The sequence below is a fragment of the Mytilus galloprovincialis genome, chromosome 13, assembly GCF_965363235.1.
Source record: "Mytilus galloprovincialis chromosome 13, xbMytGall1.hap1.1, whole genome shotgun sequence".
Lineage (NCBI taxonomy): Eukaryota > Metazoa > Mollusca > Bivalvia > Mytilida > Mytilidae > Mytilus > Mytilus galloprovincialis.
This window is the reverse complement of record NC_134850.1, coordinates 65672802-66180283: the sequence shown is the minus strand read 5'-3', so window position 1 is coordinate 66180283 and position 507482 is coordinate 65672802. Positions and strand designations below refer to the sequence as shown.

General features: G+C 32.1%; 10 protein-coding genes and 7 long non-coding RNA genes across 24 annotated transcripts; 8 read left to right on the top strand and 9 right to left on the bottom strand.

Annotated features, from left to right (window-relative positions):
- Nucleotides 1-28300: 28300 nt before the first annotated feature.
- Nucleotides 28301-31066, bottom strand: LOC143057666 (uncharacterized). The gene is made up of 3 exons (XR_012972781.1): nucleotides 30833-31066; nucleotides 29564-29744; nucleotides 28301-28522 (listed from the first exon to the last, which is right to left on the bottom strand). It is a non-coding gene; the product is annotated as an uncharacterized LOC143057666 (long non-coding RNA).
- Nucleotides 31067-45976: 14910 nt separating this feature from the next.
- Nucleotides 45977-88335, bottom strand: LOC143056355 (uncharacterized). Its single transcript, XM_076229444.1, has 6 exons — nucleotides 87501-88335; nucleotides 85063-85164; nucleotides 81561-81722; nucleotides 79913-80000; nucleotides 52830-53841; nucleotides 45977-46463 (listed from the first exon to the last, which is right to left on the bottom strand). Exons 1-6 carry the CDS (start codon nucleotides 88298-88300, stop codon nucleotides 46276-46278), a joined length of 2352 nt encoding a protein of 783 aa, XP_076085559.1. The 5' UTR covers nucleotides 88301-88335; the 3' UTR covers nucleotides 45977-46275.
- Nucleotides 88336-115834: 27499 nt separating this feature from the next.
- LOC143057776 (uncharacterized) lies at nucleotides 115835-224064 on the bottom strand. Its single transcript, XM_076231169.1, has 15 exons — nucleotides 224016-224064; nucleotides 223662-223898; nucleotides 197758-197979; nucleotides 173776-173827; nucleotides 170352-170489; nucleotides 167508-167645; nucleotides 165170-165358; nucleotides 163881-164023; nucleotides 161036-161309; nucleotides 152279-152334; nucleotides 123685-124912; nucleotides 122205-122933; nucleotides 121147-121694; nucleotides 119119-119333; nucleotides 115835-117351 (listed from the first exon to the last, which is right to left on the bottom strand). The coding sequence occupies exons 2-15, from the start codon at nucleotides 223890-223892 to the stop codon at nucleotides 117264-117266; spliced, it is 4251 nt and encodes a 1416-aa protein (XP_076087284.1). The 5' UTR covers nucleotides 223893-223898; nucleotides 224016-224064; the 3' UTR covers nucleotides 115835-117263.
- On the top strand, nucleotides 187385-191739 carry LOC143057877 (uncharacterized). The gene is made up of 2 exons (XR_012972845.1): nucleotides 187385-187805; nucleotides 190069-191739. It is a non-coding gene; the product is annotated as an uncharacterized LOC143057877 (long non-coding RNA).
- Nucleotides 223894-271920, bottom strand: LOC143056178 (uncharacterized). Its single transcript, XM_076229261.1, has 6 exons — nucleotides 271818-271920; nucleotides 256257-256734; nucleotides 238273-238359; nucleotides 226927-229173; nucleotides 225536-225997; nucleotides 223894-223898 (listed from the first exon to the last, which is right to left on the bottom strand). The coding sequence occupies exons 2-6, from the start codon at nucleotides 256654-256656 to the stop codon at nucleotides 223894-223896; spliced, it is 3201 nt and encodes a 1066-aa protein (XP_076085376.1). The 5' UTR covers nucleotides 256657-256734; nucleotides 271818-271920.
- Nucleotides 268762-269757, top strand: LOC143056898 (uncharacterized). Its single transcript, XR_012972559.1, has 2 exons — nucleotides 268762-269000; nucleotides 269607-269757. It is a non-coding gene; the product is annotated as an uncharacterized LOC143056898 (long non-coding RNA).
- Nucleotides 271921-272018: 98 nt separating the features above from the next.
- LOC143057687 (exocyst complex component 8-like) lies at nucleotides 272019-307315 on the top strand. Its single transcript, XM_076231043.1, has 16 exons — nucleotides 272019-272129; nucleotides 282590-282739; nucleotides 283319-283414; nucleotides 284362-284459; nucleotides 286178-286320; nucleotides 286842-286995; nucleotides 287761-287884; nucleotides 291794-291940; nucleotides 292454-292505; nucleotides 295824-295968; nucleotides 296970-297150; nucleotides 302131-302264; nucleotides 302745-302864; nucleotides 304297-304399; nucleotides 305479-305669; nucleotides 306474-307315. Exons 1-16 carry the CDS (start codon nucleotides 272063-272065, stop codon nucleotides 306633-306635), a joined length of 2067 nt encoding a protein of 688 aa, XP_076087158.1. The 5' UTR covers nucleotides 272019-272062; the 3' UTR covers nucleotides 306636-307315.
- Nucleotides 307316-309534: 2219 nt separating this feature from the next.
- On the bottom strand, nucleotides 309535-328751 carry LOC143057443 (DNA fragmentation factor subunit alpha-like). The gene is made up of 5 exons (XM_076230749.1): nucleotides 328595-328751; nucleotides 326992-327093; nucleotides 325870-326028; nucleotides 323276-323409; nucleotides 309535-310272 (listed from the first exon to the last, which is right to left on the bottom strand). Exons 2-5 carry the CDS (start codon nucleotides 327083-327085, stop codon nucleotides 310057-310059), a joined length of 603 nt encoding a protein of 200 aa, XP_076086864.1. The 5' UTR covers nucleotides 327086-327093; nucleotides 328595-328751; the 3' UTR covers nucleotides 309535-310056.
- A 673-nt stretch (nucleotides 328752-329424) lies between these two features.
- LOC143056743 (uncharacterized) lies at nucleotides 329425-336649 on the top strand. 2 transcript variants are annotated; one of them, XR_012972491.1, is made up of 4 exons: nucleotides 329425-329633; nucleotides 331909-331971; nucleotides 334799-334962; nucleotides 336326-336649. It is a non-coding gene; the product is annotated as an uncharacterized LOC143056743 (long non-coding RNA). The 2 variants fall into 2 exon arrangements; XR_012972490.1 differs by having other exon boundaries at nucleotides 331909-331982.
- A 13366-nt stretch (nucleotides 336650-350015) lies between these two features.
- On the top strand, nucleotides 350016-356529 carry LOC143057442 (uncharacterized). Its single transcript, XM_076230748.1, has 6 exons — nucleotides 350016-350089; nucleotides 350867-351135; nucleotides 352004-352354; nucleotides 352640-352759; nucleotides 353445-353552; nucleotides 354699-356529. The coding sequence occupies exons 2-6, from the start codon at nucleotides 350923-350925 to the stop codon at nucleotides 355041-355043; spliced, it is 1137 nt and encodes a 378-aa protein (XP_076086863.1). The 5' UTR covers nucleotides 350016-350089; nucleotides 350867-350922; the 3' UTR covers nucleotides 355044-356529.
- Nucleotides 356530-369165: 12636 nt separating this feature from the next.
- Nucleotides 369166-372832, bottom strand: LOC143056177 (uncharacterized). Its single transcript, XM_076229260.1, has 2 exons — nucleotides 371776-372832; nucleotides 369166-369175 (listed from the first exon to the last, which is right to left on the bottom strand). Exons 1-2 carry the CDS (start codon nucleotides 372807-372809, stop codon nucleotides 369166-369168), a joined length of 1044 nt encoding a protein of 347 aa, XP_076085375.1. The 5' UTR covers nucleotides 372810-372832.
- A 22930-nt stretch (nucleotides 372833-395762) lies between these two features.
- On the bottom strand, nucleotides 395763-405386 carry LOC143056706 (uncharacterized). The gene is made up of 3 exons (XR_012972471.1): nucleotides 404391-405386; nucleotides 403225-403429; nucleotides 395763-399951 (listed from the first exon to the last, which is right to left on the bottom strand). It is a non-coding gene; the product is annotated as an uncharacterized LOC143056706 (long non-coding RNA).
- Nucleotides 405387-422079: 16693 nt separating this feature from the next.
- LOC143057538 (protein DDI1 homolog 2-like) lies at nucleotides 422080-452943 on the bottom strand. Of its 2 annotated transcripts, XM_076230850.1 has the most exons (9): nucleotides 452635-452943; nucleotides 452085-452273; nucleotides 449552-449678; nucleotides 439980-440107; nucleotides 431721-431849; nucleotides 430058-430161; nucleotides 427982-428168; nucleotides 427402-427428; nucleotides 422186-422321 (listed from the first exon to the last, which is right to left on the bottom strand). In XM_076230850.1, the coding sequence occupies exons 1-8, from the start codon at nucleotides 452894-452896 to the stop codon at nucleotides 427409-427411; spliced, it is 1146 nt and encodes a 381-aa protein (XP_076086965.1). In that variant the 5' UTR covers nucleotides 452897-452943; the 3' UTR covers nucleotides 422186-422321; nucleotides 427402-427408. The 2 variants fall into 2 exon arrangements, with proteins under 2 accessions (XP_076086964.1, XP_076086965.1); XM_076230849.1 differs by lacking the exon at nucleotides 427402-427428 and having other exon boundaries at nucleotides 422080-422321.
- Nucleotides 444117-447388, bottom strand: LOC143056729 (uncharacterized). Its single transcript, XR_012972480.1, has 5 exons — nucleotides 447249-447388; nucleotides 446201-446406; nucleotides 445652-445718; nucleotides 445264-445335; nucleotides 444117-444291 (listed from the first exon to the last, which is right to left on the bottom strand). It is a non-coding gene; the product is annotated as an uncharacterized LOC143056729 (long non-coding RNA).
- A 2184-nt stretch (nucleotides 452944-455127) lies between the features above and the next one.
- On the top strand, nucleotides 455128-457753 carry LOC143057033 (uncharacterized). Its single transcript, XR_012972607.1, has 3 exons — nucleotides 455128-455337; nucleotides 456685-456761; nucleotides 457512-457753. It is a non-coding gene; the product is annotated as an uncharacterized LOC143057033 (long non-coding RNA).
- Nucleotides 457754-464047: 6294 nt separating this feature from the next.
- On the top strand, nucleotides 464048-484446 carry LOC143057883 (uncharacterized). Of its 4 annotated transcripts, none has more exons than XM_076231337.1 (14): nucleotides 464048-464232; nucleotides 469099-469182; nucleotides 470780-470870; nucleotides 472629-472784; nucleotides 473098-473247; nucleotides 473764-473845; nucleotides 475490-475534; nucleotides 476251-476348; nucleotides 477012-477084; nucleotides 478832-478914; nucleotides 479489-480028; nucleotides 480532-480561; nucleotides 480995-481069; nucleotides 482298-484446. In XM_076231337.1, the coding sequence occupies exons 2-14, from the start codon at nucleotides 469135-469137 to the stop codon at nucleotides 482468-482470; spliced, it is 1644 nt and encodes a 547-aa protein (XP_076087452.1). In that variant the 5' UTR covers nucleotides 464048-464232; nucleotides 469099-469134; the 3' UTR covers nucleotides 482471-484446. The 4 variants fall into 4 exon arrangements, with proteins under 4 accessions (XP_076087452.1, XP_076087454.1, XP_076087451.1 ...); XM_076231339.1 differs by lacking the exon at nucleotides 464048-464232 and adding an exon at nucleotides 465242-465392 and having other exon boundaries at nucleotides 479489-480013; XM_076231336.1 differs by lacking the exon at nucleotides 464048-464232 and adding an exon at nucleotides 465242-465392.
- Nucleotides 484447-490164: 5718 nt separating this feature from the next.
- LOC143056052 (uncharacterized) lies at nucleotides 490165-506433 on the top strand. Of its 3 annotated transcripts, XR_012972231.1 has the most exons (14): nucleotides 490166-490353; nucleotides 490979-491072; nucleotides 494575-494724; nucleotides 495660-495809; nucleotides 496195-496276; nucleotides 497245-497289; nucleotides 499218-499315; nucleotides 500416-500476; nucleotides 501692-501780; nucleotides 502209-502751; nucleotides 503907-503936; nucleotides 504390-504461; nucleotides 504972-505307; nucleotides 505405-506433. XR_012972231.1 is itself a non-coding variant. In XM_076229125.1 (13 exons), the coding sequence occupies exons 1-13, from the start codon at nucleotides 490306-490308 to the stop codon at nucleotides 505139-505141; spliced, it is 1596 nt and encodes a 531-aa protein (XP_076085240.1). In that variant the 5' UTR covers nucleotides 490165-490305; the 3' UTR covers nucleotides 505142-505340. The 3 variants fall into 3 exon arrangements, 2 of the variants coding, with proteins under 2 accessions (XP_076085240.1, XP_076085239.1); XM_076229125.1 differs by lacking the exon at nucleotides 505405-506433 and having other exon boundaries at nucleotides 490165-490353; nucleotides 494611-494724; nucleotides 504972-505340; XM_076229124.1 differs by lacking the exon at nucleotides 505405-506433 and having other exon boundaries at nucleotides 504972-505340.
- The last annotated feature ends 1049 nt before the right edge of the window (nucleotides 506434-507482 follow it).

Below are 507482 nucleotides of genomic sequence, written 5' to 3'. Positions count from 1 at the left end.
GTTAACTGAAATGCCAGCTCCAGACTCCAATTAAACTGATACTATACACATAAGTAGTATAATACTTGTCATCAAGAGATGACCAATCAAACCTAAATTACAACCTATTGTTGGTCCATAAAGCTCAAATGACAATATTTTAGTGAGATGACACAGATATGTCAATATATATAGGAAGATGTGGTATGAGTGCCAATGAGATAACTCTCCATCAACGTTATAATCTATAAACCATTATAGGCCAAGGTACGGCCTTCAATACGGAGCCAAGGCTCCGTATTGAAGGTTTTACACTAGTAATTTTTTACACTAGTAATTTTTGGGGCCTTTTATATCTTGCTGTTCGGTGTAAGCCAAGGCTCCGTGTTGAAGGCCGTATCTTGGCCTATAATTGTTACTTTTAAAAATTGTTACTTGGATTGAGAGTTATCTCATTGGCACTCATACCACATCTTCCTATATCTATTGACACATCTGTTTCATATCTGCTATTGTTCACTTAAATATCGTCATTTCAGCTTGATGGACCAGCAATAGGTTGTAATTTAGGTCGGATTGATCGATCCGACATCTCTACTTGATCAAGATTCGTTACTATCAGAGCTCTATCTGCCTCGACATCAACCCTAACACCACGACCACGTGTTCTAGTAGATTTTGGTGGCTTGATTGTATTTTTTTTTCTCGAGAAATCTACGTATTAATTAGAAATAGAACTGAAAAAGGAATGATACTGTATTGATATGGAGCACGATGTTGACGTTATTGCTGAGAGCGTAGTAAGATCGCTTTGAGCGTAGTGTAATCGTGGTAAGAACGTGCTATAATCGCAGTAGAAGCGTGGTAAGATCGTGTTGCAATAGGATAACTCGTGGTATGGTCGTAGTGAGAACGTGACGAGCGTAGAAAGATCTTGATAAGCGTAGTAAGGTCGCAGAATAAGCGCGGTGAGAACGTGTTATAGTCGTAGCGGGATCGTTGTAGAAGCGTAATTAGGACGTAGTAGCATCGTGAAAGCAACGAAAATTTGCATTTTCATGCCGCTCATACCGCGACCTCACCACGATCTGAATTTAATTTAGATCGCGGTGAGCGTGGTGCGATCGTGGTCTAGTGGGACGGGGGCTTTAGGAACATATCCAATATCATCTGTGAAACGGTTATTCCATAACGGTCAAAATGAACTCACGGTAAGTTGTACACATTTTTCAAGTTTGATTTTAGTTGACATTGACATCATTGTCAGATATCATAGTTGGATTATATGATTCTTTAAAAGTGAATCTTTATATTCAGGACCATCAACTTAAAATCAATAGGCAGTAAAGCAGCCGAGACAATATAGCGTGTGCACACTTGTTGTTATGTCCTTTGACTCAGTATTTATATATCTAGCCTTTGTGTTATTGCGCGATAATCATTGTTTTGTATTCTTGTTTTTCATATTTATTGATGTGCTCTGCCTTTAACATTGACATTAAAGCGGGAGATTTGGCATGCCACAAAATAAGGTTCAACCCACCATTTGTTTCTTAAAATATTCACAGATAGTCCAGTACCAATTTAGGAAAATGGCCATTGTTATATTATGGTTAGTTTCTCTGTGTGTTACATTTTAATGTTGTGTTTCTGTTGTGTCGTAGTTTTCATCTTATATTTGATGCGTTTCCCTCAAGTTTAGTTTGTAACCCGGATTTGTTTTTTTCCCAATCGATTTATGAATTTCGCACAGCGGTATACTAATGTTGCGTTTATTTGCCTACAAACCCGTCTTCTTTTCTCGAATATGACATTACTACTTTTGTACTGACATTAACAACACTGTGGATGACACATGAAAACATAATGTTAAACAAAAACATCTATACTAAACACTAAGAAAAGTTCAAGAGCTTAATATGAACTCCTTGGTAGAGGGTTGCTGGTTTCATTGAATCTAATCACAGATGACGATTGATACATTTATATGATTAAGCATAAAAGAAACCTAATACAAAAAGCAGATAGTTTGTATCGGATATGTATTCCTCCTAATATATTCTCAACAATAACTTCCAAATGTCGTATGCATATACAATTGTTAAAGAAACAACACACAATCTATTTAAGAAATGCTGTTTCATGTAAGACATGAACTTTAACGAAATAAAATAAGATGTGTGGTGACACCTTGTCTATTGATATTTTATATTCGTAACTGTATACGAATTACGTCGTTACGGCTCTATATCCTTCTCTGTCACGCCTTTAAAGCCTACGTCATCAAGTACTCTATCAAAGTATGTATCATCAGGTAAACCAAACCTGAAAATTCATACAGGGAACTTATTAGATTATAGAGATGTTTCATTTATCAGGGTTGTGTGCGTGTAAACAGTTAACATATGAGTTGTATTTAATGACAAATATATTAACCAAACCCAAATGTACACCAAACATTTACCATAACTTTACATGTAGAACCGTGTGACGTTTTGCGCAATGAATATTACTTGTCTCCAGGTGAATATAATTTTTATAGTAAAACCTACTAGATTGATACCAATATGGAATAACATCTATTCCAGTTCTGTGTCGGAATTTTAAGTTTCGTTTAATTTGGTACCCAACACTTTCACTAAAATTAATTTGGCTCGTTTAATTTTCTTAAAATTTTGACACAGTATTTACTTTGACCCTTTAACAAAAATATATAAAAATTTCAAAAAATTTTAACCAACCATTTCATCAGAAAAATTACACTGGTTATATAGCAGTTTGACAAACACCAATTTTGATCACTGAGAAGCTTAATATTCCTTTTACAACACAACGTAATTAAAACGTTAAGCTGACTTTTCAGAGTTATCTCCCTGTAGTGTTAGGTACCACCTTAAACTAGTTGGCATGGTAACCCAGTACGTAAGGAGACCTATTTACAGTTCTATGCCTTTGAGTTACAAGGTCTCTGATAATAAATGAATATTTGAATACACTAGATAGTTTTCCTCAAACCCAGGTCGATAAATTTCTACAATAATGAAAACTACAACCAAAAGTAAAATATTACACTTTAATATTTATACATGGTGATCCCTTATAGTAATACAAAAGAAAACTCTATACTAGCACTATTTTGAGAATAAGAAAAAAAACTGTAGACTTAAACTAAGTGAATAAAATTGAGAATGGAAATGAGGAATGTGTCAAAGAGACAACAACCCGACCATAGAAAAAACAACAGCAAAAGGTCACCAACAGGTCTTCAATGTAGCGAGAAATTCCCGCACCCGGAGGCTTCCTTCAGCTGGCCCCTTAACAAATATATACTGTGACGTTTTTGACATATAGCACTGCCTAAATTTTTATTGATATTGTCTATATTTTGTTGAACTACTATTTAGTTAACCTTGTGAAAACTTTATGAATTATTGAGATTACATGTTTTAATTTAATTAGGTTGACATTGTTTGTCTATGTCTCTACCACGACTGTACTTTGTATTATTATATATAGCAAGGAGTGTGTGTATTTTATGTCATGATTACCTATGTATTGTATAAATGTTTTTATATCGTAAGTTCCAGAGTAACAGAAAGCATGGTTCTATGACCGGCAGCTTGTAATAATATGTACTGTTACTTTCACTTTTGCTTTAACCGGAAGTCACGTATTGTGGTAAATATAGTGACAATCTTGAGAAATCGTATGAATTGTATACTGTCTTAGATATGTTTTAGTTATATTTTTGTATGTTTTTCAATATAGAGATATATGTTAGAGCATTTTATGTAAGATTTATGTAGAATAGAGTTTTATTCTAAATATTGTAATAGCTTCTTACGAACTATTTTTGCACTGACGTTGCGCACCTTTTCACTGTAATCGGGCTGTTATGACGTCGTTTTCTAAGACGTTGAGTGCAAAGTTATTTACCTAATAAGGAAGATTCCTTATTTGGTCATGTCTTTTATCCATATTTGGAATTTCTCTCACGCGAAATAACAACACTAGCGTAAGATTGATAGTATTTTACGTCAGTTCCAGCTTGTCCCTAGTTCCGGATAGCAGTAAAATAAACTTGTCCCATAACTTTCAAGGTACAGTTTTTCTAAAGCAGCAGTTTAGTTCCTGTATATTGCACTTTATATGCAATATAACTATTTATGCAGTTCATATATAATCGTTCCAGTTTCCAGTTTTAAACGGAGGCAGAATTTTAATAGCGTTCTTGTTTTCTAAAGATTCTAAGTTTTGAGAATAAAGTTTAATAATGAATTTTAACTTTAAATAGGAAAGGTGCGTCAACTCGGCAAAAGTTGCCGTTTGTTTCGAATAGTAGGGTGGTTGTTTATATATCTTTTTATAGTATAAAAAGAGAGTTACGAAAATAGGGGTTTATTTATTTGTGTACTGTAGTATTTTACATGTATTTATATGGAGAGTTGCTGATATAATCTGTGTTTCCTGAATGTTGATTTTATGGTATTATCTTATGTTCGTTTAATCTATACGGACTATTGTTAATTGTTGATTGTTGTTTTAAGAGATTTATTGCTGTTAATCCATGTTCCAGTTGTTTTTAATATTATTGTCTGGTGAATAAAAGTTATATTACACTTGAAACTATTTTGTGTTTCCATTCAGAACATCAAACTAAAGTCTGAGCTGATACTTGATTACATTACATATAAAAATCTATCCGACTTACACACACACATAAAAAGGAGACTGGGCGTCGATCTAGAAACTATATTTTGGTGATATGCCGTTGTGGTAGCAGTACTATAGTAATTAATTTATCTTGAGCGTTTATATTTCCTGTGAAATTCTTTTGGTTCGTTGTTGGTGTCTGTCTGGTCTGGTGGTTAGTTTTGTCGGTTAGCTTGATAGGTTCTCACCGGTTTGCGAACACGTTACATTTGGCGTCGTCGACAGGATTCTATAGTTTCAAAGTAGAATTAAAAGATCCAGTATAAAAATATTGTTTTATTTTTATTTTTTGTGATTCAAATTGGTGAGAAAGATAAGTAACAGAGATGGCAGACAGAACGCCTCGTCGCGTTCAAAGTTATACCGGGGGTAGGGACGACCTGGAACTCACCCCCTTTAAAATTGTAGCCGGTACTCCAAGTGGAGAAGTTCAAATGAGGGTTCCGGTATCTGATGTGGGGGCTGGCCCTAGATCTCCTGAGATTAGAGGGAAAGCAGATAAGGGAAAAGGGGATATTCAATTAAGGGAGAAATATGCAGAATTACTTGAGCAGTTTGAGAAATTGAGCGAGGAGTTTAGGGTGGCGCTAGATGGTTCGGACTCTGTGGATATTCTATATCCGCCTTCACAGCCTAGGCAGGTGCAGGGGCGGAATAATCGCGCACTGGCGGCATCGGGCAACAAGGGGCTACACCAGATTAGTAGTACTGATCTTAAGAGCCCTACCATAGATCAGGGTTGCGCTAATGCTGCTGAGGGGTCCACAGAGGGGTTCCAGTCAACCGGGAGTGTACCTGGGCCTGTGCATTCAAGGGGTGAGACTTCGACCGCGCTTCTGCAGGAGCCGGCGGGGCTACGGGGCAGGTACCAGATTTCGTTAGATGGTGGCAGTGAAAATCACATGCCGAATTGTGAACCTCCTCCTCAATTCAATGAAAATGTAACTACTATACCAAATACAAATAATTATGTTGTAAATCGCAGAATTAACGTACCTACTACAAACAAAAGTTCATATAAAAAGCCACCCACTTATGATGGGACATCAAGCTGGCAGGACTACCTGGTTCAGTTTGTACTGTTAGGTAAAGGCAACCAATGGACACAAGAGGAAAAAGCTATGGAGTTAGCTACTAGTTTAAGGGGAGCTGCGGTAGCAATACTCAGCGATTTAGGGGTACAGGATAGGGAAGATTATAATTGCTTAGTTTCCGCTCTAGCAGCTAGATTTGAACCCACAAATCAGTCAGAAATTTTTAGATCTCAAGTAAAAAGTAGGGTAAGGGAAAAGGGGGAATCTTTACCAGAGTTGGCTCAGGATGTGAAGCGGCTGGTTAGGTTTGCCTATCCAACTGCAGGGGTAGAGCTTAGGGACCAATTGGCCCTAGATTGCTTTATTGATTCGTTAGGTGATGCAGAGATGCAGTGGTCCGTCCATCAGAATGGACCAAAGTCAGTTGATCATGCCGTTTCGGTAGCCCTTAAATATGAAGCATTTCATGCTTCCCGCAAAAAACAGGGTATGCCTAGACCAGTCCGTACTCAGAGTGAGGTTGCAGAGGAGCAGAATGAAATGGCAGATGCTGTGAGGAAGGTGGAGCAAACTCTGGAGAAACTAACCCAATTAGTAGGGGCGTCTAATAAAAATAAGGGGCAGGGTAACTATGACAGGTGTTATTGTTATTATTGTGGAATTGCTGGTCATTTAAGGAAAAATTGTAATAAGCGCAAGAAGGATTTAGAGGATACTGTACAACAGTGTCAGATAAATCAGGAAACAAACAGGAATGCAGAAAGTTATCACCTTTCGGGAAACGGGCCACGGCTGGGGTAAAGGGCCCTACTCCAGCGTCGCCTGATTTTGATGATGGGTCTAACAATTTGAAAATGAAATGTAGAAAATTTAATAATGCCTTGTATGTAAATGCTCGGGTGGACAGTATTCCTACTGCTTGTTTGATCGACACAGGATCTACCATAACTGTTTTAGACGCTAGGAAATTTCATCAGATTCCTGAGGCGGATAGACCTGTGTTGAGAGAAACAAGTCGGTTGAAAATGGCCGATGGTAGTATTGTACGCCCCCTGGGAAAAGCTGAATTTATTTTTGATATTGGTTCTAAAACTATAAAACATGAGATGACTGTGGCTGATATTGAGTCGCAAGTAATATTAGGTTTTGATTTTTTGTCCAAGCATAAATGCAGTCTAGACTTGAAAAAGGAAATTTTACGGGTGGGAAATAAGTCAATTAAATGTAATAGCGAAAATGCAGAACAATCAGTTTGCAGAATTCGAGTTGCAGACAAGGTTTTTGTTCCAGCGGAATCTGAAATTGTAATTAAATCTTTTGTAGAGGGTGATTCATTCAATGATTGTCTTGTTCTTATAGAACCGGTTAGTACCAGTATGAGTGAACAGGGTATCCTGGTGGCTCGAACTATAGCTAAATCAAAAAATGGTTTTGTTCCCCTGAGACTAATTAATATAAGTAAACAACCCCAAATTTTACAGAAAAACATGCAGGCAGCTGTGTGCGAACTTGTGGATTCAGTTTACTCTTCGGAAGCTGAATATGCAGAAATAAATAAAATTTGTGTTGAGAAAGTTCAAAATGTTGAACTACCAGAATATATGGAGCCTATTGTAAGGTCTTGTGACGGCTTGTCCGATGAACAAATGATAAGAGTTAAACAACTTCTAGCTAAACATTTACAAGTATTTGCTAAATCCAAAACTGATCTCGGCAGAACAGACCTGATTACACATAAAATTAATACCGGTGATGCGAGACCGGTCAAACAAGCGCCGAGACGGATCCCATTAGCCAAGCGAGACGCAGCCGAGAAGGAGTTACAGCGCATGATCGAGTGTAAGGTCATTGAACCTTCGAAGAGTCCCTGGTCAGCAAATTGTGTTCTAGTAGAGAAGCGAGACAAGAGCCTTCGGTACGCGGTGGACTATCGTCTTTTGAACCAACTGTCAAAAAAAGATTCGTACCCAGTTCCGCGCATTGACGACGCGCTCGACGCGCTGGCTAGCGCAAAGATGCTGAGTACCGTCGATTTATTGAGTGGGTACTGGCAAGTCGCTATGGACCCAAAAGATAAGGAGAAAACGGCCTTCTCTACTTCGCACGGCCTATATCAATTTCGCGTCATGCCGTTTGGTGTATGTAATGGAGTGGCTACTTTTGAGCGCTTAATGGAGTTCGTTTTGGCAGGTTTAAATTGGCAGATTTGCCTAGTGTACCTAGACGACATAATCATCTTTTCGAAGGATTTTGACAGTCATTTATCGCGTCTGGATCAAGTACTCGATCGAATTGGCAAAGCTGGTTTAAAGATAGCACCGAAAAAGTGTCAGTTCTTTCAAGAAAAAGTAACCTTTTTAGGCCATGTTGTTTCAAAAGACGGTATTTCTACCGACCCAAGTAAAATTGATGCTGTTAAAGAATGGCCAGTCCCGCGTAATGTACATGATGTTAGGAGTTTTCTGGGAACTTGTTCCTACTATCGCAAGTTTATTCGTGGATTTGCAGACATCGCGAGACCGCTTCATCGACTCACGGAAAAACAGGCCCGATTCGAATGGACGCAAGAATGCCAAATCGCGTTTAACACATTAAGGGATCGTATGACAACTGCGCCTATCCTAAGTTACCCACAACAAGACTGTCATTTTATTTTAGACACGGATGCTAGTGGCTTCGGTATGGGAGCGGTGTTGTCGCAGTTACAAGATGGCGAAGAACGGGTATTGGCGTATTTTAGCAAGTCACTAAGTAAAGCAGAGAGAAATTATTGCGTGACCCGTAGGGAGTTGTTAGCAGTCGTTATGTCTATCAAGCAGTTCCATCATTACTTGTATGGTGTAAATTTCACCGTAAGGACAGACCATGGTGCCTTGACCTGGTTAATGAGATTTAAAAACCCTGAGGGACAAATAGCCAGATGGCTAGAGGTATTGTCTACCTATGATTTTGAAATTAAACATAGAGCGGGGAAACAACACGGAAATGCAGATGGTCTCTCTAGGAGGCCTTGTTCGGAGTGTAACTATTGTTCCAGACAAGAGTCTAAGGACTCGCCCCTTTTAGGTTCCGAGCAAAGTGTATCTGCCTTACGGGCTGTTTCGAATGTTCCTGATAATGACGCTGAGCTTTTAACCTGGTTCCAGAGCAAATCCTTGTCGGAGATATCTGAGTCCCAAAACAAGGATTATGTACTTTCTGATATAATAAATTTAAAAGAAACTTTCCCCTCTAGGCCAAAATGGGAAAATATTTCAAATAAGTGTCCTGAAATAAAAGCATACTGGTCTCTTTGGGAAATGCTGGTTTTGAAAAATAAAATACTTTACTATAAATTTATTGAAACTGATAATAGCGTGAAATTGACGTTAGTACTTCCTCAAAATCTTAAGCCTGAAATTTTGACAATGTTACATAACGATTCCTGTTCTGGTCATTTAGGAATAAACCGCACTTTGGCTAGAATTAGATCGAAGTTTTTCTGGCCAAATTTAAAACAGGATGTGACTAGGTGGTGTGAAACATGTTCGGCCTGTCAAAGGAGAAAGGGACCCTATCGTAAAGCAAAAGCGGGAATGAAGCAGTACCTAGTTGGGGCGCCCTTAGAAAGGGTAGCGATTGACATTATGGGCCCGTTGCCTTTGACATGGCGCAAGAATAAGTACATCATGGTGGTTACTGATTATTTCACGAGGTGGGCTGAGAGTTACCCCATGCCCAATATAGAAGCGGAAACTGTTTGCCGTTTGCTTATAGAAAATTTTATAAGTAGATATGGGCTTCCTAAACAGATTCATACTGACCAGGGCAGACAATTTGAATCTGAGTTATTTCAAAACATGTGTAGAATCTTTAAAATAGACAAAACTCGCACCACCAGTTTCCATCCTCAAGGTGGAGGTTTGGTAGAGAGGTTCAACAGGAGTTTGGAAGACATGTTGTCCAAAGTTATCTCCCGAGATCAAAAAGACTGGGACGAATGTCTTCCCCTGACTATGTTAGCCTATAGATCCTCTGTCCATGAAAGTACTAAACATACTCCAAATCTTATGATGCATGGACGAGAGGCGCAGCTCCCGATTGACTTACTATACGGTCCATCACCGGATGAAGCAGAACGAGTTGAGCCTCATGGTTACGTAGACAGAGTACAGCAAAGCCTTTGGAAGATTCACCAAAAGGCTAGAGACAAAATGGCTGTAGCTAGCACGAGGCAGAAAACGCAATATGATCTTCATATCTTTAAAAATAAATATACGGTGGGCACCCCAGTTTGGCTAAATGTCAAAATTAGAAAGAAAGGACTAAGTCCTAAGTTGCAAGACCGATGGGAGGGTCCTTATTTAATAATAGGGGTATTATCAGGTTTACTGTATACTGTACAGAAGGGGGCCGGAGCCAAAAATAAAGTTGTACATCACGACCGGTTAAAACCGTTCCAGGGTGAATTCACCAGCTGGTTGTAGATACTTGTAGCCGTTAGTTGAAATTCATATGACTTTTGTCCCCGAGTCCTATGAAGGCTTATTATATAGGCCATAGCTTACTATTTGTTGTATGTATATATATATAAACGGATAAGATTAAGGGTTTCAATTTTTGTGTTGTTAAAATAGTTGGAATTGGTTTTGTAGTGTGTCTTGTCTTATTGTGTATGGCTGTGTTGGTGCTAGGCAGTGGCAGGAACTTCTAATAAATAAGAAAAAGGTGCAGCTCTCCATTATTTTTAGCTGTCCAATTCTTAATAGAATGTACTTTTTATTTATTGCAGATGAATATGCTTCGCACTAAGGTGCCTTTCACTGTCTACCAGTGCCCAAAGTGCCCGGTGGGTTTTCCAACCGCTGCCAGGTTACTAATGCATGAGGAGCAGGTCCATGGACCACAGGATGTATGCCCGTTTGCTGGATGTGGTGTGTCGTTCCCCAGACACAAGCCAGATCGTATGCACCGCCACACCCAGCGTGTACATCCTGTGTTGAGGAGAGGGTCACCAGCGGGGCAGTCGTCCGTCAATGGTAGAAGGAGGCGACCCCGTCCCACAGAATATCCTCCGGTGAGGGAATCCGAGGTGGTGGAGGAATTACCCAACATTAATTACTGGGCAGTACCTGGGCCAGAGGAGACCCTAACTGAGCAGGAGGAATCCTTGTTCAGTCCTCCCTCAAGGAAGGTGCTGATTACAGATGGGTTGCCGGAGAATGTGTCGGACTGGGAGGAGCCAGATGTGGAGCTGATGGAGATGCAGGGATCGCCCGGCAGGTCCTTGTTAGATGTTGTTCCTGTCACGTCTTCCGTTCCGTCTAGTTCCTGTTCCGTTCCTGTAGTGTCTGCCGTTCCGTCATGTTCCGTTCCTGTCACGTCTTCCGTTCCGTCTAGTGCCTGTTCAGTTCCTGTAGTGTCTGCCGTTCCGTCATGTTCCGTTCCTGTCACGTCTTCCGTTCAGTCTAGTTCCTGTTCTGTTCCTGTAGTGTCTGCCGTTACGTCCTGTCCCGTTCCTGTCACGTCTTCCGTTCTATCTAGTTCCTGTTCTGTTCCTGTAGTGTCTGCCGTTACGTCCTGTTCCGTTCCTGTCACGTCTTCCGTTCCGTCTAGTTCCTGTTCCGTTCCTGTAGTGTCTGCCGTTCCGTCCTGCTCCGTTCCTGTCACGTCTTCCGTTCCGTCTAGTGCCTGTTCTGTTCCTGTAGTGTCTGCCGTTCCGTCATGTTCCGTTCCTGTCACGTCTTCCGTTCCGTCTAGTTCCTGTTCTGTTCCTGTAGTGTCCGTGGTTCCGTCCTGTTCCGTTCCTGTCATGTCCTTCGTATCGTCCAGTTCCTGTTCCGTTCCTGTCATGTCTACCGTACCGTCAAGTTCCTGTTCTGTTCCTGTAGTGTCTACTGTACCGTCCCTCATGTCTTCCTCTTCAGATTTCCTTGCCGCCCGGATTCCGGACTTTCCCAGGAGCCCCACAAGGGAGACAGAGGAGGACTTTGTTCCCGTTCAGATTATCCCGGCTGCAAGACCTGTCGAACATACTACATATGATTTCGAGATGCAGGACCCGAGGCTTTTCTTTGCGGGGGCACCGTCCTCTTACGTCAACTCCTGTCCTGCTCTCAGAGATATTAGGAACATGGCCAGAATTTCTTCAAACCGTACTCGTCGTTTTGTTCCGGTAGGGTTCGCATGTATGCAGAAGTTAGAGAGAGCCACCCTACCGGACGGAACTGTATACGAATTGACTTCGACATATGTTACTGATCCCAATTATAAGGAGATCCTTACCACTGATACCCAAACACCAACTACCCAAACCTGTAGTATTGGTGTTGGTTGTAGGCCCAGTCTATCGTTCGATTAATCATGGGTAAGATATCTGAAATTTATATGCTATTATAAATTGTATTTTTAAGATTTAACAGTTTAAAATTTAAAATACTTAACTTGCAGTCAAATGTTGTTCTGTTAAGTATAGTTCCTTTCATGGAAATGTCATGGTTTTAGAATTAACTGTATAAAAATTTTAAAATGTGTAATAACAATATAAGTGCTTGTACTATTTGAATTGTATAATACTATTACGTTAGTAACAAGAACTTTACCACCAAGATTTCAACTACTATCCGGATGAAGAAGATACTTAGTGGACACTCTAGTAGTGATATGCTAATCACGAAATCACTAAGGATTTATTGTACAACATTTATATCTATTGTTCAAATTGCATAAATTAAGTTAAAACAAAGGGGAGATTCATAAAGAAAACTGTAGTTTAAATGTATATGGGTTATTGTATTATAGCAGTAAATGGGTGGATATAATTTATAGTGAAAACCATTACAACCTTAAAGTTCAAATAGTGTTTGTTTATTATTGATAGTCATAATGTTAGTTACTATGTGTATGTATGATATCTATGTGAAATCAGGTAGCGGTAGTTGTTACCAGTTACCGTATTTGGTTGTGTATAACCCGCGGTCGGGTCGACCACTTTTTGTAAGGAGGGGGTAATGTGACGTTTTTGACATATAGCACTGCCTAAATTTTTATTGATATTGTCTATATTTTGTTGAACTACTATTTAGTTAACCTTGTGAAAACTTTATGAATTATTGAGATTACATGTTTTAATTTAATTAGGTTGACATTGTTTGTCTATGTCTCTACCACGACTGTACTTTGTATTATTATATATAGCAAGGAGTGTGTGTATTTTATGTCATGATTACCTATGTATTGTATAAATGTTTTTATATCGTAAGTTCCAGAGTAACAGAAAGCATGGTTCTATGACCGGCAGCTTGTAATAATATGTACTGTTACTTTCACTTTTGCTTTAACCGGAAGTCACGTATTGTGGTAAATATAGTGACAATCTTGAGAAATCGTATGAATTGTATACTGTCTTAGATATGTTTTAGTTATATTTTTGTATGTTTTTCAATATAGAGATATATGTTAGAGCATTTTATGTAAGATTTATGTAGAATAGAGTTTTATTCTAAATATTGTAATAGCTTCTTACGAACTATTTTTGCACTGACGTTGCGCACCTTTTCACTGTAATCGGGCTGTTATGACGTCGTTTTCTAAGACGTTGAGTGCAAAGTTATTTACCTAATAAGGAAGATTCCTTATTTGGTCATGTCTTTTACCCATATTTGGAATTTCTCTCACGCGAAATAACAACACTAGCGTAAGATTGATAGTATTTTACGTCAGTTCCAGCTTGTCCCTAGTTCCGGATAGCAGTAAAATAAACTTGTCCCATAACTTTCAAGGTACAGTTTTTCTAAAGCAGCAGTTTAGTTCCTGTATATTGCACTTTATATGCAATATAACTATTTATGCAGTTCATATATAATCGTTCCAGTTTCCAGTTTTAAACGGAGGCAGAATTTTAATAGCGTTCTTGTTTTCTAAAGATTCTAAGTTTTGAGAATAAAGTTTAATAATGAATTTTAACTTTAAATAGGAAAGGTGCGTCAACTCGGCAAAAGTTGCCGTTTGTTTCGAATAGTAGGGTGGTTGTTTATATATCTTTTTATAGTATAAAAAGAGAGTTACGAAAATAGGGGTTTATTTATTTGTGTACTGTAGTATTTTACATGTATTTATATGGAGAGTTGCTGATATAATCTGTGTTTCCTGAATGTTGATTTTATGGTATTATCTTATGTTCGTTTAATCTATACGGACTATTGTTAATTGTTGATTGTTGTTTTAAGAGATTTATTGCTGTTAATCCATGTTCCAGTTGTTTTTAATATTATTGTCTGGTGAATAAAAGTTATATTACACTTGAAACTATTTTGTGTTTCCATTCAGAACATCAAACTAAAGTCTGAGCTGATACTTGATCACATTACATATAAAAATCTATCCGACTTACACACACACATAAAAAGGAGACTGGGCGTCGACCTAGAAACTATATTTTGGTGATATGCCGTTGTGGTAGCAGTACTATAGTAATTAATTTATCTTGAGCGTTTATATTTCCTGTGAAATTCTTTTGGTTCGTTGTTGGTGTCTGTCTGGTCTGGTGGTTAGTTTTGTCGGTTAGCTTGATAGGTTCTCACCGGTTTGCGAACACGTTACAATACTAATGTCCAAATTGTACACAAGAAACTAAATTAAAATAAAATGTACAAACATGTATGTTTAACTTACGCAGCATTTGGCTCTGGATTAGTTTTATGACTAATATCCTTCCAAATTACTCCAGTTTTGCCCGTTGTTCTCGATGTTCCAATAGTAAATACCAATCGTCTATCAAATGCTTTTTCAATAGCTTTACAACCAACTGACCTTTCGTGTTATTTGGAAGATATGCTCGTCTTGTTATTCCTTCAAAGAGTCTCCCAGGATGTGGATGCTCTGCCTGCAAAAGAAAAAAAAACAACTTTAATACGAAAAATAAGTAAACCGGTTAAACTTTGAAGTGAGCGAGACGGGTTATATCCACAGAATGATTATTTTCTGCTGTGCATTCATGTCTCCATGTAATATAGACTCAGTTAAATATAACGGTATCTAATAGGAGATACTTGGTAAATGTAGATCCGACGGCTGTAGATTAAAGACCACGTAAACGTCTTTCTTGAGTTGGGACACAGACTGCTTCAACAATAATGAATAAAAATTAAAAACCTTGAATGACTGGTTTTATGTAACACTTTGTTCTAGGAAATATTGGATGCCGTGAAAAACTATTTTTAATATTTCAAATTATGTTTTGTTAATGCTAAGGTATAATGTGAAGATGCTAGCATATAACTATTCAATTTGGATATGCTAAAGCCAAACAAAAGGCTTATTTTAATTCATTTGATTGCTAGAAATTGTCATGTTTGTAATTATATTTCTTTCGATGTCGCCTTTCTGGTGTCGGCAGTATCTTTGTAATAAAGTGTACAATGTGCTGCTACTCCTCGAAATATGAGTTATTGAACGGCAGGTATTTTCTGACTACGTTATCATGGTTATAACATTGGTAAATAATTACTTACTCCTTGTATACCTGATGGTATAACATACACTATTTCAATAGTGTCTGTACCAGGAAAACCACACAGTGAGGAACTTTTGATATTAGTTTCCCTTCTTCCTTGGGGCTGTATTCCTGTGAGTATTCCCTGTATACCACCACATTGTGGACATGTTGGTTCATTCTTAAAATGGTGATCAATACAAACGGAACAGAACAAATGGCCGCATTGAAGTTTTTTGGGTTGCATCATTGTGTTCCAGCAAATACTACAGACTTCTGAGTTTCTACTATCCATTCGGGTTCTGACACGTAATTTCGCTGCACGTACGTTTGTGCTTTTACAAAATGGTTTAAGATTTTGTCTTCCCGGTTCTTGTTTACTAATTATATAACATAACGCTTTCCAGATTTGATAAAAGCTTTTGCAAATTCTTGTCTGATCAAACTAATAAGAGCATAGTTTTTATCTCCAAAATATATTTCAAGTAAACTTGAAGTATTATTTCTGATTCTGCTGTACTCTTCTATTGCTTTGCAGTATTCTTTAGTACACATATCTTTAGGAATTGGGGAAATGCCTGTAACAATAAAAATATGATTATTAAACGATTTTAATTTTCTTCTTTGCCTAAATAATGTGTTATCTGTAACGTAGATTAGATTATACTCATACTTAGTATTGGGAATCCCTGTCTTGAATAAGATATCATGAGGTTTATACTGTAAAACTCTTACTACAGTCAAACATCAAGCCTACATTTTTATTATAATTTTGAAAAGTATACATATTACACAAATAATGGGGGAGAGAATTAAAGTAACTCCAAATTTATTAAAAATATTACTTCCTTGTTAATCAACAATTTAAAAGAATCGCATGCTTATGACAAGTACAATACGTTTATAAAATTGAGAATGGAAATGGGAAATGTGTCAAAGAGACAACAACCCGACCTATATATTCCAATAGATGTTTACAATTTATTTTAATACAAACAGAGACGAGAAAAAAAATAGAATTTATTGAAAGTATACCAAATCATTTAAAGATATGCGAGTTTAGTTTGTCACATCAAATTACAGACCTGCTTATCTCTTGCAATGTGAAATTATTCTAAACTGTACAGTTCACATGTCAGCAATATTCTACTTAAAACAAAAAGACAACTATGAAAATTTCTTGTACATGATATATATATAACCATGGTTTATTTCAAGTGTGGATTGTTTGTTGATCGTGTATTTCATTATACCAAATACTCCATGTGTTTTTGAATTGATGAACATCATTACAATGTCAACCGTATGACATTTTACTAGGAACGTTAGTTAGATATGTGTATTTTAAAAGCTATATTCAAGGACATGATTCTTTTCTTTTACTACAACAGAAATGCTATTTCAACTTTCGTTTTAATCTTTTCCATATACTGGTTCACTGTTTGTCTATATGTATCTGCAACGTGTTTTATCTTTTCAGTTTTATGCTCATTGTGGTTACTTGTCATACATTCTGCGCATGTGAGGCCTTCACATGTTCTACAATAATAAAGAAATTGCTTCTTATGAGTTTCACAAACCGGGTGGGGTTGTAAACGCGATTTCCTTCCATTTGAATATTTGCCACCTTGTGACCCTGAAAACTTGGAACTTTATCATGAACATTTTGTCTACATATAACACATAAGTTCTGATGACAATCTTCACAGTATAAATCTGCTACTGCTATTTTGCAAAATCCACACTTTATCGCTGGAATTTGAGCCATGTTATTTCTACTGTTATTATATTTTTTTTCTTCTCGGTCACAAATATGGCTATCATACTTTTGATAAACGTCAGCGATCTATAAATAGTGGATGACGCACTGATAAACAATTACCTATACTATTCTAAATGACCATGATAGCTTTTTAACGAAATTCAGTATAGGGTATTGACTTGAAGACAGTAGCTGTCGTGACAAAAGGTCGCACTAGGTTCTGCCTGTTGGGCACAGTTTTGTTTTAAAACAACAGCTAACTAATTGGTGCTGTTATATCTAAATATAGAAATATTTATTACAGTTTTTCTTTACTTTAGTTTACGGACTTTAACTAATCCGCTGTAAAATAAGAAAACAAAACGTAAGAAGGAAAATAAAAAAAAGTATATATCAAACGTTTTCTGATTAAATTAAATGATTTTTTAATGTTAATTGTGATAGCAAGCTCACTCCCAACACCGATGAATTAATTGCCCTAATTATGGGCGGGCACTAAGCCGGTGCATTATATGATATGGGTTTGAGATCTGCTGATCTACATACTTTTTTTCTGCGGTATATAAAATTTAAAGATTTCAGGAAATTGAAATAAATACATTTTTTTATTAATTTTTATATGAGAAGAACATGCCAAATATTTATAACAATGAATGTTCATGCATTGTTTTTTTATGCACAGAATGCGTTATCCGTATTTGGGGATTACCCAAACCTGTATATTTTAAGAAATGTAAACAAGGTACTACAACTCGTCATCGAAACATGGGAAATGATTTATAAAATTGAGAATGGAAATGGGGAATGTGTCAAAGAGACAACAACCCGACCAAATAAAAAACAACAGCAGAAGGTCACCAACAGGTCTTCAATGTAGCGAGAAATTCCCGCACCCGGAGGCGTCCTTCAGCTGGCCCCTAAACAAATATATACTAGTTCAGTGATATTGAACGCCATACTAATTTCCAAATTGTACACAAGAAACTAAAATTAAAATAATACAAGACTAACAAAGGCCAGAGGCTCCTGACTTGGGACAGGCGCAAAAATGCGGCGGGGTTAAACATGTTTGTGAGATCTCAACCCTCCCCCTATACCTCTAACCAATGTAGAAAAGTAAACGCATAACAATACGCACATTAAAATTCAATTCAAGAGAAGTCCGAGTCTGATGTCAGAAGATGTAACCAAAGAAAATAAACAAAATGACAATAATACATAAATAACAACAGACTACTAGCAGTTAACTGACATGCCAGCTCCAGACTTCAATTAAACTGACTGAAAGATTATGATTTCATCATATGTACATCAGGCACAATCCTTCCCGTTAGGGTAGTTTGCTTTATGTTCTCATTTGATCTTCTATTTTGAATATAGTATGTACAGTTTCATCATTTAGAAAATAATCATGATACATATATCTTTACTTAAAACGTAATCGATGTCGGGAGTTTTTAAAGGTTACTTGTGTTAGTAACCATGGTAACTGAAAGTGATTTTCAAACCTCTCAAATATCCACTTGGTGTTTTTAATACTTACTGCAACCAAACAGATGGAAATTAAAACATTTTGTCAAGGATTTGTCACTTGTTACGAAAAGAATAATTTACTAAACTGTCTAAAGCTTTCTGATTTGAGTTGTAGTATGTAGCAGTTTTTAGTCTGTATTATACCCAATGAAAATATGAGGGGGATATTGAGTTAATGTAAATGAGAAAATATTCATTACGAATACATGGCAAAACACAACAAATAAGGAACGTTTTCATTGTTGTCCTTCATCTTCAAGTCACCACGAGGCATTCAACGATGATCAATATTTCTCATAACTGGTAGTAAGTTCAAGTTGACCCTTCGCATCAGTTTGAGCAGAAAGCATTGTTAAATATCATCAAAAGCTACATTCCTATGTTTATGATTGTTTATTTCACCAAAAGCGAATAGAGATGAAAACATAATGTCTAGGATTTCTCAGTCTTTACTGAGAGGAATATTATGATATTTGTTTGCTTGAAGATTTTTATATCTTTTGTCAAACGAAGTTAGGGAAGGGATTTAGTGTTTCGTTTATCAATCATAAAGTTCAAGTTCAAGGGTACGAGTGCTGCCTTTTAGCGGAAGTAGCCATTTTATTTTTCGAAATCTACAAGGGTGTCTTGTACATGCAAGATATAAGGCTTTATCTTTATAGATAAAATATAGATAAGGCTTTATAGGCTTTAACACGGGTCAGTCATTTATCGTAACCCTTCCGACGGACTTTCATCGTTTCTCAAGACCACACTCGCAAATGGTGTCAAGGAAGAGCCGGAACGGGAATCGAACCAGGAACCTTTGTGTTGGTAGTCCGATGCATTTACCACTACACAACGGCTCTCCATCTATCTGTGGAAGTATAAGTTATAGTTCATGAGATTATGTTTATGAGGTTTGTTCATAGATGCGTCTTGAATAAACAAGGGATCGTGATAAAAATAAGGTAATCTTGACCTACATTATGAATATGAGTGTATGATTAAAGTTTGCGTTAGAGTCCATATCTGAGAAACAACTCGTGGAGAAATGATATTTTGTCAGTAGATGCGTCTGTTATAGTCAAAATTGAGGGTTCTAAAAAATGTCATCTTGACCGAAAACTGATTGATGAGGAAATGAGGTGAAAGGCTGCGTTTAAGTCCATAACTGAGATGACGAATGCACATATTTTGTTTGTAGATGTAACTTTGATAGTCACGAGTTTCAAAATGAAGTCTTGAAAATGCAACTTAAAAGATATTCGTTTTCATCAACTGCACACTTAAGTTATATCTTAAAGCATCATCATAACTAACTAATTTGATTGGACTAGTTCTGTCAATTGAGGATTAAAGTTAATTCAATATAAACATTATTTATATAATATTTTGCACCTCCATATTTCCGGCCCAAAAAAATTGGTGCGTGAACCAATTAACTCTCTTGTCCTTCTTTGAGCTAGGTCGGCACACGATTGATAACGTAATTGGATTACCTGATGTAATAAAAGCATATATTTCCGGTCTACCGTACAAGTTTAACTGTGAAAAGAGTTGCTGAAAAAGAAGTATTAAAAACATAACTTAGAATTTTATATTGATAGGATAGCAGAGAGGTTGAGCGATTGTTAATGATGTATTTATGTTTAGATTTTAATGTAACTAAATGAAATAATGTCAAAAAGATGATGGAATTAAATTATTTAAACCTATATTATATTTCTATGTTACAATGCGGCATATAAAAAGGGCTGGTTTTGAAAAATTGATTTTCCTAAAAAAAAAAAGGTAATTGCACAACTAGATTTGATATAAAGACTCCACAAAATTAAAAACATACAAAAAAGGAAAATAACAAGAATATTTAATATTAAACAAGATATGAGCATAACAAATATAACATCAAACTAAATAGATGAATTTGGAAGAGAAAAGTACCGTGACACATCTAATTATAATGTGAATTCGCACTCAAATATAAGTGGAAACATTTGACACAAAAGAAACACAACGTTAAAATGTAACACACACAGAAACGAACTATAATATAACAACATGAACACTAAATATATTCCTGACTTGGTACAGGACTTTTTTTAAATACAAATACATAGGAGAACATATTTGACAAAGAAACTCACGAATAATAGCTAACAAAAGGCACCAGGTTTAAAATTTAATACGCCAGAAGTGCGTTTCGTCCACACAAGACTCACTAGTGACGCCCATTGTAACATTGGTGTTCATAGCACCATTCAGTTTTGAAATTCTGTTTTGTTTTAACGACCCCAAATCCTTTATTCATTCTGAAATAGTATTCAAGTCTTCTTTTAGAGTTATTTCATTTTAAGTTATAAAAGAAGAAGAAAAACGAACACAAAGTGGCATTCAAAAGGGAAAGTCCTTTATATAAAGGCAAAACCAAAAGCTCAAACACATCCAACGAATGTAAAAACATCTGTCATATTCTTAAGTTTGCTTAATAAAAAAAAACGGTGGATAAAACCTAGTTATATAGCTAGCTAAACCTCTCACTTATATGAAATTCGCACAGAATGCCATTATATTGACAAAAAAATGTGTATGCAACTTCCCCCCCCCCCCAAAAAAAAAACAAAAACAAAATAACCCCCAGATATCTTAAGTAAAAATGTAAAGAAAATGCGTAATAGCAGCCAACATTGTAGCATAATCGTTATCACTAAAAAAAATAATAGTTTTATGAAAAAAGAAAAACAAAATGATATACAGACACTTTATAGATAAACTTCGTAAGCAAAACTGTAAGACCAGAACACAAAATTTACCATATCATAATACCACAATGACTGAGTTACAAAAAATGTTATATATGTAAATGTATGGTGCTAATTATATATAACGTAGATGTTAAATGCAAATACAGAATTTACTAACGGACGATCGATAAATGATTTGAAAAACTGTATTAAAATCATGTACACATGTATGATATTTCATTTTCTATTCAGTATTCAAAATGACATATCCAAAGCCTTAAAAAAACTTATAAAGTATTGAAATTCTTTATCATACATGTTCCTTTTAATAATATCAATCGGATCGATTGGTTTAGATTTTCTGTAAACTTCTTTTGACCTCAATCAATAATGTCGGGAATTTCTATCTATAAGGAATTCCCACTAAATAACACGTATAGTTTCATGGCATATGCTCTAAATTTTATTTGCTAGTTAAAAGTTGCAGTTGTAAGTACAATTATTATAGTTTAGGTAAATACACTCTTCATAGATACATGGATGACATGATTTATAGCATAGATTTGCTTTTTATTTACCATTTTGTCAAATAGTTATTCAACTGTTGCGGTTCTTATAAATCCTTTGTTTTAACATATTCGTCTTTATATCAGAAAAGCTCGCCAGGGCGTATTTTTTTTAAAAGAGCTAGTTTAATGCGTAATAGTACAGGGTCTGATTTATAAACATACTCACAAGTTATTGTAATTTTTTTAAAACTGGTATTATCTTATTTTGATGAAAAAAAGTATGCGTATAACAGAGACGCGATTATGTTAAGAACATTTATATATATTTTACAAGATTGGTCGTTTATATAACGGTACCAATTTTGTTGCACCAGATAAATATACAGTGTTATTTTCCATTGTTTAACGCCAGCGTACATTTAAGATAAATAAATTGAATGAAAACTACGGTTCCTTATTTATGCATTGTGATTAAAAATCCGTATGTATCATTACATTGTATACAACTCTGTCTTGTATTGCTCTTGTCGTACTATTGCAAATATTCAATTTCATGACAGTATCATGTGTCTCCATCAATTTACCAAAGTACTATCACATGGTTAGGTTAGAAATTAATGGTAAATCCTAATTTTTAGTGTTTTAATGTCTTATTATACCGTTTGAATTTCTTAACATAATTGCACGACTCGATTCTAAATTAACAGTACGTGGTAAGATAATCGTTGCAAAGAATCCTGCTCAAACTTTTGTGAAAGACGATTTAAACTTTGAAGTGTTGCGAGGGTTTATGTTCTATGTTGAAGGCAATTGTAGTGAACTGCAATACAAGCACCGTTCAATTGAGTTTAGTTATACGTCTTGTGTTTCTGTCTTTTACCTAGATTTTCTGTATTTGGCATGTGTAGTGCATCATAACACAAGACATTGTTACGTGTACCATGATAAACTTTGGTGCAGGACTGCTGTGTGTATTTTAAACATGGAACTCTTGACTAGACTATGACTTTTTGACTCTTGACATATGCACGTAGGGTGCGCAATCATGATACAGTGTGTTCCTTGGTATATTACCTTGACCTCAAAATAAAATTTTCTATTGATCTTGCTTCTGAATATGTGGCATGAAGATGTATGGTCATACGATGGTGAGTCTAGTGGCACGAGAAACTTCATGTGAGCTTGACCTTTGCACTCAATGTACAACTTGTATATTTGTTTGAATAAAATAGAGAATTGCCTGATTGGCACCCATACCAGCTCTCCTTATATCTATGATGGTATATCTATATATAGATATATTTGTTAGTATTGTGTACCACGATGACCCTTTTCTCAAAATCTGCTTTGTGTTTTTTGACAAGAAACTCTTGACCAGACTATAACTTTTTCACTCTTGACCTATGCATATTGGGTGTGTCTCTTGGTATGATTACCTTGACGTCAAGTCAGGAGTCTCTGGTTTTGTTAGTCTTGCATGTTTTTAATTGTAAATTAAGTTTATGTTCTGGAGTTTGAACTAGTACACATTTTGTTAATTGGCCTTATAAAGCCCGCCTCCGGGCGAGGGATTTTCTCGCTTTGTTGAACACCTAATGGTGGCCTTCGACTACTTTCTGCTCTTTTGTCATGTCTCTTTTACACATTCCACATTTCCATTCTCAATTTTGAAGAATATTTGGTTCAAATGAAAACTTATTCCTTTGCTTTCCGTGAAAAATTAGAGATGACATTAATCCACCATTTTTCTACATTTGAAAATGCCTGTACCAAGTCAGGAATATGACAGTTCTTGTTCATTCGTTTTTGATGCGTTTTGTTATTTGATTTTGCCATGTGATTATGGACTTTCCAAATTGACTTTCCTCTAAGTTCAGTATTTTTGTGATTTAACTTTTTACTGCTTCAGTAGCACCATGTGCTGCCAGTTGTGATAGATAATGCAAAATGTTTCAATCATTTTACCTTAGATTTTATTTCATGGACATTTAGGTATGGATAGTATGTTTTTACGTCATAAACATGCACACATTAGGTATACGAGTATCAATAAACTGAACTCAGTGCAAAGCTCTTTTAAATTACATTTTAACAGAGAGCTCAATCTAGTGAAACACTTTGTTATGCTGGTCACATGTACTTGAAACATCACTGTCTATTACCAAACTGCACCGAGGTCCTGAAAAAAATATGCAAGTTAATTCTATTTAAAGTAACATTCAATGGAAGTAAATAAGCTGTTCACTGAAATAAATGAAAAATATGTCTATTTGCCACATATACCCCTGCTTGTGGAAAAACATGAGTAAACTTCCACATATAGATTTGGTGAGGCAAACTAAAGTTAAAAAACGGAAACAACAGATTTAGCATTTTTCCTGACTTAAGGCCCCGAGTTGACCTTTGTATCATTGGTACTTGTACCACATCGTCTTACATCTTATATCTCACGAACAGTGACGCCAACCAATATCGAACTTAATAGAGCTGTGTTATAGGGGAAATAAACATTGCATATAAGGTGTATAACATTTGATTGAGTCGAACTTATTTAAGAGAACGGAAACGAAAAATTCAGCATTTTCTATGTTTTTAAAGGAACATGATTACTTATTTAATTCTCGTTTGAATTGGTTTACATAGTCATTTCGGTGCCTTTTATAGCTGACTATGCGATATGGACTTTGCTCATTGTTGAAGGCCGTATGGTGGCCTATAGCTATAAATTTCTGTGTCATCTGGTCTCTTGTGGAGACTTCTCAATGGCACCCATGCCACATTAGGTGGAGGGTGGGGATTCCGCTAACAAGTTTAACCCCGCCCTTTTCTGTATGTTTGTGTCTGTCCCAAGTCAGGAGCCTGTAATTCAGTGATTGTCGTTTGTTTGTGTTAAATATTTGTTTTTTGTGCATTTTTTTTGTACATAAATTAGGCCGTTAGTTTTCTCGTTCGAATTGTTTTACATTGTCATTTCGATGCCTTGTATATCTGACTATGCGGTATGAACTTTGCTCATTGTCGAAGGCCGTATGGTGACCTTACAGTTCTTAATTTCTGTGTCATTAAGTCTCTTGTGGAGATAAATCATTGGCACTCATGCCACATCTTTTTTTTTATATTTTCTATGAGTTTTGTAGTATAAAGTTAAGGCAAACTTAAGTTTGGGACGTTCATGACGGACGGACAAGGGTAACACTTTATGCCCCTCAAATATGGCGCCAACACAGAAGTTCTGACTATTGTTCTGGTGATAGCCATCCCACTTGCACTGTCATTAACACACACACAATTTTATTTTAAAAATATTCAATCTTAATTTTGATTTCTTTATGTTTGGCCAAATGGAAAAGTGGTTATATGCATGTCCTTCACACGGAGTATCAAATTTGACAAATTTATTGTACATATACATTTTTGCAAAATTTTATAGCTTTTTTTGCAACTAATTAAAGCTTACAAACTTAAATTTATCATCTCTTTCTTTTGCATTTGTATTTTAATATTCTGTTTCGAACAAGACAATTTTGTTACATATACATGATATACTTGACATATATTTCTATCAAATCTGCCATTATTACAAAGCCAATTAAAATTAAATTCAGTCGAACTTGAAAATTAATGTGCAATCAAATACATATATCTGCAAGTCGTCAAATGGTCAGGTGGCTAGATGCACATCGATGGAACCAAGGTTTAGATCCAGAGTGCCCATAAAAAAAATAATTCCATTCGGAATTCTAAAGACTTTTTATACCTTCAACGTATTTTCAAAATCATTTATTTATTTAGTATATTTATATAAAATTAACAATGATTAATTGTTTATTTATTTGCTGCAGATTCACCAGTGAATGCTAACCATGTTTTCTCGTGTAAATGTATCTGTCCAGGTTAAATCTAATAACAGAATTAAATACATATCTTTCACTGAAAGTTATCTTTCTGCGTCAAAATTAGGACAACGGAAAAGCAACTTTACACATGTTAGAGGAACAATCTCTGTCTTCTCTAAAGGTTATTTTAAATCATCTTTGAAGTACAAGTTTTCATCTGAACGTCCCAAAATGTTCGTGAGATTAACCGAAACTGTAAGCAAGTACAACTTTACAGTTAGTGACAGATTGAAAATATCTATACCAACTGCGAGTTATTTGAATGCTTCCAAGATAGACGTTCGTGTGTTACAAAACATTCCGGAACATTTAAAAAGTTGGAATGTGTATTTTATGAAATATCCTGGCGAATCCGATGGACAATATTGCAATCATAAGTTCCATGAAAACGAGGAAAGAAAGAAATCATAAAAATCTTCCGATGATTCGTCTGCTACGCCATCGGCAGAGAATATAACAGGAAAGACATCTTCCAAATCATTTGAAGATTCGTCTTCTATGCCATATACAGAGGACTTTACAGTAAATACATCTTCCGAATCATTTAATGATTCATCTGCTTTGCCATATACAGAGGATATTATAGGGAAGATTTCTTCCAAATCATTTGATGATAGTTCAGCCATGAATTTGCAGAAGCCTTAACAGGTCGTATTGCATTTTCAGATTATTCAGATACATATTTATCTTGAAACATTGTTTTATCTTTTGATTAGACCTTTCGGGCATTGCACTCCTCAATAAAAATTGCATGTTTGTTCTTGTAGTTTAACAATAATAAAAAGAAATCCGATTCTTGATCAGACCTAACTAGAATACAACCCAACCTCCTAATCATAGCAACCAGTCTTACGGTAAAAATAAAAATAACAAACACAATCCTAGGGAAATTCGAAATGTATGTCCCTTATCAAATGACAAAATCGTTAGATCAAACACATTAAACAAAATAATGGAAAACAACTGGCATATATTCCTGACTTGATACAGACATTATCTTATGTCGAAAGTGGAAGATGAAATTTGGTTTAATAACTAGCTAATTTAAGCTCTCACATGATGTATAACAGTCGCATTGACTTCCAATAAATCTTTAACAATAGGTGAGCATACATAATAAGCACCTGTCTGTGATGCGTTGTTGATGTTGATACCTTCAATGATTTTATTGAAAACGCTGATCATGATGGACATTCCTATTTTCATCATGTAGTATTTTCAATCTGACTGGTTTTCAAATACGATATAGAGGTTCATCACAAATTATACTGACTAGTCTATATATTAGAGAAAATGTATAAATGCATCGTTTTTCAAGTGCATAACATCTCAACCATTTTAGATAATTAACAATGAAAAACGAGACTCATAACAGATGTACATGGTTTATATTCTAGGTACGTGCCTTTCGTCTACAAGTTACGAACATTGCTTAAGTTTGTTTCTAAAAAACTATAATCATTTGGTTTTTTTTTGACACATTGAACGATTGTAAAATAAGTAAATCTTTATATTTAGGATCATCAACATCAAATCAATAGGCAGTAAAACAGGCGAGACAATTCAGCGTGTGCAAACTTGTTGTTATGTCTTTTGACACAGTATTTATATATCTAACCTTTGTGTTATTTTGCGATAATCATTGTTTTCTATTCTTGTTTTTCATATTCGATGATGTGCTTTGCTTACAAACCCGTCATTTTTCCTCGAATATGAAATAACCGAATTATGGTAATTACTACTTGTGTACTTACATTTGCAACAGGTGGATGACACATTTAAACAAAATGCTTAGAAAAAGAAAGAAAGAAAAAACGCTTAGAAAAATGCTAGAGCTTACTATGAATTCCTTAATAGAGGGCTGCTGCTTACATTGAATCTATTCACAGGTGACAATTGATATATTTGTATCAATAAATATAAGAAGAAACCTAATACAAAAAACAGATAATTTGTATCGGATATGGATTCCTCCTAAGGTATTCTCAACAATAGCTTTCAAAAGAGAGACGAAAGATACCAAAGGGACAGTCAAACTCATAAATCGAAAATAAACTGACAACGCCATGGCTAAAAATGAAAAGACAAACAGACAAACAATAATACATATGACACAACATAGAAAACTAAAGAATAAACAACACGAACCCCACCAAAAACTAGGGGTGATCTCATGTGCTCCGGAAGAGTAAGCAGATCCTGCTCCACATGCGGCACCCGTCGTGTTGCTTATGTGATACATAGTCTAATTCGGTAGGTCACATTCATGACAGGGAAGAGAATTGTAGTTACGACGTAAGGAACACATCCAATATCATGTGTGACACGGTTATTCATAACAGTCAACCAACTCGTAATGGCGTCCGTAAAATTTACGAAGGGATGATTTCAACTTCACCATTTTGAATTCTTGGTTTAATAGCTTCCTTGTGAGCATCAACCCTCTATCAAGAAAATCATGATAGGAAATGCAAGCACGGGAATATCGTACCAATTGGGAGATATATACCCCGTATGCAGGTGCTGCTGGAATGTTGCTACTCAGAAATGGAAAGTTCACAATTGGAAAGCTGAAATCATCTGTTTTGTCGTAAAGTTTTGTTTTTAACCGACCCTCATTGTCAATTTCTAGATGTAAGTCAAGATAATGTCGTATGCATACAATTATTAAAGAAACAATACACAATTTATTAAAGAAATGCTGTTAAATGTAAGACTTTTAAACAGTAAAGAAATAAAACATGATTTGTGATTTCATCTAGTCTATTGAAATTTTATATTCTAGTCTGTTTCACTGTAAACCAATTACGTCGTTAGGGCTCTATATCATTCTCTGTCACTCCTTTCAAACCTAAATCATCAAGTACTCTATCAAAGTACGTCTCATCAGGAAAACCAAACCTGAAAATTAATTAAAGGGACAATTTTTTAGATTACAGATAAATTTTATTTATCAGGTTTGTGTGCGTGTAACAGATATGTCTCATTTTGAATAGGGTTGTGTACTTGTAAACAGTTAATATATGAGAAATCTTCTGATAAACAAACATATACATATGCAAAGAAATATGCATGAACTCCAATTTAAACGAGTTTAAATCTATATTTATGATTATTCCTGAACATCCAAAAAAAAATAACAAAAAAAAACTACATCATGTAGTTGCAACCCTCAAAAGATAAAAAAAAACTGATCAGATGCATACGTATTGAGAAACAACACATATTAATATACCAAACTTTGGTGAACTCAGATTCCACTTATAAGTAAAGAGTGCATGCTTGTTTTCATTTTATATCATATTCCAAACGTATCAGAATTTAAAAGATTGAAGAAACATTGGTAAAAAGGGACATTGTTATTTGTAATTGAAACGTTTTATTGTTCTATGGTCCAGCTGGTTGAATATCAAAACGAAAGTAATTGTTTAATTTCATTATCCGAGATAAAACAGTGTATTTAATGACAAATACCAAAACCAAATATACACCAAACATGCACCATAACTTAACATGACGAACCGTGTGACGTTAGGCGCAGTCAATATTACTTTTCTCCAGGTGAATATAATTTGTATAGTTAAACCTACTAGAATGATACCAATATGGAATAACATTTATTCCAGTTCTGTGTCGGAAGTTTAAGTTTCGTTTAAACTAGTCGGCATGGTAGCCTAGTACGTAAGTAGACCTATTTACAGTTCTATGCCTTTGAGTAACAAGGTCTCTGATAATAAATGAATATTCAAATAGACTAGATAATTTTCCTCATTCCCAGGTCGCTAAATTTCTACAATAATGAAAACTACAACCAAAGGTATAATATTACACTTTAATATGTATACATGTTGAACCCTTATAGTAATACAAAAGAAACTCTATACAAGTACTATTTTGAAAATAAAAAAACGTAGACTAAAAAGAAGTGAATGTTTAACTTACGTAGCATTTAAATTACAACTCCATTTTTGCCTGTCGTTCTCGATGTCCCGATAGTAAATATCAATCGTCTATCAAATGCTATTTGCAATAGCTTTGCAAACAACTTGCCTTTTGTATTATTTGGGAGATATGCCCGCCTTGTTATTCCTTCAAAAGGTCTGCCAGGATGTGGATACTCTGCCTGCAAAACCAATAAATTAACTTGACAATGCAAAATGAGTATACCTGTTAAACCTGTTGTTTTCTGCTATGCATGCATTCCACCTCCATGTAATCTAGACTCAGTTAAATATAACGATATTCAATAGGATACTCTTGGTATCTTATATTATTTTTCTGTATGTGTTGCATTTTAGTGTTAGTGGGTAATATAGACCCGGCGGCCGTTACTTGTATTAATAGATTTAAGACCATATAAAGGTCTTTTATGAGTTGATACACATAATGACTTCTCAAATCGATATACCAATCAATTAGTATTGCTGAGAATGTCAGTCGTTGCTGTATCATACGTAAAGCTTCTAAATCTGTTTATGTGTATGCTACAAATCATAAGCTGCAAAAGTAATGTCGACATAATTGACTTTACTTAAAAAATTGTTTAGCATACTATACAGCATTCAATAGTATTTTAAAAAGATACACAATACTTTTAAGAGCTGACCATTGGCATGTGATCCTGGAATCATGTAAGCAACAAATGTAAACAGGACGTAAAATATTGATAATTAAAATCAAAAGAACAATATGTATTGGCTTATTTGTGATGGATATGAATTTGGTTGACTGCTTAAAACTGATACTTTGTTCAACGAAATATTGGATGCCGCGAAATTCTAAGTTTAATATTTAAATTTATGTTTTGTTAATGCCCAGGTATAATGTGGAGATGTAAACATATGGCTGTGCTATTCGAATATACCAAAGCTATACAAAAGGCTGAAATGATTTTATTTTAATTCATTCGATTGCTCGAAATTTTCAAGTTTGTAATCATATTTCTTTTTATGTCACCTTTCTGGTGTTGCATCATCTTGTTCCATTAAATACAACATTTTCCGCTATCCATTCCAGTCCTGACACGTAACTGCGCTGCACGTACTTTTGTGCTCTTGGAAAATGGTTTAATATTTTGTTTTCCCGCTTCCTGTTTATTACCATAACGTTGTCCTGATTTGTTGAAACTTTGTGCAAATTCTTGTCTGATCAAACTAATAAGAGCATAGTTTTTATCTATGAAATGTATTTCAATTAAACTTGAAGTATTACTTCTGATTCTGCTGTACTCTTCTATTGCTTTGCAGTATTCTTTAGCACAAATATCTTTAGGAATTGGAGAAATGCATGTAACAATACAAATATCATTATGAAAGCATTCGTTTTGAGATTTTCTTTTCTTCTTTGCCTTAATAATGTATTATCTGTAACTTAGATTGATTTTCCTCTAAGTTCAGTATTTTTGTGATTTTCCTTTTTAGATAAGATTATATTCATACTTAGTATTGTGAATCCTTGTCTTGTCTTGAATAAATCATCATAAGGTTTGTCCTGTAAAATGTTCAATAAAGCCAGACCCCAAGCCTACATTTTCATTATACTACATATAACACACACATTGATGGGAGAGAATTAAAGCAAATCAAAATTACCCGACACATACTACTTCCTCGTTAATCAACAATTGAAAGGAATTGCATGCTGATGACTAGAACAACATGTTAATATATATATTTTAATGGATGTCTACAATGTGCAGGGTTTTATTTCAATTAATTTATTGTCATACAAAAAGATTCGAGAAAAAAAATTATAATTTATTTAAAGTATACCAAATCATTTTAAGATATCTAGGCTCAGCTGTATGTATTAAAAATTTGTAATAAAGGCTATTAGTTGATGATGAAACACAGGTGCGGACAGGAAATCTGTCATAACGTCTTATATAGTTTTCATGGTCTTCATAATACTGTTTTCCTGCAGCTTCATACATTGGTGCAGAATTTCCATAACGAAAAAAAAATTGTTGGCCCTAACTATGCAATCTACATCTAGTTTCGAAAAACTTTCAAAGTAAACTTTTACAGTTATGCCTTCTACAGTTGTAAAAATCTAATTTGCAGAGATTTCATCATCGTAGCGGACATCATTCATGGAGAGACTTCGAAATACAAAGTGTTTAGAAGACAGTTGGTCCATTTCTCTTGAATAAGACACGTCAAGATTATCTTAATCTGGTATGTCGTCATCCTTTCTTTCTTTTAGAAATTGTTTGTTAATGTTCAAAATCTTTTCTAAGCGTTGTTTGGCTCGCTGTAGAAGTAACAATTCGTCTCCAAATAAGATAATATCGTTTTTATTTATCTGACAATATAGAAGGATTATTGTGTGGTATTATTAAGAGACAGTACAGCATCACTATACCGAAAGGTGAAATAAAAAGACTGGGCTAATTTCTTTTCTCCTTTCTGTACAAGCCCTTGGATAAATTGTGCTTCATAGGAATATAAAAACAAATCTACAAGTAGAGGAGCGCAATTGGTACTCATTTGGATTCCAACAGTATGTTGAAAGACCAAACCTCCAAATTAAACTTCAAATTCAAAATTAACAGAAACTATAATATGCATTCAGTATCTGCTGTTGTTTTAAACAAAGCGCAAATATATAAGCCAGACTTCTTAGTGAACATGATACAGTAACAACCAAAACCTAATCATATATATGGTCTTAGAGCATCGAGACAAACATGAAGTAAATATTTATTTTACATTTGATATTTTTTTGTAATAAGGATATGTTTTATGATTTCCAATGAGACAACTAACCACAAGATACCATAGATACTTTCTATGTAAGAAACAGTCGGCCAACATGCTGTTTTTGATTATGTGTAAACCCAATACCGGATTTCCCCTTTTTGAATATACCTATAAGCTGCTGGTAGTTGTCTTCTGTTTTCTCTAGTTATGTTTGTAACGTTTTTATTCTCTCATTGGAATCTTCGTGGTGTTGTCTTAACCTGTCTGAATGTTTTTCGTTATCTTCAGTTTCCCTGTTAAACAAAGGTGTTGACCAAAGTCGTCATCAACCGCTTGAACGTAAACATTTTGTATACAACGACAAAGGAAACTTGGAAACTATATTATACATATAACTTAAGATATATTGAAAAAAAGATAAAAGTTAGTTTTAACCATACAAAATTGAAATTCAACAGATACCTTTCATATCAAAATAATCTTACTTTAATCTTTAATCTTTTATTACGTAAAAAAAAATAATACTGACTTTTGAGGAAACTTCAAAAAAGACATGTATGTTCTAATAGTGAATATAAAATCTTATTTCTATAATCCAGACACTAACGTGTATATGAACTCGTCCGTTTAAAATTCCTTTTTTCAATGCAACACTTCATATATACCAAATTGTCACTATAACTTGTAGGAAGTAAGTCTCATATAGTAATTTGAAAGATAATTCTGTTATACTTTTAACACTTCAATAAAAAGTAAAATCACAAAAAAATGAACTCCGAGGAAAATTCAAAACAGAAAGTCCCTAATCAAATAGCAAAATCAAGAGTGATCTTTATCTTCTATCTCATCCGATGTACATATATTGGGTGCACTCGTTCATAATTTGTCATTGTGACCATGTATACAGATCAGTGGGATTGTTTCCTTCCACTGACATATTTAGTAAATGAAATTGTCTGCTACACTGTACTTAAGTTTACTAGTAGTTCTTGAATTTTCAAAGACAAATTTGAAATTACCTTCAATGCTTTAAATTTTCCTATTTAAGAAATAATTGATGCCAGCTATACTTTATTGTAGTTTTAACATGGGTAGGCATTATATTCGTGATTATTTTTGCCAGAGCGATAGCTGGCATCAATTATTTCGATTCTGATTAGGACAATTACGGTAATTTCTATGTTCGCTACATGTATAGGTGTATAGTATTTGTGTAGGCTCTTCCATCAACCTCCTTTTCGATTTTTATCCAACTAGTTCAAACCAGATTTATTTCGCAAAGTTCTATTTTTTTAAATTCAAAATTGAAACAGAAATTAACAAATTTATTAACTTAAACAATATTTGTGTCACAATATAACAGAAAAGTTATAATTCAACGTCTTTTTCTTTGAGGTCAATTTCTGACACGCACATTTTGAAGTCAGTCGTCAATGGCGGTGGACGCACAATTAAGGAGAATCGGGTAGGTCGATCTTTATTTAATAAATTAATTGTAAATGTTCCGCCGGTTATTGTAGCATCGGTAAATATGTTCATATCTGATAGAGGATTCCTTGATAAAGTTGTGCTGACATTCGAGACTTGGCAGGAGGGGCCCTTTGACAGAGATTCATTTTAATATACTTGTGGTAGTCCAAATAATTACGACGTCTGGCAAGGCTACTTTAAAAAAAATTCTGGGACGCCTTCCTACGACGGCGTCCCAGAAAGAATTAAAAAATAGCCTTGCCAGACGTCATAATTATTTGGACTATACTTGTGGTAGCTACACACTGTAAAGTTGATGAAAGGGTACCTCTTTGTGCATCTGACGATTTCAAATGCTGTATTACATGATGATTAAAATTAATACTGAGTGACAATCTTGTTGCATTCGTAAAATGAATTGGAAACCTTGGTGGTATATTGGTAATTACGCCTTTTTTTTATATATATTTTATAGGAGAATGGGGTTCGATTCCCTGCTTGGGTCAATCCATTCTATCATAAATATGAAACAGTTTTGTCATTTCAGTGCAACAGTTATAATTAACCTATACTTTATTTTATATTTTATCGTCAGATCATATGTTTCAATGAAGTTATTATATAAATGCCTTTTAACAGGATAGATGAAACGTGTTTTTCAGAGAGAGGGGTTTTGAAGTTAGAACAGCCAACATGAACGTTGCGATATCTAGGTCAAATATGTCAATTTCGAATTGTAACACATTGTTGTCATTGTAAAAGTATACGTAACAAAATGTGTATCATTTTAGTGTTTGAAAGTGTCCTAAGTTAATGAAATACATTAAATGCGTATACCAATTTGATAAAATTCATTTTTCTGCCGTAGTCAATATACGCATGTGTAAACTAATTTTATTGGATAATAAAGTATGGTTTCTTTACAAAGCTAAAGAAGCACGTCATATTAGAATAACAAATGAGACATCATTTTCAATTCCTCAATAAAATAATCGAAATTCATAAACTAAAAGAGGGACGAAAGATACCAGAGGGACAGTCAAACTCATAAATCGAAAACAAACCGACAACACTATGGCTAAAAATGAAAAGGACAAACAGACAAACAATAATACACATGACACAACATAGAAAACTTAAGAATAAACAACACGAACCCTGCTCCACATGTGGCACCCATCGTGTTGCTTATGAGATAACCAATCCGGTAAATAGTCTAATTCGGTAGGTCACATTTATGAAAGGGAAGGGGATTGTAGTTACGACGAACGGAACATATCCGATACCATTTGTGAAACGGTTATTCCATAACTGTCAATCAACTCGTGATTTGGTCCGTAAAATTTACGAATAGATGATTTCAACTTCACCATTTGGAACTATTGATTTAATAGCTTCCTTGTGAGTAACAACCCTCTATCAAGAAAATCATGATAGGAAATGCAAGCACGGGAATATCGTATCAATTGGGAGAAATATACACTGTATTTCAATCGACCCTCATTGTCAATTTCTAGATGTAAGTCAAGGTATGAGGCCGACTTAACTGTATCTGTTGTATCCTTTGTCTCTTGTTCAATTGGATAGATGCGTTCGACGTAGTCACCAAATTTTGAATTATTTAGTGAAAGAACCTCATCTTTATAGCGGAAAGTAGAGTTAAAGGATATTGCTAACTTCTTATCTTTCTTCCTAAGAAGTTACTGTATGAAGTTAGCCTCATAATATTAAGGAAACAAGTCGGCAAGAAGAGGGACCCAATTCGTTCCCATTGGAATGCCGATAGTCCTTTGAATAACACGTCCTCCGAACGAAAAAATAGGTTGTGAATCAAGAAATCAAGCATCTTGATAATGTCAGTTTCAGAGAATATTTTGTTCGAATCAGAGTGATCCTTTACAAAGTAGGATTTATCCCCTCCTCAGACAAGATACTTATACTTCATTGGCCATTCTTTTTTATGAAACAAAGCAATACCAACTCTTTCAATTTGTCTTTTAGTTTGGAATGTGGAATATTTGTATAAAGTGTAGTTGGGCTTGAGTATATACAGAAGATAAATTGTCTATGTACTTTTCCAAAATATAACTTTTCCCGCTAGGTAACGAAATGATACATATATTAAACTTTGTTTTGTTAAATTTCATTAATATGACAGTGTTGAAATGTACAGTTCTAAGAACTATAATGTTACAAAAAGAGAAAAACACACCTTCCAAGTCTATATTGTAAAGCGTCCAGTTTCTTTACTAATTCGTTGTTGGTAGCTTCTTGTTGTTTTGTGTTTTTCTCGGAAATGACTGTGAAAAATAAAGGTGAATTGTACACAACATTTGTCAAAGTCTAAATACTTTTCCCTTTACATATCGTATTAGGTGATGGTTGGTTATAATAACTACAATATTTTTCAATTAATTTTTGAGTGATTGATAATTGATTGTTAATGTTAAACGCCAGCTTTATGGCTATTGACGATACCAGTATTTATTGGGAGATGAGTTTGGATTTCCTAAAAGGAAACACCGATCTTTAGCAGGAAAACTAGAAATATTAGTCAGCTAATATTACAGTCGAACGGTGTGTTGTTGCAGTTAGGAAACTCGGTATTGAAAGACAAGTGGCACTGTAGATTGCATAATAAGACAGTTTGTATTTATGGGGGATATCAGAGACGAAAGTGCCAATAAAAAGTGGGTACACACCTTTACAGGAAGGTGAACAATGGCACTGTAAAGTTAACAGAGGGAAATTATTATACTAAATATTATCATTACAAAGAAAACTCTGAAACTAATTTAAACAATGCCATTATATAGTTAAGATTCTGGGAAAATTTCAATGGTAATAATAAGATGTTTCATGAGAGGAGTGGATAGACCGGTGTGAAATGACAGGTGTCAGAACATGATAGAATATATTCAGTTTAGAAAAACAATCATTTTGCCATTAAAGTATATTGATAGATTATCGTTGATTATCTCAACGAGATTGGTTTTCTCGCTTGAGCCGGCACGCCGAAAGTGAGAAAAGCAATCGAGTTGAGATTACAAATAATAATCTGTTTATCGCTAATTACCTATAACGACGTTGTCAATTTAATGTCAATTCCATTACCAACGCCAAGTGCGTCCTTATATTTGAGTGATAATTTTCCATCTCAAGCGAGTACCCTGATATGAAAAATTATCACACAAAAGATCAAAGGAAAAAAGCACAAAATATCGATAAAAAACATTATTTCATACAATTTGAAATGTAATGTGTACAGTTTTATCTTATCATACATGACGAAATGATTATTAATTATCAAACCGTTTTTCTGATTGGATGATATGCAATCTGTGTGCTCAGTATATCTTGACTTTCATCTAGAAATTGACAATGAGGGTCGGTTGAAAACAAAACTTTACGACAAAAGAGATGATTTCAGCTTTCCAATTGTGAACTTTCCATTTCTAAGTAGCAACATTCCAGCAGCACCTGCATACGGGGTATATATCTCCCAATTGATACGATATTCCCGTGCTTGCATTTCCTATCATGATTTTCTTGATAGAGGGTTGCTGCTCACAAGGAAGCTATCAAACCAAGAGTTCCAAATGGTGAAGTTGAAATCATCCCTTCGTAAATTTTACGGACGCCATCACGAGTTGGTTGACCGTTATGGAATAACCGTATCACAAATGATATCGGATATGTTCCTTACGTCGTAACTACAATCCCCTTCCCTTTCCTGAATGTGACCTACCGAATTAGACTGTTTACCGGATTTGTTATCACATAAGCAATACGACGGGTGCCGCATGTGGAGCAGGATCTGCTTAATCTTCCGGAGCACCTGAGATCACCCCTAGTTTTTTGGTGGGGTTCGTTTTGTTTATTCTTTAGTTTTCTATGTTGTGTCGTGTGTGCTGTTGTTTGTTTGTCTTTTTCATTTTTAGCCATGGCGTTGTCAGTTTGTTTTAGATTTATGAGTTTGACTGTCCCTTTGGTATCTTTCTCCCTCTTTTATGTTGTAGATGTAATACCACCAAATCATGGTACGTCACATCCTGTTGTATATGAAAATATGTCGACAAAAAATATGCCCTTGAAATTTGACAGGTGTAGTTAATTTATCCTACATTTTATTGTAGTTAAAGATTTCTGTGTCATAAACATATGTCTTGGGTATTTCAAATCACCATTCAAATCACCATTATTTTTTTTTTTTTGAGATTACTATAGAATATTTCGTAATCTTGAGGTTACATGGTGACTAAACCTTGTACACAGATAAAATAAGGGGAGACATTTGATTGGTTAACTTCCAGTGATGTTTATTTTCTTATATGCAATGAAATGTTATGTGATTTTTTTATTTGAAACCAAGATAAGACAATAACAGTCAAAACCAAGGAGTAAACAATTCTTTTTTTCTTATATTCTGCTATGATAGAACATTTTCTTAGGAAAATCTTAAATAAATATTTATTTATAAGTTAACGAAAATTATTTTTAATGCTGTAACGACAAATTATTCACTGAAAGAGAAGCCTTTTATGTCACTCTTTTGAAAGCGGCGTAAATTTGATTTTGACGTAAGGACTTTTGAAACCTGCTTGGAGACAGTAAACTTGTATATGGATTTTCCATTCTACTAAAATATTTTAATTACTCATTTCAGATAACATTTCTATCATAAATGAGTGAAAGTTACCCCATTATTTTTACTTTTTGGCCTGTAAAGTTGAAATTTTGAGGAAATGAGAGGTATAAATTGCCAAAAGAGACCTTATAAAGAAGACAAAGAGGTCCATTTGTGGTATTTATCTTCCTAAAATCATCTTGAGTATAATATTAAACTGATTGTAGGCAGATAAGATGAATATTCGATTATTTATTGGTCCACAATAGATTCTATCTTGATGCGGCTTGGTTTGGATTTGTCGAGGAAATTTTGCTCGAATCTCTGTAGATGTCGTCTTTCATTATACTAGATTTTTTTCAAACTATTAAACTGATTATGACAAAACTTGACAGAAATGCTTGAAATAACCAGTATTACAAAAGAAAAAAAGTCACATTAATTTGATTACACAATAATGTCTTCTTGTAAGGATGGTATATTAGATATATTGAATATTCACGTCGAAATAAGATAACCTCTTCTCGATTTAAGTTATGAAGGAGACCGACATCAAATTGATATAACCAGATTATACATTTTAGTACTAAGACCAAATCAACGCTATAAGTTAATTCAAAATGTATAAAAATCCATAATATAAAGCCTTTCTTTATTTGAAGACTGAAATTGATTGCATATAAAACAAATGAATATAACACGTTACAAAGGGCATACGTTCAAAGCGATTTTCTGAAATAAACTTCACCAGTAACACTCAAATAGGAATATTTGAAAAGCCAATTATGTATATTAAAGTCGAAACAGTCGAAGACGTATGTAACAAAAAAGGACCCACAAAATAGCCAAATCTATCTCTAAGTTTCAATTTGTCTGAGGGAGTTGAGACTTTATTTCCTTTATATTTTCAAAATTCATACAAAAATTGGATATATCGAGAAAGCTAAATTTTAAACTGATCTGATTTTTTTAGATTTAAAACGATGATCAACGCTTATCATAACTACAGTGTTCATTCTTATAAAGTCAAAACCTACCAGATGGTGGTGTCCATATTTCATCCTGGTCATTGTCAGTACTATCATCCTCATTCGATACGTCAGACATCTCTCACTGTACACGCTCATTAACAGAATATTATGAATTTATTTATTCCATGTGTAAAATAAAGTGTTTCGTGTTTTTTTAACTTTGCCCCTTTCTTCTGTAATTGGATCTAGTTTTACATGTATCATTCAAAGAACAACAAAAAAGTATTTGTAAGTATAAGTGGTTTCTATATATTTTCTTTAAATACAGATTGAGGTGTGTGTGAAATACCGTAACTTAAAAGAAAGTGTATGTTTAAAGGTATTGTCTATTTTTTTGCTCAGCTGCTTATTATTACAGCTGTCATCCTCGTCCGTCGTCGGTTATCTTTAACAAGCATTTTCTTCTCACTAACTAGGTAGATTGAATCAAAATTGTTTTTGGGGTATCCAGTTTATCAAATATATTCGATGCCTTTGATGGTAGAAGTTGATGTTTAGTTTTTTCCTCTATATGGACTCCCTCTGATTTTATTTGGCTTGGAAGTCGATATTTTTGATAAAACTATATAAAACCCTGTACCAAGTCAGGAAAATGGCCATTGCTATATTATAATTCGTTTCTGTGTGTGTTACATTTTAATGTTGTGTTTCTGTTGTGTCGTAGTCCTCCTCTTATATTTGATGCGTATCCCTCAGTTTTAGTCTGTAAATCGGTTTTGTTTTTTCCTTATCGATTTATGACTTTCAAACAGCGGTATACAACTGTTGCCTGTATATATAGTAGTTAAAACAAATGTACATGTTAAAAGAAATCAGCAAGAAAAGATCTACAAATAAGTGAAAATTTTAAATTATAAAATAGTTCAATATATATAGCATGGTCGTAATCGCACTGCTCTTTTGTCACACCAACAGAATCTTATATTGAAAGCAGTTGGTATGTGTCGTTTCTCCAAACTTAACTTTCATTGATAAAAGTAATATGATTCTTTTCGTCATTATGAAAGGATCAGTTAAATAGCATCTAAGTCGTCTTATAACGTTATAATAATTTGGATTACAAGCGTTATGAATAGAATCGCTGTAGATAGAGGTATATGTATAGATAAGGAAACCAGCACAATCAAAATTTACACTGTCAATTGTTTAAGGTAACTATCTAAAGCCTCGGTCACACCTTAAGCACGAACGGACGTCTAACGGATGAAAATAAAAGTTGTCCGTTGACAAAATGTTATCCGTTGGGAGTTCGTTGATGACTGAGTAAATAAAACGGACACGTCACGACTGCATAACGGACACACACCGGATATGCAACGTACAAGAAACGGAAACATACCGGACAGGATGGATTTTGAACGTACATCCTACGTACGAGTACCGCATAAAACGTACACCTAACGAAGCGTATCGGATAAAACAGATGAACAAGATATACGGAAAAATTACAGGCGACAATAATAATACATGTAAATCGCATAAATATTCAAAATGTTTCTGTGTAACTGTTTTTGGTTTGTTCTTTAACATGCTGCCAAAAGGCAGTATCTGGCCTGAATAAGAGCTACTTAATGTGAAGACTTGCCCTTACTCTAAGATCGATTATGAATAATAAGAATTCATGAACCTTTAGAAATCTAATTGGCATTTCTGACGCGAAATTTTCAATTGGCATTTATCCGTTTCAGATCCGTTCATCGTCCGTTTTCTCCGTTATACGTCCGTTAGAAGTCCGTTTCACATTCGTTCAACATCCGTTTTATCCGTTAGACGTCCGTTAGAAGTATGTTGGTGAACTTATCTGCCAGACCTCCCACGGATGTATAACGGAAACGTGACGGATACAAAACGGAAACTAAACGGACGAGTACCGTACAAAACGGACGACTACCGGACGTCCAACGGACATTTCATCCGTTGGACGTCCGTTCAAAGTTTTACACATGCTCAAAATCTTGCACTGGACAGAACGGATGTCGACGGATAAAACGTACGCTAGACGGACGTGCAACGGATATGAACGGACGACTAACGGATAAGAACGGACTTCTAAAGGACATGAACGGATTGAAAAAAAAGTTATCCTTTAGGCATCCGTTTGAGCTATCCCTTAAGGTGTGACCGAGGCTTATAGGATTGTTTTATTTTGTAAAATAAATGAAATATCCACCAGCCCAGTAGTCAGCACTTTACCTTGATCGCTGATATTATTATTGTTAGATCTTAACAACGCATTTACAAATTACATTAAACGAAAGTAGATTTTAAGAAAGCAAAAATACATAATTTGGTAAAAGATTTTGGAAACGTATAAGCAAAATTTCAATGCAAAGTGTCAAATTTAATTCAATGAAAACTACTTACCTCACAATCTTTTCCTTTAGAACAGAAAGTAGAATTTTTCGTGGCAAGAGTAGTTCTTTTTACAAATTTAAATAAAGTCATGGTGGAAAAGATACGAAAAGAAATATAGGTGAAAGTAGAGTAACACAAGTCTATAAAAAGAAAGAGGATGAACACGATGACGAGGAACACACGTTGTGAAGAAAAAACAATTGTATTGAGAGGAATATGTTTAACAAGTATGATCAGGAGGGAAATGTACATGTACGAAGAGGTGAAGGAAAGTAAGGCAGAGGAAGAGATGAACATTGAGGAGGATTGAGCAAGGACATGATAATTACTAAAATTAATAGAGTAGGACGTGCTACCTCAAACTCAATCGTCAACAAAAAAATGCAAATTTTATGTTCTTTCAATATATTATTTGTTCATTTGAATTTTCATTTAATAATTTGTTTGACGATCGACTTTTACATTAGGGTCGAAAGATATCAGAGGGACAGTCAAACTTATAGATCGAAAACAAAATGACCGAACTATCGCTAAAAAAGACATAGATAAACAGACCAATAATAGTACATTAGACTCAAAATAGAAAACTAAAGACTAAACAACACGAACCCCACCAAAAACTAGAAGTTATCTGAAGTGTTCCGGGAGGGTAGGCAGATCCTGCTTCACATGTGGCACAAGGTTCAGTGTCTCAATCATGAGAGCAATAACAACCGATCAAGTATGCCAAAACTTTGTGGCAACTAACCAACATAACACAATTTCTAAAAACCAGTTTTACCAAAAATATAGGGTATGATTCTTGTATTTTTACGTTTCTTATAAATGTGAAACTGTGTGCTTAAAAGAATGACAAAACGTGGATTGATAGAATTAGCTGACCGTTCAAATCGTTGGAATGTCACCCCATCATCAAAAGAATACAAAAATGCATAAATCAAAGTTACATTTTACTACAGAAAAAAAACACTTGCTATGTTTAGAATTATTTGGTAATATATTCGTTAAAAGATAGTTAAACTTCTGAATGAGTTTTACATATCTGTCAAAACATATGCAAAAAAAATTCTTTTACATCTTGCACATGAAGTCGAAATCAAATATCAACTGCTTACTACATTATAACTTAAAGTATATGTAACGATAATAAATTACGAAAAAAATGTATGTAGTTGGGACCAGGTCAATTCATAAGCATTTGCTCCATTATTTGTGTTTTTTGCTTGAATATAAAAGTCATTAGATTGGTATTGTTTTATTCCGGATGTCATCCTATTACACTAGGAGCTATATTTCTTAACTTACATCTGAAAATGTAGTTTTAAGCTATAATAATTTACAAATTTATAAACAAACTTTTCGTAATAAATCGCAACAATATTTTGTCCTTACTGATACTGAATTGCTGATTTCTGTAAAAATGACAAACACAAATTGTAGATAAAATTACAATCATGAAACAAAAATGTTCCTCTTCCTCATTACAGTCACAGACTTGTTTCCTGTTGCTAAATACTATATAAAAATATATTGATATAATTCAATGATATATCTTATATTGAAAATTATTTCAATATGTACACCTACAACATCTTTACAAAAGAGAAAAATACTTAGACTATTCTGAGATTCCAGAATTTGTAACTTCCTCCCATTTGAAAATTTCTCCTATGGGAGTATGCATATCTTATCTACAAGATCTCCGTATACAAATTTTAACTTTTTATGTTCCCAAGATCTTTTAAGAAAATGCAACAAAAAGAACAATTTTCGAATTTGAAAGCATTTTAATCTTTGATTTGTTTTTTTATATATATTTTGAAATATTAGATAATGAACTATAGTATTTAAAACATACTTTATGTATAAAAGCATCCTTAACATTCACTTTGATTTTGGCGAGTCTGGTGACTTTTGATCGAATCTTTAAGGTTTGATAGCACCAAATCATGGTACGTCACATCCTGTTGTATACGAAAATAGGTCGAAAACAAGAATGTGTCTCCAGTACACGGATGCCCCATTCGCACTATTATTTTCTATGTTCAGTGGACCGTGAAAATTGGGGGGGGGAATCTCTAATTTGACATGAAAATTAGAAAGATCATATAATAGGGAACATATGTACTAAGTTTCAAGTTCATTGGACTTCAACTTCATCAAAAACTACCTCGACCAAAAACTTAAACCTGAAGCGGGACAGACGGACGAACGAACGAGTGGACAAACGAACAAACGAACGAACGTACGAACGTACGAACGGACGCACAGACCAAAAACCATTATGCCCATAAATGGGGGATAAAAATATTTCCTTGAATTTGACAGTTGTAGATAACTTATCCCACATTTTATTGCAGTAAAATAGTTCTGTGTCATAAACATATATCTTGGGTATTATAAAGCACTATTATTTTTTATTTTGGATTTATATACACTATTTTGTAATCTTGATGTAACATGGTGACTAAAACGTGTACACAGATAAAATAAGGGAAGAAATTTGATTGGTTAACTTCCAGCGATGGTTATTTTCCTATATGCAGTGAAATGTTATGTGAATTTTTTTCTATAGTACTGGACAGGATAAAACTTTACTCATGCCAAGTATATCTGTATTTGAAACAAAGATAAATTTAGCACATTTGTTTGAAAATACAAAGTGATCAAAAACTAATAGGAGAAAATTAATGGTGGTATTCAGTGTTTTCCTTTTTTCACTAAGGTAAGGTGGGTGTTTTAAAAAAATAACTTGCAACCGGGTGGGTTTTTTTAAATGTCCAACCTTTTTTAATTTACTGTGGGTGCACGTGGGGGTCACAGAAATAAAGATGAGTATAATATTCACATTTAATGGAGTTGAACAAACATAAATAGAAGTAGTCATATTAATTGTCAAATATTCTTTGATTTTATTTTTTCAAAAATTTATCTCTTTTGTCTCTTCTTTCATTTACAATTGTATGCATCAGCATGGATTTAAGGCCTTTCAATCCAGGTTTCCGTCCTGTTTCTTGCTTTTGTGCCGTATTTTTGGCACACAGAACAGTAGTATCCTTCCTCTGTGACTATAAGTCATTTGAAGTGTTGCTCATATTTGTCTTCACTTGCGTGTCTTTTCTGTTGTTTGGTTGATTTTTGTTCAATTTCCATAACTTCAACATAACTATCAATTTTATTTAACTTATTTGGTCTAGTATTTTCTTTATCATCATCGTCATCTGCCTTTCTTTTCCCCCGATTGATTAATGAAAACATTGAAATTTGACAATTGGACGCCATCTTTGTCAATGAAAACAAGGCGGGATTAGTATTCAAATTTTAACGGTACGGAACCGAAAAAAATCCGGATTTGGAAAAAAAAGCCGACCACCTCCTAAAATCGAAAGGTGGTCGGCTTTCAAAAGAAGGTGGTCGGCACACCCGGCTTAAATGCCGAATGGAAAACACTGGGTATTACACCTTAAAGGGTTTTCTTATAAAATATTTTATGACAGAATATTTAGGACATTTTATTAAACATGCAAAATAACAGAAAATATTAGGCTTATTATGAATAATCTATATTTCTTTACTAATGTTGTGATATTAAAGTGTATTTAATTTTTGTATCTTGGGAACATAAAAAGTTAAAATTTGTATACAGAGATCTTGTAGATAAGATATGCATACTCCCATAGGAGAAATTTTTCAAATGGGAGGAAGTTACAAATTCTGGGAGTATGCATATCTTATCTACAAGATCTCTGTATACAAATTTTAACTTTTTATGTTCCCAAGATCTTTTAAGAAAATGCAACAAAAGGAACAATTTTCGAATTTGAAAGCATTTTAATCTTTGATTTGTTTTTTTTTATATATATTTTGAAATATTAGACAATAAACTATAGTATTTAAAACATACTTTATGTATAAAAACATCCTTAACATTCACTTTGATTTTGGCGAGTCTGGTGACTTTTGATCGACATTTTATTAAACATGCAAAATAACAGAAAATATTAGGCTTATTATGAATAATCTATATTTCTTTATTAATGTTGTGATATTAAAGTGTATTTAATTTTTGTTTCTAATTAATTATATTTAGATGATTTTGCAAAATAGCTTGACATAGGTAGGTACTATATGCAAGCTTCTGTTGGTCGATGAAAAATTATAATGAATCACAAACCCTTAAAAATATTTTATTAATAATATGTTATATATATATATTTAAGAGATATGCATTATTTGTTATAATATTTGTTTCCATGAAAAATTGTCATCTTTTAGCTCCTCGTGATGTATTTTGAAAAGAAACCCAAAACCTGTTGTCCACGTTTTCGTGTTTCAAAATTGAAGAAAGGAATCAATGAAATTATTTTTTGAATTATTTACTTTAGATATTTAACAAAACTATTTTTATCGTTTAACATTACTTTCGTAATGTTTTTGTCGTCATGCTTGATTTTCTACACTCAACATTGCTCATTTAGTTAATACATCTTTACTAAATATTTGACTGAATTCCTTTTGAATCATCGTGATCATCCCTGCATCCTTATCAATAAAATGAATTTCCTTTAAACAGGTTGTGTTACCATTTTTTCTACTGAAATCTTCTACTGCTTTACCATATTCCTTACAACATACCTCATGGGGAACACCAAAGATACCTAGAACATAATGTGGTTATCATCAAGAAAAAAAACAGTTTCGGTAAAATCGCTCCACAATTCAATTTAGAATTTAAAAAGACATCATTTACAACCTAATTATATAAATGTCTAATTGTGTTGAAGAACGTACGGTTGCCGATAATTACTTATCTCTACTTTATTTGTGAATTTTTCTTGCACTGGAGTGTTTCTGATTTTTCGTTATTTCCTTTTTGTAGTTGACTAGAACACACCCGCGAAATCGCGGGCATTCAGAGCGTGGTCGAAAGTATGTAAAGTGTTTTAGGATGCATTTTTGTAAATATTTAATGACTGTAGAATTTAAGAAACGGTATCAAAAGTCATAGGTACTTGGGGACAGGACAATTGTTTTTCTACCCTCCTCCTTTTTCCCCCAAATTCCCATTTTTGTTTCTATTAATTTCAATATGAACATACATTTAGTATAATATGAACAATTTATTGCTCTAAATTAAGTGTGTTTCCTTTTTACTATCAATCTCAGTTTACTAATCAATCCACGGCGGTCATTGATATATTATATAGACCCTCTCCACTCAATATACTTAGTGACCCGATGAATTTTTGTAAAAGATTTTATGACTGGAGAATTTCAGAAAAGGTGTCAAAAGTCATAGGTACTTTTGGACAGGACAATTGTTTTTCTAGCCCGTTTCCTCCTTTTTTTTTCCAAAATTCCCATCTGTTTGTTTTCTATTAATTTCAATGATGATAGCGTTTACCTGTATGTTATGAAAGTTCATAAGACATTACTATGATCTACTATAAATAAAGTGTAATTGCGAACGTTCATAAGACATTACTATGATCTACAATAAATAAAGTGTAATTGCGTTGTACTACCATTTCTCTGTTTACTAATCGATCCACGGCGGTCATTGATATATGATTATATAGACCGTCTCTATTTAATAAACTCTGTGATCGCCGTGGATAGTAAACCTGAAAATGATAGCAGATAGCAATATGCCAAATACACTATTCATAGTAAATGTAATATAATTTTCATAGTATATACAGAAAAACGCATACCGGAAGTCTAGTCTGACTTGAAATTTTGTCCAATGACGGTAACAATATCCGAACGCCTTTTTTTTTCGTTTTTCTCCCAAAATAATCAATCTGAATAATCATAAGAATGGGTGACAAATACGACTATGCATGGTACTTATAGGACACAGAGGCGTGATGATTAATTTATTGCGGAAGGAAGAGAAGCGACACACAAAATGAGGTCTTCTCGTTTAATAGAGTAGATGGGGAACTACCGGTTCTGGGCCACTTTTCAAATGTTAACCCTATCGGAGAGGATACCCATAATGATACCCAGTGAGGATACCCTCTGACGTCATCATTAAGTATAACGATCCTAATTAATTATTTCTTTGGAGATAAGGTCATTATAAAGTGTTACTAATTACGTTTGTTTTTATTATTTATAGGTATTTATATATTTTCTTTATATTTGATGAAAATTCCCAGTCTACTAATAGATATACAGGAAAACCCCCACCTTAGTGTGTATTAACAGATACATACATTATTTATATAATAATGTTGTGTTTAACATTGACTATGCGAAAATAGTAGCCAGGGTGAGAGACAATAGTGCACGACCCGAAGGGAAGTGCACTATTGTCTCAAACCCTGGCTACTATTTTCCATAGTCAATGTTAAACACAACATTAATATCATACTGACTGTTTACTATTTTGAATAGTGACAGTAGTGTATTTCAGTGTTTAAAAAAAGCGCTTTATGTAACTCTGCATATAGATGAATTTATACTGCAACTAGTTGTGTTTATTTCCTAAATATAGAAGCATAGTTATATTTTGTATAATGTCAATTTCATCATGGAACACTTTCTCCACGTTCAGAGGTCCATTAAGGGATACAAATGTGTTTTTTTACGATTAAAAAAGCTATGATTTTTTTAATTTAAGTTGCAGTATAAAAACAATACTCATATAACTCAATAACTTACAAAAAACTAATGATAGCGGATCATAACTATTTATCTGTAAACAAATTACTTCTAAAGTATTCAAACAATTTTGGCTTCAACGGCACTTAGCAGAAGTAAACAAAGAACGAAAACGTTCTAACAGAAACTACAGTAATTTAAAGTCTCTTAAAATGTCACAGAAATTTAAATAAATATATCTTCTATTTCCCCCTGATTGTTCAATTGTAATAGTTTATTAATTGCCATGCTTATAAATCCAACCCACTTGTCTGTCAAAGCAACTAAGCTCCGCCTTTGCACGTGAAATTGACAATGATTGACATGAAAATCAATAGTCTGTTGCAACAGCAAGGCATACTATTTTCGCATAGTGCAGCTAACGCTATATATTTCTTTAAAAAAACTATGCAAAAATAGAGCAATTTTTCTACAGAAGGACATTCTTACAGGAAGTATACATAGTGCAGTTAACGCTATATATTTCTTTAAAAAACTATGCAAAAATAGAGCAATTTTTCTATAGAAGGACATTCTTACAGGAAGTATAATAATGTATTATATGTCTCTGGTATTACATAATATCTATTCACCTACGGCTATTAATGTGATAACATGATTATTAAATCAATATTGAAAGCGTGTTTAAACTTGACCATTATTGTATGTAGTGACCTTTAACATGTTGATACGTGTCAATAAATCCGCCATGTTGAAAAATCGCGTCGGTCTTTTGAAATCATTAAATCGTTATATTATTGGCACTAATAAGTACTAAATATCTTAATTATGATGACAAAAGATACTTACTAGATGATGGGATACAAAGTTTAGCTTATGGACATTGGAGAATATAATTATGTTATATGTCAATATTTTAATCACTTTACGTCTGTCATTCGAAGGAAGTGGACGTGTTTAAAGAACTCTCAAAGATGTCGAATACTTGTCCAGATTGTGGTTCAGAATTTTCGAGAAAAGACGTCATGTTGCGACACCAAAGAAACAAACACAGAATCAGTCAACCATATCCGCAGACCAATGATGCATATCCGCCGCCGCCGCCGCAGAATGTGATACTACATCATCCATTCACTATGATGTTGGCTGGACCTACTGGTTCAGGTAAGACGTTTTGGATGAAAACATTATTGAAGCGAGCACGGACTATGATAAAACCATCACCTGAGAGGATTATCTGGTGTTATAAACGGTGGCAGCCATCATTTAGTGAACTGCAACAAACCATTAAAAACGTTTTATTTCATTGACTCTAGATATCCAAGGTTAATCCACCTAGACGATTTAATGAGAGACGTCACAATAGTAAGGATGATTGTGAACTCTTTGTGCAGGGCAGTCATCACAGAAACCTAAGTGTAGCTTGTATACTGCAAAATGCGTTCTCGAAGGGAAAGGAGAGTAGAACCATGAGCATCAATAGCCAGTATATAGTCCTATTCAAAAACCCACGTGATCATGTTGGGCCAGCAATATTTGCTAGACAGATGTATCCTAATAATCCGAAGAAGTTCAAGAATAAGTAAAAAGAGGTGACACAACGACCATATGGGAGTCTATTCATTGATCTGAAACAGAATACAACGGAAGACGACAGACTAAAACTTAATATATTCGAAGACAAGAATATGATTGGTGGAGGTGTTTCTGAAGAGTATAGCAGCAAAAAAGAACCAGAACCACCTCAGTTTGAAAAATCATTTCAATGTGAGCAGACGTATTTACCGGACGAGAAAGAAATCATGCCTTCATGTGATGATTGTGGTGTAGTCTTTGAAAACGTTCCTGATTTAGCTAGATATATGAATAAGTGGTGCCCGGAAAATAATGATTTAAAAAGAAAAAGGGAATTTGAGGGTGAAGATATACCCTCAAAGAAGTCTCGTGTAAACGGAATTGATATAGAAGGCGGAGAAGATATGGCTTTTATAAAATTAGCTGAACTTGCCAGAGAGGCAAATGCAGATATATGGGAAGAAAAAGTTGATAAATGCATGAATGGTGACATGAAAGAAGGCCACGCCATGAGTAAGGCTAATCGCAAACTAAAAGACGAGGATATGGATCAGTTTTTGTCTAGATATAGTAGTTTAATTGAGTATTTACTACAGTTACAAAATGGTAAACTGCATGGCAAAGTTATGAAAATGATTACAGAATTAGTTAAAGATGGCATGGACTACGAAAAAGCCATTAAAGTAGCCATCAGGAAATATAAACCTATGTTTGAAAGTTTTCTAGATGAAGCTATTGATAACGAAACAAATATTGATGGTTCTGAAAGTGAAAATAGCATTGATGACGATGAGGAGGAGGAGGAGGAGGAGGAGGAGGAGGAGGAGGAAGACGATGAAAGCTCAACTATATAAATATGAGAACGTTGTACTCTGTATATTATTCTATAGTCATCATTCCATGTGTAAAGATGGCCTCTTGGGAAAAGTACTTGAGGAATATTTATTACAATCCAGCTAACCCAGCGAGTTTTGCAGGGCCTGATAAACTGTACAAATTTGTTCGAACAGATGGAAAATTCGTTCTCGGTAAATATAAAATACGAAAATGGCTACAACGACAGGAACCATACAGTTTACAAAGACCATTAAAAAGGTCGTTTAAGCGGAACAGAGTTATCGTTAGTGGAATAGACGACCAATGGGATCTCGAATTGATGGACATGTCTAAATTTTCGTGGTTATAATTTCATATTGGTGGTGATTGACATAATCTCCAAATATATATGGCTAGGACCTCTAAAGAATAAGAAAGGCGAATCCGTGGCGAATGCTTTGAAACATGTTTTATCAGAAGGAAGATCACCAAACAGAATAAGAACAGATAAAGGACAAGAATTCAGATCAAGATTAGTAGAATCTCTCCTAAAACAGAGAAATCTCCAACATTTATTTGCACAAAATACAGAAATCAAAGCTAATTACGTTGAAAGAGTTATCAAAACTATTAAATCAAAAATCATGAGATTTATCACCAGTAAGCAGTCATATGACTATGTGGATAACTTACAGAATTTTGTTAACAGCTACAATAAGACCTTCAATAAAACGATTGGCATGGCACCAGATAAAGTCAACATATCCAAAGAGACCAACCTGTGGTGGAAAATGTATTGGTCGAAAAGATTACAACCTAAGACAGCGAAAGCACGAACACATTTCCGTTTCAAAATCGGTGATAAAGTTCGGATTACATACATAAGAAATCCTTTTATCAGGGAAAAAGATGAGAAATGGAGCGGAGAGATATTTAAAATATCTCAAAGAATATTACGTGGTGGGCTTCCAGTTTATCGACTTATTGATTTTCAAGACGAAGAAATTTCAGGAACCTTCTACCAATCAGAAGTGCAGAAAGTGAATGTTCGGGAAGACGATATGTGGAAAGTTGAAAAAATCCTCAAAACTAAAGGCAAAGGACCCAACAAACAATATTATGTGAAATGGTTACACTGGCCAAAGAAATTCAACTCTTGGATTAAAGCTCGCGATTTATCTGATATTTGAGAGAGTTAACTATCCCGGAAAGACTGACTTCAAGTCTCGACAGTTTACACCCCTGCACGAAAGATAGCATACTGTTGGCCCTTTTGTGAGGTTAGAGATACTGTTGAGTGGTAGACGATTCTCTAATCCATTTTTCTCGATGTATAAAATAGTTATAATATATAATTTTGTTATATTGTAAAGGCACCATGTGGATGGCTCTCCGACCCATGTTCGTCTGAATTGACGGGGATATTAAATATTGTACATACTATTGTTATTATTATTATTACAAGTGTGGTACCAAGAAAATAAAACTTAAAAGAAAAAAGAAAAAAAAAAAGGAATACAATCACACAAAATTAGAATCAATTTGGATAATTCCTTGCACATATTGAAATAAGCAAAACTTTGAATTTATACATACAAACACACACACACACACACACACACATACACATCTGTACATTAATCAATAAAAAAAACAATTAATAAAGTCATAATACCTAAAAATGACGTCATAGAAATTAATTACTTAGTGCGGCGTAATACTTAATGATGACGTCAGAGGGTATCCTCACTGGGTATCCTCATGGGTATCCTCTCCCATAGGGTTAACATTAGAAAAAGTGGCCCAGAACCTGTAGTTCCCCTACTACTTAATAGTATAGATGTGTTTCCCTTGGTATTAGTTTGTACTCCAGATTTGTTTTCTCTTAATCAATTTATGACTTTTTAACAGCGGTATACTACTGTTGCATTTATATATACCACATATCCTAATTTTGGTATCGATGTATAGATGTTGGAAATTGTTAAGGACAACAAATGTACATACAAATTAACATAAATTACCTGAGCTGATTGATGGTGTTGCCAACGAAAGCATCCCATTTACTTCAGCTTCAAAGAAACAACATTCAACAGACTTTCGTAAAACTCTACAGCACTCTCTTTTATCGTTATAGGTATGCCATTTCGGTCCAACCGTATGGATAACAGACTTGTATTTGAGTTTCCCAGCAGATGTTGTGCAACAGGATCCCTCTTTTATTGGTCCATTTTGTTGAATATAGTCATCACTCTCTTTTTCAAAGTCATATCCTGCTGCAGCTGCAATAACATAAGCAACACCACCACCATGGGCTAAATTTTCATTTGCAGCGTTGACAATACAGTCTACATCTACACTAAGAATATTTCCATTATAAACTTTGACAATGATGCCCTCAGAAGTTTTAAATGTCATTTCAATCTTAGGCCTACTTGATGATGACAATGACCTTGAAAAATAAGTCGGACTTTTGACTGTTTGGTTTACACCGGAAGCTAATGTAGTCTCCTTTTTGGAAGAACTCAAATCATCAGTGTCTGTCACAAAAACTCTGTTTCGTCGTCCTTTACTCTGTTGTTTTAGACCAAGAGCTACCTCTGCCTTATGCTTTCCTTCTCCCAATATTTCATAATTTGATGCATATAAAGTGATCATTACTTTATCATCTGCCAGATCGCAGTAAATTTCTTTGGTGTCTGAAACAGCTCTTTTTATTTCATAAAACTTTTCATCAGATATCTTACTAGGACTAGCAATCGTTGAACTGGCTAAAGAACGAATGAAATCCATCTTAGACTTGAATACAGTCTGCAAATTTGCTTTCTTTTCATATGGATTTAGATATCTCATCAGTACACCATCTTTGTATTCACAGCGTCCAATAAATATCTGACAAACTTCACAATAAAACTGTAACATCTTGAATTCCAAATAACTAAGTTTGAAAGTTTCTATGTTCTCGTGAGAAACATCTGAGGATTTCTTATAGTGCTGTGAAGGCAATATCTGTTCTTTATTCTGAGCATTTGGTTTCTGTATAGTAGAAAAAAATCAGTTTCAATTGATTTTCATGATAACAAGTGAATCATGCGAGTTTTCAATCAATATTTCCTCTGCTAAATTAGGAAAACTATTTAAGAAAGCAACTTCAACGTCTTAACAGTGTTTTCATTGCGTATTCTACCGTCCATTCCATGTCAAGTTTTCTTATTTTCGTATTCTTTTTGAAAGATGCGATGAATATACGCATTTCATTATTTAATTCAGAATCATATTATTTACTCAACTTCTAAGTATGAAATATTAAAACTATCAAATGTACTATCAGATATATTACCTACCTTTATAAGAGTTACGTGAATATAGTATATGTTATTTAAAGAGAATTCTTGCACGTGTATGAGTAAACTGTAACTCAAAAACGAATGCATCTTTTAGCAAAGAACACAATAATTAAACGCACATTGATTCGTTTATTGCACTTCTGACAGACAATTGAAATTCGTAATATCTTCAAATTATTAATTTAGTTCCGGTAACGTCACTTACTTTTGATATTGAAGGGGGCACAACTACTATAGAATAAATCTGTAATTTCTTTTGGTTTAATCTATATGTTTAACCCGAATGCTTAATAAAATAGGTAGAATCTGCAAATTGGTCAATTTCTAGTTATGGTTGTTTTCTTATAATTAATTTTGAATGTAGCGCGTCTTCTGATTGGCTGACGTCGTTTTGTTTATATGCTCAAAGGCATAATTTTCTTATGTGACCATGACTTCATCAACGTTTTTTTATGGTTTACTCCGGTTTAAAATGGAATTTTGAATTAAATTATAAGAAATGACTGTAATATTTTTTCTGTCTATTCGCATACTTGCCAATTTATCAAAATGCCCATGGGGTTTTTTGCATGTAAGATAGCTGTCGTAGTTCTAAAAGTCTTCAAGTGGGCCTTCAGAACATTTTAATGTTGTTTTTCGGCTTCTTCATACTTTTATAAGCCTGTAGTCATTGTAGAAGTAATTGTTTTGTTTAAAATTGTGGACAAAATTGGTGTTTCAAAATGTCAATGGGGGAAATCCCCCGCAAATAGTGACAGTTGGCAGGTATGTATTCGAAAAAACATAACAAGTGTGGTGCACACTTTAAAATAGCCCGCTACGCGTGTTATTGAGTGTGCACCACATTTTTGATGTTATTACTTCAAAGACAGAAAAAATATTACAGTCATGCCTTAAGTATAAGTCAACTATCATTCGTACAAGAGCGCATGATCGTCACGAGTAACGATACATGTACACAATAAATAAATCATATAAACTTCTAAAAAGTGTATATAAAACAGCCATAATAAAACAGGAAAGATTAAACGTAATTATCTATAAATATTTCGAATACAAGATATTCTTCATTTATTTTTAGTATGATTATCATATCAATCTATTCTGATTAAACTTTATATAACAATCTTGACATTTCTACAATAAATTTATCGCTTAAATTTCAAGATTGTTATTGTCATTTTACTTCATGGTCATACTGGTGAAGGATATTTGTTATCATAAGTATTTATAGAATTGCGTCTTTTATCCATCACAATTATGGGTTTGAACGTTGTTGTCTAGTTTTATAAAAGGAGTAGGTCCGGTAAGGGCCGATTTTGGCCTCAAAATATAGCAGTTTTACAAAATCGTTAAAATATAAACTTTTAGTTATTTATTGGACAGTAGAATGCTTCTGCTACATAAATATGGGCTGTTTTTGACAATACAATGGATATATATCGGGTACTAGCACCATTAAGTCATGCTAAATTACTGAAATCTTCACAATTTTAGCATTTTAGTTAAATTTTAGACGGTTTCCGTCTTAAATGAAAGTGGCCGCATTCGTGTTCATTCATAATATTGAAATGTAAGTTGTATTTGGTGATAATACATAACATATATAAAGGTTGAGGATGAACACGGATGCGGCCACTTTCATTATTGACAAAAACCTTCTGAAAGTGACGTTTTTTGGCATATTTAATGAATATTTCATATTTAAGGTAGAAGGGGTGTCTAAATTATAATCCATAAAAATTTTTAATAATTTGCCAAAATAAAGTTTATATTATGCTTTTTAAAAAAAAGTAATAAAAAGAATGGGTCACCGGACTTCATGCTACACTGTGTTCAAAATTGTCAAATTTTGTATAGATTATGCATGGAAAACCCAATTTTCTGCAATAAAGCGTAAACTACACCATAGAATTTTGAGATAACATATGAGAAGATAGCTTTAATAGTATGCTTTCAGTTAAGAAAAAGAAAAAAAGGGGTCACCTGTTTTCTTGTTACATAATAAAATAGAGAAATTCCTAAAACATTCTCTTGTAAAAATACCTTAATTTGAATTATCTACCCTTGCATTTGAGTTGCCTCCCCTTATGTGGCAAAGTTGGAAAAAATTGTTCAAACAAAAAATTTCAGTTTTTTTGTAAAATACAATCATAAATATGATAAAACATGTCATTTTCTATGTAGAAGTGGAATTTTTTACACATGAAATATCTACTTCTCTAAAAATTTGCACATTCTATTAAAGATCTAGACCTTGTTTTCTGGTATTTCCAAATCCAAGATGGAGGAAGACACCCTATCTACCTTAAGCTTGAATTGGAGCATTTTTAATAACTAAATCACTTAAAATCTTTCCAAAAAACTTATTGAATCAATTGAAATAGACACTTAAGTGTTTAAAAAGTGTCCAAAATCTTTCGTTGGATGAACTTGAAATTTGAGGCCAAAATCGACCCTTACCGGACCTACTCCTTTGTTCTTTTGAACAAATGCAAAATGGCTATGTTGGGTATTTATAAAAAAAAAAAAAAAAGATGTGGTATGATTGCCAATGAGACAACTCTCCACAACAGACCAAAATGACACAGAAAATAACAACTATAGGTCACCGTACGGTCTTCAACAATAAGCACTTAATTGCAGACACAGATTGTTTATTTTCAACTTATTTTAATGGAGATTTTTTTAATTGCTATTAAAATTCTGCAACTTGAGTATTTCAACAGATTTGGAGTAGCGTCAACGATTTCTGAGATACAAGGGGTTGATTCCTAATAAAGTGTTTTAGATTTAATTTTTCGTCCGATTAGATCGGATTTTCCCATTGTGGTACTCATTGTGATCCTTTTCGGTAATGTCAACGGATTTTAGGTAGATGAGACAGTTATTGAGTTAAAAGGAAAAAAAACACTGAAAATCATTTTTTGCCACACTTTTTCCAATTTAGGGTATTTAATATTTTTATTTTCAAACCGAGATAAATGGGGTGACGCCCGTCTTTTGCATTTTGTTCCTCTTTTTCGTCTCTTTAAAGAAATGGAATAAAAAGCATTAACCTTGTCATCACTGTGTCCATCTTATTACTGTGTCATCTCTTTGTTTCAACACTTGCCCACTCGCTGGCATCTCCGTGTTTCATCGGTACAGCGGATATCAGTACTAACCAAGCGGTCGTGATAGATTTTTCTTCTGACACGGTACGAAAATCTTTGTTTTGTTTACATAATATCAATGTGTACTTCAATCTAAACATAATTGTTGTTTTAAGGAATTATTTGGTCGTAGGTTGGTGATTAGAGAAGTCTCACTATTTTCCAAAAACAAGATTGCTAACTGAAAACATGTGCAAATACTTGTCAAAGAAGTTGGCGCTCGTCTCATCCGATATGATTCTATATTCATTGCAACTCTTTTTCTGATAGAAGGCCACTGTTTGTGCGTAATAAGTATAGCTGTTTCAATAATTGGCATTGAAATCTTTTACACATATGTTATTTTTCAATATTTTATTCCGACAATAAGCGTCGTGTACGGTGTATAGTTGACCACATAAATCCTTTTTGTACGGTGCATAGTTGAATGAATGTACGGTATATAGTTTTTCACGCTTCGAAGTACCTATAATGCTATATCCGCTGTACCGATGATACACGGTGGTAATTATAATTCGTAATACTTTGCTTGCTTGTGACAATGGTGTTCGACAAGGAGAAAACTTATCACCTTTCCTATTGTATTTACTTTTGATTGACTAAAATAACTTCTTAGTGACTAAATATATTACAGTAACAGGACTATTCCAGAAGATCTGGAAAGAGAATTAGAAATATATCTTAAGAGTCATTCTCTGTAAGCATCAAAATCATGTGGAAATGACATGTCACAGAATTGGTTCAAAATTTGTAAAAATGTTCTAACAGTTGAGATATACAGAAAAATACAACCAGTTTCATGTAAAACTATGTGGTTGCTATGGTAACGACTTAAACACTTTTTGGTCAATTTTGGTAAGGAAAAAAGGCTAAAAATGTGCAATTTCAGTTTGATGAATACAGCCTTTATGAGATTAAAAAAGAAAATTGTGTTTGTTATTATGAATAAGTATGGTTACGACTTACTTAAAAATTGCATTTAAAAAAATATATTATATAACAGTTATATCAAGAACCTAGCTCCAAAAAGGGTCAAATTCCATGTGTATTACAAAACCAATTTTACCCTGTTTTGAAAGCTTCGAAAATTTTCAACCCAGATTTTCCCAATATGGCTAAAATAATTTTTAAATAGTTTAACCATTGCTAAATCAAAATACAAAAAATTGGGAAGGGTATATTTGAAAATTTTGCAAAATTCAATTTTTCTAAAACATGGTTTTTCGAAATTACAGTTTTTGGTATTGTTACAAAAAGAACATTGAAATTGACAAGAATGCTTTATTTGTCTGCAAATACTTAATCTCGATCTCAGAAAAAATAAATGTTATCAAAATTAAAAATAACAACTGATGAACTCCATTTTAGTTACCCCTGTGTAGCAGGAGTAGCTTCCCCTGAATTACTCTTCAAACAAGAAGATACAAACGGTTGTGTTTATCTACAGAAAACAATTCCATGACAAATGTATTTCAAAGTACTATAAACACAATAGAATGTGTTTTGTTTATCGCTCGAGGTTTAACCACACATCAGACTTGAAAACATCCCCAGTGCTCTACTGAACTTGTGAAAATGAAATTTTTCCATCAATTGGTCATTGTGATAAATTATTTTAGTTGAAATTTTACAAATGAATTTTTTGTAATGTTTAACACATTCCCAACAATTGTTCATGCAAAATGCCCTTTAATGGAGAAAGGAAAAGGTAAACTCTGTGCCTGGTGTTGAGCGAAATTGGAACACACCCAACATGTAGACAATTAAAGAAGAGGTTGGGTCGAGTAGTACTTGCTGTGAACCTGATGACAAGAGAAAATGTTCTGCCAGAAAGAGACATACTATATCAAATCTTTAACTGTATGAACGTGGTAAGTAAAAAAATATTTTTCCTGAAATTATTCATGTGGGGGTTGGGCCAAGGAACAGAACTCCAAGCCGAGATCACCATTTATAGCATTATCTACTAAACAGCTGCGCCATGAGCGCATGATACGTCCGTCATATTTTCAAAGAATAAAGTTCAATTACTTCTCAATGTCATATTAGCCAATGTATGAAAATCAAAAGTGAGCTTGCATCAATAGATATAAACAATTCACCAAAGTTTCATGATATTGCAGAAAGCATTTTTGAGTTATTGTAAAAAAAACTAGTATATCCCCCTTTTTTATGAATAAAACCTTATGACTTGGAAATGTAAATAGTAAAATTTGTAAAATCAGTAAGGAAGCTTTATACATCAATAGATATAAACAATTCACCAAAGTTTCATAAGAATTTCTGTAGGCATTTTTTAGATATTGTCCGAAAAGTGGAAAATCCCCCTTTTTCATGAATAAAACCCTGAATACTGCATACCTGCCAACTGTCACTATTTGCGGGGGATTTCCCCCATGGAGGCTCCTAAATGGAAATTTGGAAAGAGCAAATTTTGTCCACAATTTTAAACAAAAGAATTAATTTTACAAGGGCTTGTAACATGATGAAGAAGCCTATAAACAACATTAAAATATATATAAAGGCCCCCTTTAAGGTTTTGTAGGACTGTAAGAGCAATCTTTCACGCAAACCCTCATGGGCATTTTGCAAAGTTGGCAGGTATGATTATTGGAAACGTAAAATCTAGAATTTAAAAAATCAAAAAGGAGTCCATGTCAAAAGATATAAAGAATTCACTAAAATTAGTTGCAAATCGGTAAAAAAACATTTTTGATTTTCGTCCGAAAACTGGAAAATTCTCCTTTTTTAATGAATAAAACCTTATAAACTCAGAAAGGTAAAATCTAAAATTTTAAAAAACGAAAGGGAGCTCACGTCAATAAATATAAACAATTCACCAAAGTTTTATGCAAATTGGTAAAAGCGTTTTTGAGTTAATGTCCCATATGTTGAAGACGTACGGACGGACAATGAAATTGAGAATGGAAATGTGTCAAAGAGAAAACAACCCAACCATAGAGCAGACAAAAGCTGATGGCTATCGATGGTTCTTCAATGCAGTATACCATAATACATCCCATAAACAGGCGTATAAAAAGTAGCAAAATTCTGTTGTTGACTAAACATCTGTTATTGATCTTAATGCTTTGAAAACGTGACGAGCGTATCATGTGGTCAGGACATGTATTTCCATTGTCTAAAGTTAACCTCAACCAAATGTTATAAAACTTATACTCAATGATAATTACCATAAAATACAGATCAAGTTTGAATTTTTTGTGATGTCACTTTAACTATTCTAGAGTTTTGCCTGCATGCTAAACTTTTGAGACCACAAGCCTGAAGATCAAGTATTTAAAAAGTTTAGTTGGAATAGAAGAATTTTACTATAAATTTAGTTTAGTGCAGAGACTGCGAGTTATGTCCTTTTACATATGGAAGAATTGCTAAATTTTTCATTTCAGTTCTCCAACTTACATATAAGTTTGCCTAAACAAAATGTTATAAACTGTATACTAAATACTTATTGCCACAAACTCGAATGAAGTACACATTTGAGTTGCATCACTTTCAACATCCCTCGGTTATGTCTCATTATAACTCTATATGATATGCAAGCAAGGGTATTATATGTGTCCAATGGATTTTATTCAAATAACAAAAAAGAAACATTGCTTTCATGTTACACTTTGCGGTAAACATTTCCTAAAAATCGCCATATTTGGACGAAGACCGGTGATGATTTTTTTTCTATGTGTTCATATCTGTAGATAAGATATGTATTTAATTTATAATTTTACGGAAGATTAAATGTATAATTTGCCCACTGTTATTTTTTGAAAGGGTTGAAAGATCAATTTATCATTCAAAGCAGTATAACATTAACTAGGTTAACAATGATTGATGGTTTGTATGCCACTTCCAGCAATATTGTGATATTTTGAGACGTTTTGGATGCAACTAGATGTCCTGAAAATCAGTTCTCAACCAACCAGAATCAACATTGAATATTATACAAATTACAATTGTTTCCCTTGCCCAATGGAGAAATGTTAATTTGTTCACCTGATAAAGTTGATGTTTCCCGAGGTCAGAGTCCGAGGCAAAATGTGACTGTTTTAGGGTGAACAAATCTTTATATCACCCTCAGGCATTGAAAATAAATAATTTGTTTCATTGTATGTATAATTTTTTTTACTTTCTTAATATTGTGGAATAATATCTTTTATCAAAATGTGTATATTTTTCAGGAAATGTAATCCAGAAACCTACTGATTCTGTTTTGCTCTTTTTTAACAAGATTTAACACAATATGATGGTAGTGTCACTAGAACAACAATCGAATAAAGATGTTACTGTTTGTTCCAACGATCATACCATTACTTTTTTCGAGAAACATTGAATGAGAAATGCCAGAACAAAACTCTGGATAACAGTCAACTTCAGCTTGAGATGAAAATGAAGCTGAAGCAGTCATTGAAGCAGAATATAACCTTTATATTGATATATCTAAGAAAACAAATAGCAATTGCCTCTACTAGTGCACCATTTTTTTTATCAACATATAACTGATGGACTTGGAATTGAAGGGAAGTAGATAAAAATATGATATTTACAAACAAAAAAAGGGAATTTCTTATTCCAAAATTTAGCAATAAATATTGTGTAGATACATGTACCAAGAAAACCATAAAAGTGTATGAAAGTACTCAATATATTTGATAAAGTCTGATAGCGTAAAATGTTTGATATAAATGATTTAAAAAAAAAATAGCAAATAATAATCCTGTTTTCCAGTGATGCAACAAAACATGATGTGGCTACAGAGCAATATATTACAATAGTTATATAACTGACTATGCAGCATGGGCTTTGCTCATTGTTAAAGGATATATGGTGACTTATAGTTGTTAATTTCTGTTTCCTTTAATTAAGTCTCTTTAAAGAGTTGTCTCATTGATAATCACACCATATCTTGGTTTTAGTTCACCTGACTCGAAGGGCCATGTGAGCTTTACTCATCACTTGGCGTCCGTCGTCCGTCATCGTGAACTTTTTACATTTTGATCTTCTTCTAGAGAACCACTAAATGGAATGAAACCAAATATAGCATGAATGTTCCTTATGAGGTGCTGACCAAGATTGGGTACTTTGTAGCCGATCCATCATCCAAAATGGCCGCCAGCGGGGAACTTAGTTTAACATAGGACCCAACGAGAAATGCATACAAATGTCTTCTTCTAGAGAACCACTGAATGGAATCAAACCAAACATAGCATGAATATTACTAATGAGATGCTGACCAAGTGTTGTTACTTTGTCGCCAATCCAACGTCCAAGATGGTTGCCAGTGGACAGACTTAGTTAAACACAGGACCCTATGGAAAATACATACACATTTCTTCTTTTAGAGAACCACTGACTGGAATAAAACCAAACATAGCATGAATTTTCCTGATGAGATGCTGATCAAGTGTTGCTAGTTTGTAGCCGATCCATCATCCAAGATGGCCGCCAGCGGAGGGTTGGCTTAGTTTAACAAAGAACCCAATGAGAAAAGCATACAAAAGTCTTCTTCTAGAGAACCACTGAATGGAATGAAACCAAACATAGTATGAATGTTACTAATGAAATGCTGACCAAGTGTTGTTACTTTGTCGCCAATTCAACGTCCAAGATGGCTGCCAGTGGACGGACTTAGTTTAACATAGGACCCTATGGGAAATAAATACAAATTTCTTCTTTTAGAGAACCACTAACTGGAATGAAACCAAACATAGCATGAACATGATGAATGTTCCTGATGAGATGCTGATCAAGTGTTGCTACTTTGTAGCCGATCCATCATCCAAGATGGCCGCAAGCGAGGGGGGGGGGCTTATTTTAACAAAGAACCCAATGGGAAAAGCATACAAAAGTCTTCTTCTAGAGAACCACTGAATTGAATGAAACCAAACATACATGTAGCATAAATGTTCTTTCCTAATGAGGTGCTGGCCAAGTGTTGTTACTTTGTAGCCAAATTTTATCTTTTTTTTATATGATTTCGAAAACCTAAGTAGAGTCAGGTGAGCGATACAGGCTCTTGAGAGCCTCTAGTTTAAACTTTTTGGAATTTTGGATCCTCAATGCTCTTCAACTTTGTACTTGTTTGGCTTTATAACTATTTTGATATGAGAGACGAAACGCGCGTCTGGAATACAAAATTCCAATCCTGGTACCTTTGATAACTAATTATAATTATCATATAGTGATAATGTTTGTGTCAATTAATTTAATCAAACAAACTATCTGGCATTTTATCATATAACAAAAAGAACCACCTTACCGCCTTGTCCCAATAAAAAATGAAGTCAAGTTTTTCTACTTAAAACTCCAAGATAGTAATACAGTCATATCTAATAAAAATTGTTTTATCGTTTCACATAACATAATTATCCATTATTCATTCTTTGCTTGATTTACTTTTTATCTTATTATAATTATTGCTGTATCAACTTTGTAGAAATTAAAAATATTTCTCTGAATATAAACTACAATATCTTAATCTCACTATGTTGGATTTGAGCCTAGTATAGTATTTGGATCAACAAATGTATGCATTATTCGACAGAGATCAGTTTTATAATGCAAGTTAGTAGACATGTATTGTCGAAATGCGCATCTGGTGCAAGAAAATTGGTACCGTTAATTTTATTACTACCACTGGGTCGATGCCTCTGCTGGTGGACTATTAGTCCCCGAGGGTATCACCAGCCCAGTAGCCAGTACTTCGGTACTGGCATGAAAATACGGATTGTTTGTGTTATTAAAATTTACTGTTTCAAAATATTAGAAATTAATATAAATTAAGGAATGTATCTCCCTCGTGCAAAGCTCTGATTCCTTTCACGGATTTGGCTACACTTTTTGGACCTTTTGAATTATAGCTCTTCATCTTTTATATAAGCTTTGGATTTCAAATATTTTGGCCACGAGCATCACTGAAGAGACATGTATTGTCGAAATGCGCATCTGGTGCAAGAAAATTGGTACCGTTAATTTTATTAGTAGATAGCCAAATTGTAAACCAAATTATTCATGAGTACCAAATTACATATACATGATATACTTATATAATATAATGCTAACACAATTTTGATTTACAGTTTAATTTTTGTTGTACAAAATATCGAAACATAAGTTTTGATAGCAATGGTTAATATGGTTATGAAAATAATTAGGACACATTTTATGTAAAAAGAAAAGGCAGATAATTGAAAGCTTGCAATTCAGTCATTCATTATAAAGTTACCAGTTTCCAACAACTTGCATGCAAAATGTAGATTTCAGTTGTCTAATCAGGGAAGATATGAAAAAGTCAACAGACTTAAGATCATTCGAAGGATTTTTTAAATCATTTTTCGTATAAAAACATGATATTTATATCTAATTATTTTTTTCATTGACTACATGTATGTAAGGTATCAGAAAGTGTGTAGTTTATTTTCATGTTATTATTTGATCATAACTAATCATTTGATATGATAAGGATTGCAATAATAACATTTCTGCCTGGAGTTTTTTTCCTAAAATTAAAAAAAAAAAAAAAAAAAATCAAAAGTGACCTTCTTTCAAACAAAATTAAAAAAAAAATTAAAAATATTCCCTCTGAGATATTTTTTTCAAGAATGCACCAGATGCAATATTTTATAATGATGATCTTCGTTTATGCAAAAAAATCTGGAAAAAAAAATTTTGGAGCCATAAAAATGGGGTATTTTGTGTTTTTTTGCAAATCTTGATTTTTGGAAAAACATCAAATTTTAAATTTCAAAATTTTTACTTTAGATGAAAGAACTGTCCAAACTTTCAAATATATTTTGAAACACTAATATATAATAGTTTGATAGCAAAAGAAAAACTGAGGATAGATGTGTCAATTCTATTACAAAAAAAAAACGGTAAAAAAGGATAAAAATGGAGTTTTCATCGAGCATTTTTGGCGTTTTTCAACCAAAATCAGAGTAACTAGTTTCCATGGCAACCAACACTTCAAATTTTGAAATGATTATTATTTTTGTTGTCAGTGCACCATTTTTAACCCATGATATGAAAATAAAAGATTTCCAAGAGTATGCATTTCTCATTTTCTTTGAAATCCTTTGATGCTTACAGAGAATGACTCGTTTTGTTATATTTTTTGCAGATGACACGGTTTTGTTGGCTGAAACGGCACAGGACCTGTATACTCAACTCAATGCTTTCCATGATTATTGTAAGGCTTGGAACTTGAAAGTAAATTTGACAAAATTAAAGTCTTAGTGGGTTTTTTTTTGGACGGAAGCCAAAAAATCTTCGATTTTCTTACAATGATACTAACATTGAGATGATAAAAGAACTATTTGGGAATTGTTGTAACTAAAACGGGAAATTTTAATATGACAAAAAACATTTATCAGATAAGGCCTTAAAGCCATGTACGAAAACCTGAGAATGGGAAGGATGTATCAGCTTTTTGTAAAATATAAACTTGATCTTTTTGACAAAATTATCAAGCCCGTTCTGGTGTATGGGTGCGAAGTATGGGGTTTTAGTAATAACTATATATTATTAGAAAAGATATGAAAAAATATTTAAAATTCTGTAAATTACTTTCAAATCTGAAATCCCAAACACCAAATTATATGGTGAACTAAAAACTGTTGCCTGTATAAAGCAAAGATTGTTAGACCAGTTTTTCAGTTTCGGAACTGTAATTAGCTAATCCAAAGTTCGTCGAAAGCTATTAATTAAAACTTTTAAAGAAAAACCAGGAATTTGAGGAATATTTCAATATTTTGATCTTTAAACATGACGTTGTTTTCTGTCGATTTCGAATGACTTATAACAAATTGCCGATAGAAACAGGAAGTTGGCAAAATGTATTAAGATAAAACCATGTTTGCCATCAATGTAACAATCGACAATTTGGAGACGTATACCACTATAAAAACGTAAAGAGTATTTATCCTCCAATTTTATACAACGACATGATACACTACAGTTAAATTCTTTGAACTTATGTCGAGTACTCGAAACCCAGTCCTGAAGAAGCTTTGTTCATTTATAAAAAAAAAATATAAACACGTGCGTTTGACCTCCAGCTGGCATAGTAATTTTGAAACCTCGCTCTCTTGTTTTGTATATATATTGTAAATAGTTATTATTGTTATCTCTGTATACTGATGTCATACATTGACTTAGTGAGAATAAATATAGAGATTTAGAGGCCATACTTATACCGGTATGGATGATTGATTGACTGTTATTTCAGGCGCGGATCCAGAGGGGGGGTTCCGGGGGTTGGAACCCCCCCCCTTTTTTTTGGACGATCAATGCATTTGAATGGGGACATGTAATTGGAACCCCCCCCCCCCCTTTGTCCTGGGTTAGGAACCCCCCTTTTTTAAAATGGCTGGATCCGCTCCTATATTTAGCGCCACTTTCAACACTATCATGCTATTTCGTGGCGGTGATTTTATATTGGTGGAGAAAGCCGAAGTGCCCGGAGAGACCCCCTGACCTTCGGTTGGAAAACAGACAATTCTGGTCAATTAAGATTGGAGTCAAGCTTACCTGCCACGTGCGGGATTTGAACTCGCACACCTAAGTGTTGAAATGCTTGTGATACAGAAGTTCGACTTCTTATAAAAAAGAAGATGTGGTATGACTGCCAATGAGACAAATCTCCACAAGAGGTCAAAATGACACAGAAATTAACAACTACAGGTCACCGTACGGCTTTCAAGAATGAGCAAAGCCCATACCGCGTAGACAGCTAGAAAAGGCCCCGAAATGACAATGTAACCACTCGACCACCGAGCGCCCATACCTTTCACCCGAAATGGATTAAAGGAGATATGGAATGAAACTGACCTCGGTGCATTACATTTGCGTGCAGCTTTTTATTATGTTTTTGTGCATATCTTTCACAGTTTCAACTATAGATGATCATGGGTGGATTCTTGACGTCCAGCAGCAAATTGATATATGCATATTCGTACAAGAACATTTTAATGTGATATGAATATTAACCCTGCTTTGTACTAACTAGACCGACACCCTGAGCCGGATTTTTAACATGCTAGTTCAAAAGGTAACATTCCGAAGGAAGACATGTCACCTTACCCGGACACATTATTCTGATTCAAAGCCGACCAGCTTTTGCTCTTAATCCTTAATCCCACGTGCTTAGTAGGGAAGCAGCATGCAAATATGAATTATAAAGTCTTTGATTTTGACCCGGCCGGGGTTCGAACCAGCCGACCTCCCTCACTCAAGACGAACATGCTACCACGAAAGCACCACTACTAGACATGCAGTAATCCGCAATATAAAAGGTTTCGTGGGAAGCCGCTCATATACTAGTATACGACTCTAGATTCAATTAAACAGGCTAACGTACCGACCATTGATTTTTTTGTGAGTGTGTGGGTGGGGGGGGGGGGGTTCTTTTGTAAATGTTTGATTCTAAATTTCTTGAAAGAGATTTTATCTATTTCAGAAGGGAAGCGAAATAGTTTGTTTCCAAGGGGGTACCCAACACTATACCCCCAAAAAATCCTGTCGTTTAATTTTTTTAAATTTTTTTTCATTGATAAACTAGGCCAACCTAAACATCTTGTAAAAAATTTAAGAGATTTGAACCATAGGTTTAAAAGATTTGGCAACTCAAATATAGCATCTTTTACATACTAGAATCGGCCAAAATTGGAAGTTTCTCAAATATGGGTATGGGGTTAAATATGTTAAAATTTTTAAAACTTAATCGTAAATTGACAATAGCATAGCTAATAATGATAGCTGATGTAAATATTAGGTCACTGATACCCTTTTCTTGTAAGTTTTTTTATTCCAGATTTAAAATTTTGACCGAAATTTAATAGGGGGTGTCAGAATCAGCCCCGAAAAGTTAATGCTGTGCTTCTAGTATTTGAAGAAGAATTTTTTTTTGGAAAAAAAATGTGTCGTTTAATTTAAAAAAAAAACTAAGCATTTGGAGTGCTATACTTTTTAAATTTAACTGTTAGATTTTTTGGTATTTAAGTTTAAAGTACCCCCACCCTCAAATTGGTTCATTAAATAAGGGCAAAATCTATTCAAAAAGTACAAAATGGCCATATTTTTTTTTTCGTCTTTTCTAGATATTTGGCATGTGGATGTATCATCACGGGGTTAAGTGTCTTGCATCATGGTGACCTTATTGTGACCTTCAAACGTGACCTTAAGGTCAACTTTATGTTGTTTTTTCATGAAAAAACACAACCATGTAGGCCATAACTTCTTCTCCCTTGACCTAGGTCTTACATCTTTGGCATGTGGATGTATCATAATGAGGTAGTGTGCTTTCTTAAAATTTTGACCTTCATGTGACCTTGAAGGTTGACCCCGATGGTGATAATGTGTTTTTTTGTAAGAAACACTTGTATGGGCCATGACTTTTATGTAGTTATGAATTCATATTTATTTTAAAAAATCATATTACACAAGCTTTAATTGACCAATACAACAATATAGACACATTTTATGACATGTCAATCCATTCCATGAATACGGAATACATAATGGACATGTAGTCTCATAAAATTGTTTGAAAAGGGAATAGTTTCTATTGAAGCGCGCACTGTACGTACTTAACTACTCAACAGACAGCAAGGTGAAAATTTCCTAGTAATCAAACAGTAGGAGTTATGCCAAATATATACCAATAATGGGACGGACGGAAGGACAGACGGACAAGGGTAAAACAATACCAGCCCCCTTGACATTCAGTTGCAGGGGCAAAAAAGGATGTAACTGACTTTTGATTTGACACGTCAAAAACCTATGATACATAGGGGAAAGCTTTAAAGTTGGCAGATGCTTTACATGAGCAAGATTTTCAATTTATTGGTCTACAGATTCAAAAATACAAAAATATACAATTCAAAACTTAAGAACAAAACTATTCGTGCAAAGAATGACGGCTCATGAGAGATGAAATAGCGCTGACTGTGCAAAATCCTTAATAATATACTGTGAAATCAAGTTCGTTAAACATAGAGCTGACTGTGCAAAATCCTTAATAATACTGGGAAATCAAGTTCGTTAAACATAGAGCTGACTGTGCAAAATCCTTAATAATATACTGGGAAATCAAGTTCGTTAAACATAGAACTTTTTTAGTATTTCTGCAGAGGTTATGAAAAGAAGATACAACTGGTTTTTAGTTAAAAGCACGGCAGTTACAAGTTTCACATTATTTTTTGGGCCCCTTGTTATTATAGAAAACGATCACTCTATTCAGTAATAATCTTGAATTGAGACTTGAGAAGAAAAAAAATCACTTGTCACTTGCAATATAACACCACACTTTCTAATTTATATTTATTTCAAAATTGCATTTGATAAAAAAAAAAATTATCGGAAAGATACACAAACATGACAAAAGCACAATTCATTGATAATGCAAAAATATTATAACATGTTCTATTTATATCATATGTGTAGTTTCAGTTTCAACCACGATTCTAAATAAAGACTTTTCTTTCCCTACAATTGCGGACGGAATAGAAGACACCCGTTTATTTTCTACACCTGTCAGGATAAAGGTTGAAAAAAGATACTAGAAAGATGTAATATTTTTTTATTCAAATGAATATGAAAGTGTATACATGTGTGTATTGTCTTGTGGACTGAATCGGATGTTTTTTCTTCTCCTTGTCTTTGTTCCATGACGTGTTTATGCTGCACTGGTGGTTGATTATCCCCCCTCGGTATCTTCTTACTTTTTACATCATGTAATAAAATATTCAATTGCACTTCAAAAATATATGCCAGAAATTATTATAAATTATTCATAACCTATTTAACATTACTACGTATATTAATTTATTACTAAGCCCATATTTCATTAAAAACTACATGTATGGTTTTAAAAAAAAGTATTGTGGAGTCCATTCAGTTTTGATTTTAATCAATTTTGTACGAAGACCTATGAACATAAGCATTGTATAATTGTCCATGGTTTATTTATTTATTTAGTTAACATTTTATTGTCAGAGGCTTGGATGAAATTTGCAAAAAAAGGCAAGACACGCATTTGAGCAAACAATAACAGCAACAGTAATTTGGCATAACAAGTAAACAATTTCCGGATAAACTAATGAAAATTGCAGGTCACTAAAGAATGAAAATTAAAATTCAGGACAATGATGTTAGATGAGTGAGGGTAGGTAGAAGGGGTCCTGATCCCGAAATTCCGGGCTAAAAACACGAAATCCCGAGTTTAAATAAATTTTAATCCCGCTTTTCCGAAGTTCGAAAAAAGAATTCCCTTATCCCGAAATCCCGAGCTTAAAAAAAAAAAAAATCCTGGTCCAATCCCCCCCCCCCCCCCTTTTCCAATGATTTAAAAAATGCAGGACAACATTTTCAAGTCTAGACCTCCCCAACAAAATCAAATGGTATCATCTTTAGACTTTTGATATGTTGTACTTTATTTTATTTTATGTAAAAAGTAAAATCACAAAAATACTGAACTTAGAGGAAGATCAATTGGGAAAGTCCATAATCACATGGCAAAATCAAATAACAAAACGCATCAAAAACGAATGGACAAGAACTGTCATATTCCTGACTTGGTACAGGCATTTTCAAATGTAGAAAATGGTGGATTAAACCTGGTTCTATAGCGCTAACCCTCTCACTTTTGTAATGACAGTCTCATCAATTTCCGATATTTTTACATTGATGCGTTAAATAAACAGACACAATAAATATAATAGTCAAAATATGGGTACACCAGTCATCGTCGTTTAACAATTTTAAAAGGAACAATTTAACAGAACACAAAAACATCTACTATCTACGAACACATTTATTAAGTGTCTGACGTCAGAAAATTTTATACGTCACATAAATTTGTCGTTCAATGTGCGTACAAACAATTTTAAAATTTTCATGGGAATGTTAGCATACAGGGTTAAAAAATCAAAAGTATGTAAGAATAAATTTAAGAAATAGACCGAGATTTAAACTAGTCCAAAAGTTATATATAGAATTTATAAGAATCCAAAAATAGTTAATACCACTACGCGATTGAATGATTTTGACGTTTGTGGTTCAACGTATATTGTAATTCATAATAGAAATATATCATAATGACATATAATAGAACAATATCATACTGACAGGATCTTTTAAAGTACAGAGTCACGTTATAAGAACAAAAGAAATACAAACAGTCGCAAATACAAAACAAACCACAAAAAAATGAAAGCCAATACAAACACATTGACGAGATGTATAAGTACCGAGCCACGTGAAACGGATATCACATGAAACCATTTAACAGTAAAAGTAATATTAATAATAGAACAAAGACAAATGAAAGAACTATAAAACACGTTGTTAAGATAGACCCAGGCATTGGCAAGTAAAAAACGAAAACAGTTATGGTCCTTTCTGTTTCCCTACTTTTCTAATATCCTGGTTTTCTTTTGGTATTTTTTTTCACTCTGAAATTTCCCTTTTATGTCTCTTTGAAGATTCATTTATTGAAAATGATGAGTATCTTTAGATGGATTAAAAGATTAAATGAATAACAATAGGTGTACAGCTGCTCTTAGCAATAATGTAAACATTCTGATCATGATCTTTTAAAAGCTTGCATATTGCACATGATTCTAAAACGTAGCAATGAATCGCTTAACATTAATGTCGAACAAGGAAATACACGTGCTCCTTCCCACACTAGAGTCGGTGTCTAAAGCCTCGGTCACACCTTACCAGATAGCACGAACGGACGCCAAACGGATGAAAATAAAAGTTGTCCGTTGACATAATTGTTATCCTTTGGGAGTCCGTTGATGTACTGACCAAATGAAACGGACGCGTAACAAATGCATAACGGACACACACCGGATATGCAACGTACGAGAAACGGAAACGTACCGGACAGAACGGTTGTCGAACGTACACCAAACGGACAAGTACCGCGTAAAATGGACACCTAACGGAAGCGTACCGGATAAAACAAATAAACAAGATATATAGAAAAATAAAAGGCAACAATAATAATACATGTCAATCACATAAATAATCTAAATGTTTCTGTGTAACTGATTTTTGGTTTGTTCTTCAAAATACCGTTAACGTTCGACGTACGGTCAGTGTCTGTTCTGAATAAGAGCTGTTTGAAAGTGAAAACGTGCCCTTACTCTAAGATCGATTATGAATAATACGATTTCAGGAACCTTAAGGTAGATCATAGGTATAGATTTTTTGAGACAGAATTTTCTTATAATTTGCTAAAATGAAAATTTTACTATGATTTTTCATAAATACATGTATGATAAAAAGTATATGGGTGACCGTGCTATTTTTCAAGCTATGAGTCGTTGAAAATATCTAAATTTGGTTAGATTGATCATGAAAAAAACACATTTGTGTGCATAAAAAAAAATCTATTGAGATAGAATTTTGAAATAAATTGTGATAATGAATCAACCTTAAGAAATCTGACATACCAATTTTGGCATTTCTGACACGAAATTTTCAATTGGCATTTATCCGTTTCAGAACCGTTCATCATCCGTTTTATCCGTTATACGCCCGGTAGAAGTCCGTTTCACATTCGTCCAACATTCGTTTTATCCGTTAGAAGTCCGTTGGTGAATTTATCTGCCAGATCTCAAACGCATGTCTCACGGACACGTAACGGATATGAAACGGAAACGAAACGGATACGAAACGGAAACGAAACGGACGAGGACCGTACAAAACGGACTCCTACCGGACGTTCAACGGACATTTCATCCGTTAGACGTCCGTTCAAAGTTTTGAACATGCTCAAAACTTTCGACCGGACAGAACGGACGTCGACGGATAAAACGTATTTAAACGGACATGCAACGGATATGGACGGACATCTAACGGATAAGAATGGACGTCTAACGGACATGAACGGATTGAAAAACAGTTATCCGTTAGGCATTCGTTCGAGCTATCCGTTAAGGTGTGACCAAGGCTTTAGGCATCCGTTCGAGCTATCCATTAAGGTGTGACCGAGGCTTTACACATTTATCTATTAATATATAATGTACAGATCATCTGTTTAAGTTTTAGATACAATGATCTGACAACACTTCATTTTACTTTCTCTCCTTGTATATATTACATCAGCCAAAGAAAATTTCAGCCTTTTTGAAGGTGTGTAACAATCCGACAAAACGAGAGAATCCCAATGGTCTTGATTTGAGCGTTTTTAGATCTGCGTAAGCAAAGCTTAAACACACAATATCTGTAATCTAATCAGATTGATGTCTAAATGAACTTACAACACTGCATTTATTTATTGTTTACTGAGACCTGTTGTTCTCTTACAGATAGAGAGTTGTGTTTTGAATTTTTCAAAGTGAAGATTTACGGCAGCGGCTTTTAATATTTTTCCTTTATCCTGGAAACATAATAGATTTAAAAAAAAAACAAATAGTGCAATGTGTCTGAATTATACTCTATAGTAAAGGTCCTTTTTGGGCAATTTTGGCTTTTCAGAGTTTTGTTGTTTTATTGCCTATTATCTTGATAACTAATAATAGAGAAACATTTTCTTGCAAGGTATAGACAAGAACATATATAATCAAAGTACTGAAGTATGAAAGTTGTTTGCGACTTCAGGGAACTTAGTTTGGATTTGCCGTTTGTGGTTTCATTAATATTTACCACACCTTCATTTAATATTAGCTTTATTAAATTGTTGAAACTAAATATTCAGGTTTTAACAATTCAGGTGAGCGGAACGAGACGTAAAGATTGATGCCTACGGATGACGAAGAATTCACCATAACATTATACTGCGGCAAATTTATATCTATATAAAATTGAATGCCACCTTTCCATTCCAAAAATGATAAAAAGAAAGGCCCCCTTCATTTCTTCCTATCCCCCTTTTTTTGGTAACAAATGACAGGTCCCTTATATGAGCCATTACCCTATCAAAGTCCGATTTGTTCCAATTCTTTTGTGTCTATCTTGAGAATATATAAAGAGAAACTCGAACAGCTAAAATGATCAGCAATGCAATATTTACATAAATGAACATACTGGAATTCGTGTATTAACTTCTTATAGAAAAAATGATAATGTAAGGTATACCGAAATTGAAAAATATATTGCCTTCCCTCGTTAAAACGATCATAGAGCATGACATAAAAGAATTATTTAATAACCTTAACCGTATTTTAGACTCCGTATGTTCATTATTGAAGACCCGTCGATTTAAACAAAACTTTGCAATTCATATATATTTTGACAATTTTCCAACAATATCAGATGTGATTATTTTGCATCTTAAAACGAGGTACTAACATGCCAAGGTTTATCTCAAGTCTCATCCATTTTCCAAACGGTAGCTACATATTTGAGCCTCATTAGTAGGTACTCAGCAGAAGCAGATCGGAATCAGTTATGACGTAGACAGTAATCATTCTAATCGGAATCATGTTCATTGACCATAACGACGATGAAAGCACATCATATAATGACGTTTCGACATCACATAATGAAGTAAATAAAACCACATCATATAAGATTACAAGCACATAATATAATGACACAAACACATCATATAAAGATGTTTGCACATAATATAAGGGAAACTGCACATCATATAATGATACGTACACTTCATATAAGGATCTTGCAACATAATATAAGTATATTTGCATATCATATAAGAATATTTGCACATCATATAAGAATGTTTGCACATCATATAAGTACATTTCGCACATCATATAAGTATATTTGCACATCATATAAGTATATATGCACATCATATTATAAGTATATTTGCACATCATATAAGTAGCAGATGATGACAAGTGCACATCATATAAAGGTAAATACACATCATATAAAGGTAAATGCACATCATATAATGAAAAATGGGCATAACAAGACAGTATTGGCGTTCCATAGATAAATCTGTTGTAGAGTTGTCACTGACTCAGACGTACTTATATATATATATATATAAAGAAAATGTGGCATGATTGCTAATGGGACAATTTTGCCGGTACCATCAACATATCTCATTTGCTATATTAGTTTGCCGCCTATGATTAAAATGTCTTATTTCAAGACAGCATATTTAGATATTTAACGTGTATTTTTTTTTTATAACATACAGTTAAACAATCTGAGATTGTATTCTTAGTATGTAAACATGTAGTATAAGACTGTCTGATTTTAGAAATAATTTCAGTTACATGTTTTTATATGATTTAATTGCAACAAATGGATGTTCAATATTAATGTGTTTCTTATATATAAATTGACTGATGGATGATTTTAAACGATTATATGTATCTCAAATATTGTAAGCTGTTTTCTTATTCAAATACTGGTAGATCAGTATTTATTTTGATTCTTTTGTGTTGACAGGTCAAATTTCCCTCTTTATATAAAGAGCAGTCACCGGCAAAATTGTCACCGTCTTTAGTAAATTGATGATTTAGCATTGCACTACGTTGTAAAAGGATGACAGTTGAATAACAAACATTTTCACCAGATTGGTTTTTGAAAAGGAGGAATATATTAGTTATATGGTTTTTACATTTTAGTACTGCTTAAATAACATGTATAACTGTTTTTTGTTCTGTTCTACAAGTTTTCCATGATTTCATGCATTCTTGATTAAAACAACAGAATATTTAATACTACTGACATTTTGAAACATAATGGATTGTCCTCTCATGTCGTTTATTTTATTTGACGGTAGTTCCACCGTAGGATTATTTCACCAACAAGCGGTTACAATTACAATTGGGATCAGAGTAAGGTTTTTTGGCACAGGTCAGTATGACGTTAAATGATCATCTCTCTGATAGTTACACATGTTATATTCAAAAAGACCACCAACTAATAATTAGAGTATTAAGGGTACATAGATATATGAAGATGTTGTATGAGTGCCAATGAGACAACTCTCCACCCAAGTCACAATTTATAAAAGTAAACAATTATAGGTCAAAGTACGGTCTTCAACACGGACCCTTGGCTCACACCAAACAACAAGCTATAAAGGGCTCAACAAATGACTAGTGTTAAACCATTCAAACGGGAAAACCAACGGTATAATCTAAATAAAAAACCGAGAAACGAGATACATTTATGAAACACATCAACAAACGATAACTACTGAACATCACATTCCTGACTTAGGACATGTGCAAACAATTACAGCGGCTGTAAACGTTTTCATAGGTTCCAACCTTCACCCTTATCTGAGTCAATAGTGTAGCATCACAACAAAGAAAGACCCATTTAAAATATCAATTGAAATGGCTTAACTCAATCAAAAGACATATTATCACAGGTGACAATACACTGAACGAATACATTTGATCTATGATACAATTCAAATAAAAAATCAATAAAAAAGGTGATTAATAATTAAAATAACAGTAGTATACTGCTGTGATATGTTAAACAATTTCAGTAAAACAAAGAAACCCTTGAACAAAAATCCCCCATTTACAATAGAAGTATACACAGGTAACTGAACATATTTTTTTGTTGTTAGGTATATAGTTCAAATGGAGAAATTTTCTCTTTTACAAAATAAATAATTTGTATGTTAATAGTCCCGAGAAGTGAGAGTTTATAGTAATACCAAACACTTATTAAAGCTGGTATATAGAACCTGAATCAGATTTTCTTGCTAATTTGACGTGTTGATACTGTTTGTAGTGCAATTTTGTAATTTAATGTTTACTTTTTCAGGTTCTATATACCATCTTTAATAAGTGTTTGGTAAACATTAAAAAAAAAATTGCACTACAAATAGTATCAACAGGTCAAATTAACAAGAAAATCTGATTTGAGAGTACTCGAAGTTACTGACAGTAAGTTAAAAACCAAAACCAATTAATAATAAAACTAACAAATCATGCATCAGAGACTAAAATCAGCAAAATACATCACAGGAATTGAGTATTGCAACGTCATGGACAAAGAAGACTTGTGCATTACCAAAAATAAATGCATCGACAGCCAAGAGGATAGTTAGGAGTTAACTTCTTTATTGATAAAAATATGGACACATTCCGTTTGAAAAGAAACAAATTTAGTTATGTTTTAATTTACTGATGACAAAATGGATATTAGTGTCAATGTAAACTAATCAAATCTATGTGTCTATGAAATAATTTAGTAAAATATAAAAGTAATTAATGGTGACGAAATCCCTGACTTAATAATTTACCAGTGATGTATTCATTATGTTCGTTAAAATCAATGACATCGCTGCAAATACGGGCAAAACGAACGAGTTGGGATATACGAACACCGCATGATGGAGCCAAAGTACCATCGCCATCTAAAAAAGGAACATTAGCAATAAGGAATTAAACATCGTCTATTTTATCGGAAATTTTAGTATGGAGTTTCCCTTTAGAATTTGAAATGTCTAAATCTAGAAAAGGACAACTAATACTGTGTAATGTTGGGATTTAGTTAAAGTAAGTTATTTTGGGTAAATGTAGGTAGTATATTTAGAGAACTCCCTGAATTATTAAACGAAAAGTTAATATCATGAAAACGGTAGACATTGTTGAATGTAGCAACTAATGACGTGTCTTTACTGAATTTGGTCATTAACTCAGATTCATAGCAATACAGCAATACATCTGTAAGTGCCCATACCTACTACTTGTCGATACACTTTATTGCCGAAACGTACATATGTTATCCAGGAGAAAATGTAAAGCAGTACATTACAGTTTATGATTTAATTCGCATATTCCTTCATGTTTAAAATAATTCTTTAATAAAAAATTAAATGCATTTGTTTATAATAAACGCTTAAGGCGTACCAACAAACATCCATGTATTTCCATAATAATTATAAAAACGAGAAGTTATATATTCTCCTCAGAATGACAACTTTACAGGAAGAGGATGTTTTTATAGTTGATTATTACAGTTATAATATTTTGTTTCACTGGATGTTTCTTTATCTTACCTATACATTTCTAGGAATATGATTGGTTAAAAGCGTCCGCGTGAAGACCGTGTATATTTGATATTAGGTTAGTAGGAGGAAGGCATGGCTTATTCTTTACACGGTTAGTAGTGGAGTTACGTCTCTTTATATTCCATATAAGGTAGTAGGGAGGCGGGGCTTATATCATACACGGTTAGTAGTGGTGCTACTGTTGTATTGATAAAGTTGGTATATGGTCATACCGGAAACCGGAAATATAGATCAGCTGACAGCGGGAACCTGACGATTTGAATCAGTTACCTGCAAACAACCTCTGTGTCTAGACGTATACTTAGAACTAAAGACTTGATTGATAACCTAGTTGGTTGGATACTTCCGACTAAAAGGAAATTCATATATTCACACATTCACACATATTCATTCATCCACCATTGGCACATTTACAACACTACGTCCCTTTATAAAAACAAAACGGAACTGAGAAGAAATCTTAAAAGGTTTCAACATACGAAGAAATTGATGATTAAGATTAAAATAAATTTATTAAAAAGATTAAAACCTATCAAGTTGTTATTGTTGGCTATTGTTCTTGTAGGATCAATGGTAGTTGTTTAAAAATGCTTACAGTATTGAAGACTGGCTTGCTCATTTTGATAATAACAAGTCTAAATTTTACACGTTAAGATAGTCGGTAAGATAAATTCGTTACAAAGTGTGCTTCGCTCTCACCCCATATGGAATTTACTGACCCCATATATACCGCATTAGGTCAGTATCCGGGTTTTCACATGATACCTATGTGGTGCAGAATTATTGCTATTTAATATTTAACGCTAGTTAATATCAAAACAAATCATGAAGTTAAAGAGCTAAAAATAATGATAAAAAAAATTCAGATTCATATGTTGTAAATAAAAAAAAAACCACTACAATACTACTTTAGGTGAAAACAAATGGAAGTTTTTAACGACCTTCACTGGCTTTACCGCCCTTGATATTTGATGTAATGTGCACATTTTGATAGTAGTATGTAACTAATATAAAAGACTTTCTATATAAATATAGAACATAGTGTGTTTTATCATAATTACGGCTGTAATTTCTCAAAAACACCTGATTTGTGTTTGATTAGATTTTTTTCAATTTTGTCTAATAAGGCGAGATAACTCAGATAAAGTAATTTTTATTATAGAAAGTGTAGTAAATTAACCTATTTTGATATGTAAAACAAGTTAGGTGACCCCATTATTTCTTGTTCTTATCTGAAAGCATTTTATAAGAGCTAACTTCTCACACTTTATCTTAAAGTTCTATCAAGTAGTTTTCTTTTAATCACACATTAATTAGTTTGTCAATACATAATCTATACAAAATCTGACAATTTTGCACAACCTGTGGCGTGAAAAAATAATTCCGGTAACCCATAATTTTCTTTATATTTTTGAAAAAGGCATGATAAAAACTTCATTTTGACAAATAATCAAAAAGTTCTATCAATTTTGATTAAGACGCCCTATAGCCACATTAACGTTTTCTAACATTGCTCCGTAAAGATTTTTTGAATATTTTCTTGATGTAGTATCTGCAATAGAAACAAGTAATCATCTTGCAGTTTATTAATCTTTCAAAAAGTTATGACAAAAACTACGCACCATATCTTTGTTATTCCTTTTTGCTGCTTTGAAATCTTGTTCTTGTTTCAGTATAATGGTTTGCAGCTTGGTGTTTTCTTCACGTTCCCTATTTAAAATAATATAGCAGCAAAGAATCAGTATCCGTCTTAAAATACAACAGATGTCAATTTACATTCAATTCATATAAGGTCTTATATGTTTTTGTGGTGGTCATGTTTTATAGCTATTAAAACATTTTTGTATTGTAATTTTTATAACGGCAATTTGCGTTTGAAGATTATCGTAGTATGCTAAACGAGGTTTTGATTTATATATTCTCAGCATGGACATACTTAATCGATCGAAATCTCGTCAGTCGGAGTAGGTTCAGTTTGGTAATAGACCACACTCCCAACAATTTTGTTGTCATTTAATTACTTCTTTGAAATCTTGGTGTGATTTCAAACACACACAAATGTGAAACTGGTAAATTATCAAGTTAGGGGTGTCGTTACTACAAATTACTTCAATCCGTACCAAATTATTCCATAGATACAATGATTTGGTTTTGCTATTTAATTATTTCAAACGGGAGAGCACATTCTATTTTTATGGTGATGTTGTTTACTGAACACAGATCTAGATACAATTTGGGTAAACTAAAAGACCCTTTAAATGAACTTATTCTAAAGGGTAACCAATTCAGTACTGTAATTAGATTTTTAAATATTGTTTTTATTTGCATAAATATTAATTTTGTTATCAATAAATTAGATATAATCTAGCATAATTGCACATTGACGGTTCTACAATCTGTCAATATGCATATTTTGCATTGGACAAGATCATGTTTTTTCTGACGACTGTAAATGCCGTTGGATGTTGAATGTGTACTGATTGATACTTTAGTCTTAGTAACATGATTACTTAGTTTATTGTTATGGCTTTGAACCATCTGTCAGTAAATGCGAGTATATTCCCAGATATAAACTAAGTTTTTTCGTTGTTGTTTTATGGATGCATAAATATATACCCGGTTACGTCCGGTGTGCGTTTTTTCACTCCTTTTCTTGCTTTGAATCGTTTTGATGAGTTCAGGCCTTTGTAACTGATTTTCAAATATTGCTCATATGTTGAAGTATTACATCACTGACACAGGTTAGGGAGAGAGTTGAGTGCCCGCTTACATGATTAGCCCCAACGTATTTGTTGCGTGCATGTCCCAAATCAGAAGCCTATTTATCAGTGGGTGCCCTTTGTTGCTGCATGAAATATTTTTTTCCGTTTATGACTGTTACATAGATAAGGCCATTGCTTTTTCCGATTTCATTGATTCAAATGTTATTTCTGGGCCTGACTATGTGGTGTGTGTATTGCTCAGTGTTGAATGTGGTACAATGACCTGTTATTCCTAACATCTGTGTTCACTGTTGTCTCATTTGACAAGTATACATCATCTTTTTTATATAATATATATATTGTTTTATAAACATCAGAAAAAAAAAGAAGAAAAAAAAGATTAAGTGAACTTGCAAAAGTAAGCTGCTGACGATAGAGTTTGTTCGAACATTTTTGTTCAACTTCTACAAACAGAAATTTAACATTGATGAATATATGATAGGTTAATTATGCAACTTTTCCAAATATTTTTTACAACTTAAAACTGAAAGATTGAAATTATACAAACCTGTTACATTGGTCAATTGCTATACTGAGTTGCTTTTTCATATTTTCCTGAACATTTACTGCTTTATTATTATCCTCTTTAGACTTCGTTAACTTGGCTTCAAGATGTTGTATCTTTTCTTCAAACTCTGCCGTAACTTTTCCGACTTTATCAACAGCCTCTCTGTCAAGAACATTTGAAGTGTTTAATAGTGTTTTAGTAATGATATCCTTTCATTCTCAAGCTTATGTAATCAATGCATAAAGAACTACAAATAATAGTTCTAAATTGTGAGTATGCTTTATTCAAATGAGCTACCTTGATATCTAGGGTTGTGTTATAACCGCAAGTTACAAAAGTCAGAAGATACGATCAGACCAAATACTTGTAGACATTTGAACAAAACCATGGCGAAAAAAATTCCAGTAATCAATACACATTGCAAACATAGTATTGATCAACACGAATCTTACATACATATATATAAGTGCTCTAGAAGGGTAAGCAATTTCTTTCGGTTAGTATTATATCACAGGAAATCCAAGTATTCTAATATATTTAAGCAAGGTATGGGTGTCTTTCGCCATCTTGGATTGTAAAAAACAGTGAACCTATGGTCCAGATTTTCTATCAAGTTAGCAAAATTTGATGTGAATTTTCATTTGAAAGAACCAATTTATAAGAATATAACTTTATAAATACCAATATTATTTACAAGTGTAATTTTCTTTTTTAATGTTTCTAAATTTGCATTTTAAGGGGAGGGCGAGGTAACTCTAAAACAGTGTGTTGTTCTGGTGGAACTACATGGAATTTTCCTATTTTGTATTTTAGACGGAAAAACGTACAGTGACCCTATTTTTCTTTTGATATTCTCACAACATTGTCTGCGAGCAATCTTTTCCTAATTCATTTTACAATTCTATCATGGTTTTTAGTTTCTAATCACAAAACGGTGTGTTGTTCCTGTATAATCCATACAAAATTTATCATTTAGTTACAACCTCAATCTTGAGAAAACGCGGTGATCTATCATTTTCATTATATTTTTGAACATTTATCAATAAATTCTACGTTTTGGCAAATTATCAACAAATTCTATCATTTTTATTTAAGACTCGCATACCACCTTAACACTTTATTTTACCAGGTTTTCTACTACATAAAAGATCATATACGAATACTTCTAGATTTGCTAGGCATGGCGAACATCAGGATAGTTCATTTTGTCTAGGTATATTACGATCGATTAATTTAATGAATAAATATAAACATCATATGCAACTATTCAAGTCATAATTACGTTCGATAACTCTGCATGTTACTGGTTTAATTAGGGTTATGTAAAATTAACTGGTTACCCGATGAATGATTTAAAGAAAATTAAACAATATATGTATTTCACCTCGGTTATTTCATATCCATTCGAGGCCTTCTTTTATAAATATAAAATTATATTATATCGTAATGAATTTCATTTAGAATCGGACAACACTAATCTATTTTGGTATTATTATTATTTATTAGGTATTGTCAAAATTTACATCGTGATTATGTTTGTTTTCAATTTTTGATCACGTTGATGTAATGACTTAATTAGTACCTCCTTAATCTAGCTATGCCCTTGGCTATCATTATAGTGACCATAACATGTCATATTTAATTGCAATGTAAACAGTAAAATTAAATTGAATTATGGGGGCCGAATTATGTGCATGTACAAAATAAGTGTCGAACATCGTCCACGTTTGAAAATTATTTGGTCGCCATTTTTTTTTTTAATTTTATAAAATAAACAGCATGTTACATCTTTATCAAAAGGAACTAATGTTTTATTCTATGCTGCTTTAAGGTAAGACAATGACTGAAAACACGAGCATCCAACGGTTATTTGATTTTCAATGTAACAATCTTACAAAATACATTTTTACCAAGTCGTCCCACGCTGTCAATGAGATCACCATCTTGAAAAATAATACCAGATTTTCTGAAAATGACTGATTTTCAAATCAATTTGGAAGGGACATAATAAAAAATTAAACAATTGCATATACGATATTTCAAATATTTATGAATATAGTAATAAGCACATATTCCCACAATTATTCCATCTGTTTTGTTTAAATCGCAATTTTAAAACACGACAGAAAATCCAATATTTATCGGAGTTGGATGATTAACAGTGTGAACTTATCGAGGCAACAAGACAAATTTTCAAAAGCATTTGGAAGGGAGAAGATCAAAATTTAAACTTTTTCAAAAGGCATAAATATATTTCTAAATATATGAGGAATTACTATATATTCCCACACTTTTTGTATCATGAACTTAAAATACTTTATTTTATCGATTCTTGAAAGCCCCCCTGTGCATTTCTATACAGTTTACTTGGGCTTAATACGGGTGATGTGTGACGTCATCAAAGTCACGTGATGACTGCTATTGTTGGATATGAAAGTTTTGACTAGGAGTATACCAACATCGGATTGTGATGGAACATTCCTTTTGAATTAGGTAAGCTTTGAACAATAAATTGAAATTGATTTACATATCTGCAGATTATGTAGCATACTATATGTGTGGTCGTTGGTATCTATAATGATAAAAGAGAGCCGAAATATATCAAAATGGCTATTTAGACAGTTATAAGTCGGAAACAAACTGTCAATGTCATGGGAAATACGAAAAACGACCATAAACAAACAGCAGTATACAATACACAACATGAGATAGAACTAAAAACTGAAAAACATAAACACCACCTTAAATCGATAATAACCGAAGGTACTCGAGAATGGTGAGCAGATCATGTTCTAGATGTGACATCCGTAACATCATGTTACACATGTCAGCACTAGTCTTCAGTGTACTACGGTATGTCATATCCGAGGAAAGGGGGACGGGATTGTTGTTACAAAAAACCAACTCGTGATGGTGTTCGTAACATTTTCTATGGATTATTCTAACTATATCACTTTGAACTCTTTGTGCAATACCTTCCTTGTGAGTAGCAACACTTGAAGGACACATTTTATGAATTGTCGTATCATCTGAGTGTTATATATTTCATATATATACACTGCTGAAATGTTGATGAAATAAACAGTTAAAAAATGACAACCAAGTTCATTAAATATATTTTAGACAGATACTTTGAATTCGTGATAAAATATGGAGAACATATATATAAATATATTGAACTGGAGTACCTAAGACCATATTATAGAATAGATAATAAATGTCGAATTTTGATTGAAACCCCACAATTAGATATTGCACGACCAAATTAGATTCCAGTGTTACTACTATAGCTCGAAGATAATTATTTATGTTCAACCTATTGTTGCACCATTATATATTCAATTGTTGTTTTATTATTTAATACTTCCTTTGTGTGAATATACCATTCCGTATACCTTTGTTCATACATGTTGTGCTAGTCTTTTTGTTACAATGAAGAATATTCATAATAAGAAAAATAAGCATTTACGCAAAATTGTGTTCAACATTCAACAGTACTTACTTCGTAACTTCATTTATTGTTCTTTGCTTGTTTTCTACTTCAGTCCGTAATTCGCCAAATTTGTCTGTCATTTTAGCTAATGCAATTTCCTGTTCCTTTACTCTGTGGAAAATAAAAGCATCTAAGTTATTATTGTTTACTTACATTCATTCGGTAAATTATCTACCTGCATTTAATTGTTGTGCTTTCGCCTTTGACAAAAAACTGAAAAATTATGTCAACTGGACCTGTTTTGATACGATAACTGTACTTGCATTTTTACTAGATAACTGTTTTGTTCAATAGTGTATCGTTAAGTTATCAGAATTTCAATGGGGACTAACTGTGCATCACTTATTGCAAACCTTTTTATGTCTTGTTACGAGTAACCATTAATGACTGAAATCAGTAAAGACCAATCGAAGCGACATCTGGTATCATGATAAATAATAAAACGTTTAGATAGTTGGATGGTTCTCAACAATGACGACTTCAGTATACACGTATGTTAAAGAGATTTGTCCTGCTGAACTGATTTTAAATAAAGCTTACACTAACACTAACCACTGTCCTTTTTCTGGATTTATATATCTATATCTTTAAATTATCGGGTAGCTTTTTACTAGATTTACGATAAAAGAGATGATTTTAGGTTTTCTATTGTTAAATATCGATTTTTAGATGGTGACGTTCCGTTTGCACCATTGTATAGTGTTAATATACTAAGTATCCCAACTTGAATGATTTGCCTGTGAATGTGACAACGTATTTGTTTAAACGAAATAGATATATGTAGTCATTGGTATTGCTTATAGATTATTACGCCAGGGTTTCCGACATCACAAACTTGTCAACACTTTGAATAGATTTCATCATCGGTACAAGAAAATGTCATTTACCTCAAAAGTTAACTAAACCTTTTGACATACTTATCTGGATTTATTTACAATGTGCGATACTGTTTGGTCATTAAAGATGGCATTTTATTTTTAACTACTATTGATTCACTCTTAAGGCAGTGCTGTTTATTTTGTTTTTAATTCCAAATTGTCTTAAAGTATATTAAGGGGGATTGAGATCTCACAAGACATGTTTATTCCCGCCGCATTATTGCGCTGGTCCCCATTCAGGAAGAACTGGCCTTTGTTAGTCTTGTAGGTATTTTTTTAAATTTTGGTTTATTTAAATGTTTTGGATTTTAGTGTGTACGTCCATTTTCTATAAAATAGTATACATTGTCTTGATGGGACCAGCCATTAAGACCTATTGGTGGCCTGCGGATGTTTTTTTCTCTTTGGTTGGGTTGTTGTCTCTTTGACACATTCCCCGTTTATATCCTTAATTGTATTTCAGTATTAACCAGTTTACATAGATTCTAAGTCCCTTCCTGTAAGAACGTGTGAGAAAACTTTCCAATCTTGTTGATTTTTTAAACAATAATTTAGACAATATCTCGAAATATTCTTTGGCGATTGTTTGATAAAACAGTATGCTCAAAGGCAGCCATCCATTGATAATTATGATTATAACATAAATAGTATATTTTTTTCTGCTGATACGCATTTCGAGTTTTGTCTCAAACAGTACCATTAAAAATTACTACAAGCTAGATTTAAAGGTTAAGTGAAAATGATAGTTAAAAAGTAAATAATAAATATACACATGGAAAAAGTATTGCAACAATTCCATTGAAAACAATGTTAAATGACATGATTGTAGAATATGTATAATTTTAGTTTTACCAAATACTTTTAATCCATTTATGGTTTAAAACTGAAAAGCTGGAATTAACTCAATTTGATGCAATATAAATGATACATGGATATGACATGACAGTTGCACGGAAATAGGTTTTCGCGCTTTTCACAAAAAAATTCAAACTTTGCAGGACTCATTTTTTCCAAAACATTGGTTCTGCAATAAATACAGATTTTTTTTGCATTAAACTCATTCAGAACTGTTTGAAATTGCTAGTTAAACACACATTTTCTGTATCAATATGTCGGTATACATGGTATAGAAGACAAAACAAAACTTGAATAAAAGGGGGACGAAAGATACCAGTGGAAGAGTCAAACTCAACAATAGAAAATAAACCGACAACGCCATGGCTAAAAATAAAAAGACAAACAGACAAATCATAGTACAGAAAACACAACAGAGAAAGCTAAAGGCTAAGCAACACCAACACCACCAAAAACTTGGGGTGAATAACTTGAATAACTTTTTCAGTACAGCTCTAATGATGTGTCTCTCTAGTCTTAAGTTTGCCTAAAATGCAAGTTAAATGTTTAACCATTAGCGGATTAAAAGTATTTGATAAAACCCAAATTATACACATTCTACAATCTTTTACATTGTTTTAAATGTAAGTGTTGAAATACTTTTTCCCAGTTTATATATAGATTCCTCAATGGCCAGATATTATTTGATAATATATGATCGCATTGATAACATACCCCATTTCAAACTGATTATCAAAATCTTCAATGACAGCTCTTATGAATGTGACTTTGTTAAACCTGTCAATTCGTTTAGGGCATACCAATGGTTGCTCTGTTTCCTCGGTCATGATTTGAAAGTCAGTTTGAAGACATTTCCATGCCGTAAAGAAAGTACTGTCATGTGGTTCTTGCAAGAGATTTTCAAACTTCAACAACCTATCAGAATATTCGTTAATAAGTCGTTGATAGAAAACTCGTTTTCTTTTTAAATCATGCTTTCCGTTTTCTCGGAAGTCGGTTGCAGTTGTTACGTTAATTAGTTTATTGCGATCAATGATCTGATACATCTCCTGGTACGTTTTCTCGACGTTCTCAATATACGAATCACAATCCGACTGTATCTGTAACGAATGACTTCCATCAATTATTTTTAAAGTCTCTCCGATTTCTTCAACTTTCGTTTTCAATGTATCTATTATCTGGTTCACATCCTGACGACGGATATCGGCAATGTTCTTTATTTCCTTCGTAATATGTCCATTATGGGAACTCGTTATGCACTCCTTACAAGTCAGGCAGTCACATTTACCACAATAGCAAATAAACTCTTTATTATGAGTTACACAAGATGGCACAGGTTTGTAAATACGATTTCCTGCCTTATGAATATCTCCAACTTTGTGATCCCGACAAACTGCCACAATGCCATGGATATTCTTTTGACATTGAGTACATAAGCACTGTTGACAATCGTAACAATATAAAGCTGCTAGTTTGCTGCAAAACGTACAGTTTTGTGATGGAATCTGAGCCATAGTAACTGACTTTTACGCTAATAGAATTCCCATCCTGGTTAAACACATATAGAAGTACATTTAAAGGGAAATAACTTATTTCATTGATAACAAATTAACCAGGTAAATGAAAATATTTTTATTTAGTTTATTTTGTTTACAGAGTGATACCTGGATGCGGTTATACACTGACGTTGACCATACTGCGGCTGGTGGACGATTCGTTATTAAGAGTATTCTAAGGAAAGTGTTGTGTGGACATTATATATCATTATTGCGTTTAATTTTGTGTTTACGTTCAATTTTTGTTTTGTTCATTTTTTGTTTATAACGTGTGTTTTCAGGTTCTGATACAAGGCAATATTTTCTTTGGCCCTTTTTTTTTTGTTTTTTTTTTGTTTGCATAATTGTTTGCAAATATTATCAGCCTGATATTTTCGATAGGTTTGAACAACCTCACTGCTGGAGAAAGATTCGTCCCGAAGTCATCAAGCACAAACTTATTATTAATCAATTATTACTGGTGACCCAAACATTGTCAATAACACTTATAAGCGAAATGTACTAAACAAAGGCCTGAAATACCTTGAGTCTAAATTCAACAATTGGAAACAGAATTTCAGAAAACTGACAAATTCAGTCGAGGATTAAGCCGGACAATTGGTTAAATAAGAAAAGAAGACGTTGATAGTCTTTCCAAATGGATAAACGGCTGTGAAATCGTTGATAAAAATCAAAATCAAAAGTGAATTGGTCTATGATTACTTATTATACAGCGATCATCTGTAAAACAGAAAATGGCAAATATTATAATTGTGCTGTTGTTCCTACAGATCAAGCCCTATACAATATCGTGTTTGTCTGTAAATCATATCACATACTCTGCTTGATAAATGAATTGAATATTGATAATTCAAATGAAACCTCAACATATTCCACAACTCAAAAAAAACTAGACATGCATATCTGTTCTATTTTCCTTCATTTAATTTCAACCAAACATGAATAACTGGATCTTTAATCACTGTTTTGGATCCTTCAACTACATAAGTGTCCTTACAAACAACATTCTAATGCGGTGTTATCCAAATGCATCATGAAACCTCTTTCTCAATTATGGACATCAATTGTTTCAGCAATCAAAGCAAGGCTTTAGAATTTATTGTTTAACAACATATTCTAGAGAGGCGTGAATCAGATGTGTATACTTAAAAGTTCTTTTAGAGTACTTAAACCTTTCAAAAATAAAATAGTTGGCTATTCTACACTTTACATTAGCATTTCCCTTTCAAAACTAAATGAGAAATAAAAAGAGTTGGCCCTTCTTTATTTAATAAAACAAAACAGATGTCTAGCATAGATCCAAAAGAGAGGAGATAGATTCCAGAGAGACTTTCAACACCATAAGTCGAAAAAAAACTGACAACACAAGAAAAAGACAAACAATAGTACACAAAAACACAAAATGGAAGACTAAGTAACACGTATCCAATCAAAATTGCGGATGGTCTGAGATGCTCCGGAAAATAAGCAGAGTCAGCTCCACATGTACAATTACCTTGTCTTAGGCAGGGATAACTCGTGTAAATCACTCTGATTCAAACAAATATAATCTCTGAAACTGACAATAACAGACAGCTATATGTTTATTGACAAAATATGAATAAACTCGTCATAGATACCATGATTAAAATGTATTATTTGCGCCAGACGCGCGTTTCGTCTACACAGGACTCATCAGTGACGCTCGAAAACAGGGATGGAGTAATTGAAAATGTAATGGTAATTAAGTGTAATGCATTACAATTTTCCATGTAATTGAATGTAATGTGTAATTGAGCATTAATTTTTTTTTTAATTACATGTAAAGGTAATTTAATTAATTACATTGAAAAAAGCATGTAATGCTCAAATACTTTTGTATTACATTTCAATTACATGTTCTTTTATGGTGTTAAAGATAAGGATTTGTGTTTAATAATATAGATTGTAAAATTATATTTATTTTTCAAATATTGATATCACATGCTTTTTTTTTAATATATATGAAGTCTGTAATTCATTCTGAAGTTTTTATATTATTTATTTGACCTTATTTTGTTTTAAATAGTTTTATTATATAAAAAAATGTGAGGATCATATATTAGTGTTGTTTAGTTTTTAAGAAAGATCTTTCAACTAAATAAGTAATTAATCACCTTGTTAAACAAAAACAAAAAATGTGTCACTGTGAAAAATCTTTCTCAGACAGTTCATTTAGAATTTAAAATCACTGTACACAATCATTTTGTCAAATCAGTATACACAAAAGGATTATAGAAATAAAAATAAACAGCTGTAAAAACAAAAAGCAATTAATCAGATTAAAATGTCCAAGGGCAATGCCTCTATTACATGTTTTTTTTTTTTATCTAATTAGCAAGATATTACTTATATTTAGACATTATATATTTTTTTTAATTTATTTATAATTGTGTTTAATTTAAATTACTTCATTTCTCAGATGTCAAAATACCCCTTGATGTATAGGGAAGTTAATAGGAACAAAGTCCCTCTCCTATCAATATGATGATCTTCTGATCATGGAGCTTCCATGTTCTGATCAAGCAATATCTGCCACATTAGCTCCTGTCGAAAGACTATTTAGAATTGCTGTCAAAATTTTCAGACTAGAGATATTCAGACTAAATGACAAAACATAAAAATAAATAATGGTTATCAAATGCAACGCTTAAACTATGCTTACATGAATATTTTACACTTGCATTTTATAAACATGTACATGTATAACATTGTTAAAAAGTATCATGATGAAATGTAATGTGTAATTTAATTAATTACTTTAGTAAAGTAATTGTAATTTAATTAATTACATTTCAAAAACTGTGTAATGTGTAGTTAGTGTAATTGATAATTTTACAATGTAATGTGTAATTTAATTAATTACATTTCAATTTAATTGACCCCAAGTCTGCTCGAAAAAGAAGATAAAAGGCCAAATAAAGTACAAAGTTGAAGAGCATTGAGGCCCACAAATTCCTAAAAGTTTTGCCAAATACGGATATTAAATTAAGTTTGGTCGACGTGTTCCAAACATACAATTGGTTGGAAACAAACTGTGCTTCTCTTCTTACTGACTTGTTTCCTTATTCATGCGAGAATTACTTCATACAGGAACTTCTAAAAAAAACAGAATTGAAGTTAGCAGTATTCTTCAAGTTTACTTTAGTGACTATTTTGAACGCATCTATATATACCATCAAACTTGAGAAAAGGGATACAACCGATGCAGTAAAGTCTGCTTCATATCTTCACTTACATCTAGAAATTGACAACGAGGGTCATTTGAAACCAAAATTTACTGCAAAGGATAAGTCAAGCTTTCCATGTCCCAGTAGCAACATTCCAGCAGCGCCTGCATACGGAGTATATATCGCCCAATTGATACGATACTCCAGGGCTCACAAGGAAGCTTCTAAACCAAGAGTTCAAAGTGGTTAAGTTGAAATTATTCCTTCGTTAATTTCAAGGACGCCATGACCAGTTGGTTGATCGTTATAAAATATCCGTTTCAAAGATGATAGCGTATATGTTCAATTTGTTGTAACAACAATTATGTCCCCTTTTTTCTGGATATCACGTACCGAAGTAAACATGTTAATGGGTTTGACTAAACATGAACACTACATTGTAGGATCATGTTGCTCAGTCTTTAGTTTTCTATGCTGTGTTTTTTTTTGTACTTTTTTATGATACCAATAGTCTCGGGGAGCCACTTCAATCTTTCCGTAGAATGTGGCGAGTATATATACTGAGTGCCTATGAAAACGCAACACTTCTGTTTTTCCCAAAAATCTTATAATTTTTATTTAATTTATATTATAAATTGTATAGTTGGTTGAAAATGGCTTTTAAGACAATTGCCGACAACTTTACGGTTAAGTGATTTTTGGAACAAATGCGAAGGGTTATTAATATTTTGAACGTACATTAGCCGAATTCACCGCTTTTCAACATACGCACCATTTTCACGATTTTGTCATTTAAAGCTTGGATAATGTCATGAACTTTCCCGACCTTATTGTTTAGAAACTTCAATAAACATCCAGGACTTTCTCACAACCAACGACATGCAGTTTTGGGCATGATCCATTAAAGCCTTTCACAGCATAAAATTACGAGAAGACTGAAGTTGTAGCCTATACAATAACCCAAATAATCGACAAAATCAACCAAAATGGATCATTAAATCATAAGCCACATCCCGTGGTACAAAAAGCAAGAAACGCTCAGCAAGACCGATACATTTGGTCTTTGACATATCCGATATCGACTCTGATGGCTGTTCAAAGGTCACGAGAGTTCAATGGTGGTCACGGTAGAACTTTTAGAGCAATTTCAGTAAAGCACCATTTGCGCAGAAACTGTTAAGGAGCACCAGAGTCTTTCCTTAGTGACAACTAAACGGCCGTCTTGCGTAAAAATCGAATTCTGTAGACCATAGATCATTCATTATCTACCATGGAGAGACGCGACGGCCATACTTCCATGACGGCCCTAGGATGTGTCGGCCATACCGCCACATCGTCCATGGGACATATCGGCCACATATTGTGAGACGTATCGTCCACACTTTAAATTTTTTTTATTGGGTTTATTACATAAAATATGATAAACAAAATAAGTACTTGTTCATAATAATAACATAAATATGATTTTGTAGTATTTTTTTTTCTGTACAGGAGATCTTATTTATTCTTGTAAGAGTTATCTTTGCTTGATCAACATCGCTCGTGTTTACAACTTGTTGCGGCCATATTATGTAAGTATATTGCTTATTTCTTCATTATCAGTTATAAACAATTTCTGAAGAATCATTTTTATTGTAATGTGATATAAAGGCATCAAATTTTATATGAAGTTTAAACTGTAGTAGTGTTGACTGTCGCTATCAATGACGATATAAATAGAAGCACATGATAAGATAAGATAACTTTATTAGCACTAACACATTGACAATAAATGGTTATGGCAACAAATTAAAGACAAACTACAATAACATATATACAATGAAGGGAGTGACAGTGGATAATTATGACAGAAATATATAAAAATAAAAGAGAAACATATACATTATTACAGAAATCAAGTACCTTTTAATGAATGAGTTTCTCACCAACAAGCATTCATTCAAATAGTTGACAACAATTTTTAATATTGTTTGGGAATTACTTTTTAGAATTGATATTAGATCACATGCTACAGATCTTTTTATTATAGCTGTAAAAAAATATTTATTATTCTAAACTATAATAATCTTCTCAATCTCAGTCTTGGTGAAATTTAAAACAGAACTCAGTGTAAAGGTTAATTCAAAGGAAGGCATTTCATCAAGTTCGAGTTATATTGTCATGATCATCAGACACATAGTTTAATAATTCTATATATTTTTTTCTTTATTATAGTTTAGAGTCATTCTTTTTGCTGAACATCTTTCCAAGACAGAGACTACTGCAGAATTTTCCACTAACATAACAAATTATCCGTAATATCTGACAGGAATGTGCACCATATTTGCTAATTACATGATAAAAGATGGCCAGTTTCATTTTTATCATACTGAATGTTCTTTTTGCTTTGTTCATTGTGTTGAATACTATTTGTTGACAATTTAAATGTTCCCATTTTTGTGCATTTGTTGATGGATTATTGTATTATGGACAATCATACCAATATACTCTAGTATAAGAAACAAAAAGATAATACTTTTTTTAATATATTTTATTTATTAATTCAGTCATACAGATAAACAAATATACAACAAACATAAATAATGTCGACTTCTTCATTTACCTTCAGTCGGTAATCAGTAATTGATATACCTGAAATAGTAGCAAGAAATTAAAATATAACATATATTCTTTAGTCAAGTAATATTAATACACTGAAAAAAAAGGTTATAGGCCGAAGTGAGGTGACCTATAGTTGTTAATTTCTGTATCATTTGGTCTCTGATGGAGAGTTGTCTCATTGGGAATCATACCTCAATCATACCACATCTTCTTTTTATATCTATTAATTGATACCTATGGTCCATTTATTGGACAAGTGTGTAATCAAATGACACTTAAGATTTAATTCTTATCAGGGAAGGGTCGTTAACCTAATTAAAGTTAAAAAAATGTATCAAATATGACCGAAAGTACGAAATATGATTCAAAGGAAAAACTGAATTAATAATAAATTTGTAAATACCTGTATTGCAAAGCCTGTGTTGCCATTTATCACAATCCTCACATTGGATAGCATGTTGTTTTGGTCGGACTTGCTGGTCACATAGCACACAAGGGTACGACATGATGAACAGCAATTTTCCAAATGAGTGCAACCTACGGTTACGGTTATATGTTTTTGGTGGACGGCTTACCAACTAGTATTGCGCCCTGGTAACTAAATTTGGAATTAGTCCATTTTAGTAATATTTTACTTTAGAAAAAATTCCATTTAAATAAAAATTTACGAAAATAAATATATATTGAAGGCGACAATCTTTGTTTATAGGTGGTGCGCCTTATTAACCTATACTAGTTTAAACTTATTTTAATAAATCTAAATAAAAATAAAATTAATAAAATAAATTAATGTTTTTAACTTCTATTAGGAATTGAGACTTTGGGTTTTTGAGACTTCGGTTTTTGACCTATACTTTTACATCTAATTTTAACTAAAAGAAAAATACTGTAAGTTTGTCATGCTTTCCTTTTTTGTTTTTGTTTTTTCTTCATCTGTGGTTGTAAATGTTATGTGTTAAAAATAACGTATTGTGTCACTTGTTTATGTTTGTTTTAAATATATGATAGTCAATTGCTCTGTCGTATTTCTTGAATACTATTAGAAATGAGTGCCACCGACATTTCTGGTTACTTTTATAAAGCAAGGTCGAAACATCAAAAAGACTGCTCAAACAGCTTGTATTTTTACAAGAATTTCACTACCAAATGTATGTTTTCACTCCGCTTGAACTCAGCTTGGGAGTTTGTGGTTTTATGGTGATCTTGAATTGTATTTCCTTTACAATTTCTTGACAAAAGCATAATTAATATTTGTGTTCATCAAAGAAGTAATAACAAGCAATCAACAATCTTCTTAAATTTGAAACTTAATCATTACTTGATTACCTTGTTTTATATTGTTTTAATTATGACAGAAATTAGTCTCCCATTCGGATATAGTCCTTAATTTTTGTTCATTTTGTTCTGTTTGCTGTACGCAAGATGTCAAACAATCATTTAGAAACAATATGATATTTTAATATTTTACTAGATTAAACACATTCATTTATGATAAATATGATGAGTAAACAAATGATAATAACAATATTAAACATGATATATAATGTAAAAACAGTATAGTTTATTTAAAAGTTATAATAACCATCTATAAGTATCAAAATAATTCATATATAACATCTAAAAAAAACAAAAGAAACCATAGACGATACGTCTTTTCAAAGTATGGCCGTTTTTGTACTATGGCCATTTCATCTTTTCGGGGTATGGCTGTTTCATCCTATGGCCGTCATGGCAGTATGGCCGTTGCGTCCTGCATCGCCAAAAACCGTCAGTGGTGGTTACATAGACATTTAGCACCCGCCTTGGCCAAAAGTCATGCTTTTCGGAGGATTTTGGTCCGATCGAGCAAATTTTGCATCAGATTTGACATGATTTAAACGATGAAAGCCACCACCAATATCATAAAGTTAGCTTGAGTTTGCTTTGTGGGACAAGTGGAAAAACATTCCTCGGGAGCACATTAAACGCCCGGGATGATCAATTCCTCGTCGCTGACGAGATTGTGCTGCACTACGGGGTTGTAACATTTTTTGTTAGGACTGTGAGTTGATAATTCGCCATTGTATGTTTCGTTTACCTATTGCGCCCGAAAGATGACAATGAAACATTTTTGTTTGATATCGATCTATTGTTAAAATTGTTCATTTTCAAGAACAATTTATTTTGAAAGATTATCATTTCTAATTTAAATTCCATTTTTGAAAAACCAAGTGTTGCGTTTTCATTGGCACTCAGTATATGTGAACAAAAATATATATCGATCAATCAAGGATTTGTGTCACTATACCTATCCCTGTAATTTAGTGGTTGTAGTTTTTTTTATGTTGTATATGTGTTACATATATGTTTTTCGTTCATTTTTTTACATAAATAAGGGCGTTAGGTTTCTTGTTTGAATTATTTTACATTGTCTTATTTAGGCCTTTTATAGCTGACTATGCGGTATGGGTTTTGCTCATTGTTGAAGGCTGTACGGTGACCTATAGTTGTTAATATCTGTGTCATTTTGGTCTTTTGTGGATAGTTGTTTCATTGGAAATCATACCACATCTTTTTTTTTTATATTTCCTCATTTTTACGCATGTTGTGGCATTTAGGTCCTCCGTAAACCCTCTTATGGTCATTGCGAATCAAAATATAGCTTAGATCTTCTTTTTTATATTAGTGTCAACAGTCAATTTTTTTTATATTTATTTCACTATTCACCTCTTCAATTTGAATAATGAAACATAAACTATTTCATTATTCATTCTTCATTTTTTAATATTGAATAATTGATAGTGAACTTTTTCATTATTCATGTTATTCATTATTGAATAATGAATAATGAACTATGAATAATGGACGTACTTCAGCGCGGTTGTATTAATTAACAAAAACAGATCTATTGATATATTTTTCTATTCTAAAATACTTACACCTGATAATCATCCGTTGTATGATAGGCAACACTTAAAAATATGTTTAATCAAATAGTAACACAACAGATAGTAAAACTTCCAGTTTTATGTAAATGTAAAGCCGATAAAAAGGTAACATCGCTGTTCCTTCTCAAAGGATGATGTCACTCTTGAACAATTGTTTACATGTTTCATGTAGACAAATTTTTAAATGTTTATTAGTTGCAAATGTCAAAAGAATGAGATTTGGAGCTAGCGTCAGTGTAATACCAGTTTGGTTGATAAAAAATAAGTCGAAAAATGCATCTTTTCCCGATATGTCACAGTTTGACGTCACTAAAATAACATTTTATGTAAGCAACGTCATTATCTCCACCTGTAACTGTATCATTTGTCCTTAATAGCAATATTACCTTCAGTAAGGGGTCGTCTGACTACTTCTGCAATTTTGACTTATTTGTAGATCTTTCAAATATGTATACTTTTCAAAATTTCTTTCTATCTATTATATTTTTCAAGTAATGTGCCAAAAAACAAACAAGATGGTAATAATCGTCATTTTAGAGAAGTACTCCTAATAAAAGTCGTCTGACAGTTTTGATGTAAATGATTAGTAGTTAGAACATGAAGAACTCAGCATTTTAAACATTTCTGTTGATGTCAGATTTTCTGTTTTTTCAGCAGTTTTCAAGATACCAAAAAGATGATTGTGGCCACATTTGGTTCCAACGATTTCAGAGGAGGAAATTATTCTAAACGGGTGATTGACAACAACTAATTATAAGACAAATACTTAATCTATTTTTATTTTACCTATATCACTCTGATTATATAAGACAAAATTATAAAAAAAAAATACATTGTAATCATATGTATGTGACAATCCCTAACAAACAAAAAAACTTTATACACAGTTAAGTTAAATTCTAGTTTATTCTGATAAGTAAAAATGTAAAAAAAACTCCCTGGATCTGATATTAGGAGTCAGTAATATAGTATGTTCAACATAGAATAGTGGCTGTATATTTTGTAGGAGAAATCTGTTAAATTTTCCTCTGTTCCGAATTTCAGAACGAGTATGGTTAGACACTAAAAAACTGCCACTATCTCTGTACTGTTGTATTTTGATGTTATTTATACAGCAAAGGAAATACTTATTAAATTCTGGGATGCATTTCATTTTTTTTTGAAAAAGTACTGATTATTTTTTTTTTTAATAAATATCTAGATTTGCATATACCATTAAATGGTGATGGTACTCCAAGCGTCAAACCAACCACTAGGAACCTTACTTTTGATGATTTTTACCATACCTTCTAAGATGTGAAAACAATACATATGATTTCTTATACCTAATCAGCTTTCAATTTGTAAAAGAGGGAAGAAAGATACCAAAGGGACAGTCAATCATTCATTCATTTCTTTATTTCCTCTATCAAGAGATTCAATGAACAACATATATGTTAACAAATTAAATTACAAAAGTTTACAAAACAAGCAACACAATACAATATTACAATATTTACAATAACTATAGCATATAACTAAAAGAACATTTTAAGAAAATTGCTCTCGCTAACGACAGTTCATGTACTAGCACGCTACTGTACTACCCTTCTTAGCAACACTGAGTGCAACGTGTACGTGGCACAAACTAATAAAACTGTCAGTGTCGATATTTACTGTTGTTATGTGCTTGCCCAAAAGAATGCAGTATTATTGTTCATCATCGTATGAAAACAGTTCGACAAATGATTGCAATGGAAACCTTTCAAAAATGAAATCCCACCATGTATCTCTGATTGGTTGAGTACCACAACAACTACAACACGCATGTACGTACACATCAAGAAATGGTCTGTCGCATAGCTCGCAAGTGCTTCCCGTGTTATTAGGTATGTCAGTTAGTAATTTTGTTATGAAGTATGCGTTTATGATTTCTCTTGATGATCTAGCGCATTTCCAGAAATCAGGGACTTTGACCGAGAGGTGAATATTTCTAAAACGAGAAAAGCTATTGTCACTTTGTATTCGAAGAGTCCATTCATCAGATTGTACTTTGGTTACCGTATTATTTACTATAATTTTCCAAGATTGCTTTGTAGGGAAAACTCCATCTCGCATAAAGATAATCACATATTCATGAATATAATATTTGTATAAGATATCCATAATTTCTTGAATGAACCCATAATGTTTACGTTCAGTGTCAATACAATAAGAGTACAGGCGCACAAGAAATAGTGTTTTGGTCAGGAATTTACCATTAACATGATTAAGGCTACAAAGCTTTTGTAAGAAATATAACTTCTTTATCTCTATTGCTGAAGTAATAGGATGCAGTCCGAGTATACTTTGACACATATCCGACCTAGTTGAAGTTCTCAAGTCTAAAATACGCTTGACTATAAAGTGCTGAAAACAATTCAACGTTGCTATATCGTTTGACTTTAAATTAGCCCAAATTTCACAACCATGCAGTACAGTAGGTAGCACAATAGATCTATACAGTTTAAGTAGAACGCATGGATTTGCTGACTTGAGACATACACCATTAAGAGCGAAAAATGAGTGTTTGCCTCTTCTACATGCGTTAGAGGTCCTTTCTGACGATCTAAATTTATAGTTTAGCTTAGTTTAAACATATTTATTTATAGTGGATTGGGAAACAAGTTTTGCAACTTATATTAATCCCTTTCCACTTTGCGGGTGCGAGTGCTGCCTTGTAGCGGCATTAGCCTGCTCTTTTTCGAAATCTACAAGGGTGTCTTTAACGTGCAAGAGATATGGCTCTCTCTTAACACGGGTCAGCCATTTATCGTCCCCTTCCGACGGACTATCATCGTTTCCTCGAGACCATACTCGTAAATGGTGTCAAGGGAGAGCCGAAAATTCAGTTCCTGAAATTTTCATCCCAGACGGGAATCGAACCAGGAACCTTTGTGTTAGTAGTCCGATGTACTAACCACTACACCACGGCTCTCAATATTTAGCTCAATACCCAAATGAGTATAATCTTCTGCTAACGGGAGAACACTGTTTGCAACATGCCATTCGTATTGTAACCGAACTTCTCGTGGATTTATGGAGAATTGCATTACACAAGATTTCTTCGCATTGAAGCATAATCGCCATCTATTAGCATAGTCAGCACATGTATCCAACATTCGCTGTAAACCTGACGGGGTTGTACCAATACATGAAATGTCGTCAGCGAGAGCAGGAGAGCAACTGGCTATATGATATACACCTGTTTTCTGGTTACATTTTTCAAGTTCAACCAACATTTCGTTTATAAATATTAAATATAATAATCCAGACAATACTCCTCCCTGCCTTACACCTTGTAATACAGGAAAAAAATCAGAATGACATTGGTTAACAACTACAGAACTCATGGTACCAATATGACAGACATTTATAACTGACCACATTTTGCCTGTTACCCCTATTTTATACAATTTATACATTAACCCAATTCTCCATACAGTATCAAATAAAATTGAGAATGGAAATGGGGAATGTGCCAAAGAGACAACAACCCGACCATAGAAAAAAACAACAGCAGAAGGTCACCAACAAGCTTTTTTACTATCTAAAAATGCAACAAATATTTTACTGAATAATTCAAGATTATTATAAATAGTCTCATGTAGGTTAAATGATGCTGTTAAGCAACTAAGGTACTTTTGAAATCCTTGCTGTTGGAGATTCGGAATGTCTTTGTCAAATAGCACAAACTTTATTAACCGAGCTTTAATAAAGCTTTCAAATAATTTCAAAACACAGGACAGTAAACTAACTGGTCTGTAGTTATCAGGTGAAGTCTTGCACTTGGTTCCACCTTTGAAGATAGGAACAAGGAGGCCTAGCTTCCAGTTATTTGGTATTCGCCCTTGTTTGACGATGATATTGAATATAGCGGTTACACACTTCACAACAGAGATACCTTCCTGACGAAAATGTTCGTTTTGAACTCATGTCATGTCCGGCGGCTTTTCTATACTTTAATTGCCCTATTAATTTAGTAACTTCTTTTTCAGTTATCAAACCACCAGGTAAGTATTCACCTTCAACACCACATGTTTTAATAATTTCATTGTATTTGCTCTCGATAGAACACTTAAAGTCATTGTCAAAAGTATTCTCATCCTTTGGTTGGTATATATCATGGAAATATCAGGCAAAACAGTTTGCTACAGACTCCGGAGTATTACACACTTTATTTTCATACACAATATCGGGATAAACTTTAGACGAACGACCTTTAATACGCTTTATTTGTTTCCAAAACAGACGCACATCACATTCTGCAGTTTCATTGAGATCATCATAACAGCTCTGTATATACTGTTCATTAGCCACTTGTTGCACACGTCAAAACTCTGACTTGGCTCTTTTGTATATTCAATAAGAGTCAAAATGCATGCCTCGAGGCCGACCTTCTAGTACCCAACATCTACGCTTTGATCTTTCGTTGTCATGTGCTCGTTTAACATCTGCGTTCCAGTAAGATTTTGTATGTGAGTTGAAACCGCATTTCGGGATTGCAATGTCAGCAGCAGTGCGTTAAATGTAAACGAATTCGTTATTGATGGCGTCAATACTGACATAAGAAAAAGACCTAATTTTATCAATCAACATATCAACGGGATCATTCAGCAGTTTTTTGTATTCATTTATCTGCGCATCTGAAACTTTATGCCAAGCAGGTAATTTGTCGCAAGAGTTAATTACACGATGCGGGTTTGAGTCTATCACAAACTCAGCCACAAATGGCAAATGATCGGACGTGCTACTTATCTTCCCTTTATCAAGGATTTCATAGCACCTTAGTTTTCTATACATACTTTCATTGCATAAGATATAATCTAACATTGTTTGTTTGGTTATATATGAATAATTTGGCCCCTTTATTTGTATTTTACCCCCGGCATACAACAAATGATGCCTAGATACAAATTTTAATAACTCTTTAGATTTATAATTATTTGACATATGACTGTCTTTATCTAAGCAACTAGCATTTAAATCACCTGCAATTATACAATTACTATAAACACTATAGTATGTATTTATACCTATTCCTGTCAGAAACGTAGATGTCTCCTTAAAACACTGACAAGTCTCATATACCATACCACATTATCCACATAGAACAGTAGATAATTCTAAACAACACTGACAGGTCTCATATACCATACCACATAGAAACAGTAGTAGTCCCCTAATAAAACCTAACAAGTCTCATATACCATACCACAAAGAACAGTAGATGTGTCCTATAGACAATAACTAGTCTCATATACCATACCACATTGAACAGAGGATGTCTCCTTATAGACAATTGCTAGTCTCATGCATCATACCACATATCTATACTAATATAGATACTAAGAGTAGAAAAGGAAATGTTCTACTTGAATGGAACATTTATCCTGCCATACTGGATACTTGATATTTATGCAAAACTGTATAATAACTATTCTAATTTTATTAACAAACTAATATACTAAGACACCATATTGTATACACAGTATACTAATATCATATTCACAATCAATTCTAAATCTATTATACTGAATACATATGAAAATAATAATAAATGTATCATTTGGCTTTCTAGGGGCTACTCATTAAAACTTACAAAAATACTAATTAAAATAACCAAATCGAAAAACACTACCTAAATTAATTAGAGAATAAATTGCCTAAATTATGCAATTTTTAAGAACCTGCAGTAGAGCCCTGGCAGGTGAAAAATTTATTTTAGAACCTGACTGGTAGAGCCCAGACAGGTATAAATATTAAAAATGAGAATACCTGCGGTAGATCCCAACAGGTACTTTTAGAACCTGAGTGGTAGAGCCCAGACAAGTATGAATTTTGAAAACTGAGAATTCCTGCGGTAGATCCCAGAAGGTACTTTTAGAACCTGAGTGGTAGAGCCCAGACAAGTATGAATTTTGAAAACTGAGAATTCCTGCGGTAGATCCCAGCAGGTACTTTTAGAACCTGAGTGGTAGAGCTCAGACAAGTATGAATTTTGAAAACTGAGAATTCCTGCGGTAGATCCCAGCAGGTACTTTTAGAACCTGAGTGGTAGAGCCCAGACAAGTATGAATTTTGAAAACTGAGAATTCCTGCGGTAGATCCCAGCAGGTACTTTTAGAACCTGAGTGGTAGAGCCCAGACAAGTATGAATTTTGAAAACTAAGAATTCCTGCGGTAGATCCCAACAGGTACTATTAGAACCTGACTGGTAGAGCCCAGACGGGTATAAATTTGAAAAATGAGAATTCCTGCGGTAAATCCCAACAGGTACCAAAACTAACTTAATTATCACCCTTAAATAAAACAAAGCCTTAATAATTTATAAGATGTATGAATGAATTGGGGGAAAATAATTTCCCTGAAATTAAGTAGTCCAAATTGAACGAGTAGCATGAGTAAAAGCCCCCAAGAAATGATACAGGTACATATATATATAGTTAAAATAAAAGATAAAAATAATTCAATATACCATTAAAAGAATAAGTACTTGAATATAATTTATATATATTATATAATTTGATTATAAAATATAATATGTATGAAAATGAAAACACGCAAAATAAAATAACTACAATACTAAAATAATGAACAAAATGTAGTTCTTTGACTCCTTTGATGTAGAACAAAACATGTATAAGAATTAGGAACGACACATTCTGCTTGTGCTTTGCAAACAGTTGTTGGATCAGTTTGAATGTAACGTTTATATCAATCAATCGACCATCTACCTAAAGTCTGGATAATGTGATCCTCAACCCCTGCTGCTTCTGCTGATGTAGCAGCACCAATTCGAAAGGAATGACCACAAAATGAACTATCATTATACCCTAATCTGCACAGCAAATCTCTAAACAGAGATATTAATGTATCTCTAGACAAAGGAGCGGTATTATACTCATCACTAACAAATAAATAGGAATCTGGTCTAGCTCCCTAATTTTTTCGTACTGTAAATATCTTCGCATCAAATCAACTGGGTTGAAAAAATACCTTCTCGAAATAGGTCACATTTTGAGGAATTCAGATGTTATGTGAAATTTAGAAAATTTTATGTCTAAATAAAATTTTTGAATTAAGAGTGTGTCCTGCCTTGCAATTTACTACTATATGTAAATTCACCACATCAGAGAAATCCAAAAAGCTAGATTAAATGAGCACTGCAACCATAAGTCAACGAATTTGTTAAAGGGTCAGGATGCCCTATTCTTAAGTTATTATGCCTAATCCCTGCTAAATACAATTTAATTGTACATGTTGTAGCATGAGCTAGCTTAAGAGAAATCTTGCAATAGGTTACAAAATAAATTAAACAATCTTCATCTATTATTGGCACACTATTTATATACTTCTAAACTAGTCATACCATAAATGTTTTAAAACAAGAAAGTCAGAATAATAAGTCTTAAACTAAAACTTATACATAAGGATGCCTAGAAACCTGTGGTAGAACCCACAGGTGAAACAACAATTATCTGAGGTAGAACCCAGATAGGTAAAAATACTTGAATACTGTAGTAAAACCCTGACAAGCGAGACATATAATAACATATGGTAAACCCCAGATAGGTGAAAAAAAACCAACCCCAAAACAATAACATTTAGAAGACCAAACAAACAAAAACAAAAAAAAGTAAAAATTCTTGAGACTGCATATAAAATAGAGCAGGTCTGCAAGCATTGCTACATGTATGTGCAATGTACGTACTGTGATACAATGTTACTGGATTGATTGATTGATTGATTGCTGGTTGCTTAACGTCCGAATGTTCACTGGATATATGAATGTTGAATCCTGCATAGCTGCATCTGGCAAATACCGTAACTTTGAGTTCACTGGAACTGACAATTCATCTAGCACTCCTTAGGCGGATTTATTGTTACAATTTCACCTACTATCATTCCTTGAGAACCATAAACAGCATTCCAGCTGGGACTATTATACTATAATAGTCCCAGATTCCTGCTGAAATATAAAACTAAAGCAGTATCATGTCTTAAAACATCTGGTCCAACCTAAACAGGTGAAAACTATATATGAACCTGTGCTAAATCCAGACAGGTAAAATCTTGAAAATGTGGTATAACCCTGACAGTTATAAACATGCAATATCCAGAACCCAAACAGGTGAAAATCTGCAACCTATTGAAGGACCCTGATAGGTGAGCATTAAAACATACATGTGCAGAGCACCTGTGGTTGATCAAACCCGAGTGTTTACAATGGTTTAGATGAGAATCCTCAGGTAGATTTAAACAAAACTTGGGCTAGACGGTAAGGCACTCAACCCTGCATGATTGATTAATAGATTGTTGGTTGCTTACCGTTCAGTGGCCATCTTGCATGAAAACCTGCTATTAACCCATCAATTCAACTACCTAAAAATCCATAGTAGGGATGGTCATTCCAATACTCTGATAAACTGTTAGTTTTAAAGTCTAAACTGACATGGGGATCTAAAATGTCTTCAAGTTGCCAGATCCGATACTCTGGGGCTCATATAGTCTCGTTTTAAGTAAGTACAACATATATAGATTTCCCCTTTACAAATCGAACAATTATGACTATTGCAATATCTCATAGCTGCGCATCCTCTGATACCTTGAAAATATTACAAATTTCCCAACCTAAGAGTAGTGTTTCTAATAGACCACTCTGCTGCTATATAGTAAAGAGGCATACGAGCTGCACATTAACAATAATGATATACGTAGAAACCCATACCTGGGTAAAAGTGGTCATATCTACATGATCCCTCCTATAAGATAAATACTATACTAACAAAGTAAATATTAATAAAACACTTCTATAAATACTTGATGAAAACCTAGTTAGCCTAGGGATGAATGAAATGAATAGCCCCCATGTAAATATTTTTTCAGACCCGGCATAATAAGGGTTGAGTATAAGGACTTCGTACCTGCTGTATTGCTCCTCAGTTGGGGAGAAAGGCAGTGATTTCAGCTGCATATCACCTTGTATTCCGAACACCACAAACTTCCTGGTTTTCTACTAGCTGCAGTCTCTGATATAGAATTCCTAAAGAAGGCTGCGTATCCTTCATATGTATGTAGTAGGGATAAATTCTCCAATTGTTGACATTGTCACATCGTAGACTTCCGGTTGAAGTGAAAGTAGAAAAATCGGCTGCTTTATGTTCTGTCAAGTATTTTCAGAAACTTATAAAATTTTAGATGATTACTAACTTCCGTTCGATGATGAAACATAACATTTCCACTGAAGCAAGGGTGAAGAAAAATATGGACGCCCAGTTAGTTAAATTTCTTCTGTCCATTTACTAAAGAAGTCACTATGAAAGAAGTGGAATTAGAAACCACGTGGTCCTCTGTGTACTAACTACCATATATAAGGTGTAGCTTGAATTTTAACTGCTAATAACGGAATATGTCCTCCATTTCGATTATATTATCATTATTGGTAATAAAGTCTTGAAAAGAAATATTCTGCCTGATACATTTTCCTTGCATTTAACGGTGCTGTTATTAACTGCTCGGTTAATCCCTGACTATTACCGTCCCATACATGCGGAATGAGAGGTCCAAGTAGCTACTGAGAAGCAAACACATTAACTAACGGCTAACTATAAAGTTGATAATGAAATGAATAATTAACAGCATCTTTAGAATCGGGTACAAATATAATATCCATGTTACAAACATCAACTTCAATACAAAGACGCTCCAAATGTACCATTTAACGTGTTTAAAAGTTTCGGTTTGATTTGCATCAAAAACTAATATAGCCACTTTCAAGAAAATGAAAAGTGAATCAATTTTCCACAAGTACAAATATGACTGCTAACAGTGCGATGCTCAAACAACAACTGACCATCCTATCAAAATTATATACAGATGTTTCTCTGATAACATCCATGCTGTCATCCTGCTGTTTCCTATCTATGATCTAATACATATCCCTTAATCTCTTAATTAAAACCAAACTGCCAAGCTGCCAAGATGGAAAGCTGACCTTATCATTAATGAAAATAAAACCAGGGAAAGTACATACCCTAGGAATTTATCAAATATGTATAAACTCTAATTTAATTTTTAAATTACCATATAAATTATCTAGTATATTTAATTCATTCTTATAGTTATCAATAGAGTCATCAGATGGTAAGTACGCACCAAAAATAAAAAGTGAACCATAAGACTGGTTCTTAAGTTCAATACCAGCTTTTCTCCTGGAGTTAATGTCACTTATTTCATTTACAGAAAACTGAAGTGAAGTTTTGTATCATATGGCAATGCCACCCTTACCATGATATGCATTATACCCTACGGGTAATGCATCAGCTTTACTTATACAGTTGTACCCTCTTTCTTTAGTAGATAAGTAATGTAAAGACCTTTCTTTCAATTTATGTTCCGATATAACACATATATCACAATCGGTGTCCTTTAAAAATTTACTAAGACAAATAGTAGAGGACATGGTACCCCGAGGTTCCATGCTACTAACTTAATACTAGACATAAACCAGATGCTCCGCAGGGCGTAGCTTTATACGACCGCAGAGGTTGAACCCTGAACGGTTAGGGCAAGTATGGACACAACATTCAAGCTGGATTCAGCTCTAAATTTGGATTGTGATTAAATAGTTGACACAGCATAGGTTTCTGACACAGAATGAATGTGTTCTAATGAACTTAAAATTTTTGTTTCTCTTAGAGCAATTCACTATGCTGTTGAATATTAATCCTCTCAAAAAAATGTTTGAAGAAATTTTCTTTTTTATTTATGAAATTTCAAATGAGAAAAATTGAATTCAATTTTTTTAATCACATCCCCCTTTCCCTTATTCCAAAACTAATCTCAATTAAAATTTCTAATGGAGTTTGCAACAATAACTACTCATTTAAATACATCATAAAATATTAAGATGTAAAAAAACTGCTTGTTATCACTGAATGGTAAAGATTATTTTAATTTATCAGTTGGTAGTAAAAAGTGAATATACATTGTATATTGTATATAACAAAGATTTAAGTTGATTCTGGACAAAGAAAGATAACTCCAATTAAAAAAAAATCTTGCTATTGCACAATATTTTGCAATTAGATATTTCTTGCTTACTATTCTGGACAATGAAAGATAACTCTAATTAAATTTTTTTTTGATATTTCACAATATTGTGCAATTAGATATTTCTTGCCACTGCGCAATACTGTGCAATTGAAAAGACTTGCTATTGCACAATACTTAATATAATAATTTTAGATCCTGATTTGGACCAACTTGAAAACTGGGCCCATAATAAAAAATCTAAGTACATTTTTGGATTCAGCATATCAAAGAACTTCAAGATTTCAATTTTTGTTAAAATCAGACTAAGTTTAATTTTGGACCCTTTGGACTTTAGTGTAGACCAATTTGAAAACAGAACCAAAAATGAAGAATCTACATACACAGTTAGATTTGGTTTATCAAAGAACCCCATTTATTCAATTTTTGATGAAATCAAACAAAGTTTAATTTTGGACCCCGATTTGGACCAACTTGAAAACTGGGCCAATAATCAAGAATCTAAGTACATTTTTAGATTCAGCATATCAAAGAACCTAACTGATTCATTTTTTGTCAAAATCAAACTAAGTTTAATTTTGGACCCTTTGGACCTTAATGTAGACCAATTTGAAAACGGGACCAAAAGTTAAGAATCTACATACACAGTCATGACAGTTAGATTCAGCATATCAAAGAACACCAATTATTCAATTTTGATGAAATCAAACAAAAGTTTAATTTTGGACCCTTTGGGCCCCTTATTATGTTGGGACCAAAACTCCCAAAATCAATCCCAACCGTTCTTTTGTGGTCATAAACCTTGTCAAAATTTCATAGATTTCTATTAACTTAAACTAAAGTTATAGTGCGAAAACCAAGAAAATGCTTATTTGGGCCCTTTTTGGCCCCTAATTCCTAGAATGTTGGGACCAAAACTCCCAAAATCAATACCAACCTTCCTTTTGTGGTCATAAACCTTGTGTTAAAATTTCATAGATTTCCATTCACTTTTACTAAAGTTAGAGTGCGAAAACTAAAAGTATTCGGACGCCGGACGACGACGACGACGACGACGACGACGACGACGACGACGACGACGACGACGCCGACGCCAACGTGATAGCAATATACGACGAAAATTTTTTCAAAATTTGCGGTCGTATAAAAACAAAATGAGTAATACATTCAGAAATAATACAACATTTGAAATAATAGTTCTATTCATTATGAAGGTTTTTAGTTTTCGCCTTGTTTTAGGTCGCTTGGAACCTCGGAGCTTCGTTGATACCACGCCTGGTTACTAAGCCAGTATCTACAATGCACACCACTTGGCCAAAAGTTTTCCCCTTCAATAATAGTAGCATAGTGTTCGGATACGTTCAATTTAGCAGACACATAGCGTTAACAATCTCAGGTATGTCACTTGCACATTTCTACTCTCTAAATATGTCATGATTCCGGAACAGGTTGACTTCGAATCAATTCCTGACAGGTAATACATTGCGGACCTTTTCCGTGAAACATCACTTTTATAACTGTCGACTTTTTTTCCCAAGGACATTTGTACGGAGTGTTTCGTGTGTTTTTTGTGAGTCTTTAACTGTACCGTTAGAAATCTCCGATTCGGGGGATCGCATTTGTGAATTACATGTACAACTATGTACAACTCTGAGTTGTACTATCAGTAGAACTGACCGGAATACTATCTGGGGTAATGTGTGGGTTAACTTTTGTTGCGTACGACTGTTGACACGACATTTTAAAACTTTTTTGTGCACTTAAAAGTAGTTTGCTATGTCGTATCTGTTCATTGTCTATCTGTTTAATTTTTTCTGAATACATGTTGAAATCAAATTCACCAATTGCTTTCGATTGCTGATTTGGTAATTTTAAGTTTGCTTCGTATTGTGTGTATTTACGTTCGCTGAACACAATATGTTTACTCAGTCTCTCGTTTGAGTCATCTAATTCTCGTCTCAACTTCTCATTCTCAGTTTGTAATTTGTCAATCACTGTACGGTTAGCTTTACCCAACTTTTCAACTTCGTTCAACCTATCAATAGTCATATGAAGCGTTGTTTTAATTCGATGAGATGGCAATTCAGCGGTACTGTGTTATGTTCACTTACAGATTTAGGCTCGTCTTTACGAAAAACTTTATCAAGGCTAGACGGGTCGCCAGAAATAAACTGCTGTAATAAGTAACAGTCTTTTGCATACTTTTGAGAGGATGAACCTCTGTATGTACTTTTCCTCGTGATTAATTTCCCTAAAGGACACCCCTGTATTGACTTGGCTCGACTGGTTAACATACTCCTATACCATGTTATAGTATCATCAGAGTCATTTGTTAATTCAATTAATTTTACAATATATGAGTCTCTAGGAAGATCTATCAATTTAAGGTCTAACATCGCAATAAAATCTTGGTTAGGTATAAAATGTGTCCCTTGACTACTGTCTTGAGAATCTTGACTATCAACAATGGAGTCATCATTGTTTACATTTTGGCGGACAGGGGTGCCGATTTCTGTTAATATATACACTATCTGACTAATCTGTGGGGAATATTGCTTGAAAGTGTCATTCATATTGTAAAATGAATCTACGTTACCACTTGTTATCAGCTCCTACATCAGAAATAATACTTGTATCAGACAGTTCAACACCTGTCGTCTTACATGTACGTCCATTCACATCGGACGTCATATTGTTTTTAAGAGATGAGATTTAGAGCTAGCATCAGTGTAATATCTTTTCCCGATATGTCACAGTTTGACGTCACTAAAATAACATTTTATGTAAGCAACGTCATTATCTCCACCTGTAACTGTATCATTTGCCCTTAATAGCAATATTACCTTCAATAAGGGGTCGTCTGACTACTTCTGCAATTTTGACTTATTTGTAGATCTTTCGAATATGTATGCTTTTCAAAATTTCTTTCTATCTATTATATTTTTCAAGTAATGTGCAAAAAAACAAGCAAGATGGTATTGATCGTCATTTTAGAGAAGCACTCCTAATAAAAGTCGTCTGACAGTTTTGACGTAAATAAACAGTAGTTAAAACATGAAGAACTCAGCATTTTAAACATTTCTGTTGATGTCAGATTTTCTGTTTCTACAGCAGTTTTCGAGATACCAAAAAGATGATTGTGGCCACATTTGGTTCCAACGGTTTCAGAGGAGGAAATTATTCTAAATAGATAATTGAAAACAACTAATGGTAAGCCAAATACTTAATCTATATTTATTTTACCTATTTCACTCTGATTATATAAGACAAAATTATAAAAAAAAATACATTGTAATCATATGTATGTGGTAATCCTTAACCATACCTGCCAATTGTCACTATTTGCGGGGGATTTCCCCCATGGAGGCTCCCAAATTGAAATTTTGAAAGAGCAATTTTGTCCACAATTCTAAACAAAACAGTTAATTTTACAATGACTCTAGGCTTATGAAAGCATGAAGAAGCCAAAAAACAACATTAAAATGTATTTTAAGGCCCCCTTGAATGTCTTTTAGGACTATGATAGCCATCTTGCAAGCAAAACCCAATGGGCATTTTGAAAAGTTGGCAGGTATGCCTTAACCCTCTTGCTGCCAAAGGGACATTTATGGCTTCTACACACAAATCTTGTTGATTGTGTAGAATGTCAAAGGTCCATTGTAAAGTCACAATACTCAGGGCACTGACAACGTCAAAATACGGCGTCAAAAGGGCGATTTTGGCGGGAATGAAGCAAACTGAATAAAATGCTTTAAAAGTATACTTAAAACGGATGTCAAGAAATGATACAGGATCATAAGTTTGTTAGTACTATAATATCAACTTATTTAACGTGTTTACTAATTATCTAGTTCGTAATTTTCATGTAAAATGTTGCATTCTTTCGAGAAATTTGTTTTACGTTTTTTTTCGTACATCTATCAATCAGAATATCTCATATAAATCAAAAATCTTATCTCTGATAAACAATCATAAAAAAAGTAACTGTTATACTTGCTTACGTTAAATATTAATATGCATTTACAATACACCATACACGCTTTATTTAAAAGAACTGGATAATTTATTTAGGGCTTAAATAACACGATTGAAATCTCAGTTAGGATTTTTTTTTGTAAAAGTACACGCATGTTAACCGATGTACTTGTATTGTCATACGATATTTCAATACTTTTAAAACCTGTTTCATCATGGAAGCACTGCCTTAAAAATGTTTATTTTCATTCGAAATGGGGATGTTAAATAAGTAGTAGACACAATGATTTCTATTCCTATCATATATATCATATATATCCTTTCCCAGTGGCAACCGCTTTTTTCTGGCATTCACCACAGATCTTTTACTTTGTAGGACTCATTGAGCAATGGAATTATTGTATATTGAATTTTAGACGTCCTTAATATTGCATGAAATATTTGCCACTGAACGTTGAGAAGAGAACAATTGATCAATTAACAGATTTAAAGATATTTCGTGTATGTCAATTACAGTGTGTACTTTTTCATAGTAAATGAAAATAAATTATTATTGATTCAGGTTCACTTAACTTGTAGACAATAGAAATTCATTTTAGAGAATTTCTTTCCTCGTTTTTACTGGGTTTTTTTAATTCGTATTCTCTAAAATTTTAAGCAATAAGTGGTCGACAAAATTATAATAATCATGATTAAAAAATAAGCAAAATGAATATGGATAATATTTTTTACATAAAAAATATTTCCTCGCCTACCGAAACAAGGATTGAAATCATGATAATTTTAATCTGACACGTTTGATACTTTACAACAAGAAGTAGTTCATATAGAGTCAAAGAACAGCTGCTTGGAGATTTTATTTATTTTTATTAATTTGTACACGCTTTGTTTTTATTTTCATTTTCATTGAGTGCCGTTTTTTTGCCATTTATATAAAGATTTGAGAGATTTTTTTATCAGTATTTATACCATTTACCTAATAAAAAAAACGAGAATAAATATTTTACTATTTTTTAGGTGGTAAAGAATCATTTATGCATTTCACTTGACACAATAAAACAAAGTCGTCTTTAAAGCTAGTATAGCAATTGGAATATTATTTTCACTTTATTTTAAGACAAGAAAGATAACAAAATATATATTCCAAGGTTAAAAGTTGTATTTTTAAATAATCTTGTATTAAAAACATCGTTTATGACAATCTTAGAGCATATTTAACTTCCGTAAAATTACTTATACAACGTTTTCATAATTACGGATACATTGACGCGAGAAAAAATATGGACGGCGGGAAGGCGCAGTTCTACAGAGAGGCACAAGTTTTGCAACGTCACAGATAAGAAACGTCAAGATGCTTTTGGCGCGACAAAGCAAGAAAAAAACTCGGCAGCAAGAGGGTTAACAAACAAAAAAACATTATACACAGTTAAGTTAAATTCTAGTTTATTCTGATATGTAAAAATGTGAAAAAAAATCTCTGGATCTGATATAAGTAGTCACCTGACACTACACTTCCAGTAATATAGTATGGTCAACATAGAATAGTAGCTGTATATTTTTTAGAAGAAATCTGTTAAATTCTTCTCTGTGCTAAATTTCAATATGAGAAAGATTAGACAAATGCCTAAACACAAAATGTGAAACGAGGATTTTGAACCTCCACTTAAACTGCCACTATCTCTATACTATTGTATTTTGATGTTATTTATACAGCAAAGGTGATACTTCAAATTCTAGGATGCATTTTTTTAAAGTACTGATTATTTTTTTTAATAAACATTAAAATTTGAATATACCATTTAATGGTGATGGTACTCAAAGCATCAAACCAACCACCAGGAACCTAACTTTTGATGATTTTAACCATAACTTCTAAGATTTAAAAACAATACTTATAATTTCTTATATCTAATCAGCTTTCTATTTGTAAATCAAGATTGTTTTCCAGTCAGATTAATACCAATATGGCAACTTTGAGACAGATTTGTAAAAACAACTTTGCTTGTTTCTAAATGAATTGTAGATGTTTTATTTCAAGTGTACTATATTGTTGTGTGATGATTTATCTGCATAAATATTGTTTAAACTTAATATAAAAACTTTTTAGGACAAAGGTACAAATATAACTTTTATTTGATAGAGGTTCTAATATTTAGTAGAGCTGTTGGTTAATATTGCAATGACATAAATATTCATCGCAGAAGTAAAAATAGATTAATTGAGGAAAGTACTTCTCTAATATATATGTATAAATATGACATTACCAACATTCCATGGAACGAATCAGTCAACCACATTGGCAGAAATTCCTAATAAATAACTGAATGTTTCTTTTACTAATCTTCAAGTCGAAAAATATTGTTATTAGTAATTTTCCATTAAAGTAAAAATTTCCGTTATGTTTAACTTCTAAATTTATCTGAATTTAATTACACAATGAAAGAAAAATTTCAAAAATGTATTTCAAACGATAAAACATATTACACTCAGAATTATTATTAAGGAGGAGAGAAGATACAAAGTTAATAAGTTCAAAAACACAAAATTCATTATAGATACCAAACTTAAAATGTTGCCAAATGAATCCTGTTATACAATCTGCACACCATGCACTAATAACATACAACTAATATAGGTTACCTGTTGATTTTAGCATATCGACAGGCTTGACCAAAATGAGGTCACAGCCCAATGGACTATGACTGATTGGGACTTTTTTAACATATATATAAAATATCAGAATGAAAATATGAAGCATAAAGGTCTATTTCTTTCTAAAATATAAAACTTTTACACATTTTATCCTTCACCAAACTGTTGGCATACAATTAGCAAAACAATTATCAGGCAAGACAAAAACAGACAGTTGCAAATAAGCCATATTGTAAAAAAAAGTAAACAACTAATAATCAAGCAACAAAATAAAACACTACACAGTAGCATGCATATTGAGTAAAACTAATCCCAACTAAATATAGGGACATATTTATACTAAGGAGGCCATACTATACTAGTGGCACCTGTTTTGTTATCTTAAAGTTTTGCCAATTAAGAAAAGGAAAAAACATCACATTTATATTGAAATATTAAAGAATTTAAAAACATATTCAAAACTGTTTGTTGTCTTATGTTAATGTCGTTAATGAATGAATTTATACCAATACATATCATTTAATAAAATCAACGGTACCAATTTTGTTGCACCAGATGCGCATTTCGACAATTCATGTCTCTTCAGTGATGCTCGTGGCCAAAATATTTGAAATCCAAAGCATATATAAAAGTTGAAGAGCTATAATACAAAAGGTCCAAAAAGTATAACCAAATTCGTGAAAGGAATCAGAGCTTTGCATGAGGGAGATACATTCCTTAATTTATAATAATTTCTAATATTTTGTAACAGCAAATTTTAATAACACAAAAAATCCGTATTTTCATGCCAGTACCGAGGTACTGGCTACTGGGCTGGTGATACCCTCGGGGACTAATAGTCCACCAGCAGAGGCATCGACCCAGTGGTAGTAATAAAATCAACGGTACCAATTGTTGTTGTTGAAAATAAACCATGAATATGGATAGTAAGTATTTACACTTGCATCATAATGACTTGATTGTGGTTCACTAAAGCAGTTTATTAATTTTTTTTTAGGTCAGTTGACCAGTTGAAGTTGATAAAATAAAATGTAGTACTGGGTAAGGATTTTTATTGAATTACAAAATTAAAGTGGAGAGAACTACTTTTATTACATTGGTTGTAGTGAATTACATAGATTTCCTAGTTAAATAAATTCTGCTATCTTTCACATGTGAATTTATCATAGTTATTTCACTACTCTGACACCATACAACAATAGGACTTGTCATGACAAATTGTGAATGCATACACAAAGATATAGATCCTTACATTTTCTACTTTAATTTCATAAGAAAAGCCGTTTGCCAATGAAATAAAAAAGAATAACTAATCAAAGAATTGAAATATCGAAAAATATTCAACAGAACAACACTGATTCGTAAATTAATGTGTTGTTCAGTCACATGTTGAATATTTTTCTCTATTTGATTTCTTTGATTGGTTAATCTATAAGTAATCAAGCCAATGTAATTTGGGAAATATTTTTTGACTGTTCAGTTAGATTTGTAAATGTAATAGCTAATAATCAATAGCATTTTTTAAGTGATAACATCTGAGCCAAAATGAAGACAAATGTGCTATATATTAATACCTCTACAAAATGCACTTTAACAAAGCAAAACACAAATAAGGTAAAAAATAAATGACAATTTCAATATTATATACTAATCACACTCCTAGCCATAAGCCAAGAATAAAGAGACATTGCTTTTTGGTTAGCTTGTATAATCTATCAAATCAATAAAAAATAGGAAGAAGTTATTCCGACATTAGTGAGTTGATAAAACCAAAATCTATAAAGTTGGTTAAAGAATATAATTATAACTACTACTAATAGGAGGTAGACCTTTACTTTCCATGAAGGTCTCTGTTTATTGGCCATTAATTTTGACTAATTAAAACCCATATAAAATGACATATTTCATTGTTTTTGTAAAATTTGTATAAAGAAAAAAATATTTATAAAACCATAGCATTTTCTTTTTTTCAAAAACATGTAATGAGCTTATTTTTTGTGTTTATCAAAACGATATTATTCCTTACAACTTTATTGTTTTGCAATTTTGATCATTCCCTCTGTATAATATATTTTGTATTAGCAATCATAGCACTCAACTAACAGTTAATTTTATTGAAAAAAAACCAAATATTCCTTTTCATCATAAGTTTTGTAGTGCGCTCTTTACAATCTTTGAATCAATGTAACTTTGAATATATCCTCTATTTTACCACATTAAAAAAAAACAAATTTCTATTTGTAAAGGTTTGTTTTATAATTAAAAAATAACTGATGGACTCAATATTCCATCTTATGCATGATATTTAAATGAGTAGTACTTAACAACTATTTGAAGATAAATCAGTCTAATGTTATTAAAATAAAAAAAAACATATATGTCAATAACAAACAAGTCATTTATATAATTAACATTCCTGTGAACTGTACACACATATATATAAATTGTAATAGATAGATATACACCTGATAAAGCATATCTAATAATACATATTTGTCTCTCAACTCAGTACTTTAAATCTTTTTCTGTAACCCCTTTGATTTTAAGTTCATCCAAAACTCTGTCAAAGTAACCCTCATCTGGGTATCCAAACCTGAAAAACAAAAGTATTTAGTATCATGGTGACTTATATCCATAAGAATATAGGTAACAGTATATTGGTACCTTTTCCAACTCCTGCTCAATCCAGTGGTGGTGTAAACCATTTGATTAAAGCTTTATATTTCAGAAGGTAGAATAATTTGTTTGCATCATTGAATAATCTGGACCTGAGTGGTATTTTAGCACAATTAATAACACAAGAACAACTGTTCACTTATTACATCACTTATATTATAAATAATATGTATTTTATCTTAAGAAATTTGTTGAAATTGCTCAAATTCAGATAATGACAATTATAATAAGGATATTCATAATAAAATATTGTTTACACAAAAAAAAAAAAAAAAAAAAAAAAAAAAAATAAGGATGTTCTTAATTTGAGCAGCTATAACTAGGTTACTAGGTATTCCAATTAGTTTCCACTTATCTTACTTTGGGCCCTCAATGAATAGATATCTGAGACAGAAAGATATAGAAAATGTTTGAAGAGATTTAACCTTCCATAGTCCTTTACAAACAAAGCAATGATTGTAGAAATATATTTTTCAATTGGATGGACAGATGACAAAAGTACAAATAAATTTTCAATATAACTTATTCAATGATACAAAAAAATTGGGAAAGTTAGATGCTCATGAGCATGTTAAATGTCACCTAACACCTAGTTCATGTCAGAAGTGAAGAAACTGTAATTAAGTGGAAGTGGTTGATTACTGCAAAAACAAGTTGACTTAAAATTTTGGCTTCATTGGTGAACTTGTAGATATTGTCTTGGGCGTATGACATTTGCGCCGATTTTAAAAATGTTCATTCTTTCATTTGCGCCGATTTCATTTTTTCATTTGCGTCGATTTTATATTTGCTCCTAATTAGATTTACAGGTAAGTTAAAACTTGTACATGTACTGTGCTATACCATTGGTAAAATCTGGTTATAAATTAATTGTTTTTCATCCATGTTTAAGTTAATTTTGATTCATATAATTCTGGAACTTCATTGTAACTTGATGGACATATTGCACACCGAAACGGACCGAGGAGTCAATTCTCTAATCATCGAGGGCCATGATATCGGAAGGTCAGTGTTCTGAAACATAACTACACATCTTACTAATGTACCATAAAAGCCAGAGTTACCACCAGAGTAAACACAGATCGAGCATAACCATGTGGCATATGTCCGAAAGACAGATGCTAAAGAACTACGGATACGGTCAACAAGGAAAAAAGTATGAAGATGTATCTTGTAGGCCTTCTTCCACCTCCCAGTGGTGAGCAGGGGACAACAGTTATATACATTTTGTGATTGACAATTCATTACATTTTGTATACAACTGGCAAATGAAAAATAACATGACTTGGATGGAGAGTTCTCTCATTGACACTCATATCACATCTTCTTATATCTATTCACCTGTAATTTACCTGTAATAAAATCGGCGCAAATGAAAACAAAATCGGCGCAAATGAAAGAAAAAATCAGCGCAAATGAAATGCAGATCGGCGCAAATGCAAAACGCCGATTGTCTTGCTGATTATTGTTGTTACTTGTATTTTAAGTTTTATTAAAGTTTTCAAGAAAAAAAGCAAACTATGCAAAAATTGAGAAAAATCATCATTGAATGTTCATTACTTCAATAAAGAGACAGAAAGAAAACAATGTCTTAATTAATTAAGACCAAATTTATAACTACTAAAGTCAATTCCCCATTTGTGGCACAGTCACAAATTTATTCACTGAAAATTGCTAAACTTACTGATGTTTATAAGAAGAACTTGTTTTATGATGAATATCATTCCAAGTGACAACTCCTTCTTGGCCAGTTGTTCTTGAATGTCCTATGGTAAACACTAATTTTCTATCAAATGCAATCTTCAGTAGGTCTGCAATCAATTTCCCTTTTGTGTTGTTTGGAAAATAACCAACTCTTTTAATACCCTTGAAAGGCTTTCCCGGGTTTGGATGTTCTTCCTGTATTAGGATAAATATTTAATGGTGAAAGAATTTGCAGATGAGTTAATTACACTGAGTATATTCATTATAAAATAATTATCACAGATCTTAATTTTCATCATTAAACATCGTATTGGGTATGATGTAAGACAAACTTCAATTGTCAACTAATAATGGCTACTACATGTACTACAGAATAACACAATGTATTGCCTTAAAATAATACTAGAATTACAACTAAATTTCTTTACAAAATGCCAAATTGTAAAATAAACAAGTCAAGGAATCTAGGCAAACAACCAAAATTTTCAAGCAAAATGTTTTACATTGTCTTAAAGTCATAAGAAACGAGTGACCCATGAAAAATAATGTTCTTCCAATTCTTGAACCAATGCATACAAGCATCATAAACTTCTTTGCTCGAATTTATAAATCTTTTCGTGTAAATTTTGTAGAATCATCATTTTTTTTTCAATCGGTCAGTGTTGTTGTGAAATATGGCAGGTAATTAAGCCGAAGTTTAACGATTGTCACCTGTTTGTCAACAATTGACAAAAAATAAACAAAAAAGCATGGAAATTGAGCATGTGTTTAACATGTAAATTCAGATAATAGTTTATTTTAAGGACATCCATGCGTATTGTGATCACCTGATTTTTACGAGATGGGTCACACTGAGGTCACTTTGCATACGGAAAATATGTCGGGAGAATTGCTTCCTGAAGGAAGAATTGGAAGGAAGCAATTCAACTAAAGTAAACTTCTTATAAATATGAATAAATTAAAGAACTTTCTTCAGAAAAAAGTATATGTACATAAGTTTTATAATGAAAACAATCCATTGAGTTATAAAAAAACATATGCATTATTTTTTCTGATTTGAGGTTTATTATGACTTTAAGGAGCAAGTATTTTAACACATTTATAAGAAAGTGTCTCGAGTGTAAATTTGAAAAAAAGTGGTCTCAGCAATTACAAACTAGTGATAAATTGAGACCATTTAAATTATTTAAGAATATTTTTGATTTTGAAAAATATTTATCTGTTGAAAGTAATGATTATGATATGACAAGGTTCAGAACCAGCAGTCATAAACTTCATATTGAAATTGGTAGATACACTATACCAAAAACTCCTACAGATAACATGAGTTGTAAGAACTGTATTATAAATTTGGTTTAAGATGAGTTACATAACATTATTTAATAAATTGTCTAAATTTTTCTCATTTAACATGTTTAAGGAAGGACTTAATCTACAACTGTTTAAATAAAAACATTACTAATTCAACAAATATTGATTCTCAGTTAATGTGGTTGTTTAGTAATGCAGACACTGATGTATGCAAAAGTATAGCTAAGTACATAAACATGTGTTCTTTACTTAGAATAAAAGTGTGAAATTTTTGTTTGCTGCTTATGATGTATAATGATTACTTATATTTTTACACTAGAGTTACTCCCCTTTGAACACATACCTACACTATGATACTTGTGTAGTATTAATTTTAGTTAAGATTGTTTAAATGTTATTCTTTGTTGTGTCTATGCTATTAATGATTATGTTCATAATTGAGCTTTCTTTAATAAAATATTTCGTATTTATACAAGAAAACCTGATGATCTGTTTTTAAATTAATTCTTGTTATTTGGTATCAGGCATGGCAATATCCCTGAGTGTGACATCACTGATACATTCTTTTCTAATATCATTTTTCTATAATAGTAAACATAGATAAGCATGATTAAGTACAATTGTACACTTGAAAATTAAAAGACTTATATCATATGGAGTCAACAACTCAGGTTATCATTTATTTAATATTTCTTACCCCTTGTGTTCCTGGATAAATTTCATATTCTAATTCAATAGTATTGCATTTAAACGTAGGCAAAGAATATCCCATTTCACGTCGTATCATTCTTCCTGGTGGTTGGTCTCCCTTTATAACTCCCTGAATTGACCCACATGTTGGACAAACTGGTTTCACTTCAAAACATCGCTGAACGCAATTCTCACAAAAGACATGACCACAAGTCAGCTCACGGGGCTTGGTGTTAGGCTCCATACATATAGCACAATTCTCTTCACCATCTTTGAGTGCTCCTCTAAAAGTTTTACCTGCCATTGCCATCTTGATATCTTGAGTTGTATCTGGTTTTGCATTTCCTTTGTTTCTAGTGCGACTGAAGGAAGTCATTTTGGTAAAAGATTTCTCCTTTTCCAACTCATCTGCTACAATTACTGCTGCTGATATATCATTGGTAACAATGTGGATTTCTTTGACATCAAATTTGTGAGTAGACTTAATCTCCCCCAGTAATACTAACAGAAATATTTTTGCAAAGGTTGACACAGGTGTCTCTAAACCGTCTTTTCCTGAAATAGATATTAATGGTTTCTAGACAAAGTTTTTGTTTTAGTATGTTTAGGTCAGACAAAGAAACTATATACAAACATATGTAAACAATGAGAAATTCATCATTTAATCATCAATACTATTATGATAATAGGCTGACAGCTAGAGAGACAGCAAAGCAGACTTTCCTGTAGAGGTAGACCCCAGCACAGTTGAGCTAAACATTTAAGCTTAAACTGCTTTAAATTTGGATTGTGATTGAATATTTGACACAGCTTAGGTTTGTGACACAAAACTAGTGCGATCAAAGAACTGAAAAAATTGACAAATACTAAAACTAATGTACCCCAAAGGTTGACAGGGGTTAAGAAAAATAGTCACATTAACTTCTCCAATTCTGGTAGTAAAATCCTTGTTAATATTTGGTGTCCCATCTATTACACAAGACGAATATTTACATGCCCTGCCATACATAGTCAGATTGGGTATATATACATGTTAAATTTTGTAAAACAATACTATAAACTTACCTATTCCTAATACAGGCATAGCTACTGATGTCACATCACCTTTATCACTACAGTGGCGCAGAATGTTTCTTATTGTAACTTCCAAATCATTGTTAAAGGAAGACTTATACGCTTCAGCTATCTTGTCATATCTAGGAGGCACTGTGTGCAGGACATATTGGAATGACAAACTGGAGGGGCTTGCTTTTACTTTTCTGATATCACATTTGGAAATCCAATTCAAAGTCTTTACTGATTGTCTATACTTATCATCACAGACTTCTTCTATAGCTCTAGCAATGCCACCCTTGTTGGAAACCTTTTCATCTTGTGGACATACAATTGTGCTGACTTTCCTCTTGATAATATCATCTTGCACAACACTCACTTTTAAATCTGTAGCTGCCATAAACTGCTTCTGAAATTTTGACATACTCCCAGCAAAGTTATCCTGTCTATTCTGAGTCTTTTCCTTGGAAACCTCTGAGTCATCAGGTGAAGAGAGCGATCTTGTAATTCTCCTTTCACCACCTGCAGTAAAACTGCCAGAGTTAGAGGACCCCGTGTTTGAGGAAGAAATCTGGTTGAAATTCTGACTAAACTCCTTTTGAATCATGCTGATCATCCCTGCATCCTTATCAATAAAATGAATTTCCTTTAAACAAGTTTTGTAACCATTTTTCCTACTAAAATCTTCTACTGCTTTACCATATTCCTTACAGCAAACTTCCTTGGGAACACCAAAGATGCCTGAAAAAAAGTGTAACTATAAAAACTCTTTTTTCAGGGTGAATGCCTTTTATATCATTGGAATTTATACCTATATTTGACAACAACACTTTAAAGAGTCTGCAACTTCATTGAACTTAGTTGACATGTTTCCCTCAGTACCAGACGGCAACACCATAACAATTTTTCAAACTATAGAAATTAGTTGTACTGAACGTAACAAGGCTATGTATATTAAATTTGAAGTCACAATATGTTTTGCTCTGAGTGAGAAAAATAATGAAAAGTGAAAGTAGAGAGTTATATCTATATTAAATATATGTACCAAATAAAACTTTGTTAAAATGTAAATTTGAGTATGTTTTGATTTATGATTGTGAGGCATGACATTTTTTTAATGCTTTGTATCTATAATGGACAAACTTCCTATGGTCCCTATCTCTTTTCAAGGTTTCCCTTTAAATCCAAATTAAAAGGGTGCTGTAACATTGGGATTTTTTTTTTGTTGTTGCAGCTAATTGGAAATAGTGTTGTCAAGTAAAGTTATTTGGTTTAGTCATTTTATGAATGTGTTGATCTTCTGGCAAAGTAAATCTATGAACAGAAATGGAAAAACAGAAAAAACACAACTGTCAGACAGACCAATTGACAAAAAAGTATCAAAATGAAAAAAAAACCTGAGCTAGTCTCAAGTGGACTCTCAACGTGTATTGATGTAGAACTTTCTTCCACAAGTTATAATGGTATCAATTGCAAGTATTTTATAACTTACCTGCACTGATTGATGGTATAGCAACTGAAGACATCCCGTTTACTTCAGCTTCAAAGAAACAACATTCAACAGACTTTCGTAAAACTCTACAGCACTCTGTTTTATCGTTATAGGTATACCATTTCGGTCCAACGGTATGGATGACAGACTTGTATCTAAGTTTCCCAGCAGATGTTGAGCAACAGGATCCCTCTTTTATTGGTCCATGTTGTAGAATGTAGTCATCACTCTCTTTTTCAAAGTCATATCCTGCTGCAGCTGCAATAACATAAGCAACACCACCACCATGGTTAAGATTTTCATTTGCAGCATTAACAATACAGTCAACATTCAAGCTTAGAATATTTCCATTATAAACTTTGATAATAAGTCCTTCTGAAGTCTTAAATGTCATTTCAGTCCTAGGTCCACTGGATGCTGATACTGACCTTGAGAAATCAGTAGGTCTCCTGACTGTTTGTTCTGCAGATGTCTGTTCTTTTTTTGTAGTGCTTAAATCAGTATCTGTCACAAAAACTCTGTTTCTTCTTCCTTTACTCTGCTGTTTCAAACCCAGACAAATTTCTGCTTTATGTCTTCCTTCGCCAAGCTTTTCATAGTTTGAACCATACAGAGTAATCATCTTTCTGTTTGATGATAAGTAGCAGAAAATGTCTCCTGAATCGGCAACATTTCTTTCAATTTCATGCAACTTTTCATCCGATATACCATTTTCAAAGGATATGTCTGATGAACTTAATGATGCTATGAAAGTCTTTTGAGTAGCAAAATCACTCTTAAGATCAGCTTCCTTTTCATAGGCTTCTATCATCCTTTTGAGACTTCCATCTTTATATTCACACCTTCCATTTAAAATTTTACTTTTTGAACAGAAATGCTTAAGCATGGCATATTCCCTCTCTTCCAACTCGAAAGTAATTACATTTGACTTATTTGACATAGGTGTTGCTTTTGTATGTGTCTTTTGGAATTGATTCTCATAATTTTTCTCAGTTGTTGTTTTCTGTGCATAAGAAAGAACAGGTTCTTGTTCAGTTTCAAATTTTTTTGATAATAAGGAATTTAAGTTTTCTAATTCATCAAGACTTGAACATTCAACTTCCCATTTACCAGTGCTCAATTTATTAAATCTTATATCTAAATGTGTTAAAAAATCTTCAATAGCTCTGCGAGTTTTCAGGTTTGCTGTTCCATATCTAATTTCAGCTTTAACTGATGTAAAAGGTTCCTGAAAACATATTTAAAGAGAGTTTTATTCTAATTTCATAAGAAGTGTTATGATAAGAGGCTTTGCCCCTGAAGCTACAAAAAATTGTTACATAGTTCAACCTTTAATAAAATGCTCTGTTTGATGCAGCTTTGCAGAGGTCAAATCTCTAAATAGTTGGAGAAAGTATGGACACTAAATCAAACTTGATACAGCTCTGAACTGGAGTGTGTTTAAATATTTGACACATCATCATAATCATAGGTTTGTAATGTGGTCAAAGTACTATAAATTTTGAGACTTTTCTTTATTTTGGTCCAATATTTAAAGGCATGGTTAGAATCATGTTATCATAGAACCACATATATAATTTCTAATTAAGGAGGCTCGCGGGTATAAGATTTTAAGAAGAAAAAAAAAAAAACATAAAATTTTTAATTGCAAATTTTATTTATTGCCTTTAGTAGTTGTTATTTTATCATATGGTAAAACAATCATTCCAAAAAATCAATTCGTGTTGGCCCCAGGTCACTTTAAAAATGTAGATATCATTGAAAAAGCTCCAAATTATCTCCCTTTGGTGAAACAATGCCATTTTTTGGCATTAAAATTAAAATATCTTTTTCAACTCATCGGTGACCTATATTTTTTATTGTTGCTTTTGAATAAGCTGTACATAAACTAAATAATTGTAAAATTTAAGCGATTTCTGTAATTGAGTTCTTTTTTTATTTCGATATTACCGCTATTTCTCTTATTCATTCAACAGAAAAAAAAGGACATTAACAAACATGTATGCTTCTTAAGAAGGCAGATTGTGAGCGTAAATGAACGGTGACCCCATTTTTTTATTTCATTTTTCTATTAAGTATAAGATAAAGTTCATTTATAGAAAAATATAGAGAAATCCTATATTTAAATAAAACAAAATTGATTTAGACCTGCGAGCCCCCTTAAATTTAACAAATACACTGTTAGATTTGAATCAGTCAACCAAATGATTTACCCATGTTTCATTTTCAATGTTAATTAGCTGAACACACCTAGTTCATGCATAACACATCTCTAGCAAAGGGGTTAAATAGAAGGTCACATGAATATATATTCAATAAGGAGGATTAATTTCAAATAATTCATCAGTGATTTTTTTCTTAGCTAATCTTGACAAAATTGAACCAAATTCAGGCATCTTTAAGCATTGAAAATTAATTATAAATACACCATTTCACTTTCATACACGATTGAACAAAGATTAATAATCATATCTTTATTTGTTTATGCCTTAGCTTACAAATGTAAATATGTAATACAAATTGTCTGTAGTTTCTTAAGGGAAAAACATTAAGTTTAATCTTTTTTTAATAAATAATTATTATAATAATAATATGGCAGAAACTACAAAAAGAAATAGTTACTGAGTGTACCATCTCAGTTATCTTGTTTGTCATGTTTGTCATGGGAATGAATATGAATATTAAATCTGGAGAGAGAGAAACTAGAAGCCCGAAAACATCAACTGACATCAGGCAACCACCAAATAGAGGGTTCATGGATGATTTAATAACATTAACGATACCAATTTACCTGCACCAGATGCACATTTCGACAATACATGTCTCTTCAGTGATGCTCGTGGCCAAAATATTTGCAATCCAAAGCTTATACATGTTATATAAAAGATGAAGAGCTATAATCCAAAAGGTCCAAAAAGTATAGCCAAATCCGTGAAAGGAATCGGAGCTTTGCATGAGGGACATACATTCCTTAATTTATTATCATTTTGTAACAGTGAATTTTAATAACACAAAAAAAAAAAAAATGTATTTTCATGCCAGTACCGAAGTACTGGCTACTAAGCTGGTGATACCCTCGGGGACTAACAGTCCACCAGCAGAGGCATCAACAACAGTTACATGAGTTGAGAAGCTTGAAAGAACTATCAACAGACATCTTAGGCAATGATTAGGTGTCCTCAAAGTTTTACAACTTAAGGACTGTACAGCAGGACCGAAAGTTGCAGCTACCATTACCATCTTTAGTGGAAGAATTCAAAGTTAACAAAATTCGCCTTGTGATAACACTGAAAGAATCTAGAGATGACAAAGTAAGAACAGCAGGTGTCCAAGTAAGAACAGGAGGAAAATGGTCAGCATCAAAAGCAGTTTCAGAGGCAGAGAGTAGATTGAGGCATAAAGATATTGTAGTAACAGTGGCAGTAGGACGACAGGGCCTTGGTACATCAAAAAGTTGCTACTGGAAGAACGCTTACATCCAATTAAGACAAGTCTTGTCCAAAGAGAGATAAAATCTAGAGAAGAAGAAAAAAGACATGCAAAGACAGTAGAATTAGGGAGCCAAGGCTCTTGGTCGAAATGGGAATTGGAACAACAATCCCTTACATGGTCAGATATATGGCGATATCCGCAATACCAACTACAGTTCCTTCTGAGATCAGTGTGATAAATTTGCACAGGTGGAAACTTTCGAAACACCAGATTGTCACTTGTGTGGAAACAGAGGAACTCTACAACATGTACTTTCAGGGTGCAATATGGCTCTTACACATGCGAGATATACATTGCGACACAACCAAGTACTCGGGGAACTTGCTAAAGTGATAGAGAAACAGAGGAAAGATGTAAAACACATTAGAAACAAACCTATCAAGATCCAGTTTGTGAAGGAGGATAAAGTTGGCCAGAAAAGTAAAAAGAACATATCAGGAATGCTAAATCAGGCGAAAGATTGGCAGTTAGAAGTTGACCTAGGAAAGAAGATGCAATTTCCTGATATTGTACCAACTAACCTAAGACCAGACATGAAAGAAAGAGGGCAAAATATGATGGACTGTTGGCAAAGTTCAGAGATAGAGGATGGCAGATATGGAACTTTCCTGTTGAAGTTGGCTGCAGAGACTTCCCTGCACAGTCAATGTGGAGAATGTTTTCTGCAGTTGGAGTGACTGCTAAAAGAGCAGCAATTAAGAAACTGGGCCAAGCAACAGAGAAAGCGTCTTGCTGGATATGGATAAAGAGAGGCAGCTAGTAGTAGCTGGAAACCCACCACCAATGCGCAGTGATTGATCCCCACTGTGGACCCCCCATCCTGAGAGTGTATCAAGATAGGGGTCGAAACACATGACGGATGACCTCAAATAAATACACACATAAGCAAGTGTGTAAGGAATAAATACATCACAAATGTCCTTCAATCGTTCTGATAGGTGAGCCTTGGCTCACACCGAACAACAAGCTATAAAGGGCCCCAAAATTACTAGTGTAAAACCATTCAAACAGGAAAACCAACGGTCTCATCTGTATAAAAAAAAACGGGAAACACGTATAAATTACATAAACAAACGACAACTACTGTACATCAGATTCCTGACTTAGGACAGGTGCAAACATTTGCAGTGGGATTAAAAGTTTTAATGGATCCAAACCTTCTCCCTTTTTCTGAAACAATAGCATAACATCACAACATAGAAAAACACGGTAAAATATCAATTGGCAGGCTTAACTCAATCAAAAAACGTAAATTAATACACTATAAACGAATAAATTTGATCTGCGATATCTGAATGCAAATGCAGTTAATACAATATTAGGGAAAAACATTCAAGGCCAAAAAACAAACAAACAAGTCCAAACAAAGCCATGGCAAGACACCACTGCGAAATATTTAACCCTTCAAAAATATTCCCTTTAGAAAAATCAAAGCGCTGTAAGCGCTGAAGGCAGTTAACCAAAAACCAGGCAAACGTAATTATGTGCAGTGGCGGATCCAGAAATTTTCATAAGTGGGGGTCCACTGCCTGCCTAACAGGGGACCTGCTCCAGTCATGCTTCAGTGATTCCTTATATAATCAACCAAATTTTTTCTCAAAAATGGAAAGGGGGCACTGAAAAACCCTCTAAATCCGCTTCTGATGTGGCATTAAACATTCATATATTGTACATTTATGTTTATCTAATGAATTAATTATTAAGGCAAATAATTCATATGTTATCAATATCAATAAGAAGTTAGCAATATCCTTTAACTCTACTTTCCGCTATATAGATGATGTTCTTTCACTAAACAATTCAAAATTTGGTGACTATGTGGAACGCATCTATCCAATCGAACTAGAGATAAAGGATACTACAGATACAGTTAAGTCGGCTTCATATCTTGACTTACATCTAGAAATTGACAATGAGGGTCGGTTGAAAACAAAACTTTACGACAAAAGAGATGATTTCAGCTTTCCAATTGTGAACTTTCCATTTCTAAGTAGCAACATTCCAGCAGCACCTGCATACGGGGTATATATCTCCCAATTGATACGATATTCCCGTGCTTGCATTTCCTATCATGATTTTCTTGATAGAGGTTTGCTGCTAACAAGGAAGCTATTAAACCAAGAGTTCCAAATGGTGAAGTTGAAATCATCCCTTCGTAAATTTTACGGACGCCATCACGAGTTGGTTGACCGTTATGGAATAACCGTTTCACAAATGATATCGGATATGTTCCTTACGTCGTAACTACAATCCCCTTCCCTTTCATGAATATGACCTACCGAATTAGACAATTTACCGGATTTGTAATCACATAAGCAACACGACGGGTGCCACATGTGGAGCAGGATCTGCTTACCCTTCCGGAGCACCTGAGATCACCCCTAGTTTTTGGTGGGGTTCGTGTTGTTTATTCTTTAGTTTTCTATGTTGTGTCGTGTGTACTATTGTTTTTCTGTTTGTCTTTTTCATTTTTAGCCATGGCGTTGTCAGTTTGTTTTGGATTTATGAGTTTGACTGTCCCTTTGGTATCTTTCGTCCCTCTTTTATCAAGGTTTCAATAGCAATGAATATATAAATGTATATTTTTTATGGTGAGTCTGCAGTGGTTCAAGTTCGCAATGATTGTAGTTGTTCTGGTTGGTAGTTAACGTTGGTTTTAGTTGACTGTTAGTAGTACGTGTTGACTTAGTACGAACATGTAATAGTATGAATGGACTGGTTTCTCTGTAAAGAAAACTGAGTTTGTGTTCTATAGTACAATAGTTATGCGACACAAATCAGACAAATGTTCACTACTACAAGGATCAAAGGTGAGGTCTGACTGACCTGCCCATAGTAAATGTAAATGATTTGTTATATTGTCCCATACATGAATATATATGGTTTAGGGGTAGGGATCTCGAGGGTTTTCAAGTTCTCAAACAGGAAGGGGTAGGGTGACCCCAGGGACTTCCCCTATATTTCATTTGATTTGTTATATTGTTCCATACATGAATATATATGGTTTAGGGGTGGGGATCTCGAGGGTTTTCAAGTTCTCAAACAGGAAGGGATAGGATGACCCCAGGGACTTCCCCTATATTTCATTTGATTTGTTATATTGTCCCACACATGAATATATATGGTTTAGGGGTGGGGATCTCATCGGTTTCCAAGTTCTCAAATAGGAGGGGGTAGGGGGACTCCCCCTATATTTCATTTAATTAGTTATATTGACCCATACATGAATATATATTGTTTAGGGGTGGGGATCTCGACCGTTTCGTAAGTTCCCAAACAGGAGGGGGTGGGTCACCCCATGGACTCCCCTTATATTTCATTTGATTAGTTATATATATAGTCCCATACATGAATGTATATGGTTGAGAGGTCATCCATTTCAAAGTTATCAAACAGGACGGGTAGAGTGGCCCAAAGGACGCTACCTATATATCATATGATTTGCCTACATTCAGGTAGTTATTTGTGAAAATAAAGTAAGAATCTTCCAGCTACTTTAACTGGTCCTGCAAAATTGAGAAAAAAAATACCCCTTCAAAATTGCAGTAATATGTTTACACTTTAAAAGCATCTTACATGCATTATCAACATTTATCACTGATAAAGAAAATTTAAACTGTGACCAGGAACATGTATATTGTTAGATATACTGTGACCAGGAACATGTATATTGTTAGATATACTGTTCCCAGCTGTCACATTGTATTGGATTTTGACATTAAAATTTGTCAAAAGTAATTTTGAGTTTCTGTTTAAAATATTTTCTGCTTTTTCTTTCTTTTACATATATCTTTTGGTTTTCAATTCTAGTGTTTATATTCATTTACCATGCATAGATGTATTTTGTCACCTGCCTGGATTCGCCAAAAACCCGGAATTACCCTTATCCGCTTCCGGAATCGGATCCGAAATTGTAATTGTCTTTTCACAGCAGCCATTGTCATTGTGTTCCAATGTTGTTTTTGTCAGTCAGATACGATTTTACTCGTATTAACACATTTTTTGTTGGCGATTTTCTGTATATAGCTAGCGATTGAACAAAATTGACATCGCTGTCATGAATAATACTGATTAAAATAAGTTTTGAGATCGTTGATTTGGAGACTTTGGCGAAAAGGTTTGCAAGCTATTTTTTATTTTCTTTCAAGTGGAACTGAGACTACTATAACTGTGATATAGTTGTCTCAGAGTGGAAGGCCCGTCGGGCGTGGCTAGTAACCAATTCGAAAGTGGAAGGTCGCGGACCTCGGACCAGCGCTAATTTAAACCCCTGCCTCCAAATTGAAAAGATACGAATTTCGTCTTCTAATTTGAAATTGCCGCCAACAGCATGAACAGTTGAACTTATTATATAATAGACTACTGACGTAGTTGTACTACGTATTGACAACAAACAATATTCCTACGACTTTTGCCATTTGGGAAATCTTAACTACTTGTCTTAAGAGATTTTCGGCGATTAAATATTTCATACAATTGTTCTTTGACATCTTAGCCAAAAGCACAGGCGATAATAAACTACATAAGATTTCCTAATGAGCACTACTTCCTATGTGCAACTTCAAAACTTTTGGGAAAATCGACGACCATTTAACGTTTTTATGGTAATATTTTTTATATTCTAGAATAAAAAGTATTAAAAAAGTGTTCAATTAGTTATATATAACATAGTAGCCAGCTAGATAATAACAATGGCAAGTATTTCAGCATTTTTTGGGTAGACCACAAATCTAATGTGCTCGCATAATGCAGATTAACTGCACAAAAACGGTTTTTATACGGTCTAACTCAAAATATAGACAATTTGATGTTTAGGGCGTCTTGAAATCTTTTGACAGCTTTCGAAGTGCTTATTTTAAACCTTTTTCAGCTGGACCAAATCACTACTTTCCTTTAAAATTCTGGACCCAAATTTTTTACAGTGTAATTTCACCCCCCTATTTGCAATTTGAGGCATTAAACATGGAGAAATAAATTTGGAAGAGGTATAAAAATTAATGGCAAGTAACCCACTGTCAACACTAGGGACTATATTTTTGAACAACGAAAATCAAGGGACGACAATGGTGGTCTCGGACCAGTAGGATAGTGAGGAGCGACTTCTATAGAGATAAAAATTAACGTGCCTGTGTCTCTATACATCCCTCCTCAAAGAAGATATAATTTAGTTATGTTTTAATTTGCTATTGACAAAATCGATATTAATGCCAATGTAAACTATATTCAGAGGATTAAGATGGCTGCCAATCTAGTAGTGGGTTGATTTTCAGCTCTGCAGTTTTTGGCAATTTAAAGCTGGTTTTTGAAGGAATTTATCTATGCCAATCATATCATGATGTTTGGAATTTGATGAACTTTACAGAAATATGATTTACTTCACATTTTGTTGAAAGATGGATTTATTATATTGGAATTGTTTATTTTGAATTGGAAAAGTATTTGTAATTTATTGATTTTCCTGAGTAGTGTTGTCTGTATTACCACCATGCCTGGGGACAGTAAAGGAGCAAAAACAATACAAACAATGTTAGCAGCTAAAAAGCCTGGAAGCAATGATTCTTCTAAAGACTCTGTAAAGGAAAAACCATCCAAGCAGAACAAACAATCCCATTCAGATGTTGCAAATGACAGTGTGGAAGGTATTGATTTGACTGGTATTCAAAATGATTTAGGTGAAATAAAACAATCTCTTCAGGGCACAGTTACAAAGACTGACCTTACTAATGCTATGGTTAATTTGGTACAACAAAAGGACTTAAAAACTTTAGTTAGTAACATTGTCCAGAAATTATTAGATCATTTTGAAGAGAAGATCACCAGTAAGTTGGAGTGTAAAATAAGGGAGGAAACTGGAAAACTTGATGATAAGTTAGATACATTGATGATTGAGAATGAGGATCTGAGGGAAAGAATCAGGGCAAAAGATAGAGTTATTGGAAACTTAGTGGAAAAGGTTGGTGACAATAATAACAGATCTATTGATACATTGAAGTTAGCCAATTATAATGAACAATACAGTTGAAAACATAATATAAGAATGCTAAACTTTCCTGAAAAAAGGGGTGAGAATTTGAGAAAAGCATTTATTGAAACTTTAAAGAGTGACTGTAAAGTAGACATTGAGCCCAGTGATGTACTAGCCATCCACAGAATACCTGGGAAAGATGGTTATCAGAAGCCTGTAAGGTAAAGAATACTGAAACTAAAATACGGATAATGCGACAAAAAAGATCCCTGAAAAATGAAGTGAAATTGCATGATGACATATCACAACGCAATCTTGGACTAATGGCAAGACTTAAAAACACTGAAAAATTTGAAAATGTATGGTTTTATAACTGTAATGTGTATGCCAAAACTGAAACTAGTAGCAGAATAAGATTTGATCTATTTGACAATGTAGAAGAAATAAATAGTTGACACAGCATAGGTTTCTGACACAGAATGAATGTGGTCTAATGAACTTAAACAAAAAATTTTGCCTTTGAGCAATTCACTATGCTGTTGAATATTAATCCTCTCAAAAAAATGTTTGAAGAAATTTTCTTTTTATTTATGAAATCTGAAATGAAAAAAATTGACCCCCCAATTTTTTTTTCACATCCCCCTTTCCCTTATTTCAAAACTGATCTCAATTCAAATTTCTAATGAAGTTTGCAACAATAACTACTCATTTAAATACATCATAAAATATTAAAATGTAAAAAAAGTGCTTGTTATTACTGAATGGTAAAGATTGTTTTAATCTATCAGTTGGTAGTAAAAGTGAATATACATTGTATATTGTATAAAACAATGATTTAAGTTGATTCAACTACTTTTCTGGACAAAGAAAGATAACTCCAATTGAAATCCAATTGGAATTTCTTGCTATTGCACAATATTGTGCAATTAGATATTTCTTGCTATTGTGCAATACTGTGCAATTGAAAATATTTGCTATTGCACAATACTGTGCAATTGAAGATTTCTTGCTATTGCACAATACTGTGCAATTGAAGATTTCTTGCTATTGCTGAATACTGTGCAATTGAAAATTTCTTGCTATTGCACAATACTTAATATAATAATTTTTGATCCTGATTTGGACCAACTTGAAAACTGGGCCCATAATCAAAAATCTAAGTACATGTTTAGATTCAGCATATCAAAGAGGCCCAAGAATTCAATTTTTGTTAAAATCAAACTTAGTTTAATTTTGGACCCTTTGGACTTTAATGTAGACCAATTTTAAAACTGGACCAACAATTAAGAATCTACATACACAGTTAGATTTGGCATATCAAAGAACCCCAATTATTCAATTTTTGATGAAATCAAACAAAGTTTAATTTTGGACCCCAATTTGGACCAACTTGAAAACTGGGCCAATAATCAAAAATCTAAGTACATTTTTAGATTCAGCATATCAAAGAACCCCAAGGATTCAATTTTTGTTAAAATCAAACTAAGTTTAATTTTGGACCCTTTGGACCTTAATGTAGACCAATTTGAAAACGGGACCAAAAATTAAGAATCTACATACACAGTTAGATTCGGCATATCAAAGAACCCCAATTATTCAATTTTTGATGAAATCAAACAAAGTTTAATTTTGGACCCTTTGGACCCTTTATTCCTAAACTGTTGCGACGAAAACTCCCAAAATCAATACCAACCTTCCTTTTATGGTCATAAACCTTGTGTTTAAATTTCATACATTTCTATTTACTTATACTAAAGTTATGGTGCGAAAACCAAGAAAAATGCTTATTTGGGTCCCTTTTTGGCCCCTTATTCCTAAACTGTTGGGACCTCAACTCCCAAAATCAATACCAACCTTCCTTTTGTGGTCATAAACATTGTGTTTAAATTTCATTGATTTCTATTTACTTAAACTAAAGTTATTGTGCGAAAACCAAGAATAATGCTTATTTGGGCCCTTTTTTGGCCCCTAATTCCTAAACTGTTGGAACCAAAACTCCCAAAATCAATCCCAACCTTTCTTTTGTGGTCATAAACTTTGTGTCAAAATTTCATAGATTTCTATTAACTTAAACTAAAGTTATAGTGCGAAAACCAAGAAAATGCTTATTTGGGCCCTTTTTGGCCCCTAATTCCTAAAATGTTGGGACCAAAACTCCCAAAATCAATCCCAACCTTCCTTTTGTGGTCATAAACCTTGTGTTAAAATTTCATGGATTTCTATTCAGTTTTACTAAAGTTAGAGTGCGAAAACTAAAAGTATTCGGACGACGGACGACGACGACGCCGCCGACGCCAACGTGATAGCAATATACGACGAAAATTTTTTCAAATTTTGCGGTCGTATAAAAATGAAAAAGAAATTAAAAGGTGGAAATTAATTAGTTATCATATTAGTCTGTTACACCTGTTAATATTTTTTGGAAAATGTACAGTTTTTATCAGTATAAATAGATAGATATAAATGTGAAAGATAAATACTGAAGTGTGTCATGTCAATTCCAGATTACAAAATCCTGTATATATAGTAAATAGTATAAGAGATTTTTTTATTATTTCTTTTATTAACATAAATTATACTGTCACTATAGAGTATAGGGGAAATAACTCTAACATTTATTATGAAATTAATATAATCTTATCTCCCCTTAAAACATCTATTCCTTTGCTAGATTTATTCATAACTATATAATGCCATACTGTAAATTAGTTTATACATTCAATGTTGAATGAAGAAAATAATATGCGACATCTAATGTTTGTATGTGTTTATGTTTGTGTATGTCTTATTTGTTACAATTGTATATTTGTACTTATGAACTTGCTTATATGTTTTATAAATCATCACTTCAGATATAATCATGGATAATAATGTAACGATATTATCAATGAATGTGAGGGGTCTTTTTTCAAACTCCAAAAAGAGGGCAGATGTTTTTTGATTGGGCTAGGAGTACAAATACTTCCATAGTGTGTTTTCAGGAAACTCATAGCAATAAAGACATTGAAAAATACTGGGAGGATGAATGGGGAAATAAGTGCTTTTTCAGTCATAAAGACAGTAAAAGTGCTGGTGTCTCTGTTATGTTTAAAAAGGGTCTGGATTTTGTTGTGCATAATTCTATTATTGATGATAATGGTCGTTACATTATTTTAGATATAACAATTTTTTCACAAAGATTAAGTTTTGCATGTTTGTATGGTTATAATACAGATGAACCTTCATTCTTTGACACAATAATGCAGAATATTTTAATCTTTAAAAACACCAGTGTTTTACTATGTGGTGACTGGAATGTTGTATTAGATAAATTTATGGATACATATAATATCAAACATAATAGAAACCCTAACTCCCGTAAAAAAATTGATGAAATCATTGATGTTTTTGAACTACTTGATCCTTGGCGTACATGCTATCCAGAAGATAGGAAATATACCTGGCGTCAGTCCTCACCAATAAAACAAAGTCGCCTTGATTATTTTTTAATTTCAGAAGACCTTTTTTCACTTATGAAGAATACCATTATCATTCTTGGTTATAGAACAGACCATTCGGCAATTCTTTTCACCTTCTCAGCTTGTTTAGAGAAACGGGGCAAAAGTTATTGGAAATTTTACTCTCAGTTACTTAGAGATGCAGATTATATAAAAATGGTTAAATCATGTATTAAGGATACTATTTTGGAATACCATCTGTCAGGTGATATGGAAAATCTTCTTTCTGTTGAGTTGTCATGTAATGATCAAACATTTTTTTGAAATATTAAAAATGAAGATTAGATCCTTGTCAATAAATTACAGCATTAATAAATCCAGAGAGGAAAAAAATGTCACTCTCAAACTTGAAAATGATATTTTATATTTTGAAAGTATTATGAATCATTCTCCAAATGATGAGGTTCAAAAATCTTTATTTGAAAAAAATCTGGAACTAGAAAATTGTAGACAAAAGAAAGTTGAAGGCTTGCTGCTTAGATCCCGAGCTAAATGGCATGAGAATGGTGAAAAGTGTACAAATTATTTTTGTAAATTAGAAAAGAAAAATAGAACTTATTGATGATAAAGGTCAGCATATTTCAGAGCAATCAAAAATTCTGATGGATCAAGCAAAAAATTAGATTGCAATGATACATCATTTTTTAATCATAACATTAAGCTTACAGAAGAACAAAGTGATCTTTGTGAAGGAAATCTAACTTTTAAAGAATGTGCTGAATCTTTAAAATTTATGACAAATGGTAAAAGTCCTGGTTCTGATGGGTATTCTGTAGATTTTTATACATTTTTTTGGAAAGATATTGGCCCTTTTGTCTTTCGATCTCTTCACTTTGGATATGTGGGGGGTAAATTTTCTGATTTTCAGTATCAAAGTATAATAACTTGCATTCCTAAAGAGGGCAAAGACAGACAGTATATTAGTAACTGGCATCCTATTAGTCTTTTGAATACTGATATGAAAATAGCTTCTGCTGTTATAGCTAATAGACTTAAACCCGTTTTACCATTTATCATAAGTGACACACAAAAAGGTTTCATTAAAGACAGATTTATGGGTGAGAACACACGCCTTTTATATGATTTGATGCACTATCTTGAGGAAAATAATAAGACAGGTCTTTTATTACTTGTTGATTTGAAAAGGCATTTGATTCCTTGGAATGGTTATTTTTAAAAAATACTTTGAAAAGCTTTAATTTTGGGCCTTCTTTATGTAGATGGTTTGAAACTTTATACTCAGGGGCATCAAGTTGTGTTATAAATAATGGACACATGTCTAAGTTTTTTCATTTAGAAAGAGGTTGCAGACAAGGAGATCCTCTTTCTCCCTATTTATTTATAATTGAGGTTGAATTATTATCTTTGAAATTAAAAGGTAATCCTGACATAAGGGGAATTACTATCAATAATGATGAATCACTCTTAAGCATGTATGCAGATGACACATTCCTTATGTTAGATGGAAGTGAAATATCGTTGAGGGAAACACTTTCATGTTTTGAATCTTTTTATAAAATTTCAGGTTTAAAAATAAATGCTTCAAAGACAAAAGCACTATGGGTTGGAAGTAAAAAATATTCTGATCTTATTTTATGTCCCAACTTAAAACTTCATTGGTCACATTCAAATTTTAAACTTTTGGGGATTGAATTTTTTTTTAGATTTAAGCTGCATCACAGAAATTAATTTTGATAAGAAAATTATAGAGGTCTCTGCAATTCTGAAGAGCTGGCAACATCGAAAACTTACATTATTAGGAAAAATTACAGTAATTAAATCACTTGCTCTTTCAAAGTTGGTCCATTTATTGACTGCATTACCAAACCTATCACACTCCAGGTTAACAGAGCTCACTTCATTTTTTTATGATTTCATATGGAATGGAAAACCAAACAGAATTAAGTGAAACACACTTGTTGGTAATATTTCACAAGGTGGACTTAATATGGTACATCTTCATTCATTTAATATCTATTTGAAAATTAGTTGGATAAAAAGACTGCTGGCAAACCCTAGCGGTGGCTGGCAGCAGTTGTTACTGGCAGACCTTATGCAGTATGGAGGTGAAAGGATTTTAAATCTTCAGAAAGAAAAGCTGATTCAGATTGCTAAAAGATGTAAAAATTCTTTCTGGAAGGATGTTTTACTATGCTTTTCCGCTGCAAAACCTATTGCTGAGATTTCTGTCAGTGACATTTTATCCTTAGATATTTTGAACTTTTCTTCTTTTGATGATTTCCCATATTACATTTAATGGGAAAAGGGGGGTGTGCAGTCAGTAAGTGACCTTATTAATCGTGAAAATATGATTTTTTATAAATTTGAGCAATTTCAAGAAAAAGTACAAACCAACAATTTTATTAAATATTATGGTTTGATATCAAAAATCCCTAACACTATGAAACAAGTTCCCAATGATTGCATTTTATTCTACTTGGTAGTTAACCTTGGTTTAATTTGACTGCTAGAAGTTCAATTTGACTTAGTATGAACATGTAATAGTATGAATGGACTGGTTTCCCTGGAAAGAAAACTGAGTTTGTGTTCCATAGTACAAAAGTTATGAGACACGAATCAGACAAATGTTCACTACAACAGGGATCAAAGGTGAGGTCTGACTGACTTGCCCATAGTAAATGTAAATGATTTGTTATTTCAACCCATACATATGAATATATATAATTTAGGGTGGGGATCTCAACGGTTTTCAAGTTCTCAAACAGGTAGGGGTAGTCAGAGGATTTAGGGGGCAGGGGGCCTGGACCCCCTTTTTGGGAAAAAAATTGGTTGCTAATATAGGGAATCACTGAAGCGTGACTGGAGCGGGCCCCTCTTAGGTCAGTCAGTAGGCCCCACTTATGAAAATTTCTGGATCCGCCACTGGGGGTAGGGTGACCCTAGCGACTTCCCCATCATTTCATTTTATTTGTTATATTGTCCCATACAAGAATATATATGGTTTAGGGATGGGGATCTCATTGGTTTCCAAGTTCTCAAACAGGAAGGGTAGGGTGACACAAGGGAATGCCCCTATATTTCATTTAATTAGTTATATTGATCCATACATGAATATATATTGTTTTGGTGTGGGGATCTCGACCGTTTCCAAGTTCTCAAACAGGAGGGTTGGGATGACCACAAGGACTTCCCTTATATTTCATTTGATTTGTTATATTGTCCCATACATGAGTATATATGGTTTAGGGGTAAGGATCTTGACCATTTCCAAGTTCTCAACAGGAGGGTGAACAGTGACCTCAGGGACTCCCCTATCTTTCATCTGATTTGTTATATTGTCCCATACATGAATATATATGGTTTAGGGATGGGGATCTCGACCATTTTTAAATTCTAAAACAGGAGGGGTGGGGTGACCCCTAGCGACTCTTCATAGATTTCATTTGATTTTTCATATTGTCACAAACATGAATATATATGGTTAAGGGGTGTGGATCTCGACCGTTTCCAAGTTCTCAAATAAGAGGGGTGGGGTAACTCCAGGGACTCCCCCTATATTTCATTTTTTATTTATTATATATCATGAATAATAATGATAAAAATAGGTTTTTAGCTCGTTTAATTGGAGACTTTGATGGTGAAAAGGTTTGCAAAGTAATTTCTTATTTTCTTTCAAATGTAAGGTGACTACGTCGGGCGTAGCTAGAAACCAACTATCCTAGTCGAAATTCCGCTTGCAAAAGTGGAAGGTCGCGGACCTCGGACCACCGCTAATTTGCACACCTGCCTCCAAATTGAAAAGCTACGAAAATTTCTTTTTCTAATTTGAAATTGCCGCCAACAGCATGAACAGTTGAACTTATTATATAATAGACTACTGACGTAGTTGTACTACGTATTGATGACAAACCATATTCCTACGACTTTTGTCATTTGGGAAATCTAAACTGCTTGTCTTAAGAGATTTTCGGCGATTAAATATTTCATACAATTGTTCTTTGACATCTTAGCTAAAAGCACAAGTCATAATGAACTACACAAGGATTCTTAATAAGCACTACTTCCTATGTGTAACTTTAAAACTTTTGGATAAATCGACGATCATTTAAGGTTTTTCTGGTCATTTTTTTTGTAATCCAGAATAAAAAGTATTAAAAAAGTGTTCAATTAGTTATATATAACATAGTAGCCAGCTAGATAATAACAATGGCAAGTATCTCATGATTTATTGGGTAGAACACAAATCTAGGGTGCTCGCATAATGCAGCTTAACTGCATAAAAATGCCTTAAAGATAACTGTCTAAATCAAGATTTAGATAAGTCTAACACTGGTGATACTTTCTTAAAAAAAATCAGGTGTAATGTGAAAGCCAAATTTGTATATAAAAACTTAGTAGATCAAGTTATTCAACTACCAACAATTAAATTTTTGAAATGGGCGGAGCTGTTAGTTATTGATACTACAGAATGGTCAGAGTATTTCATGATAACAAAAAAGTCTTGTAGAGATGCTTATTTAAGAACCTTTCAATATAAATTTTTGCATAGAATTATAGCAACTAATACCTTTTTGTACAAAATCAAATTAAAAGATACCAAGTTATGTACTTTTTGTAAACTTGGAGAAGAAACCATTGAACACCTGTTTTTTGAATGCCCAATAACTTTTCAATTGTGGCAGTCTTTTTCCAATATTGTGAAACTTTTTTTTGTAAATTTTGATCTCAACAAAGAGAATGTGTTTCTTGGTTGCAAACATGAAAGTTTATTATTGAACCTGCTAATCATAATTACAAAGAATTATATATACAAATGTAAATTAAATGAAACAAAACCAAATATGATCGAGTTAAAGAATAAAATAAAGAAATACCAATTTCTTGAAAATCATATTGCAAAGAAAAATGATAAAGTCCAAGTTTGTGAAAAATTTTGGTCTCCTTTACATGTAATATTTAACTAAGTGTTGTTTTCATATTATCTATGTTTAGTTTAGAGAAAAGAAATAATTTATAAATTATGAGCAAATTTATTTCTTTAAAAAGTAAGTCATGATACTTATTGTAGCAAAACAGATGAGTGAAAGTATTAGTGTTGTATGTGAGTAAGTCAGAGAGAGAGAGAGAGGAGAGATAAATCAAATACAATTTATATGTAACCTAAAATATTTCTATTGTTAAAAATTAATTAGTCAGAAATTCTTTTTGTATATATTGCTATATTTTTTTCTTATATATTCTATATTTACCCCTTGATGGTAGTGTTAATAAATGGGGTGTGTAAAATCCTGACTATTGAAAAACAAATAAAAGATAAAAAAAAGAAAACTATATTCAGAGATCTAATTACAATATTGGTATGATAACCCTTACTTATAAGTTTGTTTAAAGGTTCGATGAAATTATTGTTTTTTGTTAGCCTCTTTTCTGTCCTAAATTCCTTATAAATCACTACCAAAAAATTTGTAAGGGTTCCTTGGAACACAGTGTCTCGCCTACTCTTTCTGTTAATCGCAGGCTCAACAAAAATGAGAAAATAAATCAATAAAATATTCCTGTTGATACTATCTTTTGATTGTAAGAAGCTTCTGTCCAAGTTTGTTAAAAAACCAGGATAGTTTATGAATCTAATAAATGTTTAAAAACTTTAACTGCAGACTGAATGTAATATTAACTGGAAGAAAACAAAATTTCCTTCTAGATACTAGCTTTTGATCATAAACAAGCTTCTGTCCAAGTTTGGTACAAATCCAAAATAGTATAAAAAAGTTATTAAAATTTTAAAAAGTTTAACCATAGAGTGAATGTGTTGTTTTGCAACAAATCTTAGTCAATTTAAAAGTAAAATACGAAAAAATAGATTTATTTTTTTACAAAATTTCCTCCTAGATACTAGCTTTTGATCACAAACAAGCTTCTCTCCAAGTTTGGTACAAATCCAAAATTGTACAATAAAGTAATTAAAATTTTAAAAAGTTTAACCACAGAGTGAATGTGTTGTTTCCTAGCAGAAAATTTAAAAAGTAAAATATGGAAAAATGGATTTATTTCTTTACAAAATTTGCTTCTGGATACTATCTAATTATCATAAACAAGCTTCTGTCCAAGTTTGGTACCAACCCAGGATAGGTTAAGAAATTTATTAAAATTTTAAAAACTTTAACCACAGAGTGAATATAATATTTCCCAGCAGAAACACTAAGTCCATTTATAAGTAAAATACGGAAAAAATGGAATTTTATTTTTACAAAATTTACTTTTGGATACTATCTTATGATCATAAACAAGCTTCTGTCCAAGTTTGGTAGAAATCCAGGATAGTTTAAGAAAGTTATTAAAATTTCAAAAACTGTAACCACAGAGTGATTATTTGTGGACGCCGCCGCGGCCGACGGAATGTAGTATCGCTTAGTCTCGCTTTTTCGACTAAAATAAAAAAATAAACCTGACCTTCCTTTTGTGGTTTGGAACCTTCAGTTCTTGTGTTAAAAATTTATATGAGATCAGAACGCTTATACACAAAAAATTGTATGTGAACCAGGAAAAAATCTATTTTTGTTCACCCCTTTTTGCCCCTTTATTACTAAACAGCTAAGACAACAACCCAGAAAATTAATCCTAACCTTTCTATTCTGGTAAGAAACCATGTGCTAAAAAATAAATATCCATACACTAATACACAAAGAACTGTCTGTGAACCAGAAAATAATAAAAATCACTGCTCTTTTGCCCCTTATTCTAGAACAGCTACAATAACCCCAAAATTAAACCAAACCTTCCTATTGAAGCATGGAACTTTGTGCTAAATTTAAAGGAGATGCATACACTTATTGTCAATATTTTGTCTGAACCCTAATTATTGACTTCTAATCATTATTAGAAAAAACAATCAAAATTTTCTGTTTAAAGTATGGAACCTTGTGGTTCAATATGATAGAAATCTCTACTCTTATACACAAATTAATTTCCTGAAACATGAAAAATGCTAATTTGTAGGCCCTTTCATTACCAAACAGCTTTGCAATAACCTCTTACATAAATCCTAACATTCCGTTTGCTGTATTTAACTTTGTGCTAAAATTTAATAGAGATCCATACAATACTAGTAAAGTTATTTTCTGATATTTGTTTTTGGCCCCTTTCTGGTCCTTTATTACAATACAATCAACCCAAATTCAGTCCCAACCCTCCTTTTATGGTATGGAAACTTGTGCTAAAATTGCATACATATCCATACACTTCTTTAAAAGTTATTGCATGCATTTCCCCCCCAATTAATTTTCTTTGAACCAGTAAAACTGAACTTTTAACTTAAGTCTTTTAATTAAAAAACAGCTAGGACAATACCCCAAAAAAAACAATCCCTTGATCATCATTTAGTAGTATGAAACCTTGTGTTAAAATTTTATAGAGATACACTTATACTCAAGTTTAAAAAAAAAAGAAAAAAAGTTTTCAGATGTAGACATTAACACAAAAATATTTGCAGCTGTAATAAAATTATTCTTATTTTACTGATATAAGAACAGATGGGTGTTATCTGGACGCTTATAGGTACAACAAGTGAAACAAGAGGCTGTCACAACGACAGCAAACCGGATTTATTAATATTTATTTGTGTCACAATATCACAAGAACCATTACTGATGAATGGTGAAAGTGAAAATCGTCAATATCAAATTTGACCTCCATTTTGTCATCAGTATCAACATATTAAAATTTGAAAAGCTTAGATTGAATGGTTCATGAGTAAATGCAACAATGTGAATGGAAACACTATTTTACGATCTTTCAAGAACCATTACTCCTGATCAGTAAAAGTCAAAATCATCATTATTGAACTTGACCTCTTTTTTGTCATCAGTAACAACATATAAAAATTTCAAAAGCTTTGGTTGAATGGTACATTAAAAAATGCACGGACACGACTAGAAACACCATTTTTCAATCTTTCAAGAACCATAACTCCTGAACGGTAAAAGTCAAAATCGTCATTATTGAACTTGACCTCCATTTTGTCATCAGTAACAACATATTAAAATTTGGGAAGCATTGGTAGAACAGTTCATGCATAAATGCACGGACACGACTGGAAACTCCATTTTTCAATCTTTCAAGAACCATAACTCCTGAACAGTAAAAGTCAAAATCGTCATTATTGAACTTGACCTCCATTTTGTCATTAGTAACAACATATTAAAATTTGGAAAGCTATGATAGAACAGTTCATGCATAAATGCACGGACACGACTGGAAACTCCATTTTTCAATCTTTCAAGAACCATAGCTCCTGAATGGTAAATGTCAAAATCGCCATTATTGAACTTGACCTTCATTTAGTTGTCAGTAACAACATATTAAAATTTTAAAAGCTTTGGTTGAACCGTTCATGAGTTAATGCACGGACAACATTTGATTGCCGCCCGGCCGCCCGCCGTACATCCCAAATCAATAACCGACATTTTTGTCACAAAAATCCGGTTAAAAATGTGAGCTACTTCTCACTGATGCTACCCCCGCCCAAATATCTAGGTAAAAAGAAAGTTTTGAGTGATGAATTGGAAAATACATCACACAGTATAGCTGACTTATATAAACTCTGAAACCAAACTTCAGAAATCCTTGTATTGTAGTTTCTGAGAAAAATGTGACAAAAATTTTTAACTTGACTATCATGTGTAAATGATACAAGTGTTCTGTAAACAGGAAGTTGGTGAGTGATGAATCTGAAAACGCATCATGCGGTAAAGCAGTCTTTTATAAACCCTGAAACCAAATTTCCATTTGATTCAGTTCCTGAGAAAGTTGAGACAAAAAATATTCATGGGATGGACAGACAAATGGATGGACTGACAGACAAATAAACAGAGGTAAAACAGTATACTTCCAATTTTTAAAGCAGTGTATAATTAGTAAAACACTATTATCCCATGAGATACTCTCACTCCATTCACAATGTGTCACACAAAATGTAACATAAGCAAGATAACATTATAAATTACATATACATTTTGTACTGAAGAAATTATTAATATCAAATATATATGCATTTAAGAATCCATGGCTTATAAAAACTTGAAAAACACCTTTTAAAAGTGTTTGTTCTTGCCTTTGGTATATTCAGTGATTGCATGGATTCCATTTCCATTTGTTGGTAGGAAATTTGATTTGACAGATATTCTAGGACAGAACCATATACATAAGGCCTTATTGTAGATTAAATTATCATAGATATGAGTCAATTAAAGCCTTAAACAAAGTATTTTTGATATTTTTTACCATCAAAATATGAGGCTATTTTGACAGTTTTGCACTAATTGCATAAAGTATAAAGCCTTGATGCATGATGTATCAATAAAATTGAGAATGGAAATGGGGAATGTGTCAAAGAGACAACAAGCCGACCAAATAAAAAACAACAGCAGAGGGTCACCAACAGGGCTTCAATGTAGCGAGAAATTCCCACACCCAGAGGCGTCCTTCAGCTGGCCCCTAAACAAATATATACTAGTCCAGTGATAATGAACGCCATACTAATTTCCAAATTGTACACAAGAAACTAAAATTAAAATAATACAAGACTAACAAAGGAAAATACATTTTTTTGGGGTAACATATGGAATAATGTAATTGTGGTCATAATTTGAACATAGTTGACAGATTTTTCAAACACAGCTTCTCATTAGTTCAACTTTTTACATGGATCACTGAAGGGAAACTATTGAATTGTGATGATGTATCACCAGATTTCACTTATGGTGACTTGAGTAACACCGGTATCACTCAGATTACAATTCTACCTTGACAGGCAAGTTTGTATTTAGCCTATAAAATACTTATTTAGCCTTGAGAATTGAAAGGTCAGTTTATCCCATTCATACAATAGAAGTTGATAAATTTGGCTTCATGCCATTTACCTTGTCCAAAATTTGGTCACTTTATTGTTATTGTGATATTGTTAAAGTACAAAAGAACCCTATATTCTGACCAATACTTAAAACTTTGTGCATCTTGATTTAATTGTTAAAAATCTGTTAATGTTGGATTTTTGGGGTTATTTTCAGCCTTTTAATTGCATATTTCTTTACATGGTAGTTTTTTTTTCAGATATAAAAAAAACTATCTGCTTGACTTTATAGAAATAGACAATGCTTGCAGATTATCTATTACACTGTCTTGTTTTTTGTTTACACCAAATCTGACAGATTGTTATTTAGTTGCAAAATATTTGAAATGAGAGCTGAAATGTTTCTATCTTTAAATGTGCATTGAACAATGTTGAAGGTTAAAATAATCATAATGTGAACAAGAATGAAGAAAACATCTTGATCCCCCCAAAAAAACATCATCAACCAGGATATAATACATACATGTGATGGACTGTGAAACTCAGATCAGGAGGTTTTTTATCGACATAAATTTTGTCATAAATGTAACCGTATGATGTAGAAATTGTGTTTTTTCTTTAAATTTTCATCAAATTGTAATATGTTTATAGTACCCGTATTGCCTTTCTATTTGAATGAAAATAAAATATTAAGAAGAATCTGTTTCTTGTTTTTTTTTCTTTTTGATAATTGAGTGTTCACTGCTTGCAAATAAATCATTAATGTTGGATTTTTGAAATAATGATTCTAATGTTATCATAGCATGTGATTTATTGTATCCATTTCCTGAGGCTAATTTTTTAATTGATGTGAAAATATCTTATATCTATGTATTTACTTTAGCAATAGCTATTTGTATGTATTATCTAATCATTTTGGAAAACCATGCATTGACAAGGAAGCAAATAGATCCTGGTGATAATATTTTTGGTACATATGGTTTTAGTAAATCTAAAGGTATCAGGATTTGTTCTCATAATGTTAATAGGATTGAAAGTAAATATGATGAAATCAAACACACACTTATGTTTTCAAAAAACCCACCTGATGTAGTTGGCATGTGTGAAACATTTTTAACTAAAAACACCAAAGATAATGAATTACAAATACCTGGTTACTTATCTGAAAGAAAAGACAGAACTTCCCAGGGTGGGGGTGGTTTAATTGTTTATTTTTCTGAAAAAATAAAATTTTCAAGACAAAACAACATTGAAATAGGAGGTATTGAAACAATGTGGTTTGAGGTAAAACCAGATTATAAAAAATCATTTTTACTATGTTTTGTGTACAGACCTCCAAAGTCAACAATAGATTGGATTGATGATTTTGAAAAAGAACTAGGAATGGCAGTGACCATTAATTCAGATATTATATTATTGGGGGATTTTAATACGAATTTTAAAGCACCAAGCAAACCTCCTCAAAAATGGTTGAATGTTTTAGAAACATTCAATCTTCAACAATTGATTGTAGATGCTACAATGGTCACAAAGGATACCAGTACATTGATTGATCATATATATGTCAGTAATCTAGATGAGGTACAGGAATCACATGTCTGTAAATTAGCAATTAGTGACCATTATCCTATTTGTTTAACAAGGAAAGAAGTTAATAAAGACAAAAAGAATTCACACAGTACAATCACATACAGGAATTTCAAAAAATTTGATAAAAATGAATTTCTTTTAGACCTACAAAGTACACCTTTTTATAAAATTGAATTTGAAGACAACCCTTCTGTTTGTCTCCAATTATTTTATGATATGTTGAACAAAGTTTTAGATAAACATGCTCCTGTTGTTGAAAAGAGAGTTAAAAAGGATAGGCAACCTGATTGGTATAATAGTGAAATTATATATGCTAGGAACATGAGGGATAAATACAATGCACTTGGATTGTGGAGTGAATATAGATTTTGGAGAAATAAAACTAAACAAATAATAGAGAATTCAAAAAAGAACTATTATAAAAACATGGTAAAAGACTCTAAGGACTCAAAATCTTTATGGAAATGCCTTCATAGCTTGAATCCAAAGTTTAAAAAATCCCCACATGAGTTAGCTACAGATGAGAACAATACAACAACAAATGATAAAAAATCTATAGCAGATACTTTTAATACCTTTTTTACTTCCTGTGCTGAAGAACTAAGAGAGCAAAGGGACATTACATCTATTGACAAGGCAGATTTCAATAATCTAAGCAAATTTATTAAAAATCAATTAAAACAACAAAAACATGAGAAATTTACCATACCACCAATAAAGATAAATGAGCTATTTGATGAGTTAATTAAACTTGATGTAAATAAATCATCAGGAACTGATAATATTGGACCGCAAATCCTTAAAATAAGTGCTCCATGTATTGCCTCTCCTCTCACATATATATTCAACAGAATGATAGATACTGGTATCTACCCCTCATTACTGAAAAATGCTAAGGTAACACCAGTTTACAAAGATGGTGATAAGGTTTTAGCTACAAATTACAGGCCAATTTCTGTACTTCCATCTTTATCAAAAGTATTAGAAAGGCATGTCTCAAATAACATGTATAAGTACTTGTCTAAATTTAAACTTTTACATCCTACACAATCAGGTTTTAGGCCACATCATTCTTGTCAAACTGCACTTATTGATATTATTGACAAATGGCTGAAAGAAATGAATGATGGTAATCTTAACTTAGCAATACTGTTAGACTTTAAAAAGGCATTTGATCTTGTAGATCATGACATTCTTTGCTTAAAGCTTGCTATTTATGGATTCAGTGAGTCTGCAGTAGGTTTTTTCAGGTCATACCTAAGTAATAGAACACAGCAAGTAAACATTTGCAATGTTAATTCTGATAAAAAAGATGTGAAATTTGGTGTCCCCCAAGGATCTATTCTAGGTCCTCTATTATTTGTCTTATTTATAAATGACCTTCCCCTGTGCATTAAAAATTGTAAAACAGACTTGTATGCTGATGATACTACTCTTCATAAATCAGGGAAAAGTATAGAAAATTTACATGATGATGTTCAAGAAGATTTATGCAAAGTTGAAGAATGGTGCAAAATGAATAATATGTTCATCAATACCAAAAAAACTAAATGTTTGGTTACTGGAACAAGTCAGAAGTTATCAACCCAATCTTTTCAACCAAATTTAGTAATAAATTCAGAAACACTACAAAATTCATCATGTGAGAAATTATTAGGTGTTAAAATTGACAGCACACTTAGCTGGAAAAACCAAATTGATCAAATTTGTGCTAGCATTTCATCAAGAATATACCTTCTTTCTAAATTAAAGAAATTTTTAGATATTAATGCCAGGAAAGCATATTATAATGGGTATATTCTGCCTCTCATCGATTACTGCTGTATTATTTGGGGAGAATGTAAAAATGAAGGGATAGTAAGAATATTAAAACTTCAAAAAAGAGCAGCAAGATTAATTCTTGATGCAGACCCATTATCCCCATCAGCCCCCTTATTTAAAAAACTTGGTTGGATGACAGTAGAAAACAGAATCAAATACCATAAATATTTATTGCTATTTAAATGTATGCGGAAAGAAGCACCACAGTACCTAATTCAAAAGTTTCAACTTATATCTGTAAATAATCCGTATGCTTTAAGGGGTGTTACTCGAGGTAATTTGATAGTTCCAAAGCCAAAAACTGAACTGTTTAAAAAATCTTTTGCTTATTCTGGATCAGTTTTATGGAACGGACTACCTTATGAAATGCGTAAAGTGCAAAACACTTATTCTTTTAAACAAATTATAAAACAATACTTGAGACAGTCCCAATATTCAGTCTGAAATGATTGCAACTACATTGTATTACTCTTAGAATGTATGATTTTAATGATTTGTATATACTAGGTCTATTTACTACATGCGATATTTAACTGTTTTATATCTTTTAATCATGGTACATGTACACTGAACTATTATGTCTATACAATTGTGTTTATATGTTGTATGATTGCTTTTTTCTTTTATTATTACCATTTTGTTTTTACTTGTATTGCATACATGTATATGAGGGCCTCAGGGAAGATTAGTGATTGTAACTAACTGTGTTTACCCTCTTTAAATAAAGAATTTATTATTATTATTATTATTATTACATTTATTTATTTTATCTGTATAGATTTGTATTCATGTCTCCATCTCCTTATCATTAGTAACTGTATAGACAAATAAGAAAGAAATATGCTATACATGTATATTTGCAACATTAAGAAGAAAAGTAACAAACACTAACAATAGTATTGCATGGTTTTTAAGCATTATAAAAGTCATATTTTTAGAAAACTTAAAGACTCAAACATTGTAAAATGTTTTGCTATCTTTAGCTAATTCAATAGAATATTATATACTGACAAACTCTAGGAATTAAACTAAGAAGGATTTTTACTTAGTTTAACAAACATGTACATTTGGTGTATTCCCATTACAATAATTTAAACAGACTTATCATATAAACTTTAATTTAATCCTTGAAAAGAAGTCTAGATTGCTAAAATTATTTATAAATTTATATTTTTTTATTTGTTCCAAAACATTTAAATTCATTTAATTACCATCCTTTTATGATTATTTGATTAAAATATTATTCATTTATAGTTTTTTTTACAATTTACATTTTTAAAAGCAAAATAACTTAAAACAGGATAAATCAAAGGGAAGTAACCAAATACACAAAGTTTTTATAACACAACGGTAGTTAGCCAGAGGTAAACATCGTTGAATACCTGTATGTTTGACACACAAGCTGTCAAGTGAAGCCATATAATTATACTTCTTCTTTGATTTACAGGTAAAATTTAACACAGGTGTCAATTAAACCTCTACAGTAGTAACAAATTATCAAATATGGCGGCTGAAAATTTTCATTCATGAAATATTTCATACACAGGAGTTTTTTCTCCTAAACGGGAGGACGGGAGGAGACCCCTGAAAACGGGATTATTGTACTCCCGTCGGGAGATTCACATGTATGATTTATAACATTCCAAATATTAATTTATTATACTAATATCAGTTGAAATCTCAAGCCACTGTTTTGCATGTTAACAATGTACGTAGGTCATGTCCCAACAGAAAATCAATAAATATGACAGTGCAATGTACTCTTAGCACAAACACATAAGGTCACTGTGAAATAAACATATAGGGCAAGAAACAGTCAGTTATACCAAACCAGTTTGACTAGATGTCTAGTTTAAAACTAGTTTGACTAGATGTGTCCTATATTTTGACAATGTAAATGACATGGGGACCTGCATGGGATTTTTTAATATCTGTATTCTTTAAATTTTTAGGGCATTTTCTTTTAATAGCCTTAAAAATAACTCTCATTCTGTAAAATTCTCATGAAAAGGATTTTACTATTTAGTCTTTCTGTTAACAAGATTATTTATCAATTCTGTACATTGATCATTATATTATCAGTATTGCATTTCAGTTACCTAAGTTACCTTTTTATTTTGCACAGTTATTCTTTAGACTTTTGCATCACATTAAATTTTTCTTTATTCTTTATTTTGTTGTTCATTTTTTCTATTCTCTATTTAATTTTTGCTATTACATGTATTCTCTATTCTGTAAACCCCATTCTGACCCTCATAGGTAAACTTCTATTGTATGAATGGGATAAACTGACCTTTCAATTCTCAAGGCTAAATAAGTATTTTATAGGCTAAATATAAACTTACCTATCAAGGTAGAATTGTAATCTGAGTGATACCAGTGTTACTCAAGTCACCATAACAATGAACACACAATACTTACATCATTTGTTTTTAGGATTTTTGACTTGGGAATCATTACTGGATCAACATTAGAACCTATTAACATAAAAGAAAGAAATATTTTATTTAAATATTAAAAAAAGGGACATGAAAATGTCAAACATGTCACTTCAAAATTTAAACCAAAGTAGAATCTCAAGGACACAGATCCCTGCTTGCATAAAACTTTATAAAGGACATAAAACTTATGGGTACTTCACATATAACATCCTTGTTTTTATATAGATGTTGTTTACTGTGCTTGGAAATTAAGAAACATTCTGGTAAACTTATCAAATCTTTATATATAGGCTTATTCTAAAAGGTTACCATTTCAACATTGTCATTAGATCTTTGAATATTGTTTTCATTGGTATTTATATTGATTTTGTTATCAGTAAATTAAAAGCAAACTGCCAATACCTATATCTTGGAATTGTTTTTCTCTGACTATTTTGTTGATGTTGGGAGGTACAAGTACACTTAGTATAAATCTGAAAGTACTCACAGTAACTGACAGCTTGTCATGATAAAACTAAATACTTATTATCAAATCAATATCTTCAAGAATGACAAACAAATCTACCACTAAATTCCTCAAACAATTTAAAATAGAAAAGTAAAGGAATCCAAAATGTCATTTTGTCTCTTAAAAATCTTTTAAAAATTGAGTTATTTCCTTTTGAACAGAAATATACTTATTAATAAATATTTCATTAAAAATTATTCTAGGGAAAGGGGACTTATAAAAGAGGAATGTGTCCATGGGACTCAGTTGATGCATTTAACATTATAAAAAGATATATTTGGCAGCTTTTTGTTCAAGGTTATTGTTGTTTTTTTAGAAATTGTTTAACAACTCACAGAGGTATACTACTGTTGCCTTCATTTATTCACCCCTTATTTTATTTTATTGATTTTTTATTTACATTGTATCATAGATCAAATTTATTTGTTCAGTGTATGATATGTGTTAATATGTCTTTTGATTGAGTTAAGCCATTTCAATTGATATTTTAAAGTGTGTCTTCTATGTTGTGTTGTTTCAGGTAAGGGGAGGTTGGAACCTATTTAAATGTTTAAACCCGCTGTAATTGATTGCACCTGTCCAAAGTCAGGAATCTGAAGTTCAGTAGTTGTCGTTTGTTGATGTGGCACATAAGTTTTTTCTCGTTTTTTGTTTTTTATATAGATTAGACCGTTGGTTTATCCATTCATATGGTTTATACACTTGTCATTTTTAGGGTCCTTTATAGCTTCCTCTACAGTGTGAGCCAAGGCTCTGTGTTGAAGCCAAGGCTCTGTGTTGATCTATAATGGTTTACTTTTACAAATTGTGACTTGGATGGAGAGTTGTCTCATTGGCACGCATACCACATCTTCCTATATCTAATAACTCAAGAATTGTAAATGTGCACTACCCAAATTTGTACTTGATCTGAGTTTTGTGGTAATATACACTGTGTATATGTTTCATAACATTCAGTTGAGGAAATTCAACATTTTTTCCATTTGTATAGGAGCATAACTCTAGAACAGTACAAGTGACACCACCAAAATTCTGACTTGATCTAAGCTTTGTGTTAATAAGTATTGGGCATATGTTTCACAACATTTGGTTGATTCTAACTAAAGTAGAGAACAACCAGATGCTCCGCAGGGCGCAGCTTTATACGACCGCATAGGTTGAACCCTGAACGGTTGGGGCAAGTATTGACACAACATTTAAGCTGGATTCAGCTCTAAATTTGGATTGTGATTAAATAGTTGACACAGCATAGGTTTTGGACACAGAATGAATGTGGTCTAATGAACTTAAAATAATTTTTTTGTCTTTGAGCAATCACTATGCTGTTGAATATTAATCCTCTCAAAAAAATGTTTAAAGAAATTTTCTTTTTATTTATGAAATCTGAAATGAGAAAAATTAACCCCCCCCCCCCCCCCCATGTATGTGAAGTTAGCAGCAGGTTCGTTATTCGATATTCAATATCCAACCGGCTGCTAGCAGTCGGTTGGCTATTCAAAATTAAGTTGAAATCATAAGAAAAAAAATCTTAATATTATAACATTAAAAGCATGATTTTCATAGTTAAGAGGACTGATAAGATACGTAGGAAATTGTTTCATGACCTCTTCAAGCTGTCGTAAATTCTCGTTGCTCTCGAATATAAACCCTTTTTTAACTTGCATATTTGCCTTTATGTAATAGATTGTTGTCAATAAAAAACTTTAAAGATGTACTTTTATACATGATATTTTTTATAACAAAAAGAAAAATCAAAAACTCTGGAAAACATTTAGGAATATAAATAGAAATATTTATGGAAAGCCGAAAAAGAAATATATAGTGAAAACCTACCTGAGACTGGTTAAATGAAGGCGACCCCCCTGGTCTTTCAATGTTCAAAAAATTTAATTAAATCATAGACTCTGTATATATAAAGGTTGTATTAGAAGGATTTCCCAGAACAACGTCAGATTCGATATCTATGGAGGGCATATATTGTCACTTTTCGGCTAAAAACTATCAAAATTTTAGGACAAAGGAGGCTCTCACCATTGCCCTGTGCCCTTTGTCCTGATATTTTGACAATATTTAGCTGAAAAGTGACAATCTAAGCCCTCCGTAGATATCGAAGATGACATTATTCTCAGAAATCCTATTGATACAATCTTTATATATACAGAGTTTGTGAATTCGTCCAGTTTTATGTACATTGAAAGAACAGGGGGTCTGACCGTCATTTTAGCGGTCTCAGGTAGGTTTTCGCTATATATTTTGAATATCCAACTGGCACTTTGGGCCCTCTGTAAACATAGAAGACAGGAAGTGTACCCAAATTCCTTTTAGTCTCGTTTGTATCTACCTTTTTCACTAACTGTTTGCTTAATATTAGGAAGATGGAGAGATCAGGGGCTCTCACCATTGCCCTGTGTCCTTTGTCCTGAAATTTTGATAATTTTTAGCTGAAGTGACAATATAAGCCCTCCGTAGATATCAAGATGACATTATTCTCGGAAATCCTTCGATAAAATCTTTATATATATATATATATATACAGAGTCTATGAATTCGTCCAGTTTTATGTACATTGAAAGAACAGGGGGTCTGATCGTCATTTAAGCGGTTTCAGGTAGGTTTATGCTATATATTTTGAATATTCAACTGCCACTTTGGGTCCTCTGTAAGCATAGAAGACAGGAAGTGTACCCAAATTCCAATTAGTGTCGTTTGTATCTACTTATTCACTAACTGTTTGCTTATATTAGGAAGATTGAGAGATCAGGGGCTCTCACCATTGCCCTGTACCCTTTGTCCTGAAATTTTGATAATTTTTTGCTGAAAAGTGACAATCTAAGCCCTCCGTAGATATCGAAGATGACATTATTCTCGAAAATCCTTTTGATACAATCTTTATGTAGATAGAGTCTATGAATTCGTTTAGTTTATGTACATTGAAAGAACAGGGGGTCTGACCGTCATTTAAGCGGTCTCAGGTAGGTTTTCGCTATATATTTTGAATATCCAACTGGCACTTTGGGCCCTCCGTAAACATAGAAGACAGGAAGTGTAACCAAATTACTTTTAGTCTCGTTTGTATCTACCTATTCACTAACTGTCTGCTGAATATTACGCAGATTAAGAGATCAGGAGGTTCTCACCATTGCCCTGTGCCCTTTGTCCTGAAATTTTGACATTTTTTAGATGAAAAGTGACAATCTAAGCCCTCCGTAGATATCGAAGATGACATTATTCTCGGAAATCCTTTTGATACAATCTTTGTATATACAGAGTCTATGAATTCGTCCAGTATTATGTACATTGAAAGAACAAGGGGGTCTGACCGTTATTCAAGCGGTCTCAGGTAGGTTTACACTATATATTTCTGTTTCTTGGGCATTCCATATTTATTTCTATTTATATTTGTAAATGTTTCAAGAGTCTTCGGGTTTTGTTTTTGTTTTAAGAAATATAAGTTTTTGATTTCGTTTTATTGATAAAAACCTATATATCATAAAGACAAATATGCAACTTACATAAGCATTGTAAAGGGTTTATATTCGAGGACAAATTGAGTTTAAGACAACTTGATGGGGTCATAAAACGTATGTTTTCGCTCCTTTGAACTATGAAAATCATGCTTTTAATGTTATCAAACATTATATTTTTTTATGATTTTCAAATAAATTTGAATATCCAACCGACTGCTAGCAGCCGGTTGGATATTGAATATCGAATATCGAATAACGAACCGGCTGCTAACTTCACATCCATCCCCCCCCCCCCCCCCCCCCATTTTTTTTTCACATCCCACTTTCCCTTTTTTCAAAACTGATCTCAATTCAAATTTCTAATGGAGTTTGCAACAATAACTACTCATTTAAATACATCATAAAATATCAAAATGTAACAAAAAGTGCTTGTTATCACTGAATGGTAAAGAGTGTTTTAATTTATCAGTTGGTAGTCAAAGTGAATATACATTGTGCATTGTATAAAACAATGATTTAAGTTGATTCAACTACTATTCTGGACAAAGAAAAATAACTCCAATCAATTGAAAATTTCTTGCTATTGCACAATATTGTGCAATTAGATATTTCTTGCTATTGCGCAATACTGTGCAATTGAAAATATTTGCTATTGCACAATACTGTGCAATTGAAGATTTCTTGCTATTGCACAATACTGTGCAATTGAACATTTTTTGCTATTGCACAATACTGTGCAATTGAAGATTTCTTGCTATTGCTGAATACTGTGCAATTGAAAATTTCTTGTTATTGCACAATACTTAATATAATAATTTTGGATCCTGATTTGAACCAATTTGAAAACTGGGCCCATAATCAAAAATCTAAGTACATGATTAAATTCAGCATATCAAAAAAGCCAAAGAATTCAATTTTTATTAAAATCAAACTTAGTTTAATTTTGGACCCTTTGGTATTTAATGTAGACCAATTTGAAAACGGGACTAAAAATTAAGAATCTACATACACAGTTAGATTTGGCATATCAAAGAACCCCAATTATTCAATTTTTGATGAAATCAAACAAAGTTTAATTTTGGACCCCGATTTGGACCAACTTGAAAATGGGGCCAATAATCCAAAATCTAAGTACATTTTTAGATTCAGCATATCAAAGAACCCCAAGGATTCAATTTTTGTTAAAATCAAACTTAGTTTAATTTTGGACCCTTTGGACCTTAATGTAGACCAATTGGAAAACGGGACCAAAAATTAAGAATCTACATACACAGTTAGATCCGGCATATCAAAGAACCCCAATTATTCAATTTTTGATGAAATCAAACAAAGTTCAATTTTGGACCCTTTGGGCCCCTTATTCCTAAAAACCTGTTGGGACCAAAACTCCCAAAATCAAACCCAACCTTCCTTTAATGGTCATAAACCTTGTGTTTAAATTTCAAAGATTTCTATTTACTTATACTAAAGTTATGGTGCGAAAACCAAGAATAATGCTTACTTGGGCCCCTTTTTGGCCCCTTATTCCTACTGTTCAGATCTCAACTCCCAAAATCAATCCCAACCTTCCTTTTGTGGTCATAAACCTTGTGTTAAAATTTCATTGATTTCTATTTACTTATACTAAAGCTATTGTGCGAAAACCAAGAATAATGCTTATTTGGGCCCTTTTTTGGCCCCTAATTCCTAAACTGTTTGAACTAAAACTCCCAAAATCAATCCCAACCTTCCTTTTGTGGTCATAAACCTTGTGTTTAAATTTCAAAGATTTCTATTTACTTATACTAAAGTTATGGTGCGAAAACCAAGAATAATGCTTACTTGGGCCCCTTTTTGGCCCCTAATTCCTACTGTTCAGATCTCAACTCCCAAAATCAATCCCAACCTTCCTTTTGTGGTCATAAACCTTGTGTTAAAATTTCATTGATTTCTATTTACTTATACTAAAGCTATTGTGCGAAAACCAAGAATAATGCTTATTTGGGCCCTTTTTTGGCCCCTAATTCCTAAACTGTTTGAACTAAAACTCCCAAAATCAATCCCAACCTTCCTTTTGTGGTCATAAACCTTGTGTTTAAATTTCAAAGATTTCTATTTACTTATACTAAAGTTATGGTGCGAAAACCAAGAATAATGCTTACTTGGGCCCCTTTTTGGCCCCTAACTCCTACTGTTCAGATCTCAACTCCCAAAATCAATCCCAACCTTCCTTTTGTGGTCATAAACCTTGTGTTAAAATTTCATTGATTTCTATTTACTTTTACTAAAGCTATTGTGCGAAAACCAAGAATAATGCTTATTTGGGCCCTTTTTTGGCCCCTAATTCCTAAACTGTTTGAACTAAAACTCCCAAAATCAATCCCAACCTTCCTTTTGTGGTCATAAACCTTGTGTTTAAATTTCAAAGATTTCTATTTACTTATACTAAAGTTATGGTGCGAAAACCAAGAATAATGCTTACTTGGGCCCCTTTTTGGCCCCTAATTCCTACTGTTCAGATCTCAACTCCCAAAATCAATCCCAACCTTCCTTTTGTGGTCATAAACCTTGTGTTAAAATTTCATTGATTTCTATTTACTTATACTAAAGCTATTGTGCGAAAACCAAGAATAATGCTTATTTGGGCCCTTTTTTGGCCCCTAATTCCTAAACTGTTTGAACTAAAACTCCCAAAATCAATCCCAACCTTCCTTTTGTGGTCATAAACCTTGTGTTTAAATTTCAAAGATTTCTATTTACTTATACTAAAGTTATGGTGCGAAAACCAAGAATAATGCTTACTTGGGCCCCTTTTTGGCCCCTAACTCCTACTGTTCAGATCTCAACTCCCAAAATCAATCCCAACCTTCCTTTTGTGGTCATAAACCTTGTGTTAAAATTTCATTGATTTCTATTTACTTTTACTAAAGCTATTGTGCGAAAACCAAGAATAATGCTTATTTGGGCCCTTTTTTGGCCCCTAATTCCTAAACTGTTTGAACTAAAACTCCCAAAATCAATCCCAACCTTCCTTTTGTGGTCATAAACCTTGTGTTTAAATTTCAAAGATTTCTATTTACTTATACTAAAGTTATGGTGCGAAAACCAAGAATAATGCTTACTTGGGCCCCTTTTTGGCCCCTAATTCCTACTGTTCAGATCTCAACTCCCAAAATCAATCCCAACCTTCCTTTTGTGGTCATAAACCTTGTGTTAAAATTTCATTGATTTCTATTTACTTATACTAAAGCTATTGTGCGAAAACCAAGAATAATGCTTATTTGGGCCCTTTTTTGGCCCCTAATTCCTAAACTGTTTGAACTAAAACTCCCAAAATCAATCCCAACCTTCCTTTTGTGGTCATAAACCTTGTGTTTAAATTTCAAAGATTTCTATTTACTTATACTAAAGTTATGGTGCGAAAACCAAGAATAATGCTTACTTGGGCCCCTTTTTGGCCCCTAATTCCTACTGTTCAGATCTCAACTCCCAAAATCAATCCCAACCTTCCTTTTGTGGTCATAAACCTTGTGTTAAAATTTCATTGATTTCTATTTACTTATACTAAAGCTATTGTGCGAAAACCAAGAATAATGCTTATTTGGGCCCTTTTTTGGCCCCTAATTCCTAAACTGTTTGAACTAAAACTCCCAAAATCAATCCCAACCTTCCTTTTGTGGTCATAAACCTTGTGTTAAAATTTCATTGATTTCTATTTACTTATACTAAAGCTATTGTGCGAAAACCAAGAATAATGCTTATTTGGGCCCTTTTTTGGCCCCTAATTCCTAAACTGTTTGAACTAAAACTCCCAAAATCAATCCCAACCTTCCTTTTGTGGTCATAAACCTTGTGTTTAAATTTCAAAGATTTCTATTTACTTATACTAAAGCTATTGTGCGAAAACCAAGAATAATGCTTATTTGGGCCCTTTTTTGGCCCCTAATTCCTAAACTGTTTGAACTAAAACTCCCAAAATCAATCCCAACCTTCCTTTTGTGGTCTTAAACCTTGTGTTTAAATTTCAAAGATTTCTATTTACTTATACTAAAGTTATGGTGCGAAAACCAAGAATAATGCTTACTTGGGCCCCTTTTTGGCCCCTAATTCCTACTGTTCAGATCTCAACTCCCAAAATCAATCCCAACCTTCCTTTTGTGGTCATAAACCTTGTGTTAAAATTTCATTGATTTCTATTTACTTATACTAAAGCTATTGTGCGAAAACCAAGAATAATGCTTATTTGGGCCCTTTTTTGGCCCCTAATTCCTAAACTGTTTGAACTAAAACTCCCAAAATCAATCCCAACCTTCCTTTTGTGGTCATAAACCTTGTGTCAAAATTTCATAGATTTCTATTTACTTAAACTAAAGTTATAGTGCGAAAACCAAGAAAATGCTTATTGGGCCCTTTTTGGCCCCTTATTCCTAAAATTTTGGGACCAAAACTCCCAAAATCAATCCCAACCTTCCTTTTGTGGTTATAAACCTTGTGTTGAAATTTCATAGATTTCTATTCACTTTTACTAAAGTAAGAGTGCGAAAACTAAAAGTATTCGGACGACGACGACGACGCAAGACGACAATGACGCCAACGTGATAGCAATATACGACGAAAAATTAAAATTTTTGCGGTCGTATAACAATATACGACGAAAAATTAAAATTTTTGCGGTCGTAAAAAAACTAATACTTCAGCAATTGTTTCCAATACTGTTTACTCACAGTACATATATATATATATTGCATTAGTCATTACATTTAAATGTAGAACAAATAATTACCTTCAATTGGAGTCCTTTCATCCATTTTCACTAACTCAAACACTGTATTTTGTTTTTTGTCATAACATACATTATTTTCTGCATCATAAATCCATATACCTTCTTTGTGTGGGAATTCTGTTTTAGTTTGACCTTTCTGAGTAGAAAATGCAATGCTCTTGCAGACTTCTTCTGAAAGAGGGATATATTCAATTCCTGTCTTTTTATTCTTCTTTAAAGCCCATCTTTGCTGTTGCTGGTTACCTAATTTGTGTTTCTGAGGCAATGATAATTCCTATAAAACAAAAAGCTTTTACATAGTTTAATATGTCCAGTAGTTATATAAAGCTGTATGACTAAAATTTGTGAACACCAACATGAAAGACATGATCAGATGTCTATTGTGTATTGCAACTTAAGAGCTTGTCTGTTCTTCTGTGCTGTCATAACATTATCTTCCTATAAACAAGGGTTAAGATCACTTTCTATACCTGTTTCCCATGAGAGAGCTGCACAGGGATTACACTTCTGATTACACACTGAATATGTAACAAACAACTATGCCAAACGTGCTTTATGAAAATTGTAAAAAAATTGATTTTAAAGGACAACAATGACTCCTTCAGTGGTCAATTGACCATTTTGGTCATGCTGACTTAATTGTTGGACTTACTTTGGTGTACATTATTACTGTTTACAGTTTATCTCTATCTTTAATAATATTGACGATAATAACTCAAAACTGTAAAATTTTCTTAAAATTACCAATTCAGGGGTAGCAACCCAACAACAGATTGCCTGATTGGATTCAAAATTCAAGGGCAGATAGATCTTGATATTATGAAATTGTTTATCCACGTCACATTTGCTGTAAAAGCTTTTGTTTCAGAGATATGATCCAAAAACTGAATTTTACCCTATGAACTATTTTTGACATGTCAGCCATCTTGGTTTGGGGGCAGGGTCATCATATAGATTTTTTAAACTACATACCCTAATGATGATTGCAGACAAGTTTGTTAAATTTGTCTCAGTAGTTTCAGAGAAAAGATTACAAAAATTTATGAAAAAATGTAAAAAATTGACAATAAAAGCTTAAGGGCAATAACTCCTTAAAGGGTCAACTGACCATTTTGGTTATGTTAACTTTTTTGTAGATCTTACTTTGCTGAACATTATTACTGTTTACAGTTTATCTCTATCTCTAATAATATTCAAGAAAATAACCAAAATCTGCAAAATTTCCTTAAAATTACTAATTTGGGGGCAGCAACCCATTAAGGTGTCATACCACCAATTACTCCCTCAAATTTAGAATGTATGTGAAAGTAGGCCTACTCAGACAAAAAATAGTGCATTTGATGTCATTGTTCACCTTAACTAACCAACAAATTTGCAGAAATGAAACTTTTGTTGAAAGAGAAATATATTAAGACCAGTTTGAGCCAAAATTTACCTGTCTGAGTTTGCATTAAAAATTGAGGATTAATGCGCTCCATAGTATACTAATTTAAGATTTCCAGAAAACCAGGGGTTATTTTTAGTGGTACCTCCTTTCGGAAGCTCTCTTCTTTCTTATATGATTTTGAATGTATGTTGAAAATTGGCATGCAGAAAGGTGACACCTGTACTATTCAGGATATACCTAGTTTCTATGAAGTTAAACTTAAGGTAAAATATTTAGAAAGCTGTGAAAATTGCAAAATTTGGTTGAACAGATAGGGACTTTTAATTGGTGGTATGACACCTTAACAGGTTGTCTGATTCGTCTGAAAATTTCAGGGCAGATAGATGTTAACCTGATAAACACATTTACTCCTTGTCAGATTTGCTCTAAATGCTTTGGTTTCAGAGATTATTAGCCAAAATCTACATTTTACCCCTATGTTCTTTTTTTTAGCCATGGTGGGCATCTTGGTTGGTTGGCCGGGTCATCGGACACATTTGTTAAACTAGATACCCCAATGATGATTGTGGCCAAGTTTGGTTAATTTTGGCCCAGTTGTTTCAGAGGAGAAGATTTTTGTAAAAGTTAACGACTCTGGATGACGCCGGATGACGCCGGACACCAAGTAATGCCATGTGAGCTAAAAAGTAGCCAATAAAGAAACACACAGCAGTTGAAGTCAGTTTAAAAGAAGTCTGAGTCTGATGTCAGAATAGGTTACAAAAGAAACTAAAGGAAAATGATAATGATACATAAACAAACAAAGGACTACTAGCAGTTACTGAAATGCCAGCTCCAGAAACTGATAGAAGATTATGTATTCATCATATGAAAACTAAGCACATTCCCTCCCGTTAGGGATTTAGTATCATACCATCATAAAATATATGAGAGGAACATAATCTGTATCATGCAAACAACTCGTTTTAGAATAAATGTATATAGATATACGAAGATGTGGAATGAGTGCCAATGAGACAACTCTCCATCCAAGACACAATTTGTAAAAGTAGACCATTAAAGGTCAAAGTACGGTCTATATTATAATAGAGAGACACTGAATAAATAAAGTTGAAAAGTTGAAATTATTGTGCTGAATTTTTCTTCTTCTTTTTTGTCTCATTGGTATAGTTTAAAAGACAACTGTAATTCGACTGCTATGTTCTATATTTATACATGGTGGCCATGTTGGTTGATCAACTTGGACAAAAATAACAATTATCATAGTCAACATCCTATAGATAAAGCAGAAAAACTTTGCTGTTGTTTTTTCTATGGTCGGGTTGTTGTCTCTTTGACACATTCCCCATTTCCATTCTCAATTTTATTTTGGTTTTAATCCATTTAGAAGTTCAGAGAAGATTTGTAATAAAACCATTACAGTTGACAGAAGGCAGGGAAGCATGTTTGGGCACAGACCTTCTTATTCAAGAAACTTGTTATTTCCTTTTTAGCTGCATTGACTTTATCCTGGTTTCCTGTTATGGTAACCATGTAATTTGTTCGCTGACTTTGTGGTATAGTTTTAATCCATGCTGTGGAGCCTCTGTGTCTTTTAATGCCTTTTAAAGAAAATCAAACAAGAAAGTATTAGTAGTCATGCTATAAATCATACCACCACTCATAACTAAGAGCCTGTTTCGCTCACCTTGGTCTATGTGCATACATGTATTAAACAAAGGACACAGATGGATTCATGACAAAATTGTGTTTTGATGATGGTGATGTTTTTATAGATCTTACTTTACTGAACATTCTTGCTACTTACAATTTTCTTTATCTATAATAAACTTGGCCCTTTTGTTTCAGAGGAAAATATTTTGTTAAAATTTACAAAAATTTACAAAATTAATGAAAATTTAAAAAAATTGACTATAAAGGGCAATAACTCCTTAAGGGGTCAACTGACCATTTTGGTCATGTTGACTTATTTGTAGATCTTACTCTGGTGAACATTATTGATGTTTACAGTTTATCTCTATCTAAAATAGTATTCAAGATAATAACCAAAATATCTTTAAAAATTACCGATTGGGGGGCAGCAACTCAACAACCTGTTGTCCAATTCATCTGAAAATTTCAGGGCAGATAAATATTGACTTGCCAAACAAACTAACCCCTTTCCAGATGGGCTCTCAATACTTTGGTGTCAGAGTTATAAGCCAAAATCTACATTTTACCCCTATGTTCTATTTTTAGCCATGGCAGCCATCTTGGTTGGTTGGCTGTCACCGTACACATTTTTTAAACAAGATACCCTAATAATGATTGTGGCTAAGTTTGGTTAAATTTGGCCCAGTAGTTTCAGAGAAGATTTCTGTAAAAGTTAACGATGACGACGGACGACAGACGACGATGGACGCCAAGTGATGAGAAAAGCTCACTTGGCCCTTTGGGCCAGCTAGGTGAGCTAAAAATAGGTAAACAATAATAAGTTGTCTGACAGATCTAAAAATAGTTACAAATCCAACTCTGTCATGCTGATGACCTTATATTAATTCTTTCTGTTTAATGCTAGTGGAAAATTTGTGTGAGGAAAAACTTTAGGATCATTAGACATTTTGAAAATCTGTAAAAAAGTATGTGTTTGATAGATCTGAAAAATGCATTGAAGAAGCAGTTTATATGTTTTTCCTAAAGAATATTATAAAAAACTATGATACATGTAAGAATGCTACAATTTTAAAAGAAAAGTCACAAAGACTTACCTGCTTTTTTCTTAAAATATTCAATAAATCCACCTTTCTCTTCACCTTTTGGTGGTTTTGTAAGAAGAGAATTTAACTGAGATTCTTCAACAAAAATCTTTACTACTTCTAAGTAGCCTCTGTCAGACTCGTCACGAAATATTTTCTCTTTTACTGTTTTCAGGAAACTTTCTGGATCCTTTTGTTTTTCTAAAAGATGGCAATAAATGACAAAAATTAAAGTATAAAAAAAAACAGGTTACCAATCAAAACATTATTACTTTTAACAGATATTTAATTCAATTGCTCATTCCAACAGAAAATGGCTGCATATGTTACATCTTGACAGCACAGGTCATTTGTGTCCTACTACCAGAACTTAACAGGATAAACTTTAAACAGTTTGAGCTTTTTTATAGCTGACAATAGATATACACGAGTTTTGTTCATTGTTGAAAGCTGCACAGTACCCTTTACATACATAAATTACAAACATAAGCTGTAAGTGGACTCTGGGGATAACATTTCCTTATTTTGTGTTGAATCTTTTTGAAAAGGCAGTAAAAAGATCATGTAATTTGGGAAAATGTCAAATCTATAAAGACAGCTATCCTATGAGTAAATTTTATTGAATAACACATACAGAGGCAATCAGAATGACAGCAAACATTGGCAAACTGGATCTTCCTGCAGAGGTAAAACCCTGAACAGTTGAGCAAGTAATAATGGACACAACATTTAAACTTAAAACAGTTCTGAATTTGGATTGTGATTGAGTATTTGACACAAACAAATGTGATCAAAGAACTAAAATATTTGAAATAGGACATTTATGGTACCGATTTACTTTAGTCCAATATCCAAAATCTAAATACATTATTAGAATCAGCATATCAAAGAACCCCAATGATTCAAATTTTGGTGAAATCAAACAAAAGTATATTTAAAGACCTCATTGTGGTATTATGTTATTAATAATGCAAATAAGCTACATTGACGACCCATTGGTGGCTTTCCGCTGTTGTCTGCTCTATGGTCGGGCTGCTGTCACTTTAACCATTCCCCATTTCCTTTCTCAATTTTATTTATGTTAATGAACAGACACTGGTTGGAAGCAGTACATCCCAAAATCTGAATATCCAATTTTCTTTTGAAAATCCTGATAAAAACTGGTTTAAAAATGAATTTGTATACATGTAATGCAACCATGAAAAATAAATATGTCTCTCCTTTTTATAATTTTGATTATATGCAAATGTTGAAATCAAAATAGCAATACTTTAACATCTTACACAAGTTATGAAAATATTCAAAGTCAATGAACCATGACTGAGTTACATGGCTAAACAATCTCCATGTAAATGAGATCGGCCAATGCTTATACAACTGAATACCAATTAACATTGGCCTAACACTAATGGCCCCCTTGAATTGACCTAATCATAAACTAAAACATGATAACTCAAAAAAAAATTCAAAGTCAATAGACCATGACTAAGGGGGCGAAGGCAAATTATCTCCATGGAAATGAGATATGCCGATGCTTATACAACTACATACCAAATACCGTTGACCTACCACTTGTGGTTCCCCATAAACTGACCTAATCACAAACTAATACAAGTAAAATAAGCAAAAGTTTCAAAGTCAATAGACCATGACTGTGGGGCAGGGCCATATAATCTCCATGGAAAAGAGATGTGCCAATGTTTATACAACTGCATACTAAATATCATTGACCTACCACTAATGGCCCCCTTGAATTGGCCTAATCACAAACTAAAACATGATAACTCAGAAAAATTTTCAAAGTCAATAGACCATGACTAAGGGGGCGGAGGCAAATTATCTCCATGTAAATGAGATGTGCCAATGCTTATACATCTGAATACCAATTAACATTGGCCTAACACTAATGGCCCTCCTTGAATTGACCTAATCATAAACTAAAACATGATAACTCAGAAAAATTTTCAAAGTCAATAGACCATGACTAAGGGAGCAGAGGCAAATTATCTCCATGGAAATGATATATGCCGATGCTTACACAACTACATACCAAATATCATTGACCTACCACTTGTGGTTCACCATAAACTAGACCTAATCACAAACTTATACAGTGTTGACCCTGTTGCCGGAAACAGCATATGTATGTCTCACTTTTTGACTCTGTCAATCAAGACAAAAATAATATCATATTGTGTAAACTTAACAACATTTTGCACAGACATGAGAGTACAAACAACTTTCATTGAAATACTGATAAAAAAATGATATTTAACACAAAAGTAATAGAATTGACCAACCTACATCTTCCAGATTGCAATTGGCAAATAAGTTATTTCACAATACTTACTATCAAACACGAGTGATAATTCAGTAACTCTGTATTTTTCGACCCACATGAGAATATGTTCAAGTCCACTATCATAAGTTGGAAAAGTTGATAGTTTTCCTTGCAAACTACCATTTGCCTTCAATTTCAATTCTGGTTCTGAAAAAGAAAATGCATTGTACATGACAAATTTCCATATTTCTCACCTTATCGACAAAAATTTGTTCCCCACAAATAAAAGTACTTTCACAGTATATCTATCATTCTGACACTGTGTATATCATAAACAAGAATGTGTCCTAAGTACATGGATGATTATATGGAAAATTGCATTATTTGTTAGTGCTCTCATGTGTTCAATTATTGCCAGAATATTACAAAATCAAAGGGTCATAAATCATTTAAAAATAATAGGTCTGCACTGAAATTCAAACTTATGATTAAAGTTTCATAAAAATCTTTCAAGAGATGTACATGTTAGAGCACTTACAAGACTGGACAGAAGACTGGCACATAGTATTTCTATGATTCTTGAAGTTCATAAGCATGCAATAAACAATCCTTTAATGATATGTAATTTGAGGATCATATATTAAAGATTCATAACAAGTGTAAATAAATGGAGAATGTGTCCATGGGACACAGATTATGCCCCTACTTGCATATAACAGTGAAAGTGACACAACCCAATTTCAAACCTAATCTGTGTAATGTGGTTACAAATAAACATTAATGTGTATAAAGTTTCATAACATTTAGTTGAGGCAAACAAACTAAAGTTTTAAGTAAGAGAAAAGAAACTTATTTTGGGACGTATTGACAGAAAGGTAACACTTAATGCCCCTTCTTATGTAGAAGGCGCATACAAACCTGCATTAAAGATTTAGATTAATAGTATATATATTTCTTAACACTTACAAGAAATTCTTTGCATTTAAGAATAAGGAAAATAATCCAATGGCATAAGTAACAAGAGTGCATATGCTGAAATGTCTCGCCTTCTTTACTAATAACTGATATTATGTTGATAGTCCTAAATATAAAGCTTTACTACAACTATCACATAACTTATCGTGAAAACTAAACATTGATCAATGAAACATGAAAATGAGGTCAAGATCAGATGAACCATACCAGACAGGCATATGTACAGCTTACAATCCTTCCATACAACAAATACAAATGACCAATTGCTTATAGTTTAAGAATAAACTGTTATCACAGAGATATGTCTCGCCTGTTTGTAATTTTACTGGTATGCAAATGTTGAAATCAAAATAGCAATCTTACACAAGTTATGCAAATATTTAAAGTCAATGAACCATGACTGAGTTACATGGCTAAACAATATCCATGTGAATGAGATGTGTCAATGCTAATACAACTGCATACCAAATACAATTGACTTACTATAAGTTGTTCCCAAACCTAAGTACAAACATTTACTTGTAAACTATGTAAAAGTTTCAAAGTCAATGAACCACTAAGAAGGGGTGGGGCTATATAATCTCCATGGAAACAATACTTGCAAATGCCAATAAATTTGCATACCAAATATCACTGACAACATTAGCAGTTCATCGTAACCTGATCTTATCACAAAACAATACATGTAAACTAAGATAAGTTTTAAAGTCAATAGACCATGACTAAGGGGGCGGGGCCAAATTAGTATATATATGCCAATGCTTATACAACTGCAAACCAAATATCATTGACCTACCACTTGTGGTTCCCAATCAACTGACCTAATAAATCACAAATTAAATAATACATGTAAAATAAGCAAAATTTTTAAAATCAGTAGACCATGACTGAGGGGGCAAGGCCAAATAATCTCCATGAGCATGAGATGTGCCAATGCTTGTACAACTGAATACCAAATAGGATTGACCTTCCACTTGTGGTTAACCATAAACTAGACCTAATCACAAACTAAAACAGTGTTGACACCGTCGCCAGAAACAGCATACTTATAGCTTTGTCTTGCTTTTTGACTCCCTCAAGGCGAGACAAAAACAGTCCAAAACACAAACACTAAACACTAAGCAATGAACTGTGAAAATGAGATTACAAAGTCAAAAATCTGTGAGACTGACAAGCACATCATAAAATATTTCCATACACTAAATATAGTTGACATATTGCATATAGATAATTAGATAAAGAGACCAAAAAATCTAAAACTTAACTTGACCACTGTGCCATGAAAATGAGGTAAAGGTCAGATGACACCTGCCAGTTGGACATGTACACCTTAATTGCAATCATTCCATACACCAAATATAGAAGACCTATTCCATACAGTATAAGAAAACCAAACCAAAACACAAAAACTTAACTAAAACCACTGAAATGTGGTCAACGTCAGATTACACCGGTCAGTTGGACATGTACACCTAAAAATCCTTACATACACCATATATACTACACCTATTGCTTATAGTATCTGAGATGTAACTGAATTGACCACTAACACTTAACATTGTTCACTGATCTATGAACCGAGGTCGAGGTCAAGTGAAAACTGTCTGACGGGCACAAAGACCTTGCAAGTTACGCACATACCAAATATAGTTATCCTTTTATTCATAATCAATAAGAGAGAAATAAACATTACAAAAAATCTTAAATTTTTTCAAGTAGTCCCTGCACAATGAAAATGAGGTCAAAGACAATGAATAAAAGACAGACGGAAACTTCATAACATAAGGCATATATATTTGAAGTATGAAGCATCCAGATTTTCCTCCTTCTAAAATATAAAGCTATTAAGAAGTTGCCGCAACTGGATCACTATTCATATGTGAAGCTTTCTGCAACAAAAGTCGCAGGCTTGACAAAATCATACACAAAAATATTTACCTTTGTAGAAAGATTGGTCAAAATAACATATCAGATCTCCTTCAACACTTTCTGCCATTGGCCAAACCTGCACACGCACATTTCCATATTCAGCAGGTACTTTGCATTCTAGAATGTCAAGATGCTGCCTGTCATTACCTAAAATAAGGCAAATTCATATTAGATTTTTTTAATTTTTGTGTTTTAATGCCACTCTTAAGCACTTCTCTTGTTTTCTCGTAAAAGCCAGTTTTTATTGGTGGCTGAAGCCAGAGTGTCTATTTCCATTGCCTTTCTTTAATTTCTACTCTGATGTATCTTTAAAATTGAGAATGGAAATGGGGAATGTGTCAAAGAGACAACAACTCGACCATAGAAAAAACAACAGCAGAAGGTCACCAATAGGTCTTCAATGTAGCGAGAAATTCCCGTAAAGTTAGGTTGAAGAGGTCTTTATTACTGATGATTTTTGGCCAGAAGATCTTGCAAATTTTACGAATACATGTATTATGGAATGATGATAGTTTGTTGAAGTCAGATTTGTTAACCCTCCATGACTCTAATCCATATAGCAAAACTGATTTCACATTGCTATTATATTTTGTGGACCTGGATATTGATGTTGTTTTCCATACTGTTCGTAGTCTGCAGAAAGAAGTTCTGGCTTTGTTGATCTTTCCAATTATATCTTTGCTAGTTCCGTTGTCCTGGCTGATATTGGCGCCAAGATAAGTAAAAATTTCAACTTCATCTACACAGCTACTTTTGCATAGGTACTATTTCTGTACTAAAAATATGTAGTACTGGAAATTTACTTTTAATATTTAGTACTATTTTTTTACTTTAAAATTATTGTAATATTTAGGTACTTGTATTTTACAGTACTTTTAAATTTGTACTTGAAATTTAGGTACAACAGATTTTTGGTTACTACCGTTACATTTTCGGCATTTTGAAAGTTTTTCTATTTCAAAACTCTTAAATTTATGATTTTCAAACATGGAATATTGTATTATTTCTGTACCAAAATATTTAGTACAAATCAAGTACTGTAAAATACAAGTACCTAAATATTAAAATAATTTTAAAGTAACAAAATAGTACTGAATATTAAAAGTAGTTTTCCAGTACTACAGATTTTTAGTTCAGAAATAGTACCTATACAAGTAGCTGTGTATGTTATTTCCTTTTAGTGTTATTGGTTGTTCTATATTTTTATCATTTAGGCTAATTATCTTTGTCTTTTGTGTGATTATCTTTAAACCTACAGATAGAGCAGTCTCGTGTAGTCTTGATGTTTTGTTCTGCATGTTTGTTCGATTCGTTGTAAATAGGCAAATGTCATCCGCAAAATCTAGGTCTTCTAAGATTGTTTTCATCTACCATCTTATTCCAGTTGTTCTATTCCCAAGTGTTTTTCTCATACATCATGTACATCAATCGATGACAATGAGGAAAAGAAGGGGAGAGATATAGCATCCTTGTTTAACTCCAGATTGTACATCTATTTTTCCCTTGGCAATAACTCGAATAGCACTTTTGCAGGTACAGATAATGAAGATATACCTCTCAAGTTGTTGCAATTCTTCATATCACCTTTTTTTGCAAGCTTAACCAGTAGTCAATCTTCCCAGTCCATAGATGTAACTTCTTCCTCCCATATTCTACTAAATAAATATTGATGCTGTTGTGTCTACATCTGCCTTGAGGAGTTCTGCATTGATGTTGTCTACTCCACCTGATTAAACATTTTTGAGCTTGCATAATGCTTTCACTAAGTTCAATTTTTTCTTCTGATATGTCTATTTCCATTTTTGCTTCAGTGTTATCAAATTGAGCTGGTTTGTCTGGTGGTTCTCTGTTTAAAACTTCCCAAAAGTGCTCTGCCCATCTCTCAAGTTTCTGTGCCGATGTTAATACCTCTCCATTCCTGCTTAAAACTGGTGTGTCATTGTTGTTTGGTAATCTTATATACAGTGCTAAGTTCTCCCTGTTTGCATGCCTCTTCTGCTTCATTGGCGAATCCTTCAATATATTGCAGTTTGTCTTCTTTTGCTTTTTTCTTAACTTCTTTATTAAGCTCTGAGTCTTCTATTTGTAGCTTTACTTTCAACCTTTCTGATCTTGTCTGATTGCACTTACTTTTTGTAGATCTTCTCATTTCTATAACATTCCAGGTTGAATATGAAATCCACCTTTTCCTTGTCCTGTCTCTAAGTCCTAGTACATTAGCAGCTGTATCACTAAACATAGTTTTTACTTTGTTCCAATGTTCATTTAGATCAGGACCAATGTTGTCGTTGTTTTCACTGATATTTTGTAATGTTTGGTATTGGTCTCTTGTGCTGATGTTAAATTTTTGTCTTATCTGGTTATCTTTAAGGTGGTGGATGCTATATGCTTTTCTGTTATTTTGTGGTCTGACTACCTTTCTTAGTTTAAGTTTTATCTTTCCAAGTAGAAGATGATGGTCACTTCCACAATCTGCTCCCCTTTTGACACAGACATCAATCAGAGACTTTCTCCATCTTTCATTTACAATTATGTGGTCTATCTGGTTTTGGTCCTTGCCATTTGGTGAGTTTTATGTAAGTTTGTGAATGCCCTTGTGTGGAAATAAGGATCCTCTGATAACTAAATTATTCAAGCCACATAAATCTACTAAAAGTCCACCATTTTCATTGCATTATCCACATTCATGTCGGCCCATTATTCTTTCCTAACATGAGTAATCTACCCCAATCTTTGGGTGAAGATCACCAATTACAAGACATAAATCATGTGCTGGTACTTTACTGACAAGCGATTGTAATTTGTCATAAAACTTATTCTTGTCCTCAATACTAGCTTTGTTGGTAGGTGCATAGTATTGAATTATAATTGGAGCATGAAAATAAATTGACAGCTGATCACCTCAAGACAATCATCATATATCTTTATACATTATTTACAAGCAGGGTAAGGGAGGTAATCAAACATTGTTGATTTTTAATTTGATTTGGATTACCTCCCTTACACTGCTTTCAAATTGTCTCAATTGTCCTTTAACCTGAAAAACTCTTGTTTTCCCCCTTTTTTGACCCAAATTCCTAAACGGTTTGAGCCATAACCCCCCAAAGTCAATCCTAACAATCCTGTTGTAGTATGGAAACTACAAAAATGCTTATTAGGACCCCTTTTTTGGCTCATAATTCCTAAACAGTTAGGACCACAACCCCCAAAATCAACCCCAAACTTCCTTTACGGGTTATAAAGCTTGTGTTAAAATTTTATTGATTTTTATTTACTTATAATAAAGTTATTATCTGGAAACCATCAGTCTTCGGACAACATTGCATGACAACAACGACCACAACAACAATATTTTACCAAGATTTGTGCAGTCGTATAAAAAACTATTAACTTAATTACCTTTATCTTAAGATGAGAGTAAAATCAAACAAACCTGCAGATGACTGTTTTCTCTCATTCCATCTGTTAAATGCTGTTTGAAAAACCTTCAAATTTACATAAATAAATAAAAATATAATATAACAGTAGCATGAATAATATAAAATACTTTCATTTAGATTTAACAAAACAGATAATGTGGCAAGCATTATTGGTTTTATTCATTGTTGAATGTCATTCAGTGGCCTGTATAGATGTTTAACTTCTATGTCATTTGGTTGGAGAGGGATTTCATTTACAATCGTACCACATCTTCATATTTTTATAGTTTTAAAACTAAGTAAACATCTGAGAAACCAAATGTGATAAGACAAACAACAAGGTACAACTAATTATAAACAGAATCTGAATTATGTTTACCATTATTGACACATTAAAGCTTGATTCAATGTTCCATAATTTGTAAATATAAGTCTCAATCATTGTCAGACATTGGAAATAGCAACTTTTATTCCTTAATTTTCGTTCCTGAGAAACAAAACTCTTAGTGGACTTATTTTTTTCGAGACTTAATCAAAAAGTGTACCTTAAAAATTATCAGGTTGACAAACAAGAGTGTAGACACCCTGTAATGTCTCGCCTTCTTTACTAACCTTTCCTAATCGTTTTGGCTAATAATTATACGTTTGATTGATTCAACTTATTGTGTACTATACATATATAGTGTATGTAATGTGCGAATCCTGAAAAGCCATTTTCACTGTATCAGTAATGAATTTCTCATGTAGAATGATACATAAACAGACGACAAATTCACAATTTTTAAATAAAACAAGAGGCTCTCAAGAGCCTGAATCGCTCACCTTAATTTTTTTGGTTAAATCTCTCATCAATGATTATTTTGGCTTTTCAATTTATTTAAATGTTCTTTGAATCCTCCTATTTTCTTCAAAAGCAAAAAAAAATCATTTTCTCCTATGTTCTATTTTAGCCATAGGAGCTATGTTTCTTGACATACAAGGAAATAAAATATAAAATTTATACTAGATACTCTGAAACTCATTTAGCCTAAGTTTGGCTGAAATTGATACAGCAGTTTCAAAGGAGAAGATTTTTTAAAGTAAGTCAACATGATGAACAAATTGTGAAAAAAGTCTTTAAAGGGCAATAACTCCTTAAGGGGTCAATTGACAATTTTGGTCAAATTGACTTATTTGTAGATCTTACTTTGCTTAACATTTTTGCTATTAACAGTTTATCTGTATCTATAATAATATTCAAGATAATAACCAACAATGTCCTCAGTACACGAATGCCCCACTCACACTATCATTTTCTATGTTCAGTGGACCGTGAAATTGGGGTAAAATCTCTAATTTGGTATTAAAATTAGAAAGATCATATCATAGGGAACATGTGTACCAAGTTTGAAGTCGATTGGACTTCAACTTCATCAAAAACTACCTCGACCAAAAACTTTAACCTGAAGCGGGACAGACGGACGAACGAACGAACGAACGAACGGACGAACGAACGAACGGACGCACAGACCAGAAAACATAATGCCCCTCTACTATCGTAGGTGGGGCATAAAAACTGCAAAATTTCTTTAAAATAATCAATTCAGGGGCATTATACCTGAAAAACCAGTTACCCAATTCAGCTGAAAATTTCAGGACAGGTAGACCTTGACCTAATAAATACTTTAACTTCTTGTCTTATTTGCTCTAAATGCTGGAGTTTTTGAGATATAAGCCAAAAACTGCATTTTACCCTGTGTTCTATTTTTAGCCATGACGGCCATGTTTTTTGACGAAATAAAAAATAAAGCACAAACTTTATTTTATACACCCTACTGATCATTCAGTTGAAGTTTGGTTGAATTTGGTTGAGTAGTTTTAGAGGAGAAGATTTTTTAAAGTTAGCAAATATGATGAACAAATTGTGAAAAATTGTCATTAAAGGACAATAACCCCTTAAGGGGTCAATTGACAATTTTGGTTAAATTAACTTATTTGTAGATCTTACTTTGCTGATCATTTTTGCTGTTTACAGTTTATCTTTATCTATAATAATATTCAAGATAATGACCAAAAACTGCAAAATTTCCTTAAAATTACCAATTAAGTGGCAGCAACCCAACAATGGTTTGTTTGATTCATCTGAAAATTTCAGGGCTGATAGATCTTGACCTAATAAACATTTTTACCCCATGTCAGAATTGCTCTAAATGCTTTCGTTTTTGAGATACATGTATAAGCCAAAAACTGCATTTGACCCCTATGTTCTATTTTAAGTAACGGCGGCCATGTTTTTTGATGGATCAAAAATCGAAGCACACACTTTATGCAGGATAATCTAAGGAACAATTATGCTAAGTTTCATTCAAATCCATTCAGTAGTTTCAGAGGAGAAGATGTTTGAAAAATTGTTAACCGTACGACAGACGACGACGCCAAGTGATGAGAAAAGCTCACATGGCCTTTTAGGCCAGGTGAGCTAATAAGTAATAATATACCATATGTACTGCTTTTATAAATTCATGATAAAAGTATTTGATGCAGACAGGTTTTAATCGCGCCTACAGCCATCCAGGTATAAAATTTATGCACAGATAAATATTAAGAATAGTTCACAAACCGAGCAATTGCAAGAGTTTTAAAAGTAGCAGTTATGTTTCATTTGTAGAAAAATCTTCCTTTTAACATGATTAATAATGTAGTATAACTTAAAACAGGTTTTGTTGTCCAGCTTGTTGATATTGAATCAAATTCCACTTTGTTGTTTTTGTGATGCGATTCATGTTTACTGTTGAATAATGATACCAGACTTTCATTTTCACTGTAGAGCGATTCATTACTGTTGTATATATATGCAATGCATTTTCACAGAAGTATTTTAATTAATTTTAATCATATAAAATCTTAATTTAGCCAACTCTCTAACATAATTTATAAAGTCAGAAGAATTGATCATATATGCATAATTTGTGAGTAAAAGTCTGAGGTAATATATCAACAAATTCCGTAAAAATGGCATTTCTTGCTAATATTGTTTTATTATTTGATTATTTGTTCAGACCCAGATCTATATGAAGTATTAAATATATCCTTTCCTATGACACACCAGATCATTGTATACATACATCTTGGACAGCTAAGGCAGCAACCATTTGATTTTCTGGTCTGGGGCTTTCATAGGCAGATCCAGGCCCTACCCCCTCGGCCCCCTTTTGTGGGAAACATTTGGTTGATTATATAGGGAATCACCGAAGCGTGACTTGAGCTGGCCCCCCTTTAGGTCAGTCATCAGGCCCCACTTACATCAAATACTGGATCCCCCACTGCAGCTTTTGATTGTTTTTTTACATTGAGGCAAAATAAGTTGTAACTTTTTCCAGGTAAAGTAACTTGTGTTTTTTTCCAGGGCCAATCAAAAATTATACTCATTTTCTTCAATAAAACATTAATATAATTATTTTTCCATAAAGAAATCTGTTGTTATATAAACTAATGTGCCATTTCAAGTATAAGGAAGTTCTTAGCTCTTAATAAATTCAATTGTATTATACTTTTTTGAAGGGGAAAATAATTTATTCCACATTCACCAGAAACAAACAAGCCAACCAAACTGTTTAACTACAACCATTATAAAAATAGCTCTAATGAATGCATCAAAGACAAGAGGCTGTCACAACGACAGCAAACCGGATTTATTAACATTTATTTGTGTCCTGGCAATATCACAAGAACCATTACTGATGAATGGTGAAAGTGAAAATCGTCAATATCAAATTTGACCTCTATTTTGTCATCAGTATCAATATATTAAAATTTGAAAAGCTTAGATTGAATGGTTCATGAGTAAATGCAACAACATGAACGGAAACGCCATTTTACAATCTTTCAAGAACCATAACTCCTGAACGGTAAAAGTCAAAATGGTCATTATTGAACTTGACCTCCATTTTGTTATCAGTAACAACATATTAAAATTTGGGAAGCTTTGGTAGAACTGTTCATGCGTAAATGCCGGACACGACTGGAAACACCATTTTTCAATCTTTCAAGAACCATAACTCCTGAACGGTAAAAGTCAAAATCGTCATTTTTGAACTTGACCTCCATTTTGTCATCAGTAACAACATATTAAAATTTGGGAAGCTTTGGTAGAATAGTTCATGCCTAAATGCACGGACACGACTGGAAACTCCATTTTTCAATCTATCAAAAACCATAATTCCTGAACCATAAAAGTCAAAATCTCCATTATTGAACTTGACCTTCATTTAGTTGTCAGTAACAACATATTAAAATTTAGAAAGCTTTGGTTGAACGGTTCATGAGTTAATGCACGGACAACATTTGATTGCCGCCCGAACCGTCTGCCCGCCCACCGTACATCCCCAAATCAATAACCGACATTTTTGTCACAAAAATCCGGTTAAAAATTAAAGAGCAGTCACAAAAATATCTTCATTTCAAGATTGTTTGAGTGGTAACATTTTCATCTCGCACAAACAATTGTTTATATAATATTAGACGTCCGTGTGGCTGCATAATTAATTTTTGTAATGCCATTTTATATACATCTTAAACAGTAAGGAAAGTTCATGCAACAATCGAGTCACCTTGATATATCATGTTTGAATTTCTCATAAATCGTTAACTATGTTCTCAATGTTTTAGTTACAAACGGTAAAGAACTATGACGAAAAAAACATTGAACAAAGTACAGAAAAATATCGATGAACAGTAGTCGCAATGTCCTAAATCAACCATAAGTTGATCATACCCGTGTATATTGAAGTGAGAATCTACGACCAGCTTGCATTGTAAATATCATCAGTATTAAAGTCATTTTTTAAGAATAATTTTCAGTTATTGCATGTCAAACTATCATATGAAACAATAATGAAGATTCATCGCACTCAAAAATTCCACATCAGAAATGATTGCACTTTCAGTGATAATTCATCGCATCCAGTCATCAATATTATGGATTCAGCTGCTTTCATTTCACTTTTTTGGACTTTTAAATCTTGTGATTATACATTAGAAAGTTATATTTTTATTAAATTGTATTAAAACATACATTTAAATCAATTATTTCATACTTTCAACCAGATGCTCCGCAGGGCGCAGCTTTATACAACCGCAGAGGTTGAACTCTGAACGGTTGGGGCAAGTATGGACACAACATTCAAGCTGGATTCAGCTCTAAATTTGGATTGTGATTAAATAGTTGACACAGCATAGGTTTCTGACAAAGAATGAATGTGGTCTAATGAACTTAAAATTTGAGCAATTCACTATGCTGTTGAATATTAATCCTCTCAAAAAAATGTTTGAAGAAATTTTCTTTTTATTTATGAAATTTCAAATGAGAAAAATTGCACCCCCCCCCTCAATTTTTTTTTCACATCCCCCTTTCCTTTATTCCAAAACCGGTCTCAATTCAAATTTCTAATGGAGTTTGCAACAATAATTACTCATTTAAATACATCATAAAATATTAAAATGTAAAAAAAGTGCTTGTTATCACTGAATGGTAAAGATTGTTTTAATTTATCATTTAGTAGTAAAAGTGAATATACATTGTATATTGTATAAAACAATGATTTAAGTTGATTCAACTACTATTCTGGACAAAGAAAGATAACTCCAATTGAAATTTCTTGCTATTGCACAATATTGTGCAATTAGATATTTCTTGCTATTGCGCAATACTGTGCAATTGAAAATACTTGCTATTGCACAATACTGTGCAATTGAAGATTTCTTGCTATTGCGCAATACTGTACAATTGAAAATTTCTTGCTATTGCACAATACTGGGCAATTGAAGATTTCTTGTTATTGCTGAGTACTGTGCAATTGAAATTTTCTTGCTATTGCACAATAATAATTTTGGATCCTGATTTGGACAAACTTGAAAACTGGGCCCATAATCAAAAATCTAAGTTCATGTTTGGATTCAGCATATCAAAGAACCCCAAGAATTCAATGTTTGTTAAAATCAAACTAAGTTTAATTTTGGACCCTTTGGACTTTAACCCTTTCGCCGATGAGTCCCGGGATTCACGCTTCAGACTGCTGACGATGAGTCCCGTTTTACCGGGATCGGAATACATCTTTTTTATTTCCCGCTCAAAACAGTGCAAACATGAGTTATCTTTCTTTGATGGATACCTGGATGAAAGTGTAAACATGGCGGTTCCGTTTGTTGAAAACCGTGTCAAAATCAGAGGAAATTTATGGAATTTACGAGAATTTGAAATGAGGGAACATTTTTGGGGAAAGAATATGGAAAAATTAAGCCAAACTAGTATACGTTTTTGACATAAAATGTCGTTTTATGTACAAAACACTTGGAATGGACATCGTTCAGTGTGAGGAATTTGTACAGCCTCACAAATTTTTTCAACATTTTGCCGTTTTGGGTTAAAAAATTACGATTTGGGGTCAAAGAGCAGAATTTTGAGAATTTCACTTCAATAATGCCGAAAAAACTGTGAACATGGTGTTAGTGAATGAAATAAATTTTTCATTGACATTTATTATGAAGATCTCCCACTTGAGTAAAAGTAGCCAGGGAAGCCATCGTCTCAGAGTAGCTTCAGTCTGGGCAGCAATCGGTGAAAGGGTTAATGTCAACCAAATTGAAAACGGGACCAAAAATTAAGAATCTACATACACAGTTAGATTTGGCATATCAAAGAACCCCATTTATTCAATTTTTGATGAAATCAAACAAAGTTTAATTTTGGACCCCGATTTGGACCAACTTGAAAACTGGGCCAATAATCAAAAATCTAAGTACATTTTTAGATTCAGCATATCAAAGAACCCCAAGGATTCAATTTTTGTCAAAATCAAACTAAGTTTAATTTTGGACCCTTTGGACCTTAATGTAGACCAATTTGAAAACGGGACCAAAAATTAAGAATCTACATACACAGTTAGATTCGGCATATCAAAGAAACCCCAATTATACAATTTTTGATGAAATCAAACAAAGTTTAATTTTGGACCCTTTGGGCCCCTTATTCCTCAACTGTTGGGACCAAACCTCCAAAAATCAATACCAACCTTCCTTTTATGGTCATAAACCTTGTGTTTAAATTTCATAGATTTCTATTTACTTATACTAAAGTTATGGTGCGAAAACCAAGAAAAATGCTTATTTGGGCCCCTTTTTGGCCCCTAATTCCTAAACTGTTCGGATCTCAACTCCCAAAATCAATACCAACCTTCCTTTTGTGGTCATAAACCTTGTGTTTAAATTTCATTGATTTCTATTTACTTAAACTAAAGTTATTGTGCAATCAAAGAGCTGAATAGCTCTGAGGGGAAAGACGGCCCTTGTTTCTATTTAATTATTTTTTTGAAGGGGGAGGGGGGTATCTTTTGATAGTCTTCATATAAAGAATAAAAAAGAATAGCTAGAACATGTAGAAAGGTTGACAATATTGAAATCAATTGTTGTTTAATGTAATTTCGTTTCCTTAGTTTATGATTCAATTTGGACCAATGGAAGAGATCTGCATCTTCTATTAATAAATCTAAACATTTGATTAAAGTTGATAGTTAATTATCTAAAATTCAACTGAATTCTGTCATTTCACAACAACTACAACATTTTTTGAAATCTTAATTGTGTTCCACTGAACTGCAGGCTAGGGCCATTTTCCATTTTTTGTGGCAGTACTCTTAGATTTTAAAGTTTTTTCTTTAGAAAGTTTGGACTAAAAAATCTATAAAGTTTTAAATTTTCATTGATAAAGTTCACAGTTACAACTCTCATCACAGGGAAACAGGTACTAATAAAAACATTATAATTGATGTAAACTGTGTGAAGCTTGTTTCCAAAATTTGAAATATTTGTAAATTTCATGATTAATAGGATTAAACTCAAAATGCAACATTTTTTTTTTTTATTTTTTTTTTACCATTATCATGAATATGTTGGTACACAAAAATTTAGTTTAAATGGAAGACTACTAATCCAATGAAATATATATGTCACGTTTTAAGTGTTTAGATACATTAACTTTTATTTTAGTGGACAATTACTCATCTATTGAGGTGCTCCTGAATTGGAGGAAGATTCTCAAAACAGAATTTCTACAGAAAAAAAATGAATAAAATCGTTTCTCTCCCCTATCTCATGTAATCCCACGATCTTTATTTACTTTGAAAGTTGTTGACCTACAAATTGAAGTATTGCATGTTGATGATTGAATCATCTACAGCAAACATTATAATGTTTAAATTAAACAAATACCAATTTGTAATTAGTGCACTATCTCTGAGAATGATTTAAATAAACAGTGAAGGATATCCCTGCTTCTGCGTAGTGTGGCATTCCAAGAATGACTTCACTATAAAATACAATGTAGGTTGGATATATTTAGAATATCTCGTCATACTGATTTTTCCGGATTGTAAAAGAAATGTAAATAGTGTAAAGGAGAGCTCAAGATATGATAATTTCGTGATAAACAGAAGGGAAATGTGTAAAAAAGTGTTTAAAGTCAAACTATTCATTTCTGGGTCTCCTACTTTTCAATCTAAGTAAGATTTGTTGGGGGGTTTTCCACACTATAAAAACAAAATGAATGATGTGAGGGAATGTCACTCTGGTCAACCCCATTGGGGATTGACGGCTTGAAGCCGTCTTTCCCCAAAAACCAAGAATAATGCTTATTTGGGCCCTTTTTTGGGCCCTAATTCCTAAACTGTTGGAACCAAAACTCCCAAAATCAATCCCAACCTTCCTTTTGTGGTCATAAACCTTGTGTCAAAATTTCATAGATTAATTCTATTTACTTAAACTAAAGTTATAGTGCGAAAACCAAGAAAATGCTTATTGGGCCCTTTTTGGCCCCTTATTCCTAAAATGTTGGGATCAAAACTCCCAAAATCAATCCCCACCTTCCTTTTGTGGTCATAAACCTTGTGTTAAAATTTCATAGATTTCTATTCACTTTTACTAAAGTTAGAGTGCGAAAACTAAAAGTATTCGGACGATGACGACACAGACAACGACGACGACGCCAATGTGATAGCAATACAGAAGAAAAAATTTTCAATTTTTGCGGTTGTATAAAAAGTAAACAAACCCAGTTTTTCTCGTCATCCTTTATTCTACAATAGACATACTCACATACATAACAGTGAAAATGAACTAGCTGGATTCACATTTTATATACAGTGATATATGGAAATATATCCATTTTTCTTTTTTCTTTTTGGGCTGCTTGTTTGTTATCTATATCAACCACACTTGCATTAAAATGCATTAATTAGTATTTAATCAAAGAGCTGAAGAGCTCTGAGGGAAAAGACGGTCATTGTTTCAATTTTTAGGGGGGTATCTTTTGATAGTGTACATACAAAGAATGAGCAAAAGAACAGCTAGAACATATAGAAAGGCTGACAATAATGAAACTAATTGTTGTTTATTGTTATTTCATTTCCTTAGTCAAGAATTCGTCATAGAGACAATTTGGACCAATGAGAATTGCGCCTTCTAAATGAAAACATTTGATTAAAGTTGGGAGTTAATTATCTAAAATTCAATTGAATTTAACAACTACTACAATATATTTTAGAAATTTAATTATGTACACCTGAACGGCAGGCTAAGACCATTTTCAATTTTTTGTGACAGTATTCTCAAGAAAGTGAGGACTGAAAAATCTATTCAGTTTTAATTTTCCATGGATAAAGTTCCCAGTTACAACTCTCATCACAGGGATACATGTTCTTATAAAATCAAATATGATTGATATAAGCTGTGTGAAGTTTGTTTTCAGATCCCACATTTTGATATATCTTTAAAATTCATAAATATATAGCTTTAAACTACAAAAAGCAATATTTAAAAAAAAAATGAAAAAAAATGACCACTACAATAATTACCCTACTGAAAATTTAATTGGGATTCCATTGAGATTTCAGAGGAATTCAGTGGAATTCCACTGGTGCCATTGGAATTCCACTGGCATTCATTGGAATCATGAATTACAATGGAATTCCACTGTAAAAAAATATGCATCTTCTGGAATCTCAACAGAATTCCAATGAAATTCCGAAACAATGAAATTCCAATGGAAGAACAAGTAAATTTCTGCATGATCATAATTTTATTTTTCTAGTGGAATTTCCACAAAATAATTGCAACTAAAAAAAAATCATTCTGGTTATAAATTCAAATGTTCCTGGTAGTAACAAACTACCTACTGGCTACAATTTTTTATCAAAAAACTGCTGCAAAATTGTCCTTTACATGTAATTTCATTGGTTGGTTTGCTGTTAGGTTTCTGTCTTATTGATGTTAACCCATTTCCTACTTTCCTATTTTTTTACACATAAAAACAAATGCATTTGGTCTGTTTGTGATGCACAACAGTGCTAAGTAAGAATCATATATTAGGCTAGCTAACAAGAAATACTTCAATATTTATTGGGCAAGTAAATTATTTTCCGGACAAGTAAAATTTTAGGTTTGACTTGCCCGGGGACAAGTGCTCACAACAATTATTTCCACACCCCTGTTACTTCAATACATGTCATACACGATGTTTTACAAATGTAGTGTAATCTTAAGTAATAAAGCAAAATTATGTCCATGAAAAAATATTTCCTTTTCATTTAACAACAGAACTTAGCTCAGATCCTTTTTCTTTTTTTCATACTACGCCAGAAGAGTGTTACATTTTGAGAGTCATACAAAATTTGGGACTAACTTTGAAGTTTTGTAACTTACTTTGAGCTGGAGATGTTTCTCAAGTTTCATTTTTACAATCATGATAATGGTAAACTTAATTTCTTTCTTCTAAAGATGTAATTTCTGATTGTCTCTCCGAGTTCAAACATGTGCCTTTCTTAACCATCATACGGCACATAGAGGAACTTGGAAAAAAGCACAGATTAATGACAATTCATTCATTCCCAAACATTGCAGACCGGTGTCAATAATTATCATCATTAATGAAATACGTTTACCTATTGTAAAACGCTTCAATGACTTTGACAAAAGATTGCAATGCAGACAAATGATTACAAGTGACTGGGAATAGAAGAAACGTCATAATTACGTCAGCAAAATGGTGTTTTTGACGCTAATAATACAAATGAAGATGGTTGATGTGAAGTAAAATAGCTGTCAAATAAAGCAGATTTGTTATCAGATAAGTAAATTATATATATTTTGATTATTTTTTTTTGCTGAATAACTATTTGTTGAAGCATTATAATAATTATTGATAATTATATATATATGAAACACCAGAAAGTAGCCTTTACATTTTACAGTGTTGGTTTAATGGTGGTTTAATGATTTCCATTCAGGAATAACTGATAGATTTGTACAATATATTTTATTTCAAGGTTAACATAATTCATGCTTCAGCCATTCTTATGATTGTGTGTGGGTAAATTAAAAGGGGGAAAAGGGAGGGGGGTACATTATTTGAAATGTCATGAAAAGGCTGAATTAATATTCGTGTTATAAATCTTTATACTCTATTCATTGTATTGATATTTTAATAAAAACAACATTTATCAAATTAAATTATTACATTGTATTATACCTGTTAGAAACTGTTTAATCTTGAGAGTTTATTTAAAACAAATATCAAGGACTTTTGATTCTTTGTGGTGTGATTTTTGATTTTGCAGGGGGAAACTCAGATGCATTTATTGATTAAAAGATCTGTTCAACTGTGAAGAATTTTAAACAGAACAACTTCACCAAGATGTTATTTAGCATTTCTAGTTGGAAGTCCTGATACAGCAATTTTAATTACAGACAGGAAGAGAAGTTTACTTATATATAAATGATAATAACACAAAAATAAAAAATGGAAATTCAAGAAAATCCTTTTTAATAATTTCATGAACTTTAGATGAACAGTTCATGAACTTCAAGTGGACAAACAATGTTCATGAATTAAATTACTGATGAACAGTTCATGAACACAGTAGTTCATGTGTTCATGAATGATTCATGAACTGGTATGGTTCATGGACAAATTCATGAATCATTCATAAAAATTTCATGAACTAAACATGAACAGGACATGAACTACAAATGGACAAGCGTGTTTTTGTTCATGAACTTTAATGAAATTTGGTTCGGATTTTCTTTGGACTTTCTTAGGATTTCATTGGGATCCAATGGATTTCCACTGGAATCTCGGTGTAAAACCACAGCAGATTCCACTGAAAAAACAGTGGAATCTGCTGTGGTTTTACACCGAGATTCCAGTGGAAATCCATTGGTATCCCAATGAAATCTGCTGTGGTTTTACACCGAGATTCTAGTGGAAATCCATTGGTAACTCAATGAAATCCTAAGAAAGTCCAAAGAAAATCCCGACCAAATTTCCCAATGTGAATCCAGTGGAAATTGCAGTGAATTTCCACTGGAACTTCCACTGGAAATCCCAATTAAATTTTCAGTAGGGATATGTTGGTATTCAAAATTATTTTTTAATTGATGACTACTTATCATATATATACTTAACGTGACATTTTTAATGTTCAGATACATTAAATTTCATTTTAGTGGGTAATTACTCATCAATTGAGGTGCTCCTTAATTGGAGAAAGATTCTAAAAACATATAACTTTACAGAAAGAATGAAAACTGCAGTTGCTCTCCCCAATCTCAATAGGTATAAACTACAAAAAGCAACATTTTTTTTTTTATTATTTTTTTTTTTAATATGGTACTTATATATAATAATATAAGTACTGTTTATACAAACTGACATTCCAGCTTACACTTAATAATTAATGTGATAATAAAGATGCTGACATTATTGATACTTTTAATTAACATACACAGACCACTTGGTACATCTTGAGGTTAAATCCCTGGCATTTGACACTTTGAAGTTACAACTGGAATCTCACTAGGAGGCACACTCTAATCTTTTCTTAATCAGATACATGTCATAAACAATCACAGTTGGTGAAGAAATGCAGATTATGATACCAGATCTTATAGAAAATAATTACACAACAATTAGTACATTATCTAAAGGTCAGTGAGGCCAGACTCCTCCCACTGTTGATTGATGTACCCTATCTGTGTGTGAAGCCATATGCATGGTCTTTGTATAATCACTTTTTTGGTTCATAGCAGGCTTGACTAGTTGATATAGTTTTACAGTGCTATTATTTAATTTAATATTCAATTTAAACAACTACTTATAATTTGGATTATTTTATTCACTCGTGACATAATGTCTGGCAGAGGAAAAGTTGTTCGCACAAGAAGGAATAGAGTTACTCCATATGCAAATTCAGCTATTTCTGATAGACAATGGGATTTAAACAATCCATCCAACTGGACTTCACAAAAATTTCGAGAAGAATTGGACAAAAAAGGCATAAAAACTCCAAGTTCTTTACCCAAATCGGTATTAAAACAACTATATATCGAAAATTCTAACACAAGTGGGATTACTACACCACAAATTCAACAAAACAGGACTATTTCTGACAATGATACATCCAATCCGTTGAGTACAGAACCTGAAGTAGCTGTAACAGACAGTGGGACCAATGTACAACCTTTAGCCTCTTTGGACATAAACAATATTCCTGTTCCCAATACTTCCTTGGCAGAACAGGACACAATGAGTGTAAACCATCAAGTAATAAGCAGTAATACAGGTGGAATTACCAATGACATTCCAATGCAGAACTCTAATTTCAACAGTATGGCTACAATGTCTACCATGCTGGCACATTGTTTCAGTGGCTTTCAACAAAGTTTGAATCATTTTAACCAGAATTTAAACAAAGGGACTAATACTGACAGCAGTGGATTCAACCTTCAGCAATGGTATAAAGCTCAAAGTTCTACAACTAATCACATGGATCAAGTTCCCCGAATATTCCCATATTTCAAACAGGATTACAACAGGATTTGATTTATCCGTCTCCAACCGTACAGCAGTTAGATGCCCGAGACTCATCTACTCAACATGGATTTCAAGGAGTGCGCTCAGATTCTTTTTCAAATGTGGATATCATTTCTCCTATTCTTCAAAAACAGATCATTGAGGGTAAGGATATTAACTTGGCATCTCTGTTAATACCAAAATATGAATGTCCCCAAACAAATAATATTTTGGCTAATGGTATAGAATTAAATGTTTCAGGAAAGCCTGATCCACGTTTGAACAGAAAGTTGTCTTTGCAGGAATTTATTAGGGCTTTTGGAAAATTTAAAAGGGTTATGACAACTGTTTTCCCAGATAGGCGTGCCGAATTGGACGCATATCAAGACGACATCATTGATATATGCAACTTTTTTGGAGATAAGTTTTATGATTACCATAAAATGTTCTCTGCAAAAGCTGCAACTTTGTTAAGAGAAAAGTTTGTAAAAATTGATTGGAGTAAAAGGGATCGTGATATTTTAAATTTAGTTACAGCTGGGGCTAGCATAAACATTTGTAATATCTGTAATATGGCAGATCATACCACAGCTTTCTGTTCACTACAAACTTCTGGGAATTACCAGTCACATTTTAACAAAAATTCAAGGCAGTTTGAAGCTTCCATTGATTCAGGTCCTTCATCCGATAAGTTAGACAAAAATGGCAGAACACGTGTATATTTCAAGGGGGAAGAGGTTTGCAACAATTTCAACACTGCCAGGGGGTGCACAAGGATCAACTGTTCCTATAGGCATGTCTGTTCCAAGTGTAACCTATCTAACCACTCCCTACCAAATTGCAGAGTCTCAAACAAAGGTGGAGAGCAGAATTCACTTGCGAAACCCCTTTTACCTATTTCATCTCAGAATAGTGGGAAACATTTTAAAAAATGACTAGTATTAGAGGACTTTCCAAAGGAAGCTACTTCCCCAATTAATGTGGATAAGCTCGAAATTGAACTATTAAGTTATCCTGACAAATCATTTGTAAAATATTTATGTAATGGTCTACGAAAGGGTTTTGATACTATGATATCAGAAGTAAATTTACCTACAAAAGAATGCAGAAATAGTTTTTCAGCAAGGTCACAACCAGAAATTACAAGTGCCTTAATATCAGTTGAGGTAGAGAGAGGATACATGTACGGGCCTTTTAACAACCTCCCCTTTCAGAATTATAGGGTTAGTCCCATAGGGATAGCAGAGGGGAAATACTCAAACAAAAAACGCTTAATATTAGATTTATCCTCCCCTCACAATGATGATGAACATTCAAGCATAAATGATTTGATTGATAAAAATAATTGTTCAATGTCCTATGTCAAGATAGATGATGCCATTGATATAATTTTGCGTCTAGGAAGGAACTCCTGGCTTTGTAAATTCGATATTTCAGACGCATTCAAAATTTGTCCTATCTTTCCAAGCCAGTGGCCATTTTTCTGTATAAAATGGTGTGAGATGTATTATTTTTTTGTTAGATTAACCTTTGGTTGTCGTTCCAGCCCAAAATTTTTTGATCATGTGTCCCAAGCTATTTGCCACATAGCAACACAAAATTACAAAATTCTAAACATATTACATTTGCTTGATGACTTTTTGACCATTGATTCACCATCAGCAGATGGAGAAAGAACAATGGCAATTATGATGATGATTTTTAAAAAGCTTAACATACCAGTAGCTAGTCACAAAACTATAGGTCCTGTCAAATGTTTGGAGTATCTGGGTATTATACTGGACACTGAAAAAATGGAAGCTCGACTACCAACTAATAAAGTTGAACGTATTTGTGAGTTCATCTCAAAAATTTATTATAGGAAAAGAAAATGCACTAAAAGGGAACTTTTACAGCTTTTAGGTCATCTAAATTTTGCTTCAAGGGTGATTCTTCCTGGTCGAACCTTTGTTTCATATCTTATTAATCTGTCCTGTACCGTCAATGATCTGCACCATTATGTTCACCTAACTAAGGAGTGCCGAACAGATTTATACTTTTGGTTGCGTTTTCTTAGCAATTGGAATGGAGTAAATATGTTTTACAATAAAGATTACATTTCAAGCTTCGACATGGAACTCTTTACAGATGCATCATCAACTAAAGGCTTCGGTGGTTATCATAAAGGAGAATGGTTTTCTTCTTCATGGTCAGGAAATTTGGAATTACCAGATGAGAAAAAATATTCAATGGCTTTCCTGGAACTGTATCCTATTGTAGTGGCAGCTATTCTATGGGGTTCCAAGTGGTCTAAAAAACGTATTCTTTTCTGGTGTGATAATGAGGCAACAGTTGCAATAGTGAAAAAAGGTCGCTCTAAATGCTTACAGATCATGAGTTTAATGCGACAATTAACATGGTGTGCCTGTAAATATAACTTTCATTTCAGTGCAAAACATGTACCAGGATATGAAAATGAAATAAGTGACGCTTTGTCTCGATTTCAGATGGACCGTTTCCGCAGGCTGGCTCCAAATGCAGCACTTCAACCTCATCAGTGCCCACCCAGCTCAGAAGTAATGTGGTCCTGAACAAAATAGTTCATCAACTTTGGAATATTGCTATTGCAAGCAAAACAAGAAGTGCATATGAAACTGGATTTAAACATTTTGAGAGATTTATGTTGCTGAACAATTTTAAATTTAATTACCTACCACCTATTTCAGAAGACATTTTGATTTATTTTACTGCATATTGTTTCCATTTTTTGAAACTACAGTATTCTACCATAAAATTGTATTTATGTGGAATAAGATACAAATATTTAAAAAATAATTGTAAGGATCCCTTAGAATCTGACAACAACACACCCTTAGATAGACTCTCCTACATTTTGAACTCTGTCAAAAAACTTCAAAAACCAAATAACAAGAAAAGATTACCTATTACTTTCGAAATTTTAGAGAAAATTATATTTCGTCTAAGACAAGGTGTGTTTACCCCTTTTATTGATTTAATGCTAGAAGCAGTATGTACTGTAGGTTTTTATGGCTTTATGAGATGTGGAGAATTTACTGTCTTGAAAGCCAACCAATTTGACCCATCTGTTAATTTATGTATTGGAGATATTATTTTGCATAAAGATATGATAATTTTGAAATTGAAACAGTCTACAACAGACCCTTTCAGGAAAGGTGTAGATATTCAACTCCATAAAGTAAAAAATCAAATTTGTCCTTTTAAAATCTTAGTCAAATATTTACAAGTTAGAGAGAGTCTTAAACAAGGTCTCCCATCTGATCCACTTTTTATCTCACAAAATGCTTTGGCATTAGAAAGGAATTATTTCATTAATTGTATAAAACAAGTACTTAGTATATGTGGCTTCAATCCTGATCACTATAATGGTCATAGCCTACGCATAGGAGCTGCCACTACTGCAGGTAAAGCACATATTGAAGACCATTTGGTCAAAACACTAGGACGTTGGTCCTCTGATAGTTACTGCAGGTATATAAGAGTGTCATCTACTTCAATTAAATATGCACAAGAATTGTTAGGAAAATATTAACATGAACATAATAATGTTTTTAGAATACAGATCTACACATTCATGTACATAGATTTTTCCATTGTTATTTTTTATATATATATTTTTTTTTCTCATGACTTTATTGAAGGTGAAAAAATCTTAATCCTAAATCCTTGGGGGCACTCAGCTGTTCCATCTGAGTTTTTGGACCTTGATGGAATTTTATCACTGGTTATTTCTAAAATTTCATTCATCCCCAAGCATTTCGGGGAAAAATTTTATCAAATTTATTCCAGCGCCAGTTTGATAGACCCCTGCTACTTCACAAGTACATGGGCTATCCCCATGCAGACCTTGCACACACCGGCTGCAGATGAGACGCCTAGTCTCATCACCTAAGTGGAGAACCCTCGCTTCACATTCCCCGGCTGGCGTATTGTCGGGCAGGCAGGTTCTTCCTCACACTGGAGGTTGCAAGCTGACTTGCTCAGGCAGGAACTCAAAATTGTTTTGTATGCTGAGTGTTTCCCTAAGGCCAAAACCAGATTGATTAATTGTTTTTTATAATAAAATTATTATTCATTCTAATATATCTTTCTGCTTTAAGCCAGTATGATTTGCTAAGACCATGTTTTGGTTTACACACAGATATCCCTTATGTTACATTTGGTATTGTTTTTCGGAGCTGGTATTTGCTCAATTACAAGGATGAGATCTGGACTTTAATTGAGATTTGTTCTATTATGAGAGTGTTACTTTGAGTAAGTGTAGAGTCAAGACTTGCTCATTAATACAAACAGAAGAAAAAATTTTACCTCAAAAGTTACACCTGTTAATATATATAAGTTGATGTGATCATTAAACATTTCATCTTATCAATGGAAGGCTTGCTTATTGATGCCTTGATCTTTGGGAAAGGTAAATAAATTTATGTCTATACAAATTTAGTAAGCCTGCCACTGGTGACCTGAAATGTTTTGATCACTGACACTAGAGGCAAAGACAAGAAGTATTGGCAACCACTCACTCCAACAACTATACAAATTATACAACTACAGAAACAATATTTCACTTTATGAGACTCAATAAATATAAAACATTACACTTAGAAAAACAAATAGGAGACTACAGAAAAGAATAACAATAGGAGACAACAGATTACAAACTTGGCTTGTTTGTATAAATATGGTACTTATATATAATAATATAAGTACTGTTTATACAAACTGACATTCCAGCTTACACTTAATAATTAATGTGATAATAAAGATGCTGACATTATTGATACTTTTAATTAACATACACAGACCACTTGGTACATCTTGAGGTTAAATCCCTGGCATTTGACACTTTGAAGTTACAACTGGAATCTCACTAGGAGGCACACTCTAATCTTTTCTTAATCAGATACATGTCATAAACAATCACAGTTGGTGAAGAAATGCAGATTATGATACCAGATCTTATAGAAAATAATTACACAACAATTAGTACATTATCTAAAGGTCAGTGAGGCCAGACTCCTCCCACTGTTGATTGATGTACCCTATCTGTGTGTGAAGCCATATGCATGGTCTTTGTATAATCACTTTTTTGGTTCATAGCAGGCTTGACTAGTTGATATAGTTTTACAGTGCTATTATTTAATTTACCACCCACCATCCACCGACCTAACACCTTCAATAATGTTTCATGACAAGGGAAACATCTCAGTTTTTACTAGTGATATATATTTTATTTTTTAATTTCAATTCCTTGATGGAATTTTATCACTGGTTATTTCTAAAATTTCATTCATCCCCAAGCATTTCGGGGAAAAATTTTATCAAATTTATTCCAGCGCCAGATTGATAGACCCCTGCTACTTCACAAGTACATGGGCTATCCCCATGCAGACCTTGCACACACCGGCTGCAGATGAGACGCCTAGTCTCATCACCTAAGTGGAGAACCCTCGCTTCACATTCCCCGGCTGGCGTATTGTCGGGCAGGCAGGTTCTTCCTCACACTGGAGGTTGCAAGCTGACTTGCTCAGGCAGGAACTCAAAATTGTTTTGTATGCTGAGTGTTTCCCTTAGGCCAAAACCAGATTGATTAATTGTTTTTTATAATAAAATTATTATTCATTCTAATATATCTTTCTGCTTTAAGCCAGTATGATTTGCTAAGACCATGTTTTGGTTTACACACAGATATCCCTTATGTTACATTTGGTATTGTTTTTCGGAGCTGGTATTTGCTCAATTACAAGGATGAGATCTGGACTTTAATTGAGATTTGTTCTATTATGAGAGTGTTACTTTGAGTAAGTGTAGAGTCAAGACTTGCTCATTAATACAAACAGAAGAAAAAATTTTACCTCAAAAGTTACACCTGTTAAAATATAAGTTGATGTGATCATTAAACATTTCATCTTATCAATGGAAGGCTTGCTTATTGATGCCTTGATCTTTGGGAAAGGTAAATAAATTTATGTCTATACAAATTTAGTAAGCCTGCCACTGGTGACCTGAAATGTTTTGATCACTGACACTAGAGGCAAAGACAAGAAGTATTGGCAACCACTCACTCCAACAACTATACAATAAAATCAACGGTACCAATTTTGTTGCACCAGATGCGCATTTCGACAAAATATGTCTCTTCAGTGATGCTCGTGGCGAAAATATTTGAAATCCAAAGCTTATATAAAAGATGAAGAGCTATAATCCAAAAGGTCCAAAAAGTATAGTCAAATTCGTGAAAGGAATCAGAGCTTTGCATGAGGGAGATACATTCCTGAATTTATAATAATTTCGAATATTTTGTAACACCAAATTTAAATAACACAAAAAATCCGTATTTTCATGCCAGTACCGAAGTACTGGCTACTGGGCTGGTGATACCCTCGGGGACTAATAGTCCACCAGCAGAGGCATCGACCTAGTGGTAGTAATAAAATCAACGGTACCAATTTTGTTGCACCAGATGCGCATTTCGACAAAATATGTCTCTTCAGTGATGCTCGTGGCGAAAATATTTGAAATCCAAAGCTTATATAAAAGATGAAGAGCTATAATCCAAAAGGTCCAAAAAGTATAGTCAAATTCGTGAAAGGAATCAGAGCTTTGCATGAGGGAGATACATTCCTGAATTTATAATAATTTCGAATATTTTGTAACACCAAATTTAAATAACACAAAAAATCCGTATTTTCATGCCAGTACCGAAGTACTGGCTACTGGGCTGGTGATACCCTCGGGGACTAATAGTCCACCAGCAGAGGCATCGACCTAGTGGTAGTAATAAAATCAACGGTACCAATTTTGTTGCACCAGATGCGCATTTCGACAAAATATGTCTCTTCAGTGACAAATTATACAACTACAGAAACAATATTTCACTTTATGAGACTCAATAAATATAAAACATTACACTTAGAAAAACAAATAGGAGACTACAGAAAAGAATAACAATAGGAGACAACAGATTACAAACTTGGCTTGTTTGTATAAACCATTTCAATAATTATGTTGGTACACAATTTTTTTTTTATATAGAAGACTACTTATTAGATACTAAATGTCACATTGTCACTTACTTTGATTTAAGTGTATAATTACTCATCAATTGAGGTGCTCCTGAATTGGAGGAAGATTCTAAAAAGAGAACTTTACAGAAACAATGAAAACTGTCGTTTCTCTCCCCAATCTTATGTATCCCCATTGACATTGTTTACCGCGAAAGTTGACCTACAAATTATCTGATTATAGCCTCAGATTAAAGCATTGCATGTTGGTGTGTGAATCATCTACACTACAACAAACATCATTAGGTTTACATTTAACAAATACGGATTTTAAATTAGTATACAAATACTGTGAATAATTTTTATAATGAATAAAGGATATCCCTGTGTAGTGTGGCATTCCAACAATGACGTCACTAGGTTAGATATATTTAGAATATTTAGTAATACTGATTTTTCCGGACTGTAAAAGAAACGTATACAGTGTAAGGGAAAGCTCAATATACGATAATTTCACGAGAAACAGAAGGGAAATGTGTAAAAAATGTATTTAAAGTCAATCTGTTCTCCTTGTCATCAATTTCAGTATGACATTTTGAGGGGGTTTCCAAACTATCAAAACAAAATGATTGACGTGAGGGAATGATACTCTGGCCAATCCCATTAGGGAATTGACGGCTTGAAGCCGTCTTTCCCCAAAAACTAGAGGCTCTAAAGAGCCTGTGTCGCTCACCTGTACTTACTGATGCTTTGACAATCATGTAAAATAAGGTTAAAATCATAATTTATAGTATAAGATATCATTAGATACTACATGTATAATAATATCTAAGATAATAGCAAAAAATGCAAAATTTCCGTAAAATTACTAACTCAGGGGCAGCAACCCAACAACTGGTTGTCGGATTTGTTTGAATATTTCAGGGCAGATATATCTAAATCTGATGAACATTTTTGCTACCAGTCAGATTTGCTCTAAATGCTTCAGTTTCAGAGATATAAACCAAAAACTGCATTTTACCCTATGCACTATTTTTAGCCATGTCTGCCATCTTGGTTCGCGGGCAGGGTCATCTGACACATTTTTAAAACTAGATACTCTTATGATAATTGTGGACAAGTTTAGTTACATTTTGTCTTAGTAGTTTCAGAAAAGAAGATTTTTGTAAAAGATTACAAAAATTGAAGAAAAATTGGTAAAATTTACTATAAAGGCCAATAACTCCTGATGGGGTCAATTGACCAATTTGGTCATTTGACTACTTATTTGTAGATCTTACTTTGCTGAAAATTATTGCTGTTTGCAGTTTTACAGATTTGCTCTAAATACTTTGGTTTCAGAGTTATAAGCAACAAGAGTTCACACGCTGAAATGTCTCGGCTTCTTTACTAATCATTGATATTATGTTGATAGTCCTCAATATAAAGCTTTATTACAACTGTCACATAAACTTAACATTAACCAAGAAAACTAAACATTGACCAATGAACCATGAAAAGAAGGTCAAGGTCAGATGAACAATACCAGGTAGATATGTACAGCTAAAAATTCTTCCAAACAACAAATATAGTTGACCTATTGCTTATGGATTATGAAAAAAAAACTTAACACTGAGCAATGAACCGTGAAAAGGAGGTCATGGTCAAATTAAACTTGTGGGACTGACATATAGTTCATAAAATATTTCCTTACATCAAATTTAGTTGACCTTTTGCATATAGAATTAGAAAAAAAAGACCAAAACTCAAAAATTTAACTTTAACCACTGAACCATGAAAATGAGGTCAAGGTCAGATGACATCTTCCTACTAGACATGTACACCTTACAATCATTCCATACACAAAATAAAGTTAACCTATTGCATACAGTATAAGAAAAACAGACTATAACACAAAAAATAACTATAACCACTTAACCATGAAAATGAGGTCAAGGTCAGATGGCACCTGCCAGTTGGACATGTACACCTTACAGTCCTTCCATACACCAAATATACAAGACCTATTGCTTATAGTATCTGAGTTATGGACTTGACCACCAAAACTTAACCTTGTTCACTGATCCATGAAAAGCGGTCGAGGTCAAGTGAAAACTGTCTGATGGGCATGAGGATAATGCAAGGAATTTACTTCTTAATAAGAGAGAATTTAACATTACAAAAAATCTTAACTTTTTTTTCAAGTAGTCACTGAACCATGAAAATGAGGTCAAGGACATTGGACATGTGACTGACAGAAATTTCGTAACATGAGGCATCTATATATAAAGTATGAAGCATCCAGGTCTTCCACCTTCTAAAATATAAAGCTTTTAAGAAGTGAGTTAACACCACGGTAGCCGCCCCCTGTGATGCAACCCAAATTCAAACATGTGTCTCACCTACTTTTGCTGTTAGTTGCACACTCAACAAAACTGGAGGAAAAAAATATTAAAAATGTTCCTCTAGATACTATAAATTGATTGTAAGAAGTTTGGTATGTAATCCAGGAAGGTTTATGAATCTCATAAATGTTTTAGAAACTTTTACTGCAGATTGTTTGTAATGTTAACTGGAAGAAAAGTCCATGTATATTAAAGTGATATAAGGAAAAACAGGAAATACATTTTTATAAAATTTCTTTTAAGATACAAGCTTTCAATCATAAACAAGCTTCTGCCCAAGGTCGGTATAATTCAGGATATTTTCAAAAAATTATCAAAATTTTGAAAACTTTAACTACAGAGTGAATTTAATGCTACTGGAAAAAAACCTATGTCCATTTATAAGTAAAATAAGGATAACCATGATATTTTTGTAAACAAAATTTACTTTTGAATACTATATATGATAACAAACAAGCTTCTGCCCAATTTTGGAAGAAATCCAAAATAGTTTAAGAAAGTTATTAAAATTTCAAAAACTATAACCACAAAGTGACTATATGTGGTCACTGCTGACTACGAAGCAAATAGAATGTAGGATTCCTATGTCTCACTATTGCGACAAAAGTCACAGTCTTGCAATTGACAAAAATATATAACATTTCTGCTGAAAAAAAAACCAACTAATTTTATTATCACTTTAACTAAAACATCCATATTTAACTCTAATATTACCTGAATATTACCGGTGTCTTTGCTGTGAAGCACAATCTGAATATCCCTCAATGAAGTCTCCTGATATATCACTCCAAACTTGTAAATGATATCTATCATTGTTTCAGCCACTTGTCTCGATGGGTAATGAAGTTTTCCTGTTCCAAAAGCTGGAAAGGCCACTGACTTGTATTGTCTGTTGTCTGCCACTGTTAAACATTGCCACATTATGATTCTCAAAACCTATAAATAAAACAGAAGAAACTTTTACAATTTGTGAGCCATTATTAATCACATGTCAGCAATAATTAATGTTAGACTTACACTTGATTACATTATATGATTTGAAGAAATTTTCTTATTATGATTGTCCCCTCCCGCAATTTCTTATTTCCCTTCCTGGCCCAAAATTCGTATACTGTTGGTACCATAACCTCTTAAAATCAATCCCAAACTTCTTTTGAGATTATAAACCTTGTGCATAAATTTCATTGATGTCTATTTCTTTATCCTAAAGTTATTGTCTGGAATCTAAATGTCTTCAGACGATGCTGACAAAGACTACGTGATACCAGTATACCAGTATACGACCACAAAATTTGTTTGTGGTCATATAACTAGAGGCTGTGTCGCTCACCTTGGTCTATGTGAATATTAAACTAAGGAAGCAGATGGATTCATGACAAAATTGTGTTTTGGTGATAGTGATGTGTTTGTACATCTTACTTTACTGAACATTCTTGCTGCTTACAATTATCTCTATCAGTAATGAACTTGGCCCAGCAGTTTCAGTGGAAAATGTTAGTAAAAATTTACAAATTTTATGAAAATTGTTAAAAATTGACTATAAAGGGCAATAACTCCTTAAGGGGTCAACTGACCATTTTGGTCATGTTGACTTATTTGTAAATCTTACTTTGCTGAACATTATTGCTGTTTACAGATTATCTCTTTCTATAATAATATTCAAGATAATAACCAAAAACAGCAAAATTTCCTTAAAATTACCAATTCAGGGGCAGCAACCTAATAAAGGGTTGTCCAATTCATCTCAAAATTTCAGGGCAGATAGATCTTGACCTGATAAACAATTTTACCCCACGTCAGATTTGCTCTAAAGGCTATGGTTTTTGAGTTATAAGCCAAAACTTGCATTTTACCCCAATGTTCTATTTTTAGTCGTGGCGGCCATTTTGGTTGGTTAACCAGGTCACCCGACACATTTGGGCCAGGTGAGCTAAAAATCAACAATAGTTCAATGTTTGATGAATTAAACAAAGTTTAATTTTGACCCTTTGGCCCTTAATGTGTACCAATTTAAAAACATGGCATAAATCAATAATCTAAATACACAGTTAGATTGAATAGATTCAGCAAAGAACCCCAATAATTCAAAACTTTGAATTGAACCCCATTTTGAATGGTTCAGACATTAGTAATTTATACAAAGTATTAGAAAAGTATATTCCTTTTGAGTTCCAAACAATTTAACCCCCACATCTGATTATGATGATTGCTCTTAATCTTTGGTTTCAGAGTTATAAGCCAAAATCTACATTTTACCCCTATGTTCTATTTTTAGCCATGGCTCCCATCTTGGTTATTTGGCAGGGTCACCGCACACATCTTTTAAACTAGATACCTCAATGATGATTATGGCCAAGTATGGTTAATTTTGGACAAGTAGTTTTAGAGGAGAAGATTTTTGTAAAAGATCAGAAAAAATTAAGAAAAATTGGTAAAAATGACTATAAAGGGCAATAACTCCTTAAAGGGTCAACTGACCATTTTAGTCATATTAACTTATTTGTAGATCTTACTTTGCTGAACATTATTGCTGTTTACAGTTTATCTCTATCTATAATGATATTCAAGATAATAGCCAAACTAGAGGCTCTAAAGAGCCTGTGTCGCTCACCTTGGTCTTTGTGAATATTAAACAAAGGAAGCAGATGGCTTCATGACAAAATCATGAAAATTGTGTTTTGGTAATGGTGATGTGTTTGTACATCTTACTTTACTGAACATTCTTGCTGCTTACAATTATCACTATCTATAATGAACTTGGCCAAGTAGTTTCAGTAGAAAATGTTAGTAAACATTTACAAATTTTATGAAAATTGTTAAAAATTGACTATAAAGGACAATAACTCCTTAGGGGGTCAATTGACCATTTTGGTCATGTTGACTTATTTGTAGATCTTACTTTGCTGAACATTATTGCTGTTTACAGTTTATCTCTATATCAATATTATAATATTCAAGATAATAACAAACTAGAGGGTCCAAGGACCCTGTGTCGCTCACCTTAGATTTTTGTTGACAATTGATGCACGACATACAATAATACTTTTTGTTAAAGAAAACTTTGTGAACCAAAATCTAATTTTTCTTGTGATTGAACTACTTTCAACCAGTTTATTATTTTCAGTTTTGAGGTCTAAAACACACTTTTCAAGTATTGTGTTTTTCTCTCATGGACATACATGTCTATATATTTGTTCTATATAAACTCATCATCGATACCAGGACTACATATGCCAGACGCTATCATTACTGGTCAAGGATCATTAAGGAAACTTTAATTGATTTTGACATGTTCATCATATATAAGTTGTTCAATTAGTTATGACAGCAAAGTTACTGATCATTATGGAGAATGACAACAGATCAACTGTATCAATCTTTTCACTGGACCCAAGATTATCATCTTTTATGAGTGGTGACCTGACCTTTAAATTAAGATTCAAAATGAATATGTATTACTTGAATTGAACAAGAAGGTAGACAGAGAGAACTAAGTTTTGCTAGCTTAAATAGAGACGACCTTTATAGTAGTTCTAACATGTGTGAAGCTGCTATTTGTTTGTCATTTTTGGGTTGTGACCATGTTTGTCTCCAACTCATTTTTTTTCTCTTCTTGACTGGAGGTTTTGTTCCAATCAATTTCAAAAATGAATGGGGTGTGAAAAATAATAAAAGACATCAAATTTAATTGTTTATTATGAAAAATTTGAACACATCAAATACTTCAAATAATGCATTATAATATTCATTGTCTTATACATTTTTTTTTTATATATGTGCATTAAACACTTCATTTATAGAACAATATTTACATTCTATAAAAACACATTTTCAAAGTCAAAATATGACAGTAAAAACAGTATATATAAAAAGCGACACAGCGATTATATTATGATATGATTATTGTTTCCATAACTTGACCTTCAAAATGACTTGAAGTTAATTTGTAAAGCCTTGTTGAGAAGAATATTCAACAGACTTTTCCAACTTAAAGAGTTTAGATTCTATATATAATTTGTTTAGATTCTATATATATATAATTTATTTCCTCTTGAGCATTTAACAACTGTCAAAGTATTTGTTATTTTTGTTTCTTTTCTATTCATGGTATACTGAGTTATAGTCCATAGTATCTCTGTTTTAAACTGTATTCATACAATGTATCAGTTCTGGTGGATTTGCTTTAATGCAAGATTCAAGAGTTTACTCCATACATTTATTAATTGTTGAATGATGTTAATATAACAACAACTGAAACAATCTTTATAATTCTTATTTTCTTCAGCAGTTAGTTTACTGAATTTACTTTACATTGGCTTATCATAAAACAGTCATTAAATGTTCTCAAATTTCTTCTCTAATAAGCAAATGTTCTCAAATTTCTGCTCTAATAAGCAAATGTTCACGAATTTCTGCTCTATTAAGCAAATGTTCACAAATTCTTCTCTAATAGGCAAATGTCACAAATTTCTTCTCTATTAAGCAAATGTTCACAAATTTCTGCTCTATTCAGCAAATGTTCACAAATTTCTGCTCTATTAAGCAAATTAATGTTCACAAATTCTTCTCTAATAGGCAAATGTCACAAATTTCTGCTATTAAGCAAATGTTCACAAATTCTTCTCTAATAAGCAAATGTCACAAATTTCTTCTATATTAAGCAAATGTTCACAAATTTCTTCTCTATAAAGTAAATGTTTACATGAATTGTTCATTAGTTTCTGTTTTATAAATGACTTCTACATATTTATCAAATGTAAAAGCAAAAATGCAACCACATAGTTGAGTAGAATGACAAATTATTGCAATATTTGACTTTTTTTTCTCAACATTTAACCCTTTGCATGAATTAATGATTTACACATTTTGATAAACCTGTACTTAGAATAAGACATAATTGAAATCATAAGAAATAAAAAATGTTGGATTTATGGATTGTTTTTCAATTTTGAGAACTCCAAGTAATTATATTATAATAAAATATGTGGTATTTGTACAGAAACTGATTTGTTATGTCTGATATGAACATGAGAGCATTTCTTAAACAGAAAAGTCAATGAATATTGGATGAGATAAATATACAGATTAATTTGGCATTACAAAAAGTAAACTGTACATACTTAATCATGACAAATGTTTAGTATATCATATATATATATATAGTGAACAAAATTATTGTAAATTGTAACAAGTTATAGATATATGAAAAATTACAATGAATATATGTACATAACAGCAAGGATTTCAACATTCATAAACATTTTGATTATTTAATCATAGTTCATCAAACAGGCAGTTAAATTTAATCATTTTGTAGGAAGAGAAATGAGGCATGGAACTTGTGGTCTTCAAAACTCCCTTTTTACATCTATATTAAAGCAATGGCTTTTGATTGTATTCAAAAACAAATATTTAAAGAATTATATATATATATACATTTATAACAAGTAAATATCAGGAGTGTTCACATGCGAAGTGCACACAACTCTCCACTGATACAATGAGCATTCAGGTAGTAGAGGTTCTAAAATTTGATGTCTCCAATCAAAGAAACACAGTTTCAAATTTCTGTACCTCAGCTACCGTTAATCCAGTGTACCTATAAAGAAGAAAGCTTTATAAAGAAGCTTTCTTCTATACAGGTAAAACTGGATACCAGGAGTCTTGAAGCCAACTCATTTCTATTCCTACTTATGAAAAGGCAAATCTGTTGGAGTGGAAACCCCTTTTCCTTTAAAACCACTCCTGCACATTTGTGGTTGCCTTTTTTAGCAACCGCAAATGTGTCATGTTTTTCAGCGGGTTTAATTTTCGTTGTTTCAAACAGAGCTGGTTTCGGAATATAAAATAATCATTACACTGAATCATTGTGTTTCAATGGCTACATATATAACTTTATGATCTGACCAATAGGAATCAAGAACATCTGTTTCAAAATTTACCTTACTATCAAAATTTAGGAAAATTAAGTCCAACAATGTACCATAAGATGTAGTAGGTTTAGACACAATTTGTGAACAGCAAAATGAATCTCTCATGAACTTTAAAAAAGAAGTGTTCCCAGTGTTTAAATCAATATTAAAGTCTCCCATTATGATAATTTTTGGATGTCTTAAATACACATCAGGAAGAAGGTTTGCAAGGAAAGTATCTTTTAGTTGTTGCAATTTGCAGTTTGGTGCTTTGTAAACAAAGATAACCTGAAAAAGACCTTTGCTGGGTGATATTATGTCTGCTATAACAAACTCTAAAGATGGAGTTGAGAAAGTGACTGTATTGTGAAGTATACAATCATTTCGATAATATAATACCAATCCATGAGGTGGTCTTGTATTAAAGTTTGTTTGCTTTTGGTCTAATCGAACAGGTGTTTCAAAACCAGGTACATGAAAATGATCATTTTCATCTGTTGAAATAAGTCTTGATTCAGCAATACCAATTACATCAGCATCCAAGATGTTAGGGTCTGATATAAGATCATTAAAATGAGCATGCAATGACCTTGAGTTGTTAAAAACTACTTTAAAATAGTTACTTGATAAGTTGTACAATGGCTTAAAGCACAACTGTAGAGTTGCATCTGTCCTTAGTCTGTGTAATTCTTGTCGAACACAATCTGCTACAGCTATTGCTTCTTGATTGAGATCTAATATCTGTAATCCAGTTAGAGATGTTACTCTGCTTAGCGCAACATAGTGAATATGTGGTATTTTCCCTTTACGTTTTGATTTCAGACTAACAACAACCTCATGTAATGTATCTCCTTGCGATTTATGAATCGTTTTTCCGGCTGCTGGCCGAAGAGGAAACTGAATTCTTTCAAAGGTCTTATATTTATAAGTAAATGACCTTTTAATGTCGAACATTGGAGTCCATATTTTTTCAACATCTTTTGTGTACAAGTGTGAATATTTTCTTCTATTGTTAGCACCAATTCTATCATCTTCAAACTTAACCCATATGATACTTGGTCTTAAAGATGTAGTTTTGCACTCAATCAATTTAAGTTCACAAGTTGAACCATTTGTAAGACCATCAGTGACTTCAATATTAGCTGTAAGATCATATTTCATCCCAATTGCTAATACTACTTCTTTTGCAAGATTGGCTGTATCAGATTGTTTTTCTGGTAAAGAACTAAGTAATTTTGTTTTTACAGATGCTGGTAAATCCCCACAAACTGTGTCAACTGCTGTAACTTTAACCTTTTGTGAGCCTAATTTAGATATGTATTGCAAATTGAAATTATCCACTAAAGCATTTTCAACAAACAAATGAGTAGCATTAGTTCTGTATGTTGGATCACTGATTGAAACAGTTCTCGTACTTAAAACTGCAAAATCATTTTCAGTCAGCTGATTTTGTCTCAACCTATTTAGTAATAGAGCAAATTCTAAATCATCCTTTTGTCTCATTATTTCGGTAAGTTCATGAAAAGAAAATAATAATTTCCAGTAATTAGGAGCTAATGCTGTTAGTCCTTTGCTTAGATCATTGAAAATCCAGCTGTCAAATACAGGTTGGAGTTGGAAAAAGTCACCAATAGCTATGATACTCACACCACCAAATGAACAGTTGCTTCCCTTGATTTTTTTCAGCCTTCTCTCCAGTAAAGAGAACATTTTGTTTCCAACCATTGAAATTTCATCAATCAAAATCAGAGACAAATTTCTGTATTTCATTCTGAGTGTATTGAGAACATCGCATGACAATGACTGGTCAAGTCCTTTATTTGGTTGTATCTGGAAAGAATTGTGAATGGTCAGACCATTTATATTGTAAGCTGCCTTTCCAGTAGGAGCACAAAGAAGAATTCTAATATCGTCAGGGTCCTCACCTTCAATAGAACATAAGTGTCTGTGTAAAGCTTGAAATATTGCTCTGACAACTACAGATTTTCCACATCCTGCTCCACCTGTCAAAAATGTATAAAATGGTTCATGTTTTGTTTTAACCCATGTGACAACATGTTGGAAAAATTCCCACTGTTTCTTATTCAAGGATCTTATCAATGCAAAATAATCACTCTCACTTATTCTGTTTGCATGATTTGTCAATTCTACTGTTCTTGCTTCTATTCCAACTTCACGGGACATATCATACAGTCTATGTTCTGTTGGTCTATCTGGATTGAAATGAACATACTGTTCAGATTCTGTTGGGCCTATTTCAGCATCTTCCATTTCTACTTGCTGTGTGGCAGGTGCTATTTGATCATTCTCATTACAATCGTTTTCTGCCTCTTCTATAGCTTTCTCTAGATCCATCACTTTTCCTTCATATTGTTTAGCTTTTTTTTCTAATAGTCTTGCAACAGTCAAGTACATTTTTTCAAATGTTTCATGTCCGCATTGCAAATCTGAAAGTTCATTTCTCCATGGATAAAATAACATTAAGCGTTCTCTGTAGAAGTTTTCAGAGTCAGTCTTGTAATTGTATTTAACATATCTTATAACCTTAGGTGTTTTTCTTTGATATATTCGAATACCATTCTTTAGGGTTATGTCGATTTTGTTATTGATTTCTTCTATAACATCTGCATTTGCCTCTTCATTTTCACTTTCAGATTGATGATCTTGCTGTTCTGTTTCATGATCATCTGAGGACTCTGAAGTTTTAGGATACTGCAATTCAAGCTGAGATACATAGTCTGCTAGACACCAATTCTCCAGTTGTTTTGGTCTACGCGAGTATCTTTTAATATCATTGTCGGATTCTATTTCAGTAGAGTCTGGGCCTAGTTTTTCTAGGGCTGATGATTGCTTGAGGAGGAAAGTTCTTTTGTGTTGTGGAGATGTGTTTATGAAGACAACTTGTCTTGTAGCTTTTGTTAAAGGCATCTGTAGTGTTAAGTATGTTGCTTCTTGTGCGCTTGTTTCAACAGAATTTGAAAAGTAATTCCCAATGTGCCTTACTTGATGCTTCAAGTCTAAATTTCCCTGTCGCGCTTCTTTTGCTGCTTGATCCAGTAATGCACTCATACCTTTTTGTGACTTGCTTATATATGAAACAATATACACTGCACATGCAAATGCATCTAAAACAAACTGTAAATCATGATTTGCTTGCCAAGCTAACAACACAGTTTTCATGTAACCATTAACACGGACTTCAGATGGTTTTCGTTTGAGAAAAACTTTTGGACCACTCAAGTTGCTTCTTATGGCCTTAATGTAATTTTCATTATCCATTTGTAACACATCATCTAAAAACATGTCATATGTCATCTGGTCTATATCTTCAGAATTGTGGAGTGTATTAATTTCGGTTTGTATTTCTTTATATATAGCTTTGTACTTTTCTATGTCATCATTTTCTTTCAAAGGCTCTAAGATTACTGTTGCTTTCATAGGTGGAATGGGGAAACCAAAACGACAAATTGGGTGACCTTTTTTTCTGCATGTTTTTGAATGTTTATGAACCTGCAAATTGACTAAACTAGTATTATTTTCTAAAAGTGAACAGGAGACATATTTATCAATAAATGCTACAACATCTTCATTTGAATTGCTTTCATATACTGGTGCATTTTCAATCCAGATCAAAATATGAATATGTGGTGAACCTCTCTGTTGAAATTCAACTCTATAAAAAAAATCTGTCAATTTTCCAATAGGATCATGATCACTTTTCAACACCAAGTTAATAAACTGTTGGACACGATAATCAAAATATCTTGAGCATGTCACAGGGTCTTTCTGAACAAGTTTAGATTTCTGATGCCAATCCATTTCTTCCAATTCATTGTCAGTATATTCTTTGCCATCATTTAATTTGCCAAGAATTCGTAACAAATCTTTCCAATTAGTGTCTGCAGATGAAAGAGAGCCAAACCATGTTGGAAGACCCAACTGTCTGATCATCGCAAACAAATCTTTCTTCCTCTTTTCAAGGTATACTGGAGAGTTTCTTAAACTTCTAAAGATATAATAACCTTCATCTAATCTTACAAGATCGTTTACAGTGTTAGGATTCAGTACATCTTTTGCTGTCCATTTTTTTCCTTCTGATTGACACCTTCTTAGAGCAAGATTGACCTTATCACTTATGTTTTTTAACTGAATTTTCTTTAACTTGAAAAATATATTTGGTACAGACTGTGCTACTCTCCTATCCATGGACCTTAGTTCCCATTTGACAATATCAGTATAGTGAACAGAGACAGACCTCTCTTTGTTATCTGGCCTTCTTTGACCACAAAATATAGTTGGAAAAGATAAGTACTCTGCATCAGGATCACTGTAGAGACTAATTGGTCGTTGACCTTCACCAGGAGCAAAAGTTAAACCTGTATCACATAGTGGATTGTCGTCTGGAATGTGATCTAACAGTGTATCTGTGTTTCCAACATGCGTTTCACTTTCATCTACCTCACTGAAATGATCGGAGTCATCATCTGAATCATTCTGATCTTGATTATCCTCTTGTTCTGTACTATTTATTTCATTTTCATGTGTTTCTTCATTTATTTGGGCGATTTCTGTAATCCAATCCTCATTTATTTCTATTCCAGAAGACTTGTACAAGTCACTTGTTCTCATCAAATAATGTAATGCACAAATGACAGCAAATGGTCTCACATTTTCACTAAAATCACACTTTTTGAATTCCAGCTTCTTCTTTAGTTTAACTGATATTGTACCTGATTTCTCTAATGTATGTGGAAGTGAATTTATTGTAGGTTGAACTTCAACAGGCACATTTACAACATTGCCTTTAACTGATAACTGTCCACCTCTTGGCAACTGTCGAATCTGCATAAAAGGAATTCTTAATGATAACAGTCTCTCTTCTAAAGGATACAAATGTAGTTCTTTTGGTCTTTGGGGAAATCCCATTTTATTGGCTATTGAAAATCGAGGAATTCTTTGTTTTTTAATTGCATTGAGACAAGTATGACATATCCATTCAATGTCTTGTACAGATTTAAAATTAGTAAAGCAATGTGACATGTTAGCAGGAGTGGTCATTTTGACAGTTTTAGAATTAACTACAGAATCACAAAACCAAGTTTGTTCACATGAAGTACATATATATGTAGGACCATCATTAATTTTTGTTTTAAAATTTCTTATGCAAGCATCAAGGGTTATACCTTGAACTCTTTTCTTTTTTAGGTTTTTTTCATGATCTGTAAAATCAATGTTTTTTCTTTTAGTACTTTTAACTATTTTATCATAACATCTGTCTATATCAAGTTTGTTCTGTCTAGAACTCTGTTTCTTCAAACGCTCATTTTCTAAATTTTCTGGATGTGACCTATATTCTTTTTTTCTGTGGTAGTCCTGTTCGGACTCATGTTTTCTGTAGTCTTCATCTTGTCTGGCAATTTTTTTCTTTTCTGTTTCATTTCTTTTGAAAACATCATTCTTTCTAGCTTCTCTTTTAGCAGCAATTTCTCTTTGTCTCTCTATTTGTCTTTTATCAAAATTATCTCTTTGAGACTTCTTAATGTCTGCTTCAGCCCTTCTATAATTTTTTTCCTTTCTAAGTTCTCTTTTTGTAGCAAGTTCTCTTTGTCTCTCTATCTGTCTTACATCTGAATTTTCTCTTTGAGACTTCTTTCTATCTGCTTCAGTCTTTCTATAATTTGTATTCTTTCTTACTTCTCTTTTAGCAGCAAGTTCTCTTTGTCTTTCTATCTGTCTTGCATCTGAATTTTCTCTCTGAGACTTCTTTCTATCTGCTTCAGCCTTTCTATAATTTGTATCCTTTCTTACTTCTCTTTTAGCAGCAAGATCTCTTTGTCTCTCTATCTGTCTTACATCTGAATTTTCTCTCTGAGACTTCTTTCTATCTGCTTCAGCCTTTCTATAATTTGTATCCTTTCTTACTTCTCTTTTAGCAGCAAGATCTCTTTGTCTCTCTATCTGTCTTACATCTGAATTTTCTCTCTGAGACTTCTTTCTATCTGCTTCAGTCCTTCTATAATTTGTATCCTTTCGTACTTCTCTTTTAGCAGCAAGTTCACTTTTATTGAAATCTTCATTCTTTCTAGCCTCTCTTTTAGCAACAAGTTCTCTTTGTCTTTCTATCTGTCTTAAATCAAAATTATCTCTTTTAGACTTCTTACTTTCTGCTTCAGCCCTTCTATAATTTTCATCCTTTCTAACTTCTCTTTTAGCAGCAAGTTCCCTTTGTCTCTCTATCTGTCTTGTATCTGAATTTTCTCTACGAAATTTTTTTCTATCTGCTTCAGTCATTCTATAATTTGTATCCTTTCTTGCATATCTTTTTGCATTTAATTCTTTTACCTTGAATTTTATATTTTTTCTTCTATTTTGCATGTAGTTTTTCATATATACAAATTTTGGTACCTTTATATACTGGGTAGACTTTTTTGTTTGTTTTGTTTTCCTTAGTTTCTGATCATTGAAATAATTCTTAATCTGGTTGGTCACATCTTTGTCAGTATCTATACTACTGATACATAAAGGTAAAATTTCAAATTGAGAGTCTAAATCAATTTGTAAACTTGTGTAAAAAGCATACAAGTAACTGAGGAGGTCATGTAAGTCAGTAAATCCAACCAAAATACTTTTGCCAGAGGAATCTAATGGATTGTTCAGTGTACATTCCGAATGAGAATGAGTGTCAAAAAAATAGTATATATGATTAAAATAATAAACTGCCGAACATATGGCTCCAATCATTATAAGAAATTTATTTGACTGCTTAATACAATTTTGAATTGCTTCTTGTAATGAGAGAAATCCAGTCAACTCTTGGTACTGTAAAGCTATACCAAACAGAATATTTTGTTTGTTAATTATAAAAATCCCTTCAGGAATTTCAATTTTGACAGGAATTTCATCAAAATTCAAAAGCATATTTTTAAATAATCCCTGTGTTGTTAATTCTTGAACATGCTTCCTGTAAATTTCATCACCTTTATTCAAAATGTAATCCAGGTTCAGTGTGTTTGAATCAAAATTTAAAGTAGAGAGTGATAAGAAAACTAAACAATTACAAGTACATTGGTTTCCCCTGCTTTGATCAGCAAATTTTGTGGCATACTGGTCAAAAGTTCCAAATTTAAGAAAGTTTGCATTATAAGAATTGACATATTTTGATAGCTCTTCTTCTGAATTATTTTTAAATTGTTCATTTTGGTTTTGCAACAGATCAGTTTGGATATTACTATGAGAATCTGTTTTTGCATAACTATTGTTTGATTCATGTGACAGAAAATCTGTTTGTATATAACAAGTTTCTTTTGCACAGTTATTGTAACTGTTTTGATTCAATTCTTTTGCACAGTTATTGTTACTGTTTTGATTCAACTCAGATAGTTCAAGTTTATCTAATTCAGATATTTCAAGTTCATTCAATTCAGATGTTTCAAGTATATTCAGTTCAGATATTTCAAGTTTATTCAATTCAGATTTTTCAAGTAGTTTCAAGTTACTGTTGTTTATATTTGTGTGGAGGTCAGTATCCCCCATGTTATTTGAGTTACTGTTGTTTATATTTGTGTGGAGGTCAGTATCCCCCATGTTATTTGAGTTACTGTTGTTTGTATTTGAGTGGAGGTCAGTATCCCCCATGTTATTTGAGATACTGTTGTTGAGGGTGTCAGTATCACCCATGTCAAGGTCAATTCTAGTACTGTTTATGGGGCCAGTATCCCCAGTCAAGTCCGTCAGTGTCTTTTTCTTTGGGTTTTTTACACCACGTTTAGCCTCTGCTGCCCTCCAATTTTTTCTTCTTGGCATCTTTAAAAATCTATAAATACATATGCAAATAATGTACAATAACGAGGAAAAAATGATACAAATGCATAATGCCATAAAAGAAAGGCTAGATGAACAATTGCATAATGAGAGGTAATATGATAAGTAACTTTAAATAAATCATGAATATAATGTGTGTTTTCTGCCATAGAGTTGTCACTTGTTTAGACATACTAAAGATACACCTTTAGATGTATCTAGAATACTGATGCCTCAATCACAGGTACATTCAATTCGAATCAAATTCGCTAATCGCATTCACACACTCTTCTTTTTTAATTCGAATTATCCTATTCACATTTATAGAAATACCTTTTTGTAAATACTAATTAAAAGATAACGTCCTTAGCACAGTAAAGCAAATTTGACCCACATTGCAATTTAAATGAGAAATGACGTTAGGACGCAAAATGTTTTGAATGCCAATTGAACTTATTTCGAATTATGCATGAACTCAGCATGATATGCTTCATGTATTGGAATAAAATAATATCGTACTTCCAAAAATTAAGTAAACAAGAGTTTCATGTAAATAAGGTGATAACATTAATGTTCATTAAGAGTAAATTTAGTTTTAACCTTATATAAAAATACATGCTTACTTCATTCATATGTATGTGTACAGAAGTTTGAACTTTGACATTTGAAATCAGTCAATACAAATTGGTGTTAAAAACAGTTTTGTGCTTGTAAATATTATAATTTCAATTTAAGTTATAAAGAAAAATTACCAATGCATAATTTGAAAAATTTTAATTTATTCAAAGTCACTGGACCATGTTGTAGGGGACAGGTCAAAATAGTCATCAAATTGATATGTTATCATAGTATTGCATCTTCATACAAAATATCATTGATCTATCGCATGTAGTTCTTATCAAACTGACTTTAATACGTAGAAAACGTAACAATTGACTAGATATGTCTGAACTACATGAATGGCCCTGTCTTAAAAAGTTGAAAAATCTGTAATTTCAACAATATATGTGGCCTCAAACATGATGGTAATCTCACATATCAAAAATCTGGGCAAAATCTTAAGGCTTGTAGAAAAATAGTCTGTATAACTGTGATTTTCAACAATTTTCAAAGTCTCTAACTCTTAATTTTCATCAAAACTTGGCTGAGTGGAACAAAACTTTAACTTGATCTGTTACTCATCACAGTTAAGTAACATAGCAAAAATCAGCCCAATATCTAAAGGGGTTTAGAAAAAAAGTAGGTATAACTGTGATTTTCAACAATTTATAAATTTCATACCTGTAATTTCGGCAAAAATAAGTAGAGCTTAAAAAACTTAAACTTGATTTGTTACACATGATTGTCAAGTTACCTAATAACAAGAATGTGTCCAAAGTACACGGATGCCCCACTTGCACTATCATTTTCCATGTTCAATGGACCGTGAAAATGGATAAAAAACAAGAATGTGTCCAAAGTAAACGAATGCCCCACTCGCACTATCATTTTCCATGGTCAATGGACCATGAAATTGAATAAAAAATATAATTAGGCATTAAAATTAGAAAGATAATATCATAGGGAACATGTGTACTAAGTTTCAAGTTGATTGGACTACAATTCATCAAAAACTACCTTGACCAAAAACTTTAACCTGAAACATGCACTTTCATTTTCTATGTTCAGTGGACCGTGAAATTGGGGTCAAAAGTTTAATTTGGCTTTAAAATTAGAAAGATCATATCATAAGGAACATGTGTACTAAGTTTCAAGTTGATTGGACTTCAACTTCATCAAAAACTACCTTGACCAAAAACTTTAACCTGAAACATGCACTTTCATTTTCTATGTTCAGTGGACCGTGAAATTGGGGTCAAAAAATTAATTTGGCTTTAAAATTAGAAAGATCATATCATAAGGAACATGTTTACTAAGTTTCAAGTTGATTGGACTTCAACTTCATCAAAAACTACCTTGACCAAAAACTTTAACCTGAAACATGCACTTTCATTTTCTATGTTCAGTGGACCGTGAAATTGGGGTCAAAAGTTTAATTTGGCTTTAAAATTAGAAAGATCATATCATAAGGAACATGTGTACTAAGTTTCAAGTTGATTGGACTTCAACTTCATCAAAAACTACCTTGACCAAAAACTTTAACCTGAAACATGCACTTTCATTTTCTATGTTCAGTGGACCGTGAAATTGGGGTCAAAAGTTTAATTTGGCTTTAAAATTAGAAAGATCATATCATAAGGAACATGTGTATTAAGTTTCAAGTTGATTGGACTTCAACTTCATCAAAAACTACTTTGACCAAAAACTTTAACCTGAAGTGGGACAGACGGACGAACGGACGGACAGACGAACGGACGCACAGACCAGAAAACATAATGCCCCTCTACTATCGTAGGTGGGGCATAAAAACAATTTGGCATTAAAATTAGAAAGATCATACCATAGGGAACATGTGTACTAAGGTTCAAGTTGATTGGACTTCAACTTCATCAAAAACTACCTTGACCAGAAACTTTAACCTGAAACTCCTACTTTCCTTTTCCATGTTCAGTGGACTGTAAAATTGGGGTCAAAAGTCTAATTTGATTCGAAAATTAGAAAGATCATATCATAGGCAACAACTGTACTAAGTTTCAAGTTGATTGCACTTCAGCTTCATCAAAAACTACATTGACCAAAAACTTTAACCTGAAGCGGGACGAGCGGACGGACGAACAGACGGACGGACGCATAGACCAGAAAACATAATGCCCCTCTACTGTCGTAGGTGGGGCGTAAAAATCAGCCCAATATCTGAAGGTGATAGAAAAAAAGTCTGTATGACTGATTTTCAACAATTTTCAGTCTTCAACCCTTAATTTAGGAAAAAATCAGCAGACCGGAACTTAAACTTGTGCTGTAACTGATTATACCAAAAATCAGCTTAATATTTACAGGCGTTTAGAAATAAGTCTGTATAACTATGATTTTCAAAAATTTATCGAAGTCAAAAGACTGTAATTTCGACAAACATTAGCGTAGTGAAATAAAAGCTAAAATTTGATCTGTAACTCATCATGATTAACTCACATACCAAAAATCAGCCCAATATCTGAAGGCATTTAGAAAATAAAGTCTGTTTAACTGTAATTTTAAACAATTTATTAAAAGGCCTTAATTTCTGAAGGAAAAAAAGGCGAAGTAGAACAAACCATAATTTGATCTGTAACTCATCATGGTTAACTCATATATACCAAATATCAGCCCATTATCTGAAGGTGTTACGATAAAAAGTATGTATGAAAGGTTTGTTGCGGATTTATGGAATGACGGACAAGGGTAAAAATATATGGCCCCGACAACTATTTTACAGATATTATTAGAAATCATAAAAATAATAGCGAGAACGTCTTTCAATTTTTAATTTGTAGAACTACAAATCAAGTATATCTGTGATATCAGATCACAAGTTACAACAACACATAAATGCTTCAAATATTTTATTAACATGATTAATTTAAATGCAACTAGATATCATTGAGATGGGAGCCATCTCTGTGGGCCCCGCTGTGAATAATGTGCATTAAAAAATTGTATCTTTACCATAGGACATGGGTTTGTCAACTGAAATCAAAGTTTTTGAACTTGACCTTTGACCTAGGAAGTTGTAAATAAATTATGACACACCCTTTGGTGTTGGTTTATAAACATGTCAAGTATAAACTTTGAAATGATAACGGTTCTTAAGATATAGAGCGGACACGATCTTTCCCATAGGACATGGGGTTGTCAACTGAAACCAAAGTTTTTGACCTTGACCTTTGACCTAGGAAGTTGTACATAAATTATGACACACCCTTTGGTGTTGGTTTAAATACATGTCAAGTATAAACTTTGAAATCATAACGGTTCTCAAGATATAGAGCGGACAAGATCTTCACCACAGGACACAGGGTTGTCAACTGAAACCAAAGTTTTTTTACCTTGACCTTTGACCTAGGAAGTTGCACATACATCATGACACGCCCTCTGGTGGTGGTTAATAAACATGTAAAGTATAAAGTATGAAATCATAATGGTTCTCTAGATATGGAGCGGACACAAAAGTGTTACGGACGGACGGACGGGCGGATGGACGGACGGACAGACTGATCACTATAGGGTACCCGCCTAAAGGGGGGACCCTAATTATAATGATTATTCTTCAGACATTTAAATATATCCATTGAAAACTTGTTTCAACTTCATACTTCTCTTTTACAAGAATGTTTTCTCCACAACAACACTGACATTGTTGGCAAAAAATGCTAAATTTACAAGTGTTTTCAAATTAGATACATTTAATTGTATGCTTCCTTATTTTCGTTTGCACAACACAGTGAAATAAATATAAACAGAAAAATAATAACTAAGCTATTTCAATCAGATTAATATTATTTGCTGTCCTTTATCTGTAATGTATAATTTCTTCCCTTTCATGACTTTCATGATCAGTCATTTTTATTTTATACTTTAATTTTACATTCTAAATTTGGAATGCTAGCTAATCAGATTATTCATTTAATTTCATTAATCCTATTCATCTATATGATATTATATCTAAAAAAACTAAGCAGTTTGTGAGTTCCCATTATATTTTTAAACTTATGCAAACTTTTTCATAAACATGATAAACATACTCTACCTCAGACTGTTTGTTCACTATAACAGGAAAGGAAATATTCTAACTTTTCATTGAAGAGTTTCTTTTTGCTATATCTTATTACCACAAAGAAACTTCTAAATAACAAAGTACAATAAACTAAAACTGATGACACTGAAAATATATAGTCTTTATTCTTGTAAAGTAAATGGTATGGTTCAAATATTCCTTAAATATTAATTCAATACCAATACTTTATATAGGATTTATCCAAGGAAATGAGAACAGGGGAGACAATTACATTAAAAAAATATTTTCCTAAACTTCTAAGAAAATATAAAATCAAGGATTTGTATAGTTAAACTAAATGTAAAAATCCTTGATAAAATCAAGAACTTTATTTTTTTAAAGACCAAAAACATCTTTAAATAGTTAATTGATTGATGAACATTATTTCTGCTCACAGTTTATCTCAATCTTTAATAATATTCAAGATAATAACCAAAAACTGCAAAATTTCCTTGAAATGACCAATTCAGCAGCAGCAACGCAACAACAATTGTTGCCCAATTCATCTGAAAATTTCAGGGCAGAAAAATCTTGACCTGATAAACAATTAAACTTGTGTCAGATTTGCTCTAAATACTTTGGTTTCAGAGTTCTAACACAATATCTACATTTTAACCCTATATTCTTTTGTTAGCCATGGCAGATATCTTGGTTCTTTGGCAGGGTCACCGAACAAATTTTTTAAACTCAATATCCTTATGATGATTGTGGACAAGTTTGGTTAAATTTGTCTTACTAGTTTCAGAGGAGAAGATTTTTGTAAACAATAAGTAAAATTGTTAAAAATTGACTCTAAATGGGCAATAACTCCTTAAGGGGTCAACTGACAATTTTGGTCATGTTGACTCATTTGTAGATCTTACTTTGCTGAACATTATTGCTGTTTTCAGTTTATCTCTTTCTATAATGTGGCAAAATTTCCTTAAAATTGCCAATTCAGGGGCAGCAACCCAACAACCAGTTGTCTGATTCGTCTGAAAATTTCAGGGAAGATAGATCTTGACTTGATAAACAATATGACTACTTGAAAGATTTGCTAGTAATGCTTTGGTTTCAGAGTTATAAGCCAAAATCTTCATTTTACCCCTATGTTCTATTTTTAGCCATGGCTACCATCTTGGTTGATTGGCCGGGTCACCGAACACATTTTTTAAACTAAATACCCCAATGATGATTGTGGACAAGTTTGGTTAAATTTGTCTTACTAGTTTTAGAAGAGAAGATTTTTGTAAACAATAACAAAAATTTAAGAAAAATTGTTAAAAAATGACTATAAAGGGCAATAACTCCTTAAGGGGTCAACTGACAATTTTGGACAAGTTGACTTTTTTGTAGATCTTACTTTGCTGAACATTATTGCTGTTTACAGTTTATCTCTATCTATAATAATATTCAAGATAATAACCAAAAAAATGGCAAAATTTCCTTAAAATTGCAAATTCAGGGGCAGCAACCCAACAACCAACTGTCTGATTCATCTGAAAATTTCAGGGCAGATAGATCTTGACTTGATAAACAATTTAATCCCTGTCAGATTTGCTCTAAATGCTTTGGTTTCAGAGTTATAAGCCAAAATCTTCATTTTACCCCTATGTTCTATTTTTAGCCATGGTGGCCATCTTGGTTGGTTGGCCGGGTCACCGAACACATTTTTTAAACTAGATACCCTAATGATGATTGTGGTCAAGTTTGGTTAAATTTGGCCCAGTAGTTTCAGAGGAGAAGATTTTTGTAAAAGTTAACGACGCCGGACGACGGACGACGACAGACGACAGACGACGGACGACGGACGACGGACGCCGGACGCCGGACGCCAAGTGATGAGAAAAGCTCACTCGGCCCTTCGGGCCAGGTGAGCTAAAAACAGCAATATTTCCTTACATTTCCAACATTTGTCCAATGCAGGGGCAGCAACTTAACAACAGGTTGTACTATTCGTCTGAAAATTTCAGGGCAGATAGAACTTTCTCTGATAAACAATTTTACCCCATGTCAGATTTGCTCTAAATGCTTTGGTTTCAGAGTTATAAGCCAAAATCTACATTTTACCGCTATATTCTATTTTTAGCAATGGCGGCCATCTTGGTTGGTTGGCCGAGTCATGCCACACATTTTTGAAACAAGATACTCCAATGATGATTGTCGCCAAGTTTGGTTTAATTTGGCCCAGTATTTTTAGAGGAGAAGATTTTTGAAAAAGCTAACGACAGAAGACGACGAACGACTGACGCAAAGTGATGAGAAAACTTGGGCCTTCGGGCCAGGTGAGCTAAAAAATGGATATAAAATTTTTTACATGGTAGCATAACATTTGAATCAATTTTAAGTGAGCAGTCTGCAAATTTGTGCTTTCATACATAAAGCTAGAAAAACTGTCCAAATAAAGAGTTCCAATGTTACACGTTTATTTTTTTGGGGGTTCTTTAAAACTTTTTGCAAACATCTGTTTAGGCTTAAGATCTAATATAATGCCATTTCCAACATAATGAATATTTCCAAGCGGCATAACTCTTTAAAAATATTTGATTGGCTCTGATTTTGATCTTGTCTGAGACATAACTTAATATAAACCTTTGATATATAACAAGTTTGATAAAAATCTGGCAAGAATTTTACACATGAATGTATGAATACTTGATTTCAGGAGCGCCACCTACAGTGAAAAGAACAGAAGCTAGAAAAAAATCAGTGGAACAAAATATTGAAAATTGGTTAATTTAAACCTCGATTTTGTCTCGAAACTTACTATTTCAACAAGTATTTACCAACAAACAATACATTTAAAAGATGGGATGTGACATTAGCCAGTGGACGATGAGAATTGGTTCATTTTGTCAATCAATTGGTAGGAACACAATCAAATATCCCGCCATGTTGTTAAACCCAAATCGGATCACCAACTTAAAACTTTTAGTGAGAATAACTTTGTGTATCAGTGCAATTTTGCTACTTAGTGGGGATGTTGAATTAAATCCAGGCCCTCCCCCAACAGATATTAGACCAAATACACGATTAATGTCATTATCGCAATCAAAACTTTCATGGGACAAGGGAGATAATGATGCACTCAGTCGAACTCTTCAGGAAATAAGGTCAGAAATGACTACCATGTCAACAAACATGCTCGCAATGAAAACTGAGATGACTGGTGTAAACCAGAATATAGACAAACTGAACGACAAATTGGACAGTAAAATAGACATGTTACAAACAGAAAACAAACAGCTAAAATCATTGGTCGTGTCCCTAGAAAATCAGGTAGATAAAATTGAGGCCGGTTCCCGTAAGAACAACTTGCTATTTATGGGTGGCGATGATAAACTCAGTGATGTAAACAATGTATTCGAAGATATTAGTAATAAATCGTCAAATCAAAAAGAGTCGTGGGAAGAGTGTGAAATGAAAATAAGGCTATTCTTAGAATCTGTACTAGAACTGGGTAAAGAATTTGCTGAAAATGTACAAATTGAACATGTACAACGTGTCCGTGGAACAGAAAGAAAACGGCCGATAATTGTTAGATTCTTAAGCTACAGAGACAGAAACCTAGTATTGAAAACGGCAAAAAATATTCTTAAACAAAGTCAAACTTACAGAGTCAACAAAGATTTTACACCAAGTGTGCGAACTGCAAGGAAAAATTTAAGCCCATTCCTTCTACGTGCAAGGGAAAATGGCAGTAAAGTCTCAATGCGTCAAGATAAACTTTTGATCGATAGTAAACTGTACACTTTTGACGCGTAAACTCAAGACATACAAGAAGTCACAAGAAAATAGGGATGTGGTCAAGGCTCACGGTACTGTATATATGACAATTATTTTAAATGTAAACCCGATTCCTCAGAGAACAAAATTAAGATTGTGTCTTGGAACATTGAAAGTCTAAAAACTAAGTTATATCGTGACTAGAAGTCTGTTGATGAGATAGTAGAAAATCATGATGTTATTAGCTTTCAAGAAACATTTCAAAAAACAGAGGATGAATTTGTAAATACGTTTTGTGATTTTGAATGTTACGAAAGTATTCGTGTAAACGATCAATTTGTCTACAACAAAGCTTCAGGTGGTGTGTTAGTGTTGGTTAGAAAAAATATTGTTACAACATATAAAGTTATACAAATCTTCAAACAATTTAAAGATATGGTTATACTTAAATTTTGTTCTGAAAACAAAACAATTATAATGGTATTTATTTATATACCCCCAGAAAACTCTATTTTTTATAGTAATCAGAACACTACAAATGGTATTGATATTCTTGAAGAAGCGCTTTTTGAGGTTGAATCATTGTATGATAATTGTGAAATACTTATGGCGGGTGACTTTAATTCTAGGACTTCAGAATTAAATGATTTTGTCACAGAAGATAAACCTAACTATATTCCTGGTCATATACATAATAAACAACGATCACACTCAAAGTCATATATTACGCAGTGTAAACGTAGCAATAAAGACAAAATTACAAATAATTATGGTCGCTCATTGATACAGTTGTGTTGTGCAAAGGATTTATATATATTAAATGGACGCAAACATAATGATAGAGATGGTGAATTCACTTATATGTGTGCAAATGGTGCTAGTGTTATTGATTATTTTATTTCTAGCTATAACATATTCAGATGGATATCACATTTTAGTGTACTTTCTGTTGATTTATCTAAACATTTACCAATTTCTTGTTGCTTAGATATTCCAGTTTCAGGACATGTTGAAAATGGTGAAGAATATTGTAATGAGAAACAGATACGATTTAAATGGAACAGTAACAAAGCTCAGTTGTGCAAAGATCTAATAGTCAATCCGACTTCCTTAGCAGGTTTAAATGATATTTTAGAATTAATAGACAGCAATACAAATGACGCTGCCAAGGCATTTATATCTCACTTGCAAAATATTTGTACAGAAGCAGGTTTATTATCATGTCATAATAAAAGCAGTGAACGTGCTATTAACAATCAGGAATGGTTTGACTCAGAATGTGTGTCTATGAAAAGAAAAAAGTGTAAATTATTAAATGATTTTCGAGCAACTAGCAATGCTGACATACTACAAGAATATGTTAAAACGAAACAAAATTTTAACAAGTTGTGTGAAACTAAACAAAAACAACACAAAGAGAATAAGAAAACTGAATTATGCATTATTGCTAAAACTGGAGATTCTTGTAAATTTTGGAAATTGATCAAATCAGTTATTAGTAAATCTAATATACCTAGGTCAAATATATCTAGCGAAGAATGGAAAACTTATTTTTCTGATCTTTTGAACCCTGAAATAATAGATAAAGATGTAATTTTTTCTGAATTTGTTGATAATTTTGTACAGGCTCATAATACTGAATGTGATTTATGTATTGATGAAAATTTTTCATATTTAGACAGTGATATTACTAGTGAAGAAATTTTAAGTGAATTAAAAAAGCTTAAAAATAATAAATCACCAGGTGAAGATGGTTTATCAGGGGAATTTTATAAATGTTTATCTTCAACACTTCTGCCAGTGTTATTAAAATTATTTAATAAAATATTTCACACTGGAGATTTTCCAGAATGTTGGTCTACTGCTATTATTATTACATTGTTCAAAAAAGGCGATAGAAATGATTGTGGTAACTATCGTGGTATATCACTTTTATGTGTTATAAGTAAAATTTTTATGGGTATTATTTGTAATAGATTAAAAGTATGGTCAGATTTGAATGAGCATTTAATAGAAGAACAAGCTGGTTTTCGCAGTGGCTATTCCACAATAGATAATATTTTCATACTGTGTAGTATTATTATGAAATATTTATCAAGGAAAAAGGGTGTTCTGTACTGTGCATTCATTGATTTTAGCAAAGCCTTTGATGGCATCAATCGTTCAAACTTTTTTATATATTGTTAAGTAAAAATTTACATGGTAGAATGATAAAGCTATTGCAAAATATTTATGGCAATGTCAAAGCAAAAGTTAAAACAACTGATGGATTATCAGAAACTTTTACATGTAATTCTGGTGTGAGACAAGGTTGTACTTTAAGTCCTTGGTTATTTGCAATGTATATAAATGAACTTGCAACTGAAATTGAGAACAGTGGTGGAAATGGCATCTTTATACATGAGAACTTTCATAACGTTATGCTACTACTGTTAGCAGACGATCTTGCACTTATAGCCGATACACCAATTGATCTACAGAGAAGATTAAACAATTTAGAAAAGTATTGCGAAAAGTGGAATATGACTATAAACATGGACAAATCAAATATTGTTGTATTTAAAAATGGAGGTAAATTATCTAAAAATGAGAAATGGTACTTCAATAATGAACCTTTAAAAGTTGTCAGTTATTATAAGTATTTAGGAATATATTTTTCCAATAGACTGAAATGGACTTACTGTTGCAAAACATTACGAATGCAGTGTGAAAAGGCTCTGAACATGATAAAACATTGTATGTGTAAACTTGGAACTAGAGATATAAATCTTGGATTCAAGTTATTTGACTCTATGGTTGCTCCAATTCTTTATTATGGTGCAGAATTATGGGGAACAGAGAAAGTGAAAGACTTTGAAACTGTTCAAAATAAATTTTGTAAATGGCTACTAGGAATGGGCCAAAAGACTAATAATCACATAGCAAGAGGTGAATGTGGCCGTCATGAACTATATATAAATTATGCGTGTAAACCTATTAAGTATTTTCTACACTTACAATGCATGGATGATAACAGACTTCCAAAACTATGCTATCGTATGATGTTTAAAATGAATGAACATGGACGTTTAAATTGGTGTTCTAAAGTGCAAAGACTATTATTTTCAAATGGATTTGGTGTTGTATGGGAAAGTCAAAAAAGTGTTGGAGATGCAAAATTGTTTTTACATTTTTTTAAACAGAGACTTACAGATATAAACTTACAATCTTGGTCAGATTATATTGGCAACTCATCAAAGTGTGCTTTTTATTCAAAAGTTAAGGATTATATTTGTATAAATGAAAATATACAGAAACTGTCATATAATCTTAGATATGAAACTTTTTCAATTTTATGTTCAAACCATAAGCTAGCTATTGAACAAGCTAGACATGAAAACCAACCAAGGGAAAATAGGTTGTGTAAAATTTGTAATACAAATGAAATAGAAGATGAATTCCATTTTGTACTAGTTTGTCCAATTTTGGCTGATATAAGGAGAAATTTTTTACCATTATGGTGTCAAAGTAATTGTAACAGAGACACTTTAACTAGTCTTTTTAGAACAGAAAATTTAATTACTTTGAAAAATCTGGCTGTATTTTTGAAAAAAGATAAATGCTGTAGAGAAGAAGTCTTGTCACTATGACTTGATCAAATGAATATACTTAATAAATAAATAAATAAATTTATTACAAATACAAGTTTATAAAACTTTTTGAAAATTAATAGATATACATGTATATATATATATATATATATATATATATGTTGGTAATATGTGTGTGTTATATTGTTTAATATATGTTATTATTGAACTGTAGTTGATATTAAAATGTGAATTTATAAATGTACCGTGGGCTGGAGGCCTGTTTTTGTACAATAAACTTGATTTGATTTGATTTGATTGAATACTTGATTTCAGAAAGTATTATATATCTTTTAGCAACAAAAACATGTTTACAACATGACAAATGACAAACAGTTGAGACCAATTCATAACTGTTACACTAAATATGGAAATTTCCATATAATTAATATTTCAAAGGGCCATAACTCTTAAAAAAATAATTGATCCGCACCGATTTTTAACATTGCTGATATAAACCTATAAATTATAGAAGTTTTATTAGAATTTGACAAGAATTGTACATATGAGAGCACTAAAAAGACAGGACAGAAGCATGGACCCCAGGTATTTCAATGTTTTGTGGGGACAATAAGAAAAATATCTTAAGACTTGATATTTAAAAGTCACTGTCCCAATAACAGGGTAAAACCATATAAAACTAGAGAATAATTTCATGTATGTGGATACTTCTAGTATAGGTATACACCTTATTTTGGAAAATGCCTTTTTGAAGAAATTCATATATATATAGAGAGTTCACTAGGACAATGATACAACTGGAAAGAAAAAAACAGTGATTATCATTTGAGAATTGAATGCTTCTTTTTGTAACTTCATTGGGGTGTAAAAGCGTTGACCAAAGTACATTTTGTATGAAGTGCTGGTGTCAGAGTATAATACCTGAAGAGATAAACCACTTCTGTGATGCCATCCTGTTAAGGCTCCATGGCAAATACTTTTACAGTTTTTCATATAACCTGCTGTAGTAACTATGACACCACTAGGGACTATTCCTTTTGGTTTGAGTGCATAACATTCTTCTTGAATTTTTCCCCCAGCTCTTTCTAGGATTAAATTTGAAACAATTCCATTTTTCAAATTTAAATCAGTTCCAACTGTATTCACCAACATATCAACCTAAAATCAAAATAAATAACATATGTTGTATACAATTCAATGTAATGTATTTTTTCTAGGAGATAACAGAATATTTTTTTTATATTTTATAGATGGAAGTAAAAAATGTATACATACATGTTGGTCTACTAAAGATCCTATTGTGATATGTACTTTCAAAGGGCAGTTTTCTGAAAGAAAGAAAATAAACTTTACATTTTGGTCTCATTAACTTCCTATTTTGTTAGAAGACAATCATATTTATCTGGACACATACATGTACAAGCAGTCTTGCATACGTCTCTTACCTTCATACATGTATTGCTTTACCAATGATAATTTAAATTATAATATGAAGTGCTTCTTTCGCTTTGTAAACCAATCCATGCTTAAATCCATTAAATTTGTTTGCACATGCATTATTATATTAACTACAGTAGAAAAATTAATTTTATCGAAAATAGCATGCATTTAATATATTTCATTAACTTTAAACAATTTCAAACTCTTAAATGATGCACATGTTTTTATAATACACATGTAATGACTAAGTGAATGTGTTACAATTTGCAATTGACATGTTGGCATGTTGACCACCAAAGAAGACGACGTTTAATAATAATTTTTTATGTTATATTGTGACACGAATATTGTCAATAAATTTGTTAATTTCTGTTTCCATTTTGAATTTTAGAATTACAACTTTGCTCATTCAAACAATGGTTGTAACTAACAAGCATTCTGTGAGTATTGCATGGTAATACATAGCCTCCTGCCGGTTCTAACTTTGATCTTTAACTTGTCATGGTGTTAACTACAAAACATAACAAACAGACCTAACCTCCAAATTCTTCAAACAATTTACTGAAGAAATTGAAAAAATCCAAAATGTCATCTATCTTAATACAATGTCTATAACAAATCTTTTTTAATAAATGAGTTACTTTATACAACGATGGCGTGATACTAATATACGGCCACAAATTATTTTGCAGTCGTATAAAAATTGGGAAAAAAATATTAAACATTTTTCTCTATCATGTCTATAGTTAGATTGAAAGAAGCTTCTGTCAAAGTTTGGTAAAAATCTAGGATGGTTTATAAGTCCATTTGGCATTTATAAGTAAAATACGGAAAAATAGGAAAAAAAGAGTTACAAAATTTCCTTCTAGATACTATAGTTTTTTATTATTAACATCAGCCATGTTAGCTTCTGTCCAAAGTTTGGTAGAAATCCAAAAATCTTTCTATTTTAAGAAAGTTATCCAAATTTAAGAACTTTAACCACTGAGTAAATGTAAACTGGGAGAAAACTAAAATTGAGAATGAAAATGAGGAATGTGTCAAAGAGACAACAACCCGACCATAGAGCAGACAACAGCAGAAAGTCACCAACAGGTCTTCATTTATCATGTTCATAAGTAAAATAATGATAACCATGATTTTATTTTTTAACAAAATTAACATCAAGATACTATCTTATGATCAAAAACAAGCTTCTGTCCAAATTTGGTAGAAATCCAGGATGATTTAAGTAAGAAATAAAATTTTGAATACTTTAACCACAGATGAATATTTGTGGATGCCACCAACAAATGTAGGATCGCTAAGTCTCGCTTTTGCAACATAAGTCAGAGGCTCAATGAAAAACATATTACCTATTTGTGTTGGCTTTGAAGGCAATGATTGCCAATCAAAACTATCAAATGAGCTTAGTGAAGTTGCATTGATCATTTCAACCACCTCCTTAACTTCATGTTCATCAAAAATACATAGATAAATTTCCTGAATTGAAGTAACATTTTTTGTTGACAGCTGACTATTCAGAGCTTCAATGATTTCACTTCCTTGACAGCTAGCCTTTCTGTCCTCAATGATCTGTACTGGGATTGCTAAGCTTTGTATGCCTTCTTTTTCACAGTGTAGGATGACTTTCTGCATTGCTAAATTTATATCTCCCTTCTTTACAGTTTGGTTTTGAGTGGTGGTAACTGTTAGTAAGACTGTGTGAAATGGAAAATTTGATTTAGCTGAAATCTGTTCAATTTCACCAATGGTGTACTTTTTAGGATTATTCATTGACACGTTCTTCTTTACTGGTGTCCATAAATCTTCATCTCCTGAAAAATTAAATTTCTAATTATGCATATCATAATCCAACAAGATTGGGAAAATGATTGTTTACATGATGTACCAGTAGAACTAAATTAATGTTTTCCTCTGTCAAGCCAAAATTTCTGATAGAGCCTCAAATAATTTCTACAAACTATCAGAAACCAGTCTTCAGAGTAACAAACAGATGCATAAACCAAAAAACATAATGCCCCTAAGTGGGGCATAAAAATGAGGTCATTGTGGTTTGATCTGTCCTGGACACTGGTTTCTTTTTTAACATATCATTTTCATGATAGGTGTGGACAGAAATCTTAATTTCAAAACCAGTTTTTATTAATTTTAATAGCAGAGTGGTGGCTATAATCACTGATAATGAAGACTCAAAAACAAGAATGGGTGAAAGTATAGTGTTTTTGTGAGGATTTTAACAAGACTCAGTGTAAGGTAATGAATCCTTTGCTTTATCTCCTAACTTATTCAAATAGAATTCCTAACAGAGTCGAACCAAACACATGTTTATTTTGTTCATTAACCAATTGAAATTGACAAACAGTAATATAATGACACTACCATATACTGATATAAAGTATCAGATGGTGAAAACCATATTTTTTTTCCGTATTCAAACAATTTTTCCTAGGTTAGCAAAAAAAAGTATTTGAAGATTCTGGTCTACACTCGTGACACTTACAGACTAGATGTTTTTCAAAAAGGTACTGCAAACTTGTAGAGGTTTGTTTATAAGTTTCACAATTTTAAAATAAAATTTCAAGACCCATGTACAAATATAAAAAGGTCAAGCATCAACATGAAACTATGACAACATTGTTAGAAAACTGATACCCACGAATTAAAGTACTTTCACAGTACAAATGTATATGTTAAGTTTAATAAGAGAAACAGTCAGAAGATAAATCATTAATATATAAAATACCTTGCAGGAAATCATCACTGTAACCAATCGGGAAGAGACATTCATTTGACGGTACAACAATAGCATCAACATCTAGGTCACAAGTTCTACCATGTATGACAACAACATGAAAATCATTGTCTAATTTGCTGTATGTACAAATCTGTTCAACTTTTGATTCTGATTGTGAAACAATGCATTTATGTTCCTCTTCAACAGAATTAACAAAATCCTTGGCTGTTTTATCTGTTATCTTTCTCACCATTTCAAGATCTTGAACTCTAATACAATCAACATCAATCTTCTGCATGGAAAGTTTCCTAATTTCAGCAATACATAATTGAATATTGTTGCTATTCTCATAGTTAGAACTAACACATATGAATGGGGGATTATCAAGCCTGACATGCACACAAAATTCTTCCTCTAATTCCTGGATATTTTTCACACAATATTTTTTTAAAAAGAAAAATTTCTCAACCCTGATATGAAAAACCTCCATCTTTGGTCCCATCACTGAATCAATTTGAGAGACAAATTCAGCACTAATGTCATTGGCAGCAACTAAAACAATCTCCTCTTCGCCTATCTTATTTCCAAAGACCATGGCTTTTGTAGAGAATTGGTTCGATTCAGCAATGTCTTGAATTTTTTTATTGATATCCTTTGTTATAGTTGAAACAACTAAAAGTCGACTAACCGATACAGATTGTAAGATGATATCAATGCCCCTTTTGGCAGTTTCATTGTCTTTGGCTTTTCCCCATATAAGAAATTTATCATCATCACAAGAATAACACCAGTAACACTGAATTTCCTTTGCTTGCAACATTTTTGTTAAATATTTCTGAATTTCTGGCTTTTGGTCAATCAGGATATATACTTCCTGATCAATGTTGCTTTCATAATAACCTACATCTTTAAAAAAATCCCTCAATTCATTTTCTGTTATCTCTATTTGATTTCCAGACCCGTTTAAGACTAATGATATGTTTTCAATCTCTTCAAGAATCTCAACTTCAGGAAACTTTTGCTTAAATTTTTCTCTGTAATCTTTATCTTTGAATAATGAAACAGGAAGCGGTTTCAATTTAATTTGTTTTACTGCAATTGATGTTGTATTATTTTCATTCGGGTTTTTCCTGCTTTTTTTAAGTGCCTTAATCTCCCTTTCTTTGACCAACCTTGATATCTCATAGAATTCTAACATAACATCATCTGTAGCAACCAAAACTGTACAATCATCTCCATCAATCTGTATCATTTTTTTCCCTGAATATTTTTCATGTAAATTATCATATTTTGGATCTGCGAACACTAAGTTATCATCACAACCATATTTCTTTTCTATTGTACACTCATCAAGAAAGGTGAAGCCAAGGTTAACTACTGGGTCAGAAAAAGCAAATATTTTCACCATTTCTTTCTGAGATAGTGTTGCATATACACAAATGATTCCTTTCCCATGGATGTACTTTTCAACATATTCTCTAACCTCTGGCATTTCTAACAACTGAATGATAAGTTTACTTGTATGTTTCTCACCACTTTTTATACTTGAAGGCCATTTCTTCACCTCTTCAGCACATGCACTTGCTTGGTCTATTGGTCCAAAGATTTCAACACTGTCTGCTAATATTTCAATCTTTATCTGAGGAAAAACCTTTTGCAATCCTTCTTTCCCTTTCAATCGTCCAAATAAATTACAGTTGTCAATACCTAGTTGAACAGTCTGAGAACTAGATGATGAAGTTTGAATGGTTGGTGAAACAAAATCTATTAACTTTGTGAACATTACTTCAACCAATTGTTCTTGTCCAACAATTACTAACTTTTCGTCTTCCTGACAATATACATGAAGATTTCTCTGTACAAACTCAAATTTGACTCGATTGAGTTCACAGAGTAAAAACCTAAAGTCTGTCTGATCTGTTGGTAGCTCCTTTACAGTTAAATGCTCCATTAATTTGGCTAATTCTCCTTCTATTGCAGTAATCATTGTTGTCCCTTCATCTCTTGAATTTGCCTCTAGGCCAAATTTGACTTTCACTTCATTAACATCAAATTCTACTTTAAATGACTTGTGTACAGCTTTTTTCATTTTCTCTTTAAGGGTTGAACTTTCAAGAACTAAAAACTGAAACGCAGCAATATTGATCTGTTTCAGAGATGGTTTTTCTGTCAGTTCTCCATTTGGTGTCCTAACAACTATCTTAAACTTAACCGTGGATGGCCAAAGAGATAAAAAATCCTCTCTAACTGCAGATGCTAAAAGAGAATTAAAATGCAAAATAATAAATAGGTCATTGCACAATTTTAATAAAAAAATCATTAATGCAAATTGGCAAATTAAGAGTTCAATAAAATATGTGAAAGCAATTGTGAAAGCAATTTTTTAGGTTAACAAAAAGGAAGCACTTTAAAAGTGCTCTTTGCCTTAAACAATGTTATATCAAACTATTATGAAAATGCTTTATACATTTGTTAATCTCAAACCTGCATTTTCTTTTATAAAAATGATATTATCATGATTATGCAATAAGAATATTTAAAAAGGTAACCTGGCTGAACAGCAACAAATGGATCAACTTGATACTCAAAGGCAATGTATCCTATGAAGAGTCAAGTGGCAAAATAGATCATGTTGATTTATCGTGCAATTCTGATAATTTTTGCTGTTCTTTATCTTCTAAATAAAGGTTTACAAAAAAAAAAAAAAAACACAAATAGAAAACAAGAGTGCACACACTGAAATGTCACTTCCACTATACTGACCATGTTGATAGTCCTTACATTTTAAGTTTTACTACAAGTATCACATTCACATAAAGGAGTAGGTCCGGTTAGGCCCGATTTTGGCCTCAAATTTCAGGTTCATCTGACGAAAGATTTTGACCACTTTTTAAACACTTAAAAGTGTCTATTTCATTTGAATCAATTATTTTATGTAAAAGATTTTAACTGATTTTGTCATTAAAAACGACCCGATTCAAGTTCAAATATGAAAAATTCTAACAAATATGCCGAAAAATGTCACTTTTCAGATGGTTTTCGTCATAAATGAAATTGGCTCCATCCGTGTTCATCCTCAATCTTTATATATGTTATGTATTATCATAATATACATGTTATGTATTATCATAATATACAACTTACCTTTAAATATTAAGGATGAACACGAATGCGGTCACTTTCGTTTCACACGAAAACCGTCTAAAATTTAACTAAAATGCTAGAATTGTGAAGATTTCAGTAATTTAGCATGACTAATAATTGTGCTAGTACCTGATATATGTGCATTGTAATGTCAAAAAAAAAGCCCATATTTATGTAGCAGAAGCATTCTTCTTTACAATCAATAACTAAAAGTTTACATTTTAACAATTTTTTAAAACTGCTATATTTTGGGGCCAAAAAGGGGTCTTACTGAACCTACTCCTTTATGATCCAAGAAAATGAGGTCAAGGTCACATAAACCAAGCCAGAATTACATGTACAAAGATGACCTATAGCTTAATTATTATAGTATAAAAGAAACAGACCAAATCATGGAATTTCTTTATTGACCAATAAACAATGAAAATGAAGTCCAGGTCAGATGAACTCTGCCAGACAGATATAATTATACATTGCAAATATATTTGACGTATTGGTCATAGTCATACCTGTCAACTGACCCGCATTTTGCAGGTGTGACCCCAGATTTTCACAATTCTGAGGGATCACCCAGGACACCCGCAGGGTCACTGAATAAACCTGGAATTCTGAAAATGACCTGTTTTCACCTGGATTTCTAAGCCTAAAGAATGATTTCATAAGAGATTTTTCTTTGAAATACCGGCAAATTCTTAATTCCTCCATCAACAGAAGTTCAGCTACCTGTGTAAACTATCAAATTAAGTGACCCATCAAGTGCATGGCTTCACTTGACAGCTTTGGTGTCAAACACACTGTTGATTAACACCAATTACCTTAGCTTTAGGTCGTAAATAAATTTCACTGTTGTCACGTTTTACAAACATTTTTCAACTGAGTTACTTCCCCTTTTTTGTCACCATTCAAAATTTTTCCTTATATTTACGTTTTTTGAGGTAAAAAAGATCAAATCTACTACAAATATAACTTAAATACATATTGAAATACAAATGTATAACTTTTCATTTAATTCATACCTTAATACAATTATAAAAAAAAAAAGTTGAAAATTATTTTTTTTTTTTTTTCATCTATACCATGTATACTTCTTTTAACTTTATTTTACTATACTCTAATTACAACTAAACATTATCTTACCGACCGTGCGAGGGCTGAAAGGCCAGTCAAGGTCGTTAAACACCACCACATATATATACATTATCTTAGTTGATGCTGAAAAACTGATTAGCCAGTCACAACTACTTATAAAGGATTGAAATAAAGCCAGTTGCAAGATACATCTTGAGGGTGAATTACTATATATGTAGAACAATGTAGATTAAATGTCAATCATTAACTAAAGAAGAGGAGAAAGTGTAAAAAAGTTATCAAAAGCTTTTCAAAGTGCAATGAAATGATGATTAATAAAGTTAACATGTTTTGGAAACTTTTATTTAAATTATAAAAAAAAAATGTCCCCTAATTACTGAAATTCAGCTCCAAAAAGTACGCATTATGACCTGAGATTTCATTCTTCAATGCAGGTCATGACCTGCATTTTCATCGTCACAGGTTGACAGGTATGGTCATAGTATGTAAGAAACAAAGTTAGGGAGCTACCATTTGATTTTTATGGGGGGGCTAGGATGAAATTTGAAAAAAATAGGCAGGACAGGAGTTTTGAGTAAAAAAAAAGGCAGGATGAGACACTTGCAAAAAAAAAAAGTCAGGACGACAATTTAGGTAAAAAAAAGTCAGGATAAACTTTTAAAAAAAAGGCAGGACCGAACAGAGTGAAAAATAAAAAGGCAGGACAGAGATTACAGCTAAAAAAAAATGCAGGACAAAATTTTTAATCCTAGCCCCCCATAAAAATCAAATGGTAGCTCCCTTAACCAGGTAAACTTGACATTAAAAAACAAACCGTGAAAATGAGGTGAAGTTCAAATGATACCTGCAAGACAGACTTTTACACCTTACAATTATTTCATACATTAAATATAGTTATATTGCTTACAGTTTATTAGAAAAACAGACCAAACACACAATATCTCAAAATAAGCGATGAACCATGAAAATGAGGTCAAGGTCAAATGAAACCTGGCAGATTAACATGTGCATCATAAAATATTTAAATACACCAAATATAGTTGACCTACTGCATAGAGTATTAGAAAAACAAACCAAAACCTAAAAAATAAACATTGATCAATGAACCATATAAATGAGGTCAAGGTCAAATAAAAAATGCCAGGATGGTTCAAGAAAGTTATCAAAATTTCAAAAACTTTAACCACAGAGTGAATATTTGTGGAAGCCGCCAACGACGGAATGTAGGAATGCTATGTCCTGCTTTTTCAACATGTGCATCATAAAATATTTAAATACATCAAATATAGTTGACCTACTGCATAGAGTATTAGAAAAACAAACCAAAACCTAAAAAATAAACATTGATCAATGAACCATATAAATGAGGTCAAGGTCAAATAAAAAATGCCAGGATGGTTCAAGAAAGTTATCAAAATTTCAAAAACTTTAACCACAGAGTGAATATTTGTGGAAGCCGCCAACGACGGAATGTAGGAATGCTATGTCCTGCTTTTTCAACTAAAGTTGAAGGCTCTACAAAAACACAACTTAAAATCATTGAATCATGATAACGCAGTTAAGGTCAGATGACACCTGACACCACTTGGACATGTACAACTTACAATCCTTCCATGTACACAAAATATAGTGGATCTATTGCTCATGAGACTTGGACTTGACCACAATAATTAACCTTGTTCACCGATCCATGAAATGAGGTCGAGGTCAAGTGAAAACTGTCGGACAGGATCTTGCAAGGAATGCATATATACCAAATACATAAAGTTCGTTATTCTTTTACTCATAAGGATAGAGAAATGAAAGACCCTTTTGAACTCAATGTGATATAATCTAGTGCCACTTATGTATATTGAAAAAGGGCATACTACAAGGAGAAAAAGGATGAACACGAATGCGGTCACTTTCGTTTCACACGAAAACCGTCTAAAATTTAACTAAAATGCTAGAATTGTGAAGATTTCAGTAATTTAGCATGACTAATAATTGTGCTAGTACCTGATATATGTGCATTGTATTGTCAAAAAAAAAGCCCATATTTATGTAGCAGAAGCATTCTTCTTTACAATCAATAACTAAAAGTTTACATTTTAACAATTTTTTAAAACTGCTATATTTTGGGGCCAAAAAGGGGTCTTACTGAACCTACTCCTTTATGATCCAAGAAAATGAGGTCAAGGTCACATAAACCAAGCCAGAATTACATGTACAAAGATGACCTATAGCTTAATTATTATAGTATAAAAGAAACAGACCAAATCATGGAATTTCTTTATTGACCAATAAACAATGAAAATGAAGTCCAGGTCAGATGAACTCTGCCAGACAGATATAATTATACATTGCAAATATATTTGACGTATTGGTCATAGTCATACCTGTCAACTGACCCGCATTTTGCAGGTGTGACCCCAGATTTTCACAATTCTGAGGGATCACCCAGGACACCCGCAGGGTCACTGAATAAACCTGGAATTCTGAAAATGACCTGTTTTCACCTGGATTTCTAAGCCTAAAGAATGATTTCATAAGAGATTTTTCTTTGAAATACCGGCAAATTCTTAATTCCTCCATCAACAGAAGTTCAGCTACCTGTGTAAACTATCAAATTAAGTGACCCATCAAGTGCATGGCTTCACTTGACAGCTTTGGTGTCAAACACACTGTTGATTAACACCAATTACCTTAGCTTTAGGTCGTAAATAAATTTCACTGTTGTCACGTTTTACAAACATTTTTCAACTGAGTTACTTCCCCTTTTTTGTCACCATTCAAAATTTTTCCTTATATTTACGTTTTTTGAGGTAAAAAAGATCAAATCTACTACAAATATAACTTAAATACATATTGAAATATAACTTTTCATTTAATTCATACCTTAATACAATTATAAAAAAAAAAAGTTGAAAATTATTTTTTTTTTTTTTTCATCTATACCATGTATACTTCTTTTAACTTTATTTTACTATACTCTAATTACAACTAAACATTATCTTACCGACCGTGCGAGGGCTGAAAGGCCAGTCAAGGTCGTTAAACACCACCACATATATATACATTATCTTAGTTGATGCTGAAAAACTGATTAGCCAGTCACAACTACTTATAAAGGATTGAAATAAAGCCAGTTGCAAGATACATCTTGAGGGTGAATTACTATATATGTAGAACAATGTAGATTAAATGTCAATCATTAACTAAAGAAGAGGAGAAAGTGTAAAAAAGTTATCAAAAGCTTTTCAAAGTGCAATGAAATGATGATTAATAAAGTTAACATGTTTTGGAAACTTTTATTTAAATTATAAAAAAAAAATGTCCCCTAATTACTGAAATTCAGCTCCAAAAAGTACGCATTATGACCTGAGATTTCATTCTTCAATGCAGGTCATGACCTGCATTTTCATCGTCACAGGTTGACAGGTATGGTCATAGTATGTAAGAAACAAAGTTAGGGAGCTACCATTTGATTTTTATGGGGGGGCTAGGATGAAATTTGAAAAAAATAGGCAGGACAGGAGTTTTGAGTAAAAAAAAAGGCAGGATGAGACACTTGCAAAAAAAAAAAGTCAGGACGACAATTTAGGTAAAAAAAAGTCAGGATAAACTTTTAAAAAAAAGGAGAAAAGCTAACATTGTGAAAATTGAACTTGACCTTCATATAGTCACATGCAGGACTATATATATCTCTCAATTTGAAAACAATTTGTCAAAGTGTTTTCATTTTATTGAATGGACAATGTTTGGCAGCCGCTTCCTGCCGTACTGTTACCCCCAATTCAATAACCAATATTTCTTTTTTACTTTAAAAATCTGTTAAAAATGGGCTTTACTCTAGCTATATCCCCAATTTCAGGGAACAAACTTGATAAAAAAAACAATAGAATCGGAGAAATTCCATTTAAATCTATCATATATGAAAATGTATATCTACATTTGTTTATAAATGTAGCTTATTTTGGGAAAATGTAGGAAGCAATTTGCATTTATTGGATTTTGATAAAGAATTGCAAATATATCTTTATTCGATGGAGTTGACACATAACAACACAATATATAACATCACCTGACAGTCGGAAACCAGGTTGAAATAGAACAAAAGAATCGAAGCTCTTTCTTAGAGAAGGCAATAAATGCTTACTGTATTGTTTACTATAGTGACAAATTTTTTAAAAGTTAATAGAAACAAACAAAATTGCAATTTTCTTCTCAATTACGAGGTGTTTTATTTTAAAAACACCATTTGCATAAGTTTTCAATTTATCTAGTTCATAGTTAAGCAGAACAATTAGATATTAAGTCGACGACATGGGTATCTTTCAAGTTGGATGACAAAAATGCATTAAACCTCTGATTTTTTTTTTTAAATTAACACGGACGGAAAACGTATCAATCTATTAGTTCAGTAATTTTCGTGTCTGCCTTCCATTATGTGACTGAAGAAAAAAATGGGTAACAATTGTATCGAAAAGAGAAAATCGAGTGCACCTTTTTATGTTCGGGTGTGTTTGAGTTGAGAATTTTGTCTTGATATCGTACAAAATAAGAATATTTCATACATTGTCTCGCTACAGATTCTATCGTTTTTATATATTAAAGCTACAGGTTGACGTTATAACACAAAAAACTCACAGTACTAAAAGATGAAATATATTGGTCAATTGAAATACCTATCTAATGAGTCACAAAAACAGAGAAGGTGTGTTCGAATAGCTATTTTTTTTACTGAAAGTACTTGACGACAGTCTTCCAAGTTGGATGATGAAAATGCATATCTTCGAAAAATTCTAATTTCTTTGTGTGTGATAACTAGAGTTTATAGTCTTCATACACTAAAAAAATCTAGTCTGCCCTTCCACGAAATATTTAATTAGATTTTTTTTTAAATGTTTAAGAATTTTCGAAATTTCCACCTGACAACCGATCAGACATTAGTTTTAAGTTGAATCAATGCAGACAAGATTACTAACTGATGCTCATTAGCTAGTTGATACCTTTGTCTTTAAAAATACAACTGACATATAAGGATCGTAATGGTGCAATGTGGATAAATTTATCGGTTTCCAAGAGCAAAATTGGTAGCGCGTCATCCCTACAATGGCTTCCGTTTCTACGATTGTGAAAATGAACTGGCGTAATGGGGAGATAATTTTGACGAAGTAGGATCCTGACTGCTGAAATAGGTATGGTAAATATAGTAAATGGCTTATAATATAAATCATATAATTAAATAGAGAGAAATTTTAATATATAATGATCATATTTCTAAGTTCATGATTTAATTTAACATACATGTTTTTGGTCTGACTCCATGAGTTGTTGCCATGTTTTTTGAGGTGGAATCATTGCCTAGCAAATATGGACTAGATGCTATGCTTTTAGTGCCAGGTTCATTTCTGTCAATTTCTAAAAATAAAATGGAAAAAGACATAATCATGCCAAGAATACACATCTCATAAAAGAACTAATAAAGGTCTTCATTGAGCACAGAATGATATGACCAGGGTAAATCAAGGAAATGTATATCAAATGCAAGCATGGGCACAATATTGTAAATGACATTTTTAAGTGCCAGTCTTTGTGAGAATCAGGCAATTTAGGTAAAAACTAAAACATGGTTAGAAAAATTCCACCCAGCTAATCATGTTATTTTATACTAACCATTATCCTGAGTTAAAAAGTATTAGTCTTTCATTTGTGTGTGTCTGGTAATATCAAATAACTTGGTTAAAATGATAGCTAATTACAGAGTTATCTCCCCTTATTCATTAATTTCTAGTGCATGTCAACTAATTTGTATCTTCTATTACCAGAACAGAAAATGGAAAGGAATGTTATTTTTGTGCATAACTACATATTATGAACTGAAATCAATGTAAAATTGGGTGGGGTTTTTTGGTCATGTTTTCACCACTGCCTGATTCTTAGGCAGGCTGGCTCTTAAATACAACAAGTGAAACTGCTCACTGATGATACCCCCGCCGCAAGTGGATAATAATAATAGTGTAAAACTATGCAAGTGTTCGGTAAACAGGAAGTTGTCGAGTGATGAATCTGAAAACGCATCACACGGTATAGCTGACTTATATAAATCCGGAAACCAAATTTCAGAAATCCTTGTATTGTAGTTCCTGAGAAAAATGTGACCAAAATTTTCAACTTGGCTATCATGTGTAAAATCATACAAGTGTTCGGTTAACAGGAAGTTGTCAAGTGATCAATCTGAAAACGCATCACACGGTATAGCTGACTTAGATAAACCCTGAAACCAAATTTCAGAAATCCTTGTATTGTAGTTCCTGAGAAAAATGCGACGAAAAATATTCATGGGACGGACGGACTGACGGACTGATGGAAGGACAGACAGAGGTAAAACAGTATACCCCCCCTTTTTAAAGTGGGGGTATAATTAAGATGTTTGATCTCATGAGTTGTTACATCTTTCCAGGGCTTGCATTTACTTTGACAACTTCCTTGATAGAAGGTAATGCTTCTCATAAGGAAGCTATTAAACCAAGAGTCCATATGTACAGGTAAAAGAAATCAGTTTGAAAATTGTATGTACATCATCATCACAAGTTAGTTGATCTTTATGGACTACCTGTTTCACAGATGACGATGGATGTATATATAATTGTTGTACGGGTACCACATGAGACGTAGGATCTGTTTACCTTTCTGGACCACGTAGGATCAACCCCACCTCCTGTTAGAGTTTTTTTTATAGCTCAGTCTTTAATTTCATATGTTGTGTTTTGTATGCTGTTGATTCCATTTTTGTTCCTTTAATGCATTTGGTGCTGTTTGTCTATTTCATTTCTATATATGTTGTAAAGTTAAAATAAATTTCGTAAATCTTTTTAAAATTTAATATTATTTTTTTTTACAAATGCTCAATAGCATTGAAAGTGGTGTTACTGGTATATCAATCAATCAATTAGTACAATGTATGACATGTATGATCGAGTTTCATAAAATTCACATGAACATGATGCAACAAGCTAATATTTTAGACTGCACGTGGAAATGAGAATGGGACAAAAAGATTAGGAGGGATTCTTAGGAGGGGTGGACAGAAGGACAGAATGAGACATAGGAATTTTTTGTTACATCACAAAGCTATACCTGTCATCTCAACATCATCATCCTTTGGAGGACTAAACCATTTGTCATCCATATCCCTTGTACTACATGTCATACTTGTCTCCATTGCTGAAATATATACTCTTTAGTATAAACTGAATGGATAATACAGCCATATATAGCCTTTACAATATTGAATGTCAATTACTTTTCTAATATAATATTCTTTTTTCTTATGATCAACTACAGTGTTTTCAAATTTTTTCGTAAGGTGCTAAGTTTGATACAACCAAAGATGTTGAATGGGGGTGGACCTAAACAGTTGGAGAAAGCTGTATGGACACTTCATTCAAGCATGATGCAGCTCTGAATTTGAAATTGGGTATTAACCTAGTATGGTCTAATATCCAAAATATAAGTACATTACTAGAATCAGCATTCCCTTCCCTAGATCTTCCATCAATTTCTTCATTTTCCATCAACACTTGATGGACAATTGATGGAAATTTGATGGTACTTGATGGAATTCCATCCCAAACCAAAAATATCCATCAAAGGATGATGGAAATTAGAAATATTTTTTCCATCATCATTCATTTGATGGAAAATTTGATGGAATCTTTAACCCCTGATGGAAAATTGGATGACATTTTTACCCTTTGATGGAAAATTGGATGGCATTTTTACCCCTGATGGAAAATATGATGGCACTTATTCCATCTGATGGTAAATAGGATGGAAATGAAAGTTTTGATGGAAATTGGACTTAAGCATTTTCTTTGATGGAAAGAGGGATGGTATTTGGTAAACTTAAAAAAAATTTCCATCACAGGTGTCAGGTGCCAATCTGCTTTCCTTTAAAAGAGGGACGAAAGATACCAAAGGGAGAGTCAAACTCATAAATCTAAAACAAACTGACAACGCCATGGCTAAAAATGAAAAAGACAAACAAACAACAGCACACACGACACAACATAGAAAACTAAAGAATAAACAACACGAACCCCACCAAAAAACTAGTAGTGGTGATCTCAGGTGCTCCGGAAGGGTAAGCAGATCCTGCTCCACATGCGACACCTGTTGTGTTGCTTATGTGATACCAAATCCGGTAAATAGTCTAATTCGGTAGGTCACATTCAGGAAAGGGAAGGGAGTTGTAGTTACGACGTAAGGAAAATATCCAATATCATTTGTGATACGGTTATTCCATAACGGCCAACCAAGTCGTGATGGCGTCTGTAAAATTTACGAAGGGATGATTTCAACTTCACCATTTTAACCTTTGTGTACAGGATGTGACATCATAAATGAACACAGAGTTTGAGGCCCAATGAGGACAGCACATGTTTTTATACGACCGCAAAATTTGAAAAAAATTTCGTCGTATATTGCTATCACGTTGGCGTCGTCGTCGTCGTCCGAATACTTTTAGTTTTCGCACTCTAACTTTAGTAAAAGTGAATGGAAATCTATGAAATTTTAACACAAGGTTTATGACCACAAAAGGAAGGTTGGTATTGATTTTGGGAGTTTTGGTCCCAACATTTTAGGAATTAGGGGCCAAAAAGGGCCCAAATAAGCATTTTCTTGGTTTTCGCACTATAACTTTAGTTTAAGTAAATAGAAATCTATGAAATTTAAACACAAGGTTTATGACCATAAAAGGAAGGTTGGTATTGATTTTGGGAGTTTTGGTCCCAACAGAATAAGGGGCCCAAAGGGTCCAAAATTAAACTTTGTTTGATTTCATCAAAATTGAATAATTGGGGTTCTTTGATATGCCGAATCTAACCATGTATGTAGATTCTTAATTTTTGGTCCCGTTTTCAAATTGGTCTACATTAAGGTCCACAGGGTCCAAAATTAAACTTAGTTTGATTTTAACAAAAATTGAATCCTTGGGGTTCTTTGATATGCTGAATTTAAAAATGTACTTAGATTTTTAATTATTGGCCTAGTTTTCAAGTTGGTCCAAATGGGGGTCCAAAATTAAACTTTGTTTGATTTCATCAAAAATTGAATAAATGGGTTCTTTGATAAGCCAAATCTAACTGTGTATGTAGATTCTTAATTTTTGGTCCAGTTTTCAAATTGGTCTACATTAAGGTCCAAAGGGTCCAAAATTAAACTAAGTTTGATTTTAACAAAAATTAAATTCTTGGGCTTATTTGATATGCTTTATCTAAATATGTACTTTGATTTTTGATTATGGGCCCAGTTTTCAAGTTGGTCCAAATCAGGATTCCATATCAAGTATTGTGCAATAGCAAGAAATTTTCAATTGCACAGTATTGCACAATAGCAAGAAATATCTAATTGCACAATATTGTGCAATAGCAATTAATTTTCAATTGGAGTTATCTTTCTTTGTATAGAATAGTAGTTGATAATATATGTTGGAAATTTGCCAGACATGACTATGATGTCATTTTCTATTTTTATTTGCCAATAACTTTATGTAAATAACTTCATTGGAAATTTGCCAATATAAAATGTTGCAGATGAAGTTTTTTTTATTGTTTTATACAATAAACAATGTATATTCACTTTTACTACCAACCAATCTTTACCATTCAGTGATAACAAGCACTTTATTTTACATTTTAATATTTTTTGATGTATTTAAAAGAGTAGTTATTGTTGCAAACTCCATTAGAAATTTGAATTGATATCAGTTTTGGAAAAAGGAAACGGGGATGTGAAAAAAAAGGGGGGAGGGGGGGGTTTAAATTTTTCTCATTTCAGATTTCATAAATAAAAAGAAAATTTCTTCAAACATTTTTTTGAGATTTTGAGAGGATTAATATTCAACAGCATAGTGAATTGCTCAAAGGCAAAAAAAAAAAAAAGTTCATTAGACCACATTCATTCTGTGTCAGAAACCTATGCTGTGTCAACTATTTAATTTAAGATTTAAAAAGTTTGAAGAAGAAATCTTTAATTGATTTGTAAAATCTTGACATTTGTTTTGTGTAAAAAAAAACCATGTTATGTCAAAAATTTGATCACAATCCAAATTCAGAGCTGTATCACGCTTGAATGTTTTGTCCATACTTGCCCCAACTGTTCAGGGTTCGACCTCTGCGGTCGTATAAAGCTGCGCCCTGCGGAGCACCTGGTTATGAATTCTTCTGCAATATCTCTAACTTATAACATAAAAATAAACTACAAACTATAAATACATATTTTTTATATAATTTATAGCAATTATTCAAGATTTAGATAATTAACAGTATTTATTAGGGGCACATTTCAAAGAAATCAAATGTCACAAGACCCTACACAACCTCAACAAATCAACAAATTCAAATTTGAACATTCATTGTTCATTTGCATGAACATGCAGACAAGAAGCAAAGATGTTTTGTCATTAACAAATTATGAATTTTACAATGGATTTAGATCAAAAGGTTCTTATTAATTCTATTGACTGGGATTTAATAGTGCAGATGTATTCTTCTGATGACATAATTGTCTCTTGGATTTAGGAAGATTAGTGTGTACACATGTTCTGGATTAAATCTTTTGGTAAGTACAATGTATTAGAATTTCCACCATTTTGAATATATGTGCATGCTCTTTTAGTTCAAAGTTAAGTGACATTTAAAATGTTTTATTAGCTTTTCAGAGTCAAGAGAAAAAAACTAGACCATAGATTTATAGAAATTATTAATCAAGAAGATGTGGTATACATGGTATTATTTAATTGCCAGTGAAACAATTTTACTATCAACAAAAGACCAAATGACACAAAAAATGTGAATATACATATCATACAATTGTGTACGACAGGAATCATATTTTGTATCATTTTAAAACATTATTTGTTTTATAAAATTATTTAGTACTTAATTCCAATAAAATAATTTAAAATTAGAGATCTGTGGTATGACTGACAATTATACATTTATATATCCACAAATGACAAGTAACTAATAACCTTACTTTATGTCTTTACAATGTTAACTTATTCTAATTTATCATGTTTATAATATTCTAGATTCTTTTATTTTTATTTTGCAGAATTTGCCATCAACTAATTCAACTTTAAGGACAGAGATTGAAATTGACAACGTCGTCATAGGTAAAATATCGATAAACAGATATCGATAAACAGATTATCATTGGTCATCTCAACTCGATTGCTTTTCTCACTTTCGCTGTACCAGCTCAAGCGAGAAAATCAATCTCGTTGAGATGATCAACGATAATCTATAACTATCCACCAATTGCAATTCATTCAAAATTTTGACCAAATTGCAATTTGTTTTATTAAACCAAATTGTTCAACTGGTCAGAAATTTGAACCAATTGCTGTAGAAAACCACAGTCAAGTCGTGAGAGTGCAAGGTGATAAAATAAAACATACTTACAATCCTATAAGACTTTAACTCCACTTTATTGATGGTATTTCTAAATCAGTCTATCAATCTGTATAGTTATATTATAGCCATTACCATACTAAAGGTGAACTGTTTTATTTTTAATTGCTATAAAAATGTCCAAACTAAGCTTTTATATAGTTTTTCTTTCGAAAAGTATTCTATATTCATAAGAATCACACATTATGTGAATAAAAACATTTCATATTCAGTAAAATATTTGTGAAATTGCAATATGTTTGTAGGAAGGGAAGATAATCTTTTTTGGTTTCAAAAAATCTTTATTCAAAAGAATAGTATTTTAGGTTATCTCCCCAAGGAAACTTATCAATAGCATATTGTTATTTCACACGTATTTTACTGAATATATGATGTATTATTTTAAATGATATATGATTCTTATAAATATAAAATCCTTTTCGAAAGAAAAACTATATAAAAGCTTAGTTTCGACATTTTTATAGCAATTCAAAATAAAACATTTTACCTTTAGTATGGTAATGGCTATAATATAACTATACAGATTGATAGACAAATTTAGTTATACCATTATTATAGTGGAGTTAAAGTCTTATAGGATTGTAAACTATATTTCATTTTATCACCTTGCACTTTCACATTTTGACTGAACAATTTGTTCAATATTCTGACCAGTTGAACAATTTGATTTTATAAAACAAATTGCAAATTGGTCAAAATTTTGAATGAGTTGCAATTGGTGGATAGCAACACTAACAGTCAATTCACTGTAGTTAAATTAAACTATTTCTATTCAAATGGAAATGACCCAAACTTTAATTCCATGAACCATGCAATAATGTAAATCTAAAATTAAATATGATTTATAAACATACACTCTTAAATTAAGTAAATACCAAAACCCAGATGTAATAATTTTTCATTAATATATATACACAAACTTATTTCAAAATTTAAAAATAAAAGCAATGATAAGAATATTTCTCTAATTCTTTGTCAATTTATCCCTTTATGCACCCATTGTATAATGTATATAGAAAAATTTAATCAACGTATGGTTTATTTGATCTCAGTTCTCAAATGGTTAAAATCCGATTATGACATTGAATTTTCTTGCTTTCCTCTGAATTTCCTACTGTGATGGCATGAAAAAATGCTACCATATGCATGCCTTATGAAGTCACATAGAAAGATACATCTTTTTGCAGATAATTCGAAAAGAAGGAATACATTTGCCTGCTTCTTGTTTTAAAATTATTAGAGAAACAGATTCCACCTTCAAATCTTGTGTAATACAATATTTATTAACTCTCAACAGTTAAATGTTTACTCGTGTGGATAAATATTGTATCACAATGGATAATAGTGGTAGAATCTATATTTAATAAAGTTGATACTTATTTTGGATTAAATTCCATTCAGTTTTAAATCATGCCATTTTCAGAAGTCAAAATACAACTTTGACTCATTTTTGTACTCCCGTCAAAATTTTGACGGGACGTATTATGGTATACAAATGTCCGGTGTCCGTCCGTCTGTCTGTCTGTCTGTCCGTCCGTCCGTCCGTCTGTCTGTCCGGCGTAAACATGTCGCACCGTAACTTGAGAATGACTTATCCAAATTTCATGAAACTTAACATAGTTGTTTCTTATGATAGTCAAATGATCTGTATACTTTTTGGTGAAAATAAGATTAAAACTTTTTGAGTTACGGTACTTTGTAACTAAAACAGGGGTGTGTTTTTTTCACATGTCGCACCGTATCTCAAAAACGATTCTTGATTATGGCTTAAAACTTTTAACACTTCTTAGTTATATTAATCTTAATATCTGTATACTTTTTGGTGATGATTCAAAATTTTATTTTTTAGTTATTGAGTATTTTGTAAAAAAGGGGGAGGTTTTTTTTACATGTCGCACCATATCTCAAAAACGATTCTTGATTATGGCTTAAAACTTTTAACACTTCTTAGTTATATTTATCTCAATATCTGTATACTTTTTGGTGATGATTCAAAATTTTATTTTTGAGTTATTGAGTATTTTGTAAAAAAGGGGGAGGTTTTTTTTACATGTTGCACCATATTTCAACCAGATGCTCCGCAGGGCGCAGCTTTATACGACCGCAGAGGTTGAACCCTGAAAGGTTGGGGCAAGTATGGACACAACATTCAAGCTGGATTCAGCTCTAAATTTGGATTGTGATTAAATAGTTGACACAGCATAGGTTTCTGACACAGAATGAATGTGGTCTAATGAACTTAAAAAAAAATGTTTGCCTTTGAGCAATTCACTATGCTGTTGAATATTAATCCTCTCAAAAAAATGTTTGAAGAAATTTTCTTTTTATTTATGAAATCTGAAATGAAAAAAATTGACCCTCCAATTTTTTTTTCACATCCCCCTTTCCCTTCTTTCAAAACTGATCTCAATTCAAATTTCTAATGAAGTTTGCAACAATAACTACTCATTTAAATACATCATAAAATATTAAAATGTAAAAAAAGTGCTTGTTATCACTGAATGGTAAAGATTGTTTTAATCTATCAGTTGGTAGTAAAAGTGAATATACATTGTATATTGTATAAAACAATGATTTAAGTTGATTCAACTACTATTCTGGACAAAGAAAGATAACTCCAATTGAAATCCAATTGGAATTTCTTGCTATTGCACAATATTGTGCAATTAGATATTTCTTGCTATTGTGGAATACTGTGCAATTGAAAATATTTGCTATTGCACAATACTGTGCAATTGAAGATTTCTTGCTATTGCACAATACTGTGCAATTGAAGATTTCTTGCTATTGCTGAATACTGTGCAATTGAAAATTTCTTGCTATTGCACAATACTTAATATAATGATTTTGGATCCTAATTTGGACCAACTTGAAAACTGGGCCCATAATCAAAAATCTAAGTACATGTTTAGATTCAGCATATCACAGAGGCCCAATAATTCAATTTTTGTTAAAATCAAACTTAGTTTAATTTTGGACCCTTTGGACGTTAATGTAAACCAATTTTAAAACGGGACCAAAAATTAAGAATCTACATACACAGTTAGATTTGGCATATCAAAGAACCCCAATTATTCAATTTTGGATGATATCAAACAAAGTTTAATTTTGGACCCCGATTTGGACCAACTTGAAAACTGGGCCAATAATAAAAAATCTAAGTACATTTTTAGATTCAGCATATCAAAGAACCCCAAGGATTCAATTTTTGTTAAAATCAAACTAAGTTTAATTTTGGACCCTTTGGACCTTAATGTAGACCAATTTGAAAACGGGACCAAAAATTAAGAATCTACATACACAGTTAGATTCGGCATATCAAAGAACCCCAATTATTCAATTTTTGATAAAATCAAACAAAGTTTAAATCTGGACCCTTTGGGCCCCTTTATTCCTAAACTGTTGGGACCAAAACTCCCAAAATCAATACCAACCTTCCTTTTATGGTCATAAACATTGTGTTTAAATTTCATAGATTTCTATTTACTTATACTAAAGTTATGGTGCGAAAACCAAAAAAAATGCTTATTTGGGTCCCTTTTTGGCCCCTAATTCCTAAACTGTTGGGACCTAAACTCCCAAAATCAATACCAACCTTCCTTTTGTGGTCATAAACATTGTGTTTAAATTTCATTGATTTCTATTAACTTAAACTAAAGTTATTGTGCGATAACCAAGAATAATGCTTATTTGGGCCCTTTTTTTGGCCCCTTATTCCTAAACTGATGGAACCAAAACTCCCAAAATCAATCCCAACCTTTCTTTTGTGGTCATAAACCTTATGTCAAAATTTCATAGATTTCTATTGACTTAAACTAAAGTTATAGTGCGAAAACCAAGAAAATGCTTATTTGGGCCCTTTTTGGCCCCTAATTCCTAAAATGTTGGGACTAAAACTCCCAAAATCAATCCCAACCTTCCTTTTGTGGTCATAAACCTTGTGTTAAAATTTCATAGATTTCTATTCACTTTTACTAAAGTTAGAGTGTGAAAACTAAAAGTATTCGGACGACAACGACGACGACGACGCCAACGTGATAGCAATATACGACGAAAAAATTTTCAAATTTTGCGGTCGTATAAAAACGATTTATGATTATTGCTTAAAACTTACACATGTCTTTGTTATATTAATCTGAAGATCTGTTTACTTTTTGGTGATGATTCAAAATTTCATTTTTGAGTTATTGAGTATTTTGTAAGAAAGGGGAAGGGGTTTTTTACATGTTGTGCCGTATCTCAAAAACAATTTATGATTATTGCTTAAAACTTCACACATGTCTTTGTTATATTAATCTAAAGATCTGTATACTTTTTGGTGATGATTCAAAACTCTATTTTGGAGTTATTGAGTATTTTGTTAAACAGCTAGGGGAGTGTTTTTTCACATGTCCCGCCATGTCTCAAAAATAATTTATGAATATTGCATAAAACTTCCACACAAGACGTCGGGCATATCATGCGCTCATGGCGCAGCTGTTTATTGATTTATGACATACTAAATAGATATAGGACGATGTGGTATGTGTGCCAATGAGACAACTCTCCATCCAAACAACAATTTAAAAAAAAGGTAAACCATTGTAGGTCAATGAACGGCTTTCAACACGGAGCCTCTGCTCACACCGAACAACAAGCTATAAAGGGCCCCAGAATTACTAGTGTAAAACCTCCAAACGGGAATAAAAATATATCCAAATTACAACAAATTACAACAAGTCTGAAATAAACAATTAACAAATCATGTACTCATTTCACAGCGTATCATAGTCTAGACGACATCTAATCAACTTTGAGATGGCTCCCAATACTATCTAAGGTCAAATAACCCAATTTAAATATAAACATAAATAACCAAGTGGCAGCTTTATACGACCACAGAGGTTGAACTCTGAACGGTTGGGGCAAGTATGGACACAACATTCAAGCTTGATACAGCTCTGAATTGGGATTGTGATTAAATATTTGACACAACACAGGTTTCTGACACATAATTAATGTGGTCTAAGAACTTAAACTTAAAAACTTTAAATTTTAAATTAGACATTACTAGGTATTATGGTCCAATATCGAAAATCTAAATACATGGTTAGATTCAGCATATCAAAGAACCCCAAGAATTCAATTTTTGATGAAATCAAATAAAGTTCAATTTTGGACCCTTTAAACCTCAATGTGGACTAATTTGATAACCGGGCCCAAACATCAAAAATCTAGTAACATGGTTAGATTAAGCATATATCAAAGAACCCCATATACACAATTTTTGTTGAAACCAAACAAAGTTTAATTTTGGACCCCAATTTGAACCAACTTGAAAACTGGGCCTATAATCAAAAATTCTAAGTACATGTTTAGATTCAGCATATCAAAGAACCCCAAGGATTCATTTCTTGTTGAAATCAAACAAAGTTTAATTTTGGACCCCAATTTGGACCAACTTGAAAACTGGGCCAATAATCAAAAATCTAAGTACATGATTATAGATTCAGCATATCAAAGAACCCCCAAGGATTCAATTTTTGTTGAAATCAAACAAAGTTTAATTTTGGACCCCGATTTGAACCAACTTGAAAACTGGGTCAATAATCAAAAATATAAGTACATTGTACATGTTTCGATTCAGCATATCAAAGAACCCCAAGAATTCAATTTTTGTTAAATTCAAACTTAGTTTAATTTTGGACCCCGATTTGAACCAACTTGAAAACTGGGCCAATAATCAAAAATATAAGTACATGTTTCGATTCAGCATATCAAAGAACCCCAAGAATTCAATTTTTGTTAAATTCAAACTTAGTTTAATTTTGGACCCCGATTTGAACCAACTTGAAAACTGGGCCAATAATCAACCAGATGCTCCGCAGGGCGTAGCTTTATACGACCGCAGAGGTTGAACCCTGAACGGTTGGGGCAAGTTTGTGTCCATTCAAGCTGGATTCAGCTCTAAATTTGGATTGTGATTAAATAGTTGACACAGCATAGGTTTCTGACACAGAATGAATGTGTTCTAATGAACTTAAAATTTTTGTTTTCTGTTAGAGCAATTCATTATGCTGTTGAATATTAATCCTCTCAAAAAAATGTTTGAAGACATTTTCTTTTTTATTTATGAAATTTCAAATGAGAAAAATTGAACCCAATTTTTTTAATCACATCCCCCTTTCCCTTATTCCAAAACTAATCTCAATTAAAATTTCTAATGGAGTTTGCAACAATAACTACTCATTTAAATACATCTTAAAATATTAAGATGTAAAAAAACTGCTTGTTATCACTGAATGGTAAAGATTATTTTAATTTATCAGTTGGTAGTAAAAAGTGAATATACATTGTATATTGTATATAACAAAGATTTAAGTTGATTCTGGACAAAGAAAGATAACTCCAATTAAAAAAAAATCTTGCTATTGCACAATATTTTGCAATTAGATATTTCTTGCTTACTATTCTGGACAAAGAAAGATAACTCTAATTAAAAAAAAATTTGCTATTTCACAATATTGTGCAATCAAAAGACTTGCTATTGCACAATACTTAATATAATAATTTTAGATCCTGATTTGGACCAACTTGAAAACTGGGCCCATAATAAAAAATCTAAGTACATTTTTGGATTCAGCATATCAAAGAACCCCAAGATTTCAATTTTTGTTAAAATCAGACTAAGTTTAATTTTGGACCCTTTGGACTTTAGTGTAGACCAATTTGAAAACAGGACCAAAAATGAAGAATCTACATACACACTTAGATTCGGTATATCAAAGAACCCCATTTATTCAATTTTTGATGAAATCAAACAAAGTTTAATTTTGGACCCCGATTTGGACCAACTTGAAAACTGGGCCAATAATCAAGAATCTAAGTACATTTTTAGATTCAGCATATCAAAGAACCTAACTGATTCATTTTTTGTCAAAATCAAACTAAGTTTAATTTTGGACCCTTTGGACCTTAATGTAGACCAATTTGAAAACGGGACCAAAAGTTAAGAATCTACATACACAGTCATGACAGTTAGATTCAGCATATCAAAGAACCCCAATTATTCAATTTTGATGAAATCAAACAAAGTTTAATTTTGGACCCTTTGGGCCCCTTATTCTGTTGGGACCAAAACTCCCAAAATCAATACCAACCTTCCTTTTATGGTCATAAACCTTGTGTTTAAATTTCATAGATTTCTATTTACTTATACTAACGTTATGGTGCGAAAATCAAGAAAAATGCTTATTTGGGTCCCTTTTTGGCCCCTAATTCCTAAACTGTTGGGACCTTAACTCCCAAAATCAATACCAACCTTCCTTTTGTAGTCATTAACATTGTGTTTAAATTTCATTGATTTCTATTTACTTAAACTAAAGTTATTGTGCGAAAACCAAGAATAATGCTTATTTGGGCCCTTTTTTGCCCCTTAATTCCTAAACTGTTGAAACCAAAACTCCCAAAATCAATCCCAACCGTTCTTTTGTGGTCATAAACCTTGTGTCAAAATTTCATAGATTTCTATTTACTTAAACTAAAGTTATAGTGCGAAAACCAAGAAAATGCTTATTTGGGCCCTTTTTGGCCCCTAATTCCTAAAATGTTGGGACCAAAACTCCCAAAATCAATACCAACCTTCCTTTTGTGGTCATAAACCTTGTGTTAAAATTTCATAGATTTCCATTCACTTTTACTAAAGTTAGAGTGCGAAAACTAAAAGTATTCGGACGACGACGACGACGACGACGACGCCAACGTGATAGCAATATACGACGAAATTTTGCGGTCGTATAAAAATATAAGTACATGTTTCGATTCAGCATATCAAAGAACCCCAAGAATTCAATTTTTGTTAAAATCAAACTTAGTTTAATTTTGGACCCTTTGGACCTTAATGTAGACCAATTTGAAAGCAAGACCAACCAGGTGCTCCGCAGGGCGCAGCTTTATACGACCGCAGAGGTCGAACCCTGAACAGTTGGGGCAAGTATGGACAAAACATTCAAGCATGATACAGCTCTGAATTTGAATTGTGATCAAATTTTTGACATTACATGTTTTTTTTTACACAAAACAAATGCCAAGATTTTACAAATCAATTAAAGATTTCTTCTTCAAACTTTTTAAATTTAAAATTAAATAGTTGACACAGCATAGGTTTCTGACACAGAATGAATGTGGTCTAATGAACTTAAAAGGTTTTTTTTGCCTTTGAGCAAATCACTATGCTGTTGAATATTAATCCTCTCAAAAAAATGTTTGAAGAAATTTTCTTTTTATTTATGAAATCTGAAATGAGAAAAATTTAACCCCCCCCCCCCCCTTTTTTTTTCACATCCCCGTTTCCCTTTTTCTAAAACTGATCTCAATTCAAATTTCTAATGGAGTTTGCAACAATAGCTACTAATTTAAATACATCAAAAAATATTAAAATGTAAAATAAAGTGCTTGTTATCACTGAATGGTAAAGATTGTTTTAATTTATCAGTTGGTAGTAAAAAGTGTATATACATTGTATATTGTATATAACAAAGATTTAAGTTGATTCTGGACAAAGAAAGATAACTCCAATTAAAAAAAATTCTTGCTATTGCACAATATTGTGCAATAGGATATTTCTTGCTTACTATTCTGGACAAAGAAAGATAACTCTAATTAAAAAAAAATTTGCTATTTCACAATATTGTGCAATTAGATATTTCTTGCCATTGCACAATACTGTGCAATTGAAAAGACTTGCTATTGCACAATACTTAATATAATAATTTTAGATCCTGATTTGGACCAACTTGAAAACTTGGCCCATAATCAAAAATCTAAGTACATGTTTAGATTCAGCATATCAAAGAGGCCCAAGAATTCAATTTTTGTTAAAATCAAACTTAGTTTAATTTTGGACCCTTTGGACTTTAATGTAGAATTTGAAATTGGAAAACAGGACCAAAAATGAAGAATCTACATACACAGTTAGATTTGGCATATCAAAGAACCCCAAGGATTCAATTTTTGATGAAATCAAACAAAGTTTAATTTTGGACCCTTTGGACCTTAATGTAGACCAATTTGAAAACTGGACCAAAAAACTTCAATAATCAAGAATCTAAGTACATTTTTAGATTCAACATATCAAAGAACCCAACCGATTCATTTTTTGTCAAAATCAAACTAAGTTTAATTTTGGACCCTTTGGACCTTAATGTAGACCAATTTGAAAACGGGACCAAAAGTTGAGAATCTACATATACAGTTAGATTCGGCATATCAAAGAACCCCAATTATTCAATTTTGATGAAATCAAACAAAGTTTAATTTTGGACCCTTTGGGCCCCTTTTTCCTAAACTGTTGGGACCAAAACTCCCAAAATCAATACCAACCTTCCTTTTATGGTCATAAGCCTTGTGTTTAAATTTCATAGATTTGTATTTACTTATACTAACATTATAGTGCGAAAACCAAGAAAAATGCTTATTTGGGTCCCTTTTTGGCCCCTAATTCCTAAACTGTTGGGTCCTAAACTCCCAAAATCAATACCAACCTTCCTTTTGTGGTCATAAACATTGTGTTTAAATTTCATAGATTTCTATTTACTTAACCTAAGGTTATTGTGCAAAAACCAAGAAAAATGCTTATTTGGGCCCTTTATTGGCCCCTTATTCCTAAACTATTAAAACCAAAACTCCCAAAATCAATCCCAATCTTTCTTTTGTGGTCATAAACCTTGTGTCAAAATTTCATAGATTTCTATTAACTTAAACTAAAGTTATGGTGCGAAAACCAAGAAAATGCTTATTTGGGCCCTTTTTGGCCCCTTATTCCTAAAATGTTGGGACCAAAACTCCCAAAATCAATACCAACCTTCCTTTTATGGTCATAAACCTTGTGTTAAAATTTCATAGATTTCTATTCACTTTTACTAAAGTTAGAGTGCGAAAACTAAAAGTATTCGGACGACGGACGACGACGACGACGCCGACGCCAACGTGATAGCAATATACGACGAAAATTTTTTCAAAATTTGCGGTCGTATAAAAATTAAGAATCTACGTACACAGTTAGATTCGGCATATCAAAGACTCCTTATTATTCAATTTTTGATGAAATCAAACAAAGTTCAATTTTTGACACTTTGGGCCCCTTATTCCTAGACCAAAACTCCCAAAATCTTCCTTTTATGGTCATAAACCTTGTGTTTAAATTTCATTGATTTCTATTTACTTATACCAAGGATTTGCTATACAAATCCTTGCTTATACTAAAGTTATTGTGCGAAAACCAAGAATAATGCTTATTTGGGCCCTTTTTTGGCCCCTAATTCCTAAACTGTTGGGACCCAAACTCCCAAAATCAATCCATACCTTCCTTTTGTAGTCATAAACCTTGTGTCAAAATTTCATAGTTTTCTCTTGACTTAAACTAAAGTTATAGTGCAAAAACACTGAAAATGCTTATTTGGGCCCTTTTTGGCCACTATTAATTCCTAAACTGTTGGGACCAATACTTCCAAAATCAATCCCAACCTTCCTTTCATCATGGTCATAAACCTTGTGTTTAAATTCATAGATTTCTATTCACTTTTACTAAAGTTAGAGTGGGAAAACTAAAAGTATTCGGACGACGATGATGCAGACGACGACGCCAACGTGATACCAATATACGGCCAAAAAAAAATCCATTTTTGAGGTCGTATAATAAAACCAGATGCTCCGCAGGGCGCAGCTTTATCAACCGCAGAGGTTGAACCCTGAATGGTTGGGGCAAGTATGGACACAACATTCAAGCTGGATTCAGCTCTAAATTTGGATTGTGATGAAATAGTTGACACAGCATAGGTTTCTGACACAGAATGAATGTGGTCTAATGAACTTAAAATATTTTTTTTGCCTTTAAGCAATTCAATATGCTGTTGAATATTAATCCTCTCAAAAAAATGTTTGAAGAAATTTTCTTTTTATTTATGAAATCTAAAATAAAAAAAAATCCCCCCCCCCCATTTTTTTTCACATCCCCCTTTCCCTTTTTCTAAAACTGATCTCAATTCAAATTTCTAATGGAGTTTGCAACAATAGCTACTAATTTAAATACATCAAAAAATATTAAAATGTAAAATAAAGTGCTTGTTATCACTGAATGGTAAAGATTGTTTTAATTTATCAGTTGGTAGTAAAAGTGAATATACATTGTTTATTGTATAAAACAATAATTTAAGTTGATTCAACTACTATTCTGGACAAAGAAAGATAACTCCAATTGAAAATTTCTTGCTATTGCACAATATTGTGCAATTAGATATTTCTTGCTATTGCGCAATACTGTGCAATTGAAAATATTTGCTATTGCACAATATTGTGAAATTGAAGATTTCTTGCTATTGCACAATATTGTGCAATTGAAAATTTCTTGTTATTGCACAATACTGTGCAATCGAAGATTTCTTGCTATTGCTGAATACTGTGCAATGGAAAATTTCTTGCTATTGCACAATACTTAATATAATAATTTTGGATCCTGATTTGAACCAACTTGAAAACTGGGCCCATAATCAAAAATCTAAGTACATGTTTAGATTCAGCATATCAAAAAAGCCCAAGAATTCGATTTTTTTTAAAAATCAAACTTAGTTTAATTTTGGACCCTTTGGACCTTAATGTAGACCAATTTGAAAACGGGACCAAAAATTAAGAATCTACATACACAGTTAGATTCGGCAAATCAAAGAACCCCAATTACTCAATTTTTTATGAAATCAAACAAAGTTCAATTTTGGCCCCTTTGGGCCCCTTATTCCTAAACTGTTGGGACCAAAACTCCCAAAATCAAACCCAACCTTCCTTTTATGGTCACAAACCTAGTGTTTAAAATTTCATAGATTTCTATTTACTTATACAAAAGTTATGGTGAGAAAACCAAGAATAATGCTTATTTGGGCCCCTTTTTGGTCCCTTATTCCTAAACTGTTGGGACCTCAACTCCCAAAATCACTCCCAACCTTCCTTTTGTTGTCATAAACCTTGGGTTTTATTTTCATTGATTTCTATTCACTAATTATACTAAAGTTATTGTGCGAAAACCCAGAATAATTCTTATTTGGGCCCTTTTTTGGCCCCTAATTTCTAAACAGTTGGGACCCAAAATCCCAAAATCAATCCCAACCTTCCTTTTGTGGTCATAAACCTTGTGTCAAAATTTCAAAGATTTCTATTTACTTAAACTAAAGTTATAGTGAAAAAACCGAGAAAATGCTTATTCGGGCCCTTTTTGGCCCCTAGTTCCTAAAATGTTTGGACCAAAACTCCCAAAATCAACCCCAACCTTCCTTTTATGGTCATAAACCTTGTGTTAAAATTTCATAGATTTCTATTAACTTTTACTAAAATTAGAGTGCGAAAACTAAAAGTATTCGGATGACGACGACGAAGCAAGACGATGACAACGCCAACGTGATAGCAATATACGATGAAAAATTTAAATTTTTACGTTCGTATAAAAATAATCATTTAAATCAAAATAATTACATCAGTTATAATGCTGAAGGCCAAATATTTTGAAGATAAGATTCTAAAGATATTCATAATTAAGCCTGGTCCAATAGAAACCATTTCTTCACTCTGGCTTTTAAAGAGTATGGATAGGAGACATTGCTTTAACTTTTGCATGCTTACACAAGAGGCTCTCCAATGCTCTCAAGAGTCTGAATAGCCTACCTGTTTTTCAGAGGAGAATTTTAAATGTTAGCAAACTTGATGAACAAATTGTGTAAAATTGTCTTTAAAAGTCAATAACTCCTTAAGAGGTCAATTGACAATTATAGTCTTATAAACTTTTTTGTAGATATCTTACTTTGCTGAACATTATTGCTGTTTACAGTTTCTCTTTAATAAAAATCTAGATAATAACAAAAAACTGCAAAATTTCACTAAAACTATCAATTTAGTGGCAGTATCCCAACAATTGGTTGTTCAATTCGTCTGAAAATTTCAGACCTGATAGAACTTGACGAAATGAACAATTTTGCCACATCTCAGATTTGCTCTAAAAGCTTTAGTTTTTGAGATATAAGCCAAAAACTGCATTTGACCCCTATGTTCTATTTTTAGCCATGGCAGCCATGTTTGTAGATGGATCAAAATTTCAGATACAATTTCCAAACTAGATACCCTAAGGAACATTTAGATAAAAGTTTGAAGGTATAATTTGGCCCAGTAATTTCAGAGGAGAATATATTTTAAATAGTTTACTAATACAGATGACAATGACAACGGACGCCAAGTGATGGCATAAGCTCACATGAGCCCTTTGGGTCCCGATGAGCTAAAAAAGGGGGAGGGGTTTAACCCAATATTTAAAAAAAAAATTCAGATGAACCAGTAATCTACTTTGTTGTTATTCATGTTATTGAGAATACGTATGTTATTATTAAACAGCGTCACACTGCTGTATGCCATGGTGGATTGCATAAAACAACAGTTTATTTGAACTTTAGAGCAATGTTTAGTGGAAAGTTGATTCATTGCTATCTCCTTTTTTTTTAAAACCTATTGAGACATTATCATATATCATGTTTATGATGATTGTTGTAACCTAATTATTTCAAATTATCTTATAAATGATATATAGCTTAAAAAAAGATATTTTTCTAAATACCTCCAACTATGACTTACCTTCTAGTAATTTGTCATCAGTAGAATGAGTTTTGAGTTGTCCTGCACCACTTGTTGAACAAGTAGCACTATGAATTCGAGCTCTTTCATTTCCTGACTGTGAAGTCTGAGTGGCATAGTTTTCTACATTTGTAGGAAGAACTTGTTGAGGCATCATACTGCACTTTTCAGAGAAGAGCTGATCTACTGGTAAATTCTTAGTTTGGTTTTGAATGTGACCTGAAGCTGTGTCTGACTTTTGGGAAGAAGTCCCAAATGATGCATTCACATTTTGGCCATCCTTACGCACATGATCCTTATTTTCATGTCCTCCACTGCTGTCATTACCATTAGCATCATTTTCAGCCTTTGGCTTCAACTGAGGACTGGCAGAAACATCAGAGCCTGATGCCTGAGACATTTTCAAATTATTCAGACTTTACTGGTGTCTAAATCATCTCAAATGTGTTGGTCATCCAAACCATTACAATCTTGTAGTCTAGAAATAAAATTATGACTTATTATATCTTTGACTTCTTGAAGTTTCCTGATGCTTGCACATTTAAGAATTGCATAATTTTGTAAATAAAGAATTGCAGATGAAGGTTATATCCAAGACAATTTTTGATTATATATGATACATACAAGTCTTAACATTTTTTTACTCCTAATACAGTCAGGTGTACTACTTATACAAGTAATTTTTATTTACTTGAAGAAGTAAAAATAAATATACACATTATCATGTATCATGTATAAGTTAATTTGTAGGATACTTGTACAAGTGAATTTTATTTACTTGTATTAATTGGTAAAAAAAAATTGGCTTAGTTATGTCCCTTAGACATTAAGATGTTTTTACTTGTAAAAAAGTCATCCTATCTTCTTTTCTTGAATTCTTATGATTTTTTTGCCCTAATAGAATTTAAAATTGTCTGCCCTTTGTAGATGTCTTTACTAATCATTAAAAGTGTAATTTCATGGACAATGAAAATCCCATTTGTCTGTTATCTTCAGAACACGCTGCTCATTTACAAGCCTCCAAGATCCTCAAAGGAGTAATTTTTGAAGGCCTTGTGCAAATACTTAAGATCTTTGGCAATCAGTTTAACCTGGGACCAGATGCTCCTCAGGGCGCAGCTTTATACGACTGCAGAGGTTGAACACTGAACGGTTGGGGCAAGTATGGACACAACATTCAAGCTGGATTCAGCTCTAAATTTGGATTGTGATTAAATAGTTGACACAGCATAGGTTTCTGACACAGAATGAATGTGGTCTAATGAACTAAAATGTTTTGTTTTGTCTTTGAGCAATTCACTATGCTGTTGAATATTAATAATTTTTTGTTCACATCCCCCTTTCCCTTATTCCAAAACTGATCTCAATTCAAATTTCTAATGGCCCCTAACAATAACTACTCATTTAAATACATCATAAAATATTTAAATGTAAAAAAGTGCTTGTTATCACTGAATGGTAAAGATGGTTTCAATTTATCAGTTGGTAGTAAAAGTGAATTTACATTGTACATTGTATAAAACAATGATTTAAGTTGATTCAACTACTATTCTGGACAAAGAAAGATAACTCAAATTTTCAAAGAATATTGAAAATTTCTTGCTACTGCACAATATTGTGCAATTAGATATTTCTTGCCATTGCACAATACTGTGCAATTGAAAATACTTGCCATTACCCAATACTGTGCAATTGAAGATTTCCTGGTATTGCGCAATACTGTGCAACTGAAAATTTCTTGCTATTGCTGCATACTATGCAATTGAAAATTTCTTGCTATTGCACAATACTTAATACGATAATTTTGGATCCTGATTTAGACCAACTTGAAAACTGGGCCAATTATCAAAAATCTAAGTACATGTATTGATTCAGCATATCAAAGAAGCCCAAGAATTCAATTTTTGTTAAAATCAAACTGAATTTAATTTTGGACCCTTTGGACCTTAATGTAGACCAATTTGAAAACGGGACCAGAAATTAAGAATCTACATACACAGTTAGATTTGGCATATCAAAGAACCCCAATTATTCAATTTTTGATGAAATCAAACAAAGTTTAATTTTGGACCCCGATTTTGGCCAACTTGAAAACTGGGCCAATATTCAAAAATCTAAATACATTTTTAGATTCAGCATATCAAAGAACCCCAAGAATTCAATTTTTGTTTAAATCAAACTAAGTTTAATATGGACCCTTTGGACATTAATGTAGTCCAATTTGAAAACGGGACCAAAAATTAAGAATCTACATACACAGTTAGATTTGGCATATCAAAGAATCCCAATTATTCAATTTTTGATGAAATCAAACAAAGTTTAATTTTGGACCCCGATTTGGACCAACTTGAAATCAAAAATCTAAGCACATTTTTGGATTCAGCATATCAAAGAACCCCAACGATTCAATTTTTGTTAAAATCAAACTAAGTTTAATTTTGGACCCTTTGGACCTTAACCCTTTAACGTTCAAGGATTTTTACCTTTTCTACCCGAATAAAGGATATCTGTTTTCAATCATTTGTACATTTTGATAAAAATCTCACACAAAGGACAATTTAGACTCATCTGATAGATAATTGACCAAGGTTTCAAGAAAACCTGATTTAAGGAAAATAATTCTTACGTTGATCACGTGATATCTCTCAAAAAGTCACGTGCCATGCTGAATTAAAGGGACAAAAATGTACAATTCAAGCGGAAAAGCGGTTGTACAGACATTTAGTGACAAAAATAGAACATAGTTCTAGTGTTAAATTAATGCACGAAGACTTTTGGAAATGTTTTCGGTGAAAACTTTATACAGAAAGATGTAAAACCTGTCTGATTGGTAGAAATATCAATACTTGAAACACCGAAAAATAGATAAATAAATGGCCCAAGTTTATGTTAAAGATGTACTATTCATAACTGCTTACAGAATGAGCCTTTAGAAAAGAATTTTGAGTAAATATTTAATGAAAATCTGGTATTATTGAGTGCCCAGGCTAAGAATTAACAAAAACAGAGAGAGAGGGGAAAAGGAGAAAAAGAGGGGGGGGGGGGTAAATTTTTCTTTTTGATTTAATCATGTATTTCAGTTGTCTTAATTGAAATTGAAAGTAAAGTTAAGTTAAGTTATATTTAATATAGGAATTTATTTTTTCACCCTCCGGCAGTGAGGTTTGAACACGCGATCGTTCTGGTGTCAGACTGTGCATCTTACCACTGAGCCACAGAAACCATTGGAAAACAAATGAAATTTTAGCATATAAGTCACCTTCTCTGTAACAATAGAAATTATTTTTGGGAGAACATAATCCAACTTCTTTTTCTAAAGAAGTTAGTTTTTGAAAATGACTATTTTTTCAAGCAAATATGTAAGAAAATTATTCAGAAATGTTCGTTTTTTTCGTCGATATGTCACTATTTCTATATCTTAGAGATATGATATGTCACTATTTCTATATCTTAGAGATATGATATCCAACATCCTCATAACCAGACACTAAAGAAACAAAGATTTGTTATTGCTATTCCAACTTGGCTAACAATTTTTAAGACATTTTAGATGTTCTCATCTCTTTTGCTATAAAAACTGACAATACAAAACATGAAAATTCCTTGTAATTTGAGTTTTGTTTCAGTGTTGATACTCTATGAATCAGATTGTTTGTATGTGTATGGGTTTTGCTTACAGTTTTGATAGTATTCTTGTAAATGATCACGGCACAGTTATCAAAATTGTCATGTTAAAACAAAAAACAGCAACAATTTGTCTTGTGACATTTTGTGAAAATATTCTATTTAAAAGTAAAAATAAAACAGTTTTCCCCCAAATATTCTTGTCAATATAGGGCAAATTGGTTTCTGACACCAAAAATCAAGTTGGTGGTACGGTATTCTGATCATAAATTTGAGCCCACTACCACATATGTACGTCAAAAAATGTCAACGATACCAAACTTCATGCAAACTACTCCTCCAAAAATTTGACTTATCGGTCAGATTGACCGATAGGAACGTTAAAGGGTTAATGTAGCCCAATTTGAAAATGGGACCAAAAAATTAAGAATCTACACCCACAGTTAGATTCGGCATATATCAAAGAACCCCAATAATTCAATTTTTGATGAAATCAAACAAAGTTTAATTTTGGACCCTGAATTGGACAAACTTGAAAACTGGGCCAATAATAAAAAATCTAAGTACATTTTTAGATTCAGCATATCAAAGAACCCCAAGGATTTAATTTTTATTAAAATCAAACTTAGTTTAATTTTGGACCCCTTGGACCTTAATGTAGACTAATTTGAAAACGGGACCAAAAGTTAAGAATCTACATACACAGTTAGATTTGGTATATCAAAGAACCCCAATTATTCAATTTTGAAGAAATCGAACAAAGTTTAATTTTGGACCCCGATTCGGACCAAAGTGAAAACTGGGCCAATAATAAAAAATCTGAGTACATTTTTAGATCCAGCTTATCATAGAACCCAAAGGATTCAATTTTTGTTAAAATCAAACTAAGTTTAATTTTGGACCCTTTGGAACTTAATGTAGAACAATTTGAAAATGGGACCAAAAAGTAAGAATCTACATACACAGTTAGATTCGGCATATCAAAGAACCCCAATTATTCAATTTTTGATGAAATCAAACAAAGTTTAATTTTGGACCCTTTGGGCCCCTTATTCCTAAACTGTTGGAACCAAAACTCCCAAAATCAATCCCAACCTTCCTTTTATGGTCATAGACCTTGTCTTTGAATTTCATAGATTTCTATTTACTTATACTTAAGTTATGGTGTGAAAACCAAGAATAATGCTTATTTTGGCCCCTTTTTGCCCCCCTAATTCAAAACTGTTCGGACCTCAACTCCCAAAATCAATCCCAACCTATCTTTTGTGGTCATAAACATTGTGTTGAAATTTCATAGATTTCTATTGACTGATACTAAAGTAATAGTGCGAAAACCAAGAAGAATGCTTATTTTGGCCCCTTAAATGGCCCTAATTCCTATACTGTTGGGACCTCAATGTGTAACAAAAAATTTGTTCCGGCGTGACATTTGTTCCACCGGAACAAATTTCATAGGAAATATGTTCCACCAGAACTTATGTCACAGAAAATATGTTCCAGCACTATAAAATTTGTTCTGGAACTAATTTTTTAACCAAGTGTGAAATAAGTTCCGGAACAAAAATCACAGCACCATGAATTTTGTTCCTATATTAAAATTTAAAAAAAAAAGTGAAATAAGTTCTTGTGATATTAGTTTTAAACGAATCTGTTTTATAGAAATCAATGAAAATGTTCTGCTCGAACCTATTTCACAGAAAATAAGTTCTGTGCTTGCATGGGGTACATTTGCAATTGAAGGAATGACTTTAGGATGTCGAACATAAGAAATAAAAGCGATGATAATGTATCTATGTTTGATCGTTTATGTGGTATTCAACCTCCTTGTTTCCTGATGATCTGTCATTGGTGTTCTAATCATACATGTACTTAGCTATGGTCATGGCACAGTTTTTAAAGAGTGTGTATTTTGTTTATTTATGTCTTTTAATATAATTGATCAGCCACTTTGTCCTTTTCAAAAAAGTACAAATATTCATCTTCAACTATAATACTTTTTTTTGGAATGACTTTTATTATTATTTCTTATTCTACTCTTTCCTGGCTCATAAGTGCCATTTTTAGTATTATTACTTGAGCATGTTATTAAACTTTTTCTTTACTCCACATGATCCAATTGGATGTTTACACTTTTTATTTATTACATTATGCAATATAATACATGTTTTTTATAATCACTTTAAACTCACTGATGACAAGTGCTCAGTATATAAGAAAACTTGTTTAACCAGTGGAACATATTTCACAGACAAGGAACTTATTTCACCAGGTGAGGAACAAATTTCACAAATCCAGAACTTATTTCACCAGGTAAGGAACAAATCTCACAAACATGGAACTTATTTCACTAGGTAAGGAACAAATTTCACCAACCCAGAACTTATTTCACCAAGTAAAGTGTGGAACTTATTTCATAGAGATGGAACAAATTATATAGAAATTGTCTGTGAAAAAAGTTCTCCCAGAACATATTTCCTGTGAAATTAGTTCCACTGGAACTTTTTTCACAGGAACAAATTTTGGCTCACAAATGCCCAAAATCAATCCCAACCTTTCTTTTGTGGTCATAAACCTTGTGTTTAAATTTCATTGATTCCTATTTATTTATTCTAAAGTTATTGTGCAAAAACCAAGAATAATGCTTTTTTGGACCCGTTTTTGGCCCTTAATTCCTAAACTGTTGGAACCACAACTCCCAAAATCATTCCCAACCTTCCTTTTGTGGTTATTAACCTTGTGTCCAAATTTTATAGATTTCTTTTTTACTTAAACTAAAGTTATAGTGCAAAAACCAAGAAAAAGCTTATTTTGGCCCTTTTTGGCCCCTAATTCCTAAACTGTTGGAACCAAAACTCCCAAAATGGATCCCAACCTTCCCTTTATGGTCATTAACCTTGTGTTTAAATTTTATAGATTTCTATTGACTTATACTAAAGTTATAGTGCGAAAACCAAAAGTCTTTGGACGACGACGACGATCACAACGACGACGCCGCTGCCAAGGTGATACCAATATATGACCAAAAAATTCTCAATTTTTGCAGTCGTATAAAAATAGATTGCGAGTCGTGCAATTGGATTTTATGTTGGACACTAGATAAAATAAAATAAATCAAAGCACTGTAAGCGCTGTAGGCAGTTAACCAAAAACCAAGCCAAGCATAATTATAAAAACTGTGGCAATGTTGCTTCAATTTTTTTTTTAAGATCTTTAAAGAGAACAAACATCAAACATTCATATAATGTACATTTATGTTAATATTAATCATTAAGGCAAATAATTCATATTTTGTCAAAGTTTTTAAAAGCAACGCATATATCAAGTATATTTTTTTCATGGTCATGAGTCTGCAGTGGTACAAGTTTGCAATGATTGCAGTTCTTCTAGTTGATAGTTAACGTCGGTATTAGTTGACTGTTAGAAGTTTAAGTGGACTTTAGTACGAGCTTGTAAAAGTATGAATGGACTTGCTTCCCTGGAAAGAAAACTGAGTTTGTGTTCAACAGTACAAAAGTTATGAGACACAAATCAGACAAATGTTTACTACTACAGAGATCAAATGTGAGGTCTGATTAACCTGTCCATAGTTAATGTAAATGTCCCTGACCTTCATCTATGATGTCTGAGTTTGGAATAAAATGACAGGTAATTATAAAAACAGTCTTGGGCTTGAAAGATATGTTTTCTTTAAAATGAGCCATATGAAAATGAAAATCTTTGTAGGACCAGAAATCATTCAAATTATAATTAAGGTAAATTCTTTAAACCAATTAATTATTTTCCATCAATAAAATGATTGTAACATAATGCTGTTACGAAGTCTTCCAAACAAAGCTCTCATAATTATTCATTCTCATGGTCGCCTGAAATTGGGCAAGGTCTAGTACACATTGGTTAGGTCTAGCAAAGTGACATGCATATGTGACGCCTATGAGATTGACATTGTATGTCATTCAATCTTTTTGAAATGACAAACAGGAATGAATATGGTTTAGTTTAGGAGTTGGTATTTCAATCTTTTACAAGTTCACAAAACACACACAAGAGGGGGAGGGGTGACCCTAGGGACTACCCTTATATTTCATTTAATGTTTTATCTTGTTCCATACATAAATATATATGGTTTGGGTGGGGATCTCAACCATTATCAAGTTTTCAAACAGGAAGGGGTGGGGTGATCCTAGTGACTTCCCCTATATTTCATTTGATTTGTTATATTGTCCAATACATAAAAATATATGGTTGAGGGGTGGGGATCTCATCTGTTTCTAAGTTATCAAACAGGAGTGGGTAGGGTGACCCTAAGGACTTTCCCTATATTTCATTTGATTAGTTCTCAAACATGAATATATATATGGTTTAATTTAAAGGTGGGGATCTCGACTGTTTCTAATTTCTCAATCAGGAGGGCTGGGGTGACTGAAGGGACTCCCCCCTATATTTCATTTAATTTAGATGTGGGGATCCCAACTGTTTCCAAGTTCTTAAACATGAGGGGTAGGGTGACCACAGGGACTTCTCCTATATTTAATTTGATTTGTTATATAGTCCCATACATTAGTATGTATGGTTAAGGGGTGAGAATCTCAAATTTTCCCAAGTTCTCAAACAGGAGGGTGTACAGTGGCCATAGGAACCCCCTTATTATTCCTTTGATTTGAAATATTGTCCCATACATGAATATATATGGTTCAAGATTGGGGATCTTAACCGATTTATAATTCTCAAACCGGTAGGGGAAGAAAGGCCCCACGAACTCCACCTATATTTCATATGATTTGTTATATTGTCCCATACATGAATATATATGGTTTAGGGGTGGAGATCTCCACCGTTTCCAAATTCTCAAATAGGAGGGGTGAGGTGATCCCCAGGGACTCCCCCTACATATTTCATTTGATTTGTTATATTGTCCCCTACATGAAAATATATGGTTTAGGGGTGGGGATCTCGAACATTACCAAGTTCTCAAAGAGGTGGGGTGGGGTGACCCCCAGGGACTTCCCCATAATTTCATTTGATTATATATATATTGTCCCATACATGAATAAATATGGTTTAGGGGTGGGGATTTCGACTGTTTCCAAGTTCTTAAACATGAGGGGTGGGGTGACCCTATGGACTTCCCCTATATTTCATTTGATTAGTTATTTAGTCTCATACATAAATGTATATGGTTGAGGGGTGGGGATCTCATCCGTTTCAAAGTTATCAAACAGGAGGAGGTCGAGTGGCCCAATGGACTCTACCTATATATCATATTATTTGCTTACATTCAGGTATCATATAATATATTTGCACTATTTGTGCCTGTCCCAAGTCAGGAGCCTGTAATTCAGTGGTTGTCGTTTGTTTATGTGTTACATATTTGTTTTTTTATATATTTTTTTATATAAATAGGGCCGTTAGTTTTACTCGTTTGAATTGTTTTACATTGTCTTATCGGGGCCTTTTATAGCTGACTATGCGGCATCGGCTTTGCTCATTGTTAAAGGCTGTACGATGACCTATAGTTGTTTATGTCTGTGTCATTTTGGTCTCTTGTGGACAGTTGTCTCATTGGCAATCATCTCACATCATTTTTTTATATATGAGAAACTTCCAGCTATTTTAACTGACCTATCAAAATTGAGAAGAAAAAATACCCCTTGAAATTGCAGTAATATGTTTAACTTTTAAAGCATCTAACATGCATTACCAACATTTATCACTGATAAAAAAAAATTATACTGTTACCAGGAACATATATATTGTTAGATAAACTGTTCCCAGCTGTCACATTGTATTGGTCCAATACAATGGATTTTGACATTAAAATTGGTGTACAAAATATTTTCTACTTTCTCTTTTTTTTTTTACATATATCTTTTGGTTTTCTATTCTAGTGTTTATATTTATTTACCATGCATAGATGTATTTTGTCACCTGTCTGGATTTTTTTAGCTGATAGCCAAAACCCGGATTACCCTTATCTGGTTCCGGAATCGGATCCGATATTGTAATTGTCTTCTTGCGGCAGCCATTTTTTTTTCAATGTTGTTTTTGACAGATTGTGAGATACGATTTTACTCGGATTAACACATTATTTGTCGGCGATTTTCTGTATAAAGCTTGCGGTTTAACAAATTGAAAATTGCTGTCATGAACAGTAATGATGAAAATAAGTTTGAGATCGTTTATTAGGAAACTTTGGTAAAAAAAGTTATTTTTTTATTTTCTTTCAAGGTCCGTCGGGCATGTCGGGCGTTGCTAGTAACCGAGTAGAAAGTCCGACTGCAAAAGTGGAAGGTCGCAGACCTCGGACCACCGCTAATTTGAACCCCTGCGTCCAAATTGAAAAGATACGAAAATTCTGTCTTCTAATTCAAAATTGCCGCCAACAGCGTGATCAGTTGAACTTATATTAATAGACTACTGACGTAGTTGACTACGTATTGACGACAAACAATATTCCTACGACTTTTGCAATTTGGGAAATCTTAACTACTTGTCTTTAGAGATATTCGGCGATTAAATATTTCATTCATTTGTTCTTTGACTTCTTAGCCAAAAGCTCAGGGGATAGTAAACTACATAAGGATTCCTAATGTGCTCTACTTCCTATGTGCAACTTCAAAACTTTTGGGAAAATCGACGATCATTTAAGTTTTTTCTGGTCATATTTTTTGTAATCCAGAATGAAAAGTAAGAAAAAACTGTTCAATAAGTTATAAATAACACAGTAGCCAGCTAGAGGTTAACAATGGCCCGTATTTCAGCATTTATTGGGAAGCACACAAATCCAGGGTGCATAAGGCAGCTTAACTGCCTAAAAATATTGTTTTACAGGTAAAACAATGATTTAAGGGCATTACTTTCCCGATAATTGAATTGAATTAAATTTTATAGAAGATATAAAGATATGGTCCAAACTGTGTTCCATAGATTTTTCCCATAGCAACGTCACACCACATCTTACAATTGTGTATTACCTACATGTCAGTGATATTCTTGGCTTTTTTTCAAAACTACCTCTACCCTTTTTTATTGGGAAAATATGTGTCATTTTCATCAAATTGGGAATTTGACTGAAACTTCAATTTACAGACCCATTCTCAAGAGTCAATCCCTGCTTTAAAATAAGACCCTATTTTGTCAGTGATGATACATAAATCATGTAAATAGACCCTCAAATGTGCACACATAGTCATTTTAGGCAAGAAAATTGTTTAAATGAGTGTTTTTCAGTTTGTATTCATGCACAATTACTACTGAGGCTGCACTAATTCGGAAACAAGTTGTCTTTTTGGGAATAATTTAAGCCATTTATTTTTCAAATTGGGATTCTTCTCCAGGGGAAAAAGCCTTTATTCTCCACTAATTTAAGGCAAACAATATCACTGCATGTGGACTTGACCTTCTTTTCGAGCTAAGTTTTGTTTACATTTGAAAGTGTGCTATTTATGAACCCAGGGGATGAAGTTGGGGTTGTTTTGGGAATAAGGAAAAGTAGGCTAAAATAGGCTAAAATTGGAAAATATTATTTTTACTGTTGTAAAATGTCTGAAAACTTGAAATGTTGAAATTAATGCTTGCTTGAAATGAGTTTTTATTGTGTCCCGGAAATACCAACAAATAGAAAACATGTGTGATTTTGCAAACTACTTTTATTTTAACCTGCTATGAGGGGGGATAGGACCTTTATCAGGACTCTCAGTCTGGGATCGGGTGTTTTTAAACTCAGGATTTCTGGATTGACCATTTTGGGATCCAGGAATTCTTTTTTGAATTTCAGGACCTCTTTATTTCGTGTTTTTAAGCCCAGGATTTCGGGTTCAGGACCCCTCCTATCCCCCCCTCTGCTATCGAGAACTGATTACTATGGAAAACAGATGACTCGCCACATCATGTACATGATTTTGGAATACTGATACATTAAGCATGTTATAGTAAGCCATGCATTGTAAATTGTTTCTTTTAAACTTTTTTGTACATTGGAAAAATAACTTAAGTAAATTATTAATGAAATATACATATAAGAATTTTGTTTAAATAACATAAATAATTCCCAGTGGGCACTCAACGTTGTGACAACGTTGAAATTTGGTTGAAATATGGTCGTGACGTTGATCGACATAAATTCAACGTTGATCTAACGTTATGGTATTCAACGTTGACTTCACAACGTTGTTTCAACGTTGAATTTACGTCGTTAAAATCAACGTTTAAACAACAACGTTAATTCAACGTTGGGTTAACGTCAGTCAATCGCGACAGAAAAATCTTATTGTCAAAATTGAAGGGTACAGATATATTGGATGAGCAGATCGAACAAGGAGCAGTGCTGCAGTATTATAAACGATTGGATAATAAGTGTCTAATTTAGAATTTATAATACTTATAAGGGGGTCCACTGACTGCCATAAGCGTGAGGGGGTTTCCTCCTGTCATGCTTCCATGATCCCTATATAATCAATCATTTTCCCATAAAAAAGGGGGTAGAACGAATTGCATTGTTTATGCATGGAAAGGAGTTTTGGACACGAACAAGTGGTCAGGACTCTGGAGACATCACCAATAACAAATCGGCTTTTTCAAATTAATTTTGTTTTGTGTTTATTTTTTAAGTGTCTTTAAAAAAATCAATTCTAACCAATCTAATTTTGGTTTATTAATTATCTATATTTTGGGAGATCTCAAAACCTGTTCATGCTATTTAAATTATATGTATATCTGTATGAATATGATATATTCTTAGTTTATATTTTTTTTTAAATCAAATCGATTTTTTTAATTGCTTTCATTCAATTAAATAAATAGGTGAAATTATTTGGTATATTTATTTAATTATTTTTACCGATTGATATTTAAAATATAAACTTAAAATATCATCGATGTACAATGTAATCATAATAATTGAGAAGTTTTTAAATTTTCGCGGTTTTTCAACTGGAGTTCCGAATATTTATATTTGGATGCGCACGTAAGCACGCGCACCTCTTTTTAACATCCGTTTAGAAAATTTTGAAAATCATCCTCGAGAAATTATCGCACCAGACTGATGAACAAATAGTGAACAACTGCGTCTAAGGAATATAAAGAAGATAGAAGACTTTTCTGTATAAACCTCTTGATATTAGCGTAAGTCTATTTTACAGTTAAATTAACGAAGAATCATAATATAAACAAACACATTCAAATTATTTATCAGATTATCTGCATGTTTACCTTCACAGAAATTATGAGAAGATCTTATCTTACTGAATCTAATTCAGTTTCATGTCGAAACATGATTGCATATATCCTCTAATTAGCAAACTAACATAAAACATATCTAGCCATGCACAGAGTCATTAATATCAGAAAAAGGGGGAGGGGTGTCATTGAACACTAGCCATTCGTTCCAATACAACTCGATATGGTGTGTCTGACACATATAGAAATGGTCTGCTCTTAAACACTGTTTTGGTCTTTTAGATTTTTTCGTTAAATATCTCTCATCTTTGATAGTTTGATCAGTATATGAACATTATGGTTATTGCAAAACACAGATCTGGTTTAAAGGATTCATGCTTTGTCTTGTTATTATGCAAGCTGGTACAATTGTTTCAAATGAACATGTTGTTTTCTATGATTTGAAATAATTGTTTTATAATTGGTAGAATTTGATAACATTTCCGGCTTGTAAAAGTACACAACTTTATTTATGTAATTCAAATTTATGTTATTTCTTTTCCATGCTTTCAGATGCTGTTCTAGTTTGCCACAGAGAGACACCAGAATCCAAAATATCCGAGCAGTGATCAGGACATTTGAAGAGTGCCCCACAGAGAGCAGAAGGAGTTTCTAGGCAAAAAGAATAAATCATTAAAAGAAAATAAATTTTTCATTTTAAAAACCTCTTTTTTTAATTTCTATAGTTAATTTAGTGCCAGTAAAAAAAGGCAGTGACATTTAGAAATACGTTATTTGGTGCATCTTTTTTTCTCCGGTTTACTCAATTGTATCAGGTGTATAGAAAATGATTGAATGAGTAAACAGCTTGGTGATGGTATGGTTTGTTCCAAATGCCTTCAAGATAAATTAAAAAAAAAAACATATGGTATACCCTCAAAAAGTCAAAGGAGTATGTTCGATAAGGTCCTAAAATGGCCCCTTTTTTTAGCGTAAATTTCAAATTCGGATTTAACCACCAATATCACAATACATTATAGCTAATACATTGACTAGCTAGGATATAAACCATTTTGTTGAAAATTTTACGTTTCTGCGTTTCATTATGACGTCACAAGTTGTACTCATATTGATTTTTCACGAAAAAATCTATGAAAATGGGTAAATTTCCATAGATTATTGGACAGGAAACATAGAGCGCATACGTCGACAACAAAGATCTTTTAAAATAATGTTTGTGAAGACATTTCACATGTCTTATTTGAATCTTAAGCTTGTCGACGCCTGCGCTCTATGTTTCCTGGTCCTTTATTTGGTTGAAATCTAGCTGATTTTGTCAAATTTCACCAAAATCCCTTATCTTGACCTTTTTTGGATGTATAAATCAACGTGTTAGAATTAAACTTTGACAAAAATAGTTCTGTTTATCTTTCTAACATGTCTTTAAGGCAACGTAAAACATTTATTGTCTTGTAACTATGAACTTTATAATTGGGGCCAAATATGGCCCTTACCGAACTAACTCCTTTCAGATCAACAAGTATCAATAAAAATGAAAAAAAGACAATAAAAAAGAAGTAAATACATGAAATATCGGATTACAAAAACTTAAAATGAGAACATCTTTTTTTTAATAGTCCTGCTATGTATTCACATAAAACAAAGGAGGCATTTTGTGTTACTGTGTCAAACTTGCTGCATTTACATAATTTTGTATAAGTTGGAAAACTTGATCAACCAGTGTGCTGTAGTAAGTTTTTCTTTTTTCCTTAGCTTTGAGAAATTTGATGTGCTAGAAAAGTAAGCTTTGTTAATATTGATATATTTGGTTTCAAATAAAATTTTGATATTGTAACTGTCTCTTTCTTTGTTTCTGATTGTTATTGTCTTCTATTCTCTTCTGGAGTCCCTTAATGAGAAAGGAACTGTTGATGGACACTAAATTGAAATAAAACTTGAAAGTGGCTTTTTCATTTCATAATTCAGGTATTTTGTTATTGTATTTGAACACGTGCCAATTAGGATTAATGTACACCCCAAAACCATCACTTCAACCAACTTACAAATGACTCAACTACAACCCAACTCGACCTGATTTCAACCTAAACCAGACTTGATTTCAACCTAACTCAACCTGATTTCAACCTAAACCCAACCTGATTTCAACGTCACTGGACCCGATTTCAACACGTTATCAACGTCAATACAACGTTGAAACTGCAACGTTGATTCAACGTCAGAATTTCCACGTCATTACAACTTTCAAAACTAACCCAAATTTCAACGTTGTAACAACGTTGAAGACTGACTTTGGATCAACGTTGATACAACGTTTTGTGCCCGCTGGGAAGTGAACATGAATATGACAGCTAATGGCAGTATAGTCCAAATAATTATGACTCTTGAAAGGCTATTGTATTATTTTTCTTTGATGCCTTGTCCATGTAAGGCGTCAAAGAAAAAAATACAATGGCCTTTCAAGACCTCATAATAATAATTATTTGGACTATAAATGGCAGTGCCTTTTTTCAAGAAACTGAAAGTGAAAGTAGACTTTCTTTTTTTTTAATTTCTAAGCTAAGTTTTAGCAATTATTTTGTGAAAAAACAATTAAAAGATGTGGGACAGCAAATATCTAATTAAAAAAACATGAAATCAATTTTCACTTTAGCCAATGTTAGCATAAAATTTTTAAAGTGAAAGTAGCAATATGCAATTTTTAATTTTATCAAATATTCGATGATATTTTCCTCAATTTTTGATGCTGAATGTCAAATGCCTTACAATTAATTCATCCATGTATAAAGAACTTGTCTTTTTTTCGTTTTTCTGTGAGCAAACTTTGTCCTGTCGCCTTTCCCAGAAGTTGTAAAACCGAAAGTTAGACGTAATTGTCTTAACCAATCAAATTTGGCGTTCTGTTTCTTTTTAGCCTATCCGAAGGTCGTTTACAAACCACACAATTGGTTTTCCAGTGCTGTTCCGTCAACGGGTTGGAATTTACTACATACGAACCTTTACTTTTGTCAATGGAGGGTAGAGTAGAACATGGATTGGCCAGAGTTTTGTCTAAGCAGGATTTCAATCCAGATCATTGTAAGGACCTATATTTGACACATATTCATGAATCCTGAAAATGTTTCTCTTGGCAAGTTAAAACGTATGCTAGATATGTACAGGATGTTAATGTCTAAACTAACAGGTCAGGAATAACTACCAATTGGTGGATTATACCTCAATTGACGTATAATCCACCAATTGACATATAATGGTATAGACCAATTGGTGTATAATTCTTTGTTTTTCAAAACAAATTATTCCACCAAAATGGAGCATTGTTTTCTTAAAACCATATTATGGTATGAAAACTTGTCAAACATTTCTAGTTTAGTATAGTGACATAACATATTGCATTTAATCAATAATTGTATTTGAAGTTTCTTCTATTGTTATCTTGTCAATTCTTGATTGGCAAATTTACCTGTAATCACCTGTCAATGGACATCATTACTGTCTGCTGTCATGTGATCATGAGTACAACTCCACAGGTGAATGGAGCTCTTTGTTAATACTTGACTTTCATTATTAAAAGTCAATCATGGTCAATAGTACAAATGTTTCAACAAAAGAATTGTTGTACACATGCATTCTCAAGAAATGCAGCAGGCTTTGACAAAACTGAAACTTTCGGCGGACTCAATAAGGGTCATGAAATAGGTTGCAAGTTGCAAAATCATGCTCCTATCTCACACTAGCATTTAATTACAAAAAACTTGCATTATACATCAATTGGTCTATACCAATATACCTCAATTGGTGGATTATACGTCAATTGAGGTATAATCCACCAATAAGTGGTTATTCCTGACCTGACTAAAGAAAAGCATGTCTTCAAGTTCAGGGCAGCTCTTAATCCTTCAACTGTCTCCGCTGGTGTTGGCAGTTGGTTCCAGTCCCTGATTGTCCTTGGAAAAAATGATTGATCAAAGGCAACTATTGCAGCCCTTTCTTGGTGAATCCGGGTCTGTTTGCGCCCATTCACGTTTGCCCCCATTCACGTTTGCACCCACTCATGTTTGCCCCCTTTCACTTTCGCACCCTACATGGTTCGCACCCTCATTGTACATGTTCACTCCCAATTTTAACTGGTTTTGTGTTTAAGGATTATGTACCCTTCTGTTGCTTCAATGCTAAACATTTTATAGAAAATCCACAGCCTTTATCCTTGTTCTATCATATTTCATTTTTATTTGGCAATTTGATTACCGATAGATATAGGATTATTGCATGCAGTGCTAGCATTGATTTCCTTAAAAAACAAGTTTATTAATGTAGTTATTGGTTAGAACAAATAAAAATATGGACCAAATCAAGTACACCCTTTAGGGTGCGCTCGACTTTAGTTACTCTGCACGAGGTATTTTGGAATTTACAGGTTGGTTAAAACTTTTTGTAAAAAATAAACACTAGCACATCATAGAAAAGCAAGTGAGTAAAAGAGGGACGAAAGATACCAAAGGGACAGTCAAACTCATAAATCTAAAACAAACTGACAACGCCATGGCTAAAAATGAAAAAGACAAACAGAAAAACAATAGTACACATGACACAACATAGAAAACTAAAGAATAAACAATACGAACCCCACCAAAAACTGGGGGTGATCTCAGTTGCTCCGGAAGGGTAAGCAGATCCTGCTCCACATGTGGCACCCGTCGTGTTGCTTATGTGATTACAAATCCGGTAAATAGTCTAATTCGGTAGTTCACATTCATGAAAGGGAAGGGGATTGTAGTTACGACGTAAGGAACATATCCGATATCTATGTTTCAAATTTTATAACAAAAATCTCTTTAACACAAATTTGCCACAAAGTACTCTTTTTCTATTAAATGCAATGCAACAGTAAATATTAATGCTTTGCATCAAGTTTCCCCCTAGTATACATGTATGTTCAAAATGGCCTGTCTCTATTATTCATTATATCTGTAGTTTTGATACAATTCATGTTTTAAAAATTCGTACAAAAATTGGTACAGAAGGGTACATAAACCTTAATAAATATAGCTTTGTAATCAAGTTTTGGCAAGTGTATTCTTATAGTTGTTGTCATTGTCATAAAATAAAGTGAGACAACATTTTTTTTTTTAAATCTTAAGGTTCATCATAACAAATGGACAAATATGGCTGTATTTACATGCCAAAAATTACTCTGAGTACAGACTTACCTGTAAAGATGGAAAAGTTTTAATGCCTAGCATCCACTAGATAAAATAAAGTTAAATGCATTTTGTGTTTAAGAAAGATAAAATCTCTTTTGGATTTTGATGGGCATTTTTTTTCCTTTATGCAAAAGGTGTGAAAATTGACTAAGTTGTGGTACATCTATGAGATGCTCACTCAGTTAAAAAAACAGTTTGTTTTGTTTTCATTGTCCTTAATTGACATGGACACCAGGTATCTTCACAACTATAGGTGAGTTAAAGAGTTTATCTGAGTCAGTGAGTCGACAGTATCAAAGAACAGTACTACCTGTGACATTATCTTATTCATGGTGGCCATAAAAATTATGTCCATCATTATATCTCCTGTCGCTTAAATAATTAATACACAAGGTATTAATCAAAAACTTGTCAAGGATAAAGGGAAATCTTGACTGCATTGAAGTGTTAAAATTATATAACTTACAGGTCATGTGTCTCAGGTAAAATATACATTTATGTGTTTGTGAAATTTAATTACTGTGATTATGACAAGAAAATTCAAAAATAAAATGAAATAATATAACTAGTTGAATAAATAGCTGATTTTTTTTTTAATTTGACTCATGACTATTTGTTTTGACATTATACCTTTTTAATCAATTTAAGTTATTTTTTACATGTACTTTATGGTAAGCGAAGAATAAATGAATATCATCTTCTAATATAATGCAAACGTTCCCAATGCCTGCCTTTTTCTATTGAAAAGTTGTTTCTCAAATTAATTTTCTTCATTGTTCTTAAATCAAAATGATTTATACTTAAATCATAGTAGATAGACTTATCTGCATTCAATACTGTTTTACAAATGTTAAAGATTGTCTTTAGAACTTATTCCAAATTAAATTTTAGGCAATTCCTTATTTCTCTATTGAATAAATATATTCAAAATATTCAAAATTAATTCAACAAAATTTGATAATATTTGTATTGTCATATAAACATATCTTTTGTGGATAGTTGTCTCATTGGCAATCATACCACATCTTCTTTTTTTATATATGGTATTTAGTTTGTGACAAAAAAACAAACAAACAAAAATACAATTATAATGCAAAGAATTAACAATTCTATAAGAAATTAAAACACATGGATTTTTTTTAGGTTTCTGCCCTCAGTTCTAATAATGACTATTTTATAAGGAAGCCAATATTTTCAACATATTCATCATTTAATGTAATAAAGGTTTAGCATTTCTTTCACTTTTTGTTCTTGGGTAAGAGACAATATTATGAGAAGGTAAACAATTTTCAAATAGATTATCTCAAGTTGTTTTGTTAATTTTACAATTAAGGAAGGAGTGGTCTTCATTGTCCAGCAAGTGGCATAGTTTACATATTCTATCTTTTCTAGGAATTTTATATTGTCCACTATTTTCTATTTCTAAATTATGACCACTAACTCTCAATGTGACACAATTGAGAATACAGTTTTTACCAAAGTTTTTATTCTTAAATCTATTTTCAAAGATTGTTATTATATTCTTCTTTCAATTGATTTTTTCATCAAGGGTTTCATTACTTCATTCATTTTAATTCATTCAAGTCCCTGAAATTGTTAAATTCATCTAAAAGGCCTGGGTTTAGGGATATATTTGCAAATGTATACCAAGAATATGTATCATACCAGTCCAGCACTTCCAACAATATAAATGTACACAGAAAAAAATGATTTAATTAATAGACCATAAAAGTGTAACCATCTATATACATGATATAAGTGTATTTTGTCAAATTTTGGCTTTTAACTGACAGATATTAGCCAAACTGAAGATGTCATATTTTTAAATAAGTTCACATTTGTTTCAAAAAGGCAAAGCAAGACAGTTTTTTTCTTTATATATTTTTTTGGAAAATAAGTCTCTTCAACATGTCCATTATGTTAACTCCTGATTTCAGATTTAAAAAAAAAAGATAGACAAAAATAGTTTTTTCCTATAAAAACCGTATAATGATATTTGTAGTTTTCCTGAATAATAATGAATGTAGGAAAAAAAGTCACAGGAAAAAAAGTCACGGAAAAAAAGTCACGGAAAAAAAGTCACAGGAAAAAAGGTCACAGGAAAAAAAGTCACAGGAAAAAAAGTCACAATATATATGTTTTGCATGAAATAGTCAAAGGGTCTGCAAATGTATTAACAGGAGAAACAATCCCAATTTGTATTTTTTTTTATGGAAATGGTCATAAGGCCGCAAATATATATGAATATATTTGGAAACATTCCCAATAGATATTTGTTTGGAAATAGACATTTTTTAATTAATTTTATACGACTTGCTTTGGAAATTTAGATATAAATTGAAAATCATTTAAATGGAACATGTTCATGCTGGTGTACTATAGATTGATACATGTTTTCAAGGATTTGTTGTAATTATTTTTGTTTTATATCTCTTAGAGATGTGAGTTTAACAGCAACAATTTCCTTCAATTTTAATACAAGTTAGAAGTTCAGTATATAACTTGACCACATTTTTTATTTTTTATTTCCATAAAGATAAAGATAAGTATTCTGTAATTTACTTTTAAACAAACAAATCATTGCCATAAATAATAGCTTAGCATTTTTAAACATATATATCTAGGGACTGTTGATATTGATGTGTGGCTTCTTGTGGCACCTCCCCCCTTTGTAGACCTTTCATTTCCTGTCTTCGTAGGAAGCCATATCAATGAAAAACAACTTATGCTCAAAATTTAAAAAAAACGACACAATCAGTTTTCCCTGTTTGTTAAGTTTAATTTTGAAAAAAAGAACATTATTTATTCCAATACACTTTTATTAGTATATATATAATTCCTTTATAGTTTTTAAAAATTAACCACTAACATAACTTAAATAAGTAATCAGATACAAATATATTTTTTTCAATGCATTCAAAAACTCTAGTTTAATTATTTATTGCATATATACATGTACATGTACATAGTGACTTTTTCACATATTTCTGACAAATAAGTCTACTTAAACAAATTGTGACTTTTTTTCCTGTGACTTTTTTTCTTGTGACTTTTTTTCCTGTGATTTTTTTTCCTAGGGATATTGTGACTTTTTATCCTGTGACTTTTTTTCCGTTTACCATATTATAAAGAAAACAGGCTTGCTAAAAATTACTTCCTTCATGGTTTCTTTAAAAATATCATTTGCTTGATTATTAGTTATTATTAATAATAATTCATTAAATAATGCAAATAAACAATTAAATACAATGAACATCATGTACATTAATTTTTTTTTTTACTTTTAAAAAAAATTGATTAAAGTCTGTTGTCTTTCAAATGCTAGTCAATAACTTTATCTTTAACATTTTTGTCTTTTTGCTTCTCAAGATTCTTACTAAGAAGACATTAAAAGAATAAGAAACAAAATCATACAAAAATTAATAAAAACAAATAAAAAAATTAAAAAAATTAATTTAAATAAATTCAAAAGACAAAAATAACATTAATTAACAAAGACTAAAACAATGTCTTATTCTACATTTAAGAAAAAGGTGAAATGTCAATTTTGAAAGAAACCTTAGTTACCTGTACAGATAAATTTTAAAGAAGCATACAAGTTGAAAACTTCAACCCTGATTGATTACAACAGGTAACATTATTAGATAAAACATCAACCTATGTTTTATGACCCCAATAAATGGCCAACATCTCAAGATTGAATACACCAATAAATGGCCACCATTGGATGTTGACCATGCAAGAGGGTGGACATAATTAAGAGAATGTCACAGGCTGTACTGTAATTCAGGTGTTTGTTTATTTTTGCACCTTCTGAAGAAAGGAAAAAAAATGCCCATCAAAAACCAAGAAAGATTTTATCTTTCTTAAACACAAAATGCATTTAACTTTCCAAACAGCACAGGTAAGTCTGTACACAGAGTAGTTTTTGAGGTGAAAATACGGCCATATTTGTCCAGTTGTTATGATGAACCTTAATCATGTTTTGGATAGTTTAAAAAAAAAAATCCTTTCTAATTAATGTGGGATTCTGTCAACGTTTTATTTTGTGTTGAATAACTCTTAATCATGTTTTGGTTAGTGTATTGCTATTACTTTGTTTCATTGACTTGTTTCAAAATAAAGTCATAAAAGTGAGATTCTGACTACGTTTTTTTTGTGTGTTGAATAAATTTTATCATGTTTTAGTTATAATAGTGTATTGCTATATTTAATTGTTTCAGATTAAAGGGACCAAGCTGTTAAAAACAATTATCTTTTTGTGTTTTTCATTTAAAATCTTGAATGTTTTACTTACACTAAAGCAATTTATAAGAACAATCATGATTTTTCAATTATTCAACTGGAATTTGAATTAGAATTGGGTGGGAATGTGTAGAGTGCGAACGGACCTCGGGTGCGAGGTACGAACGTGCGAGGTGCGAACGTGTAGGGTGCGAAAGTGTATTGGGCGAGAACGAACCTGATACCTTTCTTGGTAGACATGGTAGAAGCATTTTATACCTCTGATACGGCTATCATTTGGCATCAGATATTAGTGCCGATCTATGATTATTGAGCATGTTGAATTTTAAACAGCATGCATAACCTATTTTGTTTCCTGCGATCTTCAAGTATGTGTCATTTTCATTTTGGGCTCTTGTGAACAGTTGTCTCATTGGCAATCATACCACATCTTCTTTTTTTTTACATTTCCCATTTTAAACATGTTAAAGATTTTACCATCTTTGTAACACAGCCAGGTTTACAAATCTAGCTGAAAATATAGTATATATACATGTACCAATACACATAATTAACAGCTCCTGGTGATGTTTCATAGCCTGACCAGTTTCGGTCTAAAGAAGACCTTCATCAGAGGCAGAATGGTGGATTAATGTTTGCACCCTATTTATATACATGTAGATATGGTAACTGGTGGTTCAGATTTAACCAGTGGTTCAGAGTTAACCGGCGGTTCAAAGAGTTGACCAGTGAATTAATATGTATCTGATTGATATCGAAACAGGTTCAATTATCCTTTCAGTGAAAAATCCTAGTGGGATTTTCCATGGTTACAGTTATCTATATTAAGATAATGTACATGTTACAGTAAACTTTTTGACATGTTACGGTAAACATTTTGACATTATACGGTAAACATGTGACCTGATGATATAACCAGATTTAGGTAGCACTCCACAGTTAGAAAATAAAATTAAAAACGAGCCACAAAATGTTTTATCATCTCCTATTCCTGGATTTCTAATATATATTAACCTAACTGTTTGTGTTGTACATGTGGATATGTATGTAATCAGTATATTCCATAGATTTGATTTTCAAAAGTTAAAAGAGTGAAAATTAATTCCTTTTATGTGTATCCATGGCAACATTCTGCATTTATTTACCATAAAATATTGCAAAAAGGGGGGTGGACATGTCACATATCCCCTCAAAATTTGGATCCATTTAGAATTTCAATGCCTTTGAGTGATACCTTTTTATACGGCCGCAAAATTTGAAAAATTTTTCGTCGCATATTGCTATCACGTTGGCGTCGTCGTCGTCGTCGTCGTCCGAATACTTTTAGTTTTCGCACTCTAACTTTAGTAAAACTGAATAGAAATCTATGAAATTTTAACACAAGGTTTATGACCACAAAAGGAAGGTTGGGATTGATTTTGGGAGTTTTGGTCCCAACATTTTAGGAATTAGGGGCCAAAAAGGGCCCAAATAAGCATTTTCTTGGTTTTCGCACTATAACTTTAGTTTAAGTTAATAGAAATCTATGAAATTTTGACACAAAGTTTATGACCACAAAAGAAAGGTTGGGATTGATTTTGGGAGTTTTGGTTCCAACAGTTTAGGAATTAGGGGCCAAAAAAGGGCCCAAATAAGCATTATTCTTGGTTTTCGCACAATAACTTTAGTTTAAGTAAATAGAAATCAATGAAATTTAAACACAATGTTTATGACCACAAAAGGAAGGTTGGTATTGATTTTGGGAGTTGAGGTCCCAACAGTTTAGGAATTAGGGGCCAAAAAGGGACCCAAATAAGCATTTTTCTTGGTTTTCGCACCATAACTTTAGTATAAGTAAATAGAAATGTATGAAATTTAAACACAAGGTTTATGACCATAAAAGGAAGGTTGGTATTGATTTTGGGAGTTTTGGTCCCAACAGTTTAGGAATAAAGGGCCCAAAGGGTCCAAAATTAAACTTTGTTTGATTTCATCAAAAATTGAATAATTGGGGTTCTTTGATATGCCGAATCTAACTGTGTATGTAGATTCTTAATTTTTGGTCCCGTTTTCAAATTGGTCTACATTAAGGTCCAAAGGGTCCAAAATTAAACTTAGTTTGATTTTAACAAAAATTGAATCCTTGGGGTTCTTTGATATGCTGAATCTAAAAATGTACTTAGATTTTTGATTATTGGCCCAGTTTTCAAGTTGGTCCAAATCGGGGTCCAAAATTAAACTTTGTTTGATTTCATCAAAAATTGAATAATTGGGGTTCTTTGATATGCCAAATCTAACTGTGTATGTAGATTCTTAATTGTTGGTCCCGTTTTAAAATTGGTCTACATTAAAGTCCAAAGGGTCCAAAATTAAACTAAGTTTGATTTTAACAAAAATTGAATTCTTGGGCCTCTTTGATATGCTGAATCTAAACATGTACTTAGATTTTTGATTATGGGCCCAGTTTTCAAGTTGGTCCAAATCAGGATCCAAAATTATTATATTAAGTATTGTGCAATAGCAAGAAATTTTCAATTGCACAGTATTCAGCAATAGCAAGAAATCTTCAATTGCACAGTATTGTGCAATAGCAAGAAATCTTCAATTGCACAGTATTGTGCAATAGCAAATATTTTCAATTGCACAGTATTGGACAATAGCAAGAAATATCTAATTGCACAATATTGTGCAATAGCAAGAAATTCCAATTGGATTTCAATTGGAGTTATCTTTCTTTGTCCAGAATAGTAGTTGAATCAACTTAAATCATTGTTTTATACAATATACAATGTATATTCACTTTTACTACCAACTGATAGATTAAAACAATCTTTACCATTCAGTAATAACAAGCACTTTTTTTACATTTTAATATTTTATTATGTATTTAAATGAGTAGTTATTGTTGCAAACTTCATTAGAAATTTGAATTGAGATCAGTTTTGAAATAAGGGAAAGGGGGATGTGAAAAAAAAATTGGGGGGTCAATTTTTTTCATTTCAGATTTCATAAATAAAAAGAAAATTTCTTCAAACATTTTTTTGAGAGGATTAATATTCAACAGCATAGTGAATTGCTCAAAGGCAAAATTTTTTGTTTAAGTTCATTAGACCACATTCATTCTGTGTCAGAAACCTATGCTGTGTCAACTATTTAATCACAATCCAAATTTAGAGCTGAATCCAGCTTGAATGTTGTGTCCATACTTGCCCCAACCGTTCAGGGTTCAACCTCTGCGGTCGTATAATGCTGCGCCCTGCGAAGCAACTGGTTAGAAACTGTTTTCATAAATCTTCCTAATGATCAAATGAAAAATGGGTGTCTTTCGCCACATTTTTTCTTAAAATCCAATCACAAAGTTCGTGCGATAAAAAGTTGGAAAAAAACATTACAATAATTGCTGGACCAATGTATGGTAGGGACATGCAAATACCGACTGTCATACAGAAAACAGCCTATATTACATACATTACATAATCTTGATGTTCATATAAACCCAATACAAAGGCTATTTTAATACTCCAAAAATGAATTTTATTGCACACTAGCTCTCATATTTGAAAAATCCACAGGGGCCAGAATGCGAAACGACACACCTAACTGTGGAGTGCTACCTTAGCATTGTGTAAAGGGTGTTTTAATAATTTAAGAAGTACATGGTAATCTGATTAAGGCTTGATGTTTGGCCTATGATACACCTAAATATCAAGTTTTGTAATAGTATTCCATTGTAGTCATGTGATCTTGACATTTGGCTTATGATACACCTAAATATCAAGTGTTGAAATAGTACTTCCTTGTCGTCATGCAGTCTTGATCTTTGGCTTATGATACACCTAAATATCAAGTCTAAACCAAATTTTGTTTGGTCAGGGGGGTAATAGTTTTGACTTGATGTGTTGGCGTATCACAAGCTTAAACGTCAAGACTGCATGACTACCATGAAATACAATTATTAGACTTGTTTCAGTGGTATTTTTCTTTTTAATGTAGTTTACACCATGACAAGTTAGAGATCAAATTAGAATTACAATGAATTTTTTAACCGGTAGGGGACTACATTTGTATTTATTGCCATGCAATACTCACAGAATGCTTGTTTAATTTCAGTTGTCAGTAAACAGGCAGAGAATGGCGAAGATCAGTTGTTGGACATGAAACAGAAGATCCAGATACTATCTGACGAAACAGCTCATGCTCTAAAACATAATGTGTATAAAAATTACTCACAGTTCATAGAAACTGCAAAGGAAATTTCTAGTAAGATTTATTTAATATGATGAAATTGCACATGCTCTGAAACATAAAGTGTACAAAAATAAATCACAGTTTATCATGTTTATAGAAACTGCTAAGAAAATTTCTAGTAAGATCTGTTTTACATGCTCAATGCTCTCAAATATAAAGTGTACCAAAATTACTCATATTTCAATGAAACTGTGAAGGAAATTTCTAATAAGATTTATTCAATGCCATGAAACTGCACATGCTCTTATGCATTTTATTTATTTTTGATTTGCTCTTTATTTACTGCAAATATTGTAGCTTTATAATTTGTTTAAACTGTTAAGAATTTACTTGATTTGCAGCAGTGTCTATTGTAATTATCTCCCCCTTGAACTTAGCATATTTGTTCTAAAAATTAGTTCCCATAAAAAAACAGAGGTTTGGTTTATTCATGATTTATAATTGAAGTACATCAGCGATTTAAGGTGAGACCAACAACCTAAATTTTTGTTCTTAAAGGGGCTTGGTATTTAGTAAATGTTTGTCTAGAAATTTGAAGCCTAAGTATACCCACTTGTACTTATTTCACTTATTTATATTATCATTTTGAAGTTTTGGAAGGAGAGATGTACCAGTTGAGTCACATTCTGACAGAGGAGAAAAGTTTGATGTCATCAATGATGGAGATGTCACTAGTTAGTGATAAAGGTTGGTTTAGCTTAATACCACATCTTTAATTTGTTAACATCTGAACAACAAAATTAATGAAATTAAGCCGGGTCAAGAAAATGATAGCTAAATAATTTAGAGTATCAAATATGAGTTTTAGCAAGTTAACTGATAAATTTTAATATTATCTGGATCAGAATTCTTTTGCAATGATGTAAATAATTGTTTTGAGGATAGCTACAAACTCACAACAGTACTCAGTGTCTGTAAACTGCATCTAGTTTTTTTAATAGCTTACAGTTTGAAAGATTAAACAACCAATAAACACACGGTCAAGTTCTTTAACAGCTTTTATAGAACAACTGGTAGATTAAAAAGGGGAGGGTTTAGATCTAGAATTTAAAAAAAGTAGATTAATACCATAACATGTTATTTTAAAATGTATAATAATAATAAAAATAATAATAATAAATTCTTTATTTAAAGAGGGTAAACACAGTTAGTTACAATTACTAATCTTCCCTGAGACCCTCATATATGATACAAGTAAAAAATAATAATAAGACAACAAAAAAAGAAGAAGAAAAAGCAAACATACAACATATTAACACAATGATATAGACATGATAGTTCAATGTACATGTACCATAATAATAACATATAAAACAGTAACAGATTACATGTAGTAAATAGATATGATATACAAATCAAAATCATACATAGTAATAGTACAATCATTTCAAGACTGAATATTTAGTCCATGTCTGTGCATGGATGTCTTTAGGTATATATTTTAATTATTTTTTCATTTATAGAATTTGTTGTTATCTGTAATGCTATACTTTACAACACTCTATTTTATTAATTGTTTAAGGGTCAGAAAAAATATAAAGGTTGATTTAATTTTCAGACTGATTTTTCATACCTTTCTCTTGCATTGTGAAATGTAGAAAACTTAAATATTTGTTTTGTTCTTTATTATATAGCTATTGTTGAGCAGCCAAAAGAACAAAGCCAAGAGAATCCAGAGGAAGATACCAGGAAAAATCTGGCATTTCTGTTGGAGAAAGTTGAAGGCTGTTCTGTAAGTCATTGCTTTGTTTATCATGCTTATAGAACACATTTCTATCAAATACTGTAAATTCAGAAATTATTGCATGCATTTATTATTGCGATTTTTGTAAAATTGACAAATATGCAGGGTTTCTGCTGGCGGTCACCATTTTCGCAATTTGCGAAAAAATAATAATTGTGGCGATAAAAATTCATCATTTGCGAAAGAATATATATAACAATTTATTTTCCTCCATCTTGTTTATTTACTTTTTTCGAGTTTCTCAGACTTTACCCGATCAGACAATACTCGGAATTCACCTTGACGTCATTAAGATTAGGACAGAAAATCAATAATTAGCTGATTGCATTTTATACCTATCAACAACAATTTGACTAATTGATAAAGGTGTTAATTGAATTGTTTGACAAAATGATATGGTTAAATGGCTTCTGCTAAATGTCACATACAGAATTTATTTACCACTTTGCGATGCACATGTTTGAAGCAAACTTTTGATGTCTCCTCTCCTTTTAAAGATAGTTTAGAAAAGAAAGCTGTTGTTGTGACGAAAAATGTCCAAAAGCAAGAAAAATCTCTGATTTAAAACTTTAATTATCCTTTGACTTTCATATAGGTAATTGAGAAGGGAGACTACTTTAAAGTTGTTTGAGTGACACAAGTGTTTCAAGCATAGTTTTACGTCTCAACTTTTTCATTTACGATGGTCAAGAAAAGAAAACTGTCGTTATGAAGAAATCTATCCAAAAGGTTGGGAACAACCCCTGGAATGAGAGTAACCCTTCAATGTAATGACTACACATGAAATGAGGGATCAATTTCATGTGATAAAAGCTTTTGTTTTGTTGTAAAAACCACTTCTTAGTATAGTGGCCCCCTCATTTAGAAAAGTTTTCCCTTTTAAGTTAAAAAAAAATTGTTGTTTTAAGGTATATGTTTAGTGTTTATTCATTAGACTCTAAAATGGGTTTGAGAGAATAATCATAGACACAGTGGGTCAAAATCATCTTATTTAAGGGAAAGGGGAGGGGGGTTAGATAAAGGTAAATTTTTAACAAAAAATATATTTATGTTACTTGGCGAAAAATATATTGTTTTGGCGAAAGAGGTGGCGAAAAAAATAATTGAACCAGGGGAAACACTGCAAATATGTGAGATTATTATTTGGATGACAGGAAAATCTGCATACACATATATGTATCAGATATAAGAATGTGAGTTCTTATTATTGCCATACTCACTCAGTCGCATTATTCGCATTAATAAAAATCTTGCAATAATTTCTGAATTTACAGTAAAGTTATACCAAGTTAATTTACACACAATTTAAAAAAAAAAGGACATAAAAACTACCACTTGATAAAATTATGATAAAAACTAGTAGTTAAAAAAATGATAAAAGGTGTCAACATTCTGTTTTCAGTGAAAGACCTGTTATATCTATTTAACTAAATTTTCTTTTGATTGTACTGACTGATAAGTTTTTTTCTCAGCACAGTAGAGTGAACTTAGGGCACGACACACATGCCATTTTTGATGAAATTAACAACATTATCATAGGTCAAACAGCAATAAACAGATTATCATTGGTTATTTCAACTTAATTCGTACTAGCTCAAGCAAGAAAATCAGTCTCGTTGAGATGTCCACTGATTTGTGTATTTAAAAAAATATTTCAGGTAGAAAGTGACAAAATCTTTTTTGAATGATTTGTTATTTATTGACAGAGTGTAACAGAAGTTCCAGGACGACATTTGATACACAATGGAGACTTGGCTGAGCTGGATGCTGAATCATTCACACAAATACAGAAAGTCCATGCCTTCCTACTGAATGATAGTCTGATGATAGCTACATGGCTTCCTAATAGGTATATATATATATAAAATTAAAAGATGTGGTATTATCGCCAATGAAACAACTAACCACCATAGACCCATTATATCCACATTATATGGCATATATAAATAAAAGATGATGTGAGATAGGTAGTAATAGATCATATATTCACATATGAATATTTAAGAAAATGTGGGATAAATGTTATTTTAGACTTCAACCCAATGCCACATAAATATCCAATGAACATTAATCCACAGTAAAAAGTCAACAAAGGAAGACAAATATCTTATGTCAAGAGTACGAAAGAGATATGAATAAATTAAACGAAAACTATCAAAGTTACATGGAATAGGGAATATAAGCTTTATATGATGGAGGCTATGATTTGCTACCAAATTCAATGTCTGTATATTTTTAGATGATAAAAGTTTGTTTTGATAGAAATTACACTTTCTTGTTTTTTTTTCAGGAGAGGTCCTGTAAGGTACAGGTTCCAAGGTCTATATGAGTTTGACATTTTAGCTATAGTTAATGTAAATTTATTTTCAGGAGAGGTCCTGTAAGGTACAGGTTCCAGGGACTATATGAGTTGGACAGTCTTGCTATAGTTAATGTTAGAGATGCTGGACCTATAAAGAATGCATTTAAGATTCTGATGTTTCCTGATGCTAAGATGTATCAGGCTGATGGAGCTAAAGCAAAGGTTCGTGTAATTAGTAATAATGTAAACATATTTTATTAATTAAATTCAGGTTAAGTAATGTACACAAATTGGCATTTACATATGATTACAAGTGAATTATTAATAGGATCCAGAAAAAAGCTGTTAGCTTATATCATTCTGTTTCCTAGTTCAAAATAAGAACATTTCATATTGTAATACTCAAGGAGTAAAATTTAAAAAAATTAACAATGTTACACTATATATATATAGCTAGATGGAAACAAACAAAACATATAATCAAGTTGTGAACACAAAAGAGTAAAAAAATTATACAGGGGAAATACAATAATGAAGTGTATGTTTCTGAACAGACACAATTATTTGAGATATAAGTATAACTTGTTGAACAAGATGTTTGTAATCATATGACAAATCTTTTGCTACTGAGTATAAATGTTTGAACTGCCAAGAATATTTCAATGTTTAGTTCGTAGCTGAAGTCTGTTGAACCGTGAAGCAAAATTTCTTCCGACTAGAAATGTATGATATTGATATTATAAAAATGCTGTTCACGCATGATGTGACATTGGGGGAAGTGCAACAAGTTATGTGCTGTTGTTTCTATAGCACCACATAAACAAACTGGTGAGGCCACCATAGAATTTCCATCAGATCTGGATTTTCATATTGAATTTAAAACTGCTCAAATGATTTAATTCACAACAAAGCTCAAGGTTTTAAAATATTTAGGAAAAGATTACACGATACAAATATTCTAAATTCCAAAATATTATTTTGTTGTAGAGGCATTGGTTAGACATACTAGAAGAAACAAAGAAAGCTAAAGCTTCCAGAGACAAACAAAAGAAAGAGGCAGCTATACTGTTAGCTGAACAACAGGCACATACCCCAGAGGAGGAGAGAAAATGTAAGGCTATAGTCTATACATGTATACATATTAAAGACTGCATGCTTTTTTTTGCCTTTTTAACTTTTTTGGATTCGAGCGTCACTGTTGAGTCTTTTGTAGTCGAAACGCGTGTCTAGCGTATATACTAAATTTAGTCCTGGTATCTATGATGAGTTTATTTCCTCTAAATGTCTTTTGGTTTTAATTAACATTAGGTTGCTGTTTCATTGTTTTGACTGTTTATTTATATAAAGAAAACTGAGTGATGTATTGCATTATTCAAAATGTTTAAACAAATACCAAATATTTGGGTTTTTCAGAATCAGTTTTTCCAACTTAAACATTTGAGGGGAGATTACTTTTTCTCTTTTAGTAATAAAAATTATACTGTACTGATAAGGAAATTTAAATTCTTTAAGTCCAGTTAAACTAAATTTGAACCTCAAACTAATTGCAACAGAAAATGTTTTAATTCTTATCTATAGCATTAAACCCCAAATATACACAGAAAAAAGTCTCATTAAATCTGACTTGAGGAAAACTCAAATTTTGCATTTTTAATTTCTTATTGAAATTAACATTGGAAGGGGAGATAACTCTGCAAAAATGAGGTTTTTTTTATGTCAGTTTTTGGTTGATTTTCTTAAAATCATGTAAAATATGATACTTTGATGGGGTTATTAGTTCATATTCGACTATATTATATAATCTTCTGCACATGACATGTACAAAAACCGAAGTGTTATGGGTATTTTAATTTTTTTTGGCACATTTTTCTTAAAAGAAATTGCAAATTTATGGCTTTGTGACCATTTTGAAAAAAATAATGTGAATATTTGGTATTATACAATAATTGTATATATCTGTAAATTATATTTGTTCACCAAAGATCTACCTTGTTTAAAATAACTAAACCACAAAAAGAAGAATATATCCTTAATTATAATTTTATTCAATTTGAGATTCTTTACCTTGACATGCTGAAAAGTCTAATAATGGTCAACTAATGAATTATGAAATCTAGGTTGTAGCTTGATAAAAGATATGAAAACACCTTTAAAATTGTTTGTTATACTCTTAAGACGGCTAAAATATCAAGAATCAATACATTCTGCTGAACAAAAGTCGTAAAGTGATAATTTTGAATAAATTTTATTGAAACATTGAAACATTTTATTTCACTAAAGGCCTCACATGAGGCATGATAGTACAACAATATAACAAATAAGATATAATGCATGAACAAACATATTTACAAATGCATGAATAAATCGGAAGGTAAATATCATTTGTAAATTGACATTACAATTTAACAGAACTTGGCTAAGCCAACAAGAACAAATTTATCTTTGCTGTTCATTAAATTAGAGAAACTCATAGTATTTTTAACTTCACAAATATCTGCAGGCAAAAATTTCAGCCTTTCAGCATTAAAGAAAGTACAATCATATATATAATGAAATTCATCTCCTAGCACATTGCTGTTACATAAATCACATATTCTTTCTGATCAATCAATGCTATAAAATCTACCACATTCAATAGGTAACCTATGATTACTGCACCTATATTTACACAAATTCATTCTTAGATCAAAAGGCAATGTAGTTAAATAATCTTCAAAACCAAATTCAGACTTGTACATTCTATAATTTAAACATTTTGAGGTATTAAATATCTGAGCCTTCCATTCATTTACAAATAAATTGTGGTAATACTGTTTCACATTTATAGACAACTGACAATTTGTATCTATATATATATTGATTATTCCAGGCATTAATAAAACCACATTCAAATAAAATATCTTTTACACAATTCAACCACTCTACCATTAACAAAGAACAGTTCTAAACTTCTACATAGTTCTAATAATTTTTTGCCATATTTATCAACCTTATGCTTATCTTGAGACTGTCTTACAACAGGGATACCACATTCCTCTAATATATGTAAATTATTAACAAGACTTTGCTCAATATTTGGCACATTACAAAAGTCAAGAATATTATTATCAATGTCAACATATTCATTACAGTTACTACAATGTGCATTGAAATCACCAAGTAAACAAACTTGTAAATCTGATTCATTGATATGTCTGCCTTTTTGCAGAGTTATCTCCCATATCAATGCAAATATCCATATGAATTTTAAAATCATGATTTTAAGTTTTCCTCAAGTTAGATTTATTGGACTTTTTTTCTGTGTATTTTTGGTGTATAATGCTAAAGATTGAAACTTAAAAATCTTCTGTTGCAGTTACTTACAAGGTTAGGGTCAAATTTACGTTAGATTGACTGGACTATTAACTTGTTAGGCCAAAATAAATAAATAGTGTGTTTCCTATTTCACCCTGAAAAAAATTAGGTAGGGTAGGTAGGTAAAACATTTTATTTTATGAAAACTTTTTTATTTTTTTCTATCGATGACAGCAGAAATATTTGCCTTATTAAATCTATGGAAAAAATTGTAGATTAATAGGACATGATTTTTTTTCCTTCTCTAGTATAAACTGTTGTGGGACCATCCAGAGAAATATTAAAGAATAAAAGTAGACATGGTGCCGGGGCAGATTCATTTATAAATGAACATGAATCATACACCATGTCTGCCTACTGGGGAAAGCTTTCTATTTCTCGTTACACATTGTCTGCCCCCTTGCCGTCATTAACTCAAACAGTCAAATGCTTAAAAGCATTAACATCCGTTTATGTTGCGTCCTGAGAACAATTTTTTACAACAAAAAAGTTACATTTGTAAGAACATTTTTTACAACAAAAGCTGGATTGACTTTAGCAGTAAATTGATCTCATTTTACTCTGTAATAAATTAATTGTCAATTTAATAACCAGCAGAATTAGATACAGTCTGTCCATCCTGAAACGATTCTGACTGTTGGTTGCTTGTACTTGTGCAAAGAAGTTGAGCAAAATGCGCCAACTTCGTATTTTTTTTTGTCTATATGTCCATCATGGTGTTCTCCAAAAAGATTCATCATATCGTAATTATCCGGAATTAATATCATTATAATTTGTAACCATGTCATCACATTTCGCATATTTGACAGCTAATACGCAGCACGGTTGTCAGAAAAGCCATGCTTGTTTATTTAAAATATTGGTTCTTGAAACGCTTTACTTGTCCATATTGGTCATTGCTATCAAACATTTTAAAGATCTGTAGTTTTCTAAATGAAAAGTTGGATCCGGACAGACCAAAAAATCGGGATTTTTAATAAAAAAAATTATTTTTGTCAATAAAATGTTTAGGGTCGGCATCAAAAAGGGAGGTAGGGTCGGGAAACCGGAAACACACTATTAATTTATTTTGGCCTTACAAGAAAACAAGTTTGGTGTCACTTTTTTTGTATTTTCTTAAAACATATAAAAAATCCTATCGTCTCATATTTCATTTAAAATTCTGGTAATTTTAAACCACTTGTAGCTAGAAAAAGTGCACAGTGACTCTTACTTTTATGATATTTTTGAAAAAAAAGCATAATATAATCTTCATTTTGGCCAAGTACACGAAAATTCTATCTGAGGAAATATATGCCTATGATCTACCATAAAAGCTAAAAATATTACTTGATGATAAATTAAAAAAACCAAGGGATAGATATGTGGTATCTGTCATTCAAAAATTCAATACACTGCAAAAACCATGCAAAGAGCAAAAGGACAGTGCTATTATAATGCTTAAAGTCACAGTGAGGCTTTCAACTTTGGCCCAAAAAAACTCCCACCTAGCTGCAAGTTTAAGAGGGCCCAAGCACCCTTCTCTGTGTGAATTACAAATTCTGAGGGACTCATGGATAATACTAAGTAATTAAGAAAGGGCATATTTTGTTGCATAATATTTCATTCTATACTAATTATCGGTATTCTGAATTTTTGTTTTACATTATTTCTTCTCTTTTATTAGCATTTCCAATTGAGGATGATAGTGAAACAATGGTTGCCATAGAGACAGATTGTTTAAATGCTGATTGGATACAAGAACTTCCAGAAGATCTAGATATGTGTATAGCACAAAGAGATTTTGAAGGAGCAGTAGATTTAGTAGAGAAAGGTATTGGTTACTGTGTATATATATTAATGTCAAGCCTGTAATATTTATGATGTGGAAGCCACACATAATGATCGTAAGTTATGGTGTCATCAATATTTAGGTGCAGTGTACATGGTGTATGGTTTAAGTTTTTTTGGACATTAATAATTTTGTCAAACTTTTATCAATTCTTTTGAATATATAGATATTGAATTAAAATTCTTGACATAAAATGGCTTATTTTTTTTTACTAAATGAAAAATGAGCAACAGTCTTATTTTTCAAAGATATTTTATCCACAGTCATATCTTTATGCACAACATTTTTAGTAATCATGGTAATGAATAAGGCTAGAGGTCTTGGTTAGATATTAATCACAGTTTTATGTCTACAGATTTTTTTTAAAAGCAGGACAGTTTGAAGCCTAAATTTAAAATGTAAGACAAAATACTGATATAAAGTTACCACAAAGTGGCAATATTATACACTTGCCTTTAAATTTTAATTGCTATAAATATAATTTTTGTATTTCAGTAAATGAACATTTAAAAGACTGTCCAAAAGTACCAGTAGTTAAGGAATTCAGGTATTTACAGAGATAAAGATATACCTTTGTGACATCAACCCATTGATACAAATAACCTCAACATGCAGCTATTTATACAATGTGACATGCTCTAGATAACACTGCATTAAAAGATGAGAGGATTTTTTTTAAGTTGGGATAACTTTACTTTTGTTCGATCTGATTGTTTATATACAAAACTAACGAAAATCTCAAAAGTGGTAAATGAATTTAATAGAGATAGTCCAGCATAAATTTGACCCTAACCTTGAAGTAATTGCAACACAAGATTTTTAAATTTTTATCTTTAGCATTATACCCCAAATATACACAGAAAAAAGTCCGATAAAAATCTAACTTTAGGAAAACTCTAAATTTACGATTTTAAAATTCCTATGGAGAGTTTCATTGATAAGGGAGATAACTCTGCAAAAACGGCAGAAATCTATACTATTAAACGAGAAGACCTCATTTTGGGTGTCGCTTCTCCTCCTTCCACAATAAATTAATCATCATGCCTCTGTGTCCTATAGGTAACATGTATAGTCGCATTTGTCATCCATTCTTATGATCATTCAGTTGGGGTTATTTTGGGATAAAAACGCATAAGAATGCGTCCGGATATTTTCCCGTCATTGGACAAAACTGTAAGTCAGATTAGACTTCCGGTTTGTGTTTTTCTGCACTTTGAACATACAAAGACTATGAATAAAGTATATAAATTTGCTTTCTGCTGTCCTTTTGAGTTCTAGCATGTATCATCCTTTCTTAACGTGTTTCAGTTTGGGTTATTTTGGGTGGACGAAAATGAATAACATTTGCTATTTACTATCAATTAGTTTACAGTGGCGGATCCAGAACTTTTCATAAGGGAGGGGGGCACTGACTGACCTAAAAGGGGGGGGGGCGTTCCTCTCATGCTTCAGTGATTCCCCATATAATCAACAAATTTTTTCAACGAAAATGGGGGCAGGGCCTCCAGGCCCCTATGGGATCCGCCTATGGTTTATAATCAACGGCGGTCACTGCAGATATATTTCTGTACATACTTACATACATTTACTATGAATAACTGTATTTGTTGAATTTTTTTATAAATTCCTTTTCTGTACCTTGAACATACAAAGACTATGAATAAGTATATAAATTTGCTTTCTGCTATCATTTTGAGTTCTAGCCTGTATCATACTTGCTTAACATGTTTCAGTTTGGGTTATTTTGAGGAAAACGAAAATGAATAATATTTGCTATTTACTATCAATAAGTTTACAGTGGCGGATCCAGAACTTTTCATAAGGGAGGGGGCACTGACTGACCTAAAAGGAGGGGGGCGTTTCTCGCATGCTTCAGTGATTCCCCATATAATCAACAAAAATTTTTCAACACCCCGCCTGGGATCCGCCTATGGTTTTCTATCAACGGCGGTCACTGCGGATATATTTCTGTATACATACATTTACTATGAATAACTGTATTTGTTATAATTTACTATAAATTCCAATGGTTATCTTGGGGGGGGGGGGGGGGGGGGGGCTCTTTACTATTCATGGCGTTCACTGATGTATATATATATATATATATATATATATATATATGTAAGTACCTTTGACTTTTGATACCTCTCCTGATATTCTCTGTATAGTAATTAAAGTATATATGCATTTTCATAGAGTACAGATAAACAGAAGGTATACAAATCGGTATTTGGAAAATAGGGGGAGGGCAAAAAAATGTGCCCTGTCCCTAAGTACCTTTGACTTTTGATATCTCTCCTGAAATTCTCCAGTCAGTATATTCTTTTTACAGTTTACATACGCTCTATTTCCCCGCAATTTCGCGGGTGTGTTCTAGTATCAATAAAAATTGATACAAAATTCTAACTTGACAGCTTCTATTCAACAGTATGTATTGATTCTTGATATTTTAGCCGTCTTTAGAGTATTACAAACAACTCTAAAGGTGTTTTCATATCTTTTATTAAGCTACAACCTAGATTTCATAATTCATTAGTTTTTTCTATTTATTAGATTTTTCAGCATGTTAAAGTAAAGAATCTCAAATTGAATAAAACTGATTAAGCATATATATATTCTTCTTTTTGTGGTTTAAAGTTTTTTTGAACAAGGTAGATGCTGAACAAATATAATTTACAGATATTAACATTAATTAACAATACCAAATATTCACATAATTTTTTGGAATGTTCACTAAGCAATACATTTGTCAAAAAATGTGCAAAAAAAATAAAAAATACCCATAACAATTCGGTTTTCTACATTTCATGAGCAGAAGATTATATAATATAGACATTAGTTAAATACAAACTTATAACCCAATCAAAGTATCATACTCTACGTGAATTTTTTAAAAATCAACAAAAAACTGACAAAAAACACTCATTTTTGCAGAGTTATCTCCCTTTCCAAAGTTAATTTCCATAAGAAATTAAAAATGCTAATTTTGAGTTTTTCTCAAGTTAGATTTTAGGGGACTTTTTTCTAGGTATATATGGGGCTTAATGCTATAGATTATAGCTAAAACATTTTCTGTTGCAATTAGTTTGAGGTTCAAACTCAGTTTGACTGGACTAAGATTGTCAAAGATCTTCAATCAATTCCAAATTTTTCAAGTAAGAAAACTTGAATATTTTAAAGGACACAACTGATCAGACTCATGTTGCATTACGGTAAGTCAGTGGCTCTTTTCTAAAAATAATCATACAACAATAATTGATCGTTATTCTAAAATAAACATGATTGCTAAATACCAAATATGTTCACATAATCATAGATTGCCATTCATATTGCTCATGTCTCAAAGAGATCTTACTTCACTTTTGGGGTCATATTTTAATAACCCTAGTTCATAAATTTTTCTTGCTGATCATATTTTAAATGTGTTACTGGTTAAAATGTGTATGCACTTGAGAAGGACAGGAGCCTGTAATTTTAGTGGCTAAATGTAACCCCATGACTGTCATTCATCATCCGGAGACAGATTTTTTTATATGAAGTGTAAATTAACAGATTGGATTCATCATACTCATAAGGATTCAGAAAAAAGATGAACATGACTCTTCAAGAAATCTTTTGTTTTAATGTATAAAACCACAAGTAAGGTTATCTTTTTTATGAGGAACCGTTTGGTTGGTGAGGTGTATTGTACTGCCCAATATTTTAGGATTTTCCAGTCAATTACTTTACCTACAAATGTAAATGTTAAATGTATAAATATGATACTTTCTATATATAAACCATAGTACAACTGTTGCAGTGATATGAAATCAGCAGTCTTCAAAAGCAGCATGCATGTAGGTTTCATGTTTCATCTCAATTTCAGATCCAGAATAGACAACCGAATCAAACAATTGACAGAGGGTCTCATGGGTGAATTACAGGTATCCCCAGAGAGGTCCCTGAGGGGAGGACCTAGAGCTGCCAGGAGAGCTGTTACACAACTGATCAGACTAGGGAAGTCAGCTCAGGTTTGTCAATACATATCTGTACAATAGAGGGTCTGATGGGGGGATTACAGGTATCACCAGAGAGGTCCCTGAGGGCGTGGGCCTAGAGCTGCCAGGAGAGCTGTTACACAACTAATCAGACTAGGGAAGTCAGCTCAGGTTTGTCAATACATATCTATACAAATACCCATACTGTTTCTAAAATTTCTTTATTTGGGACACATTGAAAACAGTTCATAATGAATTTCACTAAAGAGTTATATACATAGGAAGATGTGGAATGATTACCAATGAGACAACTGTCCATCAGACCAAATATTTAACCCAGATTTTATTAACTCTGGCGCTCTGTATGGCCTTCAACAAGGATCAAAACCCATGTAACATTGTAGAAGAAGTATGTTTTCACAGATCAGCATCAATTGAAATGAAAGGTATATTAAGAATGTTAAATGTTAGATTTTGAAGAAGTCAACCAAATTTTAAATTACTAACATTTTAATAGAGAATGAATGCATAGAAAAAGAAAGAGTTTTACATATATGTCAATGAGACAGCTACTCACAACACAAAAGATATGAGACATCTCTAGGTCAAAATACTTTCTCTTGAAAAAATGAGTCTATATTTTGTATAAAAAAAACACCAAAGTTTTACAGAACAATAAAACAATTAAATGACATAAAAAATTTGGTGCACACTGAATAAGGCGCGTAGCGGGTTTTTTAACAGTGTGCACCACATTTTTTATGTTATTTGGAATAGACAGAAAAAATATTACAGTCATTTCTTATAATTTAATTCTAAATTCTAAATTCCATTTTAAACCGTAGAAAACCATGAAAAAACGTTGATAACGTCACGGTCACATGACTAAATTATGTCTATGGGCTGATAACAAAATAACAATTAGAAGACGCGTTACATCCAAAGTTAAATATTATTATATAGCTAATTTGAATATAAAAGAATGGCTTAAATAAAAAGGATAAAATTGATTAAAAAAATATTTTGTTTTCCAGGCATGTGATTTATTCTTGAAGAACCGTAGTGCTATCATCAAGTACAACATTCGTCAGTTAAAGTTTGAAGGAGCAACGACCCTGTACATTAGGAGATTATGTGATGTGTTCTTCCCATGTCTGTCAGAGACGGGCAAGGAGTTTACAAAGGCATTCCAAGATCATTATGGTTGTATGTCTGGTAAGATTATGTGATGTGTACTTCCCATGTCTGTCAGAGACGGGCAAGGAGTTTACAAAGGCATTCCAAGATCATTATGGTTGTATGTCTGGTAAGATTATGTGACGTGTACTTCCCATGTCTGTCAGAGACGGGCAAGGAGTTTACAAAGGCATTCCAAGATCATTATGGTTGTATGTCTGGTAAGATTATGTGATGTGTACTTCCCATGTCTGTCAGAGACGGGCAAGGAGTTTACAAAGGCATTCCAAGATCATTATGGTTGTATGTCTGGTAAGATTATGTGATGTGTACTTCCCATGTCTGTCAGAGACGGGCAAGGAGTTTACAAAGGCATTCCAAGATCATTATGGTTGTATGTCTGGTAAGATTATGTGACGTGTACTTCCCATGTCTATCAGAGACGGGCAAGGAGTTTACAAAGGCATTCCAAGATCATTATGGTTGTATGTCTGGTAAGATTATGTGACATGTACTTCCCATGTCTGTCAGAGACGGGCAAGGCGTTTACTAAGGCATTCCAAGATTATTACGGTTGTATGTCTGGTAAGGGAAGGAAAACATGTTGTATAAAATTTATGTAACACCATTATCATATTGTCGTTCAACATTTCTTTTTATGCCCCCACCAGCGTGTCTGTATGTCCATCTGTACGTCCTGAGGTTGGTTTCGGTTCTAAGTTTGAAATTGGGGGTCGTCACTTTTACTGTTCTTGAGTTATGTCCCTTTATAAACATAGAAATTGCTGTTATTCATCTCCCTTTCTTTAACTTTAGTTTGCCTCATCCAAATGTTAGGAAACTTATACACAATGCTTGTTTCAACAAAATGCAGATCAAAATTTAATTTTGGTGGTGCCTTTTTCATGTTTTTTACAAATGGAAAAATTACTGAATTTTTCGTCTCTGTTATCTAACTTAAGGGCATACGATACAGTTACAGGGGAGGTAATGACATTGCTAATGTAAATTGTTATTTTCGCGACGTCAAACTGTGACATACCGGGAAAAGATGCATTTTTCAACTGATTTTTATCATTCAAACTGATTTAATTTGAAAACGAGTGCATGGACCCCTATTTTTCAAAACGATATTTTGTTTCATTTTGCAAGGTGATTATGTGAACCAAATTTTATAAAACTGTAAATAGTGCAATTTTTTTTAATGTTGATAAATATACAGCAAAAAATTATTCATGACCATTTGATAAATATGAGTTATTTCTGAATAAAAAATGCATAAGTTTTTAGGATACTTATAAAATACAGAAGTTACAAATTATTTAACAAAAAACAATTTGTGTTTATCCTTTATGGTGACTTGAATAACACCGATATCACTCAGATTACAATTCTACCTTGACAGGTAAGTTTGTATTTAGCCTATAAAATACTTATTTAGCCTTGAGAATTGAAAGGTCAGTTTATCCCATTCATACAATAGAAGTTTACCTATAAGGGTCAGAATGGGGTTTACAGAATAGAGAATAAATGTAATAGCATCAAAAAATAGAGAATAGAGAAAATGAACAACAAAATAAAGAATAGAGAATAATGCAGTGCAAAAGTATAAAGAATAAATGTGCAAAATAAAAAGGAAACTTAGGTAACTGTAATGCAATACCGATAATATAATGATCAATGTGCATAATTGATAAATAATCTTGTAACAGAAAGACTATATAGTAAAATCATTTTCATGAGAATTTGCTTTACAGAATGATAGTTATTTTTAAGGCTATTAAAAGAAAAATGCCCTAAAAATTTAAAGAATACAGATATTAAAAAACCCATGCAGGTCCTCATGTCATTTACATTGTCAAAATATAGGACACATCTAGTCAAACTGGTTTTAAACTAGACATCTAGTCAAACTGGTTTGGTATAACTGACTGTTTCTTGCCCTAGATGTCTATTTCACAGTGACCTTATGTGTTTGTGCTAAGAGTACATTGTACTGTCAAACTCATTGATTTTCTGTTGGGACATGACCTACATTGTAAACATGCAAAATAGTTGCTTGAGATTTCAACTGATATTAGTATAATAAATTAAAATTTGGAATATTATATCCTGGTTGATGATGGGTTTTTTTGGGACCAAGATGTTTTCTTCATTCTTGTTCACATTATGATTATTTTAACCTTCAACATTGTTCAATGCACATTTAAAGTTAGAAAAAATTTCAGCTCTCATTTAAAATATTTTGCAACTTAATAATAATCTGTCAGATTTGGTGTAAACAAAAAACAAGACCCTGCAAGCATAGTCTATTTCTATAACAGTCAAGCAGATAGTTTTTTTTTATATCTGAAAAAAAACTACCATGTAAAGAAATATGCAATTGAAAGGCCTAAAATAACCCCTAAATTCAACATTAACAGATTTTTAACAATTAAATCAAGATGCACAAAGTTTTAAGTATTGGTCAGAATAAAGGGTTCTTTAGTACTTTAACAATATCACAATAACAATAAAGTGACCTTAATTTTGGACAAGGTAAATGGCATGAAGCCAAATTTATCAACTCTATTGTATGAATGGGAAACTGACCTTTCAATTCTCAAGGCTAAATAAGTATTTTATAGGCTAAATACAAACTTACCGGTCAAGGTAGAATTGTAATCTGAGTGATACTGGTGTTATTCAAGTCACCATAAAACAAGTTATGGCTTTCTTTCGATAGGGAAATTACGGCCACAAAACCGAATTTTGAACAAATATACAAAATTTCGACTTCATTTAACTCAAAAAGTAGCACATGAAGGTATATTTTTTATTACATATTTGATTTAATCAGGCACAAAATAGCCTACTTGTATATGGAAATTTTCATCAAACTTTAAATACGTGAACAAAACTGTATTGTATGCCCTTAAGTTAGCCTCAACCAAATGTTATAATACTTATACATAATAGTTATACCACAAAACTGAGATCAAGTACAAACTTGGGTAGCATCACTTTTACTGTTTTTCAGTTATGCTCCTTTATAACTTTATATATGCAAGCCGGGGCATCATCTATGTCTAAAGGACACATTCCCCATTTATAACTTTATATGATATGCAAGCAGGGGCATCATATATGTCTAAAGGACACATTCCCCATTTATAACTTTATATATGCAAGCTGGGGCATCATCTATGTCTAAAGGACACATTCCCCATTTATAACTTTATATGATATGCAAGCGGGGGCATCATCTATGTCTAAAGGACACATTCCCCATTTATAACTTTATATGATATGCAAGCAGGGGCATCATATATGTCTAAAGGACACATTCCCCATTTATAACTTTATATATGCAAGCTGGGGCATCATATATGTCTAAAGGACACATTCCCCATTTATAACTTCATATGATATGCAAGCGGGGGCATCATATATGTCTAATGGACACATTCCCCATTTATAACTTTAAATGATATGCAAGCGGGGGCATCATCTATGTCTAAAGGACACATTCCCCATTTATAACTTTATATGATATGCAAGCGGGGGCATCATCTATGTCTAATGGACACATTCCCCATTTATAACTTTATATGATATGCAAGCGGGGGCATCATCTATGTCTAAAGGACACATTCCCCATTTATAACTTTATATGATATGCAAGCAGGGGCATCATCTATGTATAAAGGACACATTCCCCATTTATAACTTTATATGATATGCAAGCGGGGGCATCATCTATGTCTAAAGGACACATTCCCCATTTATAACTTTATATGATATGCAAGCTGGGGCATCATCTATGTCTAAAGGACACATTCCCCATTTATAACTTTATATGATATGCAAGCGGGGGCATCATCTCTGTCTAAAGGACACATTCCCCATTTATAACTTTATATGATATGCAAGCAGGGGCATCATATATGTCTAATGGACACATTCCCCATTTATAACTTTATATGATATGCAAGCGGGGGCATCATCTATGTCTAAAGGACACATTCCCCATTTATAACTTTATATGATATGCAAGCGGGGGCATCATCTATGTCTAAAGGACACATTCCCAATTTATAACTTTATATGATATGCAAACTGGGGCATCATATATGTCTAAAGGACACATTCCCCATTTATAACTTTATATGATATGCAAGCGGGGGCATCATCTATGTCTAAAGGACACATTCCCCATTTATAACTTTATATGATATGCAAGCGGGGGCATCATCTATGTCTAAAGGACACATTCCCCATTTATAACTTTATATGATATGCAAGCGGGGGCATCATCTATGTCTAAAGGACACATTCCCAATTTATAACTTTATATGATATGCAAGCGGGGGCATCATCTATGTCTAAAGGACACATTCCCCATTTATAACTTTATATGATATGCAAGCTGGGGCATCATCTATGTCTAAAGGACACATTCCCCATTTATAACTTTATATGATATGCAAGCGGGGGCATCATCTCTGTCTAAAGGACACATTCCCCATTTATAACTTTATATGATATGCAAGCAGGGGCATCATTTATGTCTAATGGACACATTCCCCATTTATAACTTTATATGATATGCAAGCGGGGGCATCATCTATGTCTAAAGGACACATTCCCCATTTATAACTTTATATGATATGCAAGCAGGGGCATCATATATGTCTAATGGACACATTCCCCATTTATAACTTTATATGATATGCAAGCGGGGGCATCATCTATGTCTAAAGGACACATACCCCATTTATAACTTTATATGATATGCAAGCGGGGGCATCATCTATGTCTAAAGGACACATTCCCCATTTATAACTTATTTAATTAAAGTAAAATGCTGAAAGCTTTGACAAAACCTAGAAAACAAATGTCCATGAACAATTAATACCATTTAATGATATTTGTTATGTAATATTTGCTGTAGCAGTTCTGGTGTCAATCAATTAGGATTATCCAATACATTTGAAAGGAGACATTTTTAAATCAAACCTATGTCTTATATATTTGTAGCATTTGTGGTGTGGGCCAAGGAAGAGTTAGAAATGTGTGTCAATACATTCAATAGACATGTATTTGGTGGCAAGTCAACGTTAACAGTTATATCAGAATGTGTACAGACAGCCAGACAACATTGTGACGAACAGGTACCGATTATTTAGTATCAGTATATAGCTATTAGAGGGGCAAAAGGGGGGTATCTGCACGGAAAAACCTGAAATAAAATTGCCATTTAACGATGAATGAACAATTAAAAATGTTTTGCACCTTGAACTTATTACCGATTTCACGAAACACAGCAAATAACGAACCTGTTTTACAGACGACATGAAATCAAAATGGCAAAACATGTTGCACGAAAATAACCCTTTACCACCCTCTTAATAAATGAAGTATTTAGATAATCAATATAGACTGTTAATTCAAATTTTATTGCAAGTTTTTTTTTCGCATTTAGAACTTATAATTTAAGGAACTTCTATTTCGTGACAGACATTATTTATAATTTACCACCAAAAGTATATAGATAAAAAAGTGTAATACAGATATAAAAAAATGTAAGAGACACAATGAGTAAGTTGTGGGGATTGCAGTTACTGAATGCCATCTCTATTCTATATTTTTAGCTATGTAGTATTGGTTTTGATGTATCATTTGTGTTTGAGGACACGATAACACCAGAGTTGGAGAGAGTTGTTCAAGAAAATAGAGACCAGATGATTGAAGGAATAAAATATAGGGGGAATGTAAGTTTCTTTATATCAGGAAATAAAAATATAACTTGGAAAAAGGTTGCTTGCCAATGAAACATTATCCACAGAACAAAGTACAAATATGTGAAAAATAACAGGTCACCATATGGCTTTCAACAATGAGCAAAATCTGAACCTTAAAGTAAGCTAATAAAGACACAAACTGATGAAGGATAACGTCTAAACTAAATGGGTACAAACATGGGTAAGTCACAGATATATTAAATAACTACTAGTAATTAGATAACACCTACTCCAAGATAGATCCAAGTGAGAGGAACAGAAGGTATTCAAATAGAAAACTTTGTAATTAGATAACACCTACTCCAAGATAGATCCAAGTTAGAGGAACAGAAGATATTCAAATAGACAACTTTGTAATTAGATAACACCTACTCCAAGATAGATCCAAGTAAGAGGATCAGAAGATATTCAAATAGACAACTTTGTAATTAGATAACACTTACTCCAAGATAGATCCAAGTGAGAGGAACGGAAGATATTCAAATAGAAAACTTTGAGTTATGTCCTTCACTGAAAAAAATTGTCAGATATGTGTGCCTTAATGACATCATTTACCAGATTAAGGGAAAGCCTGTATCCCTGCACTATTAACCATCATCAAGTGTCCTAGTGATCTTTATTGTGCAGGATATACTAGAAATAATGTTTTTTCCGTAGTTACTAAATCTTAATTCGGTAATGACAGCAGTGCTGAATTCTGATTATCAATAATATTTGATTTGAATTTTGGTGTTTTAACACCATTTTTAAGCACCGCTTTAAGGCTATTTCTTGGCGGCTAGTTTTTATTGGTGGAGGAAGCCAGAGTGCCCGGAGAAAACTGACAGTCCTAGTCAATTGAGATTGGAGTCAAGTGCACCTGCACGAGTGGGATTCAAACACACAATCTCAGGGTTGACTGGCTAGTGATTACAATAGTAACTACTTAGACCACTCGGCCACTGATAATTTGCTGACTAATTCCTACCATATAGCATCATATTTTTCCAACCACTTGCTCTATTGGTGAACAGAAGTGACAATGCTCCTTAACATGAGGATGATGTTTAATGTATTTGACAGAAATGCTTCGAACTTGAAAGTTGTCTATCAATTATTTGTCAGTGTTTGCTTTTCCTTAGAATTTAATAAAATGACAATTTTATATTATACTTTTCATGCCCCCATGTGTTAAATCTAGAACAGCACTAAAATAACATTTGGTAATTTTACATAATCAAGTAACTATCATTTGTTACTGAAATATTGAAATATATATAGCTTCTGTAGATTATGTATTTGTTAGTTGATAATTTAAATAATATATATTAGTAAGATATATGTAGCTTCTTTTGTAGATGTCTATTTCATTCATTTATTTATTTTTTAACCCAGTACTCAATTTAAATACATGTTTTATTAGGATGATAAATGGAGGAAAATGAATCATTTGAAAGAGAAAGAGTGTAGCAGATTCCTGGAAGAGATGATGTCTGCTGGTCTGGATCTTAAACCTTATGTAGAAAGTAAGAATTCAATATTATTTTACACTGACGAGTTGCAGTTTAATTATTAAAAAACAACATTAACGTTACACCTGATGATCATCCCCCAAGTCAACTGCCTTCCAATTTATACCTATAGATTGATTGATTGATTAATTGATGTTTAATGCCCTTTCAACATTATTGGCTATGTCATGGCAGTCATTTTGTAATTGACAGGAAAACTAAACAAAAAAAAAACATGATGTAAATGTAGAAACTAGTAGTAATGTATTTGTATGATCAAAATTACCTTCTGAAATATGACCATGATGATTGTGTACAGAAACAACACATAGAATAGGTTTATAATTCAATTTAACCTTTAATTAAGGATCATCATACACTTTCGATTTTTATGCCCCACCTACTATAGTAGAAGCATTATATTTTGTGGTCTGTGAGTGTTCGTCTATCCAACCGTTGTTCGTTCATCCATCTGTCCCGTTCGAGGTTAAAGTTTTTGGTCAAAGTAGATTTTGATGAAGTTGAAGTCCAATCAACTTAAAACTTAGTACACTTGTTTCTTATGGTATGATCTTTCTAATTCTAATGCCAAATTAGTTTTTACACCCATTTCACAGTCCACTGAACATAGAAAATGATAATGCGAGTGGGGCATCCGTGTACTAGGGACACATTCTTGTTATATATCAATTTACCTAAAGCAAAAACTCTGTTAATATTAACAATTATTCAGTCAACTAAAGCTGCTTTATTTTAGAGAAATGTGAATTGAGCAAAAATCAGTTCAGTGAATATCATATCAATCATAATTTTCAATAAAACCTGTTTATTTTCAAATAATAACATAAAACTGATGCATGATTAGTTAAAAAGAAAGAAAATATAAAAAATGTAAAAATTGAATTTCATTTGTTATCATAATTTATTTTACAGAAATTGACATTGTCATCATGCTCGTCTCCCAAATTTTAAATAAATCACTAAAGCTTTTTAACGCATGTTACTGAATGCTGATATATTACTTGTGACATTTAAAAACTGTTATATCATTTGTAAATATTGTGTATTATGAAAGACTTTTTATATATCCATAGGTGACTGTTTTGTGGCACTTACGATGAATACAGCTCAGTTTGCCAAGATTTGTATGACAATGACAAGAGATTTGTTGACATTACACACCTTGGAGTTATCTCCCCTTATCACAGATACAATTACTGAGGTGTTTAAAGCACAACTGTTACACTTTGAAGATAGTTTGAAAAACCCAGATTTTAAAACAGAGGTAATCACAAATAAGTGTTACAAATAATCATATTTAGCTCAGTGGTGATTTGAATTTTCTTACTACAACTCTTGTTTCCTAGAATTGAGAAACTGTCAATAGACAAGATATAATACAATGCATGTGAAAACTTTGATAATTTGTTATTACAAAATTTTGATTCTATATGTTGTTCTAAATATCTGTAGAATCTTATGGTCTTCGTTCATTTTTCTCTTTGAAGAAAAAAATTATTACAGTATTCTAGTAAATAAAACTATTAGTAAATATATACAAATGAACATTTGTAATATACTCAAAAACAAAGGAACAGCTACCATTATATGTTTGAAGTAAACATTCTGTTGCATAGATCTTTTTAAAATTGATTGAAATAAGAAAGAAAAAAGTTTAACACATTGATGAGATAATCAACACCAAATTCTCTGAAAACGAAATTTTTCTAAATTTAATTTTTGGCATTTAGAAAAAAAACCATTTATAACCCAAATAACCATAAAAGTTTTTTCATTACATCAGTGGAAAAAGAAGGAATGTACAATTAGCTTTAGTTAAACAAAAACAAATCTCTCTATGATACAATTATAATGGATAGCTCGGATGCAGGCATATATCATTAAAATTAATCATATGACATGTAATGTTTGAAGTGTTCCAGGCTATAAAGGACATCAGGGGTATGGCCTAGTTTTTGTGATGTTTTTAACAGTATTGATATAATGTTGATTGTTATATGTTTTTCAGCTCAAGTTTATATTGATCATGTTGACTGTAATTTGCTTATCATATCTTTATCTTTTTCAGCACAAGTTTATATTGAAGAATGCCAAATATATCCTGGAGACCTTAATGAAGAAAGTGGAAGAACAATTTAAAACCAGATCAATCTCATTCCCAAAACAATTAGTGTCTGTCAGCGGAAAGTACAAAAAACTAGAATCACTCTCTAAATCATCTGGTAGCTGAATTCAGAGAACCATAATTAAAATATACAGATCCAACATGTATTGTACAATGTTAATATTACTGTTATAGTGATCAAAATAATAGTTGAAAATCCTCAAATGGTTAAACTGCATTAGTGTACAAATAACCGTTTTTATCTCAGTTGTGTTGATAAAAACACAGATTTTACCATATTTCACAAATTTGAGCATTTGTTAAAAGATTATTTTGGGGTTATTTTGATCATTTCATTTTTGCTAAAAACAAAAAAAAAATAACATTTTCTATATTGATTTGATGGACATGTTTAAAATTGTTGCAAAATCAGAAATACTGATTTATATGATTATAGCCTTTTTTAATATTTAAATTCAAATAGGTGTTACCAAATTGAGGCAATTTTATCTATTAACAAATTTAAGTGAAGTAACTATGCTTAAGTTGTGGAATTGAATCCTCACTAATTGATCATGAGAAGTTTGGATTACAAATATTACAAACTTACATTAAAACAAATCTTAATGTATCATCACAAATTTTAAAGACATCATTTGTTATGAAAAGAAAGTAAAACCAAGATGATTTAGTTTATGTACATAACATATGTTATAATTTATAGTTTTTCTCATTTATTTTGATATGTAAAGTGCAATAGTTGTTTTTATTTTGCTATTTGATAATAATTAAAGATATTATATGAAGATCTTTTTTTCATTGTTATTTTATCTTTTTAATATTATTTGGAAATGATATCCTGCTAATTGACTTTTGTGCCTTCCTACAATAGAAGGTGGTGTATTGTTTTTAAGAGAGGGGAGAAAGATACCAGGGGGACATTCAAACTCATAGATAGAAAATTAACTGACGCCATGGCTAAAAAAGAAAAAGGTAAACAATAGTAATCACAATAACACATAGAAAACTAAATACTATGCAACTTGAACCCCACCAAAAACTGGGGATGATCTAATGTGCTCTGGAATGGTAAGCAGATCCTGCTCCATATATGGCAACTGTCGTCTTGCTCATGTTAGTACAAAATAGTCTTATTTCGTAGGACAAATTCCTGAAAAGGGAACAGGATTGTAGTTACGACATTAGGTACATATCCAATATCATCTGTGAAATGAATACTCTATAATGGTAAACCAACTTGTGATGGCGTTCGTAAAATTTACAAAGGAATGACTTCAACTTGACCATTTGGAACTCTTAGTTTATTAGCTCCCTTGTGAGCAGCAAACCTCTTATCAAGGAAAGCATGGTTGTATCCATCTGCTTCTACCTTCTATAGGGTTGGAGTTTTGCTTTTTTAGTTAGTTTCCTGTGAAGATGTGGACAGTTTCCACTGACACATGTATGTGTTAGTGTTGATATTTATATTTTGTAAACACAACAGAATTTATCAGATTTTAAGGGGGAAAATCAACTTGATAGAAACTAACGAATAAGAATAATAATCCTTACTTTTCTATATATATTCTAATGTATTTATTGGTACACTCTGCATTGAATTGAGACAACTGACAGGTACAAGTCCGCTAGATTACTGATTGAACCTTCTCTGGTATGTTCTGAGATGAAAGTTTAGATCGACACAATTCATTCAAATCTGAAAAGGCTTTCAAGCAATGACCTCATTGATTCATAATCCTGACAATATGCCGACCACTGTAATGAAATTGTTGATTCATTTCACATTTTTCATGATGGGGGCCTTTATACTTTAACTGACTTTCAAAATGGTGTTTTCTCATTGTTAAAGGGCATATGGTGGCTTATATTTGCTTATTACCGTGTGCATTATTTTAACACTGGTGAATAGTATCAAATACCACGCCTCCTCATTTTTACATAACTAAAAGTACAACAATTCTGCAATAAAAAGTATGCCTCTTTAAAACTAAAGGTGATTTCTAACCATCTAAAATCCTTCAACAAAGAAACACAAACGGGCAAAGATTTGGACCTCGACATAATTAATATATGGACCTCTGTTTCTTGCAATTGGTGAAGACTATGTTACCCTATGGATGTCTTTTGGTTATTTTATAAATCTTTTTAGGTTTTTGCTGTATTCTTCAAACATTAAAATCAAAAGGTTGGACGGAAAACTAACTTCATCTGCAATTTTATTCTATTTGGTTAGATATATCTCAAATGTGGAAGTGACACAGTTTATGTCGCTTAAGTTACATATCCTGTTTCAAATTTTTATAAGACTGATTTGTTGAGGTTTGTATCTTGATAATTAATCTGACAAAAAAAAATTGCGATATTAATCTATTACGTCAAGTTTCAATTCCATTCAAATTCTAACTTAGATTTGCTTGGACATCTTTATAAATAGTAAAATCGAAGGTGTGAAATAGGAAACAAAGAAATCAATCTGATAAAAAATCAAACAGGTTAAAACTAAATATTGGACAAGTTTTTTACAGTTTCCTATATAAACTGGTATATTTTGGTGTTTTTTTACAGTTACCTATATAAACTGGTATATTTTGGTGACAAAAATGTGTTGGTATAAAGTCATAATCAATTTGTATGACCCATTAATAGGGGCTTTATGTTTTCTGGTATGTGTATCTGTTCATCCGTTTGTCAACTTTCAGGTTAAAGTTTGGGGTCAAGGTAGTTTTTGAAAGAAGAATATTGAAAGTCCAATCAACTTGAAATTTAGTACATATTTTCCCCATCATATGATGTTTCTAATTTTAATGCCAAATTACGTTTTTGTCTGCAAATTCACAGTCCACTGAACATAGAAAATGATAAAGCAAGTGGGTAATTCGTGTACTATGGATACATTTTTGTTTAGTAATGATATATTCACACTCCTAGGAAGAATTAAATGAACTTAAATGAAGTATTTAATCAAGTTAAATTATAATATATAAGATAAATAAAACACATGAAAAAATATGGCACTTTTATTTTCTTACAAAAAGTTTTAAAAAAAACATTGTTGATTAAAATTGCTCACATATGTTATGATATAAAAAAAAATAGCACTTTCAACTGCATTTCAGTAATACATTGTATTCATCATATGACTTATTAAAAACTATTGATATATGATTTTATATGGGAATATCATTAGTTAAGACAATCTGATTAGTCTAGAAGATTAGAAGATTACAAGAATGATCATGAGTTGACCTGAGGTCAATTGGTGTAAATGACATATATTTGAACAATAAACTCCTTCTGTGACATAAACACATAAGCATTGTGATATAGAAAATGCATGAATTTGAAAATCTTCTTTTCAATACCTAATAATCATAATATCTATGGATTCAGTAAGTGTTGTAGTTTCTGTAAATTATATACATATGATGTAACTGATTTAACAAATTATTGCATCTAGAAAAGCATTGTTTGATATTGAACACAAAATTGTCTATGCAATTGGAATGTAATGAATGGTTGTCCGTCTTCATGTATTTGCAAGTTTTTGTCTCTTAGTTTCATCATCTCCAATAAATGGACTATTTTGTCTTGCATTATGATAAAGTTGTAATAAGTCCAATGCTTGTGTTGTCTGAGATCTCTCGTCCAGGTGGCGCTGACAAGCTTCCTGTACTGTTTTTGCATAGTTTTCTGTGTCCTGCAGAAGATGTGCCAAATGACCAATCGCCAAATCAACGATCAGCTGAAAAATAAAAATTCAAATAAACCTGAACTTACAGTCAAAACAGAATCAAAGAGCAGATTGCTCTGAGGGATATGATTGCCATTGTTTTCATTGACACATGTATACATTTAGCTGGATAATATTATTTTCAAAACTAATTCAACTGCACATGTAAAATGTAATTTACGTAATCTGAATAGTTACAAAATAGCCAATCCTGGATACAAGTGTATGAACAATATATACCTATTGTGTTTAATTTTTGTACTATCAATTCCAAGTTTACTTTCCACAGCAGTCACTGAGACTGAGAGTGAGAGAAGGTATTTCACTTAGTATCTTATCACCTATTTATTTCCTACGTTAATTCTAGGAGGAACCCCATTCCTTACTCTTTAAATATTTAATTTCCTTTGGGTCAGTGGTCATGACTCCTTTCTCAATCACATTCCTCGGTTTAAATTGCGATCGTTTTTAATATAATACAATGTTTATAGACAGAACGAGTTAATTTTTCTCGACCTGTTGTATAAAATTGACGAAAGTTACTTCCGGAAGGGAGACAACTCAAAACAATAATATGGAAGACTCCATTTCGCCTGAAGGGGTGTTGTAGTTACACCTTTATGATGTGGACTACATTTATTTTAATTTAAATGATGCATATGATTTAAAATAAGCTGTTATCACAGAGATATGTCTCGCCTTTTTGTAATTTTTATTATGCAAATGTTGAAATAAAAATAGCAATACTTTTACATCTTACACAAGTTATGAAAATATTCAAAGTCAATGAACCATGACTGAGTTACATGGCTAAACAATTTCCATGTAAATGAGATGTGCCAATGCTTATACAACTGCATACCAAATACCATCATGAACATTGACTTAATACAAACATGAACTAGTAAACTAAAGAAAAGTTTCAAAGTCAATAAGAAGTGGTGAGGATATATTATCTCCATGGAAACAATACTTTCAAGTGCCAATAAATTTGCATACCAAATATCATTGACTTAACATTAGCAGTTCATCTTAAACTGATCTAATCACAAACTAATACATGTAAACTAAGATACGTTTCAAAGTCATTAGTCTGTGACATTGACAATTTCATAATGTGAGTACCCACCGTGTAGAACGCCACATGCGGGGTGTCGGCTATGTTTGACATGGGGTGGCAATTTTGAAGCGACGAAAAAGTAAGAAGGTAAGTTCAAGCATCAAAATTTCTTATTTCTAGAACTCTCAGTACCATATAATGTATTGCACGGAAGGAACCGCAACATAATCTATTTCCTGAAAGCAGAAGCAGTCGTTTTGAGTGCTCAGTTTTCTCAAACACCTCGCCCTAGTTTTCCGTGTTGCAGATTTTGAGGCTTTATATGCAAATTTCGGTATAAAAAACTACATTACACAGCCATCCCCTGTATCATTTATATAGAATTGAATTCCTCTCATTGACTTATACCAAATACCAGTTTCTTAGTTAAAATTAATTGGTTTTAAAACTGTTATTCATCAAAATATAAAGTGTCGCTCGGGGTGTCAGATTTTGCGTCGCAAGGGGTAGAGGCTTGTTATAAAAAAATACATAGTTGCTTGTAAATTAGTCTTCATATGATACATTTTATTTCAAACACATCTACTTTACCATGACAAAACAAGGATTTTTCATTTTGCCTGTTTTTGGTCTTATAAAATATATGCTTTTGATTTCATTCACATCTACTTTACCATGACAAAATAAGGGTTTTTCATTTTGCCTGTTTTTGGTCTTATAAAACATGTGCTTTTGATTTCATTCATAGTAAAAAAAAAATGGCTTAAAATATTTAGTTTTCAAGCTGGTAAACGATTTCTTTTCCTTTATAGTCACTATCATGGTAAAAAAAAGTCAAGGCTATGGCTCAATAAACCAAAACATCACAAAATAGTCCTCAATATAAGATATGCCTGAAGCTTCCACCAGCCAAAATGCATCATAGTTCATCACCAGGTTCATCTAAAAAGCACTCGTGCACGCCGCAAAAATCCATTACTCCTAAAAGAATTAGAACACTCTATCCAATGAAACACTCACCGGCATCTTTTTTTCAGCGAATGACAACACAACTTTAAGTAATCCTGAAGACGATGACACTACAATTGTCAATGAGAAAACAACGACTTGTACACAATATACAACGGAACAGGTTTACAAGAAAAAATGATTCAAGACAGTTATCTCGTTCGTAATCGCCCAGCTAGAACTATCCGTTTTCTGTTACACATCTATCATATCATATCTACTTTGAAGGTCTACTCTGATTATATACATATCTCTAAACGAACCGGAATTGAATAAAATTTGAAGAATTTGATGTAACCTGTGTTTTTCTAGGTTGAATTTCTGTTACATTTATGTTCCTATTTGTGTAGGTGTGTTTGAATTAAAAAGTATCAGATAGAGATCGATTTATAAGAAAATGTATTCGTTTTTTATGACAAGCCTCTACCCCTTGCGACGCAAAATCTGACACCCCGAGCGACACTTTGTATTTTGATGAATAACAGTTTTAAAACCAATTAATTTTAACTAAGAAACTGGTATTTGGTATAAGTCAATGAGAGGAATACAATTCTGTATAAATGATACGGAGGGTAGATGTATAAAGTAGTTTTTTATACCGAAATTTGCATATAAAGCCTCAAAATCTGCAACACGGAAAACTAGGGCGAGGTGTTTGAGAAAACTGAGCACTCAAAACGACTGCTTCTGCTTTCAGGAAATAGATTATGTTGCGGTTCCTTCCGTGCAATACATTATATGGTACTGAGAGTTCTAGAAATAAGAAATTTTGATGCTTGAACTTACCTTCTTACTTTTTCGTCGCTTCAAAATTGCCACCCCATGTCAAACATAGCCGACACCCCGCAAGTGGCGTTCTACACGGTGGTACCGGTACTTTTTTGTAAGCTTGTAAACATTTTGTATTATTTACCTGTAAATCTTCATTTGATAGTGTTATAATGTGAGTTATACTTTTCTGTAAGCTTGTAAACATTTTGTATTATTTACAAACCTGTAAATCTTCATTTGAAAGTGTTATAATGTGAGTTATATGTTTCTGTAAGCTTGTAAACATTTTGTATTATTTACCTGTAAATCTTCATTTGATAGTGTTATAATGTGAGTTATATTTTTCTGTAAGCTTGTAAACCTTTAGTATTATTTACCTGTAAATCTTCATTTGATAGTGTTATAATGCGAGTTATATTTTTCTGTAAGCTTGTAAACATTTTGTATTGTTTACCTGTAAATCTTCATTTGATAGTGTTATAATGTGAGTTATATTTTTCTGTAAGCTTGTAAACATTTAGTATTGTTTACCTGTAAATCTTCATTTGATAGTGTTATAATGCGAGTTATATTTTTCTGTAAGCTTGTAAACATTTAGTATTATTTACCTGTAAATCTTCATTTGATAGTGTTATAATGTGAGTTATATTTTTCTGTAAGCTTGTAAACATTTTGTATTGTTTACCTGTAAATCTTCATTTGATAGTGTTATAATGCGAGTTATATTTTTCTGTAAGCTTGTAAACCTTTAGTATTATTTACCTGTAAATCTTCATTTGATAGTGTTATAATGTGAGTTATATTTTTCTGTAAGCTTGTAAACATTTAGTATTATTTACCTGTAAATCTTCATTTGATAGTGTTATAATGTGAGTTATATTTTTCTGTAAGCTTGTAAACATTTAGTATTATTTACCTGTAAATCTTCATTTGATAGTGTTATAATGTGAGTTATATTTTTCTGTAAGCTTGTAAACATTTTGTATTATTTACCTGTAAATCTTCATTTGATAGTGTTATAATGTGAGTTATATTTCTCTGTAAGCTTGTAAACCTTTAGTATTATTTACCTGTAAATCTTCATTTGATAGTGTTATAATGCGAGTTATATTTTTCTGTAAGCTTGTAAACATTTTGTATTATTTACCTGTAAATCTTCATTTGATAGTGTTATAATGCGAGTTATATTTTTCTGTAAGCTTGTAAACCTTTAGTATTATTTACCTGTAAATCTTCATTTGATAGTGTTATAATGCGAGTTATATTTTTCTGTAAGCTTGTAAACCTTTAGTATTATTTACCTGTAAATCTTCATTTGATAGTGTTATAATGCGAGTTATATTTTTCTGTAAGCTTGTAAACCTTTAGTATTGTTTACCTGTAAATCTTCATTTGATAGTGTTATAATGCGAGTTATATTTTTCTGTAAGCTTGTAAACCTTTAGTATTATTTACCTGTAAATCTTCATTTGATAGTGTTATAATGTGAGTTATATTTTTCTGTAAGCTTGTAAACCTTTAGTATTATTTACCTGTAAATCTTCATTTGATAGTGTTATAATGCGAGTTATATTTTTCTGTAAGCTTGTAAACATTTAGTATTATTTACCTGTAAATCTTCATTTGATAGTGTTATAATGTGAGTTATATTTTTCTGTAAGCTTGTAAACCTTTAGTATTATTTACCTGTAAATCTTCATTTGATAGTGTTATAATGTGAGTTATATTTTTCTGTAAGCTTGTAAACATTTAGTGTTATTTACAAACCTGTAAATCTTCATTTGATAGTGTTATAATGTGAGTTATATTTTTCTGTAAGCTTGTAAACATTTAGTATTATTTACCTGTAAATCTTCATTTGATAGTGTTATAATGTGAGTTATATTTTTCTGTAAGCTTGTAAACATTTTGTATTATTTACCTGTAAATCTTCATTTGATAGTGTTATAATGTGAGTTATATTTTTCTGTAAGCTTGTAAACCTTTAGTATTATTTACCTGTAAATCTTCATTTGATAGTGTTATAATGTGAGTTATATTTTTCTGTAAGCTTGTAAACCTTTAGTATTATTTACCTGTAAATCTTCATTTGATAGTGTTATAATGCGAGTTATATTTTTCTGTAAGCTTGTAAACATTTTGTATTATTTACCTGTAAATCTTCATTTGATAGTGTTATAATGTGAGTTATATTTTTCTGTAAGCTTGTAAACATTTAGTATTATTTACCTGTAAATCTTCATTTGATAGTGTTATAATGCGAGTTATATTTTTCTGTAAGCTTGTAAACATTTAGTATTGTTTACCTGTAAATCTTCATTTGATAGTGTTATAATGTGAGTTATATTTTTCTGTAAGCTTGTAAACATTTAGTATTGTTTACCTGTAAATCTTCATTTGATAGTGTTATAATGTGAGTTATATTTTTCTGTAAGCTTGTAAACATTTAGTATTGTTTACCTGTAAATCTTCATTTGATAGTGTTATAATGTGAGTTATATTTTTCTGTAAGCTTGTAAACCTTTAGTATTATTTACCTGTAAATCTTCATTTGATAGTGTTATAATGCGAGTTATATTTTTCTGTAAGCTTGTAAACATTTTGTATTATTTACCTGTAAATCTTCATTTGATAGTGTTATAATGGGAGTTATATTTTTCTGTAAGCTTGTAAACATTTTGTATTATTTACCAGTAAATCTTCATTTGATAGTGTTATAATGCGAGTTATATTTTTCTGTAAGCTTGTAAACATTTAGTATTATTTACCTGTAAATCTTCATTTGATAGTGTTATAATGTGAGTTATATTTTTCTGTAAGCTTGTAAACATTTTGTATTATTTACCAGTAAATCTTCATTTGATAGTGTTATAATGCGAGTTATATTTTTCTGTAAGCTTGTAAACATTTAGTATTATTTACCTGTAAATCTTCATTTGATAGTGTTATAATGTGAGTTATATTTTTCTGTAAGCTTGTAAACCTTTAGTATTATTTACCTGTAAATCTTCATTTGATAGTGTTATAATGCGAGTTATATTTTTCTGTAAGCTTGTAAACATTTAGTATTGTTTACCTGTAAATCTTCATTTGATAGTGTTATAATGTGAGTTATATTTTTCTGTAAGCTTGTAAACCTTTAGTATTATTTACCTGTAAATCTTCATTTGATAGTGTTATAATGCGAGTTATATTTTTCTGTAAGCTTGTAAACATTTTGTATTGTTTACCTGTAAATCTTCATTTGATAGTGTTATAATGTGAGTTATATTTTTCTGTAAGCTTGTAAACATTTTGTATTATTTACCTGTAAATCTTCATTTGATAGTGTTATAATGTGAGTTATATTTTTCTGTAAGCTTGTAAACCTTTAGTATTATTTACCTGTAAATCTTCATTTGATAGTGTTATAATGTGAGTTATATTTTTCTGTAAGCTTGTAAACATTTAGTATTGTTTACCTGTAAATCTTCATTTGATAGTGTTATAATGTGAGTTATATTTTTCTGTAAGCTTGTAAACCTTTAGTATTATTTACCTGTAAATCTTCATTTGATAGTGTTATAATGCGAGTTATATTTTTCTGTAAGCTTGTAAACATTTAGTATTGTTTACCTGTAAATCTTCATTTGATAGTGTTATAATGTGAGTTATATTTTTCTGTAAGCTTGTAAACATTTAGTATTGTTTACCTGTAAATCTTCATTTGATAGTGTTATAATGTGAGTTATATTTTTCTGTAAGCTTGTAAACCTTTAGTATTATTTACCTGTAAATCTTCATTTGATAGTGTTATAATGTGAGTTATATTTTTCTGTAAGCTTGTAAACATTTAGTATTGTTTACCTGTAAATCTTCATTTGATAGTGTTATAATGTGAGTTATATTTTTCTGTAAGCTTGTAAACCTTTAGTATTATTTACCTGTAAATCTTCATTTGATAGTGTTATAATGCGAGTTATATTTTTCTGTAAGCTTGTAAACATTTTGTATTGTTTACCTGTAAATCTTCATTTGATAGTGTTATAATGTGAGTTATATTTTTCTGTAAGCTTGTAAACATTTTGTATTATTTACCAGTAAATCTTCATTTGATAGTGTTATAATGTGAGTTATATTTTTCTGTAAGCTTGTAAACATTTAGTATTGTTTACCTGTAAATCTTCATTTGATAGTGTTATAATGTGAGTTATATTTTTCTGTAAGCTTGTAAACATTTAGTATTATTTACAAACCTGTAAATCTTCATTTGATAGTGTTATAATGTGAGTTATATTTTTCTGTAAGCTTGTAAACCTTTAGTATTGTTTATCTGTAAATCTTCATTTGATAGTGTTATAATGCGAGTTATATTTTTCTGTAAGCTTGTAAACATTTTGTATTATTTACCTGTAAATCTTCCTTTGATAGTGTTATAATGTGAGTTATATTTTTCTGTAAGCTTGTAAACATTTAGTATTGTTTACCTGTAAATCTTCATTTGATAGTGTTATAATGTGAGTTATATTTTTCTGTAAGCTTGTAAACATTTAGTATTATTTACCTGTAAATCTTCATTTGATAGTGTTATAATGTGAGTTATATTTTTCTGTAAGCTTGTAAACATTTAGTATTATTTACCTGTAAATCTTCATTTGATAGTGTTATAATGCGAGTTATATTTTTCTGTAAGCTTGTAAACCTTTAGTATTATTTACCTGTAAATCTTCATTTGATAGTGTTATAATGCGAGTTATATTTTTCTGTAAGCTTGTAAACATTTAGTATTATTTACCTGTAAATCTTCATTTGATAGTGTTATAATGTGAGTTATATTTTTCTGTAAGCTTGTAAACATTTAGTATTGTTTACCTGTAAATCTTCATTTGATAGTGTTATAATGTGAGTTATATTTTTCTGTAAGCTTGTAAACATTTAGTATTATTTACCTGTAAATCTTCATTTGATAGTGTTATAATGTGAGTTATATTTTTCTGTAAGCTTGTAAACATTTAGTATTGTTTACCTGTAAATCTTCATTTGATAGTGTTATAATGCGAGTTATATTTTTCTGTAAGCTTGTAAACATTTTGTATTGTTTACCTGTAAATCTTCATTTGATAGTGTTATAATGTGAGTTATATTTTTCTGTAAGCTTGTAAACATTTAGTATTATTTACCTGTAAATCTTCATTTGATAGTGTTATAATGTGAGTTATATTTTTCTGTAAGCTTGTAAACCTTTAGTATTATTTACCTGTAAATCTTCATTTGATAGTGTTATAATGCGAGTTATATTTTTCTGTAACCTTGTAAACATTTAGTATTATTTACCTGTAAATCTTCATTTGATAGTGTTATAATGCGAGTTATATTTTTCTGTAAGCTTGTAAACATTTAGTATTATTTACCTGTAAATCTTCATTTGATAGTGTTATTATGTGAGTTATATTTTTCTGTAAGCTTGTAAACATTAAGTATTGTTTACCTGTAAATCTTCATTTGATAGTGTTATAATGCGAGTTATATTTTTCTGTAAGCTTGTAAACATTTAGTATTATTTACCTGTAAATCTTCATTTGATAGTGTTATAATGTGAGTTATATTTTTCTGTAAGCTTGTAAACATTTTGTATTATTTACAAACCTGTAAATCTTCATTTGATAGTGTTATAATGTGAGTTATATTTTTCTGTAAGCTTGTAAACATTTTGTATTATTTACAAACCTGTAAATCTTCATTTGATAGTGTTATAATGTGAGTTATATTTTTCTGTAAGCTTGTAAACATTTTGTATTATTTACAAACCTGTAAATCTTCATTTGATAGTGTTATAATGTGAGTTATATTTTTCTGTAAGCTTGTAAACCTTTAGTATTATTTACCTGTAAATCTTCATTTGATAGTGTTATAATGTGAGTTATATTTTTCTGTAAGCTTGTAAACCTTTAGTATTATTTACCTGTAAATCTTCATTTGATAGTGTTATAATGTGAGTTATATTTTTCTGTAAGCTTGTAAACATTTTGTATTATTTACAAACCTGTAAATCTTCATTTGATAGTGTTATAAAGTGAGTTATATTTTTCTGTAAGCTTGTAAACATTTAGTATTATTTACAAACCTGTAAATCTTCATTTGATAGTGTTATAATGTGAGTTATATTTTTCTGTAAGCTTGTAAACATTTTGTATTATTTACAAACCTGTAAATCTTCATTTGATAGTGTTATAATGCGAGTTATATTTTTCTGTAAGCTTGTAAACATTTAGTATTATTTACCTGGAAATCTTCATTTGATAGTGTTATAATGTGAGTTATATTTTTCTGTAAGCTTGTAAACATTTAGTATTGTTTACCTGTAAATCTTCATTTGATAGTGTTATAATGCGAGTTATATTTTTCTGTAAGCTTGTAAACATTTAGTATTATTTACCTGTAAATCTTCATTTGATAGTGTTATAATGTGAGTTATATTTTTCTGTAAGCTTGTAAACATTTAGTATTATTTACCTGTAAATCTTCATTTGATAGTGTTATAATGTGAGTTATATTTTTCTGTAAGCTTGTAAACATTTAGTATTATTTACCTGTAAATCTTCATTTGATAGTGTTATAATGTGAGTTATATTTCTCTGTAAGCTTGTAAACATTTTGTATTATTTACCTGTAAATCTTCATTTGATAGTGTTATAATGCGAGTTATATTTTTCTGTAAGCTTGTAAACATTTAGTATTATTTACCTGTAAATCTTCATTTGATAGTGTTATAATGTGAGTTATATTTTTCTGTAAGCTTGTAAACATTAAGTATTGTTTACCTGTAAATCTTCATTTGATAGTGTTATAATGCGAGTTATATTTTTCTGTAAGCTTGTAAACATTTAGTATTATTTACCTGTAAATCTTCATTTGATAGTGTTATAATGCGAGTTATATTTTTCTGTAAGCTTGTAAACATTTAGTATTATTTACAAACCTGTAAATCTTCATTTGATAGTGTTATAATGTGAGTGATATTTTTCTGTAAGCTTGTAAACATTTAGTATTGTTTACCTGTAAATCTTCATTTGATAGTGTTATAATGTGAGTTATATTTTTCTGTAAGCTTGTAAACATTTAGTATTATTTACAAACCTGTAAATCTTCATTTGATAGTGTTATAAAGTGAGTTATATTTTTCTGTTAGCTTGTAAACATTTAGTATTATTTACAAACCTGTAAATCTTCATTTGATAGTGTTATAAAGTGAGTTATATTTTTCTGTTAGCTTGTAAACATTTAGTATTATTTACCTGTAAATCTTCATTTGATAGTGTTATAATGTGAGTTATATTTTTCTGTAAGCTTGTAAACCTTTAGTATTATTTACCTGTAAATCTTCATTTGATAGTGTTATAATGTGAGTTATATTTTTCTGTAAGCTTGTAAACATTTAGTATTTTTTACCTGTAAATCTTCATTTGATAGTGTTATAATGGGAGTTATATTTTTCGGTAAGCTTGTAAACCTTTAGTATTATTTACCTGTAAATCTTCATTTGATAGTGTTATAATGTGAGTTATATTTTTCTGTAAGCTTGTAAACATTTAGTATTATTTACCTGTAAATCTTCATTTGATAGTGTTATAATGTGAGTTATATTTTTCTGCAAGCTTGTAAACCTTTAGTATTATTTACCTGTAAATCTTCATTTGATAGTGTTATAATGTGAGTTATATTTTTCTGTAAGCTTGTAAACATTTTGTATTATTTACAAACCTGTAAATCTTCATTTGATAGTGTTATAAAGTGAGTTATATTTTTCTGTAAGCTTGTAAACATTTAGTATTATTTACAAACCTGTAAATCTTCATTTGATAGTGTTATAATGTGAGTTATATTTTTCTGTAAGCTTGTAAACATTTTGTATTATTTACAAACCTGTAAATCTTCATTTGATAGTGTTATAATGCGAGTTATATTTTTCTGTAAGCTTGTAAACATTTAGTATTATTTACCTGTAAATCTTCATTTGATAGTGTTATAATGGGAGTTATATTTTTCTGTAAGCTTGTAAACATTTAGTATTGTTTACCTGTAAATCTTCATTTGATAGTGTTATAATGTGAGTTATATTTTTCTGTAAGCTTGTAAACATTTAGTATTATTTACAAACCTGTAAATCTTCATTTGATAGTGTTATAATGCGAGTTATATTTTTCTGTAAGCTTGTAAACATTTAGTATTATTTACCTGTAAATCTTCATTTGATAGTGTTATAATGCGAGTTATATTTTTCTGCAAGCTTGTAAACATTTAGTATTATTTACAAACCTGTAAATCTTCATTTGATAGTGTTATAATGGGAGTTATATTTTTCTGTAAGCTTGTAAACATTTAGTATTATTTACAAACCTGTAAATCTTCATTTGATAGTGTTATAATGTGAGTTATATTTTCTGTAAGCTTGTAAACATTTAGTATTGTTTACCTGTAAATCTTCATTTGATAATGTTATAATGTGACTTATATTTTTCTGTAAGCTTGTAAACATTTAGTATTATTTACCTGTAAATCTTCATTTGATAGTGTTATAATGTGAGTTATATTTTTCTGTAAGCTTGTAAACATTTAGTATTATTTACCTGTAAATCTTCATTTGATAGTGTTATAATGTGAGTTATATTTTTCTGTAAGCTTGTAAACATTTAGTATTATTTACCTGTAAATCTTCATTTGATAGTGTTATAATGTGAGTTATATTTTTCTGTAAGCTTGTAAACATTTAGTATTGTTTACCTGTAAATCTTCATTTGATAGTGTTATAATGTGAGTTATATTTTTCTGTAAGCTTGTAAACATTTTGTATTATTTACCTGTAAATCTTCATTTGATAGTGTTATAATGTGAGTTATATTTTTCTGTAAGCTTGTAAACATTTAGTATTATTTACCTGTAAATCTTCATTTGATAGTGTTATAATGCGAGTTATATTTTTCTGTAAGCTTGTAAACATTTAGTATTATTTACCTGTAAATCTTCATTTGATAGTGTTATAATGTGAGTTATATTTTTCTGTAAGCTTGTAAACATTTAGTATTGTTTACCTGTAAATCTTCATTTGATAGTGTTATAATGGGAGTTATATTTTTCTGTAAGCTTGTAAACATTTTGTATTATTTACCTGTAAATCTTCATTTGATAGTGTTATAATGGGAGTTATATTTTTCTGTAAGCTTGTAAACATTTAGTATTATTTACAAACCTGTAAATCTTCATTTGATAGTGTTATAATGTGAGTTATATTTTTCTGTAAGCTTGTAAACATTTAGTATTATTTACCTGTAAATCTTCATTTGATAGTGTTATAATGCGAGTTATATTTTTCTGTAAGCTTGTAAACATTTAGTATTGTTTACCTGTAAATCTTCATTTGATAGTGTTATAATTGCGAGTTATATTTTTCTGTAAGCTTGTAAACCTTTAGTATTATTTACCTGTTAATCTTCATTTGATAGTGTTATAATGTGAGTTATATTTTTCTGCAAGCTTGTAAACATTTAGTATTATTTACAAACCTGTAAATCTTCATTTGATAGTGTTATAATGTGAGTTATATTTTTCTGTAAGCTTGTAAACATTTAGTATTATTTACCTGTAAATCTTCATTTGATAGTGTTATAATGGGAGTTATATTTTTCTGTAAGCTTGTAAACATTTAGTATTATTTACAAACCTGTAAATCTTCATTTGATAGTGTTATAATACGAGTTATATTTTTCTGCAAGCTTGTAAACATTTAGTATTATTTACAAACCTGTAAATCTTCATTTGATAGTGTTATAATGCGAGTTATATTTTTCTGCAAGCTTGTAAACATTTAGTATTATTTACAAACCTGTAAATCATTTGATAGTGTTATAATGCGAGTTATATTTTTCTGCAAGCTTGTAAACATTTAGTATTATTTACAAACCTGTAAATCTTCATTTGATAGTGTTATAATGCGAGTTATATTTTTCTGCAAGCTTGTAAACATTTAGTATTATTTACAAACCTGTAAATCTTCATTTGATAGTGTTATAATGCGAGTTATATTTTTCTGCAAGCTTGTAAACATTTAGTATTATTTACAAACCTGTAAATCTTCATTTGATAGTGTTATAATGCGAGTTATATTTTTCGGTAAGCTTGTAAACATTTAGTATTATTTACCTGTAAATCTTCATTTGATAGTGTTATAATGCGAGTTATATTTTTCTGTAAGCCAGCAATCATTTCTTTGGACCTGTCAGAAATTTCGGTTCCTCCTCCAATAAAATCAGGTTCATCATGTCCTGACACTTCACCTGTAACAAGTCATGTACAACAATTAGAACTATGTGAGCTACGTTAGATTTTCAAATTCTATCAACAGGAAGTTGAAAATCAATTGAAAAAATGCTTCATACAGTAAAGCATGCTTACATAAAAATTGATAATAAAATTTCCTAGAAAAATTGATGGAAAATTTTACACATCTGACATTACGTTTTAAAATATTAATAAATTAATAGGTAATCAGGAAGTTGATGAGTGTTAAATATGAAAATAAGTTGATGAGTGATGAATCTGAAAACAATCTTTTATGGTAATATTCTTTAAAAAGCTCCAAAATGTTGATATTCACAGCAAAAGCTAACCAAACCTTTAAACAGACTTATTCAGAAGGGGTATAGTAACAATACTGTTGTCAGGTCATTAAAAATGGCATATTTGGGTAATATATAAATCTTTTATTCAGATAGTTATACATACATGTATGTATGTATACTTTTATGAAAAAAGTCTGAGGTTACATGCAAATCTGTACAATGCAATATATAGAATTTGCATTCAATATTTACATATTATTACAAGGCAAATATTTGAGTGGATATGGATGGATTGAAAAAGCTTAATCCACATGAGATGTAGAGTATTGGTTTAGATATTTGTGGGTTGCACTTAAATATCATGATTCTTCTGTAATATCCCCACAATTTGTATGTGAAATAAAATCTGACTATTTCCCATTAGTATTTATCGAAGTCATACAACATGTGAGTAGGGTGTTGTCAGGATGTTATTGTTTACGTTACATAAAAATGAATTAACAACATGTAGAAAACATATTATAGTTCCTTATATCTTCTACTCTATTTCCACAATGTTCCATTATAAAACTTCATGGTCAATTACATGTAATGTGATAATCTGATAACTATTATGTCAACTAATGTCATTATGAAATCTCAGTGTTAAAAGGTTCTCAAGACATTTCTTAGGCCACGGTTTTTTTATTTGTTGGTTTACGGATCCGCCGACCCGATTTTGCCGATTTTCAGAATAAAAATAAAATTGACTTTTCATGCTTTTTTTATTCCCGCCGACCCTTATAAATGCATTATCCCTGAAAAATAATTAAAATTTACTTTTATTATGAAATGAAATGCATTAATCATTAACAAAGTTGATAACACTTTCGATCACTTTCTATTGTGAAAAATAAAACTTTCTAAAAATAGACAAATCAATTATAACTGACCTTGAAATGTCTTTTGCGCAAATAATTTTGCGGAACGAAACCTGTGTTTAAAACAAATTACAAAATAAGTTCGTTTCCCTTATCTGTCATCAGTCCGTAAGATGCATCATCTAAGAGAAATAGACTTGTCCAAATGTGGACAGGTGGGATACATCAATTAAAGTACTGAATATTAACAAATCATTTGAAATTTTCTTGTTTCATAGATAACAAAAAATATCGATCATTGGGATAAAAACCGGATTGCATGACAACTGATTAACCCGATATTGTCGTTTTTCCAGTGGACGAGTCTTTTACATTTTTCGACACGTGTGTTGAAACTTATTTTTGCACGACGTTTTTATATTTTTTTTCTTTATCAGTTTTTGTGCTTGAAGATCACCAAGTTTTCTGGAATTGATTGAGAGCTACGCGAATCTGTTTTTCTTGTTTGTGAAATGACGATTTAATTTCGTCTTTGTCCGTGCAACCCCCTTTTTTACAGGAAATTATTAAACGATGTCCTGCGATGTTCATGATCACTGATCAATAATATTTCATCGAACTTAATGTTAAGAAATGATGACAAAACAGCATATAAGACAAACATTTTGTTAGTAAGGTGAAATATATATTATTTTGCATATTTTTTCTGTTTTGAAAGATATTTTTTTTCTTTTTTTTCCGACCGACCGACCCGACTTTTTTATGCGAAAAATCCGTAAACCAACAAATTAAAAAAACGTGGCCTTATTATGACCAATACAATGATCTGGGAAATTTAAAGGTCTTTAGATCCTTGAGGGCCCTCATGGGGTTTTTGATTATGTGATTACTTGGCCGTTTTTTTAATGATTATTTGATTATTAAGCCAAATATTTCATGATTATTTGATTACATAGGACTGTATTTTTAGTTTATGATTATTTGATTACTAAAGATAAGCAAATATTTAATGATTATGTGATTATATTGGCAAAAAATTGGTGATTATGTGATTACTAGGACCCCCCCATGAGGGGCCTCATCCTTGCAAGTGAAGCTTGATTACAGGGTCTGTATTTTAATCAAATTGTATAATTTCATTATCAATCTAGGTCTTGTTTGCAGGATCAGAAACAGTATAATTCTTCTTAAAAAAAATCTATTATACATTCGCTTACTTTCAGATTTTAAGGTCATTGTTTCAGATCATCAAAGTCAAGTGACAGAAAAACTGAATAATTTACGACACCAGGCTCTATTCATGCTATTCACCTACCTATGCCTTCAGGTCTCCACATCTGACCTTTAGGTAAGATCATCAAGGTCGAGTTATGAGGAAGGAAAACAAAGTAATCCTCATCATCAACCTCTGTTCCATCCTCTGCTATAACAACACGCAGCCCATCTGTACTTGTTATACCTAATTTATCTTTACCTAAATTAAAAAAATTATGATTGTTTACAATATTTCATATTTACATGTAAGGCTTAAAATTGTTGCTCGTACTGGGGGTTCTTTGTTATTTGTGGGATACCAATTTGTGGATTATGTGGGTTAAAGTAAACCATAAATGTTCATGAAGTACAAGTTTTTCACAGGAGATTGTATGCAATCTAAATGCTAAACCAAAAATTCAAATATCTACAAAGTACAATTGTTCCTCAAAAAGTATGTTTGAATCCACAACTGTAATCCTGATATTTATACTGCAGGGAAAATTTGCTATTTCTCAACTATTCTTATTTGTTCAGCTTTTTCATATATTTTCTTCATGTCATTGTTAATGATTTTATAATTAATTTTTTTTTTACCTCAGAAAATGTCTCTCAGTCAGACCACACTCAATTAACGTTTTGTCATCTGATTTTTTTTTAAAGGAAAAATGTGATATATCATTGTAAATCAAGTAATTTAATTTTTTTCTCATACAACAAATTTCAAGAGAAGAAACAGTACAATGTATATATGAATAATGTCTTTTCTTAAAACTACATGTACTAATAAACAAACTTGTATACATGTATGTACAAATGTACATCCTTGACTTTTCATCTGCAACCACTTTGAACATTTCTTATTTTGATAGAATGTTTAAACCAGCAGTTGCTATACATTTGCTATACATGTATGTTCATTATTTTCTGAGCCTCTCTAAAAAAAATCAGATTAAACAAGAGCAATGCATCAACACTCAATGCTACAAATGTATTGCTCTGTCCATTTTAATCGGGGGTTGTTAGCTTTCTCGGTGAAATTCTGGTTGCCGTATGGGTTTTGATCATTGTTGAAGGCCGTACTGTGACCTGTAGTTGCTAACTTCTACATCATTCAGTTTCTGGTGGGAAGATCACTCATTGGCAATCATATTCGATTTTTCTAATTTTTATAGCATAATACCTTTCTGAACTAGTTCTTGGAGAGAAGATGCTACAATCCCTTTCTTTACACTTCTGTCTTGGTTCCAGATCTTGAAAGGTCTGGCACCAGCCATTCAGAATCCTTATTAAAATAATAGTTATTTTCAAATATTAATTAAAACTTTTCATTTGATATATATTTAAAATTGTTTAACATGTTTAATAACCTTTTTACTTAATACATGCATTATTGCATTGCCATTAATAAATCATCATGTTTACTGTTTACTGGTAGGTTCCTCCTAGTCCAAATAATTATGACGTCTGGCAAGGATATTTTATTTTATTCTGGGACGCCTTCCTATGACCTTGCCAGACGTCATAATTATTAGGAATAGGTTCCTCCTACATGTCTCTGAAGAGCAAAGCTGTAAACCTGTTATTTGGAATAGCTTTCACCTTTTGTTAGTCATTTGCAACCAGGAAGTACACGGATATCTTTGTTTTTAACAAATAGCTGGAATTTATTTACATGAACTGGTGATGTAGTTGCTAATATGAGGCAGGCATTACCTGTGAATGGGGACAATGTTTGTTCAAATTATTTTTTTTGTAACTTTTAAAAATATTTGTTAAAAAAAAGAAACGTAAATACCGTAACGTTTCCGATTTTGGTTTTGTTGTTAGGGATTTTACTTGTGACGTTATTTAAGTTATGACGTCATGTTCAATGTAAACAAAGAAACGCAATGCATCAGGTAACGTTTATTCATACCAAAGACAAAGAATGATTAAAAATGAAATATTGGTATTGTGTTCCTTGAGTTCCTATATTTTACTAGACTAATCAAAGTCTCACGACAACAAGACTGGAAGAAGGAAGTAGAGTTATGAGTTCTGTGCAGATCCGCAAATTAAAAAACGCGACAAAAAAAAAATTGAACGATTTTGAGTTCATTAGTACAATGAAAAATTCGAGAAATTTTCCCCGATTTTTTTTTTTTTTTATTGAATTTTCTACTGTAATAGGGGACTTCGTCCCCATATCAAGGGGGTCTCATTGGGGGGTTCCGATCCCGGATCCCGCTTACTGCTATGGTTTTTTTTGGAAAAAAAAGTTTGTTTCCAGTTTTTGGAGAAAAAAATAATTTGTTTTTGATTCTGAGAAAAAAAAATTGTTTGTTTCACCCTAAGCTGCCACTATATGTAATGCTAAAATTGAAAGAAAATAATTGTTTTCGACTTGTCGCGAAAAAAAAAGTTTGCACAGAAAAAAAAAACATAGCCCCCCCCCCCGAAAATCAAATGGTTGCTGCCTTACACTATGTACGTAAGCAATTTTCATTTTTTTGTCATTTCACGGGTCCCACAAGACCTCATTTCCCGTTTTCACGCCACAATAATTTGACTTTCAAGTGTCACACTAACACAAAATCGGCAATCCCGCGTCACGCTTTAGACCACAATGAGACTTGCTATCAATTGCATTTTTTATATATATATATATGTATATATAACTAATAAACTATAACATAAGTAAACTGCCTTACAGGTGTATATTACTATCTTACGTAATCAAGCTTAAGGTGCATTGATGGAAGTAGCATATATGATTTAGAATGTGTAAAGCTGTATTAATTTACCTGTATGAATAATAAGTAAACAACTTGAAGACTCGACAATTCTTGCAACAAATACCAAAGAAATCAAAGCGGAAATAAAACAATCTGTGTTAAACTTCGACCGTACCGGAATAGTCGCGGAAATTCAGCCGGAATTCAATTCCGTGTCATAAAAAAACGACTGTTTCATTAGGCTGTAGGGAATAAATGAGTCGAAAGATAAATTTCTGAAGAAAGGAAAACAGTCTTACAATTATAAAAAATAGCCATAAGTGTTTTTTTTTTTTGTACTGGGTTTGGCTAGTAAACCCCATATTGACAGAAACAAGTGCCTGTGGATCCTGTGGGCCTAATTGGAATTTTGGGGTTTATTCTGAGCCAGACAATATTAATATGAGGCAGGCATTACCTGTAAATGGGGACGAAGTCTGTATGAATTATTTTTTTGTAACTTAATTATTTGTCAAAAAAAAAAGAAACGGAAATACCGTAACGTTTCCGAGTTTGGTTCTGTTGTTAGGGATTTTAGTTGTGACGTTATTTAAATTATGACGTCATATGCAATGTAAACAAAGAAACGCTATCATTAGGTAACGTTTTTTCATATCAAGGAATTATTAAAAATGAAATTGGTATTGCGCGTTTCTTCCTATTTTATACTAGACTGATAAATATATATTTTACTCAAAGTTTCATACAAACGAGACCGGAAAAAGGAAGTATATTGTACATTTCTGCGCAGGTCCGGGATTTCAAAACATGACATAAAAAAAAATTGAACGATTTTGAGTTCATTAGTACAATGAAAATTTCCCGAATTTTTCATTGTACTAATGAACTCAAAATCGCAAACTCCCCGGCAGTTCCAGTTCCGATCCGCATACGGGCCCGAATACTACTCTACACTAATCACTGCCTTCGGCTTTTTTCGTTACGCGCTCTTCAAGTGGTTTGACCCGTGATGACCTTTTGTTGCTACTGAAGCAAATATGGCCGACCATTGATGGATGAGGATATCTGTTATCAACTTTACCATTATACATGAATAAAAACGATAACTGTAAGTAAAATACACTCAATCCAAATAATTTTACTAAATAGAAACTTTGCAAAATTCTGTATCGTTAGGTCGAAGAAATCGATTGTGGTCAATTGTGGCTTGAAAACTATCGACTTTGCATGAAATGTTGTGAGACTGAGAGTCTGAGTGGTTAAATTTACCCGAGAAGCTGCTCCATATAGATTAAATTAGGGATAAATTTTCTCAAAACTCGATTCAGATCTATACATGATATATAATTTCATGGAATAAAGAAATGAAACAATCTTAAAACTATTATACAATGTATTTACTTGCAAAATAACACAGGGTAACACACACATACTAGATTTATTATGAATTTTGCTTTAATTATATATGTCATCATGGTCATGTGCAAAATAAATGTACAATAGTCTGGATGGGAACATTTTCATTTCGGTATTCAGGGTTTGAAATTAGCATCAGTCCACACACAATAGCCCCTACAGTTACAAGCATTTAAGTGTGGGCTACTTCAATTTTTTTCTCTTTATATATATAATTTAATTATATATATATGTTGGATATAAAATTTAAGCTGTGGGCTACAATGCTAAAATTTTTACTTCAATCCCTGGTATTACTATTTATTTCAAGAATATTTTATTGAATTATTATATCCAGTCAATTTATACAATGTAATAACACCCCCTAAAGTAAAATCATTAAGGGCAAATAAAAAAATATGTGTGTTTTCTATTTCCCCATTTACCCTATGATTTAAGGTTACAAATAGCTGCCTGCCTTAGAGTTTTTTTGTCGTCTTTTCAATAAGCATTTCACAATATAATATCTCTCCCAATGTTGAATAAAGTAAATTCCCCATTTTTTTCATAGATATTATTTAATTTGGCCTTATATATATTTATATACATGTACTCCTAATAAATCTTTTATTCCTGCAAAAAATGCACTGTTGACTATAAGGCCAAAATAAATAAATAGTGTGTTTCCTATTTCACCCTGAAAAAATTTAGGTAGGGTAGGTAGGTAAAACATTTTATTTTATGAAAACTTTTTATTTTTTTCTATCGATGAAAGCAGCGTGAGAAAAAGATTCAAAAATAAATCATTTGATGTGCCTGCATGGTTCTTTGATATTTATAATAGAACTTAATTAAATCTGCATACATTTTCAATAAATAATAAAAATGTCCTTTCAATTTAATGTTTTTATATCTGCAGAAGCTAAATATAACTTTAAGTTAAGGGTATACATGTGGGAACAGATACCTACCCTCCCCACCCCCCTTTTTTTAGTAGTAGAAACACTGTAAATCGATGCTAAGCAGCAGCTTATTATTTTTTTAGGGGCAATTCTCTTGCACCCTTTTTATTTAATAAATAGATGTGTTTTGATGTTTGACAGAATTTAATCTCTAGGAGTGGGGTTCTGACAATATTAAAATTTCAGGTCAGTTTGAGAAAAGTGAGAATCTTTTGTCTGGCTTTATATTTAATTATGGAAAACAAATTGTAGATTTTTTTCCATCTCTGGTCATGCTGGTATAAACTGTTCTGGGACCAGCTAGAGAAAATTTAAAAGAATAAAAGTAGACATGGTGCAGGGGCAGATTCATTTATAAATGAACATGAATCATACACCATGTCTGCCTACTGGGGAAAGCTTTCTATTTCTCGTTACACATTGTCTGCCTCTCCAACTGTCAAATCCCCAAAAGCATATTATGTCTGAGAACATTTTTTACAACGTTGGTAAGAGCATATTTTACAACAAAAGCTGGATTGATTTTAGCAGTAAATTGCTTTCATTTTACTCTGAAAATTATTTGTCAAGTATGGTCTTGTCAAATGTTTTCGTATGTTATAAAACTTTTTTTTTGCCCATCATGTTATGCTTAAAAAGATTCATCATATTGTAATAATCCAGAATTGATGTCATTATATTTTGCAAACATGTGATCACATTTTGCATATTTGACAGCTAATAAAAACAGCTGCAGCCATGCTTGTTTATTTAAAATCTTGGTGTTTGAAACGCTTGACTCATTAATATTGGTCATTGCTATCAAACGTTTTGAAGATTTGTAATTTTCTAAACAAAAAGTCGGATACGGACAGACCGAAAAATCCGGATTTTTCATTTTTTTTTTTTTTTTGTCAATAAAATGTTTAGGGTCGGCGTCGGAAATGGAGGTAGGGTCGGGAAACCGGAAACATACTATTAATTTATTTTGGCCTAATTCTAGGACGCCAGTGATCAGTTCTAATGTTGCTTTTTTTTATCTTACAGATGGTGACAAAACAGCACAATGTTTAGACTGAATCATAATGAACACGATGAATAAAACAAAAAGTGTGTATTAGGTATTATTTTATTTTTTGATATTTTTATTTGCATGGATTATTTAATTACTTTATCAAATTATAAAAAAATAGTATTTAATTATTTAACTATTCTGACTCGCTGTCATATGGAATAAATATATTACATGTACTTACATTGATCTTCTAAAAATGTTTGTAAATAAGGTGACTTCACATTTAAATACTTCAATGTTTCAAATTAATTCTTAAAATGAAAACTGAGTTTGACAAGAAGCCATATTTTATCAAATTGATTAATGTAGACAAATCTTTTTTACAGTTACAAATGTATGTGACAGTTAAACACTCAATAACTTTCTTTAATTAGTATAGTAAGATAATACAGAGTGAATGAATTATAAAAAAGGTTGGATTCAGTTTTTAATTGTCAATTATACTTCCCTATATTTTTCGAACTATCTATTCATATATATGTGTAACCAAGAAATCCACAGTCTAAAATGAGGATTTGGTCACAACTAAATGTTAAACCTAAGTAACCATGCACCATAAACTAGTAGTAATACACAGAAGATTAATGTCACTTAGTATATAATTTATTTCCAAGACTGGAACTTGTCACCAAGCCTGTGACTTCCAAACTTATATCTTTTACAAAATAGTACAATATATATATATATATATATATGAGAATTAAACAATAAGCTAAGATCAATTATTACATAATGTGTTGACAAATATAAACAAGTTATTATCCAGATAAAGAAAGATAAATAATTAATACAACTCTTTTAGCAATGTCTCTAATTTAGGGCGATATCTTTTTGCGCCAAAAAGTAACTCATTTGCGCCACAACTGAATTACACCAATACTTCTTTTGCGCCACCTAATTTTCAAAACTAAAGGTATCATTTGCGCCAATAAAACAATCATTTAATTCCGCCATTTTTATATATTTTTATGCCCCACCTACGATAGTAGAGGGGCATTATGTTTTCTGGTCTGTGCGTCCGTTCGTCCGTTCGTTCGTCCGTTCGTTCGTCCGTTCGTCCGTCTGTCCCGCTTCAGGTTAAAGTTTTTGGTCGAGGTAGTTTTTGATGAAGTTGAAGTCCAATCGACTTCAAACTTGGTACACATGTTCCCTATGATATGATCTTTCTAATTTTAATGCCAAATTAGAGATTTTACCCCAATTTTACGGTTCACTGATAGAAAATGATAGTGCAAATTTCAGGTTAAAGTTTTTGGCTTCAGGTTAAAGTTTTTGGTCAAGGTAGTTTTTGATGAAGTTGAAGTCCAATCAACTTGAAACTTAGTATACATGTGCCCTATGATATGATCTTTCTAATTTAAATGCCAAATTAGAGTTTTGACCCCAATTTTACGGTTCACTGAACATAGAAAATGATAGTGCAAATTTCAGGTTAAAGTTTTTGGCTTCAGGTTAAAGTTTTTGGTCAAGGTAGTTTTTGATGAAGTTGAAGTCCAATCAACTTGAAACTTAGTATACATGTGCCCTATGATATGATCTTTCTAATTTAAATGCCAAATAAGTGTTTTGACCCCAATTTTACGGTTCACTGAACATAGAAAATGATAGTGCAAATTTCAGGTTAAAGTTTTTGGCTTCAGGTTAAAGTTTTTGGTCAAGGTAGTTTTTGATGAAGTTTAAGTCCAATCAACTTGAAACTTAGTATACATGTGCCCTATGATATGATCTTTCTAATTTAAATGCCAAATTAGAGTTTTGACCCCAATTTTACGGTTCACTGAACATAGAAAATGATAGTGCAAATTTCAGGTTAAAGTTTTTGGTCAAGGTAGTTTTTGATAAAGTAGAAGTCCAATCAACTTGAAACTTAGTATACATGTTCCCTTTGATAAGATCATTCTAATTTTAATGCCAAATTAGAGAATTTATTCCAATTTCACAGTCCTTTAAACATAGAAAATGATAGTGTGAGTGGGGCATCCGTGTACTGTGGACACATTCTTGTTTATTTTATATAGCTCTGAATTTATCAATTTTGAAGGTCGCTCTGACAACATATCGGTTGCTTTTCTTTTGCATTTGTTTCGTGAATATGATCTTATTCTCCTTTCAAAATAATTGTACACGATTCATCTGTGAATAGCCTAGCACAACACGACTTAACTGTACATCTCTACCTTATATCTTCAGTTTTCTTTACAATGCCTGACGGAATTTGTGTTCTTTAACATGATGACCGGTTTTCCTCTATTGGACTCTATTTTTTTAATGGTATGGAATACATCTTGACTCGTGACAAAATATTCTTTTACTTAACAATTTATTTTTTGGTGAGTTTTCTTAAATTTGATGATAGAGTGTATAGTTAAATCTTAAATGGAAAAGTTGATTATAGTACAATGTATATGTACATGTATGATATAGGTAAAACATGTACAGGTATGATATAAGTAAAAAAATATTTACAGGTAAATGTGGCGCAATTTCATTTCAATTATTGGTGTAATTAATACCATCAAAATAAAAGAGAGTGGCATAATTAATACCTTTTCAAAACTGCAATTGGCGCAAAATGATTCTGCCCCTAATTTAAGAAGGATAAAAGGATTAAGCCCTGAGGCATTATTGTCACTTTGATTATAAAATGTCCATTATCAATTAGATATATATTAACTTATTGTCCAAGTAGAAGATATAATATAAACATAATTAATTATAAATTCTTTGAGTCTCAAACATTAGCATTAAAAACCTAAACACATCTGAAAGTCATTTTAACTCTGTCATATATATATGTTTAATAAATAATGCAACAATTTATTTTTAGTTAAACTTATTTTATTATCTCCTTATTAATTTCAGCTATGTCAACCATAAGGACTTTGAACACAGTTATTGAATTAGTTTCCTTGGAGACTTTAACAGTAATTATTAAGACTTGGAACCAGACAGAATGAAACTGTGAGAAAGTTTACATATACATGTACAGTGTACATGTAGCTTCAATATGAATCAATTGATACACTGTAAGTATATCTTCTATGAAAGTTATAAATTGGTTGTTCACAAAATTTAGTTTTTACTAGACAAATGCTAGATATATTTGAGCATAAAATACAAGACCAAATTATATATTAAAACAAATACAAAAGTTTTTCTAAATATTACTTTATTTCCAATATTTATGATGATATTAATTATATGATCAAATTGTTAGATACAACTACACTGTATAAAATAGAGGATGTTGTATGATTGCCAATGAGACAACTCATCCAATGACAGACAAAATGACAACAATTAACAACTGTAGCCTAAAGTAGGTCACCATACAGTCTTAAACAATGAGTAAATCCCATACCACACAGAGAGCTATAAATGACCCTGTAATGACAAATGTAAAACAATTGAAACAAGAAATTTGGCCTTGTTTAATATGTACAAAATAATGAACAAAAAAAAAACAATATGTGATACAACAAACAACAACCACTGAATTGGGACAGACATAAACATGTGGCAGGGTTAAACATGAAAGCTGGTGCCCAATCCTCCCCTTACCTGAAACAGTGGCGTAACAGTACAAAATAACAACAAATTATAAAATAAGTTGAAAAAGTATTAACTCATCAGATGGATACAAAAAGAAATACATTTAACCAAAAAAAAGAGGGGACATGCCCGGTACAAGTATACAAACAACTGAAAGACACTGACATTCAGTACAGATATGAGATTATTGACTTTAAGCAAACTCAAGCTTAATATGAGGTGTGAAAAAATAACCCTAAATCTGATAGGTCCTGCAACCTTTGAACAACAGGCTCCAAAAAATCAAAATTAAAAGTGAACTCAATCTAAATTTTGTGTTAAAATTTCATGAGAAATTGTTCAAAGCAAAGAAGACTATAATATTTAAGGACTATTTCTGGTCCAAGAATATAAAATGTTTGTCAACTATTTCAAAAAGACACATTATGTTTGGAAATGTATAACTTTCTTGGATGCACACATATCAAGTCTAAAATATATTTTTATTTGACCAAAAAACAAGGAAAATCAAGAATTTTACAAATTTTGTCTAAGTTTATTGCCATAGTAACTCTTAAATTGGTAAAAAAAAAAACATTATTTTCTGAAAATGGTGTACCTTAGTCTAGTTTGGACAAATTTTGAAATATTTAGGATAACTGTTATTTTCTTAGGAATATCTGGGCCAAATAAAAACCTTTTTTATTTAGCCCCTTCTACTTTGAGATATTGAACAAAGTGTTGTCATTTGAAAGGATGGATGGACAAACAATGACATACCATATACATCTCTTTAAAACCTACTGTACATCAAACCAGAAGTAAAAAAGTTAAAAAAAAATGTTTATATATTTTCAGATCACAATTATGTCAACCTAATCATTGGAAGTTTACCAAGTTATATGAGACGCATTGAAAGCCTGTAGAGATTCTACATGTATACATAAATGGAATAGACTCACACTTACAAATAACAAGACTAATGCACTCTCAAACAAGGATTATTCACGTTTCAATGAGTGAATTGAAGTGCATACTATCTGCGCATGGAAATTTGTGTGCATTTTTAAATATTTATTTTCATTTTATTAAATTTTTGTCTTCAAAAAATTGCATGTCTTCATAAATTAAGCATGAACATACATGTATTGTTGTTATTAATTAAAATAGAAATAAAGAATAGTTTTATCTCAGACTCAATTAATACAGTTAAATATGATTTAACTTTTTTCAAAATACTGTAAATTCAGAAATTATTGCGAGGTTTTTATTATTGCGAATAATGCGACTGAGTTGTAAACGCAATAATTAAAACTCGCATTTTGTAATATTTTGACTGAATTAAGCATGACTTTTCTCAAAATCGTAAAAATTAAATTCGCATTCAAGTGTAAAATGACAAAATCGCAAAAATAAATGCACGCAATAATTTCTGAATTTACAGTATATGAACATGTGATACAAGGAGATGTGGGGTATAGGTTCATTGGACAGCATCCCAACAACACAAAACACAGTCAAGACTAAAGTTGAATACAATTAACAGAATAGTTTAAAACTTTCAATTGACCATCATTCATCAAAAAGTGTGAATATATTCAAATGTATAGCCCCACAAATAAAGATCTGCTATCAACAAAAAGAAAGCAGGAATAAAATTATCTCACAAATGAATTATTATTGTGCTAACCAGGTTTATCAGATCTCAAAATGGATACAATATAAACACTTTTGATTAAATAGTAGATTTTATGCATAAAACAATGCAGTATTACAACTGCTTTTACTACAAAGATGGAACACCTGGATGCTTCATACTCTGTATATAGATGATTCATGTTAAAAAGTTTCTGTCAGTCACATGTCAAATGTCCTTGACCTCATTTTCATGGTTCAGTGACTACTTGAAAAAAAGTTAAAGATTTTTTGTAATGTGAAATTCTCTCTTATTATAAGTAAATGGATAAGTTATCCTTTTAGAAACTTATCCTTTTAGTTATCATAACTATATTTGGTATGTGCATAGCTTGCAAGGTTCCCATGCCCGTCAGACAGTTTTCACTTGACCTTGACCTCATTTCATGGATCAGTGAACAAGGTTAGGTTTTGGTGGTCAATTCTATATCTCAGATACTATAAGCAATAGGTCGAGTTTATTCGGTGTATGGTATGATTGTAAGGTGTACATGTCTAGCTGGCAGGCGTCATCTAACCTTGATCTCATTTTCATGGTTCAGTGGTCAAAGTTAAGTTTTTGAGTGTTGGTCTTTTTTTTTCTAATACTATGTGCAATAGGTCAACTATTTTGGTGTATGGAAATATTTTATGATCTTTATATAAATTGCACAGGTTTTATTTGACCTTGACCTAATTTTCACAGTTCATTGCTCAGTGTTTAAGTTTGTGCTTTGGTTGGTTTTTTTTTAAACTATAAGCAATAGGTCAATTGTATTTGTTGTATGGAAGAATTGTTAGCTGTACATGTCTACCTGGCATGGTTCATCTGACCATGACCTCATTTTCATGGTTCATTGGTCAATGTTAAGTTTTCTTGGTTAATGTTAAGTTTATGTGACAGTTGAAATACAGCTTTATATTTAGGACTATCAACATAATATCAATGATTAGTAAAGAAGGCGAGACATTTCAGGGTGTGCACTCTTGTGTTTCCTTACTGAATAAAAATTATGAGATTTAATTGCTTTTGAGACAATAATTTAGCAGTGACAAACAGGCAATTGGACCAGATTCCTTCTCAAAGTTTTTGAAATATAAGCAATTGATTTACAGTACATATATTCATCACTGGTTTAATGCACACAACTACAATAACAATTATTGTTAATGCCAAGAGTATCAGGACATATTTTGGGTGTAACAGCTACCAAGGTATCTGTTAGCTTAAAACCCAGTCCCCAATCATGTATATCAAATAATAGATATTGGTTAATGTGCAGTAAAAGTAAAGAGTATATGTACAATAATGTAAGAGAGAATGGGTCAAGATAATGTTTTGATGAGCAGTAATAAAAATACGATAAAAATGAATGCAGCAAGGTTCAGTATTTCAGTATTTCAAAGAATTATTTCATAGGTGTCTACTTAAAATGCTTGAACAAGAATAGGATTTATAGCTATTAGGACCATTACATCTACATGTACCATTCATCTATTAAAAGGGGGCAGGTTTGTTTTCTCTCTTGGAAGTCATATAACTTTAAACTGTATTCATCAATTTTTTCAATCAACTGCTTGAAATTTGTGGCTGTGTAATGGTATGGTGATGTCATCATTGGGAGACATTTAGTTTTTAGACAATAACTTAAGTATAAGAGAACAGATCTGTGCTAGATGGTCCAAAATTAAAGTTTTGTTTGATTTTTATAAAAAATATTATGGGTTTTTTGTTATGCTGAATCTAACCATGAATTTAGATTTTGAGCCCCATTATCAAATTAGTCCATATTGCAGTTCTTACGGTCCAAAACTAAACTTTGTTAGCTTTCATTAAAAGTTCAATTCTTCTGATTCTTTGATATGCTGGATCTCAACATGTATTTATGTTTTGGATATTATACCATATTACATTTACATATTATAAGGGAAGTATATCCAGTTTTAAAATTTAAAGTTCTTAATCCACATTTAATCTGTGCCAGAAATCAGCTATGTCAAATATATATATAATCATGATAATCACAATCCAAATTGAGAGCTGTATCAATCTTGAAAGTTGTGTTCATTATTGTTCAGGGTTCCATCTCTGGGTAGTATATAGCAACATCCAACCATGCCAACAGAGCATTATATTTTAGAAGGAGCAAACTTATTTTAACATTTCACTTTTGAAAACATTATTATAGATACAACATTAATAAATGCTGATTTCATGGATTTTCTTGTTTTAAACTTTTATTACACCTCAAGCTCTGTCATGATTGATGAAATGAAAGACTGACCATATTCAAACTTGAGTTGATGATGTCAGAAAAAAGTTCAAGCCTGCAACAACTCTTGGATGTGTGGTTGTTCACAAATAAAATAAAACTGAATAAACATTATAATTGCGGTTGTAGGTAAGAAGATCTGGAACACGTGAAAATATGTCGCATTTTGTAAGGTTTGATATGACAAAATGAGATTACTAAATAAGACTGTAGCACATGCAGGTTAAACCATATAACATAAAGTTGCTTAAATCAATATCATTTGAACTTTGGTGCATAGTCACATTAGCAATCATTCCTGAACTCCATATTTTCATAATCATGATCATATATGTATTACAGCACTTTTTTAAAATGTGTTAAAGAGTTTCTGTTCCAATTATTGTGTAAAAATCAAATGGCCAATATACTATGAGCTTATAAAGTTAGTGAACATATTGAAGGGAAAGTTATTAATATGTCCAGGATGCAAACTTTAAAGTTTATATATGTAGGGTTGTAATGTATTCCAACATACAACCTCTTTACTTCATACTGACAATGTCTTGACATACATGTTACAGTGATATTGTTTGCCTTCAATTAGTGGAGAATAAAGGCTTTTTCCCCTAGAGAAGAATCCCAATTTGAAGAAAAAATTGGCTTAAAATTATTCCCAAAAAGACAACTTTTTTCCCAAACAGTGAAGTCTCAGTAGTAATTGTGCATGAATACAAACTGAAAAACACCCATTTAAACACTTTTCTTACCTAAAATAACTATATGTGCACATTTGAGGGTCTATTCATGTATCATCACTGACAAAATGGGGTCTTATTTTAAAGCACTGGTTTAACTCTTGAAAATGGGTCTATAAATTGAAGTTTCAGTCAAATTCATGGTTTATTTTAAATTTCCCAATTTGATGAAAAAAACGCATATTTTCCCAATAAAAACGGGTACAGGTAGTTTTGAAAAAAGCCAACAATATCACTGAATGTATTGAAAGTACATAGCCATAGGTGAAAAGAATGAAAATGACACATTAATATTTTTATGTTATTTAACTAACAATGTTAAACCTAGAACGGATATGATATGAACCTAAAATCTTATATTATGGGAAGGGGCACTGACTGACCTAAATTGGGGAAGAGGGGGGGGGGGTCCTTGGTTCCAGTCATGCTTCAGTGATTCCCTATATAATAAACAAACAAACATTTTCCAGGGAAAAAGGAAAACTGGGTCACCCTAGATCCAACTATAAATGGATAAAGATGTCCCTTCATTGGCTTTGGAAAGGAAACATGGAAAGGCTTGATGTGGTAGACCAAAATTCAATGAACTTCCTCCGTTGACAACTGCATATTCAAATCATCATTTGTACTTGTCCAAGTTTATTTTGCAACATTTGTGCTTGTTTTCTCTTTGGACTAAGGAGGCACTATGCGCCTAACATACATTTCAATTATCTGATTCACGCTTCCCTCCATGTTTACTTTCCAAAGGGCCGGGGAAGATAACTGAGATATGAATGCACACACACAATAAAGGTCCTGTGTGGGACGTAAATTTATTGCTCATTTTTTATATCTAGGAAAAGTTATTTAAATTTTGGGAAGAAATTATAAAATTGAAGTTTTTCAAGCCGGTAACTAATGGTTCTGAGGAAATTTATTGCGTAGATAAACGTTCCAAAATTTGGAACGAATTTCGAAAGCCGGTGGCAGTGATTGATGGAGTAAGGAAAAAAAGTTCCGGAACGGAAACGATCACTGTCCGGAGTTTGTCAAAATCGTTCAATTTTTTTTTATGTCATGTTTTGAAATCCCGGACCTGCGCAGAAATGTACAATATACTTCCTTTTTCCGGTCTCGTTTGTATGGAACTTTGAGTAAAATATATATTTATCAGTCTAGTATAAAATAGGAAGGAACGTGCAATACCAATTTCATTTTTAATAATTCCTTGATATGAAAAAACGTTACCTAATGATAGCGTTTCTTTGTTTACATTGCATATGACGTCATAATTTAAATAACGTCACAACTAAAATCCCTAACAACAGAACCAAAATCGGAAACGTTACGGTATTTCCGTTTCTTTTTTTTTGACAAATAATTAAGTTACAAAAAAATAATTCATACAGACTTCGTCCCCATTTACAGGTAATGCCTGCCTCATATTATTTTATCTTATCAACGAATTATTCTTTTCAATATTCAACTGATTGACCAGAAGAACAGAAAATCTTCGTAAAATTTCGATCAGAATATCTTTTTAGAAAAAAAATATACCCCCCCCCCCCCTTTTGTTGTGTTTTAAAAAAAAAACATGTAGTCGGACGGGTTATAGATGAAGACCGATACATGATAGAATTATTTAAATTTATTAAGATAAGATAAAGTAAATGCTAAATGGATAGACACAGTAAATTATCCTTTCAGTGAAAACATATGGCCGTGATCTATAATAGCCTCCCGCCACATTTTGGTGGGGCATGAATACCACCTCTTACTAGATGCTTTCAAGCAGGGGAACTGAGAATCAGCATTCATTAGTCGCACTATCAGTCTGTTTTTAACTTTCACCTGTAAATATTTTTTTTAGCACATTTTGTTGTCACACACAGAATGGGCAATGAATAGTGGGATAATATCATGAATATCCAAGAAGACCGTGAGACGGGGAGATTGAGGGGTCATCCCGAAGTCCCCCCTCCCCCCCCCCCCAAAAAATCATTCTTTCGGTCCCGACAAATGAATCATTTGCTTTAATTCTCCGAGTCCCGATAGGTGTAAATCCCGAATTCCCGCAAAAAAGGCCCAATCCAATATTCCTGCAAAAATAAATGCACAATACCGCCGTCCCCAAAAAGTTCTTTCAAAATATCTCCCCTTTAGAAAGTATAATCTTGATCAATTATGTAATTGATATACCATGGGCCTTAACCATTTATTGTTGATGAGTTTGTTCTAATACAATATTTGTATTTGTATCTTTCAACAAAATGTCTATCGATGAAAAAAATTCGAGTATGACATGACTAAAGCTAAATTAGGGAGTACTATATAATTATGTATACTTTCGTTCTTGATTTATCTGTTGAAGTTTAATATTTAACTCGGTTAACTTGAACGGATACATAGCAGTTATTTAACCTAGACACTATCGCATTATTCTAGGTCGGTTAATTCTTTCTGTTTATATTCAGTAAAATTTCGGACGAAGACTTAATTGAAGCTGGGTGCTATAAACATGATAAAGATGGACACTTTAGATTTAAGAATATGCTACACAAAATGGTGCCCAACGATATTTCAGCAGATAAAAAACAGAAGAAAGACGAATCAATGCACAGTAAAATAAAAGATATAAAAACCTTGATTTAACTATACATTCTATAGGTTTGAAGAATAAATTTTATTTGGTTAAAAAAGGAGAAGGGGCTATAAGGGGCAAAATTGGCCTCAATTTCGAGAATTTTTCAAATTCTACTTATTCGTATGTGTATGGCTTTCTTTTTCCGTTACACATATTCATTTTATGAAGAAAAAAACGTTTTTTTTTGTAGTTATGACGTCATAATGCCGTGTTTCGACAACACTTCACGTGCATATTTGTTGGCTTTTCACAATTTTTTACTCATTTTCACTAACTTTTTTTACGAAAATAGTACCAGCGCATTCTTGCCCCAACGAAATATTTTATCAGAGCAAAAATATCAACATAAAGCATCTTATGTTGAAATATTTCAGTGGGGCAAAGCTGCGCTCATACTGAACTTTAATTAAAAACTTGCTCAAAACCGGCATCAAAGTTCCAAAATGTTTCGTCCGTTTTTCATATAAAATGTCACGGAATAGAAGTTCCTTCATAATATAAGTTCCAAAAGGAAAAAATATTGTGGAATATTAGTTCCACAGGAATAGATATTACAGTTTATGTTCCTAACGGAATAAATGGTATAGAATATTTGTTCCAAGAGGAATAGATATTATGATAATGTTTATAACAAAGTTTCCATTGGAACTTCTGTAAGGCGGAACACATATATATACACGTTTACAGCTGCATTTTGAATGTAGCAACTCGTTCCTGTTCTGATCTGTTCTAAATGCGACACGAACATATAAATCTATATTATTATGAAGCCCTGTGATATAATGCACCCATGACCGTAGAGGTGTACAAGTCAAGCTTCAGAGTGTATTTGAACAAAATACGGAATGTGGCATTTGGGTTTTTACTTAAGTAAAAAAAAAGGGCGATGTTGTTATTCCGAATCTAAAGACTATATAAAACAAGAATGTGTCCTCAGTACACGAATGCCCCACTCGCACTATCATTTTCCATGTTCAGTGGACCGTGAAATTGGGGTAAAAACTCTAATTTGGCATTAAAATTAGAAAGATCATATCATAGGGAACATGTGTACTAAGTTTGAAGTCGATTGGACTTCAACTTCATTAAAAACTACCTTGACCAAAAACTTTAACCTGAAGTGGGACAGACGGACGAACGGACGAACAGACGGACGGACGGACGAACGGACGCACAGACCAGAAAACATAATGCCCCTCTACTATCGTAGGTGGGGCATAAAAAGCAATTATATTCTTTGATGTGTATGTGACAGACGTTACGGGCACATAACAACGGAATAAACATCTTAATTTAAACATTATTCTTAACTTGAATAATACGGTTTTAGCAAATTTCTTCTTATATTAATTTAATTGCACAATTGAGGATATAGTGGTATTCATCTCCAGTATAACTGAGCAAACAATATGTCCCATAATTGTTTCCTATCTATATCTTTCTATAAGACTTGATGTTCTCAACCTGGATATTTATTTTTCTTTTAACTTTTTTAGGTAATCAATCTAAATGTATTCTCTGTTTTATACGTAAAACATTGGCTGCGAACATCACAAATTCAAACCGTGTCAATGTTAATAAACTATTTTGTTTAAATAGTGATCATCCTGGTTCTCATATATTTGTAAACCCATATTTTCTCAAAATATTTAAAAAGTAGTCACACACTCAAAATTAGTACTAGTATATAAAACAGTGTTTTGTCACAGGCAAATTTTCCTTTCTCGTAATTTTTGTCGGACAATATTAACACATCTTCTTTCTGTGTATTTGGCTTACTCGAATACATAGTGCTTGTTGCAATTAGTTCAATGAGTTGAAAGAAAATTAGCTTATAAATTCCGTTTTGTCGACGACTCGCATCTTTAGAATTTAGCATTGAAGATCTAAGATATTTTCATATATAGATATAGGAAGATGTGGTTTGAGTGCCAATGAGACAACTCTCCATCCAAATAACAATTTATAAAAGTAAACCATTATATATTTAATAATAAGCTTTATCTGGTTCAATTACACCGTATGAGGCATTTTAATAGTTAAGTTCACCCCTAGTTTGTGGTGGGGTTCGTGTTGTTTATTCTTTAGTTTTGTATGTTGTGTCGTGTGTACTATTGTTTGTCTGTTTGTCTTTTTCATTTCAAGTTAGCCATGGCGTTGTCAGTTTATTTTAGATTTATGAGTTTGACTGTCCCTTTTGGTATCTTTCGTCCCTCTTTTTCACTCGAGTAAATCTTTGTCATTTCAATGCGATAAATTACCTACCTTGTATACCTATTATCTGGTATTCATTGCAACGTATAATCTAGGTTTGTTCGATAGCCAAGCAGCAGGCATACAGTTTAAAGCCATCAACTGTCTTACCACATGCCATCTCCTTTCTCCTAAAAAAAACCCCACAATGTTTCTGAAAGATCGTTTGTCTCATTTGCCATTCGATTAATTGGTTTATAAGATTTACTATCAATGGTATCATCTTGGCATGATGTTAAAATGAATATATGTATTTTCATTGCTTTATTTCATTTTTTTATACCTTGAACTTGATAATGGTTTGTAGCAATTTTACTTCAACCCCTCTGTGTTTATCTATTTCAGATCATTACAGCACAAGAAAAATGCACAAGGCAATTGCACAAGGAAAATTCCAGTCAAAGATTCTATACTTATGATCTGAAATTTTGTCGGTTTAAAAAGGTTTGCATGGAAAAAGATTTATTTTCAGGTGTTCAAGGTAGACGGTTTTGTATAATGTTTTTTTTTGTCTTTGAATTCTTATATTTCTGCTGTATATTTGTCATTTGTTCTTGTTGGAAAATAAAATGTTATCAATCTAAGCGTTCTATGTTTGAATATTTCTAGAGAACTTTAAATGTTATACTACACAGACTTTTTTTTTATAAATGCTTAATCCTGTCTGACTCAAATATAACAGTGCAGTTAAACAGCGGTGTCTAATGTTAGGGATATTGAGCGGTTACAGTCAACACGTTCTTTACGTTCACGTCCCAAGTCAGGGGCTTGAAATCAGTGATTGGCAATGGTTACTGCCATTATATATTTTTTTTATTATTATTTTGTTTAGCATAGATCAGGCCGTAGATTTCTCTTCTGAATTATTTAAGAGTTTGTCATGTTGGCCATATTTTGACGTTTCACTGCGGTGTTAGTTTTGCTCACTGTTGAAGGTCGAACGGTGATTAACACAAGTTTACATCATCGGTCATTTTACAGTGGTACACTTGTATCGTGTACAATGATACTACATCTCCTTTTATTATTATCAATCTATCAAATATAATTATATCAAATCTGATATAAGCTTGAACGTAAGTTACGATAGATGGTTATCTTAATTAGATTGTATTTTATATCACTCGTTCTCCCTTAATACATTATGGATTGCTGACAGTGAATTTGTATTTATCGTCCAGTGACAAATATTTCATGATTGCCAAGCCATAAGCATGCTAATGTCATATTGATAGTAACCCTTGCTATGCACAAGACCGACACAGCTCAAAGCCGTTACTTTAACAATTTAATTCACATGTTAAAGTCCGCATTTGTGTCATATTCTTCTGACATCTGACCAGTCACTACGTTGCGCATTTTACACGGAGAAGCAACAATTACTACTTTGAAAGTCTTTGGTGTGACCCGACCTGGGAAAGGACCCGTGACCACTTGCACCCGTAAAATGTTATTTTCGCGACGTCAAACTGTGACATATCGAGAAAAGATGCATTTTTCGGCTGATTTTTTTTCATTCAAACTGATTTAATTTGAAAACGAGTTCATGGACCCCTATTTTTTTTTAAACGAAATTTTGTTCCATTTTGCAGGGAGATTATCAAACTGTAAATAGTGCATTTTTTTTTTTTTTTTTAAATCTACAGCAAAAAATTACGGTTTTTGTTTTCTCTCAATTCACGACCATTTGATAAATATGAGTTATTTCTGAATAAAAAAATGCATACATTTTTAGGATACTTATAAAATACAGAAATTACAAATGATTTAACAAAAAACAATTTGTGTTTATCTTTGAAAACGAAAAAAGTTATGTCTGTCTTTCGAAAGGGAAAATACGGCCACAAATCCGAATTCTGCACTGTAAAAACAAGTGTTAATTTATAACATGTTAAAGTGTTAAAATGAAAACACGGACGTTAAAGTCATTAATGGTAGTGTAAACTTTTATTTATACTGGTGTTAGAATTTCCCGTTTAAACAATTCTACAATTTTTTTTAAATAACACGTTAATGTGTTTTATAAAATATATTTTTCGAATATGGATATTTGTCCAAATTTACTTTCTTAAGTAAAATTGCCAATATTTAAGACATTGACATATCTCAATAAAAAAAATAATTTTCATGGAATGGTGTTTATTTAGTATGAAATAATTGCTTAAACGTTATTAAATTATGCCCTTTTTTTTTGGGGGGGGGGGGTAGTGTTTACTGACTATCCTTTCGGGTATAACGTGCCGAAAGCACTTGCCAAATCATATCCTGTTCTAATCAGAAAACATTGAAAAACATACCCCCCCTCCCTTGGGGTGAGATATAAATTCCAATATTCGTCCTCCGTTTGAAAAAAAATATGATTTCATTTGGCTTTCTGTTATTCAATACCGGGAAATGCAGTGAAAATTTTAAATGTGATAATAACAACGACAGGCTTAATACTTATATTACTATTTGAAACCGTCATGTGTTGGAAATGTATTAACACATGGCGTTATAAATAATCTCGGTTTACCGGATTAACGCCAGCATTAATCTGTTGAAATGGCATGCAACTTTTATACGCCGGAAATTACGTGGAAAGATGCTAAAATTTAGCCGCTCTCTCTCATGGTTTCTGTTCTTGACAAGACTGTGACAAGCTTTAATATAGTCACAACTTTATTAGATTAATATTACAGAGGTTGAGATCGGAAACTTGTACGTGTACCGGTACGTGAAACTTGTATTTTTTTCGTTATACGTCATCAGAAGTAGAGTGTCACGTGATTTTCACTGACGTCACAAGTACGTTGTCCAGAACGCCGGTGTGTCAGAAGGCTGCTAGAAGTAAGTGTGACACGTATAAGTTTTTAACTTTTACAATATCAGTTGAAGTCAGATATCAACTAAACTAGTGACTTCGGTGAAAAGGGTTATTTATGTATCACATTTCTACAAAATTAATCAAATTCAGCATCAAAAACTATATGAATTAAGGTGGTTTTGGTGTCAATGAATCATCAATCGGGCGTCATTTCTCAAATTTGGCGGCATTTTCATAATGTAGTAAATATTAATGACATTGTGACAAACATTTTCATTCAGATTATTTTTCTGGCAATTCTTACTGGACATAAGCTCTCTAGACTCTAAAGCACCAATTTCTTAATTGTGAGTAATTTACTATTTAAATTTTGGCGCTTAAACTTGGGCGGAACTCCCGAAAGTTTCCCCTGACCTTTATTATTGAAAACAAACATAGAATGTAATGCATCCTGGGTAATATTTTCAAAAGCGTACACCAAAGCGTTTTGATTGGTTTAAAACGTTATAAACAATGGAAATTCAACCAATGACGTAACGTTATTTTCACTTTGGGGTACGAACAATGAAATTACCCATGATGCTCAAGCTATCTACTAACATGATTTTGCTCATTATTTCATTATTTTGACATTTGCACCAAATTAAAAAAATTAAAAAAAATATAATCAGGAACCAATCACAGGCACAATTGTTTCTATCCATAGGAAGGTCGACTATCCATATAAATAGAAGGATAGTCTACCTTCCTATGGATAGAAACAAGTGCCTGTGACTACAATATTCAAAAAAGAAAATTAATAAAAATTCAGGTTGGGAACAACCCCCCAAATGAGGGGTACCCCTTAGGGAGCTACCATTTGATTTTTATGGGGGGGGCAAGGATGAAAAATTTTGTCCTGCATTTTTTTTTTAGTTGTAATCTCTGTCCTGCCTTTTTATTTTTCACTCTATTCGGTCCTGCCTTTTTTTTTATTAGTTTATCCTGACTTTTTTTACTTAAATTGTCATCCTGCCTTTTTTTTTTTGCAAAGTGTCTCGTCCTGCCTTTTTTTTTTACTCAAAACTCCTGTCCTGCCTATTTTTTTCAAATTTCATCCTAGCCCCCCCCCCCCCCCCCCCCCATAAAAATCAAATGGTAGCTCCCTTAATTGAGGGACTGTCCCTAAGACGAGGGGTCATTTTGATGTTGTAAAAGAGAAAAATGAGAAATATTTAGATATTTTAACTTAAAAGTGGGAAAATTCATTATATTTGGAACAACTTTTCTAAAACAGGGGTCCAATTATTTTTAATGATAAAGAACAGGAGCGGATCCAGGCATTTTAAAAGGGGGGATTCCAAATATATGTCCCCATTCAAATGCATTGATTGTCCAAAAAAAAGGGGGGGTTCCAACCCCCAGAACCCCCCTGGATCCGCCACTGAAGAAGATACAAGTCCAGAAATATTACAAAATTCTTCGACATGTTTTGACCATATATTACGTTCCAGATAGATGTATAGTTCTTTGGGAAAAGTTTCTTCAAATGATATGAATATGTGTTTTTTTAAAAAAAACAAAATTTATTACTTGAAATATACCCCTCATTTGGGGTTTTTTTTCCAACCTGTGAATAGCGACCTTTAACTTAGGTGGGCATGCCAATGTATATCATTTATCTGTTAGATATTTGAATATAAAGTCTTTTTTGCGCGTTCATGAATATATATATGAGAGGGTATATATTTTTGATACACAAAATATATGAAAATGATCGGGTAAATGATGTCTCGACGGCTTCCCTACCAAAAAAAATACTGAAATGCCCCGCCCTCAAGTGTTCACCTTTATTCTTATACTTTTACATATCATGATATGAATGTTACAATCATATTTTGTCTCTATAAATACTTTTTTTTAATTGTTTAAATGAAAAAAAGTGAACTTTTCAATTCCACAGGTAAAAAGGTGTCTACCAGAACAGAAGGAGTCATCACATCTTGACTGGCCAATTTGTTATTTGAACAAAACTTTTAACTTTAAGGGAAAAGGGTTCTGTTAGATTCTCTTATGCAAACAAGATACTGATATAAGTGCATAACACAACTTGTACTATTAACGTTGTCTTATGGAAACAATTCATGATACTTTCATTTTTTAAAATGCCAGAGAGGGTATGCAGCAGCAATTTAAAATATGAGAATCCAGGACCAATTCAACAGTGTATAACATTACCTGAACAAGAAGACACTGAACCAGATAATACTCCTAGTAGGATTTTAACTTTTTATATATTCCATGAAAAATAGATTAGATATATATTTAGTGAACATGCACGAAATTCAGTTTTTTAACATTAATGCACAAAGCAGCTTTTAGCTACAGATATATTTATGTTTGTCAAATTTTAAACCTAGAATTTGGTTAGCATTGTTTGTCATGCGCATTATAATGCGCAGTATATTACATTGATTTATTTACTGCATTTTATAATGCGCATGACAATATACTGTAAACACATTTTAAATTCAGAGGTTTTTTGCAATATTGCGTCAAAGGCAAAGTTCTATTTTATATAAGGCCATAGTAATTATATTTTTAGTTTTACGAAATTTTTTGACAAAACCAATGGGTAGGAGGACGAAAAAAAAAAAAAAAAAAAAACTGCTGCTGCTGATTTTTTTTTTTAATACCAACCGTCAATATCAAAAAAAAATATTTTTATTTCACCAGGAGATTTTCTACTAGTGTAACAACTATTTTTTTTTCTTGACAAGGTTTGAATTGAAAATCAATGTGCAACAACTTACTAAATCACCAAGAGCATAAATTTAGATTCTTTCATGCAGTTATGAACTAAAATTTATTTTTTTTTGCATGAAAAACACTGGGTCGGAGGAGAAAAAAAATAAAAATCAACATTTTTAATTTTATTTTTTTTCCTATTTGGCAAAAATTAGGGTAGGAGGGTTCGTAAAACTAAAAATAAAAAAACTACGGCCTAAAGTATCAATATGTTTTTTTAAGCTAGATGCATTTATATTTCAGATATTGTTAGTACATGTAAAAGGGTCCTTCCAAATGGTTTACCACCTCCTGATAGAATGCCGTTGCCTGATTTGTCACCTTCTGTTAGTCTAGCACTAAATGCAGGCCATAAGACATCAGATATCTTTAACCAATTGCTCAAAGAATGTGAGATATTTTATACGACAAAATATCCAACCATGGCAGATTCTTCCTATTACCAATCAATAGGCAAGAAAATGATTAGCAAGTTTCCTTGCCTTGCCTTTGTAGATGGGACCAATAAATGGGTAAGGAAATTCTTTGTGTGTATATATTAAAAGAAAGGAATACAAAAATATTAATGGCATAAGTAAAAGGAAAAGAACACCTGGCTTTAAGTATCAGCTAGTATAAAATATTTAACAGATTTTAAATACTAGAAAATAAAGGGATATGGAGTAAATATACATTGGACAAAATCGCACAAAATACATATTCATAAGAAAATACAAACTATCAATGAACAGGGCTTTTATTTCTGTTCTTCATCTTGATGGTAGATGTAGAGTCTTCAACAATGAACGAATCATTCATATCCCTACAACAAGGTCAAGACAGCCCCTAATATTGACTAATGCGGTACTATTGATAAAAAATAAACCACAGTTCACCTTCTTTCTCCCCACCCACGTCGTAGTGCCAACTTGTGCGATGCTTATGTTTGCTTGTTCACCAGTCGAAAGCAACAGGGATACAAGAAGAGGGCATATATTTTGATGGACATCGATCGCCCTTACATATGTGTGAAGCTACACATGTCGGGAACGGTCAATGAATTGCATAAAATCTTAATAACAGGCGAGGTTTTTAAACATCATATTAGTCATACATTGCGCAACAAAAAAAAGACCAATACAAATAAAAACAAAACAACAAATTATGGACAATACATATAAAATGAAATAACAAATTATAGACAGCACCTATATAAATAATTTTTCCTCAACAATTTATAAAAAGATACAAAAAGTTATGATGCAGCTTGTTATAATAATCAATTGAATAGATCTGCCTAAATTGTTGAAAATAATTATGTATTTTTGTCATGTTGATCACTTGATTTTCTCTTTTTATTTTTATTCACATGACTTTTTCATTTTGTTTTCTCTTTTACAGAGTTTTTTTGTTTCAAAATTAGGACAGAGAATCCGTACAAGCAGATGGAAAGAAAATAGAAAATCAAGAAGAGAAGTTCCGGATGACAATGAAATTCCAACGCCACAGAAAAGATTTAAATTAGGATCTAAGCAAAGAGAACAATCATCACTTCAACTAGTACCATCTGAGGATTGGGACAACCATGTCGAACAACTTGGAAAGGAGTGGGATGGGAAAAGAGCAGTCTCTCATATCAGGATTATAATGTCGCAAACAAGAACGAGACGAATGGAGTGGCAGCATACTCTTAAACCTGGAAAGTTTCAACCTATAGTTGAAAAATTTCCTTGTTTTGAAGAAGGAAGTTTTGTAAGTAAAAATTAATCCTTTGATACTTAACATTCTAATGACCAAGTTCAATTTTGATGATGGCGGTACATTGTATAAAAAACAAATATTTCTTTTACTATAAAATACGCTTTTTTACAATCTTAAATTCTAGTTGAACAGGGCAGTATAGATAGTATCGCCATAAATGTACAAATCTGTCTAAAGTTTGTATTACAAATAAAATGAGTACCAAAGACTAAATTATTTTGATGTGATGAATAACGAAATATAAAACTCTTGAGATAATACAGTATTCATTTGCAGGTTCTTCGTGAGTTCTTTTGCACGAGAGGAAAAGAAGATCCTGACAGTGTGAGAAGTGAAATCAGTAGCAAAATGGAAAAACTTCTTAAACATATAGCTGAAACAACAAAAAATTCAGAAGTAAGTTACAAAGTAAATGATGTTTATATACTACTATATTTTTAGCTTTTAAATTACTTAGGCCTAAAAAAAATAATGTTGTGTTTCCGATCACCCCCTTGAAATTTTGAAGGGACGGTAGGTAGGGATTTTTTTTTTTTTTTTTTTTTTTTTTTTTATAATATTATGCTTCATTGCTGTCTTGGTTTTGTTAAAAGGCAGAGACACTTTGTTCATTGCTGAAGACCATTTGACAATTTTCAAGATTATTGTGTGAGTTCTTATCAGCCTTATCCATTCATTTTCTTTTGTATTTTATATATGATAATTTGTATAGTAGTTTACCCCCTTTTAAACATTTGTGTGTTAGAAAACAAAACCTCATTGTAGATACTTTTATCAAAACTGTAGATGAATTATTTAGTCCAATTGCATGGTCACTGATACCAAAAAGTGCTAATTTATTCAACCTTGAAGCTAAACATTCACATTTGTCTTCTATTTGCATTAAAATGAATTTTGAATTATTATTTAATTCCATTATGAACAAAATTGTTGCTCTTAAAATTCTTAATTATTTAAGAGAAAAAAAAACCACAATTAAATAGGTGTTTTACTACTTAGCTAATCTTGATTATACTTTCATTCCTTAATCTTACAACATGTTTACTAGTGTTTCTGCATATCTTTGTTTAAATTGTTACAGGAAACAGAGGCTTTAAAGAGTTTATCTTTGTTTAACAGTCTGGAAAATGCAGTTGCTAGAAAAAAAGGAAAAGGACAAAAGTCTAAATCATGCATTAAAGTTGTAAAGGTAAGTTATTTTGAAAAGTTTAGCTTAAGCTTTGTTACATGCTTTTGATGTTGTACTTCTTATTGAAACAAAAACAAAACATTGGTGGTCTTCTTTTCTCGTAAAGTAAAGAAGTCAGTCATGGGTTCCATCTACTTAATCACACTTTTGTTGAATACTTTCTTACCGACTAGTCTTGTTAATAATCATTTGCAATCATGCCTTAGTTTAAGTATAATATATAAGAATAAGAGTCTTATTCATTTCACACTTTAACATTTTATTGTCCTGAAAATACTATATTTACTTATCTATCTATACCTGTCAATATGATAGATAAATTATTTTTAGCTGAGGTAAACTACCCACCTTTTGGAGTAGTCTAGTCCGACAGGCTTGACAGACAGATTACTCTAAAAGTAGGAAAGTATACCTAAGCTAAAAATGATTCCATGTTGCAGCTAGCTAGCAAGGTAGCCAAGGATTTTTTAGTAAAACCTACATACTCCGAAACCAATTGCTGTAAAGGTTAATTAAACGACATGAATTTTGAAGTTAAAAGGGTAACAAGTTTTAGCTTTCTTAAAAGCTGTGCATGTGGTATTTTTAGATAGTTGATTGATATAAAATGGATTTACTTTAAGAGTGTGCGTTATGAGTGTGCCTCTCTGGAGGTGTGCCTGGTTTAGGAGAAGTTATAAAATACAAATAATGCTTTTTTGAAAACGTTGTATAGGAACATTGTTAAGCAAAACAAATCGTGCACATTGCAGATTGACAAAGCAAATAAACGTATTGATAATTGATATTTCAATATTGAATTTCAGTGTGCAATATATGCATAATAAAACGAACATGAATTAATGACAGTTGATCGGAATTGATATAAACAGTTAATTTTCCGCATTTTAATGACTTATCCTGGACGAGAAAAGTCTGTAATTCTTTATCTCATTTAAACCAATGGCTGTTGCTGATTCTCAGCCGCATCATAAAGTAACCAATCAGAGATCAGTAATTATTTCAAGATAGCGTGTATGTCTACAGAAACTAATAGCTCCGCACCGTGATGCGAAGCAAATATTTTAATATCATATCATATTTGATATAAAGTTTAGCCAGTTGTTACACAGACCTGTATAAGTTAATAATATCCTTTTTTTTTAGAATGTCCAAAATGTAGACCAGTTACCACAAACTCAGTTAGAGACAGCAGCTGAAGACCCACCTCGCTTAGTTGTCTTCCTGGATCCAGAAGAGGATGTGTCTTGCATATATGTAGTAGGGGACAATACCCAAATATTTGGACAGACAACTAATATATTGGATGCAATTGTATTGCTAATAGCATGTTACTATGTTTTTGATCTGGATTATCCAGCAATTTATAGTCAAGTTCTTGGACTTATACAGCATTGGGTAATAGGTGACCCTTTCACTGAGAATAAAACCAGCGCATGGATTAAATTCTCTGATGAATTATCAAGAGGAAAGTTTTCAGTGTCTGAGTAAAATAAATTTGATCATGTCTAATATAATAATTTAAATTTAGAAAAATTAAACAAGGCCCCAGGTTTGGATGGACAAAATGTTGAGTTTTATAGAAAATTCTGGGAACAGATAAAAGATTTCATAGTACCCGTTTTCAACTATTGCTTTAAAAAAGGTGAATTAACCAACTCCCAAAAAAATGGAGCTATATCTCCTCTCCCTTGATAACTATAGACCTATTACATTATTAAATTATGATGTTAATTTACTAGCTTATGCCTTAGCGCAACGATTAAAATCAGTACTAATCCAAAATCATTCACTCTGATCAAAAAGGTTACATAAACAAGAGGCTCTCAATATCTATAATATTCAACATGTTCAAGATAATGACCAAAAACTGCAAAATAATGGATGGGTGTCTGCCCCCTTCAATACATTTCGTGGGATTAGACAAGGGTGTCTTTGTTAATTTTCGTTTTATCTGTTGAAATAATGGCAATTAAATTAAGGGAAAATAAGGAACTAAAAGGATTTAAAATCAAATTAGATGGAAAATCTTGGCAAGCTCACTTAAAATATGTCAATTGGCAGATGATACTCAATTGTTTTTAAAAACACACAAAGATATAAGTATAACCCTTAATATCATTGAAACTTTTGGAAGCCTTTCTGGACTCAAACTGAATAGAAATAAAACAGAAGGTGTGTTGCTTGGCAAACTTGAAAATTCAAAAGACAAATTTGAAAATATAAACTGGAAACAAGACCACATTTAAAGTCTAGAAATATATTTCGAATACAACTATCAAGATTGTCAAAAATTAAACACAGACAAGCAAAAAGATAAATGTGAAAAATTAATTCAATGATGGAGCAAACGAAACTTAACATTAATAGGAAAAATTACTGTTACAGTAGTAAAGTCCTTAATTTTACCAAACCTAACATACACTGCATGATGTATGATAATAACACATGAAATAAAGCAAAAGTTCAAAAATTTAATATTTAATTTTATATGAAGTGGAAAAAAAGATAAAGTTAAACCCTCTATATTATGTAAACCATATCTTGATGGAGGATTACAAATGATTGATTTAGATTACTATATAAATTCCTTACAAATCAGATGGGTTTTAAAACTAATAAAAAAGGAAAACATAACTGGAAAATTATTCCAAGATTTTACCTAGATAAATTTGGGAAAGATTTTCTTTTATTCAGAATGAATTTAACAAATGTAAATTTGCTTAATAAAATAGATTATAAATCTTTACCTGAATTCTATAAACAATTAATTAAAACATGGGTAGAAGTAAACCGAGGTCAAACAATCATACCAAGAAACTTTCTTGAGGTTAGAAAACAACTTATATGGGGAAATATCATGTTTATATAATTTATCATGTGATGTCTATTATAGCTACACTGAATTAGTATTGTTATTTGTTAAATAATTTAAATTTGTATGTTTGAAAAATTATTAAAGTTATATAGAAGCTGATTTAGGTTGTACACTTTATTTACTTCAAGTTTGTTCTATACCAAACACAGATTAAGGCAAATAGTCAAATATTCAATACAATATCTAAATACTCTTATCATCTTGCTTGGTAAATAACAATATACAAAATGAAAAGATGTGGTATGATTGCCAAGATGGATGGATGGTTGTTTAATGTCCAGTGGCAAGTCAAATGCATATTCAGGACAAGAACATGATACGTTTAAAGGTCACATGAATGCTTTTTATAAGTATATTTATTCTACTAATTTGTCTTGTAAGTCATTTATTAGTTATTTTTTTTATTCTTTTCAGAGATGTTTCTCAGATCTTTTTTTCTTGTTACTTTTTTCTCTTTCTTCGGTGTGTTGTTATTCTGAGCATGGGAATTCTGTTAATGCTGTAGTGTTAAGCATATGTTAAATGATTAACACTTAGGTGGCTTTTAACATGTTCAGGTGTTAATTAAGTGTCATGGACCATTTGAACGTGTATTGGGTTTTATAAATTAACACTTTAACATGTTAATGCATTACACACTAGTGTTACTATATTAACTCATAGCATGTTATAGAGCATTAATACCAGTGTTAATGGATAAACGCAAGTGTTATGGATTAACACATTAACATGTATATTAAGTGTCATTCCTCGGGTGTTAATAATAGCGTAAAAATATTAACACTTGTTTTTACAGTGTGAGCAAATTTACAAAATTTCGACCTCATTTAACTCAAAAAGTAGCACTTAAAGGTATATTTTTTATTACATATTTGATTTAATCAGGCACAATATAGCCTACTACACTACCAAGAATTTACCCACACTTTTTTGGTACATTTCTACCCTCGTACATATCAGTACTGTTAGGAAAGACTAAAAACTTATAATGTTATACTTTCTATGAATTCAGTACTGATTTCGTCAGTACTGTTTCAGTACTGATTTTTCCAGTACTGTTTCAGTACTGATTTTGTCAGTACTGTTTCGGTACTGTTTTCGTCAGTACTGTTTTAGTACTGATTTTGTCAGTACTGTTTCAGTACTGTTTTTGTCAGTACTGTTTCAGTACTGATTTTGTCGGTACTGATTTAATCAGTATGTTTCAGTATTTTTAGTGTATCGATTGTATTAGTACTGTTTATGGATTTTCTTACATTTCAGTGCACGCATTTATACATCAGTTTGATTATTTACAAAAAAAATGTCCTTTAAGTACAATGCTGCGGATTTTTTTCATAGTTTTAACCAGCTTCTATGTTAGGTACACATTTGTTTCGATTATGTATATATATATATATCTGATTTCTTGTTCTGATTTTGCTTTGCTTCAGGTCTAGCTCTTTAACATCTATTTCAGCTTTTTTTTTGGTATTTTGGCTTTATGCATCACTTAAAGACACATTTATTGTCAAAATTGTATCTTGTGCGGTCAGTTGATATGGTTTATGTTTTTAATAAGATCTTATTGATATAGGTTTTATATTTGATAATACCATATTAGCTGTGTCTTGCTGAGGTCAAATCAAAACATAATTAACAAGACTTGAAAATTACAACTGCATACAATACAATACAATACAATACAATATTTTTATTTTCCAAATTAAAGGGCCCATTAAGAGCATAACATTAATTACAACATGACATAAACATTACAGAGTGATTAAAGAAATATAAAATAATAATTGAAATTGAAATGCATGAAGAAAGGATCAGTGGTCAAGGGGAGATAATTTTGATATATTTTAGAGTATCTAACTAATTTTCTGATTTTCTTAGTTGCAGGCCTTTATCCAGGTATGCACATAAAATAGATAGAAATCTGCTATCTTCATTAATCATGATCCATGAAAAAAGATCATTTATATTTAAACTATCTAAACTGGGGTATTTTTTTTATATAATCAGTGATATCTCTTCTGAGGTTATTGTAAATAGGGCATTCCAGAAGAAAGTGCATTTCATTTTCAATACAATTTGTATTACAATATAAACATATCCTCTCATGTCGAGGTAATATTTCATATTTACCACATACATTGGTAATTCGTTCATGTCTGCCAGTTTCTATTCTTAAACAGTGATTGCTAAGGGAGCTACCATTTGATTTTTATTGGGGGGCTAGGATGAAAAATTTTGTCCTGCATTTTTTTTTAGCTGTAATCTCTGTCCTGCCTTTTTATTTTTCACTCTGTACGGTCCTGCCTTTTGTTTTTAGTTTATCCTGACTTTTTTTTACCTAAATTGTCGTCCTTACTTTTTTTTTTGCAAGTGTCTCATCCTGCCTTTTTTTTTACTCAAAACTCCTGTCCTGCCTATTTTTTTCAAATTTCATCCTAGCCCCCCCCCCCCCCCCCCCCCCCCCATAAAAATCTTTTAGCTCATTTTGTATGACAGGATGTGTAAATGATTCCTGGAAATTTTGAATACTTTCTGTGTCCCATTTATACCTCAAAGGAAAGTCTTTCATATGACTTTTATTTTTCTCCAATTGGAAAGATGCTAAAATCTTAAAAGTGATTTTGCAATGGCAATCAGAAAAATTTGCCTTAAAATCTGATACATTAAAATATAAAATTTGCTGGAGTAGGCTTTGAGAAACTAAAGCATAATCAACTACACTGCATCCATTAGGTTTGAAACATGTAAATTTACCCGTGCTTTCACCACACATACGCCCATTCAAGATACGTAACTGATTACCTATACAAAATTCTAGCAAGTTTTTCCCTCTGGAATCAGTTATTAAACCTTTACTGACCCTTTCCTCTGTGAAACAGTCTACATAATTTTCATCAAATAAAGGAACATGGGAGGTGCTGTCACCATCAATATAGTCTTTTTCTGACCCAGTTCTGGCATTAAGATCCCCTACTAACAGGATGTCCCCCATAGACCCATAACTATCAGTTATATCCTTTTCTATTATCTCCAGTAGGTCTGTTTGGCTTTTGGGAGCATAGTACATCAAGCACAGATATATATCTTTGTTTAAATTGAAAAATTCTCTCTTCAATTTTAGCCATTGGTATTCTGAGGTCCCGTTATTTAAAAAATTTACACCTTTACGAATTTCTTTACGTATGAGAATCCCTAGACCACCAAAATATCTGTTATTTTTAGATTTTGGTCTGCAGAATAGATAGAACAAAAAGTTATCAAATTTCAAATGATTTTCATAACCAACATGGGTCTCAGTTAATAGAACTAAATCATTTTGTGCTAATTCTGATAAAAAATTCTTATCATTTGACTTATCATGATGTTCTGACAGCAACCCCCCAACATTCCAGCTGCATATATTTAGACTAGTTTTCATATTGTATCTTATAATAACGTATATATGTATTTGTATATTTATGTGTACACACTACACTAGCCTTTTTTTTTTAAATCTCTTATATCTGTATTTGGTTTTACAATATATTTGAATATCTATTACGTTGTATATCTAGATCTATTTTTAGTTGTACACAAAAAATTGAATTTACTCGATATGTTATATAAAAAAAATAGTACTAAAAAAATGTTTATTGAAATAATCTCTCTACCTGAGGATTATTTAGCTGATATAATATTCAAAATAACAACACAGCTCAGTACAATTTGTTTAAAAAGAAGATATCAATGAGGTTTATACTATAGGTAATTTTAACAGTCTATCGGTATCCTCTACGGCCACGTCCATAGCCACGTCTGCCGCCTCTGCCTCCTCTACCTCTATAGGGTCGTCCTCTTCCATATCCAGTTCTTCCCTGTGTACTGCGTGGAGGCAAATTAAGGGCTTTATCGATACAGTCACGGATATTTGCAGCTAGTACAGCAGTTCCATCAGGAGTAAGATGAAATTGGTCCTGAGCTATATATCTATTCATCACTTGTCCTTTGTATGCCAAGTTGCTATTGTCGCATAGGATAACAGAGTCATCTCCCCTGAACTTGGTTTTCATTAGAATTGTTATAAGTTGTCCATCTGAGTTATAATCTTCAGAATCGCTTCTCGGTGTTGGCAAGGAGATCACGATCTTGATATTATTGAAACGTGAACGTATATCATCGCATATCCTAGTCATTCTGTCAACACAGTCATTTGGAGTTTTGTTCATTAACTCGTTCGTTAAGAAGTGTAACACAATAACGTTTGGTTCACTCTCAAGCTTTTGGAGTTCTTTTTCTGTTTCGTCAAGGGTATATGCTGTAACTTTGTGCACATTGTAGTCTGGTGAGATTCTAGGGTCTATGTTTTCAGTATTTGAGGTGCCCATGAGAATAACTGATGGTTTTGATGGTCTAGATATTGGCACAGTTTGGAATTCTCCGTCGCCACTACTGGCATGTATTTTTAAACTAAGAATCTCTTTTTCTTTGTCTTCAATGTCTTTGCGAAGAGCAGTAAATGATGATTCTAATGATTCTATTTTGTTTTTCCTTACCTGCATCTCCTTGTTAATTTCACCAAGATCCAGGTCTAGTTTATTAATTTTGTCACTTTGTGATTTATTTTTCTGTGTAAGCATCTCACATTTAGTTTCCATTTTGGTTTTCAGTAGTTCTTTTTCAAGTGTAGTTTCATGATTTATATGCTGAATTTTGCATTTTAGTTCTCCATTTTCTCTTTCTAAATTAGCCTTTTTGTTAATCACAGATTCTACTTTGTCCATCATTTGAGTAAACCTTTCTTCATTTTGTTGAATGGTATGTTTATATGCAATGTCCATTGAAGTCATTTTCGAAACCAGCATGTCAGTTTGTTGTTGACATATTTTATCAAGAGCGTTGGTAAAATGTTTTTCCATACATGTCATAAATTTTTCCATGTTATTATTTTGGTCCACTGTTTGAGACACTACATTTTTTTCGTGTTGTTCCATTGTTTGGTTCTCATTGTTTTTGTTGGATATTTCTTTAGTGCCTGATGGGCTCTTTACGAAGGTGTTATGGTTAATATCTAAAGTAGCCGTATCCGTGATATCTGATTGTAATGTTTGTTTGGCATTTTTAGTACAGTTCCATTCTTTCTATTTCTGATTAATACGTTGATTTCTCTGAAACAAAACAGCCATGCCATCAAAATCTACTAGAACACGTGGGCGTGGTGGTAGGAGTTGATGATAGGCAAATGGAGCTCTTATAGTAACGAATCCTGATCCAGCAGAGATGTCGGACCGACCAATCCAACCTAAATTACAACCTATTGCTGGTCCATCAAGCTCAAATGACGATATTTTAGTGAACGATAGCAGAGATGACATAGATGTGTCAATAGATATAGGAAGATGTGGTATTAGTGCCAATTAGACAACTCTCCATCCAAGTCACAATTTATAAAAGTAAACCATTATAGGTCAAGGTACGGTCTTCAACATGGAGCCTAGGCTCACACCAAACAGCAAGCTATATGAAGGGCCCCAAAAAATTACTAGTGTAAAACCATTCAAACGGGAAAACCAACGGTCTAATCTACATAAAAACGAGAAGCATGGTAAGGCCGTGAGAAAAAATGGACAAGAAGTACTAATTACATACAGCATGTACAGAGAAACAAAATCTGGAGAGATTTGATATATTTTATGTGAAAATGAGAATGATGGTCGTAGTATGTACGTAGTGAGGTCGTGAGAAGAGCGTGATGAGGACGGCAAGGGCGTGCTAGAATCGTACTGTGGTCTTGAATAGTGTGGTGTAAACGTGGTATGGTCGTAGTGGAAGCGTAGTTGGGTCGCGATGAGAACGTTATGGTCGTAGTGAGGTCGTAATAACGTCGCTGTGAGATCGTAGCGCAGTCTCTCCGAATAGAATCATGCTTTCGCTACGATTGTACAGCGACCTAAGTCTTTGCAATCTTATCACGACCTTACTGCGCTCTCACTACGCTTCTACTACGACCCGATTTCACCACGACCGCACCACGATCGTTTTGAACATGTTCAAAGTTGACCACGATCATCACGATCTTGAAGACCTCACCACGACCGTGATACGACCTTACTGCGATCTACACGATCGTACTACGATCATCAAAATTTGCATTTTTTCACAGATCGTAGTGCGATAGTGGCCTAGTGGGACTGGGGTTTTCAGGACGATTGGACAATTTAAAGATAACCACACAGTTTAAAGGAATACCATGAATACCCCTTTCCAAAAACAAAAACCCAACAAAAAACAAAAACAAACTCATTTTTTGGACGGAGTTTGTCTTTGTTAATATTTAATCGTCTGTGTAAAGTGTTGTGCATATTGCTACAAGTATTAGAATAAAGTGATATAGTAGGATTGCCGATCAGACAATTATCTCTTATTTTATTCATCGTTCCTTGTTTATTCATCTCTGTTGTTTGTTTATTCATCTCTGTTGTTTGTTTATTCATCTTTGTTGTTTGTTATTGATCTCTGTTTATTGATCTCTGTTGTTTGTGTTTTGATCTCTGTTGTTTGTGTTTTGATCTCTTTTGGTTTTTTATTATCTCTGATGTTTATTTATCCATCTCTGCTGTTTGTTAATTAATCTCTGTTGTATTTTATTAATCTCTGTTGTTTGTTTATTATCTCTAATGTTTGTTTATTAATCTCTGTTGTTTGTTTATTAATCTCTGTTATTTGTTTATTAATCTCTGTTGTTTGTTTATTAATCTCTGTTGTTTGTTTATTAATCTATGTTGTTTGTTTATTATCTCTGATGTTTGTTTATTAATTTCTGTTGTTTGTTTACTTGTTTGTTAATTGATCTCTGCTGTTTGTTTATTGATCTCTGTTGTTTGTTTATTGATCTCTGTTGTTTGTTTATTGATCTATGTTGTTTGTTTATTATCTCTGATGTTTATTTATCCATCTCTGCTGTTTGTTAAATAATCTCTGATGTTTTTTATTAATCTCTGTTTGATTGTTAATCTTTGTTGTTTGTTTATTAATCTCTGATGTTTATTTATTCATCTCTGTTGTTTGTTTTTCATCTCTGTTGTTTTCTGTTGTTTGTTTATTGATCTCAGTTGGGTTTTTTTTCATCTCTGTTGTTTGTTTATTAATCTTTGTTGTGTGTTTATTAATCTCTGTTGTTTGTTTATTAATCTCTATTGTATAATTATTAATCTCTGTTGTTTGTTTATTAATCTCTGTTGTTTGTTTATTAATCTCTTTTGTTTGTTTATTAATCTCTGTTGTTTGTTTATTAATCTCTGTTGTTTATTTATCCATATCTGTTGTGTGTTTATTAATCTCTGTTGTTTGTTTATTAATCTCTATTGTATAATTATTAATCTCTGTTGTTTGTTTATTAATCTCTGTTGTTTGTTTATTAATCTCTTTTGTTTGTCTATTAATCTCTGTTGTTTGTTTATTCATCTCTGTTGTTTATTTATCCATATCTGTTGTTTGATTATTAATCTCTGTTGTTTGTTTATTAATCTCTGTTGTTTATTTATTAATCTCTGTTTGTTTTGTAACTCATCATTGATACCAGGACTAAATTTTGTACATTCGCCAGACGTGCGTTTCGTCTACAAAAGACGCTCGAAATGAAGTTAAAAAGGCCAAATAAAGTACGAAGTTGAAGAGCATTGAGGACCAAAATTCCTTAAAGTTTGCCAAATACAGTAAAGCCACTATGATTCGAACTAAATCTGTGTTTTTAAGTAATAAACATTGTGTATAAGTATCATAACATTTGGATGAGCAAAACTAAAGTAATAAAACAGAAACAAAAAAATCAGCAATTTTTCCATTTGTAAAGGGCATAACTCTAGGACGGTAAAGGTGACGCCACCAAAATTCAAAATGTATCTGTGTTTTGTGATAATGAGCATTGATTATAACTTGTATTAGATTTGGTTAAGACAAACTATATATATAGAGACCGAAAACCAATTGTGGGACACACCGAAGGACGTTCATACAGACGGACAATAGTAAAACTAAATGCCCCCTCCGCGAAGGTGGGGTCATACAAACCTCATTTTTGTTTTTTGAGTACTGTGGATATCTTGACTGTGCAATGATAAAACCATGAATGGGCAAGCTCACATACCTCATACCCTACATGGTAAATATTGGACATTCCTTCACTTAACCCTATTGAAAGAATTTGTCTCAGGTTTCAGATATTTTGTAATTACCGAACTTATTTTATAGCAAATTACCTGTGATGTCACTTTTTGTGGCGTTGATACTTTCGTGTGACACACTATTCGTAATTTTTTAATGCTGTTTTTGTGTACTGTTCTTAATTGATTTTAGGTATTCGTTATTATTCTGTGGTTAACATCAAGACATGTACTATTATATTATTCATTTACTGTTCTGAGTGTTCTTGCATTTATTTATACTGTAGCTTTAGCGGTATATTAAATATTGCAATAAAGCGCAAAGTTTTGCTAGCAACAAAAGAAGTTTCAAACCACCATTTTCTTCTTAAAATGTTATGTACCAATTCAGGAATATGGCAGTTGTCATCTAATAGTTCGTTTCCATGTTTCTTGCATTATCGTTTTTTTTTTTGTTGCACTTCAGTATTTCTGTTGTGTCGTTGTTTTCCTCTTACAGTTAACGTGTTTCCATCGGTTTTAGTTTGGAACCCGGATTTGTTTTCTCTCAATCGATTTATGACTATTGAAAAGCAGTTTACTACTGTTACCTTTATTTTTTTATGAGTTGAAGCTTGAAGTAGATCTTATGATAAATGATGGAGCTCTCCAAACAAGCTACGAGTATTAATAACAAATATTGGACACTCTATTCCGAATGATTTTCACATCAAACTCATCTAAGGTTTTGATGAGTTGAAACATAACGCTAATATTGAAATCGGGAGAGGATAAATAAATGTTATATACGACGTCACGACAAAAGTTGATAATGGTAGGTATTTTTCTTCAACGATTAGTTTGCTGTTCAAGTGAAACACTTTTACCCCCCCCCCCCCCCCCCCAAAAAAAAAAAATAATAATAAAACAAGATAAACATTACTGTCAAATATATATCACTCAAACAACTGGTGTCGCCAATGGCCAAATATCAGTATATGGACAGGATGGTAAGTTTCCTTTTAGAATATGGACCAAGGCGGAGCTGAGGTCAATATGAGTTTAAATAATTAAAAAAAACCCGAAGCTGTAATTCACACTTGAAACGCAAATGATTTTCTAATATATTGTTTTAACGTTGTATTTCAATATAACAGTAAACAGCAACGTTTTATAACACACGGACAGATTAAAAAAATATCTTTAAAAATTGCAAAATATAATATAATAAATATTAAGGCACTTTTAATGAAATAAATTTCTGAATATTTTCGAACTTTTATGTTCCTATTCATAACATGATCTAATCGTAAAAGTACACAGTACAATATCATCAATACTTTAGTTTCCAATATAAATGTTAAGAGGTGCTAAATTGAACAAAATTAAATCACAAAAATACCGAACTCAGTGTTAACTTTTTTGACTTTTCAAAAACAGCAAAACTTTCCGCCAATTATGTTTCTTGGCTGTCTCCTTTACAATGTGTTGGTCAAATTGAGAACTGTCCAGTGTTTTCAGGATGTTAAGTACTAATTGTTCATGCGATGAATTGTTACATAATTCTAGTAAAACCGCGTTTAAATCTATGAGTTTATGGTCGACTTGTCGAATAATCAAAACAACTGAATCACTATCTTCACAGCGACAAGCCTCAATTACAGCATTTCTCACATTTAGCTTTTGATGGTCAACATTTTGTAATAGTAATGTAACAATTTCATCCCAACCTTTATTACATGCGGAGAGCATTGCAGATTTCAAATCCAGTTTTTCCTGGGAAACATTTTGGAGAATATATTTTACAATGTCAGCCTCTCCGTTTTCGCAAGCATTGTTAAAAGGTTCTGTTAGGTCACCGTTATATTCGAACTCGTTAATAATCCATTTAACTACTCTAGTCCAACCTAATGAAAACGTTCTTGTCACAATGGTCGGAATATAAACAGAATCAATATTGAAATTTCGAATCAAAAACATTGTAACACCTTCGTTTTCTGACTCTTTAGATTTGCATTCAAAAATGTTCTTAAGATCAAAATGAGTTGTTCCATATGTCGTATACATGTACTCGATAACATCTAAACGACTATTAGTGCATGCTTCAGTTATACATGATGTTATATTGTCAAACGTTGGATCGCCATTTTGTGTAACTGCCTTTACTATATCTATCCATCCTTTCTTACAGGATTCGATTAGAACCACACTAATTTCAAATACAGTATGTGCAATATTTTGGAGTAACCAAGAGACAATATCAAGTCTACCATACGTACACGCATCATTCATTGCTGTTTTCATATCCAGTTTTTCATTATTAACATGTTCATGATTCCACACGCGTTTAACAATGTTAAACCAACCGTAACCGCATGACTCGAGCATTAAAACATTTATATCAATACATTCCAACGAGATATTATTCAATGACCATTGAATAATATCCTCATTTCCATATGCACATGCTATACGTATCTTGTCGGCACCTATTTTGAAAAAATCATGATTGCATTTCAGCCAAATGTGTTCTACAATATTTAACCAATTGTGCTTAAATGATTCCTTGATAACGCTTTCGATATCTATACATTCAGGACTGGACCTCTCAAGTATCAAAAGTACTAATGTCTGTTTACCTTGATTAACAAGTTTTGTGTCGTTATTTTGACTTTTGTTAATAGCAAGCACCGACTTTAACACCTGACTTAGATTAATCATGTCAACCTCTGTACAGTTTAACAAGTATTGAACTATATCGATCTTACTGTTTTTACTGGCTTCTTCTATCAATGAGTTCATATTCAAGTTAGATCTATCTGTATTTTCTAACAGTATTTGGACAATTTTTGCACTGTTGCATTTAGAATTCGAACATGCAATCAGCAATGCATTTGGGATGTCAAGCAATTCCTTCGAAATATTTTCTGTCAACCATTCTACTGAAGATACATGATTATAGTTACAAGCCTTCGATATTGCATTGTTCATTTGAAAAATTTCTGTATTGTTGTTCATCCAAAGCCATTTGACATTTTCTTCTCTTCCATATGCACATGCATTGTTCATAGCCTCTTCCATATCAAATAAATCTCTGTCAACATTTGCACAAAGCCACTCTAATACTTGAGAAGTATAAAATTCTCTGCAACAATTAATCATGGCCGTTTTCATATCAAATGCATTACGATCTGCGGATTCCCATAACCATATCACAAAGTCAATATCATTATGTCGACATGCTTCATTCATTATTGTTTTCAGATCAAAGGTAGACAACTTCTCATTTTTCAAGATCTCGTTTGCTATATATGTTAGACCGAATCGACAAATATCATTCGTGACAGTTTTCAAATCCAGCAAAGTGTGATCGCATTTATCAAGAATCAAAGGAATTATTTCGTAAGAAAAATCAATATCATCACACTGTAATATTCTTAAAATTGAGCCATCTAAATCAAATATGTCATGTGCAATATTAATGAGAAGCCATTCAACAATTTTGCTATGTCCTGCGCTACAGGCTTCTTTGAATACTTTATCCCAGTTTATTTGTTCCTTTTTCATATTACAAAATAAAAGAATACTCTCTTGAATATTTTCAGACCAAGAACACCTCTGAAATATTGTATCAATTAATTCTTGTACGTCACGAGGTACATAATGTCCATTTTCGATGAAAAACTTTAATATATTACAGTCAGCTTCTTCACACGCGTTATGCATAGCCAATTTCATATCAAACAGCGAAAAGTCAAAATTTTCTATCAAAAACTTCACAATACTAAGACCACCATGGCAAGCTTCATTCATTGCCGTCTTCATATCGAATAATTTATGATCAACATTCTTCATCAAATACTCTACTACTAGCAAACTTGAATCGTGGCAGGCTTCGTTCATTGCTGTCTTCATATCAAACAGTGAATTGTCTTTATTTTCCACCAAATTCATCACAATATCCAGTGATCCGTTCTTGCAAGCTGTATTCATTGCAGCCTTCATATCAAACAGTGAATTGTCTTTATTTTCCATCAAATTCATCACAATATCCAGTGATCCGTTCTTGCAAGCTGTATTCATTGCAGCCTTCATGTCAAATAATGAATGGTCAACATTAGCCATTAAGTTCTGCACAATTTTCAGAAATCCATATTCACAAGCCGTATTTAATGCTGTCTTCTTATCAAACGGCAAATAATCAGGAACCTCCATTAAATACTTTACTATATTCGTATGTCTAAATCGGCAAGCTACTTCCATAGGGGTCTTGATATCAAAAACATCATGGTCAACATTTTCTGTAAAATATTTCACTATATTCAGTCTTGTATAGCTGCAAGCTGTAATCATTGATTTCTTCATATCAAACAATTTTATGTCATTGTTCTCCATTAAATTCCTCACTATTTCCACCCAGCCATGCTTACACGCTAGCTTCATTAAGATTTGTTTATCAAATAGTTTATAATCAATATTTTTCATCAAATACTTCACTATTCCTAGACGTTTTTCGTCGTAAACTTCATCAATAGCTGCATTGATATCAAACAGTGTGTGTGGTATATTCTCTACAAAAAATTTCACTATTGCCAGACGACCATTTTGGTAAGCTTTATTCATTGCTGATTTAAAGTCAAAGAGTGTATTGTCAAAATTTTCAATAAACGTCTTCACGGTATCCAAATGTCCATGACGACAAACAATATTCAAAGCTACCTCCATATCAAGCAGTTTACAATCAAAGTTATCAACGAAAAACATTACTACATCTGGGAGTATATTGTTAGAGGCAGATTTCATTGCTGCTTTCATATCAAAAAGCGTATTGTCAATATGTTTAACCAAATACTTAATAAAATCAAGACGTCTATGGAGACAAGCTCTTTTCATTAATTCGTTCATATCAAATAGTGTATGGTCAACATTTTTGATAAGATACGTTATTATATCAATACATACATAATCGCAAGCATTTTTTATTGCCAATCTCTTATCTAATAGTGCATGATCAACATTCTCCATCAAATGCTTCATTATATCTACATGATTTCTCATGCAAGCAATATTCATTGTTGTTTTTAAATCAAACAGTTTATGGTCTTTATCCTGCAGGAAATACATTATTATATCCAGACATCCACTCTCACATGCTCTGTTCATCGCTGTCTGCCTATCGAAGTGTGCATGGTCAACATTCTCCATCAAATACATGACATTATCTAGACTCTTTTTCTCACAGGCTGTATTCAATGCTCTCTTCATATCAAACAGATCATGATTAACATTCTCTAGCGCATACTTGAAAATATCGAAACGTTCATGGACACATGATTGGTTAACTATCGTCAACATATTAATCATCAAATGGTCTACATTATTGATAAGCCAAACAACAATACTAAAATATCCTTTTAAACAAGCATGACTCATGATATAGTTAATATCTAATAAATCTATATTGATATTTGCCAAAATTAGCGTTAAACTATCCTCTTTGAAAGTATTATTCTCGCATGCATTTTTAATAAAATTCATCATATAATGTTTAGCATTGTCCACGTATTTACGCATGTCCTTACATAGTATATATATTCTTAACTTTAATACATAATATATGATTTCCGGCCACCTGACATGGTAAAGGTTACAATTTAGTAAAAACCAAAGAAACAGTTCTCTACAAGACTTGTTCCGATATATTTTAATCACTGTTTGGATAACTGATGTAAAATCTATTTGATGATGATCAACATTCATAAAAAATGTCTCAATAAGCTTTTTATCATATGATTTACAAACATCGATTGCATTTTTACTTATGTTCAACATCTGGTGGTTGTAGTTCTTTAAAATCCACTTAAGAACATTTCTGAACCCATTTTTTATCGACATGGGCAATATGAACTGAATAGGAAGGATATTTGGGTCAGTATTGTCACGAAACCATCGTAATATGTCTTCATAACTACAGGTTTGAGAATCAATTGTTCGATATATCTTGTTTAGTAATTCATCTCGTTGCACGGAACAATTTTCAATTAAAAACTTAAGAAGTTGTAAATTTTCAAAGTCACCGTTTGTTTCAGAGAATTCTTTACTAGCGTCTTGCAACATCCAATAATAAAAATCATGACAATTTCCATGAAAGAAATTTGTTAACACATTTTGCATTTTCTGTCTAATGTCAGTAAAACATTTGGCATTTGAAATTAAGCATTTGATTGTTACAACCCTGTTCGATGATAATGCCTCAAGGAATGATTCTTGAACATCACCAATTGATACATTTGAATTCAATAACATCCAGAGAACGTGTTTCTCCAACTCATGCTTGCATGCCTCACTGAAAAGGAATTTTTCTGAATTCATATCACACACGTTTAAATGAAGAAGATTACTTAAAACATTTTCCCAACCGTGTTCGAATGCAGTACTTATGATAACTCTTGTGTCCATCTTCAAATTGGATTGAATCCCTAAGAGCCAAATAAGAAGGCTGTCTAGTTTGTAAGATAAGGCTGTCATTACAGCTGAGTTAAGGTTAAATGTATTTGTCGTTGTCCTTTCAAACAACCACTTTACCATTTCAATTTTATTAGTTCCGCTATATATTGGTATATCAAAACTTTGTGACATGAACTTAAAGACAGTTGAGATTTGTTCCTCCGGCACAGCCATGACAAGTTCAACAATGTTTATTTTTTGTGATAATTGTTTCAATGCGCACTTGCCCGTGATTTTATTTTTATTTTGAATTGCCTTTAGAATAATAGAACTGAAATCAAAAGCAATCTTGCAATGTGCTATCGATTCTAAGACTAACTCAAACATTCTATCTTCCTCATTCTGTTCAATTAAGAACCTCAATTTGACAAGAAGTACCTTTGAACATGCTTCATATATTTCATTGTTTCTTGCACTCTTGATATCTTCTTGTAAAATGTTTAATATTTGTGCAATAGTACAATGAACTTTCTCTTTCGTGTATAACAACAAAGCTGCAGGAAAATGAAAAATGACCTTATCACAAAGATATGGACAATAAAATTCTTTATCGCCAAACTCTTTACATGCATCAAACTCTTTAAGTAAAATTTGGACAAAACTGGTATCATCCTGCAGGAATATCTTAGTCTTACAAAGCAATTGAACAAAATCAAAAGGGCTTGTTTTATACTCTGTCTGTAAAATTTTAAAAAGACGTTTTGCAAGATTGCTATACATATCCTGGGGAATGATCAGTATAGGTTCTTCTTCATTCAAACTGAAGTTAGGTAATCTGGTTATGCCTGAAATGCATCTATAATCTAGAACAGATATAACTGAACTTGGGTCCACATCAAAGTATGATATGGCTACTGCTTCGTAAATCATCTGATGTTTGAAACGATACTTCAAAACGTTACTGTCATTTGTAACATATTTTCCTTCCATATTTCGCATGCTCTGGACAGTTAAATGTGTCGGTACAAACCGTTCAATATTTCCACATGATTTCAATATTGCAGTAAGTCTTTGAACATCTATTTCGGTTATCGATATAGAGCTACCACAAAGAAGAAGGTAAACAAGTGTTGCATAGGTAACATTATCTTGTATATGCACTCCGTCACGAAGTGCAATAATTTCATCAATCAAGGAGTTATTCGTGTGTGTAAAAAATCGCAGCCCTTGCTGAAAGACTCGTTTGTTTGATGCAAACATGAAGCAAGCCTTTGGATAACCCATGTACGGTTCTGTATGAACAATTTTACAAAAGGTTCTGTGATCCAAAATTTTGTCATAAGTGTCTTCATTTGTAACCGACTGTACTTTAATTTTGTGTTTTGTACAATATTTTGTAAGGAGTTGTTTCTTTTCATCATATGTCATACTAAGATCAATATCATAGCTAGATTGAAATAATCTTTGCGATTCAAATAATTCTCTGGATAATTTTTTATGCATTGGTTCTACTGTAAAAAATATCTTTATATTTCCTTCAGATTTCCTTGCATGTAATAGATCATACACCTTATCATACTGAACTTTTTGACACAAACAAGTTCTAAAACAGAAAATATCATCTAAAAATAAAGCAAGTTTACGTCCACTCGTAATAATTCTTTTTACTTGATTTAGATCAGACAACATAACAAGATCATAGCCTTTATCCTGTTCTCCGATTTGTCGCAACACTTCTAGTCCTATTCTGCTTTTTCCCATACCATTTGATCCACAGATTAGGAAAACCTTATACTCTTTAAGTTTTTCCATACATTTGCGGACCGTCTCTGTTTCAACATACGTACCGTCAGTCCAGTGATTTTGGATCTCTAACTTGGTTTGATCTGTTGATATAAATAATTGGCATCATTTAAGAAAAGACTTTTTAACTAGCAAATCAGTCAACCAATTTCCGATTCATATCTCCAAATAAAGATTATTAACATGAAATGAACATTCAAGTTACATACTTTACTGCAGAAGATGCACATTTCGACAATTAATTTAATCTTCAGTTATAGCCGAGACCAAAATATATAAGACTCTCAAAACTAATTCAAATGTCAAATAGATATAGGAAGATGGGGTGTGAGTGCCAATGAGACAACTCTCCATACAAAGAACAATTTAAAAAAACAGTGAACCATTATAGGTCAATGTAAATAGCCGGTAAAACAATGCAAGACCATTCTTTATAACATGAGAGCTTATTTACGACTACGACTTGTGACTGTAAATACTACATTGGTTTCTCCACTCTCTTTTACCTCTTTTCTTATATTGCATAGTTACACCACTGCAACACAAAAGAGTGGGATACGGCGGCAGCAAGATAGTTAAACCCCGACAAATTCTGCATGTGCATTCTGTATTCGCCTAACTGTCCAAATTCAGGAAATCATTGGTTGTCGAATGTTGTAGAAGAGTTGCAAAAGACACATGAGAGACATTCAAACACATTGATCGAAAATAAACAGCTGCTTGTTGAAATCAAATTTGTTTTTGTACATCTTTTTGTTAAAAAAACACACGGTTGGTTTTTAAGTTTGAATTGTTTTGAATTTATCATTTTGAGGCTTTTATAGCAGACTATGCAGTAGAGGTTTTGCTCGTTGGTGAAGGCCATGTGGTGGCATATTGTTGTTAACTTCTATGTAATTTGGTTCTTGTGTACAGTTGTTTCAATCATATCACATTTTCCTTCTTTGTAAGGAATCAGTTGCAACTTGCACCTCAAAAGATCAGTGAGATGCACAAAAACAATTGACACAACATACCGAACCTAGACAAAGTGATGTTCCCGCACTTCACTCTGAAATAACTGTAAAAATTAAAAAAAGTCAAGGTAGGAAGACACAAATGATGCCCCCGCCAATGCAAAGTGGTATTTTAGAGTTAAGAAACGATATGAACCGCTTATGCAAGTATTTCAAAAATGAAAAAAATCAACTTTCTTCAAAAAGAGCAAAAATTGATGAAAAATCAAAACCCTGCCTACTTGCACACCTTCAATATATATACAAACAGCCAGCAAAGTGAAAACTTCCTAAAATTCAAACAGTATGATCAGTAATATGGAACAACTATATAACCATAATGGGGGGATTGACGGGCAGAAAGACGAAAAGAAGGATGGACAGCGGTAGAACAATATTCCCCGTAATTTTAAGTTTCAGGGGCATACAAGGAATACTCACAATTACTGAAAGCTAATTCAAGTCAATTACAACTAAAAGATAAATCTGTTTTTCTCCCAGAACTGTACATATATAGCAATACATAGTAGATACAGGAAGATTCGGTATTAGTGCCAATGAGACAACTCTCCATCCAAGTAACAAAAAGTAAAATCACAAAAATACTGAACTTTGATGAAAATCAATGCGGAAAGTCCATAATCACATGGCAAAATTAAATAACAAAACGCATCAAAAACGAATGGATAAGAACTGTCATATTCCTGATTTGGTACAGGCATTTTCAAATGCAGAAAATGGTGGATTAAACCTGGTTCTATAGCGCTAACCCTCTCACTTTAATGACATTCTCATCAAATTCCGTTATATTTACATTGATGCGTTAAATAAACAATAAAATAGTCAAAATATGGATACATCAGTCATTATCGTATAACAATTTAACAGAACACAAAAACATCTACTATTTACGAATACATTGATTGATTTGAGTGTCTGACGTCAGAATTTTTTATACGTCACATGAATTTGTCGTTCAATGTGCATACAAACAACCATAAATTTTACATAGGCAATGTTAGCATACAGGGTTAAAAATCAAAAGTATGTAAGAATAAATTTCAGAAATAGACCGAGATTTCAACTAGTCCAAAAGCTATATATAGAATTTATAAGAATCCAAAAATAGTTGATTCCACTACACGATTGAATGATTTTGACGTTTGTGGTTACAATTTATAAAAGTAAACCATTATAGGTCAACGTATGTTTACTTTTTTAAATTTATCAAAATGATTAATTAGTTTACATGTAATACATTTGTAATAAGATTCATACAAGTCAGCCAAACTATCTTACCAGTTATAAAAGAATTTGGTAAGGATTTTAATGAATCTTACGAAATTCCTGCCTTTTATTTTAACCATTTATACGTAAATTTTATGATCGTTGAAAAGTAAAAACAGCAACAGAAACTTTCGTTAAAAAGCACATTGTTCCTTAATATATGTATTCTTTATGAAAGAAGTTGATAAACTAACTTCCGATAAAAATACATCCCTAGAAGAAGATAATGAAAATTATTTAATTTCATTCATGCCAAAGTTTAATTTTATTCCATTGGAAGTTGTAGGTCAGGGTTCCCTAACAATATCAGGGTCCTCCTTATTTTCCTCCTGTCACTCCTTGAAGTTACAAAAGACTAGTCCCTTAACTAGAAAATGACGTTCATTAAATTCAAGACGTAGGTATAGATTAAGACGGGCAACATTATTAAACCGGTGTTCAAAAGTCGTAAATCGATAACAACGTTTCGAAAGGGGTGGAACTATATGTATTCAAACATACATTGTTTATTCTTTAGTTTTCTATGTTGAGTCGTGTGTGCTGTTGTTTGTTTGTCTTTTCATTTTTAGCCATGGCGTTGTCAGTTTGTTTTAGATTTATGAGTTTGACTGTCCCTTTGGTATCTTTCGCCCCTCCTTTAAGAACGATACCAAAAGGAATATCACCATAAAAAGAAACATTAATTAAGGGACACGTGAAATTGTCCTTTATGTCGACAAATTCAGTAGGGAGTCATAAGGTAAAAACGGTACTCCGGATAAAAGATTGCAGAATGATTAAGAATTATTAATCATTCACTTTGAAAATATCATCAAAGTTACGGTAAGTAAAATTGAATTTGAACTGATCAAATTTGAGGTGTCAAAAATGAGGTCACAGTAACTCAGGTTAAGGTCAAGTGGTGCAGTTGAAATCATCCCATTGCAAATTCGTAAAATGATACCATCGCGAGTTGGTGGACCGTTATAGAATTCTGTTTCAGAAATGGATTGATACACTTTCATTGACTTTTCTAACTACAGTTGTGTTTGAGTTGACTGCTTAACCCATCATACTTATAACACAAAAAATGTTAAACCATAAAAAATAATGTACTTCTAACTGTTTTGATTTGTCACTCATGTTTATTAATAAATCAATTCATTCGTCAAATGTATTTTTTGCTTGGTTTTCAAGAGATTGAGTTCAAGCTTGCAAACTGTAGAGTGAGTTCCAAAAACATAAACTAAAAAAGGATAGTTTAATGAAGAGATACTTTTGACTGTGTAGCAATCCAAATGCAAACTACTTTGTTTTATTGTTTTTGTTGAAATAAATTTGAGGATTTTAATCAAATGCATTAATTTGCATTTGTAACAAAGACATTAACATTCCTGAAAAAACAATATACACATGATATAGTTATTATGGAACTTAAAGTATACTTAGTCACCAATTAAAAGTGCAAACAGACTTTGTCAAACAATTTTCCCTGACTTGTTTTATAATTTGATAAACTATAAACTTACATTTCACTTTATCGAAATAACTGCTAAACATCTCTAAGTTTTGTTCATGATCTGTATATCTTTCTTCAAACGCCTTTTCAATGATTTTAGGAACTTTCTCGGCAATAACAGACGGTAACATTTCAGATTTCCATGCAATTTTGCTTTCAATATTGTCAAGTTTCGGAAGTATTTCTGAAAGTCCCTAAAACAAAGGTTACAATAACATGACAAATTCAACATAAAGCTCACAAAAATAAACACTATTTCTGATTATTTACTGTTCCAACATCCAGGCAATTAAAACTGTTGAAGCACGAGGTTTGGCTAACAAAAAAACAGGTTCAACTCACTAATGTTCTTTAATTGTCCTGTAACAAGTAGTTTGAATTGATGCAATATTATAAACGTGTTGGTAAATTTTACGAAGGACATTACAATCTGATGATATTTGACAACACACGAAGCAACAAACATAAACACAAAAGTGTTTTCAGTTCTTGTGTATTTTTTAGAATATAAAAGGTGTTTCTATTTTGTCAAATAGTTATTTTCTAAAATTTCAGCTGAATGTTTGTTTAAATAAACCTATTTCGGGGCCTTTTATAGCTTATATCAGTGATAAAGGGCATAGTGTTCCGCAATTTATCATTTTACAAATGATATCGGATATGTTCCTTAGTTCGTAACTACAATCCCCTTCCATTTCATGAATGTGACCTACCGAATTAGACTATTTACCGGATTTGTAATCACATAAGCAACACGACGGGTGCCACATGTGGAGCAGGATCTGCTTACCCTTCCGGAGCACCTGAGATCACCCCTAGTTTTTGGTGGGGTTCGTGTTGTTTATTCTTTAGTTTTCTATGTTGTGTCATGTGTACTATTGTTTTTCTGTTTGTCTTTTTCACTTTTAGCCATGGCGTTGTCAGTTTGTTTTAGATTTATGAGTTTGACTGTCCCTTTGGTATCTTTCGTCACTCTTTTATCATGAATATGAAAATATTGATCTTGACTTTGCTATATTAATAAAATGGAAAGCACTTTTATTAAAATACATTATTTCTCGCATAGAATGCATATTACTTGGTGACCAATGATGCCTATCAGAATCATAGATACCTTATAAAATTCATCCTGACGAACAACGATTTCTGTCAGACACTCTTTGTATTTTTCATATAAAGAGTATTGGATAGTACCATGTTTCGCTTCTTGTAGTTTGGCTCTAAAATATGTTTCCTTGTTACAAAAACTAGCTATTTTCATAACAGAATTCTCAATGTTGGTGACCGATCTTTTGTATTCCTGGTCTGTCATTTCGCCTGCTGAAGCATGACCAAAGTCCTCATTTCTTACTTTCACCAATATTTCAACTGCCTTTCTTAATGAACAAAAATACAGAAGAAACATTTCGGATACACTTGGATTTATATCTGTTACTGTTATTCCTGGCATTGCTGCGAATGAACAAATACTATACATACTTCCAGGACTTGTTCGTTTCCTGTGATTGACACAAGGTGACGTTTGTGCATTATACAACTGTCTAAAATTGGACTGATCTAACATTCGTTGACTAGTAGGGAAACTGTAACCTGATGGTGGACACTCACAACATGTTCTATTAAACTGCCAGAGATGGTATATTTCATGTTTGTGAATGTTCAAAAAATCTTCTAGTGTCTTCCCCTGATGATTTAAACAACTATACCAGAACACGTCTAGACCAAATTTAACCAGCAGACATCGAGCCATGGTAAGGTCAAGGATGTCTGTGAGAAGTCCAGGCCTAGCAGTACTACAGCAATAGTTAGCTGATCCTCCTGCTTTATGACAAGTAAGCTTCGATGTTCTGTCAAATAATAGATCCATCTGTTGAACATGTAAGATTCGAGATTTTTTTGGTGGATTGTAGCCATTTCGACATTGGCAACACCGAGAACTATTATGTAAATGATAGATTTCGTGCTGATTGTTGTTTATAAACTGTTCAAAGCTAAGTCCGTTATTCGACAGATCTAAATCCACTAAAGCTACCAAAGCTTCTTTAGAATGATCCACAATTAGAATAGCGTTTCTTAAAAAGTTTTCCTTTTCTTTCGATCCCATCTTACTCTGTTTGTTCTGGAAAAAATTCAAACTAGTGTAAATGTAATTACATATGTTTTACATGTTTTACACGATACACATGTAACCCGTCTGTATGAGAAAATTGAAAGAAAACTGTATTACGTAATCGACAGATTGACATGGCAGTATGCTGTAGACATAATGTGATGAACAGAATAAAAAAATAAAAAAATAACCCTTCATATAACTCATATGCGTCTAAAGTGCTCTTCTGGATTTACTTTTATGAGGTAAAGCGTGAAATTGGTAATACTTTTTTTCTATATTTGAACTGAGACATTGCCATTATTATTCCCTAAGAACTACCGAGAATCATATCATTTTGTTTACAGCTTACAAATATCGAATTAATGTTTAGTTTAAACATATTTATTTATAGTGGATTGGGAAACAAGTTTTGCAACTTATATTAATCCCTTTCCACTTTGCGGGTGCGAGTGCTGCCTTGTAGCGGCATTAGCCTACTCTTTTTCGAAATCTACAAGGGTGTCTTTAGCGTGCAAGAGATATGGCTCTCTCTTAACACGGGTCAGCCATTTATCGTCCCCTTCCGACGGACTATCATCGTTTCCTCAAGACCATACTCGCAGATGGTGTCAAGGGAGAGCCGAAAATTGAGTTCCTGAAATTTTCATCCCAAACGGGAATCGAACCAGGAACCTTTGTGTTAGAAGTCCGATGCACTAACCACTACACCACGAATTAATGTAATGAATGTAAGATATTTATAGGAGGTGAAAAACGAGATTGAAGAAATCCAACACTCAAATAACATTTGATGCTTTATCGGAAGTTTGTAAATCCAAGCAAACAACGATTCAACAAAATAAATAATTTAAGCAATCGAATCGTACCGTTATGGCGAAAGACGAACAAACTAGAAACTTCAAACAGGTATATGCTGATTCTTCACTCAAAAGTTGAAATTAAGAAAAAAGAACGTATTGGCAAAAATGACCAGGAGTCACACTATATTGCTTAGGAAAGGTGACGAATTTTCTATCGGACTGTCATGTTTTGAATTGTTTGAATTGGGACGTTGTTATTCGACTCAGATTGAGTCTAGAACAAAGTCGGGGTTTTAATCAGAGAATAACACCACCCATATTCCAACAACTTCACAACTGTGTCAAACACGAGAAGTTGATGTTTAAAAGAAATGCATTCGTTTTGTTATCTTATTTGAAGGATATTAATTCTCTTAAATTGTGAAGTCTTTATCAGGTTAGATAGTCATTTCTGGATAAAGAAATGGGGAATTTTCAATAATGAAAAAATGATAAACACACACACTCAAGAACTTCTGGACAAATATATTTAACGGACGCTAAAATATGTAAAAAATCGTCATAAGACCTTAAAAACTGTCACTTGTTTTGGATAAACTGGATTTTATCATTATTTCTTCAAAATATCAATTTTGTTTTGCTGTTTTAAGTTCTTACCTATCTGTACAGTTTGTTTTCTCGAGAAAATTATCAACAGGTTATAAATACTTGTTGTTTTTAGGCCGTTAACTTTAATCTGATATGAGTAACCTTGTAGATCCTTCAGATACACTTTTGCAAAAAAGTTACAAAAGTCAACACTGTAATAAGATCTTTGAGTTCTATTTTAATCGGCATAGATAATTGTATACACGTTACATACTTATTCACAGTCCTTCATGTGTTCGATACCAATATTTTGGAATTACATCATTACTGACTGTACTCTTAGTACTCGTGGCTTTGAACTAGGCTTCCAATTGCTAGATATATTCATGCCTTTTACCGATCAAATGAGTTAGGCTCTTTTCAAATGATTTGTATTCTTTGTTAAAATGTTGGGGTGTTACAAGGCTTGGACACCCACAAAACTGTTTATCCCCGTCACAATCTGCATGTGCCTGTTCAAATGTAGGAGTTTAGCAATCTGGTTGTTGTCATTTGTTGCTGTATATCATATTTGTTTTTCGCTTCTTGGTTAGAAACATAAATCAAACGTTTTCACTTTAAAATTGTTTTATTTTTTTTCAGGGCCTTTGTAAATTGCTATGTGGTAATAGATTTGTTCATTGTTAAAAGCTTTACGGTGACCTACAACTCTCAACTCCTTTGTCATCTGTTCTCTGTAAAAGAGTTTCGCTATTGCAATCTAACACATATTCTGACTTTAAAACACAACACTAAAATGGGTCAAAAATTATCATTCGAGGTTAATCTGGTTTTTCTTAATTTAATTTCAGATGTTTTTGATGTTGTCAATTTTTACCAATCTGTACATATTTGAACACATTGAATTGACAATTGCTCTGATTATCTCTCTAGCACCTAGACGCGATTCATCTTTTGTGTGGAAGAAGGCATATTTTTTTTTTAACAACATTATATATTTATTCATCAAATATGCTTGTTACATTGTTACACCAAGAAACCAAGGTTTTCTTGATGCATCCTGTAATATTCCACCGATTGCCCAGGTTAGCAATCAGCTGCTGGTATATATGTATAGATTATAATAATATGTATAAATTTCTTGAAATACAACTATACAACACTTTTAATACATTATGTTTTATTCTATCAATCGTCTAAACTTCTTTTTAGTGACTTTAGTAAGGGATTAAGTTTCATTGTTCTGTTTTCGTTGTATCTTTTTATGTATTCTCGAACAAAAATTTGATAAACATTTACCTTTGTCAATTTCTGATTAGAAACATAATATGATTTGCATATGGAAAAACCTAAGATTGTTAGGAAATAATTCAGACCAAAATAATTTTTGTAAAATTTTTTATATCCAAAGACTAATTGCTTTAATGATACTCTAAAATTTAAATTTGATTTTATCATTAACTCATGAATACTTTTCCAAAATTTTTTCTAAAAATCGACAAGAAATAAAAAAGTGGTTATAATCTTCTTCTTCGTTACATACATTACATAGATTGTCATTCGTCTGTTTCCATTTAAACAATAATTGTTTTGTTTGTAATATGAATTGTAAAAGTTTCCATCTAAATATTTTTAACTTATTTCCTTCTAAATAATGAAACATGAAAACATATAGTTGGTTAATACTAAGGTTCTCATTAATTTGTAAAATACGCATCCATTTGATAACACCAATTGATGGTTCAGTTTTATCTTTACAAATTGACTTATATAATATATTTGTTGAAAAAATTGAAGCCTCAATGTAATTACCTTTCCAGATTAGTTTCTGTCTAGGAATATTTACAATACTTTTAATAGAACTTTCAGACTGTAACATCTGAAGCCAGTCTTTTGGAATGGCTTTTTTTTAAATATTTATTTCTGCAATCCAATTAATCTTGCATTCTAATTTATCCAGAATAAAATGTTGAGATATATTACCAGTGTTGTCTATAATATCATTGACAAATATCAAGTTACTCTTAATCCAATTTTCAAAAATAATAGTTTTATTTTTAAAATTAATCTGTTTGCATATTTGGGTTTTAATATTTTTTGATAAAATGAAACCTATCAAGGTGAAAGTAAAAAAGTATTTTACAAATGAAAACAATAGGAGTAAATCAATATTCATGTTTCTTATAGATTACTGATGGGTTTCCAAATGAGAGAGTGTTATTCAGCTACAATATCATCAAAGTCCAAGGGCTTTGAAATAAAATGTGACCGAAAAACATCATCGATTTTGAAAGGAGCATGATATTCTGTTACTCGCTATTTCGCCTATGATGTCGTTTTTATTTACAATATCAAGGGCAGGTACGCCCTTTTTCATGCAAGTAGCATGGTATGAAAATTATCACAAAAGGATTAAGGAAAAATACACGAAACACGGTAATTGTTGTTATTGAAAAATATGTTTTGTGGTTTACTCAAAGTCAACTTTTTTCGAATCCCCACTGCCCTTCCCTTTCCCTATGAAAGATGAATGGTAGGTGTCCAATGAAAACAGTTTTTCTGTTTCGAGTACTGTTTTAAGAGTTTTACTTTTTTTGTGAGGTATGCCTTAACTCTAAGTCACGTTCTGTCAGAATGATAGCAAATTCCGTTTTTTCGTGAAGACAGAGTGTCACCCATTCTGCTGTTAAGAATCTATACCATGACTGTTGGTAGGTAGATTCGTTGTTCGTGGCCTATTACAAGTTTAAAAATCTGTACCTTTCAAACCTATCCCTGTTTTGGACTGACTAGTTTTCGAGTCTACTCCCTACTGAAAGATCTACCTACTTTATTATTTAAAATGTAGAAGACGCTTTGATTAGACAAACTTACCATGTCACTGCAAACAACGAATCAAGACTATAATTCAAAAACAGTACCCCAAAAACAACATAGAAGTCTGAGTGATATGAATCCGACCAAACATTTTAATGATCTCATCTCCATTCCAAAATAAAGAAATACATGCAACAACAATATAAAACTAAAGTAAGATCAACACAAACCAAATTTTAACAAAAGTGCGTGTAGACAAATCCTGATCCACACGCGACAGTCGGTCTAAACAAAAAGGGGACGGGGCTGAAAGATACCAAACTCATAGATAAAAAAAATTAAGTAGTCAAGCAGTACGTAGAAACGTTCAACAATTTTTTTTTTAGATTTCAGCGTAAATGTTAGAGCTTAATTTGAATAGTACGTCTAGTGTGTTACTCACCTTAATCCTTAATATAGTGTCTCTATATATCACTGTAATTTTGTCCTTACTAGGCTTTATACCCTAGTTACACAGCTTGTCTTTGTTTGAAATAGGTACATTCTATTGGCTAATATTTCACGCGTTGTTTTTAAAAGAAAAAAAGCTTTGTTATATCTTTTGTTTTATAAAGAAGCTATAATTAGAATTTTACAATGGGCTATGACTGGTAAAAGAATAGTATTGTTTGTGTCGTTGTCAACGACAGTACGCATATACCTCTAAACAAACACAAAACTATCAAATTACTACGTTTAATAGATCTGAGGTAAAAATCATTTCATTGATTTAGAACTATAAATGAAAATAGATATCTTAAGTATACATTTAGAAAATTTTCCAGAAGTTCATAATGTACGCAAGAAAACGGAATTATTTACTTGTGACATTATTTTCAATTCTTACCTTAAAGTTTTAATCAATAGCTTTTTTGATAAATTTTTATTCGTATTTGAAAGGTTAATATAAACATGTCATCACCTAATTTCCTAAATATTAGATACAAGTCGATTATTGATGATTCTGTATTTAATTGTTTTTAACTGTTTCATTTTAGTTTCTTTGACTTTTATACTTTCATCTTAGAACTGAACAAACCGAAATAAGTCCATATAAATTCATACCCAAATGACGGACTGATTTAATAAACAATGATCAACAGTTCAGTAAATGTTTAATAAAATCCCTGTGAAAATAAATAAATATTTTAAGATATGCTCCTTGGTTTTTTTCAAACGATACAGGGTGAATATTTTGCCCCATAACACTCATTTTTTTCATAAAAGACTTCTATAACTCATTTACGGTCATTTTCATTCATTTAAGCAGATTCTTCTGATTTGAGACTATATTTAAACTAATGCAAATGTAAAGTAAAAGTCAGAGTCAGTCTTTTCCCTCCATTTTTCAAAACTCAAATATCTCTAAAAGGAGCTACACAACCTATCAATATTATATAGCAAAATATAGCTTATTTTGTTCCTTGATTTATGCTGTTTCAACTTATAGTATCAATTTTAATTTCTTGATTTTTGAAATTTGAAGTATATCATTAAATAGAGATTATATTCCATTGCTCGTATATCATTAAGGCTTTTATTAGCTGGGAGTTGCTGGGTACTAGAAATCTTCTAAATTGATAATCAGCAAAAGTAGATGCGGTGATAAAAAAATGCGAGATACAAACAAAATTCAAAGGAAACCAAGATTCATATTTGTCAAAAAAGTCATCTCTTAAAATTTTTGCCAGATAACCTACTTGATTTTCTGACCATTACAAAACATCAGTCACATTTAAAAAAAAAACGAATCTGTTTGTCACATCAACATTCTTTATTTCCGTATTTTACTTCAAAACTTGTGATAAAGGAACATTTTGGTTGTTTAGTATAGACACAATTTTGTAGTGGGAAACATTGCCAATACTTTCTTTCAAAAGTGGTAAAAGAACTCAATGTGTGTGACGTTGTCAATGACAAAATAATAACAAAATAAAAGACACAATACGCTCATGCATTAAAACAAAAAGGCCTTTATAATACTAGCACAATGATCTGAAATTAAACAACAGTTGTTTTACCAATTTGACAGTTAACTGAAGTATTATATTGAAGTATGCAATTCAATCATTTTTCAAAAGAAGTAACATTGTAAGAACATGAAAGAGAACTTTAACCTGCTACGTCAATTGAAATTGTACCCCATCCCCCATATCTAAAGCACACATGTTTATCATTTATGCATGTTAACATAGCAACAAGGAAACTTTTAGTAACAGTGAGTGTATGGCATTCCATAGAATTACGAATGATTACCAATCAATAATAATAATACCTTATAAGCAATTTCAGAGCTTTTTGACTGTTTTGATCCGAACGTCACTGATGAGTCCTATGTAGACGTATAGCGCGTCTGGAGTATTAAATTATAATCCTGGTACCTTTGATAACTATTAAAACCACACGTTGGTGATGAAAATCGGTTTTTGTGATCCTAAATTAGATAAGGTTTTCATATAAGTGTACGCAATTACAAATTATATTTGGTATGATTTCCATTGAGTCATTTATAAGTCCGCGACCAAATGATGTAGTAGTAGGCAATAATAGATAATTAAACGGCTATAACAATGAGCAAAACACTTATAACAGTTACGGATTTTTGGTGTTATTAAAATTTCCTGTTACAAAATATTAGAAATTATTATAAATTAAGGAATGAATCTCCCTCATGCAAAGCTCTGATTCCTTTCACGGATTTGGCTATACTTTTTGGACCTTTTGGACTATAGCTATTCATCTTTTATATAAGCTTTGAATTTCAAATATTTTGGCCACGAGCATCATTGAAGAGACATGTATTGTCGAAATGCGCATCTGGTGCAAGAAAATTAGTACCGTCAATTTTATTACATCCAGTAGTAAATACATTTTAGTGCTACCGAGTCATTTTGATCTAAACATCATCTAAAAAGTCAGAAGAATATGTCATGTTTAGACATTCAGTAATTTGTTGAGTTATCCATCGCGGTTAATTCATTCAATTCGATTGAGAACATCTTAGTAGATTTCGAACGAGTATGTAAGATGTTGATGAATACAGGTACATGAAATATACAGAAATATACGGTCTAACTCAACCCTGAACAGATAATAGTTGACTGCAAGAAAGTTTTCTGAATGCATATTCCGCAGTGGAGAAGTATAATGATTGACTGAAAGACTTGAAATTATTGTTCACCCTGGTAGGAGCTGTTCAAATGAATTCTAATTTTCTGGTGATGTTAGTCTAAAAACACTCAAACAAAACCAAATTTTGAATTATTTTAACAAGAAAACCAACTACCTGATTTTAGCGGGGAAAATACTACAGACGTAGGACAATGACACCCACCGAATAACATCCCCCTGAAATATTCATTGTATCGGGTTTAAATTGACTTAAAAATTCCGAATACTGAAAGCATTTTTGGCTTACAATGATCAAAAGAAGTTGTGGGGTAACCCAGGGAGACGTCAATCGAATAAGCTGACACATTAGTTGAAAGTTACGGTTGGATTAAATTAGTTAACAAAATTAATCAAGAACGAAGTAATCCTAACGAAAGTATGTCGAAAAGCCATCCAGATTAGCATACCATTAAGATATATCTAAAATAAAAACGAATCTGTCTGTCAAAGTGACATTGTTTTCTTTCTTTCATGGTTCAAAAATTGATAACGAAATGCTCTTAGTTGAAATATATAATGGTTAGGTGTATGAACACAAGCAGATTAAATTGTGTAAGTGTCGATTTCAATGGTTGAATTCATTCATTGCTGTTACGTTGTCAATGACGAATTAATACAAAATAATAATAACAGATATATGGCAGTACGCCAATGCGTAAAAACAAAAAGACTTTTATAAAAGTAAGAACAGCAATATGATATTTGACAACTTTCATTTGGTAGATAATTAAGGCACAGACTTGAATAATTTTCAAAAGAAACAATTTTTAAAGTGTTAAACTCTATAGTGTTTTCATAATATATCGTATCATTTATCTTGTAAGTCTTCGACATTTGTGTCAACACAGGATTAATTGTTTTTTAAGAGATTTGATTTAAAAAATGAAAAAAAAAATGAGAAAAAGTTTCTGCTTGAAAATGATTTATATCTAATGTATTTGTTCATTAGTGAAAATAATTTAATTAGAAGTAATACCTTACATTATTGCGTAATGTCATTCGACATGTTCGATTGATTTATTCAATTAGTTAAATTAAATAAAAGTTTTTATGTTTTATTTCAATTATAAGGTATGATGAAATAGATATAACTATGGCTTTGTAAAACATGAAAACATGTTGTATACAGGGACGTAAACATATAAGTAGGAAGTAATTCAGATTGCTGTTTGAATGAAAGTTATAGGTTAAGAAATGATAAAGAAATATAACTTGTACATATAGTACCAAATTTTTATAATAAAAACGTATTAATGGTACCAATTGTTTAATACAGCTATAACCTTCCACGGCAAAACGGTTCTTTGATTTAGAACTGAAAGACGATTATCACAGATTTTCAATACAGTTTATTTACCATTTAGACCTATCTGGTATTCAAAACGAAGTATAATCAGGAATTGTTGGTTAGTCTGGAATACGACGTTTAGCCTTCAACTGTCATCCTCTCTCCTCAACTAAAGCAATGTTTCTTAAGGAATAAAACTATCTCATTTCCCATTAGATTGGTTTCAAAGCTCTACTATTGGTAGTATCATCTTTGGCACGATGTTGAAATTGAGGATTTTTTTTTGTCATTGTTAGTTTTATTATATGCTTTATTTTCACCTTGAACTTGATAATGAGTTGTAGCGTGTAAGCAGTTTTACTTCTACCCTGCCACCACTTCCTTCATGTCGATATATTACAACACTCATTGCACACGAAACACATCTGTCAATTTTAGTTATCTTCGAACTGATCTGAGATTTTGTCGGTTTAAATACGTTTGGCAAAAGATTTATCTTCATGTGTTCAATGTAGACGGATCTGTTTAAGTTTTTTTTTGTCTCCGAATCCGTATAATTCTACTGTATATTTGTTATTCGTGCACGTTGCAAAAACCAAATGTATCAAACTAAGTGTTCGATGTTTTAATATATTTAGCGAAATAACTACACGGGTGTTTTGTAATGCTACATCCTGTCGATACTTGTTTTTTTTTGTCGTGGTGGAACATTATCTTATATATTCATGACTCTTAAAAAGTATTAAAATCCGTTGGGTGTTCACTCATTTAAATTTAAACATCCATTGGCAGATATTCCAAGAATGTCAGAACACATAAGTGTTAATATCATATTGATAGTAACCATTCTCTGCATAAGACCTACACTAATAGATCCGTAACTTAAAGTCGGTTGACAATGTTTACTCCACAGGAAGAAGTGTCTTACCAGTCACTACTCTTGCTCGTTCAATGCTGCCTGCCATGCGGAGAAGCAATACATACAAGTTTGCAAGTCTATGGATGACCCTTGACCGCTTCAATCCGACTTGAGCAAGTTACTAACGGACCATCTTAGATGCTCCTTAATTTATTTGTGCATCCACCTTTACAGTAAAGGCCGACTAAACAATTTATTTATCATCATGCAGTTAATTTTCTGCCCCTTTGGAAAAAAGCTCAAATACCTCAATACTTTCCTGCGCAATGATAAATTTTGTAACAACATGAGCAACACGACTGCTGATGTTAGTCTAAAATAGGATTTATTTATCAGTTTTAATTGGTGTTGAACTAGCTTAACCAGAACTGCCCGTTTGACCTTATTTCATCATAATTGTTTTTTTATGTCGATGTCTTATCCTAGGTAAATTAAAGGTTTATAGTCAACGTTCTTTGCGTTCTGTCTGCTACATATATATATATTTTTTTTTTATCAATTTGTAAAGCATATATCAGCCCATATATTTTTCTTCTGATTTTTTTTTTTCACGTTATGATTTTTTTTACAGTTTAAATAAAGTATTGGATTTGCCCACGGTTGAAGGTCGTATGGTGACCAACATATAATATTATCGTTTGACAAAAGCGTACATTTGTATCATATCAATCATACAACATCTCCTTATTTTGATAAGTCTGATCGAAATATATTTCTATACTTCTATAAGCTTGATCGAACTAGAGATAAAGGATACTACAGATACAGTTAAGTCAGCCTCATATCTTGACTTACATCTAGAAATTGACAATGAGGGTCGGTTGAAAACAAAACTTTACGACAAAAGAGATGATTTCAGCTTTCTAATTGTGAACTTTCCATTTCTAAGTAGCAACATTCCAGCAGCACCTGCATACAGGGTATATATATCCCAATTGATACGATATTCCCGTGCTTGCATTTCCTATCATGATTTTCTTGATAGAGGGTTGCTCACAGAAGCTATCAAACCAAGAGTTCCAAATGGTGAAGTTGAGATCATCCCTTCGAAAATTTTACGGGCGCCATCACGAGTTGGTTGACCGTTATGGAATAACCGTTTCACAAATGATATCGGATATATTCCTTATGTCGTAACAACAATCCCGCTCCCTTTCATGAATGTGACCTACCGAATTAGACTATTTACCGGATTTGTTATCACATAAGCAACATGACGGGTGCCACATGTGGAGCAGGATCTGCACATGAGATCACCCCTAGTTTTTTGTGGGGTTCATGTTCTTTATTCTTTAGTTTTCTATGTTGTGTCATGTGTACTATTGTTTGTCTGTTTGTCTTTTTCATTTTTAGCCATGGCGTTGTCAGTTTGTTTTAGATGTATGAGTTTGACTGTCCCTTTTGTATCTTTCGTCCCTCTTTTACGATTGCTTGATATGTTAATTAAATTGTTTTTCTTTACCACGTGCACGTTTGCTCTCTCTTGGTCATTTACGGATTGATGATGGATTGGTGTTAAACGCCCAGTTGCAGATATTACATAGAATTGAGAATGGAAATTGGGAATGTGTCAAAGAGAAAACAACCCAACCATAGAAAAAACAACAGCAGAAGATCACCAACAGGTCTTCAATGTAGCGAGAAATGTCTCGCACCCGGAGGCGTCCTTCAGCTGCCCCCTAAACAAATATATACTAGTTCAGTGATAATGAATGCCAGAACACATAAATGGTAATATCATATTGATAGTAACCATTCTCTGCATAAGACCTACACTAATAGATCCGTAACTTAAAGTCGGCTGACAATGTCTTACTCCACAGGAAGATGTGCCATGTTAATCTGACTCCGATCTTACTAGTCACTACTCTTGCTCCTTCAGGATCTGCCTCCCCTTCCGAAGCACCTGAAATCATCCCTAGTTTTTTTTGGGTTCCGTATTGTGTTTGTATCCTTATTTGTGACATTATGTTCATGCATCATTGTCAATATAATAGAAATTGATGCGACTGTCATACAAGTGAGAGGTTCAGCGCTGTAAAACCTGGTTCAATCGACCATTTTCTACATTTGAAAATGCCTGCACCAAGTCAGGAATATAACAGTTGTTGTCAATTCTTTTGATGTGTTTTATCATTTGATTTTGACATTTGATTAGAGACTTTCCGTTTTGAATTTTCATCGGAATATAATATTTTTGTGATTTTACTTTTTTTTTTATAGAACCCTAAGTGAGAAAGCTCAAATACCTAATAAATATTAGATATTACAGCACTTTCCCATATCGAACATATTGTGTGACTCTCTGATTTCCGAGTTGTTGTAAATTTTATGACAATTGATGGAGCTATCCTAACAACAAAGAATTAACTTCAAATATTTGAACAAGTCTTTCTCCTGCAAAATTAGACCCTCTTTTCTGAATGATTTAGATGAATTGAAACATAATGATAATATCAAATTTGAAGAGGATCAGAAACGTGAATGTGTTCTCCCGTCGACAAAAAATAACAATGGGGGGTATTTTTCGCCAACTCTCAAAAATTTGTTCCCCTTACCATTGTACAATTGAAATTGTCCGTACATGTAATTTAAAGACAAAATGAAGGTGGACTGACTGACAAGACGAAAGCATTATAGATTTGTACCATGAACAAGGTTCACGTAGCTTGGTGTATAATAAGTACTATAAATGTTGGATTATTTAAGAATCCAAAATGGGATAACAATTGAAAAAAAATATTTATATACTGACAATTCATAGAATTATGTGATTGATTGATCCTGCATTCAGACTATTTTATCACTTTTCAGGTCAGAAATTTAGATTTTTATAGAAAACAGCCTCCAGAAAGTGATCAATTGCCGGCGACTCGGGTTAAAGGATGTCGTGATATCAGCATTACACGAAAATGAAACTGGCCGATTCATTTATCGTACATAGGTATCTGAACATATGTCGACATCGCATTGTTTTATTTTGTGTCATTGGGTTACTGTCTCATTAACATTAACCAATAGCAATAGTATCCAATATCAAAGTTTAAATAACAATATTTACAAATAAACAATAAGAGACAACACTACCAAAATGCAAAATATTAACCCCATTACTTATAACTCTCAAAGCTTCTTCTGAAAAGCATTTGTAATATACATGTAGTTGCAAAACAATCAATTTTGGACAAACATTTTATTGATTGTATATTAAGGAATACATCAAACTGAATTACCTAAATATTTTTCTAAAATCAAAAATCGTTGCGTTACATGCATGTTAGGAAGTACAAAAAATTAAAAATATTACAAAAACGTAATTAAATAAAATGCATCCCTGAGCGCATCCTGAAACGACTGCAGAGGTCGAACCCAGAACAGTTGGGAATCTTTGGACACAATATGAAAGCTTGAGACCGTCCAAATTTGATTGTGATATACTTTTTGACATAATATAGGTTTTTAACACAAAACAATTATGCTCAAAGATCTAAAAAAAATGTGTTGTGCAATACCGTGCAATTGAAGATTTTTTCTTGAAACTTCAAAATTTGAAATTAAAAAAAATTAAAACTAAGATTTGAACCACTTGAAAAATTGGAACCCCCACCCAAAACCTTTTGACCCCATTTGATTAATTACCCCAAATTCAATGCGAGCCATCCCTATGCGATATTGAACCTTCTGTTGAATGTCAGAGAGATCTATACACTTACAACTAACACGACAAGTTAATGCCTTCAGTTTCAACCTCCGATGCCACATTGTATAAAATCATATCTAATAAGCAATATTGTAAACATGCAAACACTATTACAAGAGAAAATGTCTGCATCCCTTTGATTTTAAAATTGTCTGGTATTAGCCTTAAAAGATTAGTTCAGGGATACATCCTTGCATATTTTACATTACACATTTTTGAAACAGTGAACCATAGAATATTAATACATGTATTAGTTTCAACATTATGATTCTATATAAAGTTAATAGCAATGTAACATAAATCAATAACAAGGAGAAAAACCAAAAGACATTTTCATCAACAGTTATAAATAATAAAAAAGAAAAAACACGAACTCCAGTAAAAAACGTGAGTGAAATCAGCTGCTCCGGAACGGTAAGCATTTCCTGCACCGTATACGGCACCCGTCGTGTTATTTCTTTGTTCAGTTCGGTAATGATGGAAGGTTATTATGACTGAGGAAGAATATCAGATATGATTTCTGACACACTTGTGTCATAATTGCCAATCAGCTCATGATGGCGACCGTGAAATGTCTTGAATGATGACCTTAATTTGATTGATTTATAGCCCAGTCTTAGAAACTTTAGAGAAAGCAGTATTCCTCGTTTAGCAAAATCATCGTACTTTGAGCTAGCTCTAGAGTGACGTATCATTTGAGACACATATACTTCATATGCTGGTGCCGCTGGAATGTTGCTACACAGAAATGGAATGTTGACTATAGGAAAATTAAATCATCACGTTTGTTATAAATTTTGGTATTCAACCTACCATCAGTAGTCATTTCGAGAAAAAGGTCGAAATATGAAGGATAAGGATGGAAGATCCAGTTCTTCATTCTTTGGATTAACACCAAAGGAACTAGTCGGGATTAGAACCGATTTGTGGTTTTCCAGGATCTCCTGCTTCGTAAGCGTACTTAGTGTATATGTAGGATTTCCAAGTGTGTTATATATCCCGAGTTCCTTAATCAGCCAGTAATTGTAGTGTTTCTTGCATACAAAAACAATATTGTTTGAGGCTTTGTCAGCTGGAACGACAATAAAACAAAGAGATTAAAAAAAAAACTGTCCTTAGAAAATTGACACTTTTAGTAAAATAAGATTATGAAATTCTCGAACTTTTCCTCGGAGTTCAGTATTTTTGTGATTTTACTTTTTATGTTTAACATTTCACACGTCTAAACATAATGTAGTCATCAGTCCTAGGTCTTAGTACATGGGCATGGTATTAACCAAACTATGTTAAAAAAAATTAAAAAGGAGCAGTATCAGTATTTTATATCATATATAGATGTTATGAAAATCTAATATATGTGCTATGTAAAATGAAAACAATACCGAACTCCAATAAAAAATTCGAAATGGAAAGAAATCATATTCCTGACTTGGTATAATCATTTTCGTACGGAGAAAATGAGGAATTTATTATAGCATATAGAATCAAATGTTAGCTTAGGTTTGTTTGCCTCAATGTTTACCATTTGAACTACTAGTATTTAAAAAAACATGAACAGTTAACGAACCAAACAATCTTAGAAAATAGAAAGGCGCAGTATCAGTACAAAGTACAATATCATCATATTTTATAGTTTCCGACATCGATTTTATGAATCTTTCCATAATATATAGGTTCTGAATTGAACAAAGTTAAATTACAAAAATACCGAACTACAAGGAAAATTCAAAACGGAAAGTCACTTGTAAAATGGTATATTCAAAACATAAAAAAAATGGAACACAAATGTCATACTCTTGACTGACAACAAGTAGTCCTTATGAAGAAAATGGAATAAAGAGATATATAGCATAATTATACTCTGCAATGCATATAGTTCCCTTGTTCAATATGACTTTAACGTTAAAATAAATTTGTTCGCCTCAGTGTTAACTTTTTTGTCTATTCAAGAACAGCAAAATTGTCCGCCAATTATGTTTCTTGGCTGTCTCCATTACAATGTTTTGATCAAATTCAGAACTGTCCACTGTTTTCAGAATGGAAAGTACTAATTTTTCACGCGTTGAGTGCTTGCATAATTCTATTAAAACATCGTTTAAATCTATAAGTGTATGATCCACTTGTCGAATAATTAAAATAGCACAATCGCTATCTTCACACCGACAAGCTTCAATTACAGCATTTCTCACTTTAAGCTTTTGATGGTCAACATTTTGTAATAGTAATGTAACAATTTCGTCCCAACCTTTATTACACGCGGAAAGCATTGCAGATTTCAAATCCAGTTTTTCCTGAGAAACATTTTCGAGAATATATTTCACAATTTCAGCCTCTCCGTTTTCGCAAGCATTGTTCAAGGGGTCTGCTAGGTCACCGTTATATTTTAATTCCTCAATAATCCATTTAACTACTTCAGTCCAACCTAATGAAAAAGCTTTTGTCACAATAGTAGGAATATGAACAGAATCAATATTGAAATTTCGAATCAAAAACATTGTAACACCTTCGTTTTCTGACTCTTTAGATTTACATTCAAAAATGTTTTTAAGATCAAAATGATTTGTTCCATGTGCCGTATACATGTACTCGATAACTTCTAAATGACTATTAGTGCATGCTTGAGTTATACATGGTGTCATATTGTACAACGTTGCATCGCCATTTTGTGTAACTGTCTCTACAATATCTATCCATCCGTTTCTACAGGACTCCATTAGAACGTAACTCATGTCAAATGTTTGACCATCAATATTTTGGAGTAGCCACGTGACTATTTCAAGTCTATTGTAAGTACAGGCATCATTCATTGCTGTTTTCATATCTAATTTTTCATGATTTATATGTTCATGGTTCCATACACGTTTAACAATGTTAAGCCAACCATATCCACATGATTCGATCATTAACGTATTAAGATCAACACACCCAAACGGAATAGCACACAGAGACCACTGTATAATACCCAGACTGCCATATGCACATGCTATTTTTATCTTTACTGCACTAATTTCGAAATACTTATGACTGATATTAAGCCAAATATGTTTAATAATATCTACCCAATCGTGCTTACAAGCTTCAATGATGGCACTTTCAATGTTCATATTCGACGGATCGGCTTTTTGAAGTAAAAATAGAACCAAATCCTGCTTTCCTTCGTTGACATACTTATTGTTTTGACCTTGATTTATGTCAATAGAAAGAACCGTGTTCAACGCCTTTTTAAAATCGATAGTGTTTATCTGTGTACATGTAGTCAAGTAACGAACTATGTTGGTTTTACAACATTTACAAGCTGTTTCAATCAATGAGTCTATGTTTAATTTTGATTTGTCAGCATGCTTTGCAAGTACTTGGACAGTATTTGCACTTGTGCATTTAGAACTCGAACATACAGTTTGTAAGGCATGTTGTAAGTCAAGCAAATGTTCAGGAACATTTATAATCAACCAGTCAACTGTAGACACGTGATCAATTTCACAAGCCTTTAGTAATGCATTTTGTATATGATATGTTTTAGTATTGGTATTCATCCAAAGCCATTCAACAGTTTCCGTTCTGCCATACGCACAAGCATTATTCATAGCTACATCCATATCAAATAAATCTCTATTGACATTTTCCCATAGCCATTGTAATATTGAAATAGCATCTTTACCACTAGATCTACAAACTGTAATCATTGCTGTCTTAATATCAAACAGTGTATGATCAAAGTTCTCTATCAGGTACTTCACTATACCCAGCGATCCATACATACAAGCCTTATTCATTGCTGTCTTCATGTCAAACAATGTATGATCAACATTATCAATCAGATACTTAAAAAAACCCAGCTCGTCCTCTTTACAAGCTGTATGCATTACTGTATCCATATCAAACAATGCATGATTGAAGTTCTCCATCAAATATTTCATTATATCAAAATGTTCGTCTCCACAAGCTTCATTCATTGCTGCCTCTATATCAAACAGTGTAAAGTCAAAATTCTCTATCAAGTACTTTATCATATCAAGCGATCCATACTGACAAGCTTCATTCATTGCTGTCTCCATATCAAACAATGTATGGTCAACATTCTTCATGAGGTACTTCACTATATCAAGCGATCCACACACACCAACTTCATTCATTGCTGTTTTCATATCAAACAATGTATGGTCAACATTCTCTATCAGGTACTTCACTATATAAAACGATGCATACAGACAAGCCTCATTCATTGCTGTCTTCATGTCAAACAATGTATGATCAACATTATCCATCAGATACTTAAAAAAAACCAGCTCGTCCTCTTTACAAGCTGTATGCATTACTGTATGCATATCAAACAATGCATGATTGCAGTTCTCCATCATATATTTCATTATACCAAAATGTTCGTCTTCACAAGCTACATTCATTGCTGTCTCTATATCAAACAGTGTAAAGTCAAAATTCTCTATCAAGTACTTTATTATATCAAGCGATCCATACTGACAAGCTTCATTCATTGCTGTCTTCATATCAAACAATGTATGGTCAACATTCTCCATCAGATACTTAAAAAAAACCAGCTCGTCCTTTTTACAAGCTGTATGCATTACTGTATGCATATCAAACAATGCATGATTGCAGTTCTTCATCATATATTTCATTATATCAAAATGTGCTTCTCCACAAGCTTCATTCATTGCTGCCTCTATATCAAACAGTGAAAAGTCAAAATTCTTCATCAGGTACTTCACTATATCAAGCGATCCATACTGACTAGCTTCATTCATTGCTGTCACCATATCAAACAATGTATGGTCAACATTCTTCATCAGGTACTTCACTATATCAAGCGATCCACATAAACAAACTTCATTCATTGCTGTTTTCATATCAAACAATGTATGGTCAACATTCTCTATCAGATACTCAACTATATTAAGCGATCCATTCTGACAAACTTCATTCATTGCTGTCTTCATATCAAACAATGTATGATCAACATTCTCAATCAGATACTCCACTATATTCGAACCTCCATTCTGACAAGCTTCATTCATTGCTGTCTTCATATCATACAATGTATGATCAACATTCTCAATCAGATACTTTACTATATGCAACCGCGCGAGTTCACAAGCTTCATTCAATAATACCTTCATATCAAACAATGTACGATCAACATTCCCTATCACATACTTCACGATATCCAGTGATCCAAACACAATAGCTGCATTAATTACTGTCTTCATATCAAACAGTGTATGGTCAGCATTCTCAATCAGATACTTAACTATATCAAATTGTTCGTGCTGACGAGCTGTGTTCATTAACGTTCTCATATCAATCAGTGCATGGTCAATATTTTCAATCAAACACTTAACCATATTCAGGTCTTTCTCGTTACAAGCTGCATCCATTACTGGTTTTATATTGTCCTGTGTATGGCCAACATTCTCAATCAGACACTTCACTATATCAAGATCTTTTTCTTTACAAGCTGAATACATTACTGTTTTCATATCAAATAGTGTATGGTCAACATTCTCAACCAGACACTTAACTATATCCAGATCCTTTTTTTTACAAGCTGAATCCATTAATGTTTTCATATCAAATAGAGCATGATCAACATTCGAAATCAGATACTTCACTATATCCAGCCATTCATAGTTGCTAGCTGATTTCATATTTGTCGTATGAAACAGTTTATGTTCAACATTTTCATTCGGATACTTCACTTGAACCAGCCAACGATAATGAAATGCTGTATTCACCAATGTCTTCATATCAAAGAGTGTAAGGTCAACAATTTCGATCAAATACTTCACTATATCTGGATGGTCATAGTCACAAGTCTTCTTCATTGCTGTTTTCATATCAAAAACTGTATGATCAACATTTGTTAGTGCATTCTTAACTATAATAAGACATCCACGAATACACGCTTCACTTAAAATTAAATTTACAGACTTCATATTACAAATGTCCATATCTAGAAGAAGTATTAAAACCTCATTCCAACCATGTTTATAAGCACTGTTGATAATAACATTTGTGTCAAATTTCAAATTTTGGAAAGTCCCAAGGAGCCAAATAAGAACACTCTCTATCTTGTAAGAGATTGCTGACAACAAGACTGAATTAAGATCAAATGTGTCTTTTGGTGTTTTCTTTAGCAGCCGTTTTGCTATTTCCACTCTATCAGTACAGCTGGATATCGCAATATTGAAACTGTCGCATGCAATTGAATGAAACTTTGAAAGATTTGTATCCGCTACTGACATTACGAGTTCCATTATATCTATTTTGTGGGATAATCGTTTCAAAACAAAACTACATGTAGAACATTTCCCACGTTCAATCGCGCTATGTATAAAGGTATTGAAATCACAACCAATATCATGTTCTTCTATAATTTCCAGGATTTGCCGAAATATGATGTCTACCTCATCACGTTTCATCAAGCAACTAAAATTTGCAAGTAATATATTTGAACATGTATTGTATATTTTTATGTTTTCTTTGGTTTTAACCACACCCTCTAAAGAATCTATTACTGCCGCCATTGTATTATAAACCCTATCCTTTCCGCTCATGAAATGTAGTAACGCTGATGGAAAATGAAAACTAACTTTGACAGACATCTTCTGATACTTCAGCTCTAGTTCACCATCTATGGTACACATTTCACACTCTTTTAGTAGACAATTGACAAAATTAGCATCGTCCTGCTGCAATAATTTTGTTTCACATAATAATTTAACGAATTCAAAAGGACATGTTCGAAAATCTCTCAGTAAAATTTTAAACAGTTGTTTTGCAAGATTACTATACAAATATTGAGGTAGGATCAACGAAGGTTCTTCTTTCTCTTTTAAATCCTTGCTTTGTATTCTAATAATATCTGAGATGAAATTCAACGTTAGAACAGATATAACTGAACTTGGTTCAACATCAAAGTAGGATATAGCTACAGCTTCACTAACAACATGATGACTAAACTGATATTTAAAATCAAGTTGGTCGTATAAAACATATTTTCCTTCCATGTTTTGAAGGCCCTTAACAATCAAATGTTTAAGTGCACATCGTTCAATATTCCCACATAATGTCATGATGGCTGTCACCTTTTGAACATCTATTTCATTAATTGATATGCAGTTACCGTTAAGGAGTAGGTAAACGAGTGTTGCATAAGAGATAGTATCTTGTACGTGTGACCCATCACGAAGAGAAATGATTTTTTCAATCAAGTTTTTATGTGCGTGTGTAAAAAATCTTAATCCTAACTGAAATGCACCTTTTTTTGTTGAAAACAGGAAACAAGCTTTTGGATACCCTATATATGGTTCTGTTCTGGCAATCTGGTAAAAGGTTCTTTTATTTAAAATCGTGTCATCAGTATCGTTATCTATAGACCAGTCAACTTTTATTTTTTGCTTCGTACAAAATTTTGTGAGGAGATCTTCCTTGTCTGCTTCTGTCATACTAAACTTTGACTTATTGAGATCAATTTCATAACAGCACTGAAATAATCTGTGTGATGCGAACACGTTATTGAATAATTTCCGTTGCAATGATTGTACTGTAAAAATTATTTTGGTATTTCCGGTAGATTTTCTCGCATGTAACAGATCGAAAATATGATTACTTATTACATTTTCAGAATGAACAAATGTAGAAGAAAAAACTTCTTCTAAACATAGTGCAAGTTTCCCATTATCTATTATAACCTTTTGAACTTTTTTGGGATCAGATATCTTAACAAGATCGTAGAGACTGTCTTTTTCTCCAAGTCGTCGTAAAATCTCTAATCCTATCCTGGATTTTCCCATGCCCTCTGATCCGAAGATGATTAAAACGTCATACTTTTCAATTTTTTTTATACATTTTCGCACGGCGTTTGTTTCTACAAATGTACCTTCACTCCAGTGACATCGAATCTCGAGATCTGTTTGATCTGTAAATAAAGAATATTACATCAAATCAACTGATAGAACATTCAACTTTGTGTCAGTAATGCTTGTGAAATTCCAGTTTAAGAGGGAACTTTCTAACATATTTGTTTGTCTTTATAGTGATTAAAATTATGATGCAATGTTGACTGCTGTATCCAAATGTTTACATACTTATCTATTATGTCTGTCTCTGTTGTTCACAAATATCATTGTCAATATAATGGAATGTTATACGACTGTATTACAAGTGAGAGGTTCACCTAAAAAAAACTAGGGTTTATCCACATTTTCTACATTACAAAATGCCTGTCCTGAATTTAATGACCCCAAATACATCGTATATGTTCACTTATAACGCATGTATCTTACCAATTGTGCTAACATGTGGCATTTAGATTTATGGCCTATCCAAATGATCAAGTTTTCTTTTTCAAATTATAAAATAAAGTTGTAACACTTCAATAGTTGCTCTTCTTTTTTTACAAAATACCAATTTTTTTTGCCTTAAAATGTTGTAACATTTAAGAATGATTAGTTGAATAAATTACACTTTTTATTTTTACTGATTGAATTAAGATAGTCAAACGCTTTAAATTTTCATTTTAGAATTGTGTCCTTTATACATTGTTCTTAAAGATTACAAATTTGTTTTATTATCTTGCCTTATTGTTCCTAATGCTTATGTGCTTAATGGATAGGTAAATTTATATGATTTTTTTTCAAATGGAAATAAATGCAGATAGTAAACATTGAAAATCTCTATGGCATCTAGAAGTTTCCTGAATATACTGGTCCGACAATTTGCAAAATTTTCATTTCATTTATTTATCTATTTTTTAGTTTTAAATATATAAATATTGCAAAAGATTAAAAGATTGAATGTTGATTGCGTTTAGTCGCAACAACATACAAACATTATATTGCGTCGACTTTTTGTAATTAGATTATCACGTCAAAATATATTAACCACCACGTTTCTTTGTAAAATGCTATTTCACTGTAACATGTGTTAAGACATATGCTTGTTAAGTCAAAAGTCTACCTTAATATTTAAGTTAAATTTTCGAACGATCCCTAAAATTGTTACTCTTATTTAATCATTATGAACGGACGAAACTCGACGAACGTATCATTACGGAGAATTCACGTTGAGCAGTAACAAATTTTTACCGATATTGCAGCGTTATAAAAGACAACAGTAAACAATTTGATATTCCATTTGCAACCTTGCTTTGTATTGTGTTGGTTAAAGATAAGTGTTCTGATTGATTTTGGTTTGTTGAATGTTGAATAATATAAAGTCGAGTTTTGTTTATTTTACATGTTGTAAATGCGTTCAATTTATCTCCCTTATCCATTAAAAATGATCATTGTTTTTGTAATGTCGTAGTTACAAAAATCGGCGCATTTGATATGCATTTGATTGATAAGTGGATGTTTAGCGTACAGTGGGAAGTATTCCATGCATTTCACAACAAGATTAGCATTTTGTGAAGGATTGAAAAGTGATTATGATGACACAACATTAACATTTTGATATATTTCATCAATTATATACACACGTCATTTTGATAATCCAGCACAAAGGTCTACAACTTAAGAAAATTGCCATCTAAAGCGACGGTTCAACGAACCAATGACTCTAAATGTTTTCAATTATTTTACAACATGTTCTACATATCCTCTTTTTTCCCTCCTGCATCTACCCGCAGGATTATTTGTCGTTGAATCCATTATTCATCTCTTTGTTTCCCAACTTTTTCGGGGGGAATCAGATCAAGGCATAATTAAAAAGGTACATTCGATATACCAGTAATAGAAGAATTCATTGTATTTAAATTAAAGTACAACACCAACAAAACTGAAAGTGAAATAGTTTTCAACATGTACATTGTTTTGAAAATTACATGCCTAAAACAAACAAAAAAGACAATACGTAACATTACAGAACATCATTTACAAGCGTTTATTTCAATATTTTCCATTATTTATCTTCTTGCTTATTTAGCTAGAAATTAAACTAGAAATAATTATTTAAGGCGAAGAAGTGAACATTTGGATTTTAGAGGTTTGAAGCAAGGACGCTATCCCGAATCCGAGGATATTTTTGTTCAAATAAAACAATCGATTTTCTCGTCTGGAGACGTCCACTCCTAGAATTGATTTATTTCTTTTTAGCGCAACAATTTGTACCTTTGATTTGAACCACCACTATAAGTTTTCAAGAGATGATTACCCTTTCTATTTAAACGAACAAGACACTAGGTACAAAGTCCTCGCAGTTAATATAATGTTTCAACTCAAAATGGGTTCAAAGAACCCTGCATGTATGTTTTAGGTAAAAAAATACTTTCTAACGGAAGTTCACAGCCGATAGACCTAAATTATTAAATAAATGAATGTTCCCCCTATTCTCGTTACGGCAAGTTTAATCCATTCGTAATATGTTGAGAAACCTCTAATAGGAGATTCGCTTACTAATAATCATCTCAACATTTGAAGGCGTTTCGAAAGGAATTTGTATCGTTTTTAATTTAGGACCATTTGGACCTTAATGTGGTATTATCAAATTAATAATCAAAAGAAATACAGATTTAGATTCAGCATTTTAAAGAACCCTGTATAAACAATGTATGCTGAAACGAATATTTCCCTTTGGAGAGAAATTGTTAAACTAATAAAGCAAACATACTCCTCAAAAATAGATATGATGTAGTTCTCTCAAATTAGATATGATGTAACACAATGTATTATACATTTTCATATTAAAATCAAATATAAATAATAATTCTAAATATTTTATCTTTTATTTGTAATAAACTAGTATAGATTTAACAACGTTATCCAAATAATGTAATGTTATGAAATATATCCTTTAATTAAAGGGGTTGAAATCATTAAAATAAAGTTATTTATATCAATTATGAAAATAGTTAACAGAAAATTCTTCAAACAATCTTTAAATTAAAATGCATCTCAATGAAGAGTAAATTTTAAACTATATTTATACAATCCTACATCTACAGTGCTTATCATCAATACCACTTTGGAAAGACCAAATGTTAAATAAATCTTTTATTCAAATTATAATTGTTATTAATAATAACCACATTGTTATCTTAAAAACACTTATTGTAATCAAACTTTGTATCTTTCATTTGTCACAAATTAATATCTGCAATTTATCTATCCACAAGTTGGTCAGATTTAATACAGACAGTTTATGACATTATAATCTTACTTATACTGATATCAAGTAAGCTATAACAACTTACATTTTAATTTGTTGAAGTAGCTGCTGACTTTGTTCAACAGTTGTCCATGATCTGTACAGCTTTGATCTAGTGTTTCCTGAAATTGTTGTACAGTTTCTTCCATAATTTTTGGAACTTTTGCGGCTATTACAGCTGGTAATCGTTCCGCTTTAGATGCAATTTTCCCACCAAGTTTATCAAGTTTCGGTAGTATTTCAGCTAATCCCTGATTCAATAAATATATACATATATAATGCATTATGTGTATTCAATCTTTTTCATATTACAGACATGTATCAACTTCTTATATTGATGTTTTTGTTTAAGGTATTATGACAAATTTGGGATACATTCTGCGAGATTTAGTAAAGTAACGAAAAGTTTCTCATTATCGCTTTTGATTTAAGAGATAGCTGAATTGTACTTTAAGGTCCAACGGCATCAATTGGTGATTTGATGGTCGCAAATTGAGTTTACTGGCGACGCATTAGCGGATCCCGAAAACGTGTAATTGCGACCTTAAAATCATCTAATGGTGTCATCGGAACATTAAAATACATTATTGTTATCTTTTAAAAATCTACATGAACTAATGAAACTAAAGAAAAATAACGGCAAACCAATACTAAAAATACAGTAATTAAAAATCTGTCGTACGTCGTCTGTGCGAATTGTGTGTGCGTTTTCGTATCATCCTTTTTGACATAGTTCGTTTCTATGTTTGTTGCACTTCAGCTTTCCTGTCCTTCCTTTGTTTTACTAGTATAGTTGATGTGTTCCCCTAAGTTTTAGTTGGTAACTCGAACTTGCTTTTTCTTTAATCGATTAATGATTTTCGAGCAGCAGCATACTACTTTTGCATTTATAAAATTGATGCCATGACAATGGTAGAACCAAAGTTATCAAAGGTACCAGGATTATAATTAAGTACGCCAGACGCGCGTTTCGTCTACATAAGACTCATCAGTGGCGCTCATATCAAAATATCTATAAAGCCGAACAAGTACAAAGTTGAAGAGCATTGAGGATCCAAAATTCCAAAAAGTTGTGCCAAATACAGCTAAGGTGATCTATGCCTGGGGTAAGAAAATCGAAGACGTTGCATTAGAATATAAGTAGTTGATAGTATGCCGAAACATTTGAGATGTTATGGAAAACAATATTTTATCACACCTAGTCATAGATACCTTATTCATTTCGTCCTGGTGTGCTACATACTCTGTCAAACAGTTTTTGTATTTTTCATATAGCATATACTGAAGTGTTCCATGTTTAGCTTCTTCTAATTTGGCTTGAAAATGTTTTTCCTTGTTACAAAATCTAGCTATTTCCAAAATGCAATTTTCAATGTTTATAACAGATTTTTTAAATTCTGTGTCTGTCATTTCTCCTGTTGTAGCATGTCCAAAGTCTTCATTTCTTATCTGCACCAATTTTTCAATAGCTCTCCTTAATGAACAGAAGTGTTGAAAAATAACTTTGGATACATATGGATCAAGCTGCGTCACTGTAATCCCTGACATTGACGCAACAGAGCAAATACTATGCATACTTCCAGGACTAGGTCTCTTTTTGTGATTTAAACATGGTAGTTTAAGGGCATTAAACATCTGAATCCAATTGGTCTGATCCAAAATTGGCCGACTGCTTGGAAAACTATACCCTGACACCAGGCACTGACAACATGGTGTATTATACTGCCATAGATGGTAAATATCATGTTTATGATTGTTCAAAAAATCTTCTAACGTCATCCCCTGCTGATTTAAGCAGCTGTACCAAAAAACATCTAGACAAAAGTTAACCAACAGACATCTTGCCAATGTAAGGTCAAGGATGTCTGTGTGCAGTCCAGGCCTGGCAGTACTACAGCAATAGTCACCTGATCTTCCTGATTTATGACATGATAGCTTCGATGTTCTGTCAAATAACAGGTCCATCTGTTGAACATATAATATTCGAGATGTTCTTGGTGGATTGTAGCCATTTGGACATTGGCAACACCTAGAACTATTATGTAAATGATAGATTTCGTGCTGATTTTTGTTTATAAACTGTTCAAAACTGAACCCATTATTTGACAAATCAAGATCTACCAATGAGATCAAGGCATCTTTAGAATGATCGACAACAAGAATTGCATGTCTTAAAAAGTTTTCTTTTAGTCTTGATGACATCCTTCGTTTATGTTCTGAAAAGAATATTAAGAAAATAAAAGTATAGTATTTAGACCATTTCAAGCATGGTTCGATTTTATCGTGTCGACACAAACAAAGTATATGCCAAAAACAAATAGTCAAATTCATCTAAAGCCAACTTTGCCTGAGGGAGTTAAAACCTTCAAAATTTGTAAACGAGCAATTTTAGTAAAGTTTGTTAAATCATGTCAGTATCGAAGAAAGAAAGATCAGGCAACGCATTAGTGTGATCGTGAAAGATAATGCGTGACCAGACTAAATAAACAGAAATAAATATTTCTGTTACTACTTGATATAACTGCAACTTGTTGAAGCCTGTAACTATTTAATAAGAACGAACATTAAAGCTATTATTTTCCCAAGATTCAACACTTTATCTCGAAAGTTTAAATAAATAAATAAAAACGTGTTAAATCAGTGGGAAAAAATCAGCTATGACAATCGATCTAGTACAATTCAGGCTGACCGCCACTGTTTTACCAATAATATTAGAGTAAAAACAGCATATTTCATGAACAATTTGAGATTGAACGATAACGGACATTTTGTGTGACAGTACTTTCTAAAGTTCTATGTATCATTATATACAACGTAGCAGATGTGTATTGATTTCAAATGAGATAACTATATATTACAAACTAAAGAGCGCAAATGTTGAAATGTCTCGTCTGCGTTACTTATGAAAGTATATTTGTTGAACGTCTGTAATATTTAAGGTTTTAATAGAAGTGTCACATACGCTTCAGATCGTCAATGATTTATAAAAAGAGGTCAAAGTCAGATGAACAAACATCCCTTACACTTTGGATTTCAAATATTTTGGCCACGAGCATCACTGAAGAGACATGTATTGTCGAAATGCGCATCTGGTGCAAGAAAATTGGTACCGTTAATTTTATTACACCAAATATAGGTGTTCCAATGCTTACAACTTACCCTGGAAACTGACAAATGTAAAAGTTATGTTTGGACAATTAAATCGGAACATAAGGTCGAAAGCATATGAACTCTGACCGACAGCCAGACACAGAGAGCTTACTTTTATTCAAAATATCAAATACAATTGACGTCATATATGAAACATACAGACAGACGTGTACACCATACACCGTGGCCCTATAGCATATATGTCTTTTCTTATTGCCGAAGTTGTTATTTCTTTTTCTTTTACTTTTCTGAAAATATTGATACTTTAAAATGCTTAAATTTGTTAAGGATCTTCACTTTAAAAATATAATGGGCATAAAAAGGAGAATTCAAAGTTAGAAATACAAAAGTAAACAATATCAAATTTGTATAAGAAAACCAAACTTATGAAGGACGGACAAATAGACTGAATATATTGATATAATTTACCAAATATGTGTGGTATTATAAGATAATAAGATCCAATGGCATTGGACGATTATAGCCCTATTCACCAACAAAAGAGACCCGGGTCAGTCATGCAAATCTAGTTTTTGCAATACCAATAACAAATATTAGTTATCATATATTGAAGAATAATTTGCACGTCTTCGTAGCATCGGATTTTTCAAGATCTTCAAAAAGCGGTACATGATCTTTCACGATCCGAAATATCAATAATTCTTTTTGATTATATTTATACAAATTAACTACGAGAACCATTTGATTTATTGAAATAGAATGGTCTTTTTCGGAGAAAATTCGTTTATTTATTGAAAACATTATGTTTGTTAACATTTCTGCCTTTTGTTGTTTTGTAAATACCATGTACTTTTAAAACTGGATTTTCTCACATACTGTTCATAATGTTGAACCATTTTGACAGACAGTTTTATTTTGTTGTAAATTTGTCCGTGTAACCGGGATCGGCACGATTACTGACAAATGTAATCGATTAATAATCGATTACATGAAGGATTTTTGTGCAATCGATTAATAGTCGATTACACTTGTTTTTATATGTAATCGATTACAATCGATTACTTTATCAAAAGTATTACATTACTTTTCGATTACTGTCGATTACATGCTTGAAAATAATGAACAAGGTTTAAACACAATTATCTTGCTCAACTTATTTAGAGTGGAAATTTAGAACATTACAAAAACAGCTTTTAAAGCATGGTTTATAAAATGTTATTTTGACAGTTGTTTTGGAAGCTCTTTCAGAGGATTTAAGCTATTTTAAAAATCATAAGTGAGTGATGATCAACATGAGAACATGCATATGCAACCATTGCATCAATTCTCTTAACATTGCAGGTAATTTTCTCAATGATTTGCAAAGTTTTTCTGTTATACTGACTTCAGTTTGATATAATAATAACTTATTATCATCAGATATATTTAAATAAAATTCAATCTTGGCAATGAGAGAGGTTTTCTTCCTCTGAATTTTTTTTTTTATAAATTTAAAAGATGGAAATTTATAATAACATGAATGGATTCATCCCTTTGCTTGGATAATCCCCCAGATTACACCTGATAAAACTGTCAATGAAGAATAATTTATAACCTAGGGGCATATATAGTGAATAAATCTCTCACTTATAATTTTAAAATTAGACATAATTGATATCAAAACAAAGTCTGTGTCTCCTTGATTAGAAGTCTTTGATCATTTGATTAGTAAAAACAAGAAGGTTGTTGAGATTTATAAATCATACACAATATACATTTTAGTGGCAAAATTTGAATACACTTATCTACTACTGAATAAAAATTTCAATGCATTGGTTGATTATCAAAATGATTTTGTATTCTTTCCTTAAGATCCACACTGATTTGTACCACAATCGACTGTTTATGAAAATTTGTCTATACTTTAAAAGTTTACAAATATCTCGAAGCTTCATACTAATTCAAGTATAAACACTAATATATAACTTTATTTGATGTCATACCATTATGACGAATCAATGGTTATCTATTCTAAGATAAATTGATTGATTAATTGTTGGTTGCTTTTCGCTGCATTAGCACAAAAAGGCTATATCGTGACGATAAGATAAATTGTAACTCTTATTGAAAATTAAGCTTTAAGGAATTTTATAACAATTACACTTACTACTTGAAAGCAGTACATAACTAAACTGAAGACTACATGTAGTTTCCTATTTTGAATTTATTTGTCTTATCTTTAACTTTTTTGTTTATTATATAAAAGGTCTAGAAGTATTGACAAACATCAAAAGTCTTCTTTTTCAAATGCTGGAAATATAGTAAATTTTGTAAGAAGATCTGGTTAATCTTATGAACTCTCAAGTACACTCTATTTTATCAGTACTATAAACTGATGAATACATGCAGCTGTCTATTTTCCTTTCAATTATAGGTTTTATTTTATCAAACTATTTTACTAAAGTAATCGAAATGTAATCGAAAGTAATCGATGATTGCATCATAATTTTTGCTGTAATCGATTAAATTACGATTACATGTAATTGAAAATATGGTCGATTACAGATTACTGTCGATTACTTGAAAAAATGTAATCAATTACAATCGATTACGATTACAGATTACGATTACCCCATCCCTGTCGTGTAATTGATTAAATTAGATTATTTATTGAACTTTCATATATCTTCTCGATTACATTTCTTTCACGATCTGTTACCAGATCTTTTACGATCGTCTCGCAGTGTTTGACCACCGTTAGATATTCTTTCATGATCATTTCTCTCGATAAACCGAATGACACCCGTGAGTAACTGATAACTAATTTTTATGTTTAATTTGATTATAACGTTAAAAAAGTTTTAACATTCCACGACAACTGTCAATGTAGAGAGGTAAAATGCATGACAATTCTTTTATCCTATGTGCATTGAAGGTGTGGGAAGATAAAAACATTATAACATGTATTCAATTCTGGATTTATTTGTATAAAAAACTATATTGAAGTCATTAAAATTATTAAATCAAAAGAAACTCACCTCTAGAGTCTATAATTTCTTGTTTTGATACAAATACACATGATCATATACTCAAATTAATACAATATGGAAGTCATATCAAATTTAGGACACCTTCTTTTGTCAAAGGTTGACATACTTAACTATCTACATCTTTAAAAGGACAATATCATTTATACCCTGCTCTCGTTATGATATCAGGTAATAAATACCCTTTGCTATAAATAAACGGGTGGTTTTTAAATATAGATCTTTGCAAGATTATCTATTTTTATAAAATAATATCCCTATCTCTAATTTTGTTTATCGTTAAAACTTCATTTCTTTGTTTTTTCTATGTCTGCATGCATCTACCAGAATTTAGAAAAACTCTATTAAGCAAAAGTTTTGAACTCGTTGTTCACGTTTACCAACGATAATTGGAAAAGGTTCTACGTTAACTAACACTTCTGTCAGAAAGTTATGTCTTGTTTCGTTAAAAAGTTAAATGAATTCTGATATTCAAAGTCAGCAGTACATTTTTTTATGTCAGAACTGTATAACTATTTTCTTTCCTCTAATGTACCTAAAGGCGTGTATATTTATAGCCGCCATTCTGTATCTGTAATCGTAATTCTGCCAATCAAGGCACACCTCCATTCACACAGAGGAAAATGTCAATACGCAATATAATACAATACAACGCGCATCACTTCATATATTAAAATTTTCCGCCACCTCAAGAATTTATGTTACATACACAAAATAAAACATTAGAAAAAACTTTGATAGAAATAAAACTAAAATGTTCTTTGAATACAAAAACAACTCATTCTGGGACCATGTGTGCCCGATATGTACTTGCAAGGCCAATCTTACTAAACTACACTATTAAGCAATTAGAAGTTAGATTTTCTACTGCCTTGCTTATCTATATTAGCTAATAAAGCATAGCGTTTGTTATGCATATTATAAAGCAACTGTCTACACAGGGGTTCCAAAATGTTACTGGTTTCCTCAAAAACAGCTCTGTTTGCATTAATGTCTACATAACAGAACGGATTGATGATTAGTTGGATAAGATCGATTGGAAACGAAGTTGCAACTTTGGCTAGGATCAGGCTTCCATTATCTAAGATCTTTGACAAAAGTGGTATTCTTGTCTCTTCTAACTTTTCACACAATAGAATAAAATGTTCCACCGTTTCATCCGCTTTACCACAGAGTTTACAAGTTGGACTTATAAAGTTATTCTTTGAAAATGATGCCTTGTGGGTTTGTAGGATATAGTTCCCAGTTGAAATTTTAAGACGTACAGGAATTTTTCTGATGTCCTTTAGATTTGCATTAACTGATATAGCTAAAGGATGTACAGATCCAATATTATATTTATGGTCCATAAATTTCAGAGTTGAGTAACCTTTTGACTCATCAGTAATTTTAGATGTCCAATAGTCATGAATTTTGGATTTAACTAGCTTTTTCCATTGGAATTTTGATAACGGATTGGTTAAATAAGCATATAAGTCATTAATTTCATATTTTAAACATAATTCCTTGACTTCAATAAACCAGCTGCAACTATTATGAGATTTTATCTGTAACTGTCTTTCGGCTAGCCGCCATTCAATTGAATCACAATTCGCTCTAGATATGTTTCCAAAAAGATTGATAGCTTTGACGTGGATTTCAGCTTCTATAGGGAGTAAACCAGATAAAGTATAAACTGCAGAATCTGCTACGTTAGAATTTAAAGACAGAATTTGTTTGATCCATTTTTTATATTGAATAGATATATTATTTAGTATTTTTCCTTTAGGTAATAAAATTTCCAAACCATAAGTTAATATTGGCAGAATATATGTTCTTATCAATGCTATTGAAGTTTTACTATCTAGACCATTCTCTCCATGGAGGCCTGTACCCATTAAACTGTACATTGCTCTACGTGCTTTCTTTATATTTTCATTTACTGTCGATTCAGCAGAATTTTTGTCAGATTTTTGAATTCCTATGTGTGAGGCGTTCGAAACAATTGGCATATTTTTTCCATTTAATTTCCAAAATCCATCTTCAATTTCATAAAATTTGCGGCATGTTTTTACTGGAATAATAACGCTTTTTGTAGGCTGTAATAAATACCCTTCTCTTTTGCTAAAATCCAAAGCAATGTTAATCATGGTTTGTAATTATAGAGGGTTGTTGGAGACAAGTGCTACATCGTCAGCACATGTAGGAGCACAACAATTTATGTTCCCTACTCTTCCACCAAGACCTGATGTACTTAAAATGTTAAGCAGAGGATTAATGTAGATTTTATATAAGTCAGCGCTGAATGCACCTCCTTGACGGACCCCTTGATCAATAGTGAACATCTCTTTTGACATTATTTTATTCCATTTGATAAGAGAAGATGCATTTACATATAGATTATTTAGTAATAGTATGGATTGTTCCGTGAAGTCTATCTGGAACATACGACGGATCAAATTAGCATGTACCACAACATCGAAAGCTGACTTGCCATCTAATAAGGCTATGTAGACTGGAAGTTTAAGGTCTTTGCTTTCCCTTTCAAATTCTTCTATAAAAAGTTCACAAATCAGTGGAGACGTGCCCTCAGTGAATCCTTTTTGAAGAGGGTTTTGTGAAATTATAATTTTTGGATTTTCTCTTTCTTTCAATATTTTTTCTATAATTTTTGAGTATGTTGGAGTTATAGTAATTCCTCTATAATTTTTGGCATTTTTTACATCCCCTTTATTTTTGAACACAGGAAATAAAGTTCCGATTTTCAGTAAATCCGGTATGTAGCAGAATTTAAAGCAGATATTCAACAGATGTTGTAAATGTTGTAATAAAGATTCGCTTCCATGGATAAAATGTTCAGCTGTTAAACCATAAAAATCCTCAGCTTTGTTTGTATTGAGTTTTGAGACAGCTCTTTTTATCTCTTCAGTAGAAATTTCCTGATGAATATATGTATCTTTACATTTGTTAATAATATGGGTAGCTTCTTTTTCAATTGAATTTAGATAAATAGTGTCAAAAGAGTTATTGTTGGACTTTTTTGCTAGGTCACCAAAATGTTTATTCCAGCCCTTCATTACATTTTCGGGAGATTGGAAAATTTCTTCATCAACAGTTAGTTCCTCAATAAAGCGTGAAAGTCTACCTCTTTGTTTTTTTATAAGGCTGTAGAAAAGTGCCGGATCGTTATACCCTGCATCAATGATTTTCTGCCGTTCTTGTATTCTCTGTAGTGCAGTTTCTATTCTGCATTGTTTACGAAGAGAGGAAGTTGTGATTTTCTTCTGAATAGTAAGAGGATGGTTGGGGTCAGGTGGACGACCATTTTGTTTCCACTGAAAGAATGCTATTTTTTTCTCTGATATTGCTTGAGAAATATTTTCAGTCATAATTTGTAATTTCTTCTTCCGTATCTTTTTTTTCTTTTTGGGAGCAACAGCCAAAGTAGCTTTAGTAAGAGTATGGTTGAGAGTCTGAAAAGCTTGATCCAGTTCATTAGGGTTCATTGGATCGACTTTTAATAGAGCTATGCCTTCTTCAACTAGAATTTTATATCTATCTCTATCTATATTGTTCCATTTGACCTTATGGTGGGTAGTCACCTGTGTTTGACTTACGGAATTAATGCAGGGAAATTCATATTTGAGTTGTAGTAGAATTGGAAGATGATCCGAGACGTTTGAAATAATGTCAGGTTTTTCAATATTTATTATGAAGTCTTTAAATTTCTCTTGGTAAAGTATATAATCAATTGCAGAAGATGATATGCCACTGGTATGTGTATAGGTAATTCCAACTTCTGTAGTAGACAAGTTATGGTCTGACATGAAATCAAGTATATAATTTTTTCTATTAGAGTTATTTTCTTTAAAAATATTTTCATTAAAATCTCCACCAATAATTATCTGGTGAGTGGTTTTATAAACCTCCATGATCTCATGTAATTGGTCAATACATTCATAAAGTTCATTTAGGTGGTTATCAAACGATTTGCAAGGAAGATAAATAGAAATAAATAAAAGTTTCTGATTTCCAGACAACTCAATACACTGTATTCTCTCATTTCCAATTGGTAAAGTTGTAACAAGTTTGTCAAGATTCTTTTTCCACAATATAGCTACACCTCCATAGCCACGAGGCATATGAAGAGGTTGATAGGATCATTAGAATCAACTGCTTTACCCGTTCCAGTAAAATCACTATGTAGTTCTTGTAATAGATTTAGTTGGCAGTCATATAGCCAGTGTTCTTGGAGAAGAAATATATCAATTTTGCTTTCCAACTCTTTAAATAGTGGACCACATGTCAATATGTTTTTGCAGTTAAAATCTAAAATCCTCAGAGTAGAGTTGCTACGTACATCTTTATCTTTATTTACACAATGTACATTTATACAGTCATTTTTAAAATCTAAAACATCGTATTCAATAATTCCATCACTGCTTGTATTCATTTGTTCAGTAAGTAACGTGTCGATGTTTATGACAACATTTTGTGCCTTTCGAATTGGAACAGTTCCTTGTATAAAAAATCCTGCTCCGATTTGTCTTGTGAATAATATAGGGGTTGACCTATTCTTGAACCGTGAAGTATTGGAGAAGTTTTATCTTTCTCTTCTGGAGTGTTCGTTATAGAGGAAGACGAAGAATTATGAAATCTTGCAGTAGATGTTTTTTCTCTACAATTTGCCTCTGTATTACTAGCAGAATTAGCAGAAAGTTGAGTCGGAGTAAGTGAGATTAAATTAGAAAAACAAACATGATTTTCTGCAGAATGCCGATTATGAGAATGATGAAAGGTTTCTGGGGGGACGTTGTGGTAAGTCCCACCATTGCCCCACCAGTTACCTTGGGTATAATAATCTGGAGTACTTGTTTCCGGGTAGTAACTCTTGTGGATATTGTCCTGATAATTATTCCAGTTGTGAGAGTGTGGATAGCACGGATCATGACTATCAGTAGGGACGTTGTGGTAAGTCCCACCATTGCCCCACTGATAATGTGATGTACTATTATAATTAGTGGCTGGAATATTGTAATCTCTGGAATAGTGAGTGTTGTATGGGTAGCTCGGAAAATGTGGATTTGCATAGACAATGTTGTGTTGGACGGAACTAGTTGGAGCACTATTGCGATAATTTGCATATTCAACGTTGTGTTGGACGGAGCTAGTTGGAGCACTATTGCCATGTGTAGATTTCTCTTGTAGAGGACTATCTGTATCCAAGGATTGGAGAAGACTAAGTTCCCGATCAACTTTTTTTAGGACGTACTCGGTTACTCTTTCATGTATACCTCTGATGAGATCTTCAGCTGGCTGTTTTTGTTTATGGTTGTCAGTTGTCTTACTATCCATGTGGGCTTGATTCTTCACAGAGTTATCTCAACATTGATTTAGGGTTTTAAGAGATTGTTCTAGTTCTAGGTTTCTACTTTCTGCTTTGAATAGTCTATCTAAAATACTTGACTTGTCATTTGATTTGTCATTTAATATAGCTTCTTTAATCTTTAATTGTTCTTCTTTTTTCTTTAACTTTTGCTCTAGAAGTTTAAAGTCTTTGGCCGAAATTTCTTTACCCTGATCTTTTTTACTTGTTTCTTTTGAATTTGTAACATGATGATTGTGAGGCATAGGAATATCCGGAATGGAAGGATTGGCAGTTTTAGGTATTGCAGACGTGTTGGTACATGCTAATTCAATGTTGTTGTGATTACTCTTAGCTACATGGCTATTAGATTCAATAGATTTGCATGTGGTTTGAACAACAGTTTCTAGATCTGAAAAGGATGTTGATAAGTCTTTAGTTTTGAGATTGGGTAACTGTGTGTTGAGACAATCCGAATGGTTTGAAGATTTTGTAGATAATGTATGTCCATCTTGAGATTGATCAATAATGTCCTGTACCAAGATAGAATTTGTAGAGGTATGGAGTTTGTAAACTGTTTCTAATGTATTTGAACTGGACCTCTGATCTAACAAGCCAGCACAAGTGTAACAGGAATTTGTATTGGTATCAAGACAGCTGTTATGACATACTAAATTGCACTCTGGACAGATATTTTCTGTATCATTTAGGGCTTCATCACATACAGAGCATTGTATAAGGTTCTCCTCTATAAGTATGGCTCTTGCACTAGTAATATGTCTTACTTCTGACTGGATGCTATTTCCATATGTTTTTAGATGTGTTTCATGACTAGTAGTACAAGTTATATGGGATTGGTGGTACTTTAACACAGAAGGGACGTTGTGGTAAGTCCCACCATTGCCCCTCTGTGTGTCAAGTATATTTACCTTTGTACTGTCACAACTTTTACATTGATATGTTTTATCATTCTTTTCGATGGAGGAAATATCTTCTACAGACAACTTGTCACATTTATAATGAACCCAGTGATTGTTATGACACAATACTGCCCTAGATTTGCAGTTCCTATTGCACTTAATACAACGTTCCTCATTTGAACTTTTTGTAGATTTGTTCTCAGGTAAGCCAGGATTCGGTGTTGCTGTTTTTTTTAAGACAATCTAGTGCCTCAATTAATTTTGATGCTAGGTTTTTATTCAGGAGGTCAGTGTTTATATTTGCACCATTGATTTGCGTATTAGACATGATCTTGTGTATGTGTTCAATATCTCTATAGAACAATTTGTCCACATTTTCCCCATTGATTAGTAAGTTGCATTTTGTTAGGTATGCATTGATTGTGTAACTATCAGTTGGATTGTCAAAAATATGATAGGTATATTGAACATTATTTCCTCCTTTGTCTGTTGCTATGGTTTTGCGGTAATCATGAAACTTGAAAGAAGGATCGTTAAAATATTGCTCCAGAGCATATATGAACAGTTCAAAAGATATGGTGTCCATTTTGATAGTAACGCCACCGCCAGTATAGACATACTCTATTACAGATCTTTTAGTACTTTCAAGCTTTTTCTTCAGTGATTTTTCTATATTGAGAGTGTAGTTATTGTTGTAACTATTTTGAGCAAGTGCATGTACACTAACCAAGTTGGTTTTCTGTATGTTATCAACTTTATACGGTTGGATATTCATCATGAAAATTCTAAATACTTATGATGTAAATGGTAAGAAATATTTATTGCGATTACTGTAAGGACGTTGTGATAAGCCCCACCATCGCCTTATACAGTTTTATAATAAAAGTGGAATATAAATTTGTTGTATATTAAAATTTAAAAGAACTAAATTATCTATAATAATATTTTTTTTTTTTACCAACAGTCCAATTTAATTCTGTGAGCTAATTTACGAAGCCATACTCTGGCTAACGCACTTTTTGGATGAATGCCATCAAGGTATAAGTTAAAATTGTACAAGTCTCTACCATGCCTGTGTGTGTTTTTCGAGTTACAGGAAATTGGATGATATATGTCGGCTGAGAAGCTTGGAGATCTTGACGAGTGATCGTTGTTTAAGGCTCTTATCTGGTCATTTACAACTAGAATTTGCTTGATTAATGTATTGTCGTCTGCTTTAAATCTGTTGGGATCAGGGTGATCATGAAGACGGTTCCAAATGTATATAGAAAATATAGGGATTTCTAGAAATGTGACTTTACATCCAGGATATTCAGCTAGAAGGGTTGCAAATTCTTTTAAATTGTTTATAAGTTGTGATGCTGCTTCCTCAGGGTTATGTTTTAATGTGATAATCTTATCACAACGACTATAATCTGTGAAGTCGCATGTACCTAGCCACACGTACAGGGAAATATTATCGAGATGTCCAATTTTAGACGCTAAGTTGTCTTTTAGCCAAGCAAGACCGCTTGTTGAAGTTTGACCTGACTTAAACCACCATTTGATATCTATCTCGGGAGACAGTTTACATTCACTTTGTAAATATCTTGCTTTGCTGTCGGACAACACAACTGGTACAAGTCTAGACGGACCAATAGGCGGATTGAAAGTTTTTTTGAGATATTTTTCTAGCTTATGTTCAGTCATTTGTGTTTCAATTTAGTACAATATTTGCCAGGTACTAATGTTCTTCCGTATACCCTAGTAGACAGTTGCTTTTCCTTATAATTTTAAAAGCTTAATAAATAATGACAGCTGGAAGCACTAGTGAAGAAGCAGAGTCATGTATTAACTTTATTAATGCAAAAAGTTTAGGTCTATTTGTTTTAGTAAATATATATTTATTTTTATTTAATAATGGATAAGATGTATATAAGAATAATAACTGCTAGTATATTAGTCTTTAGTAGATAATAGATATGATGAAAAGGTTATACAAGGGTGTTAAATGTTTAGTGAGAAGATCACACTAGGTCAGACCATAGATGTAATACCCATAGATGAAGCTCAACCCTGACTTCAAAGGTTATATGTGCGTTGTAATGGCTTTCACACTTATCTGATAATGACATGAACCAGTTGGTCATGGAGATGCAGATTTACAATCATGACAATAGAAAACTGACAATTAAAAGCTACTTAGCAATTAAACATGCTAAAAATCAGAAAGAAACAAAATCAAAATATATATTTTATATTGACTTGATTATAAAAAATAATATTTGTTTAGATAAAACAATATAACAAATTATTCTCGAAAAGAAACTAATAAATATGAATATTTTTCTTTTTTAGGCAGAACTTCTGTTTTGATCCTGTTTAAATTTTATATCAATTTAACTCTATCTTATAATTAACAATGTTTACTATTATTTATAAACAAGTTTATTGAAAATATAATTGTTAGAAAACAATAACAAGTTGAAAATATGTATGCTCCAAAAATTAGTTTCCATGCATTGTATGTTTTGTTATTTCACTAAACTTAAAACTCTTTACAGTAATTATAAATACATATTTCATAAACCACTTGAATGAAATTATTATAATTTTTGTAATTAGCCATAAAATATATAAAATTCATCTATGATATAATATATTAACTAACTTATTCTGAAAAATATAAAAATGATTTTAAAAAGACAATTTCTCTTTTAAAACCAGAAAACCTGATGAAAAAAGGAAAATAATGTACTTTCTTATTATTTTTTCCCCAAATTCGACGCAGTTCGACACCTTAATGAAGCATATCAAAGAAAAGGTGTATTTCAGAAGCACAGAAAGGTGCTATTCCCATTTTCAGGAACTAACAGGAACACAGTTTTTATGAAATATGAAGACACAAGCCTAAAAACTACATTTTTGAATTTAGTTCAATATTTCCCTCGTAAAATGCGCAATTTTTGATCGATTTCATCCATTTTTTGACCATTCTGATTGTCTGTCCAGTGTGCTAAAAATAGACATATATTAACAACAGAAGGGACATAACTCGAGAAGACATTTAAGAAAATCTATTATGCTGGACTGGTCAATGAGATCAACAGATAAGAAATATGGCTAGAGTTACTTGATTGGGTACAACACACATATAACATCAAAGACAGTCAATTTGGTCATGGTTCTTTGTATCTAACAATAGAGAACAGTGGGGAACTTTTGGCGAGCTTTATCTATGGGTATTACATTTATGGTCAGACAATAATTTAATTTATCTGAACTTAAGACTATATTTAAATTATATATAATTATGTATGTACTCCTGAAATGAAATTTAATTGGCAAATAAGATGATAAATATGAAGGAAAACTATACAAGGGTGTTAAGTGTTTAGTCAAGAAATCCCACTTGAACAGACAATCAAATTTAGGACACCTTCTTTTGTCAAACGTTGACATACTTAACTATCTACATCTTTAAAAGGACAATATCATTTATACCCTGCTCTCGTTATGATATCAGGTAATACCCTTTGCTATAAATAAACGGGTGGTTTTTAAATATAGATCTTTACAAGATTATCTATTTTTATAAAATAATATCCCTATCTCTAATTTTGTTTATCGTAAAAATATCATTTCTTTGTTTTTTCTATGTCTGCATGCATCTACCAGAATTTAGAAAAACTCTATTAAGCAAAAGTTTTGAACTCGTTGTTCACGTTTACCAACGATAATTGGAAAAGGTTCTACGTTAACTAACACTTCTGTCAGAAAGTTATGTCTTGTTTCGTTAAAAGTTAAATGAATTCTTATATTCGAAGTCAGCAGTACATTTTTTTTTATGTCAGAACTGTATAACTATTTCCTTTCCTCTAATGTACCTAAAGGCGTGTATATATATAGCCGCCATTTAATACCATATATTTTCGCATTGCATGAGTAAGGATATACAATGAAAAATACTTTATAACATGTCTCCAATCCTGGACTTATTGATATAAAGTACTATTAAAATCATTAAAATGAATAAATCAAACTTGACTCACCTCTATAGTTTATACTTAGTTGTTTTGATACAAATACAAATGATCATATACTCCAATTAATTCAATATCAACGTGATATAAAATTCAAAACACTTTTCTTTTGTCAAACGTTGACATACTTAACTATCTACATTTTTTAAAGGACAACAGGTTTTATACCCTGCTCTCGTTATGATATCAGGTAATACCTTTTGCTATAAATGAACGTTTTTTTTTTTATAAATATAGATCTTTGCAAGATTATCTATTTTTATAAAATAACATCCCTAACTCGAATTTTGGCCATATACACGAGTGTCATGAAAGAGAAGGGGGTTGTAGTTACGACGTAAGAAAAAAGTAAAATCACAAAAATACTGAACTTAGAGGAAAATCAATTCGGAAAGTCCATAATTACATGGCAAAATCAAATAACAAAACGCATCAAAAACAAATGGACAAGAACTGTCATATTCCTGACTTTGCACAGGCATTTTCAAATGTAGACAATAGTGGATTAAACCTGGTTTTATAGCGCTAACTCTCTCACTTTGATGACAGTCTCATCAAATTCCGTTATATTTACATTGATATGTTAACTAAACAGACACAATAGATAAAATAGTCAAAATATGGGTACCTCAGTCATCATCGTTTAACAATTTTAAAAGGAACAATTTAACAGAACACAAAAACATCTATCTACAAACACATTCATTGATTTGTGTGCCTGAATTCAGAAAAATTTTATACGTCACATAAATTTGTTGTTCAATGTGCATACAAACAATTTTAAAATTGTGATACGGTTATTCCATAACGGTCAACCAACTCGTGATGGCGTCCGTAAAATTTACGAAGGGATGATTTCAACTTCACCATTTTGCATAATATACATGTGTTCTATTTTAAAATATTTCTGTACACACGTTTCCTCTATATTAAAAAAAACTCCTCATATCACAGCATTTTGGTGTGTGTTTTTACAAATATAAATCTGCAATATAGTTGGAGTTGAACTCAAATGTATGCATATGAACTATTATACATGTATTATCATTTGTAAAATTATCTGCTTGTGTATATATAAGATCTACGTAACTATATACTGATGTGTACATCTTCAGTGTAAAGTGATACCTATCTAAATAAAGGCAACAGTAGTATACCACTGTTTAAAAGTCATAAGTAATAGAAAGGAAATCCGGTTTACAAACTAAAACCGAAGGCAACACATCAACTATAAGTGGAGAACTATGAAAACAACAGACACTGATGATCAGAAGTGCAACAAAAAACACAAGGCAACATACACAGAAACGAACTATTAAAACTAAAACTGTTTATCAAATGAATTAATGTTTCTTATATTGTATTTTTATATATTAGGCCGTTAGTTTCACATTTGATTGTCCCCCATTTTTTAATATCATAATTCCTAATAGCAAAATGAAAAGTATTTGACGAATAGACCAAACCATAAAAACTAATCACTGTACAATACACCATGAAATTGAGGTCCAGGTCAGATGAAACCTAACAGATTGACATGCACTACTTACAATCATTCGATACACCAAATATAGTTGACCCAATGCATATAGTATCTGAGATACAGCCTTGGCCATTTCACTTTAACCTTGATCTCTGATCCATGAAAGGAGGTCAGGTGGACTCTGCCTGATGAAAATGTAGACCATGTAAGGAAACAATATACTAGTATATAGATATCCCTTTACTCATAATAAATAAGAATATTTTTTTGCAAGCAGTTGTTGAACCATGAAAATTAGGTCAAGGACAATGGACATATATGACAGATGGAAACTTCATATCATAAAGTATCTGTAAGGTATAAGGTTTTCTATCTTTTGAAATATAAAAATTTATAGAAATAATTTACACTGCTGCAAGTTGACAATAACCATCCCTACAATAGGTGAAACAAAAATTGGAGGATTTAATTCTTTTTTATTTTTATTCCAATGTGTTTTTAATGTTTCCTTTAAGCACCATTTTCGGGCTATCCAATGGCAGCCAGCTTTTGATGGTGTATGAAGAGGGAGTCCCTGGAAAAAAACATCGGCCTTCGCTAGGAAAACTGGCAATCCTAGTCAATTAAGTTTTGAGTGGACTGCGCCTGCACGAGCGGGTTCAAACTCACAACCTCAGTGTTGACTGGCTAGTGAATACAGTAGTAATTTTTGAGACCACTAGACCACAGAGGCCATCTCATATATATAATGCAATATAAATAAACAGTAAATAGATTGTACACTCAACCAACAAAACTAATACCAGGATTTTTTTTGAATTATGGATCCTCAATGCTCTTCAACTTTGTACTTGTTTGGCTTTATAAATATTTTGATATGAGCGTCACTGATGAGTCTTTAATATGTAGATGAAACGTGCGTATGGCGTACTAAATTATAATCCTGGTACCATTGCAGAAGATGGACAAGGCATTTTATGGCATCAAGTATTACATAAAGATTACTGTTGTTTTATTAATAATAACTATTATTTAGGACCATCTGGAACTTTCAAACTTTTAGCAAATAATGCTCCCATGGCTTGTTGAGAATTACCATTTGCCAATGTCAGTTCATGTATAACAGCCTCTCTTGGAAATCCTAAATCCATTAAAGGTTTAATCACTTGTTCAGGGAAAGATGGAGGAGTGTTTGAGGAAGAATTGGTATTTGTATTGCTGGAAGCACCTGCTGTCCCTGAAAAAAACATTAAAATCACTTATCAAACTGATTGAAAGTACAGAATAAGATATCATTCACTCAGCTGGGATAAAATATTCCTAAAACTTTCTTCTAAAAAACCAAGAAATTATATAGATTATCACTGTTTAAGATAAGAAGACAATTTTCTGTTTCAAATAAACACATTTTGTATTTCAAATATTTGTCAGAATACAAATTTGGTATTTTATGGGCTTGCTTTATACAAAATTGGCATAAGTCAAACTGCTATTTGTCCAACCAATTTTTTCCGATAATGTATCTGGTTCAATTTTAGTCAAAGGGTCGAAGTAAATGTTTGTCCAAATTTTATGAATATTAAACTAGCCAAATGAATTTTAGTCAAGATGTTAGGCAACCTTCTTTCTAAAAAAAAATTGAAAAAAAACAACCTTTTCTTAAAATGAAAAGAAATGTCTAGATCATATATATTGTAAATTAATAAAAGCTCATCAACATAGAGCTTTAAAAAACGACAGTATCAGTGGATTCATTTTTTTAGGGTATACATTTGCTTGTGGATTGAAGAAACATTCTTTTTCTAATGACACTTGATTTTGTGGTTTTGCCAAATTTTGCAAACAATCTTACATGAATTTTATATTTTATTGAATGGCATGGTTCATCTTAACCCAAAATAAATTGGTACCCAAGAAAAACAATGAATCCAGAATATATAAATATTACCATGATTACCAAATGTATCATTAGGCTGCTGTTTCATATATACCAAGGACACAATATTTACATAGAATGTATTACATATATTTATTGGATAGAGTTTAAAAGTATGATTGCTCTGATAAACCAAAAGAACCAGGTTGCATATAATTAGTCTTTTAATTGTGATTGAATTAAATATTACTTGAAATAACTTCTGACTTTTGACTATTTTAAATCACTCAAATAAAATAAGCTGTAATTATTTAAACATTCAGAAAAGTTTAAGGTTCACAATGGTTCTGACAGAAATAATAGAAAGCACTAAAGAATGGGGTATCAAAATAAGACTTTTATTAAAAATAAAAATATGTAAAAAATAACGTGTTTTCTTAGTGTCAAGTCACAAATGGGAGAAGGTGCATGTACTCTTCACACAAAATATATGATAAAAGGAATTCGTTTTTAGAATATTAGCTAAATTTGAAAAAATCATTAAAAATGGTCTGAATAATTAAATGTCATATTTCATCTAAATGTCTTCCTTATTATAATGATCTTTCTTTTCATGTAAAAGCACTTGTGTATTTCACTGTTTGAGCAACATAAAGAAATTACAACCAGATGCTCCGCAGGGCGCAGCTTTATACGACCGCAGAGGTTGAACCCTGCAAGGTTGGGGAAGGATGGACACAACATTCAAGCTGGATTCAGCTCTAAATTTGGATTGTGATTAAATAGTTGACACAGCATAGGTTTCTGACACATAATGAATGTGGTCTAATGAACTTAAATTTTTTTTTGCCTTTGAGCAATTCACTATGCTGTTGAATATTAATCCTCTCAAGAAAATGTTTGAAGAAATTTTCTTTTTATTTATGAAATCTGAAATGAAAAAAAATTGAACCCCCCCCCCCTATTTTTTTTTCACATCCCCCTTTCCCTTATTCCAAAACTGATCTCAATTCAAATTTCTAATGGAGTTTGCAACAATAACTACTCATTTAAATACATATTAAAATGTAAAAAAAGTGCTTGTTATCACTGAATGGTAAAGATTGTTTTAATTTATCAGATGGTAGTAAAAGTGAATATACATTGTATATTATATAAAGCAATGATTTAAGTTGATTCAACTACTATTCTGGACAAAGAAAGATAACTCCAATTGAAAATATGAAAATTTCTTGCTATTGCACAATATTGTGCAATTAGATATATATTTCTTGCTGTTGCGCAATACTGTGCAATTGAAAATATTTGCTATTGCACAATACTGTGCAATTGAAGATTTCTTGCTATTGCGCAATACTGTGCAATTGAAAATTTCTTGCTATTGCACAATACTGTGCAATTGAAGATTTCTTGCTATTGCTGAATACTGTCCAATTGAAAATTTCTTGCTATTGAACAATACTTAATATAATAATTTTGGATCCTGATTTGGACCAACTTGAAAACTAGGCCCATAATCAAAAATCTAAGTACATGTTTAGATTCAGCATATCAAAGAAGCCCAAAAATTCAATTTTTGTTAAAATCAAACTTAGTTTAATTTTGGACCCTTTAGACTTTAATGTAGACCAATTTGAAAACGGGACCAAAAATTAAGAATCTACATACACAGTTAGATTTGGCATATCAAAGAACCCCAATTATTCAATTTTTGATGAAATCAAACAAAGTTTAATTTTGGACCCCGATTTGGACCAACTTCAAAACTGGGCCAATAATAAAAAATCTAAGTACATTTTTAGATTCAGCATATCAAAGAACCCCAAGGATTCAATTTTTGTTAAAATCAAACTAAGTTTAATTTTGGACCCTTTGGACCTTAATGTAGACCAATTTTAAAACGGCACCAAAAATTAAGAATCTACATACACAGTTAGATTCAGCATATCAAGGAACCCCAATTATTCAATTTTTGATGAAATCAAACAAAGTTCAATTTTGGACCCTTTGGGCCCCTTTTCCTAAACTGTTGGGACCAAAACTTCCAAAATCAATCCCAACCTTCCTTTTATGGTCATAAACCTTGTGTTTAAATTTCATAGATTTCTATTTACTTATACTAAAGTTATGGTGCGAAAACCAAGAAAAATGCTTATTTGGGCCCCTTTTTGGCCCCTAATTCCTAAACTGTTCGGACCTCAACTCCCAAAATCAATCCCAACCTTCCTTTTGTGGTCATAAACCTTGTTTAAATTTCATTGATTTCTATTTACTTATACTAAAGTTCTTGTGCGAAAACCAAGAATAATGCTTATTTGGGCCCTTTTTTTACCCCTAATTCCTAAACTGCTGAAACCAAAACTCCCAAAATCAATCCCAACCTTCCTTTTGTGGTCATAAACCTTGTGTCAAAATTTCATAGATTTCTATTCACTTAAACTAAAGTTATAGTGTGAAAACCAAGAAAATTCTTATTTGGGCCCTTTTTGGCCCCTAATTCCTAAAATATTGGGACCAAAACTTCCAAAATCAATCCCAACCTTCCTTTTGTGGTAAAAAACCTTGTGTTAAAATTTCATAGATTTCTATTTACATTTACTAAAGTTAGAGTGTGAAAACTAAAAGTATTCGGACTACGACGACGACGACGCCAACATCATACCAATATACGACCAAAAAATTTTCAATTTTTGAGGTCGTATAAAAAATGAAGCATTATAATTTATTGAAGAACATATCTTTTTCACCAATGGTTATTAAAGAATATGTGCATGATTATATAAGAATACAGTGATATATGTGTTTTAATCAACTAGAGGCTCTCAAGAGCCTGTGTCGCTCACCTGTTAATGTGTTTACTGATGTCGGCCATCTTTGTTGGTAGGCGGGGTCATTAGACACTCTTTTTAAAAATAGATACCCTAGTATTATGATTGTGGCCAAGTAGTTTTAGAAAAGATTTTTATACAAGTTACAAAAATGAGGAAAAGTTGTTTAATATTGACTCTAAAGGGCAATAACTCCTTAGGGGGTCCTCTAACAATTTTGATCATGCTGACTTACTTGTAGATCTTACTTTGCTGAACATTATTGCTGTTTACAGTTTATCTCTATCTATAATAGTATTCAAGATAATAACCAAAAACTGCAAAATTTTCTTAAAATAACCAATTTAAGGGCAGCAACCCAACAACAGGTTGTCCGATTTAACTGAAAATTTGTGAGGGGATATATCTTATTCTGATGGACATTATATAAAGCAAAAACTGCATTTTACCACTATGTTCTAATTTTAGCCATGTCGACCATTTTGTTTGGTAGGCTGGGTCATCGGACACATTTTTTAAACTATAAACCACAATGATAATTGTCGTCAAGTTTGATTAAATTTGGCAAAGTAGTTTTAGAGAAGAAGATTTTTAGAAAAGTTACAAAAAATGATGAAAAGTTGTTAAAAATTGACTATAAAGGGCAATAACTCCTTAAGGGGTCGACTGGCAATTTTGGTCATGTTGACTTATTTGTAGGTCTTACTCTGCTGAACATTATTGCTGTTTACAGTTTATCTCTATCTATAATAGTATTCAAGATAATAACCAAAAACTGCAAAATTTCCTTAAAGTAACCATTTCAGGGGCAGCAACCCAACAACAGGTTATCCGATTTGTCTGAAAATTACAGGGCAGATAGATCTTCACCTGATAAACAATTTTACCCCATGTCAGATTTGCTCTAAATGCTTTGGTTTTTGAGTTATAAGCCAAAAACTGCATTTTACCCCTATGTTCTATTTTTAGCCATGGCGGCCATCTTGGTTGGTTTGACAGGTCACGCCACACATTTTTTAAACTAAATATCCCAAGGATGATTGTGGCCAAGTTTGGTAGAATTTGGCCCAGTAGTTTCAGAGGAGAAGATTTTTGTAAAAGTTTACAGACGACGGACGACGGACGCCAAGTGATGAGAAAAGCTCACTTGACCTTTCAGGTCAGGTGAGCTAAAAATGAACAACCGTTCATTTGAATCATTTACTAAAAATATATAACTCACAAACTTTAATTTCCCTAATATTTAAATTTAACATGTTTAAGAAATGTTGTCTTATCATAAGACATATTAGATGAATTCATTCTAACAGTTCCCTCTTTCTTTTTCTATGTTATACACCAAGATATTATTATAAAGGCACATTGATTGTTGATTTAGATAATGTAATTATAATAAAGAAAACCAGGCAGAAAGAAAAACTACAATGTTTAAAAATATGTTGATCACTGATTCTGATTAACGACAAAACCCTATTAGTGACTCCCTCCCTCCTTAAAACCCAATATGTGGATTAAATGTGAATAAAAAAGAGTTGTGGTGTATATAGCAATGAGACAGCAATTCAAAAACACAAAACACCAGAGGTCATCTAAAGGTCAATCTAACATCTTACCTTTTTCTTATTTTCTTTGTAAATAACCTTCAAATTGACACATTAATGTATATTAAATAAGAATATCGGACTTATATGGTCACTGTTATTTGAATTGATATTGTTAAGTTCATGTTTTCTTATACAGTGCTCCATCTTTAAACATGTCTTATGGAAGATTTTTGAAGATGTGGGATGGTTGCATCATATTGAGGAATAACAGATAAGAAATAACAAAAATGCTACATGTATAAATAACTGGTTTCTTATATAGATCTATATATGAAATTGTGATCTTGTTTTATTTAGATTTCGAGTACTGTAAACCAACTTATTTTCGCGAGCCATTTATTTTCGCGAATTTCGCAAGTTGAAAAATAAAGTCAATAAAAAATCGTCACCAAAATGTAAAATTTGGATATTTCCTTATTAAACAACATCATGTAAATTTTAAATTCGCAAAATTAAATAGCAGCAAAGTGGACTAGAAAGAATTAAACGTGAATAAAGTGTTCATGAAAATAAGTTTGTTACAGTATATCCTGTGTGTATTAAACAAAGGACATGGAGATCTTTGTATGTTCTACCAATCTGTCCTTACCTTGATGTTCTGTTTGTGACTTGTGTATTGCCTCAGCCAATAATTTATCCTCTTCTTCAGCAGCTTTAGGAGACATTGGACCCACATTTAGTCTAGCATGGCCTGGTAAGTCTGTCTCATCCAGGAATCTGGTTTCTGTCCCAGTTGTGCCAATTACTAATAGATTTCTTTTCAGATCAATACAACACTGAAATAAAAGGATTGTTTATAAACTCGAAAAAGGATAATTACATTATATGAAGAATGGGAAAGATACAAAGCTTTATCTCTGGACAAGGGTCATCTGTCCATTATGGTTGTTGACCATTTGATCTATGAAACTAAGTATATTGACATAGTCATTGAATACAAAACAACTGTCCCTAATTATTTAACAAATTGTCAGTCATTACTCCTTGAAATAGCTCGTAGTAAAGTCATATCTCTAATGTTTTTCTAAGTTGTTTTTTTTAAACGGTTCCAAATGCAGATATGGACACAAACAGTGTAACTATTCTTTACCTTCAACTTTGTTTTGGGGAAATCAAAATCACAATTGTGTAGTTTTCTTGACAAGTATAACATTATTTCATGACTTGAATATATCTGATAAAATTGAGAAAGGAAATGGTGAATATGTCAAAGCGACAACCACCCGACCATAGAGCAAACAACAGCCGAAGTCAACCAATGGGTCTTCAATGTAGCGAGAATTCCCGCACCCGTAGGTGTCCTTCAACTAGCCCCTAAAATATGCATAATAGTACAGTGATAATGGACGTCATACTAAACTCCGAATTATACACAAGAAACTAAAATTTTAAATCATACAAGACTAACAAAGGCCAGAGGCTCCTGACTTGGGACAGGCGCAAAATTGCGGCGGGGTTAAACATGTTTATGAGATCTCAACCCTCCCCCTATACCTCTAGCCAATGTAGAAAAGTAAAAGAATAACAATACGCACATTAAAATTCAGTTCAAGAGAAGTCCGAGTCCGATGTCAAAAGATGTAACAAAAGAAAATAAATAAAATGATATATCTGAGCATATATTTCATTGAAAAAATACTTGAAATCATTATGGATAGAAAGTATAGAATGTTTAATCGATGCACTATATTTTGTGTATCTCAAAGGTAGTGATAAACGTTGGTAGAGTTTGATATCAAGTCAGTACAGTAGGGTTTTGATTGCATTTCATGCAATCTTTACACAAAAAGTGACGCTATATATATTTGAACTTGATCGGAGTTTTGTGGTAATAAGTTTTATGTATAACATGTATAAAAGAGGGACGAAAGATACCAAAGGGACAGTCAAACTCATAAATCTAAAACAAACTGACAACGCCTTGGCTAAAAATGAAAAAGACAAACAGAAAAACAATAGTACACATGACACAACATAGAAAACTAAAGAATAAACAACACGAACCCCACCAAAAACTAGGGGTGATCTCAGGTGCTCCGGAAGGGTAAGCAGATCCTGCTCCACATGCGGCACCCGTCGTGTTGCTTATGTGATTACAAATCCGGTAAATAGTCTAGTAAATAAGTTTCATAAAATTTGGTTGGGGCAAACTTAAGGTAGAGAACAGAAACGAAAAATTCACCAATTTTTCCATTTATAAGAGGACATAATTCAAGAAAAGGTTAAAGTGAAACCACCAAAATTCTAACTTGATCTGTGTTTGTAGTAATAAGCATTGTGTATAAGTTTCATAACATTTGGTTGAGGCTAAAGTTAGAGTACGGAAACCTATTTTTCCATTTGGAAAGGAACAAACGGACAAGGGTAAAACGTAATGCCCCTCCACTACGGCTGGGGCATAATGACAAAAATATATGTTGGTAATTTGGTATATATGTATATATATATATATATATATATATATATGCTCATCTTAATGTTTTCTGCAAAAAATGTATTTTGCTCCATACATACATGTGTGATTTGTCACTGCGACATGGTAAAGCAACCAACAAATATAAGAATACTAAAATATGATTGATCACAGTTTTTGGTTATTTTCCAAAGAAAACACAACTTTGCAGTTCTTAATTTCTAGAAATTGAGTAATAGTTTTGTCTTTTACCTGATGTCTTTTAAGCATGTCTAAGCCCAGTAACATGTCCATTGGTTGATCTTTCAAGATAGAAAATGATGACTGTAAATAATCTTTCCCGATCTGTATCTGACCTACAAATCACAAAACAAAACATGTCATGCATGTTTTAAACCAAAATGATTTAGGTACAATCAGTTCCTTTGAACAATATTCTTCATTTTAGGCATGTTTTATTCACATATTTCAGGAAATGGTCTCAATCCTAAAAAGTTAAGTCCAAAGTTGTGAAATGAAATTCAAAATTTTGGAATATGACTTTCGGTAAAATTCTTTGTCTGATGTACTCAAAATAAAAATAATGACATTAAAGATAGACTTTATTGATAATGAAAGTCTGTAGTGACTCTCCGCAAAATGTGCTGCTTAATACTTAATGATTAAAATGAGTAGAGTGAAGATTGTACTATTCTCAGGAATACATGTGAAAACATTTCTATTACTCAAGGTCAAGGTCTCATAGACCATTGCATCTCAGCTGTGTGTGTTAAATGGTCACTTTGAAGGTGATATTTTGGGGAATTTTACTGCTATAAGTCATATGGATCAAGTGTTGTTGATTATGCTTTGGCTGATATGGACCTCTTAACTTCTATTCTTTTTTTCATGTTGATAGATGTCACATATTAATCAGACCACTAACAGATTTCTGTTCATATATCTCCCACTATTACTCCTGATGTTGAGGAAGACTCTCCTAAGTTTACACCTTTACAGTGTACATACAAATGGGAAGCTATTTTTAAATCAAATTAATCAACACTATAAGTGATGGTGATGTATTACTTACCTAAATGCACCCTGCCTATGATTTGTTGCGTCCCCACACCTTTAGCTATACCACCCTGATCTACTGTTACTTACCTAAATGCACCCTGCCTATGATTTGTTGCGTCCCCACACCTTTAGCTATACCACCCTGATCTACTGTTACTTACCTAAATGCACCCTGCCTATGATTTGTTGCATCCCCACACCTTCAGTCAGGGGTACTACTTGTACAAGTTATTTTTATTTACTCGAAGAAGTAAATAAAAATATACACATGTAAGTAAATAAATAATGTTTCAATAATCTCCCCTTAATTTTCTCAAAAATTTTTGAAAGTAAAATCATGCCTTTAATGATTTTTCCCAGGTTTGCTCAATTTTTTATTTTTAGAGTTCAATGTTTCATCTCATTATTTCAACAAAGAAACTGATTGCGCAAAGATCCACAAGGCCTTCAAAAATTGCTCCTTGGGGACTTGTAATTGAGCAGTGTTCCGAAGATAACAGACAAATGGGATTTTCATTGTCCATGAAATTACACTTAAATGATTAGTAAAGACATCTGCAAAGGGTAGATAATTTAAAATTCTATTACAGCAAAGAAATCATAAGAATTCAATAAAAGAAGATAGGATGACTTTTTTACTTCTACAAGTAAAAAAATCTGAATGTCTAAGGGACATAACTCAGCCAATATTTTTTTTTAACCTATACAAGTAAATAAAATTCACTCGTATAAGTATCCTACAAATTTACTTATATATTAAGTATATTTATATTTCTTCAAGTAATTAAAAATAACTTGTACAAGTAGCATCCCTGACTGACAATTAGGTGTACCACCCTGATCCACTGGTACTTACCTAAATGCACCCTGCCTATGATTTGTTGCGTCCCCACACCTTTAGCTATACCACCCCATCGTCTGTCCACCAGTCTCATTATATTACATCTTTCTGCACAAGCTTCACTCATTATTGTCATCTGAGCACCTTAAACAAGTATTATAAAGTTATAATCAGTTTTCTATTATAAACAAAATAACTCTTACTTATACATGTTATATTGATTTAAGTAAATTAAATCTCAATTTAAGGATGACTTGTAACATCAATAAAGTTCTATATAAATAATATTTTCTAAGTATACAACCACTGAAACAATTTGATTTTTTAAAATTATGATATTGTATGGAGACATGTAAAATTGTTTTCTTAACCCTTACCAACGTTATTTGGCACCAATGGCGCTCCATACATTTGGAGGTCAACATAATGCCATTTAATTGAAGTGTACAATGTATGTATGTTTTCTCAATCTTACACTATCAATAGTCATTTTTCTCACTTTGAATGTTCATTTTTAAATAATTGAAATTGGACAAATTATTTTTTTTTGGAGGGGTGGGCTTACTTTCAAGGTCTGAAACACGAAGTTATGAGACCTGTAACTTAGACAAATAGATTAAACCTGAAGTCATGTAACTACTGATCATGCTTTTTATCAAAATATGCTTTGGCAACGACTACTTCCGGTTGCCGGTGTACCCAGATCAGTATCACTCCAACCTAACATGTACAACTGTTGTGATAAATTTGTTCACTGGGGTCTACTGAACATGCAAAACACAGTTAGATGCAACTATTAGCATCCCTTAGACTTCCAGGTCGAGAAAAAGAACGTAAAAATGCCAAATTGACGCTTTTTTGCACATGAGGACCAAATTCGGGGTAAATTCCCACCCATCCTCATCCCACCCATGATCCTTTATCTTAGATCTAATGCAATAAATATGCATCAGCATCAGGGTACAGCTCATTTGCAAACAATTTGCATTATTTGAAAATAATCGTAAATTAGACAATTTCTGATATTTTACCAATTCAGCATGGTCATGATGGTAAATCACTGGTAGACCTATTTGGCAAATGACCGTGATTTTTGGCAAATCTCCGCGGAACGGATAATAAATAGAGGTTCATCGTAAATTTTCCGTTTTACAGAATATTTTGCGGTTCTCCTGAGATTTTCCGTGTCTCAGGGAATTATCCGTTTGTCCGATTAAACTGGTGTGTATTGAGTGAGTGATAGAACCAGTGATGCGTGAGCGACGGTTATTAATAGATCGTTGTATAATCCGTTATCTGTGAGCAACGATTATTAATAGATCGTTGTGATTATATACACTGTTTACAGTCAGATAAAAATAACCGTCTTATAAACTTTGCAGACTATGCGAAATACGTCGGACCGTCGGACAAATCCGGTGAATAATGGATCGGTCTGGTAAAATTTTGTTGAATTCCGGTCCGAATGTCCGGTGTTTTTTTTCATGGAACATTCTAGCAAAATTGCCAAACGATCTCAAATTCATTTTCATCTTTATTATTCACCACAGCGATGTTTATTTTGTTCAACCGCTAGCTTTATGCCGAACATCGACAACCAGTAATGTGTAAATCCGGGTAAAAACATATCTGACTGTCAAAAACAACAATGGATGCCATCATTGGCACAACCGGAAATGTAAATAAAACCGGATCAGATTCTGGGAACGGATAAGGATAATTCCGGGTTTGCCGATTTAAATACAATAAATGAATAAACATCCAAGCAGATCACAAAATTTAGCTATGAAATATAACCACAAGAATTGAAAACCAAAAGATATATGAAAAAGAAAGAAGAAACAGGAAATAATATTTTATACAGAAACTCTAGTAAATTATGTTTAGTTCACAAACATTGTCAAAATCCAATAAAATGGGACATTACTCTTCACTGAAATGCATTCAAGCAATTGTGCACAACTTTCATAACAATATCCCCTCTTGTTACATCATTTTGTTTTAATTTTTGCATTTCGGGGAGGAGTAGGGCACAACAAAGTCATATGTTTGTTGTTTTTTGTCGGATAATATACAATTAGATGTAAAAAAAAATTGGTCTGGTAAAATTTCATTCGGTCTGGTAAAGCTAGGATGCTTACCAGACCGAATGTCCTGTAAAAATAAAATTCATTCGCATAGTCTGAATTAAAGTACTCTTTTCAGTCGAGAAATAAAAAGTGGTGGTTTTGATATTAAAGTTACTTACAATTTAAATATCAAATTTAGTTCAATAAAGAATAATCTATTTAAATGTGACCAATGAACAGGAAAATGCATGTGGTAACTTTGCAATACTACAAATATGTTCACCTTACAAAATTCTTCTTTATTGTCTGTTAAGATAAATCAGTTCCTGTAAAAACAGTAAAAACAGAGTCTTAATTACTGCAGATGCCATAATCTGACATAATGTCATACTGATTTGACACTTGTCTAGTGTGAGTAACACCTGCTGTGATATTTTTGCAATACAACATGGACAAGCGGAAGGTCGTAAATCAATCTGTTGATCCGAATTTAACTTTACCTGTACAGATATTTATTTATGGAGGATATCAAAGATACATGTAATAAATTGTATTGTATTCAATGAAGATAATTTAAATACACAATATAATTTAAGACACATTTGCAGGTATACATTGAACATGTTTATTCCGACCAAGAAGGTTTGATATTTAATGGTTTTTTTTAGTTTTTTTTTTTATCAAACTTCGATCTGATCAGTCTCGTAGAATATAAACGAGTAATTCGTTTATAGTTACACATTGTTACTCTTCTAACTCTTCTGACGTCTTTTTCTTTGTGCTATTAAAAAAAAATCACAATTTTCCACATCAGATCGACATTTATATATATATGAATACTGGAAATCTTTTTTCCGTCTGACACCACGCTCCCCACAAGAGCCCCAAGATATAATCATACCTGTCAATCACTAGCCACAAGTTGAACATTTTGGTCAGCCTTCCTTGTGCTTTCAATTATGACATCGTTGCGAATTTTTTTTTTTTTAAATTGACATGTGAAAAGAATAAAGTGATGAGAAGTTTATTTTACGACCTATCAGAACTTCTTGTGATTCTAATAAGATTTTTCTTAGGCCGCATTTCTTTCTAACAAGAATTTTGTGAACGTTGTGTCGCGTGTGTTACTGTTTTTTAAACGCTACACGAGTAGAAACAAATACATCGTTTCATAAATCTTTAATGACCCTGTTTGAATTTTCAATAATGCATGCACATGTTGTTGGTAATCAGACTTTTTTACAAACGTAGAAACTAATACTTCGTTTAATCAGGTTGAAGTTAGAAAAAAATGCAGCTTTTGAACTAACAAACGACAAACTGCAGACTGTCTGAATCCGTAACCGTAAAAATAGCATGCTTTACAAAAAGATCAGCCAATTCAAACGTTTCTTTACACAAAGATGATTCTAAGTACGTCATACATTACATGTAAATTAAACATTTATTTAAGTAAATTTTTTTCGTATCTATCTTTTTCGTATCTATCAATTTGGTTACAGGGTTTATGCAAGTAAGTTGTACCGTGTGGTGCGTTTTCAGATTCATTTCTCAACAACTTCCTGTGAACCGAAATATTTCGGCGGGGGTATCAACGTCGACAAGCTTACAGTTTAACTTGCTTAAATTTTATTTAAGTCAGTTTATTGAAATAAAATTGAAAATGGAAATGGGGAATGTGTCAAAGAGATAGCAACCCGACCATAGAAAAAACAGCAGCAGAAGGTCACCAACAGGTCTTCAATGTAGCAAGAAACTCCCGCACCCGAAGGCGTCCTTCAGCTGGCCCCTAAACAAATATATACTAGTTCAGTGATAATGAACACCATACTAATTTCCAAATTGTACACAAGAGACTAAAATTAAAATAATACAAGACTAACAAAGGCCAGAGGCTCCTGACTTGGGATAGGCGCAAAAATGCGGCGAGGTTAAACATGTTTATGAGATCTCAACCCTCCCCCTATACCTCTAGCCAATGTAGAAAAGTAAACGCATAACAATACGCACATTTAAAATTCAGTTCTAAAGAAGTCTGAGTCTGATGTCAGAAGATTTAACCAGATAAAATAAACAAAATGACATTGTTTTTGCAGAAGATTAATCCAGACATTAAGGTACTTTGGCTTCTGGATCTGGCACTGAGAACAAGTTTAATAAATTAAAAAAAAGAATGTGTCACTAGTATACACGGATGCCCAATCCGCACTATCATTTTCTTTGTTTAACAGACCAGGGACTTTCTTTACTTAGTATAGAAAGTCCCTGAGAGGACTGAGGAAATGAGGTAATTCTAATTTGGCATTAAATTTAGAAAGATCATATCATTGTGAACATGTGTACTAAGTTTAAAATTGATTGGATATCAACTTCATCAAACACTACCTCGACCAAAAACTTCAACCTGAAGCGGGACAGACGGACGGACAAACGAACAAACGAACAGACAGACCAGAAACAATGCTGAGAATGGAACATCCTAAGTATATATTTTTAATCTTTATTGCAAAATTACACCCATAAGGGTCAAGCAATATAAACAAATATTTGTAAATACAATGTAATATAAGGTAATCTTATACACTCCCACTCCTGAAACACAAACAAAATTAAAAGTCATCTGATTGCAATCTTATAACTGTTAATACTGATGAAGTCGCTTTATCATTGATTTATAAGATACAAGTTGTGACCTTCGAAATTGTTTTATAATATTTTATTTGTATATTTTCCTATAGACTTTTAAGGTACCTCAGTTGTCCTTTAAAAAAATCCCTTCCATATTATCCAAAACTTCATCGTTGATTTGAAAAAAAAATGATTTTAGATTTTCGATTATCAATTGAAATGAACCTACTAGAGCCTCAACTTTCAAGTGCACAATAGTGTCAATCATCACTTTAACCCTGAGTTGACATTCCACAATCGGTCAGTAACATCACCTGTGTTTATAGTTACAGGGTATTTCCCGCCGTTGGAAAATCCTGTGCAGTCGACACCATTCTCTATCATGAGCGAGGTCAAGTTTTAGATCAAGTTAATTACATATATTTTTAACGTTAATTATTTAATTATTAAAAAAAACGTATCATCATTTCTTTTCTTTCTTTTTTTTTTTGCTAGTATAGTAAATAAATCTCAATCCCGGAATGTAGATACACTTAACATTAAACCTGGAAGTGCCTTCTTATAAATGGAGAAACTGTCTTTCACATTAAAATTTAAAATAATATTATCGCTCAGGCATATTTTAAATTTGTAATATAATGATTGATTTTGGTTGTTTAACTTCCAGTGGCAAATATTCCATAAATGTCAGGACGAACTTAGTTTTAAGATCGAACTCTCAAAAAATAATTGAAAAACAGTAATGATGACAGAAGAACTTTAATACGTGTGAAATAACCATCCAATCTTTTAAATATAACTTATTTATATTTCAAAAAGTAACAGATTAGTTTACAAGACGTGCATTGAAGTACTTTCATATCTTTAAAATGGAACTTCTTTGTCTAAAAGACAACCTACGAGTTGTCAAAATCCAGTTGCATGCATACTATATACATACATATGCATATTATGCATCGACGATCGTTGTATTGCGTTACATACTGCTATACCAATTGACCCCTGATATCAACTAAGGTTAGAACTTCCTCCAGGCCGTTCATTTTATTTTTGTTCCAATAAACGGTTCTTGAATCAATTATAATTTCTGAAGTATTTACGATGAAAGCATTATTCTCAAATCGTCTTACACAATGATAAAATTGTATTTATACCACAATTGAAAAGTAATTTAATAAAACAAATGACAGATGAACTGATTAATTATAAAGATGAATGTATGTCCATATGCTCATATATATACACATTCGGACTAAAATTCGTAACTTGTTATTATCTCATCGTAGCATAGGCCAAAATAAATTAATAGTGTGTTTCCGGTGTCCCGACCCTACCTCCGTTTCTGACGCCGACCCTAAACATTTTATTGACAAAAATAAAAAAAAATATGAAAAATCCGGATTTTTCGGTCTGTCCGGATCCGACTATTTGTTTAGAAAACTACAGATCTTCAAAACGTTTGATAGCAACGACCAATATGGATAAGTCAAGCGTTTCAAAAACCAAGATTTTAAATAAACAAGCATGGCTTTTCGACAACCATGCAGCGTATTAATTAGCTGTCAAATATGCAAAATGTGATCACGTTTGCAAATATAATGACATCAATTCCGGATAATTACAATATGATGAATCTTTTTAAAGAACAACATGATAGACCTATAGACGAAAAAAAAGTTTTATGACATACGAAAACATATGACAAGACGATAATTGACAAATAATTTTAAGAGTAAAATGAGATTAATTTACTGCTAAAATCAATCTAGCTTTAGTTGTAAAAAATGCTCATACAAATGTTGTAAAAAATTGTTCTCAGACGCAACATAACGGTTGTTTTAATGCTTTTGGGGATTTGACAGTTGGAGTTAATGATGACAAGAGGCAGACAATGTGTAACGCGAAATAGAAAGCTTTCCCCAGTAGGCAGACATGGTGTATGATTCATGTTCATTTATAAATGAATCTGCCCCTGCACCATGTCTACTTTTATTTTTTAAAATTTTCTCAGGCTGGCCCACAACAATTTATACCAGAGAAGGAAAAAAAATCATGCCCTATTAATATCTACAATTTTTTTCCATGTATTAAATATAAAGACAAAGATTCTCACTTTTCTCAAAACCTGAAATTTTAATATTGTCAGAACCCCACTCCTCAAGATTAAATTCTGTCAAACATCAAAACACATCTATTTATTAAATAAAAAGGGTGGAAGAGTATTACCCCAAAAAAATCATAAGCCGCTGCTTAGTATCAATTTACAGTGATTGTACTACTAAAAAAAGGGGGTAGGAGTCTGTTCCCACTGTGACATGTATACCCTGTGTGTCATTTACATTGTTAGGTTCAACGAGGCCAAACAATAATACCATGCCAGATTTTTCACTGCCATTTTTGCTTTAAGATAATTAATTGGCAAGAACATATTCCTATTACGGACCATGAAATTCGTAAGTTTATTTTCATATTTCTTATATTTTTTACAGAAAATTAAAAAACCTGTAGATTTAATTAAGTACTAATAAATATCAAAGAAGCATGCAGGCACATCAAATGATTTCATTTTGAATCTTTTTCTGCTGTCATCGATAGAAAAAAATAAAAAGTTTTCATAAAATAAAATGTTTTACCTACCTACCCTACCTAATTTTTTTCGGGGTGAAATAGGAAACACACTATTTATTTATTTTGGCCATATTGTTAATTTTGCTAATATATGCCTTCAACCCCAAGAGGTATAAATGTGCATTTCATTCTGAAAGATTAATGGATCAGCAGGTGATCAAGATCGTTTTAAAAATTCCTATTTGCCAATGAAGTTTAAATGATCTGCGGCCTCAGACATACACATGTATTTTTCCATCATAAAAGTAAACCTTTAACCCCGAGAAATATATACTCTGTTTCTCTCTAAATTTACAGAAACATTATGTGATAAATTTTTGAAATATCCTTATATCTCAATCGATTAATGATAGTTCTGTAAACTTCTACATATTATATCACAATCTGTACCTCAATACAACCGTCCCTCACACTTAACGGATTATACAACGATCAATTAATGATTGAACGTCGCTCACGCATAACGGATTATACAGCCGACCTTTTAATAACCGTCGCTCACGCATCACTGGTTCTATCACTGACTCAATACACACCCGTTTTATCGGACAAACGGATAATTCCCTGAGACACAGAAAATCTCTGGAGAACCGCAAAATATTCTGTAAAACGGAAAATTTACGATGAACCTCTATTTATTATCCGTTCCGCGGAGATTGGCCAAAAAACACCGAATTTTTTACAAAAATCACGGTGATTTTCCAAATAGGTCTGCAAGTGAATGGTTATTACTTTTAAAAAAAACATCAAAATATTTCAAGTATATAACATTTTTAATCATTGATGCTGGTACACTTCAAGAGTAAATCATAAGCATCCTATTTTATACTGCAACTATATAGCTAGTTGTGTTTATTTCTTAAAACTCAATATATAACATATGCATGACCTCTTGACCAAGACTTTCATCAGAAAACTTTGTTATACTCTATGGCTGTCTGTACTATACCTGAATCTACAAAGGCTTTAACATGGTGTCCATTAACTACACAATCAATATATAACATGACCACTTGACCAAAACTTTCAGGAGAATACTCTATTGCGGTCTCCATGTTGGATTCAACATTCTTCATTCTGAAAAGTAAGAGCAACATTTATTAAAAGACCTATAATTAAGAAGTGAATGAAATGCTCCGCATGGCACAGCTTCATACAACCGCAGCTTGATACGACCGCAGAGGTCAAACCCTAAACAGTTGTGGCAAGTATGGACACAACATTCAAGATTGATACAGCTCTTGATGGTGATTAAATAGTTGACACAACATAAGTTTCGGACACAGAATGAATGTGGTCTAATATAAGAACTTAATTTTTTTTAAATTGAAAATTTACCATTTATGGTCCAATATCAAAAATCTAAATACATGGTTAGATTCAGCATATCAAAGAACCCAAGAATTCAATTTTTGATGAAATCAAATAAAATTCAATTTTGATCCCTTTAAACCTCGAGCTCAATATGGACCAATTCGATAACAAGGCCCAAATATCAAAAATCTAAATACATGGTGAGATTCAGCATATCAAAGAACCCCACATATTCGATTCTTGTTGAAATCAAAGAAAGTTTAATTTTGAACCCCAATTTTGGTCAACTTGAAAACTGGGCCAATAATCAAAAATCTAAGTACATGTTCAGATTCAGCATATCAAAAAACCACAAGAATTAAAATTCTTAACTGTTGGGACCAAAACTCCCAAAATCAATCCCAACCTTTCTTTTGTGGTTATAAACCTTGACTAAATTTCATAGATTTCTATTTACTTATACTAAAGTTATTGTGCGAAAAAACCAAGAAAAATTCGTAAGGGTTCCACGGAACCCAATGTCTCGCCTACTTTTGCTGTTAATTGCAGACTCAACAAAAATGAGGAAAAACATCAATAAAAATTTCCCTCTCGATACTGTCGTTTGATTGAAAGAAGCTTCCAAGTTTGGTAAAAAATCCAGGATAGTTTATGAATCTAATAAAATTGAGAAAGGAAATGGTGAATATGTCAAAGCGACAACCACCCGACCATATAGCAAACAACAGCCGAAGGCAACCAATGGGTCTTCAATGTAGCGAGAATTCCCGCACCCGTAGGTGTCCTTCAGCTGGCCCCTAAAATATGCATAATAGTACAGTGATAATGGACGTCATACTAAACTCCGAATTATACACAAGAAACTAAAATTCAAAATCATACAAGACTAACAAAGGCCAGAGGCTCCTGACTTGGGACAGGCGCAAAATTGCGGCGGGGTTAAACATGTTTATGAGATCTCAACCCTCCCCCTATACCTCTAGCCAATGTAGAAAAGTAAAAGAATAACAATACGCACATTAAAATTCAGTTCAAGAGAAGTCCGAGTCTGATGTCAAAAGATGTAACAAAAGAAAATAAATAAAATGACAATAATACATAAATAACAACAGACTACTAGCAGTTAACTGACATGCCAGCTCCAGACCTCAATTAAACTGATTGAAAGATTATGTCTTCATCATATGAATATCAGGTACAATCCCTCCCGTTAGGGGTTTAGTATCATACTATCATAAAATATATGAGAAGAACATAACCCGTGTCATGCCAACAACTGTTTTTTAAATGTTTTATAAACTTTAACTGCAGACTGTATGCAATGTTAACTGGAAGAAAAACTAATAAAATTGAGAAAGGAAATGGTGAATATGTCAAAGCGACAACCACCCGACCATAGAGCAAACAACAGCCGAAGGCAACCAATGGGTCTTCAATGTAGCGAGGATTCCCGCACCCGTAGGTGTCCTTCAGCTGGCCCCTAAAATATGCATAATAGTACAGTGATAATGGACGTCATACTAAACTCCGAATTATACACAAGAAACTAAAATTTAAAATCATACAAGACTAACAAAGGCCAGAGGCTCCTGACTTGGGACAGGCGCAAAATTGCGGCGGGGTTAAACATGTTTATGAGATCTCAACCCTCCCCCTATACCTCTAGCCAATGTAGAAAAGTAAAAGAATAACAATACGCACATTAAAATTCAGTTCAAGAGAAGTCCGAGTCTGATGTCAAAAGATGTAACAAAAGAAAATAAATAAAATGACAATAATACATAAATAACAACAGACTACTAGCAGTTAACTGACAAGCCAGCTCCAGACCTCAATTAAACTGATTGAAAGATTATGTCTTCATCATATGAATATCAGGTACAATCCCTCCCGTTAGGGGTTTAGTATCATACTATCATAAAATATATGAGAAGAACATAACCCGTGTCATGCCAACAACTGTTTTTTTAGAAATAAATGTGTTTAGTTCCGATGCAAAGACCCTATCAGTGAATCAATGTTAAAGCCAAAATATGCAATCTTTAATGACCTGACAACAGTATCGTAACTATATCCCCTTTTAATAAGTCTATTTAAAGGTTTTGTTAGTTTCTGAGGAGAATACTGACATTTTTGTGCTTTATAAAGAATATTTCCATAAAATTTTGGATGTGAAATACCTGAACGTATAAGATGTCTGCATGTTGAGTTATATTTACGAATTATTTCCTTATACCGGTGATAAAATTTAGTAAATGTTTTGACCAGTTTGTGATATCGAAAACCCTGGTGTAATAATTTTTCAGTAATACATAAATTTCTCTCGCTAAAATCTAATACATTGTTACATACACGAGCGAATCGTACAAGTTGAGATATATAAACACCATAAGATGGTGACAAGGGAACGTCACCATCTAAAAATGGATAATTAACAATAGGAAATGAAAAATCATCTCTTTTATCATAAATTTTTGTATTAAGGTGGATCCCTACAGATATAGCAAATTTTTTTTCACCATTGAATTTTTCTTAAAATTTGCATACATATACTATGCAATGGCCTCTATGAAAATTTGAGTTAAAAATAGTATGTCACCAGACTCGTTTCCATGGTAACGGTCACCAAAGTTGGTACATCACGTGTATGCATAAATACATACTTGATGTAGAAACTCTGGATTTTTTTCAAGCCTTTGAAAGTATTTTGAAGGGTTTGTTCTTCATTTATTACAAAATTATTATTTAAAATGTAAATAAAACACAAATAATGGCAGTTTTATTCATTTTCATTGATTTCGTCTCTAATTTCATCAACACTGCTCCACAAAAAAAAACACAGATTTTGTTAAAAATTTCTATTTTTCTTAAATTTCCAAAAAAATGGTCCAATGAATATTTTTTTAAATTTGACATAAGATGGTCATAACAATGAGCTTTAAAAAGAAATTAAAAAAAATATGGGTCACCAGACTATTTTTTGCACGAAAAATGTTTTTGTGACCCCTAACGAAACAGTGATCAACAGCAGTTTTTTGTATATCTTTCATCATCGGTGATCAAAGTGTGACATATGTTGTCATATCCTTTGTTAAACTAACACAGAATAATACAGTTTCACAAGGCAATCAAATGAGAACAATTTTTTGGTTTCTATGAACAACGGTTACCATGGCAACAGGACATGAAGTTGAAAAATTCAAGTTTTTGCATTGTTCTGATGTGCAAGATTAACAACCTAACAGACAATGGCAGATCAAATATCATGATTTCAGACCAACAACACATGGCTTCTATGTAAATGTAAACAAATATTATGATACATTGTAAGGCAGCTTATATTAGCATTACTGTGGTCTTAAATGAGCAAAATAAATTACTCAGAAGTTAGCGAAAATCACCAAATATATTTTTTTTGAAATTATCGATTCATAGGTAACAGTCATGCAAGTAAATGGATTAAAAAAGACTTTGTCACCTTTTCCACAATTAATGATTTAAGTTTGATGAAGCATAATGATAATACATTATATATTTCAGTTGTCATAGTAACATAACCAAAAAATGATGAAATTATAACTTTTTCAAAGGTTTTTCAACTTTCTTTATTTTGAATGCCTCAATAATCAAGCAAACATATAACTGTTATATTTACAAATGTGTAAATAGTTTACTCCTCTGATTCAGTCAAGTACTTATTGATAGTCATAGCATTATTAGAGTTCACTGTGTCACTGTGTGACTCTGTCAGTCAAAATTATCAATCCTTCCATATTGAATAGTACATGTTGCTCCCAGTCAGATATAGCATATTACTATTAGTGGCAATTCTTTTCTTTCAAAATCTTTGTTTTCTGGTTATCTGTTTGCCTCTCTAATTTCTTATTCATACTTTCCCAAATTTTCTACGTAAATTTTCCAGGGGAACATTCTGTTGCTGCATTTACCTGAAAGTTTAATTTATTTATTTGTAATGAAAAGGTGTAATATATACTAATAAACTACTAAATCTATATAATATTTCAGTGAGTGCAAAATTAATCCAATCATGCATTACAACATCAATTTAAAAAGATTATATTATACCTGACTAACAAAGGTACTCATTAAGAGTTTTATAATATGATATATGGCCAGGTTTTTGAAGTGATTGCAATAATTAGGTCAGCTGATGGGTATGCATTTTATATTGCTTTTGCATATGATGGCCATCCTTTTTAGTGGTTTTTGTTTTGTGAACAATGGCAATTTGGAATGCAAAAATTGACAATATAAATGATATAGGGAGCATAATAGGGTCCAATGCAAATAAATTCAAGGTATACATGTATATTTAATAGGTGTGACCTTTACCATATATGTGTAACTTAAATCAAAACAGTTGAACTGTTCTTTTTGGTAAAAATTTACATATATACAGCATGTGACCAAGTTTGAAATAAACATAAGTTATCTACATCACATAGTTATCTTCATTGTCAGAATTGTGGCACATAAGAACCAGTGGCAGTCTTGATAATATACTTTGTATTTAAATTATAAAATAAAGTACAAATCAATAGTGTAAAATGTGGATCACTGTGACCTTCTTTTACCTGGAAGCTGAGTTCCTTACTGAGACTCTGAGAGTGTATATATAAGTTTGCATGATCTGACACCTTTTAGTTGCTGAGATATACATTTGTTGTATATGAAATTGGATGTTTAATGTAACCAAAGTCAGTGGAGTGGAAAATGTAGGTCAGTGACATCTGTGTACAAGTTTACATGATCCTACATTTTATAGTTGAGTCTACTAAATATATTGTCCAAAAAGAAATGTTATAAATGCCTGCAAAACACCATTATCAGATTAAAAAACCTAAGTTTTTTTTTTCAAAGGTAACTACATGTAATTATCCTAAAATGTATGTATTTACCATTGACAGTCATCCTTCATTTTTCTACAAAACTGCTGCTAATAACCTGCTGTTAAATGATGACCATGAGACCTACAATTGATAACAAATATAACAAAAATTAAATAAGTAAATTAATATAATCAGATAATATAGGATTCATAAAAAGTGAGAGTTTTATATTACTTTTTATCAATGTTGGTTGTTCAATATCAAAATAGTGAAAATAATGATAAAAAAAGCCATATTCCATATAATAACAAGAGCATTGTTAAGTATGGCATCCTCTCACCATAGAAGACTGTTGCTTTCACATGGGTGTTTAGAATCTACAATGTCCACTTTCACCTTGACATTTGGGAATATCTTTTCTATTAATAAAGTTAAAGTCTAAATTCTTTAAATTTACCTGTATTACTTTCATAGTTTCAACCAGTACCAAACATTTGCAATTCTGCAACATAACTAGCTTCAACCTAATGAAAAAAAGTGATAACAAATATATATAAATAAAAGTGCATGCAGTGTTCAAATACTATAGCTAAAACATATTACATTTAAAATTAACTGGAAACTCAGGCTGTTAACAATGAAATTTGTAATAATAATATGTATAAAGGCTTTCAAATCCAAATAGGTTTCATTAAATTTGTTGAAATTATACATTAATATAGATTTCATTTAATAAATTATACATATGTAACTAATTCTAGTTCAATATTTTTGTTGAAACAAATTCTGTCATGTTCTATACATGAAAGTCTTCAAGTATATATAACAATGCTTTACCACAAAATTGATTTGAAATATTGACCCTAAACTTGAAATTATTACCAAGATCTGTTAATTCATTTTTATGACTGCTTAAGTGCAAATATGAATATAATTATGGTCCTCATTATATACTTTATATCTACTTAGGAAAATTTATGAATTATATGACTAAAGGTTTAATTACCTTCCAATTATTCATTAAATTAACCATGTTTAAAACTGTTTCTTCTTTTGAATTTATTTACAGGATTCTTTTGCAACTGCAAATATTTTCTTTCCAGTTTAATTCTCCTTTTTCTTTAAGTATGGCTGATGAATTCACAGACAGTACATTCAATCCATTAAGGAAATTGTTGAAATGTGTGGCACAAATTCCTGCATGTATCATTCCTGAAAAATATGATATGAAATGTCAGTCTGCACAAGTACATGTATTGGTTAATTAGATAAACTATAAACTATTTAGACTTGAGTTCATAATTTTATTTGGAATATACAATTGATTTTTTCAATTTATATTTATATAATATGATTGTGAATTCATGTTTACCTTTATTCTTATAGATCACAGACTCACATTTATTTCTAATAATGTGGAATGAGGGTGGGTGCCCCCCTTCTTAATTTTCTTTTTTGCCTTCATGCATTATCCTGCATTCTACACATCATTCTAAATGACTAAATTTGTAAGGTTTCCGACCACTTGGTCTCTGATCACATGCAAAAGATGACTTAATATGAAAATTCTGATTATAAAATAAAGAAAACTAATATTTTGAGTTGGTAAAACATTATTTTTGTGAATGAATCATTGTGACTGCAATTGTTTACTTTTTCAATTCTAATTTTATTTATGGTTATATAATTGCTACCAAATAAGTATTTACAAAATAATCCTCTCCTTTTGGATGCAAAACTAAAAAGCCCCTTATGTATAGATGTCTTTGTGTACATTGCAAAAATGATAAATAACTTCCAGGGGCAAAATTCCAGAAAAATTACTAAGTCCAGCTTCATAAAAAATTTGGGCAGCACTTCCCCTCAAAATAAAGCTTTTTACCCTCAAACCACATAAACCCCAGACCATAATAGAGGGGAATTAAAGAAAGAAAAAGAGAGGTGTGGGGCAGGTTCATTTATTCAAGACATGAAACCATACACCTTCTCCAACAAGTAAAATGTGTTAAAGTCTAAAGAGAATATATAATAAAGAGAAAATTGAACTCTCTTACCATGTGCAGCTTTTGAATTGATAACAAATCCACCAGTCCCATTTTCCCCCTCGTTTCTACACTGTCACACATGATATGCAGGTTACATGCACTGCAGCTACAACGATATGGTATGGACAAAATGCTCCACGGCCTCCACCTCCTGGTCCAAGCTTTGAAGGTCGTATTTCCGTTCACAGACAGTATCCGCAGGGGACAGTTTTGCATCTTAACAAACATATTCTGCGCTAGGTGATCATCAGAGCTAGCCGTCGACCTTCTTTCCAGGTTCCGTCAAACATAACATCACTGTCTGTGATCGGACGCCGAATTTCTCCAACTCTCAAAAACTTATATCATATGATATTATAAGTTGAGAATCATTTAAGACTGTGTGAACTTTCAGGCTGAAGCTATTCATATTCTTTATTTTTAAAGAACGCATGCATTTATCCTTTATGATAAACCTTCCTTTCTTTCTTCTGAGCGATGGCTGTAACTTGGAAGTTGTTTACACACGTTGACAACAGACGACATCGGAACTGTTACCGTGACCTAGATATACAGGCGATATATCCTAAATTTTTAAACGGGAACCAGTTTTACATCAGTAAAATGTTGTTATCTCCCTTAGTATCGGAAGTCACCTTAAGCTTCCCGTTTATGATATAGATATCAAGATCGAGGAAAGGGCAGTGGTCATTGTTATCATTAGCTTTATTTAAAGTAAGTTCTACAGGATAAATTTCTTTAGTATACATACTGAAGTCGTCATTATTTAGAGCCAATATATCATCCAAATATCTAAAAGTATTGTTAAATTTTTGTATCAAATGTTGTTTTGATGGGTCTTTGCTAATTTTAGTCATAAATTGTAACTCATAACAATACAAAAACAGGTCCGCAATAAGTGGTGCACAGTTAGTCCCCATTGGAATTCCAATAACTTGACGATATACGGAATCTCCAAAGCGAACAAAAATGTTATCAAGTAAAAATTCAAGTGCATAAATAGTATCAAAGCATGTCCAATTGACATAGTTCTTTTGTTTATTGCTACTAAAAAATGATCTAAAAGAGTTTGAACATATGTACTCGCATTCCGACTTTTTAAATGCCCAGTTAAGTCCATTTATAAGTAAAATACGGAAAAAGTGAATTTTTTTTTCACAAAATTTACTTCTGAATAATATCTTATGATCAGAAACAAGCTTATGTCTAAGTTTGGTAGAAATCCAGGATAGTTTAAGAACATTATAAAAATTTTAAAAACTTAAACCACAGAGTGAATGTTTTGTTTCTGGCCAAAAAAAGTAAGTCCATTTATAAGTAAAATACGGAAAAGTGGAAATTTATTTTTACAAAATTTTCTTCTTGATACTATCTTATGATCATAAACAAGCTTCTGTCCAAGTTTGGTACAAATCAAGGATAGTTTATGAAAGTTATTAAAATTTTAAAAACTTTAACCACAGAGTGAATGTAATGTTTCCTCGCAGAAAAACTAAGTCCATTTATAAGTAAAATACGGAAAAAATGGAATTTTATTTTTACAAAATTTACTTCTGGATACTTTCTTATGATCATAAACAAGCTTCTGTCCAAGTTTGGTAGAAATTCAGTATAGTTTAAGAAAGTTATTAAAATTTCAAAAACTTTAACCACAGAGTGAATATTTGTGGACGCCGCCGCCGCCGACGACGGAATGTAGGATCGCTTAGTCTCGCTTTTTCGACTAAAGTCGAAGGCTCGACAAAAATGCTTATTTGGGCCCTTTTTTTGGCCACTAATTCTAATCCCAACCTTCCCTTTGTGGTCTCAAACCTTGTGTTTAAATTCATAGATTTCTATTTTCTTATACTAAAGTGATTGTGCAAAAACCAAATGTCTTTGGACAATGATGACATGATACCAATATACCATCGAATTGAAAATTGTATATTGAGCAATGTTTCGTACTTGACTAGGGTATGTATGGTTTACTTTTTAAATTGTGACTTGGATGGAGAGTTGTCTCATTGGTACTCATACCACATATTATATCTATATATAATACCACTGGCAGTACTCAGAATACTGAGAAAGTTTTAACTATTTACTTGTTTTGCTTTCATGAATATCCCAGTGTTAAGTTTAGACATGTTAGAGCTTTATCAACATGATCAAATATCTAGTAATATATTTCAAATATGCTATTACTCATAAATCTGCATGCTTATTTCTGGTTGGTTGTTTTTATAAGTTAACATTCTCTTTTCATTTTTAATCCAAATTGAAAAAAAAATAAAGGGGAAACAACTGTGTTTAGAATTTTACCACTGGACCTGATTTCCTCGGCTATCATCTTTTGAGCTTCAGCACTAAAAGGATCTGCATTCATTAACTGTATTCTTTCCATTTCCTTTTCTTTCCTTTCTCTTGTCTGTCTTTGTAAAACATCTTTGAATTTTTCTGGAAATAGGTATACATATAAAAAATCACAAATGTATCATTATTTACATTTTTAATGCATGTAATGTATGTCATTCCTTAATGACCAACAAAATGTTCATTTTTACTTAACTGACAGATCTTAAGTATCTTTAAATCACTGATGTACAAAATGTAGTGACATTTATCCACAAATGTTGGAAGTAAGAGTTGTCTTTCTTTAATAATCACCTATTTAAGTACAGTAAAACCTGTATAAACAGGCCGGCTACGGGACTATGAAAAAGGGCCGGTTTGGACAGTGAGCCGGTTTATTCAGGTTTCCGTTTTTGACCGGAAGTTAATGACTTGTGACGTCCGACATTTTGCATGTAAAAGTTCTCTCTGATTGTAAATTATATCTGATAAATTAAAATACTTTCACTTCGTTTTTCATTGTTTGCATTTGCATCATAATTGCTCGCGTTGTTTGGATTGTAAGACCAGAGTTTTGATTTACTCCCATGATCAATAATTTGAAATGTTGGAATGGATGATTAAAAAGCCAGAATATTATCAAACGTAATTTCATCACTTTCGAAACGTTGTCATACAGTGTACAATATCCATTGATTGTTGTCATCCGGGTGTTTTTCATTATGAAGGTCATTTGTTTAGGGGTTCACAACAGGGAACCCAGGATTTCGAAATCACAATGTGAATTTCTAACTCCGCAATTTTAATTTGTTTATCCAAGTTAAAACGTAAGTTCAATCCGAGATATATTCGGTGTCTTTTCGTTTAATTGACAAGTTTATAATGTTTTGATAAATAATACAGCTCACTACTGTACGATTGTAGATTCACAGTTTGACACCTGACTAATTGATTATCAAATATGTTTTGATTGCATATCGATCATTGAAATTAATTAGACAAACCGGTTTTGACAGGTAATAATTAATGTAATTAAGAGTATTGGGACTTCATAATTAGACCGGAATTCGGAATACACGGGGTCCGGTTTACAAAGGGTATTTTAACAAAGACTTTGAATGGAAAAATATGGGACTTTCATTTTCGGCTGGAATGGACAGGAATCCGGTTTATTCAGGGTCTGGTTTAATCAGGTTTGACTGTAGTACAAAAAAATCACTAGACTAAGTGATTTAATTTTATAGTAGTTTTAAATTTACAATACTAATGATCCAGACTAAAGTTATCAGAACCAATTCCTGTGTTGATAGGATGACTGGTCATGTCAGGTGATGACCTTGAACTGAATCTGGGATAATTACATACAAATCACTTGTTAAGTACATGTACATGTATCATACCATTACCAGTAACCTCTTTTTTCTATAAAAACCACCCCACTTTTTTAAATAGTATTATTTTAATTACCCCGGTGCCCACTTGTTTACCAATTTAGGTCATGTGGATTGATTGAACGACGAAGAAACGCTAAAACTTTTTTCACCAAATGTATAAAAGATTATGTATGCCAATTTCGTCTAATCTAATATTACATTTTAACATTTTGTACTTCAGCATGATTTTATGTATTGTTTTAACCCTGATGACGGTGCCCTAGGCACCGAAACTTGATCAATAAATTTCTGCAGCAGTCCCTAAAGTGTTGTTGTTATAAGACTTTCTACATTTTATGTTTTTTATCATAACGACCCTGCATACCCTCGGGTATCCACTTTATGGACTCTACCGTACTACAGACTCACCAGGCGTTGGTTCACTTTCGTTTGTAATTAATATTACATTTGTTATAAAGTATTGCATGCAGAGGAGATATTCATAAAATGTATGACAACAATGAAAGCCAAGCTCTCATGATCATGGTCCAAGGAGATGCTAGATGAAGATATAAAAGAAAACTTCTGTGTCATTTGGACTCCTGTGAAGAGTTGTCTCATTGTCAGTCATAACACATTGATATAGGAAGATGTGGTATGAGTGCCAATAAGACAACTCTCCAACCAAGTAACAATTTTTTTTTAAAGTAAACCATTAAAGGTAAAGGTACAGCCTTTAACGTGGAGCCTTGAATTGGATCACACCGAACAGCAAGTTATAAAGGGCCCCAAAAATTACTAGTGTAAAACCATTCAAACAGGGAAATCAACGGTCTAATATGTCAATGTATGTATATACATGTATACATCTATATACATGTATACATCTTCTTATTTTTGTAATTATTACATTTTTTAAAGTTTCTTTTAATTACTCTACCACACATTTGTTACATTACTAAATAGGGTTAGCTATAGCCATGCAGGCATGGATAAGGTTAATTTTACTTATTATCTGCATGTAACTAACCCTTTTTAGTTGGGTTTGTTTTCATCAATTTTCCAGAATTCAAAATTATTTCAGATTCAAATAATTCCTCGTTTTAAAGATGTATACTGAAAATATGAAGTAAAATACCAAAGGTTCCATTTATTAAGGCCTCTGCCAACTCTGGATTTCTTTCCCGTAGAAGTGAAAGTTCATGTGGATTTTTCAACAGCAATTCTCTGATATAAGCAGGATCTTCAGGGTCTGGGGGCTGGTTTCTAGCTGCAGACTGTTGACTAGTCCCTGGTATTGGTACACTGCCGAAATCTATGTCAAAACCTGCAAAAATAGCAAATAAAAAGGTACTCAACACTTTTCTTACAAAATCAATACACAATTTAATAATATATAGCAAACATATATGTGCGAAAGTGAAAGATGGCCAACATGATTGGGTGAGCTTATTAAAAAAAAACATTAAATACAAATTTCTTTATATCTAATTAAAAAAAAATGTTTTCTTTTCACAAAATAGTCTTCTTGTCGCTTTTCGTCGCTAAATTAGTAAATAGTGAGACCCCCTGATTCTACTTTTTCAAAGAGAAAGTGTTTTTATTAGTCAGTACTTTCATATATATTAGTAAATGATTTTGAAAAAAAATCTTCATTTCATATCAATAATGAATACGATTTTGATTACCTCCTTGCCTAGGCATAGACTGTTGTAAACCTTGAGAACCTCTATTGTGCTGAAGCAGTAACATGTCCCCATGTTTTATCCCATAACTTGACAGGGAGCGTTTGTCATCTTGAATGGGTTTTCCGTTCCATGTTATGCCAATTTCCCTAGCGGGTATGCCTATTTCAAATTCACACAATGCTTTAAAATTCTCTAATTCTAAATCATCGCTCACATCTAGCGTGAAAATTTGATCTGACAGTGTTGTCACAGTTATTTGCATTTTTCGAAAATTGTGTTCATGGAACTTCCTGTTCCCTCATTGCACATGCGCAATTTTACGGTATTCAGAAAACTGTGATGTCGATCCCGCACCTGTTACCTTCTGTAAATCATCCGAAATTTGAAAAGATAAATCTTTTACTTAAAAAAAATTTCTTGGTATAATTGTCTCATAATCTTTTAAGGCTGGGAATTGATCCTTTTTTATAATAAAATTGAGAATGGAAATGGGGAATGTGTCATCGAGACAACAACCCGACAAGAGCAGAAAACAGAATACGAAAAGACTGATTATATTTGACCCAACCAAAACCTTTTAGAAGCCTGTGGTAAATATTTGTACGGACTTGAACGAAATAAAGTCTTTAAAGTCCTGCTAAAAATTAAAAATTAAATTTTTTTTTTTAACTGTTTACTTTATAGACATTTTAAACCTTACTAGATTAGGTAATTTTATTCAGCTTCAACTAACTTTTCTATAAGATATAGAATATGTTAACTGTGCCACTTGCTGGAGGATGAAAAACAGTTTCTCTATTTGAAAATTGTTTCGGTACTGTCTTACAATTTTACGTCTATAATCCTTGAACAAAAAAGAAAAAGACTTGCTGAACCCATCTTTCATGGAACCTGTTAAAATAGTTTGCTCCTTTATGAAACATTCATTAGAGGGCAGAAGTTTTATAACTTTTGTCCACGTCGGTTCAATTCAGTTTTATAATTATATTTTATGCATACATTTTCGATTTGTTTATATGTCACAAACTGATTATGTTATATGACCAAAGATAATTATTTTATTAAAAGACCCTGAAATTCTTCCAGGAGAGTTTTTTTTCTATGTTAGACCATGGTAGACTATTTTTCAATCCTTTTTTCTGCCCACGCAATACCAATAATTAATCAACAAATTTAGTTTTCTTTATATTTCCTTTCGTAGCCTAATTTTTTTTTAAATAGGTACAAATGTATCAAGCCAAGCTATTCGCTTCACATGTAGAGAAAAACACCATGCAGCTTCTGGTAACTAATCGGGTCTACTGAGCTAATGGGTATTGTCTGCTTCATGTAACACAGATGATCATTCAAAGAAATAACCATTCAAAGTCATTTACGAGGCTAGAGCTGAAGACTGACAAAGACAATGGGCTTCTGACTTACTAGAGACGCAAAATATATGACGGGGGTTAAACATGTTTTGTGAGATCTCAAATCCCCATTATACCTCTAGCTAATGTGGTATTAACAAGCACACTACAAAACGCAAAGACAAACTCAGTTTAAAAAAAAACATGCAGCTTTTGCTTGCCAAACCAGAACTCAAAGAAAAACAACATAGACGTACAAGCCAAAAGCTAATATTTTTGTACAAGGTTGGTTCGGGGCTTGTTCTTGCTATTGATCCAGAGGATTGTTAGAAATCAGTAAACATGAAAGAACATCACCATCACAGCTAAAATGTTTGATAAATTTCAATCATCAAACATTTTCGAAAAACAAGTGAGGAACTATAAAAAGTGTTTTGATATTTATTTTTTTGGACTATAGACAGCAGAAACCACATATAGAAGACAATGTTGTGCGCGCAACAAGCGTAATTAGTTTTTAATATGCCCTCTTAAATCGTCAATAGGTCGACGGCGCCTTCAACCCGTTGTATTAAAGACGATATTGGTTACAACGACGTTTAAATATATATGCAGATGAAAAATAACAGTTTTTGTTGTTGCTGAGAAATATTCCTTATAATACCAGCCCATTCAAAATATCATATTGTATATTTATTTGTAATTCTGGTACAATGAAGTATCTAGTATATTGTATAAAAGATGTTCAATAGACAATTCGTGTCTCTTATATAATATTGGTTTTCTCTTTAATTGACAAATGTGTGTTAGACAAACCATTTACACCATATAAGTGTTCAGTGTACGGTAAGACTGACGAAAAAAATGTATGGCCAAATATAAGTGTAAGGACAAATTCATATTTGTGATTTTACATTTTACTTTGCACATGTAGATATAAAATTATGAAAGCTTTTGACGAAAGAACCATAACATAATTCTGGTAATTATATTTGTAAAGATCGTGATGTTTTTAGTAATTCTTTATACGTGCAAACTATTTTGATTAAAAAATGTGACAAAATGGTAATGCGCATCATTTCAAACAAATACCACACCGCATCATCTTGATCGTATATAAAATCATTTACACGAAATTTTACACGGAAAAGACAACAGTTAGATTTAATGTAAAACCTTATTTTTGTCACGTTATAAATGTTTATAACAAAATATTTTGAAGAAATAGTAGGAAATGTTCAACCGAATTATTTAACACTATGTATAAAGTGAAAACAACAAGTTTCACAGTTTCATAAACTGCCGTCGGAAACAAGATCGTATAGGTGACATTTTTGGAGAAACATATATCAAGGTAAGTTTTATTACGTTAAGATAAATAAAAAACAACAACATATCATTGATTGATTTATTGATTGATTTTCTTATAATCTAAATAAAAAAATATATCTTAATATAATCTGTTTTTCCAAAGAATACACAAACGCTTTATAAAGCAAAATGCTAATTACTGCGAAACTTCTAGCTTTCATTACCAAGTCTTTATGCTTGGAGACCTACATCGGAAAAGAGTATACGAATAACACTAATGCCACTACAGCAGAAATAATAACATATTCCTTGACTAGTCTTCATGCTTGAGGACCTACATCGAAAAAGATTACGAATTACACAAGTGCTACTGCAACAGATAGAACATATTTCTTTGTATATAAACTTTGACTAGTCTTCTTGCACGGAGACCTGCATTGAAAAAGATTACGAATTACACTACTGAAGCAGATAGAACATATTCCTTTGTATATATGAACTTTGACTCGTCTTCTTGCACGGAGACCTGCATTGAAAAAGATTACGAATTACACTACTGAAGCAGATAGAACATATTCCTTTGTATATGAACTTTGAGTAGTCTTCTTGCACGGAGACCTGCATTGAAAAAGATTAAGAATTACACTACTGCAGCAGATGGACCAGATTGTCTTCAAAAATGAGCCCAACTTGTACCGTTTAACAAGCTTTAAAAGGCAACGACATGATAAATTTAATACAATTCAAATGAGAAACCTAACGGCCTGATTCACGAACAAAACCGTTGAATAATTTTTTTTTATGGCATACACAGCAACAAACAACGACCTCCGAATTAGAGGCTACTGCTTTGGGACACGGACATACATAATGTGGCGGGGATAAACACATGTGCTGACACCAGCCCTCCCCATAAAATAGGACATAGGACAGTTGGGTAACAGCACAACATAAGAACAAAAAAAAACATAATGTTTGTCTGTTTGTCTGTCGTATTGTGCCGCTTTGCGTCTTTTGCACATGTTTTGTATTTGATAGGCTGTTGCATCATTGGCTGGGGTTTAATATACAAAAAAAATCTTTAAACAAATTAAAAACTATTTTGAGATATTATTTTTTTCCCCGAGGCCACTGACTTTCATCAAAAAGAAAATAATACGTGTTTAGTTTTATAATTAATTAACTTACAGCTTTATCTGTGTTTGATTATCACTAAATTAAGTCACTGATTTATCACCCCCCCCCCCCCCCCCCGAATTTATACTAAATATATAATACATAAGGTAAGTTGATTTAATTTTATTTCCGGCCATTCATCCACATACAATATTGTTTACGTTTTATTTCCATTCAACCACCGTGATATACTATTGTTTATGTTTCATTTTAGTATGCATCAGCTTATTACTTTGTGGGTTCTCGTTGGAATGGTGGCGACACAAGTACTTCCCCCTCTAGGCGAAATTGGTAAGATATACGATTTATTTTACGATAGATATTAAGGCTCCATTGATTGTTTTAGTTCATGGGGACCGTTGTTCATGTGTGTTATTTCCCTGGGACAAACCTTTTTCCATCTTAAGTCAACAACAAAATATTATTTCCAAAACATAAGGAAAAATCTTTGTTTTACAAGGAAACATAATTTTCTATTTACTTTCCTTCTTTTAAAAGACCATAACCTCCTAGAAACTCGATCAGTGTTATATTCAATTGCAATAAATATGTAATGTACAATTATTTTTCCCCAAGTACACTTCCTTGCTTGATTTATTCCGTTAAAACGAAGTCGAGACCCTATTATTATTTTACATCAATAAAACGGAGATTTTTGTATCAACAGCATAAAAATCTATGGAGTAAAAATTAGAAATTTGATAACGTTTTTATCCGATTTTATGTGTTTTCTATACAAATGGGCACCTTTTTTGAAAGAATTCAATCAGTAATTTTTATTGGTGAAAAAAGAAATAAAGGCAATTTTTTTTCGATTTTCAGATACAGTTCAACGAGTCAAAGGTGTATGCTTAATCTTAAGACAATCTGTGATGTAGCCCATTTACTGTAACTTGACGCTATTTTATATTTTGTTCTGTACATGAAATATAAAACCAGATATAACACTAAAAGCTACTTTTCTCCCCGATACAAACGTATTGGAATTGGCTGTGTACATTTACCTTTGAACATAAATGTATTTTTTCTTCTTTTCAACAGAGCCATTAGAAGAACCATGCCAATGTATTCGGAGTTGCTGTCAACATCATTTACAACTCCGAAGGATTCCGGGTTTACCTTTCGATCCTCTTAGATTTAGCTATCAGTGTTGCGGGTGTATTGACTGTCCTCCTCAAGTTCCAAGGAATCCCGAAAGTGAATTTCCTGTTGTTACTATTTTAAACGGACAACTTATTGAACTTGATGGTAACTGATATTGTGCCATTAAATATTATCTTCTTTTTCGTTAGTTGTGCTATAGTTGACCCTTTAATCTTCTATATCAGGAGGTCATTCTGATCCAAAAGTGAGTTCTGGATTCCATCTTGCAATGAGAGCTGAAACACGATTTTTTATTTAAATAAGGCAGCAACCATTTGATTTTTAATTTAAGCATTACATATAGTGACAGCTGAGGTTGAAACCAACTGCTATTTTTACTCATAATCTAGTGGGCATGTTTTCGATTGATCGTATAGATAGGCGCTAAGAAATGCTTATCAAGCTCACATGACCCTTAATACCAGGCGCATCTAACAAGTAAAAAATACCAAAACTCACATGGACCTAAGGACCAGTTGATCTAACAAGTAAAACGTAACATGAGTAAATGCTTATCAGGCTCACATGATCTAACAAGAAAATAAATACCAATAGTTTATGGAAAATAAGAAGATAATTACCAATGAGACCACAATCCAACAGAGACTAAATGTCGCAATCAATTATATGAAATCTTACTGCCTTCTACTATGGGATGATGCAATAACATATAAGTAGCTTTTAAAAAAAAATACACAATGACAAAATGTAAAAACAATCAACCCTGGAAAGATTATACAAAATTTACAAAACAATTAACCAAAAACAAATATGTAAGACAGTGACGAACGTCAACCACTGAATTACAGTACTAAAATGAATACGTTTTAACTGAGAGTTTTTTTGTATGTCATATGCTATATGAATTTTATCTCATTCTTACAAATAAAGCGAGAGTGGGTATGCTTTAGTGAGGCCTGTTAACAGATTCTCAAGATCGTAACTGTCACAAAATAAATTGAAAAAGTTCTTTGACATGATATTGGTTTTAGAATAAATTAAGCCTTTAAAATTTAAAGGCAAAGAAACTTTTAAGAACTAGAACAATTAGAATTATAATTTTTAACAATTATTATAAATAAGTTACATACAAAATCATTTTGTATAACAATGAAGAAATTTGAGAAGACGTTAGCGGAAGATGTTTTTCTTCCTGCTTTCTTGTATATTTTCATTGGCCCAAAGAACACACACCTTAATGATCCTTAATGTTACACAATTGCAATTATAAAGGTCATGTTATATAATCTTACATTTTTTTCGTGAGAGTGAATTAATGAAATGTTACTTTTCATTTAATGCACTGAAGCATAAAGATATAAATATCTTTTTACAACCACTTTTGATCATAGAAATAAAATTACAAAATTGATACGAGGAAAACACGATATTAGTGTCTTTTTACCATGCTTACGTCCAACAGTTTATGCTTAAGCTTCCTAGGTTAGTGGTAAAAAATGATTTTATTTTGTGATTGGTTTAAAATGTAGGTTTTTGTTACATTTAGTGAAAATAAAATTAAAAAGCTAGATCTTGAGAAAATACTGCATTTCTAGTACCATTAGTACACTCCTGAAATACTCTTTTGAAAACATTTATAACTTTAATAGAACGCATCTGATGTTTAGAACCAGTAAAATATAAGATAATTTTTACGTAAAAATCTCATTCGCCATGATCATTGGAATGTGTTTTTTTTTTTATCTACCTGTGCTGCATAAAGAAATTATCAAAATCGTTGTAGAAGAAAAAGTCAAAAGTCATTAAAAAAAAGGTTTGGTTCCCATGCTTTTAATACATAATGATTGAATAATCATTTGAATACAGGTTTGTGCTATTTTACCTCACCTTCGTATTTTGTAAAACGTTATCTAATGATCTAGATAACCATGATAACATACCATGATAAAACTTGATATTTAAGGTCAACATATTTTGATGTGTCATAAAAAAAATCTATCGGATTAAAAATGTGGGGTTTCCCTTTAAATTTTATATTTTTATGTGTAATTACTGATTTTATCCAAGGTAACAATAATTATGTGCATTCAGCATGTTCAGGAGAAAGCTATATACAATTGAAGTCCACATCAGACCTGTAAAGAAATCATACAAAACCAAAATGTGACGCCATATTGGTGCATCGAAAGTCTTCATATTCGTAGTAAAGTCAATAAGATTGGAAAGCAAAACAAGAATATCTATTTGAATTACTTTCGCTTGATCCAATAGGAACTGAACTTATCTGGCGCGATTCCACAGATTCCAAAAAGTAAATACCGTGTCATATATATATGATAATAATTTCTAAAAATGCATGAACAGTCATGTTTCTATATTAATCTGCATCTGCCTAACTACAAACAAGCAAGTTTAACATTGCAAACATGTTAGATGTTAAGTTTTATTGTTTAGGATTATTCTAAATGTGAAAAAAAAACTGTTTATATTGAGTTAATAATCGATTTAAGTGGGATTCATTCTTAAGTTTATACTAGTAGTATGATTAGTCTGAGCAAAATACAATCATTATACTGAAATCACCTGACAGGATCATCGTAAAACATTCTATACTGCGATATTATGCCGAAACAACCTGTCACGACCAGCGTCATATGTATTAGTGATATAAAGTACGTAGATCAGCGTAAAATACCTCTAGATAAATATGAAACAACCTGTCTTGACCTTCAAATAGTCTAGGTACTACAAGTTGAAGCAGTATAATACATATCACACATAAACAACCTAACATGATCAACGTCAAACATCTATAGTGTAATCCAATTAATGCATAGAAAACCTGTCACGACTAGTCAAATAGTCTACGAACAGTTTAATACAACATATCATACTGCAACATCACGTCAACACCAGCGTCAAATATCCTTAGAGAAGTGTATTTCAAATCATTCTGAACCAGTATGTAAGCGGAATCCGAGTTAAATATCCACACTGCATTACAATACATAAACAGTTTAAAACGACTAATTAAACAAAAGTGCTTACAAAGAGTGGCTTATTGACTTTCCTGATCTTTAAACGTTCGGAGAGGATTACAAAGCTCGCTTTTTGACTCAAGATGGCAATGATTAATCAAAAAATGGTCAGACCCCATCAAAACAGCAAAAAACGTGTCTGCAAGCCAACGAGCACCGCACCGATGAATGTTAAAAATAATGATAGAAATAAATGCGTGAAACTTGCCAAGCATAAAAACATGAAGTACATATGTACATTACACGTTCATTGCAATTTTCAAGGCTGATAAACAAAAATATGACAGATCTCCTCAGAAGTAAGTAAGAACAGGAAAAGTGAAAACGTTTTTATATGGATTTGTTTGATAACGTGTCAAAGAGATGAGGACTATGCTGAACCTTTTGCTTACCTTACACCCTCCCAAATAAAATGTACCGCTTTTATGTGACCTCTTTTAATGTACCTGTTGTCATTTCTTTTTGAGTTCATGCCAGTCTTAATTGAGACAATCTATAAATTTGCAAACTACTCGAATTTGTGAGAAGAAATAACCTTTTGTCTGGTCATGACGGACTCCATTGTTGCATTTCTAAAAAATACATAGCTCAAACCACAGTGTCTATTGTTATTTCCACACAATAGTCAACGCAATACTGCATTCATTTTTTTTTACTAGAAGAATAGTTTACTTTTTTTTATGAATTACCTATACTTAATTTCTTCTAGCATCACTAATGAGTTTTGTCAGAAAAAACCTGCGTATGTTTTACACAACTATAAGCCTGGTATCTTTGATGATGTTTTATAGGAGAAAATGAGCATATGGTGTACAGAATCATATGTCTGGTATTTTATGAGTCGAAATCGGACATATGGCGTTTCGTGTTTGTCTGCCTTTTTATGAACAAGCTAACAATCCACAGTTCAACAGAAAACCTGTCAACCAACCTGATCTCATTTGTCTGATTCCGAGCGAACCATAGTCCTAAATGTCACGTGCTTTTCGGAGAAGCAGCAGATACCAATTTCAAAGTCTCTGGGTTGACCCATATGGAGTCAAGTCCGCACTGAAACGTTTCATATTAGAAATGTGCACTCGATTAGCGGTATTACAACCCAAGAAACGATAAAACGAAGAATTCAATTTTATAATTACATTGTTATGCTTCAGATATTGCCATTGAATAAAGAATTTTTTAAACCTTTTCGGGTTTTTTCTTTCGATACATAGGTTTAAAAAAGTTCGTACAGTCACGTTTGTTGTACCCTTTTATGTATCAAGTATGATATCGGAGTGCCTTAAACTTGCGATTGTTATCAATCAATATTTTTTTCTATTCTAATACAACATACGATGTTACTTTAAGTCAAAAAACGAATAATAAAAATCAAGACAACAATGTTAAGATAATAACTATTAGGATTGTTGTTATTGTTTGTGTTCAACGTGTTAAATAAAACGTTACAAAGGCTATTTTAGATGGATATACCATTCAAACTTTTTCAGTGAAAACAAGTCCAAAATAAGCTGAATCATCATTGAACCACATATTTTTATTGATTCATAATGTACTGCAAATTTTCGTTTTTTAAAAGTCGGACTTACACATTACAATAATCAAAATAATTGTTCATTTTCATGGGTAATTAAGATAATAAAGTTACCTAGTTTTGACACCCTAATGTATAATTTATTAAATAAACATTCATGTGTTACACCATTGTACACAGAAATCTTAAATTCTTTCCTGTGATAACCTATGTGACGATACAACACTTTATTAAAGTCATACTTCCTTCTTCCTTTATACCATGTATACCCTATTCAATAAGTCTGATGGATTCGTATTTGTGATATCATGACTTATTGAAATTTGAGAATATATTGTATCAGATATATTATTCTTTTATTTTTACACCTGTTAAAGTGAAAAAATTGTAAACTTCCTTATTGAATATATTTTTTAGACCAACATTGTGAAATGTAAAACATATATGTACCGACAGGATATAGGATAATAAGTGTTTATAATTGTATAACTAAATTATCGATAAAATATATATTCAAAAATCTAACTACAGTGTAGGATTAACAAACGTAAATACTAGGGTATTGATAGGATTTATGAGTTACCATGCTTTTAAAAATAAATAACTTGGTCTGCCAAGAATTTTAAATAAATAACTCTGCTTAATGCGGGGTTCACACATTGCCGATTATTCCTCCCGTTTGAGATCAGACAGCGATACGACACGAAAAGTGAAAAAGTCGGATTAGTATCCTCAATTATCTGGAATGTCCTATCATTGTCTGAACGCAGTCGTTTTAGTTCGTAACAGATTCCTACTGGTCGGGAAGGGTCCGAATAGTTCTGTAAAGCACCCCGACAGCTAGGTGCGTCCCGTAACATTCGGGGAAACTCAGCCGATTTTGTCTATTAGGATTACAATCGTGCCTATGTCGTGACAGATTCTGCAGTATCGGATCGAATTCCTAACAATGTTCTGTGTACTCGGGACCGTGTCCTGTGGAACCTGTGAAACGGGAATGATCTGGAGAAATTTTTCATTGCTGTTTTCCTGCCGAATGAGTCCAGATTGCATTCAGATCTTGTCGATTGCGAACCGTTTTTGCTGAAACCGTTCCGAAACAGTCCCGTTATAAATTCTAAATTCGTCAATGATACCCACGTCAGAGTCCCGACAATTAAAGAATACAATACGACTGAGACCAGACAAAGCCGTTTGCAATGCGATAGAGCGGACCGTGATAGGATTACGTTCCGACAGTACCTGATCATCCCGAGTATGCCGACAGTTTTCGAACGGATAACTTCCGTCAGCGTCGGTTCACTGTCTTGTCACTATCTGATCTCTGTCGGATTACATTCGGTAGAATCGGGACGTAGTCGTGACAGACTCGGTCGAATTTTACCTGGCGAAAGATACAAATCGGATTAGAAGCGGATTTAGAACGGGATTATCGGAATAAATTCGCTTTGAAACGGTTGAATATCGACGCTTCCTGAACAATATCTGATTGCTGTCGTGATCAAAATATTTTGTTTACAAATTTTAATTAAAGTTTGAATTTCCATCCACGATTCATAGGATCTTGATCAGACTTTTAATAAATTTTAATCGGGAATGGTCCTGTCAAGAATGGCAGTAAAAATCGTGAATGTGTGACCCCAGCTTAAGACAAGTAAATCATTTATCCGGAAAACAATCCTGGTAATCCGGACATCCCAGAATAACTAATGCTTATCCACTTACTAGTTTTATATTGATACACTATACAAATTTAGGAAAGAACAATCATTGCTGTTTGTAAATGATTTATTCAAGTTTTGATCCCATCGCAAGTATTATAAGAGAACTTTCCATTCTAAATTAAACACGCATCAGGGTAATGGATACTTTTGATATATTTTTCAATTAGATAAAATCTTACAGAGTTTGGCTATTAACTGTGGTTCGTAATACATGTGCATATACAGTAACGAAGCTATTTAATTGGGCACAGTTGTAGCTTATAGGAATACTTACAAACCTGTTGATAAATGTTGTTACAGAAACGAACATAGATGTTGCCGAGAAGAACATTTACAGCTCTTACAATCAGATCACAGATCTAGTAAGTATATTTAGCATATATTTACCAAGAGAAAACCTAGAATAATCGTTCTGTAGCACTATTATGTGGAACTTTCGAACTAAAGGAGGTAAATAAAAGAAGATTTATTTTCATTAAAAATCCAAAATCTGGATTGTGTTTATAAGCTCTACGGGCTAAGTGAGCTTTTCTCATCACTTTGCGTCCTGTGTCGGCGTCGGTCGTCCGTCGTCCGTCGTCCGTCGTCTGTCGTCGTTAACTTTTACAAAAATGTTTTCCTCTGAACTTACTGGGCCAAATTTCAACAAACTTGGCCGCAATAAGCATTAGGGTATCTAGTTTTAAATGCGTCTTCCTGCCAACATACAGATGACTAAAAATAGAACATAGGGAAAAATGCAGTTTTTGACTTATATCTCTGAAACTTAAGCACAAGTGTAACGGATGCATTATTTCATGCATCAATTGTAAATAAAAATATCCGGTAAACGACATAGGCACCTATGAGCTTCTAGTTAGTGTAAATGAAAGAAAATCCCATTAGGATCTATTGTTGATTGTTTTGTTTACAGTAGTTTGTTTCATTATTGTTTGTTTATCGTAATGACGTCTTTTGAAAGAAAATAAAATTTACAAATTTTGAATAAAATTATAAATAAATCATGTAACATGAAAATTACGTAGATATTGAAGTCAATGAAAATGATTTAAAACAATTAATCGACAGACGGGTAATACTCGGAAAACTATATAAAACTACCCTTTATAAGTAGATATATCATAATGCAATATAAGATGACCTATCGATAGCATTCTTAAGACATAATGTATGTGTCATATAATAACACATATTTATCGAGTTATAGTTATTAGTATAACTGCTTTCCTGAATGACATTGTATGAATACATTTTGTTAAAAGATTTCAAATCTTAACATACAAGCAATCTAGGTCATCTTTACTACCTGTTATTTTGGTGAACAGGTAGATACCCTCTAAGGAATATCCCATATTTTTACAGATTATATTCAAAATTTAAATCATCATATTAACAATGTAAGCGGACGCTTAAGAAATGTGTGTACTTGTAAAAGTCTTTTAACTGTGTTAAAGTTTTAATAACTACAAAAAATGACAGCTGAAGGGAATACTTGTTATAAAATGCTTCTTCATAACAACATGTAAGTATAAAGTTTTTATAAATAATCCACAGTTAGAACATTTAATATATTTGAAATATATATATATATAGAACAAATACTAAAATAGATTTTTCTCTGGATGGTCGAAATTTGAATTATACGACGTTCGACACTCTTGACATCGTTTTCCTGTTCCATAACGGTTTTTTGCTTATCAGGTCAGGGGATCCCAAATTTACTTTACTTTTAAATATTTATCTTTACTTATTTTGTGTAAAGGAGAACGAATAATACTCCAACGTATTTATTATACTTATAGGTAATTGAAAACTTATGTACATGTGTTATTGCGATACTTTATAAAAACTATAAATATAAACATAATAAAGTGGCTTGTGTGTTTGATTTTATTTTATCACATACAGTTCGATATATTTCATTTCCTTAACATGCTTAAGTTATTACAGTTTCGCACATATTTACACCTACAATTGAGCTTTCCAACGTTCATATTTTCGTAATAATGGTAAGTCGAGATAACCGCGTCTATCCTGTCTATCCGAGCAATTCAATTATGTATTTAACTTTTCCCCATCACAAAATGCTGCAGTTCAGATGACATATGTATCATTATACAGTTTATTGTACAATTTATTTCGATAACAGGAAATTGGATAAGCATGTTAACGTTATGAATTGCACTTTCAATTATATAATATAATAATAATAAATAATTGACAAGACTTCTAAAAGGAAGGATGTCAATTTGAAAATATAGATTATCGGAACGGATTATTTTATATTGTATATTTTCTGATGGTAATTTACTTCCTTACTAATAGGGTGGAGCCTCGGAAACAATGGATGATCTATTTAAATTGTTGAGGTACAGTGATCATAATTTCTGAATGTTACTGATATAATCTCCCACCTGTCCTATATCTCATTGCCATACGTCTAGAAGTCATTGAAATTTTTATATTACAAATTCAAAGTTTTATCAATACCTATTTACTGTGCTTGCAAACAAACATCTTGTTAATTGGTACTTTGTATATTGTTGGAAAGCCAGTTATTTCCTCATTCGTTAATAGGAATCTTATAAACATGACACATTGATAATTGGTTTACAATTATTCAAATGTATTCACACGGCCACTCACTATTCATTGATATTCTCTTTGTTTAAATTACATACTTAAAGTTGAAGGGTTTGAGAGTAAGTTTTGGTAAAATTCGATCTGTTTTATTTCCGTATGTAGTTAACTTCCAGTTTCCTGTTTGAAAACTTTAAGTTAAATCTTATGCGACTTTCATACAAGAGAGAGGTTTACTTATTTACTTACTTACTTACTTAGGTCCTTGGCTCATCCGGGGAGCATAGGCCATTGACGAACTCCCTCCATTTTACTCGATTACATCTTTTCTAAAGTGTTCCAGTTTTGAACTTGCTGCTTTATTTCAGATTCTGTGTCCCTGCTCCAGGTGTTTCTTGGTCGTTCTCTGTTTCTTTTTGCGTTTCCTCACATAAGACTCATCAGTGACGATCAGATCAAAGTAGTTATAAAGCCAAACAAGTAAAAAATTGAAAAGCATTGAGGACCTAAAATTCCAAAAACGTTGAGTCAAACACGGCTAAGGTAATCTATGCCTGCGATAAGAAAATCCTTAGTTTTACGAAAAATTCATAGTTTTATAAAAAGGAAATTTATAAAAATGACCATATAATTGTTATTCATGCCAACACAGAAATGCTGACTACAGGGCTGGTAATGCATTCAGGACGAAACGTCCTCCAGCAGTGCATCGACCCAATGGTGTGAATAGGTACCAGCATTTGAATTTTATACGCCAGACCGCGTTTCGTCTGTATAAGATAAGACCACTGACAATAACACAAATATCAAATAAACTAAAATATTTACATCTTGATTCCTTTTTTTATACTGTTGAGTGAACTTAAATGAGGAACAAAACATACAGTATTTTAAGTGCAGAAAAATTAACAAAATTTATAAACGTTAAAAAAAAAGAAGCAAAAAACTATATTTAAAAAAGAAAAGAAAAAGCAAAACCACAAGTGCAACCACAAAGATACCAAACGATAAATATATACCATATCATAGACTTTTCGCTCTAACACATAGCAAGCCTAAAGAAAATTCAAATACTCATGTAAAAATCATGTAACACTTATATCTAATAGTGTATTTTGCAATGTATGTAGGTCGTGAACTTTAAAAGGAAGGCAACACGTGGGCGTTTCGCGGACAAAGAAGGGTAATTGTGTTTTGTAAACTATTTAATTTAAGACCAACAAAGTTTATTTATTAACAATTAACAATGTTCTTAAAATCTTTAATCGTTTTAGGAAGTTTTAAAAAAGAATTTAAATTAACAAAAATATTCGTTTATCTAAAACTAACAACAAATTTGCAAATTCAGAAGAAATAATGCAGAAACCACTCCTACTTCAATAGTAATGTCAAGAAGGCAACATAGCATATCTCAAACATTCACTAGGTGCGTTCAGTGTTTTTTTTTAAATAGGGCTTTGTGTTAGATATACATGTTTTAAGGCATAACATATCTATTGTTTCCTGTTTGAAGTCATTACTAGTGTACTTAACGGTTTATATTTACTAGTATTCTTTCGATTTCTGTTATGTTCAGGGTTGGGCGCCGCATAAATGTTTATCCCCGCCACACCTTGTATGTGCAAACCTCAGGAGACTTTAATTAAGTGGTTGTAGTTTGTTACTGTATGCATCTTTTGTTTGTACAATTGTTTTGACTGTCGAACAACCGGGAAATGTGTTTTAGCTTAGTAGTTCTTAAAACAAACCTGCTCGTTAAATCGTTTCTTATTCATTCAGATGATAGTCAAACAGATATGTTACCAAAAGCAGACTCGGCGAAGGTTTTCTATTTTCATTCTGAAAGATATTTAACAATTGCCCCAAAAATATGAATTCGGATTGCAATCATTTCTCAGATTAGCACAATTATATAAGAGCTACATTATTTAAGGGCATTAAGTACAATTGGAATTTTGTTAATCTACTTATTTCCGCTTGAGAAAAATATAATGTGAAATTTAATTACCACTGAAACTAAATATGGAACTTTTTAAATACAAAACAATAAAATTTCTTGAAAAAAATGATGGACTTTCTATGAACAAAAACAATAAGATTATAGAAGAAACTTTTCATAATTGAAAATACCATCTTTGATCAAATACATTTAGGTCCGTATAAGCCATAAACTAACCGTAAGATATACCAAAAAAGACCCCTAACGTTTCATCAGGAATATCATCTTCAATGTGGAAGAAAACAAATAAACAAAACTGGTAAGTAGATAAGAGAACGACAGATAATGTAAAAAAAAAATGAAGGCAAAACCATACAAATGGAAAGGTAAAACAATATGTTGCCCTTCGTATTTACTCTTTATTAATACGTTAATGCAATGTCTGGTCAAACTTAAACGTGAAGTCCCTACGCAAATGATTAAATCAAATTTTCAAACACATCCAACAAATTGATAATAACTAGAAACTTTTTTTCGCAGAAGATCATTCACTCTAGATATAAGGACAAACTGCAAAGTGTCCTTTTTAAAAGTGCTACCATATCCGTACTTTTCGTTCACCACTTTAAACACTTTAACAATACACTAATTAAACACAATTGCTACCGTTTCTTTATCACGATCTATCATGTATTTGTATATTTTGTAGATTATTGTATCTAGAGGTTCAATAACGCAAAATAAAATGCAAATCATGAGGACCTTGCGCTTTCTGGTAATCGCTTTACTGTTGGTGAGTAGTTTTAAATGATACGAATACTTTTTACATTAACCGTTACCGATGGAGCATCACAACCTGCTTGTTACGTTGCTTCTATTTCAACATTAGTATTTTTATTCAAAACTATCCCTCATTTTCCATACTGCTTTTCATTATTTTGCATTTTTTTCTATCATTCCTTCTTTTTTTAAACTGTTCTCTTCTTTATTTAGCTAAAACTAGTAATACATTCTATAAACTGTCTTTTTTTCATGCATGATCATTATACTATTAATTGTACTTATTTATTTTGTATTATGGAGAAAATTTTATAAGTATTATTTACTTATATTTCATTATGGTTAATCTAGCTAATATGATATCCTAAGATATGAAAGGGATATAATAACGTTACTGTTGTCGCATTTTCCCGCCTATCCCAAGCCAGGAGTTTCCGGCCTATATAAGTCTTGTAGGATTTTTAATTTTAGTTCATGTATATTTTTTGGAGTTTAGTATGACGTTCATTATCACTGCACTAGTATACATTTTAATTTAGGGACCAACTGAATCTGAATAATGGCAATAGTAGCATACGGCTGTTCAAAGTCATGAATAAATTGAGAGAAAACTAATCCGGGCTACAAAATAAAACCAAGGTTAACACATCAAAGGAGAGGAAAACAACTGAACAAAAGAACCATTGAATTTCGCAGTGCAACAAAAACAAACGCCAAATGCAACATACTTATTAACGAGCAATTTGCTAACAACTGCCATAATCCTGACTTTGTACAGATCATAATGAAAAAAAAAGGTGGATTGAACCTGAATTTATGGCTAGCCAACCCTCGCGCTTAATGGCAATGTTAAAAATACTACTAAAATGACAACATTACATTTCAGGAAAAAGTAAAATCACAAAAATACTGAACTTAGAGGAAAGTCAATTCGGAAAGTCCATAATCACATGACATAATCAAATAACAAAACGCATCAAAAACGAATGGACAAGAACTGTCATATACCTGACTTGGTACAGGCATTTTCAAATGTAGAAAATGGTGGATTAATCCTGGTTTTATAGCGCTAACATAAATCACAAATAAATGCAAGAAAACTCACGATAATTGATCCTCATGATACGGGATTCTTTTGCTGTGTTAAGGGCCCATTGGTTATCTTCTATTGTTTTCTGCTCTTTGGTCGGGTTGTTGTCTTTTTGACACATTCCCCATTTCCATTCCATTTTTTAACAAACTTACGGATATCATATCTTTAAAATTAGGAGAGAAATGCGCTCTCAAATGTAGGAAAAACTTAAGAAGCGAAATTTTGAAATATACAGTGTACGTATTTCTGTAATACTTTGCATCAGGAACGCTCAATATGTTATGCTCAAAAGGTAAATACAGTCTGAGAGCATAACCATTACATGATCTTTAAAAGTTTAAGAAAATTGCATCCTCCTAGTATCAGCACTAACGACTTATCACATGCAGGCATTATATCAAATATGGGGACAACTTTTATTCAACTAATGGACAATATGTTATATACTTATCATGCTTATAAGGAAATCTTAACAGAAACGCCAATGAATATATATGAAAATATTTTAACTTTGTAGATTGGATTTTGTGAGACTACTAAACAATATATCGTACGAAAAATTGAAAATGCAACTAGGCGCTGTATACCTATATCTTACTGTAAACCGGGTAAGTCAATGCGAGTAATGTTTATCAAGTATGTTCTCTGCTCATGCTTTTCCACCTTTGCCAGCAATTCGAAATCCTTTTGTTTTATACATATAGTGACATTTGAAAATGTCACCTGCTAACTCTTACTTTTATTTTCATGATTTCATTACATATAGTTTAAAAAGCAATATTTGAAAATACTAAAAACATCCTTGTCATTTTTTCATATTTCTTAAAAAGAAAAGGGTGACAATGTTTAATGGATGAAAAGTCTAGGGAGAATCATTTCCCGCCAAATTTTCAATGGCTTATATCTCCAAAACAAGCACACAGACCTTTTTTCTGCTTACTAGCTCCTTAACTTATATACTATAAATTTATAACAGTCTTTAAAAAGTTTGTTATTTTAAAACAAAAGAAGCAAACATCATTAAGAATGACGATGTTATACCTGTATAGAAGTAGATTTAAATCATCCATGTTATACCTGTATAGAAGTAGATTTAAATCATCCATGTTATACCTGTATAGAAGTAGATTTAAATCATCCATGTTATACCTGTATAGAAGTAGATTTAAATCATCCATGTTATACCTGTATAGAAGTAGATTTAAATCATCCATGTTATTTTAGTTTCTTGTGTATAATTCGGAGTTTAGTATGACGTCCATTATCACTGTACTATTATGCATATTTTAGGGGCCAGCTGAAGGACACCTACGGGTGCGGAAATTCTCGCTACATTGAAGACCCATTGGTTGCCTTCGGCTGTTGTTTGCTCTATGGTCGGGTGGTTGTCGCTTTGACATATTCACCATTTCCTTTCTCAATTTTATACCTGTATAGAAGTAGATTTAAATCATCCATGTTATACCTGTATAGAAGTAGATTTAAATCATCCATGTTATACCTGTATAGAAGTAGATTTAAATCATCCATGTTATACCTGTATAGAAGTAGATTTAAATCATCCATGTTATACCTGTATAGAAGTAGATTTAAATCATCCATGTTATACCTGTATAGAAGTAGATTTAAATGATGTTATACCTGTATAGAAGTAGATTTAAATGATGTTATACCTGTATAGAAGTAGATTTAAATCATCCATGTTATACCTGTATAGAAGTAGATTTAAATCATAAATATCGAAAATATACTTAGCCAATCAAGATATTACAGCAGTAAAGCAATAAGTATAATTTCTAAAGTGGAAATTATGATGCATTTTTTCCAAATGATCATGTGACGGTTAAAATTTATTCATTACAAAAATGGACATCAAATGTTCGATTAACACCTAAGAGTCATACATTTTAACCACGGTCTACATGCTTATTTTTTTAAACCTGAATTTCAACATTTTAAATAAATAATCACTATACTACCATTGTGCCAACAATGTCGATGTTTTACTTATAACATTGGTACATTTAAACTAACAAGTCACTATACTGCCTTTGTACGGTTAATGTCGGTATTTTACTTGTATCACTGGTACATTTTATCTCATAATATGTGATGATCAGTTTGAAAATTTGTTCATTAAAAAACAAAATTATCAACCATTACTGATTCTCCTAACTAAACATGTTAACCGCTGTACATTATGCATCAAGAGTATGTCAACCATAAATAATCCCAAATGATTGAGCAAACACAATATAAAAGATGTCTTCATGAAAATATGAACATAATGATTTGTAAATATGTTTTGTACAATAAACAGTTAGATTATTTGTTTGTATAATATAATTGACATTATCTATTTGTAGGACATGAAATTTTACCATGCAAAGTTGAATACACAAACGACATCTGTACATCATGTCCACCAGGACTTGTCCAACCTGATTATATACAGTCTACAGTTGATCAGACTATAACAACGTGTTTTGAGAATAGAAATGAGGATAATTGTGCTGCACATGGTATCTATCTAAACTATTTTATTTGATCTATTTCCACTCAACATATCCTATTTTAAAATTGATTCTGTTTTTCATTTTTTAAATCAGAGTTTTTGTATGTGTCCCACAACCCTTTTACAACTGAAACAATTTTTTTATAAACTAAAAACAAATTTGAGTCTGAAAAATTTAATAGTTAAACAATTTTGACGGTAACTAAACCTTATTATTTTGTTTGTTTGCCTTCTCAGATATCCCAGAAAGAAACTCCTTTTTTGTTTACACCTTACTAATTAAATGCTGTCATTTTTCCTGTATTTATTAAACATTTCAGATATTGAACCTAGCCGAGAATACGGAGCCAAAGCTTGTACTTTTGCCAAGTATTGTAAGTGTAATACAGACGAGTGTTACTATGGCGACCCATGTGCTTGTAGCAATTCACGTGAATGTGGCATAAATGAAAGTTTACATAAAAATGGAAGTGAGTAGTGATTGTCTTGATAAATCCTATTTTTTCACATTTGTCGTAGCACGGTTATCACTTATAAACATTTTTAAAAATACTATGAATTTAAAAAAAACCCATTTCGGTAAAGTTAGTTACACTTATTCATTTTGTAATTTTTGGATTGTTTTCTTAGATTCATTATACATGTATATGATGAACAGATTTTTCCGGCTTTTGTCCTCGTTGGCAATATAATTGAATAGAGAGGTTTAGTTAGCTATAAAACTATATTTATACACCAGAAAATGACTGTAACAAGTCAGGATTACAACAGTTGTTACACATTCATTTGATGAGATTGACATTTTTGTTTAACCATTTGCTTCGGGAAGTCCCGTTAAATGTTTTCCTCGGAGTTCAGTATTTTTGTTATTGTATTCAATTACCATAATCCAACAAATATTATTTTTAAATGGCAATGACAAATAGATATAATAAGCTAGGTCGAAGATACATTCAAATTTCATGCTCTCTTCTTGATTATTACAGCATGTGTCAAATGTTCACAAGGTACAATGAAGAACAAAACCGGTTGTGGCCCGTGTTATCCTATCCAGGTAACAGTTGAAAGGTACAAATCTCTTCCTTACAATATGTTTACTTTTTTATTTATTCATACTGTAATTTTAGCTATATGAATATCTATCGTTCTGAAATTTATTTGAAACTATTACAAAGGAATGGTTATGTGTATTGCAAAGCCTTTGGCAATACAAGTCTTTAAACACATTGAGAAAAAATTAGAAAATACTTTAAATCTAAAGAACAGTATTGTTAACACACAATATTCATTGTACATATTTTTGTCGAAGCCAATGAATCAATAAATCATTTCTCAGACCAACTATAAGCAGCTATTTATAATGCAATGTATTTATTTGGCTGTATGAGATGTTTACGCTGCTACAGGTACAACAAAGTTTGACCCCGTACTACAAGATGCATATTTTCAGCGAAAATGGCTAAGCTACATATGGGTCTATCCCAATTAAGACTTGGATATTCAATAATCAGTTGTTTGAAAAGAATGTTTGCAAAAATTTTCCGAAGACTTGCAACTTTTTTTTTTTTTAAATCTCCTCAACGTATCCTTATTTACTCTATATCAATTATTATTATTTAAGACGATATATCGGCTTTAGCATCTGATTTTTTTCTAAATCATTTCCCCCTCCATCAGTCCAAGATATACAACCCTTGGGATATGGATACTCTTTTCATAGGAAAGCATTGGTTACAAAGAATAAGACTGTCTGTCACTGATATTGAGTTTTAAAGATACACTCCGAAGTGTTGAACAATTGTCATTCCGCTAAACACTCATCAAAGATACCCAGATATGGACACGGATTTCGTTTAAATTAAAATTATTAGTGCTGTATGAAACGAATAAAGGCAAAAGTCGTATACTGCTGTTAACAATTCACAAATTGATTTAGAGAAAACAAATCAGGTGAAAGGCAAACAAAAAGGTGAAGAACATTAAAAGAACAAAATAATCAAAGATTTGTACCAAATCTGGCTAACGACATCGAAACCTAGCGGTAAAAACATCTTAAAGTTTTGAATGATTTAAACATTTCATGATAATCCATCTGGAAATGCCTGTACCCAGTCATGAATATGACAGTTTTTTCCCTATTTGTTTGATGTGTTTGAACGTTTTATTTTTCCATTTGATAAGGAACTTTCCTTTTTGAATTGTCTTCTGAGTTTGGTTCTATTTTACTTTTTATCGTATCACTGACCTTTCCAGGCAAGTCTATTAGCTATATATTGATTTTATTGGTGACTGCAATTTGCTCCTGTTTTGCATTGGTTGGATCACACATTTGAACCTTTTTACTGCAATTCGTAATTCGGTATCAGTTCACAGTTAACAAAATATTCAGAGCATTATGATAGATTATTGTAGCTTTTGTTTCCTATTTCTCTTTGCTCTTTACTACATAGGAAAATACCTGTACCAAGTCAGGGATATGTCAGTTGGTATATGAGTTGGGTATCTTTCGCCCCTCTTTTCATGTGTTTGAGCTTTTGATTTTTCTCATTTGATTAGGGATTTCGATTTCAATTTTCCTCAGAGTTGACTATTTTTGTGATTTAACTTTTTTCAATACACAGCCATTTGTGTGTTTTCTAATAAAAAGGTTCACAACTTCATCATGCATAAATTTTGTTAATCATGTCATAACAGCTGGTATATATTTTTCAGTATAAAGGCAACACGACGACCTTTAACGTCTATGAAAACTCAAAAGTACGTATGTTTTGTAAAAATCAATTTTACATTAACCTCTGCTAAATATTCAACTTCACCAAGTAAGTTTAGGTATATCGTCCCGAGGGTATCACAAGCCCAGTAGTCAGCACTTCGATGTAGTCATGGATATCAATTATATGGTAGTTTTTATAAATTTCCTGTTACAAAACTTTGAATGTTTCGAAAAACTAAGGATTTTCTTATCCCAGGAATATATTACCTTAGACGTATTTGGCACATTTTTTTAGAATTTTGGGTCCTCAATGCTCTCCAACTTTGTACTTATTTGGCTTTATAACAATATTGATATACGCGTCACTGGTGAGTCTTATGTAGACGAAACGCGCGTCTGTTGTACTAAATTATAATCCTGATACCTATTTACATAGATTTTGCCTTTTTATGTTCTGCAACTCTGAAACTGTTTCGATTCCTAAACATTACAGTTTAAACGTTCCTCATGAATATTAATTCACAAACGCGCTTTGAAGTTTTTATAGTTTATATTTCATTACTAAATTTAGTATAAAAAGGAAAAATGTATTATAAATGAGAATTAACAATATCTCTATTCTACTGAAAATGATTAAAAGAGAAATTTGTAACACAATTAGTTCTACTGATTTTTGGTAATATGAGACAAAACAATTATATATAAAAGGTCTTGGTTATATTAGTGTCCTTAAATGAATAATTCATTTCCTGTTTTATAGTGGTCAAGACGTTACAACTGGCAATAAGCTATCTATGTTGGCAGACCGACAATCAATCGTGACTTTGGTTCCAAGTAATGGTATAACGCAATCAAAAGGTAAAATATTCCCTAAATTTGACTTTAACCTGTAATTCAGTGGTTGTCGTTTGTTTAAGTGTTACATATTTGTTTTTCGTTCGTTTTTTTATACATATAAGGCCGTTAGTTTTCTCGTTTGAATTGTTTTACATTGTCATATCGTTGCCTTTTATACCTGACTATACGATATGGGCTTTGTTAATTTTTGAAGGCGGTATTGTTGACCTATAGTTGCTAAAGTCTGTGTCATTTTGGTCTCTTGTAAGCTATAAATACTGCAAAATGTCTAATGTGTTGTATATCCGCCTTTGGTAACCAAGTTCAAAAAGTTTTAAAAAGAATTGCTTTGTCAATCCTTTACTTTAGATTTGTGTACTTTTGAATAATTTTGTAAACTGTAAGTATATTTATAAAGCAGTAATTTCTATCAAATCGTACTATTTCATATATAATAAATTATTAAACGCAATATCAGCGACTACACGTGCGACCAGAAAACATAACACACGTGATTAATTTTGTGTTCATTCAGATATTTATCCTCTTGTATTTATCGCATTTTGATTGCCATGAGATATGAGATGTAAAGATTCTGTATTCATATTGTACAATATATGTTTAATAGTAGTTTATATCCCTCATATTTAAGTCAGATTATGCACATCATTTATCATTACACAGGCAGAACAACTCAAGGTAGAGAAGAGAAAACAGTGTCAACTATTACAGGATCTTCAAACAAATTGATTGCAGTGTAAGAATAAAAACTTGATGAAAATTTAAATCACAAAAAATCTGAACTCCGAGGAAAATTCAAAAAGGAAAGTCTATAATCAATTGGTAAAATCAAAAGCTCAAACGCATCAAATGAATGGATATTCATTACTTGGTACAGGCATTTTCAAATGTATATGCAGTGAATTGTGAAAGAAATAACATTAAAAATATGAGGTATTTTGTAGTTAAACAATTCATGTCCAATATATATCTCACACTTATATATTGAAAGAACTGAGAAATTGAACAAAAAATAGACAACACTATGTCCAGCGATAGATGGCTTACACACAAAACAAGAAATAACAGCAAATGTTGTAGTTAAACAATTTATGTTCAATATGAACCTCGGAATCACTATTAGTTTTTGGTGGGGTTCGTGTTGTTTATTCTTTAGTTTTCTATGTTGTGGTATGTATACTATTGTTTGTCTGCGTGTCCTTTTCATTTTTAGCCATGGCATTGTCAGTTTATTATCGATATACGAGTTTGACTGTCCCTCTGGTATCTTTCGTCCCTCTTTTATACATTGAAAGAATTTAAAACAAAAAACGGACAAAGGCAAATAATTATTCAACGATAAATGGCTTACAGACAAACTAGTCTGAAAACAGTACAAACAAAATCCTAATTATGTGTAACATTAATCCATTTGAATAAGTACGAGAGTCAGAACTTCCTGTTCTTAAAGTAAATTGTTTTCGTTATTTTCTTCATTGGAAATAAAAATCAGGTGAAAGTCACATTTGGTATTGTTTCTATCTCGAACTCTGATTACGGTATAATGACTGTTGCAATCTATGAAGTATGTATTTTCGATCAATAATTTCAGTTATTCTCATAAACAGAATAGCGTTTTTTTTTAAGTCGGAATCATTTGTTCAATTGCGTCCTTTTACATGTTTTAAGAAGTACCTTCCTATAAAAAGTAATGGTTCGAAACGTAAGACCTAGAATATCATATCATCTTGGACATGTATATACTTATTGCATTTAATGTTGTAATATTGCTCCATATGGATGGATAGATTCGTATCAACCACGAATTGAATTCTCTGTCCAACAAAAACGTTTTGATTATGTCAGTTTCATAATAATTTTTTTATGCCTATACCTTCAACATATTATTATTTGTCCTTCATTAAAGATAGATATGAGAATCTAAATGAGCAATTTTTTATGGAACAAAATAAGGTTGTTAAAAGGTTTGTTTTTGGCAAATATTTTGTTGAAAATTTTCAAGGCACAAATATGTAAATATTATTGTATGATTTCTTTTGTGACACTATGGTCTGTTGAAGTATAATAGAAGTACGCTGAGTGTGTAAAAGGCTTCAGCAAAAACGAATTAACTAAACTGCTAACACAAAACTGGAGATCAATTTGGCCATTAAACAAACCAAAATGTTCTTTAGAATACACACTTTGTACTTCTAAAATATACAGACACTGATTCTGAAAACTATGCTGTACTATTTGTCTGTTGAATGCTTTGTCATGAACTTTTTTATACGCTAAATAAACAAGACAAGGATATTATATTCAAAAACACATACTGGTATATTTATACAAAGAGACGGTAAATCTTAATTTGAAAATTAATTCACCATGTTCACTCTTAAGATAATTTTATTAAAACAACATAACTTCTTGGAAACAATTTTTAACGGATAATAGTTAATTAATATTCGAAGATAAATTGCTCATTGTTTCTTTATTTGTAGAACTATAGTTTTGGCTTTTCTTGTTATTGTCGCCATAGTCCTTATCATAGTATTACGAAATCAAAGACGTAAAAAAGATCAAGGTAAAACTATATTGTACAATTTGTCATTTAGACAGGCAGTCATTTAATGTTTTATCAATATGAACTCACTCAACCCATTCTACGCAGTTAACCTAAACGAAAATAATATATAAAAAACCTCATAAAACAAAAGAAAACAACCTTAAATACCGAGCCAGGAAAATAATCTAACATTTCTAAAAAAAATTACATAGAAGTAAAATTTATATAGAACATGTAGAAGTAAAAGAAAAGAGAAAAAACGCAAAGCCACATTTGTCAATAATCTGTACATCAGAAGAAAAAAAATCAACACTTTAAAATCCATAATTGAACAATAGATGAACGCATTGACACGAAGAGTTTAATCAATTCAGGAGTAGGTTTCGCTAACATATTACATACACGAAAAGAAAATTGAAATTTTCGTCACGATTTTCAAATTTTGAAAAAATGATTAAATACATCAGCTAGAAGAAATAACAAAAAAAGCTGTAGCAATGAGATGCACATTAATCGTTAAACAATTAGATGTGCTACCTTGCTCATGGTGTATTGTTTTGTAACTGTTTATTGAGGACGTTTTAATTTTCAGAGATAAATATAGAACAAGGAAGACCTCTGGTTCCGCCTCAAAATGATATGATTGTCAATGACAATGTTGAAAACAGGAATCGGGAAGATAATGACATTGGTGGTAGTCTAAACAATGTTGAAGGTCAAAACAACAAAAATACCAATGATTCCGATTCTGCTAATAATAACAGTTCTCGACAGAATGCATTATCCAAGGACAAAAGATATCAAAATCAAGTGAAAGATAATGAGATTGCAGACGAGCTACCAAAAATTATTACACAAATATTGGATAAAACTAGTGAAATTTCATCTTCCTCTTTTGATTATTCATCTGGACATCACGTGACTCAAGACGCACAACTGAATGACAATACAAATATTTTCAATATACACCAGGCAGAAAATCTAGAAAGTCAAGAACATGTTGAATTAGCACAAGTTGAAACATTAGACGAAGGTAGTATACGACAACATTCATCAGATGGGTATTCACTGACAGAACACAGCTGCAATCCTGTAGCACAAGTATCAGATGAACGAGGTGATAACAGTGCAGGTTACTTATTTGTTCATAACAGAGTTATAGTTTCAGATATCTATTTAAAATACGTCATTGGGGATAACGATTATATTCATAAAAAAGAGATATGAGTCTCACCCATAACAATGATTTTAGTCAAAGGTGTTACCACCGATCTCGATAGATCGCAAAATATTTATCTGACAAAAACGAGATTATTTGGGGAGCATGTTTTTGGTCGTTTTTTGACGATTGTAACATCACGGTTTTGAACGAGAATCTTCCAATTGGTTATGTGATTCTCCTTGGTAATATAGAACGGTTGGAGTCATATTCTATACATTGTTTGTATCAAGTTTAGATTTGTGTTTACCTATGTGTAATAAGATAAAGCAGGGAACTGTGTCTTATGTTAGCCTGTTTGTCTATCAACACTTGGTTATACTTTAATTTTCGATTGTTTCGTCTTATATTAATAGATTACTATCAGTAGTTTATCACTACAAGCTTTTGAAATTTATTATTCCTTTCATTTTCAGACGAGCCAAGTAGTGGATACTATTCTGATAGTAAGTCCAGTAAACAATATGAAACGAAACCCACAACAACAATTTTATTCCAATTATTACTTTGTCCTCTGTAGTTTCAAATACAATATAAAAAATGGAAGTTGTGGTAAAATTGCACAGAGACAAATATACACAAGAGACAAAATGATTCAGATGTAAGAAACTTAAGGTCACAGTTCGACTTTCAACAATGAAAAACTGTAAAACTAACTTACTCCACTAAGAAAATAATGACTACGATAACGACCTCAAAATGCAAAAAAAAAAAAAAAATATATATATTTTAAATTATATATATTCAAATGTTAAAACAGTCATTATTGATTAATTCGAAAATTATTTATCGATGCAAGAATGGATAAACAGATTGCAAAACATTGATTGGTTTATTTGCTATTTGACAAAACTAATAGGAGTGTTTTGTTTCATTCAGATGTTCCAGATCGTTCGCCAATGTCAGATAATAAAGACCAAGTTTCTTTACAAAAATATGATGAATTGGTTTCGGGTAGGTATTATGAAATTGAATACGTCAAAATAGTTTAATTCATTTGTATGTTATATTTACATTTTCGAAAATATTTATTTACAAAGTAGGATACCAATAGTCCAACATTACCGTATACGGTAATGTTGGGTTATATTTACATTTTCGAAAATATTTATTTACAAAGTAGAATACCAATAGTCCAACATTACCGTATACAGTAATGTTGAACTATTGGTATCCTACTTTGTAAATAAATATTTTCGAAAATGTAAATATACGGTAATGTTGGACTATTGGTATCCTACTTTGTAAATAAATATTTTCGAAAATGTAAATATAACATACAAATGAATTAAACTATTTTGATAGTAAATAGTTTTAGACAATATAAAGAATGAGGAAATAACGAAATATTGGCATTTTGAAGGACAACACCCAAATCCAGATATCACAGGTATTGTTTTTGTTCCTCGAAGGTATCACAAGTGTAGTAGTCATCACAGTTGTTATGAAATATAATGCATTTGATGGACATGTTTTTGAAAACAGTCTGTTGATTCATTTTGAGCTATTAAATCCTTCTTGGTCTACCCCCATGCATTCTAAGCTTGTCTTATTTGGCACATATTCCCGAGTGCATATGATTAAGAATATTTTTTTTATTGTACTTTCTAAAGGTTAAGGTAGTTTTATTGAAAAAAGTTTTCTGTGATAGCTTGTTACAAGTAAAGATTATCATTTTTGTTTCGCCTCGGAGTTATGCCAACAATATAAAAGACTGCAATAATGGGCAACACTCTTGGTAGGTCTATGATAGTTGGTGAGCAGTTGTGTAGGATTTTACATGTGGCTTTTTCCGTTGAGATTTGTTGTCCATGCTGCGTCGCGTTAAGGTCATTCTAATGAAACGAATAATGTACGTAAATGGTATTTTTCATGAATTATTTTTTTATTTATATGGATGATGTTTTTCCCTGCACCTTCGAAATGGTTCGTTGACTTTGAACACTTTGCATAGTCTACATTGTTTTACATTTATTTTAACATTGGCATTTTACTATCAAAGTTATATGAAAGCGAGACATATCTCTGTGTAAATAGTTTATAACCTACAAGATAATTATAGATTCTTTAAACATACTATCAAACACATATTTATAGATAACAGAGACATTTGATAAATAAATTAAAGACATTATACTTACTTTTAAATAAGCATTATATGTTATGGTGTTTGTAATTGCAGTTTCTGATCGAAATACAGAGGGTACAGAGAGCATGACAAGCTGTCTAGAAATGGTAAATTTCAAATTAACAGGACAGACAACTCCATCTGATCATAGTGAATATATTGAACCTAAGCAGATTATCGTGAAAAATGATAGTGGAGTCTTTGACAGTGGCAACAGACAGAATTGAAACTTTATAATTAAAGTTCTGAAATCATATATAACTATGAGTGACATTAAAGTTGTATGCCAACACATGAACGTAAAGAAGCAAATTTTAAAACTTGTAACACAAATAAAATCTCTGAAGGTCATGAAATTACCTTGATTGATAGGCTATCAATGTCATTCGGTTAATCAAACTCCAAATTACAGAATCTTATTGTGATTGAATAACAGATCTACTATATCAAATTCTGTGATGCAAAATGGCGATAATAAACAGCACAGACTGCGATTCTGAGACATTTACAAGAAGACTTTTATAAAGGTAGTGAAGTGTATATTCACTGGAATACTAATTCAAGTGAGAGCACGTGCGTCAATAAAGGAATACGAGTTTTAAATAAAGACGACTAAGTATACCATGTGTATACGTGTAAACATGTTTATCACACTTATCTATAAAACCGTGGAAAATCTAGGACATTGAACGATCGATAGTATCTTCAATAAGAGAGTTTGTAGCTTTACTAATTTTTTACTAAGTAGGGCAATTGAAATTTACACAGTGCATGCATTATATAATGACTTTAATTATAGGCAGCTAATTAACCCTGTTATGTGTTCCTATTATATACATGTATGTAACTTTTATTTATATATCTTTGTTAAAAGCATTACAGATTGTACTTTTAATGCACGTTTCGTGTACAGTGTATTTTACAAAACGTTGTCCGAAACTGTAGATTTATAGTACATTCGAGTCTCTTAACATGCATATTACAATCTCACTACTCATACCAGCTAAACTTTTGAAACTGACTTATCAAACATATGTGTTATGCATATATATGCGATGGGTATAAGGGGACAAGGGAGGAGACAATAAGCGAGAAACAACAAATCTAGTCAAAGAAAGACAGCCATAAATATGACATACATAGATTATATATGAGTCATTTATTTCTAATAAATGGGAGACAACTCAAATTGTAAATTGTTTCACTGCCCATCGTACATTTTTGTCGTACAAGATGTTCACCATTCTTACGTAAGTTATAACGCATGTATCCAATTCATACATTAGGTATAAAATATTCATGAAATGTCCAATTCTTTATTCACGTACAATCTACACATACAAGAGATGTCTGATTTTTATTTCAAGTAAAACACATTTAAAAGATATTACATTCTTACGTTAGGTTTAACACATGCATGATATGTACCATTCTCAAATAACGTTTAAGACAGATAAGATATTTCCCCAGGTATAACCCATGTATCATATGCCCAATAATGACGTTATGAATTTGACATGCATGATATGTCTCATTCTTACTTTAACTATAACAAATGTATAATGTCAGTCCCTCATATGAAATAGTTTGTATGTAAGTTTCTGTAATAATTCATAAACATATCATTCTGAATATTGATTACGTATGACGTATGGTAAATCACATTATAATGACATTAACACTTTCTTTGTTGCATTTTGTATATTCCTGTTATATTATGAATTTAAAAAGACAATCACATTTCAACTTCATGACTGTTTGAATGGAACAATATCTTTTTTATTGAAATGATCAACCTTATTTGATTTTTTTCATTATAACGTTCTTTTTTTATTTTTTTGTATTAGTAAACTGTTTCTTTTTTTACCAGTATTATGAAATGTTAAATATTGTTTGTAAGAAAGTTGTTTTATAACGTTCTTATTTTATTTGATGTATAGGTAAACTGATGTTTTGTTTTTTTACCAGTATTATGACACCTTCATTTTCCTGGAATTTATCATTTTATAGTTGTTGTAATGGTGTAATTGCTCTTAAAAAATATCGACTTTCTCATATGCTGTCATAATTTTATGTTTTGACTTTCAAATGGCTACTAACAAATAATGCATTGTTGATTTTGTTAGTTAATTCTATGCAATAATGGTATTTTGTACATATACTATTTATGCTTAAATAAAGATACCAATACTTACTCAAAACTTATCAATTCTATCAGACATTGTCAATATAATACCTTCACAGGTGATTCATACCTATGTAGGTTATTAATCTTAACTATGTATAGCGCTATAAAACCAGGTTCAATCCACCATTTTCTACATTTGAAAATGCCTGTACAAAGTCAGGAATATGACAGTTGTTATCCATTCGTTTGATGTGTTTTATCCTTTGATTTTGACATTTGATTAGTTAATTTCTACCTTGAACATGGTACACAACTAAGTAGATTGAGCTTTGTCATCACAAAATTCTCTGCAGCTTTACAAATGATCAATGATAAATGACGACATGCTGACAGAGAAAAAATTGCACATCATTCAATATTGATTCTATGCTTATTGCATGTATTACTTTTCAGAAAAATAAAAGCACAATTTTGTTTTTTTTATAGATAAAAAGAAATGCAATACGTGATTCTATGATCTACTATACAAATTTAAACTGCAATTGACATGTATCTGTTTGGAAAACTCATTTTGCATTGAGTCATACGAAATTTTGCAATCACCACTCGCCGTCGTTGTCTTTCTAATTTAACCGTCATATGGTAGAACAACTTACATTTTTATCTCTTTTGGCTTTTCTGTTGTGTATTATATAAGAGGATAGATTTGATATATCTCTACAAGTTGGTCCTCTTATTAGAATAGAATGCAGAGGTCAAATTGTATTAGTATCTGACTTAAATTAAAAACATGAAGTCAAAGTCAGCCAAAATGACCAGAATTCCATATACCAATGTTGTTTTTTTTTGTTTTTTTTATATATATCATCGGATTTTTAGTAAACCATTCAAAGCAGTGTTAGCATTGACATGAGATTTACTCTCTATACATGTGTTTTTTAAATCTTTAAAGATAAAAAAAATGCGAAGCCGTTGATAGCCAAAATAGTCAGCAAATAAAGATGTTTATACGTTAGAGTTAAGATTTCTTTCTTGGAAACATACTTTTGTTCGATTGTTATTTGTTAACGAGGGAATTCACCTTACAGTTTGATACTCAAGAGGGACTCAAAAGAATGTGTGGGAGAAAAATGTAAATTACCATTTAACCCCTCCATTTAATGTTTTCCTTAAGTCTTGATTCCATGACATATTTTGACGTAAAGGTTTGGTTAAGGATACAATTTTTTAAATGTTTGTGATATAAGAATTGTAATTAAACTACCTCAAATATCCGTTAACTGTTTTATATTGAGTAGCTTGTGAACAATTATTCACTAGTGAAGTGATGATAGTAGCTTTGAAATTATAAAATGACGATTTCAGTGCAAACCCTGCTTTAAATAATTCACTTGTTATCCGCGGTCAGTACATTATTTGTTACTTATTATTGAGTAAACATATTGGCGCTACATGTACAAGTGTTTCTTTACAAGATGTCTTTGATAGAGAGTTGTAATTGAACCAGTGATTCAAATTGTAAAATTTAATGGTTATTAAAGATTCTTTCAGAGAAATTGTACGACAAAAAAGCTGTTCTTTTAAGTATATATATCCAAATTGGTTTTAACATTCCAACGCTTGCATTTTTTATTTAACAACTTCACCTTGTGAGCAGCAACCCTCTATCAAAGAAATAATGAAATGAAACTCAAGCCTAAATTTCGTTTTAATTGGGAAATATACTCCATTTGAATATTGCTTCGTAGAAATGGAAAGTTCACAATTAGGAAGCTGAAGTCTTCTCTTTCGTTGTAAAGTTTCATTCTCAACCGACGCATGCGATTTTAAATATACAACAGGATTTGTCATTGAAAAACCCGTAAACAAAGGCAGCAAAAGTGTATCGTTGTTCAAAAGTCATAAATCAATTGAGAGGAAACAAATCCGGGTTACAAATTCAAACCAGGGGAAATACATCAACTAAAAGAAAAAAATCCAAAGAAACAACATAAACACTGAAGTGCAACAAAAAGAAAAGCAAACATACATAAAAACAAAATATTGGTTAACAACTGCTATATTCAGGACTAAGTGCATGACATTTTAAGAAAACAATGGTTGGTTGAACCTGGTTTTATGGTAAGCCAAACCTCCCGCTTATACGGCATTGATAAAAAATGGAAACATTGCTTACAGAAATACAACAAAAACACATGCAAAAACACTCATCACAGATAAACGCATACTCACATAATGTAATAGATAACAAATGCGAACCGCAGAACAACAACGAATATGTTCCATTAACGACAGACAACACAGGACATCGCAAACAGTGACGCACTTATGTAACGAAGAAGCAATCTCGATACAATTACATACAATTTTTTTCACAATACCATTCCACATAATTCACATGACAATAACGGTGTTAAGAGGCCATTTTATGATTATTTTGACTTCAAAGGATAAAACTTAATACATTATACAATCGAAACTACAACAGAAAGATAAAAAATAAATACATGAATGTGGCATGTATAAATACCGAGACACGTCGTATAGTAATGCTAATTCACACTCTGTAAAACAGTCATATTCGGGAATAAGTTACGTTCGATATTTAGCAAACAGACGACATAGATGTTGAATCACAATCGAAAACGTGGTAAAAAGGGTCACAAGTAAGTTTAGAAACAGACTCATCGCATAGGTCAACCAATTTGCGAAGGTGTCCATAAAATTTACAGAGTTTCATTTTTAATCTTTCATCATCATAACTCTGTTGGAAATAAACTCATCTATATACCAGGATTGAAATTTTATATTGACGCCAGACGCGCGTCTACAAAAACATCATCAGTGACCCTCGAATAAAAATATGTTAAAAAAGCGATATAAAGCTGTTTCTGTGTAAGGAGCACACTCCTCTGTATGAAGACCGTATAAGGAGAACATAAACGAACATAAAGTTTCACTTGATATATGTAAACACCATACGACGGAGCAGAAGGTATGTTACTGCTGAGAAATCGGAAAGAGATAATTGGCCAGTTGAATTAATCTCGCTTGTCATATATTTTAGTGTAAAGTCGTCCATCTGTGTCAATATTGAGGAAAAGATCAAATTATGAAGCAACCCTTCTTGTATTAGTAGTATCCATTAAATTTAACCCCTGCGGTTACTAGTAAACACAATTATTTTAAGAAGAGCTTAAATAACTCTCATGTCGAGGAAACGGAAATACTTAATATATAAATGTGAGAGGGAAATTCCTCTTAACAGTATATAATCGCTATTAAACGTTATTTTAGAAAAACATAAATATATACAGAAAAACACACACACTTGTGTAACCTTGTTTTCGTCCAATATATTTCTTGTTGCAAGTTTTTGTGTAAAATCAATTGTTTTGACAGCAACAGATTTTTACAATACTAACTTTCGCATTTTCAAAAAAAAAAAAAAAAAATCGAAAATGAGGAAATGTATTATGGTTGCGATTAATCTTGCAAAATAACCCAACAAAAAAAAAACCACAAGATCATTGAATACGATTAATCGCATGCGATGATTTTATGTGTATTAGCCATACATGTAGGTGACCTTGACAGGTCTTGCAAACTTATAATTGTCTATTCAGTGTTCTAACACTTCATTATTGATTTGACCTTTAAACTGTTCCTTGGCGTCACTTGTGATACTTTTATGCACGATAACGAAATACATAGATGGGGTATGAGTGTTAATCCACATACGTGGCGTTAAAGGTTTCTTGAGTCGTTTATACTAAAAAAAAATCAAAATGCCACACAATGTACGAAGAAGAAGAGCATTGAGACCCTTTAACTTCATCATATACCTGCAGTATGGCGTTATAGCAAAGGTCAACGTCCAGAATATCAAGTATTTATGTGACTTATACCTCAGTATCAGAGTCATAAGATATCGAAAATCAAGGTATAATGTATGATTAAGGATTTATACTGCCACGCATCTTATTTCAAATATTTATATCAAGATACTTCTCATAAGAAAACCTGTTACACAGAGTGAATTTCGAAAGTGTAATCACTATTCAATTTTCATTTGCCAAAAAACATATTTAATAATGTTGTTCGAATTTACTGAAAATATGTTCAAACACGTAAGCTGATTCATATAAAAACACCCATGCCTTAGATATTCTCTAGATCAGCCTAACAATAAATTGTAGGATGATAATGGGTATTCTCATATGAAGTGTAACAATTGAGTATCGTGTTTGATCTTAAAATTACACAGGATGCGCGGTGGGCTTTAAATAGAAGTAAAGCGTAGGTGTTAATTGTGCATTACTAATTAATCAAACATTAACATCTAAAGGTTATCAAGTACCACAGTTGATATATTTAAAATGTGTAGAAACTTTTAAATATAACGTAGGCACACCAAATATACATATACATATATTATTAAGACCAAATATTCAAAATAGGAATACAGAGAAATGAGAGTGAGCAATATAAAGTTAATATTTATTGAGATGTTTGTACTCATTTCATCAGTTATTACTATGATTACGGTAACCTCGTTTCTACACATGTCACGCTGTATCTCAGAAACTATTTATGATTATTACACACAAGACGACGGGCGTATCATGCACTCATGGCGCAGCTGTTTATTTGGTTATTGTTTTATTTCTTTTAGGGGGATCGACAACTTAAGTTATCCTATTTTTTAATTTTTATTTAATTTATCCTCGAGCATCACGGAAAAAATTAAAATAACATTACCATTCTATTGGCAATGGTGTGTGAACGTTACAAACAAACATATAAGGTAAAAATGTCAAAGATAGAGGTAAAGTCTTTAACATTAATTGTCGAAATGCACATCTGGTTCAGTAAACATAATAATCTGGTTCAATACTTCTGTTCATGGCCCATAATTACCAGAGGGTTGAACAACATAGATGCCATTGAAAATACAATTTTACCAAGTGTAGTATACGCTGGTTGTTTTTCACCGTCCCGGTGTGTCTATTGCGCACACAGATTGGATGGAATATAACTGTCAGTAATAGTCAATTTTAATTAGTTGTTTATTATTCTTATATTGTTACAACACGTTTTAATTATTAGTTTGCTTTGGGTTTTTTTTCTGAAAACTAAATGAAATCAATCTTGTTACAGTATCAATAACGAAAAAAGTAAAATCACAAAAATACTGAACTCAAAGGAAAATCTAATCGGAAAGTCCATAATCACATGGCAAAATCAAATGACAAAACACATAAAAAACGAATGGACAAGAACTGTCATACACCTGACTTGGTTCAGGCATTTTTAAATGTAGCAAATGGTTGATTAAACCTGGTTTTATAGCGCTAAACGTCTCACTTGGATGACAGTCTCATACTAAAAGAAAAGATACTTTGACTAAATATTGAAGTTTTCAAATTAACGTGACATTTATTTATAGTTTTCTTTATTTTCGACTACCACTTGAAAGTACATTTTATTTCACCGAACCCTTGAACTAAATACGGACCTATTTAAATACACAACATCAAATTCCAATTATTATTGTTGGAGATCGTATAGATAAAACAACGACAATGTGTTATATAGGAATATTCTCAAAATTCCAATGAATCATTAGTCTGAGCAAAAACGTTCCCTAGCCCTTATTTAATTAATTTAAGTAATTTAAGCTTTTTCATCAATTGAAATAATTTTGTTTTGGTCATGCAATAAGAATAGTTTTTTTGGCAGAAAAGCCATACACTCTAATGTTGATGTCATACAAGGAAATATTATTTGGAACCCAAGTGATGTGTTAATGTATGTGTACATTTATCTACCACTTGAATACACTTTTAATACTACCGTTAAGTACGGTTAACTACTACTATTCCACCATCTTTGTTAATCAGTGTAGATTTTTGTATTATTTCTCTAACAATCATGAAAAACATGTGGACACTCCAGTTTTTAGTAATTAGTTTACTGTTGGTGAGTAGTTTCTAATTATATTTATCCTCTTTGTAAGCTGTGACAAATGGCACGAATTACATACCATGCTTTTTTTCATTATCAACATAATGTATATCTCAATAAAAGCCCATCAAAGTCTGCCGTAGTCGACTCTCTTAACCTATGTTGCTAATGTATATCAGTTGCTCGACAAACAGTGACAAATCTTACATTTATATTCAGCGTGTTTAGTTCGATCTTTGTTTTCTTGATATACCATGTTATGTTATGTTGTAAAACAGAATTAAATGTTACATACCTTTACAGGAAATAAACATCGGATATTCTATAATAACTTTCAACTCTTCAAATTGAAGAAGTACTTGAGAAATACAATTTTTAGATACGCGTTACAGCTATTTCTTAGATACTTTCATTGGATTCGCTCAACATAGATAAGAGATTTACATGATACATATACCATCCAGTACCGACCTGACAGAACAGCAAATTCAATAATCCAGTCGCGAGCAATCGTTAATAGTATTAACCAACTAAATAACTGTTGTTTGTATCTTAAGGCGTTTATTTCCAATGATAAAGCCAAAGGTGATAAAGGTATCGAATACTGCAATACATATATGTACGATTAATTTAATTGTAGGTTGACTTTTGTGAGAATTCTATAGAAGGCTATATTGCACGAGATATTGGCGGTGATGTAAGACACTGTATACCTATATCTAACTGTCCACCAGGTAAGTCAATGAATACGTCTATATTACACGAGATATTGGTGGTAAAATAAAACACTGTGTATTACCAATGTTATTTCAACTGATCGGGCGGAGCTTATTTTTTAATTTGCAGAAGGACAGTCAAATTGAAGATGTGTGTGATAAGGATGATTGCCGTTATAATTAATATTGAGTTCTAATCACTTATCAGTGTTGCTAAACGCATATACAAAAGAACTGAGTGTATGATTTGAGGCTAATATCTGGACACTTCATCAATGAGTTTCCCAAAACTACTGTCTATAGATGGACTTCTTAAACTTCGCCCAGTCAAGTGAAATAGATCCAGTAATACCTATATCTAACTGTCCAACTGGTAGGTCAATGGTAAAGCGCTGATCCCATTGATGAACATAGAGTTTAAAACTAATGCATAAGCATATTCACAATTTTGGTCTAAAAATAAGTTTCTGTAAAAATGACTTTCATCAATATCTTCTTGGTATTAACGAAAAACAAAAATATAGTTCTTAACGGGTTTTGTTCATTCTTAAAGGCCGTACAGTAACTTTTACTTCATTTTGTCTCTGGTGAAAATTAATCTCAGTGGCAGTCATACCATATCTTTTGTTTGATACTTGAATGCCGTAAGCTTCTCACACCAGTATATCACACTCCATACACTATATACCATATACAATTACACCATGCACTATACACCATACACTATCACATCATACATCATTATACCTTACACCTTCCCTGTCCTCCATACACCAACAATATTCCCCTTTTTCAATTTGAAGTGGCAAGGACAATATTTTATCATAAAATAGTGTCTTAGGACAGTATTTTATTTGAAATCTTGTCTGACGGACAATATTTCATGGGGGACACTATTCAATGTTACAATTTCGCTGTACACCAAGACTTATACACCATACATCAATCACCATACATCATTCGCTATTACACCAATCACCAAGATCCATACACAAAACACTATACACCATACACCATTACACCCTACAACATACATGATAAACCATACAACAAAACACCATAAATCATTACACCATTCACGATTACATCATACCCCTTTTCATCTTACATAATTACATCATACATCATACACTTATACACCATACATCAAACACCATTGCACCATGCATCATTACACCATACATCATAAACCAAACAACATACACAATACAACAAAATTCATATACCATTTCACCGTACATCATTTTACTATAAACCATTACACCATACACCATAAACCATAACACCATACACCATTCATCATTTCACCATACACCATTACACAATACATCATTACTTTACACCATTACATCATACATCATGCACCATTCACTAAGCACCATACAATTTACACAATTATACCATAAACGAAGCACCATACACCATTACACCATTAAACCATACACCACAAACCATCACACCATTACACCATACATATGCACACTGCACCAAACATCACACATGATTACATCATTCACGATTTGTCGTGCACCATACAACGTTACACCATACACCGTTACACCATACACTATACACCAATACACCATACACCGTATACCATTACATCATTACACCATTACACTATTACACCAAACACCACAAACTATTGCACGATACACAATGTACCATACTTCACACACCATTAGACCATACCATATTTGCAGAACAATAAACTCCATTACACCATTCAACATTTGCCATACGGTCCGAGTACACAGTTATCGTCCTTTGATTTTCGTTGTCCTTAGTAATATAGTCCTTAGTGTGGACAGTGGGTTACTTGCCAATTTTTGTTTTACCCCTTCCAAATTTATTTCTCCATGTTTTATGCCTCATATAGCAAGTTGGGGGGTGAAATGACACTGTAAAAAAATTTGGGTCATAAATATTAATGTAAAGTAGTGAATAGGTCCAGCTGAAAAAAGGTCAAAAATTAGCACTTCGGAAGCTGTCAAAAGATTTCGAGGCCCCATTAACATAAAACTGTCCATATTTTGAGTTAGAGCTGATGAAGTTTTCTATAATTTTGATATGATTTGTCCCAAAAGTAGTACAACACACTGTAAAAATATTATTGAGAAAGCGCAGGTAGGATTTTTTTAATTTTCATTTATTGTCTTAAAGAAATGCACTACGAAATAACTGTGTACTCGGACCATACACTACACAATACATTATATACCTGGTTTTATGAGGAACTTGTAGCTATGAATTTAAAAACAGTAAAAGATCTGCTTGAATACATTATTTTATTTGTAATAGAAAAAGCAGATGATGATTGGTATGCATCAATTGGACAGCAACCCGATGACTGAATTTACTAAAAAGATTTTGCCACCCTGAGTCTTTTCCGCAAGTGCTAGAAATACTATTAGGTCAAAGTATAGCTTTAAACACGGAGCATTTGCTCTCACCGAAAATCAAGCTATAAAGAGCACACCAATGACAAATGTAAAACAGTTCAAACAGAAACACCAACGATCTAATCTCAGCTCCTAAATTCCACGAGTTAAAAATGTGTATGAATTATACAGACCCTGTGATAACTATTGATGAGCATCCGACCTGTGAAATTGATAGACACATGCCTAATTGTCGGAGTTAAACTAATGTTTTGATAAACGTAACTTCACCCTTTAAATATTAACTACATATAAGAAATTGAATAAAAGAAAAACATCGACGTCCCCAAGTTAAGGGAGATAAGTTATTAGTTCAAGACTGAACTTGATGCAGTTAATTCTCTAAATACATTTGTAAGTATCAAGTGACACAGAACTAAAAAATTCAGTGCTTTTATAGAAACTAAGCATTAATTCATAAAAATCGTTCAAAAAAAAGTTCGCTGGGTCGAATTTATCTGTTCATACCCGGACTTATAAATACATCTTAACTAGGTCAATATAAAATAAGAAGATGTGGTATGATACCCAATAAGACAACTCTACACCAGGGACAAAATGACGAAGTATTTAACAAATATAGGTCACCGTACGGCCTCCAAAATGAGAAAAAGCACATATCGCATTGCAAGCTTTAAAAGGCCCATACATGACAAACGTAAAACAATTAAAACGAATAATCTAAAGTCTGTAAATGTCAGTCCTTGTATCTGTTATGAGTTTATGTATTATCTTTTATAACTTTCAATATTGGTTATTAAATTATTTTTGTGTATCCCTTTTATCTTATTTCAACTATAACTAGTTAAACTCATTGTGATGGGTTTCAAATTAGGCTCAAATTAACAAAAACCAGCTGATTTCACTTTGTAGTTATGTTATCTGTATAAATACATAAATCAACAATGTACAGATGGCAACAAGAATATATCACCAAAAGATAATGCTAAGTAACTGCCCAAATCTTTAACACATAATCAGAACGTGTCTTCATCGAAATAAGGACGTTCAAATCATGTTTGTATCATATCAATTGATTACGTATTTGCTTTTACAACATATTTAACATTAATTTTTAGGATATGAAATTTTACCGTGCAAATTTGAATTCACAGAGGACACCTGTGCATCATGTTTATCAGGACGTGTCCAGCCTGATTATATACAGTCTACAGTAGATGCGAATCTGACCAAGTGTTTTAAGAATAAAAATAAATGTCGTGCACATGGTATTTATTTAACATTTATTATTGGTGTAAAGTCTGAATAGGGAGGGGGATGTGGACACTGACCTGTGAATAAGGCGGATTCAAACGGAACCGGCTAGGCGTATGCATGCATCGGTTCACTTAGAGATATAGTAGCGTTGTAACTCCTGTAAATTGTTGTGTTATTTAAATGGCAAAACTAGACATTGTTTCAAATGACATAGCAGTATAATGGAATAGACAATATCAAAAAGAAAGGAATCATTAAATGAAAAAACAAATATATGTTGAATATTGACACCAGTATTTCCCTGTTGTTTAAATCTCGTTACACAATTAATAGATGTTTATCCTTTCGATACGCAGCAACTGCCCGGTATCAACTATACGACTGTTATACTGCGTCATTAAGATAACTCAAATATTTGACGAAAATATTATGTATGTTTGTTGTCAAGCAAGTTACTCAACTGAAATTAAAGTAATCATACGAATTCCACAGGAAGCGAAACCAGGTGCGTTGAAAGGTTTTGGGGTTTCCTGATATCCAATGTATTACCTACCATGCCAATCCACACTTAGTCTCGATGTCACATTTTGGAAACGTATTCTTGTATATAAAGATCAAAGTCACGCAAACATGTCTCGATACACCTTATCGCTAATCCCGGCTGACCCGGCACTTTTGACGCATACAACAATCGCTTTACCATTATGGCATCAGATATTTTGTTTTGTGACGACAAAAATTTACGGGAACCATTGTGATATCCAGTGATGGAGGACAAATAGCGATAAGGTGTATTGAGTTAAACAAAAGTTTGGCGATAATTCCAATTTATTTTTTTACTTCTCTTCAAAATTATAATATAGCTCAAAGGAAAATAGGCAATCTGACCTGACTTTACCGACCTCATTTTGGCATATATGTACATATACCTTTAAAAATATTTCAGATTTAGAACCTAGTCGTGAAAAAGGCGCAAATGGTTGTGGTTCTGAAGTAGAGTTTTGTAAGTGTGATACAGACCAATGTTACTTTGGCGACCCGTGTATATGTAAACATCATAAATGTGATATGGATGAAACTATGTATACAAATGGATGTAAGTTATGTCTTATCGTGGGAATTCTTTCCTATAGTTTTAAGCCTTAATATATCATCAACTAATAATTGTAAATACGTATTATCCTTGTTAAAGATACATTTACTTTTATATATTATAAAAAAAATATGATATGCAGAAGAAAAACTTAACATATTTTCCATTTATTCCCCCTTAAAATATAATGATCAGTAATATTTGAATCAAGTTTAAACACCGTTTGAAATGTACACATGGATTTACTTATAATACCAATTCGTTTTTATTACACAAATAGTTTTCTACAAATCATGTGAACAAATAATCTATCATAAGTAAAATCGTAAAATAAACAATCGGAAAAGATGCATCCATCTTGGCCCAAACCTTATCTTTTATATTTCAGCATGTATCAAATGTCCACCAAAAACACGGAAAAATGATTCCGAATGTGGTCCATGCTTGCCTTTCGATGTTCCAGATATAAGGTACGTAATTTTTAACAAAATATTTAAAAAAAGAAATAACATTAAGTTCATTTTTGAATTGTATCAAATAACAGTTAAGAAAACACATAGAACATGTACATAGCAACGGGCATTGTGTCTAGCTAGCGATGACTTTATCGAGACAACCCTTGAACAATACAGGAAAAATACATGCAGGCTAAAAGACAATACAAATGCACAAATGTTGTTTTTTTCTTTTGATCAATTACTGAAATAAGTTACTGATTAATTGTATGACATAAAATAATTATATTTTTCTATTTTACCATTAGCAGCTATTGTTGTTAAGGGGAGACTTTTACGTTCGGTATGTTTAAAAGCATAACATCAATTAAGATTTATTTGCAACTACATACATTATTGCAACGGAATTGCCTCTTATACATGTACAGGTTGGAAGAATATGACATTCTTCCGTTAGGACCAGCCATAATAATTGCCACAACAAATATATCAAAAATTTTATCATTAAAATGCTGTTTTTTTTAATTAACAACATATTTGCTCACTTTCATAATTCAGCAGGGAGACAGTGAGTGCAATGTATTCCAATGGGTACCAATGTGCACCACTACTGACTGATTTGTTTTTGTAATCACATTAAAAGCAAAATTCCGAAAATTTCTTAAAATTCGGACACTTAATAATTCACATTTCAGTAGAAGCTAAAATCTCATATATCATGTATATTCGAGTGAACTTTATATTTAGTATAAAAAAAATGTGATATGATTGGCAATGAGACAACTCTCCACAAGAGACTAAAAAAAATTAACAACTATAACTCACCGAATTAACAACTATAGGTCATTATTTCTTGATTCCTTCCTCAATATTGAAACAAATGGACGACTTCAAACTATAATCTGTCTAACGTGCTGATTTAAATTTTCCAATGACAAATTCCTATTTCTTAGCTAGTACACTGTAAAATTGTTTCACTATAGTACTCAGGTGACTCAAAGAATTTTTACGTCTACAGAAACGAAAAGGTTTGTATAATTATATAATAACTAATTGAACATGCTCTTAGAATGAATGAAAAAAATATATAAATTAACTACAATTGAAGATTATTCAGGCATTGGAATAATATAGGGTTATTGCATGCATATTGGGGAATATTGTCCGAGTAGAATTTTATATTGCACGAGCTTGTTCTATCCTTTTATTGTATATAAATATAATATCTAAGAGTAAAACTTGGTTTAATCTAAGATTTTGTCGTTGATGACGTCATGAATTTTGAAGATTTATTGCACTAGTGCAATATTAGAATTTATTGCACGCAAACTTTTGGTTACTTTCTGTGGGGAATATTATATTGCTATGCAATAAAATCCGTTATTGTATCAAATGCATTTCTCCTTGTCATGATATTAAATTTTCAAAACATGATCGAATAAAAAGCTGTTCTTCACTTTTCTTTTTATCATTTAGTGGACTACTAATGTTTACAATTAGAAGTATTGTATAATTTTTTTTAAAGTTTACCATTACAAAGAACATTAAATTTTGTGTACGTTGACATCTGTTTTCGATGAACTGAAATATGCAGACAGACAACACATATATACTCCCTGTGTCATAGCAGTTCATATACTGTGAAATTAATTGATTTCAGCACACAAAAAATACGAAGAGTGTTTACGACAAGGAAAACAAATAGGTTTTTATTTTGATATAATATGTTTTTTGAACATTAACCGTTAAAACCAACGAAAACAAATAATTATAGTTCTGTTAATAAAACACATCGAGCCAATGGAAATTATTTGTCATACTCCTGATATTATACAAGCATTCTGGGGCCCTTTATAACTTGTTGTTCGGTGTGAGCCACGGCTGTGTGTTGAAGGTCGTACATTGACCTATAATAGTTTACTTTTTTTTTAAATTGTTATTTGGATGGAGAGTTGTCTCATTGGCACTCACACCACATCTTCCCATATCTATTTTCTTATACAGAGAATGGTGGATTAAAATATATACAACTCGTCTAAACATCAACCCATCGATGTTAGATCTCTTAATTTGCTTTCGCAAATTTTTTGTTCTTCCCTCGCCGGGATTCGAACCCATGCTACTGAGATATCGTGACACCAAATTGTCTGCACTGTAGCCGTCCCGCTAGACCACACGACCACCTGGGCTTCACAAAAAAAAAGCTTTCGGTGACTGTATGTTACCTTTCCCTCGTCAGTTTTAATCTAGCGTTGTACTACAGTACATGATATATAAGGCATGGAGATGTTATTATTACAGATTAGCTAAATTATCTATAGTAAAGGATCCTACAAATTAATAAAAGATACAGTCACAGGAAATTATTATATTCATAAGTACGTCTGAGTCAGTGACAACTCTACAACAGATTTATCCATCGGATCACCAGCAATGATGGTGATACATGGCTGTGCATATTCTGTATATACAACTCGTCTAAACATCAACCCAACGATGTTAGATCTCTTAATTTGCTTTCGCAAATTTTTTGTTCTTCCCTCGCCGGGATTCGAACCCATGCTACTGAGATATCGTGACACCAAATCGCCTGCTCTGTATATATATAAAAACTAGGAATGGTCCGTGTATTTTTTACCTACTTTATCCTTTTCTTGATGCGATTTTTGGGTCATTTGAATTTTTGAAAAGGCTTTTTTTTGCGACTTGTATATTTGATAGTCCGCTCAGTAGCTGTTCACTGTTTTGCTTAAGAATTGAATGCTTCTTTTTGTAACTTTATTGGGGTGTAAAAGTGTTGACCGAAGTACATTTTTAAAAATGTGCGCATTTTAATGAACCTTACATCTAATGTAATTATTTACATATACGAGAAGCAATCAACCTTACATAGAAAATCTAGCCTATTAGAGTTAGTGATAATGAAGTTGTTTTCATGAATTTTTCATGTTTACAGTACTAAATATGTTACAACCGGAATTGAGACCCTTCCATTGACGGAAAGATACGTAGTCGTTACTTTAATTCCTAGTATTGGTATACCACCATCGAAAGGTAAAAATGTTCATTATTACGTATTTATTAAGTATTTGTCATTCTACCGTAATAAAACTTAAATAAAATTGTCACATAAAGCTTAACAATTAATCAGTATTTTTTTTATATTATTCATAAATGAATAGAAAGAAAGTAATAAATACAACACCAATGTGCTAAAACAGCAGTAGGGTGAACACAAGTGGACTAACATGTATTCTTTTTTTTTGTATTTCGCATGCGGCATTTATTGCAGTGTACAATTGTCTAATAGGTAGTACATATCATTATGTTACAGTTAAGTGATGTGCCATTCTCATATTATATTGATTGATAAATTTAATATGGCGACCGTTAGATGATTTATAATAAATATACTCTGTGAATGTGAAGATATATGAGTTCTACAATTAAAACAAACTTATATTTATAAAACGATGAAGAGGTTTGAACTCAAATGAGGCTACCTTCACAAGAGACCATATGACACAGACATTTTACATCCACAAGACCCCAAAATGACAGAAAACAAACAACTCAAACGAGAAAACTCACGGCTTGATTTATGAACAAAATAATGAGAGAATAAAAAATATGTTACACAGAAACAAACGACGACTACTGAATAACAGACTCCTGACTAGCACTGTATAATATACAGTTCAAACATCAGAGGCGCACGTCGTTTGCCTTCTCCAGGAACGATCAATCTTAATATGCGAAGCTAAGGTTGTATAACAACCAACACAGTTGTACTATTTTTATAATTATTATTGTTATTATTATTTTTATTATTTATTCTATTATTATTATTTCTATTATTATTCAATTTTATATTTCTTTTATTTTTGTTATTTTAATTGTTATCTTTACTTTTATTATTATTATTATTATTATTATTATTATTATTATTATTATTATTATTATTATTATTATTATTATTATTATTATTATTATTATTATTAATAGAGAAATTTGTTGAAATACTTTTTCGTTGTTTGCATCAGTAGTATATGCAGATGAAAAGATTTTGTATTCATATTTAAAGTTGCAAAGTATTGACATATCATCATTTACTCCAGAGTTTATTCAAAGTTTTATTTTCTTTCATTCAACAGATGGAACAACACATGGAACAGCAAAGACACCAGATTCAAACGAGAAAACATTAATTATAGTGTAAGGCTTTACATTTTTTCATGTGATTTTTTTTTTCAACCTAATAAAAAAATATTTTAAATACGGTTTTAAAAATATATCGTCTACCTTGAAATCATCATTATACATAACACAGTAATGACTTTCTTAATATCGTATAAATAAGGGAAACAGTAGTATACCGCTGTTCAAAAGTCATAAACCGATTGAAATAAAACAAATCCGGTTTACAAACTAAATCCGAAGGAAGCACATCAACTATAAGAGAAAAACAACGAAACACCAGAAACACTGAAGGGCCAAAAAAAAAAAAAAAAAAATCCCAACAACAATGCAACATATATAGAAATGGACTATTAGATAACGACTGCATAAAAAAGAACATTCAATTCATATAGAGTATATAGTAATCACCTATGGTGAATTTCATGTCTTTTTAGAACACGTAGAACATTAATTCAGAACATCACTTTTTATATACAAAAGTTGTTCAAAGGTATCACACTTTTAAAATTACCATAATGTTGAATGAAACAACCAAAAACATAACATAAACATATTCAACAATAAACAGGTGTTTATAATAATTTTTAACTCTAACTTGCACTAATAAAGTACCATAGTCAAATATCTGACATTACTACTTATCTTATAGGAATACAACAACAAAAAATAGAATCAGTATATTAAATAAGTGTTTGTTAAAATACTTTTTTTTTTTTGGTAAATTATGTGGTTCAAATTGTGTTGAAACTTTTATTTTTCTGTGACAAGATCAAGTAAATATTTTATGAAAATTAAACAAGCCAAATTAAGTTTTGTCATTGTGTTGACAAACAAACGTATTCCTTAAAGAGAAGAGAAGTGTTATAGAAAGAAGTCCCTTTTCACGATTGTGACCTACCGAATTAGACTATTTATCGAGTTTGTAATAACACAATCAATACGACGGGTGCTACATGTGGAGCAGAATATGCTAACCCTTCTAGATCACATGCGATCATCCTTAGTTTTTGGTGGGGTTTGTGTAGCTTAATCTTCAGTTTCTCTATGTTGTGCCGTGTTTACTATCATTTGCCTGTTTGTCTTTTTTCTTTTTTAACCACAGAATTGTTAGTTTATTTTCAATGCACGATTTTGACTGTCAATTTTCCTACAAAATATAACGAATTCAAAAATAATTTACTTCTAGATTGGTTGTTAACAGTTGTTTAAATGTATTAATTAATTTTGCAGTGTTGTAGTGTTGTCAGTATTGGTAGTGGTCTGTATAGTAGTAGTTTTTCTTGTATTGTTACGAAAGCGCAAACGTAATACAGATCAAGGTAAAATTAAATTTATGCAAATATTTTAATTGGTAAAATACTTAATAAGATCTTAAAGACATCAAACTACACGTAAGAAAACCAAGTCCTTCAATATATTAAGCTTTCAAAAGTCAAAACTACAAGATCACTCCTTTCAACTGCTCTTTATTAACTAAAAACATATTAACATGATAAATTTTAAGCGACAAAACTACAAGACGACGCCACACAACTGAACCACAAGAAAACTATTCTAAAGATGTTAAAATTTGAACTACAAAACTACAATATCACACTATTAACTGCAACAAAGGTGGTCTTGTATTTGAGAACTATTTGTAACTAAAATAGTTCAGATAAATGAAATAACCGAAAATCAAAAAAGTATGTAGTATTATTAAACATTGACCACTAGAGATTATATGCCGATTATGATTCCACTTTAGAGGCTGATGTAATAGAACAAGAAAAAAATCTGGTTTCGGCTACCCAATTCAACACAATGAAAAATGACAATAATGTAAACGGGAACCAGGATGAAGCCGGGGTCAATATTGAGAACGAATTATACAAAGACAATGTAAACGATCAAAGCATTACACCAATCAATGATTCTCGTCGAGATATATTCTGCAGTGACAACGGACTTTCAAATAAGGGTAAAGACATTGAAGTTAGAAACGTAGAAGAATTGCCTATAGTCATTACGGGAATTGTCGATAGCAAGAAAGATATGTCATTCCCAGTCGAGCATTCAGATATTGATCGAATTGATATAACCGTCGGAGAAAAATTGATTGCCGAAAATACAGAGGATGGACATCAGGCAGATTGTATGGACAAAAACACACACATGTCTTTATTACGAGCACCAATATTAGATAAAGATAGTTTAAATACAAAGCCAACCACCGGGTATGAACAACTGACAGAACACAGTTTAAAACCGGTGAGACAAGTCTCACATGAAAGTTTGGATCAAAATGCATGTAGGTATTATCTAAAACGAATAGTTAAGTAATTTCAGTCAACAATTTATATCCTTTCCAAGCAAGACACCAATTGTTTTAAGGAAGTCAAGTGTTTTTAATTTAGAATAAATTTGATGTAAACTATGGTATGCGATAACAAATCAGTAGATGTTCTTCATTATTGAGCAATAGAAATCTGTGGCATACACATCCTTAGCTGTATTTGGCACAACAATTTGAAATTTTGGGTCATTAATATTTTCAACTTTGTTCTTGTTTTGTTTTCAAACTTTTTTTATCTGAGCGTAACTGATGAGTCTTATGAAGAAAAAACGCGCATATTGCGTTTTAAATTATAAGCCTGGTACATTTGATAACTGGTAATGTGTGTGTTTATGCAAATATTTTGAAGTAGAGTTATAAGTACCAGTATTTCCTTAATCGACACTTTGAGGATGTTTGCTACTTTGTTTCAAAATAACAAGCTTTTTTATTTAAAGACTGTTTTAAATTGATAGTTTAGAATGAAAGGACCTAAAACGGCAGAACAAAATAAAGGGTCTATGCGCTTGTTTTTGAGGTATTAGCCTTGGGCAATTTGGAGGGGATAATTCTCTCTACATTTTTCATACACTTAACAATAAAAATTACCGAGGATTTTGTAAGATTTGTAAAGAAGACATCTACACTGTATGTTATAAAATCATAAAAAGAAAAGTAAGTGTTAATGTGCAAAAGATGTGTATGGCACTACATGGATAAAACCAGAGGATTACGAAAATCTAGCAAAAAATAAAAAAAAAGAGTAGCGAACATTCACCTTTTTACGTTGTGTTTCCGTTGTGTCGTTTGTTTTCTCCTATTTTTGAGTGTGAATTCACATGACTATAAGACGTGTCACCGTACTTTTATATCCCAAATTCATGTATTTGGTTTTGATGTTATATTGGTTATCTCATCGGATTTTGTCTAATGCTTAGTCCGTTGCTGTGTGTGTTACATTTTAATGTTGTGTCGTTGTTCTCCCCTTATATTTAATGCGTTTCCGTCAGTTTTGTGTTTTGTCCATAGATTTATGAGTTTTGAACAGCGGTATACTACTGTTGCCTTTATTTACTAAACATGAAATATGTGTTTAAAAACAGGTATCTTTATCATACTTTTAACTTTCAGGTGAGGTCAGTAGCGGATACGGGTCTGAAGGTAAGTCTTTACGTCGTGTATTTGTTTGCACAGAACACGACTTTAAGTACCACTAACACAAGTGATAATTCTACTTCTGCTGATTTTTGTCTAAAAATATAAGAATAACAAAAAAGATATATGAAAAATACGACATAGCTATACAACAAAAACAAAACCAAATATTTTCTACAAAATGTTTCCAGATGTTGTCTTTAAGAGTCAACAGAAAATGATTGTGACGAGCTTTACATCGGATTTTTATGATTATTATGACGATACAATGCCATAGAAATACTGCCCATGCAACATAATAATGGTTCATTATAAATTATTTTGAAAATCTATTTTTTTTATAAAATTATGAACGGAATAGTGACGACTGGTGGATTTATGACCCTTTTTATATGTATATAAGTCGCTATATTATATTGAAATAAATGCTCGCATACAAAACATCATTGTTTTTTTCAGAATTTCCACGTTCGCCAATGTCCTACGATAAAGGCCCAGGTTCTCTACAGACATATGGTGAATTGGTTTCGGGTAGGTATTATAATATCAATACCTGTAAATGTTCGATTAGGAATATTGAACCATTGACCAATACATGTCGATGATAACAGATGTTTTTATCTATAAGAAACATTGGTGATGAAATCTGATCTTTTAGTAAGAAGGGATAATGTTTGGGAAATATTAACAATTGTGCTGAATAGGTATCAATGAAAAAAAGGAAGTTTGGAACTAAAACCAAAGCTTTTTATCAAATAATACATGTTATCATATCACTACCTTCCGATATAAAAGAATTGCTGGAATTTGATTTACATGTATTCATAATAAACAGGTAAGGATAGTAAGAAAAGTATGCCACATGTTTTGTATCAAACAATTTTTGCAATCTGGTTATTTTGATTATGTGCATTTTAGAAATGATACCTTTGACGGCATTAAAATAACGAACAATGTCATAGAAAAGATTTTTATCAGCCATGACATCAAGTTCTTATTTGTTACTTTCGTATTATTGAAAACGCATTCTGATTATTATAGTTTCAGTTTCGAATTGTAGCACAGAAGGAACAGAGGTCATAACAAGTCATCTGGAAAGTTTTAATTATAAATTAACTGGACAGACATCACCAGTTCATAGAGAAAGTATTCAACCCAAGCAGATTATTGTAAGAAATGAAAGTGGCGTTTTTGACAATGGCAATGGATAACGCTGATGATTTATCATTAGAGTTAATAGGCAGTTAATTTGATAAATATATGAGAGAGTCTGTGAAACCAGTGTAAGTGCATGGCTTTCTTCATTGTACCTTTATGAACAGGATTATACTAGACATGTATAATTGAAGGGAGAGTGAATTGGAATTTTGAAAAAAAGTGAAACACACAATAGTTTTTACTATAAAAAAGTAAAACACACAATAGTTTTTACTATAAAAAAGTAAAACACACAATAGTTTTTACTATAAAAAAGTGAAACACACAATAGTTTTTACTATAGGCAGCTAAAATACCTTGTTATGTGTTCGTGTATATAATATTGTAGTTTTATACATACATTAATCAACGCTTTCAAGATGTATTGTTTATTGACGTTTCGTGTATATTTTATGTAAGCTTTATACATCAACTTCGAGTCTCTATACACATTGACGTTAATCTTGTGTTTAAACTCTGCATTATTTTTCATATGCTATATTGTTTATCTTAATGTTTTTTTTTAATGTTTTGCTCTTTGGCTATTAGCATTAGTACTAAAAATGTTTCACACTTGGAAAAAATAATAAAGGACGTAACGATGATGAAAAGTAGGTAACACGGCTAAGATGCTGTGTTTGTATAACCTGGTATCGTAGTAGTACAATGGACACAAAATGTCGTATACTATCAAATCAATCAAATTGAATTTGTGGGTTGTAATTTGTAATATAAAAAGTGGTATTGTTTCACTAAAATTCTACCAAAATATCCATAGTTTGTTTTCAGCAAAGTTTGGCTTAATCTCTGTTATATTCATTTCCTAGGAATTACCAGTTATTTGAAATTATACATGTCATAACCTACCTGTGTATATTATAACCCAACATGAGATATCCGGACTTAGTATTATAAAAATATGGATCGCTATATAGATAAAAGTAAAGAAGAAAACATAAACGGTATAATCGATAACAACAAATCCCAGAAATAAAGATAAAAACATGACCAAAAGAAAGAAAAAAGATGAAGATGTGTTATATTTGGGATATACTGAATTCACATTTTTTTAGGTAAAAGGGAGACGATTTAATGTGACACTTGTTCCACCCCCCCCCCCCCACTCCACCCCCACACCACATTTTAACAGCTTTACATGTTTAAATAGTCGGAAACTTGCGTTAGTTAGAGGTTAAAATTGTGAATAAAGTCCCTTTTCTTGACCCATTTACAATCAAAATAGTCTGTTTTGTATTATTCTTAGTTGAATTTTAAATAGAAAATAAGTGAAAAACATGCTATAACGCATTATTTCGGAGCCCTGCTAGGGACATGCAAAGAAAAAAAATTATGTTGTGCGCACAAAATAATATATTGTGCGCACAACTTAAATATATTGTGCGCACAAAATAATATATTGTACGCACAATTTAAATATATTGTGCGCACAAAATAATATAGTGTGCGTTAAATTCTTTGACCTTACACATGGTACGGGTCTTCAATATCTCCTTTTTAAAGTGACAGCCATGGAGAAATGCATAAGGTTTTCTTTTGAAATGGGGCTAGAATATATGGAAATATTCATCACTGCATTTGTATCAACTCCTGACAGGAATACTGAAGAAGTTACGTTTATTTCGTCTGCCACTTGGTTTACCAACAAATGCGTTGGAAGCCTCCACTTTATATCTGAGTTTATTCGAACTGTTTGAAACAGACTTGGCAAAAGAGCGAGAAAACTATCGAACTTATGTAGACTTTGATACTATGGCTTTACCTGTTTTCTTGTAACAAATATAAAAAAAGTACTTTTATTGCACTTATGCTTTATACTTTATGTCTATTAATCTCAAGATTTTGTTTATGTTCATTGACTCAAGACTGACATGTTACTCAATCACGATGTTGTTACCCTGTTCGACGATAGAGATGGTCATTATATTTAAAAGTCTCTACGTCCGTTCATCCGTCTGTTTCTGTTTATTGTAAATGTTTTGGTTATAGTTTATGATGAAGTTTTAGTGTCACCAACTTCAATGAATTATGTGGTTCCAAAATGTACTGTTCGTTATTGAAATGTGACGGTGTGTTCAGTCTAAGAAATTCACCATGAAGTTGTGATCAAATAAACTTTTAGATAAAACTGGGTACATATATAAAGCAGAAGATGCAATATGAGTGCCAATGAGACAGCTCTCGATCCAAGTCATAATTTATTAAAAGTTAACAATTATTGGTTATAATACGGTCTTCATCACGGAGCGTTGGCTCACACCAAACAGCAATCTATATATAAATGTATAACGATAAACAGATATGAACCACACCAATAAACGACAATCACTGAATAAC

Excerpts from the sequence above, each read along its gene's own strand:
- LOC143056355 (XM_076229444.1), bottom strand. The coding sequence starts at position 88,300 with ATGGCTCAGATTCCATCACAAAACTGTACGTTTTGCAGCAAACTAGCA. Across the intron at positions 85,165-87,500 it reads GATAATCAGTTTGAAATGGG|AGTAAAGGAACAGGAAATTG; the intron begins GTATGTTATCAA and ends TATTTTCCACAG. Across the intron at positions 81,723-85,062 it reads ACAATAAATGAAGTTACGAA|AGAGGCTGTTGATAAAGTCG; the intron begins GTAAGTACTGTT and ends TGTTCTTGACAG.
- LOC143057776 (XM_076231169.1), bottom strand. The coding sequence starts at position 223,892 with ATGTTGGTGAATACAGTTGGAACTGATTTAAATTTGAAAAATGGAATT. Across the intron at positions 170,490-173,775 it reads GAGAAAACAGTCATCTGCAG|GTAATGACAGGCAGCATCTT; the intron begins GTTTGTTTGATT and ends GCCTTATTTTAG. Across the intron at positions 165,359-167,507 it reads ATTATCACTCGTGTTTGATA|AAAAACAAAAGGATCCAGAA; the intron begins GTAAGTATTGTG and ends GCCATCTTTTAG.
- LOC143056178 (XM_076229261.1), bottom strand. The coding sequence starts at position 256,656 with ATGTCTCAGGCATCAGGCTCTGATGTTTCTGCCAGTCCTCAGTTGAAG. Across the intron at positions 229,174-238,272 it reads TGATGATGTTGAGATGACAG|CATCTGCAGTTAGAGAGGAT; the intron begins GTATAGCTTTGT and ends ATTCTCTTTTAG. Across the intron at positions 225,998-226,926 it reads CAGTGATGATTTCCTGCAAG|GAGATGAAGATTTATGGACA; the intron begins GTATTTTATATA and ends TTAATTTTTCAG.
- LOC143057687 (XM_076231043.1), top strand. The coding sequence starts at position 272,063 with ATGGAGGGTAGAGTAGAACATGGATTGGCCAGAGTTTTGTCTAAGCAG. Across the intron at positions 302,265-302,744 it reads GACAACATTGTGACGAACAG|CTATGTAGTATTGGTTTTGA; the intron begins GTACCGATTATT and ends CTATATTTTTAG. Across the intron at positions 305,670-306,473 it reads ACCCAGATTTTAAAACAGAG|CACAAGTTTATATTGAAGAA; the intron begins GTAATCACAAAT and ends TATCTTTTTCAG.
- LOC143057443 (XM_076230749.1), bottom strand. The coding sequence starts at position 327,085 with ATGGCTGGTGCCAGACCTTTCAAGATCTGGAACCAAGACAGAAGTGTA. Across the intron at positions 326,029-326,991 it reads CCAAGAACTAGTTCAGAAAG|GTAAAGATAAATTAGGTATA; the intron begins GTATTATGCTAT and ends TTTTTAATTTAG. Across the intron at positions 310,273-323,275 it reads TATCAAATGAAGATTTACAG|CTGATCGTTGATTTGGCGAT; the intron begins GTAAATAATACT and ends TTTATTTTTCAG.
- LOC143057442 (XM_076230748.1), top strand. The coding sequence starts at position 350,923 with ATGCCGTTGCCTGATTTGTCACCTTCTGTTAGTCTAGCACTAAATGCA. Across the intron at positions 352,355-352,639 it reads GTTTTGAAGAAGGAAGTTTT|GTTCTTCGTGAGTTCTTTTG; the intron begins GTAAGTAAAAAT and ends ATTCATTTGCAG. Across the intron at positions 352,760-353,444 it reads AAACAACAAAAAATTCAGAA|GAAACAGAGGCTTTAAAGAG; the intron begins GTAAGTTACAAA and ends AAATTGTTACAG.
- LOC143056177 (XM_076229260.1), bottom strand. The coding sequence starts at position 372,809 with ATGGAAAAACTTAAAGAGTATAAGGTTTTCCTAATCTGTGGATCAAAT.
- LOC143057538 (XM_076230849.1), bottom strand. The coding sequence starts at position 452,896 with ATGCAAATAACTGTGACAACACTGTCAGATCAAATTTTCACGCTAGAT. Across the intron at positions 430,162-431,720 it reads CATAGGCAGGGTGCATTTAG|GTCAGATACAGATCGGGAAA; the intron begins GTAAGTACCAGT and ends TGTGATTTGTAG. Across the intron at positions 422,322-427,981 it reads GTCACAAACAGAACATCAAG|GGACAGCAGGTGCTTCCAGC; the intron begins GTAAGGACAGAT and ends TGTTTTTTTCAG.
- LOC143057883 (XM_076231337.1), top strand. The coding sequence starts at position 469,135 with ATGCAAATCATGAGGACCTTGCGCTTTCTGGTAATCGCTTTACTGTTG. Across the intron at positions 469,183-470,779 it reads TGGTAATCGCTTTACTGTTG|ATTGGATTTTGTGAGACTAC; the intron begins GTGAGTAGTTTT and ends TTAACTTTGTAG. Across the intron at positions 473,846-475,489 it reads ATCCAGGTAACAGTTGAAAG|TATAAAGGCAACACGACGAC; the intron begins GTACAAATCTCT and ends TATATTTTTCAG.
- LOC143056052 (XM_076229124.1), top strand. The coding sequence starts at position 490,306 with ATGAAAAACATGTGGACACTCCAGTTTTTAGTAATTAGTTTACTGTTG. Across the intron at positions 495,810-496,194 it reads AACTATGTATACAAATGGAT|CATGTATCAAATGTCCACCA; the intron begins GTAAGTTATGTC and ends TTTATATTTCAG. Across the intron at positions 499,316-500,415 it reads TGGTATACCACCATCGAAAG|ATGGAACAACACATGGAACA; the intron begins GTAAAAATGTTC and ends TTCATTCAACAG.